Here is a 576,716-nt window from a genome sequence, read left to right on the forward strand (position 1 = left end):
GGGGGCGACTCCAACCTACCTAGTATAGACTGGGATGTCTATGGATTCATTACAGGTGGTACAGACAAGCCGTCGTGTGAATTACTTTTGAACACATTATCCGAAAACTGTCTTGAGCAGCTAAATCGACAGCCAACGCTTAATGGAAATATTTTTGATATGTTAGCCACGAACAGACCAGACCTCATCGACGGTGTCAGTGTTGAGACAGGATGATGTTGTCAAGAAGGATAGGAGAGTATTCTTACTAGAAAGAGCAGATAAGCAATTGTTAGCATCCCACTTAGTAAATGAATCGACTTCATTTATTTCCGGTACGATGGACGTGGAAGAATTATGGGCAATTTTTAAACACATTGTAAATCACGCATTGGACAAGTATGTGCCGAAAAAGTGGGTTACGGACGGAAAAGACCCACCGTGGTTTAACAGGGCAATCCGGAGAATGCTCAGGAAGCAAAGGCAGTTGCACTCGCGGTACAAGAAAGATCGGGAGAATGAGGACAGGCAAAAGTTAGAAGAGATTCGTACTGCTGTAAAAAGAGCGATGCGCGAAGCATTCAATCACTACCACCGTAATACCTTAGCAAAAGATCTTGTTGAAAACCCAAGGAAATTCTGGTCCTACGTAAAATTTGTAAGCGGGTCGAAGGCTTCCATCCAGTCACTCACTGATCAGACTGGCCTGGCAACGGAAGACAGCAAAACGAAAGCTGAAATTTTAAATTTGACATTTGAGAAATCTTTCACGCAGGACGATCGTACAAACATACCGCCGTTTGAGTCTCGTACAGATTCCAGTATGGACATAGTGATAGACATCCCTTGGGTTGTGAAGCAGCTGAATGGGTTGAAAATAAATAAATCGCCAGGTCCTCATGGGATTCCAATTCGGTTTTACAGAGAGTATTCTACTGCATTGGCTCCTTACTTAGCTAGAATTTCTCGCGAATCTCTTGCCCAATAAAGCCCCGAGCGACTGGAAAAAATCGTAGGTGACGCCTGTATATAAGAAGGGTAGAAGGACGGATCCTCAAAATTGCAGACCAATATCTCTAACATCGGTTTGTTGTAGGATCCTCGAACATATTCTGGGTTGAATATAATGAATTTCCTTGAGACAGAGAAGTAGAAAGCATACTTCCCGCGAAACGCAACTCTCCGTTTTTTCACATGATATCTTGCGAACCATGGATGAAGGGTATCAGACGGATGCCATATTCCTTGACTTCCGGAAAGTATTTGACTCGGTGCCCCAGTGCAGACTCCTAACTAAAGTACGAGCATATGGGATTGGTTCCCAAGTATGTGAGTGGCTCGAAGACTTCTTAAGTAATAGAACCCAGTACGTTGTCTTTGATGGTGAGTGTTCATCGGAGGTGAGGGTATCATCTGGAGTGCCCCAGGGAAGTGTGGTAGGTCCGCTGTTGTTTTATATCCTCATAAATGATCTTTTGGATAGAGTGGATAGCAATGTGCGGCTGTTTGCTGATGATTCTGTGGTGTACGGGAAGGTGTCGTCGTTGAGTGACTGTAGGAGGATACAAGATGACTTGGACAGGATTTGTGATTGGTGTAAAGAATGGCAGCTAACTCTAAATATAGATAAATGTAAATTAATACAGATGAATAGGAAAAAGAATCCTGTAATGTTTGAATACACAATTAGTAGTGTAGCGCTTGACACAGTCACGTCGATTAAATATTTAGGCGTAACATTGCAGAGCGATATGAAGTGGGACAAGCATGTAATGGTAGTTGTGGGGAACGCGGATAGTCGTCTTCGGTTCATTGGTAGAATTTAGGGAAGATTTGGTTCATCTGTAAAGGAAACAGCTTATAAAACACTAATACGACCTATTCTTGAGTACTGCTCGAGCGTTTGGGATCCCTATCAGGTCGGATTGAGGAAGGACATAAAACAATTAAGATGCGGGCTGCTAGATTTGTTACTGGTAGGTTTGATCATCACGCGAGTGTTACGGAAATGCTTCAGGAACTCGGGTGGGAGTCTCTAGAGGAAAGGAGGCGTTCTTTTCATGAATCGCTACTGAGGAAATTTGGAGAACCAGCATTTGAGGCTGACTTGCAGTACAATTTTACTGCCGCTAACTTACATTGCGCGGAAAGACCACGAAGATAAGATAAGAGAGATTAGGGCTCGTACAGAGGCATATAGGCAGTCATTTTTCCCTCGTTCTGTTTGGGAGTGAAACAGGGAGAGAAGATGCTAGTTGTGGTACGAGATACCCTCCGCAACACACCGTATGGTGGATTGCGGAGTATGTATGTAGATGTAGATGTAGAACTAACGAGTAGTTAAAGTTTTAGATGAACTTGTAGTGTTGTTAATGTTGAACATTATATTGAAAGAGAACAGATTCTTATCTAGTGCTGCTTTGTTATTCAGTGACAGTTGTAAATTATTCAGCACACATGTGGCAAAGAAGTGTGACAAAGTTAAGTAAATCTTTTATTCACTAATGTTATAAAGTGAGCTGATAATTCATGTGTTCTAGTTTGATAAGCCTTCTCCCAGAGCAATCAAAGAACCCGCAGTTGAAGCCAGACGTAAGGAGTTTCGCCTGGTCACAACAAACGCGATCTAAAATTTGCCTCTTTTCGAATGACAATAGGCATCGGGTACCCCGACGTCCTAAAGAGGTATTTAGTCTTCAGTGTGTGGATGTTTTAGTTTAGGGGTGCTTTCCGTACCACGACAAGAACCACTTACTCAGGCTCCTGTTAATATGTACCAGTATGTTTGTCTCAACTTTCGTGGTCACCAAGTGTTGCCTGTCTTCTACATCTTTATGATGGCTATTCTGTGGACGCTCTCAGAATGGCAACAGCTGAAACTAGGCCTGTATTTTTTTTTTTGTTTTACACTGACCAACAGAATTTTCCCTGACAAAAGACAGCTCAAACTTAACCTATTCATTTATACCCACAATATATAAGCCCAACGCAATCTGACTGCTATACAGTGACAACATGACTTAATAATTAACACAAAAGAATGGGCCTGAACTGCAAAAAATCCTAAAAACAATATAAATACAAAAAATATGAAATTAAAGAAATATGGAACTATCTCCAGCTCTGTTAATTGACTAAACTCATTTTATTCACCAATCCCGATAGTGGAAACCCCATTCTTTTTCATAAGTCACTTACCTCACACAAAATCTTCATATCACGAACTCCAGCAATTACAGCAAGTAGCAATAACGGACAACTAAATAAAAAATTCTAACTACAACAGACTCTAACTACTAGGAGGCATATGGTTAGCAAAAGAAATATTTTGTTGAAGAGCAAACAATGTACCTAGAAAATCTTACGTTATTCATGTGACATTCAGCTCCAAAAATTGTATAGTTGTCAATAATTCCACTGCCCAAAAATTATCAACCAAACATCCATCCTCATTTTACAATGCATGTCTTACCAATACAGAGGCTCCAGTAAGAATATCATATCCATATAGTTCTCTATCCACTCGCTAACTGCTAGTCCGTCCAACCACAGAATCTCTCGTCGAGGGCGCAGAGCGCTGTCAGCGATATTAACACTCTATCAGCGATACTAACAGTCTACAGCGATGTCAACATACAAACAGGTTACTTACACATCTGTAATCACATGTATGTTCCTGCTTTGACAAACATCATGCACTCTACACCCACTAAATCACTCAGTCTTAATATAGCAGATAATGTCCTGGGCTACATGGAACGACAGGTAAAATGCAGCAGTCATAATCCTCGTAATTTATTAGCTCTGCGGGGTGTAATCTTCAGTAGGTGGGTTCAGCTGGATGCGAGATATCTGAAGAAACTTGTGGGCTTTCTTCATCAGAGAACCGTAGTCAATGTCAACACTAGACGAAATTAGCACGACGGCTCCTACAAGTGAATTTTTTTTATCTAGCGAGTTTAGGGCCTTAAAGTAAGAAGAGTGGGATGAATTTTCACTATATTCTTCTCAAAACGATAGCACTCTGGTATCCACAGTCTGCTGTGCCAAAAGGTTAAGAACAGAAGTGACAGTTCGGGAGAAATGAAACAAATGGGAAGAGACATTTAGTGAGATGGAGTAGTAGTACCTGCCGAAAGAGTAGACAGTGCCAACCTCTTGCGAGGGAGCGCCGCTGCTTCGTTACGTGGAAACCACACGGTCGATGTCCACGTTAGGTACCCTTTACTCTATACAGGGCCGGCTGTACAGTAAACGCCAGCTGGGCAGAAGGTAACAAACAGCGAGGTGATCGGTCCCATCGGATTAGGGAAGGATGGGGAAGGAAATTGGCCGTGCCCTTTCAAAGGAACTGTCCCGCTATTTGCCTGAAGTGATTTAGGGAAATCGTGGAAAACCTAGATCAGGATGTCCGGACGAGTGTCTGTACCGTCGTCCTCCCGAATGCGAGTCCAGTGTACTAACCACTGCGTGACCGCGCTCGGTACAAATGTGAACTACAATTGGTAAGTGATATACACGATATTTTAAATTCGTATGACCTACTAGAGCGCGATCATGTAATTATATCTCCGGAAGTTTGTGTTAGACGTTTATGGAGGGTTAGAGTATTTGTATAACATTCCCGTTTATCTACAGAAACTGGCGAAAGAATATTTGGTTTAAACGGTGCCAGATCACAATGCAAAGGCGGCAAATCAGTGCTTGTGAGATATAAAATTATGATTTTTCTGTTGGAAGCAGAATACATTTTTCATAACAAATTAAATATTCCCGTTGGGGAAAAGCAAGGAAACTTCCTGTACTGCTTCTTAGTGTTATTCATGGAACTGCTTGCGACGTAACCAGTTAAAGAGAAATCTGTGGCTAGGTTGAAAAGAACTTTTTGCATCAGATTTGCTTAGTAGTTTATGTTGTTTTATCCTTCTGAAATGGTCTGCATCCTTTCTACATTCTAAAAATCTCGACACTAGGTGCCGTGTTGCGATAAAAATCCGAGAAAAACCGCAGAATCTTTAGCGTGCCTCCAACAAAAGCCATTCGTCGAATTTGTCGTGCTCAATTCAAACAAGGTGGGAAAGCAACACTGTGGGTTTAATTTTATGTTTTTGCTGTATGAGTGCGCGTTGTTTTTCGGATTCGAACACAATGTTCAATTACGCTAATCATGTTATCTCACACACGACATGTTTAGCTACATTATGCCACTATCATCACGCAAAACCCATTCATAGGTGTTAAAAACTTACGCAAGATCAGTGAAATTCAATAAAATGAGTGCCGTCGCACCATGAAAAATCATTAACTGTCTATCTTCTTACCTGGTATCAACAGCCTGTTGTATTCAGCGCCATTTCTGTTTCGACAGCTTGCTGCTTCCGGCTAAGTGCATTACTTTTATGGTGTGACACGTTATGCTCAGGTACTTAGGCGACAGTATAGGTAACAGAAGAACTTCAATTGACCAATGAAAGAAGGAAGCACAAAAATGTTCCGAAGTTCAGAAATTCAGAAATATAAGTCTCTTTGGATTGTAATTAATAGGAATTGCATGCAATCTCAGACGAAACGGCTGCGAGGAAAACGCCAATAAATCGAAAAAGAAATGCTCATCGAAAGCACAGATTCATCATATAGAAAAGTGTTAACATCCTTCCCTGAAATGAAAAGTAAAGGTGTCAACATCAAGAGAGGTGGAGGACGTCGACTTTTAAACGAAGAGGAGTCAACAGAAGAGGAAGACTTCTATAAGGGCTAGGAACTGTCTACTGCTGTGATAGTAGAAGAGGTGTAAGTACATTTCGATGCAATAGGGGACCCAATATTAGAGTTTCATAGATCTTTGAAAGACATGGAATCAAATAAGGCAGAAAATATAGATAACAGGAATTCGGAATTCCTAAAAACCATTCGGAGAAATGACAATCAAATGGCTATTCAAGTTGTTGTGTAGAATGTATGACACTAAAGGTCTCTGAAACATGGAGTATAAAATGCATACTTTAAGAACTATGAGCACTTGTTCATTGTGAAGCACATCTCTTCTACCGCATAAGTGGTCATTGCTCTTAAGATATGCACTTTAGAGCCCATGTTTGCTACGCACTTTCCCCTGTTTTGCTCCATACCACCTCCTACCAAAACGTGGAAAGTAAAGAGCCTGCAATACAAGAGATATTTTCATAGTATCGAACATGAAAAAGTACTCCTACTTGTATGTCTTAAGGTATGCGCTTTGGAGCCCTTCCACATCTACATCTACATGGATAATCTGCAAACACATTTAAGTGCCTGGCAGAGGGTTCATCGAACCACCTTCACAATTCTCTATTATTCCAATCTCATATTGCGCGCGGAAAGAACGAACACCCATATCTTTCCGTACGAGCTCTGATATCCCTTATCTTATCGTGGTGATCGCTTCTCCCTATGTAGGCCACTGTCAACAAAATATTTTCGCATTCGGAGGAGAAAATTGGTGATTGGAATTTCGTGAAAACGAAAAGAAAGAAAAACATCTTTGTTTTACTGATGTCCACCCCAAATCCTGTATCATTTCAGTGACACTCTCTCTGATATTTCGCGATAATACAAAACGTGCGGCCTTTCTTTGAACTTTTTCGATGTACTCCGTCAGTCATCGAGTAAAACAGATTTGTGGCGTTCTCCAAGGTAGTGTTATAGGCCCTTTGCTGTTCCTTATCTATATAAAAGATTTGGGAGACAATACGAGCAGCCGTATTCTAAAAGAGGACGGACAAGCGTAGTGTAGGCAGTCTCCTTAGTAGATCTGTTACATTTTCTAAGTGTCCAGCCAATAAAACGCTGCCTTTGGTTAACCTCCCCCACGACATCTTCTGTGTGTTCCTTCCAATTTCAGTTGTTCGTAATTGTAATTCCTAGGTATTTAGTTGAATTTACGGCCTTTAGATTTAACAGATTTATCGTGTAACCGAACTTTAATGAATTCCTTTTAGCACTAATGTGGATGACTTCACATTTTTCGTTATTTAGGGTCAACTGCCAATTTTCGCATCATTCAGATACCTTTTCTAAATCATTTTGCAGTTTGTTTTGATCTTCTGATGACTTTATTAGTCGATAAACGACAGCGTCATCTGCAAACAACCTAAGACGGCTGCTCAGATCGTTTATATAGATAAGGAACAGCAAAGGGCCTATAACACTACCTTGGGGAACGCCATAAATCACGTTTTACTCGATTACTTTCCGTCAATTACTACGAACTGTGACCTCTCTGACAGGAAACCGCAAATCCAGTCAAAAAACTGAGATGATATTCCATAAGCACGCAATTTTACTACAAGCCGCTTGTGTGGTACAGTGTCAGAAGCCTTCCGGAAATCCGGAAATACGGAATCGACCTGAAATACCTTGTCAATAGCACCGAAAACTTCGTGTGAATAAAGAGGTAGTTGTGTTTCACAGCCGATGTTGACTGTGTGTCAATAGACCGTTTTCTTCGAGGTAATTAATGTTCGAACACAATATATGTTCCAGAATACTGCTGCATATCGACGTTAATGATATGGGCCTGTAATTAAGTGGACTACTCCTACTACCTTCCTTGAATATTGGTGTGACCTGTGCAACAGTCCAGTCTTTGGGTACGGATCTTTCGTCGAGCGAACGGTTGTATATGATTGTTAAGTATGGAGCTAATGCATCAGCATACTCTGAAAGGAACCCAATTGGTATATAGTCTGGACAAAAAGACTTGTTTTTATTAAGTGATTTAAGTTGCTTCACTACTACGAGGATATTTAGTTCTACGTTACCCATGATGGAAGGTGTTCTTGATTCGAATTCTGGAATATTTACTTCATCTTCTTTTGTGAAGACATTTCGGGAGGCTGTGTTTAGTAATTCTGCTTTGGCAGCACTGTCTTCAATAGTATCTCCAATTCCCTTGTTTACTAAACATTTATTTCTTGTTTTGGTGTAAGGAATTCGTGCTTAAAATTTATCGGTGTTTTTTGAGACACCCTGTATGTATCTGACGACGAATTTTTCAACTTCCTCGTTGAATGCCATGTCAAGGACCGTACGAACATGTACAATAATGTTGAAAAACTAAGTGGTTGCGTCTTACATTGCGAACATGTGCCATAGCATAAAAATCAGTGTACTGTTAGCAACTGGTGTCTAGTTCCACCTGCTAGAAATTCCTTCGCAGATCGAACCAGAGAGTGATTATATAAATTCTTACAGAGCTTCAGGACGATCCGCTTTAGCCACAACGATAGTATTTATTTGGCGGGATTTCAGCACGTCTGATCGTACAGTCCTTCTTCGGTACTACAAACAGGGGACTGCTGTACCTACTGCCAGCCATTTCAATAATCCCTTGTTGCAACATATCTTTGATTTGTTCTTCCACTTGCTCTTTGTAGATAAGTGGAATACTGTATGGTCTTGTAAAACACTCGTATAGTGGGATGGAATTGTAGGTGACATTTTGAGGGTTTCCCATGACCTCTCAGGACAGCTTACTTGTGTTGACTGCAAGTGCTTGATTCAGAATGCTGATTCACGTCTTATACAGTGTGTACCCCTGTAAATAAGAGCAAGCGTCTGTTTTATGCGTGTTATTACAGTGCATGAATAGAAATAATAACTCGGCATAAAAAACGGAAGCATTGCTTAATGTCACGCCTAGAGCACCTACAAGATCATATGCTTATTTAGTCAAGACACATCGTAAAATACTTGGTTTGTTAGTTATTAACTCAATCTGTTCCTTGGATTATACAACTGATAGTAGGTAGCTATTCCAGGGTTAGTCATCCCATTTTCTAGTGTCTCACATTATTCTTGTTTTTGAAGCTACAATTCATCCACGTATATTTTATTCCAGGTCATACCCAATGACGACCGTGTCATGCCTTTTATTAATTTCATATGATTTTGATTGTATACTAATTACGAATACAGTGTGTCCACTTCTATTGTAAGTGTTTTTGAGAAAGCGAAATACCCAGTGTAGAGACGTATATTTCACCTTAAGTTTGGATTTGGTGTATTATATTTGGACACTGAAGAGCCAAAGAAACTGGTACATCTGCCTAATATCGTGTAGGGCCCCGCGATCACGCAGAACTGCCCCAAATAATGTCTGAAGTAGTGCTGGAGGGAACTGACACCATGAATCTTGCACGGCTATCCGTAAGTCCGTAAGACTACGAGGGGGTGAGATCTCTTCTGAACAGCACCTTGCAAGCATCCCAGATACGCTCAACAATGTTCACATCTGGGGAGTTTGGTGCCCAGCGGAAGTTTTTAAAATCAGAAGTGTGTATCTGGAGCCACTCTGTAGAACCTGGACTTCTGGTGTGTCGGATTGTCCTGCTGGAACTGCCCAAGTCCGTCGTAATGCACAGAGGACATGAATGGATTAAGGTGATCAGACAGGATACTTAAGTACGTGTGACCTGTCAGAGTCGTATCTCGACGTATTTGGGGTCCCATATCACCCCAACGCCACACAGCCCACGCCATTACAGAGCCTCCACGAGCTTCAACAGTCCCCTGCTGACATGCAGGGTCAATGGATTCATGAGGTTGTCTCCATACCTGTACAGGTCCATCCGCATACAAACTGAAACGAGACTCCTCCGACCAGGCAACACATTTCCAGTCCAATGTTGGTGTTGACGGGCCCAGACGAGGCGTAAACCTTTATGTTGTGCAGTCATCAAGGGTACACTAGTGGGCCTTCGGCTCCGAAAGTCGATATCGATGATGTTTCATTGAATGGTTCGTGCACTGACACTTGTTGATAGCCCAGCATCGAATTCTAGAGCAATTTGCTGAAGGGTTGCATTTCTGTCACGTTGAACGATTTTCTTCAGTCGTCGTCGGTCCAGTTCTTTCAGGATCCTTTTCCGGCCGCAGCGATGTCGGAGATTTTATGTTTTACCGTATTCTTGATATTCACGGTACACTCGTGAAATGGTCGTACAGGAAAATACGCACTTCATCGCTGCCTCGGAGACGCTGTGTCCCACCGGTCGTGCGCCGACTATAGCTCTACCTTCAAACTCACTTAAATCTAGATAACCGATGTAACAACTGTGCTAAATACTTTCTGTCTTACGTTATCGCTGTCGAACGCAGCTCTGTATTTGAATACGCTTGCCTATACTAATTTCTTTGGCGCTTCAGTGTATGTCGGTCCTGGTGTCTCGTGCGGAATGAGCTCGGATGTTGTCGTAGAGCAAAAACATTGCCTTGGGCACCTTCCGAGGTCGCCTCATCTTAACATCCTCCTGTAATTTCGTCAAGACTTTTCGGCAGTTTTCTCGAACTGTTTCCCCTCACGAGCACAGTCTGTGAGTACCACAAGACGGGAGTCATGAAATTCAGCCTGTATCACTTTGCCTGAAGATGCGTTTTGGTATTTTTGTGGTAATAAATTCTCAGTTTACTCTGTCTGGTTTTCTTCTATGTCTCTGGGTCACAGTGACGCACCCAGCACTCGTCCAACGTGATTAAGCAGGTTGAAAAGTCATCTGGAATGGCTTGATACAGATGACACTTTCCCGCTATTGCCTCGATTCGACAGGCTTTCTGCATGAGGGTGAAACGTGACGAAAGCCAGTGGGCACGACATTTGTTAACTTCAAACAAGACGTTGAAATGATGTCAGGAAGAATCCCGCTGACAGGTGGTAAAATTGTTGTTTTTTAAAACGCAACCGGTTTTGTGGCCTAAAGCCGCATCATCAGATGCAAATTATGTTGTGTCTAGACAAGACAGCCTAGACACAATGAGAGGAAGCCGAAAGGCACGCGTTAAGCTCACGCAGATTGGCTTGAGGTCTGGAACAGTTAAAAGGAAATGAGAACTTAGAAAATGGACGCAGTTGCTGTAATACTTAACTTAAATCCACATTTGTAGAACATCGCTCTTGAGGATACATGCTTCACAATATTAATTATCAAAGCTATGGCGCCTTGCTAGGTCGTAGGCAATGACTTAGCTGAAGGCTATGCTAACTCTCGTCTCGGCAAATGAGAGCGTATTGGTCAGTGAACTGTAGCTAGCTATGTCGGCTGTACAACTGGGGCGAGTGCCAGTACGTCTCTCTAGACCTGCCGTGTGGTGGCGCTCGGTCTGCTATCACTGACAGTGGCGACACGCGGATCCGGCGTATACTAATGGACCGCGGCCAATTTAAAGGCTACCACCTAGCAAGTGTGGTGTCTGGCGGTGACACCACAATTTACATGCTAAAAAGCAAAGTACAGTGTCATCATATTTTGTGGATATTAAAATTAATAAAGGAATGTCTAAAATATACTAACAATGTTATCATAGGAATACCTCTCGCTCCTAGGCAAAATTTACTATTTAATAAAACATACTAACAATGTTAAAAGATCATAGGAATACGTCTCGCTCCTAGGCAAAATTTACTATTTAATGAATATCGTCAATACTGTAGCAAGCAAAAAAGTAACGTAGATGTGCTCTGTTCATTTAGGGCAAGTTGCTGATAGGTGCAACTTGCGGTTATAGAGCAATCTCTTAACATTTGTCTGCATTTAAAAAGAAAAACATTTTATAGTGAGAGGACGCTAAAAGTTTTTAAAGGGGCCGAATTGGAGATAAAAATTTGTCACTGCTAACATGATTTGTCGCGGCACTATGCAAATTACTATGAGGAACTTATCATGCGGCAGTGTCTTATGGGTGTGACGGCAGGGCAATCCGGTATTGGGCGAAGTAAAAGCGGCCCGCACGAACGACAAAGAGAGACTAGCTGGCTGGCAGAACGGAAGCTATCCATGTGCACAGTGTGACGTCGTATACACGTTACTATGAACGGTGGGTGGCTAACTGTACAAGCGAGAATAATACAGAATTTTATTGCGTACTAATACCAAATCGTCGAAACAAAATTAGCCTGAATACTACGGTGATTCAGTTCTAATTGGTTATGCAAAAAAATGTTTTTAGTAAATCGGCAATAGCTCCTAATAAAATTCAAAAGAAACTGCTTTTACAATGCGCCCTAGTGCACCAAAATTACGTGGTACGGTAAAGCTTTACAAAATAGCTAAACTATTACGCCCGACGGTGGATGCTAGACGTGGAGCGGTGGAGCGGGTTATGAGGTACAAAACCTGCTTGCTGAGTATCTGAAGAAACGTTTCCGACATCCTACTAATTTCAGTATAAGAAACAGGGAACAGTTTATGAAAAATTTACAGCGTATATTCATACGACCAACCACACGCACAGTGACATGGTTCAAATGGTTCAAATGGTTCTGAGCACTATGGGACTCAACTGCTGAGATCATTAGTCCCCTAGAACTTAGAACTAGTTAAACCTAACTAACCTAAGGACATCACTAACATCCATGCCCGAGGCAGGATTCGAACCTGCGACCGTAGCGGTCTTGCGGTTCCAGACTGCAGCGCCTTTAACCACACGGCCACTTCGGCCGGCCACAGTGACATGTATGCTAATATATCTACCATTCATGTGCAAAGCATTATCGTGGAGAATCTGTATACCTTTTCGGAGAGACCATCTAAGGAGGCAGAAGAAATGCTTGCATTGCTAAAAATTGTTTTATCTTTTTATTATCTTAAAGTCGGGGATGATTTTTATTCACAAGAAGGTTTAGCCCTGAGCTCGCCACTTGCCTACTGGATAGCGAATATTTTTACGATGATCTTTTGAGCATGAATTATTTCAAAATTCCCTCAAAGTGCTAGAAGATTAATTTTATGGAATAGATATGTTGATGTTTCCATATTATATGATGGTAATAAATTTGAAAACGACCAATTTCTCCGGAATCTTCATAGTCTGAAGAAAAGATACAGTTTACTACGCAGTGTGCTGAGAATGGCACTTTACCGTTTTTGGATCTCCGAGTGACCATAAAAAATGGGAATATATGCTTCGATATTTACCGAACGCCAACCATGACAGCTCTTGTTATACGAAAGCTGTCATGTCACCCAATGAAATATAAATCCGCGGCATTCGATATAGTTGGTTGCGTTTGGTCTGGGCGGACGTCACAAGACATCCATTCAAGTTGATCGTTGATTCCTTGACTCAGTTTTTTTTTTATTACAGAGAGCACGCAGCCTTCTGACCGAACACGTTGAGCTACCTTGGCGGCAAAAACGTTACAGTGAGCGAGACTGGAACAGCGAACCATAACAGACCTTCTTTACAGGTCAGCATGCTACCACATGCTGGTAGCATGTGCCCCGACTGACCTACCCAAGCACGACTCCCGAGCCGCCCTCACAGTTTCTATTCTGCCAGTACCTCGTCTCCAACCCTCCAAACTTCACAGAAACTCTTCAGCGAACCTCGCAGAACTAGCGCTCCTGGAAGAAAGGATATTGCAGAGACATGGCTTAGTCACAGCCTAGGGGATGTTTCCAGAATGAGATTTTCACTCTGCAGCGAGTTCGAGTCTCGGTCCGGCACACAGTTTTGAATTTCCAGGAAGTTTCATATCAGCGCACACTCCGCTGCAGAGTGAAAATCTCATTCTTGTCACGATCCAGTTGTTAACGCAGTTATTAGAAGGATATTGAAAAAGAGAAATGTTCTTTCCAATAGCGGAACAGTGGCACATTTTAGCTGATTTTACATCGCCTAAAACAACCGAACGCTATATTTTTTGTAGAATACCATATCTGGGTACATCATCCGAAAAAAGTGGCAGATGTACAGGACCTAAAAACATTATTCCAGCGTATTTTACGTTTTCGTATTTAGGAAGGATACATGTATACGGCGATACACTCAATGACTGGCCTATGAAATATATAATAGTAAATTATGACTGGCCTATGAAATATGTAACAGTAAATTTTGACTAGCAGCCATGTGCGTGCCTTCGATTTTTTAACGCTTTGAATATATTTTAGACATTCCTTTATTAATTTTAACATCCACAAAATGTGGTGAGACTGTTCTTTGCTTTTTACCATGTACTGTATATCGCACCTGATGATGCGGCTTTACGCCGCGAAACTCTATTAAAACACAAACAGTTTATTAAAACAGAAATTTTACCAGCTGTTAGCAGAATTCTTCTTAACATCATGCCCTTCAACAGCTGCGGATGGCTAGGATGTAAACTAGTTTGGGACGATGAAAGCTGATCCATGACTGATCTACACTTTATCCACTATCGACTCGAGTGTGATACGCCTGTCTTGGACCACCAAGTCTCCCACTTCGTTTGTCAATCCCGGCTCGTCAAATAAGTGTCCTGTCACTTCGTCGATAAAGAGTCGTTTGAGGACACTGGAGGAGCCGGAGCCTCCTAACCATTATGTCATCTGATGGTGCATATTCGCCATATACTTCAAAACTGAACAAGGATTGTTGTCGAGCTGTTCCCCCTTCAAACGCAGCAATGGAATGAACGCACCTTACTCCACCTTTACTTTTTTTAAAAAAAAGAAAAAACACGGTCTGTGGGAGCGCGGCTGACTGCCATGCGAAGGACCCGAGCTCGATTCCCTGTATGCGCGAGGGAGTTTTCCTTGCTGGGGGGAATGGTACGAGTTGTACTCAGCCTATCGATGCCAACTGAGGAACTACTTGACATAGTGGCAGCAGCTCCATGTCACGAAATCTGACAACGACAATGAGAGCGGTGTGCTGATACCACACCCCTCCAATAGTGCATCCGTTGACGCCATTGGGAAAGGATGACACGGCGATCGGTCGATACCGATGGCCTGCCACGGATTCTGGATAGAGTTTATCAGTGGGCTGCGCCTTTTTGTCCTGGCTTCTCTCACAGCGTGCAACGGTACTGTTTGGCAGGCAGTTCAGTGTGCACCATGACAGCAGCAATGTAGCTTCTAAGCAAATAAAAAATTATTTAAGTCTGCAAGCTATGGCAACCGTCAGCGTTGTTGGCACCATCGCTTGACTTGTTAGGCCACGTCATACGCCTCATAATACTTCTGGAATGCTCGACGTTTCTATCCCTCTGGTGGGAGCTACTCCAGGATTCCGCTAGGGTCCCTGGATGGCTAAAGACCATCCACTCTTGAATCCTAAAGAACATCCCAGGAAAAAGGTCGAAACGTCTGGTATTGCAGAAGCATGAAGAAGCACACGACGCGATCTAACGCGTCAAAGAATTTTATCATGAAATTTAAAAAAAGTATTTACGTAAGTTTATTCTTGAGACATGATCATTCAAAAAATGTTCAAATGTGTGTGAAATCTTACGGGACTTAACCTAAATTATCCTAAGAACCAACACACACACCCATGCTCGAGGGAGGACTCGAACCTCCGCCGGGACTAGCCGCACAGTCCATGACTGTAGCGCCTTAGACCGCTCAGACGTGATAATTATTACCTTATAACTATCCCTGTTATACACATGTAATGAATGCAATGTCAACATAAAATTGTCGCACTGCTACCATGGGAGGAACTCAGAGAAGGTACCTGTGGTACTGTGACACGAAATAATGTTTGTGTTGTAATGGAGTAGCCTGGAAATGTACCGAAGCGATAGAATGAGAGGCGGTGGTAGCGCGTGGGTGTGTCGTAGGATGGCATCGATCGACCGGACAAGCTTAACGACCCATACAGCGGACAAAGTGCCATACATAGTGTTTTACGATCTGCGTCGGTAACCCTCTACGGGCAAGTTGGCGACTTGACCCAGAAAGCTGCTCTTCAATGGACACATCGGAAACTGCACTCACGGTCTATGAACTTCCGCTGTTACGGTTTTTCCGACAACTAAGTTCTCGCCGAGTGTTTCTACAGTGTGGCCGTATCACAAAGGAGAAAGGTTAGGAAGACAATTGTGCAACAGTAAAAGCAGGAGAAACAGGAAAATTTAGAATGGAACACTGAATGCATGGGCATCCGGAGAAGTTAACTATAGATTGTACCAATGAAATACTCAGGAAAGAGTGAAATGAATGAAAAGGAGGTGTGAATCTAGATGTATAAATGCAAGAATGAATCCTAATCTTGAGGCGAATTTCTTCCTAATTTGTATGGAAACAAACTGAAGAGCCGCAACAAAAATTGTTAAAACCCAATCAAAAGCCAAAGTCGCAAAAAATATTTTTTTTATTCAAGACAACCAGTTTCAACAGTCTTAACCGTCAGTTTCAGATCTTAAACATTATTTTTTGTAGTAAAACATTAATTTTAGGCTGAACCTCATCCACAATATGTCAAGTGGATAAAACTCAGCACATTATAAACGTTTGTCATCGCAAAAATACTTAAAATCGCACAACACCTTGTCCAAAAGGCTATGTCAATACATATGTTGCTAAAAGACAATCTCATTCTAAAATGTAATGAAACACTTGATCTATGTTCCACAGTGGAAGAAGCAAATTCTGTACGTGGAATGAAATGACCGAAAGGTATCATAAGTTACCAAAATATTCATTACGTGATAAATCATATGATGGCTATCCACATGTGCTTGAAATTGACATAAACGTCCAAATCAGTCGATCGCAAAATTAATAAGGAATGTTATAGCCTACTGCGGACCATGTCTCCCATTACTAAATTGTCAAAGGCTGTGGTCCCGCGCAAAAACAATATTATAACGTTCAGTATGGATTGCTTATTATTTTTCTCGACTGCAAATATACAACTTATGGATCTGAAACATGGAAAACATAAAACAGAAAAATAGAAAAAAAAAAAAATCTTTCAGAGATATGAAGTCGGGATGCATCCTCGGGATTTGTGTGTTTGTACATCCAAAACTGCCTCCAGACGCTAAATTTTAGAAGATATGGTATTATTTCAAGGTTAGCCGTAGTAACGTAATGTTTCGCAAGAGAGGAAGGAATATAAAAATATCTACATTAACTTGGAAACATTTTCTCAGGAATTTGATGCGCTGATTCACTTACTAACACTGGGAACCCCTTGTCTATGCCGTACTTCTCTCGCTTTGACGTAATGAAAGTACCTGTAGAGATACCTCTTTTCGTATACACCACCTGACAAAAAACCTGCGTATGTATACGCCATTGGCGGGTTCATAAATGGAGTTGACGTGTTGAGTGGTCAATCTGACGAACAGAGAGATGCCGCGCACTCGTTTGAGTCTGCGTAATGAGCACCTGACAAAGCCATTTGGCTGGCTAGTCGAATCGTTTAATACGTAGCTTTGTGGGGCATTCGGGTGCTACAGTGACCCGATGTTGGAATGCAGGCATACTCGTTAACGTTGCAGTCGACCACAACTGACCGAATTGTGTACCAAGCATATCATAACCACTTCACATCTGCGCCGACCATAACAGAACAAGTAATGGATTCCCTCTAAAATTCTGTGTCATCCTACACCTTTTATCGGAGGCGAGGGAAATGCCGTCCTTTGCGTCGGCTGCGATGTGATGCTGGACTGGGATTCATGGACACTTGGTGAATAGCGTCGCGTTTTGTTCAGCGACGAATCGTGGTTCTGCACTACCACGATGACAATAGTCGGGGATTCTGGCGTGACGTGAGGTGTGGTTCAAAAAATGGTTCAAATGGCTCTGAGAACTATGAGACTTAACATCTGAGGTCGTCAGTCCCCTAGAACTTAGAACTACTTAAACCTAACTAACCTAAGGACATCACACACATCCATGCCCGAGGCAGGATTCGAACCTGCGACCGTAGCGGTCGCGCATTTCCAGACTGAAGCGCCTAGAACCGCTTGGCCATTGCGGCCGGCATGGTGAGGTTCAAATCTTCCAATGAGCAGTGTTACTCCTGGCGTAATAGTGTGGGGAGCCATCCGATATGCATTCAGGTCAAAGCTGTTAGTGATTTTGGGAAATGTGACAGCACAACGGTACGCCACGCACATTCTAGGTCCTCATGTGTTACTTCCCATGCAACAAGACCGTGGTGCCATTTTTAACATGATAATGCTCGCCCACACGTGGCACACATCTCTACGTTTTGTCTGCATGACGCTGAGGTATTCCTGTAGTGAATACATTGCAGATCTAAATTTCTGGTAATGGCTGAGGACAGTACCCTGCAGCATACCGTAAAAAGCCACCAGGCTCTCACATACGTTTCTTTGCTTCTCCCAGTGTCAATGGCCCTGATTTAATCCGTCGGTCACATCAGCTCCGTCTTCCCATACAGTTAACGCCCTCTGCAGGTCCCTGAAGTACTATGAAGGCAATTACACTACTGGCCATTAAAATTGCTACACCAAGAAGAAATGCAGATGATAAACGGGTATTGATTGGACAGATATATTATACTAGAATTGACATGTGATTACATTTTCACGCAATTTGGGTGCATAGATCCTGAGAAATCAGTACCCAGAACAACCATCTCTGATCCATCACAGATCGAATCTCGCACTCAGCAGGAGAATGAATGGCCATTTCCAGCCATAGAAGCATCGCTACTGACAACTGTCGAAACCGGTTCCGCCGTCCTAAGATTTTTACGTCAAGCCTCTGTCACACATGCGCTGTATTTTCGTCTACCTACGTTTACTTTAAAAGAAAATAGGGAAACCTAATATTTGGGTTGCCTTCGTATTATGACACCGAGTACACTACTGGCCATTAAAATTGCTACACCACGAAGATGACGTGCTACAGACGCGACATTTAACAGGCAGGAAGAAGATGCTGTGATATGCAAATGATTAGCTTTTTAGAGCATTCACACAAGGTTGGCGCCGGTGGCGACACCTACAACTTGCTGACATAAGGAAAGTTTCCAACTGATTTCTCATACACAAACAGCAGTTTACCGGTTTTGCCTGGTGAAACGTTGTTGTGATGCCTCGTGTAAGGAGGAGAAATGCGTACCATCACGTTTACAACTTTGATAAAGGTCGGATTCTGGCCTATCGCGATTGCGGTTTATCGTACCCCGACATTGCTGCTCGCGTTGGTCGAGATCCAATGACTGTTAGCAGAATATGGAATCGGTGGGTTCACGAGGGTAATACGGAACGCCGTGCTGGATCCCAACGGCCTCGTATCACTAGCAGTCGGGATGACAGGCATCTTATCCGCATGGCTGTAACGGATCGTGCAGCCACGGCTCGATCCCTGAGTCAACAGATGGGGACGTTTGCAAGACAACGTTTGCAGCAGCATGGACTATCAGCTCGGAGACCATGGCTGCGGGTACCCTTGACGCTGCATCACAGACAGGAGCGCCTGCGATTGTGTACTCAAGGGCGAATCTGGGTGCACGAATGGCTAAACGTCGTTTTTTCGGATGAATCCACGTTCTGTTTAGAGCATCATGATGTCGCATCCGTGTTTGGCGACATCGCGGTGAACGCACATTGGAAGAGTGTATTCGTCATCGCCATACTGGCATATCACCCGGCGTGATGGTGTGGGGTGCCATTGGTTACACGTCTCGGTCACCTCTTGTTGGCATTAACGCCACTTTGAACAGTGCACGATACATTTCATATATGTTACGACCCGTGACTCTACCCTTCATTCGATCCCTGCGAAACCCTACATTTCAGCAGGACAATGCACGACCGCTTGTTGCAGGTACTGTACGGGCCTTTCTGGATACAGAAAATGTTCGACTGCTGCTCTGGCCAGCACTTTCTCCAAATCTCTCACCAATTGAAAACGTCTGGTCAATGGTGGCCGAGCAACTGGCTCGTCACAATACGCCAGTCACTACTCTTGATGAGAGTAGTAATGCACAAAACATAGCGCCAATAGAAATTCACGACATGCTGTGTTAGATGTACCGGTCTAAGGTTATGAAGAAATAGACGGTTAGTCGTCACTAGAGACCGGATTATATGCATTTGCATGATGCATACTCATTTGCATATTTAGTTCCTTTTCTCCGGTTATTGCATATTTTAACTAAAAACTAGCGACGATGCGTGTTTTCGATGTTTACAATAATTTAAAAATTTAGACAGGCGGTCTCTACCTTGATATAGTTTTGATGTCTCACAGATTGATCGCGACCCAGAACTGCGTGCAATCGCTAAACGAGAGGCCACTGCCTAGCGAAATCATTACAGAAGATGAACAGGAACAGGCAGACAGTCAACACTCGTGCGCGTGCGCCCCCGGTTTATCCCCTCAGCTGTCATACCGTCGCGTCGGAAACAATTAAAGGATACTACGCAAGCTTTTAGTCGCCCGTCCATTGTTTCAGTTTAGCTTTCTATTTATTTGTAGACAGCTGAACGTGTTTATGACGTATAATGTGTAACGTGTTGTGCGCCATGCCGCCCGGAAAAAAGAAACGTCGTTTCGTGGATAGCTGACCATCCTGCAACATTTACATATGACGGAACTATTTTATACTGTCGAGTTTCTGGGAAAAACGTTTCGTGCAAAAAATGTTTCAAATAGACCAGCATGTCAAGACAAATATTCATATCGCAGTAACGCTGAAGAAAGGACCACGACAACAACTTCTGACAACAGCAAGTTGCAGTAGCAGGGATTTGTCCAAAGGTAACAAAAAAGGCCGGTTGAACATGGATCTATGTGAAGCATTCATTGCATGCAATATTCCTCTTCACAAACTTACAAACCCTATCCTCAAAGGCTTCCTGCGCAAATATTGCTTAAATCAAAATATACCAGATCAATCAACATTGAGTAAAAATTATATACCGGCAATACATGTAAATGTTCTGAAAGAAATACGCAATGAACTCTAGGACATCATCATATGGATTTCAGTTGAAGAAACACCTGACACTTGAGGCCGTTACATTTAAATTTAATTTATGGTGCTGCAAAATAAGAATCTTCTTCTTCCTATTTAGCTGCCTGCAAAGAACTTGAAAAAGTCAAACATTCTACGATCGCCAGATTTGTGAATGAGGGTAGTAGAAAAACATTTCCAGAATCTTCTGCAGATGAAAGGGTGTTTGTGTTTATTTCAGATGCTTCTCCCTGTCTGATCAAAGCAGTAAAAGCCTTCCGAGTTTTTTGCCTCAGTTTGATACATGTGACGTGCTTTGCTCATGGAGTACATCACCTTGCTGAAGAAGTACGTTCCACGTTTGTAAAAAAAAAAAACTGATTTCATCGACAAAGGAAGTGTTTCTGCTCGCATCGAGACCTACAATGAAAAACTATCAAATGTGCCTTTACCTCCGAACCAGTGGTAAGTCGTTGGGGAAAGGGGGTCGAAGCACTTGTTTTCCAGTGAACATTTAGAGGCCATTGGAGGGGTGGTAAACGACTTCGATAATGCAGAGGCTTTGGCAGTTTGCCAGTGCAAGGAAGCTGTTAATGATTCCGGTATTAAAAAAGACATTGCTGTGATTAGCACTCAGTTTTCCCATATACCAGCAAATATTGAAAAGTTTGAAACTCAAGGTTTGTCGTTGAACGAATATATTCAGTTAATGGATATAATTATTGTAGTGAACTCCTCATTGGCAGAGGTATTCCCAAGAAAACTTAAAGAAAACTTTTAAAACGTTTTAAAAAATAATCCAGACACCGAACCCCTGTGTCAAATTGATAGTTTTATTAATGGGGTCGGTGAACTTTTACCAGAAACAATAGGTGCCAACATTGCACCTAAATTCAAATATTGCCCAGTTACAACATCAATTGATGTAGGACCACCCTTTTCTGCTTATATAAATGTTTTGAGTGATCGAAGTCGCAATCTTACTACCGAACACTGGAGCAGTACTTGGCTCTTTTGTTTACAATAGTAGAAAAATGTAAAATAAATTGTAAATGATGCTTTGGTCCAATAGTATTAATAAAAAGTTAATGTTGTTCAAAAAAATTCATGGTTGGTTGTTGTTTTTTATATCAAATATTACGGAGTTTTTGACCGTGCCCCTCTGCTAACGATCTATCTCGAAGTTGGGCCTGTACATATCGACTGTTTCGCTGCGACTCACTCGCATCGCATCCGCTTGTTACTGACAAGAATAGCAAAGAAGGAAAAATCCTCGAAACACGGTATGCGTCCCCATTTTGCAAATTTTTAGAAAATAATCCCAGAAGGGCCCCTTCCTAACCTCTACCAGAAGGTATTCAGAAAATGAGAGTCTTCTAAACATACCGATTTTTCGCGTGGCCGGCGCTCTTCCTCGTAACTGATATGCACAGTTCGACTATGATATATTATGCAAGCAGTAACTACAGTTTTTTTCTATTATTTGATTTTGCATATTTCGACACTTTTCATGCATTTTTAAGCATTTTTATGCATATTTGCATGCATATTTTAAGGTTTTTATGATACATATAATCCGGCCTCTACTCATCACAGTGGTTCTTAAGGAAGAACACCAGAGGCGACCATCGCTCATCATTAACAACTTCGTGCAGCTGGTGCTGGAGCGCATTGTGGAGAGCCGTCACTCTACGATTTTGGATACCAGCGTCCATTTTCGCCAAATATCGAGCTCCTTATTACACGAAATTGCTTAGGAGCAGTGTTGACATTTCTGCATTGGTAGCATGATGACGACGATTCGTTAATCGACAGGAGCGTCACCGGCGATGGGACACGGGCTGCTCACGTTACCCCATGGACTAAATACCAATCGATACATCGGAGTCACAGCGTATTTTCGGTCTACATCAAGTTCAGACTCAGTCGGTGCGGAAAGTGGTAGTTATTCGTTGCGTTCCTACCTGGAGGTGAAACAGTGAATGCTGATCGATACTGTTGCTGTAGTTGTAGATGTAGTGAACATGCAGCAGTCCTCAGCAGTTAGAAGGCCTAGGTCAGTTGCAAAGTCTAACAGAAATAAGAATGTTCTGCTGCTAGGTAGTTCGCACAGTAGAGGTGTGGGCCAGCAGTTGCAGGAAGTGTTGGGGAGTGAGTACCAGGTCACCAGCATTGTGCAGCCTAGTACAGGGTTGGCTCAGGTGACTGACAGCATGGGGTAGTTATGTAGGAATTTTATGAGGGAGGATCAGGTAGTGATAGTGGGTGGTTGCAGGGAACAGTCTTGAGATGGTGACCATGTAAAGACAACTACACAAACTGGTGGCACTAATGAAGCTGTTTCAGCGTCATGATTGGCCTCATCTTAATTCGGCTGTTAGGCGTGTTACCATGGGGGTGGGGAGGGCACTGATGGCAGAGGGCATGGATCATATCTCAGTGGTGCCAGTTGCGTCTATCAGTAGATTTGGTTTCGCCAGGTATGGTCTGCACCTCAATAGGTGTGGGAAGGAGAGGCCGGCAAAGCTTGTAGGTGACAATGTAGTGGGTGGTGGTGGGATCACTCACGGAAAAATTCCTGCAGTAGTTGGTGTTAGAGCTGTACCTTTTTTAGATTGAAGTCAGCTGATAGGTATACCTGTTTAAAGGAAGTCCCTCTAACTAAGGGCTCACCTTCAGAGGAAATCATGTTTCCAAGAAGAGAAGGAATTAGCATATTTCATCATAATATAAGAGGTATTAGAGATAAAGTTAGTAACTACTTATAGATGTTGACTCTGAAATTATAGGTATGTCGGAGCACCACTTAAATAATTTGGTAATTCATAGGCTTCCTTTGCTAGGATACAGATTAGTCGGCTGTTTTTCAAGGAGTTCATTGCGGAGTGGGGGAGTGGCCATATACTTAAAAAACTGTAATCCATATGAGTCCATAAACGTATCATGGCACTGCAGTGAACAGATATTTGAACGTTGTGCAGGGGCAGTTGAATTTACTGAAACTAAGCTTCTAATTGTTATTGTTTATAGGTCCACTACCTCCAACTTCAGAGCATTTCTGCTCAAGCTAGAAAGGGTTTTTGATTTACTTTATAGGAAGTACCAAAAATTACTTTTTTTGTGGTGACTTCAATATAAATTTTTTGTATGATGGTGCAAGAAAAAGGATGTTTGTAGATCTTCTAAATTCATATGATCTGATGCAGACTGTATTTTTCCAGTTAGGCTGCAGGGGAAAAGTACCACGCCCATAGACAATATTTTTATTCATTCTTCATTATTAAATGGGCATTCTGTTAGTAAAAGGGTGAATGGCATATCAGACAATGACACACAAATTTCAACACTAAAAGGCTTTCGTACTCAAACAAATGTCACATATAATTACAAACTATGTAGGAAAGTTAATCCAACAGCAACAGAGATTTTTTTAAACCTTGTCAAGGAACAAGAGTGGCAGAATGTTTATCATCCCGATAACATAGATGATCAATATAATGCTTTCCTTAACACATTTCGCATGCTCTTTGAGAGTTGCTTTCCGTTAGAACGTTCTGAACCGGGTGCTAGCAGTAATAAGGAACCAGGTGGCTGACTAGTGGGATAAGGATATCATGTAGAACAAAGCGGGAATTATATCACAATGTTAAAGTAGTCACAATCAAGCTACAGCAGGCCATCACAAACAGTATTGTAAGTTGCTTAAAAATATGTGGTATACAAATAGAATGGCTGATTCACAGAATAAAATTAAAACCATATGATCAGTTGTGAAAGAAGTGTCTGGTCAGCAGAACAAGTTCGACGTTATAAAGTCAGTTCGTAGTAAAACTATTTCTGTCACTGATAAATCAGATATATGTACAGCATTTAGCAATCATTTTCTGAGCTTTGGGGGTGAATTGAATAAAAATTTAGTTACTACAGGGAATCACAGAAATGCCTGTCTGAAATTGATGTCTGAAATACTCCTCAGTGATACAGACAAGAGGCAGATTGAGTCAATAATTTAATCGCTGAGGACTAAGGACTCACATGGTTATGATGGAGTACCTAGCAGAATATTTAAGTACTCTGCTGTACATGTTAGCCCTGTATTTAGCCATATTGTAATTTTTCATTTACGAATGGTCAGTTTCCTGAACGATTTAAGTACTCAGTAGTAAAGCCGCTTTATAAAGAATGAGAAAGGGATGATGTACACAATTTTAGACCTATTTCTATGCCATCAGCTAAAGTTATTGAAAAGGCTGTTTATGTAAGGATAATAGATCATTTTGTATCACACGATTTGCTATCAAATGCACAGTTCGGCTTTAGAAGTGGTTTAACAACTTGAAATGCTATATTCTCATTTCTCTGTGAGGTACTAGATGGATTAAACAAAAGCTTTCGAACTCTAGGGATACTTTTTTTTATTTAACTAAGGCGTTTGATTGTGTTGATCACAAAATATTGGTCCAGAAGTCGTACCATTACGGAGTACAGGGAGCAGCTCACAATTGGTTCACCTCTTACTTTAGCAACAGACAGCAAAAGGTCATTATTCACAATGTTGGGAATGGCTGTGATGTGGGATCTGAGTGGGGTACAGTCAAGTGGGGGAGGGGGGGGAGGGGGGGGGAGGTGCCCCAGGAATCAGTGTTGGGGCCACTCCTCTTCCTTATTTATGTAAATGATATGCCTTCTAGTGTTACGAGTAACTCTAAAATATTTCTGTCGCTGAAGACACTAGCTTGATAGTAAAGGATGTTGCATGCGACATTGGCTCGGTTTCAAATTGTGCAGTTCATGACCTAAGTTCATGTCTTGTAGAAAAAAAAACTATCGCTAAATCACGGTAAGACTGACTTTTTACAGTTTCTAAAACACAATTCAACGAAACCCGACGTTTTAATTTCACAGAATGGGCATATGATTAGTGAAACTGAACAGTTTGAATTTCTAAGTGTTCAGATAGATAGTAAGCTGTCGTGGGAAGCCCACGTTCAGGATCTTGTTCAAAGACTTAATGCTGCCATTTTTAATATTCGAACGGTATCTGAAGTGAGTGATCGTTCGACACGAAAATTAGTCTACTTTGGTTATTTTCATTCTCTTATGTCGTTTGGTATTATATTTTGGGGTAACTCTTCCCATTCTAAAAGGATATTTTTGGCCCAGAAATGGGCGGTTCGGGCAATAAGGGGTGTAAGTTCATGATCCTCCTGTCGACCACTATTCACGAGTCTGGGTATTTTGACATTGGCCTCTCAATATATATATTCCTTACTGTCATTTCTTGTTAACAATATTAGCTTATTCCCAAGAATAAGCAGCTTTCACTCAGTTAATACTCGGCAGAAATCAAACCTGCATTTGGATCGGACTTCCTTAACTCTTGTCCAGAAAGGTGTTCAGTATACTGTTGCATCCATTTTCAATAATCTACCACTCGAATTAAAAAATCTTAGCAGTAATTCACGCGCTTTAAAATCAAAACTGAAGAGTTTCCTCATGGGTCATTCCTTCTATTCAGTCGAGGATTTCCTTGAAAAATTAAGCTGATTCTTGTTGTATTGTTGATTACTTTTACTTAAACTTTTGGATTGACTTTTTCGGGTTCATAAACATTTTATTTTTATCTGTTATCACTTTTATGTTGTAATTTCATGTACTGACATGTACCATGACCTCGGAGATTTGCTCCTCAATTTGGTCCTAAGGAACTTGACGAGTAAATTAAAAAAAAATTGGAAATAGCGACTGGCTACTCAAGACAAGAGTCGTGCGATGCTCTGTGAAAGTGTTATTCAACTCCGCGTGTAACGACACAGTGAATTCGAGACAATTACACAACATAATATGTTTCCCTTTGTTTATCAGCTTCCGAAATAATTTATTTTGGATTATTTCAATATACACATCAACGTACTGTAGTGATTACAAGTATTGTCGCCTATTAGTTGAGTGGGAAACATTGGTGTAAATACTTTTGTTTTGCCCGTGCAAAGTTACAACTTTTTTCTGTTATTTTTATGATACATTTTGTCTACAGTTTAAATAATACCAACCAGCACAATGTATATTGCAAAATAATACATGAGTAAACATTTTTGTTAATGTTTGAAACCGAGATGCTCTGAGTAGGACACAGATATCATTTGCTGGCGAAAGAGTTGAACTGTTAGTCTGTTTCTGGCAGTGAGGGAGCTAGGGTGCTTTGAATGTGGCTATATGAACTTGTAGCATCCGAAGGAAGAATGTGATTTGGTATGTATGTTGTGGGAGGAACTAAGATGACGAAGGGAGATATTTATCGCCGTGGATTATTAACCACAAAATGGCAGAGAGATGATGATGGTGATAATGATGATGATGATGACGATGATGAGAAGAAGCGCGCGCGCACACACACACACACACACACACACACACACACACACACACACACACACAGAGAGAGAGAGAGAGAGAGAGAGAGAGAGAGAGAGAGAGAGAGAGAGAGAGAGGGAGGGAGAGAGAGAGAGGGAGGGAGGGAGACGAGCCTGCCATCAAAGTCAGGGCACCCAGTTCAACAATGCGTTTACTCAATTAAGTCATGTAATAAACTTTGAAAATGCAGCTCTGAAATAATTTTTTTGCCTTTTTCTCCCTCATCAGTTAAAAGTGACTTCAGCAAAGTTGCCCTTTTTTACACATTTTTTAAAACCCGTCATGATAAAACAATATTAAGTTATTTCACTGAAATGGAAAAATAAATTAGCTTCAGTAATGCTGTCTGTCACTTAAGTTTATTTAATTTCGCTTCACGAATTCTTTCGGTTGTTATTTCATATTTCAATGCCATTACAGTCCAATTACAGCTGAACAATATATTTTAATATCACATTAATTACAGTGTTGTTTTTGCACATGATTAGTAAAGTAATCCGTATGAATGTGGGTGTGAATGCTTTGTTATGTCAAAGTGTTATTATATAAATACAATCCTGAGGAATTCTAATTCATTCACCATACCCACAAGACCTCTCCAGTTATATATTATGTGCAATATTATTTCTTTTCCCTAATATAAAGTTCAAAAATATGTCCGCGAAAATAAAGTACTCCTCCTATATGTGTTTACAAAATTTTTGATGTTACATTGCGTTGAGGATCCCCATGGTCATTATCTGCGATTAGGAAAATAATTTAAGTAGTAAATTCCAACATCCGCTCAGAATGATATGGCAATAACGGACAACTAGATGGGGGAAGACAGAATAGTAACTAATGCTATAAAACTAGTGTTTTTTTATGTAAGAAAGTCTTATTACGAGGTAAATTACGAAGCGCAAGTGCTAATGGACGTAACACAGGAACGGGAGGATAAGTATTTTGATCAAAGAGAATTTAAAATTTCAGTAATGTATCAAGAGCACGAAATTAATGTAAAAAGGGAATTGGAAACGAATCAAACCAATGAAATCAGTGAAATGATGCGTGATTATATGGGCATATGGATGTTCGCACGTTCATTATTTGTAAATAGGAAAGGTGATTAACTACTAAATCTCGACAGCCACGGTACATGTCACGACTATAGTGAACAGGACCATAGTTATTTTTGCTCTGAACAATGAATTAATGCATCGATAAAGTGTAAAGGGTGACAGTTGTCAGAAAACTGGATGCTGCCGGACAGTAGTATCTGGTGTGTCGAGTATGGTGTAAGCACGACAGAACACTGCAGCAACAACAGAACGGACAGGAGAAAAAAATGATTGGAGATAGCAGTTTTTCATCTCGTCTGCAGTGAGGACATTAAAGCTGGAGCACAAGACCGAAAAGATTCAGGGATAGGGAGGACACTGGCCGTGCCCCTTCAAAGGAACCATCCTGACATTTGCCTGTAGTGATAGAGAAAAATCATGCGGGAAACCTAACTCGGTGCGGTAGGCGGAGAAGACAAAATAATAACTACAGTAAGAAAGTTATGACGAGGTATGTTACGAATCAGAAATGTTTATGGATGTAATATACGGACAGCAGGATAAGTGTTTCAGTCAAAGCGAAATGAAAATTAGATGAAACTAATGAAAAAAAGGAAAATGGAAACGAGTCAAAGGAACGACATCAGTAAACAGATGTTTTTATATGCACTGGAGCTCCAAAGAAACTGGTACATCTACATCTACATGATTACTCTGTAATTCACATTTAAGTGCTTGGCAGAGGATTCGTCGTACCACAATCATACTATCTCCCTACCATTCCACTCCCGAACAGCGTGCGGTAATAACGAACACCTAAACCTTTCGAGCTCTGATTTCTCTTATTTTATTTTAATGATCATTCCTACCTATGTAGGTTGGGCTCAACAAAATATTTTCGCATTCGGAAGAGAAAGTTGGTGACTGAAATTTCGTAAATAGATCTCGCCGCGACGAAAAACGTCTTTACTTTAATGACTTCCATCCCAACTCGCGTATCATATCTGCCACACTCTCTCCCCTATTACGTGATAATACAAAACGAGCTGCCCTTTTTTGCGCCCTTTCGATGTCCTCCGTCAATCGCCCCTGGTAAGGATCCCACACCGCGCAGCAATATTCTAACAGAGGGCGAACGAGTGTAGTGTAAGCTGTCTCTTTAGTGGACTTGTTGCATCTTCTAAGTGTCCTGCCAATGAAACGCAACCTTTGGCTCGCCTTCCCCACAATATTATCTATGTGGTCTTTCCAACTGAAGTTGTTCGTAATTTTTACACCCAGGTACTAAATTGAATTGACAGCCTTGAAAATTGTACTACTTATCGAGTAATCGAATTCCAACTGATTTCTTTTGGAACTCATGTGTATTACCTCACACTTTTCTTTATTTAGCGTCAACTGCCACCTGCCGCACCATACGGCAATCTTTTCTAAATCGCTTTGCAACCGATACTGGTCTTCGGATGATCTTACTAGACGGTAAATTACAGCATCATCTGCGAACAACCTAAGAGAACTGCTCAGATTGTCACCCAGGTCATTTATATAGATCAGGAACAGCAGAGGTCCCAGGACGTTTCCCTGGGGAATATCTGATATCACTTCAGTATTACTCGATGATTTGCCGTCTATTACTACGAACTGCGACCTTCCTGACAGGAAATCACGAATCCAGTCGCACAACTGAGACGATACTCCGTAGGCCCGCAGCTTGATTAGAAGCCGCTTGTGAGGAACGGTGTGAAAAGCTTTCCGGAAATCTAGAAATACGGAATCAACTTGAGATCCGCTGTCGATAGCGGTCATTACTTCGTGCGAATAAAGAGCTAGCTGCGTTGCACAAGAACGATGTTTTCTGAAACCATGCTGATTATGTATCAATAGATCGTTCCCTTCGAGGTGATTCATAATGTTTTAATACAGTATATGCTCCAAAACCCTACTGCAAACCGACGTCAATGATATAGGTCTGTAGTTCTACGGATTACTCCTACTACCCTTCTTAAACAGTGGTGCGACCTGCGCAATTTTCCAGTCCGTAGGTACAGATCTATTGGTTAGCGAGCGGTTGTATATGATTGCAAAGTAGGGAGCTATTGTATCAGTGTAATCTGAAAGGAACCTAATCGGTATACAATCTGGACCTGAAGACTTGCCCGTATCAAGCGATTTGAGTTGCTTCGCAACCCCTAAGGTATCTACTTCTAAGAAACTCATGCTAGCAGCTCTTAGTGTTTCAGATTCTGGAATATTCCATTCGTCTTCCCTGGTGAAGGAATTTCGGAAAACTGCGTTCAATAACTCCGCTTTAGCGGCACAGTCGTCGGTAACAGTACCATCGGCACTGCGTCTTGCCACTTGTGTACTTTACATACGACCAGAATTTCTTCGGATTTTCTACCAAATTTCGAGACACTGTTTCGTTGTGGAACCTACTAAAGCCATCTCGCATTGAAGTCCGTGCCAAATTTCGCGCGTCTGTAAATTTTAGCCAATCTTCGGGATTTCCCGTTCTTCTGAACTTCGCATGCTGTATTAAAATACAGAGATATGTAAGCAGGCAGAATACAGTGCTGCGGTCGGCAACAACTATATCAGACAACAAGTGTCTGGCGCAGTTGTTAGATCGGTTACTGCTGCTACAATGGCAGATTATCAAGATTTAAGTGAGTTTTAACGTGGTGCTATGGTCGGCGCACGAGCGATGGGGCACAGCATCTCGAGGAGTCTATGCAACGTCGTGCTCGCGGGGCCCTACACGATTTTAGGCAGGTGTATCAATTTCTTTGACTTTTCAGTGTAAGATCTTCGTTGAAACACCTTTTGTGTTTCTGATGTGCCCACGATTCTTATTCCGAATTAGGGAGGGTATTTAAGTAGTAAATGCCGACATTTGCCTTAAAAATCACACCTTCGCACAGATGTGGCTTGGTGCACAGCAACTGTTCTGAGGCAGGTTGCCTGGGAGCTCTCTCTGCAGTCCTGATGTTTGTACCATTGTGTTCAATATTTCCTTATGCCTGACGAAACTGCTGACCTCAGATCAGCATTCTAACAATGACGAAGATCTGAAGGCGACTGTCACGTGATGCTTCCATTTCCAGGCAGGAGACGGCTACGATACAGGAATACGAAAGCTGATTGCACAATATGGGCAACTCTGACGAAGAATAAACGTTGCTTTATCTGTTGGCAAAGAAAAAGACATCTTAATTTCTGGATGAAGCTTGTACATGTGCTCTCATCTCATGCCAGTGTATTCCACATATACTTCTTGTAGAGACTTGTACTGTAAAGAAGCAAGAGAGAGTATGTTATTACGAGTGGCTTATATCCTCTTTCTACAACACAAATGCACACGTGGATTAATATGTTTCTTTATTTACAAGAACATTTACTTAGGTAAAATAAAGTCCATGTTCTGTGGTACAAGCATATCAATAATAGTCCTCTTGCAGACAGTCCCAGTAATCTTGCTATTGCGAACTTAATCTCGCTGCAAGTCCCATTATAGTCACTACTCTGGTCGCAAGATACTGACGTAGCAAGCGAGTAAACTGACAGATGCAAAATCGTAATAGCAAATCAGTGAGGCCATCTGGTCAGCGGCGGCAGCCTAAATACCTGCTGTCAAGAGGGCTTTGGCGGAGTGTTGCTTGTCAGTGTGTCTCTGGCCTCTCTCCTGCTAGATACGCTTGATCCTGCGCCTAGTCATCGATCTTTACGCTTCATCTTTGCTGACCGCTGTGACGGCGACAGCTCATGGCAGCACACTTCTCCAAGCCTGTTTTGCAGATGAGCTCCATATTACCTAATCTCTCACATGACTTTCAACATCCTTCCATAGCACCACGTTTCAAACTCTTTGACTGTCTTGTTTTCCGATTTTCCCACTGCCGTGTCATAGGCTTATACTTACCTACGCCAGAACACACATTACATCCAAATTATGTGGGCAACTGACTTCATCGCAGATGATGCACAAGGGCTGCCATGGTCAGCAGATGGCGTCCTAAATGCTGACAGAGGCCATTGGCCCCAAGGGCCTTTTTCGCACGCCAGCCACGAGGCAAGAAGCAAGATCGGATGTGTCCTGGCGCCGAGGTCTGTACTTAGGCCGGCGCACGGGCCCTGGGAGGCGAGCTCAATCTGAGGGTGATTCCTTGGCCAGACACCGAATGCACTCCCATTTTATCTATCAGGAATTCGCTCGGAGCCATCGCTACGTCGTCACCGCTGTCCACGCGTCTCCATAATTAGGGAACTCCAACGAGGCTTTCCTAGCAGAAGACGTGGACACCATCGCCCTGACCAGCCATTGCGCTTCGTAATATTTTCTCTTGTTCACTACTAATATCGCACTGGACTTAGACTATTGCCATAATTTCTGAATATTAATGTGGAACCTCTCCTCGTGTTCTTCACCAAATGTAGGTTTCTTTCTGAATGTAGCAGTGTGATATTCTAAGTCCTTTCACCAAAGTTCACTACGAGAAGTTATCCAAGATACTGTATCTCAGATGCAATAATATTATTTGTGTTTGTTGTTATTGAAAGAAGTCTTTGGTTTCATAAATGTTTCAGCACAAACTTATGTGAAGCGGTTACTGACCTTTGTACTTTAGTTGAGAGAATACGAGGTGTATTCAAGTTCTAAGACCTCCGATTTTTTTTCTAATTAACTACTCACCCGAAATCGATGAAACTGGCGTTACTTCTCGACGTAATCGCCCTGCAGACGTACACATTTTTCACAACGCTGACGCCGTGATGCCATGGCAGCGGCGAAGGCTTCTTTAGGAGTCTGTTTTGACCACTGGAAAATCGCTGAGGCAATAGCAGCACAGCTGGTGAATGTGCGGCCACGGAGAGTGTCTTTCATTGTTGGAAAAAGCCAAAAGTCACTACGAGCCAGGTCAGGTGAGTAGGGAGCATGAGGAATCACTTCAAAGTTGTTATCACGAAGAAACTGTTGCGTAACGTTAGCTCGATGTGCGGGTGCGTTGTCTTGGTGAAACACAACACGCGCAGCCCTTCCCGGACGTTTTTGTTGCAGTGCAGGAAGGAATTTGTTCTTCAAAACATTTTCGTAGGATGCACCTGTTACCGTAGTGCCCTTTGGAACGCAATGGGTAAGGATTACGCCCTCGCTGTCCCAGAACATTGACACCATCATTATTTCAGCACTGGCGGTTACCCGAAATTTTTTTGGTGGCGGTGAATCTGTGTGCTTCCATTGAGCTGACTGGCGCTTTGTTTCTGGATTGAAAAATGGCATCCACGTCTCATCCATTGTCACAACCGACGAAAAGAAAGTCCCATTCATGCTGTCGTTGCGTGTCAATATTGCTTGGCAACATGCCACACGGGCAGCCTTGTGGTCATCCGTCAGCATTCGTGGCACCCACCTGGATGACACTTTTCGCATTTTCAGGTCGTCACGCTGGATTGTGTGCACAGAACCAACAGAAATGCCAACTCTGGAGGCGATCTGTTCAAAAGTCATTCGGCGATCCCCCAAAACAATTCTCTCCACTTTCTCGATCATGTCGTCAGACTGGCTTGTGCGAGCCCGAGGTTTTTTCGGTTTGTTGTCACACGATGTTCTGCCTTCATTAAACTGTCGCACCCACGAACGCACTTTCGACACATCCATAACTCCATCACCACATGTCTCCTTCAACTGTCGATGAATTTCAATTGGTTTCACACCACGCAAATTCAGAAAACGAATGACTGCACGCTGTTCAAGTAAGGTAAACGTCGCCATTTTAAGTATTTAATACAGTTCTCATTCTCGCCGCTGGCGGTAAAATTCCATCTGCCGTACGGGTCTGCCATCTCTGGGACGTATTGACAATGAACGCGGCCTCATTTTAAAACAATGCGCATGTTTCTATCTCTTTCCAGTCCGGAGAAAAAAAATCGGAGGCCTTAGAACTTGAATGCACCACGTACAATCAGCTTGTTGAAATCAGTTTCTTTGTTAATTACCCGAGTCCTAAACAATTAAACTCATTGTTGCTATTTGTTCGACAAAAATTCAAGACTGAACTGTATGAAGTCTATGTATATAATACTTTCTGCTGGGGAGCAGATAGTTTAAGTTTTGTTTAGCATTTCCTACCTGTGTGTGTTTTTCTTGTACCACCTTCTACATCTACATATACCAAGCGGTGAGTGGCGGAGAACACAATTCGCGCCAAAGTCATATTCCCCCATCTGTTCCACTCGCGGATCGCGCGAGGTAAAAACGACTGTCTGAATGCCTCAGTACGAGCTCTTATTTCCCTTATCTTTGAATGATGATCATTACGTGATTTGAAAGTTGGTGGTAATAATATATGCTCTACATCCTCGGTGAAGATTGGATTTCGTAATTTAGTGAGCAGCCCCTTCTGTTTAGCGCGTCGTCTGTCTGCAAGTGTGTCCCACTTCAAACTTTCTATGAGATTTGTAACGCTCTCGCGATGGCTAAATGTACCAGTCATGAATCTTGCCGCTCTTCTTTGGACCTTCTCAATCTCTTGAATCAGACCCAACTGGTAAGGGTCCCATACAGAAGACCAATACTGAACTAACGTATTGTAAGCTATTTCCTTTGTTGAAGGACTGCATCGCTTCAGGATTCTACCAATAAACCGCAATCTAGAGTTCGCCTTACCCGTTATTGTGTAATATGATCATTCCATTTGAGATCATTTAGAACAGTCACACCCGGATACTTGACTGATGTTGCCGCTTCCAAAGACTGATCATTTATTTTGTACTCGTACATTAATAGGGATTTGCGCCTTGTTATACGCAGTATATTACACTTACTAATATTCAGAGGTAACTGCCAGTCATTACACCACGCATCTATTCCTGCAAATCCTCAATGATTTGTTCACAGCTTCCGTGTGATACTACTTTCCTGTAGACTACAGCATCATCGGCAAACAGTCTAAGGCCGCTGTCAATACCATCAACTAGATCGTTTATGTAAATGGTAAAGAGCAGAGGACTTATTACGCTGCCCTTGGGCACACCTGAAGTTACTCTTGTTTCTGTTGAAGTTACCCCTTCGGCGAATACTTCACCCACAGTCCACGGTTCACTTCCATACAATACTGTGTTCCGAATATACACATTAAGAAAAAAAAGGAAGAAAAAAGAAAAGCAACGACGCATCACGAAGAAGTTATGTGCAAATTGGTTTAAAAATTGATATTCATACAGGTATTGACGGATAATGCAAAACTGTAAACTCTCGTGGCCGAAGGATGAATGTGTGACCATGCGGCTTAAATTCACCATTTTGCTGACAAGGATAGTAAAGATGGGACATGTCGATACTAGGACATAAAGACTTTGTGAATTTCAGTCCATGGACTCAGTTGGACAGTGACTGCGTCCTGCAGAAAGGCACGGGAACAATAGACGCAGATACCAGCATTTGAGTGAGGACGTGAAGCTGGGTTCAAAGGAGAAGTTCACAATGATTGTCAGTCCCTCGATGTCTGAATAGGAGCGAACCACTAATCGACGATGTTGGCAAGAATGCCTGAAACATGGTCGAAAGCAGCGTCTAGAAGGAAGCGATCTATCTAGAGAGATGACAGAACCTGAGGAGAGCACCGAATGCGTCACTATCACCCATCTGATGTGCATCAGAATGACCCCGAGCACCATTAATAAGCGGGTCACAGAAAGGGGGCTGAGATCAGGATGCGCCTTGTGCCGACTACCGTTGACCACTGTACACTAACAAGCCCCTTTTGCAGTGGTGTCGGTCAGATTTGACCTGGAATCTCAGTGACTGGAGGAGACTCCAGAGATGAGTCCCGCTATAAATTGAGCCACTGAGCCGTCATGAGCAGCGCAGAAGTGTCTAGTGACACCCTAGACAGCAGTCGGATACCAGCCTGACTCTCGCCTGTCATACGTACCGACAACTATGAGTTTAGGGGTGCCACTTCATTTACTAGCAGTACCCCCTTGGACTGTCATCTGTGACACGCTTACAACATAGCGAATCGTCGACGATATTCTACGCCTCGTTTTGTTGCCTTTCATGCAAGCCATCCCAGTCCTGCATTCAAGCAAGGCAATGCACGCCCACACACGGCGAGAGTTTCTATTGCATATCCACTTGCTTGCCAAACCCCATCTTGGCCAGAAAGGTAGTCGAACCTCTCCTCAACTGAGAATATTCGGAGCATTATAGACACATTATGGGCGGAATCCTCCAATCGGCTCGGGGTTTTGACGCTCTAACGCGCCGTTTGGACAGAATTTGGAATAGGAGGACATCCAACAACTCTGTCGTGAATGGCTAGCCGAATAACTGCTTGCATAGTTACTGACTTGCTCAATTTGTGCAGCTTTTTCTTTTGAATAAATCATCCAATTTTGCGGAAATTATTTCTTTGTCTGGTATACCAATTTCCGTCCTATTTGGATAATTCCCTCTTGGTGCATCGCTTTTTTTTATTTTACTTTATTTTTTGTCTTAGAATTTACATTCTCAGAAATTTCTTCTTCAGTTTAAGGCCTTTGTTTGATACTAAAAGACCTCTTTGGTGAGGAATACAGAGTCTGTTTGTGCCGGACGGCTGATTGTGTTCTCTTTGCTTCGGCCTTCATGTGTTATTTTACTTCCAAGGTATCAGAATTGCTTAACTTTGTCTAATTCGTGGTCCCCAGTTATGATACTCTTTACCTTTTTCTTTCTTCCGTCTACTCTCAACCCATTTCGTGTGCTCATTACATTATTTATTCCATACAGCATCTCCTGTAACATTTCCAAACTGTCACTGAGGATAGCAATGTCATCGGCCAATTTTGTTATTGATATCCTTTCGTCCTGAACTGTAATTCCGCTGTTGTACCTTCTTTTATTTCGTTATTGCTTCTTGCATGAGCACATAGTTCTTGAACATACATTCTTATTTTTCCTTCTTGGTCCTTGTACTGAATGCATATTATTCATCTTTCGCTCTAGCTTCCATCCATTTTCCTGAGAATTAAGAACATCTTGCACCATTGTACATGGTCGAATGGTTTTGCTAGGTTATCAAAACCTATTAACGTGCCTTGATTTTTCGTAAGTCTAGCTTCCATTATCTGATGTCTTTACCATTCCTAAAGCCAAACTAACTGTCATGAAACAGTTCCTAAGTTTCTTACCAATTCTTTCGTCAGCAAATTCATGTACTGGATGTTACGCTCACTATGCTACAGTTCTAGTACTTCTTCTTCTTCTTCTTCTTCTTCTTCTTCTTGCGGTACGGCCTCTCTAGGACCACGGGTAGTCCCTTCGTGGACTGCATTTTCCTCTTCTTCTCCCAGAACTTCTCCATTCTTTCTCTTCTTCTCTCCCACTCTTCTTCCGAGATCTTCAGTGTCCGTTTCTCCGGTCGGCTCCACTGGTGACACTCTAATCTTTTCCTGAATTCTTCACTGTCACTGATCTCCGGCATATTGGTCGGTGTACATTTGTTCCTCCAATTTTCCTTTAACTCGTGGAATGGATCGCACCATGGAATCGAGATTACCCCAAGGGGACAATCCCCCGTTGACCAAGGCCGACGCAAGCAGGCATTCGGATTCTGAGGGACCTTCCAAAAAGTGCATAAGAGAAGAGTCAGAGCTCCCAAGAACCTCAAAGAAGATTAAAACTAAAAAGACTTCCAGAATTGGAAAGATAAATCTAAAGACAATGATTACGACTGGTAAACTTAAACAGGTAATAGATGAGATGAAAGAGAGAAGCACTGGAATATTAGCAATGCAAGAAATAAGATACACTGACGAAGATTCAGTGGAGTCAGACGACTTCATAATATTGAAGGGGAAACCAGGAGTTAAAGTGGGAAAGGAAAGACATGCACCTAGATGCTTTAGTACAGGGTTCATAGCAGACAAGAGATACGAAGATGGTATAACTGAAATGAAGAGCTGGTCAGAAATGGTACCAACACTGACATTTCAAGCAGGGAACAAAAAGTATACAATAATAAATGGACATGTTTCTACAAATGACAAGAACAGGCAAGACAAGAAAGTTGGAGGTAGTTTCTGGGAAGAGCCAGATGATACACTGAAAAACATACCATATAGACATGTAAAGATACAAGCAGGAGTTCTAGCACTTATCTGCACTCTCTAACGTCTTGGCTGTGTAGATGACATTTCTCCGAAAGCAGTATCCATCCAGGCTTGTAGCTCATTCAAAACAACTTGAATAGCCGTTTGGATGTCACTTTTCCTAATATCACAAATTCGGAAGGAATGGTATCTGTGTGATCGGTTACGCTTGATCGCAAGTCTTCCAAAGCTCTGTTGAACTATGACTAATGGTGGATACTCTTTATGTTATCTACATCGACTCCCATTTCTTCTTCTATCAAGTCAACAGACAGTTTCCCTTCTTTTCAGAAGCCAGTTAACAGTGGAATTGCTGTTTCACTATTAATATTGACGCTTTTGCATTTAGTTTCATCAAAGGGTGATTCAAATTTTCTACATGCTGAGTCAGTCCTTTCAACGAATATATGTTTTTCGATTTTGTAGCATTTTTAGTCATCTTGTTTTGGCGTTCCAGCACTTCCTGTTTATTTCATTCCCAAGAAACTCTTTTGCTCTATTCCTGCTTTCCAAGAACATTTTTATACTTCCGTTTCTTCTGTTGCCCAAGGTTTCTTCATATTTATGCTCTCTATGTTTGTTTCGAGATTTGCGTTTCGCTTGTCAGATTTTCTAGCTTTCCTACGAAATTCAGATTTCTAATATTGCATGTCCTGGCACATAGAACGCAACCCTTTCGCCAATTATTCAAACTTTTTCTTATGGTCACCCGTTCCTTGAATGGACTAGTTTGGTACCGTTTGCCAGTAGAGAGATCATCTTGATAGTTTTTAATTACAGGCCATATGTCCTGTGGATACAAATTAAGTCTTATGATGCAGTGGGTTCCGTTGCATTCTGCATCCTCATGCCGTTGACCACAGCTGATAATGCCACCTTTAAGAGGCAGCTTCCCAGCTGAAGGGCAAGATGTGGCTAAGAACCTCTGTCCGTTCCACCACTTTCTTTGTCAAACCCTAACCAGTGTAACTACAGTGTATATGCGGGGAAGATGTCACTTTTTTGGTTGTATGTTAAATTAAAAAGATAAATTTGGAAATATTCAAAGCGAGATTAAACACACAAATTTGACAATACATTTTCAAAGTGAAAACACATGTACATAAAAAAAGTACAATATTTCTGATCCATAGCATATTTTGTTTAAAGGTTGGTGTACTAGACATCTCGTCTTGAAGACTGGGGTAAGATGGCAAAATAAAATTGACAGAAACGTATGCATTTTCCAATGGCAATACATAACCTATTGCACAATAATACAATGTAAACAATATGTTTCCGCCTCTACTGAGGCTGATATTCACTGTTTTTTCAACACAGTCGTTACACGTATCTGCTTATCTGTGCATGTTTCATTTTTGACAATGAATGCAAAGGTCCACTTGCAGTCCATTAGGACTGTAGTAATTTAATTTGCGCTGATCACAGTCATTGTCTTCAGCTGTCGATTTTCATCTCCTGCGTTGTTCGCTAAATGATGGAGTTTTATTCGCGCTATTGCTTTTCTGTAGCATGGACTTCGTAAAGTTCAGGTTTCTCTTGCCTGTCAACACCCTTGCTGATTTCTTCCTTCCTTTTTCAGGTGGTTCGAAAACAGGGATCTCTGACCCTGGTTTAGTTGCAATATATAAATTAGACTCACGTCCTGAGTCATTGCTAGTTCACAGTTCAGATGATTAATTTCGTACGTTGCGTAGTGTGGTGGTCCTGCGGTTACAGAAATAGTATCTTCAGGAGCGGTTTCTTTGCTTACAGTTTCTGGTCTAACAGCAAAGTTGGTTTCGTTAAGCTTCATCATCACCAACACAGCATCAGAAATAGAAAATGCCTCCTCTGGTATTTCCTGGTAATTCAGTGGAAAGACACTGCAGGTGTCAAATACTCTACTGTCGCTTAATGGCGTTGCATTTTTTGCCACGCTTTCTCCAGCAGTGGTCGAGACTGGGCTCTTCACACTTTGCTGACCAGATGAGAGATCGTCCAAATATGCACTGTCCTGTAGAAGAAGTGCTTCAACAACTTGAAGGGGCGTCGACCTATTGGCTATAGGAAATACGTTGATTGAGGAGTCAAGCATACCAAGATAACACCATGACTGTCTCCAAGTTCCATCATCTCAACATCAGACCTGTGCGATGTATGGCCATCAAGGAGTAAAAAAAAAAAAAAAAAAAACCTTTCTTTGTGGTTTCCTCGAGACCATTCGGAAGAGAATCTTCCCACTCAAATTTCTTGTTTTTCCCCTGCCAGTGGCAGCATTACAACATGCTGTTATGGTAATTGTTCCCCCTTTTCTCAACAGGTCATTTTATTGATCATTGGGGAACCTTTTTCACCAACGACTGATTCAACTCTGGAGCTCATGTGGAAACTGGATTCGGCCGTATTAAATATATACTTTCTACAGCAATTTGAAATACAATGATGAGCCAAAGCATTATGACAACCTACTCAAAAGCGCGTTGGTCCACCTCTGGAACGCAATTCAGCAGTGATTCTACATGCCACGGATTCGACAAGTACTTCGTAAGCTTCCAGAGGTTTGTGGCACCAGACGCCTACACACTGGTCACACGCTTTCCGTAATTTACGGGCGGTTGACTCATGGGCGCGGAACTGTCGCTTGATAGCGTCCCAGTTGGGTTTCATCGGATTTAGATAAGCCGAATCTGACGGGCAAGACATCAAAGTGAGTTCACTATCATGCTCCTCAAACTACTGCAGTAACGATTCTGGCCTTGTGACACGAAAGATGCCATCGCTGTTGGAGAAGACATGGAGCGAAAAAGGGTTACAGGTGGTCCCTAATAATGTTCACATAGTCCCCAGCTGCCATGGAGCCTCCGATTACTGCCGCAGGCCCCATGGAAACCCAGGTGAATGTCCCCACACATGCATGTTTCGAGCAGCCGTTCGCGCAGATGACAGCGTATCTAGAGACAACCATCGACTTGGTTTAACAATAAACGGGATTCATCCGACCAGGCGACACGATTCCATTGATCCGTGGTCCAATCGACGTGATGCCGTGTCCACTGTAATCATAGCTGACGATGCTGTTGGTTTAAAAAGGGAGCACCTAGGGGTCCTCTGCTGCAGAACACCATGTTCAACACTGTGCGCCGAACACTGAGCTCCAAAACACTTGCACCTGCGCAAGGACTGTTCTCTGTCATCATATCTGCCACGGATCACCGCGTATCCTGCTTTATTGAGTGGGCAATCCTCCGATCCCTATGTTCTGTGATGAGGTACGGACGTCCAACTCTCCGCTCGGCCACACCGGCCGGCTGAAAATAAGTGATGTGAAGGCAATAGAATGTGTTGTAAGACGATTTCATCACCATCAATTTTTTCCGTCTTGCAAGTTACAAATTCAACTTTCTGTGATGCGTTCTCATGCTTGAGCTTGTTTTACATGAGAGATGTCGATGCGTTGTCATCTGAACTTTCTATCCTGCAGTGTTACAACTGACTTAAATTGTGCTACGCCGCGACAGTTTACTCTCTTTTATTGTGCTATGTACCCTATGTACTGTGTGTGATAGCACCACCAATCAACTGTCTTCTGCACTTTGAGGGAACTGAGGTTTTTTTTAAATTTTTTTTTAAGTCGTCAATCTTCTGATTGGTTCGATGCGGACTCCATCTCAGAGTAACATTTGCACCTCAAGTTCTCAGTTATTTGTCGTATGTATTCCAAAATGTCTTCCTCTACAGGTTATAACCTCTACAGTTCTGTCTAGTACCATGGAAGTTATTCCCTAGTGTCTTAACACTTGACAGATACCGTCTTCCAGAATGAGATATCGTCTTATCCGTTTCTTTTTGTCCTTCCTGTCGATATGTTTGTGTCTTCACTAATTCTGCGGAGAACTTCCTCATTCCATTTCTAACCAATCCACCTAATTTTCAACATCTCTCTATTGCATCACATCTCAAACAATCGATTTCTTCCGTTCTGGTATTCCCACAGTCCGCGTTTCACTACTGCACAATGCTGTGCTCCGAACGCACATGCTCAATTTCTTCCCAGGAATGCCCCCTCTGCATGTGTTGGTCTACATTCTGCGTCCTCTATGCTTCGTTCGTCACCTGTTACTTTGCTTCCCAATTATCAGAATTCCTAAATTTCGTCTACTTATTGTTTCCCGGCTTTTTTGTTAGGTTTCTCAGTAATTTCATTTCTGCCACTCCTGTTTCCCCGAATTACTTTCAATCCATATTCTGTAGCCATTAGAATGTTTATTCTATTCAGCAGGTTCTGCAATTTTTTTAAACTTACACCGAGGGTAGCAACGTCATTGAAGTTGTTTCATCCTAAATTTTGATTCCACTCGTGAATCTTTCTTTCATTTCCGCCACTGCATCTTCGGTGTATAGATTGAACAGTAGGGGCACGCTTTTCCTTCCGAGGACTTTATATCCTTGGCCTTCAATTTTTGTTGTTCCCTCGTCGTTCTTGCACATATGGTATATTATCTTTCTGTCCTGATAGCTTACTCCTATTTGACCCATTTAAAACTGTGAAGACTTTATTCAGGTCAGCAAATCCAGTGCACGTGTCTTGATTTATCTAAAACCTGCGGCAGCCACACTATTAACTTGACGTCAGCACCATAATTACATCTGAAAGTCTCAGAGTTCATTATGCAGTACATAATAAGTTGGGGAAAATTCCGATATAATGTTTTGGTGAGGGACCAACAAGGTTAGTTACTTGTCACCTTGAGGCGAACACTAGCTTACGAGAAACAAGCAAAACCACGAAACGGCATCTTGACATTAATTCACGAACGCGCTGTTTCACAGGAACAGTATTTAGTCTGGTGTCCCGCCAAGAAAAGCCGTCTAATGAGGCTGCCGAAACGGGAGGTCGCGTTCCGAGGGTATCCACGCGCCGGTTGCGGCGGTGACCTTGACCCGGGGGCGCCTGGGGAAGTCTGCTAATGGGGGGATGGAGAGCGCTGGCTGACATCCCGGTCAGCGGGGCGTATCGGCCGCTCGCCGCGCAGGTCTATCGACTGGCTCTCGCTCAGCGTGGCCAGGGGCCGGTGCACAGCACACACTACTTGTGTGACGCAGAGGTCGCACACCCCAGTAGACTGGTGCGTCCGGGCCCGTGGATAAAATGGCGGTTCCTACGTGGCGTAGAGAACAAATTCTTTCGAGTGAACCAGCACATAGAAGAGAAAATCGTATATTATACGAAGTATGTTGAGAGATTATTTTACACTACTGGCCATTAAAATTGCTATACTAAGAAGAAATGCAGATGATAAGCGGGTATTCATTGGACAAATATATTATGTTAGAACTGACATCGGATTATATTTTCACGCAATTTAGGTGCATAGATCCTGAGAAAGCAGTACCCAGAACAACCACCTCTGGCCGTAATAACGGCCTTGATACGCGTGGGCATTGAGTCAAACAGAGCTTGGATGGCGTGTACAGGTGCAGCTTCAACACGATACCACAGTTCATCAAGAGTAGTGACTGGAATATTGTGACGAGCCAGTTGATCGGCCACCATTGACCACACGTTTTCAATTGGTGAGAGATCTGGAGAATGTGCTGGCCAGGGCAACAGTCGAACATTTTATGTATCCAGAAAGGCCCGTAAAGGACCTGCAACACGCGGTCGTACATTATCCTGCTGAATGTAGGGTTCCGCAGGGATCGAATGAAAGGTAGAGCCACGGGCAGTAACACATCTGAAATGTATCGTCCACTGTTGAAAGTGCCGTCAATGCGAACAAGAGGTGACCGAGACATGTAACCAATGGCACCCTATACCATCACGCCGGGTGATACGCCAGTATGGCGATGACGAATACACGCTTCCCATGTGCGTTCACCGCGATGTCGCCAAACACGGATCCGACCATCATGATGCTGTAAACAGAACCTGGATTCATCCGAAAAAATGACGTTTTGCCATTCGTGCACCCAGGATCGTCCTTCAGTGCGCCATCGCAGGCGCTCCTGTATGTGATGCATCGTCAAGGGTAACCGCAGCCACGGTCTCCGAGCTGACAGTCCATGCTGCTGTAAACGTCGTCGAACTGTTCGTGCAGATGGTTGTTGTCTTGCAAACGTCCCCATCTGTTGCCTCAGGGATCGAGACGTGGCTGCACGATGCGTTACAGCCATGCGGATAAGATGCCTGTCATCTCGACTGCTAGTGATACGAGGCCGTTGGGATCCAGCACGGCGTTCCGTACTACCCTCCTGAACCCACCGATTCCATATTCTGCTAACAGTCATTGGATCTCGACCAACGCGAGCAGCAATGTCGCGATATGATAAACCGCAATCGCGCTATGCTACAATCCGACCTTTATCAAAGTCGGAAACGTGATGGCACGCATTCCTTCTCCTTACACGAGGGATCAGAACAACGTTTCACCAGGCAACGCCGGACAGCTGCTGTTTGTGTATGAGAAATCGGTTGGAAACTTTCCTCATGTCAGCACGTTGTAGGTGTCGCCACTGGCGCCAACCTTGTGCGAATCCTCTGAAAAGCTAATAATTTGCATATCACAGCACCTTCTTCCTGTCGGTTAAATTTCGTGTCTGTAGCCGGCCGGTGTGGCCGTGCGGTTCTAGGCGATTCAGTCTGGAACCGCGCGACCGCTACGGTCGCAGGCTCGAATCCTGCCTCGGGTATGGATGTGTGTGATGTCCTTAGGTTAGTTAGGTGTAAGTAGTTCTAAGTTCTAGGGGACTGATGACCACAGATGTTAAGTCCCATACTGCTCAGAGCCATTCTTTCTTTTTCGTGTTTGTAGGACATCATCTTCGTGGTGTGGCAATTTTAATGGCCAGTAGTGTATCATACAGAGGTGATGCTGACGAACTATAACAAGTTACTAGAAAAATGAGCGTAGAGCGCCCTGAAATTAACTTCACAGTCGAGCTAGAAAAAGACAATGCAAAACCTTTCTCGCCATGCTAGTTGTTAAAACAGATGGGAGGCACAAATCATTTATATATAAATGTGGGTACCATACGTCCACATTCATGAGTACATGACCGTATTTTCGGCGTTTAATGTACCGTTCGCATACCTTTTTATTATTTCTGCTAATGTCCGAACCTTTTAGTTTTGCTTTCATCTCGTATAGTCAACACGTCAATAATTTATATACTATTTCTTTCGCTCATTGAATTACATCTTTTGATATTGGCTCACAATTGCTCTGCTACGCTAGTAAAACGATAAATATCGATTTATATTGCCTTCAGTCGATATTTCGATCTTTTTCCCGCGTACAGACGTGTAACGTCTACCGTCCTTGGCCATGATTGTTCGGCTTCCCTTCAATTTTCATTTCTTTAAAAATGGCTCTGAGCACTACGGGAATTAACAGCTGAGGTCATCAGTCCCCTAGACTTAGAACTACTTAAACCTAAGTAACCTAAGGACATCACACACATCCATGCCCGAGGCAGGATTCCAACCTGCGACCGCAGCAGCAGTGCGGTTCCGGACTGAAGCGCCTAGAACCGCTCGGCCACTCTGGCCGGCTTCATATCTTTAAATACATGTATTTTTAGCGAACTGCTATATTCATCCAGCTGCATCTTGTTTGTTTTATATGTAATACAGCCGTTTCACAACAAAAAATTTAGCTAATCATTATTCAATCAGCAGTCCTGAGGAATTAATCCAGATGTCGATAGCAGCAAGATAGTCACAGCAATCGTAGTTCCTTATTCGAAACCAAAAGACATCACAATCTAGTACCGATTACGTGGGCTACGCTACAAATAAGAGATAACAGCATTCATATTGTTTCGTTTAAAACTATGAAAAACATTCAGCCCCGCTACATAGACCCTGACTGACACCACCATAAAAGCGTTTAGGGTGTTCTCATTTTGGGGTTCCAGAATGTGAAAACGCTTGGTATAGAAAATCAGCCTACGTGAAGTCATCACAAATGCGAAATCATGTCATCACAGAAGATGTAAGTACATCTTCTTCAGCTCCATGGTACACAGAACCTCATAATTACTATCTACGAGGATGAAACTGACCACGACGGTCTCACATAATTACGCAGATAGGTCGTGCAAACGGATACAAGTGTGGCGATTTTATCAAAATCTACGAGAAAATTAAACATAGAAAATGTAGTCGACCAGGCAGGAATCATAATAATAAAAGGTATGTAGTGGTAAAATATTGCGATTCGCATTGAGAGCGCATCGCTTACAGCTTGTAGGAACCTAATGTCACTATAGCTTGGGAAACAGGTTACGGCATGAAACTGGAACCAGACGCGACAAGTACAGCAGCTAAAGACATACAAAGTAAGGTGCAATGATTGTGGTAAGTTTCATACAGATAAACCGGAAGGAAATTCATGACAAGATTGAAGAAAGACTCCTAAATGGCATTGGTGAAGCCATGACGACGCACTAAAGAAAATAATAAATTAGGCCACATAGCCCGAAAGGGAGACGACTTAAACGTACTGGAAGAACTAGAAATTTTTGTCCACGAAAATAAAGCCCCACAAACAATTTTCAATGAACAGCGTGAGTTCAGCCCTAACTGGTTTTATTGACAGTGTGACGTGTGCTGATTGTGCTCTCCCGCTGTTGACTGGGCCACACCTCGCTTCGTGTCTACTGGGCCGGTGAGCTACCTGTGGTGAGCGTCAACTGACCTACCGCACGGCACAAGTTGCTACTGCTGCCGCAAGTTGGAGTTGTCTTTCAAGTTCAGTAAATCGATTGTTTTATTCTCCGTAAGATTAGGGACGATCAAAAAGATTCCGTTTGAGGGGATTGCTGCAGGATATATCAAACGTAGCGCGACTCCGTTGAGGGTATGATCCCTGCTGGACAAGGATGTGCAGCATGCAGTCACGGAATTCTTCACGCAACAGAGACGGTCGTGTGAAATAATAAATGTCGTGTGACTTGGGCCTCCTGTCGGGTAGACCATTCGCCAGGTGCAAGATCTGAAGCCACTTCGGCTACTTCGCGTCGATGGGGATGAAATGATGATGGTAAGGACAGCACAAGACCCAGTCCCTGAGTGGAAAAAATCTCCAGCCCAACCGGGAATCAAACCCGGCCCTTAGGATTGACATTCTGACGCGCTGACCACTCGGCTACTGGGGGCGGACAACAGAGACGGTGTTTTACCAGAAAGGTATTTTCAGCCTGGTGCCTCGGTGGGATGGTTGCCTCAATGCTCACGGTGACTTGGCCTAATTGTTATACCGATTCTGGATTGTATGACCTTCAAACGAAAACTTGTACTCGCAACTCCAGAACAATCATCCCTTACATGAGAATGTGCGCCAAGTTGACCATTTTACATCCTGTCTTTCCAACATCTTTCCCATCCTTGATGACCCTCGTTTTGATTACTCCCTTCTCCCTCACTACAAGAACCCCTGTCCCACCCCAAGCTCCCAGCTTCCACTACTTGGACAACATACCATAAACACAATTAAATACACCTATCACTGCACATGACGTAAAATACGAACATTTTCCCCCATCCCCGACTAAATTAGCTATCAACACCTCAAAGAAGGCCCTTTTCCTTTTTAATCACCTTTGCGGCCATATACACCACTTTCCTCATCTCCACAGGTTACTATCCTCAAATGTGGAAAACCTCCAAAATCCTACATTTCCTTAAATCTCACAAACACCCTACTGATACCTCCTCCTGCTGCCCGATCTGCCTCATCTCAGCGCTTAGCACCCTCAACATCTTCTTCCCATTAACTTGCACGGCTTCTGTCCCAATTTCTCCTCTGTTGATCAGCTTCTGCTCGTCACCCGTCTCTTATGGCTCTGAGCACTATGCGACTTAACTTCTGACGTCATCAGTCGCCTAGAACTTAGAACTAATTAAACCTAATTAACCTAAGGACATCACACACATCCATGCCCGAGGCAGGATTCGAACATGCGACCGTAGCGGTCGCTCGGTTCCAGACTGTAGCGCCTAGAACCGCACGGCCACTCCGGCCGGCACACCCGTCTCTTACCGCACCCACTCAACGACCTAGAGAAAGCCTAAGACAGTGTCTGATATTCTGGTCTCCTTTTCAACCTCCAGACATAACTACTTCCACTTAACTATGTCTGCCTTATTGCGTCCTTCCTATTCAATGCTCTTTGTTACTATTAATAATACCACTTCCCATGTCTTCTATCCCACTGCATGATTGCCCCAAATCTCCATCATCTCTCTTCTATCTCCTCCAAGCTGCTGGTATGCCCACACCACCTCCACCAGCCCACCTCCTTCAGTATGTTGATGACACCTCTTTCCTCGCCATCTACCCTACACTCCAGAAACCCCTATGATCCCTCCAAATCCACTTCAATCAGTTTATTTCCTGGTGTAAGTAAAGACGTTACTCCAAAATGACTTTACCTTACATTTTATATCCACGTTACCCAGTTAAATGATACACTAATTATCTTGTACTAACGCTCTGTCTGCAATTAAAATGGAAACCTCACCTTCTAACCATCCAACAGAAAGCACACAACAGACTAAAACTACTACAACTACTAACTGGTCGCATTTGTGAATTACACCTTTCCATTATTCTCTACACCTACAAAGCCCTCATCCAAACTGTCATCTATTATGCAAATGTTTCATGATATCTGCCCTAGCAAAGTTCTAAAAACCATCCGAATCCTCAGACACAATACACTCCATCTCGCTTTCCACATCCGTTTACCTTCCCCCACATGGAGCCTCTACCATCTCAACGAATCCCTCCCCACCTCACCCAAATCCGAAATCTCTAGATCTCCTACACTATCCACAAATTACATTCCAATAACCCAATTTTTTGCCCTCTGTTTCTCATCCTGGTATGCTGCCGCGCCTTTACAAACGCATACCACCGTCTCTACACCTACACACACTCCATATCCCATTCCAACTCGCAGACAATGAGATCCGCCTCGATGTTTATGCCTCCTACCAACTTCAGCTCTTCCCCTTTCATCTCACATTACATTAAGGCTCCTCTCTCCTTTTCGATCTCCATCCATCCCCACCCCTTTCCTCTTATTATCACTTCTATACCCACACACCTCCTTTCCCTCTGTCATTCCCACCTTCTGTCTTTCCACTATCCATCTAACACTTATCTTCGTCTATATAGATTCCATCTAAAAGGCACCTGTCCTTTCTATGCACACCCCTCAGTGCTGTAGAACATACTATCTCCTCTCGAAATCCTTCTCTTCCAGTGCAGGTCCTCTGGTTTCAACATGAATGTGCAGTACTTTTTCTGAGAAAGATTTCATGATCGTCTGATGTGGTTTTAAAATCTATGTACGTTGATTTTTTGCTACCAACCTTTGAGTTTTAGTTTAAAAAAGAAATAATCCTAAATTTTGTATGTAGAAGCCAACAAAGCTCGTCCCAATCATCCTATTCACGTGGATTAAGGCCTGTTCGAGAATCTTGATATCAGTACAGCCGCTTTCTTGTGATCAACGTCATAGTCACCCGTCTTGTAAGCAATGGTCTTGTAACGTCTGAGGCACTATCGAGCTGGCTCCCGTGGTCTCACAGCGGCCTTGGTGGCTATCGCACACGTGCGCAGCTCCTATGATATTCCATACATGCAGACACACGACTTTTAGCAGCTCTCTTCTGGCACGTCTAGCACTGTGCTCCAGTGTGGACAGAGAGACAGAGAGAGAGAGAGAGAGAGAAATCATTCTACAGCCTGCCTGCCCCCATGCAATCCACATAATTTGGTTTGACATATGCGGCATTGCGCGCAAAACTATTTGGATATTAATATGAATCCACTGTGGCAACTGCACTGTTCGCTCCCGCCATGCGAAACGAAAGCGTTCTAATTAATTAGCATGCAGTGGTGTTTTACAGCCACCGCCGCCGCCGAAAACAGACTGCAAAAGGAAAAACTACATACGCTCGGCCACTAATATGATGTGAAATCACGTGACATTCATTAGCGCATTAATATCTCATACTACTCAGCAGAGGATCCTCTACAAAACGCGTAAATTAGGACCGAAAGTTTAGAGCGTGCTGTATGGGTAGGTTTGTAGCGTTGACCACCCGTCACACAACGACGAGTTTATAATGGAACATGTACGTTAGGCTGCAGATCAACTGAAAATGAATAAAGGTTTAGGTCTGGCGTCCAATTGAAGACAATGTCATTAGGCATAACATACATGGTGTACAAGAATGAGAAAGAAAATCACCATTCCAAGTAGCCAACATTCTATTTACTCGACTAAGGGAAACAACGAAAAACACAAATCTGGATGGATGGACTGGTTTGAAATCTGCTCTTCCCACATATTAATCCAGTTCCTTAGCCACTAAGTCAAAAAATGGTTCAAATGGCTCTGAGCATTATGGGACTTATCTGTTGAGGACACCAGTCCCCTAGAACTTAGAACTACTTAAACCTAACTAACCTAAGGACATCACACACATCCATGCCCGAGGCAGGATTCGAACCTGCGACCGCAGTGGTCGCGCGGTTCCAGACTGTAGCGCCCAGAACCGCTCGGCCCCAACGGCCGGCCCACTAAGTCATCTGTCTCTAGGTTGCAAATCAGTATAGTAAAGATGTCTTCACAGATATGCCCCTGATTGTCTTGCTAAATGACACCATATCTGACACTTGTCTTTGACAGTGCTCACTCTACAGTGGACACCACAAGATCCTGAAGAAGATCCCAACATAGCGGTCTAAAATTCGATTATTTGAAGTAATATGACGTGGCCTAACAACCCAGAAGATTTTTAATTCATTGACATCGATACCTGTTTTGACTTTTCGAATAGCCACTGTGCCTAATATTTTCAATGTATAAACAAGACCCACGGTACGAAACACTGAAGATGTACAAGTTCTGTCGGATAAGCACAATGATTTACAGCATAGTTAATATCAATCGGTAATGTGGCGTTTGTGCTCCTGTCACATAGACACTCTTCATGCATTAACATGTTTTACAAGAGCCTTTGTAATAACAATTCTAGCATCAATATTTTGTTTATGTCATTCCTGTCGCACTGTTCTCGGTATCATTACGTCCTCTAGACACGCATACATCTTAGTAATTACTTTTGGGACAATGACCTCGTAACAGATGTTTTCATATTACACCTACCTCCGAAACAATGCAAATTAATTCGTTTGGCTATAGCGATTCACAGTAGTGCTTTTGGTGTTTGTTTATTTTGCAATCGATTAGCTGCACACACTTTAGCACCTATATCTTTTCTTCCAACTTAGCTTCAACAGTCATTGAAGGCGAACAAGAAGTCATATGAAAGCTACCTGGAACACTATCTGTTTCGTTCCAAATTTCATTAAGCAGACGCCGTTGCGCTCACATTAATTTTGTTAATATTCCAGGGAGGTTTCCTAAGGTTAATAAAACAGCAGTTACAGGGAATTATACTGCTGTTCACCTGTTCAAATCAGTTTCAGTATTAATTTGTCTTGTGTCGTAGCCACAAACAAATTACTCCACGTTGATTGTGGAGACCAAAGTCGATGGCCGGAAACAGTGGAAAGCGAAGTATGACTGAAAGTAGTGTGGACACCAGTCATTATCGATCGAAAAGCCAGAAAGGTCTTAACACAAAAATACATAATTACACGGAGCTGTAGAGATTTCAACGGCGTCATACGAACGGCCGGGCTCGTGGTCGTGCGGTAGCGTTCTCGCTTCCCGCGCCCGGGTTCCCGGGTTCGATTCCCGGTGGGTCAGGGATTTTCTCTGCCTCGTGATGACTGGGTATTGTGTGATGTCCTTAGGTTAGTTAGGTTTAAGTAGTTCTAAGTTCTAGGGGACTGATGACCATAGATGTTAAGTCCCATAGTCCTCAAAACCATTTGAACGAACTGCCGGCCCCAAGCTCCACAGGGCATTATGCCCGTCTTATTTCAGACTGTTCTATACAGGGTGAGAAGAGTGACGGGATATGGTGTATACTTTTACTGTTAATGTTTGTCAGTTTAGTAAAATGTCGTTTGAAGGACGCCTTGGTCGTTTATGAAGCGAAAAAGGGAGTCCTTGGCCTAATGAATTGATGAAATTGTGATGGTTTCGCAGGAAAGAGCGGATCAGATTGTGGAAAGGGGCCAAGGTCAATTTCTGTTAGTTAGGAACACACACACTTTATTCCTCAAACCAATGCACAGTTTTCTCCTTAAAACAACAATGATCAATTCACGGCTGAGGGCCCAAGTAACTTCTCCAGAATAAGTTTAAATGATTGTTTTTAAAACACCAGGATTTAAAGTAACGGCTGATGGTCTTACTGAAGCAAAATTACATCTTCTCGGCTGAAGGCCGAAATAACAGTTCAGATCAGCCAAGGAAATTCTTTAAAGGCCAAGCATTTAGAAATTCCGGTTAAAGGTCATATCTTAAAATATTTCACATAAGGGTCGGCTGAAGGCCATGTACTGAACATAGAACAGACAAAATTGACACACGGTTAAAGCCCTGGCATAGTACTTGTGACAAAAGAAAATCACAATCACAAAGAACAGATCAGTGGTGCTCAGAAGTGTTCCAAGGGTCGGCCTGGGGGAAGAAACTCTAACAAAAGTTTAGGTGAGACAGGCAGCCAAGTGTAACACTAAATAATCGGGTGGCAGAACGACGGCTGACGAACCAACCAACAACCTAATCGATTCCCCTCTCGCAACCGACCGACTCGCTACTCCAGTTCGCAGACAGCATTCATCTGCTCAACGGAAATCACAGAAGCTACACACAGTTCTACGTAAACAGTTGCACCAAGAACTCCGACTATCCTAAAACCAATCACCGTGGAACAACAAGGAGAAATGACAAATCACACACGCACACAAAGTTTCCATAAGCGGTCGGCGACCAAATACACGTCGTCCGATGAGGCGACCGACCGAACGACCAACCACGGTCGTCCTCACTCAAGTTACGAGTGTTGGCAACGGTCGGGCGAGTCTTGGCTGTACGGAGCTCACTGCAGCTCCGACCCGAGTCAACTCGATGTCCGTTCGGAACTCTGAGACACGGCGACCCGGGCTCCCTGGCTCGGACCCACCCATGCACAGTAACTCTTGCCCATCGGCGACGACACCTCTGCACGAGGAAGGAACCGACCCACGTCATGTAAGATGACCAACTGACGAGGCCCAGAAACGGCAAAAAGACCAAATCAGTCTAAGCCGCTGCAGTCATGGACTGTGCGGCTGGTCCCGGCGGAGGTTCGAGTCCTCCCTCGGGCATGGGTGTGTGTGATTGTCCTTAGGATAATTTAGGTTAAGTAGTGTGTAAGCTTAGGGGCTGATGACCTGAGCAGTTAAGTCCCATAAGACTTCAAACACATTTGAACAGACCAAATACACGTCGTCCAATGAGACGACCAACCGACGGTCGTTCCTGCTCCAGGAATCCTGCCTCGGGCATGGATATGTGTGATGTCCTTAGGCTAGTTAGGTTTAAGTAGTTCTAAGTTCTAGGGGACTGATGACCTCAGATGTTAAGTCCCATAGTGCTCAGAGCCATTTGAACCATTTGACCTAAATCTAGACATGCAATAAACATCATTTACGGCTGATTGCTGTACTTTTACTGGTTGAAAGAAATAGTGTCACTGGACATAACTGTTTCCCTATGGGATCAAACCTAATATATTGTTGGTGTATATTAGTCTCCACATTGGTCCTAGCACTTTTAATACAGAGTAGGCTTTTCTTGCCTTTCCAGTGAATCATAAGGTGAAATTCTAGTAGACAGCAAGTTGCTCCACGGTACCTGCTTGCTTATACATTCGAGTCCCGCTGTGAGGCTGCCTTGAGACTCACCGTCGCAGCAGGTGCCGGCTACCGGATCTAGTGGCCGGTGGCGGCGTGCTCTGGGCTTGTTATTGTTCCGTTCGCCACCAGTAGTTTCCACAGCGACAGCTGCCAGTGGAGTGCGCTGTTGGGTTTCCAGATTAATGGGCCCTATGCAAACTCCGCCACTGAATGCGAAGTCTGTGCTGTGCTGTGCTGAGGTGGGTAAACATCCATTTGTTTGGCAAACACCGCCGACATTGTAACCTGACCTTGCAATCTTTCACGTCGACCGCGGGCCCGCATTGCGCATAGACAGATCTCCGGTAGTGATTAGGTCTTTCCTGTTTGACGCGAATGTGAACACAACTTCCCTAACGAACGAAAACTCGTACGTTCTGTGTGTGTCAGCTTACCTTTGGCAAGCGATATGTACACAGACATGCCAGTTCCATAGAAGCCAGCTAAAGGCAAGTCAAATGAAATTCCTTCAACTAAATTGACACACACAGTGGTTACGGTTACTACAAGCCACACCACAAGTTTGGAAACGGGGTCAAATGTTTAGTAGTTTACTGTCGAGTTGAGATTTTCACAAACGTTTTATTCGTATCTTACAGAAACTAGCAGTACGGCAATAAACAACCTTTTAAACACGCCGCTAACGGCAATCCAGTAATTTATAGCAATACAAGAATAAATTTTTTTTTTAAAACACAGAAGCTAGCAGTAGGCCAATAAACAATCTTTTAAAACACGCCGCTAACTGCAATAAAGTAATTTATAGCAGTACAACAGTTTAATTTTTTTTAAAAAATCACAGAAGATAGCAGTGCGGCATTAAACTACCTTTTAAAACACGCCGCTGACGCCAATCAAAGTAATTTATACGTAGCAATACAACAATTTAAAAAAATTTAAATAACATTAGTAAAGAGGCTATTAAAGTAAATACAGAACTTTGTTAATAAAGTACGGTGAGGTAGTGAAGCTACCAACACCGCCATTAAAAAAATTAAACAGGTCTCAGCAAACGCACGATTAATGGCAATAAAAGGAATTTACAAACTTGGAGGCATTTAAAAAATTTTTAAACAAAAGTATCCTGGAATATCATTAGAACATAAAAGATATGACAGACCCGTGTAAGGCGGCCACAAATCATCCATTCAGGGATGCTCAACCTAGACAAAATACTGACCAATTTAAATACGCCCGTAAACACAATTGCCACTCTCAGGCTGGTCACTGCACCGACTTTTAGCCAGCGAAAACTTGTTATAAGATGGCTTAAATTTCTGACAGAATTAAAGCTAACCTCGTGCAAGGAACCACACCGTCCTGATTGAGCGACCACGTGATCAACCAACAAGAGGCATGAATTTACTCATAACCCACGACAGAATAGCGAAACAATTAAACTGCCAAAACTACACCTCCCATCGGACAGTAACGAGAGGAGGAGGAAAGATCACTGTCTTCAATTACACCGGTGCCAGGGACAGGAAACCCGGTCGCCGGAGGCCACAAGGCAGAAGAGATGCTGGTTACACACAATTACTACTTGATGATTAAACCTTCCACGGACTTAACTTGCAATTATGCTCGAACAGGCAGTACGCGACCTCCGATGGCAAGGATCCACACATCCGACCGCGCACGCGTCGCCAGCGTACCCAACACGCCACGATCACGCGACAACACGCTGTCACCGCAGTTCACGTCTTCTCTGCAACGTTGACGGGTAGTGACCGCTCCTTCATGTTACGTGTCTCCTTTTGAACTCCAGTGTTGAAACGGAGGATTTAAAGAAGCTTGTTAACGTCCCACCAAGGCGAAATGAACAGCAACTGCTCGTGGGGCGATTCTGTATACAACCGACACGCGGGGAGCTCTTCCGTCAACTCGACCCGCTCGTTACACACAACCGACATACATCACGTGGCGACTCGGTACAACCGACCACGCCTGCTTCGCGCTGGAGAGCCACACTGCCCTACCATGTCCACCACACACTCTTTGCGCGCAACCCCCTACTTCCGCACCACCACACGTGGTTACAACCGGTCAAAGATCTCACTTCGTCCATAGCAGTTTCCTGGAAGCAAAAACGCGGATATCGATAGCAGAGGGAAAAGACAACCAAGCAGCCACTTAATGACATACAACATATCAAACAAACATGTCAGGGGAAGAAAAGGAAAACCAATGCAAACTAAACACAATGTGTAGCACGAGTCGATACACGGCTCATATATATATTTCATACACCTTAACATAAATCCAACTTAGACTGTCTGTAACTGGGGAAGATGCTATAAGTCGGGATGCATACCTTAAGGTGGACGAAATGTTTTCCGGGACAGTTTTACTTTTCCCGTAGAAACTGACTGAAACGCTTGTAGGGATGTTGCAGGGCAAGTTGTACGAAGATATGCATGTTAAGAAAAGAAATGGTTACTTTGCGCCGTTTTCGAATTATTTAGCATTGAAATTAGGAAATCAGGGCGTCGCACGCTCACATTCAAGCGGCCTGCCAGGGGCAGTGTTGCACTACGAATATATATATATATCACTACTGGCCATTAAAATTGCTACACCAAGAAGAAATGCAGATGATAAACGGGTATTCATTGGACAGATATATTATACTAGAACTGACATGTGATTAGATTTTCACGCAATTTTCGAGCATGGATCCTGAGAAATCAGTACCCAGAACAACCACCTCTGCCGGGAATAACGGCCTTGATACGCCTGGGCATTGAGTCAAACAGAGCTTGGATGGCGTGTACAGGTACAGATGACCATGCAGCTTCAACACGATACCACATGATGACTGGGTGTTGTGTGATGTCCTTAGGTTAGTTAGGTTTAAGTAGTTCTAAGTTATAGGGGACTGATGACCGTGCTCAGAGCCCCACGATACCACAGATCATCACTAGTAGTGACTCGCGTATTATGACGAGCCAGTTGCACAGCCACCATTGACCAGACGTTTTCAATTGGTGAGAGATCTGGAGAATGTGCTGGCCATGGCAGCAGTCGAACATTATCTGTATCTAGAAAGGCCCATAGGGTTTCGGAGGGATCGAATGAAGGGTAGAGCCACGAGTCGTAACACATGTGAAATGTAACGTCCACTGTTCAAAGTGCCGTCAATGTGAACAAGAGGTGACTGAGACGTGTAACCAATGGGACCCCACACCATCACGCCGGGTGATACGCCAGTATGGCGATGACGTATACACGCTTCCAATGTGCGTTCACCGCGATGTCACCAGACACGGATGTGACCATCATGATGCTGTAAACAGAACCTGGATTCATCCGAAAAAATGACCTTTTGCCATTCTTGCACCCAGGTTCGTCGTTGAGTACACCATCGCAGGCGCTCCTGTTGTGATGGAGCGCCAAGGGTAACCGCAGCCATGGTCTCCGAGCTGATAGTCCTTGCTGCTGCAGACGTCGTCGAACTGTTGGTGCAGATGGTGGTTGTCTTGCAAACGTCCCCATTTGCTGACTCAGGGATCGAAACGTGGCTGCGCGATCCGTTACAGCCATGCGGATAAGATACCTGTCATCTCGACTGCTAGTGATACGAGGCCGTTAGGATCATGCACGGCGTTCCATATTACCCTCCTGAACCAACCGATTCCATATTCTGCTAACAGTCATTGGATCTCGACCAACGCGAGCAGCAATGTCGCGATAAGGTAAACCGCAATCGCGATAGGTTACAATCCGACCTTTACACGAGGCATCACAACAACGCTTCACCAGGCAACGCCGGTCAACAGCTGTTTGTGTATGAGAAATCGGTTGGAAACTTTCGTCATGTCTGCACGTTGTAGGTGTCGCCACCGGCGCCAGCCTCGTGTGAATGCTCTGAAAACCTAATCATTTGTATATCACAGCATCTTCTTCCTGTCGGTTAAGTTTCGCGTCTCTAGTACGTAATCTTCGTGGTGGAGCAATTTTAATGGCCAGATGATCCGGGGACCTTGCCGTGGGTGGGGAGGCTTGCGTGCCTCAGCGATACAGATGACCGTACCAGTACCGTAGGTGCAACCACAACGGAGGGGTATCTGTTGAGAGGCCAGACAAACGTGTGGTTCCTGAAGAGGGGCAGCAGCCTTTTCAGCAGTTTCAGGGGCAACAGTCTAGATGATTGACTGATCTGGCCTTGCAACACTAACCAAAACGGTCTTGCTGTGCTGGTACTGCGAACGGCTGAAAGCAAGGGGAAAGTACAGCCGTAATTTTTCCTGAGGGCATGCAGCTTTACTGTATGGTTAAATGATGATGGCGTCCTCTTGGGTGAAATATTCCGGAGGTAAAATAGTCCCCCATTCGGATCTCCGGGCGGGGACTACTCAAGAGGACGTCGTTATCAGGAGAAAGAAAACTGGCGTTCTACGGATCGGGGCGTGGAATGTCTGATCCCTTAATCGGGCAGGTAGGTTAGAACATTTAAAAAGGGAAATGGATAGGTTGAAGTTAGATATAGTGGGAATTAGTGAAGTTCATTGGCAGGAGGAACAAGACTTTTGGTCAGGTGAATGCAGGGTTATAAATACAAAATCAAATCGGGGTAATGCAGGAGTAGATTTAATAATGAATAAAAAAATAGGAGTGCGGGTAAGCTACTACCAACAGCATAGTGAACGCATTATAGTGGCCAAGATAGACACGAAGCCCTTGCCTACTACAGTGGTACAAGTTTATATGCCAACTAGCTCTACAAATGATGAAGAAATTGATGAAATGTATGATGAGATAAAAGAAATTATTCATGTAGTGAAGGGGGACGAAAATTTAATAGTCATGGGTGACTGTAATTCGAGAGTAGGAAAAGGGAGAGAATGAAACATAGTGGGTGAATATGGATCGGGGTAGAGAAATGAAAGAGGAAGCCGTCTGGTAGAATTTTGCACAGAGCATAACTTAATCATAGCTAACACTTGGTTCAAGAATCATAAAGGAAGGTTGTATACATGGAAGAATCCTGGAGATACTAGAAGGCATCAGATAGATTATATAATGGTAAGACAGAGATTTAGGAACCAGGTTTTAAATTGTAAGACATTTCCAGTGGCAGATGTGGACTCTGACCACAAACTATTGGTTAAGAACTGTAGATCAAAATTGAAGAAACTGCAAAAAGGTGGGAATTTAAGGAGATGGGACCTGGATAAACTGACTAAACCAGAGGTTGTACAGAGTTTCAGGGAGAGCATAAGGGAACAATTGACAGGAATGGGGGAAAGAAATACAGTAGAAGACGAATGGGTAGCTCTGAGGGATGAAGTAGGGAAGGCAGCAGAGGATCAAGTAGGTAAAAAGACGAGGGCTAGTAGAAATCCTTGGGTAACAGAAGAAATACTGAATTTAATTGATGAAAGGAGAAAATATAAAAATGCAGTAAATGAAGCAGGCAAAAGGGAATACAAACGTCTCAAAAATGAGAACGACAGGAAGTGCAAAATTGCGAAGCAGGGATGGGTAGAGGACAAATGTAAGGATGTAGAGGGTTATCTCACTAGGGGTAAGATAGATACTGCCTACAGGAAAATTAAAGAGACCTTTGGAGAAAAGAGAACCACTTGTATGAACATCAAGAGCTCAGATGGAAACCCAGTTCTAAGCAAAGAAGGGAAAGCAGAAAGGTGGAAGGAGTATATAGAGGGTCTATACAAGGGCGATGTACTTGAGGACAATATTATGGAAATGGAAGAGGATGTAGATGAAGATGAAATGGGAGATACGATGCTGCGTGAAGAGTTTGACAGAGCACTGAAAGACCTGAGTCGATACACGGCCCCGGGAGTAGACAACATTCTATTGGAACCACTGACGGCCTTGGGAGAGCCAGTCCTGACAAAACTCTACCATCTGGCGAGCAAGATGTATGAGACAGGCGAAATCCCCCAGACTTCAAGAAGAATATAATAATTCTAATCCCAAAGAGAGCAGGTGTTGACAGATGTGAAAATTACCGAACCATCAGTTTTTGTCCGCAGCTCGTGGTCGTGCGGTAGCGTTCTCGCTTCCCGCGCCCGGGTTCCCGGGTTCGATTCTCGGCGGGGTCAGGTATTTTCTCTGCCTCGTGATGACTGGGTGTTGTGTGATGTCCTTAGGTTAGTTAGGTTTAAGTAGTTCTGAGTCCTAGGGGACTCATGACCATAGATGTTAAGTCCCATAGTGCTCAGAGACATTTTTCGAACTATCAGTTTAATAAGTCACAGTTGCAAAATACTAACGCGAATTCTGTACAGACGAATGAAAAAACTGGGCGGTAGCGCTCTCGCTTCCCACGCCCGGATTCCCGGGTTCGATTCCCGGCGGGGTCAGGGATTTTCTCTGCCTCGTGATGACTGGGTGTTGTGTGATGTCCTTAGGTTAGTTAGGTTTAAGTAGTTCTAAGTCCTAGGGGACTCATGACCATAGATGTTAAGTCCCATAGTGCTCAGAGACATTTTTCGAACTATCAGTTTAAAAAGTCACAGTTGCAAAATACTAACGCGAATTCTGTACAGACGAATGAAAAAACTGGGCGGTAGCGCTCTCGCTTCCCACGCCCGGATTCCCGGGTTCGATTCCCGGCGGGGTCAGGGATTTTCTCTGCCTCGTGATGACTGGGTGTTGTGTGATGTCCTTAGGTTAGTTAGGTTTAAGTAGTTCTAAGTCCTAGGGGACTCATGACCATAGATGTTAAGTCCCATAGTGCTGCGAGCCATTTGAACCATTTTTGAAAAACTGGTAGAAGCCGACCTCGGCGAAGATCAGTTTGGATTCCGCAGAAATGTTGGAACCCGTGAGGCAATACTGACCCTACGACTTATCTTAGAAGCTAGATTAAGGAAAGGCAAACCTACGTTTCTAGCATTTGTAGACTTAGAGAAAGCTTTTGACAATGTTGACTGGAATACTCTCTTTCATATTCTAAAGGTGGCAGGGGTAAAATAGAGGGAGCGAAAGCCTATTTACAATTTGTACAGAAACCAGATGGCAGTTATAAGAGTCTAGGGGCATGAAAGGGAAGCAGCGTTTGGGAAGGGAGTGAGACAGGGTTGTAGCCTGTCCCCGATGTTATTCAATCTGTATATTGAGCAAGCAGTAAAGGAAACAAAAGAAAAATTCGGAGTAGGTATTAAAGTCCATGGAGAAGAAATAAAAACGTTGAGGTTCGCCGATGACATTGTAATTCTGTCAGAGACAGCAAAGGATTTGGAAGAGCAGTTGAATGGAATGGATAGTGTCTTGAAAGGGGGATGTAAGATGAACATCAACAAAAGCAAAAGCAAAACGAGGATAATGGAATGTAGTCGAGTTAACTCGGGTGGTGCTGAGGGAATTAGATTAGGAAATGAGACACTTAAAGTAGTAAAGGACTTTTGCTATTTGGGGAGCAAAATAACTGATGATGGTCGAAGGAGAGAGGATAGAAAATGTTAACTGGCAGTGGCAAGGAAAGCGTTTCTGAAGAAGAGAAATTTGTTAACATCGAGTATGGATTTAAGTTTCAGGAAGTCGTTTCTGAAAGTATTTGTATGGAGTGTAGCCATGTATGGAAGTTAAACATGGACGATAAATAGTTTGGACAAGAAGAGAATAGAAGCTTTCGAAATGTGGTGCTACAGAAGAATGCTGAAGATTATGTGGGTAGATCACATAACTAATGAGGAGGTATTGAATAGAATTGGAGAGAAGAGGAGTTAGTGGCACAACTTGAATAGAAGAAGGGACCGGTTGGTAGGATATGTTCTGAGGCACCAAGGGATCACAAATTTAGCATTGGAGGGCAGCGTGGGGAGTAAAAATCGTAGAGGGAGACCAAGAGATGAATACACTAAGCAGATTCAGAAAGATGTAGGTTTCAGTAAGTACTGGGAGGTGAAGAAGCTTGCACAGGATAGAGTAGCATGGAGAGCTGCATCAAACCAGTCTCAGGACTGAAGACAACAACAGCAACAATGTATATTACATTTAGGAAAATTCTGTTGAAGCTGACAAAGTGTAAAATAAAAGATAAAATGCAAACTCTTCAGAAACACTTAAGATCACAATTAAACATTCAAAATTTTGGTCACTGCGTATTGCGAGAACACTTACACACAATACTATGATGTAAGAAAGCCGACGGCCATATCAACGAGAAAACCCAACGTTAAGATTAACCACTGAATGTAATCTTTCACACATCGTATATCCATCTTCATCTACATCTATTCCGAAAGCCATTGCACGATGCTAGGGGGGAGGGTACCCTGTACCACTACTTGATATTTCCTCTCCCGTTCCACACGGAAACAGAGACAGGGAAAAACGACTGTCTGTATGCCACAGTATGAGCGCTAATTTCTCGTATCATATCTTCGTGGTCCTTACGCATGATGTATGTTGGCAGCAGTAGGATCGTTCTGCAGTCAGCTTCAAATGCTGGTTCTCTAAATATTCTCAATAGTGGTTCTCTAAAAGAACATTGCCTTTCCTCCAGGGATTCCCATTTGTATTCCCGAAGCATCTCCGTAACACCTACGTGTTGTTCGAACTTACCGGTAACAAACTAGCAGCCGCCTCTGAATTGCTTCGATGACTTCCTTCAATTCGAACTGGTACGGATCCCAAAGACTCGAGCAGTACTCAAGAATAGGTCGCACCAACGTCCTACATGCGGTTCTCTTTACAGGTCCCAATAAACCGAAGTTGACCATTTGCCTTCCATATCACTGTTCTCATATGCTCGTTCCACCTCATATCACTTTGCAATCTTATGCCCTCGGGAGGACGACGGTTCAATCCCACGTCTGGTCATCCTGATTTAGGTTTTCCGTGATTTCCCTAAATCGCTCCAGGCAAATTCCGGAATGATTTCTTTGAAAGAGCACGGCCAACGTCCTTCCCCGTCCTTCCCTTATCCGATGAGACCGATGACCTCGCTGTCTGGTCTCCTTCCCCAAACAACGCAACCCAACCTTATGCCCTGATATTTAAACCAGTTGACTGTGTTAAGCAGAATAGTAGTAACACTGTATTCGAACATTACAGGACTGATCTTCCTACTCATCCGTATTAATTTATATTTTCCATATTTAGGGCTAGCTGCCATTCATAACACCAATTGGATATATTTTCTCAACCGTCTTCTTTCTTCCTACAGTCACTCAGCTTCGATACTTTACTGTACACCACAGTTTCATCAGCAAACAACCGCAGATTGCTGCCCACCCTGTCCGCCAAATCATTTATGTGCATTGAGAAGACCAGCGGTGTTATTACGCTTCCCTGGGACACTCCTGGTGATACACTTGTCTCTTATGAACACGCACCGTCGAGGACAACATGCTGGGTTCTATTAAGAAGTCTTAGAGCCACCCACATATCTGTGAACATATTCCATACGCTCGTACCTTTGTTAAAAGCCTGTAATGGGGCACCGTGTCAAATGCTTTCCGGAAATCAACACAAATGCCCTACAATGAAGCTCTCAGTGGTACGCAGAAATTCCCAATATGGGCACAGTTACTTATACAGTCAAATATTCAACTTATCAGAAATATAAATAATTTGAAGCAACAGACCCTTAGCTCAGATAAATACGCTCAAACAAAAATTTCAGTAAGTCAACAAGCGCAGGCAATAGAGGTGGGCGTATCGTAATGTGAGAAGCACTGACCATAAACTCACGATATGTCTGAAATTTGATAATACTTGAAATATCGATTGCAGCTCCCCGCACCCAGTCCCACACACCATGGAATGTCAAATCTGTACAAATCAGCAGGCGCAGGCAGAAGGACGGCGTACTCAGTTCAGTGTCGTAAATCCGACGTCACAAGTCACACCGAGTCTTGACATAAAGAGAAAGAACGGCCGACTAACCCACTATGTCCGGAAATCAGCCCGCGATGCCGTCTAGTCTGCTGTCACTCCTTGCATCGCTCTTGCTGCCCACTAACGCTGCTCAAGTCCTACTTTAGGACTCGTTCTGCCAGAGATTATCAGCGAAAGCAACAATCAATTTACGCTGCAAATAGTAGCTCCAGCGAGTAAGGCCTAAATCAAGGCACACGAAATCGATTGCGAGCCCCTCAACACTCACAATTTTCTTTAATTTACCAGTTTTTAAAATTGGACTAATTACTGTAAAATAATTTCTCCTAATACCACACTGTTTCCTAACCCCCTACAGACAGTCCTGAGAATTTGTGAGCCGAGCGGTCTAAGGCGCTGCAGTCATGGACTGTGCGGCTGCTCCCGGCGGAGGTTCGAGTCCTCCCTCGGGCATGGGTGTATGTCCTTAGGATAATTTAGGTTAAGTAGTGTGTAAGCTTAGGGACTGATGACCTCAGCAGTTAAGTCCCATAAGATTTCACACACATTTGAATTTTTTTTTTTTTTTTGAGAATTTGTGATTGTTGATTTTTGATTGTTATGAAAATACTTGTAAGATGTAAAACGAAAAATATGGGATGCAAGCAACAAATAATACGAACGAGGTGAACTATTCTTGCATCAGTTACGTGTTCCACGCGCCCTTCATCTGTTGTTTTAAATCATGTAAGTATTTTCATAGATATCAAAAAGTCACCATCACAGATTTTAAGGAATATCTGTATAGGCTGACAAGAAATTATATTATACTTTTTAGTCCGAATTAAAGAGTAATATATTAAAAAATGGCTCTGAGCACTATGGGACTTAACTGCGGACGTCATCAGTCTCGTAGAACTTGGAACTACTTAAACCTAACTAACCTAAGGACATCACACACATCCATACCCGATGCAGGATTGGAATCTACGACCGTAGCGGTCGCGCGGTTCCAGACTGTAGCGCCTAGAACCGCTCGGACACCCGTCCGGCGTAATGTATTAAAATTTGATTTTTATTCATCTAATTATTTTCTGTTTTTTAGTCTAGTGTGTGTGATATATTTTCAATCGATTTCAAACATTTTGATCAGATTACAACAGAGACACGTGGCGTATTTCAGATTTATTTCGGATTCCATTGGCTTACGTCAACCAGTATATTGCGTCCGCCTACGTATATCTCGCGGGAAGAACTTGCAGGTGAAAATTTGACAGATTCGAGCTCACACGGAGACTTACCAGCAACCGTTTTTCCCACAAGCGGTTCAGGGCTGGAACAAGAAACGGGGGACATGCCAGTTGTAAACAAAGTACCCTCCGCTACACACCAGATTAGGAAGCAGGTCCAGTTCTATGAGGGGCGTTTGAAATGTCCGTGCAAAAATAGAAACTACTTACATGTTTGGGGTAAACCTTTTTTATTTTTCGACGTAGCCTCATTTTAGACTTGTCCACTTCGTCCAACGCTGGTCTAATTGGAATCCTATTTCCATTAATTTTGTGACCACAACTGCTGAGATGTGTCCTGGTGCATTGTCGTGATGGAAAAAGACTTTTTTGCGGTCCAATCGCCGGCGTTTTTCTTGCAGCTCGGTTTTCAAACGGTCCAATAACGATGAATTATATGCACCTCTGATAGTCTTACTCTTTTCCAGATAGTCGATGAGGATTATCCCTTGCGAATCCCAAAAGACAGTCGCCATAACCTTTCCGGCCGAAAGAATGGTCTTCGCCTTTTTTGGTGCAGATTCTCCCTTGGTAACCCATCATTTAGATTGTTCTTTGGTCTCAGGAGTATAGTATTGTACCCAAGTTTTATCCACAGTGACGGATCGACGCTTAAAGTCCTGCGGATTCTCCCTGAACAGCTGCAGACTATTCTTGCAACACTTCACACGATTCCGTTTTTGGTCAAACGTGAGGAATTGCGGAACCCATATTGCGGATAGCTTTCTCATGTCCAAATGTTTATGCAACATATTATGTACCCGTTCATTCGAGATGTCCACAGCACTAGCAATCTCACACACCTTAACTCTTCTCTCATCCATCACCGTATCATGGATTTTATCAATGATTTCTGCAGTCGTAACCTCTGCAGGCCGTCCAGAACGTTCATCCATATGGCCACTCAGAAAATTTTGAAACCACTTATAAACTGTCACCGTAATGTTTATTAAGCTTCTCTTTAGTCTCCTGAGGCGTTTGCCTTTCATAAAGTAATGTTTAATCACCACAAGAAATTCTTCTTCGTCCGTTTTTTGACAATCACTCGACTTCCTTGATTCACAAAAAGAAATAGAACAATATGGCTGAAACTTGGTGTGCGTTCTTTCCAAAGATGCTACTAACCATGACTTCGATACACGCCGGTGGTGTCATCTCTCGGACTTTGCACAAATTTTTCAAACGCCCCTCATATGTTGAAAGTTTCAACTCTCAAGCTTATCGGGACATTACAGTGATAAACTAAGCATCTTCCGCCACATACCAGACAAAAAAAGCCAGTTAATATTGCATTATCATACAGTTATGTGATCTGTTGAAAGTTTCAGGTCTCTAGCTCAACGGTAAGTTAGTTTCAAATCATCAGCAAAGTTTTTACCGAACAGACGAAAAGACAGGCGACAAAACATGGCGAAAAACTTGGTGAAAAATCGGAACCATGACCGCCAGGAGATATGGGACATATCCTACGTAGATGAGTGTCGAGCTGCCAATGACGCAGATCCGGTGTAGTTTTTACCAGACCCCACAGTCTCAGCACAGTAAGGACTGACGTCACACAAATAGTTTTTGTATGTCTGCCGGACATCGGCCATTTACTTACGTAATAAGATGAAACACCTGTAGCCGTCGTTGTGATGTCATTTTATTATATTGAAACCAGATTCGGTCACTCAGAACACCATCTTTTAGCCTTAACTGACGCTGACGGTGTGATCTCTAATCCTACACACGATCGCTTCAGCGGTCACATCTATGAACTGACTTCCGTGGAATACTGTAAGAGCGATGTTTTGTCTGCAACTACCAACTTGGTTGTGCTTTTAATGTTTTAACTTACATTTACTGCATTAAAGATCGGCACACACTGACCGGTATCTACATATGCAATAAACATCATTTGCGAGTGATTGCTCTACACCTTACTGCTGGCAGTTGTAAATTCTTTAGCCAGTTTTGCTTCAATTCAATGTTTACTGCTTTGCGTTGCGTGCATTGCCTACGGAGGAAGTTAGTACAGACAAATACTAGAGGAACTACTGATTCATTTTGTCACTTGGACTGTTGTCTGGAAAGAGTAAGAGGTGTACAGCACTGCTATTTATGTCAAATTCTGATACGTAACCTTTTGGAGTTATTATGCTCAAGAAATTGAGTAAAAATACTGTCTTATTAAATTCTAAAGCCCAGAGAATCCAATAATTTTCTTTTCAGCAGATATGCTGATTTAGTTTTGAATGGTAAGGAAATACCTCATTGCAATCGAAACTTTATGTGTCGACGAGTGATAATTAAATGCAAACATAAACATAGAGCGGTTGCCGTTTTATTTCCTCTTAGCGGAACGCGGATGGAGTCATTTCGCGGTGCGACGTACTATTAGCACCTTTTACGTGTTATTGATTCTCCCACCATAAAGAGACCTTAATGGCTTTTCCGGCATTTGTTTAGCGTAGAGTCCTTTGTTAAGTTTTAATGACATTTCTCAACATTTCCGTCGCCTCTGCTTCTCAATGCGGGTGATCCATAACTGTCTCCCACCATGAATTTCTTGCTAAAATATCTGCCTGTTCAGACAACCGGCGCCAAATTAAACAGCGTATCCGGCCCGGTTTAGCATCATACAATACAGGAAGAATAATTATTTGTCAGAACGCAGACTGACCGTTATGAAAGTAATCTTTATATGAATGTTGTATATGTCTTCCAGATTAGGACTGTTCATTAGTTACTTACTTATTAGTGAGCACGAATGTGTACATAACTGATGGACAATCCTAACCTGGAGGCCACATTCAAGACTGATATATATACATACACTGAAGCGTCGAAGAAACTGCTTTAGGCATGCGTATTCAAATACAGAGATATGTAACCAGGCAGAATACGGCGCTGCTGTCGGAAACGCCTATCAAAGGCAACAAGTGTCTGATGCAGTTGTTAGATCGGTTACTGCTGCTGCAATGGCAGGTTATAAAGATTTAAGTGAGTTTGAACGAGGTGTTATAGTCGGCGCACTAGCGATGGGACACAGCATCTCCGAGGTAGCGATGAAGTGGGGATAACCTCGTGTGAGCGTTTCACGAGTGTACGGTGAATATCAGGTATCCGATAAAACATCAAATCTCCGACATCGTTGCAGCCGGAAAAAGATCCTCCAAGAACGGGACCAAAGGCGACTGAAGACAATTGTTCAACGGGACAGAAGTGCAATCCTTTCGCAAATTGCTGCAGATTTCAGTGCTGGGTCGTCAGCAAGCGTCAGCGTGTAAACCATTCCATGAAACATCATCCATATAGGCTTTTGGAACCTAAGGCCCACTCATACACCCTTGATGACCTCACAAACCATTGCGCCTGGCCTAGACCCGTCAGCACCTACCTTGGACTGTTGATGACTGGAAACATGTTGCCAGGTCCGACGAGTCTCGTTTCAAATTGTGTCGAGTGGGTGGACGTGTACGGATGTGGAGGCAACATCATGAATCCATGGACCTTGCCTGTCAGCAGGGGACTGTTCAACTTGGTGGAGGCTCTGTAATGGTGTGGGGCGTTTTGCAGTTGGAGTGATATGGCACCCCTGATACGTCTACATACGACTCTGACAAGTGATGCTTACGTAAGCATCTTGTCTGATCACCTGCATCCATTCATGTCCATTGTGCATTCCGAGGAACTTGGGCAATTTCACCAGGACAGTGCAACAGCCCAAACGTCCAGAAATGCTACTGAGTGGCTCCAGGAACATATTCTGGGTTTAAACACTTCCACTGGCCTCCAAACTCTCCAGATATGAACATTATTGACCCCTGGCATGTCTTGCAACGCGCTGTTCAGAAGAGATCTCCACCCCCTCGTACTCTAACGGATTTATGGACAACCCTGCAGGATTCATGGTGTCAATGCCCTCCAGCACTATTTCGGTAGAGTCCATGCCACGTCGTGTTGCGGCACATCTGCGTGCTCGCGGGGGTCCTACACGATATTAGGCAGGTGTACCAGTTTCTTTGGCATTGTTACTATTGTTGTTGTTGTTGTTGTTTTGGTCTTGAGGCTAGTATGATGCAGGTTTCCAAGTTATTCTGTCCTGTGCATACCTCTTCATCCCCGCTTGTGCAGTAACACCACTGTACAATTTTCAATAAAATAAATTTTTCTAATTGACTTAAAAGACGCTTTGAACCTTCTAAAATATGAGGCAAAAAGTCTAATTACTTAAAAAAATTGTTCTATGGGATTCCGAGATCCTCCCCCAGCGCCTCGGATGACGCGAAACGGCCAACCTGCGCAAACTCGATACCCCTGTAGTGTCTGAACATAGTTAGAAGCATTTAAAAACAATGATACGCTAACTTGGCATCAGCAAGCGTCAGTACCTGTACGAAAGAATCACTTCTTTCTCTTCGAATATTGATTTTTATGTGTAGTATTGGCTTTTGATTGTTTACTTGTACATCGTTGTGTCTTTCAATTAAGAAAGAGTTGTAAGAAATTGTACTCCGTCGGAAAAGGTACGAAAACATCTTATCTAGCGCGGCGTCGAAGTAATATGTCATCAAGGTGTGTAAAGAATAGATATGAAGTTGATAGCAATTCGGAACGAGTCACTGTCTTCCCTAAGAAATTGAAAGAAACTCACCAGGATTTTTAAGTGAATTGCGGATTGAGCTGTGTGATTATTACTTGGTGTAGGGCTAAACGGAACTGTAAGGTTTAGTGAGTTCATGAAATTGGCACGACCTATATTTCAATCGTTCTACGATAAACAAGTGGATGTGATCTCGACTACAACGGCAACAGTTTGACAAGCCGCTCCTGGACAGCAGGTTAATGATAAGAGTTTTCTAAAAGTAGAATTCTTTCATTTGTTCATTCCTACAACACATTTAAAAACTTCAAATACTTTTTTCTCGGAATGTAATTTTTCAAAACGGGACGCAAAATAACTCTAATAACACCGATCAACAATGGATCTGGTTCCTAAATGGAGGTAACAGCTATTCCCTAAATTTGTTATGCTGATTTAAAAACTACCAAAAACATCAATAACTGCTTGTAATTTCTGAGATATCTTGTTACGTTACGTTAGTTACTCTTATAATGAAACCTCAATGTTCTTTGATACTATATAAATAAAACCGATTTTTTCATGTGAGGTTTGCATCGTAGCCCGTGATCCAGTGATTAGGTTTGGAATAAAATGCCACCCTCGTGTGTTAACTATAGTGACAATTTCTGTTACATTTGTGGCGAGTCCGTATTTACTACACACAAGAGGAAGCTCGCGCCTGTTGTGTGCAAAGCTCGTGAACTGTACTTTAGAAGCAAGGTCGGTGACCAAGAGAAGGGATGGGCTCTTCATTTCTGCTGTAACACGTGTACTATGCATCTAGGGAGTCCAATACCACTGTAGTGCCCTTAGTGGCATATTTATATATTGTTTTAAAAGTTTGACTATACCTGTTATATATTCAGGTGGAAAATGTGTTAATTGTGGTTTTAATGTTTTGACTAGAGCAATGTCGCTCAAATTTCCTTTTAACCAAATGTAAGGTAGCAGTCTCTTCTGAAGAAGGCGCCCCTAGTTGGCGTTGAAAACTAGTTAAGGAAATTTGTGATATTTTAATTAATTACGGTTGCTGATCACAGCCATGTTCAAAATATATAGGACAGTCAAGCAGAAACTTTAATACCTGATACAAAGAACACAGAATAGCATTAAAAAGTAACAGCTATCATTCCACTTTTGCGGAATACCTTATGGACATGAAACACCGCCCAAGGAAAATAAACACGAAATAGGAAATTGTTAAATGCCGCAAGTGCCCCTCCCCCACAAACAATGGTAACAAAAAGCCATAATTGAAGGAATGCAATTAGTGATAACATAGTTTTCTGCAATGGAACTCTATTCTCTGCCCTCAAAGAACTATCAGACAACACCAACCACTAAAAACCCAAAACCCCACTTACAGTCTCTCTCTCTCTCTCTCTCTCTCTCTCTCTCTCTCTCTCTCTCTCTCTCTCACACACACACACACACACACACAACAAATGTTTCACGTAATATTAGCTAATTGTAGGCATAACATGGCCATCGAAAATTTTCGAAGTAAATAACTGTTCCACATTAAGTTCTATATGGTTGCAGATGACAGACTGTGAAACAAAATAACTGCATTAAATAATTGAGGAAATGCACAGCATGTGGTAATAAATTATATAATCAAAATTATGACTGTTTATCAAATAAGTACATACCGTCTTAAAAACACAAATTTATAAGTGTACAAGTAGTAAAAAGCATTTTTCCTTTTTAATAGAAGATAATAGAAAACCTAATGATGATGCGGAAACTTCATCGATACATATCTGGGGAGTAAGAAGAAAACTAAAAATAGTGTTCTGCTCAAGCAGACCCTCTCCAAGAAAAAATATAATCAGTTTTCTGTTTTTTATTGTGGTCATTAGTCAAAAAACTGATCTGTTGCAGCTCTCCAAGCTGCTCTATCCTGTGCAGGCCTATTCATCTATGAATAACTACTGAAACTTACATATTTCTGAATCTACTTACTGTCTTCATCTTTTGGTCTCTCCAGCTCTGTTCAGCTACCCAGGAAACCCTGAACAATCTTCTGTAGCACAACAATTCATTTGTCTTGCTGTCTAAACGGTTTATCGGCCATGTTTCACTTCCACACTCTGCTACACTCCAGATAAATACCTTCAAAGTGGACTAGCTATCACTTGTATCTATATTCGGTGTTAACAAGTTTCTGTTCTTCAGGAATGCCTTTCTTGCCACTGTCAGTACACATATCACATCCTTTTTTCTTTAGCACTCAAAGATTTTTTCCCTGCCCAAGTTCAAAATCTCTTCTACTATTTTAATCTAATTTCCTCAGTACCACCTGATTTAATTTGACTACATTCCATTATTCTTTTTTTGCTTTTGTTGATGTTCTTCTTATATCCTTCTATCAAGACACTGTCCATTCCATTCAACTGCTCTTCCACGTCCATTGGTGTCCCTGACACAATCACAATGTCATCGGCAAATCTCAAAGAATTTATTTCTTCATCCTTTAATTTCAATTCCTACCCAAAATTTTACTTTGGTTCCCTTTAGTGATTGCTCAGTGTACAGACTGAATAACAACAGGGATAGGCTACAACTCTGTCCCACTCCCTTCTCAACCAGTGTTTCTCTGACATGCTTCTCGACTCTTGTCAATGCCGCCTGGTTTCTGTACAAGTTGTAAATTGCCTTTCGCTCTCTTTTATTTACCCCTGCTACCTTCAGAGCTCTACAAAGGGATTCCAGTCAACATTGTCACATGCTTTCTCTAAGCCTACAAATATTTTAAACGTATGTTTCCCTTTCCTTGACCTATTTTGTAAGAGGAAACGTAGAGTTAGTACTGCCTTGCGTGTTCCAGCAGTTCTCCAGAATCCAAAGCGACGTTTCCTGAGGTTGGCTCCTGCCAGATTTCCCTTTCTTCTACGAAGAATTTGTATTAATAGTCTGCAGCCATGACTTATTAAACTAATATGTCGGTATATTCAGATCTGTCAGCCCCTGCTTTCTTTGGAACTGGAATTTCTTATCAGTTACAAAATTTCAGGTGTTCAGAAATATATCAAATAGTACTCATCCAAAAGCTTGGTTGGAGCACTTTCATTCTTCACTCCCACCATCTTGGCCTGCGAGTGTGTTTATTTTGCAGGTGAGCCTGCTGTGTTCATGCTTAGTACCACCCACTTTTTGCCAAGGTTTTTTTGATTATGCTGCAGAAGTTTTACTGGGAACCCTTACAAATCATCCATACAGCTGTTATCTCTCCCCACATGAGTTCATGTTTTTACATCCCTGAAGAAAGATATTCTTTTCCATCGATTAGCTTTACATGAAGAGGTCCACTGCTGGCTAAATCGTGACTCTGCAGGCAAATGAAAACATTTTTCCGTGGAAGCAGTGAGCATCTATCTATTAATAGCTACTTTTGAAATAATAAACAAGTTACTTCCATTTTTCCACCTGTCGCTTTTTCATTTAACTGAATTGGAATATCAGAGTAGTGATGCATTGTAGAGTATCGATGAGCTGATTTCAGGAACAACATGTATGCAAGGAACCTGCAACCACGTGTTTTGATAATTACTGCCAGAAAACAACTTGGCTGCTGCAAATATGACAAATATTATACGAGGGGCGTTCAGAAAGTAAGCTCCGATCGGTCGCGAAATGGAAACGACTATGAAAATCCGATAAAGCTTTGCACAGATGTGTTGGGTAGTGTCTCTAGTATAACCCCAGTTAGCATCACGTCGCTCTTCTCATTTCTGAGCTCGCAGTGAGTGCGTAAAGATGTCTAGAAAATAGTGTCTGCCGCCAAGTACGAGGGCCTGGTGAGAAATTTCGCCTGAAGCTATGCAGCCAACATTACATAACTGTCGTGCTGTTTCGTCTTCACGACAATTCTCAGCCGCATTCTGCAGGGGCAATGAAGATGCTCCTGCATCGTTTTCAAATGGAAATGTTACATTACCCACAATACAGTCCGCAATTGTCTCCCCCTGAGTTTCATCTCTGGTCACATGAACCGCTGTCTTTGAAGACAACATTTTGACACAGACAACGAGGTGTAGGCCAGCGTGGAGAATTGGCGGAAAGCACTGGCTGCTGCCTTCTATGATGAGGCTATTGAAAAGTTGGTACAACGCTATGACAAAAGTCTAAGTCAGAACGGCGACTACGTAGAGAAGTAGCTGAAAGGTGTAGCTAATTGTTACAAGTAAAACATTTTTGATGTTCACTGTGGTTTCAATTTGGCAATCAATCGGAGCTTACTTTCTGAACAGGCCTCGTATATTAATAAGTGAACATGTTGAATTTTGAAGAAGTGATGGATGTTCTGCTTAGGGACAGACAGGAAAATGCAAATTCTTTGGTGATTCCAGTGCTTGAAATAGATGGAATTATTTTATCTTGTGTACGGTACATGGGAAAGAGTGAAAGAGTTATTATTTCAGAAGTGTGAAGGAACAGATTCATGGCCTATTCTTTCTTTACAGTCAATTAAGGTGAAAGGAAAAAATATTGAAAATGTGTGGAAGGAAAAACACAAGTGAGTTTGAATGTATTTGTCACAGTAACGCGTTTCCTGAGAGTTTTGAGAATCTACCAAGGTTGGCGACCAATGCGATTTTAACGGTTGATTTTCTGACTAAGCTCCAAGCAGTGATGGACTTGGTTGCAATGAAACAGTGTTCAAGTGTAATGGGTCTATGTTGCAGTTTGATTGTGTGTGCTGTTAGGGAGAAGATTTCAAACCAATGTTTTCAGTTTCACAGAAAATCTGAGTTGTCTTTTGAGTTGAAGCCTATTATCAGTGAGGGTAATACTAGTGCAGTTCTATTGCCAGATTTAAAAAGAAGTGTTTGTCCAACAAAAGATCGCAGGAGCTGAAATCTGAATTATCTGCCATGTTATGTGGGGGTCACCCACATTACGGAGTGTACAGATGAGCTCATAAAAGAAAATAACACTAGTAAAGGTGAATGTAGTAAAACGATTAACGTTTTTTTATCGCTTAATATAAGGGAAAACCCTCAAAAAATACGGATGAAAAGTGCTGCGCATCATCCATGGCATTGCAGATGTAGTAAAGGCAATTCATTTCATGAAGTGGAGAAGAGCAGAATCTAAATGTCAGAAAATGTGGTATAATGCATTCGGAGCATAGTGGCACAGTGACAATATTTGGCTCATATCTAGGTTTTTGCAGTTATTTGTGTGACATAATTAATTTGTTTAATCTGTAGAAATCACAAAATTAATAGAACAAACAATTTGTGATTATTAAGAAATTTTCGGCTCTCAAAATGGCACAAAATGATGCATTATACAGTGTTATGAAACAAAATATAAGAACTCAAGCAGAAATTGCCAAAGGGATTAAAGAGGATTGAAAATGGAATAACAGCATACACCTGTTGTAACGACAGGCTTATGTTAGGTCGATTTAAAATACCTAGAGGGCATATGATGATAGTAGGAATTCATAGTAAGAAGAAGGTAGGGAAGAAGAGGTGAAGAAATGCCAAGGGAAATTACAATCTGTCATCAATGAAATTGAACTGGGTTTTCTCGTTTAATAACAGGTGTGGGGATATACACGTCTGTCTTTTAATTTCTAAAATTTTTAATTGGTTGAGTTTGGCCCCCTTTTGCTCTGTGTGTAGGACTTGTACATCTATTGTGTATTTGTGGTTATTGTTCAGCCAATGTTCTGCAATGGTTGAATCAGGCTTCTTCAATTTCCAGTTTTGTGGTGTTCTTTAGGCCTGGTATAGATTCACCTCCGTGTCTGTGCAGTGTAGCAAGACTGACACTCATGGCATTTGATTTTATAAACCCAATTTTTTGTGGTAGCTGGTTGTTTGTATTTTGCATTGAACAAGAAACTACCTATTGTCTGAGGGACATAGAAAAACGCGGAGGAACCCTTCGTCTTCAAGATGTTACTTACGCTATAAAAGGTAATCTGCACCATTGCTTTTCCAGTTAGTCTGTGTTTTTCATTGGGGACAGAAGGGACTTAGCTTGCTTCTTCATCTTTTTGCCTAAAATTATATCAATGGTGTTGGGGTCAAATTCATTATTTGTGGCTATTGTTTTAGTTGTGTTAAACTCCTGGTCAAAGTCTTCTTGGGACATATTCAATTCAATTATTCACCTCTTTTAGATGAGATCACAACCTCAGGATAGAAGCAAAACTTTGGGCTTCAGTCCATCGGAGTTAAAAAGTTATTGGCGATGCATAAGTTTAGTCTGGTCATTGTAGTGTAACTGCTGCATGTGTAACAATGTATGTAATTTGTTAAAAAGGGTCATTGACGTAATTGTACATTATGCTATGGATCAATAGCAGTTGAGATGATTATCTTTGCCCTGTCATCATGTTTATCTGTGCATTATCATCTTTAGCAATCAGTAATGTACTTGAAAAAGGGCTTATAATCAGAAACCTAGGTTGTACAATAACATTAATAATAAAATTGTGAAACAAGGCCAAAATCAGTGTTCGTTTAGTTACTCTATGTAAATGTTTTATTCACTATTTATGTCGATTTATGTCACAATAATTAATATGTGTGTGTAATTATAAAAGTAATGTTCTGTAAGAGAATGGAAATGTTAAAGCTTTTCTTGTAGCACTGGTTCATACATAGAAAACATAGGACTGTAAAACATGGAGGGAAATCCCCCGCAACTAAACTGGTTTGGCGGGAACAGGAAGGTGGCGTTGGTGGTCGCACTGCAGGGCTTCTTTGTTGAAAGTGTTAGTCGGTAGCTATCATGCAAAGTGTTTCATATTGTCTGCTGAGCTAGGTAAAAAGAGTGGTAAGATATTTAATATAGCCGCAGATGTGAAACAAATTTTGCTCATTATTGATGGCATACATTGGTTAGTTCTGTACTACGATTATCCGGCACTAAGAAGAGAATTTTAAGAGCAAGAGCCATTGATGCATTTCGGGCCTTTTGAGTAGCCACAGGATGTCGGCACAACCATCACATTCGCCTCAAATAATTAGATGAGTACTGCTTGGACCAGTCATGTGTTTTCTTATCCAATAATAAGTTAGTGTTCTTTAAACTTTGTGTGAGCAGCCATATTTTATCCTTGATCATTTTTACCTAGACTGGATCCTGTTCCAAGAGCTGCAATAATCCCGAGTATCCTGTTTCGCTCATCTGAAAAGCAATTGATTTCTATAACAACATTTAACACATTACACTGATGAATCAAAGCATTATGACTACCTGCTTAATAGCTTGTGTGTCCGTCTGTGGAACGAAATATATCACTGATTGTCCGTATCAGGGATGGGGCAGTTTGTTGGTAGGTTTGTGGAGATATGTCGTATCAGATGTCTACGCACAGGCCATGTAATTCGCATAAATAGTTGGCCGCTGATATTCGTAGGCAGTGATGACTCCCGATAGCGAACCAGATGAGTTCCATAGAATTTACATCAGGCGAGTGTGGTCACCGAGAAGTGAACGTGACTTAACTACACTACTGGCCATTAAAATTGCTACACCACGAAGAGGACGTGCTACAGACGCGAAATTTAACCGACAGGAAGAAGATGGTGTGATACGCAAATTATTAGCTTTTCAGAGCATTCACACAACGTTGGCGCCGGTGGCGACACCTACAACGTGCTGACATGAGGAAAGTTTCCAACCGATTTCTCATACACAAACAGCAGTTCACCGGCGTTGCCTGGTGAAACGTTGTTGTGATGCCTCGTGTAAAGAGGAGAAATGCGTACCATCACGTTTCCGACTTTGATAAAGGTCGGATTGTAGCCTATCAAGATTGAGGTTTATCGTATCGCGACATTGCTGTTTGCGTTGGTCGAGATCCAATGATTGTTAGCAGAATATGGAATCGGTGCGTTCAGGAGGGTAACACGGAACGCCGTGCTGGGTCCCAAAGGCCTCGTATCACTTAGCCGTCGAGATGACACGCATCTTATCCGCATGGCTATAACGGATCGAGCAGCCACGTCTCGATCCCTGAGTCAACAGATGGGGACGTTTGCAAGACAACAACCATCTGCACAAACAGTTCGACGACGTTTGGAGCAGCATGGACTATCAGCTCGGAGACCATAGCTGCGGTTACCCTTGAAGCTGCATCACAGACAAAAGTGCCTGCGATGGTGTACTCGACGACGAACCTAGGTGCACGAATGGCAAAACGTCATTTTTTCGGATGAATCCAGGTTCTGTTTACAGCATCATGATGGTCGCATCCGTGTTTGGCAACATCGCGGTGAATGCACATTGGAAGGGTGTATTCATCGTCGCCATACTGGCGTATGACCCGGCGCGATGGTATGGGGTTCCACTGGTTACACGTCTCGATTACCTCTTATTCGCATTGACGGCACTTTGAGCAGTGGACGTTACATTTCAGATGTGATACGACCCGTGGCTCCACCCTTCATCCGACCCCTGCGAAACCCTACATTTCAGAAGGATAATGCACGACCGCATGTTGCAGGTCCTGTACGGGCCTTTCTGGATACAGAAAATGTTCAATTGCTGCCCTGGCCAGCACATTCTCCAGATCTCTCACCAACTGGAAACGTCTGGTCAATGGTGGCCGAGCAACTGGCAAGTCACAATACGCCAGTCACTACTCTTGATGAACTGTGGTATCGTGTCGAAGCTGCATGGGCAGCTGTACCTGTACACGCCATCCGAGCTCTGTTTGACTCAATGCCCAGGCGTATCAAGGCCTTTATTACGGCCAGAGGTGGTTGTTCTGGGTACTGATTTCTCAGGATCCATGCACTCACACTGCGTGAAAATGTAATCACATGTCAGTTCTAGTATAATATATTTGTCCAATGAATACCCGTTTATCATTTGCACTTCATCTTGGTGTAGCAATTTTAATGGCCAGTAGTGTATAATGCACCTCAAACCACTGTAGCACCGTTCTGGCTCCGGGACACGGACAATTATACTGCTGAAAGATGTCATCGCCGTTGGAGAAGACATCAAGCATGAAGGGATGCTGGTGGCTCGCAGCCGTCAGCGTGTCTTCGATTGCTACCACAGGACCCATGCAAGCGCATGGTCAATATACTGCTCTACCCGCCTGTGTCCGACATGAATCCCATCGAACATCTATGGGACGTAATCGAGAGGTGATTTCGTGCATAAAATTTTTCTGCGGCAACACTTTTGCAATTATGGATGACTATAGAGGCAGCATGGCTCAATATTTCTGCAGGGGTTTCTGACGACATGTTGAGTCCATGTCACGTCGAGTTGCTGTACTACGGCAGGCAAAAGGAGATTTGACACAATAGTGGGAGGTAGCCTATGACTTTTGTGACCTCAGTGTATATTACAGGGCTAGACAGAGGCGAAACCCTGAAAAATTTTCCAAAGTAGAACGCACTGCCCTACTTTATATTTGGCAGCTCAGGCGTCTTGAATACGAGACTTTTTCCGCATGTGTATATTGTTGTTGTTGTGGTCTTCAGTCCTGAGACTGGTTTGATGCAGCTCTCCATGCTACTCTATCCTGTGCAAGCTTTTTCATCTCCCAGTACCTACTGCAACCTACATCCTTCTGAATCTGCTTAGTGTATTCATCTCTTGGTCTCCCTCTACGATTTTTACCCTCCACGCTGCCCTCCAATACTAAATTGGTGATCCCTTGATGCCTCAGAACATGTCCTACCAACCTATCCCTTCTTCTGGTCAAGTTGTGCCACAAACTTCTCTTCTCCCCAATCCTATTCAATACTTCCTCATTAGTTATGTGATATACCCATCTAATCTTCAGCATTCTTCTGTAGCACCACATTTCGAAAGCTTCTATTCTCTTCTTGTCCAAACTATTTATCGTCCATGTTTCACTTCCATACATGGCTACACTCCATACGAATACTTTCAGAAATGACTTCCTGACACTTAAATCAATACTGGATGTTAACAAATTTCTCTTCTTCAGAAACGCTTTCCTTGCCATTGCCAACCTACATTTTATATCCTCTCTACTTCGACCATCATCAGTTATTTTTCTCCCCACATAGCAAAACTCCTTTACTACTTTAAGTGCCTCATTTCCTAATCTAATTCCCTCAGCATCACCCGACTTAATTAGACTACATTCCATTATCCTTGTTTTGTTTTTGTTGATGTTCATCTTATATCCTCCTTTCAAGACACTGTCCATTCCATTCAACTGCTCTTCCAAGTCCTTTGCTGTCTCTGACAGAATTACAATGTCATCGGCGAACCTCAAAGTTTTTATTTCTTCTCCATGAATTTTAATACCTACTCCTAATTTTTCTTTTGTTTCCTTTACTGCTTGCTCAATATACAGATTGAACAACATCGGGGAGAGGCTACAACCCTGTCTTACTCCCTTCCCAACCACTGCTTACCTTTCATGTCCCTCGACTCTTATAACTGCCATCTGGTTTCTGTACAAATTGTAAATAGCCTTTCGCTCCCTGTATTTTACCCCTGCCACCTATAGAATTTGAAAGAGAGTATTCCAGTCAACACTGTCAAAAGCTTTCTCTAAGTCTACAAATGCTAGAAACGTAGGTTTGCCTTTCCTTAATCTTTCTTCTAAGATAAGTCGTAAGGTCAGTATTGCCTCACGTGTTCCAGTGTTTCTACGGAATCCAAACTGATCTTCCCCGAGGTTGGCTTCTACTAGTTTTTCCATTCGTCTGTAAAGAATTCGTGTTAGTATTTTGCAGCTGTGACTTATTAAACTGATAGTTCGGTAATTTTCACATCTGTCAACACCTGCTTTCTTTGGGATTGGAATTATTATATTCTTCTTGAAGTCTGAGGGTATTTCGCCTGTTTCATACATCTTGCTCACCAGATGGTAGAGTTTTGTCAGGACTGGCTCTCCCATGGCCGTCAGTAGTTCCAATGGAATATTGTCTACTCCGGGGGCCTTGTTTCGACTCAGGTCTTTCAGTGCTCTGTCAGACTCTTCACGCAGTATCATATCTCCCATTTCATCTTCATCTACATCCTCTTCCATTTCCATAATATTGTCCTCAAGTACATCGCACTTGTATAGACCCTCTATATACTCCTTCTACCTTTCTGCTTTCCCTTCTTTGCTTAGAGCTGGGTTTCCATCTGAGCTCTTGATATTCATACAAGTCGTTCTCTTATCTCCAAAGGTCTCTTTAATTTTCCTGTAGGCGGTATCTATCTTATCCCTAGTGAGATAGGCCTCTACATCCTTACATTTGTCCTCTAGCCATCCCTGCTTAGCCATTTTGCACTTCCTGTCGATCTCATTTTTGAGACGTTTGTATTCCTTTTTGCCTGTTTCACTTACTGCATTTTTATATTTTCTCCTTTCATCAATTAAATTCAGTATTTCTTCTGTTACCCAAGGATTTCTACTAGCCCTCGTCTTTTTACCTACTTGATCCACTGCTGCCTTCACTACTTCATCCCTCAAAGCTACCCATTCTTCTTCTACTGTATTTCTTTCCCCCATTCCTGTCAATTGCTCCCTTATGCTCTCCCTGAATCTCTGTACAACCTCTGGTTCTTTTAGTTTATCCAGGTCCCATCTCCTTAAATTCCCACCTTTTTGCAGTTTCTTCAGTTTTAATCTACAGGTCATAACCAATAGATTGTGGTCAGAGTCCACATCTGCCCCTGGAAATGTCTTACAATTTAAAACCTGGTTCCTAAATCTCTGTCTTACCATTATATAATCTATCTGATACCTTTTAGTATCTCCAGGGTTCTTCCATGTATACAACCTTCTTTCATGATTCTTAAACCAAGTGTTAGTTATGATTGTGTATTATAGAACTTAAAAATGCAGAATCTGATATTTTACCATTCTTCAGTCTCATAAGGATCTGCCAGACTACAAAGAAGTTCTCTATCCGTTCATTACTCTGAAATTGTCCCAGAGCTTACTATGATTTTTTGACGAATCTGTCACCCGTAGTGGGCCTTTTAAATTTTTGTGGTCTTTACGCGAAGCTGTTCTTACAGATGTACAAGCTGTCCTTCCCCTGCATTAGTTTTCCTATGTCTTTCCTTCATCAGGTGTGTAGCAATCAGGGTTATCGCCATGGTCTCAACTACGAGAAAATCTGAGAGAGCAGAGCTTAGACGAAGGAGGTTTATTTACACAAAATTTTGTACACGGCTGCACGTTCAGAGACCGTGAATAGTTGCAATTGAAAGAAAAGCATCCCTCGGTCACTATTTTTAACTAATTAACCGCGTGTCAACACTGCTAGGAGTGTCTTCCTCAGAATTTAAATCGAAGAATGGTCTATATTCTATAACTTGGTCACAGAATTATGACTAAAAACGTATGATATGTTATGTTGTATGCTACTATCAAACAAACATTGCTTTCCATTATGTACCAAATACTGTTTATTAATAATCATTTCTGCCTATATTTCAATGTGAAGTAACCTAATTATATCTACGGCTACTAGATGGCGCGCTCGTTGCAGTGCCATGTTCACCTGGCCGCATTTGTTAACGCGGGCACCTCTGTCCGTTTTGCAACCTGCACCACGCAAGTAACGTGCAGCCCTTAGTGGCTCGCCATCACAGTTTTCTTTATCTTAAATATCTTTGTGACTAATGCCCTTTTGGCATATTTATTATTTTATAAACGACATATAAGTACTACCAGTCTTTCACGATAATTCGGTACACTTTTTTAGTCATAATTCTGTGACCATGTTATAGTATAACGACCATTCTTTGATTTAAATTCTGAGGAAGACACTTCTATCAGTGTTGAACCCCGGTTAATTCGTTAAAAATTGTGACCGAGGTCTGTTTTTCTTTCAATTGTTTATTTACACCTACAACTATAACCACAGTTATTCCCTCGCGCCATATATGAAGGGAAGAGAAATTTGAGGTTTGGGGGGGGGGGGGGGGGGGGGAGACAAAACAGATGAAAATTGGTGAGATTGTCATGCTGAAAGAGACGGTGCTTCACGCGTGGACGAACTCTTCGAATTCGAAACTCGATCACAGCACGCTGTTTTTCACTCGCCGACATAGTTAAGTTACACACCGCCATCTTAGACGGTATAATTCGGAGCCCTCTAGCGGCAGAGGGCTGAAAATATGCAGACATGAGGAATAAAAACGTGCAATGATAGTAACGTTTATTTAAAAAGTTTTAAGAATTTTCACACAAAAAATTTGGAGGCGTTACTTCAGCATGCCCTCGTATTAAACACAAATACTCCCCCTGGCTGTTTGATGAGTTTTTTGAATTTGGTGCCCTTTGTCAGTGTGACATAAATGGCTATAGGAAGGGGTGCAAGGCTAGGACAAATACACTTCGAGGGGATGCAGGGGGAATACTGACAGACCCTAGTGCTATATTAATTAAATGGAGGGCGTATTTTGAGCATCTATTAAACGTACACCAGGAAGCAGGAAATGAGCAGGCGCACGAAATATATACAGCAGAACCCCAGATACCTGAACCGACGTTAAAGGAAGTAGGAGATGCAATCAACAAAGTGAAAAACCATAAAGCACTAGGATCAGATTGCATAACTGCAGAATTAGTTAAAAATGGGGGACAGAAATTGGTGGAAGAAGTTCACAAAGTGATAAGTAAAGTATGGAACTCAGAGATGATACCTGAAGAGTGACAGGAGTCGATTCTGATCCCAATTTTTAAGAAGGGTGACAAAATGGATTGTAGTAATTATAGAGGGATATCGCTATTATCAGTATGTTCCAAAATTTTCTCGAATATTCTGCTAAGCAGGCTTACACCATATGCAGATGAAATTGTGGGGAATTACCAAGCTGGCTTTCGGAGGAACAGATCAACTATAGACAAAATATTCACCCTGCGTCAAATTTTGGAAAAGAAATGGGAATACAATAAACCAGTTCATAATCTTTTCATACATTTTACAAAAGCATATGATTCAGTATTGTAATCAAAATTGTACAGAATTCTTTTGGAACTTGGAATACCAAAGAAGTATGTTAGACTTATAGAAGCGAGTTTAAAAAACACAAAAGGTAGAGTACGCGTGGGGAAATTGGAGTCAGAAAAATTTGTAATAAAGAAGGAACTTAAGCAGGGAGATGCCCTGTCTCCGCTACTCATTAAATTAGTCCTAGAATATATTGTACGAATGGCAGCATATAATTTAGAGGGTGTGGAGTTAAATGAAAATATAAAGATAATAAGGGTATGCAGATGATCTAAACATCATTAGCGGTAGGGAAGTATCTGTAACAGCAAATGCGAATGCGTTAATCAAGGCTAGTAAGGATGTAGGTCTAAGGATAAGTGAAGAGAAAACTAAATACCTGGTTACTACTAGAATGCCAACAGAAGTAGATCAGGAAATAAGAGTTGCAGACATGCAGTTTGGAAAAGTGAACACATTTAAGTATCTAGGCGTGGACATCACTTCGAGAAATAAGATTGAATCCGAACTGAAGTAGAAATTAGGGGCGGGAAATGTGTGCTACTTCTCACTGAATAGATTACTTTCATCACGGATATTGTCTAGGAATTTAAAGATTAGAATATACAAAACTATTATTCTACCAGTAATGCTGTATGGGTGTGAGACATGGTCTCTCACTGTGCAAAATGAAAATCCGTTTCGAGTATTTGAAAACAAAATTTTTAGGAAAATTTTCGGAGTAAAAAGGGATGACATTAGCGGAGAGTGGCGAAAACTGCATAACGAAGAGGTTCACGAACTCTATTCAAGCCCTGACATAATCAGTATTATTAAATCACGTAGGCTGCGATGGGCGGGTCGCGTAGCTCGAATGGATGAGGGCAGGGCAGGGCGCAGAGTACTGGTAGGGCACTTAGAGGGAAAACGTCCTGTGGGGAGACCGAGGCGTAGATGGGAGGACAATGTGAAGGCTGATTTGAGGAACCTAGGTACTGAAGGTGAATGGAAGGAAATAGCCCAAGACAGGGACAGATGGCGAAAGAACGTTGCTGCGTTAATAGACTCTCGAGTCCAGTATGACCAGTGAGTGTGTGTGTGTGTGTGTGTGTGTGTGTGTGTGTGTGTTGTCAGTGTGACAGCATCATGGTCGATAACCGCAGTATTCTAGATGACAATTTCTAAAATATCAGGCCTGTTTGAAAGCAGTATCTCTGTAGCGCGCTATGCTAAACTACAGCGTTCTATGTGTTGTAATAGTCTACATGATGTTTCCTTGTGATTATTCAATTCCTTTGCTACAACATTTCAAGCTCATTTATTTATTGGAAATTAAAACAAAACTAACCCTAGTACCTTATCAAGGTAACTAAACATTTATGTTCGACAACACGGTCCCATACCACTGCCTTGCTCATGTTTTTGATGTATCGTTGTGTAATTCAGCTTCATTTCCCGTGAAATTGTTGAGAGTACAGTGACTGCTCAGACTCCATTTATTCCGACACTTCTTGATGAATAGGCTAAGGGTTCGACGTCGCGTCAAAGGAAGCAAACAGGCTATTTTCATGTCCCATTGTACTTGAGTTCGACGAAGTGAAAGGCATTCACCACACAGTACAAAGCATTGAGTCGAACTCCTTCTGCGGTATCTGTGAGTAGAACACCAACAAAAGCAGGGTGATATGAAATGGAAACAAGGAGACAAGTGGAGCAAAAACGGCTGTCTGAAATACTGCAACGGTGGGCGTGCTTACTGCAGTTTATACCACAATATTTCTCTCTCAAACTGCTTAATGTAAAATTCAGTTTATTTCGTACTTACCAAATGCAGCAGTAAGAGCAACACACCGCCAACGCAAGCTGTGGCGTATACTGCAAGGCGGAGCTGCAAGAGAACAAATGTTAGAGTTTTAGATTTTTTAGATATAATAGAAAATGAGTAAACCAATCTAAAAGAATCGAATAGTAACAAGGATGACAGTATGCGAAGGTGACAAATTTAGTTGACATAGACCGCAAAATCAAAGGCACATAGTGTTGGGCAGATTCACCTTCCACATCAAACGTGACACCTTGTGACAGAAAAGAAATTGTTGTTGTATGCAGTCTAAGAATTGTCCACATAAATACTGATAAAAAGGGACATTTGTTAAAATTAAAACGCTGTGGTTCTGTATCACTGAAGAGGATGTTGTGCAAACACTAAAGAATATGGTAAACACAGTCACCTAAGAACAGTTACACTGTACAATGCTTTAAAAATTAAGGATTCTTTATCTCTTAGAGTAGCTCCTAGTCCCATGAATAGGTCCGTCGCGGAATGTATCTGCCGTTTCATCCGTCTTCGTAAAAGGCAACTTTGAAATATAAAGCGCTTCTTTATCTTACTTCGTTTTAAGCAATACATTTTGTTTTACACATTGTCACACAAATGTTCAGCTCGCATCATTATGTGACATAATGGTATCAGGTGTAACGGACATTGTCTGACACCAAGCAAAATAAAAAAAGCAAGGAATACAATGTCTAAGACACAGAATCAAAACAGGGCTTATGGCCTGTATCTCTTACATTTAAACCTGTTTATAGAAGAGAAACAAAACAACAAAGAGAGACGATACCATTTGTAAGAAACGAAATTGACACTCCACTTCTGAGAGAAAGAAACAGAGTACAGTTAAAGCACATGAAGAAGTTTCGTTTATAGGTACGCAAAACGAAACAAAAGTTAATTTTTTCTGTATGAACAATGTGACTGCAATGTGTGTTTTTAACACTGTCGCACAGTATAATAATTAGAAACCTGGTTTAATTGGCAAAATGTTAAACTTTGCGTTTAACACTAAAAGTAAGTGTAGAAACAGTTGAATAACTACTCATCATCGTCTGTGCTACATGTTAATGTTAAATTTGTGAGGATACCATTCATTGGAAGCATATCACTTAAAACAGAAAATCTGTTACTAAGTGGTTTTCGGTTAGGGTGCATCAGGTAACAATTTTTCTACGAAGAAGAAATGAAGAATCAATTAACATTACTCTGATGGAAGAAAAAATATGGTATAGGTGCACTAGAGGAAAACGTCTTAAGGAATAAAATTTCTGCTTTTCACTTATAGCGCACGTCATTTACGACGGCGGCCAAGTTTAGGTTCGTTCTGCGCATCTGACGTCACAAAACACAGTCAGCCAATGAACAGAGAACAACGTTGCCAGAGCTCGACTGCAGTGCACAGCACAGACGAGTGTCTTCAGTTTTAGAAACGTTCAGTCATAAATAAAGTAATTGAACAAAAGCAGACTTTCTTTTACATAAAGTTTGGAAAAAGCATTCTTTATACCAATTGCTTCATATTCTATTAATTAATTAATCCAAACAAGCAATAAGCCTCCTAATTCAGGCGATAGCAAGGAAAGCTGTTTGTATCATTCGCACAAACCGCTTGTTGACAATAAAGAACAGCTGTAATTGTTTATTTCCTATTGTACTTCGATGAAGCGTGAGTAATTCATAGTCAAACCAACAGTGTTTGTCGGTATTTTGCGTGATATTTTATAGTCCTCCAGGTGTTCTATTGAAGGACGAGCTACGTTAGCGTAATGGTTAAGGTGTCTGACTGCTGAGTGAAAGGTTCTGAATTCAAACCTTGTTCGGTGCTTAATATCTTTATTATTTAAAAACAATATCGAAGTGTCTTACTTCATGAATTTTATTTGTTTGAATGTAATTTTTCGAAATTTGTAGTGCTTTGTCTCTTCAATATAATCATAATAAGTTTTCTATTTTTCTAATTTTGTCCTCCAATATTTCTTTTCACAGCAATTAAAAACAATGGAAAGGCACACATACAATATTCATGTTATCTGATTTGTTTGTATATCTTCTCTTCCGCAGTCACTGTTGTACTATTCAGATTGAGATATATTCTTTTGTGACAGTATTAAAAGTATTATTTAGAGCAGAATTTCGGCTCGTACGTTGCCGAGCTACTTGATTGTCTAACGCAATTCCTTGCTTTGCTGCTTTGACAACATCATATTTAATGTTTTCGTCGACTGATCTCTGTTTTGGCAAGTATTTGCTGTCCGTTGTGACAAACACAAATTGTTTCGTGCAATAGTTTACTACATTTAATGCTACACAATAACTGCGTTGAACATCGAAACAAAATTAAGTCATTTATGGGGGGAAGGTACCAGTCAAGAAGATGTGTAAAAATCAAATTTTTGGGCCAAATAGTTTTTGTGAAATCGAATGATAAGTGTGTCAAAGCAGTCGGAACATCATGTGTCTGCACAGGCGAGCAATGCAGTGATGACAAAATCGCGCACATCGCGGAATGCGGGGAGCACGTCTCTATAGCAGCGAAAGAGTTAATGCGGCCGTGGTGGCTTTACTTCATAAACTGCGCGCTCCCCGATAAACGTAAGTTTGCGAACTATACTACACTATGGCGCTGCTTCTCTTGGCGCGTGCGTCGTTTGCAACTGGCAACGCAGCAGTCTCCCACGTCTGTGCAGGCATGCGCGAGCCGCCAAGATAAAAGAATTGAACTATAGCTGAGAATGAATCTAGAGGCTCAGATACTGCAGATACGCATCACCATGGATAACCTGCCGGGAACGCAGGTTGAAAGGATAGGTGTGCTTAGACAAAACATTCGCTTGTACATGGACGCGAAAATTCAATCTCTCCAACATAAAGTTAGAGGCGTACGCAAGGAACTAGAGACGTATTGTCAAACCCTTCTGAGACTGAACAATACACTGAATGATCGGGTTAATGCAACCGAGAAGAAAGTAGACGGCTTAACTGAAAGGGGAATAGTTGTTATTGAGAACGGGACGTTGTACGAACAGGTTAACGCAATTGAAAAGAAAATAGGCGACTTAACCGAAGGGAAAATAGCTGTTACCGAGAAGGGGGAGCAGCATAAGAAAAACAAGGGCAGATATACAAAAGCTCACGCTACACAAAAGTCTGATTAGCATACACCGAGATGTCGAATAAGCATAAACTCATGGAGGCACAGAAGGCCGTTCGCGAGAAGTTACAGTTGCTGAGGTTAGGGAAATCTGAAGCAGGAGCAGACACTGCGAGGAATTTTTAAACCAGTTCCTGAATCTCTCGATGAGCTCTCAGCGAAATTAGGCAACGACGACGATGACGCTATTGCCGATTTCATTAACTTTCACAGCGACGCTGGGTTGGACAAAACATTCGGTGTTAGTGGTGAGCAATCATACATATTGCGCTCACAGCCTGCAACTTTAAATGAAAAAACAATACAGATCATCGATAAACAGTTTCAAAGAAACACGGTCTACTGAACGTAAACCGGCATAATATGAACTATTTTGCAACGGAAAATCCACGATGGCTGCAACAAGTGGAACATCAGCGACCTTGCCGGGTTAATGTATGGTGCGGCATTGTGGGAGGAAGGATAATTGGGCCCCATTTTATCGATGGCAATCTAAATGGTGCAATGTATGCTGATTTCCTACGTAATGTTCTACCGATGTTACTACAAGATGTTTCACTGCGTGACCGAATGGCGATGTACTTCCAACATGATGGATGTCCGGAGCATAGCTCGCGTGCGGTTGAAGCGGTATTGAATAGCATATTTCATGACAGGTGGATTGGCCCGCACGTTCACCGGATCTGACGTCCCCGGATTTCTTTCTGTGGGGAAAGTTGAAGGATATTTGATATCGTGATCCACCGACAACATCCGACAACATGCGTCAGCGCATTGTCAATGCATGTGCGAACGTTACGGACGACGAACTAGTCGCTGTTGAGAGGAATGTCGTTACACGTATTGCCAAATGCATTGTGGTTGACGGACATCATTTTGAGCATTTATTGCATTAATGCGGTATTTACAGGTAATCACGCTGTAACAGCATGCGTTCTCGGAAATGATAAGTTCACAAAGGTACATGTATCGCATTGGAACAACCGAAATAAAATGTTCAAACGTACCTACGTTCTGTATTTTAATTTAAAAAACCTGCCTGTTACCAACTGTTCGTCTAAAATTGTGAGTCATATGGTTCAAATGGCTCTGAGCACTAAGGGACTTAACTTCTGTGGTCATCGGTCCCCTAGAACTTAGAACTACGTAAACCTAACTAACCTAAGGACATCACACACATCCATGCCCGAGGCAGGATTCGAACCTGCGACCGTAGCGGTCGCGCAGTTCCAGACTGTAGCGCCTAGAACCGCTCGGGCAGTCTGGCCTGCGAGCCATATGTTTGTGACTATTACAGCGCCATCTATCACAAAGCGAAAAAAGTGGTCCAACTAAAACATTCATATTTCTTTACGTACTACACGAATATGTAATAAAAATTGGGGTTCCTATTAAAAAAAAAAAAGTGTTGATATCCGTTTGACCTATGGCAGCGCCAACTAGCGGGCCAACCATAGCACCATCTGGTTTCCCCCTTCAAGCTACACAAGTTTCGGTCTTTGTAGTTTTTTCGTTTGACGCTTATCTCGTGAGATATTTGGCCCGATCGCGATCAATGGATCACCCTGTATATGTAACTTACGGTCGCTCGATCATAAAAAGGCAGGAAGGAAACAGAAAAATAATAATTTCCCAGAGAAAAATCCAAAAACCTAGTTCGTGTAAAAGAAACTAGAATCCTACGTCAAGGTCAAACTTAGTTAACGGTGAACCCCAACACTCTCAGATAAAATCCGAATAGAGGTAATGTTAGTATATCTCGTGGCTACCTGAAACGATGGCAACTTGATTAAAATAAAGCAGTCATCGTTGGGGGGGGGGGGGGGGGGGGGCGGGGCTGTGTAAACCCTCATTACATATCTGGTCTTTTTTATACTAAAATTTATTCGAACTGGCCCTTTTCTTTCACAGCTATTATATAAACCCAACGAACGTAGTGATGAAGTCTTTAGCGTCTGGGAGTCTTTATGTTCGAGATTTTAGCGTCCGAGCCTCTAGCGTTTGAGTCCTTAGTATTCGCGTCTCTTAAGTTCGCTTGCTAGTGCATCTGGTCCAAAATTCGAATTTTTTTCCGTGTTAAATCAATATTTAGAGTTTTGTGAACAAAATGGTAGTTAAATAAATCGATTGGGACATCGGGAACACCTTTAAAAACAAATTTAAATACGTGTATGTATGCGGCCTTGGACTCCAAAGGGTTTGCAAATGTGTTGGATAAAATGCCTTATGGAAGAACTGTAAAAATTGAAAAGTTAAAGTGTGTTGGTCATGTTCAAAAGAGGATGGGCACACGTTTACGTAAGCTAATAAAAGATATGAAGGGGGAACTCAGTGATGGCAAACCAATTGGTGTCGGGGTCGTCTTATTAAGGAAGATGTGAACAAACTGCAGCTCTATTATGGATTAGCCATAAGAAGGAATCGAGACGATGTTGAGATCATGAAAAAAGCATTACGGCCTACCTTTTTCCACAAAGCTTGTACGGATGACCATCCACGGCATGCTCTCTGCGAGAGTGGTGTAGACACATGGCGTGGATACAAAAAAGCAACAGCAAATGGTGAGACTTATGCACAACCTCACTCCCTGCCATTTGAGGTATTGGAAGCAATTAAGCCCATATACAGGGACCTAAGTTACACTTAACTATTGTGACGGTGCTTACATTGAAAGACACAAAATGTTAATGAATGTTTCAATTATGTGATATGGGAACGCCTGCCTAAAACTGTGTTTGTTGGTTTCAGTACCATGAGATTAGGTGTATTAGATGCAGTTGTTTGCTTTAATGATGGAGCAGTTAGCAGATCTGACGTTTTAGAGTTGTTGGGACTAACTCCTGGTTTCAATACGAGACAAGCACTAATGGCAATTGATTCCTTGAGAGTGGCAGAAGGCGAAAAATGGGTTCTTGCGGCAACTAAGGGGGCCAGAATAGCAAGGAGGAGCAAGAAAAGGAAGAGAGAAGATGAGGAACACGCAAACCAAGACTATTATGCAATTGGAGGTGAGTAACAGATGAAATGTACCTTTACACTGAACTTCCCAAGAATCAAATTTTCTGACGTGTTTATTTTATGCAATAAAAACCAACTATTTGAGCTAGCGGTCTGAAATTTTTTGTGATATTTCAGGCTACCATTTGGAGAAAAGTAGACTACAAACAGCAGCTTCTTATCATCAGGAGGAAAAATACATCCTTATTAATTATAAAAAAATTACCTTAAATTTGGTTGTCTAATTTATGTACTTATAGTATAAAAACTATTGATTGAAATCATTTGATTGTTGTCTACTTTTTAGATAAGAATGTCATAAATGTGTACACAAAGTTTTAGCATCTAAGAAAAGTAGTTAATAAGTTTATAGACATCAAACAGAGACTGGCACGAAAAATTCTAAATTACTGACTGACATCAATGTTTATATAATAAAGTTTATACCACAGATTTTCTGGTTATTCTTCTACCAAAATCTTCATCTTTAAAATACTTTCATTCTCCTAAAATTTCTTTGTATTCAGAGTTCACATTATGTAGTTATACCCTCATAAACTTTATGAAATTCGTACTGTTTTTCCAGCCGTTCGCTGGAAAATTACCTTAACTTCATGTGCCACTGCGTGAAATGGCTAACTTCATTGGAAGCTGAACTAATTAAAAGTAAATTTCTGTTCGTTTAATTTATTGTCAAAAGTACGAAAAGACATAACTGAGATAACGCTAACATCCAGCAAAACTTCTGAATCGATAAAATATCGATATCATTAACTCCAATTTAAGAATTTTAATTTGTGCCAAAGCTACCACTCAAACATCGCGTCGTCAATTGACTTTCGGTTTTAGACCCTGTCTGGACACTTATTATCGACCTAAAGTGTGACCATTTATAGTAGTGAATCATATGAAGGAAACTGTTTTAGTAAAAATCAAATTGAGAAAAAACTATAGAGTCCTACGATTTCGAACAGAGTATCACGAGAAGTGAACCATGCATTGAATTATCTCTGGACGATAATAACAATAGTTTATTCCACATTAATATTAAAGGGAATAATTTTCAGCGGGTAAAACATCGTACTGTGTTAAATGAATCTTGGGTCTTTTGATGGAATTAATTCGGTGTATATGTGCTACACTAATCAAAGATATCAATTCATTTTGAAACGCTAACTGGCCGCCTAGTATTTGTTAATAAACATCTTTGGTAGCAACCGCCAAACAACGCAGCTAGCCGATAGTAATAGTTTGAGTCGAAACTTATTCACGAAAGATTCATTAAAAGATTTATGTAACCCCGAACACATACTCAAATATTGACAGCAATAACATAGTGTTGTGTCGTCTCGCTTTCACGTATCTCGTCGAGGTGAAGGATACTGGTTGGACACAGAAAAAGGACATTACACTTTCGCTGATCGTGGAAGTGCCAACAGGCAGCGAGGCGTCAGATTCGGGAAGTGACACTGGTCCAACACATACCACCTGCTGCACACTAACGTGGCTGGCGGAGTTTGGACGCAGCTGCAAAACATGTATCCAGCACTTTTGTCGCATTGTATAAGAACTGAAGCTGGCGCGAAAGCCATCGAAATAATGTTACACCAGACAAGATGACACACGATGTTTATTTCTGAGAAGCAACAAAATCAGCGGAGTGGAACTGAATTCAATTACCCGCTTCAAAGCAGTACAAGAAATTGCACAGAATAAATATTTCATTGATGATATAGATTAACGTACTGTTTGACAAGATTTCTCTGATATTATGAACAATAAAAAGTAATGTCTTTCCAAAACAATTCACACCTTATGTCGCAGAGAGCTGGACTTACACCCTAACGATGGAGCTTTGAGAAAAAGGCGTTCCATCTATGGGAATAAACGAATCGTTACTTGTTTTCCATACTCACTGTGCAGTGAATGAATGTTGAAGCGTGACAGTGTCTGATGATTATTGTCAAACAGTAGTGGCAAACAACGCTTCACTGTAGTGAATGCAGAATTTCATTTCGTGATCATTTGTCCAAAAAATGGTTCAAATGGCTCTGAGCACTATGGGACTCAACATCTGAGGTCATCAGTCCCCTAAACTTAGAACTGTTTAAGCCTAAGGACAGCACACACATCCAAGTCCGAGGCAGGATTCGAACCTGCGACCGTAGCAGCAGCACTGTTCCGGACTGGAGCGCCTACAACCGTTCGGCCACCGCGGCCGGAGATCATTTGTCCTATGTGACTATAACAGGACAACTTCGGTCTATCACGTAGAAATTGACATAAAAAATAAAAAATACATAAAAAAGGAAAGCCGAAATGTCGACAAAGCGTAAGGAGCACTAGCCTTCTACTCTTTATTTCAATGGAAAAATTTTCCAAAAAATGGTTCTCATATACTGACGCCATATAATCTAGAATTAAATCTTAAACAAGTGGTTGGAATCTTGCAAAGAATAGGACCTTGATAATAATACGTCAAGCATCCCGCTCCATAACTAGAATAAATGACGGATTTTGCTGCTAATAAGTAAACATCGTCTGTCACTTTACCTAATGCAAGCATTTCGACGAAACGCTACTTCGGTGACTTGGGTGTCAATCAAGCCGCTTGTAAATTCTAGAAGCTTTTCAGTTGCCCACACAAGACTGAGTGGACCTTCGTGCAACTCTTTCCACCAGAGAAAATAACGGAGTTCTCTACAGACCACGTAGTCAATTTCGTTCAAACCATCAGGAGATATGAAAGACCGTGTATAACGTTTAAAATGACTACTGAGGAAACTGAAAACATAATAAAGTCAATTACTTTTGAATACGTTGTGGCAATAAACAGTGATCAATGTGTTACAAATATTTATTATCAAAAACAGTCTTGATCACAATTTATTTATTACGGTGACCGGTTTCGACCACTACTGGGGTCATCTTCAGACCAATGAGTAAGAACCTCCTTCTGGTGGTGATTTACCACCAGAAGGAGGTTCTTACTCACTGGTCTGAAGATACCACAGTAGTGGTCGAAACTGGTCCCTGTAATAAATAAACTGTGATCAGACTGTTTTTGATAGTAAATAATAAAATCAGTCGGCATAGATACTAACAAAGATTCTGCATTATCATCTGCTATTGAAATAGCAGACGATGAATCAGCCGGCATCGCTGAGGAAAATGTTTTCATCAGTACTGAAGGTAGTCTTACAGTCACTGGCTGAGAAGCACCCTTACCAGCTAACGTGGGAAAAACTGCGCGTTCTGTCTCTGTGGCACGTAATAACGCGTGGCGCGTGACAGCACTTCACTAGGAACAACACGGAGTGTACCCTATTGCTACCTCCTGTCCCTGCTTCCCGGGCGTATAACACGACGGTGCTTCCACCGTGGCCAGACGACCATTTCGCTTTGCCGCGTAGTACGTTGTGGTTCAAATGGTTCAAATAGCTCTGAGCACTATGGGACTTAACATCTGAGGTCATCAGTCCCCTAGAACTTAGAACTACTTAAACCTAACTAACCTAAGGACATCACACACATCCATGCCCGAGGCAGGATTCGAACCTGCGAGCGTAGCGGTCGCGCGGTTGTAGACTATAGCGCCTAGAACCACTCGGCCACTCTGGCCGGCAGTAGGTTGTGTACTGTTGACGTAAACTCTTTGCTCAAATACATTGTAAGAGCAAACAACAAGACATCGTTTCTTGTTGAGTGGGTCAATGTCCTATGGATATGCTCTTTGGTTGAAACTACTTCATGAAACCTAGTGTAAAGCAAGGAAAAAGTAATATCGCTAATCCATGGAACATGTCCGCCGCTTTTCTGGGCGTTAACATACACAACTCAAAAAAGTCATATCTGATTATTAAAATAATTTTGGAAAGACATAGTAAAACTACTAACTGGAATTACAATTGCCGCTTTTACGATAGTTACTACACGTACTTCATGTATACAACAGATTATCAATGCAATGAAAACCAACCTGTATTAGTTTAGATTAAACGCACCGTTCAGATATGGTGAAGTGATTCTCCTCAAGTTTATAGCTATTGGGCCACAGTATATGAAGAGGAATGTATTTACAGCATCATATTTACTTACAACCTACATATTTAGTACATATTTGTATTTGGTTGTACTGACGAAAGTAACGAATTTCAGATTGCGCGGAACTTTCGTACTTAAGCCAGACGGCAATTAGGAAGACCAATCATGTTGGCTCTGCTGACGTCTTAAACATGGTAGAGAGTCGCCGTTTTTACGTTCATGAGCACATTTCTGAGATTCACAACTGGTTATTAATATCTTTTAAATTACATGAAAAAGAAATGAAAAAACCATTTTTGCAGGCACTGGTTTACGCATGTCGTATTTGTAGAAACTAATTAAAATCATTAAGAAGCACCTACAAGTAAGTGTATATCACTGCAAAAGCGAAACATAGCGACATGATACATCTAAATACTACAGTTTATAAGACAGAAAAAAGGAGGCAGTTTCAAATTCCTGAACATAGAATTTTCACATTTTAGCAAGACGGAAAGAGATCATTCATGATGACAACGATAACATCGAAAACGTGGAAATGAATAGCCCCTTTCACGGGCATGAGGACACATATCTAAAAGGAGCCATTGCTTTTACATGTCGCAGTAACAAAAATTAAAATTGTAATTGACGTTTTCAGTCATGCGTAGGTACAACATGCACGGCAATAGAGTAGGGTCACCTAATGGTTCTTGCTGGCCACTTTTAAGATGACTCTATTTGTTTCAGACACAAGCGTCTCCCTTACCAGGCAATGAATAGCGGAGTGTAATGTTGTTTAACCCATGGCTAGCACTGGACGGTGATATGCCATAACATACGCATGGCTGCGTTCGGGAAAGGTTACTGTGCTGCCATAACGCTATTGCAGAGATTACTGAACTACTTTAGACGTCGGTGGCTTCCAATGGCATCACCGTAAGTTATTCAATATGTTCCACTCTAAATGATAGTAACGAGACTATACAAAAGGCAGCAATCATAGAGGGTAGTGTAAGTCACGCGCGCGCCGAAAGCGATTCCGGTTGCTGCTGATGTAGCAAGTTATCAGAGATGTTTCCGCTCGGTTGAATATTTAACGAGGGACACAATGGGCAACTTTACAGTCGCCGTGCGGTCTCCACGGTAAGCGGAGAGCATTCTGCACATCAGTCTACACGTCTCCGAGCTGTCTTCGCAGCATCTCATCTCGATCGACACTGAAGGTATGAGTGGTGACAGTTCGTCATTATCTTCGGACAGTGATATTGAAATATTAACAGACTCTTCGGACAATGAATTTTTGCTAACTGCTTTGGGCACATATTTGTATCCTCAATATTTACAAGCTAATTCAAATTCGATACGTTGTCGTGATCTTAATGAACAAAGACCAGACGTGTGTTGTTTATTCAGTGAATTACCAGTTACATTGCATGAGAAACACACTCAAGGAATGAGACAATTATCATTTGTAAACAAACCGAGAGTACTCTGTGCTACTAAGCCTGGGTACAAGCAGTGGGTCGAGGAACATTCACTCACTTGTGTTCATAAAGTTGATGTGTATGAAGACGAAATGATTTTATCAGCAAGAGGATAGTATCAAACATATCTGAAATATCCTAATGTTTTGCACACAATATTAAACTATGCATATACCACAGCTGGTAATTGGACGATTCAGGAACTAGAGAAAGAATTTAACTGGGATGATTCACGTTTCCGACACTCTGATGTATTTTTTAAGTATTTGCATGAAGTGAATAATGACTTTAAAGACATTCCATGGGGTTGATGTGACAGACAGAACCTCTGCAAAAAATACTATCATTACAATTTACATTGGTTATAAAATTGTACATTTTAATTCAATAATTAATTCTCGTATTGGTCATAGTGGAAGGTACTAAAGCCTAGACAAATACAGGCAGTTTGTCAGAATTGTTATTTGAATGAAATTTATGATGACGATGCTGTTTCTACCATGATAGCATCTCATACACATATTAATCAGTATACTGGTAATGCTAACGCTTTTCTACCGCCACCAATACAGTAGAAATATGATCACTTTTTATTGAACGTAAAACAACGTCTAAAGTCCAATTTTTCCATACTTTGTACAATCAAAAGGACACTATGTAGTGTAACATATGTCTCAAACACACGTTCAAATGGCGTTTTGAGACCATTTTTACTAACAATATAACCAGAAGTACACCACAAGGTTCTAAAGTCTACATCTGACTTTTTTACAGATTACTGTTTCATCTGTGCAATATCAGGATCCTCTACTCTTCGTCTCAGATGAAGACGATACAGAGCAGCAACCATCACCAAACATAACCAACGCTCCCAAGAAGCCTAAAAGTATTCAAGAAATAACTGATGCAATTGAAATGGACAAAATGTCGTCAGCTCAATCTCGCCAAGAAAAGGTACGCCTAGAGGAAAAATGGACTGAAGATTTTAAGAATTCTGTAATTGTTATTCTAATGGAAATTTGTATTGGCATAGACAGAGACACTTGGTCTAATAAGTTTGCTCACTTCATTACTACTTTACCAAAAAACTTGAAATCTCCGTTTTGGGTTGTTTATCGAGTGCTGACGACCAGTTCAGAAAAGTTATTAACTACTGCTGTTATGAAAAATCAGAATACTACGCACCATGTATTCGATGCACATACCTTCAGACGACATAGAGCAGATTTTGTAGGATTTGTAAAATTACTTTACCAAAACAAACCTAGACGAAACAGATTGTGGTATGTTTGTTTCGAAGAAGGGACAAGGGCACTCATCCACATCTTGCACAATTGCAAAAGACCATATGGAACCTGCAGATGTCTCTACGGCAGAGAATTCGTGGCCCAATTGGGAAAACCAAAATTTCTCACTGTCGCCAAAGGAGGAGATACGCAAAAAAAATCCAATCCTCTTCAAGTATCTCAGCAGTAAATTCCAAGCACAACATTCAATATAATTGGAAAGAGGAGTCCATGAAACCGTATCATTTCACATTGCAATTGCACAATGTGGAGAAAATGAAGAAACTGAGCCAACCGACACAATGGAAATCTCGCATACCAGACATAAGACTGTTCTGCAATCCAAACGATCAGACGGACCTTCTGGGTCAAGCAGTAAAGGCGACTGTAACACAGTCCCAGAAAACTTTGGATCAATTACTGCTTACACAGAAGGAGAACGTCGAAATCGTAGAAAAACATTTCAAGAACTGGTCCAACTAATTAGTGAAAATGTATGTTGTCCTCTTAATAAGATTCAACTAACTAACCAATGGTTGTCAGAACCTAGTTTATGCACTCTTTCTGAACAAGTATTGTCTAATGTAATTGAACATGTACAGATTTTAACTGTGAAAATGTCTATTCAAGAGTTATACAATTTTATTTTAAAAGCTAAAAGTGCTTACTTTGAAGCTCACAGTTGTGAATTTGATGATTTTTATTTTACAAGAGAAGAGTCTTATGAGCTGATGTATGAACTGTTAGAATTTCAATTCAATAATGATTATGATAGAATAGCTGAATTTGTAAATAATATATTCAATGTATTAAATTGTACAAATGGTCAAAAGAATTGCATTTCCTTAATAGGACCACCAAATAGTCTTAAGTCAACATTTGTAAGAGTGTGTTCAAGTGCTTTAATTAATGCTGGATGGTGTAATAAAAATAATAAATTTGTTAACTTTGTACTTCAAGAATGTGCTTTGAGTAGACTAATTTTAATGGATGATCCTAATTTTGATGTCAGATGTTATGAAACATTGAAATGTGTATTTTCAGGCAACAATACTAATATTAAAGTCAAATATAAATCTGATTTTGTACTAACAATAACTCAGGCACTATTATGTGCTAATCATGAAATGTTTCAAGGTCCTGTTTGGGAAGAAAGAATTGTAAAATATTATTGGAAAAAGTGGGAAAGGAGGCTTGTAAAAGAGTTACATCCAATGATACTGTATGATATATTTATTTATCTTAATTTAATTGAAAAATAATACAATTTTTGTACACATTTTTGATAAAATAAATTAAAATTTTTTACAATTAGAACACTGTTTCATTTGAAGTTAACATATCCAATAATTCCTCATCATCTCCGTCTCTTGTACAAATGCCTTAACATCTCTCTCTTTCTCGTCATACTTCTAAAGGTTTTAAATCTTCTTGGTAATGACGTGCTCCTGGGGTGGTAGTAGTAGTTGTTGATGTGGAGGTTGTGCTACCAGTTGTAGTAGTATGTGGTTTTGTATTAACTTTTCGTCTACCATTAACTGTTTTTCTCAATATTTTCCCAGCTTCAGTTGTTGGATTTTCTACAGATTTGTCTTCTACTTCATTAAGTAAAGTTTCACTTCTTTTTCCTACTGAAACACCTCTGAACGTTGTAGTAGTCAGAGTACCATCATAAGCATAACCTCCAATAGGAACACTAGCACCATGAACACCTCCTGTTTGTTGAAAGGTGAAACCACCATTGGTTATAGTACCATTAACAAAGAATTGTTTATCATGAGACAAAGTTTGAATCTTAGTATTCCATGTTTCAAAATTAAAACCAACCTTTATACGAGTTACAAGCAAACAAATCATTTTACCATTTACAAAACTATTTTCACCTTTAGGAGTGTTATCTGGTATAGTATTAGTGCCAAGACTGAAATTTACTCGTTGAGATAGATTACCAATAACACTCATATTACTACTAACACCAGCTTTTTCAGTACATTGTAAATAGTCATTATGATTAATTTGATGCATAGGATTAAGAGGAGTAATAGTTTCGTATGTCAAACTTACAGATACAGCTCTAGTTTGTACTTCATAAGGACTTAGAAAAGTATTATTTACTCTCAACCACTCATCTCTTTCAGTCATAGGAGGATGAGGATATTCAACCATTGGACGCAATACCCAATTTTGAGGTTTATATTTATATACAAAATGTCTCCTAGCATCAAAAATAGGCTGAGCTACATCTTGGGCATATATTTTATTTAACTGCGGACCACCTAAGTCACGAGCTGGACACATGTAATTAGCCGTTTGATCCACTGTACCAGAAGTTGGGACTACCCAAGAATGATAATAAGACCAATTTCTCAATAATGTAGTGCCACTGTAATATTTAGTCAAAGGCGAATCGCCCCACAACAGTTCCTCAAAATCTACACTGGCAGCATCAAATTGTGAAATAGATTAAATCGCTCATATCAGTATCCGACCCTTTCACTTTAATAGTTTCATGAGCATGTGTTTGTGACGCTCCTTGATTATGAATTACAAAAGGTACATGAGTTAAAGAACCATTACCTGCCAAAGTAGATCCAGTTGCAAAAGACGCGTCCAGTCCAACTGGGACTACACATATTTCAGTGTCTACAACATAACAATATCTAGGCAAGGCTTCAAATTGTCCTCTAGACATAAAAAAGGGAATCGCATCTAGGTACCACTGAGCAGCTGAAGTCACTAAACGTCTACAAATCACTTTTGACTACTCAATACCGTATTTATTATCATCAATCCATTTGCACTGATATCCCCATGTAGCAAACAAATGAGTATTAGTGTTTTCTAGTCTACCATCGCTAATTTTCTCCATACTCTTCCACATCATGAGACCTGGATCACCACGTCCAGCACCAGCTCCACCACCAGTATTCGCACCACCTGAACCAGCAGCGCCGGTCAACACCTGATGCGTCTCTGGCTCATTACCTTGCTGAGACATATTGTCAACAGGTAAGTTTGACAAAAAATTTACAATATCAAAAACCTCTGCAGGTAGAGGAGGGACACTGTCCGTATTTTGACTAGTCACCACCAAAAAAAAAAAAAAAAAAAAAAAAAAAAAACACCAACAACCTCTCGAAGCACTGCCGCAACTTCTTGATTACCACGATATTTCACTAATCATTGCACCACGAACAAACTGTTGAGCAGCATCCAATGCACGACCACCTGCAGCAATCGCCTCAGCAAACGCTTCACCTGGATTATCCAAAAAACTCAGATCGAATTCAAAATCAGGAAAATTATCTTCATCATCGGGATTTTCTCGACGACGACGCTCCTCTTGCTCAATCTCGCGAATTGCTTGATCAGCTAAATTCTGACCCTCACGCTGAAGACGACGATTACGTTGCGCGTTACGGATATCATTCAATGGAACAATATGTTGACGCCCATTACGGTCACGCCATGACCGCCATGCCATTCTTCATTGTTTGTACAATGTCATAAGTTAATTCCTCTTGCACATATACCCAATACAACAAAAGCACAATTAATCCATAAAAAGGAAAAAAATAATAAAAGACCTAATTCCTTCCACATTGACGCCGACACTACAACAAACCAACTAAACCGCACTAAAACCAACACTCGAAATATATATCAACATCCAGCGGAAACCTTCTGATAACTTGCTACAGCAGCAGCAGCATCAACCGCAATCAGGCGCGCTTATGCCGTATTGGTGGTGGTAGAAAAGCATTTAGCATTACTAGTATACTGATTAATATGTGTATGAGATGCTATCATGATAGAAACAGCACCTTCATCACAAATTTCTTTCAAATAACAATTCTGACAAACTGCCTGTATTTGTCTAGGCTTTAGCCACCTTCCACTATGACCAATACAAGAATTAAGTATTGAATTAAAATGTACAATTTTACAACCAGTGTTAATTATAGTGATAGTATTTTTCCAGAGGTTCTGTCTGTCACACCAACCCCATGGAATGTCTTTAAACTCATTGTTCACTTCACACAAATATTTAAAAAATACATCAGAGTGTCGGAAACGTGAATCATCCCAGTTAAATTCTTCCTCTAGTTCCTGAATTGTCCAATTACCAGCTGTAGTATACGGATAGTTTAAGATTGTGTGCAGAAAATTAGGATATTTCAGATATCTTTGCTACGATCCTCTTGCTGATCGAATCATTTCGTCTTCATGCACATCAACTTTACGAACACAAGTATTTAACTGTTCCTCGACCCACTGCTTGTACCCAAGTTTAGTATTACGACGTAATCAGCTACTTCCTTTTCTTGTGCCGTTGTCCCACATCGGTGCAGGGTCGGCGTTGTTGTCAATGGAATTGACATGATTAATTTAAGGGGTGGCTAGGTGCCTTTCCTGTCGCCACCCCATTAGCACTCCGGGCAGTGTATGTGTACTCCAACTGTCTGCATATAGTGTTATCCATGTGAAAGCGAGTGAAAATTTGTCTCAGTGTTTGTGATTCGTATATCTGAGATGGGACTTGGGTACCAGCCCAGAATTCACCTGTGCGATGTGGGAAACCGCCTAAAAACCACATCCTGCCTGGCAGGTACACCGACCCTCGTCGTTAATCAAGCAGTGTGGATTCGAGGCGTGGCCGCCCTGCGAATTTCCCCAGTCCGTAAGCAGGATGAATCTCTACTGCCAATGATATTCTGTACTGAGGCCAAAATCGATCAGTTTAATAGCTGCAGTGACTGACAGAAAGCTGAATGCTGATGAAATTCGGAGGCTCTTTGAGGGCCGAGGATTCGCAGAGTATGAACAGATCGATTTGAAGTTGTTAGGAGATGGATATTCTGATTTCAAGGCGAATCTTTGGTTCACAGTAATTGATGGGGTTATAGTTTTTACCCAAAATGGAAGTTTGTGTTTGACTGAACTTCACGTCTCGTTCAAGGTGCTGTGAACTGGTTGGTAGCAAAGATTCTCATTTTTGATTGGGTGATGTCTGTAAGATAAGGGTGGAAATATGCTAACAGAGAGGTAAAGAATTCTAGACAAATTCAGGGAATATTTTGGGGAGCTGCTGAATGCTGAAGAACCTGAAAATATCTTCCCAGAGGGAACAACTGCAGAAGGTGTAAAAGAAGAAGAAATTGAGGTAACTCAACAGGATGTAGGTAGAGCAATTAAGAAAGTGAAGAATAGTAAGGCACCACGAGAAGACACTAAAGAGGCACACATATTGAAGGCAGGAGATGCAACACTTCAGAATCAAACACTGTCTCATAAGTGAAGTACAGGGAAAGGAGGAGATCCCAAAAGGGTGGAAGTTACCTACCATTAGCCCACCACACTAAAAGGACGACAAAAGGAACTGTAGTAACTATAGAGATATCTCTCTACTAAGTGTACTGTACATAATGTTATCGTTAATAATTCGAGAGAAGCTAGAGCCTTTTGCTGAAGATGTTGTTGGGGAGTACCAGGCAGGTTTTCGGACAGGAGGTTCAACCACGTATCACATTTTGGCCAGGTGAAAATTTGGGAGAAATGCTTGGAATCAAACCATCCGTTCATGGCAACATTTGTAAATTTCTCAAAAGCGTGTGATTAAGTACGTACAACATCCTGCAGGAGTTTGGCATACCGAAGAGATTAATTACCTTAGTGGTGTGTATAACATATACAAAAACCAAGGGGGAATAGGTCAGAGAACTATCCAATGAGTTCAGGACTATCCAGGACAGATATGAGGCAAGGTGATGCCATTTCACCATTGCTTTTAAATGTGGTCCTGGATAAATTAATTCGGGAAATAAAAAGAGAAATTAAAGGGCAAGAAAACAGCTATTGGTATATTAAGACGACACCGCACCCATATCAGAGCCAGAGGAAGATATGAAAGGAACCGTACAATACCAGTAAGAGTGGACTAAGGAGCAGTACCCGTGGTCTAGGGGTAGCGTCTTTGATTCATAATAAAAACGTTTTCGGTCCTGGGTTTGATCCCCGCCATTGCCTAAATTTTGATAAATAATCAGCATTGGCGGCCGAAGACTTCCGGCATAAGAAGTCAGCCTCATTCTACCAACGGTCTTGTCAAAGAGGGCGGAGGAGCGGATAGAGGTTCAGGGCACTCTCTTGTCCTAGGGGTGGGAAATTGTCCCTAAAGGCGGAAGAATCAGCAATGATCAACGACGTGAGGATGCAGAAGGCAATGGAAACCACTGCATTAAAGACACGTAACGTGTATCCACAGGACATGTGGCCTGTAATTGAAGAAGTGTCATGATGATCTCTCCATTGGCAAAAGATTCCGCAATAGTCCCCCATTCGGATCTCCGGGAGGGGACTGCCAAGGGGGAGGTTACCATGAGAAAAAGATTGAATAATCAACGAAAGGATAATGTTCTACGAGTCGGGGCGTGGAATGTCAGAAACTTGAACGTGGTAGGGAAACTAGAAAATCTGAAAAGGGAAATGCAAAGGCTCAATCTAGATATAGTAGGGGTCAGTGAAGTGAAGTGGAATTCTGGTCAGGTGAGTATCGGGTAATATCAACAGCAGCAGAAAATGGTATAACAGGTGTAGGATACGTTATGAATAGGAACGTAGGGCAGAGGGTGTGTTACTGTGAACAGTTCAGTGACCGGGTTGTTCTAATCAGAATCGACAGCAGACCAACACCGACAACGATAGTTCAGGTATACATGCCGACGTCGCAAGCTGAAGATGAACAGATAGAGAAAGTGTATGAGGATATTGAAAGGGTAATGCAGTATGTAAAGGGGGACGAAAATCTAATAGTCATGGGCGACTGGAATGCAGTTGTAGGGGAAGGAGTAGAAGAAAAGGTTACAGGAGAATATGGGCTTGGAACAAGGAATGAAAGAAGAGAAAAACTAATTGAGTTCTGTAACAAGTTTCAGCTAGTAATAGCGAATACCCTGTTCAAGAATCACAAGAGGAGGAGGTATACTTGGAAAAGGCCGGGAGATGCGGGAAGATTTCAATTAGATTACATCATGGTCAGACAGAGATTCCGAAATCAGATACTGGACTGTAAGGCGTACCCAGGAGCAGATATAGACTCAGATCACAATATAGTAGTGATGAAGGGTAGGCTGAAGTTCAAGACATTAGTAAGGAAGAATCAATACGCAAAGAAGTGGGATACGGAAGTACTAAGGAATGACGAGACACGTTTGAAGTTCTCTAACGCTATAGATACAGCAATAAGGAATAGCGTAGTAGGCAGTACAGTTGAAGAGGAATGGACATCTCTAAAAAGGGCCATCACAGAAGTTGGGAAGGAAAACATAGGTACCAAGAAGGTAGCTGCGAAGAAACCATGGGTAACAGAAGAAATACTTCAGTTGATTGATGAAAGGAGGAAGTACAAACATGTTCCGGGAAAATCAGGAATACAGAAATACAAGTCGCTGAGGAATGAAATAAATAGGAAGTGCAGGGAAGCTAAGACGAAATGGCTGCAGGAATAATGTGAAGACATCGAAAAAGATATGATTGTCGGAAGGACAGACTCAGCATACAGGAAAGTAAAAACAACCTGTGGTGACATTAAAAGTCACGGTGGTAACATTAAGAATGCAACGGGAATTCCACTGTTAAATGCAGAGGAGAGAGCAGATAGGTGGAAAGAATACATTGAAAGCCTCTATGAGGGTGAAGATTTGTCCGATGTGATAGAAGAAGAAACAGGAGTCGATTTAGAAGAGATAGGGGATCCAGTATTAGAATCGGAATTTAAAAGATCTTGGGAGGACTTACGGTCAAATAAGGCAGAAGGGATAGATAACATTCCATCAAAATTTCTAAAATCATTGAGGGAAGCGGCACCAAAACAACTATTCGGTTGATGTGTGGAATGTATGAGTCTGGTGACATACCATCTGATTTTCGGGAAAGTATCATCCACACAATTCCGAAGACGGCAAGAGCTGACAAGTGCGAGAATTATCGCACAATCAGCTTAACAGCTCATGCATCGAAACTGATTACAAGAATAATATACAGAAGAATGGAAAAGAAAATTGAGCATGCGCTAGGTGACGATCAGTTTGGCTTTAGGAAAAGTAAAGGGACGAGAGAGGCAATTCTGACGTTACGGCTAATAATGGAAGCAAGGCTAAAGAAAAATCAAGACACTTTCATAGGATTTGTCGACTTGGAAAAAGCGTTCGACAATATAAAATGGTGCAAGCTGTTTGAAATTCTGGAAAAAGTAGGGGTAAGCTATAGGGAGAGACGGGTCATATACAATATGTACAATAACCAAGAGGGAATAATAAGAGCGGACGATCAAGAACGAAGTGCTCGTATTAAGAAGGGTGTAAGACAAGGCTGTAGCCTTTCGCCCCTACTCTTCAATCTGTACATCGAGGAAGCAATGGTGGAAATAAAAGAAAGGTTCAGGAGTGGAATTAAAATACTGGGTGAAAGGATATCAATGATACGATTCGCTGATGACATTGTTATCCTGAGTGAAAGTGAAGAAGAATTAAATGATCTTCTGAACGGAATGAACAGTCTAATGAGTACACAGTATGGTTTGAGAGTAAATCAGAGAAAGACAAAGGTAATGAGAAGTGGTAGAAATGAGAACAGCGAGAAACTTAACATCAGGATTGATGGTCACGAAGTCAATGAAGTTAAGGAATTCTGCTACCTAGGCTGTAAAATAACCAATGACGGACGGAGCAAGGAGGACATCAAAAGCAGACTCGCTATGGCAAAAAAGGCATTTCTGGCCAAGAGAAGTCTACTAATATCACATACCGGCCTTAATTTGAGGAAGAAATTTCTGAGGATGTACGTCTGGAGTACAGCATTGTATGATAGTGAAACATGGACTGTGGGAAAACCGGAACAGAAGAGAATCGAAGCATTTGAGATGTGGTGCTATAGACGAATGTTGAAAATTAGGTGGACTGATAAGGTAAGGAATGAGGAGGTTCTACGCAGAAAAAATGGTTCAAATGGTTCTGAGCACTATGGGACTCAACTGCTGAGGTCATTAGTCCCCTAGAACTTAGAACTAGTTAAACCTAACTAACCTAAGGACATCACACACATCCATGCCCGAGGCAGGATTCGAACCTGCGACCGTAGCGGTCTTGCGGTTCCAGACTGCAGCGCCTTTAACCGCACGGCTTCTACGCAGAATCGGAGAGGAAAGGAATATGTGGAAAACACTGACAAGGAGAAAAAAATGGTTCAAATGGCTTTGAGCACTATGGGACTTAACATCTGTGGTCATCAGTCCCCTAGAACTTAGAACTACTTAAACCCAACTAACCTAAGGACATCACACACATCCATGCCCGAGGCAGGATTTGAACCTGCGACCGTAGCGGTCGCGCGGTTCCGGACTGCGCGCCTAGAACCGCTAGACCACTGCGGCCGGCTGATAAGGAGAAGGGACAGGATGATAGGACATCTGCTAAGACATGAGGGAATGACTTCCATGGTACTAGAGGGAGCTGTAGAGGGCAAAAACTGTAGAGGAAGACAGAGGTTGGAATACGTAAAGCAAATAATTGAGGACGTAGGTTGCAAGTTCTACTCTGAGATGAAGAGGTTAGCACAGGAAAGGAATTCGTGGCGGGTCGCATCAAACCTGTCAGTAGACTGACGAAAAAAAAAAAAAAAAATAAAAAAAAAAAGAGGAAGGAGCAGTATGTAGAAGACTGTAATGATAGAAATATCCGCAGTAGCAACCAGTAACGTCATGTTGCAGGTTGTAATACGGAATGTAACCAGGGCGGAAAATTTTAAATACCTTGCGACCTGGTTCAACATGCATAATAATCTAAAACAAGAAATTATCCAGCGTATTGTCAATGGGTCTAAAACCTATTTCAGTCTAAGCAGGTAATTTCATCAAAAAATCTGTCAGTTGAGACCAAACTTAGAGCCTATAATGCAGTGATAGAACCTGCACTGACAGAAATCGACTTAAGAGATGAGAGATGTGGTAATTTTGGTATGGACTATATATATCAGCGTCCTTGACACTGGATTAATAATACTTCTTACTGTATTGTGACATACTGGAATAGAAAAACTTGTTGTCGGAGCGGAGTTAATTGTATTGTTGCACGGCAGCCACTACGGAATTATTTAGAGAATTAAGTCTATTTAAACGCTGAGGCGTACTGTCTTGTAAATAGATATACGAATGTGGTTCCTTTATTAAAGAGAACTATCGTATAAATAAACATTTATTTAAAGGTGAGCCATTTCATCATTTTAACAACTCTGAAAATTTGCGATTCAAGTTTACAAATATGCAAGACTAGATATTCGTCTCTGCGGATTTTTGAGCGTTAGTTCGAGCCTACACGCGGTCCAGATCTGTCGCAGTATTCCATCTTTGCACTGGAACTGTAATTTACTGATATTTTCTCTCCCCCAAAACTGAGTCGACTACAGTCGTACATTCCTAGAGTGTGCTACGAGTGTAGGTGGTTACGGATGTCTAACGTGAGAAATAAACTTAATTAAACTTTTCAGGAGAGCGGCGTGCAACGGCAGCGGTGCGGAATGCGGAGGCTACAGCTTCGTGTCGCCACCATTTGATCATTACGGCGACTGTACGGACCTACATCATACAACCAAATTATTGAACATAGTCACAACTGGACAGTCCTGAAAGCTTAGCTCCATTTAAAAGCACTCTTAAATAAGGAAAAAATTATCTGTGAAGCGCATTAACATTCATTTCAACTTAAACATTTCAAATTTAATATTCATCGAAGTAAATCGCAGTTTGAATTTCTCTCTCTTTATTCTTCTGTCACCATATAAAAAGTGGCGACATTGTACAGGGCTGTCAGCAGAACGTTTGGCGGGATTTTGTGTACTTCGCGACTTGCACAGCGTGTAATTTCTGTCTTGTAAATCTTGTTTTATGCTTGTGGAGCTGGGTGTAATCGCGGTAGCTGAGCAGCAAGTTGTCTTTGACTATAGATTCCTGTGCCAATCTTGTAACACATATTCTCTTTCACAGGAACGCGTAATGTATTGTATGTATTTTCTAGTAGTTAGTGATTTGTAGGTACATTATAGTGTTGTGTGTTGTACGTGTACCATATTTGATTTTTGTGTACTGTATATTCAGGGTGAGTATTGGTCAGGTGCAAGATTTGTTTATCGTTACTGAGTTGAGGTAAGGACTTCTGTTTAGTTTTACAAAATGTAGAGTGAACAGCAATCGCATGTTCAGCCAGTTACTGAAGCTTCAGCAGATCAGCCAATAGCTGGATCTAGGTCAAACATGGATCCTTCAACGGAAATATTGAACAGATTAAGTCTTTTGGCCACAAAAGTAGACAAAATAAATGAGACGAGTACTTAAATAGACAAAATAGATGAGAAGTGCGAAGATAGACAAAGCAGAACTAACTAACTGCAAAAGTGTCTACTCTGACTGCTATTGTGAGTGAAATAAATACTAGTCAGACTGACATAAGTACTATGATGGAAAATATCGTGACTAAGCAGGGCTTGGAAGAGATTACGTCACGTGTAACAGAGACAGCCTCACAGCAGTAGAATATGCCACTCGAAATCACAGCGTTTTAGGGACATCAAGGTACAGTTGACTCTACAGTAGAGCAACTGAAAACACAGCTTACTATCCGTCAGGTTACGAAGAATTGATTGTAGAAAAGTTTTATGAGCATCGAAAACTTTTTTCTAGCAAACTTGAAGAGTGGGCTACGATTAAAGAAAAACAATTTAAAACTTTTGTGCAACAAACAACACAAGCAAGCGTAGATAATTTATAAACAGATGGTTTACCCTTCAGTACCGAATGCAAAGCATTCTTAGAAGGAGTAAAGGAACAAATAGTTCCTGACTTGGTCCAGTGGAGGGAGCAGATTGACGAGTCGGTGAAGAAGTTTTGCCGCGCGGGATTAGCAGAGCAGTCTAAGGCGCTGCAGTCATGGACTGTGCGGCTGATCCCGGCGGAGGTTTGAGTCCTCCCTCGGGCATGGTTGTGTGTGTTTGTCCTTAGGATAATTTAGGTTAAGTAGTGTGTAAGCTTAGGGACTGATGACCTTAGCAGTTAAGTCCCATAAGATTTCACACACATTTGAACATTTGAAGAACTTTTCACGAGATGAAGAGGAGGTACTAGGGGTGCTGCAAACACGGAAGATAGAGGAATGTGGTGCGCAAATGCCACAGGCTTCGAACCCTGTATCAAGTAGAAATGCGAGTAATACGCAAGCGTACCTCATGAAGTGCAATGCAGGTGTATGGTCACCGACAAACCTACGTGCGACCATGCTCGTAGAAGAAAAATTACTGAAACATAGACAGTTTCAACCATTCACTGATGAGAGAAAATCTGTGAATCCGGTTGTTTTCATACGCTGAAAGTATTAGCTATGTGGCAGGCTATTGCCAAGGAGACCCTGTATTGTTGGTTACAGATATGGTTGAACAGTGCAGTACTTTCGAAGAGTTTGAAAAGCTTTTCTTGCGAAGTACTTGTCATGGGGCAAACAAGAGAGACTTAAAAAATAGGTATTTAACTCGGACGGCTTCTTTTACAAAAACGAAAATTTAAGACGGTATTATGAAAAGTATATGAATACGGAGACTGAGCATAAAGATTTGCATATACTAAAATCACAATTGCCAATCGAAATTAGGGAAACGCTCATCCATCCCAGTGAGAACAGTGTCGAAGAGTTCTTGTCAGTATTAGATTCAATAGATCTGATTCGAGAGGACGTTAGAACTAGACAAGGACCCGTCGTTGTTATATGGGACAGAATCTTTAAGCATCACAAAGAAGATGAAGAGAAGCTGCTGATCTTCGAAGGGAAAAATCACGAGGAAGATCTCTAGAACAATCCACAAAGATAACACACGGAGGTATAGAAAGAACCAGGAACTGTACGACGTAATTGAACCAATGGAACAATATACAGAAAATGAAAGCGCGGAGAATAAGCCTGGCGGGACACATTGCCAAGAGGCCACGAAAGTGGCGGGCCAAAGCTGTGCTTATGGGGAAAACGTGATGGAACTCGTCCAATTGGAAGACACAGGAAGAGATGGGAGGGTGAACTGCAGAAGACCTTTAGGAGTTGGGTGTCCGTGAGAACGGGATCCAAATACACGAGATCGACATCTATGGAGGAACACTCTAAGGTCGTCGAAAGTTCTTCAGGGTCCGTGAGGGCCGATATGTATGTATGTGTGACGTCTGTAAGCATCAACCAGTACATCTCACGGTCAAAGTGTGGTTCTCTAGGTCCATAATCGACCTGCTCTCCCGCGGCCGTTCAATATTCCATTATTATTTCAGATGAACCTCAAAAGCGGTGGAGTGCGATTCGTTTTCCTGTGCCGGCAGCCCGCCGTGACCTTCGCAGCTGCCTAGGGTTGTAGCCAAGCAGTCGTGTGCCGCTCGGAGCGCGCTGCCAGCTCTAATTAGTCCCTGACGTCGTTAATTATGAGCGTCCAATGCCGCGGCAGCGGAAGGGCAGGTGGCAGCACCTGAAGCCCCTCCTCCCCCCTCCCTCCCCCAGCCCTTTTCTCTCCGTCACTCCCACCCCTCTTCGTACTCCACGGCCTCTCTCCCGCTCCTCACTTCCGCTTATTGGCAAGTTACCTCTCCCTACCGCCTCATGCCCGGCAGTACCGTAGCGCCAGAGTAGGTCTCCTCCGGAAGTTGGCCGCCGGTGGGGCACAAAAGGACAACCCCACGCTTCTGAGGCGGCGAAGCGTAACAGTGTCGCGCAATTCCTAATTTCTGGCTGAATTTCCCTAACGTCTCTTTTAAAATAATGTGTTTCAGGTATGCCAGAGTTGCTCTTTCGCTTTTTTTAAGGATGTCGGAAAAAAAGGAAAAACCCAAGAGATGGCAATAAAGGATACATAAATGCAGGCCTTGATTTGTAATTCTCTTTGTGCAAGTACAATGTCCTTTTTCGCCTGTCACCTCATGCTTTCTTAGACAAAGATAGTGAATTTGCGTAGCTGGTGAGCATAGACCAAGAAAATTAAGCGCGTAATACGGAAGAAAAACACCTGTAAAGTTATCTAGAAAAGTCACCCAGATCAATAGAAGGGGAAAATAAGGCATCAGAGTAGCGTACCTATACCTGTAGGCTACTAATCTGATTTTTATGTACTGCTTGCTTTCTCCTTCGTATGTTACTTGCTTCCTTGGTAGCAGAATTCCTCTACTTTGCCTGCTTTGTGGTCCCCAATTTTACGTTTCTTTCCAGTCTAATTTCTTTCAGTCCTCATTACTCTCGGTTATCTTCGGTTTACTCCCATTCCGTATTCTGTATTTATTAGACTGTTATTTCCATTCAACACGTCCTGTAATTCTCCACAAGAGTACAGTAATGTAATCAGCACTGATGACCTATCACACAGAATTTTAATCCCACTCTCGAACCATTCTTTTATTTCCGTCACTACCACTTCGACGAATAGATTGAACAGTAGTGGCGAAAGACTACATTCTTCTAGAATGAAATTTTCGCTCTGCAGCGGAGTGTGAAACTTCCTGGCATATTAAAACTGTATGCTAGATGGTCCCAAGTTCGAGTCTCCATCCGACACAACAGTTTTAATCTGGCAGGAAGTTTCATACCAGCTCACACTCAGTTGCAGAGTGAAAATTTCAATGTGGTTGGTTCAAATGGCTCTGAGCACTATGGGACTTAATTTCTGAGGTCATCAGTCCCCTAGAACTACTTAAACCTAACTAAGCTAAGGACATCACTCACATCCACGTCCGAGGGAGGATTCGAACCTGAGACCGTAGCGGGCGCGCGGTTCCAGACTGAAACGCCTAGAACCGCTCGGCCTAACCGGGCGGCTAAATTTCATTCTGGAAACATCTACCAAGCTGTGGCTAAGCCATGTCTACTCAGTGTCCTTTCTTCCTCAGAAGGGAGCTTCTGTGAAGTTTGGCAGGTAGGGGACGAGGTACTGGCGTAATCACAAGCCGTGACAAGGGATTCTGGAGCCATGCTTAGGTAGCCGAATCGGTAGAGCACTTGCCCACGAAAGGCAAAGTTTCCGACTTCGAGTCTCGGTTCGGCATACAGATCTGCCAGGAAGATTCACTATATTCTTCTCTGATACTCTTTTTAATCCGAGTACTTCGATCTTGATGTGCCATTCTTATTGTTCTCCCTTGGTTCTTGTAGATACTGTGTATTATCCGTCTTTTCCTATAGCGTTCTCCTATTTTTCTCGGAACTTCGAACGTCTTGCACGATTTCACATTGCTGAATCCTATTTCTAAGTCGACAAATCATATGAACGTGTCTTGATTGTTCTTCTATCGCACTTTCATTATCAATTGGGACGCCGGGACTGCCTCTCAGATACATTTACCTTTCCGAACGCCAAACTGATCGGCATGAAACAGATCACCATTTTTATTTTCTGTTCTTATGTACTTTATTCTTGTCAGTAATTTGTATGCATGAGCCGTAAAGCTGATTGTGTGACAGTTATCGCACTGATCTTCCCTTGCTATCTTCGACATTGTGCGGATGATATTTTTTCCGAAAGTCGGCTGGTACATCTCCAGACTCGTAGATTCTGCGTGGTTGTCACCTTATATAAAATCCTGAGAGATGTTATCTATTCCTTCTGCTTTGTGTGCAAGTCTTCCAAAGCTCTATCAGACTCTGATACTGGATCCCTTAAGTCTTGTACATCGATCAAGTCGTCAAGTATGTCGTCCCACTAGCCCCACTCCAGTGTACTCTTTCCACCTATCCGAACTTTCTTCTACTGAGAATAAAATAAAAATAAATAAATACAAATTAAAACATTGTAAAACAAGAGGAAAGACGGGAAGAAATTAGGTTCCGAATCAATGCTTTACTGTGTAGTGGAATCAAGGCTGTTTTGTAACTTTGTGATGGATGATCACTTTGTGCCGGACCAGGTCTCTTGATCTTCGCAAGGAATATTTTTCCAGTTACTTGTCACCATTTGTTTTAATAGTTCCTCTGAATTTATAAAAGCAATATTTTGAAGAGATTGCGCTGAATAGTTCGATTTTAAAACCAACAGCGTTATGAGGATACGAGTACGAGGCACTTCTACCAGCGCCAACTTTTACACTTCTTGTTGATAATCACCAGATGGCGTTGTTGAGTTGTGGCATTACTATTGTTTGTTGTCAAAACAGTGGCATCTCATATACTTGCCGAGTGGTCTGTTTGCACCTTATGATGACGTTTTAAAAGAAAAGTAATAGGGGTCAAGTGGAAACTTCACTCGAAGGTTTCCGTTATGAGAAGCGATATTCATAAAGACCTCTTGTCTCAAGAGAAGCTCGAATCGCTCCGCTCAATTTTTCGTAGTCAACGAGTTTTTTAGTTACATTTGGCTTGCTGAATTTGGACGTGGTCGTTCCTCTATCAGCTGGTCGACGAAACTTTTTGTTTTGTTTTGTTTTGTTTGAAAACCATAGAGTCTGTGCGCAACACGGTTGAAGAGGATCGGCTTCTGACTTACCTCGACACAGAAACACATTTCGGCACATCCAGAAGTGCATTATACCCGACGTCACATGCACATTTACTACGAAAAAAAAATTGTTCCAAAAGCATTCAGTTCTCTTTGACTAAAGCTCTTCCGAGGGGCATGTCAATTGGTTAAGAAACTGTTCACAAATCCGATCAAGGAAACGTAAAATTCGAATACAATATCGCGAGAGGAGACGACGCTTGATTGTTTTTGTATGAGCTGAAGTAAACGGCAATGAACAGTCTGGCAGCTCCAATGTGGCCGAAAGCTACAAAAGTGCGTCGTTCGCGATAAATTCTCTGGAAAATGATCGTCTCTTTCTTCGCTTGCACTAGTCATATCGCAACCATTGCTTCAAAGTATCGAAGAACAGTTAATGTTTATGCACCAATTGGTTTGCCACAAGTCATCGATGAAATCAGAAGATGCAATCGAAAACTTCGCAACGTTCTTCATCGTGACAGTGCAGCCTGACACACGATTCTTCGTAGAGTTGTTTACCTTTACATCTACATCTATATGCCTCAAGCCACTTCCGGTGTATGGTGGAGGGTACTTTGAGTAGCATTGTCACATCCCTCTTTTGCTATTCTGGTCGCGTGAATGGTTCGCGGAAGGAACGATTGCTGGTAAGCCTCCGTGTGAGCAGAAATCTCCATAATCTCACCTCCACGCTCTTTTCACGAGATATGCGCGGGAGGAAGAAATACATGGGTTGACTCTTTAAGGTAAGTACGCTCCTGGTACTTCAGCAGATCGCCTCTCTTGCAGAATCTGCCACTGGAGTTGACTGAGTATCTCCGAGACGCCTTCGCGCGTACTAAATGAACCTGAAACGAAACACGCTGCTCTCCTTTGGGACTTTTCTTTTTGTCTGTCGGTCGTGTCTGATACGGATACCATATTGATGAGCAATACAGGGTGTTTGAATAAAGAACTCCCTCGTTTTAAATATACACTCCTGGAAATTGAAATAAGAACACCGTGAATTCATTGTCCCAGGAAGGGGAAACTTTATTGACACATTCCTGGGGTCAGATACATCACATGATCACACTGACAGAACCACAGGCACATAGACACAGGCAACAGAGCATGCACAATGTCGGCACTAGTACAGTGTATATCCACCTTTCGCAGCAATGCAGGCTGCTATTCTCCCATGGAGACGATCGTAGAGATGCTGGATGTAGTCCTGTGGAACGGCTTGCCATGCCATTTCCACCTGGCGCCTTAGTTGGACCAGCGTTCGTGCTGGACGTGCAGACCGCGTGAGACGACGCTTCATCCAGTCCCAAACATGCTCAATGGGGGACAGATCCGGAGATCTTGCTGGCCAGGGTAGTTGACTTACACCTTCTAGAGCACGTTGGGTGGCACGGGATACATGCGGACGTGCATTGTCCTGTTGGAACAGCAAGTTCCCTTGCCGGTCTAGGAATGGTAGAACGATGGGTTCGATGACGGTTTGGATGTACCGTGCACTATTCAGTGTCCCCTCGACGATCACCAGTGGTGTACGGCCAGTGTAGGAGATCGCTCCCCACACCATGATGCCGGGTGTTGGCCCTGTGTGCCTCGGTCGTATGCAGTCCTGATTGTGGCGCTCACCTGCACGGCGCCAAACACGCATACGACCATCATTGGCACCAAGGCAGAAGCGACTCTCATCGCTGAAGACGACACGTCTCCATTCGTCCCTCCATTCACGCCTGTCGCGACACCACTGGAGGCGGGCTGCACGATGTTGGGGCGTGAGCGGAAGACGGCCTAACGGTGTGCGGGACCGTAGCCCAGCTTCATGGAGACGGTTGCGAATGGTCCTCGCCGATACCCCAGGAGCAACAGTGTCCCTAATTTGCTGGGAAGTGGCGGTGCGGTCCCCTACGGCACTGCGTAGGATCCTACGGTCTTGGCGTGCATCCGTGCGCCGCTGCGGTCCGGTCCCAGATCGACGGGCACGTGCACCTTCCGCCGACCACTGGCGACAACATCGATGTACTGTGGAGACTTCACGCCCCACGTGTTGAGCAATTCGGCGGTACGTCCACCCGGCCTCCCGCATGCCCACTATACGCCCTCGCTCAAAGTCCGTCAACTGCACATACGGTTCACGTCCACGCTGTCGCGGCATGCTACCAGTGTTAAAGACTGCGATGGAGCTCCGTATGCCACGGCAAACTGGCTGACAGTGACGGCGGCGGTGCCCAAATGCTGCGCAGCTAGCGCCATTCGACGGCCAACACCGCGGTTCCTGGTGTGTCCGCTGTGCCGTGCGTGTGATCATTGCTTGTACAGCCCTCTCGCAGTGTCCGGAGCAAGTATGGTGGGTCTGACACACCGGTGTCAATGTGTTCTTTTTTCCATTTCCAGGAGTGTATATTTAATGGGGAAAATAGTGTGACATTACAGTAATGAAAGAGAAGTCCTTCAAGTTTTGCTTAATGTTAGTGGACGTCAACGTGATATACATTTGTTGCCCTGCACACGTCGAGACGATAATCCACTTCTTGCCACGTATTCACCAACATTTCAGGTGTAACTGTCCCAACCACCGCAACGATTCTTTCCCATAAATGATTGATGCCTCTGATCTTTTCACTGTACACAGCAATTTTTATATGGCCAAAAAAAAAGAAAAAAAAGATAAAAAAGAAACACACTGTGCTTCCTGTTGCGGAGTACACATTGTTGCTGAGTTCCTGTACACTGCACAAAGGAAAAGCTCGGCTTAGAACTACTGAAACCTAACTAACCTAAGGACAGCACACAAACCCATGCCTCAGGCAGGATTCGAACCTGCGACCATAGCGGTCGCGCAGTTCCAGACTGAAGCGCCTAGAACCGCTCGGCCACACCGGCGGGCAGTAAGCTTGGGCATTTGAGAACATAACGCCATCAGAATATTAGTCGATTTTTGATTGCATCTTAAAGTTATTCTTGGCTGAATATGTCACCTTACGAGCATGATCCTCGTCATCGGCGAGAGGTTTTAATTTTCTGCTTTGATATGAAGAAATCTGCGGCTGAGGCTCGTAAAAAGCTGGGTAAGACCTATGATGGGCGCCTGATAGTGACAGAACTTTGCAGAAAATGTTTTCCATGCTTTAGGAACGGTGATTTTGACGTTGAAGACCGGCATGCTTGTGAAAGAGAGAAAGCTTTCTATGCTACTGCAACTGACGAGAACAGTCACAGAAGATCGTTATCTAAAGTAATTGATGTGTTTCAGCCCAGCACTGAAAGACAAACGGCCACAGTACAAAGATATACATGAAAAGGTGATTTTGCTGCACGACAGTGCTCGATGCCATGTCGCAAAACCCGCCAAAACATACCTGGAAACGTTGAAATGGAAAGTCCTACCCCACCTGTCGTATTGTCCAGACATTGTTCCCTTTGACTAACAATTTTTTAGTTCAATGGCACATGACGTGGCTGCCCAGCGCTTTGCAAAATTCGATCGATGCAATTATCTTCTCAAAAGACGCCCAGTTTTTCCGCCGTGGGATTCGTATGCTGCCCGAAAGATGGGAGAACGTAATGGCCAGCGATGTCCAATACTTTGAAACGTAAATTTTTTGTAAGATGCTCACAATAAAGCCTCGGACTTAGAGAAAAAACGGTGGAAGCAAACTTGTAGTCCCAGTAGAATAGTGTATGTCACTTTGTACAGATTCTAGGACATATTTAAATTAGGGATTTCTTTTTCAAACATCCTGTATTCAACTATTAGCCATACGAGTTTTTTTTAAGCTACCTCTTTTGTGGATGGACTTTGTTTGATGAGAATAATTCAAGTGAATCTCAGTCTCAGATCTGTCTTATCTGCGAATACATTTATGTGGTCGTTTGACTTTAAATCGCTCCATTCGCATAGTACTAGATATTTTGTGGATATGATTGCTCCAATATATGTCTAACAATAAAATTATGTGTGTGCGCAGTATGTCACTTTATGTTGAGGGTCAATTACCAATCCCTGCGCCAAGCATCGATCATCAGCAGGTCTTTCTGCATTTCAGTACAATTTTCTGGCATTGCAAGTTCTCTGTATACAACATCATCACCTGAGAAAAGGCTCACGTAAGTTCCGACGTTATCCATGAGGTCATTTATATGAGATATGATTGGAAAGTTTTAAGAACTGATCCGCTACTGCTTACTCTGGTTTGGCTGGCAGGTACACGGAGGGTGGGGAGTGAGTCATTGCCTTGTCCTTGAACACCCTCTGACAGGAAACTGCGTTTCCTTTATTCAGTTCGTTGTGGCAGCTGGTTGAGTGTGGGTCTGATAGGTCTTGTTGCCGGATACTGACTGTGTGAAAATGGATGTAAAAATGGAGTAACGAGTTTATGTGAAATTTTATTTAAAACCGGGGAAATCAGCTTCTGAGACTTACGAACTATTAAAAACAGCTTTTGGAGATAATACTATGAGCCAGTCAAATGTTTTTGTCTGGTTCAACAGATTTGAAAACGGCCACGAATCATTTGAAGATGAACCAGGGTCTGGCCGTCCTTCCACCTAAAAACCAATGAAAATGTTGTTAAAGTTCGCGAAAGTGCACTGTGATCGTAGACTTACAATTAGGGAGATGGCTGATGAATTTAACTTTCTATGCAGTTCAGTCAATTTTAACTGAAGATCTGAACATGCTTCGAGTGTTCGCAAAATGCATTCTAAACGTGTTGTCAAGTGACCAGAGACAATACCTACTTGAAGTGTGCCAAGAAATGATTAATCGGACTAAAAATGACCCAGATTTGTTAAACATGGTAATTACAGGTGACTAATCGTGGGTATATGGATATGATCCTGAAACCAAAGTGCACTCTTTGCAGTGGAAGACACCAGGTTCACCACGACCGAAAAAAGCATGGCAAAGTCGGTCGAAGGTGAAGACAATGTTGGTGACTTTTTCCGATTGTACCTGTATTGAGCATCTTGAATTTACCCCTGGAGGACAGACAGCTAACCAGGAATACTACAAATGTGTCCTTGAGTGTTTGCGCAAAAGGTGCGGAAGAAAAAGCGTGCATCGTGGAAATACAGGAGGTGGGTGTTACACCATGACAATGCTTTGGCTCATCGTTCCTTCTCCATCGCTGAATTTCTGACCAAATTCAAAATTCCTGTGCCTCCACAGCCGCCATATTTCCCCGATTTGGCCCCTGCGGACTTATACCCGTTCCTAAACTGAAATTTTCACTGAAAAGGAAGCGATTTGACTCGGCTGAAGACGTCCAGGCAAATATGGAGAGCATCCTTCACACACTTCAGGAAAAAAATTTCCAGGAATGTTTCCAAAAGAGGAAACACCGTTGGAGTCGGTGTGTTCAGTCAGAAGGGGGACTATTCTCAAGGAGATGCATCACAGTAGCATGTAAGTACCACCACTGTACAATTACAAGCCCATTCTTAAAACTTTCTAATCACACCTCGTATACACTGTGAAAATCGGACCTGTAAGATTCCCTTGGGGACCCCCTAAGTTATCTTTAAGTCTGAAGACTGCTCTCTGTTGAGAATGACATGCTGTGGCTTCGTAGGCTTTTCCGGCGTAATAAGTCTTGAAATGGTACATCAGCGCACCTGATGATGGCAACGTGGTCGATTGCCGAAATATTGTGTCCCATGCACGCTCATACCAGGCTGTTCACCTGAGATTTATTTCGTCAAGTCTTGAGAGTCTCTTCAGGTTTGCTGCCGGATCCTAAAATCAACTCGATTCGGTATTTCGGCAATCCAACTGTTCGGCATCTTCAGGAGAATGCTGCTTCTGCTGATGAGTGCCGCTCAGAACTCACCCAGTCTTTTCTCAGCGGGACTCATCAGCAGAAGCAGTTGGATCGCCGAAATAACGAATCGAGTTGATTTTAGGATCCGGCAGCAAAGCTGAAGAGACTTTCAATAAGATGCTGTGTTCTGTTTGGCAGAAAATATTCAACCCAGTCACACAGTTGGTCTGATATTCTGCACGTTCGTATTTTGTTGACTAGGCGTCAGGTAGAAGAAATGTTCTGAGAATTTACGTTTGGAGTCAGCTCTGTATGGTGGTGGATCATAAACTATTGGGAAACCGGAACAAAAATGTTGAAATATGTGTGAACTCTTATGGGACTTAACTGCTAAGGTCATCAGTCCCTAAGCTTACACACTATTTAACCTAAATTATCCTAAGGACAAACTCACACACCCATTCCCAAGGGAGGACTCGAACCTCCGCCGGGAAACCGGAACAAAAGAGAAGCGAAACGTTTGAGCTGTGATACTAACGATGAATATTGAAAATTAGTGGCCTGATAAAATATTGAGTGAGGAACTATACATCCAGCAAATAATTGAAGACGTAGGGTGCAAGTGCTAATCTGAGATGAAGAGGTTGGTACTTTTAATTGTTTATTTTTTAAGAAAGAGCGAAATCGTATCGAACATCTTCCAGAAGTCACGGAACGTGGCATCAACGTGGGCACTAGTATCACCTGCTTTCTAGGACCAATAGAGCAAGCTGAGTTTCAAACGACTGTTGTTTTGGGATCTCATGTTGACACCTACAGAAGAGATTTGCGGGTGCCAGAAATGTCATAATAAGCATGCATGAACCATCTTCGAAAATTCTGCAAAAGGCCACGTCTGTTCGACAACCCTTCTTGAAAAGCAGGATGATCTTCCCCTCTTTTCAACCATTAGCAACACTTCGCTCCTCCAGCGATCTGCGGTACATGCGCACGCTCTATGTCGAGTCGAACGAACCAGTGGCCTTACCTCTATTGAACGATTTCGTTGCTCTTCTATCTCATAGTCGGCAATTTCGATATCTGCCATTTTGACGTCTATACGAGAATTTCATGGACGAACTAAACATCTGAAGACAGATATTTAGTATTTCGGCGTGCTCAGACTCATCGTCTGTTTTGACGCCATTGTGGTCACAGAATGGCTTCGATGTTTTTAATGAGTTAACATAACACTAAAACATCTTACGATTCCTGTCAAGTCAATGGATATAATCTTACTTTCATTCATGATTCATGCATAGCTCTCCTTTCGCTAATTTTAGCTTTGTTCGGTTTTCTATTTGTGAGGCTTTGGTTAAGTTTAAATTTGCACTGCTTTAGTTAAATCTTTGTATCAAGGCTGTCGAACACGGTAGGTTTTTCCCATGCCTGATAACATTACTTGCCACCTAAGACGAATGAATGAACGTCTCACTGCCGGTATTCAGTTGACTTTTTACCGAACGACTTCCTTTTGTTTATTTATGTCAAACAAACGATGCATGACAAGCAATCTTTTTCACCATAAGAAGATGACGAATCTCTCCAAAACTGTATTTTAAACATTACAGAAGACACAAATGAATCCTGAATTAGAAATCTTGAATAATTTGAGTAACAAACATAGTTTTAACGTTTTACAAAAGCAGTGGAAGTCGGCTTTGGTAGTGTGGCCCCAGGTTCGGATAAACTGCTGCCATCACAACTCCATTCAAGGGAATATCAAGTTTAGCAGGAAAGACAGAAGAATGCGTATCTACTGCTTCTGGATGTACTACTCTGACTGAAATTAACGTTGCTACACCCGGAAGGACAGAAAATAAGGAAATTTTACTTGTAGTACGAATACAGGGCAGTATGAAGAATACGTACTTAAATTTGTAAGTGATTTGCAACTATTCAGTGTGCCAAAATCAGAACACAGAACTGCCACACCTATAAGAGCAAAAATGGTTCTAAAAACGGGTGGGCATCGACTCGAACTGAGGCTTCAAATGTAAGACAGAGCTCATCAGACATATTGACTGATGAGAGATGGTGTACCAGTCACTCAGGAACCTACGACCATATGTTTTTAAAGGGAGACATTCACGAACAAATGTATACTATTTAGAAGATGCACGGAATCCACAGTTCTAAAGATACAGCAAAGAAATTTTGTACCGCGCTTTACATGAAATTAACTCATTTAGTGTTAAGTTCACAGCATTATATATATTTAACTTTTTTATAGAGTTTGAAAGTTTTGTTATCAAAAAATAGTGTATGTCTCTTTTTCTCAGAAGCTATTCGAGAGATTTCTACAAAATTTTCTCTGTTTAATCTCATTGCATATAGTAAGCCCCCATCAGGTTATTTTGGATGTACCGAACTTCAAGAATTTTTTATTTGTAATACTTTTTGATTACAATTCTGTAAGTATACTAATACAAAATTCATGCAAAATTCCATGGACTTTTCCCCAAGCATTCGAATCACACTCAGAATTTTACAATTCACTCTCGAGACAACGGCTTATGGAAATAAGTGTACCTAATTTCATAATTCTAGCCTTCATAGATTCTGAGAAAAAGATACATAAAGCCTAAAAAACACAATTTTAAGCATATGAAATTTAAAGTTCAACCTAACATTTTTCTTATGTCACCTCTTCAGAAGGGCCCGGGTTTGTACTCTGGATCGTCTTTGTCTTCAAGGCTTCTCTTCTGGTTTCTTGTTTTCTGACTTATTTCCTTTACTAGGTTTTCAACTGATTTTCTAGCTGCAGAGAGGCGCTTTAAGTTTATTTTTCTCAAGAAGTCTTGAGTGAAACTTCCTGTCTTAAAGCGCATTGTCTCTCTAATACCATCATCCTCCCTACTTTCCCATCAGTAAATACATGAACTACATCATAAGTTGCAATTCTGACAACTGTAGAAGATGAAAATTTGGTTTCAGGGCATCGTTTCCATATGAGTAAATTTAGAGATTCATTTGAATTCTGGGTTTTCCCATGAACACATTTTTTTAGACCTTCAGAGTCGGTCAGAAACCTATAACTGGGTTTGAAAACCTACAGGATACAATTTGGAAACCTCTCCTTGTGAATGTAGAGTCTATTTTCCCTCTGAGTGTAGAGCTATCTACACCAGTTAACGTGGTACAGATGGTGAAGGGGATGTACATCTGCAGTTCTCACGCTCTTCGGATGCGATTTCATCATTGAAACTTTGGGAACATATTATCCACGAGACAGACTAATAAATAAAAAAATTGAAATTTGACATTTTCGGCCAATTTCATGAACGTCCCCCTTATAAAGTGAGGATGAGGAGAACTTGCTAGACACAGCAACGGTCGAACATCGTCTCTATCCAGGTTGATCACGAAAGCTTGAAAGTCAACACCATGGAGCATAACTACACGGCATAACAGTGGGAGTCATTGCATCGGAAATAAAACGGATTCTGGCCAAATTATCTGGCTATGTGAACCAGAAGTGATCTGGCTGTGTGTTGTAAGGCGCCCCATACCAACAGGACCTGTGTTGGATCCATACGACAACATACCCCATGTTCGAAGCCTCCACTTGCAGATACGGACATTGTGATGCTACGCATAACCGGGAATCACTTGCAAACATGACGTGGCGCCACTGCTGTGTTGTGTTGTCGTCGGGAGCACTGAAGTCGGCTCACCTGTCTCTGATGGCGGGCCAAAGGAAGTAGCAACGATGCTCCTGTGCTCATACTCCATGATGCTCCAAAAGGCGTCGCGCTGTCCTTGTCGTGTTGCAAACAGGCCATTCCCTGACTCAATATCCCGCATGATCCAGACAACAATTCACAGAAGGGTGGTGAGATTCTGCATGGCACTGTCCTTGTCTTGTTGCAAACAGGCCATTCCCTGACTCAAGATCGCGCATGATCCAGACAACAATTCACAGAAGGGTGGTGAGATTCTGCATGGCACTGTCCTTGTCTTGTTGCAAACAGGCCATTCCCTGACTCAAGATCGCGCATGATCCAGACAACAATTCACAGAAGGGTGGTGAGATTCTGCATGGCACTGTCCTCGTCTTGTTGCAAACAGGCCATTCCCTGACTCAAGATCCCGCATGATCCAGACAACAATTCACAGAAGGGTGGTGAGATTCTGCAAGGCACTGTCCTTGTCTTGTTGCAAACAGGCCATTCCCTGACTCAAGATCGCGCATGATCCAGACAACAATTCACAGAAGGGTGGTGAGATTCTGCATGGCACTGTCCTTGTCTTGTTGCAAACAGGCCATTCCCTGACTCAAGATCCCGCATGATCCAGACAACAATTCACAGAAGGGTGGTGAGATTCTGCATGGCACTGTCCTTGTCTTGTTGCAAACAGGCCATTCCCTGACTCAAGATCCCGCATGATCCAGACAACAATTCACAGAAGGGTGGTGAGATTCTGCATGGCACTGTCCTTGTCTTGTTGCAAACAGGCCATTCCCTGACTCAAGATCGCGCATGATCCAGACAACAATTCACAGAAGGGTGGTGAGATTCTGCATGGCACTGTCCTTGTCTTGTTGCAAACAGGCCATTCCCTGACTCAAGATCGCGCATGATCCAGACAACAATTCGCAGAAGGGTGGTGAGATTCTGCATGGCACTGTCCTTGTCTTGTTGCAAACAGGCCATTCCCTGACTCAAGATCGCGCATGATCCAGACAACAATTCACAGAAGGGTGGTGAGATTCTGCATGGCACTGTCCTTGTCTTGTTGCAAACAGGCCATTCCCTGACTCAAGATCCCGCATGATCCAGACAACAATTCACAGAAGGGTGGTGAGATTCTGCATGGCACTTTCCTTGTCTTGTTGCAAACAGGCCATTCCCTGACTCAAGATCGCGCATGATCCAGACAACAATTCACAGAAGGGTGGTGAGATTCTGCATGGCACTGTCCTTGTCTTGTTGCAATCAGGCCATTCCCTGACTCAAGATCCCGCATGATCCAGACAACAATTCACAGAAGGGTGGTAAGATTCTGCATGGCACTGTCCTTGTATTGTTGCAAACAGGCCATTCCCTGACTCAAGATCCCGCATGATCCAGACAACAATTCACAGAAGGGTGGTGAGATTCTGCATGGCACTGTCCTTGTCTTGTTGCAAACAGGCCATTCCCTGACTCAAGATCCCGCATGATCCAGACAACAATTCACAGAAGGGTGGTGAGATTCTGCATGGCACTGACCTTGTCTTGTTGCAAACAGGCCATTCCCTGACTCAAGATCCCGCATGATCCAGACAACAATTCACAGAAGGGTGGTGAGATTCTGCATGGCACTGTCCTTGTCTTGTTGCAAACAGGCCATTCCCTGACTCAAGATCCCGCATGATCCAGACAACAATTCACAGAAGGGTGGTGAGATTCTGCATGGCACTGTCCTTGTCTTGTTGCAAACAGGCCATTCCCTGACTCAAGATCCCGCGTGATCCAGACAACAATTCACAGAAGGGTGGTGAGATTCTGCATGGCACTGTCCTTGTCTTGTTGCAAACAGGCCATTCCCTGACTCAAGATCCCGCATGATCCAGACAACAATTCACAGAAGGGTGGTGAGATTCTGCATGGCACTGTCCTTGTCTTGTTGCAAACAGGCCATTCCCTGACTCAAGATCCCGCATGATCCAGACAACAATTCGCAGAAGGGTGGTGAGATTCTGCATGGCACTGTCCTTGTCTTGTTGCAAACAGGCCATTCCCTGACTCAAGATCCCGCATGATCCAGACAAGAATTCACAGAAGGGTGGTAAGATTCTGCATGGCACTGTCCTTGTCTTGTTGCAAACAGGCCATTGCCTGACAAGATCCCGCATGATCCAGACATTAACTCACAGAAGGGTGGTGAGATTCTGCATGGCACTGTCCTTGTCTTGTTGCAAACAGGCCATTCCCTGACTCAATATCCCGCATGATCCAGACAACAATTCACAGAAGTGTGGTGAGATTCTGCATGGCACTGTCCTTGTCTTGTTGCAAACAGGCCATTCCCTGACTCAATATCCCGCATGATCCAGACAACAATTCACAGAAGGGTGGTGAGATTCTGCATGGCACTGTCCTTGTCTTGTTGCAAACAGGCCATTCCCTGACTCAAGATCCCGCATTATCCAGACAACAATTCACAGAAGGGTGGTGAGTTCTGCATGGCACTGTTCTTGTCTTGTTGCAAACAGGCCATTCCCTGACTCAAGATCCCGCATGATCCAGACAACAATTCACAGATGGGTGGTGAGATTCTGCATGGCACTGTCCTTGTCTTGTTGCAAACAGGCCATTCCCTGACTCAAGATCCCGCATGATCCAGACAACAAATCACAGAAGGGTGGTGAGATTCTGCATGACACTGTCCTTGTCTTGTTGCAAACAGGCCATTCCCTGACTCAAGATCGCGCATGATCCAGACAACAATTCACAGAAGGGTGGTGAGATTCTGCATGGCACTGTCCTTGTCTTGTTGCAAACAGGCCATTCCCTGACTCAAGATCGCGCATGATCCAGACAACAATTCACAGAAGGGTGGTGAGATTCTGCATGGCACTGTCCTTGTCTTGTTGCAAACAGGCCATTCCCTGACTCAAGATCGCGCATGATCCAGACAACAATTCACAGAAGGGTGGTGAGATTCTGCATGGCACTGTCCTTGTCTTGTTGCAAACAGGCCATTCCCTGACTCAAGATCCCGCATGATCCAGACAACAATTCACAGAAGGGTGGTAAGATTCTGCATGGCACTGTCCTTGTCTTGTTGCAAACAGGCCATTCCCTGACTCAAGATCCCGCATGATCCAGACAACAATTCACAGAAGGGTGGTGAGATTCTGCATGGCACTGTCCTTGTCTTGTTGCAAACAGGCCATTCCGTGACTCAAGATCCCGCATGATCCAGACAACAACTCACAGAAGGGTGGTGAGATTCTGCATGGCACTGTCCTTGTCTTGTTGCAAACAGGCCATTCCCTGACTCAAGATCCCGCATGATCCAGACAACAATTCACAGAAGGGTGGTGAGATTCTGCATGGCACTGTCCTTGTCTTGTTGCAAACAGGCCATTCCCTGACTCAAGATCCCGCATGATCCAGACAACAATTCACAGAAGGGTGGTGAGATTCTGCATGGCACTGTCCTTGTCTTGTTGCAAACAGGCCATTCCCTGACTCAAGATCCCGCATGATCCAGACAACAATTCACAGAAGGGTGGTGAGATTCTGCATGGCACTGTCCTTGTCTTGTTGCAAACAGGCCATTCCCTGACTCAAGATCCCGCATGATCCAGACAACAATTCACAGAAGGGTGGTGAGATTCTGCATGGCACTGTCCTTGTCTTGTTGCAAACAGGCCATTCCCTGACTCAAGATCCCGCATGATCCAGACAACAATTCACAGAAGGGTGGTGAGATTCTGCATGGCACTGTCCTTGTCTTGTTGCAAACCGGCCATTCCCTGACTCAAGATCCCGCATGATCCAGACAACAATTCACAGAAGGGTGGTGAGATTCTGCATGGCACTGTCCTTGTCTTGTTGCAAACAGGCCATTCCCTGGCTCAAGATCCCGCATGATCCAGACAACAATTCACAGAAGGGTGGTGAGATTCTGCATGGCACTGTCCTTGTCTTGTTGCAAACAGGCCATTCCCTGACTCAAGATCCCGCATGATCCAGACAACAATTCACAGAAGGGTGGTAGGATTCTGCATGGCACTGTCCTTGTCTTGCTGCAAACAGGCCATTCCCTGACAAGATCCCGCATGATCCAGACAACAACTCACAGAAGGGTGGTGAGATTCTGCATGGCACTGTCCTTGTCTTGTTGCAAACAGGCCATTCCCTGACTCAAGATCCCGCATGATCCAGACAACAATTCACAGAAGGGTGGTGAGATTCCGCATGGCACTGTCCTTGTGTTGTTGCAAACAGGCCATTCCCTGACTCAAGATCCCGCATGATCCAGACAACAATTCACAGAAGGGTGGTGAGATTCTGCATGGCACTGTCCTTGTCTTGTTGCAAACAGGCCATTCCCTGACTCAAGATCCCGCATGATCCAGACAACAAATCACAGAAGGGTGGTGAGATTCTGCATGACACTGTCCTTGTCTTGTTGCAAACAGGCCATTCCCTGACTCAAGATCGCGCATGATCCAGACAACAATTCACAGAAGGGTGGTGAGATTCTGCATGGCACTGTCCTTGTCTTGTTGCAAACAGGCCATTCCCTGACTCAAGATCCCGCATGATCCAGACAACAATTCACAGAAGGGTGGTGAGATTCTGCATGGCACTGTCTTTGTCTTGTTGCAAACAGGCCATTCCCTGACTCAAGATCCCGCATGATCCAGACAACAATTCACAGAAGGGTGGTGAGATTCTGCATGGCACTGTCCTTGTCTTGTTGCAAACAGGCCATTCCCTGACTCAAGATCCCGCATGATCCAGACAACAATTCACAGAAGGGTGGTGAGATTCTGCATGGCACTGTCCTTGTCTTGTTGCAATCAGGCCATTCCCTGACTCAAGACCCCGCATGATCCAGACAACAATTCACAGAAGGGTGGTAAGATTCTGCATGGCACTGTCCTTGTCTTGTTGCAAACAGGCCATTCCCTGACTCAAGATCCCGCATGATCCAGACAACAATTCACAGAAGGGTGGTGAGATTCTGCATGGCACAGTCCTTGTCTTGTTGCAAACAGGCCATTCCCTGACTCAAGATCCCGCATGATCCAGACAACAATTCACAGAAGGGTGGTGAGATTCTGCATGGCACTGTCCTTGTCTTGTTGCAAACAGGCCATTCCCTGACTCAAGATCCCGCATGATCCAGACAACAATTCACAGATGGGTGGTGAGATTCTGCATGGCACTGTCCTTGTCTTGTTGCAAACAGGCCATTCCCTGACTCAAGATCCCGCATGATCCAGACAACAATTCACAGAAGGGTGGTGAGATTCTGCATGGCACTGTCCTTGTCTTGTTGCAAACAGGCCATTCCCTGACTCAAGATCCCGCATGATCCAGACAACAATTCACAGAAGGGTGGTGAGATTCTGCATGGCACTGTCCTTGTCTTGTTGCAAACAGGCCATTCCCTGACTCAAGATCCCGCATGATCCAGACAACAATTCACAGACGGGTGGTGAGATTCTGCATGGCACTGTCCTTGTCTTGTTGCAAACAGGCCATTCCCTGACTCAAGATCCTGCATGATCCAGACAACAATTCACAGAAGGGTGGTGAGATTCTGCATGGCACTGTCCTTGTCTTGTTGCAAACCGGCCATTCCCTGACTCAAGATCCCGCATGATCCAGACAACAATTCACAGAAGGGTGGTGAGATTCTGCATGTTACTGTCCTTGTCTTGTTGCAAACAGGCCATTCCCTGACTCAAGATCCCGCATGATCCAGACAACAATTCACAGAAGGGTGGTAAGATTCTGCATGGCACTGTCCTTGTCTTGTTGCAAACAGGCCATTCCCTGACAAGATATCGCATGATCCAGACAACAACTCACAGAAGGGTGGTGAGATTCTGCATGGCACTGTCCTTGTCTTGTTGCAAACAGGCCATTCCCTGACTCAATATCCCGCATGATCCAGACAACAATTCACAGAATGGTGGTGAGATTCTGCATGGCACTGTCCTTGTCTTGTTGCAAACAGGCCATTCCCTGACTCAAGATCCCGCATGATCCAGACAACAATTCACAGAAGGGTGGTGAGATTCTGCATGGCACTGTCCTTGTCTTGTTGCAAACAGGCCATTCCCTGACTCAAGATCGCGCATGATCCAGACAACAATTCACAGAAGGGTGGTGAGATTCTGCATGGCACTGTCCTTGTCTTGTTGCAAACAGGCCATTCCCTGACTCAAGATCGCGCATGATCCAGACAACAATTCACAGAAGGGTGGTGAGATTCTGCATGGCACTGTCCTTGTCTTGTTGCAAACAGGCCATTCCCTGACTCAAGATCGCGCATGATCCAGACAACAATTCACAGAAGGGTGGTGAGATTCTGCATGGCACTGTCCTTGTCTTGTTGCAAACAGGCCATTCCCTGACTCAAGATCCCGCATGATCCAGACAACAATTCACAGAAGGGTGGTAAGATTCTGCATGGCACTGTCCTTGTCTTGTTGCAAACAGGCCATTCCCTGACTCAAGATCCCGCATGATCCAGACAACAATTCACAGAAGGGTGGTGAGATTCTGCATGGCACTGTCCTTGTCTTGTTGCAAACAGGCCATTCCCTGACTCAAGATCCCGCATGATCCAGACAACAACTCACAGAAGGGTGGTGAGATTCTGCATGGCACTGTCCTTGTCTTGTTGCAAACAGGCCATTCCCTGACTCAAGATCCCGCATGATCCAGACAACAATTCACAGAAGGGTGGTGAGATTCTGCATGGCACTGTCCTTGTCTTGTTGCAAACAGGCCATTCCCTGACTCAAGATCCCGCATGATCCAGACAACAATTCACAGAAGGGTGGTGAGATTCTGCATGGCACTGTCCTTGTCTTGTTGCAAACAGGCCATTCCCTGACTCAAGATCCCGCATGATCCAGACAACAATTCACAGAAGGGTGGTGAGATTCTGCATGGCACTGTCCTTGTCTTGTTGCAAACAGGCCATTCCCTGACTCAAGATCCCGCATGATCCAGACAACAATTCACAGAAGGGTGGTGAGATTCTGCATGGCACTGTCCTTGTCTTGTTGCAAACAGGCCATTCCCTGACTCAAGATCCCGCATGATCCAGACAACAATTCACAGAAGGGTGGTGAGATTCTGCATGGCACTGTCCTTGTCTTGTTGCAAACCGGCCATTCCCTGACTCAAGATCCCGCATGATCCAGACAACAATTCACAGAAGGGTGGTGAGATTCTGCATGGCACTGTCCTTGTCTTGTTGCAAACAGGCCATTCCCTGGCTCAAGATCCCGCATGATCCAGACAACAATTCACAGAAGGGTGGTGAGATTCTGCATGGCACTGTCCTTGTCTTGTTGCAAACAGGCCATTCCCTGACTCAAGATCCCGCATGATCCAGACAACAATTCACAGAAGGGTGGTAGGATTCTGCATGGCACTGTCCTTGTCTTGCTGCAAACAGGCCATTCCCTGACAAGATCCCGCATGATCCAGACAACAACTCACAGAAGGGTGGTGAGATTCTGCATGGCACTGTCCTTGTCTTGTTGCAAACAGGCCATTCCCTGACTCAAGATCCCGCATGATCCAGACAACAATTCACAGAAGGGTGGTGAGATTCCGCATGGCACTGTCCTTGTGTTGTTGCAAACAGGCCATTCCCTGACTCAAGATCCCGCATGATCCAGACAACAATTCACAGAAGGGTGGTGAGATTCTGCATGGCACTGTCCTTGTCTTGTTGCAAACAGGCCATTCCCTGACTCAAGATCCCGCATGATCCAGACAACAAATCACAGAAGGGTGGTGAGATTCTGCATGACACTGTCCTTGTCTTGTTGCAAACAGGCCATTCCCTGACTCAAGATCGCGCATGATCCAGACAACAATTCACAGAAGGGTGGTGAGATTCTGCATGGCACTGTCCTTGTCTTGTTGCAAACAGGCCATTCCCTGACTCAAGATCCCGCATGATCCAGACAACAATTCACAGAAGGGTGGTGAGATTCTGCATGGCACTGTCCTTGTCTTGTTGCAAACAGGCCATTCCCTGACTCAAGATCCCGCATGATCCAGACAACAATTCACAGAAGGGTGGTGAGATTCTGCATGGCACTGTCCTTGTCTTGTTGCAAACAGGCCATTCCCTGACTCAAGATCCCGCATGATCCAGACAACAATTCACAGAAGGGTGGTGAGATTCTGCATGGCACTGTCCTTGTCTTGTTGCAATCAGGCCATTCCCTGACTCAAGACCCCGCATGATCCAGACAACAGTTCACAGAAGGGTGGTAAGATTCTGCATGGCACTGTCCTTGTCTTGTTGCAAACAGGCCATTCCCTGACTCAAGATCCCGCATGATCCAGACAACAATTCACAGAAGGGTGGTGAGATTCTGCATGGCACAGTCCTTGTCTTGTTGCAAACAGGCCATTCCCTGACTCAAGATCCCGCATGATCCAGACAACAATTCACAGAAGGGTGGTGAGATTCTGCATGGCACTGTCCTTGTCTTGTTGCAAACAGGCCATTCCCTGACTCAAGATCCCGCATGATCCAGACAACAATTCACAGATGGGTGGTGAGATTCTGCATGGCACTGTCCTTGTCTTGTTGCAAACAGGCCATTCCCTGACTCAAGATCCCGCATGATCCAGACAACAATTCACAGAAGGGTGGTGAGATTCTGCATGGCACTGTCCTTGTCTTGTTGCAAACAGGCCATTCCCTGACTCAAGATCCCGCATGATCCAGACAACAATTCACAGAAGGGTGGTGAGATTCTGCATGGCACTGTCCTTGTCTTGTTGCAAACAGGCCATTCCCTGACTCAAGATCCCGCATGATCCAGACAACAATTCACAGACGGGTGGTGAGATTCTGCATGGCACTGTCCTTGTCTTGTTGCAAACAGGCCATTCCCTGACTCAAGATCCTGCATGATCCAGACAACAATTCACAGAAGGGTGGTGAGATTCTGCATGGCACTGTCCTTGTCTTGTTGCAAACCGGCCATTTCCTGACTCAAGATCCCGCATGATCCAGACAACAATTCACAGACGGGTGGTGAGATTCTGCATGGCACTGTCCTTGTCTTGTTGCAAACAGGCCATTCCCTGACTCAAGATCCTGCATGATCCAGACAACAATTCACAGAAGGGTGGTGAGATTCTGCATGGCACTGTCCTTGTCTTGTTGCAAACCGGCCATTTCCTGACTCAAGATCCCGCATGATCCAGACAACAATTCACAGAAGGGTGGTGAGATTCTGCATGGTACTGTCCTTGTCTTGTTGCAAACAGGCCATTCCCTGACTCAAGATCCCGCATGATCCAGACAACAATTCACAGAAGGGTGGTAAGATTCTGCATGGCACTGTCCTTGTCTTGTTGCAAACAGGCCATTCCCTGACAAGATCCCGCATGATCCAGACAACAACTCACAGAAGGGTGGTGAGATTCTGCATGGCACTGTCCTTGTCTTGTTGCAAACAGGCCATTCCCTGACTCAATATCCCGCATGATCCAGACAACAATTCACAGAAGGGTGGTGAGATTCTGCATGGCACTGTCCTTGTCTTGTTGCAAACAGGCCATTCCCTGACTCAAGATCCCGCATGATCCAGACAACAATTCACAGAAGGGTGGTGAGATTATGCATGGCACTGTCCTTGTCTTGTTGCAAACAGGCCATTCCCTGACTCAAGATCCCGCATGATCCAGACAACAATTCAGAGAAGGGTGGTGAGATTCTGCATGGCAGCGAGTATGGACTGCTCAACCCATAGATTCCGTATTCGCATGACAGCCATTGGATCTCTACCAAAGCTAGTATCAGTACCGTGGAAGGATGAACTGGAGTCTCGATAGGACAAAATCATACCGCTGCCCAGTTACGGCACATGCGGAATAGACGCACCTTCCTTCCTTTTGAGTCATCAGTCTTCTCAGTGGATCCGTACAGCCAACCACGAATTTCATTCCTGTGCCAACCTCTTCATCTCAGAGTACCACAAGCAACCTACGTCGTCATTTATTTGCTGGATGTATTCCAATCCCCGCCTCCCTCAACAGATCCCTCTAACACCATGGGAATTAATTCATGTTGTCTCAAAAGATATCCTACCATCCGGCCCCATCTTCTTGTCAGAGTTTTCCATATATTCCTTTCCTCGGCGAGTCTACAGAGAACCTCCCCATTTCTTAATGTATCAGTCCACCTAATTTTCAACATTCTTCTGTTGCACCACATCTCAAATGTTCGATTCTCTTCTGTTCCCGATTTCCCACAGTCTTTATTTCACTACCATACAATGCTGTGCTCCAATCGTATAGTCTCAGAAATTTCTTCCTCAGATTAAGGTCTATGTTTGATGCTAGTAGATTTCTCTTGGCCAGGGATGCCATTTTCTCCGGTTCTAGTCTGCTATTTATGTTCTCCTTGCTCCATCCATCGCGCGTTATTTTGCTGCCTTAAGCAGCAGAATTCCTTAGCTTCATCTACTTCGTGATCACCAATTCCGATACTAAGCTTCATGCTGTTCCCATTTCAGCTACTTCGTATTACTTTCATCTTTCTTCGATATACTCTCAGTCCATATTATGTATTCGCAAGACTATTCATTCATTCGACACGTCCGGTAATTCTTCTTCACTTTCACTGAGCAGTGTCATCGGCGAATCTGGTCATTGATATCCTTTTACCTTTCTCCTTTATATATGACTCAAAGCTATATTCTTACAAACGAACAAAATTCACTTGCGAATGCCGAATAACATTCTCACAGAGTAATCTTTCCTTATGTACTGTGGGTAAATGATCATGTTGTTACCTACTCTGTGCGGGAGCGCAGAAATGATAATTACACGCAAATACGCTTGTAGCAAATCCGACTTTTTTGCGAAGGGGAACGGAACGGAGACTGCTCTCTGTACCATTCTGCGTGCCGGGATCCCACTCATATAGTTTGCTAGCGTCCTCCGGAGGCAGGGGCCAATGAGAAATACGGATGCTGCGGCGTTTGTCACAGCACGTGACACTACAGGTTTACGAGTTGCAGTGACCGTCTCCAGAGGGGAGCGAATTACTATTTCACACCATTTTCATATTTCGTAGCTGCGCGTTTAAATAGATTCGAGCTCTAGGTAATGTATTATAATGTTACGGACTGTTGTGGGTACTCTTTCATTCACATGCCGATTCCACCCTGGCCCTGACCTTAGCAGAGCATTCACGATGTATGTTGTGCAAGGCAAGTAGCGTGATATCACAAGTGGGTTGTGGGGTGCTGTCACAGACTATGAGCTTCTGTCATTGGAGCTACAATGTGATCTACGTTACCAGTGAGATATCCACATGGAATGCACGGCTTTGAATTGGGAGTCATGCGGAAGTCAGCTTTCCTTGTTCTCACATGATATCCCACTAACCACAGTGAATATGAAGTAGACTTACAGAATCCGCTGATTGGAATGAACAATCTAGTGAGTACAGAATATGTATTGACAGTAAATCGAAGAAAGACAAAAGTGATGAGAAGTTACAGAAATGAGAAAAGTGAGAAACTTAACACCAGAACGTTGGGTCACGAAGAAAACGAACTTAAGGAATTCTGCTACCTACGCAGCAAAACCTCACGACGGACGGAGCAGGAAGGACATAAAAAGCAGACCCGCATTAGCAAAAACGGCATTCGAGCAGAGGCCTTAATTTGAGGAAGAAATTTCCGAGACTGTACGTTTGGAGCACTGCACCGTGTAGTAGTGAAACAAGGACTTTGGAAAAACCGAAAGGAAGAGAATCGAAGCATTTGAGATGTAGTACTGCAGAAGGATGTTTAAAAGTAAGGAAAAAGGTAAGGAATCAGGGGTTCTCCAAAGAATCGACGACGAAAGGAATATATGGCAAACACTGACAAAAGGAAGGGTCAGGAAGGTAGGATATCCGTTAAGAGATCAGGGAATAATTTCCGTGGTACTAGAGGGAGCTGTAGAGGGTAAAGAATAACTAAGGACATAGGTTGCAGGTGCCTCTCTGAGAAGAAGTGGTTGGTAGAGGAGATGAAACTAATGAGAAGACTAATGATTCAAAAGAAAATCTACAAAGCATGCATAGAAGGCAACAGGCGGATTCCATATTCCTAGATTTCCGGAAAGCGTTTGACAAGGTGGCCCACTGCGTACTGTTGTCGAAGGTCCGAGCATACGAGTTAAGTTTTCATAGTGGCTCGAAGACTTTTTAAGCAACAGAACCCAGTACGTTGTCCTTGACGGCGAGCGTTCATTAGAAGCATGGGTTTTGTCAAGAGCACCCCACGGAGGTATGAGAGGACCGCTCTTATTCTGTATACATACAAATGGTCTGACGGAATGGGTAAAACAGCAATTTACGGCTGTTTACTGACGACGCTGTGGTGTATGGGAAGGTGTCGTTATTCAGTGACTGTATACATAGTGACCTGGACAGAATTTATGTTTGGTGTGGTGAATAGCTTGTTCTAAATGAAGAAAAATTTAAGTTAATATGAATGAGTAGGAAAACAATCCTGTAATGTTCGAATATATGTCGTAGTGTGCGTCTTGGAACAGATACATCGATTACGTGTCTAGACGTAACGCTGGAAATCGGTATGAAATGGAACGAGCACGTCGTGTCTGGGTTCCCCCACCAGTTCGGATTAAAGGAGGACTCCGAAGAAATTCATAGGCGTGTTGCTAGATTTGTTACACGTAAGTTCCATCAGCACGCTAGTATTACGGGGGTGTTTTACGAAGTGAAATGGGAATTACTGGAAAGAAACTGACGCTCTTTTAGCGAGGCACTACTGCGGAAATTTGTTGTTGTTGTGGTCTTCAGTCCTGAGACTGGTTTGATGCAGCTCTCCATGCTACTCTATCCTGTGCAAGGTTCTTCATCTCCCAGTACCCACTGCAACCTACATCCTTTTGAATATGCTTAGTGTATTCATATCTTGGCCTCCCTCTACGATTTTTACCCTTCACACTGCCCTCCAATACTAAATTTGTGATCCCTTGATGCCTCAGAACATGTCCTACCAACCGATCCCTTCTTCTGGTCAAGTTGTGCCCCAAACTTCTCTTCTCCCCAATCCTATTCAATACTTCCTCATTAGTTATGTGATCTACCCATGTAATCTTCAGCATTCTTCTGTAGCACCACATTTCGAAAGCTTCTATTCTCTTCTTGTCCAAACTATTTATCGTCCATGTTTCACTTCCATACATGCAAATACTTTTAGAAATGACTTCCCGACACTTAAATCTATACTCGATGTTAACAAATTTCTCTTCTTCAGAAACGATTTCCTTGCCATTGCCAGTCTACATTTTATATCCTCTCTACTTCGACCATCATCAGTTATTTTGCTCCCCAAATAGCAAAACTCCTTTACTACTTTAAGTGTCTCATTTCCTAATCTAATTCCGTCAGCATCACCCGACTTAATTCGACTACATTCCATTATCCTCGTTTTCCTTTTGTTGATGTTCATCTTATATACTCCTCTTAAGACACTGTCCATTCCATTCAACTGCTCTTCCAAGTCCTTTACTGTCTCTGACAGAATTACAATGTCATCGGCGAACCTCAAAGTTTTTATTTCTTCTCCATGGATTTTAATACCTACTCCGAATTTTTCTTTTGTTTCCTTTACTGCTTGCTCAATATACAGATTGAATAACATCGGGGAGAGGCTACAACCCTGTCTTACTCCCTTCCCAACCACTGCTTCCCTTTCATGCCCCTCGACTCTTATAACTGCTATCTGGTTTCTGTACAAATTGTAAATAGGCTTTCGCTCCCTGTATTTTACCCCTACCACCTTTAGAATTTGAAAGAGGGTATTCCAGCCAACATTGTCAAAAGCTTTCTCTAAGTCTACAAATGCTAGAAACGTAGGTTAGCCTTTCCTTAATCTTTCTTCTAAGATAAGTCGTAAGGTCAGTATTGCCTCACGTGTTCCAGTATTTCTACGAAATCCAAACTGATCTTCCCCGAGATCGGCTTCTACTTGTTTTTCCATTCGTCTGTAAAGAATTCGTGTTAGTATTTTGCAGCTGTGACTTATTAAACTGATTGTTCGGTAATTTTCACATCTGTGAACACCTGCTTTCTTTGGGATTGGAATTATTATATTCTTCTTGAAGTCTGAGGGTATTTCGACTGTTTCATACATCTTGCTCACCAGATGGTAGAGTTTTGTCAGGACTGGCTATCCCAAGGCCGTCAGTAGTTCCAATGGAATGTTGTCTACTCCGGGGGCCTTGTTTCGACTCAGGTCTTTCAGTGCTCTGTCAAACTCTTCACGCAGTATCGTATCTCCCATTTCGTCTTCATCTACATCCTCTTCCATTTCCATTATATTGTCCTCAAGTACATCGCCCTTGTATAGATCCTCTATATACTCCTTCCACCTTTCTGCTTTCCCTTCTTTGCTTAGAACTGGGTTTCCATCTGAGCTCTTGATGTTCATACAAGTGGTTCTCTTATCTCCAAAGGTCTCTTTAATTTTCTTGTAGGCAGTATCTATCTTACCCCTAGTGAGATAAGTCTCTACATCCTTACATTTGTCCTCTACCCACCCCTGCTTAGCCATTTTGCACTTCCTGTCGATCACATTTTTGAGACGTTTGTATTCCTTTTTGCCTGCTTCATTTATTGCATTTCTATATTTTCTTCTTTCATGAATTAAATTCAATATTTCTTGTGTTACCCAAGGATTTCTACTAACCCTCGTCTTTTTACCTACTTGATCGTCTGCTGCCTTCACTACTTCATCCCTCAAAGCTATCCATTCGTCTTCTACTGTATTTCTTTCCCCCATTCCTGTCAATTGTTCCCTTATGCTCTCCCTGAAACTCTGTACAACCTCTGGTTCTTTCAGTTTATCCAGGTCCCATCTCCTTAAATTCCCACCTTTTTGCAGTTTCTTCAGTTTTAATCTACAAGTCATATCCAGTAGATTGTGGTCAGAGTCCACATCTGCCCCTGGAAATGTCTTACAATTTAAAACCTGGTTCCTAAATCTCTGTCTTACCATTATATAATCTATCTGATACCTTTTAGTATCTCCAGGATTCTTCCATGTATACAACCTTCTTTCCTGATTCTTAAACCAAGTGTTAGCTATGATTAAGTTGTGCTCTGTGCAAAATTTAGAGACTCGTCATTTGAGGCCGAGTCAGGAAGGACCATTCCACTGCCGCCAACGTAGATGCTGCATAAGGACCACGAAGATCAGATGAGGGAAATTAGGAAGCTTACGGATGCTTATAGATACTCGTTTTTCCCTCGCTCTGTTGGCAGATCGGAAACGAAATGACTGGTAGTGGTACATGGTACCTTCCTCCATGCACTATACAGTAGCTTACGGAGTACGTATGTAGACGAATATGAGGAGCCACGTGTGGCTGAAATTCTCCCAGGCGAAATATCGGGACGATATCACAAAGGCGCGACCCAAAAATGATAGAACTACCAATTTCATTACACTGAAATGATACTTTGTGACTATGAATATATTTCGGAAGGTATGATAGTTTAGGTAGTAAATAAACATCGAAAAAACAATGACGCGAATTAAATAAACTTTAAGAATGGGATTAAAATGTAGGAGGGACGGATATCAATGATACGATTCGCTGATGACATTGCGATTGTCAATGAAAATGGAGAACTGCAGGACATGTTGAATGGAACGAAAGGTTTAATCAGTACAGAACACGGAATGGAGCTCAAGCTCAAACTGAAGGAAAACGAAAGTAATTAGGAGTGGCAGAAGCTAGATTCGCGATAAACGTAACACCAAAATTTGGGAAAACGAAGTTGACGAATTCTGCTACGTTGGAAGCGAAATAATGTGTAATGGACGAATCAAGCAGCACATAAAAAGCAGACTAGCACAGGCGAAGTGGGAATTCCTGCCCAAGACAAGTCTGCTCGTATGTTACACATGGCTTGATGGGAGAAAGATTTTTTTGGGAAGGTACGTTTCGAGTACAGCATTGTTTGTTAATGAAACATGGGCTGTAGGATACCGGAAAAGAAGGAATCTAAGCGTTTGGTATGTGATCATAAAAAAGAGTGATGGAAATTGCGTGGACGGATAAGGTGAGGGTTGAGGAAGTTCTCCACAGAATCGGCGGAAGAAGGGAAAGTATGAAAAAAACTGACAAGAATAAGGGACAAGATGATACCATATGTGTTAGGACGTTGGGGAATAGCTAGGATGGTAGCAGAAGAAGCTGTAGAGGGTAGAAACAGTAGAGCGAGACAATGACTGGAATACACCAAACAAATAACTGAGGACGTAGGTTGCAAGTGCTACTCTGTGATGGAGTAGTTAACACAAGATATGAATTAGCGGCAGGCCGCATCGAACCTGTCGGACGGCTGATGGAAAAAGTAGTATCATAAATCAACCGAATGGTGCACCCGCGTTTTAAACATTGGAACGACTAATTTGGTTGTGGCTAATATATACTACTGGCCATTAAAATTGCTACACCACGAAGATGACGTGCTACAGACGCGAAATTTAACCGACAGGAAGATGCTGTGATATCCAAATGATTAGCTTTTCAGAGCATTCACATAAGGTTGCCGCCGGTGGCGACACCTACAACATGTTCAAATGAGGAAAGTTTCCAACCGATTTCTCATACACAAACAGCAGTTGACCGGCGTTGCCTGGTGAAACGTTGTTGTGATGCCGTGTAAGGAGGAGAAATGCGTACCATCACGTGTCCGACTTTGATAAAGGTCGGATTGTAGCCTATCGCGATTGCGGTTTATCGTATCGCGACATTGCTGCTCGCGTTGGTCGAGATCCAATGACTGTTAGCAGAATATGGAATCGGTGGGTTCAGGAGGGTAATACGGAACGACGTGCTGGATCCCAACGGACTCGTATCACTAGCAATCGAGATGACAGTCATCTTATCCGCATGGCTGTAACGGATCGTGCAGCCACGTCTCGATCCCAGAGTCAACAGATGGGGACGTTTGCAAGACAACAACCATCTGCACGAACAGTTCGACGACGTTTGCAGCAGAAATAATTAACGTAGAGTAATGAAATTTCGGGAAATACATTTGTCTAAGAAATACACGTAAGTGATTAATATTGCAAGATCACAGGTTCATGTATTTGCTTCGTGATACAATACCCGTGTTAAAATGGACCATTTACCAATTGCGGAAAAGGTCGATATCGTGTTGATGTATGGCTATTGTGATCAAAATGCCCAACGGGCGTGTGCTATGTATGCTGCTCGGTATCCCGTACGACATCATCCAAGTGTCCGGACCGTTCGCCGGATAGTTACGTTATTTAAGGAAATAGGTAGTGTTTCGCCATATGTGAAACGTCAACCACGACCTGAAACAAATGATGATGCCCAAGTAGGTGTTTTAGCTGCTGTCGCGGCTAATCCGCACATCAGTAGCAGACACATTGCGCGAGAATCGGGAATCTCAAAAACGTCGGTGTTGAGAATGCTGCATCAACATCAACTGCACCCGTACCATATTTCTATGCACCAGGAATTGCATGGCGACGACTTTGAACGTCGTGTACAGTTCTGCCACTGGGCACAAGAGAAATTACGGGACGATGACAGATTTTTTGCACCTGTTCTATTTAGCGACGAAGCGTCGTTCACCAACAGCGGTAACGTAAACCGGCATAATATGCGCTATTGGGGAACGGAAAAATCCACGATGGCTACGACAAGTGGAACATCAGCTACTTTGGCGAGTGAATGTATGGTGCGGCATTATGGGAGAAAGGATAATTGGCCATTTTATCGATGGCAATCTAAATGGTGCAATGTATGCTGATTTCCTACGTAATGTTCTACCGATGTTACTACAAGATGTTTCACTGCATGACAGAATGGCGATGTACTTCCAACACGATGGATGTCCGGCACATAGCTCGCGTGGGGTGGAAGTGGTATTGAATAGCATATTCCATGACAGGTGGATTGGTCGTCGAAGCACCATACCATGGCCCGCACGTTCACCGGATCTGAGGTCCCCGGATTTCTTTCTGTGGGGAAAGCTGACGGATATTTGCCATCGTGATCCACCGACAACGCCTGACAACATGCGTCAGCGCATTGTCAATGCATGTGCGAACATTAGAACATTACGGAAGGCGAACTACTCGCTGTTGAGAGGAATGCCGTTACACGAATTGCCAAATGCATTGAGGTTGACGGACATCATTTTGAGCATTTATTGCATTAATGTGGTATTTACAGGTAATCATGCTGCAACAGCCTGCGTTCTCAGAAATGATAAGTTCACAAAGGTACATGTATCACATTGGACCAACCAAAATAAAATGTTCAAACGTACCTAAGTTCTGTATTTTAATTTAAAAAACCTACCTGTTACCAACTGTTCGTCTAAAATTGTGAGCCATTTGTTTGTGACTATTACGGTGCCAACTATCACAAAGCGAAAAAAGTGGTCCAACTACTAAAACATTCGTATTTCTTTACGTACTACACGAATATGTAATGAAAATGGGGGTTCCTATTTTAAAAAAACGCAGTTGACATCCGTTTGACCTATGGCAGCGCCATCTCATAGCGCCATCTGGTTTCCCCCTTCAAGCTAGACAAGTTTCATTCTTTGTAGTTTTTTCGTTTGGCGCTTATTTCGTGAGATATTTGGCCCGATCGCGAGCAATGGACCACGCTGTATATTTGATATTAACAAATTTCTCTTCAGAAATGCTTTTCTTGCCATCGCGAGTCTAGAGTTTATATCCTCTCTACTTCGGCCATCATCAGTTATTTTGTTGCCCAAATAGTAAATTAATATAATTTCCTCAGCACCAACTAATTTAATTTGACGACATCCCATTATCAAAAATGGTTCAAATGGCTCTGAGCACTATGGGACTCAACTGCTGAGGTCATTAGTCCCCTAGAACTTAGAACTAGTTAAACCGAATTAACCTAAGGACATCACAAACATCCATGCCCGAGGCAGGATTCGAACCTGCGACCGTAGCGGTCTTGCGGTTCCAGACTGCAGCGCCTTTAACCGCACGGCCACTTCGGCCGGCAATCCCATTATCGCTGATGTTCATTATACATACTCTTTTCAAGACACTGTGCATTCCATTCATCTGATCTTACAAGTCCTTTGCTGTCTCTTGCTGTCTCTGACAGAGTTAATATGTCATCTAGATAGCTCGAAGATTTTATTTCTTCTCTCTGAACTTTTATTCCTACACCAATTTTTTTTTTTGAAAAGCTTTAACTGAGCCCCACTTCCCTCTCAACCAGTGCTTCCCTTTTATGCCAGTCGACTCTCATAAATGCCGTCTTGTTTCTGTACAAACTGTAAATAGCCTTTCACTCCCCATAATCTACTGCTGTTAACTTCAGAATTTCAAAGAGTCTTTGAGCCAACACTGTCAAGAGCTTTATATAAGCACACAAATGCTATAAAAGTAGTTTCGCCTTTTCTTTAACCTGTCTTGTATATAAATCGTTGGATTAGATTGCCTCGGTTGTTTCTGCATTTCTCCGGAAACCAAACTGATTTTCCCCGGGATCGGCTCCTGCCATCTTTCTCATTTTTCTTCTGTTAAGAATTCGTGTTAGTATTTTGCAGCTATGATTTATTAAACTGATAGTTCCGTAATATTCACACCTGTCAGCACCTGCTTTCTTTGGAATCCATACAGGCTGTGAAAAAAATTGAACATTTTGAGAAGTGATAATATGGACGAACAGAAGGCAGAAATTACCAGTAAACAAGGACTCTAAAATGCTTAACTCAAGAGCTGTGAGCACATGTTCAACCTTCGCTACAGTGAAACAAATATTTTCTACTGCAAGCTATTTGCTGTTACGAACAACATACTGCATGCAGTAAGCAAATGAGGATACATTCCTCTGTTATCGTCTGTCAGCACAGCATGTAGTGAACATCTGTTAGTCTTGTTAGTGCGAACAGTATTCGCACTTCTGAGAAAGTGCAGTGCGTGCATTACTTCTAATGGAACCACTTCGTGGTCTGGCAAATTTGTGAAATGTAGTTACACTGAACTTTGCACTTAGCAGCATGATGGCAGCGTATTATTCCACACGGGAAAAGGAAGATATGATCTTCTATTACGCTTTGAAAAATTATACCTAACGCCAAGCCCATGTCCTACACGCTGAAAAATATGCATAACACAGGGTATCACATGCAAGTTTTCAGATGTCTCTTCCAGCAACTAGCAGAATCTGCTCCATAGCTCCAACAAAGGCGGATCGTGTCAGACCTCGTACCATTCGTACTCATGTTGTGGAAAAGCAGTCATCGTCTATCCTGGGCGATCCTGAATGAACAGTTGCTGTACCCGTATCACGTACAGCGTGTCCCAGCCCTTCGGGTACGAGATCAGCCTACCGGTAGTTCTGATGATGGCTGTTGCAAAGATATGGTGGAGATCCACTTTTCACAACAGATGTTCAAAGACGAGGCTAGTTCCACGCGAGTTGGGATTGTTAGGTTTTCATAATCAACGCGTGTGACCCGATGCAAATCTACATGCAACTCAAGAAGCAAGGCATCAGCCCCAATTTTCAGGTAATGTATGACCAGGAATTATTGGTGGTAGCCATATCGGACCTTATGTACTACCAAACATGTCGACATGTGAAATGTCGTCACATCCTATCAAACGATTTGACCGACCTGTTAGAGGAGGTACAATTCCAACAATGCCTTGAGATGCGGTTCATGCGTGATCGAGCACTTGCCCATTTTCTTCGAGATGTAGGAGAACACCTCATACAGACATTTAATCGACAGTTGATTTGTCGAGGAGATACCAACGGTCAGCTTGTTTCCCTTAATACCTAGGATTTTTGGTTGTGGGAAACACACGAAATATACAGCCGGCCGCGGTGGTCTAGCGGTTAAGGCGCTCAGTCCGGAACCGCGCGACTGCTACGGTCGCAGGTTCGAATCCTGCCTCGGGCAAGGATGTGTGTGATGTCCTTAGGTTAGTTAGGTTTAAGTAGTTCTAAGTTCTAGGGGACTGATGACCACAGAAGTTAAGCCCCATAGTGCTCAGAGCCATGAAATATACACCAGTGTCCAAAATTAAATCAACAAGCCGCTATTTCCCCGTCCTGTGACTAATTCACGATGTAATCACACAATTGTTAACAGAAGTCCGTATGCTCGTGTGCTGCACAGAAGATGGCATTCCAGTCCAACAGATAACCACGCCTGTAATAATGTCAGGGCACCTACCAAACGGGGTAGTGTTTGCTTGGTAGTACCACATCGACAATCTCTGTGTACACAGTCATAGACGGTGCAATACGGCAGAAAGAAGACGCCAAACAGCCTCTCTGTGGAAGAGAGCCGCAGGAAGAATGGAAGCAGGACAGTCGCAGACTGAAGTGGAGCGATCGCTTAACGTGAATCGTTGTGTTGTTTTTCTGATGTGGCGACAGTTTATAGAGAGCGGAACTGTATCCCGAAGACCAGGGCAGAGCCGAACGCGTGTGACATCAGAAAGAGATATCCGTTATTTGACTGTAAGGGCAGGACGGTACCACCCTAGACTGCGCGGCAACTGGCATCTGATCTCGCAGTATCCACTGGACGTATTGTATTTAGGCAAACGTTGTACAGAAGGCTTCGGCAGAGTGGCTTTTATTGTTGGAGACCTGCTGTATGTGTCCTCTGTCGAGTCTTCATAGAACGGCACGTCGAAAGTGGAACCATCTACATACTATCGGGTCGATTGAACAATGGGACAATATTCTTTTCACAGATGAATCCCGATTTGGTCTGGAGAGTGTTTCTCGACGCATTCGCATCTGGCGGGAACATGAAACACAATTTACGGACCCAAAAATTGTGGAAAGAGACCGATGACGTGGGGGATCCCTAATGGTGTGGGCAGGGATTATGCTGATCACTCAAATTCATTAAATTTTAATGGTTGAATCCGCAAGGTTTAACAGCTGTCAGGTGTTGTTGAAATCTGGTTTCGCAGGACTGAGCGGATCAGGTTGTGGTAAGGAGCCAAGATCAATTACTGTTAGTTACACAAGAACACACAACTTTATTCCTCGAACCAATGCACAGTTTTCTCTGTAAAACAACAAAGATCAATTCACGGCTGAGGGCCCAAGCAACTTTTCCAACCAGGAATTAGAGGAACGGCTGAAGACCTTACTTAAGTAAAATTGCAATATCTTGTCGGCTAAAGGAAATTCTTTAAAAGCCAAGCATTTTACAAATTTCGGCTAAAGGCTATATTAAGGAAAACTCAAATTAATTCTTCGGCTGAAAGCTCAATAAAAGCTTTTACACACTACAACAGAAAAATATCTTAAGAAAACTTGAAGTATCTTGTCGGCTGTAGGCTTATTCAAAAATAATTAAAGACAACCTTAAGATAAACATTTACAGAACGCGGTTGAAGGCCTAATCTTAAAATAGTTGACACGAAGTTCGGCTGAAGGCCATATACTAAACATAAAACAGACAATATTAATACAATGCTGAAAGCCTGGCGCACTACCTGCGACCAAATAAAATGACAATCACAAACAACAACACTGGTGCTCAGAATAGTTCCAAGGGTAGGCCTGGGGAGGAAACTCTAACAACAGTTTAGGTGAGGCAGCCAGCCAAGCGTAACACTAAATAATCGGGTGGCAGCACGACCTAAGGACGGCTGACTAACCAACCAACAACCTAATAAGTTCCCTTCCACCCGACCAACGGCACGAGAACCGAAAATACACTCCTGGAAATGGAAAAAAGAACACATTGACACCGGTGTGTCAGACCCACCATACTTGCTCCGGACACTGCGAGAGTGCTGTACAAGCAATGATCACACGCACGGCACAGCGGACACACCAGGAACCACGGTGTTGACCGTCGAATGGCGCTAGCTGCGCAGCATTTGTGCACCGCCGCCGTCAGTGTCAGCCAGTTTGCCGTGGCATACGGAGCTCCATCGCAGTCTTTAACACTGGTAGCATGCCGCGACAGCGTGGACGTGAACCGTATGTGCAGTTGACGGACTTTGAGCGAGGGCGTATAGTGGGCATGCGGGAGGCCGGGTGGACGTACCGCCGAATTGCTCAACACGTGGGGCGTGAGGTCTCCACAGTACATCGATGTTGTCGCCAGTGGTCGGCGGAAGGTGCACGTGCCCGTCGACCTGGGACCGGACCGCAGCGACGCACGGATGCACGCCAAGACCGTAGGATCCTACGCAGTGCCGTAGGGGACCGCACCGCCACTTCCCAGCAAATTAGGGACACTGTTGCTCCTGGGGTATCGGCGAGGACCATTCGCAACCGTCTCCATGAAGCTGGGCTACGGTCCCGCACACCGTTAGGCCGTCTTCCGCTCACGCCCCAACATCGTGCAGCCCGCCTCCAGTGGTGTCGCGACAGGCGTGAATGGAGGGACGAATGGAGACGTGTCGTCTTCAGCGATGAGAGTCGCTTCTGCCTTGGTGCCAATGATGGTCGTATGCGTGTTTGGCGCCGTGCAGGTGAGCGTCACAATTAGGACCGCATACAACCGAGGCACACAGGGCCAACACCCGGCATCATGGTGTGGGGAGCGATCTCCTACACTGGCCGTACACCACTGGTGATCGTCGAGGGGACACTGAATAGTGCACGGTACATCCAAACCGTCATCGAACCCATCGTTCTACCATTCCTAGACCGGCAAGGGAACATGCTGTTCCAACAGGACAATGCACGTCCGCATGTATCCCGTGCCACCCAACGTGCTCTAGAAGGTGTAAGTCAACAACCCTGGCCAGCAAGATCTCCGGATCTGTCCCCCATTGAGCATGTTTGGGACTGGATGATGCGTCATCTCACGCGGTCTGCACGTCCAGCACGAACGCTGGTCCAGCTGAGGCGCCAGGTGGAAATGGCATGCCAAGCCGTTCCACAGGACTACATCCAGCATCTCTACGATCGTCTCCATGGGAGAATAGCAGCCTGCATTGCTGCGAAAGGTGGATACACACTGTACTAGTGCCGACATTGTGCATGCTCTGTTGCCTGTGTCTATGTGCCTGTGGTTCTGTCCGTGTGATCATGTGATGTATCTGACCCCAGGAAAGTGTCAATAAAGTTTCCCCTTCCTGGGACAATGAATTCACGGTGTTCTTATTTCAATTTCCAGGAGTGTATCAGCGAGGACGAAGATCCTAGCAGCACTACGTCTTGACAATCGGCGTCTAACACAGTCAAGGCACAATAACCACTCAAAGACCAAAAATAAAAACACCAAAGCTGCGAATTACACGCCGTGCCGGACAGCATCAACACGGCGAGGTAAACACACTCGCTGCTCTGTCAGAAACGACCGACTGCCTACTCCAGTACGCAAACAGCATTCATCTGCTCAGTGGATATCACAGAAGCTACACACAGTTCCTCGTAAGCACTTGCACCAAGAACTCCGACAATCCTAAATCCAATCAGCGTGTAACAATAAGGAGGAATGACACATCGACACACACAGAGTTTCCATTAGCGGTCGGCGACCAAATACACGTCGTCAGATGAGGCGACCGACCGAACGACCAACCAAGGTCGTCCACACTCAAGTTGTGTGCGTCGGCAACGGTCGGGCGAGTCTTGGCTCTCCGGAGCTCTCACTGCAGCTCCATCCCGACTCCCTTGATGTCCGTTCGGTACTCGGAGACACGGCGACCCGGGCACACCGGCTCGGACCCACCCATGCAGAGGTTCAAAAATGGTTCAATTGGCTCTGAGAACTATGGGACTTAACATCTGAGGTCATCAGTCCCCTAGAACCTAGAACAACTTTGTGTAGAAAATGGGTGATTGGAATTTTTTGAGAAGATCCTGCAGCAACGATAAACATCTTTCTTTAAATAATTGCTACCCAATCCGTGGCGGTCTCTCCCATATTTCGCGATAGTGGAAAACGAGCTGCCCTTCTTTAAACTTTTTCGATGTCCTCCGTCGATCCTGTATGATACGGATCCTTCACTGCACAGCAGTACTCCAAAGGAGTACGGACAAGCGTAACGTGGGCAGTCTCTTTAGCATACCTGTTACATTTTCTAAGTGTTCTACCAATAAATATCAGTCTTTCATTTGCTTTACCCACAACATTATCTATGTGATCGTACCAACTGAAGTTATTCGTATTTTTAATCCCTAAGTCTCTAGTAAAGTGTACAGCCCTTAGATTTGTATGATTTATCGACTTCGTACTTTTCATTATTTAGAGCAAATTGCCGCTTTTCGAGTAATAAATGTATCTTGCCTAACTTCTATAGGTCGTTTGTACTCTCAAAGAGCTTGTCGTAGAAGAGATATGTTTTACAGTATCGAAGATGAAGAAATGCTCATAGCACATAAGGTATTCGTTTAAGAGCCCATGTTTACTTTTTTTGTTGCATACTACCACCTCTCAATATATGGAATACTTTAACGTCCTGTATGATTCGACCTTTGCGATTTACACATTTTATTATGTCCCCTTTACCACAAGCCGGCCGCGCGGGATTAGCCGAGCGGTGTAAGGCGCTGCATTCACAGACTGTGCGGCTGGTCCCGGCGGAGGTTCGAGTCCTCCCTCGGGCATGGGTGTGTGTGTTTGTGTTTGTCCTTAGGATAATTTAGGTTAAGTAGTGTGTAAGCTTAGGGTCTGATGACCTTAGCAGTTAAGTCCCATAAGATTTCACACTCACACACACACACACACACACACACACACACACACACACACACCACTAGCCGGAATAGTGTATAGTCTCTGCATCATTGTTGCCCACGCAGAAAATCATGTGTTTACTCAAGATAGAGAATGCTCTGTGAAAAACTCCGGATGCGTAAGAGATCCATAGCACTTCTTCAGACGGTATCTGCCGGGGTTCAGTCACGAACTGATTGGCACGACCGGCAGCCGAAACCCTTTGGAGGTCACTCCTCTCATCTGAATCCACTGTTGACAGCTTGCACTGTTTTTCGAGTTGTTTGCGTCCCATATGGGGGAGTTCAGAGACCGGCGGGCGCTGCGGCAGGTTACCATGGAGACGGCGCTCCGGGGAGACAGCTGGGCGCAGCGTGGGCGGCAGCTATTCCGGTACGCAGCACCCGGCCGTATCCATGGAAACGGACGACCCGCAAGTGGATTTTCTCCGTCCTAAGGTGCTTCCAACGCGCAAAACCTCACATCACGTTATGCACGCAGGTGTACTTCGAAGTATAAGAGAAATTGATTCGATTATTTTCCGTTAACTTGCGTCCACAGTCTTGCAGAATTTTAGAAACGACAAGGTACTGCGGATGCTCTGTTGCTAAATTGATTTATTTACGATCACTATTTCGATCTGCTGGGCTATTCCCAAGTTACAGCACTCTGTGAATCTGCAAGAACCCCCCGCCCCCGCACTTATACCAACCTCAAGAAATAATTCAGTTTAGCCAACGAGGATGGTATAAGAGGCGTACAGTACGACTGGCAGTGCTCTTCCATCCGAGTTTTGCTGAGATTAAGACAATGAGTCCTTGGAATACCTTAATGTAGGATTCTTTCTACCTGTTTAGCCGAGAAGCTCTCGAAGTTTGTGTCCCTCGCAGGCGCAGTATCAGTGTAGTCGGGTGCTCTGTAGAGTGCAGTTCCACGTGATGTTGATGATGCGCGAAGCTATATCATTCGTAATGACGTTCAAAAGACATGCCGTTGTGACGTATTTATGTACTAAACACCATAAGCTGATGATATCAACACAATTAATTACGATTAACTGGAAATAACCACTTTCCTGAGAGCACGGTCCCACGACAGACCTAAGTCGGAAGGCATCTTGTTGGCGACTGGCGGCTCTGGCGTGCAGCCTGTACCTCGTACTTACACTCGTGATATTACGTAGCCGTTCGTACATTTTCGTTAGTTGAACATTATTCATTTATTTATTAAGATGGTCGATTTCTGACGCTGTAATACTGTTGTAATAAAGTATTAATGACCTATAGGTTTCTCCTAATATCTGTATTGAAAAAAGCGACTTTTATTAGCAAATATTTATTATGAAGTTCCAACATAATGATGGGTAAGACCAGGGTATGTAGTACATTTACTTTTTCCTGGTTCCAGTGAGATCACCGAAGTTAAGCGCTGTCGGGCGTGGTCGGCACTTGGATGGATGACCATCCAAGCCCTCATGAGCTGTTGTCATTTTTCGGGGTGCCCTCAGCCTCATGATGCCAATTGAGGAGCTACTCGACCGACTAGTAGCGGCTTCGGTCAAGAATACCATCATAACGACCGGGAGAGCGGTGTGCTGACGCCACGCCCCTCCTATCCGCATCCTCCACTGAGGATGACACGGCGGTCAGATGGTCCCGGTATGCCACTCGTGGCCTGAAGACGGAGTGCTTACTTTTTTTTTTCCTGTGTCAGTTACAGTTGCGATAACAGTCGTCTCTTCGTGGCGACTAGTTTGCTGCGTTCGATTGAAAGGAAACCATATCATATACTCTAACGAAGTATAACATTTTTATTCACGTAATTGTTTCGAACTATTGTTACAGTTATGCACGTTGGTGAACGGTATGATTACACTTACGTTTAAGCCTGTGGTTTGAAAATAGAGATGACGGTCCGAAACTAGTCGCCAGAAAGGGATGACGGTTATCGCAACTGAGACGGATACTGGAAAAACTGTGTATATTTATTTAGGAAGATTACTTGCTTCCTGCCAGAATAACTGCGCATTGCCTATATAGCTCGCTGCTGACGTAGCGGGCGTTCTCACGTCCAGCCACAGCGCGTCACACAACGCCATATGGCCACAGACTCCTTCAGCCAGCATGGGTACTGAAATCTTACTACCGACTGTCTCTGCTGCACCACATTACTCATTGAATGCTACACGATATCTCAGACCCGATACAGTATTGTAAAACTGGAAAATACGAAATAGAACGTGTCTTGATCAGAAGGGGTACCTTAAAAACTGCGCCAGTGCTCATCCATTGCTCTTAGGTAAGACATCATTCTGCTCTCAGCCACGGTGAACCTAAAAGTCACCAACTTCTTTAAGGATATTTTCTGTGTATTTTGGTTTGAGGAACCCATGGTTACCGATGGTACGTTTCAGAGTAACAATGTCTTCTTTTTCTTTTCCCTAGGGTTTCGCCCGTCTAGTAGGGGGTCAGATTTTTTTCAGTATTTAGCAAATTTTATTTTTATTAACTACGTGGCCCAAAAAAAAGGGTCAAATGGCTCTAACAAGGGAACCTCCCCATCGCACCCCCCTCAGAGTTACTTATAAGTTGGCACAGTGGATAGGCCTTGAGAAACTGAACACAGATCAATCGAGAAAACAGGAAGAAGTTGTGTGCAACTATGAAAAAATAAGCAAAATATACAAACTGAGTAGTCCATGTGCAAGATAGGCAACGTCAAGAGTATTATGAGCTAAGGAACACCGTGGTCCCGTGGTTAGCGTGACCAGCTGCGGAACGAGAGGTCCTTGGTTCAAGTCTTCCCTCGAGTGAAAAGTTTATTTTCGCGAAGTTATGATATGTCCGTTCGTTCATTGACGTCTCTGTTCACTGTAATAAGTTTCGTGTCTGTGTTTTGCGACCGCACCGCAAAACAGTGCGATTAGTATACGAAAGGACATGCCTCTCCAATGGGAACCGAAAACATTTGATCGTAAGGTCATAGGTCAACCGATTCCTCCACAGGAAAACACGTCCGATATATTCTATACGACACTGGTGACGGCACGTGCGTCACATGACAGGAATATGTTGTCGACCCACCTAACTTGTACACTTGGCGAAAGAGTAAAAAGATGCTTCTACCTTGCCCGATTTAGGTTTTCTTGTGGATGTGATAATCACTCCCAAAAAAGTGATGAAAACATAAGAGTTTGTCACCTAAACTGAAAATAAAAAATTAAACTTTTCACTCGATGGGAGACTTGAACCAAGTACCTCTCATTCGGCAGCTGCTCACGCTAACCACGGGACCACGGCGTTCCAGAGCTCATATTACCTTTGTTGTTGCCTATCTTCCACACAACTTCTTCCTGTTTTCTCGATTGATCTGTGTTCAGTTTTTCAAGGTCTATCCAATGTGCCAACTTATAACTAAATCTGAGGGGCCGCGATGGGGAGGTTCCCTTGTAAGCACTATGGGACTTAACATCTGCGGTCATCAGTCCCCTAGACTTAGAACTACTTAAACCTAACCAACCTAAGGACATCGCACACATCCATGCCCGAGGCAGGATTCGAACCTGCGACCGTAGCAGCAGCGCGGTTCCGGACTGAAGCGCCTGGAACCGCTCGGCCACAACTGGCGGGACGTCGAAATCGTCAACCTAAGGGAGAGAAGTCGTGTGCACCACCTGTCTGTGAATCTTGTAATTTTTTTTTAGTCTTCTGACTGGTCTGATGCGGCCCACCACGAATTTCTCTCCTGCGGCAATCTCGTCTTCTCAGAGCAGCACTTGCGAACTACGTCCTCAATTATTTGCTGTGAATGTATTCCGACCTGTCTCCTTTACAATTAACAGATGTCCAACTATCCTGGCCGCGCGGAGTTGCCGCGCGGTTTGTGGCGTCATGTTGCGGACTGCGCGGACCCTCCCGCCGGAGGTTCGAGTCGTCCCTCGGGAATGGGTGTGTGTGTCGTTCTTAGCATAGGTTAGTTTAAGTAGCGTGTAAGTCTAGGGACCGATGACCTCAGCAGTTTGGTCCCTTAGGAATTCAAACACATTTGAACAACTATCCTGTCTCTTCTCCTTGTCAGTGTTTTCCATATATTCCTTTCCTCACCGATTCTCCGGAGGACCACCTCACTCATTACCTTATAAGCCCATCTAATTTTCAACATTCGTCTGTAGCATCACATCTCAACTTCTTCGATTCTCTTCTGTTCTGTCTTTCCCACAGTCCATGTTTCACTGCCACACAACGCTGTACTCCAGACGTGCATTCCCAGAAATTTATGCCTCAAAATAAGGCCTATGTTTGATACTAGCAGTCTTCTCTTGGCCAGGAATGCCCGTTTTGCCAGTGTGTCTGCCTCTTATCTCCTCCTTGCTCTGTCCGTCAGGGCTATTCTGCTGACTACGTAGCACAATTCCTTACCTGAATCTATTTTGTGATCACCTATTCTGGTGTTATGCTTCTCGCTGACCTACTATGCATTAGTTTCGCCTTTCTTCGATTTACTCTCGGTCCATATTCTGTAGTCATTATACTGTGCGTTCCATTCAGCATATCCTGTTATTTTTGTTCACTTTCATTGCCATCAGCGAATCTTATCGTTGATACCCTTTCCTCTTGAATTTCACTCTCGAACCTCTCCTTTATTTTCCGTCATTGCTTCTTCGATGTATAGATTGTACAGTAGAGACGAAAGAATACATCCCTGTCCTACTTCCTTTTTAGTAGGAGCACTTATTATTGGTCTTCTACTCTTGTTACCTCTTGGTTGTTGTACGTATTGTATATTACCCGTCATTCCCTATAGCTTACTCTTATTTTTCTCAGAATTTAGAACATATTGCGCCATTTTACATTATCGAATGCTCGAACGCTATTTCGAGGTCGATAAGTCCCAGGAACGTGCCTTGATTTTTCCATTATTTTCCTTCTATTATCTCTTCTTTGCGTACTTTAATTGATTGTCCATAGTATTCTCTGAAGCCGAGCGGTTCTAGGTGCTACAGTCTGGAACCGAGAGACCGCTGCGGTAGCAGGTTCGAATCCTGCCTCGGGCATGGATGTGTGTGACGTCCTTAGGTTAGTTAGGTTTAAGTAGTTCTACGTTCTAGGGGACTGATGACCTCAGAAGTTAAGTCCCATAGTGCTCAGAGCCATTTTTTGAGTATTCTCTGGGGTGGAACTTTGGGACCAGTGCAATATTTGTCTAAACGAGCGTGGGGAACAACTTGAAAACCACTCTCACACTAGCCCGTGTACCAGCCTACGGTCGGCAAATCGCTACGTGGGTTCTATCCGCGTCTGAAACACTTCTCTGTGTCGCAATCAAGCTGCGTATCATGCTGCACGATCAAGTCGGCACAAAGTAATAATGTAATTATGATTTATTTCGTTTTTTACTATAGTTACCTTTGTTTCTATGGTAATATATTCACAACAGTGACATTACCTGTAGTGAGCAAAATGTACAACACAAAACAGAGAAAGCAACAATTCTCAGATGCAAAAGTATTGTCATTTGGTTGCTGTCGCTGTGGGAACAGCTCACCGTAGCGACGTCAGAACGTCGCTCATCCTCTGTACTGAGGCGTGAGGCGCATATCGCCCAACACTTAATCAGTTAACAAATGGTTCAAATGGCTCTGAGCACTATGGTACTTAACATCTGAGGTCGTCAGTCCCCTAGAACTTAGAACTACTCAAACCTAACTAACCTAAGGACATCACACACACCCATGCCCGACGCAGGATTCGAACCTACGACTAGGCGGTCGCGCGGTTCCAGACTGAAGCGCCTAGAACCGCGAGACCACAACGGCCGGCTAATTAGTGAACACATTACTACTGAAATCTCAGTAAACACCCAACTGACACAGTCAGTAATCAAACCCGAGCAACAACGAATGAAGACCATGTATACAGCCCACACTATTCTGGACCCACAACCAGCTTGTACAGTGACTTGTAGACAACTTGGGTCCATGACTTCGTGGTGTCTGCGCCACACTAGAACCCTACAATCAGCCCTTACCAACTGAAACGGGGACTCGTCTCAATAATCCACGGTTTTCTAGTCGTCAAGTGTCCAACCGCAAAGGTCGCGAGCCTATGACAAGCGCTGCAGGCGATGTTAGCAAAGGCACCCGCATCTATCGTCTACTGCCGTCGCTCATTAACGCCAAATTTCGGCGCCCTGTCCTAACAGATACATTCGTCGTACGTCTCACATTGATTTCTGCGGTTATTTCATACAGTGTTGCTTATCTATTAGCACTAACAACTCTACGCAAAGGCCGTTGATATCGGTCGTTAACTGAAGGCTGTCTCCCACGGCGTTGTCCTTGATGGGAGGTAATGCCTGAAATTTGGTATTCTCGACACACTTGTGATGCTCTGGAACTCTGAATATTTAATTTCCTAACGATTTCCGAAACGGAATGTGGTATACGTCTAGTTCCAACTACCATTTCACGTTCGAAGTCTCTTCATTCTCGTTGTGCGGCCATGATCACATCGGAAACCTTTACACATGAATCACATGAGTACAAGTGACATCTTTACAAATGCACTGCTCTTTCATTCCCTGTATAAGCGATGGTGAATATCGCTATCCTGTGACTTTGATCGCCTCTGTGTATAGATGACGAGGAGTACTGTGTACTTATGCACATGACATGAAATGTGTACATAGGCTACCGTTGACACGATGGCGTTAATGATCTGATACTGACGCTCGTCACAATGAACTATAGCTTGAGAGTGAAACAGTAGCCGAAATCACAAACGTACGTCCATAAATTGAACAACAATCCGTGCTTGACGTTTTTCTAAATTTAAGAGTAGCTTGTCGTACTGCGCCTATGCAGGCACTGTTAGTGATATTTGGACTGTATCCTGCCATTAGGTGCAGAGCTGCATGCTATTATTTGCGAGAAGAGAACGCTGAGAGATGAGGCCAGTTACTGGGGACCAAATCGCAAGTTGTGAGTGTGGTGGTTAGTGTTTAACGTCCCGTCGACAACGAGGTCATTAGAGACGGGGCGCAAGCTCGGGTTAGGGAAGGATTGGGAAGGAAATCGGCCGTGCCCTTTCAAAGGAACCATCCCGGCATTTGCCTGAAACGATTTAGGGAAATCACGGAAAACCTAAATCAGGATGGCCGGACACGGGATTGAACCGTCGTCCTCGCTAGGTGCAAGTTGTGAGAAACTGATAAATAGCAAATCGTCTGGGGCAATAAAGACACTGGCCGTTGCGTTTACGAACTGATCCTAGGCGTTGGCCAAAGAAATATTCTGTCGTATATAAACCAAACGGGAGACGTGGTCCATTTCGAACCTGACACTGTCTACCAGAAATCGGACAAATGGAATGAACAGATGCGATCGTGGTGAGGTCGTTAGATCAAATCGTTTCGTAATGCAGTGTCCTAGGACCAGATTGCTGTAGATGTGATCTCCCTTATGTACTAAGACACAGTGATTTACGGGCAGCTAATAACACTGCCAACGTCTTACGGCATTGGAACCAGTTAAGGCTCACGGGACAAAGGGATGCAAATAGCTGAAACGTCAAGACGCCTCAGGTTAAGTCTTTTGCACTGAATTCTGCCGATCCCTTCGTGTTAAATTGTGTTATTGTTACAATTGTTTTTCTTGGTTCAAACAAAAAAATGGCCCTGAGCACTATGGTACTTAACTTCTGAGGTCATCAGTCCCCTGGAACTTAGAACTACTTAAACCTAACTAACCGAAGGATATCACAAACATCCATGCCCGAGGCAGGATTCGAACCTGCGACCGTAGTGGTCGCGCGGTTCGAGACTGTAGCGCCTACAACCGCTCGGCCACTTGTCTTGGTGCTTAAGTACACAGCCAAAGATCGATTAAGGGAAGTCATGGATTCGCTGAGGTTACATACTATGCGCGGAAATAACATCGTACAAGTGTCTCAGTTCATGCGTTACGGTGGAGCTTAGTATTTTGCTACACTCAAACATCGCTGATGTGTGTTGTGGAATGAGCAGATAGCTAGGACCGTACCAATCACGTTGCCTGCGGTTGTGTTCATATAGCGACGACTTCGAGTGGCCTTGGTCTATCGTTAATACGTCATAGAAGACTGTGCATAATTTATCAAAGTGGCACCATCAAAGTAAGTGAAGAGACAAAAATATCTCACACAACTACGTCTCACACATCTTACTCATGCGAAACCTCATGCCATCATACATTCAGCTTCAGTCTTTCATTCCTCATCTCAGAATAATCAGTTTAGGATCCTATACCATCAGTATACCTATAAGAAAGAGAAAGAACACGATAGTATCTGTTTGCAAGATTAGGGATGAACAATTTGAGCACGTCGCGTAAAGTAAGTTGGTTGATTTGGGGGAAGAAACCAGACAGCGTTGTCATCAATCTCATCGGATTAGGGAAAGATGGCGAAGGAAGCCGGACGTGCCCTTTCAAAGGAACCACCCCGGTATTTGCCTGAATCGATTTAGGGAAATCACGGGAAACCTAAATCAGGGTGGCCGGACGCGGGATTGAACCGTAGTCCTCCCGAATGCGAGTCCAGTGTGCTAACCACTGCGCCATAAAGTAAGTATTTAGCGATAATACTAAGATGCGATATGACACTGGACAGTCACATAAAGTCAGTTAGTCCAAATGTTTGTACATCTTGGAAAGGTTCCGGGAAACTGCTCTTTATTTGTAAAGGTGAAAACTGTCTGTTAAAAATGACATTTCTGTTATGCAAGCGAGTAGCGATGCACTTGTCTAACTCAAAGAATCTATAGTCCAAATTTTTGTCTATCCTTCACCAATCAGTTGCTTGGTGCGGAGTTTAAGAGTTCGTAGGGCAACGGGGACAGGTATTCTTCTTGTATTCTTTCTCTCCACCTAAAGCTATGAACATTGTGCTGCCTGCTGACGACTTGTGAAGTACAGACATGTATCTTGTGCATTATTAAGATGGGCATCAAGAGGCTACTTTGTCCAGCATTATTTGTGAGACTTGAGACCAATGCTTGCACGCAGTCCGGTAACGTAATTCAACATTTTTCAGGTTCATTTTCACGGCGTACCTTGCCACTGTGAATCATGTACGCGAGATCACCAGATTATTTTGTTCGAGTCTTTGTTTGAACATGTTGTTGTTGTTGTTGTGGTCTTCAGTCCTGAGACTGGTTTGATGCAACTTTCCATGCTACTCTGTCCTGTGCCAGCTTCTTCATCTCCCAGTACCTACTGCAACCTACATCCTTCTGAATCTGCTTAATGTATTCATCTCTTGGTCTCCCATTACGATTTTTACCCTCCACGCTGCCCTACAATACTAAATTGCTGATCCCTTGATGCCTCAGAACACGTCCTACCAACCGATCCCTTCTTCTGGTCAAGTTGTGCCACAAACTTCTCTTCTCCCCAATCCTATTCAATACTTCCTCATTAGTTATGTGATATACCCATCTAATCTTCAGCATTCTTCTGTAGCACCACATTTCGAAAGCTTCTATTCTCTTCTTGTCCAAACTATTTATCGTCCATGTTTCACTTCTATACATGGCTACACTCCATACAAATACTTTCAGAAATGACTTCCTGACACTTAAATCTATACTCGATGTTAACAAATTTCTCTTCTTCAGAAACGCTTTCCTTGCCATTGCCAGTCTACATTTTATATCCTCTCTTCTTCGACCATCATCAGATATTTTGCTCCCCAAATACAAAACTCCTTTACTACTTTAAGTGTCTCATTTCCTAATCTAATTCCGTCAGCATCACCCGACTTAATTCGACTACATTCCATTATCCTCGTTTTGCTTTTGTTGATGTTCATCTTATATCCTCCTTTCAAGATGCTATCCATTCCATTCAACTGCTCTTCCAAGTCCTTTGCTGTCTTTTACAGAATTACAATGTCATCGGCGAACCTAAAAGTTTTTATTTCTTCTCCATGGATTTTAGTACCTGCTCCGAATTTTTCTTTTGTTTCCTTTACTGCTTGCTCAATATACAGATTGAATAACATTGGGGAGAGGCTACAACCCTGTCTTACTCCCTTCCCAACAACTGCTTCCCTTTCATGTCCCTCGACTCTTATAACTGCCATCTGGTTTCTGTACAAATTGTAAATAGCCTTTCGCTCCCTGTATTTTACCCCTACCACCTTTAGAATTTGAAAGAGAGTATTCCAGTCAACATTGTCAAAAGCTTTCTCTAAGTCTACAAATGCTAGAAACGTAGGTTTGCCTTTCCTTAATCTTTCTTCTAAGATAAGTCGTAAGGTCAGTATTGCCTCACGTGTTCCAGTATTTCTACAGAATCCAAACTGATCTTCCCCGAGGTCAGCTTCTACTTGTTTTTCCATTCATCCGTAAAGAATTCGTGTTAGTGTTTTGCAGCTGTGGCTTATTAAACTGATTGTTCGGTAATCCACTTTTCATTGAGTCATCCGAGCCTGTCTGCCGCCTTTCACAGTACTTTCCAATCTCAAAATAATACCAGGGGGATCAGAAAATGTAAGGGATCGTTCTTCTGCCTTTGTAAGTATGTCACACCATATAACCATGTGGTCCGTTACAGGACATTTTGTAAGAGGTATGCACTGCCTGCGATATGCAAGGTATAAGAGAATCGCTGAGCAGAGAGCAGTGTTGACTGAGTACGAACTGTGTAGCTGTAGCAGTAAGTTGTTGCTAGTCGCTAGTCTGTGCTTGTCTGCAGTCTGCTCTGGTCGGAAGTCTGGAGGCTGAGTATTATTGTATAAGGTAAAAAAGCAGCCTTGCGCATATCTAGTAATGTATGTGAACTGTCATCCAAATGTTTTAAAAAATGCCCTAATAATAATTTTTGTAATATAAAGTAATTTTTTTAAAAGCATTCATTTCAATTTAAAGAATTTACTAATTTATCCAATCCATGATGATTCCGATTGTTTCAAAAGAAAAATCAGTTGTTTCCTTTCACAAATCACAAATGTATAGGCCAGCATTGCATGGAGCTGTGCCGGAAAAATGTTAAGTAAGAGCAGATATATTCGCCGTTTTTATTGAGGTAAAGATTTTTGCTTTTTTTTTTTATTCAGAATGATCTTACAGGGCCATGACGCAGCACTGCTGTCGTCCAAAAATTTACCAGGTTACTGAATTTATTATTTTATTATTACGAAGCTTAGGAATTTTTCTGTTTCGAGCTTACATTAAATGAGAAAAGAATTTTGTGGGCACATTAAATGTGAATGCATTTCTGTACGGAGATCATAAATGGGAACCAATTTTTTTCTGAGGTTACACTTAATTAGAATCACATTCATTATTCATATTTAAATTTATTTAATTATTTCGTGTGGGGAGGTTACACTTGGCGACCCTGCCAGGATCATATTCTTTGTGAATCTCTGAGAAGTAGCCATGTATCTGCTCTTATTTACTTAAACGTAGTTTGCATCTGGCGCAACGCATTTACTAATTTGTCACTCTTGCTTTCACAGATCATCGGCAATTTATTGCTCTTTGTTGTAATTTTGTTTGTTCCATTTTTTTGCTTCGTCTTTGTTTCATTTTGTGCTTAATTTTGATTAGTGAAAATGCCGCGAAAAACTGTTAACAGGACATCGCGATGTGCAATGAGTGAAATAGCAGACTCGAATAATTTGACCGATAATACTTGCAACACTCGGTATAATAATAATAATCCCCTAATTACAGACAATCAGTGCGTACCGACCACTAGTAATGATTCTAATGCTAATGAGGAGCAAACAAATTCAATTGTGTCCTCTGTTAATTTAACGACAATTGATGACGCGGCATGTTCTGTTACAATGAACGCTGTCCAGTTTGACATGCCTAATTTGCAAAATTTACGTAGTGAACAGATAATTGTTTCTAAGGAAAGTGAACAATATTCACAGAACACGTCAGATTTATTTGATTCCGGTGTAGTGACCAACAGTGCACATCTGATTGGCAAACCTTTTTGTGAATCGGAGAATGACCTAATGGTTACACAAAGTGTGACAAGTGCACATACACCGTCACACAGCACAGAGAATTCAGTGGCTAATTTGGACGTGGCTCAAGTTATGGCATTATTGCTACAATTTGATGAAAATGTTAAACAACTACTTAATGAAAGTTTCAAACAGCGGAATGAAATACTAGATAACCATTTTAAACAACTTAATGAATCGTGCAAACAACTCAATGAAAAATACGACAAACTTAATGAATCATACAAACAACGTAATGAAAAATTCGACAACCATTTCAAATAACTTACTGAATCGCGCAAACAACTTAATGAAAGTTTTAAACTGTCGAACGAAAAACACGACAACCTTAATGAACAGAACAAACAACTTAGTGAGCAGATTACAGCCGTTACCGTGCAAAGTCATGATACTAAAGAACAATTACGTGACGAAATTGCGGCTTGTGCTAGGAACAGTAGTGAAGAAATTAGATCTGTTGCACAAGAAGTAAATAATACACATGCGGCCACAACAGAATCACTTAGAGATGAAATTAATGCAGTCACTGAACAATGTTCAGAAAACGCAACACAGATACGCGACGAGTTTAATTTAAAGTCACCAGAACTTTCACACACTCTGGATACGGAAGTCGATAAGAAATGTGAACAACAAAACAGCGAAATTGACGAACGTTTTAAAGTGACAGAAATGAAAAATGTTTCTGTTACTAACACGTCACAGCATACGCCATGTTCCGAACATTTGTCACACTCACACAGCCAGTGTGACTTAGGCGACTTAGAGAGAGTACATGACTTAGAAGATTCCGAACAGACACAGACAGATTATCATGCAATCCTGAACCTGTTCAGACATACAGACGATAATTTTGGTTATGAGCACTTTCAAACCGTGAAAAAATTTAAGGTACTTAATGACAGAACACAGAGTCACGCTTTGGACTGGATACGACAATTTGCTTTTGTATTTTTATCAGCTTGGCCTGTAATGCAGGAACTAGAATTGGCCTGGATACAACAACTTACTTTTGAATTTTCACCGGCATTGCGTGTAATGCAGAAACTAAAATTTATTTGCAGCGTGTAATAGACCTCAGGGGATTCATTACACTTCGATGAATATGTGCCGTAGCGTGCACAGGGACCCGAGCCGTAGTAGTGCTATTTCATCTTTAGTTTTCTGCACTGCTGCCTTCTCTTCTACTATCCTTTAAATCTACCAACACAGCTCTTCAACTATCGATCTATCTAGTATTATGAATGTGTAGAGAAAACCTGATATGATAAATTTTACCGAAAGTGACAGTTTTCATTACACGCTCCAGAAATGACAACCACCAGAACTTTAATAACAGACAAAATTTTAATTATCAGTATCGTCAAAATTATCAGCAACAGGAACCACATTTTGGTAACAACACAGTTTTTTTTCTCCGCAACAGCAACAAAACCAGCCAGTTAGCATACCTAACCTACAATGTAATCTGCAAGGTCAACCAAGCTTCAATGTCTCGCCACCTACGCGTATAGCGTCGGCTCCACCAAATAGCAACGCACAACAACAAGGAAATCAGTACGCCAGTACGCACAGAAAACACACCATTTCAATTCCTATCGCAATGCACCGTATAGAAATGACTATCATGACAGACGTAAAAGTAATGAGCACAATTTTCAGCGTACGTTTAATAACAGTCGGTCTTACCAGCAACAAAATCATCCGCAACAACAGATTATCATGAATGAACCAGACAGTAGGTATCATCCCGAACGTAATACGTCAGGAGGAAATAACAGAACAGTTCAAATAGTGGAAATGCCACAGCATCCTCCCGCAAATAACAGCACGTGAAAAAGAATTTGACTAGATACAGTACAGGTTGCGTCTTCCAGCAACGCAAGCAATACTTTTGACACGCAGAATCTTGTTCACGAAAATGTTTTTACTTTTGACGACATCCGCTACAGACTTTTGCATTAAAGGCAGAATCACAACGTATGTAGATGGCATTCTTATTGCAGAAGCTAAGAACACAATCTGATTCTTGAACAACTGTTACGAGCTTCTCGTGCACAAGGACTCACAGTTAATCTCAGTAAATCGCACTTTGGCAAAACTTCTATAAAATTTCTTAGACGTGTAATTTCAGCAGAAGGCATTGCGCCTGACCCGGAAAAACTTCAAGCTTTACGTGACATTACTGTACCTACGACGAAGTAACAACTACGCAGCTTTTTGGGTTTAATAAACTTTTTTCGTAAATTTATTCATTACTCTGCTTTAGACACCCCTAGATTATGTCAATTGACGGGTAAAAGCACTATTTGGTCCTGGGATAGCCAAGCACATTCTGAATTTGTGAACCTGAAAGAAGCTTTGTTGAATGCACCACTTTTATCACATCCAGATCTTATTAGAAATTTTTCAATTGCCACCGACAGTTCTAACAGCGCTTTAGGCGTACACATTTTTCAGGAAATTGAAGAAGATGGTTCTACAGTAATTAAAAACATCGTCTTTGCGAGTCGCATTCTGTCACCTGCTGAACGCAATTATTCTGTTACAGAACTTGAAACATGTGTTGTATGGGCATTTACGAGATTTCGGCATTTTCTTTATGGAAGACACACTACCGTTTACACAGATCATAGAGCTATACAGTTTTTACTTTCCGCTAAAGTTACACACGATAGGTTAAGCAGATGGAAACTTTATTTACAGGAATTTAATTTTACAGTTGTTCACATTCCCGGCACACAAAGTATTGTAGCAGAAGCACTATCCCGTTCTCTCAGCAACAATCAGCAAGACATCGCAACCGACTTCTGCCAAGCAAATTTCAGCGTCATTTACATCCAACAAGTTGCATTTGAAAATTTCATTTCGTCGTCATTACGAGACATAGCACAAGAGCAGAGTAAAGACAACTCATGGAAAGAAATTAAATACCTTTGGCAAGATAGGAATAATGTTACCATTAGAAACCATTACACTGTACGCAATAATATTCTGTTTCGCCGCTCTCACCCTGACAGCAACAATTGGTTCTTATGTATTCCTGACGAGCTTGTTAATAAATTAATTTGGTATACTCATTTAAGTTACGCACATTACGGACCTAGAAAATGTTTTCTTATACTGAGACAGAACTATTATTTTACCAACATGGAGAAACGTATTCGACGAGTTTTAGCGTCATTTAAAATCTACCAGAAAGCTAAGTCAGATACGACTTCACATATTCCTCGATTACATCCCATTGTACCTGTTAAATCGAGACACATGGCCGCTGTAGACATTTTTGGTCCGATTCCCAGAACTAATAAAGGTTTTTGCTACATCTTTGTCGCTGTTGAACTCACTTCAAAATTTGTTACCTTCAATCCGCTACGCAAAGCTACTGCTGAATCTGTTTCGAAAGCATTTATAAAACATTTTCTATTTCATGTAGGACATGTATTGAAAGTTATTTCCGACAGTGGATCATAGTTTCGATCTGCTATATGGATACGTATGTTACGAGCTAGAAACATTTCTCCGACCTATATGTCCAGGTACCATGCTTCTTCGAACCCTTGTGAACGACTAATGAAAGAAATTGGTAAACTGTGTAGAATACACTGTCATAAAAAACATATTGATTGGGACACACACATACTCTCATTCCAGGATGTAATTAATTCCATACCAAATGAATCTACTATGCTATCTCCGACTGTTATATTAAAAAATGTTGAACCACCTAACAGAATTAAAGAATTACTATCCTTTCCTACATCTCGTCGACTACGACACCATGAAATAATTGACATTGCGCTGAACAACATCAAACGTGCCGCAGAGCGCCGGAGAAGACAGCAAAAACAGGTTTGTTCAGGCCGTGACTTTCACATTGGACAGAAGATATTAGTATGCACACATTATTTATCTAACAGAGGAAAGAATAGGTGTAGTAAATTTGAGCTTTTATACGCTGGTCCATATCGAATTCGCAGCATTCCTCACCCCAATGTAGTACACGTCGAAACTCTGAGAACCAGAAAAAGTAAAGGCAATCATCATGTCTCCAATATTAAACCCTTTATTGAATGAACATACTTCATGATTTATCACATTGTAATGCCATTTTCTGATTTTTATATGACCACTTGTGCAATTATATTTATGTGACTACTTACTGATGATTATCATATTTTTTCTTGGCAAGTGCCCGGCAAGGTAAGGTTAGCAGGTCGCTTTTCCTGTCGTTATATATCAGACCATGCACATTTTCCATTTTTTTGTATGTATGATTGTTTTCCTGTTTTGTTTGTATGCACTACGAAATCTTTAAGATGTAACAAACACCAGTTGACTTTGAGATTTTGCTTTATGGTATCTCAACATCGTGACTATTTTACATTTTTTTTTGTTGCTACTACATTATGATATTCTGTGTACATTTTTGCACCTGAACACTGTCTATGTTTTTGACATAATACATTTTCTGTCATGCTATGCTGTATGCTTAATTATATCACTAGAAACCAGTTTTTATTTAATGGGTATATGATTTAAATGCAAGATATTAGTCCTTATTCATCATTTTCAGAAAGCAATAACATGTAAAAGAAATAAATTAAACAAACCACAGTGGATTACTATGAAATGGGAATTTCACCTTCGGAATGAACGAAAGAAGATGCAAAACCACGTCACGAAGAGTAAATGGATCAGAATTAACAAGCATTAACAAGAATATACTATACACATCGTATGATAGCAGTCTTAACTAATTATTTTTCTTTCAGAATACGAGTCGATTGATGCAGGCTGTCAGACAGAACTACACATCTTAGTTTTAGTGAGAAATATGCTAGAAATAAGAAACTCTATACTATGAATAGTTGTATGAAGTAAATGGTAATATGAATAATGAATAATGAAGTGTCTTTTTGCAGATGATAATGAATGGTGATGAATAGTTATATGAAGAATATGCTAATATGAATAATGAAGTTTTTCTTTGCAGGTGATGATAGTAATGAAGTTATGGTAATATGAATAATGACGTTTTTCTTTGCAGATGAGAATAATGATGAAATTTATATATTTACTGTTAGTTAAGAAATGCTATGTAGTTATTTAAGTATTTGCTGCAGTTGGTTTTGACAGTGTGTCTTATGTCGCATGGTATAATGACTGAATGTTTTGGAAAGGACAGCTAGAGTACATACATATTGAGTACACGTTTCATTACCTGTTAATTCGAAGTTCACTACTTTTCAGCATAATATGCGTTTCTTCTTTCAGCTTAATAATCAATTTTGTATTTTTTCCAGGAGAAGATATTCATGAAATTAATGTGCTATAAGCAGTTAATTATTAAACCTGTTCTAGTACTTGCATTTTTTTACCCATTTGCGTGTGTCATTCATGAATGTGATCACATATACTCTACTTGTTTCATAACCTTGCTACAGCTGACTCATGAAGAATGACATTACCTATCCTCATTTTCAGCAATAAGTGAACAGCAAATATTGTTATGCCCCAGCAATTAATTATAGATCCCAACGCAATGCATTGCTAGCACAAAAAAAATGTATTACCAGTCCCAAATAATGCTACCAGTTTAAGAGAGTTCTGAGTAATATTGAATGATGTTTCCTAATCACAGACCTTGAGTAATAGTTATAGTGTGTTACATTTTGATTATGTCATATGTCACTTGAATGATGAGTTCGGAGTAATAGTGAATGATATTTTGTAATAATGCATACATGCTATGCCAATAATTCCCATAAATAATATTTTTGTTATACTCTATAAATGCTATGCTAATAATTAACTCTCACTTTGAATGATGACTTCTGATGATTTGTAACTGGCCAATGAGTGTCAATACTTATGTTTAAATATATCGTATGTCACTTGAATGATGAAAAATATTTTGTAATATTCAATACTTGCTATATGTTTAGTAACTGGCCAATGAGTGCCACTGTTTCTTATATTTATAATTTGTATTATGTCACTTACATGCTATATATATGAATACCAGTAGCTTGATGCTACACTCATTAGCTCCTGTTTTGAATGATGACTTCTGATGGTTTGTACCTGGCCAATGAGTGTCAAAGATTACTATAAGTAGATGAATTATGTAAATAGTACGCCATTAATTAACTCTTGTTTTGAATGATCACTTTTGAATAATGCATAAAAATGGTTTGTAGCTGGCCAATGAGTGCCAATGTTCACTATAATCAGATGACTTATGAACATTATTCTGTAATACTTCACACATAGCACAGAAATGTTCAGTAACTAGGCGATGAGTGCCACCAATTACTCCAATCGGTTGATAGACTAGTGTAATTCTCAATGATGACTAGCATAAGACTTAATGTCCTTCACCTTCTGACCTAATTAGCAGAAATTACTGCAATATCCGTTTGTCCTGTCCATGCTCATGATCATGGAGCACTATACTTGGTTTTTGCACTAATTCTATTTTGGTGAAAGAGTGTGGATTCTGCAAGAGTGTGGTGTTGACACATCATGCTGTCCACCACCTTGAGCGATGGAGATGTTGTTATGGTCCCACTGTTTGGTGTACCTAATGTACTACCAAATTGATAACATTGAATATTAATACGTCATTTCAGTGTCTTGGCTACACTGATTAATACTTCAAGGAAGAGAACTTCAGATTGTCTCACTTGGTGTTGTGCTTCTGTAGAAAGATATGGACTTTCAGTGCAGCTACGTGCAACCTACTGTGCTACAACCATCCTAGTTCTTGTAAAATGGTAATATATATATATATATATATATATATATATATATATATATATATATATAGTGCATGTGCACTTTATGTCATTTGTTAATATAATTTGTACTCATTGCGTATACATTTTGTCATTGCTTGATATGTTCTGTACTCAGTGCATGTGCACTATATTTCATTTCATGTTCTGCACTTATATATATGTATATATACTGTGACTGTAAACTTAGTTAATTAAGAAAAATTTGTTGCTCATGGCAAGTCCAATTGACTCACCATCGCTGCCAAATTTTTGCCCCCCCCCCCCCCCCCCCAGTGGAGGGTTATGTAAGAGGTATGCGCTGCCTGTGATATGCAAGGTATAAGAGAATCGCTGAGCAGAGAGCAGTGTTGACTGAGTACGAACTGTGTAGCTGTAGCAGTAAGTTGTTGCTAGTCGCTAGTCTGCGCTTGTCTGCAGTCTGCTTTGGTCGGGAGTCTGGAGGCTGAGTATTATTGTATAAGGTAAAAAAGCAGCCTCGCGCATATCTAGTAATGTATGTGAACTGTCATCCAAATGTTTTAAAAATGCCCTAATAATAATTTTTGTAATATAAAGTAATTTTTTAAAAGCATTCATTTCAATTTAAAGAATTTACTAATTTATCCAATCCATGATGATTCCGATTGTTGCAAAAGAAAAATCAGTTGCTTCCTTTCACAAATCACAAATGTATAGGCACGGAGCTGTGCCGGAAAAATGTTAAGTAAGAGCAGATATATTCGCCGTTTTTATTGAGGTAAGGATTTTTGCTTTTTTTTTATTCAGAATGATCTTACAGGACCATGACGCAGCACTGCTGTCGTCCAAAAATTTACCAGGTTACTGAATTTATTTTTTTATTATTACGAGGCATAGGAATTTCTCTGTTTCGAGCTTTCATTAAATGAGAAAAGAATTTTGTGGGCACATTAAATGTGAATGCATTTCTGTATGGAGATTATAAATGGGAACCAATTTTTTTCTGAGGTTACACTTAATTAGAATCACATTCATTATTCATATTTAAATTTATTTAATTATTTCGTGTGGGGAGGTTAGAATTTGCATGTATTGTTCACCAACGTTTGTGTCCATTTTCTGAATAATAGCTGAAGATAATATCATTTCACTTTCCTTACGAAAGGATTCTTCAATGGTACGGCGTTGAAATCTCATTTGTACATGTTGTCTTTAAGCTATGTTCCTTCCAGCACCATGTTCGAGTGCAGCATAACTGAAATGAAATACTCTCAGGAGAATTAATCTTTCTACAAATTGCAGAAATCACATTATTTTCTGATCTTATGCAGAATTGTCAGATAAACAGGTCAAGTGGAAACCACAGTGGGTTTCAAGAAACGTGCTGCAGCAATGAATACTCAAAACATTGCTTTCAAATTAATAATTAGGCGTTAGACAAAGGTGTGAACTATCACCTACCCTTTTTAATGTTTACATTGACGTCATTCTTCGAAAATGGAAATGTATAGTAAATAAAGTAATATGTGAATGTACTTTTGCTTTCAGATGGCATCGTTAGGATTCAAAAGACTGAAGATAACCACCAAAGATCAGTATAACTGCTGAACTAAATTTGCAAGAAGTAACACTTTAAAATCTGTAGCGACGAAACAAATATAATGGTACTGTGAGGAAAATAACCAGCCAGATCAAAAATTGTTTTGGATAATTCGGCTTTAGAAGAAGTGTCTCAAATCTCTTATTTAGGTTGTGAAATAATTTTGATTTTTGACTCTGATACTGAAAAAACAATACACAAACGCCAAGCTCTCTGTGGTACCATTAGCAGAAAATTGGGCCATAAAGTACAAACAGAAAACATCATGAAATTCCATAAAGTAATGGCGCTTCCTCTGTTATCCTTTGGAAGCGAAAGCTGGATTACCACAGAAAATAACGAAATAAAATTCCAGCAGCAGAGATGCGGTTCCTAACAAAGCTGAAGGGTTGCACAAGAAGAGATATGGTTAGTAACGAAGACGTTAGAACAGAAATAATTTCAGCATGAGTGAAAAAATTGAAAAATATCTTGAAGAATGGAGACGCAGCTCATGAGAATTGCAGATCACAGAATTCCTCAGAAGATCCTGAACTACAGACCGAATGGGAAAAGAGGTGTTGGAAGACCTCGAAAAAGATGGGAATGATATTGTTTGTGAATTACTAACGAGCAACAGCCTAATACTTGAATGGAAGGTGATGATGATGACCAATAATTTTTCTTTCGGTAGATGTTGGAACATGTGAGCAGTTACATTTGGACTGCACGCGTCTCTCCTACGACGAAGGATTCTCTTATGCTGATAGAGAGCGTAAGGAGAGTTAACTTACTTAGTTTTTATGTTAAAGGTCCCTTTCTATTGTCCCATTGTGCTGTGAAAGTTTGCTCACTACCTCATATTTTACTAAAAAGGAGTCATCTCGTTCCCGTTTATTCATGAGTAAAATTTCGTGCATGGGGCATATTTTCAGGGTAAACAACCAGAGTCTTACTAGTCTTGTGCTCACAGGTAAGCATATAACGTGGTGACAGCTTTCAATGAAAAAAAGATAAAAGTCTCTTGTGCAACCAACTCTATAGTACTTTTGGAGTGTCTGGTGTCCTTACCAAGCAGGTACGACGAATTCAGAGACGAACTGTTGGGATCGCAACAGAACGTCATATCCATTGGAAAGTGCAACAGAAATGCTTGGGCATGATAAATGAGAATCCCTGGAAGAAAGAAAACTGAGTTCTCACGAGAGAAATAATTCGTTCGAAAGCAATGTATATTCTTTGCTGCAGCGTGTATATGGAAACTCACAGTGACTTCTGCTCACCTTATTTCTCTGGAAATTCTACATAAAATCGGAAGATAAAAGTGATTTCTACACTTTGGAGAAAGATTAGTTCTGCTGATAGGAGTTTATTTCAGTTGTACTGCAGTCGTAAATTTAGAGAACCTATATTCGAAGTGGACTGTGCGAGTGTTATTGGGTCGCAAACGTTTACGTCTTGCAGGAATTAATAGAAAGATAACACGTATTAGGTTAGCTACAGGACATGTAACAGCTTCAATACGCCTATGAAACTGATGAGAGAATCGTTAATATAGGGAAGTTCTTATTATCGTAGGTGACAGAAGTGATAAGTGAAAGGAGAAACAATTGTAGCAATGACTTTGTACTGAGGTACACGGTGGGCAAAACGAAACAGCTTCGGAAAAATATTTCATACGCTTCATGGTAGGCAACCCAACTTACATCACCAGCATCTGAGGTGCTGAAGTGATTTGGGCTATCTATCTTGAAAGTGCATGAAATTGATGATACAGCATTACCCACATTGATTTCGATTAGATTGACACCGCCATAGGAGCCTATGTATTTAAACACTTAAGCGCCAAAGAAACTGGAATAGGCATGCTTATTCAAATACAGAGATATGTAAACAGTCACAATACGCCACTGAAGTCGTTAACGCTTATATAAGACAACAAGTGTCTGGCACAGTTGTTAGATCGGTTACTGCTGCTACTATGGCAGGTTATCAAGATTTAAGTGAGTTTGAACGTGATGCTATAGTCGGCACACGAGCGATGGAACACAGCAGCTCGGAGGTAGCGATGAAGTGGGGATTTTCCTGTAAGACCAATTCGCGAGTGTATCAGTAAAATGTCAAATCTCCAACACTGCTGTGGCCGGAAGAAGATACTGCAAAAACGGAACCAACGACGACTCAAGAGAATCGTTCAGTGTGACAGAAGTGCAATCCTTCCGCAAATTAGGGCAAACTAGGGCAATTCCAGCAGGACAATGCGACACCCCACACGTCCAGAATTGGTACAGAGTGGCTCCAGGAACACTCTTCTGAGTTTAAATAATTCCACTGGCCACCAGACTCCCCAGACATGAACATTATTGAGCATGTCTGGGATGCTGTCCAGAAGAGATTTCCACCCTCTCGTACTCTAACGGATTTATGGATAGCCCAAAAGGATTCATGGTGTCCGTTCCCTCCAGGACTACTTCAGACATTAGTCAAGTCTATCCCATGTCGTGATGCGACAATTCTGCATCCTCTCGGGGGCCATACGCGATATTAGCAGGTGCACCAGTAAATAGAAGTCACTGAGGAATGAAATCAATAGGAAGTGGAGGGAAGCTAAGACGAAATGGCTGCAAGAAAAATGTGAAGACATCGAAAATAAAATGATCGTCGGTAGGACTGACTCAGCATACAGGAAAGTCAAAACAACCTTCGGTGGCATTGAAAGCATATGCAACGGGAGTTCCATTGTTAAATGCAGAGGAGAGAGCGAATAGGTGGAAAGAATACATTGAAAACCGCTGTAAGGGGGAGGATTTGTGTGATGTGGTAGAAGAAGAAATAGGAGTCGATTTAGAAGAGATACCCCTATTAGAATCAGAATTTAAAAGAGCTTGGGAGGACTTCAGATCATATAAGGCAGAAGGGATAAATAACATTCCATCAGAATTTCTGAAATCATTGGGGGAAGCGGCAACAAAACAACTATTGTCGTTGGTGTGTAGAATGCATGAGTCTGGCGACATACCATCTGACTTTCGGAAAAGCATCATCCACACAATTCCGAAGACTGCAGGAGTTGACAAGTGCGAGAATTACCGCACATTCAGCTTAACAGCCCATGCATACAACTTGCTTACAAGAATAATATACAGAAGTATGGAAAAGAAAATTGAGAATGTTCTAGGCGACGATCAGGTTGGCACGAGAGAGGAAATCCTGACGTTGCGGTTAATAATGGAAGCAAGACAAAAGGAGAATCTAGACACAAATGGGTTCAAATGGCTCTGAGCACTATGGGACCTAACATCTGTGGTCATCAGTCCCCTAGAACTTAGAACTACTTAAACCTAACTAACCTAAGGGCAACACATACATCCGTGCCCGAGGCAGGATTCGAACCTGCGACCGTAGCGGTCGTGCGGCTCCGGACTGAGCGCCTAGAACCTCTAGACCACCGCGGCCGGCAAAGTCAAGACAAGTTCATAGGATTTGTCGACCTGGAAAAAGCGTTCGACAATGTTTTTGAGAAAAGTAGGGGTAAGCTATAGCGAGAGACGGGTCATATACAATATGTTCAACAACCAAGAGGGAATAATAAGAGTGGACGATCAAGAAGGAAGTGCTCGTATTAAAAACGCTGTAAGTCAAGGATGTAGTCTTTCGCCCCTACTTTTCAATCTGTACATCGAGGAAATAAAGGAAAGGTTCAGGAGTGGAATTAAAATTCAAAGTGAAAGCATATCAATGATATGATTCGCTGATGACATTGCTATCCTGAGTCAAAGTGAAGAAGAATTACGTGATCTGCTGAACGGAATGAACAGTCTAATGAGTACACAGTATGGTTTGAGAGTAAATCGAAGAAAGACGATGGTAATGAGAAGTAGTACAAATGAGAACAGCGATAAATTTAACATCAGGATTGATGGTCATGTAGTAGATGAAGTTAATTCTGCTACCTAGGCAATAAAATAACCAATGACGCAAGGAGCAAGGAGGATATCAAAAGCAGACTAGCAATGGGAAAAAGGCATTCCTGACCAAGAGAAGTCTACTAATATCAAATATAGGCCTTAATTTGAGGAAGGAATTTCAGGAAATGTACGTCTAGAGTACAGCATTGTATGATAGTGAAACATGGACTGTGAGAAAGCCGGAACTGATGAGAATGAAGCATTTGAGATGTGGAGATAAGGAGAAGGGACAGGATAATAGAACATCTGTTAAGACATGAGGGAATGACTTCTGTGGTACTAGAGGGAGCTGTAGACAGCAAAAACTGTAGAGGAAGACAGAGATTGTAATACATTAAGCAAATAATTGAGGACGTAGATTGCAAGTGCTACTCTGAGATGAAGGGGTTGGCACCGGAGAGGAATGCGTGGCGGGCCGCATCAGACCATTTAAAAGACTGATGAAAAAAAAAATTTCTTTGGCTCTTCGTTGTAGATAAATTGTAGAGAGATGATCTCTCTCTGCTAAACACAAGCGAACTCGGACTGCGACGCAGCCTTAACAGGATGAGTATATCTGACACTTGATTTTTCAACTCCAGCATTTGCCTTATAAAAAAAAATACCCCAAAAACATTGATGGTAAGCAGGGGATCGGAAATATTTCTGAGTTGTTGCTAGGGCAAAACTGTCCCAGGCAAAAAATATGAAAGCCTTCTGACTGTGTGCAGAAGTTCATACGAATCTAAATGTAAAGACGACTACTTCTTCGACATGCACTCAGATGTAACTGTGTTATTCTGTGGCACAGAATTTGGAATGCTATGCGCCGCCTCTTTATAACAGCCATGACAATGGAGCACCGCGCAGCTCAACTGTCCAGGCTCTGTGCATAAAGGGTTGACGTCATTTCCGAGACTAACAAAGTAAAGTGCGCGCCCGAACCTACGCTTTATTCCAATTAAAGCCAACGCTGCTGTTGATTACATTAACCTGCACTCCAGTATCGTTTCCTTCCTCCTGTACTCTGACCCAGAAATTCAGCGCCCCCACTACGCCGATGCTAACTTAGAATTTCAGCTCATGCTAACAGACTAGGCAGTGTTCGGTGACAGATACATCTCAACAATAACGTCTTTCCAACGGGGGTTGTATTAAATGGGGTACATTTTTACATTTATTTTATTACCATTTGCACTTTTGAACAATTTCGGCTGTGCAGCCGTTTTAGAATTGGCGCAATAAAGTAAAAAGCTGTGTTATCAACACTTTACCAAAAAAACCAAACTAGTAGAGTGACTATACTTCGTGCAGAGTTCAGAGACTAAAGAAGTTACAGGTACTACAGAGTAATCGTAAGGTGCAAAGCCAATACTCAATAGAAGTAGTTGCACTCCTGAGTGCTTAAACTGTGTGTGTCTTGATCTCTGGGCAAACCATAGTGTCTCTGATGGCATCAACACATGGAAAAGTTTTTGTGTAGAACTCTGACAATCTATTCGTGGTTCTTTATGTTTTCACCTGTGTTCCGATGCAATGTATTTCTTGGTTCACTTTCGAAAATGACTTAACAAATATTGATGAACACTCAACATACACTGCCTGACCTCTTATTTCTAATGCCCCTTGTACTGAGTACCCAGACTCGTCGTAAGGTTGGTCAAGATGAAGCTACACTGAAGCGCCGAAGAAACTGGTATAGGCATGGGTATTCAAATACAGAGATATGTAAACAGGAAGAATATGAAGCTGCGGTCGGCATTGCCTAAATAAGACAACAAGTGTCTTGCGCAGTTGTTCAGGCGGTTACTGCTGCTACAATGGCAGGTTATCAAGATTTAAGTGAGTTTCAACGTCCTGTATAGTCGGCGCACCATCGAAGGGACAAAGCATATCTGAGGTAGCGATGAACTGGAAATTTTCCCATACGACCATTTCATCAGTGTACCGTGAATTTAAGGAATCCCGTAAAACATCAGGTATCCGACACAGCTGCGACCGGAAAAAGATCCAGCAAGAACGGGACCAGCAACGACCGAAGAGAATCGTGCAATTCTTCCGCAATTTGCTGCAGATTTCAGTGCTGTTCCGTCAACAAGTGTCAGCGTGCGAAGCATTCAACGAAACACCATCGATATGTGTTTTCGGAGCCAAATACTCCCTCGTGTATCTATGATGACTGCTCGGCAAAAAGCTTTACGCCTCGCCTGGGCCCCTCAATACCGACTTTGGACTACCTCAGACGGCCATCGTTGGCAAATATGTCGGCGGCCCAGGGAGAGGTTGAAGAGGCAAAACGGTTTTATTCCTCGGCATCATGATGTGGGTATGACTTCAGATCACGGCTAGTAGTGACTGAAGGAACTCTAGCGGCACGAAGGTACGTCACGGACATCCTCCTTCCTCATGTGCTACCTCTCATGTGACAATATCATGGTGTCATTTTTCAACAGTACCGTGCTCGTCCATACGTGGCACCTGTGCTTATGAGGAGTTTGCGTGATCTTAAGGTATTCCCGTGGAAATCTAGATCTCCAGAACTGGCTGGCTCTGAGCACTCAACTGCTGTGGTCATAAGTCCCCTAGAGCTTAGAACTACTTAAACCTAACTAACCTAAGGACATCACACACATCCATGCCCGAGGCAGGATTCGAGGCAGGATTCGAGGTCGCACGGTTCCAGACTGTAGCGCCCAGAACCGCTCGGCCACTCCGGCCGGCGATCTCCAGAACTGTCCCAGATAGAATACGTGTGGGACCAGCTCAGAAGTCAACTCCGTCCTATTGCAGAAATCATCGATATCAAGGAACAGCTACAGTAGTTGTGGGCGATCTTGCCTCCCGAGAAATATGCAACGGCCTTACAAGGCTCTTCCCAGCCGAATCACTGCAAGCATCCAGGCCAGAGACGGTGCAACGGAATACAGATAAGTGGACCCCCATTGCCAAGGTGGTGTAAATTTGGCTCGATTGTGTAATTAGTAGAATATCATCACGTTTACCCTCGACCCGTATCTTCTCCCCGCTCGGTGCTTCACATTTTTGTCAGGCAGTGTATATACACTGAAGAGCCAAAGAAACTGGTACACCTGCCTAATATCGTGTAGGGCCAACGCGAGCACGTAGAAGTGGCGCAACACGAAGTGGCATGGACTCGACTAACGTCTGCAGTAGTGCTGGAGGGAACTGAGCCGGCCGCGGTGGCCGAGCGGTTCTAGGCGCTTCAATCCGGAACCGCGCGACTGCTAAGGTCGCAGGTTCGAATCCTGCCTTGGGCATGGATGTGTGTGATATCTTTAGGTTAGTTAGGTTTAAGTAGTTCTAAGTTCTAGGGGATTGATGACGTTAGTGACACCATGAATCATGCAGGGCTGTCCATAAATCCGTAAGGGTACGAGAGGGTGGAGATCTCTTCTGAAATGCGCGTTGCAAGGCATCCCAGATATGCTCAATAATGTTCATGTGTGGAGAATAACGCGCCCAGCGGAAGTGTTGAAACTCAGACGAGTGTTCCTGGAGCCACTCTACCAATTCTGGACTTGTCACCTGTCATAGTCGTATCTAGACGCATCAGGGGTACAATATCACTCCAACCGCAGACGCCCCATACCATTACAGAGCCTCTACCAGCTTGAACAGTCTCCTGATGACATGTAGGATCCATGAATTAATGAGGTTGTCTGCATACCTGTACAAGTCCATCCGCTCGTCTAACCAGGCAACATATTTCCAGTCATCAAGAGTCCAATATCGGTATTGAGGGGCCCAGGTGAGGCGTAAAGCTTTTTGCCGAGCAATCATCAAAGATACACGAGTGAGTATTTGGCTACGAAAACCCATATCGATGGTGTTTCGTTGAATGGTTCGCACGCTGACACTTGTTGATGGAACAGCACTGAACTCTAAGACAATTTGCGGAAGGGTTGCACTTCTGTCATGTTGAACGATCTCTTCAGTCGTTTTTGGTACAGCTGCCTAATATCGTCTAGGGCCAACGCGACGTCGGAGATGTGATGTTTTACCGGATTCCTGATGTTGCCCATAACTCATGAAATGGTCGTGTGGGAAAATCCCCACTTCATCGCTACCTCGGTCATGCTGTGTCCCATCGCTTGTGCTCCGACTGTAACACCACGTTCAAACTCACTTAAATCTTGACAACCGGCCATTGTAGCAGCAGTAACCGATCTAACAACTGAATCAGATACTTGTTGTCTACATAGGCGTTGCCGAGCGCAGCGACGTATTCTTACTGTTTTATACATATATATATATATATATATATTTGAATACGCTAATATCCAGTTTCTTTGGCGCTTCGGTATAAATATGTGTACAGGGTAAAATGCGTAAGACGTAACATCCCTTTACTTCGTTAAAGTGTCAAGAAACAGAAACGAGACTTCCGGTAAATAAGAGTAAAGAGAGTGGCACGTAATTTTGTTCATCCATACAGTTGATGATTTCTTTTCATACTTCGTTAACTGCTTTCCACTGAGAAGTGAGGCTCACGATACGTTAATTGTAGTTCGTTTGCTACATGACTGAAGTAATTGGAATAATATTTCTGTTGCCATTTTAAGGGTGATATAGAAAACATCAAAATATCGGAGTGTATTTAAATCATATGAAAAATTTAATTCAGAAACTCCAAACACTGGAATGTGTACAGGGATACACACTGGTGAGTAAGTGAACCAGACAGGCTCGTAATGGCGTGCAGTCCCCTCAACCTTCTTCATCCATGTCCGCTCAACCATGTCCGCTCCTACGACTCAACGAACTTGGACTTGGGTCGGAGGTGAGATTAGCACACATAAAAATCATCATGCCCGTGGACTGTACCTCAAATAATTCGGGAACTCTACAGAAGGTACGGGTTGCACGCAGACTGCTGTACGCAAACTGGTGGATACATAAATCTGACAAGATGGGAAACGGAAGGCTATGTGGATGTCCAATGTTCGTCTTCTGCTGTCGGCGTGTGCCAGCATTGGCATCGGGTCACCAGCCTATGTGACTATCATCTATACTTTGAGTGTTCGATGACGGTGTTACTGAGCCAATGCTAGGTACTGTCAGTAGAGGTACGGCTGAAAGGCGATGATTTCTGTACTTCATAATAAGAAGGAGGTTCTGAGAGGGTGGATATTCACTGTTTTTAAAAGCACTGAATTAACAAGTGTTAACTGCATGCTGACCATCTATCCGTCGCTACAGTGCATGTTACTCTGCGTTGATGCCTGCCATCGACTCGCTGTAGCGTACAGAAAATGCCACTAGATGAGGTTTTCCCTGATACTCACAGTACGGCGTTAGTACAGTGACACATGAGGCTGTCGGTTCTGCACAATATGGCTGCAGTCAAATGTGCAGTCACCACGTGTCTGCCCCATTCTGCACTCGATCATCTAACCGAAGGTCAATACGAGGTCAGTAGACATCCCAATTTCTTGTCCTACAGAACTGCTCTAACTGCTATGGCGAAAATCTATAACAACGCCAATCTGCTATTGAAGTGTTAATGAATATATACAGAAAACAATATATCAGAAAAAATAAAAAAGTAAACGAATACTTCGGGAAATGTTGTAACCACAGTAGTCTTGTACAAAGTTGCCGCATGGCAACCAACGGTGGTGTAATATAGTCCCGACAACTGTAGGAGAGACATTTTGTCACGGCACATAGGACGGCAGGTTAATGTGACGCTAAGAGAAGACACAATGGAGAGTCAGCATTTTGAGTTGGCAGTGTGCTCTTATGTGCCATTTGAACTGGTGGTCCGTAAACCGAATTAAGCTTAACTCAAAGGCAGTACATCATTAAATGTGTATCATTCTCTTGTTACAACAATTTCTAACCACGTGTTAAGCATTCTAAGCGTTGAGGAAAAGATGACAAGAAAGAATGTAAAATTATAAAGAATATAGCAACCAGTCACGGAAACATTATTTATTTATCTTGTTGCAAATCGATTTCCACTGATATCAGTCACCATAGGTGCATTTTTCTAACTGATACGTGTCATAAGTGGAAGTACTGTCCTTGGCAGATTTCTATCATGAAGGGAACGTTATGGAGCCAACATTCAAAACAAAGAATCTGCTGTTTTATGAAGATCAAGTAGTTTTATTGTACTTACGAGCACTCCGCCTTCAGGCCATGAATGGCCTACCGGGACCGTCCGACCGCTGTGTCATCCTCAGTGGAGGATGTGGATAGGAGGGGCGTGGGGTCAGCACTCCGCTCTCCCGGTCGTTATGATGGTTTTCTGTGACCGGAGCCGCTACTAATCGGTCGAGTAGCTCCTCAATTGGCATCACGAGGCTGAGTGCAACCCGAAAAATGGCAACAGTGAATGGCGGCTCGATGGTCACCCATCCAAGTGCCGGCCACGCCGAAAAGCGCTTAACTTCGGTGATCTCACAAGACCCGGTGTATCTACTGCGGCAAGGCCGTTGCCCATTGTAATTACGAGGGGCGTTAAATAACTAACGCAAAACATTTTTCCTCGTCCAATAGCGGTTGAAAAAAATGCAAATTTTGTTGTGGGTCATCGTGAGATATTGTCCTTTCATCCCGAAGTTCCGATAAGTGATGGCGCCATATGTAGCTTTCAAAATGGCGTCAGTAACGGAGGCACGTTCCAGGCAGAGAGCTGTAACTGAGTTTCTTGGCGAAAAATCCGAGCATCGCAGATAGTCTTGGGTGATTACAGTGTGTCTACGGAGGCTAGGCAGTGAACAAAAGCACGATGAGTCGCTGGGCGAGGTAGCGCAAACCTGTACGATCTCCCGCGTAGTAGCCGGCCGCACACAGCTGCGCTACCCTCAGGAAATTGAAGAAACGACTTCAGCGTGTTCGTTGCAACAAAAGTGCAAACGAACTTCTCCTGCTCCATGACAATGCAAGACCTCACACCATTTTGCTCACCCGAGAGGAGCTCACAAAACTTCACTGGACTGTTCTTCCTCATACAGCCTACAGCCCGGATCGCGCACTTTCAGACTTCCATCTCTTGGGTCCAGTGAAGGGTGCACTCCACGGGAAACAGTTCATGGATGATGCGGAGGTTCTTGATGCGACAAAACGTTGCCTCCGAGGTCGACCAGTAGAGTGGTACCACGCAGGCCTAGACGCCCTACCAGTAAGGTGCTGTAGGGCCGCGAACTGAACGTATATTATGTTGAAATACGGGGTTTCGTAGTCGAAAGAGTCGGGAGTAACACAATGTGCCGGAATCCTGAATAAAACCAAGCTGTTTTAAGAAAAAAAAGTGTTCTATTACTTATTGAACACGCTCATACTGTAGGTCATCTTGAGATCCAATTCATTATAGCTATTTCAGGCGTCAGCTGGTGTGAGCTGGTGTGAGCTCTCACGGAATGATTTTAGAAGTAACGGTGGAATCCAGTTATATTATATATACGACAAATAACTCAGGATGTTGAGTGTAGAGACCGGCCGGGGTGGCCGAGCGGTTCTAGGCGCTACAGTCTGGAACCGCGCGACCGCTGGTTCGAATCCTGCCTCGGACATGGATGTGTGTGACGTCCTTAGGTTAGTTAGGTTTAAGTAGTACTAAGTTCTAGGGGACTGATGACCACAGCAGTTAAGTGCCATAGTGCTCAAAGCCATTTGAACCATTTTTGATGAGTGTAGGTGCTATTCTGAGATGAAGAGGTTGGCTCAAGGGAGGCGATCATCGAAAAGAGTGACGACCCAAAAGGGGCTACCCCATTTGCCCTGATGGGGACAAAGCGCCGTGGCACTGAAGCTCCGAGACGCATCATTGTGTAGCTCACCTGGTCCCTGACCACTCATTCGTCATCCACAATTCTAGTCAACTGATGGATATCCCCAGGAAAACTCATCATGGCAGGGTTCAATGTCAAATTATCCGGAGTTTCGACTCCCCCACTCGGATCTCCGGGGGGGGGGGGGGGGGAGAGCCTTGAACAATGCCACAAGTAAATACAAAAATAATGCAACAATAGCAACTTGGAATGTAAGATCATTATACCAACCAGGCAAAGTAAATAATGTTATACAAGAAACGAAACGCCTAAAAATTAACATTTTGGGTGTAAGTGAAACAAGATGGCCTGACTCAGGAGAAATGACCATTGACAACATGAAAGTATATTACTCGGGAAATTCTGATAGCCAGCACAGGAATGGGGTAGGAATAATTTTAGATGAGTATGCTAGTAAATCTGTCAAAAGCATTTTACCAATCTCAGATAGAGTAATCAGTCTACATTTACAAACGAAACAAACAAATATTAATTTAATCCAAATCTATGCTCCAACAGCCGACAAAGACCAAGAAGAAATAGGAAAATTTTATGAAGAATTAACACAAGCAATAGGAACCTCAAAAAGCAGAGACATTATTATCATCATGGGAGATTTTAATGCCAAAATAGGTGAAGGAAGTGAAGGTGATCTTATTGGACCTTTTGGTTTAGGAACAAGAAATGAAAGAGGAGATTTGCTGTCACAATTTTGCCAGGAAAACAATCTGTCTATTACAAACACATTTTTTAAACTCCCTAAACGAAGACTTTATACTTGGAAATCACCAAGAGACTGTAATGAAGAAGTTTGCAGAAATCAAATTGATTTCATACTTATAAACAAGAGGTACAAAAATTCTATTCATGGTGTGAAAACATATCCAGGAGCTGATATATTTTCTGATCATAACCTTTTAGTAGCAAAGTTCCATGTGAAACTGAAAGCCATACAAAAGAAACAAAAGAAGGACTATATAAATACAACTATTCTAAGAGACCCCTTGACTAAACAAAAGACTTCTGAAGAGATTAATAAGGAATTAGTTAGGATAAAGAATAATCAAACAGAAGACATTGATGGCAAATGGGAACTTATAAAAGACACATTAAATAATGCATGTAAAAACACAATGGCGACCAAACACGACAACATGAAAAAGAAGTGGATGACAGAGAAGATATTACAATTGATGGAACAAAGAAGAATACTTAAAAATAGAGATGAAAGTGAGTATAAAAGATTACATGCAGAAATACGAAAAGAAACAAGGCGAGCAAAAGAAGAATGGTACAAGGAACAATGCTCTGAAATTGAGAGTTATGAAACAAGACATGATAGTTTCAACTTACACAAAAAAGTTAAAGATTTAGCTGGACTTAATAAAAAGAAAAGTACAAGTTTATTGTTAGATAAAAATGACAAAATAATTCCTGATGTTAAAGGTAAACTGGACAGGTGGACAGAATATGTCAAAGAACTATTTGAAGATACAAGAAAAGATCAAAAATTTTATGATAACATGATCGGAGAACGAGGACCAAGCATATCGAAAGAAGAAATATTACATGTTATCAACAAATCAAAGACAGGAAAAGCCCCTGGACCGGATAAGATACCAAATGACATCCTGAAACTCATAGGAATAGACCATATAGATATATTTGTACAATTGTTTAATGATATTTATAATTCGGGAATTATTCCTAGGGATTGGTTGACATCTACCTTTGTTACATTACCCAAAAAGGCTAATGCCAAAACTTGTAATGATCACCGTACAATAAGCTTAATGAGTCACACCTTAAAGATATTTCTATAAGTTATACACCAACGAATATACAAAAAAGTAGAAGAAGGTATAAGTGAAACACAATTCGGTTTTAGAAGTTCCCTCGGTACAAGAGAAGCATTGTTTGCTTTTAACATATTAGCGCAACGATGTATGGAGGTTAACCAGCCACTATATGTGTGCTTCCTGGATTATAATAAAGCATTTGACAAAGTTCGTCATGATCATCTCATAGAATTGTTAGAAAAGAAAACACTTGATAAGAAAGACATCCGCATTATATATAACCTCTACTACAATCAAACCGCAACCGTGAAGGTAGAAAATGAGTTATCGAATGATATAGAAATAAAGAGGGGTGTGAGACAAGGTTGCGTTCTCTCACCCTTATTGTTTAATATGTATTCAGAATACATAATCCAGGCAGCTCTATCAGATGAAATAGCTGGCATTAAAGTGAATGGGCTAAACATTAACAATGTTAGGTTTGCTGATGACACTGCACTACTAGCTGGAAACCTCAAAGATCTACAATTACTTCTTGACAAAGTCGCAGAAAAAAGTGAAGAATTTGGCTTGACTCTTAACGTAAGCAAGACTAAGTTCATGGTGATATCTAAAACACACCAACAAGAAAATCTTACAATCAATAGGGAAAGAGTCGATCAAGTACGTAAATTTAAATATCTCGGAACAATTGTAAATGAGGAGATTGAAAGCTCAGAAGAAATTAAATCGAGAATAGGACAGGCCAGAAGTATCTTTAATAAGATGAAAAATGCATTCTGTTCGAGAGACATTTGTTTAAACACAAAATTGAGGTTGCTAAGATGCTATGTATTCTCAAAATTATTATACGGAATGGAAGCGTGGACATTGAAAAAGAAGGACATGAACAGTTTAGAAGCTTTTGAAATGTGGGAATATAGAAGAATACTTAGAATTAGTTGGGTGTCGAGGATTACTAATCAAGATGTCCTAAGAAGAATGGGAAAGGAAAAAGAATTAATTAAAACTATTAAAGTAAGGAAGCTACAATATTTAGGCCATGTTATTAGGGGAGTAAATTACAAAATATTGCAAATAATACTAGAAGGGAAAATTTGTGGGAAGAGAACGAGGGGTAGAAGACGGACATCCTGGACTGACAATTTAAAAAATTGGTACAACTGTTCAACGTCAGAACTCCTTAGATCAGCCAAATCAAGATCAGAAATTGCCATGATGACAGCCAACCTTCTTAGAGGAGACGGCACATGAAGAAGAAGAAGATGGAAGGTGTGTCTCAGGCACGGACGTCTCTACATCTAAATGTATGTCTACAGTAGTTGGATCTTCCTTTCTGATAGAACTTCGGAATAAGGACTTAAGTGTTTCGACCTTCTCTGTCATCTTCTGTTTCAGAATCATTATGGTCACTGAGAGTCTGGATATATGGCATTGATCAGTTTCCTGATCTCACAAAAGACCATCCCGCTAGTTCGCTAGATGGAACTTTACATTCTAATTCGTTGAATGATTCACGCAAGGCTCTTCCTATATTAATTTTGGATTCTATCAGTTTTAGTTCTTATCCGTCACCATCGGACCGAAACTTAGATCTTGTAAAACAACGTTCTGTGTCAATCAACAAAATCTGCGCCTAAGTGGTTCGTCCCACGGATACTCATGCTGATACTGAACGTTGTTTTAGAAGTATTAAGTTTTGATCTGATGACGCCAGTAGCCGAAAAACATTATAACTAGAGTAATACATCGAGCAAAAAATACGGTTTTATTTACAACACTTTTACTATGAGACATCAAAGTTTTTGGGAGCTTTTCTTGATTTATGCAATTAGTGTCCCTTCATTATGAGAAATACATTCTAATTTTTACTGTAACATTGATCTACTCAAACCGCTTTCGCTGTTGTTCGTACTATGATTCCAACGTTATGACAGACGGAGACACTTTCAAAAATTTCTAACCATTCAATTAATTTGTGTCATAAATTTTTCTAGTGTATGCGAAACTGCATTACATGTAGACCGAATTATCTTGCAATACACTAGTTACAGAGAAAAAAATTTCATAATACTTGAAATTCACGTATTAAAGGTGCAATTTATTTGTTTGGAAGAGTACATTACTAATAAAACGGACACAACTTTAGAAGCGAGGACAAAAATATTTGCCAGAGGTTACTGTGTTTCTAATGTTAAATGTTTGTACTCATTCGAAATAACAGTTCTGTCACTTATTTTGCAATCTGAACTCCATGCGGAAAGAGTTATTTAAAAAATGATAAAAATCCTGATGAACGGAAATTCCGCTGTTAAGTGACAATATAGGTCGCGAAACTCCCATGTCGAGGACGATACGTATCCGTATTTGGTCTCTAATGACCGTCTCAAACGACCTCATAGTTGATAGAAACTCAAACTTTAATCTTTCTTTCTTTGCTTAGGTGAGCTACAGTCCTTGCTGTGTCGAAGAACATAGATTAAAGGTACATACGGGCTGTGGCTTCCCTGTGCGGATACAGGAGGATTGGCCACTCTCCAGAAACAATTAGAAGCTGTGCTGATCACGGGCAAATTAGAAGCTGTGTTGATCACGGGCAAATTAGAAGCTGTGTTGATCACGGACAAGCTTCAGACTGCTGCCCTGCGTTGTCGTTATGGCACCTGAGCTGGATAGCTGCAGCATCTGTGGTCCCTAAAGCCTCATCATAGATCCCGGACTTTGTGTCGCCTTCTGATATGGTCATCCACGGCTGTTCACATTCATCCAAGTCTGAATGGGAAATACTGGCTGTGTCGCGAATATCTGGGAGGAAGACGAGTATGCACCACGCCTTTGATTTTTATTGTTACATGACACTGTGGATATTTGTTGACACACAAAAAATTCGTAGAATTTTGTGACATATTCAAATTACTTCGCCACTTACTCATCCTTCAGATGAAAAGTATCAGTTTCATTGCAAATTTCAAGTATTACTTTCATTTCAATCTCTTCGAACTCACTGTTAATGCGAACAGGTTGCTGTTGTAGGTCTGATGGTGATGGTAACAGAAGCATTGAATCTCTTATATGACATCACTTAAAAGAATTGAAGTAGTTTAAGTAGGCTATACGCGATTAAAATTTTATACGGGAATCAGATTTCTATTATGGAAACAACGTACTTCTAAATATTAGTTGTCGCCTTAACTTTTCTAAAAACTTTCAAGTTCTTATAATTGGTTGTCAGAAGCTTAATTTTGTGTGTTTAGTTATAGCGAACAAATGTATCATGCATACGAAATATAACGCAAAATAACTTAGCACTATGGTATACTAAATATTTTTGTTTCATTTTTTTCGTCATGCAGTCAGAAAAGTTCTATATTATCAACGTACAAATATTAAGCGTTATTATTCGTCGGTCCTTTCCGTTTTCAGCGCACTGTTACAGTGCAGTAACATCCCTGAGCGGAGCATAATAGGGCATTCTGAAGCTGTTCCGCAGCAAAAAATTTGTGCTAATGGCATTACATTCCACCAGATGTGTATTCCAGCGCTGTAACGCCTGCAGCTAGAGACCACGACACACGAACTGTGCAAACGCTGTTACGTTCCTATGTCATATACGCACGTATCCAACAGTTATCATTTAAGCAGTTCAATTTTCCATATCATTTGTATACTTAGAGAAAGCTTTTGACAATGTTGGTTGGAATACTCTCTTTCAAATTCTGAATGTGGCAGGGGTAAAATACAGGGAGCGAAAGGCTATTTACAGTTTGTACACAAACCAGATGGCAGTTACAAGAGTCGAGGGTACAAAAGGCAAGCAGTCATTGAAAAGGGAGTGAGACAGGGTTGTAGACTCTCCCCGATGTTATTCAATCTTTATATTGAGCAAGCAGTAAAGAGAAAGGAGGGTATGAGATGAACATCAACAAAAGCAAAACGAGGATAACGGAATGTAGTCGAATTAAATCAGGTGATGCTGAGGGAATTATAGGAAATGAGACACTTAAAGTAGTATATGGGGTTTGCTGCCTGGGGAACAAAATATGTGATGTTGGTAGAAGTAGAGAGGATATAAAATGTAGACTGGCTCTGTCAAGGAAAGCTTTTCCGAAGAAGAGAAATTTGTAAACATCAGCTAGAGATTTAAGTGTCAGCAAGTTTTTTTTCTGAAAATGGTGCGTGGCGTGGAAGCACAGGTGCTGAGCAGAAGGATTAAACCAGAGGCTCAGATTACTCCGTGACGATTTTAGATGCGGATTTCTCGAGTGGAGCCATGTATGGAAGCGAAACATGGGCGATAAATGGTTTGGACGAGAAGAGAACAGAAGCTCCCGAAATGTGGTGCTACAGAAGAGTCCTGAAGATTAGATGGGTAGATCACGTAACTAATGAGGAGGTACTGAATAGAATTGGAGGGAAGACGACTTTGTGGCATAAGCTGACTAGAAGAAGGGATCGATTAGTAGCACACATTCCTCAGGCATCAAGGAATGACCAATTTAGTGTAGAAAAGTTGTGGAATGTTTTCAAAGAGATAGTATCAACAGCAATTGAGAGGTATAAAGCACATAAATTAATAAGTGATGGTATTGATCCCCTATGGTACACATGCAGAAGCAACGAAAAAAGCATGCCAAATGTAAAAGGATGCAAGATCCCCAAGATTGGCAAAGTTTTACAGAAGTTCGAAATATAGCGCGTACTTCAATGCGAGAAGCATTTAATATTTTCCACAACGAAATTCTGTCTCGAAATCTGGCAGGAAACCCAAAGAGATTCTGGTCATACATAAAGCACACCAGTGGCAAGACGCAATCAATATCTTCACTGCGCGATAACAACGGTGAAGTCACTGATGACAGTGCCACTAAAGCAGAGTTATTAAACAAGGTTTTCCGAAACTCCTTCACCAAAGAAGACGAAGTAAATATTCCTGAATTCCAATTAATAACAACTGCCAAGATGAGAAACATAGAAGTAGATATCCTCGGTGTAACAAAGCAGCTTAAATCACTTAATAAACGCAAGGTCTCCGGTCCAGACTGTATACCAGTCTCAGAGTATGCTGATAAAATAGCTCCATATTTAGCAATTATATACAACCACTCGATCACAGAAAGATCCGTACCTAAAGACTGGAAAATTGCTCAAGTCACACCAATACCCAAAAAGGGAAGTAGGAGTAATCCGCTGAATTACAGGCCTATATCACTAACGTCAATTTGCAGTAGGGTTTTAGAACATTTACTGTATTCGAACATTATGAAGCACCTCGTAGAAAACGATTTATTGATATATAGTCAGCACGGATTCAGAAAATATCGTTCTTGTGGCACATAACTACCTCTTTATACTCGTGAAGTAATAAGTGCTATCGGCAGGGGATGTCAAATTGATTCCATATTTTTAGATTTCCAGAAGGCTTTCGACACCGTTCCCCACAAGAGTCGTCTAACCAAACTGCGTGCCTACGGAGTATCGCCTCAGTTGTGCCACTGGATTCGTGATTTCCTGTCAGAAAGGTCACAGTTCGTGGTAATAGACGGAAAGTCATCGAGTAAAACAGAAGTAACATCCGGCGTTCCCCAAGGAAGTGTTATAGGGCTTCTATTGTTCGTGATCTATATGAACGACATAGGAGACAATCTGAATAGCCGTCTTAGATAGTTTGCAGATGATGCTGTTATTTACCGTCTTGTAAAGTCATCAGATGATCAAAACGACTTGCAAAATGATTTGGATAAGGTATCGGTATGGTGCGAAAAGTGGCAATTGACCATAAATAAAGAAAAGAGTGAAGTTATTCACATGAGTACTAAAAGAAATCAGCTAAATTTCGATTACGCGATAAGTAACACAAATCTGAGGGCTGCAAATTCAACTGAATACTTTAGGGATTACAATTACAAATAACCTAATTTGGAACGATCATTTAGATAATATTATGGGTAGCGCAAACCAAAGACTACGATTCATTGGCACAACACTTAAAAGGTGCAACAGGTCTGCCAAAGAGACTGCTTACACCACGCCTGTCCGCCCTATTCTGGATTATTGCTGTGCGGTGTGGGATCCGCATCTGATGGGACTGACGGATGACATCGAAAAAGTCCAAAGAAGGGCAGCTCGTTTTGAATTATCGCGAAATAGGGGAGATAGTGTTACAGGCATTATACGTGGAGTGGCAATCACTGAAACAAAGGCGTTTTTCGTTGCGACGGCTTCTTCTCATTAAATTTCAATCACCAGTTTTCTCCTCTGATTGCGAAAACATTCTGTTGGCACCCACCTACATAGGGAGAAATGATCATCACGATAAAATAAGACAAATCAGGGCTCGCACAGTGCTCGTTTTTACCGCGTGCCGTTCGAGAGTGGAACGGCAGAGAGACTGAATGAACGTGTTTCATTGAACCCTCTGCCAGGCAGTCCATTGTGAATACCAGAGTAATCACGTAGATGTAGATGTAGTAATAGAGGGAAGCGTAGAGGGAGACCGAGAGATGAATACACTAAGGAGATTCAGAGAGGTTCAGGTTTCAGTAGTTACTCGGAGATGAAGAAGCTTGCACAGTATAGAGTAGTATCGAGAGCTGCATCAAACCAGTCCTCTGGAGTGAATACTGCAATAACAACATCTCGCAGTTGAAACAATTTATCGTTTGATACATACTATGGCAGTTATTTCTCAGTTATTTATCGATTTAGCGGGAAATACCGAAAAAATGCTCGAGCTTCTGTGTACGTACAGGTATTTTCATGTTTCACGTGAATTATTGTCGCGCGGCTTTGTAGCGTCGTGTAATGAGAAACAACGTAGTTCCAGTAATTACACTGAGTCCGGTGTCTGATTCAATTACAGGACCGAGGGAGGGGAGGTACGGGTTAGCACATTGCACTTGTGTTTGGGAGAGTGATGGTTCGAATCACCGTCCAGCGGTACAGAATTACGTATTCTGTGATTTCCCTAAATCATTTCAGGGAAATGGCGAGAAGGTTCCTTTGAACGGGCACGACTGATTTCCTTCCCCATTCTTCTCTAATTTGCACTTGTGCTCTGTCTCCCATGATTGATAGAACGTTAAACTTCTGCACTTGTGTTCTGTCTCTAATGACCTCAGCGTTGATATAACGTTAAAATTTAATCTTCCTTCCTTCGCTTAGGTGAGCTATGTTTCTTACTATGTTGAATCACGTAAATTAAAGTTTGAAAGGGACTGTGCGTTTCTGTGCAGATCAAGAGGGATTGGCCACTATCCGGAAACAATTGCAAGCTATGTTGGCCACGGCAGGTACGCTTTAGGCTGCTGCCCTGGATTCCGTAGGCGATATGGCACTTGGTATCGAGAGCTGCTACACCTGTGGTCCTTATCGTCTCATCATAGGGCCTTGATGTCGCGGCGCCTTTCGATATCGTCACCCTGAGCTGCTCAAATTCATCCGAGAGTGAATGGTAAAAACTGGCTGTGTCACGAATATCTAGGCGGAAGAAGAACATGTGGGTACTTGCGTACGGCTATCACCGTACGTCGTATAAACAGGATTGAGGTGTGGATCAGCGCAGAGGGTTGATTACCCCATTGACTGGGAGTTCCAACGTTAGACGTGTAGTGGACCCCTTAAGGAAATAGCGGCCACATGGCGAAGGAAGGTGAGTGTGCACAGCTTGCTTGCCGAGGGGGCTCATCCCAGTTGCAGAAGAGCCATTGCCGGTGGATATTAAAAGCACTGCGTGCTCCCGGCCGCAAATCGTGGATCACGTCGACATTAACGACGCCTTCTGCCTGGGATCAGAGGCCCTCCTCGGCGGCTGCGTTGGTAAAGACTTAGCATCGCGCGTGGGGTGGATGCACAGCTGGCGCTTAGAAGCATTGTTCCCAGAACCGATCGCGGTCATTTGATTTGGTGCTGAGCAGAAGGATTAAACCAGAGGCTCAGATGATCCCGCGACGATTTTAGATGCGGATTTCTAGACCTCTGCTATGGGGTGGAGAATACCCTGCTTCATGGACGAGGATTGCTCTGTACGCACGAAATGACTGCTAGTGTTTCAGGTTTCACGTGACGGAAACATGTGGGTTTTTGTGGTAAAGAAATGCCTCCAGAAATCCGCTGCTTTACATTCCGATGTCAGACAGAAAAGAATATCATCCCCATCAAGCATTTGTCACGTTAGATGTCAGAAAGAGAATGTTAATTCAATGTTAACTAACAGCAAGAGTCTCATAAAAAGGTCGACCAATTGGTCTCCCATATGCCCACATAGTAGTAGGACAGAAAGTTGGCTAAAACCAGATAATATCGAATACAAATTAAAATTAAAAACTGTTTCCTTACCAGACTTGGTACAAAATTACCACATCAGTTATATTCTGAAATAAAAAATATGGAGAGTAACGCGAAGTCAAAATAATGCGTATCAGTGTTTCCCATTCAACAATTTTTTTTAGCAAAATAATAATACTTACAGTGAGTTCCTCTAATGTAGTAGAAGGAAACCAAATGCATTTGGTGAAAATAAAAACATGTTGCGGTTTTGAAATACGTCAGAACAAACTATTTGGATTTGAAAAATCTATAAGTGGCATTCAACTGTCGCAGAAGAAGAGTGTGATATAGCGGTTATGATACTGGATTGGTATTCTATATTCGGTTCGAGGACATTCTAGAAATATCCTCAAATATCAAGAATCATTATACTGGAATGTTCTGTAACTGTAATATACCGTGTATGTTCTGGTCGGAGGCAGTTCGCTCCGCGCTCTTGTACGTGTAAGTGCTGAATAAACATTCGTTAAGTGAAGTTAGCGTTCGTCATTCATCTAATTATACCTTCATCTACGTGAAAAAATTAACACGAGACAGAAGGAATAATGTTAGTACATGTTTATTATTTCGAAAGTAGTCGTCATAATTGTTAATAATTTATGCCACTGTATAATTTATGCGACTGAGAGACAAGATAGTCAATTTCTTCTTGCGTGTACGTCTTCGTCCGAAGGACATCGACGTCCACGAATGTTTTTCTTCAGGGCTCCAAAACATGGAAATCGCGTGGAAAGAGAAGTTGATCTTACGGCGGATGCATAATGGCTTTCCATTAAAAAATCTGCAGCGAAATCTAAACAACCCTGAAAAAATTGAAAGAAAACAGCCCTCGGTCACTATTTTCAACGAATTAACCGGGTTTCAACACTGCTAGGACTGTCTTCCTCAGAATTTAAATGAAAGAGTGGTCTATAACATGGTCACAGAATTATGACTAAAACCGTCTGATACAGAGTATAAGTACAGAATCATCGTAAAAGACTGGCAGTACTGATATGTCATTTATAAAATAATAAATATTGCAGGTTGCAGCCTGTAACCGCGTAAGTAACGAGCAGCCCTTAGTGGCTCGCCATAACAATTTTTTATCTTAAATATCTTTGTGACTAATGCCCTTTTGGCATATTTATTATTTTATAATTGACATGTAAGTACTGCCAGTCTTTCGCGATGATTCTGTACTTATACTTTGTATCATACGTTTTTAGTCATAATTCTGTGACCATGTTATAGACCATTCTTTGATTTAAATTCTGAGGAAGACACTCCTAGCAGTGTTGAAACCCGGTTAATTCGTTAAAAATAGTGACCGTTCACGGCCCTGTCAGAAACTGTATAAATATTAATTTTAATAACCAACAGCCTCAGTTGCAACGTTTACTTAGAATTTACCTAGGTTTCAGTCGGGATAACCCAACCTTCTTCAGAATAACAGTAACTACCGTTTGTCCCTAGCGGACATCGTCAAGCAAAAATCACAAATCCATAAATTATCGTCAAACTGTAAAAACTTCTCTGAAACTGCTTCGGCAGCACTTCGCAGACACTCGTCGCTGCCGCATCGCGGTCGCGAAGTGGGGCCGAAGCAGTTTCAGAGAAGTTTTTACAGTTTGACGATAATTTATGGATTTGTAGTTTTAGCTTGACGATGTCCGATAGGGACAAATGGTAGTTACTGTTTTTCTGAAGAATGTTGGGTTATCCCGACTGAAACCTAGGTAAATTCTAGATAAACGGTGCAACTGAGGCTGTTGGTTATTAAAATTAAAATTAGCTTCATACAGTCCTGATCTCTCACCGTGTGATTTCCATAAGCTGGACCTGAAGAAAGACATTCGTGGCTGTCAGTTGGCTTCGGACGAAGAAGTGCACTCATGGATACAATCATGGTTTCGTAGGCAACTGCAGACTTCTTTCCATGAAGGCATTGACCTTGTCTCACAATAGGATAACTGTATTAAAGGTTATGGCGATTACTTCCGATATAATAAACAGTTAACTTACTTTATTTCCATCTGTCTCGTTTTCATTTGACTACCGCTTATACATTCCCATTCGCATTAACAGGTGAGCCAAACGTTATGTCCACTGCCCACTGCGAGATTGAATGTCGCGTTGGTGGCGTTGCGAGCAAATGTAAGCGCAGCAGAGACGAACGGGGAGTGATTGTAGTGATGATATTGGCCGAAAGAAGGGAAATCCAATGACATAAGCGTCTCTGACAAAGACTAGATTCTTGTGGACCGGCGCCTGGGAAGGAGCATTTCGGACACGGCAAAGCTGGTCTGCTAATCGCGGGCAACTGTAGTGAGCATATACACAAAGTGGTTGAAGGGCGGAGAAGCAACGAACAGGTGACGGACTGTTGGACGTCCACGCCTTATCACTGGACTTGTTTCAGAGCCCTGGCCTCTCTGTAAAGTAGGACAGGTAACTAACAGTGGCAAATATGATGTAGTGGGTGGGTGCCAGGAGGTGCCGTATTAAAACTCGGCCGAGCCTTTCTGTGGTGTGCGTACTGTAAGGCCTTCGGTACACACACCATCAGATTATTTGACTTGTCGCTCTAACGAAGTAGGCGAGTGTCAGCAATATGTCTCATGGTCTTATTGTGGCGTGTTTATCTTCTGCCGTTAGGTCAGACGATAGAAATGCCACTTTCACACTTAGAGTAGCAGATTGATGGTGACCAACTTTAATCAGAACTTGATTAATTTTCACACACATTTATTAAAATAATAAAGAGCGTAGACATTATGTAACTTGATTGTGGATGCTGTTTACAATTGAAAATCTGAAGTTCCTTTGGACTTGGTACGTTAATGTTATTTTCACATATCTCTGATACTTGACAAAGTGTCTATACATTTCTCTTCATGGCTATGTACAGGAATATGATAATATTATTAGGTGCAGACTGAAACATGCCTATAGACTGGTTCAGACTATTGCAGACTGGTAGAGACTGGTGCAGACAAATGCAGACTGACTAATCGGAGGTCTGAACACTCGTTATAATACCTCGCGTGTTCAGGTATCACTGTGCGAGTGTGATCTGCGAGGAAAAAAGGTTCTACGTTAGCAGCAATCTCACTGGCTGCGTTACATATTAATACGCGGATCGGCGGAAGCAGAATTTGGTCCATCCCTAAGGCAGCGCCACCTCGTGGTGCAGAGACGGACGAGCACTGCGCCTGCGCTGTTGTGCTTAGCGGGTCGCGCTCTAGTGGGAAAGTTGTGTACGAGCTGACTACGCGGAACTATGTACACAACACTTTCAAATGATTTATTCGTTTCCGCTACAGTGTTTCGTTGACCTCGGTCCACGTCACAGGCCCACAGCGCTAAGGCCACTGCCCCAGAGACCTGTGCAACGCTCTAGAGTTCCGATTACGTCAGGATGGCTGTCCATCAGCCGACTCAGCGGCCACCATCCCCGTTGACTCCGCGCTGCTCCACCGGGAGCCATAGGCCGGCCGTGCTGCTGCTTTTTTCTTGGCTGGTGTAGCTAGGAATGCGGCGGCAACGACCGCCCGCGAACCGGCGTCCGAATCTGCGACCCCTCATCTCGGTAGTCTCCGGCGTGTGTCGGGACCCGGGACGAATGCCCGGGATAGCGAGGCAAACAGTGACCCTCCCTGGCTGGCTGTGGACCCCGCATCGGCCTCAGAGGGTCGAACCAACGACCCGCCGTGGACTGGGACGCATTGGCCCCGTCTGTTGCTCTGCGTGTAGCCCGGCGGAGTGACACCCCCCGCTGTCCAGGAGAGATGCCTCACTTGAATGAATCTCGTTAGAAAACAACACCTATTTATACTCGGTTGCGCGCCTCTGTTTTGCTAACGTGTCGCTTTGCATCACGTACGCCCCACACTACAGTTGCGCCAGTGGGTCCCTTCTGCCTATAACTTGCGCCATGCGAACCGCTGCGTTTACGCTTTTCAGCGGTTCGACACACCCGTGGCCTCCATTCCACTTTGCAACCGCTGGTCAGTGTAACTTACTGCAATGTGGCCTGCACCTGGCTATAACTTGTGCTCACAAGGTAAGCTCCGCATCGCACCCCCGTCAGATTTAGTTATAAGTTGGCACACTGGATAGGCCTTGAAAAACTGAACACAGATCAATCGAGAAAACGGGAAGAAGTTGTGTGGAACTACGAAAAAAAAGCAAAATATACAAACTGAGTAGTCCATGCGCAAGATAGGCAACATCAAGGATATTATGAACGCAGGAGCACCGTGGCCCCGTGGTTAGCGTGAGCAGCTGCGGAACGAGAGGTCCTTGGTTCAATTCTTCCCTCGAGTGAGAAGTTCCAATTTTTATTTTCAGACAATTATCAAAGTTCAGGCACTCACACATAATCAACTTCGATCTCCAAAATTCCAGGACATGTTCAGATTTGCTTGGACATATGCAGGATTTGACGCTCTACACACGGAAAAATTTCAAAACGTTAAAAACATATGTTTTGACAGAGCACAGGGAAAACTGTGCGACTGTGAAACTGTTGCATTCATTTGTTGCAGTTTATGTGACAAACTCTTATGTTTTCATCACTTTTTTGGGCGTGATTATCACATCCACAAGAAAACCTAAATCGGGCAAGGTACAAGAATCTTTTTACCCATTAACCAAGTGTACAAGTTAGGTGGGTCGACAATATATTCCTGTCATGTGACGCACATGCCATCACCAGTGTCGTATAGAATATATCAGACGTGTTTTCCTGGGGAGTAATCGGTTGACCTATGACCTTGCGATCAAATGTTTTCGGTTCCCAAAGGAGAGGCACGTCTTTTTGTCTACCATCGCACGGTTTTGCGGTGCGGTCGCAAAACACAAACACTAAATTTATTACAGTCAATAGAGACGTCAATGAACGAGCGGACAGATCATAACTTTGCGAAAATAAAGAAAACTTCACAGAAGCTCTCCTGCGAACGCTGCAGAATTAGAAGTTTGGAAGGTAGGAGACGAGGTACTGGCTGAATTAAATCTGTGAGGACGGGGCGTGAGTCGTGTTTGGGTAGCTCAGTTGGTAGAGCACTTGCCCGCGAAAGGCAAAGTTCCCGAGTTCGAGTCTCGGTCCGGCATACAGTTTCAATCTGACAGGAAGTTTCAACTAATAAGGACTTGAAAACATCTGTCATTCAGAACCGCTGCTGCTTTTCAAAGATGGTACAACGCGTTATTAAAAATGTGGTCTTAATGCTTTGGCTCATCCGTGCATCTCTGGAAACGACCCGAGCTGCCACTAAGTCTGTCGTAGTGGCAGTTATATATTAATTTGCTGCAAGACAGGCTTTACAGACTTACAACGATAGTAAATTGGTAGTATCCTTTTGACTCATTCGTCCGTGAATCAAGTTGCAAATCTGTCAGGCAGTTTTGGAAATACAGAATATGGAAAGATCGTCAAACCGTAGTACAGTCACAGGAATATTTTGAGTACAAAATTAAACAATATAAGGTAAAGTTAGGAAGAAAGGAGGGCTCTGAGGAGTATCGTTACGTCTCCCGCTCATATAAAAGTGACTTCTCAGGTAACATACTCAATGCAATGTAAATTATTCACAGAGAACATTTGTGGCAGGGTTACCGCAGACAGACGTTCTGAAAAACAGCTGTGAGACGCCCTGCCATAGACGCAGGACAGGACAGGCAGTTTAAATTGTGGAAAGGGGCCAAAGTAAGAAGCGGCTGGCAGTTACATTCGAACATACAACTTTATTTATTTGACCAAACATTACAAGAGCCAAGACATTTTTTTAAAAAAAGCATTAACTTTTGGAACTTAATAACCTGCTGAATACACCAGACAATCTCATGCCTTAAGGGCAAGACCTCGTTAATTTAAAATCGGCTGAAAGCCAATAACTTAAGACTCAAACCAAAATCAGAAATTTAAAAGCCAGAACGCTTTATCTTAAATCAGTTCTTTAAATTAGGCTGAAGGCTCAAACAATCTTACACGTTAAGGGCAAAACAACCTTAATTTTAAAAAATCGGCTAGAATCCTTACAAATACAAACAACAAAAAGAAATAAGAAAAGGCAGTACACCCAACGGCGCTCAGAAATTTCCAAGGGTCGGCCTGGAATTCAAACACTAACGCTCGCTTGGGTGAGAGAGGCAGTCGGCCCAACTATTCTCGATCCGACGACAACCCAACCGGCAGTCAGTCAGCGGTCCCACCGACAAGATAACTTCCGTTCCACCTGACCAACACACAACTGGGAATTCAATGGAACAACGTAGAAAGTTTGGCGCTCACAACCAATTATACATTGAGCTGTCAAACTACACACCGTGCTGGACAGCGACAACACGATGAGGAAAATACACTGCCTGAATTTACGTCAATGGCCAGGGCAGGTAACCGGAACGTTAACGACCACAACGCAGAAGATTCCGCTGGTGCACTTCATTTCAAAATAACCAAGTACAGTTTAACTCCACCGGAGGGTGGCTAAAGTTTGCCAACTTGAAAACACAAGTTGTCACTCACGGGAATGTCCCAACAGCCGACAACGAAACCCAAACAACAGAATGTGAACAGTCGTGACTTGCTGGTAGATTAAGTCAAAACTCAACTTTCGGTCCAGTATCTCAGAGCCACGGACCTCGTAGCAATGGGAACAGCGCCACACTCTCCGACCGCGCGTAGACGCCGCCAGTGACCCTGGCCAAACTGCGCGCCGCTGAGGTTTCCTCGCTGCTCCACGCTAACTGACCAACAGCCTAGGCCAGGAAACAGTGAAAGGACCAAGTATACGTCTGCCGATGAGACGACCAACCGAACGACCAACCAACGGTCGTCCCGCTCCAATCTCCCTCCGTCGGACAGTTCATGTGTGTCGCCAGCGGTCGGCGAGCACTGGCTGTCGACGCCTCACCGGCACTCCGTCCCCCGACTTCACTGCTGCTGCGTCCCGAACTGACTGCCAGACACACGACGACACGGAAATACTATGGGTCGCTCCAGAGATGGTACGACACTCCACTTATCGATACGCACTGCTGCTGCCGCTCACGGGCAAGTAAGGCAGGAAGTTAGTGACGGCAGTAAATGGAATAAGAAAACGAGGCGCAAGTACCGTAATAGAAGATGACAAACAATAAACGGGATAACCCGAGTGGTGCACGGCTCAAACTGAATGAAACTTTTTCAGGGATTTTTTGTAGAAAAAGTGTTCTAAATTTGTTCAGATACTGATGTGAACCCTATATGAATATTCATCGCAAAATTCAGTTGCATCAGATTCGATAATACAAAATCAGGGAATTATTAATCATTTCACTGACAATCAAACAGCTCATAAACACATAGATAAAATATAAACTCTTATCACTTAGTGTCTCCAACCGCATGCGTTCGTCGAAATGGTGCGACAGTCAAATCACGAAGGCTAAGCTTCTTAGCTCTCGGGTCTTTCTACAATGATATCGATGCCAAAACATTGTACCTCAGTTTTCAAATTTGTGAAAACCATTAAAGAAACTGAATGGCCTAAAGTCACGTGAAGGATTGTTCCACATGAACATGGGCCATTTATAAGGCCTTAACGCTGTGTCTGGGTGCGACGTACAGCAGTTATGTTCCGGGGAACTATGTAATGAACGTAGCACTACGTTGCGAGTTAACGGACGTTGAACAGGGGATGGTAAGCGGTTTAAGACACTTGGAGATACTCAGATACACAAGAATTCCGGTTACCAGGGTCATCAATGTCTACCGTCGATCTTTACTCTCCAATAGACAACGCTTCCACACACCAAAACTACCCACACGACGACGACACGTGTTTGACAAACAGACGTCATGTTGGTTAAGCGATTGACTAGTGACTTGTACAAGAAATACAGAACGTCGCAGAACAGACATATCCGTAATGTAGGCGGTAGAGTGCAGCATCACAAAGCCACCAAATGCCCGCACCGATGGGCAGAATAGCGTTTTCTTATAATATACTAATGTAACTTTTTTGTGCATTTACTTGTATCTAGAGAGGACGTACAAAGCAGATGAAAAGCCTAGCAACAGACATTCGAACGACTGAACAAACAGTCCGCCGAGTTTGGCGGCCATATCGCATGGAAATATGAGAAATTAACGTTACAAATTTGAAAGATTTACGCCTGTAACTCGTGCAGAGGGAAAATTGTCTCTGTAAAACATTTTAATATTATCTGTTATTTAGAGAGAACTGTAAAGATGTCTTTTTTATCTCTGTCTAGAATAACGTCCTGAGACTATCAGCTCATTAATCTCTGACATCCTGGGGTGACCTAACGAAACACGCAAACTTTGTTGGAAAGACTGTATTGGCGTGGAATGGAATATCCATTTTATTACCGTTTTCCTCAGTCCTCACTGGCATCTTATCTCAGCGTTTTGCAAATATTTGACATGAAGGTTGCTGTTATGCAGTGTACCACAATGACTTCAGAAATCTTTGTAGAATGGGGATGAATAAAGATTTCTTGTAGATGTTGCTTTACCTTCCAGTGTGTAAAACGTGTAAATTACGTGCAGCACTTGTCACTTGAGTTTCATTTTTCAATAAAAAAGCAACTTTCTACAATACACAAATTTTTGTACAGAAATACTTTATTATCTTGGTGCTTTGCATTTTCCCTTTAAAACAGCCTGTGTAATACCAACCATGTTTTCTGATTTATTCATTCAAACCTAATATTAAATACCGCTAAGTAGCAAAATGAAATTTTTTATCTTTCATTTTTCGGCAGCTGTTTGATCGTAGCTGTTTACTCTTAAGGTATCACTTTCCTCAGATGTATTTTATCAAATGTTCAAATGGCTCGGAGCACATGGGACTTAACATCTGAGGTCATCAGTCCCCTAGACTTAGAACTACTTAAACCTAACTGACCTAAGGACATCACACACATCCATGCCCGAGGCAGGATTCGAACCTGCGACCGTAGCAGTCGCGCGGTTCCGGAATGAAGCGCCTAGAACCGCTCGGTCAAAGCAGCCGGCTGAATTTTATCCACATATTTTGTAACACAGAAACCAGGGAATACATTGGAGACAATGAATTAGGTACAGTAAATTAGGGAAAATTTACAAATAAAGAATTTACATGGAAACCAAAAGAGACTGGAACGAGAGTTGAGTACTGCACTGCATCCAGCCTCTGGGGATTTGTAATCTTTGGGAATGACATCGCTTTAATCGTGATAATGAAGTAGGACTGTAGGGAAGGTGAAACAAAGACTGCGCTTTGTTGGCAGAACACTTAGAAGAAGCCACAAAGCCACTAAAGAGACAGCCTACATTACACTTGTCCGTCCTCTGCTGGAATATTGCTGCGCGGTATGGGATCCTTACCATGTAGGATTGACGGAGGACATCGAAAAAGTGCAAAGAAGGGCAGCTCGTTTCGTGTTATCGCGCAATAGGGGTGAGAGTGTCACTAATATGTTACGCGAGTTGGGGTGGCAGTCACAGAAACAAACGCGGTTTTCTTTGCGGCGAGATTTACGAAATTTCAAACACAAACTTTCTCTTCCGAATACGAAAATATTTTTATTAAAAACTACTGGCTTTAGGTATAGTTTTTAAGAGTTCCTCCTGTTGTCATAGGTAGCCTCATATATAAGTTTCTCTACTAGCATAAGCAACCGTGTGCGGTTATTTTTAGGTTTCATCTCCTATTTAGCTCGTCTCTTGTTCTGTACATTTCATTTTTTGATATACGTTGATCCACGGTTGGGAATATATGGGCTATTTAGCCCCGACCCATGTATAAACTTTCTCGTATTCGTATGCGTATGCGCATTGAAGTAACTTCCCTTGTCTTGTGCATGTGCATAGATAGCGGGTCAGTCTTGTAGCTGCAGTTTTTGGCGGTTCATGGCCCATCGAACATAGGCCCGTGTGAGGTGGAGCGTACACCATTAAGTAGTGGTTTTGACTTTGTACATATGTACTGTTTGTGTTTTCCTTTTCTTTTTCGTTTATAAATGTATAGCTATGGTGTTCTTTTAATCATTGACAAAGGTCTTCTTAGCCACCTGTGGGTTTTATTATTGCTCTGAAGAAGGTGTAGTTATCTACGCCGAAACCTGGGTTAACACTTAACACTAGGTGTTTTTTTCGCAATCGAGGCGGGTTTTTAGTTTTTTAATATATTAACTGACGATTGCAGACGCGCTGCGATGTTGAATGTTCGAAAACATTTTGTTGACACCCACCTACGTAGGTAAGAGAAATCAGAGCTCGAACGGAAAGATTTAGGTCTTCCTTTTTCCCACCCGCCATTCGAGAGTGGAATGGTAGAGAAGCAGTATGAAAATGGTTCGATGAAACCTCTGCCAGGCACTTAAGTGTGAATTGCAGAGTAACCATGTAGATGTAGGACAAAGCAATGGATTAAAATTTGTACCAGTACTGCGATTCGAACCTAGGGCCCCTGATTACTAGGCAGACACACTACTCGCTACGCCATACTGCCGGTACAGATGTTGTTGCGTATGTAGGGGCTGCCCGGAGCAGGTTTCGGCCACCACACTTTCGTGCATGTTTCGCAGGCCAGGCACGGCTCTTGCCTCAACTAAGAGGTTGTTTGTAAACATAACAACCCAAGCTGTTGTATACAGCCCAGCCACCAGCAGTCGGCACAGCGTCTGGGGGGCGCCAGTCGTGCCACAATGTGGGGTGCGAGTCGCAGCACACGGCCCTGCAGTCGTGGGTGTTGTGTTCTCCAACATTTTATTGAAAGTAACTTCTTCTACACTACAATAGCTGGCTGTAGAACAGATGTAGACGTCCGTCGATCTAGCCGGATATGTGGTTCCTCTCGGTCGGCTGGTACTTCGATCGGCGGTGCAGTACAGCGGCATCGGTGATATCTTCTCGGAGACTCTGCTATAGCGGTTGCCATTAGCAGCGGACGAAGACTGGTCTGCCTTCGACCGGCCGGGCCTATATAGTGAGCTGGAGCCAATAGAAACCCGGCGTAGGAATCCTTGGCCGCATATGTCGCGGCGACCTCTGCAAAGAAAGGTTCCTATTAACCGACTGGAATCTTCGGCGTGTTTACCTCAAGTCTTAGCCTGTTTGGCTGTTGGTTTGTTTCCCCTCATAGCGTGGCTGTTATGAGGTGCTGCCTGCCACTTAGGGAAACCCCATGGCAGAAAGTACAGTGGGCACTCATTTACGTCCACATGGTGACATGCTGAATTGGGACCACGCTTATATCATTGTGTGTTTAAGTCGGTGCTCCGCCCACGGAGATCGATTTACATCCCGAGCTCCGACCGACCAGTAGCTGCCTCGAGTCTCGGCTACGGATACCGCCTGCTGCTGCCACTTAACTGCCCACCAAGGTGCCGTGCTGCCCTCGTCCTGAGCAACGTGTGATGCTGCACTTCCACCAGCCGCTTCGAGGGCACCGCTTCGCAGTATTTTTCGTGATTGGCCACGTGATCATTAGCCTTGTGGGGCCACGTCGTTACCAGTAGGCTGCCTACGAGCTCTCAGTCTCATAGAGCCATGCAGTCACAGTACCTGCTGTTCACCAGGAGACTGCCTACGAATGACAGGCTGCTGAGACTGCGAAAGTTAATCTTCCCTGCTCCTCAGTACGCCTCGTGTGTCAAGTTTCGTAGACATTGGATCTGACATAATTAAATTTTCCTTGAGACATTTAAGTGTCAACTTTATTTACGATAACGATATAAGCTGAAGAAATGAATTAAACTTTATGTAACAAAATGGTTCAAATGGGTCTGAGCACTATGGGACTTAATATCTGAGGTCATCAGTCCCCTAGAACTTAGAATTACTTAAACCTAGCTAACCTAAGGACATCACGCACATCCATGCCCGAGGCAGGATTCGAACCTGCGACCGTAGCAGTCGCGCGGTTCCGGACTGAAGCGCCTAGAACCTCTCGGCCACAGCAGCCGGCTATTTATGCAACAACTGGGACTGGAACCAAGGTCTCTTTGCTTGCTAGGCCTGTGCGCTAGCCACGGCAGAAGCTGCATGGATTACCCTTGTCCAATGCCCTATCCAACAGAAATTTCAAGTCACGTCTTCAGCTTATTTTTTCCGTTCTTAAATCGTCACTATTGTCAAGTATCTCTGATATTGGAATACCACCTCAGACTTGGATGTAATCCTACCTGCACCTCAGGTATAAGTGATCTGTAAATGTGATACAATTAAATTTTCCTTTGAGACATTTGAGTCTCAACGTTATCTGAAGACGTGAACTGTTGTTTTTTGGAGGGCATTACAGTAACAGGTATCGTTTGACTGTCATCCGCGGTACTCTGACAACACAACGGTACTTGTACAATATTCTACGCCCCGTCTTGTTGCCCTTCGTCGCAAGGCGTCCTGGGCTTACTTTTCAGCAAAACTATGTCCACCCGCACACAGCTACAGTTTCTACTGCTTGTCTTTGTGCTTACCAAACCCTACCTTGGCCCGAAAAGTCGCCAGATCTCTCCCCTGTTGAGAAAGTTTGGAGCATAGTGGACAGAACTCTACAACCAGCTCGGGATTTTGACTGTCTAACGCTCCAAGTGGACAGAAGTTGACACGATATCCCTTAGGAGGACATCCAATAACTCTCTGAATCTGACGATCGAACGCTCCAAGTGGACACAAGTTACACTATACCCCTCGAGAGGACATCGAACAACCCTATAAATCAATGTGAAATCTTGCAGAAGGGGGGAGGAGGGGGGGAGGTGAAGCTGACCAACGCGTTATTGTCTTGCTCGATTTGTGAAGCGCTCTCTCTTGACTAAATCACCCGATTCTTCTGAAATTGTTATCTTCTGTTTGTCGGAGCATGTAAGACACATCTACAATTTCCGTCGTCTCATTCGAATAGTTCCTTGTTTTTAATTGACAATTTTGAATGTTAGAACTGGAAATCACTGCTTACTTCAGCACATTGTTGGTTTTCGTAGCCTTCCTCAGCGCCTTATTCACATCTCATGTACCTCCAATTAGAAATTAAACAAGTGTACCAGAATTATTTGCAACATTTTGTTCTAACTCTGACATACGCTTATCCAGTTGCTTGTGACTGTACATGGATTCTAAACTTATGCACTGCAGCATCATTACAGAATTTGAGTATTGCAACACTCTCTTGCACTAGCAGAACGTCATTTACTTATTACTAGCTGGTGCATTCCATATGAAAAACCAAAATAAAGTATTAAATAAGGCAACATTCCAAGTCCGAATCGCAATCCAGTGCACATAGGCGGAGAACACTTCCGGACATGGGAAGTGTAGAGAAGGAAATTTCCTGTGTCACTTCAAAGGAACCATCCCACAATTTGCTTTAAGCAATTCAACCACGGGGAGCCTAATTTTGAAAAGCAGGACCTGGATATGGAATGCCGATCTCCTAAATGCAATTCCAGTGTCGTACCAAGTGGTGTAAAATGCCTGTTCATTTGCAAGTTGGGGCAAATGCCCAGATTAAGTGCCTAGGCAAATGTCCAAACTTCATAAACGCCCCGACATTTATGCATTTTAAAGTTTAATTGATAATTGGTGCATATAAAAAATTTTAAGCTGCTGTTTTGTGTTGGAAAAGGTGTTTTGCAATAATGTTTCCTCAGTGACTGGGTAACCAAGTTCAAAAAGCTGCCTGAGAGTCAGGGGAAATAAACATAATGTTTTACATCTTCAATGAGGTCAATTCTTAGGGTAGTACATAATAAAAAAAGAAAACGATTCTCAATTTAAAAGTAATTTTCGAAGTAAAGTTTAGTTTATATTAAGCAGCTAGCCTGCAGGTAGCATTTTTACTTATACTATAGGACTGCAAATAAAATTAAATATTTGGTCTCAAACGCTGTACCTAACTCAAGCACATTTTCATATTCTGAGGGCACTAGAATCACTTTACAATATGCTATTACATACTGTGACTGTTTGTATTCCTTAAAACAATGTTTACCAGACACTCCTTTCCCTTTTAAATTGAAAAAGTTTCAAACAGGTCCTTTTTTCTTAAGCATCCTGCAACTGTTCAATAGCCTGTTGTCTATAACACTGTAAATAACACAGAGACGAGGTTATGTTGCTTCTTACTCACCAGCAAAGATCTGAATGACTGTCAAACCGTCAGGCCAGTGTAGCCAATTCTACTTAACTAAATAACACACAGAACTGTATGAATTACCTGAAATTACCAGCAACTCACTCAAAATTTCATCTACTACATACTTTCAATAATACCAATGACACTCATTTTTACTTAGACTGATTGGGATTAGAGCCAAAAAAGTTTATCCATAACGATTTTAATTAGAGATGTGTCGCGTAACAATTCCGATTCCACAATCCCAAAAATCGCGGCTTCTCTATGAATCTACTAGTATCGGAATCGAACGAGTCCAGTGTCTTGGACATCGAATTTTTGTTGTTAAATGTTTTATAGTATATTAATGTTCCCTTTTTATCTTCATAGCAGTCCAGTCATTCGAAGGGTGATAAAGAACGGAGTATAATAGAAAATTATAATCTGTCTCAAATGTCGCTGCATCTGACAATAAACAATTTTTGTTAGTTCGTTTTTTTTTTCATTTAAAAGAGTTTAACATTTAAGCATACAATTGTCATCATGAAACACATGCCAGCTGTTTAATATATTCAGTAATTATTTTGCTATGAATAATCATCCTTCAACAATATTCAGACGTTTGACATGGATTATAAATTGTGCTACATTACAAAGCGATGAGACTAGGGCCTTCCGTCGGGCACATCGTTCACCGAGTGCAAGTCTTTTCATTTAACGCCACTTCGGTGACTTGCGTGTCGATGGGGATGAGAAGATGATGAAGACAACAAAACACCCAGTCCCTGAGCGGAGAAAATCTCCGACCCAGCCGGGAATCGAATCCGTGCCCTTAGGATTGACATTCTCTCGCGCTGAACACTCAGCGGATTACAAAGCGATGACCTAAGGACAATGTTTTTTATACAGGATTATCACTACACAGCTGTGTGTGTGTGTGTGTGTGTGTGTGTGTGTGTGTGTGTGTCTGTGAGTGAGAGAGAGAGAGAGAGAGAGAGAGAGAGAGAAGAGTATAACTAGTACAAATAACAACGACATTATAAACGGTGAGTGCACCTGTTAGCAACACGCGCCCTTGCTGGGTACAGCAAGTTGAATGGCAGAAAAAAATGCTTCTCCCATTTTCTCTTTCGGTCTTAGTAATAAATAAAGGCAAGTGTAAACTTTACTAACATTTAATATCGGGAGTATCGTCCCATTCCCCTATGTAACTGGTAATTTATACATTCCAGGAATAAACCTTTTAAAAAGTAGTTTTTTTATAGAGGCCCAAAATTTGGACTTTAAAACTGCTTTGGGGAAATTCCGAGGCAAATGCCCGTTTGTAAATGTCCTGCTTACTGGGCATTTGTCCAGCCTACATCACTAGTCTTACCACTGTGTGTCACCACTCTTTGGTAGTTTTGATGTGTCAGGAAGTTCCACAACATTGTACACACCGCTGCAGATTGAAAGTTTTAGTTTGGAAGTGGCCCCTAGGCTGCTGTGAGCAGTTGCTCTGTGATATCCATTCTTCAGAGTGTCACTCCGTCAAGTTCTGCAAGAGCAGGCTTTTGTAATGCTTGTATTACAGGAAATCAATATTGGCAGATTTGAAGCTTTGAGAGAACTACTTAAGTTACGCTTGAACGGATCAGTCGTTGCGAGCATAGTTGTGTCGCAGGTTTCATGGTTCCAATGTCGGTCGAGCACGCAATATTTAGTTGCTAAATACTGAATACGTTAGCACGTTATTTTCTCGAATTCTAGTGTATTTAACAGACAACTTACAGCTTTCTTCCTCATTACGAAGTTCTGAATCATGTAGCAAGAAGATAACGAAGCGTATACAGGGGACTGAATGTGTAAACCTTGGTACCTGTTGCGGAACTCGTGAAAGTTTTCCTGGGAGTATGAGAGATACTGAAATTCAAGATTTTCTCAACCAACACGTGGAATGGTGTACATGGAGCGGTGTACTCTGGACACTGAATTTCGCCATGACCTGCTGTTCCACAATATTTATACAGCCGGCCGCGGTGGCCGAGCGGTTGTAGGCGATTCAGTCCGGAACCGCGCAACTGCTACGGTCGCAGGTTCGAATCCTGCCTTGGGCATGGATGTGTGTAATGTCCTTAGGTTATTTAGGTTTAAGTAGTTCTAAGTTCTAGGGGACTGGTGACCTCAGAAGTTAAGTCCCATAGTGCTCAGAGTCATTTGAACCAATATTTATACGTCACTCATCATGCCCGTTTTCAGCAGTTGGATGCATATCTCTGCTACAAATAATTTTCTTGACATGGTTCCTTGTTATACGTTTTGACATATAATCAGTGGAACTGGCAACTGTGGTTCAAAATACGAAGTGATTAGAACTCTCGACTCGGAATGGTCAGTTCTATTCAATGCTAACCTGTTTAGTTTATTTAATCATCATCAGAAAACTAGTTGCTGCTAACTATAAGTATTAATTTACCTTCAGTTCATATTGGCAGCAAGCATATGCTCTGATGATTATTAAATAACAGTCACGTAACCAGCGAATAAAATTGTCACCTAACCATCCAGCGCGTCCACGTGGCTTAAGACTGGAATAACACAGGCAAGGCCGTTGTTCACGGAAATTAATCGAGCACGTAATGGCACCAAGCCAAATAAATGTCTATAGTACTCGTAACTGAGTCAACGTGCTGCTTTCAGTAGATCTGCTACTGTGTCTGATTGGCGCGCTGTATAGGAACTAGGGTTGCCAGGTTGTACGTTTTTCCCATATTCTTACGTTTTTTTACTGTTAATTTCGCCTTACGTTTTTTATTTCCCCGTACATCACTTCCTTCCGTTTTTTTTAATATTTGGCACTAAACTATCGCAGAACCCAACACAATTCTTCCCCTTAATATGCATATAACAAAAATTCATATTAATTTGGTTATATTTATTATTATTACCGTTCAGATATAGATTTTAGGCTGGGTCTACGTTTAAATTGGTACTTCTGACGATCACTCTATCGCATAATCGATAATGTTGTCCATATACTTATTTCCAATTCTGGTGTGTGCAACTACAGATGTTTGTAAACTAAGAAACTTCGTTGCAGTGATAATTTCTTGAATCCATACAGTGGAAAGTCTAGTTTTCTTAATTTACGTTTGTTCAAGAATTGTAATGAGTTCACCAGCGAAGAAGAAACGCGGCAAGCAACAGCAGTACAGTCAAGTGTACTTAAAGAAATGGGAAGCCACTTTCGCGTGGGTTAGGCATGGTTTAACTTCCGATAAACATGCTTTTTGTACGTTGTGCAGGAAGTAATTCAGAGTTTCTCATGGTGGACAGTTTGATCTCAAGCAACACGTTCAGTACAAAAGACATCAGTTAAAGGAGAAAGCAAGTAGTCAAACCACGAAAGTTTCCAAGTATTTTGTGAACTCTAAGAAATTTGATTCCAACGTTCCATAGCTTGTGAGTTAGGACTTTTGTATCACACAGCCAACACAATCTAAGTTATTCAAGTTTGGACTGCAGCAATAAATTGACGTCATGTATATTCACAGATTCAGAAACCGCTGAAAAACTTTCCTGTGGCAAGACTAAGGCACAAATGTTGGTGAAAAACGTATTAGCACCTAAAAGTGTCAGTGATGTTGTTAATATTCTAAAATCTCCTGAAAATAGTAAGTTTTTCTCAGTAGCAACAGACGCTTCGAATAGAGGCAACAGAAAGATGATCCCAATTTGTATAAGATACTTTGAACCTTTAGTAGGTGTACAGAACAAACTGTTGACATTTATTGAACAGCCTGATGAAACTTCAAATGCAGTGGCAAAGTTAATTGTTGATAGTCTGGAGAGCCATTTACTAAATATTAATAATTTAACTGCATATAGTGCTGACAATGCTAATGTGAATTTTGGCAGGAAACAATCTGTTTATCAATTACTGCTTTCCATAAATTCCAACCTGCAGAAAGCCAGTTGTTCAAACCACATGGTTCATAATGCGATGAAGCGTGCTATGGAAGAGTTGGAAATGGATGTAGAGAATCTTGTTTTGAAGATCTATAATCATCAGTATCAGCTAAAAGGCGTGAGGAACTGAAATCATTTTTTAATTTATGGATTTTGAGTGGTCTGAGATATTAAGGCATGTGCCCAGAAGATCGCTGTCCGTAACTCCTGCCATTAACAGATTGATTGAGAGCTGGCCAGCTATAAAGAGCAATTTCAGGAGCATTAATGCCTGTCAAAAGCAACTTGCATCAGTATTTTTAGCTGAAGACCCAGTGAAAGGAATTATTCCTGAAATGTACTTACATTTTGTGTCAAATATAGGAGGTGAAATGCAAACAGTATTCAAATACCTGGAGAAAAGGGAGCTAAGCATCATTGAATCACATAACAGTCTGTGCATGACGTATAAGAAGATTACACAAAGAAAGAAGGATAAATTCTATGGGAGTGAAACCAAGAAATTAATAGGAGAGATTTCATAAACATCTCTTAAGAAGATTGCATGTGAATTTGATTCTTTCTATGACACATTGTTGAAATATCTTGAAAAACATTATGACTTCTCAGCTAGTAATAAGTGGGCAAGGTTGGAATCTCTTTCTTTGAATGGGGAAATACAATACTGAGATTTTGAACTTTCAGTGGAAACGCTTAATCTACAAGATAGGATCAACCTGGATCAGCCATATGAAGAATTTTGTGAAGTGAAAGGTAACTTTACTAAGTGTATCACTAAGGATGGTGATGTTGCGTCTAAGTGGGTAAAATTCTTAACATTAGTGCCTCATCAAAAAGTGACAAATATTTCTCGGCTCATGTGTTTTATACTAAGCATACCAGGTTCAAATGCATTTGTGGAATGAGTGTTTTCGATGATGAACAAGTGGACTGATGTTAGGAACAGGTGTTCACCAGAACTTATAAAATCAGAGCTTCGAATAGTAATAAATTTTGACATATCCTGCAAAGATATTTTTAACCAGCCAAAGAATGACAGCACTTTGCTACATAAAGCTAAATCAGTTTCAAAATACCATAGTGATATGAAGGAATAGGCCTAAAGATGTAAATGTGAGATTTTTTGATTGAAAATGGCATTTAATAAACATGTGAATGCACTAGCCATTAAAAAATACGTCCATGAAAAATCTTCCTTTTTTTGTGAAGAAAGTGGCAACCCTAATAGGAACCTACTACTCGATCAAGTGCTCCCAACGAAAAGCACAATTGAACATGGCGGCGTTGCTGTCAGGGATTCTCCGAGCCATAATCCGTAGGTAACGGTAATCCGCTGCAGTAGTAGCCCTTGGGTGGCCTGAGCGAGGCATGTCGTCGACAGTTCCTGTCCCTTGTATCTCCTCCATGTCCGAACAGCGTCTATTTGTTTCACTCCGAGACGCCTGGACTCTTCCCTCGTTGAGAGCCCCTCCTGGAGCACAATAACAATGCGGACGCGATCGAACCGCGGTATTGGTCTTCTAGGCATGGTTGAACTACAGACAACACGAGCCGTGTACCTCCTTCCCAGTGGACTGGGACCGATCGACTGTCGGACCCCCTCCATCTAATAGGCGCTGCTCACGCATGGTTGTTAACATCTTTGGACGGGTTTAGTGACATCTCTGACCAGTCAAAGGGACTGTGTCTGTGATACAATATGCACATTCACCGTCTATCTTCAGGAGTTCTGGGAACAGGGGTGATGCAAAACATGTTTTGATGTATGTATAAATGTTTTTATTAGGTGGCTAATGAGTGAAAGAATTAGATGCGTCATTCCTTAGTGTAAGAATCTTAGGAAATATCTCACGTGAAGATCACATAGACTTAGCAACATACACAAGGGAAGTGACAGACTCGAAATACTGGTGGACACTGGACAGCAACACTTTCTCTACGGATGAAATTGCTCACAAAATACATGTACGATGTAGAACCTTCTCAGTTTTGTAGTTCGCAGCGATAGAATATAGGAAACTGATTTATTTCAGGGAGAACAAAAATATGATATTTGCTGATGTCATTTTAATTTGGAAACGGCAAACGATAAGGAAGAACACTTTAACAGAATATTTTGTGTCTTGGAAACACGTTACAGCACGAACACCAACAGAAGTAATTTAAGGGTAATGGAATGTAGTCGAATGAAATCAACTGATGCTGCGGAATTAAATTTGGGAAAGAATAAAGGAAAAATGTCTGTAGGGATAAGTATTAGGTTGGTGCATGAGTTCGTAGTGTTCTTCCATAAATTTAATAAACAGAACAGAAACACATAACAGAGACTTTACTCATCAATAATATATTCTCCTTCACTATTTACAATAGTCTGCCAACGCTGGATAACTGTTCGATTCCGCGACTGTAGAAATCAGGTGATTTTCAGGCGAAGAACTCGTACAGCCGTATTAGGAGAGCATTTTCATCCGGAGAGAAAGTTTCTTGACGGTTCTTCGACAGAGAGCGGAAAAGGTGAAAATCTGAGGGCGCAAGATCAGGTGAATGAGGTGGGTCTTCAGTCTAGCAGAATGTTGGTTGGCGCTGTCGTGAAGTAGCTTCAGTTCACGCAGTCTTCCTGGTCGTTATTCTTGGACTGCGTCTGCAAGACGTCTCAGATGTTGACAGTAAATGTCAGCAGCGACGGTTACACCTCTGGGGAGTAATTCGTAGTACACCACGACCTCACAGATCCACCAGATGCATAACGTTACGTTTTGTGGATGCCCGCAGGTCTTTGCACGGGGAAGTGCTGCTTTGTTTGGCCTCAACTATTCCTTTCCTTTCCTTATGTTAGCGCAAAGACACAATTTCTCATAACCAGTAACGATACAGGATCGGAATGGCCGGTGTTGTTCACGGAATGCCGGACATTTGCCACACCGGACATTTGCTACGCCGGACATTTGCCACACTTGCCCCTTCGTCAGGTAGCTTGACTAGCGATCCCTCAGGTAAGGGACGCCCTTCCCCACACTACCTCTGTCCGCTTTCAAACCGCCGTCTGCACATCTTACTCGATACAACCAGTACGAAAGGGACCTTCTTCTTCGACATCTTGGTCAAATACAGAGCTTCTTTTCCGAAATCGAAATATCTGTAACTTTTGGGAAACGAAAGCAATACCGACGATTATGTCAGCATGTAATTAGTTCTGCCAAGTATAAATATAGATTCCTCTGTCTGTACGGTAGCTTCCTTTCACGCTTACTGATTGCGATAGAAACAGTCCATCGGCATGGGAGCAACAAGAAAGGAACGATGAAACGAGAATGCAAATGTACGCTAATCATTTCTTTTTTATCACTGCATTTGTGCCTACTTTAATTACTACAACTGCATACCCAAAAGACACTAGGGAAAGAGTAAATGGGTTTGTGAATTGTTTGAAAAGAACAACGGCATACTACATATTAATTTACTCTCTAAAAACATTAGTTAATAAAGTGTAGTGGGACAATGTTCAAAACAACTGAAAACACGTTCACTAAATAGAGATAAGAACATCTATGATTGACATGTCATCTAAAGTCGACTTACAATTTTAAAATGTTAGAAATAAGGAAATGAAGTAATACAGAATGCTCCGCTTGTAACGTACGTTGTTGTTCTACATTGTTTAGCTCTGGTATTTACAGGGTCACAGAGAAAGCATCTTAGGTTCTGGAGGGAAAAGCCGTACTTGTAATTATCTGCGCTACAACAGAAACAAGAAGGACAACTTAAGAAAAAATAATGTGAGCTCACTATCGACTTTGAAGCAGATAGTTCCTGTGACTTAGTATGGGCAGAGGCTATACTCGACAACAGGAATAAATTAATAACTGGCTCCTTTTACCGATCCCCTGTCTCAGATGAAACAGTTGCTGAACAGTTCAAAGAAAAGAAAACTTGAGTCTCATCACAAATAGGTACCCTACTCATACAATTATAGTTGGCAGTTACTTCAATCTACCTTCCGCATGTTAACAAAATACATTTTCGTACCCTATTGTAAATAGAACACAACTTCCGTAATTGTTCTAAATGCTTTTTTAAAAATAATGTTTAACAATTAGTTGACGAGGCTATACAAATTGTAAATGGTTACGAAAACACACTTGACCTCTTAGCCACAAATAATCCTGAGCATCACGACGGATACAGGGATTAGTGAACACGCAGTCGTAGAGAGGCTCACTTCCGTAACAAAGAAATTCACCAAAACTAAACGCGAAATATATCTATTTATAAAAGCAGCTAAAAATTCAGGTGACGTCTTTCTAAGAGATAGTCTCCAATCCTTCCAAACTATGTAAATGGAGACTACAGGTGGCTTAAGTTCAAAGAAATAGTATCAACAGCACTCGAGATATTCATACCAAATAAATTAATAAGAGACGGAACTGATCCCCCATGGTACACAAAACACGACAGAAAGCTGTTGCAGGGGCACCGCAAAAGGCACGTATAATTTAGACGAACGCAAAATCTCCAAGATTGGTGAAGTTTTACTGAGGCTCGAAGTTTGGTGCGGATTTCAATGCGAGATGCATTTAATAGTTTCCACAACGAAACTCGCTCTAGAAATGTGGCGGAAAATCCGAAGAGATACTGGTCCCATGTTAAGTAAACCAGTGGAAAGGCTCAATAAGTACCTTTACTGCGCGACACCGACGGTGATGTTACTGATGACAGTGCCACTAAAGTGGAGTTAGTAAATGCATTTTCCGATATTCCTCCACCAAAGAAGACGTAAATATTCTAGAATTCGAAATGAGAACAGCTGCAAACAAAATTTAGAAGTAGATATCCCTGGTGTTGCAAAGCAACTGAAATTACACTGCAGTGACAGAGGAAATGATCAAATATCGCTTCAAAAAGTCTCTAATGTATAAGAAAAGTAGGTCTCATACATTTATTTCTGATGTTCTTTAGTAACAATTAATTTTCAGTAGTAAGATCCTGGCTTTTACTGACCTGTTTAAAAATAATCAACAATTTAGTAAGAAATTTTAATTTTTAAAGGACTATATCTAAATGTACTTAAGTAGATTTACATCTACCATAAATGTTTGCAGCTAAACTTAAATAAAAAATATTTGAGGTGCCAAAACGTCTACCTTAGCATCAGATCAGTTTTGGGATGTCAATTTTAGGTGCAATTCAAAGGTTCAGTTCCCATTTTCTTTTACGAAAACGTATACTATCAGTTTAACAAACCATGATATTTTACGTGATAGTTGCGATTCTGAAGCTTCAGAAAATTATTTTAGAACTCACAATTATTTAATAGTATGGCCATAATATTGGAAGGCAGAAAAAAGTTATCTTAACGTGACAACAACAGGGATACTTTTGTGAGGCTTGAAACACTTCTTAATTTTTACATCAAAGGCTGATTCGCATCACACTTTGCACAGGCTTTGGACCATGAAAATGATAAATGACCATCTACTATTCTGGCGTGTGTAAAATCAGCCTAAACACGCTGAACTAATGTACACTCTATTTACAATTACAACTTAATATTAGCTCCGATAATGCTGCTTCAATGTTTTAATAATTTTATGTCAGTAACCTGCGAGGACTCGGTCGTCTTCATAGTTTTTAATACATTATTTTTAACGTATTTTAGTCCAGTTTCTGAATATGGGCAATGGCTTTCAAGCAAGGCCTAATGTTGTCAGTCTCTTCATAATTCTTAATGATTCTCTGTATCCTGTCGTCCAACTTCAAGTACTTCTTCCTCCTCTTCTTCCCTTCAAGATTCATTTCCAATTTCATGTACATACAGTTTGTGAGCTGTGCTTCCTTTTTCAAGCACTCCACCAAATAGTTGATTTTAGGGTGAGAGTTTCCATTAATACTATTTATTTTGCTGTGCCGCCCTTCAACAGCATTCGTCGTTCGGTGCCTTTTTCCGCAACAGTCCCACATTTCTATTACGATATCCTCATTCTCTAGCCAGTTATCCACAAAGTAGTCAAAAAATTGAGAGAACCTTCCGTTATCAGGAGCTTCTGCATGAATCTCAATACATCCATTGCTTACGTCCTCCAGTTTTACAACTGCCAGCGCTGCACACATGCTGACGTGAAGTCTTAAATCCTCGTTCTAGCGGTCCTCCTCAGTTAGACCGAGAACTCGAGTTCTTCTCCATAAACTCTTCTTCACATGGAAATAGAATCCACTTATTTCAGTTGTGGGAAAAACTTGACGAATGGCCGATACCGCAGCTGCCTCAAAGTCCACCTTTACTTGTTTAGGACACCACTCAGAGACTGCCTGTCTTATCAGACGAGACAGACGAACATACGTGTCTTTCTTCTTATTAGGGAGCAGTGCAAATACAGTAGGAAGAACGTTTGTTTCTTTAATCGGGCCTCCTAAGTCTACGTGTATGGTGTAGATCTGTGCAAACCGCTTGCTGCATCTCTTAAATGTTCCATCCATAAAAAAATGGGAACATGTTTTTAAACTTTCATTTCCTTTGCTTCCACTAAAAATCATTATTCTCACCTCTAATCTATCGTCTTCCAGAAGAAAACTACTGCCATCTCCCATTTTAATAGATCTTCATGAAGATCAATTTCATATGAGTTCTTAGGCTCTTGTTGGTTCCCCCACTCTTGACTCCATCGACGACGCATGGTTCTCTTCATAGATTCTGAATTAGGCATCACTGTAACAAAGTCATAAACTTTATTATGTAGATTTCCCATTTCATCCGCGTATATCTCCGATAGTTGTGCAGTTTCTTCTCGAGACCTTCTCTTCGCTCTTTCCACTTTCAGAGCTGCATCGTCAGGTGGTCCACAGAGATGTTCTAATACGTCAACACTTCTCCGTTCCTCGAAAGCAGCTTTCCCTTGCAATGATCCGCTTTTCGGCGTAAGCACATCCATGTAACAACACCTTCTTTAGATTCCCGCCAGCCGCGGTGGTCTCGCGGTTCTAGGCGCGCAGTCCGGAACCGTGCGACTGCTACGGTCGCAGGTTCGAATCCTGCCTCGGGCATGGATGTGTGTGATGTCCTTAGGTTAGTTAGGTTTAAGTAGTTCTAAGTTCTAGGGGACTGATAACCATAGCAGTTGAGTCCCATAGGGTTCAGAGCCATTTGAACCATCTCGAGATTCCCTCTGTTTAAGATACGCGTGACCTTTCTAATGAGCTGGAGGTCTGACCTTGTTCGTTGTAATAACTTCCATACCGATGGTCACGTTAGGAACTTCGAAAGCAAACTGGGCGGGCGGGTGAGCAGGAAGAGGAAGAGGAAGAGGAGGAGGAGGAGGGGGGGGGGGGGAGAGACTAGGGACCGAACCCTTCGGAGCAGGTAAAACCGTGGCAAATGTCCGGTGTGGTAAATATCCGGACGCCTGTTCACGAGCTAATTGATGACGAGCGAGCAGAGATGTCCAAATGGCCACCCACTGAGTTTTGTGATTTTGTCTTGCAGCATGCGATACATATGCACTCGATTTTTGAACCTTCCCCTTTCCATGCAGATGTCACACAATGATGGAATAATCACAGTTCATCACATTTGCAAGTTCTCGAGTACAGTGACGAGAATCATTGCTGATTAATGAGTTTAAGCGAACTTCAACAAATCCCGAAGGTTTTCCTGAACGTGGAGAGTCATTAATGTCAAAATGATCCTCTTTAATACGAAGAAACCATTTTGTTGACGAGCTCTGTTAGAGGCATTATCCCCTGAGACGGCGAAAATGTCTCTGGCTGCCCCCGCTACTGTCATCCCTCTACTGAACTGAAACAGCAGAATGTGTCGGAAATGTTCTGATTTCTCCACTTGGCACTCCATTTTCTGGCGTTCACAGCTCCACTCACTATCTCCAAATGAAAGAATTGACGATATGTAAACTCAAGTAACAACAGTAAACTACAAACAAAAATTTAAAATCGATAAATAAACCCATAGCAACCGGAATGCTAACATGTAAAACAAAAGCGCTACGAACTTATGCTCGAACCTAATAATTTTGCTGTTTAGATGCGAAAACAGTTGACGACGACAGAAATATAGAGGATATATAAATGTTTTAACATATGATATAATTTTGAGTATATGTAAGTCTTCTCTAAAAGTAAATGTCTGGAGTAAAGGCATATGTGAAAGCGGTACATTGTAGAAACAGAAATAGGATAGAAGCTTTCGAAACGGGGTGCTATAGAAGATTATGTGAACAGCCCGGACATCTAACAAAGAGAAACTGAATCAAACTGGGGAGAACCAAATTTATGACAAACGCTGAAGTGACATGTTCATAGGACGCATCCTCAGACAGAAAGAAGTGGTTAAGAGACCAGAAAAATGAAATAGCAATAACAAAAATATAATCTCTCCCAGAGCAACGTCAGGTGCCTTCAGACATAAACAGATCACTCTCCGAGCCCAAGACACATTAATGCGTGTGAATTTCCTATTATTTTACACTCTGTGGCCCTGACCCTTCCAAATTTATACAAAAACTGTTTGACTGATTAAATAAATTTCAGAAAATTCGAGTCAGATTTCAATATGAACGATTGGAAATAGATAAATGAATAAAGTCAGTCAGCCATCTAGGCAATACTTTTCAGTTCATAGGACCCTGTACTCTGAATGCTAGCTGCATCCAACCCCACTGAACTTCTGAAGCTAACTGAGCAAAGCCAAAGAGTAGTACGCAACTTCCGATGTATCTTCCATCGAGGAACATACATTTTACTGGATAGAAGCGTAAATACCAACTACGGTTGAAGGTAACACTCAACGAATAGACTTCACATGAGTTACGATTGTAATAGCGATACGGATGGAAAGTTTGACAAATTTTAGTCAGTATGTAGAAAAGTAAACAGATCACTTAACAACAGTTCCCGAAAAGATTTAAAAATCAAATTTTGTACAAGTAGGGCGACAACGTTGCTTTTGTGTGGAAGAGGGAGTCAGATAGTTCCACAGTGAAGATTTTAACGTAATATATTTTGAGAATTAGTTCCTCTTTATCTGTGTTTACAGTTCATTCCTAATATTTTCATTTCTACTGAAATCTCTTCTTGTGCAAACGTATATTCTCCTCAAATAACACACTTGTGGTACTGGAATTTTGTTATCAGTTCATTTATTTATCTGACACTCTGATTGAATTTTCTCATTTTGAGAGAGCCGAATGGCGATCTGTTTAAATGTTAAAACCAGTTCAAGAGCCAAGATTGCACACAATATTTTTTTTATTGAAAACAATCGGGTTCAACAGGCTATGCCGTCATCTTCAAGTGTTAAAATCTTTTCGTTATAAAACATGCCAATTTCACGCTATCCTCACGCACGAGATGTCAAGTGGATAAAAATTGCACACTATAAATAGTTTGCTGTCGTTAAAAATGACAAACCTTTTCTAACGCGATATTTTTTCCGCTTGACTTCTTGTGGATGAGGTCAGCGTGAAGTGCGCATGTTTTATAAGCAAAATATTTTAAGACTTGAAGATGACAGCATAGCCTGTTGCAACCGGTTGTCTTTAATAAAAATATATTGTATTCAATATTGGCTGTTGAATTGGTTTTAACAATTAAACAGATCGCCCTTCAGCTTTCTCAAAATGAGAAAATTCAGAGTGTCAGATAAATAAAAGGACTGGTAACAACAAAATTCCAGTAGCACATGAGTGGTATTTGAGGAGAGTAAAGGTTTGCACAAGAAGAGATTTCATTAGAAATCAAAATGTTGGAAATGAACTAACTGTAAAAGCAGATAAAGAGGAGCTAGTTCTAAAAATATATTGCGTGAACATCTTGACTGTGAATGCCATTTCATTCCTTGATTATCATGCTAGTATTTATTCCGATGGTGCAAGAGTTTAGCCGGCCGCTGTGGCCGAACGGTTCTAGGCGCTTAAGTCCGGAACCGCGCTGCTGCTACGGTGGCAGGTTCAATTCCTGCATCAGGCATGGATGTGTGTGACGTCCTTAGGTTAGTTAGTTTTAAGTAGTTCTAAGTGTAGGGGACTGATGACCTCAGATGTTATGTCCCATAGTGCTTAGAGCCATTTGAACCATTTGCAAGAGTTACTACGCGGAACTGAGAAAAGCAGGTAGGAAGCAGTGACAGATTGAAGATTTGAATAGACTCAGGATGTGTGATTGGATCTCTCAGTTGTAAGTCCGTGTACTTGAAAGGTGAAGACTCGGCATAATTTCAGTAACGCAACAAACATGTAGCACATTGTGGAAATTTCAGAGATAGTATGCAGAGGTAGTCCTCTACTCGTTCGTCCACTTCTTTCTAATACCATAATAACACAAAATAATGCGCAGTTGGACTTGTTTGTACACCTGGCAGCTGCACCTCACTTGCATCACTTCATCAACAAAAGAACACGACAGCATTCATTTTTTCCTGGCTTGTTATTTACGAGAATCGGAACTACAGGTAAACAGAGCTCACGGGAAGACGGGATAACTTATGAGGGTATAACTGGAGATAACACAAACCAGGAACTGAATGTAAAATGTGAAACGTTAAAGACGCACCAGGTGGCGCGTGTAAGGTCGCCAGTGTTGCAGCTAGGCTACCGGTGAGCCAGCTCCTTTATCATGGTAGGGGTGGGGGTGGGTGGGGGAGTCGCCATTGTGCGTGTAGTGCCCTCCTGCGCCGACGCAGCCCCTAACAAGTAGCGGGCCTGCAGTCGCACGGCACCACGGCGCGGTACGCTGCTAGGACGCTTGGGCAAGCTCCATTCTCTTGCCCGGTGTTTGGTTGGTTGGTTTAAGGATTAAAGGGACCAAACTGCAGAGGTCATCGGTCCCTTTTTCCAAAATACTAAAAATACCCACAGAGAATAAAAAATGTTCAACAGAATAGGAGACAGACGACACAGAACAAAAGAAACATAGACAAGGACCAGACAAAACGAAATAAAATCACATGGAGTGTGACGGTGGTAGGCCGACCATAGGAACAAAAAAAAAAATGGAAAAGCTAACCACCGAAAACACATAAAAAACTTAGTTTAAAGCCGTAGGCCAAAGGCCAGAATCAACACAAAGCAATAAAATAAAACAGAAACACTCAGATTAAAGAATAAAAACTCCCTGCCCTAATAAAACGTAAAACTAAGGCAGCCATAGCAGGGTCATCAGATAAAACGGCAGGGAGCGTATCAGGCAGCGCAAATGTCTGCCTGACCACAGATAAAAGGGGGCAGGCCAACAGAATGTGGGCCACTGTCAAAGCCGCGCCGCAGAGACATACAGGAGGGTCCTCCCGGCGCAGTAAATAACTGTGTGTTAGCCGGGAGTGGCCAATGCGGAGCCGACAAAGGACGACTGAGTCCCTGCGGTTGGCTCGCATGGAAGACCGCCACACAGTCGTCGTCTCCTTAATGGCACGGAGTTTATTGGGTGTGATCCGATCGCGCCATTCAGCGTCCCAAAGCGCAAAAACTTTTCGGCGGAGGACTGCCCGCAAATCAGTCTCTGGGAGGCCAACATCCTTGCCCGGTGAATATGGAACTTTTAAACACATAAACGTTAAACAGATTTATTGGCTATGGTCTGAACACTCGACCGGGAAACGCGGTAAGATGTACAAGAATGACATGGACTCTTCGTTAACTTTCAAATGTAGAAACAACACACTCAGCAGCTCAACATTCTCAGCCACCAGGCTGCCGTAGTTGGGGTGCAGGTGTAATCAGACAAGACGGTACTTCGGAAACCTCAACAAACTGCAGCTGGAACAGCCCCGAGGTACAGGACGGTTACAAGCAAACTTTCTATTTGAGACTGCCCCCACGGGCGATCGTAGGACTACGAAGCTTTGCGGAAAAATTTGTGAGGATATGTGGAAGAGAAATAACGATTTAACCATTGGAAGAAACACATTTTAAATCCCACGTTTGGTAACTGCGTATAATTATGTTCCAAGTTTCAAACGTTGCTCAATCTGACGACCATCTGCATCCAAACAGCCTGGAACCACGGTAGGGATCGGTCCAATGCTAGCCGAAACATCTCGGGAGGGATGTGGCTACCCTCCCTCGCTACGCTCGCGCATTGCTTGACGGTTGCACATTGCTTTCAGAATTCTCAGCAATGCGAACAACCACTTCTTCAACGATTTGTGCCTGAATTGGCCGTCGGTCTCTCCCACAAGCAATTCCCGAATCACCAGTTAATTCAAACCTCCGAATGAAGTTCTTCCAGCCCTGTGCGGAAACGGGGCCTCTCCGTATTCCTTTAATGTGTCGACAGTTAGGAAGAGCAGCAGCAGTATTGCTGTGTTTTGATAAAACAGCTTACGACTAACACACTGCTCACTTGCCCAGATTCATGTTGACTGTCTGCAACTGTAATGTACACGGATGCATGTGTTTGAACTTTACGTCGCCGTACCAGAAGCGGCGCCTGGAAGGTCATGACACTAACACTAGCGACACTGCAAATCCTGCAGCTCACAGTCTGAACACCAGCCCTATAGATATGGGTATCGATAAAGTAACGAAAGTTTAATTATAACGAAACGGAATGTGAAACTCCACAGGTTTAAGAACCTAGAAACCGATCTTAGCAAGCCCCCCTTCCATGTCCATAGATCGTTGGGACTATTTCTACCGAAGTTACGAACCAGTCTGCAAACTACAAATAAATGATCGCCATTTTCAGATTCCTAACTTGTGCAGTGGCTTGAATTTAACAGAAGTGAACACTGTAGTCTTCGACACTGTGGTGTGGTCGATATGCTTAGCGCTTCGGTTTATATCGACAGTAGGTCAGTTGATATTTTTAAAAATATCTGGAATATGACATATCGAAATTTAAAAGAATTAATGTCGGCTATCGACACATCGAAAAAAATTATCGAATATCGTTATATCTGGAGAAAAATATCGACGTACCGGCCTAAAAAACTATCGGCTGCACATTGTAAATATACACCTGTATATTTAAGTATTGATTTATTATTAGATATTCTGTAAATCATCAAGCTACGAGTCTGCTATTGCAGTTAGAGAAAGAATTGAAAGGAAAACGATGACGTTCAAGCTTGGCCATAACCACTTTGCTAACAATGGTAACTGCATGTAAGCGGCACAGTAAAAGGTGTCTGATTGGTCCATCATTTGGTTTGCCCGGAACACTTTATACTAGCTTCCTGGTTTTTTCATTTCTGCCAACGCCAGCGACCTAGAGTTGTAATGTCAAAATCGCGTGGTGAAGCTAAACGTTGCATTTTCTGTTGGTAGCACCGAGCGCCGGGTACGTCAGCATTTCCCCTCTCACGTCTCCGCCGCAAAGACCAATCAAGTTATTTAGATTTTTGTTCATCATTGTCAGCAACTGTTTTTCAAGAATGTCGATGTGAAGAAATAGCAGACTTGGCGCGTTAAAAGTTTTTTTTTTTGTTTTTTTGTTTTTTTTTTTTAGCGCAACTTGTGTGCTGTTTCTTCACTTCGGAAATCTTTGTTATTCCACTCACGGTGCCACCCCACAGTGAAGTCGCAGTACTTCTTTTGGGTCACATATTCTTGCTTCACGCATTCAAACAGAAAGATTGGACTTGATGAAAGCTCACAAAAAGCAACAAGACTCCATCACACAGTGAAAGTAAAATTATTTCTTACTACAAATCCAAGCGAACAACTTCAAATATTTTCTGAAAATTGCGAGAAAAATGTAATATAAAAAAAAATAGAAATTCGATGTTGACGTTTTGGAATCGTTATATGGATCTAAAAGATATCGCCGAAATGTATCGAGATTTGTTGGAAAATTTAGAAATATTGATGTATCGATATTTTATCAACGAAAATGGTTCAAATGGCTCTGAGCACTATTGGACTTAACATCTGAGATCATCAGCCCCCAGAACTTAGAACTATTTAAACCTAATTAACCTAAGGACATCACACACATCCATGCCTGAGGCAGAATTCGAACCTACGACCGTAGCGGTCGCGCGGTTCCAGACTGAAGCGCCTAGAACCGCTCGGCCACTAAGGCCGGCTTTTATCAATGGCCCTAGTCAACACCATAAAGATGCTCGTTGCTGTCGGAGCATCGCTGACCATAACAATGAGACGGAAGTAGCAAGACACGCTGTCAGTGGAGACAACACGTACAGTATACTTTCTTGATGTATGCAGTGACGACAACTAGTATTACATGGGTGCTACGATGTATGGGACAAGGATTGAAAGAACTGTTTTGGTTTATGGTGGACCTGAAGATGGAGTAAGTATTGGGCCGAAATTAGTCATTTGAAATAAATTTCTTTCATAATAAGGCTGTGGTGGTTCATTTTCTTTATTTATATCACCATCCGCTATCACATGTCCACGAGAAGGAAGCACCTCCAGAAATTAAAGAAATTAACTATCCCCGGAAAAATCAACGCTAACGGCTCGTAACACCAACTCTAGCCTTCGTAAAGGCCTCAGTTCACCAAAGAAGAGGGTCCTCAAGATGCTATAGCTATACAATATCCGGCTGATGGCACTCATTGACGATTGCATCCAGTAGACCTCTGGGATATTGAGTGCTATGTTTCACCCAATATTCCAAAAGATCCCAGACGTTATCCGTGGGATTACGATAGGGTGCTTTAGAAAGTTATTTTAAGTGTGGCTTCTGGTTTGAACTACAACATCCTCAGAATGCAGATTAAACACAGTATTTACCTGTTATGTATTCTTGCATAATACGACTGTCCATGTGATGTGTTTTCTTTTGACCCATAGTACATGGGCAGTTTTACGTTTCACGATGAGTAATGGGCTTTTGCGAGGCACCCGAGTCCAGGTGTCTGTTGCAGGTAAGTCTCTTCGCAATGGATCCTGGTGGAGAGAAACAACAATCCTGTTTGAGACCGATTGTCACTGACAAACCGTGATACTCTTCTCCAGTTCCTGTCGATTAGACTCTTTTTACGACCACTGCTCCTAACCCATGTTACATGGTTCCAAATGGTACATCACTCCTTGTAGACATGTTGTACAGTCGTTGATAAGACTAACAAATCGCGTAACTTCTTTCACGATGTGAGTACGTCCAAACGCGATGGCTCCATGTTTGATATTCTGTCACATCTCGCCGTCGACCCATCTTCCTGCACTGATTCCATACAACTGACTGGCTGGTTCATACACATCATTTCACTGCTGCGACCCACATCAGCAGTGGAGGGAATCACGACCGCCTGGTACCAGCTCAGAACGTTTGCAGCGCTCCAAACCAAAGCATCCAACGTGCTCATTGAACGTGCTGACTAATACTTTGCGCTGTGAGCTCAGCACATTGAACTGTTGTTATGGTTATTTATTTATTTAGCGTGTTGAATAGTTCATCAAAACTGTAGGTGGGTACATATGTTTTTGAATAGGGTCCGCCTTTCGCAAAACACAATTTTGTTTCTTAACCCAAACGTTTCACTGGAGTTGCAGACACTGCATGGCAGACAAGCAGAAACTTTAATACCAGATACACAGGACACGGAAGAGCATTAGAAAGTAACAGCTGTCATTCCATATTTACTGAACACCTTATGGACAAGAAACATAATCCAACAAACATCAATACTGATTTGAAAATTCTCAAATGCAGCAACAGCCCCCCACAAAAACTAATATACAAAAAGCCATAGTGGAAGGAAAACAAGTGATAAATGAATACACAGCTCTCTGCAACGGAACTCTGTCCTCAAAAAATTATTAAACAAGACCAATCTATAGAGCTCTCACCCCCCCCCCCCACACACACACACAATCCTGAAACCTGCTGCCACTCTCTCTCTCTCCCCCACTCCCTCTCTTTTCACACAAAACACACACACACACAAAAAGTAATTGTAATAATAATAATAATAACAATAATAGTAAAAATAATAAAAATCTTCAAACCTGCTCTCTCTCTCTCTCTCTCTCTCTCTCTCTCTCTCTCTCTCTCTCTCTCTCTCACTCTCTCTCCCGCACACACACACACACACACACACACACACACACACACACACACACACACAGAAGTAATTAATTTCAGGCACAGAAATAACAATTTTCAAATCTTAATGTTGGCTTAAACAATTTATCTACTTTTAAGGGGTAAGTGGTTGCAGATGACAAACTGTGAAACAAAACAGTCACTGTAGAAACACAATACATCAGAAAACCACACCATGTGGTAAAAAGGTATGAATTCATAATTTTATATGTTTTTTCAAATATCTGCAATTACGATTTAAAAACTAATAGTTACATGTATACCAACAGTAAAGAACTTTCATCATCTTTAAAAGCCATAAAATAAAAGCCCACTGAAGATGCTGCAACTGCAGTGAAACATGTTTGGGTTAAAAAACAAAATTGTGTTTTGCTAAAGTTGGACCCTATCTAAAAACATATTTATTGTTAAAGCAAACACAGAAAAAATAGCTTCAACCCCAAGATGATTATGTGGGTAGGTAGTCTGCAACACAGCCACTAAGAATGCATAGAAGACTTTCAGGTAATTCAGAAATAAAAAAAGGAATAGACATACGAATGAATATACACTACTGGCCATTAAAATTGCTACACCGCGAAGATGACGTGCTACAGACGCGAAATTAAACCGACAGGAAGAAGATGCTGTGATATGCAAATGTTTAGCTTGTCAGAGCATTCACACAAAGTTGGCGCCTGTAGCGACACGTACAACGTGCTGACATGAGGAAAGTTTCCAACCGATTTCTCATACACAAACAGCAGTTGACCGGCGTTGCCTGGTGAAAAGTTGTTGTGATGCCTCGTGTAAGGACGACAAATGCGTACCATCACGTTTCCGACTTTGATAAAGGTCGGGTTGTAGCCTATCGCGATTGCGGTTTATCGTATCACGACATTGCTACTCGGTTGGTAGGGATCCAGTGACTGTTAGCAGAATATGGAATCGGTGGGTTCGGGAGAGTAATACGGAACGCCGTGCTGGATCCCAACGGCCTCGTATCACTAGCAGTCGAGATGACAGGCATCTTATTCGCATAGCTGTAACACATCGTGCAGCCGCGTCTCGATCCCCGAGTCAACGGATGGGGACGTTTGCAAGACAACAACCATCTGCAGGAACAGTTCGACGACGTTTTCAGCAGCATGGACTAACAGCTCGGAGACAATGGCTGCGGTTATCCTTGACGCTGCATCACAGACAGGAGCGCCTGCGATGGTGTACTCAACGACGAATCTAGGTGCACGAATGGCAAAACGTCATTTTTTCGGATGAATCCAGGTTCTGTTTACAGCATCACGATGGTCGCATCCGTGTTTGGCGACATCGTTGTGAACGCACATTGGAAGCGTGTATTCGTCATCGCCATACTGACGTATAACCCGGCGTGATGGTATAGGGTGCCATTGGTTACACGTCTCGGTCACCTCTTGTTCGCATTGACGGGACTTAGAACAGTGTACGTTACATTTAAGATGTGTTACGACCCGTGGCTCTACCCTTCATTCGATCCCTGCGAAACCCTACATTTCAGCAGGATAATGCACGACCGTATGTTGCTGGTCCTGTACGGGCCTTTCTGGATACAGAAAATGTTCGAATGCTGCCCTGGCCAGCAAATTCTCCAGATCTCTCACCAATGGTGGCCAAGCAACTGGCTCGTCACAATACGCCAGTCAATACTCTTGATGAACTGTGGTATCGTGTTGAAGCTGCATGGGGAGCTGTCCCATTACACGCCATCCAAGCTCTGTTCGACTCAATGCCCAAGCGTATCAAGGCCGTTATTACGGCCAGAGGTGGTTGTTCTGGGTACCGATTTCTCAAAATCCATGCACCCAAACTGCGTGAAAATGTAATCACATGTTCTAGTATAATATATTTGTCCAATGAATACCCGTTTATCATCTGCATTTCTACTTGGTGTAGCAATTTTAATGACCAGCAGTGTGTTAATACTTACAATGTGCCCCACCTCTCCTAGAAGTTAGAAGCAACTGTTCAGAGTCACCCTGCATATAAAACAACAAAACGTGTGGGAAGACCACTACAGTCCGATGTCCATGTTCTTGATGTATTCTATCGCCTTTTCGGTAGCGGGCAGGAACACCGATCGGTCCGCCGCAAAGGCTGCCAGTGGACAATCATCAACTATGTGTTTTACGGTTTGCTTAGCAGTGCCACAGTCGAACTTGCGAGAAGTATTTTTCGCCATCTGCAGCAGTTTGTCCGTTTCCTAAATAGAGCACACTGAGTTTTCGAAGCTTGTCGAATCCGGATGGTGTGGCGGCGAGGCACGGCATAATATAAACGGCAGGAGAGGCCTGTTTCGTTAACTACTGTTTCCAGCGATAGCTTAGCCTGAATCCATATTCATCCAAAGATGTTGCCTTCCTTAGGGGCGGATGTGTAGAGCGCAGTCTGGTTCCGTGACTGTCGGGGATGTCTTGCTAGATTAGTAAGAGAGGGTTGTCCTCCATCTTTTTAAGTTCTCTAATAACTGACTTCTCTCGTACATACTGCTATATTGCGTAGCGCGGGTAGTCAATGGATTGGAGTTTCCTTTATTGTGCCTGTTATAAGGCGCACAGTTTGATTTAGTTGGACATCCATGCTACTAGTGTGAGAACTTTTGAGCCAAATCGGCGCACAATATTCCGCTAGCGGATAGACTAGACCTAAATCTGAAATCCGTACCGTGGTGCTTGTGTTCCCAAGGGCTAGGGCTTAATTGTGATAAAAACAACATACCAATGCAATCACTCAAATTTAAAGTAATGGAGTTAACTACCATTATTAACAAACAATCTAAAAGGCACGAACGGGTTAACGTGATCAATGATTAGTGTAACATCTTACGCGTGTAGGCTGTAGGAAAAATAACTGATGTAAGGATAGAAACAAAAAGTGGACACAAATGAGATTGATACCAGAAACTACTAAACATAGACTTACTATTGAGAAATAATTTCGAAAATAATAGGAGGTATATTGCTCCTTTCCTTAATTTCCTTTCACCCTTGCACCCAGTCTTTTCAGTCAAATGTTCGAGTGTAGCGAAAACACAGTAAATACGTTACTGTCAGAATCTTCGTAGCCAAGCGAAGGGTGCGAATAGGCAGATCGGGTATCAGACTGAACAGCTTGCGATCTATTTGTGAAAAAAAGTTTAATTGCTTGAAAGCATTCAGGGTAATTAAGAATAACGTAATTGGTGATTTGAGGGAAAAACCTAATATTTCACACACAGCTGCTGACAGCTATGCAAAAAATGGTTCAAATGGCTCTGAGCACTATGGGACTTAACATCTGAGACTATCAGTCCCCTAGAACTTGGAACTACTTAAACCTAACTAACCTAAGGACAGCACACACATCCATGCCCGAGGCAGAATTCTAACGTGCGACCGTAGCGGTCGCACAGTTCCAAATTGAAGCGCCTAGAACCGCTCGGCCACACTGGCCGGCTGACAGCTATGCAAATGGAGCATCAAAAAGTCTATCTCTCCAAGTTCTAGCTACTTTACGTATAAAAAGTTACATTGGTGCGATATTTAAGTGCCAAAAAGGCTTGCTTCGAATCGACTATTAAATTTAAGAGATATTGAGAACAGAAGACGCTAAGAAAAAAAATGTGTCAAAAAGTTGATGACTTCAAGGTGCAGCTATTGTGCTTAAAGAAACTGCTTCGGTGCAGTATTTGATTTCGAAAATGGCTTCCTTCGAATCAAGAAATGAATTTAGGACATTTCGTGTACAGCACACTCTAGGAAGAAAAATAGGGTGTCAAAAAGTTTACGTTTTGGCGAGGTCTAGCTATTTTGTGCTTAAAAAGTTAGGGTGGTGAGGTATTTAACGGTCAAAGTGGTTTCCTTCGAATGAAGTAATTAATATAGGATATTTCGAAAACTGAAGACACCAAGGAAGCAAATGACGTATCAATAAGTTAATGTTCTCTGAACGATACTTGCAAGTAAAATAAACTTTGAAAAACAAATATTCGGCCAAACGTTTTGAGAATTGATTTGCCTACAAGTACGAAAAAAAAATAGATTTTGACGTGCCCGTGAACGATATTCGAAATAGCGTGCAAGCAAATGAGGTGTGTCAAATGAGTCTCAAACCTATTTTATTTCCTACTTTTAGAAAAATCGTTCCACCAGATATTTGATAGACAACTTTTCTTTTTGTTCTTTTTTTACTTGTTGTACTAAGAGAGACTTCAACATGCTACTTACATTAGACTACACAATTCAAAAATAAATAATAATTTCATTAAGTAACTTGTGTTTTTAAATAAGTGAAGTACAAATACTTGCAATAAATCGTTCTGTATTATTCTTTGATCAGTATTCAGCAAATTTTTGGACGATTGTTACTGAAAGGGCTCAGTTTAGTGTAATATCACAACAAATTAAGATATTTAAGAGTGAATACAATGAAGTGCAACTAAATCCTAGTTGTCTGTGTTCGTAGGCCTTGGTGGCCGAGCGGTTCTAGGTGCTTCAGTCCGGAACCGCGCGACTGCTATGGTCGCATTTTTGAATCCTGTCTCGGGCATGGATGTGTGTGATGTCCTTAGGTTAGTTAGGTTTAAGTCGTTCTAAGTTCTAGGGGACTGTTGTCCACAGATGTTAAGTCCCATCGTGCTCAAATCCATTTTTTTCATTTCTGAAGGAGGTAAGGCACTTCAGACATAGGAAGATTGTCCGGTCACGAAAACTGACAACGGCCAAGAGACCGGTATGCTGACCACATACCTCTCCATATCTGCATCCGTTGACGCCTAAGGGCTAAGGATGACACGGCAGCCGGCCGGTACAATTGGGCCTTCAAGGCTTGTTCTGGGCGGTGTTTGTTTGTAGGAAGCACTGAAACTTAAACGGTAAGTCACCTATATCTGAGGAAGAGATATGGATTCAAACTGCAAACTCGCTTCATTTAAAACACCATAATGTAGTGGAAAACGAAGCAGTTAGTATTTTAACATGGTGGATAATTTTGCATGATAATGAGACCTGGATGCTTGTTGAGGCGAGATAAAAGAGAATCAAATCGATTAAGAAGTGATTGTAGTGTATGCTGATGGTAACATGAGAAAGCTGGGTATGAAAGTTGCAGTAAAAAACTAAATTAAAAGTAAGAAATACGACGTACAGTGGTTAGGAATCAGAAAGATGTCGCGAGACAGGAAAGTGTACTTTACACCGCTTTAGAAGGCCCAACGGAAGGCAATATCCAAAAGTGTGGGTCCATTTTGAATACATTGGCAAGATAGATGAGAAGAAAAGATGCAAATAGTTTCGAGAACTGAAATGGTTAGCTCAAGGCAGTACTTAATGGGCAGCTTCTACCTATCAGTCTTAAGGAAAGAGAGGTAGAAGAAAAGAATGTAATGAAGAAGCTGTATTAGGGCTACGAAGTAAATAAACGACGCATCGTTTCTACGAATTCTCTTTTACTGTAAATGAGAAGACTTCCTTTCACTCGCGAAGAGAAAACACGAGCAGGCGGGTCAGAGCTCCGCTATCTGTGACGTAGCCGGGGCGCAGGCGACCGGCGTTCGGTCGATGGCCGTGACGTCACTAGCGGCGCTGCAGCGGCGTTGCCACACCTCGCGCCCTGGGCGACGTCACCGGTGCTCGTGCCTTAGCTCGCGGACTGGCGTGTGGCAACTCCGCAGCGGACGGGCCGGCCTGTGCTGTGCGAACGCCGGTGCGTGCGCGTAGTCGCCGCGCTTCTGAATGGCTAAACGAGATTCGCGATGGATCGGATCGGGTCCTCCGCGCAGTTTGGCGCTGTGGGTCAGCGGGATCGACCTGCCGGCTGGTGGGTGGCGCGGCTTGGACGCGTGCCAGCGAACCTCGGCCACGGCGGGGGTATTTGGCAAGGCGAGGGCCGCGAAGCCTCACCCCGGATTCCCAGCTGCTGCAGCCCTGGTGGGCGCGCCGCTTAATTGCCCCACGATTCCTCAGAAAGGTTGCCCGGTCTCTCAGAAATTCTGAGAACAGTAGGAACATTGCATTAGCTGAAATCACACATACGTGATACTGACTGTATTTCTGACGTGCACTTAAGCCATCGGCACACGGACCGTACATCCGAACGTTGAGCGTGCCGAGTTTCTGACGTCATAGCGTGGAATAGCACGCTCGGGAGTCTTTCCGAACGTGCAGAGCAATATCTAGCTTGTCAGATATTCTGAGCGTGCGTCTGAGCGTTGACCAATGAGATGACAACGCCACCTACGTCACAAGCTCTCCGTCTCCCTTCAGTACAGAGTTGTGAGGCGCCATATTGACATTCATTTCAAGCCTATATGTATATATGCCGTTTCTGAGCACCAGCAAATTGAGAATCACAGGAAAACCCGTTGATAACTGTGTAATTCATTACAATAAAATAATGAGAAACATCATATTCGTGGCAAAAGAATTATTGTAACTTGCGTATTGTGAGAGTAGGCTATTTGAAGGCAGCGACACACTGAAGATCGACCCAAAACGTATTATTCCTGGTACAATTTGTTATAATTAAATTTCAGTTAGTAACATATCTACGATTAAGGATTTCAGCAGGGGATAACATAACCTGATTAATTGACAAAAGTGTGATGTTGCTTTAGCGTAATGAGTAGAGTCACTGACCAGTGAAGAGTTTTATAACGACGCCGTGGTTCGCGTCCTGACTCTACCGAAATTTTTTCCTAACATTCGTGTTTTTATTACATTCTGATACTTGATTATTAGTTTAATATAAGCATATATTATAATATTTGATGTTATGTAAATATAAGTTCACCTTTTTTTGAGGGGTGACTTTGTTGCATTGGCTTAATCTACAGGACAGCTTGCGCTACTTGTATGAAGATATTTTGCTCATTTTTCTTTAACGCCTCGTAGTTCACATGTTGCAAAGATTCTGCTACTGCATACGAACAGTGATGAAGTAAGACTGACCTTGGAGTTTTACTAAAATGTGGGAAAGATGAAATAATGTTTATCTTATGCGGAGAAGTATTCCAAATTTGTAATGCACTGTTTGTAATGGAACTTCCATAAGCCTGTGTCCTTATTAATTGGACGTGGTACTTTCGTTTTCGTGGACGATGGAGGAAATGTGCGTTTTAATAGAGCTAGCGTGGGAATTTTTCGCGCGACCGTTGAGTAAACTGTGTGATTATGAACTAGAAGCATCCCTCAACTGCCGCTGGAGTGCGTTGCGATCGGATATACCACGTTGGGGCCTACGTACCGTATGCACAAGTCGCATCGTTCCTGAGTGTTGAGCACCACGTTGAACTTGCCACGCTCCACGTTAACGTTCGACAGCACGGTCCTGTGCTGACGGCTTCAGCGCTAGGATTTCACCCGGAACAAGTCCCGCCCACTCACCCCCCTCCATGCCTATCCGTAGTCTAAGGCCCTCCCCTAAACCCCCGCCAGTTCCGCAAACTGAAAGCTACATCAAAGTTGTTATCGTCACAGTCCAACACATGTTACACCGTGATGAGATTCAATAATGATAAGAAATTTAAGTTTTCCTGGATAGTAATATAACGTGAATGTGCATTATTAAAGAAATAAAAGTATTTATAGAGAATTGAAAGTATCGCCAGCAATAGAAAACAAAAAATAACGTGATGTTATTTAAGGGCTATAAGGACAAATTTTCATTTATTATAACACGTTTATTTGAGGGAAACAGCAGAGCAAACATACAGTGCGAAAACAATGGTCTTGAATCTGTCATGTCGGTAGTAAAGCCACGGATGCAGTCGACTAACTCTGTTGTCTAAAATCAACGTTATATAGAAATAAGTGAAAGTTGTTTCGTTTATGTAGGCCCTCATAGTGGCTCACGAAAATTAAAGAATATAAGAATGCCATAAAGTAGAAATGCCTAATGAAAGCAGTAAGATATTTGCTTGTATGCCATATTTCGTTACTATTTCCATGGGTAATGGGTGAATTTTAACTTGTAAATTCTTCCAATGCCATACCTACGCATTATGAATGAGGTTATAAAGAATTGTGGCTGTTTCTGTGTGATTGATGTTCTATATGCTGTTGCAAACGTCTGAGGAACATAATCTGTCGTTATTCTTTGTCCTGTCTGGTTTTAACCAAAAGATTTATTAATTTCGTAAATGTCATTCAAACCATTTTTTAAAAATAATAATGATGATGTGTATGTTTGTCACAGAACAGTTATGGAGGAAATAAATGCTGCAGTGTTTCACGGCTGTAATACGTCCTCCATGCTGTGCTAGTTCTTCTTCCACCCCTAAAACTTTTCAGCAAAACTATTCAGTGAATAATACGCAAAAACAGCCTGGATCGATCTAGCAAGAACAAAGTAATTTTGATGCCATCTGGAAGTATAGTGAACATTGGTGCTTGTTTCACATATACTGTCTGAGTTCTGAAACTTAAGTGTCAAGCATATTGTGGTTCCACTTTCTGCAAGCAAATTATTCTTTGAGGATAGGTTTTTCCTGTTGTAGCTCTGGGTGCTTTTTCTCACGTAGAAGTACGTTTCTTCATAGGTTATTCATCCGAATACTGAATTCTCGTATTTAAAGAATTCAGTGCTACATTGTTTTCTCTTATGTTAGCTGAAACAGAGGATGACAGACTACAGGCCGAAATGCTAAATGTCTTTTTCCAAAGCTCTTTCACAGACGAAGACTGCACTGTAGTTCCTTCTCTAGATTGTCGCACAGAAGACAAAATGGTAGATATCGAAATAGACGACAGAGGGATAGAGAAACAATTAAAATCGCTCAAAAGAGGAAAGGCCGCTGGACCTGATGGGATACCAGTTCGATTTTACACAGAGTACGCGAAGGAATTTGCCCCCCTTCTTGCAGCGGTGTACCTTAGGTCTCTAGATGAGCGTAGCGTTCCAAAGGATTGGAAAATGGCACAAGTCATCCCCGTTTTCAAGAAGGGACGTCGAATGGATGTGCAGAACTACAGACCTATATCTCTAACGTCGATCAGTTGTAGAATTTTGGAACACGTATTATGTTCGAGTATAATGACTTTTCTGGAGACCAGAAATCTACTCTGTAGGAATCAACATGGGTTTCGAAAAAGACGGTCGTGTGAAATCCAGCTCGCGCTGTTCGTCCACGAGACTCAGAGGGCCATAGACACGGGTTCACAGGTAGATGCCGTGTTTCTTGACTTCCGCAAGGCGTTCGATACAGTTCCCCACAGTCGTTTAATGAACAATGTAAGAGCATATGGACTATCAGACCAATTGTGTGATTGGATTCAAGAGTTCCTAGATAACAGAAGGCAGCATGTCATTCTCAATGGAGAGAAGTCTTCCGAAGTACGAGTGATTTCAGGTTTGCCGAAGAGGAGTGTCGTAGGACCGTTGCTATTCACAACATACATAAATGACCTTGTGGATGACATCGGAAGTTCACTGAGGCCTTTTGCGGATGATGCTGTGGTATATCGAGAGGTTGTAACAATGGAAAATTGTACTGAAATGCAGGAGGATCTGCAGCGAATTGATGCATGGTGCAGGGAATGGGAATTGAATCTCAATGTAGACAAGGGTAATGTGCTGCCAATACATAGAAAGAAAGATCCCTTATTATTTAGCTACAATATAGCAGGTCAGCAACTGGAAGCAGTTAATGCCATAAATTATCTGGGAGTACGTATTAGGAGTGATTTAAAATGGAATGATCATATAAAGTTGATCGTCGGTAAAGCAGATGCCAGACAGATTCATTGGAAGAATCGTAAGGAAATGCAATCCGAAAACAAAGGAAGTAGGTTACAGTACGCTTGTTCGCCCGCTGCTTGAATACTGCTCAGCAGTTGGGATCCGTACCAGACAGGGTTGATAGAAGAGATAGAGAAGATCCAACGGAGAGCAGCGCGCTTCGTTACAGGCTCATTTAGTAATCGCGAAAGCGTTACGGAGATGACAGATAAACTCCAGTGGAAGACTCTGCAGGAGAGACGCTCAATAGCTCGGTACGGGCATTTGTTGAAGTTTCGAGAACATACCTTCATCGAAGGGTCAAACAGTATATTGCCCCCTCCTACGTATATCTCGCGAAGAGACCATGAGGATGAAATCAGAGAGATTAGAGCCCACACAGAGGCATACCGACAATCCTTCTTTCCACGAACAATACGAGACTGGAATAGAAGGGAGAACTGATAGAGGTACTCAGGGTACCCTCCGCCACACACCGTCAGGTGGCTTGCGGAGTATGGATGTAGATGTAGATGTAGAAGTTCCTAGAACAGCTGAGGCCAGTTATGAACGTTTTTTGTAACGTGTCTTTTAACTATCTGGCAAAATTTACGACCTAGCAAGATATTAATTTAACATTCACTCTGAATGCAGCCGAACGCGGTAAACGACGTGGGTCAACTGAAACGATGCCCAGGCGCCGAACAAAGACCAGGAAAACCGGGGGTGAGTGGGCGGGACTTGTTCCGGGTGAAATCCTAGTGCTAACGATTCCTGTATTTCTGCGAGGGATGTTCGATAACTAATGCAATACATTTTATTCTCGGACAATTTCGGTTGAAAAAAGACGGAATTTGTCGTGGGACATCGTGAAATATTCCCGCTTCAGCCGGTATAGTTTGATGACAGAAAAAAAGAAATGAAATGATCGTATGGCGTTGTTGGCCTGGCCGGAAGGCCCCATACGGGCAGTTCGGCCGCCGTATTACAAGTTCTTTTTAGTTGACGCCACTTCGGCGACTTGCGCGTCAACGATGATGATGAAATGATGATGAATGACACAGAACACCCAGTCATCACGACGCAGAAAAAATCCCTGACCCCGCCGGGAATCGAACCCGGGACCCTGTGTACGAAGCGAGAACGCTACCGCAAGACCACAAGCTGCGGACAGTTTGATGAAGTTCCGATCAGTTGTGACGCTCTAGGCCGCCTTCAAAATGGCTTCTGTAACAAAGGTGCCTTCAAAATGGCTTCTGTAACGAAGGGGCTGTCACTGAGTGTCTTATGGGGGAAAACCGGAGCATTGCAGATATTCATAGGTGCTTGCAGAACGTCTACATACCTGGCAGTGAACAAAAGCACGGCGAGTAGTTGGGTGAGGCGTCTGTCATCATCGCAACAAGGTCGCGCAACGTATCCCATTTCCCGTGTGCCGCCGACGCTCGCAGATGTGACCGCTGCAATGGTAGAACGTGTGGACTGTCGAGGTGATTGACGGGTCACAATCAAACATCTCGCGGCACAACTAGTCTCCGATGGAAGCGCTGACACGCCCACTGGCTGGGATTGTCAAAGATGCGTACCCGCTCGGTTCCTTGCCGCCTAACTGAAGATCATTAAGTGCAAGGAAGGACCATCTATGCCGTGACACGAGGCTGATCGTGATAATTTTTTTGTCGAGTATCGTCACAGGCGATGAAGCATGGTTTCATCACTCTAAACTGGAAACAAATCGGCAGTCTATGGAGTGGCGCCACACAGCTTCTCCTCCGAAGAAAAAGGTCAAAGCCGCACCCTCAGCTGGCAAAGTCATGACGACAGTTTTCTGCGACTCAAAAGGAATTATTGCCGGCCGCGGTGGCCATGCGGTTCTAGGCGCGTCAGTCCGGAGCCGCGCGACTGCTACGGTCACAGGTTCGAATCCTGCCTCGGGCATGGATGTGTGTGATGTCCTTAGGTTAGTTAAGTTTAAGTAGTTCTAAGTTCTAGGGGACTGATGACCTAAGATGTTAAGTCCCACAAAAAAAAATGGAATTATTCTGGTTGATGTCCTCCTCCATGGTGCAACGATCGAGTCCGAAGTGTATTGTGCTAGCCTCAAGAAACTGAAAAAAATGACTGCATCGTGTTCGTCGCCAAAAAAATGCAAACGAACCTCTCCTTCTCCATGAAAAAAATGGCTCAAATGGCTCTGAGTACTATGGGACTTAACATCTAAGGTCATCAGTCCCCTAGAACTTAGAACTACTTAAACCCAACGAACCTAAAGAAATCACACACATCCATGCCCGAGGCAGGATTCGAATCTGCGACCGTAGCGGTCGCGCGGTGTCAGACTGTAGCGCCTAGAACCGCTCGGCCACAGAGACCAGCTCTCCACGAGAAAGCAAGGCTTGACCAAAGTCTGCGCAACCGAGAGGAGCTTACAAAACTTTGTTGGAATGTTCTTCCACACTCACCCTACAGCCCGTATCTCAAACCTTCCGACCTCCATCTGTTTGGCTCAATGAAGGATGCCCTCTGCGGGACGTAGACGATGTGGAAGTTATTGATGCAACAACACTTTGGCTCCGAAGTCGGCCCCCGTAGAGTGGTGCCATGCGGGCATGAAGGCCTTCCCAGTGAAGTGTCGTAAGGCTGTCACGTTTAACGGATATCGTGTTGAAAAATAGGGTTTTGACGTGAAAAAGAGTGGGGAATAATATGGTGCATTTCTGAATAAAACCAACATGCTTTCAGAAAAAAGTGTGTTGCGTAACTAATTGAGCGTCCTTCGTACATTTCTTGTTCTTTCAGTATTGTTGTGTCTAACGTCATTGGCTGTAAAGTCATTTCTTCTTTCTATAATGAAATTTTCATTCTAAAGCGGAGTGTGCGCTGATATGAAACTTCCTGGCAGATTAAAACTGTGTGCCAGACAGAGACTCGAACTCGGGATCTTTGCCTTTCGCGGGCAAGTGCTCTGCCAACTGAGCTACCCAAGCACTACTCACGCCCCATCCCCACTACTTTACTTCTGCCAGTACCTCGTCTCCTACCTTCCAAACTTTACAGAAGCTCTCCTGCGAACCAAGCAGAACTAGCGCTCCTGGAAGAAAGGGACTCTCGGTCCGGCACACAGTTTTAATCTGCCAGGAAGCTTCATATCAACGCACACTCCGCTGCATAGTGAAAATTTCATTCTAGAAACATCCCCCAGGCTGTGGCTAAGCCATGTCTCCGCAATATCCTTTCTTCCAGGAGTGCTAGTTCCGCAAGGTTCGAAGAAGAGCTTCTGTGAAGTTTGGATGCCAGGAGACGAGATACTGGCGGAATTAAAGCTGTGAGGTTAGGACGTGAGTCGTGCTTGGGTAGGTCAGTTGGTAGAGCACTTGCCCGCGAAAGGCAAAGATCCCGTGTTCGAGTCTCGGTCCGGCACACAGTTTTAATCTGCCAAGTAGTTTCATTTCTTCTTTCCTGCATACATTTGCTCTCTACAAAAATCGGTATTCGACGATATCTCCTCCCTTCTGTTATGAATATCAATGGCATTTGTTTAATGACATTTCATCTAGACGGCACCCTATTGTATGCCAGAATCAGCCCTAAAAATCACGTCTCTTGGTCAGTATCATGTCAGACACAAAACCTCCAGAATGGCTAGCTCACCAGCGCTAGTTATTTATTCACAACAAATTCTATCCGGCGCGGGCTCGCCTGCCCGTGTCCCGGAAGCTGGCGCGTTAAAGCGCTCGCCTATCCGAACAGGTTACACAGTGAAATATAAGTGTAAGTAAATAAACTTGGAGATACACTACTGTATCCACTTGTAGACACGAGGGGCTAAAAATTCAATAACTGTTTCTATTAATAATAATCCACGCACAGTTTCTACATGGACAAAAATGCGCCGAATGCGTCTCTATGATATATCTACACATTACAGTGTGTGGCGGAGCATACATTGTGTACCATTATAACTTTCTTGTCCGAGTTGCTAAAGTTGCTCTGGATGGACGACTTGGTGAGCCCTCGTATCAGCACCAGTTTGTCCGACTTTGCCATCACAGTTATTTCTCTAGAATCTAATACGTTACTTCTCTTGAAACATACTCCCTTAAAATTTCATCAGTAAACCTCTATCGTAATGCATGACACCTCTATTGCAGCTTCTGCACCTCCGTTAGTATATCTCATTTAATACACTTTGTGCAAGGTACAACGAAGATAGCTACGAAGAAAGCATGCGTAACAAAAGAAACAAGGAAGTACAAAGATGTTCAGGGAAATTCAGGAATACAGAAACACAAGTCAGTTAGCAATGAAATAAATAGGAAGTACAGGGAAGCTGAGGCAAAATGGCGGCATGAAAAATGTGAAGAAATCGAAACAAAAGAAATTGTCAGGACTGACTCAGCATATGGAAGTGTCAAAACAACCTTCGGCGAAATTAAAAATATGGGCGGTATCGTTAGGAGTTCAATGAGGATTTCACTCGTAAATGCAGAGGAGAGAGCGGATAGGTGGGAAGAGTATGTTGAAGGCTTCTATCTGATGACATGATAGAAGAAGAAACAGGAGCCGATAGGCAAGACATACGGGATCCAATATTAGAATAAGACTTTAAAATACTTAGGGAAGACTTGAGATCAAATAAGAGAGAACATTCTATCGGAATTTAAAAAATCATTGGGGGAAGTGGCAACAAAACGACTAGTCACGTTGGCGTACAGAATGTATGACACTGGCGATACACCATCTGACTTTCAAGAAAACATCATCCACACTATTCCGAACATTGCAAGAGCTGGCAAGTGCGAGAATTATCGCACAGTCATTTTAACAGCTCATGCATCCAAGCTGCTGACAAGAATAGCATACAGAAGAACACAAAAGAAAACTGATAATCTGAAGAATGACGATCATTTTGGCTTTAGAAAAGCTAAAGGCACCAGAGAAGTAGTTCTGAAGGTGCTGTTGATAATGGAAGCAACGCTGGCGAAAACTCAGGACACTTTGAAAGGGTCTGCCGGCCTGGGAAAGCTTTCGACAATTTAAAAAGGGGCAATATTTTCGGAATTCTAAGAAAGATAGGAGTAAGCTGTAGATAGGGTGAGACTGGTAAAGTACAGTACGTACAAGAATCAAAATCGAACAGTAAAAGAGGAAGACCAAAAACGAAGTGCTCGAATCAAAAAGGGTGTAAGGATTTAGTCTTCCACCCCTATTGTTCAATCCGCACATGAAAGAATCAATGACTGGAACAAACGAAGGGTTCAACAGTGTGATTATAATGCAGCGTGATGGGACATCGATGATAAGATTCGCTGATGACATTGCTATACTCAGTGAAAGTGAAGAAGAATTACAGGATCTGTTAAATATAATGAACAGTTTAATGAGTATAGAATATGGATTGAGGGTAAATGGGAGAATGACGAAGGTAGTGAGAAGAAGCAGAAATGAGAACAGTGAGAAACTTAGCATCTGAACTGGTGAATACGAAGTAGACGAAGGTAAGGTATTCTGCTATCTAGGCAGCAAAATGACCCATGACGGATGGAGAAAAAATGACATAAAAAGCAGATTAGTATTGGAAAAAAAAGGAGATTCCTCGTCAAGAGAAGTCTGCTAGTATCAAACCTTGGCCTTAATATGAAGAAGAAATTTCTTTGAATATACATTTGGAGCAGAGCATTGTATGATACTGAAACATGGGCTGTGGGAAAATAGGAATGGAAGAGGATTGAAGCATTTGAGATGTGCTGCTACAGAAGAGTGTTAAAAATTAGGTGTATTGAAAAGGTAAAGAATGAGGAGGCTCTCTGCAGAATCGTCGAGGTGGAAAACAATGACAAGAAGGTGACACAGAATTATAGGTCATGTGTTAAGACTTCCTATGTACTACAGGGAGCTATGGAGGGTAAAATCTGTCGATCGTTGGCAGTTACGTTGGAGCTACACATGTATACGTGCAAATTTGGTATATTACTATCCATGATAACCAGCGTTCGACTTGGCATTTTTTGTTGATGTTGCGAGATATGGTGAATCTATACGTGATAGCGTCGCACGATTATGTGGATATATATACTACGCGAGTGCGCAGAAATTTGATAGTCACGGCATGTGCCTGAAGAAGAAAGCATCTGATTTTAAAAAATCGAGCCTAATAAATTAAAAGCTCCAAATACAGTTCTTTGGAATTAATTTCAAAATTAGATAATTATTTTACGCAATAAAAGTATGTCCACTGACGTTGCCATCTCGTTTACAAAATAGAAGGTAAAAGATTATTGTTTTTCGCTGTGTCTCTCAACAGAGCACGATTTTATTGGTTTCCTGTGACGGAAGGAATAGGAAACTACAAGGTGTTCGGAAACTCCCGTTACAGTCTTCCAGGATTTGTAGAGAGGAGTGAGTACATAATATACTGAATAGCAGGCCATATGCTGAAACGTACTGTTTCTGCTCTACGACGATATCTGTTTGAGGAACTGAATTAGGCGTGAAGCAGTACAGTTATTAGGTAAAACGAAACATCCATTTGTCACTTAAGCACATTTGTTTGTATTAACAGTGAAACATTTGGCGTATTTACATTAGTCCCAAACAAAGCAGTGCTGATGTATTACAACAACTGCTCGATGCGGCGACTGCCAAGGTTGTTACAGACATTGTACACGTCATCCTGTCTACCCTACTGCGCACCGGGACAAACAGTTCTGTGATGTTTCTCTTTCCCCCAGCAGACATGAAAGCGTTACACATCTGACTTGAAACGGTCGTAGAACGGAAACGGTACGTTCGGACATGGAGTCTTATTCAAAATATTATGTACTCGCTCTCCTCTGCAAGTCCTAGAAGTTTCTAATGGGACTTGCAAATAATGTTTATATCTACATCTACATAGATACTCCGCAAGCCACCGTAAGGTGCGAGGCGGAGGGTACCACTGCTAGTCATTTCCCTCCCTGTTCTAAATAGAACCAGGGTAAACGACTGTCTGTGCACCTCCACATAAGCCATAATTTCTCTTATCTTACCTTCGTGGTCCTTACCCACAACTGTATATTGGCAGCACTAGAATCGTTCTGCAGTCAGCTTCAAATGCCGGTTCTCTAAATTTTTTGCATTTCCCGAAAAGAACGTTGCCTTCCCTCCAAGTATTTCCATTTGAGTTCCCGAAGCATCTCCATAACACTTACGTGTGGTTCGAATCTATCGGTAACAAAGGTATCAGCCAACCTCTGAATTGCTTCGATGGCTTCCTTCAATCCGACCTGATACGTATCCCAAACACTGGAGCAGTACTCAAGATAAGTCACACCAGCGTCCTATACGCGGTCTCCTTAACAGGTAAACTACTGGAATGAGACTTTCACTCTGCAGCAGAGTGTGCGCTAATAAAAAAACTTCCTGCAGATTAAAACTGTGTGCCGGATCGATACTCGAAATCGGGAACTTTGCCTTTCGCGTGCAAGTGCTCTACCAACTGAGCTACCCAAGCACGACTCACGCCCCGTCCTCACAGCTTTACTTCTGCCAGTACCTCGTCTCCTAGCATCCAAACTTTACAGAAGCTCTTCTGCGAACCTTGCAGAACTATCAATCCTGAAAGAAAGGATTTTGCGGAGACATGGCTTCGCCACAGCCTTGGGGATGTTTCCAGAATGATATTTTCACTCTGCAGCAGTGTGTGCGCTGATGTCTCCGCAATATCCTTTCTTTCAGGAGTGATAGTTCGGCAAGGTTCGCAGAAGAGCTTCTGTAAAGTTTGGAAGGTAGGAGACGAGGTACTGGCAGAAGTAAAGCTGTGAGGACGGGGGGTGAGTCGTGCTTCGGTAGCTCAGTTGTTAGAGCACTCGCCCGCGAAAGGCAAAGGTCCCGAGTTCGAGTCTCAGTCTGGCACACAGTTTTCATCTGCCAGGGAGTTTCAGGTAAGCTACTCTCTCCGAAATTTCTCCCAATAAACATAAGTCGACTATTTGGCTTCCCTACCACAGTTTCAACAGGCTTGTTTCATCTCATGTCGCTTTGCAACGTTACGCTCAGATATTTAAACAACTCGATAATAGTAATACTGCATCCGAACATTACAGGTTTGTTATTCCTACTCATCCTCATTAACTTACATTTTTCCACATTTAGAACTAGCTGCCATTGAACACGCCAACTGGAAATTTTGTCTAAGCCGTCTTGTATCTTCCTACAGCCACTCAACTTCGACACCTTACCGTACACCACGGCGTCATCAGCAAACAACAGTAGACTGCTCCCATGCTGTCCGCCAAATTATTTATGTACACAGAGAAGAACAGCGGTCCTATCACACTTCACTGGTGCACTCCTGAGGATACCCTTGTCTGTGACGAACACTCGCCGTCCGGGACAACATACTGGGTTCTATTATTTAAGAAGTCTTCGAACCACTCACATATCTGTGAACTTACTCCATATGCTCGTACCTTCTTTAACAGCCTGCAATGGGGCACCGTTTCAAACGCCTCCCGGGAATCTAGAAATATGGAATCTGCCTGTTGCCCTTCATCCGTAGTTCTCAGTATATCATTTGAGTAAAGGGCAAGCTGAGTTTGGTACGGACGATGCTTCCCAAACCATGCTGATTCGTGGACATACGGTGCTTAGCCTCAAGAACGTTTCTTATATTCGAACTGAAAATCTTTATGTTGGGTTGGTTTCCTGCGGTGGAAGGATATGGGAATCTGTCGTTGTGTATAGTCCCACACAATACGAGGAATGGTGCCGCATGTCGGGTAGTACTGTGACAGTGTGTCACGTATTCACAGCCGTACATTAGGAATGAGATAAAGGCAGACCGCCCGTGAAACACGCACGGTGGAGATTTGTGGTGGGGAGCCGGAAGGCGCGAGGAAGGCGTGGGCCAGCGCGGCCCCGTTTATCTCAGTCCGATAACGCCGCTTCCTGCCCGCCACGTCGCGAGACCGCAGGCTGACCGCGGAACAGAGCTGCCCTTCCAGGGAGGAAGTCTGATGGCTATCTGGCCCACACCGTCGGCGCCGGATGTCTCTAGCTCGCGTCAAGATAACAAAGATTTTTTTTTTGGTCATCAGTCTACTGACTGGTTTGATGCGGCCCGCCACGAATTTCTTTCCTGTGCTAACCTCTTCATCTCAGAGTAGCACTTGCAACCTACGTCCTCAATTACTTGCTTGACGTATTCCAATCTCTGTCTTCCTCTACAGATTTTGCCCTCTACAGCTCCCTCTAGTACCATGGAAGTCATTCCCTCCTGTCTTAGCAGATGTCCTATCATCCTGTCCCTTCTCCTTATCAGTGTTTTCCACATATTCCTTTCCTCTCCGATTCTGCGTAGAACCTCCTCATTCCTTACCTTATCAGTCCACCTAATTTTCAACATTCGTTTATAGCACCACATCTCAAATGCTTCGATTCTCTTCTGTTCCGGTTTTCCCACAGTCCATGTTTCACTACCATACAATGCTGTACTCCAGACGTACATCCTCAGAAATTTCTTCCTCAAATTAAGGCCGGTATTTGATATTAGTAGACTTCTCTTGGCCAGAAATGCCTTTTTTGCCATAGCGAGTCTGCTTTTGATGTCCTCCTTGCTCCGTCCGTCATTGGTTATTTTACTTCCTAGGTAGCAGAATTCCTTAACTTCATTGACTTCGTGACCATCAATCCTGATGTTAAGTTTCTCGCTGTTATCATTTCTACTACTTCTTATTACCTTCGTCTTTCTTCCATTTACTCTCAAACCATACTGTGTACTCATTAGACTGTTCATTCCGTTCAGCAGATCATTTAATTCTTCTTCACTTTCACTCAGGATAGCAATGTCATCAGCGAATCGTATCATTGATATCCTTTCACCTTGTATTTTAATTCCACTCTTGAACCTTTCTTTTATTTCCATCATTGCGTCCTCGATGTACAGATTGAAGAGTAGGGGCGAAAGGCTACAGCCTTGTCTTACACCCTTCTTAATACGAGCACTTCTTTCATGATCGTCCTCTCTTATTATTCCCTCTTGGTTGTTTTGTTGTACATGTTGTATATGACCCGTCTCTCCCTATAGCTTACCCCTACTTTTTTCAGGATCTCGAACAGCTTGCACCATTTTATATTGTCGAACGCTTTTTCCAGGTCGACAAATCCTATGAAAGTGTCTTGATTTTTCTTTAGCCTTGCTTCCACGTCAGAATTGCCTCTCTCGTCCCTTTACTTTTCCTAAAGCAAAACAGATCGTCACCTAGCGCATTCTCGATTTTCTTTTCCATTCTTCTGTATATTATTCTTGTAAGCAGCTTTGATGCATGAGCTGTTAAGCTGATTGTGCGATAATTCTCGCACTTGTCAGCTCTTGCTGTCTTCGGAATTGTGTGGATGATGCTTTTCCGAAAGTCAGATGGTATATCGCCAGACTCATATATTCTACACACCAACGTGAATAGTCGTTTTGTTGCCACTTCCCCCAATGATTTTAGATATTCTGATGGAATGTTATCTATCTCTTCTGCCTTATTTGAGCGTAAGTCCTCCAAAGCTCTTTTAAATTCCGATTCTAATTCTGGGTCCCCTATCTCTTCTAAATCGACTCCTGTTTCTTCTTCTATCACATCAGACAAATCTTCATCCTTATAGAGGCTTTCAATGTATTCTTTCCACCTATCTGCTCTCTCCTCTGCATTTAACAGTGGAATTCCCGTTGCACTCTTAATGTTACCACCGTTGCTTTTAATGTCACCAAAGGTTGTTTTGACTTTCCTGTATGCTGAGTCTGTCCTTCCGACAATCATATCTTTTTCGATGTCTTCACATTTTTCCTGCAGCCATTTCGTCTTAGCTTCCCTGCACATCCTATTTATTTCATTCCTCAGCGACTTGTATTTCTGTATTCCTGATTTTCCCGGAACATGTTTGTACTTCCTCCTTTCATCAATCAACTAAAGCATTTCTTCTGTTACCCATGGTTTCTTCGCAGCTACCTTCTTTGTACCTATGTTTTCCTTCCCAAGTTCTGTGATGGCCCTTTTTAGAGATGTGCATTCCTCTTTAACTGTACTGCCTACTGCGCTATTCCTTATTGCTGTATCTATAGCGTTAGAGAACTTCAAACGTGTCTCGTCATTCCTTAGTACTTCCGTATCCCACTTCTTTGCGTATTGATTCTTCCTCACTAATGTCTTGAACTTCAGCCTACTCTTCATCAATACTATATTGTGATCTGAGTCTATATCTGGTCCTGGGTACGCCTTACAATCCAGTATCTGATTTCGGAATCTCTGTCTGACCATGATGTAATCTAATTGAAATCTTCCCGTATCTCCCGGCCTTTTCCAAGTTTACCTCCTCCTCTTGTGATTCTTGAACAGGGTATTCGCTATTACTAGCTGAAACTTGTTACAGAACTCAATTAGATTTTCTCCTCTTTCATTCCTTGTCCCAAGCCCATATTCTCCTGTAACCTTTTCTTTTACTCCTTCCCCTACAACTGCATTCCAGTCGCCTATAACTATTAGATTTTCGTCCCCCTTTACATACTGCATTACCCTTTCAATATCCTCATACACTTTCTCTATCTGTTCATCTTCAGCTTGGACGTCGGCATGTATACCTGAACGATCGTTGTCGGTGTTGGTCTGCTGTTGATTCTGATTAGAACAACCCGGTCACTGAACTGTTGACAGTAACACACCCTCTGCCCTACCTTCCTATTCATAACGAATCCTACACCTGTTATTCCATTTTCTGCTGCTGTTGATATTACCCGATACTCATCTGACCAGAAATCCTTGTCTTCCTTCCACTTCACTGACCCCTACTATATCTAGATTGAGCCTTTGCATTTCCCTTTTCAGATTTTCTAGTTTCCCTACCGCGTTCAAGCTTCTGACATTCCACGCCCCGACTCGTAGAACGTTATCCTTTCGTTGATTATTCAATCTTTTTCTGATGGTAACCTCCCCCTTGGCAGTCCCGTCCCGGAGATCCGAATGGGGGACTATTCAGGAATCTTTTGCCAATGGAGAGATAATCATGACACTTCTTCAATTACTGGCCACATGTCCTGTGGATACACGTTACGTGTCTTTAATGCAGTGGTTTCCATTGCCTTCTGCATCCTCATGTCGTTGATCATTGCGGATTCTTCCGCCTTTAGGGGCAATTTCCCATCCCTAGGACAAGAGAGTGCCCTGAACCTCTATCCGCTCCTCCACCCACTTTGACAAGGCCGTTGGCAGAATGAGGCTGACTTCTTACGCCGGAAGTCTTTGGCCGACAATGCTGATTATTTATCAAAATTTAGGCAGTGGCAGGGATCGAACACGGGACCGAAAACGTTTTGATTATGAATCAAAGACGCTACCACTAGACCACAAGCTAATACCGAGAACCAGCAACGGCCTTGCCGCAGTAGAGTTACCGGTTCCCGTCAGATCACCGAAGTTAAGCGCTGTCGGGCGTGGCCGGCACTTGGATGGGTGACCATCCGCGCCGCCATGCGCTGTTGCCTTTTTTCGAGGTGCACTCAGTCTCGTGGTTCCAACTGAGGAGCTACTCGACCCAATAGTAGCGGCTCCAGTCAAAGAAAACCATCATCACGACCGGGAGAGCGGTGTGGTGACCACACGCCCCTCCTATCCGCATTCTCAGCTGAGGATGACACGGCGGTCGGATATTACAAGATGTCCACAAATGTCCACAACAGTGTGGACACCTCTGCTTACTTGGGAATTGTTTATTAATAAAGTGTTGAACCCCCATTTTCTCATAATACAGCTGCGATTCTTCTTGGAATACTAGCACATAATGATTGTATAGTCTCCAGTGGAATGTTATACTACTCTTCTATCTCCTGTATTGACGAGGAAGGCGGAAATCTGCTCTGGTGTCTGCGCTCCGATACCGCCCCCAAGAGTTCGATAATGTTCGAGTCCGGGGACTGGGCTGGCCAGGAAAGACACTGCAGTTGAGTTGCATGCTTCTCATGCCACGATTGTACTGACGTGGCTTTGTGATAGGGTGCATTATCGTCCTGAAATATAGCATCATTGTTGGGGAACAACATTTGGATCATGGGGTGTTCACACAATCGTTGACTGTAACACGTGCTTTGAGAGTAATAATGGGTTTTAAACATAGCTGAAACAGCAACTGTTGAAATTCTTCACGTTAGATGTGTTCCATAGCGCACGCTTCATCTGCTTGACAGTAGGACACAGATAAATTGGTTCCATATTTTCTATATTACATAAATGTTTGTAAATGGTCTGATATGTTTTATTTATTAAGACAGAAGGTTCGATTTAGCACAACTTTTAATAATTTTGATGCGCATATGTAGGTATCCATGGATTTTAATATGCGCGAGTATCTGGCACATACCAAAAGTGCCCTCTCTCGGCGAAACCATCTGCCCTAGTGCTTTCGCACTCTCGTCTCGATAGTTCATTGGCGACGTACTGGTGCTAAACTGTACGCATTGACCCTGTGCCCATAATCATGTTGTACAAATGGAGAAGATGTCTTAATTATTGACGACGCCTTTGGCACAATTGTTTTATTAATCTCCATTGCATGATGTAATTTTAGTAACTAACTAAAAGATTTTGTGCCTGTATTACTCTGGTAATTTCATTGTTACTTAAGCTTTTGTGTTACTCATTTCCGATGCTAAGGTTTCACTAATGAAAGTGTCTTCCTGTTCAGGATTTTTTACTTCTGATGAAGGTATTATTTATATATACCGAAACCTTGGTCAAGAATTTTAATAAATCTTTATCCTGCACCTGTTTTGGCTGTCATCCTTTATCGTGGAGTAATAATGGGACCATCAGAATAGCCGCGCGGTATTAGCCGAGTGGTCTACGGCTCTGCAGTCATGGACTGTGCGGCTGGTCCCGGCGGAGGTTCGAGTCCTCCCTCGGGCATGGGTGTGTGTGTGTGTGTGTGTGTGTGTGTGTGTGTGTGTGTGTGTGTTTGTCCTTAGGATAATTTATGTTAAGTAGTGTGTAAGCTTAGGGACTGATGACCTTAGCAGTTAAGTCCCATAAGATTTCACACACATTTGAACATTCTTCACCATCACAATACCATGATATGGCTGCCCACACCACCACACTTCCACCTCCATGCTTGGAATCAAGCAATCAGGATTGTAGGCTTCTTTTGTCGTTCTCCAGACGTAAACCCGGCCAGATGTTCTAAATAACGAAAACAAACTGGTAGCCAAGATCGCAGGAATTCTTTTCATTCCATGAGTACCGGTTTCGGCGAAACTAAAGCCGCCATCATCCGATCTTAGGACACATACAGGTTACAACATCAAGGCAAACAATGATGATATTAATAGGTGCCTATAACACGCAGGCCTTACAATATTGTCGTAAGTAGCACATAGGCGTCCAAGCGAGATGATGGCGGCTTTTGTTTCGCCGAAACCGGTAATCATGGAATAATTCCTGCGATCTTGGCTACCAGTTTATTGTTTTACAAGCATCTAGATCGCTCCCACGTGGGCACTATGTGTTCCCTACAAAATAATAAAATCCTTGACTCGTCGGACCATATGACGTGTTTCCACTAATCAGTCATCAAGGATTCATGCTCCTGTTTTACACTTCTTTGCATTGGTTGTGTCACTAATGGTTTCACCGAGCGAGGTGGCGCAGTGGTTCGACACTGGACTCGCATTCGGGAGGACGACGGTTCAATCCCGCGTCCGGCCATCCTGATTTAGGTTTTCCGTGATTTCCCTAAATCGCTCCAGGCAAATGCCGGGATGGTTCCTTTCAAAGGGCACGGCCGACTTCCTTCCCCGTCCTTCCCTAATCCGACGAGACCGATGACCACGCCGTCTGGTCTCCTTCCCCGAAACAACCAACCAACCACTAATGGTTTCGGTATAGCAGCTCGTCCATGAGTACTCGCTTTATGGAGTTCTCGGCGGACAGTGTCGATGGATAAGGGGTCACCAAGATGGCTATTGAGCTCTGCAGTCACTTTAGCAGCCGTAGTTTTGTGTTGTTTTCACACTATTCGTTTTAGCGTACGACGATCTCTGTCATTTAGTTTCGATTTGCGCCCACTATTACGTTTACACGCGGATGTCCTTCCATGTTTTGTGTAGGCTGTCATGACTGTTGAAACAGTTGCTCTTGAAACATTCAATAAGTTGGCTGTCGTGGTTACTGATGCTTCAGTTAACCGGGCCCCCACAATCTGCCCTCTTTGGAACTCTGTCAGGTCTTCCACTGCACGTCGACCTCGGCCTCTGAATGCAATTACTACTCGTAAACAACCTGCACTTAGTCTAGTTCGTACTGAACACAAGCAGTCCAATATTACTAGTTACCACAGATGATTGACTGTTCATGTCAGAATATATGTCTGTTTTGCTATTTAATTGGCGTATTTATAATTTGTTTTTGGTGTTCTGGTTTCTTTGAAGCGAATGCTAATGGTCTATGCTGTATATAGTGTGTCTGTTCTATTTAAGTGGCTGAAATAAATTTTATTCTGCTCCAGGACGCATTTGGTCTCTCCAAACCGCTATGAGCTAATATCATGAGCTATGAATGTCATGCGAGTATCCTTGTGGCTGTTTTAATGGTTTGCCAAAATGGAAATTTTTTTGTTGCTATTGTCTTATTGTTGAAACGATTTTTTTAAAATATTTGTATCTGGTTTCATAAATCTTCTGATTAACTTATTAAAAAGCAGTTAAGTTGTCATGGTATTAGGTAAGAGTTCAGATTAATTAATTCTACCCTAAGAGTTACCTATTTGATGTGTTGGAATTCTGTCTAATTAAAATTATTTATGCTGCAGGAAACTGCTATTAGTAATCCCTTGTACTCCATTGCTGGTACGTGATACCCGGGATCGGGCCCCGCTCACTCACGGCCCGTCAGCTTGCTTAGCCGGCTGTTTACGTCATTTGGAGCGCATACACTTGGGAGCTCTTACCGCTGTGTGTCTTTCACGCTGTTTCCTGCAACAGCAGCCGCACTACTTAATGTTCCTGTTCAAGTTTATGCTTGGAATAATTCTGAATTTGTATCCGTTAGCCTGTGTCCTTTACCTTAACGAAATTTTTATTTCCGTTCTAAGCCCAAGATGTATCTTAATCTATTGTAACTTAATTATTCTTGTGTTATTGGAAAATGTGTTAAATCTTCAATTGATGTGTGTTTCTCGGTTTAAAATTAACTTCCCTAGATATTGGTGCCAAATTGTTTTTCATTGTTGTAAGTGTGTGATCCGTGCTGCTGCTCGTATTGGTGCTGTTGTAGGTTTGCATCCTCTGTTCGAGGCCAGACTGTATCGTTTAGTTCACATGTTTGCGGTTGTTTATATTCTTCTTGTTTTGACTGGCGACACTTGGTTTCGCAAGTGTTGCCTGTCCGCCAGTGGCAGCAGCGGCGTTATAGATATGTAGTAACTGTGGCCCTATCTTTGGGGCGACGTCGTGGTTCTTCCAGGTCGTGTGAGTGAGCAGCTCAGTTGGGGACTCCGGAGGAGCCAACAGGGCAGTGGGAGAACAGGCCGGGACCACTGGCGGCACATATGCACTGCCAGATGGAGGATACACGACATAGTCATCAACCGGATCCAACAAGCTTTAAGTTGAGTGGATTTTAATCCTGGTAGTGAAACCTCCACCACTATGAGATCTCACGATTCTTCAGTGACTTGGGTTCGTGTTGCTGCTCGCAGTGTCGCCGAGACGAAGAGTAGCGAGTAGAGCGCCTGGGGAAGGCGGATCTAATTAGCTTTCCTCGACTTCTTGTTACTAATTGCTCCATTCTATGTGCCACTATTTGTTAAGCTCAACCAGCGGTATTTTTCCTGCTTGGAGGCCGCTAACGCCCCAGTAACTTGCCCTGGAGGTTAGTGTATGTAACGGCAGTGTACGCTTCCTCTCCTTGCCGCTGCTGTCCCGTTAGGCGTGTAGTTTTGACAGTTACCTTGATTTGTAGGTCAGTTGGTGTTTCTTCTATTCTGGTAGTAGTGGTTCCATTCTCCTTTCGGACTCTCTAAACACAGCATTCTGAGGACGTAGTGCTGACCGCTGGTTCCGGCTTTGGCGTGTTGTTCCATCGTTGCATTGGTTATCGGACGTTAGGTAGCTTCAGCAGATTGTCATTAGTCATTCGTTAGACTGCCACTAGCCTGAGTTACTATCTTGTGAAGTGAATGGAACTCTTGGCTGCCTTTCTCATCTCTCACGAAAGTGGTTTTGGCCTGACCTACTGAGAGGTCGATTCCTGGAGCACCGTCTGTTACTAGCCCTAATGTCTTGTTATTGTGTTATTATTTTATTATTGTATTACCAAGTCACCATCATTTCTCTCACCTGTTTGGTGATCAGTTCTTGTCATTTTGAATTGACCTTCTTAGTTTATTTGCTGTTTTATTGTATGTTTCAAATTTTTTTAAAGCTTAATTGCCATTCTTGGCGTTACAGCAAGTTTAAACGGTTGTGCTACCAAGTTTACTATCATTTTGTCTCACCTGCTTGGTGGTCAGTTGCCTGTCTTTTAAATTAACTTTTGCTAATGCCATGCTGTTTCACAGTATGTTTTTTTTAAATTTTCTTAGTAACTGCGATTCTTGGCGTTAAAGGCCTTCAGCCATGACTGTCGCTATTTGTCTTAAAATTCTAGTGTGGCAATTGTATTTTAGCAGTCAACCTTTAAGACCTTGGTGATTTGTTTTCAATATTTTAATAACTGTAGTTTGTAAGTTGCAACAAGTTAAACAGTTCTTAATTTATTGCCATTAAGGCCTTCAGCCGCGGAACAATTCTTAAATTATTGCCATTATTTTAATTTGTTGTTGATTTTAAATAAAATCTTTGTGATTGAAAGAAAAGCCAACCAACAGTAACTGATTATGACCCCGACCACAATCGTAAGCGGATTCTGCCTTCCTTGACCACCAGGTCTCAGTATGGTTTTTGGTTTTTTTAATCAGTCAAGTTAACCTCACGTTTTATTCTCAGTATTTGGCAATTAAGGCCGTTCTGATCTGTTCAGGTACCGTTGTTTAGATTTACGAATGTCTTTATTACGGGGTTGCCCTTATTACATTCAGTGTCTTACATTGCCCGTGTCTTGCCCTGTAAATATTAACTCATCTTGGATTAAACTAACGTTAAATTCTCTATAATTAAAAAAAAACTGGGCTTGAATTTCAAATGAGTGTCTCTTTCTTGGGCTTTTAATTAATAAAACATAAAAAATCTTAATTGGCTGCCATGTAATTGAAACTGTGAAATAAATTTGTATTATACCAGCAAATGAAGTGTGCAACATTCCCACTGGTCCAGCTCTTACTGGTTTTCCGTCCTGGCTGAATTAAGAGACCGTAATTATTACCATTCTAACTGAATCGTCCAAATCAGCTAAAACAATTGTTGTAATTGTTCCTTTATCTCCTCGATACCGGGCTGGCTCAGAGCCGGTCCACAGATCTGTGGAGCTTGGTGGCTGAAGGAGTATATCCACATCACACAGGTAATTCATAGAGACATGTGCCTTGTGCGGACGAGTGTCGCCCTGCTGAAAAATGGCAACACGATACTGTCGCTTTAGAGGTAACGCATGAGTCGGGGCCGGCCGAAGTGGCCGTGCGGTTAAAGGCGCTGCAGTCTGGAACCGCAAGACCGCTACGGTCGCAGGTTCGAATCCTGCCTCGGGCATGGATGTTTGTGATGTCCTTAGGCTAGTTAGTTTTAACTAGTTCTAAGTTCTAGGGGACTAATGACCTCAGCAGTTGAGTCCCATAGTGCTCAGAGCCACTTGAACCATTTGAACCATGAGCCGGGAGAGTGTCCGCCTGTCATCAGAGTTCCCTCAGTCACTAACAGTAGTGACCCGAAATCTCACTCAACAGCACAACGCAACAGGGACACCACTATTAACATCGTTATGCCTCTCAAAAACATTGGAAGAATGGGACCTCCAAGTGCCGCTGTATATCTAGTGATCGTCATTATGGGTAGTGGAGAGCTGCGATTCGCTACTGAACGCAATGGCCGGCCGTTGCGGCCGAGCGGTTCTAAGCGCTTCAGTCCGGAACCGCGCTGCTGCTACGGTCGCAGGTTCGAATCCTTCCTCGGGCATGGATGTGTGTGATGTCCTTAGGTTAGTTAGGTTTAAGTAGTTCTAAGTTCTAGGGGACTGATGACCTCAGATGTTAAGTCCCATAGTTCTCAGAGCCATTTGAACCACTATGCGGCGCCACTCATCTTCGATCCACGCATTTCAGTCACCTCACCACTTCAAACACAGCCTTTTGTGTTGTAATGTTAAGTCCAACCTAAGCATGTGACAGTAATTCCCAAGGCTGGCTGCTATTAATCTCCGACCAAAGATGATGTATTACACAGAATGTTACAAGGAGTCTACTACTTGTTCTGGGATGGCAGGCGCAGGTGAGTGAAGGGGTTTCGATGTGTTTGGTACACAATACGGTGATCCTGGCTTATGGTGGTCATACATGGTCCATCGGAACCTTGGCGGCGAGTATGCCGGCCCTTACGTTCTCATGCAGTTTAGCATCTGGCCACTATCACATCTGGCTACCCCATAAACCAGGGTTTTGCACCACACGACCAGCCAGCCAAGTAGAAAATTTGGAAAGTTGTGGTAAGGTACTATGGGATCAAACTGCAGAGGTCATGGGTCCCTAGGCCTACACACACCACTTAATCTAACTTAAACTAAGTTACGCTAAGGAGAACACACACACATCCATGCCAGAGGGAGGACTCGAATCTCCGGCGGGGGGGGGGGGGGGGGAGCCGCGCGAACCGTGACAAGGCGCCTACGACCGCACGGCGGCCAAACACACACACACACACACACACACACACACACACAAAACACACGCAAACACAATAAGGCCCCTACCAAACTCTGTCAGGTGACGATATACAGGGTGTTTCAAAATGAATATACGGGATTTAAGGCTTCGTAACACATATTACATTCACCTTACAATTATAAATAATTCACCAAATGAAAGAGACACACAAACAATTTTTCTTGCAATTATTCACTGTGAACACCGATCACCTATAGAGTCGATAAGCGAGTTGTTCCGAAACCTTGATCAATGTGTCAGGAGTAACTGTTGCGATAACACTCTTTTTAAAGTTAGATGCATCAGCTGGTATCCGAGGCATATACACACGATCGCGTCAGATCGTGTGTGAACGTGGAGGTCAGGCATAAAATGCTGTGTCAACGGGCCCCTTAGGCCCAATCCACCGGTCGGATACGTTCAACCAGTCGCGTTCTGAGTTATGCCAGTGAGGTGGCGCACCATCTTGCTCCCAAATAAAGATGTGTTGCTCAGCTTCTTCCCACTGAGGCACGGGCCATAGCTGTAGCACATCAAGATAAGAAACATCAGTTACAGTTGATTCACCGAAAAAGAAAGGCTCATAAACTTTGCGCGCGGATATTTCTGGGGCTAAGCGTGCAAGATTCGAACTCATTCAACACGTTTTTCAGTCACTCTTTGTCATTCCATACTCTTACCATTGCGCACGCGTATACAAACTAAACTGTTTGAGTTGCTATTTTATTTGTTGTATTATTTGTATTTGAACGTCATAAATGCTACAAAGCCTTAAAACAGGTATGTTCTTTTTGAAACACCCTGTTTATCCTACCTAGTCTGGTAACAGCACTAAACACAAACAATACTAATGTATTTCGATGGCTTGTTCTACCTGCCACAAAGAATTTTAACTGCAATCGCATATACAGGTGTATATGTGTACGAAGTTACATTTATACACGACCATGTCTTTCGGATGCTCACTTTCTTGTCAGACAGCGTCCGTGTGTGGTTTTCACCGTCATACTCCACCCAATGAGCGCCTACAGAAGTAAGGGGAGCGTTATCGCTACTATGTATCTTATATTATTGTTGAGAGTAAAACTCAAAAAGGAGTTTCGCCAATATCATGACTTGCGTAGTTTGTGTTATTTGATAGGAAACGAATCCCTTTGACTACAGACAGTCGCTACATACACACACACCTACAGTACGTTATGAAGATGTGAATAAACCTACATTCTCTGTGCAGTTCTGTACGTAGCCCACCAATCTCGTTCGGTATATGGAATTATCGACCATTATTTTATGTACTTAATTTGCTGGAGTGGCACCGACTCCGAAGTAATGAAACGATATGGAGATATATACAACTAAAGACCTGTGTGGCAACCGATTAGACTTTATTAATAATCAGAGTGCAAAGAAATGTAATAATAAATATTAATTTAGATTGATTGTTCGAATTTATCATCGCCTAAAATTTGTATTTTAATGACATTCCAGTCATGCAGTGAAATAATAAGTCGCCAGTCTTCAAGCGGAAAATTTACTGAACTCACAACTCACATATTAGGCCTTATGCATCTTCCAATTGGCCGATTGCAGTGAATGGCACGTCGTTCGTCCCTCCAGCCGTTATTGACAGTAGATGAATCCTGATGACCACACTAATTCTTCATTCACGCAATACCTCGTTTGAGTTTACGAGACTGGGTAGAACCCGCTCGATAACTTCCTATCTCAGAAATATCCGAGGAGGTACCAGGAATCGAACACAGTCCTTCCGCAACGAAGGCAGTGACGCTGACATTTGGACAACGGAGGTGGAAAATCCGTTTCTGAAACGAAGTGCTTGCAATTAAACTAAACTTCATGTAGCAATCAGTTGAACATGTACTGGTGGCGTCAGTCATCACTCGTGCTGGAGTATCTTCCCGTATTCAGGGGATTAAAAAAATAGTTAATTACGACAATGTTCATATTCAAAATTTTAAAATTGTTTAAAGTAATGATAAACAAAATGAGAACTGAGTGGATTGTGGTAGTGACGTGATAGTAACGATTTCAATATACTCTTTGGTGTTACGAATTTTGATATACAGACTTTTTCAAGTACTCAAAACTCAACCCCAGTACTACTTCAATTAAACGTTAATCAATGCAAAGCAACAGCAAGACACCATGGCAAGACTGAAATACCACAGAAAATTACGTAATGTAGCTAAAAAATAATTTAAATTTGTTATGATTTGCAGATTAAGTGGTTTCAGAAGTTCTTTTAAATAAGAAGAACAAAATCTAGTCGATATTGCTGTTACTCAAACTTTTATTAATGACTTTAATTCCTTAGCAACAATATTAACTTTCTAACTGAAGAAAAAAATCTACTTTCACTTACTTGCAATGTTATTGTCCTCGATATTAATCAGATCAAGCAGTCGTAATCTAACACTCGGAATATAGGACAAAAGGACATGGACCCAGTGTGAAACAAGCCTTTCTCGCTTACTGAGATGTTTCAAGAAAATTTTCTCAGTAAGCGACTTTACAATGCATTGCAAAGAATATATAATTCCGCGTAATTCAATAATAGCGGCGAAAAAGTACGTCCCAAGTTTCTCTTTCTAGAGACACCGAAAGGTGCAGATTAGTTGGTGAATCATAAGTTTAGATATTTAGTTGCCTTAGATCGGCCATCATCAATATTTTTTCACTTGGGGCTGTATCAAGCTCATATTTTGGTTGACCGATCAAACGAGAACAGTTCTTAGGCAGGAAATTACGTAAAGTAATCGAAACGGTCGCCAAATTAATCTCAGGGGGGTTCTTTCTTCGTTTAACGTTTAACGTTTAACACTAACAGATTCTCGCATTTGACTGTGAAAATTATTTGAACACAGTGAAAGATACTTCCATGAAAAGGATATAAGGAAAGCGATTAATCTCTTAAATAATTAACACGACAGCTTACACAGGTGGAAGGTACAAATGTTGTTATAAGACAGCTGAAGATCAATCTCTTCATTTGATTCCAGAGATCTAAAATAGGCGTTAAACAGAAGTTTCATAGTGAGTAAAATGCTTTCTGCGATTACAACAAAAAGGGTTCTATCACTGGTACATAAAAGTACACACAGTGTAGATTTTAAATGTTTCTTAAAAAAAAGAAGACAACGCTATGTTTTCCATGTATTAATGATTTGGGATAATGATGACACTAAAATAATAATCGATGTTCACACAATAATCAATGTTCATACAAAAATTATACTCTCCATATCACTCGAAAGAGTGGCAAGCCTTTTACGATGTTAGAAGTCTCAAGACGTTCTGTTTTACAGTTTCGGCTGCTGCAGGCGCGAAGCGGTAGTTCCATGTCAGTAACGTTCCATAATTTCAAACTATAACACATCGCCTCCAGATAAAAATGTTCTTCATGACCAGACGGCACTCTTTCTTTTATTTCTCTTGAAGCATCGTTATAAGCAATCATTGTACTGCGGTCTTTGCAACTTTCAGTGCGTCTCACAACGACAAGGATTTGGTGCACACACATTCGCTGCGCCAGAGCCCCTCACACTTACGTCCTTCCTTGTTCGCAGCTATACCACTTCGCCTCCTATGCCCCATCGCTGTCAGAGACCGTCCACTTCCCAAAGATTTTGCATCAACCACTCAGTCTCAGTGTCTAGATAAAGTACAGTGTCCCTGACTTTCCCAGTGTGTCTGATTTACAAATTTTACAAACTTGTTTCTAACAGTTTCCGATAACACTTAATTTCTAAGAAATGTATTTCCCCTCCTACTAGGTTTACAGTGGTTACACAGTAATGAAACTGATTGTAGGTAACAAGGAAATTTTAAAAAATCACTTTCGGGAAAAATAAAAAAATTAAATATTTCAATAGTAACAGTGTGATATGGTGCCACACACTGTATTGTAGCGCCGAAAGTAGAGAGCGCCATGTTCATTTCATGGACGGCACAATGGCTGAGTACTCTGTTCGGCCTGCAGTAATTAAGCATACGATAATTTCAAGCTTAGTCAATGCGAGCACTGTCACTTTACTACAAGAGAGGTTGGTGAGTTGGCTCCCAACGCAGCCATGTCGTTCGAACTTACAGCCGCTATCGTGAGCCACAGAACATTGAAGATGAGCCTCGTTAATGGTCGCCTGTGGACAACAACCCATTTAGCCGGCCGGAGTGGCCGTGCGGTTCTGGGCGCTACAGTCTGGAACCGAGCGACCGCTACGGTCGCAGGTTCGAATCCTGCCGCGGGCATGGATGTGTGTGATGTCCTTAGGTTAGTTAGGTTTAATTAGTTCTAAGTTCTAGGCGACTGATGACCTCAGAAGTTAAGTCGCATAGTGCTCAGAGCCATTTGAACCATTTGAGCCAACCCATTTAACGACCGCTCCTACATATTATGGATTGTACGAGGGTCACTCGAAAAGAAATGCACACTATTTTTTTTAAATCCATCTTTTATTCTACATGTTTGAAAGTTTTACAGTGTGTAGAAACATTCTTTAGGAACAATATTTTCATTTCTCCACATAATTTCCATCCCTCTCAACTGCCTTACGCCATCTTGGAACCAGCGCTTGTATACGCGCATGGTAAAATACTGGACCAACCTGTTGGAGCCTCTGTTTGGCAGCGTGCACAAGGCAGTCATCATCTTCAAACCTTGTTCCACGAAGAGTCTTTCAGTTTCCCAAAGAGATGATAGTCACATGAAGCCAGGTCAGGACTGTAAGGCGGGTGTTTCAGTGTTGTCCGTCCGAGTTTTGTGATCGCTTCCGTGGTTTTTTGACTGACATGTTGCCGTGCATTGTCGTGCAACAGCAAAACATCCTGCATTTGCCGATGTGGTCGAACACGACTCAGTCGAGCTTGAAGTTTCTTCAGTGTCGTCACATATGCATCAGAATTTATGGTGGTTCCACTTGGCATGATGTCTACAAGCAAGAGTCCTTCGGAATCGAAAAACACCATAGTCATAACTTTTCGACCAGAAGCTATGGTTTTGATTTTTTTTCTTGGGTGAATTTGCATGATGCCACTCCGTTGGTTGCCTCTTCGTCTCTGGTGAAAAATGATGGAGCCATGTGTCATCACCCGTCACAATTCCTCCAAGAAATTCATCTCCACCATTCTCGTACTGTTCCAAAAGTTCGCTGCATACTGTTTTTCTTGTTTCTTTGTGAGCGACTGTCAACATCCTGGGAACCCACCTGGCACAAACCTTTTTTAACGCCAACACTTTCAGTATTCTGCAAACACTTCCTTCCCCTATCCCAATGTAGCGTGACAATTCCTTCACTGTGATGCGTCTGTCAGCAGTCACCAATTCGTTAACTCTCTGCACATTGTCTGGAGTGTGTGCAGTACGAGGCCTGCCGCTGCGAGGACAATCCGCAATATTGCTGTGCCCGCTTTCATCACGTAACCTGCTTGCCCATCAACTAGCTGTACTGCGATCGACAGCAGCATCTCCGTACACCTTTTCCAACCTCTTGTGAATGTTTTCACAGCACATAAGTTCTACAACAGCTCGTTGCTTCTGGAGAACGTCAAGTGTAGCCGCCATCTTGAAGACATGCTGTGTCGGCGCCACTCACGGGAACAGGTTGAACTAAGTTTGAAAACAAGCGGGAAGGATGTATCTACACACTGTAAAACTTTCACACATGCAGAATGAAAAAGATATTTTTACATAAAATAGCGTGCATTTCTTTTGGAGTGACCCTCGTATGTACCACACCAGGAGATCACGCTTTCGCTAGGGAGAGGGGGGGGGGGGGGGGATGTTGATGGAGTTCAGCACACAGTACGCATCCAACTCAATATGACCAAGGTAGTCTTTCAGACGTCCAAACCCATAATGAGCAGCTTTACAAACCCTCCGTCACTCTGATGCGTGAAGTCGGGCAGTGGAACGGAGAAAGCCTGGTATCAATGTATGTCTCATGGATGCAGTCCCACGACTTAAGCAGGGACGTTGGTCAGTCATGCTTTGGTCCATTTTGGTATACAGATACTGGGCACCTCAGAGAGAATTTCAGGGTTCTACAGTATCGGTTTCCTCCAATATCATTGTCCTGCTCTATAACCTACATTTGGAAAATGAGTTAATCTTTCAAAATGATAATACACGGGAGAACTGCGGCCACCTGTTCCACATCTTCGTACGGGAATTAACGAAGCGAGGAGGACATAAACAGTAGGAAAGCACGGGGAAGAGCGCAGTCTTAGCCGAAAGAAGTCTACTAGTATCAAACGTCATGTATGCGTATGTACGTTTGAAGCACGACCTTGCAGGGTAATGAATCATGGATTGTGGGATAACAGAAAACAAAAGAATGCAACGGTTTGAGATGTGATGCTGCGGAAGGATGTTAAAAATTATCTGGGCTCATAAGATAAAAAAGGAGGTACACGTCAGAGTCTCGCAAAGAAAGGAACATATGCGAAATACTGACAAGAACAAGGCATAGGACAGTAGGACATGTGTTAAGACATCAGGGAATAATCTCCATTGCTAGAAGAAGCTCTAGAGGATAAAATCTGTAGAAAAAGATAGTGACTGGAATATATCCAACAAGAAATTAAGGAGGTAGACTGTAAGCGTCATTCTGAGATGCAGAGGCAGACACAAAAGAGGAATTCGTGGCGGATCGCATGGAACTACACTCATGGTCATAAAATAAGGATAATGCTGATACATGGTGAAACACGCTCTGGTGGGCGGTTTGCGGGTTTAAATCACCTCGGTGTATGACCAGGCGGTGCATTTGACCTGCGGTGGTCTTACGGTGGCGCTGGCAGCAGTCCACACACGCAGAGGTGTGTTGGTGCATGTCAGAGTACTGTACAGCCAGTAAGTGTGCAGACGTTTTCAGACGTGCTAATGGTGACTGTGTGTTGAAAATGGCTCAAAGAACACATATTGATGGCGCTATGAGGGGTACAATACTAGGTCGACTTGAGGCTGGTCAAACACAGCAGGTCACAGCACGGCCCTCCGTGTGCCACAAAGTGTGATCTCATGATTATGACAACGATTGCAGCAGACAGGAAACATGTCCAGGCGCTGCAGTACGGGACGTCCACACTGTACAGCACCACGAGAAGACCGATGTGTCACCATCAGTGCCTGCAGACGGCCACGGAGTACTGCAGGTAGCCTCGCTCGGGACCTTACCACACCAACTGGCACATTTGTCTCCAGACGACTGAAGAAACATGGTTTATTCGCCCGGAGACCTGAAAGGTGCATTCCACTGACTCCTGGTTACAGGAGAGCCCGTAAAGCCTGGTGTCAAGAACACAGTACATGCTCATTGGAACAGTGGTCCCACGTTATGTTCACGGACGAGTTCAGGTATAGTCTGAACAGTGATTCTCGCCAGGTTTTCATATGGCGTGAACCAGGAACCAGATACCAACTCCTTAATTTCCTTGAAAGGGACCTGTCTGGAGGTCGTGGTTTGATGGAGTGGGGTGGGATTATGATTGGTGCACATACACCCCTGCATGTCTTTGACAGAGGAACTGTAACATGTCAGGTGTATCGGGACGTCATTTTGCACCGGTATGTCCGCCTTTTCAGGGGTGCAGTGGGTCCCACCTTCCTCTTGATGGATGATAACGCACGGCCCCATAGGCTGCCATCGTGGAGGAGTGCCATGAAACAGAAGATATCAGGTGTATGGAGTGGCCTGTCTGTTCCCCAGACCTAAATCCCATCGAGCACGTCTGGGGCGCTCTCGATCGACGTATCGCTGCACGTCTTCAAACCCCTAGGACACTTCAGGAGCTCCGACAGGCACTGGTGCAAGAATGGGAGGCTACATCCCAGCAGCTGCTCGACCACCTGATTCAGAGTATGCCAGCCCGTCGTGCGGCCTGTGTACGTGTGCGTGGTTATCATATCCCATATTGATGTCGGGCTAAACGCTCAGGAAACAGTGGTGTTTTGTAGCACATGTGTTTCGTGACGGTTTTCTCAACTTATCACCAATACCGTGGACTTACAGGTCTGTGTCGTGTGTGTTCCGTATGTGCCTATGCTATTAGCTCCAGTTTTGTGTAGTGCAACGTTGTGCACAGCACGAGAAAATGTTGTTGTTGAACAGTCTTGTCAGCACACAAGATAACTTAGTAGGAATTTCTGTAAATGTAGAAAAATGTAAAATAATGCAGATTAGTACGAAAAACAGCCATGTAGTGTTCAAGAATAGTATTAGCGGTGTAGTGCTTGATACTGTCACGCCGATTAAATATCTAGACGTGATGTTAGAAAGCAATATAAAGTGGAACAAGAACGCAAATATGGTAGCAGAGAATGATCGACATCGGTTTACTGAGAATATTTTATGAAAGTGCAGCTGCTCTACAAAAGAAACCGTTTGTAGAATGTAAGTGCGATCTTGTAGAATGTAAGTGGGATCCATTCCCGAGCACTTCTCGCGTGTTCGGGTCCCCATCAAGTCGGATTAAGTGCTGTTTGCGTAAGCAGCCCCCTACGAACGGAGAAACAAACAGCTGAAATTACGATGCTACCTGATAGATCGGCGCGGACGAAGTGAAACCTAAAAGTCTTACAAGCTTGGTTCGCTTGAAGTCAGTAGGGGATGGTTGTGCACCGTTGCTTTTAAGGCCAAATTTTCATCAAACTTACCAGCAGAGATTCAAGTCAGCGATAATGAAAACATGTGTTACACAGAATAACTGTTATGTGGAATAAAATGATAAAAACAAATTCCCATTGGAAAATAGAGTGGGCTAGACCAAATTGTTTTAAGTTCTAGCCAAATGTTTATTCAAGACATATTCACATAGAACTGTCAGTTGCAAAGGGGTTGACAGATCAATTTAACGGTTATCAATTAAGCAGTGCGAATGTAGTCATGTATGGGTGCAGTGCATTTAACGCAGTAGCAAGTTCGAATGAATTTCATACAGTGGAGCATTAACTGCATGAAATCAGTATATAGATTTGAACGTTCGTCAGCAGGAAATCCTACTACGAAAACTGGTCAGTCAGGCAGAGACATAGCAACTAGGCTGGCTGAGCATGAACGCAGCTGGAGGTTGGAGAATTCAGACTATGCATTTGCTGAGCATGTACTGAGTGAGGGTCACAACCACCAGCCAGTGTCCCATGTACTTCACTTAGCAAACAACGTCCATAAACTCAACCTGCTGGAAGCCCTGGAAATTAACAAACATCTTGCTCACAGTCCAGATCTAATCCTAAATGACCAGACACAGCTCAACACTTCCCCTCTCCTAAACTTCATATAATTGTCTCTGTTGTTCATTACTTCCCACGCTGGCTCTTCCTACGTATTCCAGTTATCCTGTATTCATTAAGCTCTTTTGTTTTGTTGTAGTTGTCTTTGTATTCCATATAGACTGTAGTTTCAATAGTTGAGGCTTTCTTTTAACTGGTACTTGTATTACTGTCTATGTTGAACACCCCTTGTTGTTGTCTCATCAAATATTGTTCATATTTTACTTTGTGATTCTTGAGTTTCTCCCGGCGTATTTGATAATCAAAATATCCACGGGTATGCTGCCGGTCTATAGTGTCCAACGGGCACAATATTTCGGCGATCATACATGTCGCCATCATCAGGTGAACTGACGGACTGAGCTCCTGTTAACGTGCCGGCACGGAGATCCGTACGCTATGGATGCTCAGAGGGAACTGGGTTCGGTCGCGGCGGTGGCCGATTTAAATACCCTCCGCCCGCGGCGCGCTCCATCCGCCGTCCGCGCCCCGCGCAACGGTCGCGCGGTGGAACAGATTGCGACGGCGTCTGAGATGACGTCGGTGTGATGGCTCTGTCCGCCGTGGTCGTCACAACTATACGTTTGCTCGATTTACTCTTGATTAACCCGATCGCTGGTTCCCAAGCCTTGCTAAAATTATAGCCAGTCACGGTTTATGAGGTCGTCATTGGTGCGAATTTCGATGGCCTCTCTAACAACGCTGTCCCAGTATCTCGAAGTCTGTACCAGAATCCTCGTGCGGTCATACTCCATGGCGTGATTTTCCGACAAACAATGTTCAGCGACCGCCGACTTGCTCGGATACATCAGTCGAGTGTGCCTCTGGTGTTCACGGCATCGATCCTCGACGGTACGCATCGTCTGACCAATATACGACTTGCCACATTGACACGGAATCTGGTACACGCCGGCCTTCCTCAAACCCAGGTCATCTTTGGCGCTCCCCACCAGTGCACGAGTTTTATTTGGAGGACAAAACACAGTTCCGACCCGGTGTTTCTTCAGAATGCGGGCGATTTTCCCCGAGAGTGCGCCTGTGTATGGAATAAATGTAGTGCCTACCTCCTCCCTCGTGACTTCATCCATCTCAACAGGTTGTGCTGCAGTGGTTGGGCGGAGAGCACGTTGAATCTGCCACTCTGAGTACCCATTTTTTTCGAAAACAAAAGCAAACTGGTGCTTTTCATTTATTTTTAATGTTGTTCTAACAAGAACCGATGGAAGATTCTGCTAACACGAAAACTGGAGTTCATTAACCAGCATTTATTATCGCGATAGAGATCTAAATGTTCGTCTCAGTACTACCAATAATCAGCGCAGCAAAATATTATTGTTCACTGAAAAAATAACAACGAAGTCCGCGTGGACGCAGAAAAAAATCACTGAAATTCACACGAATAATTATAAGCATCTATAAATTACTAAGTAATCACGTCGCGAATACAACAAATTTTCGACGTCCAGCCAACGCTAACTGAGAAATCACCGCTCCCTGGTTATCTATACAACTCACCAACCACACAATATGAACGCTCGCCAAAATAAGACCACGAGCGCATGTCGGATGCTCCTTTAATTTTTTAGCTATGTGGCTTCTACTGAATTCATGTATCATATTTACAACGACCATCATTAATTTGTAAAAGTCAATTACACATGTATAAAACATACTAGTGCGCAAAGGAAGCATAGAGAACATTCTCACGGTCAGTCTGCGACCACTCACTAAATTTTCAAACATTTTTACAGTATTTATGGATAAAGTTCACGAATGCTTGCCACATTCGGTGCAGCAGTGTGTTTGAATTTAACTAGAATTACAAGTATTTAGTAAATCATGCGACTTGGTTGCTCACGTATAACAAATTGTTTTGGAATACTCATGCTTATCTCAACCTATTTTTGAGTGTGGGGAATTCACAGTAATGGCATAGTTTGCACATAAACTTAATGAACTGTTTATAACAGCTTATGTATGCCTGACTGCTAAAGTGACGTGTAATGGTTACTACTGAAGTCCTCAGATTTCATATGACGTGCTATAAGTACATGTCACATGATTGGTTCATTGATTATTTTATAAACTATAATAATTAATATATTTATAACTTTTAAAACATGCTGTTTAGAATCTCAGTTAAAGTTGTAATGAGCTCTTCACATTGCCATAATTTCAGTGGTGTAGCTTGTTTCCTCAGAGCAAATCTGTCATTGATGTCTTCTAATTTTCATCTCCATATTTCACCTCAATGGAGCCTCCATTTTGCTGTTATCCAGCAAGCGGACCACATTGTTCCCATGCTTAAGGGATTTTCGCCATTGCCACATCGAATTCTGACTTCCTGCCCCCACTTGAGCCTCTCCACCCGGCTAATACTCCCCCGGCTAATACTCCACCATATCTGACAAGTCGCGCTTTCCATGTAAACTCAGCACTGTCTTTAGTCTTGCAAGCCAGCCATTCGTAATGTTACAATTGCAACCTCCATTATGAACGCTATGGTGGCTTGTAGAGTTTGCATGTAAATGTAGAACGTCCGTCTCCTGTAAATAGACCATCTGATCAAAAGTATTCGGACACCCACAAAAACATACGGTTTTCATATTAGGTGCATTGTGCTGCCACCTGCAGCCAGGTACTCCGTATCAGCGACCTCAGTAGTCATTAGATATAGTGAGAGGGCAGACTGGGGCGCTCAGCGGAACTCACGGACTTCGCTGTGTCATAATACTGTACGAGAGATTTACACACTCCTAGATATCCCTAGATCCACTGTTTCCGATGTGATTGTGAAGTCGAAACGTGAAGGGCACGTACAGCACAAAAGCGTACAGGCCGACCTCGTCTGTCGACAGACGGAGACAGCCGACAGTTGATGAGCGTCGTAATATGTAATAGGCAGACATCTGTCCAGATCATCACACAGGAATTCCAAACAGCATCAGGATCCACTGCAAGTACTATGACAGTTAGGCAGGAGGTGAGAAAACTTGGATTTCATGGTCGAGTGGCTGCCCATAAGCCACACACCACGTCGGTAAATGCCAAACTACGCCTGGCTTGGTGTAAGGAGCGTAAACATTGGACTATTGAACAGTGGAAAAACGTTGTGTCGAGTGACGAATCCAGGTACACACGCGATCAGATGGTAGGGTGTGGGTATAGCGAATGCCCGGTGAATGACATCTGCCAGTGTGTGTAGTGCCAACAGTAAAATTCGGAGGCAGTGGTGTTATGGTATTGTGTTTCTTATGGAGGAGGCTTGCACCCCTTGTTGTTTTGAGTGGCACTATCACAGCACAGGCCTACATTGATGTTTGAAGCACGTTCTTGCTTCCAGCTGTTAAAGAGAAATTCGGGAATGGCGATTATATCTTTCAACACGATCGAGCACGTGTTCATAATGCACGGCCTGTGGCGCAGTGGTTACACGACAATAAATTCCCTGTAATGGATTGGCCTGCGCAGAGTCCTGACCTGAATCCTATAGAACACCTTGGGGAAGTTTAGGAACGCCGACTTCATGCCATGCCTCACCGACCGACATCGATACCTCTCCTCAGTGCAGCACTCTGTGAAGACTGGGCTGCCATTCCCAGAGAAACTTTCCAGCACCTGATTGAACGTATGCCTACGAGAGTAAGCTGTCATTAGGGCTAAGGGTGGGCCAACACCATGTTGAATTTCAGCTTTACCGATGGAGGGAGCCACGAACTTGTAATCCATTATCAGCCGAGTGTTCGGATACTTTGGATCACGTAGAGTATCGTATGATGTGAGTATCTATTTTTGGCTGTTGGGCAAAGCTCGAGAAACTTGTACGCAGGGGAAATCTCAGTCTGACGGTTACTTCGTACAGTTTGGCATGTTGACTGATGTAATTTGAATGGCCGAGAATCAGGTGATTTAGACCTGCTGATTCTGGAGTACGTTTACAATACTGAGAGACTGAAAATTTGACGCTATAGTGACGTGGATGGTTGACGACGACGTGTGACAACCAGCAGTCTATGCCCCACAAGTTACATGTCCTATGTTTCTTCATGGACCTCGTTTAACCGTGTTCATATGTGAATGATATTATGAAATTCTTTTATTTGGTTTTTTCTCTTTTTCGTGTGACATGGGTCTGCAAAATAAATTTAAAAAATTGTCGGGAAGGCAGTCACTGTGTACAGATAAAGCAGTATGCCTTAAAGAACTCCTTAGGTTTCTGCAGCCGTTGTCAATTCTTTTGGATGTTGTACCATGTCATGGTGTGCAACATCCAATATTTTAAATGTATGTGAGTGTTTTATATTTCATATAATGACGCGCTCCGAAATCCAGAGGTGGTGAGGGGGAAGGGGAACACGTAAATACTATATGATCACAACCCTTATTGATCTTGAACAATGTCATCGCAAAATTGTGGACTTGTTTATTCTTCGTTCGAGTCACTTAATAGAAGTAATGTATTCTCCTGCACTTAAGGCTTCTCCACATCAGTCAGAAGTTTTTGTATCAGGTTATTGAAAGTTTCTCGGATTTTGATGAAGTAATGCGACATTCCTATGGTTTGTCACGTACTCATCCAGCAAATTTTCCTTCGCCTTTCCTTTGCCTGCGCTTGCTTCGAATGCAAATATAACTCATACACCTTTTTTTAACGTTCGGTGAAATGGGATGTCTTTCAGTCTTAGTTTTAAACTTGCCAAACGCATAACAGATGAGATGTGTTGAATTAACACACGTTCTGCACATCGCTGAGTATAAAAAACAGCCCGCATCTCGTGGTCGTGCGGTAGCGTTCTCGCTTCCCACGCCCGGGTTCCCGGGTTCGATTCCCGGCGGGGTCAGGGATTTTCTCTGTCTCGTGATGGCTGGGTGTTGTGTACTGTCCTTAGGTCAGTTAGGTTTAAGTAGTTCTAAGTTCTAGGGGACTGATGACCATAGATGTTAAGTCCCATAGTGCTCAGAGCCATTTTATAAAAAACACGCGTACACGCACAACAATATTCTTCCCGTTAGCGAACGTACACACGTCAAGAATCGATACTGTGTGATTTCATGATCGATTACCTGATGCAGCTGCAACTTCCTTTTACCAATATCAAGTGGTTCGGCTCTCTTCCCCCACCACTAGGCAATAATAATATTCCTAAAATAACATAATGCTATATAAATGCCGTGACAACATAAATAAATAAGCCTAGCGCAGATAAAACTCGGTTTCCAGAGGAAAGTTTAGGTGATAGCGAACAATAGTTTTCACCACGGCCATCAGGGCACTGAACTACATAACATCCACATATTTTTGTTCTGCGGCAAATTTCACTGTCGCAATTTTCAAGTCTGTGTCGTCAGCTTATGCAGGACAAAGCATTATGGCAAGAAGATTCACCTGAATGGTTCGACGAAAGGGATCAACAAATTCTGAGATTCGTAGACAAAAAGAGTATTCCCTGCCCGGAAAAGCAATCGCAGCTCTGCTTCCAGGTAACTGCATTATCAGGAAAGCAGAGCTGAAGTTCGGAGGCGAGCTCGGGTAGACGAGAATCGGGGAGGGATGCTTGAATATCAAGAAATGCGGCATCTTGCTGACAATAACAACACTCGGGCATTTGTCTGTGTTACCAATCTAGTGCGTGGGCCATCATCTCAATCTTTCAACCCTATAAAGCCTGCAGACGTTCCTATACTGGGCCAGAAAGCGTTCCTGTAAATGACAACTGGATGGAACTATTTCAGAAAGTTTTGAAGAGGGATATTTACGCCTTAGTCTAACTCAGCACCAGTTTTGGAGGGGTCAGTCACGGACGTTTTGAAGGAGAAATAAAGCAGACGGAATTACTGTTGACTTTTTCTAAGACTTGTTACGCCGAAACGTGCTGTGACCTCCTTCGCTATTAGTGAACTTTGCAAAAATACGAGATTTAAAGGTATCAGATTTAATTTAGTTTTTTGGAAATATTGCAAAAATATAAAACAATGTACGTGCGTTATTTGCACAACGTGAATATATATACAGGAAGACATTTGACAGCCCTGCGGGTCACTCATAGACTTCCACATTTTTTACACAAAAGTTGACTGCAGTTAGAGAGAAATCCAGCCTATTAATCAATAGTATACTTTTAGATGCCACGGTCGCAGGTTCGAATCCTGCCTAGGGGACTTATGACCTAAGATGTTGAGTCCCATAGTGCTCAGAGCCATTTGAACCACATACTTTTAGAAGCGCTTCGCAAATTTAGTCAAATTTTGAAACTTGACCAGAGGATGACAGGGTGTGTCATGATTTTAATTTTTCACAGGGGGTGGGGGGGGGGGGGAGTTACTAAAAACTGAATTAATCTCTGTACAATAATTTTCTGTTAATGAACTGGAAAGTGCCTTACAATGCTGGAAGATCCTTGAGATAACTGTTCAAATGCTTTCGAAGAACGATTTATCTCGGTTTCTTTGTTATCGTGATTTCGAAAACCGGCTGATAATGACTGAGAATTCTTATCAATTGAGCAAAAATCACGAAAGAGAAGGGATTTTTTTTTCACAAGACTGAAGAGAAGGGAGACGCATGAGAGTTTTATCATCGTACTTTCAGAATTTTTTCAGATTTAGGTAATCCAAATGCAAGTTTACCTCTAAGTAACACTGATCTTTTTGTATTCCGTCCAGACACTGGGATCGATGCTCGCAGTGAACAGTGTATAAATGTATAAGCGCAGACATTAACTATGTAGTCGTTTTTGTCTTTTACTCAACTTTTTTCTTAAATTACACTGCTCTGCGTTGTACATATAAGGTTCATTAAAACCAGAAATGCTATTCTTTGAATTTTTTACAGTTAAATTGAGTACGGTATTTCAGTTTGAATCATATATTTCTTGCGACGTGCTCCTCTACACAAATTTTATTGCCGCCCAGCCGCAGTTTTATGCAATGTTTGAAGCAAGTAATACAGTTTGGAGAAGAAGTTACTTCTTTTGCTCCTATGTCATTAACAATGCCTATAGCCCAGTCGCGCAAGATGGTACGGCTGACATTTGCTTTTGTCTGGTTTGAGAAAATCAAAAAAGAAGACACGCATTTAACGTCGCCGATATTCCAGCTGTATAATCAGGCTCAGGATGAACATAGCGAAATTTCTTTTCATCTCTTCCGCATTCCTTACCATCTTCATTGACACAGCACCTCAGCGCCTAGTCATTGTCTCACAGGAAAAATGTTAGTTCTTTTCTTACAGAGACAGTTGTTCATCAAATGTGACATCGTCTTTTCTTCAAGGAAAACCTTTCTTAAGTTTCTTGACGTCCGTGGATTTGCAGCCTGTAATATCGAGTGTCTCTGTCTTTGAACCACAAGTCAGCCTATTTTAACGTTCGACTAAAAGTTTAATCACCATTTCACGTTTCACAAAATCTTGGCCTGTGTTAACTAGTCATTAATTCAATGGGCGACTGTTGTACATTTTCAAAGCAAGTAAAAAAACATTGACAGGTTTCCCTGAGACCTGCACGATGGGACAGAATGTACAGAATAATTTTTGGTGCTACAATTAAGGTAAGAACGATAAAATATTTACGAGAAGTGAAAAAAAAGCTGAAAAAATTAATGAGTGTGCACTTTTTAACAAAGCTTTTAACCGCGATCCCTTTTCAATGAACGCTGCTCCGAAAATGCGAGAGCATCACTTTCTCAAGTGAACAGTTCGCTCACTTTAACAACAGATAGAAAATAGCTGGGTATTCATCTCGTACAGCTGTAAATGCGAAGCTAGAAAATACTTCTCTCCATGAGTTTTTAATATAACTTCGGTGTGTATAGATAGCTAAAAGTTGGTATGGTGATTTTAAGTAACGTAAGTAAATCATGGCAGGTTTGGAAATGAAGTCTGACCATCCGCTCGTCAGACATGTATTGTAACCATTTTCCAAAATGGGAACGTATCTGTTTGTGGTAACTACCACGGAATTTCACTGACCTCTGTAACTAACAAACCGTTTCATACTCCTAGATAAAAAATATTTAATTGAAACAGATAATAGAACTGCCAATTGTACGTGACCTTTATTAATATCGTAGAGAACGTAGATTCAGTAAAGCCAGAAACACTCTGTGGGATCCTAGGATTAATTGGCTGCCCACAGAAATACAGTGAGATTCTTCGACTGCTGCATGGCAATATGAAAGGGCAAGGAGAACTATTTAACACCGTCACAGCTGCAAAAACAGGATGTTTTGTCTTCTCCACAGTAACGTAACAGGGAGCGGTAGGGCTGGATTGAACTGTAAGTGATCATAATGTTTGACCTTTTATTTAATAACGTATCAAAAAATTAAAATGACAATCTGTCTTAAAAACTTGGAGGAGCAATGAGTTAAAATACCATACCAAGTGACAGAATAACAAGAAATGTTCAGTAACAGCGTGATACCGTCATAATCAGGGCGATACAAGAGCCATAACAAAAAATTACGTCTAATTTTAAATCAGGTAAGAAGCACCAAGGATATCTATGAGAATATTAAAACAAATAGATTTATAAAATTACACTGGGACATCCCACGAAATAAGTACGATTAAAACATTTGGAAATGCATACCAGATTCAAAATAATTTACTGCACCCAGACTAGAACAACATACACAATCTTACTATTGCTGTGAGAACACATATATACGAAAGCTTGCTCTAAATAATGGTGCCCACCGTCTGGCAAATAACACAGTAACGAAAAGATCTCCAGTATAACAAGGCGTAACGAACATTCTGACAATTCAAAATTGTAGCAAGAGGATGAAACGTTTTAAATTCATCTCGAAATATTTTGGACCTTGTACTCAGAGTGGGATTATGGCAAAAAACATTAACAAGAACAAGGAGCCTCAATCATTACAAAAGAAACCGGGGCAATAATTACATGAACACTAAACCAAAGATACCCAGCAAATGTCAACTGTTTGCTTAAGTTAATCGAGCTTACACCGGCTGACAACAGGAACAATAACTGCAGAATGAGATTTTCACTCTGTAGCGGAGTGTGCGCTGATATGAAATTTCCTGGCAGATTAAAACTGTGTGCCCGACCGAGACTCGAACTCGGGACCTTTGCCTTTCGCGGGCAAGTGCTGTACCATCTGAGCTACCGAAGCACGACTCACGCCCGGTCCTCACAGCCTTACTTCTGCTAGTACCTCGTCTCGTACCTTCTAAACTTGGGTATCTCAGTCGGTAGAGCACTTGCCCGCGAAAGGCAAAGGTCCCGAGTTCGAGTCTCGGTCCGGCACACAGTTTTAATTTGCCAGGAAGTTTCATATCAGCGCACACTCCGCTGCAGAGTGAAAATCTCATTCTGGAAACATCCCCCCGGCTGTGGCTAAGCCATGTCTCCGCAATATCCTTTCTTTCCGGTGTGCTAGTTCTGCATGGTTCGCAGGAGAGCTTCTGTAAAGTTTGGAAGGTAGGAGACGAGATACTGGCAGACGTAAGGCTGTGAGGACCGGGCGTGAATCGTGCTTCGATAACTCAGATGGTAGAGCACTTTCCCGCGAAAGGCAAAGGTCCCGAGTTCGAGTCTCGGTCGGGCACACAGTTTTAATCTACCAGGAAGTTTCAGGAACAATAACTGATTACAATTACACAACCACACAAAATGATTATAACCAACTACTCACAACTAGGAGTAATTTCTAACGAAACGCTTAACAGTAGCATAACAGCAAACAGTTGCAGTAGCACAGACCTAAAGCCTATGTATGCAGAAATGACACTGTCTGCTCTTTCCTATAAACATAATACCGATCACACAGGGGAGAGATAACCAACACTTGCACCATAAAGTCAGGGAAGCACTGTACAACAACACTCTCAGACACCTCAAGACGCTGCTCCAATTCGTGACTTCCAGGAACCGACAGGAACAGACTTCTCTATAGCGAACAGCACAAAGTGTTTGGTACTTTCACCATCCAGCCAGTACACACTTCTTATAGACCACCAACTACAGCACAGCTCTCCAGGCATCCTATCAGACTATTGCTGCTCGCTTGCCCAGTGGTACTTCTGGGTTCCCTCTGGTGTTCCTCAAAATGATTGAAATGGCTCTGAGCACTATGGGACTTAACTGCTGACGTCATCAGTCCCATAGTACTTAGAACTACTTAAACCTAATTAACCTAAGGACATCACACACATCCACGCTCGAGGCAGGATTCGAATCTGCGACTGTAGCGGTCGCGCGGTTCCAGACTGTAGCGCCTAGAACCGCTCGGCCACCCCGGCCGGCTGGTGTTCCTCGTTCGGTAGTACTGCCACTACTCTCCCTGTCATTTGCTCAGTGACCTGCTACTTCCTCCCATCCCGCGTCCAGCTGGGGTCGCACACCGAGTGGCGACAGAGTTCACGTAGGGGCGCGGTCGCCCACAGCGCCCTCATGGAGTGGGCCAAACGATATACTATACTGGCCGTTAAAATCGCAACACCTAGAAGAAATGCAGATGATAAACGGGTATTGAGTGGACAAATATACACTCCTGGAAATGGAAAAAAGAACACATTGACACCGGTGTGTCAGACCCACCATACTTGCTCCGGACACTGCGAGAGGGCTGTACAAGCAATGATCACACGCACGGCACAGCGGACACACCAGGAACCGCGGTGTTGGCCGTCGAATGGCGCTAGCTGCGAAGCATTTGTGCACCGCCGTCGTCAGTGTCAGCCAGTTTGCCGTGGCATACGGAGCTCCATCGCAGTCTTTAACACTGGTAGCATGCCGCGACAGCGTGGACGTGAACCGTATGTGCAGTTGACGGACTTTGAGCGAGGGCGTATAGTGGGCATGCGGGAGGCCGGGTGGACGTACCGCCGAATTGCTCAACACGTGGGGCGTGAGGTCTCCACAGTACATCGATGTTGTCGCCAGTGGTCGGCGGAAGGTGCACGTGCCCGTCGACCTGGGACCGGACCGCAGCGACGCACGGATGCACGCCAAGACCGTAGGATCCTGCGCAGTGCCGTAGGGGACCGCACCGCCACTTCCCAGCAAATTTGTTGCTCCTGGGGTATCGGCGAGGACCATTCGCAACCGTCTCCATGAAGCTGGGCTACGGTCCCGCACACCGTTAGGCCGTCTTCCGCTCACGTCCCAACATCGTGCAGCCCGCCTCCAGTGGTGTCGCGACAGGCGTGAATGGAGGGACGAATGGAGACGTGTCGTCTTCAGCGATGAGAGTCGCTTCTGCCTTGGTGCCAATGATGGTCGTATGCGTGTTTGGTGCCGTGCAGGTGAGCGCCACAATCAGGACTGCATACGACCGAGGCACACAGGGCCAACACCCGTCATCATGGTGTGGGGAGCGATCTCCTACACTGGCCGTACACCACTGGTGATCGTCGAGGGGACACTGAATAGTGCACGGTACATCCAAACCGTCATCGAACCCATCGTTCTACCATTCCTAGACCGGCAAGGGAACTTGCTGTTCCAACAGGACAATGCACGTCCGCATGTGTCCCGTGCCACCCAACGTGCTCTAGAAGGTGTAAGTCAACTACCCTGGCCAGCAAGATCTCCGGATCTGTCCCCCATTGAGCATGTTTGGGACTGGATGAAGCGTCGTCTCACGCGGTCTGCACGTCCAGCACGAACGCTGGTCCAACTGAGGCGCCAGGTGGAAATGGCATGGCAAGCCGTTCCACAGGACTACATCCAGCATCTCTACGATCGTCTCCATGGGAGAATAGCAGCCTGCATTGCTGCGAAAGATGGATATACACTGTACTAGTGCCGACATTGTGCATGCTCTGTTGCCTGTGTCTATGTGCCTGTGGTTCTGTCAGTGTGATCATGTGATGTATCTGACCCCAGGAATGTGTCAATAAAGTTTCCCCTTCCTGGGACAATGAATTCACGGTGTTCTTATTTCAATTTCCAGGAGTGTATTATACTGCAACTGGCATGTGATCACATTTTCACGCTATTTGGGTGCATAGATCCTGAGAAATCAGTACCCAGAACAACCACCGCTGGCCGTAATAACGGCCTTCATACGCCTGGGCATTGAGTCAAACAGAGCTTGGATGGCGTGTACAGGTACAGCTGCCCATGCAGCTTCAACACGATACCAAAGTTCATCAAGAGTAGTGACTGGCGTATTGTGGCGAGCCAGTTGCTCGGCCACCATTGACAAGACGTTTTCAATTGGTGATAGATCTGGAGAATGTGCTGGCCAGGGCAGCAGTCCATCATTTTCTGTATCCAGAAAGGCCTGTACAGGACATGCAACATGCGGTCGTGCATTATCTTGCCGAAACGTAGGGTTTCGCAGGGATCGAATGAAAGGTAGAGCCGCGGGTCGTAACACATCTGAAATGTAACGTCCACTGTTCGAAGAGCTGTCAATGCGAACAATCGCGCCGGGCGATACGCCAGTATGGTGACGACGAATAGAGGCTTCCAATGTGCGTTCGCCGCGATGTCGCCAAACAGCGATGCCACCATCATGATGCTGTAAACAGAACCTGGATTCATCCGAAAAAATGACGTTTTCCACATTCGCTCACACAGGTTCGTCGTTGAGTACACCATCGCTGTCTGAGATGCAGCGTCAAGGGTAACAGCAGCCATGGTCTCCGAGCTGATATTCCATGCTGCTGCAAACGTCGTCGAACTGTTCGTGCAGATGGTTGTTGTCTTGCAAACGTCCCCATCTGTTGACTCAGGGATCGAGACGTGGCTGCACGATCCGTTACAGCCATGCGGATAAGATGCCTGTCATCTTGACTGCTAGTGTTACGAGGCCGTTGGGATCCAGCACGGCGTTCCGTATTACCCTCCTGAACCCACCGATTCCATATTCTGCTAACAGTCAGTGGATCTCGCTTAACGCGAGCAGCAATGTCACGATACGATAAATCGCAATCGAGATAGGCTACAATCCGTCCTTTATCAAAGTCAGAAACGTGATGGTACTCATTTCTGCTCCTTACACGAGGCATCACAACAACGTTTCACCAGGCAACGCCGGTCAACTGCTGTTTGTGTATGAGAAATCGGTTAAAAACTTTCCTCATGTCAGCACGTTGTAGGTATCGCCACCGGCGCCAACCTTGTGTGAATGCTCTGTAAAAGCTAATCATTTGCATATCACAGCATCTTCTTCCTGTCGGTTAAATTTCGCGTCTGTAGCACGTCATTTTCGTGGTGTAGCAATTTAAATGGCCAGTAGTGTATATGGGCCTTGCAACGAACATATGACGTAACACTAGTCGGCTTGTCCACCACACTTCGACAACGTTCGGCTCCGTGCAGGACCCACGGAAATCATATTCTATTGAAAAGGTGCTCACTTAAGGTCTTAATTTCGTCGTGTGCTGCGGAGAAGTTGCATTCATTTCAACACGTATCAAGAATTATTAAAATCGTCTGAAATAGTTACTTGCTCCTCATCGGAGACGGCTGCTGGCACTCAGAAGACCTGCAGTGTCACGCGCTGTGACGTGTTCGCCAAGGCGTGTCTTTCTTGTGGGCCTCGTCATGAAGTATCGCTGCCGCACCCGCAACTCACTTTGCGCGCCTTTTAAAACTGCTGCGGCTGAGCGACCTCCTACGACGGCACCCTCCCACCCCCATATTACGAATATACGAGGCCTGTTCAGAAAGTAAGCTCCGATTGATTGCCAAATTGAAACCACAGTGAACATCAGAAATGTTTTACTTGTAACAATTAGCTACACCTTTCAGCTACTTCTCTACGTAGCCGCCGTTCTGACTTAGACTTTTGTCATAGCGTTGTACCAACTTTTCAATAGCCTCATCATAGAAGGCAGCCGCCAGTGCTTTCCGCCAATTCTCCACGGTGGCCTACACCTCGTTGTCTGTGTCAAAATGTTGTCTTCAAAGACAGCGGTTCATGTGACCAGAGATGAAACTCAGGGGGAGACAATTGCGGACTGTATTGTGGGTAATCTCACATTTCCATTTGAAAACGATGCAGGAGCATCTTCATTGCCCCTGCAGAATGCGGCTGAGAATTGTCTTGAAGAAGAAACGGCACGACAGTTATGTAATGTTAGCTGCATAGCTTCAGGCGAAATTTCTCACCAGGCCCTCGTACTTGGCGGCAGACACCATTTTCTAGACATCTTTACGCACTCACTGCGAGTTCAGAAATGAGAAGAGCGACGTGATGCTAACTGGGGTTATACTAGAGACACTACCCAACACATATGTGCAAAGCTTTATCGGATTTTCATAGTCGTTTCCATTTCGCGACCGATCGGAGTTTACTTTCTGAACGCCCCTCGTATGTTGGTGCATTCATTATCGAGAATGAATGAGAAAACAAATTTACATCTGATCCAGAAATATAATGTACTAGCAAAAAATTACTCAGCCTAAAGAAATCGAGGGCAAGAAAAAAAGTAGCTTCGATTAGTGCTCTTGAACTCCAGTATGCTGATGACTACTTCGATTTGTCCTACTCAGAACATGAGCTTCAAGTCACTACTGACGCTTTATGTGCAATAATGTGTTTGTTCCTATGATCAAGGAAATACCTACAATCAATGGCAAGTTTCAGCAGAGCATAGAAAATGTTTCTCGTCATAGAAGGCACTTATCGAGAAATGCAGGAATTGATACTGGAATCAAACATCTCTTAAACGTGTCAGCGTATAGATCGGTCACTGACAGAAAAGATATTCCGTAATGATATCATTTCTTAAACTAAGCTGGCCATCCACCAATCTTTTATAATTTCAAGCATAACACACAAATATGAAACTGGGACAACCTACAAAAAACACGTAATTCGCTTGGAGAAACTTCATCAGCGTTGATCGAAGAGATCTCTTAGAATAAAATGGAACGGCAGACGTACGAACCAAGGTGGTGCGACATAATTAAAAAAAGACAAAAAGCGTTCAACAGTTTCAAGCACCGCAGTGAGCTAGGTAACGCATTTGAGTTTGTATTCAGGAGTACACCGATTCAAACACCCGCTGGCCATCCAGTTTTATGTTTCCCGTGATTTTTCTAGGCCGTTGAAGGGTCGCTTCCATTTAAAGGCCACATATGATGTCCTTCCCATCTTGATCAAATTCAAGTTTGTGTTATCGACTAGACATCAAACCGTAATTTTCCCTTCCATGAACAAGGCCTTGTAGGATAACATCAGTTTAATGTAATTAATGCGTGCTTGTAACAGGTTCTGTCTGTATTTTCAGTCCAGTGTAACAAACTTGGCCGGCCATTGTGACCGAGTGGTTCTAGGCGCTGCAGTCCGGAACCACTCTGCTGCTGCGGTCGCAGGATCGAATCTTGCCTCGGGCATGGATGTGTGTGACGTTCTTAGGTTGGTTAGGTTTAAGTAGTTCTAAGTCTAGGGGACTGATGACCTCAGATGTTAAGTCCCATAGTGCTCAGAGCCATTTGTACCATTCTTAATAAACTTGCCACTGACGGAGATGAATTAATTTTTCCCACATTTAATGCTGTAGAAGGGATTTTCGATATTTCTGGTTAGCGAGCCTGGAAGGGATGTGGTGAATCCCTGGCTTCAAGAATAAAAACCTAGAAAGACATAGATGACAAAAAAAATGCAACATCCGTTCGCAATAGTGAATGTAACGCACAGTAGGATGTAGCAAAATATAGAGTTATATATGATAGCCGATGGAGTTCTGGAAGCTCAAAAAAGAATCCAAGAACAATTTCGTTGACAAAAGAAAGAAGTAAATCTTATAAAAACGCTATAAAGTAACAGGTTTAGCGCCCAAAACTATCTGGTAGTGTATAGAAGAATAATAAATGCAATCACTCATAATAAAAAGTAAAATACATAAAAGAAGTTATACAAAAATTAAAAGTCGTACGAAAGAAGGGATGTACGACGGTGCAGTACGTTCCTGGTGAAGGAATCAAAAACAAAATAAAGAATAGTGAATGTCAAAACAGGAAACACTGAATGTGAAAATGAGAAAGTTGCAAACAAAGTATAAAAACGAAACTCGCCATAAGCGACTCACTAACGAGAAGGTGAAACTAAAAACACCTCAAGTGTGAACACGGATGTCAAAGGATGAATTTGAACGATTTGTACACAGTCTGGAATACGCAGAAATCGATGACATTCTGACGGAATTCTCAGATATCTCCATGTATAGAATAACAGCAGAATGCTAAGACTAGGGGGGATTCACTGAAAATTGGAGGAGACTTAGAGAACAGCTAACATAACAACAAGAAAACGAAATGTTATGGAGTATACTAATAAACACATCGAATATATTGCTAAACGTAGCATCAGAAGGTAAAATAAAATATACTGTTATAATAATAAAGTCAAGTTTGGGTTTAAAGCCGAAAAATAACTAGAGAAGCAATTCTGACTCGCGAAAGAGAACTGAAATTAGATTAGAAATGAATAGCTGTACCATTGCTGCTTTCATAGATCTGCATGCCATTTTTGACTTAGTATTTCAGTTTAGGTATAATGTAGGAATGTACAGAAAGACCAGAAGGCTCATGTGGATTTGTATCTGTGTCTGTATACATAAGTACCTGTAAATCGGAATGAACACAAAAAAATTCACTGATACTAGTTGAAGAAGGAATTGACATCTTAAAACAGATAAGCGAAAGAGCAGGGGTACTTGGAGACACGACACACTGCATAAGTTTCGCTAATGGAACTGCTTTTGTTGCAGTCTGAGAAAAGGACGAGTTTGGAATAGTGCGTCTCTCGAACGTTACATACTGGAGGTAAATCCAAGGAAGGCAAATATCCAGGAAGAAAGCAATAACCATCCAACCACCATTACAATTATGAAGCTCGGTTACTCAAAAGTTGATGAAATGAAACACTTTATTGCTTAGTAATCATCATAGCCGAAAGTAGCTGTGCAATTCATAAATAAGAATAAGGAAAACTGTACCCATTCTAAATGTGCGTTCAGGAACAAAAACAAGTATTTATATGAGAATCAAGAGAAGAAGGGTGCGACCAAAACTCTTCAAAAATGGTTCAAATGGCTCTGAGCACTATGGGACTTAACATCTGAGGTCATCAGTCCCCTAGAACTTAGAATACTTAAACCTAACTAACCTAAGGACATCACACACATCCATGCCCGAGGCAGGATTCGAACCTGCGACCTTAGCGGTCGCGCGGTTCCAGACTGAAGCGCCTAGAACCGCTCGGCCACAACGGCCGACCGACCAAAGCTCTTCTGTATGGACGTGAAAGCGAGAGAAATGGCAAGACAGAGCTTAACCGAGTAGAGCACAAGAGAGATATAATGAAGGAGTTGTTACACAAGTAGGGGAAATGCGACAGTTTATGGCATCTAGGCAAAGGGAAATTAAAACTGTAGGTAATGCTCTCAGAAACAACACATTTCTTCTAAACATCTTCCAAGGAAAAGTGCTGGGAAAAGATTAAAAATTAGATGAGGCTTTTTTTCATATCGGGTGCCAGAATGATTAATTTATTAAAAGACAATTACATTTTCTGTCTGGGCTGCACAGTGATCACAATAATTTACTTCACACGATCAGTCGATTTCAACGATGTGCCATTTGTAAAATTACAAGGACATGAATAAGTCCTTAAAAGTTGCAGTTTCACGGAATCGGAAAATCGGGTGAAGTAAATGACTGATCGTAATACATCGGATATGGGCAATGGAGTTTTATTTCAACACGTTCTAGACCCGTAGATAATTCATTAATTTTATTTCATAGTTGTCACGAGAACGATGCAATCGAAAGCCATAAGACGACTGTTACCATGACAATTCTTAGCCTTTCGAATATTCCATGGAATGATACGACTAGCTGCGTCAAGAGTGAGCAATTGCAACAGATCGAGACTTGTGTCAAGTGAGCTACACGCGTTTTTTGTCCACTGATAAAACGAACAGAGATCAGTGCTGACATTTCCGATGGCCCACCGTAAGTTAATTGGTTTTGCCCACTGTAACACCCCTTTCAATCATTCAAATAATAATATTCATTAGACCTGCGTACATTTACATAAAATTACGGTCTTGCGCAACTATATTATATTGTGGCGAACAGTGAAACAGTTGTTGTTGTTGAACTGTCTCATCCGTCAAGTCTATTTATTGACGACAATAATTAATTGTAGACAAATGTTGATGGTCTTAGGACAGCAACCAGCCACAAATTTACTTTTAGTTCCTTTATTCAAAGGGTACCGTTACCGGTTTCGAATCGTTGTGATTCATCTTCAGACGATTTACACGCTTTCTTTATGACATGTGGTGTGTTTTTTACAGATTAATTGTCCTAAAATATGAATAATACATAGTTATAAGTACGCCATACACAGATGGTTGCGTGACAGATTTTCGTTGCATGTGACTTACGTGAAATGTCGGTTTGGAGTGTTTGTTTTCATAGCATTCGTCCAACAGATGTGAATACATTCCCACTGCATTCTTATTGTTGCACACGTAAATTTTTCTCACTTAACAGTTTAGATTTGTCACCGAGAAGATTTCTACCACGCACCACATCTTTTGATACATACAAAGAGCTTACAAATATGAATCAAAGATGCTATGATATATCGTAACATTTGAAGATGTCCTATGTTTGGAAAGGATCATATATTCACTGACGCAACTGAAGTGGCTTTTACACTAGTACAGAGACATTGATTTTTTGAGTTGGTAATATTACATCAATTATGAAGTTTTTTAGTACTGTATAGGTAAAATAGTACATTATTTAATTACATTTAGCATCATGAGAATTAAAGTAACGTATAAATTTGCTACTTGATCTGCAGATAGGTGTACTAATATTATTTGCTTTGGAACATTCTGGGGTGCTGTTTTTGTGTGTGTGTATTTCTATTTCTTCTAATATATTCATAGTGGCTCCTTTTTCTGCAAGATGTAAAATTTTTTAAATTGTTCTCAGTGTTTCCCACTGAAAGGTTTTCTTCAGCAATATGGGCTTCAAATGCAGATTTGTTCAAGTTACCAAGTCTTAAAGCATCAATGTGTTCTTTGTATCTAATTTCAAAACATCTGCCTGTCTGTCCAATGTAGAATTTTGGGCATGTATCGCATTTCAGCTTGCATATTCCTGATTTACGGTAGTGACTCTTGGAGGTATTTACATCATGGATGACTTATTGTTGTAAGTTATTATTTGTGGAAAAGCTGTTTGTGATATTTTTCTTTTTAAATAAGTTTGCTATTTGGTATGACAGTGGGCCTATGTATGGGAGAGCAGCATATTTAGGTTTGGCTTCTGTGGCACACTGATTTGGCTTGAAGTGATTGCTGTGAAGTGGATCTGTGGTATTTGTCTGCGTTTTGTTGTGGAGTTTTTCTGTTATTCTGGGTTTATATCCATTATTATGAGCAACTGTTTTAATTATATTGATTTCATTTTGTTGGTCTATGTCACTCATTGGTACTTTTTTAATTCGGTGTAGCATCGGTCTCACATGTTTGTAAGCTCTTTGTATGTATCAAAAGATGTGGTGCGTGGTAGAAATCATCTCGGGTACAAATCTGAAGTGTTCAGTGAGAAAAATTTACGTGTGCAACAATAAGAATGCAGTGGGAATGTATTCGCATCTGTTGGACGAATGTTATGAAAACAAACACTCCAAACCAACATTTCACGTAAGTCACATGCAACGAAAATCTGTAACGCAATCATCTGTGTATGGCGTACTTGTAATTATTTATTATTTATATTTTAGGACAATTAATCTGTAAAAAACACACCACATGTCATAAAGAAAGCATGTAAACCGTCTGAAGATGAATCACAACGATTCGAAACTGGTAACGGTACCCTATGGATAAAGGAACTGAACGTAAATTTGTGGTTGGTTGATGTCCTAACATCATCAACTTTGTCTTCAAATAACAGCCACGGTCTCCATCATGTCATCATATGAGAAAATTGCAATAACTAATTCTATCTGTTTGGTGCAACATCCAAGTCCTGAGTTTCATTGTTGGGTACTTTTGACACTGTAAAACAATTGCACGTATGTAGGAACATGAATACCTGCCCCAATTACCGATCTTAAGTTCCTGCACAAACTTTTCACAAAAACAAGACAATCTTAATTTATGTGAACGAACATGATCTTGGACAACCATACTGCTGTTGCGTGAACTCGATGAAGTGGTTGGTGGACATAGCGCTCAACGTACAAACGATCTTTTAACAATCGGAACCACTTCATCTATTATTGACAATGAAATTTTAGCTAAGTTATATTTACAAAAAATAATTACTGTTTTACCGGACTACAGTGTGCTTCAAATGTATACATTACCCCAACTTCAGCTTCATAACGTACTAGCTGAGTAGCCGGCATTACTCGGGTGTCTATTTACTCCAGTTTCTATTATCCTATCTCTCTCTTCCCTCTCTCTCTGTCCATCTCCACCACCTCTTCTCTCTGTCCACCTACTACACCCTGCACTCTCTATCTCCTCTTCACCCATCTATTTCTCTGTCCATCTCTTCCTCCCCATCCCTCTACTCACCACTTCCCTTTTCCTTTCTGTGTCCACCTCCTCCTTTCCCCTTCCTCTGCCCATTTCTTCAGCTCTTCTGTCTGTTCATCTCCTCGTCTTTCGTTTCTCTGACCATCTCTGCCTGTCCCATCTCTGTGTCCATTTCATCCTCCAGTAACTCTCTTCATCTCCTCCTCCTCCTCTCTGGGCCTATCTCCTCCTTCCACCTCGGTGACTATCCACCTCCTCGTTCTTCCTTCTCTCTCCACGTTATCATACTCAGCCCAATAGGAGGCTGGTGTTTCTTACCCATACAGTATTTCTTTCCAAATGGTTCAAATGGCTCTAAGCACTATGGGACTTAACATCTGAGGTCATCAGTTCCATAGACTTAGAAATACTTAAAGCTAACCAACCTAAGGACATCATACACACATCCACGCCCGAGGCAGTATTCGAACCTCCAACTGCAGCAGCAGTGTGGTTCCGGTCTGAAGCGCCTAGAACCGTTCGCCCACCGTGGCCGGTTTTTCTTTCCAGACTGTAAGTAATAAGTGTACCAAATTTGACTAAAATCCTTTCGGAGGTGTAGGGCGACCTTTTTACCTGCAACTTTGCTGCATACGCACACGTGAATATATTTCGCATATATTTAACACATTTCATGTATATTTGTAAATGTATTTCAACTATATATCTGGAGAATTTTGCCAAGCAATTTCTCTTCACGCAATGTAATGTTAATAACGTCCTGTCTCATGAACTATGTGCTATACAGTGATATAATTTTGCAGCAACATCCAGTGGTTTATATACCTACTGTCTTCCAAACGTGCTGTGAAACAGCAAAGAAGTAATAAATTGAAACGCCATGCATGATACAACAGTTTCTCACGCATCTCAGTTTTTATTACGAAGTATACTATGTGATACGAAGTATCCGGACACCTGGCTGAAAATGAATTAGAAGTTCGTGGCGCCCTCCATCGGTAATGTAGAAATTCAATAGGGTGTTGGCCCATCCTTAGCCTTGACAGCTTTCACTCTCGCAGGCATACGTTTAATCAAGTGCTGGAAGGTTTCTTGAGGAATGGCAGTCCATTCTTCACGGAGTGCTGCACTGAGGAGAGGTATCGATGCCGGTCGGTGAGGCCTGGTACGAAGTCTGCGTTCCAAAACATCCTAAAGGTGTTCTATAGGATTCAGGTCAGGACTCTGTGCACGGCAGTCCATTGCAGGGATGCTATTGTCGTGTAAACACTCCGCCACAGGCCGGGCGTTATGAATAGCTGCTCGATCGTGTTGAAAGATGCAATCGCCATCCCCAAATTGCTCTTCAACAATTGTGATGTCTCCCGGCAATACATTCACAAAATCGTTGTAATATATGAAAAAAAGAAACATTTATCTGTATTATTATTATTATTACTTCATTTCTGTATGAACGGTGTCGATTATGTAGACTCTGTAAAACAGAAATAATCTTTTTTCATTTTTGTGTTTGTGCAATATTTATGGATCTATATTTTGCAAATAACGTCTGTGGTCGTCGAGTGTAGAAATCGAAACAGGCAATGATAATTAAAAAAGATAACAAAGATGCATATTAAATTGCCTATAAATAGTGGAGGTTAAAACATCACTCTGTCTTCTTGTAGCCGTAAAAGTTGTAAGAGCCTGTAACGCTCGACTGAATGCTTGGTTAGCTTTGTTTTGTTCCTTGTTCGAGAAAGACGCCATTGGAGACTGATGAATGTAAAAGGTGTGTAGTTTAAATTTATGTTTATTTTTGAACACAGAGATGGTTAAAAATACTTGTAATAATTTATTGCTAGCTCGCTCAGTATTTCAGTCTACATTTTCAGCCGTTTTCAGCATATTTAGAACTTTTCATGACGCAGAGCTGTGCAGCGAACGCGGGAGCCATTGCTGCGGCAAATTCAGATTAAATTGAATGAAAGCAGTTTTCCCGCAATATAGCGGGCAGGTAACAGTACATTAAGATTATTTCTTTCAGCTTCCCGGAGACCTCAGAGGTGAATGGTGGATTTTATTATGTAATTTTCAGGTGGACATGGGCAACTGCTGTTACAATATCTGTGATGTAAATAACTGAAGTAAATCAGTGCAATAAAATTTTACTTGTGTGATATCAAAGACTGCTGTCATGAAACCTGTTCTGGCTAATAATACAAAAACCAAATTTCATTTTTAATCTCTTGCTCTCGTGTAAGTCGTGGCAATCGATAGTGTTCATATATTTAAAAAATCCACTGCACCTCTTACGTTTAGCGAATATAGCATGCCGGCCCGAGTGACCAAGCGGTTCTAGGCGCTACAGTCTGGAATAGTGCGACCGCTACGGTCGCAGGTTCGAATCCTGCCTCGGGCATGGATGTGTGTGATGTCCTTAGGTTAGTTAGGTTTAAGTAGTTCTAAGTTCTAGGGGACTGATGACCTCAGCAGTTAAGTCCTATAGTGCTCAGTGCCATTTGAACCATTTCAATATAGCATACTGTAACTTCTGTACATGTAATAAGAGTAATTTTCAGTGCATTTCAGAGATGAAAGCAGCGAAGGACATGTGTAATTTCGTAATTAGTTACAGTAATGATACCGTTTTCCATTTCTAACAAGCCAGTTCAGGATTACATAAAAACAGTTTGCAAATTAAAGATCATATGTGCACAGCAGGAAATCTTTTATTATTGTGCGAATCCCCACGTAATAGATCAAGGTGCACATAGTTAAATTATTTTCATCTGCAGAAACTAGTAGTGAGAATCGCATTTTATCTGTTGTGCTCGCAACAATAAGCAATATACAGTTAATTAAAATATCTTGCCATACAAACCGCATATAAAGTGAAATGTGCGGTGGGTATTACGCGACAGTGGGAAGCAAGAATGTGCTTAAAACATCAATGTAGGCTTGTGCTGTGATAGTACCACGCAAAACAACAAGGGGTGCAAGCCCCCTCCATGAAAGATACTACCATACCAAAAGACCACCGCCTCCGAATTTTACTGTTGGCACTACACACACTGGCAGATGACGTTCACTGGGCATTCGCCATACCCACACCCTACCATCGGATTGCCACACTGTGTACCGTGATTCGTCACTCTACACAACGTCTTTCCACTGTTCAGTCGTCCAATGTTTACACTCCTCACACCAAACGTTGCGTCGTTTGGCATTTACGTGCGTGATGTGTGGCTTATGAGCAGCCGCTCGACCATGAAATCGAAGTTTTCTCGCCTTTCGCCTGTCATAGTACTGTAAGGTGGCAGAATAAATGGTCAGATTCAGACCTTACATCGTAACGAGAAGGTGAACGTAATTCGGCAGTTATGAGAACATTTGCCTATCAGTACGGGATGCAAAAACGGATGACAGTCAATCGACGGTAATTAACACACAGTTCCTATACAATGCATATCTTTGAGCAGAAGGTGGAACAGGCAACGCGAGTCGTATTTAGTTCGAAAAGCCAAGCGGACAACGGCGCAGCGAAGGATTTTCGTAGTACTGACCAACATCATAACGTATGTGTAGGAGCAATTCTGTAAAGAAACTTCCATTTAACCTTTCATATTATTGTGCTTAGGATTAATGTTCTTTCAGAGAGATAATATTTAATAGCGTTGTGTATAGGATTATTTCACTTTCTGATGTTGGCGAGATGCGTTAACCATTACGCTGTTTTTATGTCATCAAGTTGAAAACTGTGTAAAAGCTGTAACTTTTATGCTAAAATTTGCTGCATTAAACTTGTCATTTCAACTTACACAGTTGTTCTCAATTCTAGAATAAGGACCCACGTTACAGTACTTGCAGTGGACCCTAATGCAGTTTGAAATTTCTGTGTGGTTGTTTGGATAGACGTCTGCCTACTACGCATAATGACCCTATTCGACTGTCGGCGGTCTCTGTCAGTGAACAGGAGAGGTCGGCCTGTACGCTTTTATGCTGTACGTGTTTCTTCACTACCAAATCGGAAACAGTCGGCCTAGGGATGTTTAGGAGTGTGGAAATCTCGCGTACAGACGTGTGGCACAAGTGACGTCCAATCACCTGACAACGTTCGAAGTCTGCGAGTTCTGCGGAGGGCCCCGGTCTGCTCTTTCACGGTGTCTAATGACTACTGAGGTCGCTGATACGGAGTACCTGGCAGTAGGTGGCAGCACAATGCATCCAATATGAAAAACGTATTTTTTTGGGGGGGGGGGGGGGGGCGGTGTCCGGATACTTTCGATCACATAGTGCATCTCCTGTACTGTTAGTCTTACAGTGCTACATTTTTCTGGGTGCAGTCGACGGTACATGTTGATACCGTCTTCGAAATGTGTAAATAATAAATTAGAGCGTCACGCATGATGAAACAGTTTCTCATGCATTTCAGTGTTCGTGACGTTACATCTCCTGTACTATGTATGGTATACTGATGTAGTTTTCCAAGTACACTCAGCGATACATGTGGATACTGAGTACTAAATGTGTTGAGAGGGTCGTCAGTGACAAAAAGTTTCGTAAGGGCTTGAAATTATATATAAAATCTGTCTTAGGTCTCTAAGTGTCCCCATTCTCAAATACTGCATGAGTAAAGTATAGCTATGCTCGAGTCGTAGGTTACACTGCTTTTCACCCCCACACCGTTGATAGGTGGGAGGTTCTTACTCCCAAAGTGATTCCTTCTGGACAGAATTTGATATGTGTACCAAGTTTGGATGAAATTGGTCTAGTGGTTTAGGAGCTGATGTGGAACATACATACGTACATACATATATACTCACGTGAATCCCTTTTTATAATTCGTGTGGGTGTGTTTTTAACACTTCGAAATTATCAAATTTTTAATAAAGACATAAATATTTTTTCTAGATATGGTACTTATGTTTGTGCATAACTTTACATTGTTTATAACCCTTCTTTCCTCAGAAATTACAAAAATATATAAAAAAATGACAATTTTTATGTGGAAGGCAAACATAGTCATTTACATAATTAATTACATCAATTACGCTCACAAGTAATATAATGAACAATAATTAACATTAGTGAAAGATAAAAGCTGTAAAACTGAGAATTTAGCTACGTAATACCGGCTTGATCAGCTTGTTTACTAAAAGGGTTTCTCGTACTCCACAATTAGTTCGTACCGACCTGTTACGTTACATAATAAATATAACTTGAGCTCTAAGGTTGTTTTTTTGCCCATTAATATGACGTTTATAGGTCAACGTTGACATCTGAGGAAACTGGATAATTTTTATTTCGTTTGTCTCAGTTGCAATGATACAAAATTTTGCTGCACGGGTTACCAGTTTCGGGCTGAGACGCCCATTCTCATCCACACGTCCCTTATTAACCGTAAGTAGTCATACAGTATGGTGCCAAAAGGTACGAATAGTTCCTGTATAGAAAGATATTGTACAGAAAGGTATACTGTGCGTAACAAGTACACTCATTGATATTAGCCTATGTGTCTGTTGCACAACAACAGTCTCATTGTGTCCGATGCAACAGACACATAGGCTAATATCAATGAGCGTACTTGTTACGCACAGTATACCTTTCTGTACAGAAGCTATTCGTTTCTTTTGACACCATATTGTATGAGCAGTTACGATTAATAACAAGGTGTGTGGTTCGAGAATCGGCGTGTCATCCGTAAACCGGTAACCACTGCAGCAAAACTTTGTATCAATGCAAATGAGGTGAACGAAATAAAGAATTATCCGACCTCCTCAATACTGAACAGCTGCGAACCTACCATACCGTGCAGCGTACCTCGAATAAGCTACATTAATCTCCCCGATTGCCCATCTTAATTGAGTTTATAAGTAAATATAACGTGAGGTAGCCAGCATACTTGTGGTGTTGACAAAGACAAAAACAGTAGATCTACTAAAGAAATATGGGTGACATCAGATGTTAGTTATCTCAATTGCAATATACGCTGAAGTAACAATACTCATAGGACAGCGATATGAACCTATTCAGATGTCGGTAGCATCACGTACATGAAGTATAAAAGCACAGTACATTGGTGGAGCTTTCGTTTGTACTCATGTGAGTCATGTGAGAAGCTTTTCGACTTGGTTCTGGTCGCACGACGGGAATTAGCAAACTCTGAACTCGGCATGATAGTTGGAGTTAGACGCGTGGGAAATACCGTTTCCAAAATCGTTAGAGAATTCAGTATTCGGAGACTCGCAGTGTTAAGAGTGCTGAGAATACCAAATTTCATCCATTACCTCTCACCACGGTCAACGCAGTGACCGATGGCCTTCACGTAACGACCGAGAGCAGCGACGTTTCCATAGATTTGTCAGTTCCAAGACACAAACACTGCATGAAATAATAGCAGAAATCGATATGGGACGCACGACTAACGTGTCTGTTAGTAAAGTGAGGCAAAAGTGGGCGATAATGGGCTACGACAGCAGTCGACTCCCACGAGTGCCTTTGGTGGTAGCACACCACCTGTAACACCCATCTTGGGCTTGTGATCATATCAGTTGGATCTTAGATAACTTGAAAACCGCGGTCTGATCGATGAGCCCAGATTTCAGTTGGTAAATAGCTGATGGTAGGGTTCGAGTGTGGCGCACACTTCAGGAAGTCATGGACCCAACTTGTCAAAAGACACTGTGGCTCTGCAACGTTATGGGCTATGTTTACATAGAATAAAGATTCAAATGGCTCTGAACACTATGGGACTTAACATCTGAGGTCATCAGTCCCCTAGAAAGTAGAACTACTTAAACCTAATTAACCTAAGGACATCACACACATCCATGCCCAATGCAGGATTCGAACCTGCGACCGTAGCGATCGCGCGGTTCCAGAACGCCTAGAACCGCTCGGCCAACCCGGCCAGCTTTACGTAGAATAGATCTGTGGTCCGGCTGTATTGATTATTGGTTGGAAATGACTATGTACGTGTCCTTGGAGATCATTTGCACTCGTAGACTTCAGGTTCCTAAACAATTATGTCATCGGGACACAAGGCCCCCGGAGTAGACAATATTCCATTGGAACTACTGACGGCCGTGGGAGAGCCAGTCCTGACAAAACTCTACCATCTGGTGAGCAAGATGTATGAAACAGGCGAAATACCCTCAGACTTCAAGAAGAATATAATAATTCCAATCCCAAAGAAAGCAGGTGTTGACAGATGTGAAAATTACCGAACTATCAGCTTAATAAGTCACAGCTGCAAAATACTAACACGAATTCTTTACAGACGAATGGAAAAACTAGTAGAAGCCAAACTCGGGGAAGATCAGTTTGGATTCCGTAGAAACACTGGAACACGTGAGGCAATACTGACCTTACGACTTATCTTAGAAGAAAGATTAAGGAAAGGCAAACCTACGTTTCTAGCATTTGTAGACTTAGAGAAAGCTTTTGACAATGTTGACTGGAATACTCTCTTTCAAATTCTAAAGGTGGCAAGGGTAAAATACAGGGACCGAAAGGCTATTTACAATTTGTACAGAAACCAGATGGCAGTTATAAGAGTCGAGGGACATGAAAGGGAAGCAGTGGTTGGGAAGGGAGTAAGACAGGGTTGTAGCCTGTCCCCGATGTTGTTCAATCTGTATATTGAGCAAGCAGTAAAGGAAACAAAAGAAAAATTCGGAGTAGGTATTAAAATTCATGGAGAAGAAATAAAAACTTTGAGGTTCGCCGATGACATTGTAATTCTGTCAGAGACAGCTAATGACTTGGAAGAGCAGTTGAATGGAATGGACAGTGTCTTGAAAGGAGGATATAAGATGAACATCAACAAAAGCAAAACAAGGATAATGGAATGTAGTCTAATTAAGTCGGGTGATGCAGAGGGAATTAGATTAGGAAATGAGGCACTTAAAGTAGTAAAGGAGTTTTGCTATTTGGGGAGCAAAATAACTGATGATGGTCGAAGTAGAGAGGATATAAAATGTAGGCTGGCAATGGCAAGGAAAGCGTTTCTGAAGAAGAGAAATTTGTTAACATCCAGTATTGATTTAAGTGTCAGGAAGTCATTTCTGAAAGTGGACAAGAAGAGAATAGAAGCTTTCGAAATGTGGTGCTACAGAAGAATGCTGAAGATTAGATGGGTAGATCACATAACTAATGAGGAAGTATTGAATAGGATTGGGGAGAAGAGAAGTTTGTGGCACAACTTGACCAGAAGAAGGGATCGGTTGGTAGGACATGTTCTGAGGCATCAAGGGATCACCAATTTAGTATTGGAGGGCAGCGTGGAGGGTAAAAATCGTAGGGGGAGACCAAGAGATGAATACACTAAGCAGATTCAGAAGGATGTAGGTTGCAGTAGGTACTGGGAGATGAAAAAGCTTGCACAGGATAGAGTAGCATGGAGAGCTGCATCAAACCAGTCTCAGGACTGAAGACCACAACAACAACAGATCTGTGGTCCGGCTGTATTGATTATTGGTTGGAAATGACTATGTACGTGTCCTTGGAGATCATTTGCACTCGTAGACTTCAGGTTCCTAAACAATTATGTCATCGGGACACAATTGTTCGCTATAGGGGCAGCATTTCTGGAGGGGCTTCCAACTTCTTGTTGAGTCAACATTACGTCTAGATGCCGGGCTGAAGGGGGTCCGGCACGACATTAGAAGATATCCCACGACTTTTGTCATCACAGTGTAATACTGATTCAGGTGTACATTTCAGAAATACTGAACCTGATTGTGAGAGGTCCACTTGTACGTGGAGCCCGATTTTGTAATATAATTCATGAAAAAGACCTTAAACGATTGTGAAACTTCTCCTTTGAATGTAAAGAATGACGCTGCTGGAAAAACTCTTACGTTATTTGATTTTCAAACAGCTGAGAAAAACTCAACGTACTCAGTTTTATCTTTATTTATTCTGATCATCACTACACTGACACACTGTATTTTTAGCGCAACGCAATCTGACTTTCAATAATCCCTAAAAAAGAATGGCCCTGACTAACAATAACCTATACCTTTCATGAATCACCTCACAAAAATCTTCGTTACTCGAACTACTGCAATACAGCGAGTGCCAATACTGCCAGCTAAATAAGATTCTAACTACTGAAGGCACTAACTACTGATAGGCATAGTTATCAAATGAAAGATTTTGATAGAGAACAAACACTGTACTTACCTTAATAGCGTTCAAAAGTCATTATATATACGTTCAATTCAATTGCGTGTGAAATCTTATGGGACTAAACTGCTAAGGTCATCAGTCCCTAAGCTTACACACTACTTAATCTAAACTATCCTAAGGACAAACACACACACCCATGCCCGAGGGAGGACTCGAACCTCAGCCGGGACCAGCCGCACAGTCCATGACTGCAGCGCCTGAGACCGCTCGGCTAATCCCGCGCGGTATATATATAATATTGTGACACCCAGTTAAACAAATTTCGTTTTTCTGACGGACACACGTCCAGATCGTGTTCTCACGGAAACCTCTCAAAACTCTGGCATCTCTCTCCCCACATCCACCAATGCTGGCGACTCACCTCCAACTGCCTAACGCTACGCGCTGTTCACATCCTACTGCCCAGCACTACATTAGCGAATATTCCAGCAATGAGTCCAACCAGCCACAGACTGCACACAGCACGCTCAGCGATTTTCATACAGAGCGCTACGTGGCGTTACCAACATAAACACCTAAACAGCCTACTTACAATTGTCATATGTAGAAGAGATCGTATTTTTGACACCACTGTAAAAAAGATGTTGCCTGAGTGGCAGAATCAACTGTAAGTAGGGGCGTGTGGAGCGCAGTAGCATTTGCCGTTGCACTGTTTTATAGGTAGGATGTAAGACATAAAGCTAGTGGCTAACTGTGAGAATTTAGTTGTTGGTATATGGACGCAGCATAACACAGTTTTTAGAAAATGAAGTGATGACTGATATTGTAACTCAAAAGGAAAGCAGCTGGAACATATTTGGAAGGTAATGAAATTTTGTATATTTAGTTTTAAGTATGCAGCAACGCAATTTGTGGATTTCGCTGAATTTTAAAGTACTGACCCTTGAACGTAGGAACCAAGTATTTTCCATCAAATTTAATGTATAGGTTGATTAGGTACACCCGATTTGTAATATTTTATGTGATTTATAATCCTGATGCAGAGAAGTTAAATTTTGGAATCTGTTTTGTCAAACGATGTCAGAATTTTGTCATGTAACAATCCGAGTGTTGTAATTACGACAGTAAGTGAGAATTGTAAAACAGTTGAGAAATTCACAGATGTAAAGTTAATGTTAAATGTTACATATCAGATTTTGTGAAGGAGAAACTTTATTTTGAATACAGTTTTCAAACTGAAGCATTAGGTCTTAGCATATCCCCTTATCAGTACCTCATCCTCTTCCATGTCGTGTTTATTTAAATCCAATGAATAATTTTTTTAAAGAAGACTCTGAATCAGACTCAGAAAAATACAGGGTGATTCAAAAAGAATACCACAACTTTAAGAATTTAAAACTCTGCAACGACAGAAGGCAGAGCTAAGCACTATCTGCCGGCGAATTAAGGTGAGCTATAAAGTTTCATTTAGTTGTACATTTGTTCGCTTGAGGCGCTGTTGACTTGGCGTCAGCGTCAGTTGATGCTAAGATGGCGACCGCTCAACAGAAAGCTTTTTGTGTTATTGAGTACAGCAGAAGTGAATCGACGACAGTTGTTCAGCGTGCATTTCGAACGAAGTATGGTGTTAAACCTCCTGGTAGGTGGTGTATTAAACGTTGGTATAAACAGTTTACAGAGAATGGGTGTTTGTGCAAAGGGAAAAATTCTGGACGGCCGAGAACGAGTGATGAAAATGTAGCACGCATCCAGCAAGCATTTGTTTGGAGCCTAGGAAAATCGACTTGCAGAGCTAGCAGAGAGCTGCAAATTCCACAATCAACTGTATGGAGAGTCCTACGAAAAAGGTTAGTTATGAAACCTTATCGTCTGAAATTGGTTCAAGCACTGTATGCAGCTGATAAGATTAAAAGAATCGATTTCTGTGATGTTATCCTTGCTCAAATGGAAACAGATGAATCTTTCGTTTCAAAGATTGTGTTTAGTGATGAAGCAACTTTCCACACTAACGGGAAAGTCAACCGTCACAATGTCTGTATATGGGGCACTGAGAATCCGTGGGAAACAACTCAGTATGAGCGTGACTCGCCTAAGGTGAACGTTTTCTGTGCCATTTCAGCCAATAATGTTTTTGGTCCCTTTTTCTTCGAAGGTGCTACTGTAACTGGACTACAGTATCTGGAGATGTTAGAGAATTGGCTGTTCCCTCAGCTCGAACAAGAAGCACAACAATTCATATTTCAGCAGGATGGAGCGCCACCACATTGGCACTTATCTGTCCGTAACTACCTGAACGTCAACTACCCGAGGCGATCGATCGGCCGCCAGGCAGCCCGTGTCAGAGCACTTCATCACTGGCCTCCAAGAAGCCCTGATCTTACCCCCTTCAACACTGGCCTCCAAGAAGCCCTGATCTTACCCCCTGCGATTTTTTCTTATGGGGGTATATTAAGGATATGGTGTTTCGGCCACCTCTCCCAGCCACCATTGATGATTTGAAACGAGAAATAACAGCAGCTATCCAAACTGTTACGCCTGATATGCTACAGAGAGTGTGGAACGAGTTGGAGTATCGGGTTGATATTGCTCGTGTGTCTGGAGGGGACCATATTGAACATCTCTGAACTTGTTTTTGAGTGAAAAAAAAAACCTTTTTTAAATACTCTTTGTAATGATATATAACAGAAGGTTATATTATGTTTCTTTCATTAAATACACATTTTTAAAGTTGTGGTATTCTTTTTGAATCACCCTGTATTAATGTGCGAGCTTCAGAAAAGTATTAATGTTTGTAGCAGCTTCAATGCGGGCAGCATTGCACAGCACTGAACATTTGCAAGGTTATTCATTTATCTACCAATCTACTGATATTATTTGTATGAAGCTATACTACGGGCGGCATTGCACGTCCCTGTGCCAAGATTGAATATTTTCCATGCCTGCTGTGTAGAGAACAGAATAGCAAGATTACATCCGTTGCGACTTTAGAGCTAAGGAAAGTTTATTTCATTGTTTATTTGCGCAGGGAATTTTATCAGTTTATTGTACAGGGCCATAGAACCCGGTGCTCACGAGAATGGGTAAATTTCAAAGGGATTGGTTTCATTACAGGCATTGCATACTGGTTTTCCAGATTAAGTTTTTTTTTTTTTTTTATCACAGGAAAACTGATTAGGCACACCATTTGCTCAACGACACATGACACAGTAAATTTGCGTAAGACAAACATTACGCATTTCATATTCATTGGCAAACAAAAACGAAAATCCTTTTTAAAGAAAGTTACATGGTGTCGTTCAGCAGTTGATGTCTTGTGGTAAGATGGTTTTCAACCACTAGGACCGACTTGCAACACCCAGTACAGTCCATTACGGTAGTGTCTCAGCCACAGAGTCTCTGCTTGTCAACACGCATTCGAGTCACCCGTCATTCTGCACAAAATGATCTTTAGTACGACTAGAGTTAAACATGTCAGATTTGCGCTTGTCGTATTGGCCTTGCACTTGATGTTACACGATGAACAAGTAAAGCATTGAGCACCGTCGCTTCTTTAAACACATATCAACATCTCTGAAGTAATTTCTTAATGCTTTGCCTCGTTGGACACCATTTTAAGCTGCAGAAGTTACTAATCCTTCGACACGTCATGTAACTAATTTGTTAACTGATAGATCTAGACTCTGGGCATTACTGTCTTAAGGAAGAAGTGATGGCATTCATCTAAGCCGACATGTTCACGTTTCTGTAATAAATCAGCTCTAATGTGGGAATCTTGTACGTCCAGAGCAGTTTATCTCGACGAAAGCCTTGCTTCAGAAACGACGGGCTTTTCGCAGTAGAATTCATTCTTCCGCAGAAACTGTCTAGCCTCGCCGCAGGTATTCAGATATTTATTGCTTCCCGCCACCTCAGGGCCCGTGTATTCAGAACCTGCAACTGCCTCGCTTGCAGGGAATTACCTGTATTTTTCACTACGCCACTTTGGAGTGAAGCACATTAGAAAGAAGTATGGCAATGCCACAGGGAACCGACGTGTAATATGTCGATCCGCTTGAAGCAGAAGCATATCGCTGTCTGTCTCTTCTACGCGGGAATGGCTCCAATGTTTCTTTTCTTTGTTCTTTTCGCCTGCGTGGCACTCAGGTAATAACATTCTAACCGTTTTTCCTTAGACCTTACCTTAACGGGATAGGACTATTAAGTCCTCTGATGTGCAGCATTGACGATAAGATCATAATACGAGGGTCACTCCAAAAGGAATGCACACAATTTTTTTTAAATCCATCATCTATTCTACATGTTTGAAAGTTTTATAGTGTGTAGATACATTCTTTAGGCACAATATTTTCATTTCTCTACGTAATTTCCATCCGTCTCAACTGCCTTACGCCATCTTGGAACCAGCGGCTGTATACCCGCACGGTAAAATTCTGTACCAACCTGTTGGAGCCACTGTTTGACAGCGTGCACAAGGGAATCATCATATTCAAACCTTGTTCCATGAAGAATGTCTTTCGGTTTCCCAAAGAGATGATAGTCACATGGAGCCAGGTCAGGACTGTAAGGTGGGTGTTTCAGTATTGTCCATCCGAGTTTTTGTGATCGCTTCCATGTTTTTTCGACGGACATGTGGCCGTGCATTGTCGCGCAACATCAAAACATCCTGCTTTTGCCGATGTGGTCGAACACGACTCAGTCGAGCTTGAAGTTTCTTCAGTGTTGTCACATATGCATCAGAATTTATGGTGGTACCACTTGGCATGATTTCCACGAGCAAGAGTCCTTCGGAATCGAAAAACACCGTAGCCATAACTTTTCCAGCAGAAGGTGTGGTTTTGAATTTTTGTCTTGGGTGAATTTGCATGATGCCACTCCATTGATGTCCTCTTCGTCTCTGGTGAAAAATGATGGAGCCATGTTTCATTACCTGTCACAATTCTCCCAAGAAATTCATCTCCACCATTCTCATACTGTTCCAAAAGTTCGCTGCATACAGTTTTTCTTGTTTTTTTTTTTTTTTTTTTTTTTTTTTTTTTTTGTGAGCCACTGTCAACATCCTGGGAACCCACATGCCACACACCTTTTTTAACGCTAACACCTTCAGTATTCTGTAAACACTTCTTTCCCCTATCCCAACGTCGCGTGACAATTCCTTCACTGTGATGCCATTTCATTTACTCTGTCACTATGGAGCAGTGGGACTTGCAACGTCGAGTGTTGGTCTATTACAGTTTCGTGAAAAGTGGTGAGTCTATTATTGCTACGCAGAGATTGTTTCGTGCACGGTTTAATGTCGGTCGACGTGGAGCTGTTCCGAGTCGTAACACAAGCCTCAGATGGGTGGAAAACTTCAGATCAGGCGGAAACATACTGGATAAGAAGCATCCTGGCCCGAGACGCAGAGTAATGACACCAGAAAATGTTGAAAGGGTAAAGCAAGCGGCAGACAGAAGCCCAGGTCGGTCAGCTAGACGTCATGCTAGTGAGTTACGTGTCAGTCGTGAATCGGTTAGACGAATTTTGCATAAAGAATTAAAATTCAATCCCTACAAAATGCTCATTGTCCAACAACTTCAGGAAACTGATTTTGCTGTACGAGAAGACTTTGCTTACAGAATGCACGTGATTTTGGGATCGAATGAAAATGAAATTTTATTGATGAACGATGAAGCTCATTTTCAATTAAACGGGACTGTGAATAAGCAAAGCCTGCGTTACTGGGCTCCATAGCATCCACACCTTATTCACCAGTGTCCTCTACACTCAGAAAAAGTAATAGTCTGATGTGCTCTTGGCTCTGTTGGCATTATTGGACCTTATTTTTTGAAGACAATGGGGCCACAGTTACTGTTAATTCGCTTTAAAACGCGTTTGGTTCCAGCAGGTTGGGGCAACCAGCAGGATGGGACAACATCGCACACCGCAAAAACATCAATGACAGTTCTTAGACGCATGTTTCCTGGCCGGATTATCTCACGTTTTGGCGATGTTCCTTGGCCTCCCAGGTCTCCCTCCTTATCAGTATGTGACTTTTTTTCTGTAAGTGTACCTCAAGAACTGTGTCTATAACCACAAACCACGAAATTTGGACGAGTTGAAGAATGCAATCATTCAAGAAATTGCTGCCATCCCTGCAGAGATTTTAGTTCGTGTGATGGAGGATTGTGAGAAGAGACTTGAGTCCTACATTCGAAATGATGGACATCACCTTTACAACATTATTTTTCACAAATAACTTTGCTAACTAAAATGACAAATAATGAGCTTTGATTTTGTGTAAATAAACGTGCATAATTTTAAAGTTGCCTGAGTATTATTTAATTAAAAACCGTCCGACTCCGGCGTGTCACTCTGCATCTGGCGTAACGTCGCAAGGTGGTACTAGGTGGAACAAGCATGTGAGAACTGTAGTAGGGAAGGCGAATGGTCGACTACAGCTTATTGGGGGAATTTTAGGTACGAATGGTTCACCTGTAAAGGAGACCACATATAGGAAACTGGTGTGACCTATTTTTGAACACTGCTCGACTGTTTGGGGCCCGTACCAGGTCGAACTGAAGGAAGACATCGAAACAATTCAGATGTGGGCTGTTAGATTTGTTACCGGTAGGTTCGAAGAACACGGAAGTGTTACGGAGATGCTTTGGGAACTCAAATGGAGATCCCTGGAGGGAAGGACACTTTCTTTTCGACGTACATTAGTGAGGAAATTTAGAGAACCGGCATTTGAAGCAGACTGCAGAACGATTCTACTGCCGCCAGCATACACTACTGACCATTAAAATGGCTACACCACGAAGATGACGTGCTACGGATGCGAAATTTAACCAACAGGAAGAAGATGCTGTGATACGCAAATGATTAGCTTTTCAGGGCATTCACAAAAGGTTGGCGCCGATGGCGACACCTATAACGTGCTGACATGAGGAAAGTTTGCAACCGATTTCTCATACAGAAACCGCAGTTGAGCGGCGATGCCTGGTGAAACGTTGTTGTCATGCCTCGTGTAAGGAGGAGAAATGCGTACCAACAAGTTTCCGACTTTGATAAAGGTCGGATTGTAGCCTATCGTGATTGCGGTTTATCGTATCGCGACATTGCTGCTCGCGTTGGTTGAGATCCAATGACTTAGCAGAATATGGAATCGGTGGATTCAGGAGGGTAATACGGAACTCTATGCTGGATCCAAACAGCCTCGTATCACTAGCAGTCGAGATGACAGGTATCTCATCGGCATGGCTGTAACGGATCGTTCAGCCACGTCTCGATCCCTGAGTCAACAGATGGGGACGTTTGCAAGACAACAACCATCTGCACGAACAGTTCGACGACGTTTGCAGCAGCATGGACTATCAGCTCGGAGACCCTTGCTGCGGTTACCCTTGACGCTGCATCACAGACAGGAGCGCCTGTGATGGTGTACTCAACGACGGACCTGGGTGCACGAATGGCAAAACGTCATTTTTTCAGATGAATCAAGGTTCTGTTTACATAATCATGATGGTCGCATCCGTGTTTGGCGACATCGTGGTGAACGCACATTGGAATCGTGTATTCGTCATCGCTATACTTGGGTATCGCCCGGCGTGATGGTATGGGGTGCCACTGGTTACACGTCTCGGTCACCTCTTGTTCGCATTGACGACACTTCGAACAGTGAACGCTACATTTCAGATGTGTTACCACCTGTGGCTCTACCCTTCATTCGATCCCTTCGAAACCCTTCAGGAAACTGATTTTGCTGTACGAGAAGACTTTGCTTACAGAATGCAAGTGATTTTGGGATCGAATGAAAATGAAATTTTATTGATGAGCGATGAAGCTCATTTTCAATTAAACGGGACTGTGAATAAGCAAAGCCTACGTTACTGGGCTCCATAGCATCCACACCTTATCCACCAGTGTCCTCTACACTCAGAAAAAGTAATAGTCTGGTGTGCTTTTGGCTCTGTTGGCATTATTGGACCTTATTTTTTTGAAGACAATGGGGCCACAGTTAATGTTAATTCGCTTTAAAACGCGTTTGGTTTCAGCAGGATAACGCACGACCGCATGTTGCAGGTCCTGTACGGGCCTCTCTGGCCAGCACATTCTGCAGTTCTCTCACCAACTGAAAACGTCTAATCAATGGTGGCCGAGCAACTGGCTCGTCACAATATGCCAGTCACTACTCTTGATGAACTGTGGTATCGTGTTGAAGTTGCATGGGCAGCTGTACCTGTACACGCCATCCAAGCTCTGTTTGACTCAATGCCCAGGCGTATCAAGGCCGTTATTACGGCCAGAGGTGGTTGTTCTGGGTACTGATTTCTCAGGATCTATGCACCCAAATTGCGTGAAAATGTAGTCACATGTCAGTTCTAGTATAATATATTTGTACAATGAATACCCGTTTATAATATGCATTTCTTCTTGGTGTAGTAGTTTTAATGGCCAGCACTGTGCTTTGCGCGAAACGACCTCGAAGGTAAGATGCGAGAAATCACAGCTCATATGTAGGCACATGGATAGTCGTTTTTTCTCTCGCTCTATTTGGGAATGGAATGGGAAAGGAAATGACAAGTAGTAGTAAAGGGTACCCTCCGCCACGCGCCGTACTGCGGCTTGCGGAGTAGCTATGTAGATGCTCACGTAGATGTAGATGCAGGGTTAGCTGCTTCCTAGTTTAAAATCACAATGAACATAAAGAGATCATACGCCGGGACTTCCAGTTCGTAGAGGGAAAATGAAATTATAATGTTAAATAATGGTATGTCAGTAGATGGCGTGTCAAACAAAAAGCTTCTACGAATAAATAAATATTGCCAGCTGAAGTGATGTATTCACACAAGAATACTTGGAAACAGAATATCATCGTTGTACTGGTATTATGTCCTTACGGTCTTGTCATCAATGTGTAACATTCAGTGCCTCTAGTTATATACCATTTACATATCCACTCAAGTCAGGGACATGGAATTCTTTCCTGAGGAACAAAAGCACAGGAGATGAACACCGTTTTCAAACTACAGATATGGCTCATTATAATAAGAACCGTATTTAACACTTCGATCATTGTAAAAATCTATTCGAAACTGTGAAGATCTTGCCAGAATCGGGCGCAGGCCCCTTTGCTGGCGGTCCGCATCTTCCCAACTCGATATTTTGACGTAACTCGACTTCACTAGGTGTACTCCAAGACTTTTACCAGAACCACGATTAGCAAACTCTGAAATATGAAATGTCTTGAACACAATCACATCTCTCTCGTTCAACGTCTACAGCCCCGCAACAGCAGTTGTTATTGCCCTCGCAACAGGAACACTTATCCAATCATTACCATGAACAAATTTATTTATTTATTTACACGTCTAGTTCCGTAGTACCAAACTGAAGAGCAAGGTCATGGAACGTGTCAATATATGAAATTAAAGCATAAAAGTAATAATAGATAAAATGTTTATGAACCCAAAAAAAGTCAAGCCATAAGTTTAAGCAAACGCAATCAGCAATATAGCATACGAATTAGCTTAATTTTTCAAGTAACTCCTCAGTAGAATAGAAGGAGGGACCCATGAGGAAACTCTTCAGTTTCGATTTGAAAGCGCGAGGAATACTGCTAAGATTTTTGAATTCTTGTGGTAGCTTATTGAAAACGGGTACAGCAGTAAACAACACGCCTTTATGCACAAGAGTTAAGGAAGTGAGATCCAAATGCACATCGGATTTCTCTCGAGTTTGAGTGAATGCCGGTAATTCTTGGAATAAGCTGATACTGTTAACATGAAATGACAGGAAAAAAATATATATATGTTGAGAGGGCAATGTCAAAATATCCAGAGTAGTGAACAGGGGTCGACAAGAGGTTAGCGAACTTACACCACTGATTGCCGGAACTGTCCGTTTCTGAGCCAAAAATATCATTTTAGAATGGGAAGTGTTACCCCAAAATATAGCACCATGCGACATAAGCGAATGAAAGTAAGCGAAGTAGACCAGTTTTCGTGTCGAACGATCACTTACTTCAGATACCATTCGAATAGTAAAAATGGCAGCATGAAGTATTTCAGCAAGATCCCGAACATGGGATTTCCACGGCAGTTTACTAACTACCTGAATACTTAGAAATTTGAACTGTTCGGTTTCACTAATCATATACTCATTCTGTGAAGTCAAAACGTTCTATTTTGTTGAATTGTGGGTTAAAAACTGAGTCTTACTGTGATTTAATGTTTGGCATGAACTACAGTATTTGAAATAGAACCAAAGTTGCACACAACATCCTTTACTACCAAGCTAGTGTCATCAGCAAACAGAATATTTTAGAATTACCCGTAATACTAGAGAGCATATCATTCATATAAATAAGGGACAGGAGTGGCCCCAGCACTGATCCCTGGGGCACCCCTCATTTGACGGTACCCCTCTCAGACCCCACGCCACAGCCATTCTCAACACTGTGAATAAAGATCTTTTGCTGTCTGTTGTTAAAGTAAGACGTGAACCAATTGTGAACTACTCCCCATATTCCGTAACAGTCCAACTTCTAGAGCAATATTTTGTGATCAACACAATCAAACGCTTCAGTTGAATCAAAATATATGCCTAACGTTCTAAACCTTTTGTTTAGCCCATCCAGAACCTCACAGAGAAAAGAGAATAGAGCATTTTCAGTTGTTAAATTACTTCTAAAGCCGAGCTGTAAATTTGATAGCAAATTATGTGATATAAAATAATCAATTATCCTTCCATACACAGCGTTTTCAATAACTGTAGCAAACACTGATGGCATAGGACCAATGCAGGGTCGGAAAGGAGAGCGCTCTGAATTGTTCCCGGCACAACTTTATTATTAATCCTCGCTGACCCTGAAGTAGTCTCACTGCTCTTGATAAGCTTGTAGACAGTAGTAGCGCGTTGACGCACACTTCGACGACGCCCATAACGTGATATCTCACTAGCTCCGTTAAATGCAGTTACCAGTACAGCAGCCTCAGAAAACATGAACGATTAAGACGCCGAGTACGACGTCGAACTATCGAGCTGGGAAGAAGTATACTACCGGCAGTAGACAAGGCTCTATGGGATGACAACAAATCTCTTAGAAAGTCTAAGAAATTACAGTGAGGATCTTAACTACATTTACCAAACAGTTTGTAACCTCCCCACTGTATTTGTTTCTCTCTGAAATTTAGCCCAACTTTACCTCCCTGTCTATAAAAATCTACGCTCGTATTACGAAAACTGTGTACCCACAAACTGTTATCCAACATAAACTCGTATACTAACGTTTGACTAAACAAAACCTAATTTAAATTCTACTGTAACTGATCTGAATAAAGCTTGTCTTTATGTTAAATGCCAAATTATTAGGCCCTAATCAAAATTTCCACTTACCTCGCATCTTGGCAACATTATTGCAGATTTCTCGAAAGCAAAACAGCAAACAGCAAGCAGTCAGCGGCTAAAACTAGATTTCTATTTTTAAATAAATATTTCCAAACTATATTCAGATTTCACAAGCTGCGACATTGTCGCGAATAAAACAGTGACCCGTATATAGAATAAATTTCCTTTCATTTACGTCTGTGGTCAGAAGCTTTTTATTAAGATTACCGGTTTCGGTCTGTAATAACCATCTTCAATCTGTGTTTTATAAAAACAATGTCCTAATGTACTGCAGCCATAGTGGCATCGCCAAACGTTAAATGCAAAATCAGCACCAGCATCGTCAAATATATATAAATAACTGCATATGCACGAGTCATATGGTTCAGATGGCTCTGAGCACTATGCGACTTAACTTCTAAGGTCGTCAGTCGCCTAGAACGTAGAACTAATTAAACCTAACTAACCTAAGGACATCACACACACCATGCCAGAGGCAGGATTCGAACCTGCGACCGTAGCGGCCGCTCGGCTCCAGACTGTAGCGCCCAGAACCGCACGGCCGCTCCGGCCGGTGAGGCACCTGTTGCAAGTAGCACTACGTTCAAAACCAGCTAATTGTGCATTTAACATTTGACGATGCCACTATTGGTGCAGTACATTAGGACATTGTTTTTATAAAACACAGATCTGAAGATGGTCATTATAGACCGAAACCAGTAATCTGTTAACAAAAAGTTTGTGACCATAGACAAATTAAAGGAAATTTATTCTGTATTCAAATTGTTGCATACCACATGTGGTAATGCGTAATGATAAACAGAAGGGTGGGGAGAGTAATTATTCCTATGAAATGATATTGCAAGAACGATTTTAGAATGAATTATATATTCACAAAGACAGAGTAAAATTTCGTGTGATTCTCAAACATAACATAGGTCTGAACAATACTATGCTGAACAGAGTGAACAATGATTTAAGGAAGGTACAATGTTAACAGAGAACTTTTGCAAAAATCAGACAGCTTGTCAATTAATATGTTAATGCATGACTCTGGGAAGTGGGATTGTCTTTCTGTCAGATCTGAGCAAGTGAACGAAGTGAACTAGCCGCCCCCATAATCCTTTCCTAAAATTAGGTGTGTAGTGCTGCAGTCTTACGTCAAACTTCCTCTCTTCAAGAAATACTAACGTCATTCAAATTTATATTCTCTTGACATTCTCAAATATCCATCATATTCATCCTTGCTGTCCTTTACAATCAATCTTTCCCCATCTAACACATGCAATCACAAGTCAACCCAGCACTACTAAATACGCGCATCACCTACCTTAATTCAACTAAGAATGTAATAGACTGCGCAGGGGCAAGGACTGTGTCACAACAAGACCAAAGATTATTTAGCAATAACGTAGTTTGCTCTCTCTCTAACGTGCACATCGACAACATACAAAAATGAAAGTGACATGACCACATTACGGGTTGTGAACATATAAAAGGCTACCTAGGGCTGCTAATAAATAAACTGCTATAACAAATTACTTTAAAACGGCAGTTAACAAGTTCCTGTTAAACAATAAGTTGTGAACCGTGAAGTATTACTGAGATAACGAAGTGAGGTTTTGGGACTGAAATCTAACAGCAGTAAATAAGAATAACAAAATAAACCATGCTTCTGTCACTTTTCACACTTTCGTGAAATAATTTTTTTTCTGTGAAATCTTAAATTAATCTTTGCAGTTCTATCTGATCATATTTTTGAGCTCAACACCTCACTCACAATAAAGGGATTGTGCCTGAACGGGCACGTGAACGGGAGCTTGCGAAACACAAAATGGAACCCAAACATCACGGTCATGAAGCTAATACCACCTGACGGTATGGGTAGTGTATTTTACGATATAAAATAATGCATGGAAAGTGTGTACAATAACTAGTGTTGAGAAATCAATCAACAGCGTAGAACAAGCTTTTTACGCTACGAAAGAACTTCTTCGGAAGAACGAATAAACAAACCCTAACTGCTCTATGGGGATAAAGTGAATGAGGTTGTATTGTTTAAACAGACTAGACTTGTATGCTGGAGTATGTAGGCTGGGCTGTCGTCCGTGGTTTCCCTAAATTATTTTAGGCAAATGTTGGATGCTGCCTAACATAAGGCTACACGACCGTACGGCGTACTATGTAACGCTACCGCCCTGCTCGGACGTACGTTAACTCTATAAACCCTGTACTGTAATAAGTTCACGGGCTTCACCTTATAAACAAGGATTTTAGTACATAAGTTGACCGCGTGTACCTAATAGAAGCAAGATCGGACTCATATTCAGTCAATAACTACAGTGAGGCATCAAGCAAATGTAAAGTATAATTATTCTTTCGCATGGACAAGAAGTACACACAGTAGATGTCACCTATAATTAATAATTCGGTCGCCAGCCTACTTAGGCAATGAGTGAGTTTTTCCTTGTACAAGTGGGTGCATGTACAAGCATGGTAACACGTAGTAATGATGCGTTATATGGCAAAGTTTGGAACCGGAAAAATCCACTGAACTAAAGTTTTCTCCTTTAGCACTAATTTGGACGAGCTAAAATTACACAACACCACACAGTAATGATTGCTACGAACTACATTTTGTATGTTGAGCAGACTGAAATCGGGCATAGATTGCCGTAGCACTGACAATCTTGAAAACACACACACAATGTCACTATTAAAGATGGAAAAACATTAATACACTTAGGATTAATATATAATTTAGCTTTACTGGTCAAATCTGATCAACACATTTCAAGGTTTGAAAGAATGGACAAGAGAAAAGGGGGGGCCCTGAAACTGTTATGGTCGTTATACTGAAACTATTAAGTACTGAAGGCCAATTAACACTCAAAATTATCAAACTATGGATAACTACTCTTTTGTCTTACTTCTGAATAATTTAACTGTCATTATTTCTGTCTCAAATTAATTAAATAACATCGCTAACTCAATTCAAAAAACCCTCTTCCACTTTAGTCATGCTTTTGTTCGTTACCAACATTTGCAATAACACTCAGGACATTAAACTTCTTTATAGCATAGATTAATCTGCTGATAATTTTCGTTAACACTAACATTAAACTTTCAGTTCAGGATACTCGGGTTGCACAATACGAGGTAAGGACCCTGTCTAGGTCAGTGATCAGGATAAGTCACGGCTAAGGCAATGCTGGTAAAAGTCACGTTATTATTGAACAGTTAGAAACAGTTTCGACACTGGTCCACACAGATACACTTCTAAAGATGAAATAAATGTTTGACCTGTGCAAGTCGGTGCGGCGGATGGCGAGCAGCGAGATAGCGGGCAGCACGGCACACATACAAGCACGGCTAAGGCTCACACAACATCGGCACTTTCCATCTTCTTAGCGTCGTAATCTTTCCAATTTTGTGCCTCAGAATATAGCCATGCCAAGTAGTCGTCGGAATCGGTTCATCCGAGGCTCAATGGAATCCACTTTTCCTGGGTAGCCTCCTCGGTACAGTACGTGTACTTCCGACTGTTGCTCGCCTCCGACTGTTATACTGTGCCCGTTGTGCCGAACCGCGCCAGTGTGCGTTTTTCCGCCTCGCCTGCCTCCACCTTTTCCCGCTCCCCTACAGGTAGGGTATTCACCACAGGTTTTCTACTACACATATCCTAATGCATTACCTACGTATGGACCAAGTGTATAAATTACAATTTTCACATCTTACAATAGTTTTAACATTAAATACACTTTCCTTTGATTACCACATTATTTGAAATCTAACATAAATAATAATATTCATTTCAAGAGTTGCTCACAGTCTCTTTAACATAACGATACGAACCAAAAAAAAGTTCAAAAAATTGCTTATATTAATTTATCTAAATTCATAAAGAAAAAAATTATTATATATACAGTTGTCGTTACAACTACTTGTCCCATTCATGGCGAATTACACCTGTAAGCATGTAAATATGTACACAGGGTGAATCAAAACACTGCGCAAAAATTGACGGAACTGACAGAAAAGTCGCAATACAACAACTTTCGAAAGGGAACTTATGGTCTTGGAAGAAATCCTGTGCCAGTGAAAGATCAGTATTACTTAGAATGTCTTAAGTTCCTATTTCAAAGTTCTCATATTTAGACTCTTACCTCAGCTCCTCCAGAGCTGTGAACAGGCATTTGAACCATCCTGTATATGAACTATGTTTTCATCCTTAAACTGTAATACCACAACACGTCCAATTCCTAGTAAAATTATCTACCTACAAATAAAACTACTGCTACTACTATTACTCTTTCAGTTACGGTATTAAAACGTATTTCTCTTCGGCAGATGGATTGTGTTCCTTAATCTTGCGCGACGTGCAATACAAATAGTAGAGTTTGTAGTCGTGCACAAGTTCAAGGGAGTGACAACGACCTCGAACACGGTTTATAGAACTCATTCTTCTATGCATCAATCCACAATTTAGCTAGCCACCACACCTTGAATCTCACCATAATACAGAGTAAATGTCTTTCCAAGAGTTACCAACATACTTCCCTATATTCTGAATGTGGCTCATACAAGTTACTCGGGTACACATTACTCGGTTTGTAACACTGCGCTAGAGCACACGATACTCATTAAAGCCTGTACTATGGTAAGTTGACGGGCTTCACCTTAAGAGAAAGGATTTTTGTATGGATGTTGACTGCGTGTACCTGAATGGAGGCAAATCAGACTTACACCCACTCAGTAATAACAATGATACGTCAAGCAATTCCGGAGTGCAACCACACATTAGGACGGACAAGAAACAACACAGCAGATGCTACCAAATTGTTAATAATACGGTCGCCAGCCTAATTAGGCATTAACTGAGTTTCTTCCCTGTACAAGTTGATGTACGTTCATACAAAACAACACGTAATAACACTGCATAATATGGTAAATTTTAGAACCAGAAAATCTACTGAACTAATATTTTCACTTTCTGTACTAATATGAACAAGCTATAAATACACAACAATACACTATAATGTTTACTACAAACTTCGTACTGTCTATCGATCTGATTAAAATCTGGCATAGGTTACCCTAGAAATAGCACTTTCGAAACACACATACAATGTCAATTTTGAAAAAGGTAAAACACTGATAAATTTTGGTTTTATATTAACTTTAACTTTGCTGGTCAAATCAGTTCAGTACACTTCAGAATTCAAATGAATAGAAAAGAAAAGGGGGGGGGGGAGCCTGAAACTGTTATGATCACTGTATTGAAAATTTAGATTATTGAAATCATTAAGCACTCAAGATTTCCAATATATGAGTTACTGCTCTTTTTGTCTTATTTCCTGCTCATTTAACTACCATTATTTCTGCCTCAAAATAATTAAACTTCATTACTAATTCAATTTCAAAATTATCTTCCAACTTTGTCAGACCTTTGTTATTTACCTATATATTCATTAACAACAAAGTTCTTTAAACATCATTCTAACATAGCTAGGTCTGCAGGTAATTATTATTAACATAAACTTTAAATCTTCATTTCGGGACACTCGGATTGCACAACATGTGGAAAGGACCCTGTCTAGGTTAGTTGTGAGGATAATTAACTGACAGGACAGTTCTGGGAAAATTTAGGTTGTTATTGAACAGTATGAAACAAAAGTAACACTGGTCCACACGAATACAGTACTAAAAGTTTCAACCTGTTCGTATCGATGCGGCGGTCGGCAAGCGGCGAGATGGCGAGGCACAGAGCACACATACAATCACAGCTATGGCTCTTGATGTATCGGCACTTTGCTTCTTCTTAGCGTCGTAATACTTTTCCGTTTAGTGCCTATGGAATATTGCCATGCTGTATAGGCGTCGGAAACGGCACATCCGAGGCTTAGCGAAATCACGTTTTCCAGGAGATCCTCCTCGATTCAGAACGTGTTTCTCAGACCGATGGCCAATTCCGACTACTACTATTGCTGAGCCCGTTATGCCGTGCCGCGCCAGTGTGTATTTTCCCGCGCTCGCCTGCCATCCACCTTTTACCGCTCCCCTACAGACAGGGTATTCATCCGAGGTTTTGCATTCTACATACCCTAATACATTGCCTACGTATGGACCAGGCGCACAATTACAACTTTAACATCTTACAACAGTTTCAACATTTCTTACATTTTCATTTTGTTATAACATTGCTTGCAATTTGACATAAACATTAATATTCACATCAAAAATTGTTTACAGTTTCTTTAACGTAATGACATGAAAAGAAAAGAAATGAAATCAGAACATCGATTACACTAATTTATCGAAAATTATAAGAAAAATTTATTATATGTGCAATAGTATAGCGCTGGTGCTGTTACAGGTTCTCTAAGCGCTGATTTGTAGTTGACGAGGGCAGATTATTGGCGGATTATTATTGGTGTTCCGAATGTTCCGCGGTAATTACGCGAGGACCCATTTGTAATTACAGAACTGGTACTGTTTCTAATCCAGTGTTGAACACAAATTTTTTCTTCGTAATGTTACTAAGATACTTCAGAGTTCATATTATCGACGGCTCGCAAGTATCGCACGTGCATTTAAATAAAGTGTGTGTGTGTGGGGGGGGGGGGGGGGGGGGGCGGGGGGGGGGGGGGAGTCAATGAATACGAGACAGTTGGGAAGAAAACGTAAGAAACTGTTTATAATTTCAAAAGTAATCGCCGTAATTGCTAATACATATAACTTACATGATGTCCGCCCGTATGTTGCCAAGGTTATGTAGAGTACGCCGTAGATGTTTCGCTGAGAAGTCCTTACCCGATGTCTCCCCATGTGATTTCCATATTTTTGGAGCCTTGGACAAACTCATTCACGGCCATCGATTTGCTTCAGACGAAGAGATGCACGCCTAGGCACAATCATGGTTCCATGTTGTTATTGTTGTTGTTGTTGTTGTCTTCAGTCCAGAGACTGGTTTGATGCAGCTCTCCATGCTACTCTATTCTGTGCAAGATTCTTTATCTCCCAGTACCTACTGCAACCTACATCCGTCTGAATCTGTTTAGTGTATTCATCTTTTGGCCTCCCTCTACGATTTTTACCCTCCACGCTGCCCTCCAATCCTAAACTGGTGAATCCTTGATGCCTCCGAATATGCCCTACCAACCGATACCTTCTTCTAGTCAACTTGTGCCACAAATTTCTCTTCTCTCCCATTCTATTCAATACCTCCTCATTACTTATGTGCTCTACCCATCTAATCTTCAGCGTTCTTCTGTAGCACCATATTTCTAAAGCTTCTATTCTCTTCTTGTCTAAACTATTTACCATACATGGCTACACTCCATACAAATACTTTCAGAAACGACTTCCTGACACTTAAATCAAGACTCGTTGTTAACAAATTTCTCTTCTTCAGAAACGCTTTCCTTGCCATTGCCAGTCTACATTTTATATCCTCTCTACTTCGACCATCATCAGTTATTTTGCTCCCCAAATAGCAAAACTCATTTACTACTTTAAGCGTCTCATTTTCTAATCTAATTCCCGCAGCATAGCCCGATGTAATTCGACTACATTCCATTATCCTCGTTTTGCTTTTGTTGATGTTAATCTTATAACCTCTTTTCCTTTCAGACGCTCTTCCAGGTCCTTTGCTATCTCTGACAGAATTCCAATGTCATCGGTGAACCTCAAAGTTTTTATTTCTTCTCCATGGATTTTAATTCCAACTCCGAAGTTTTCTTTTGTTTCCTTTACTGCTTGCTCAATATACAGATTGAATAACATCGCGGATAGGCTACAACCCTGCCTCACTCCATTCCCAACCACCGCTTCCCTTTCATGCCCCTCAACTACCATCTGGTATCTGTACAAATAATAAATAGCCTTTCGCTCCCTGTATTTTACCCCTACCATCTTCAGAATTTGAAAGGAAGTATTCCAGTCAACATTGTCCAAAGCTTTCTCTAAATCTACAAATGCTAGAACAGTAGGTTTGCCCTTCCTTAATCTTTCTTCTAAGATAAGTCGTAGGGTCAGTATTGCCTCACGTGTTCCAACATTTCTACGGAATCCAAACTGATCATCCCCGAGGTCGGCTTCTGCCAGTTTTTCATTCGTCTGTAAAGAATTCGTGTTAGTATTTTGCAGCCATGGCTTATTAAACTGATAGTTCGGTAATTTTCAAATGTGTCAACACCTGCTTTCTTTGGGATTGGAATTATTATATTCTTCTTGAAGTCTGAGGGTATTTCGCTTGTCTCATACATCGTACTCACCAAATGGTAGAGTTCTGTTAGGCCTGGCTCTCCCAAGGCTGTCAGTAGTTCTAATGGAATGTTGTCTACTCCCGAAGCCTTGTTTCGACTTAGGTTTTTCAGTGTCGTGTCAAACTCTTCACGCAGTATCATATCTCCTATTTCATCTTCATCTACATTCTCTTCCATTTCTATAATATTGTCCTCAAGAACATCGCCCTTGTATAGACCCTCTATATGCTCCTTCCACCTTTCTGCATTCCCTTCTTTGCTTAGAACTGGGTTCTCTTTTCTCCAAAGGTCTCTTTAATTTTCCTCTAGGCAGTGTCTATCTTACCCCTAGTTATATGTGCCTCTACATCCTTACATTTGTCCTCTAGCCGTCCCTGCTTAGGCATTTTGAACTTCTTGTCGATCTCATTTTCGAGATGTTTGTATTCCTTTTTGCCTGCTTTATTTACTGCATTTTTATACTTTCTCCTTTCATCAATTAAATTCAATATCTCTTCTGTTAATCAAGGATTTCTCTTAGTCCTCGTCTTTTTACCTACTTGATCCTCTGCTACCTTCACTATTTTATCTCTCAGAACTCCCCAATCTTCTTCTACTGTATTTCTTTCCCCCATACTTGTCAATCGTTCCCTAATGCTCTCCCTGAAGCTCTCTACAACCTCTGGTTCTTTCAGTTTTTCCAGGTCCCATTTCCTCAAAGTCCCTCCTTTTTGTATTTTCTTCAGTTTTAATCTACAGTTCATAGACAATACATTGTTGTCGGAGACAACAACTGCCCCTGGAAATGTCTTACAATTTAAAACCATTTTACCATTATATTATGTGAGACCTTCTAGTATCTCCAGGCTTCTTCCATGTATACAACCTTCTTTTATGACTCTTTAACCAAGTGTTAGCTATGATTAAGTTATGCTCTGTGCAAAATTCTACCAGGCGGCTTCCTCTTTCATTCCTTTCTCCCATTCCATATTCACCTAATACGTTTCCTTCTCTTCCTTTACCTATTATCGAGTTCCAGTCACCCATGACTATTAAATTTTCGTCTCCCTGCACTATCTGAATAATTTCTTTTATCTCATCATACATTTCATCAATGTCTTCGTCATCTGTGGAGCTACTTGGCCTATAAACTTACTAGTGTGGTAGGCGTGGGCTTCGTATCTATCTTGGCCACAATAATGCGTTCACTATGCTGTTGGTAGTAGCTTACCCGCACTCCTATTTTTTTTATTCATTATTAAACCTACTCCTGCATTACCCCTATTTGATTTTGTATTCACCTGACCAAAAGTCTTGTTCCTCCTGCCACCGAACTTCACTAATTCCCACTATATCTAACTTCAACCTATCCATTTCCCTTTTTAAATTTTCTAACCTACCTGCCCGATTAAGGGATATGACATTCCACGCTCCGATCCGTAGTACGCCAGTTTCTCTCTCCCGTTAACGGTCCTCCTGAGTAGTCCCCGCCCGGAGATCCGAATGGGGGACTATTTTACCTCCACCGTTTCGGTTAGTATTACAAGGCGAGATCAGTCAATCATCCAGGCTGTTGCCCCTGAAACTACTGAAAAGGCTGCTGCCCCTCTTCAGTAACCGCACGTTTGCCTGGCCTCTCAACAGATACCCCTCCGTTGTGGTTGCACCTACGGTACGGCTATCTGATGGGGGCGGGGGGGGGGGGGGGGGTGCATGGTTCCATAGGCAACCGTAAATATTATTTCATTAATGCATTGGCAGTCTTGTCACACAGTGTGTTTATAAAAGTATTAACAGCTACGGCGAATACTTCTGAAATAATGAACAGTTTTCTTACTTTTTTCCATCGATCCCGTCTTCATTTGTCTGGCCCTCATACATAATACGTCACTTACTGTTCAAAGATATTTCGCGTTTCCAGTCGGCCGTTGTTCAATAAATTCCCAAATATTTTAACTGGGCACCTGCCAAGCATTCTCAGATGAGCCATCGAAGACTGACGAAGACGTCCTCCGTTGCGCAATGTGTAGCACGCTGCGAGCATTCCACGCTTTCGTCAAAATGATGTTGACAGGCGGGCCACACATCCCATGGGCAGTGCCCTCGCTGGTGAAATCGCGGAACACAGCTATCCTGTGCATTATCGCTTGCCGCGTAAAAATCGTGGAGATGACGGGGTTTCATGCACTATCCAACTGGTAGCAGCTATCGCGGTTCATCAGCGTCTCAGTTCCTTAATAACGGAGTCCCAAAAAGATGTTGCTGTAGTCATGATCATAGTTTTATCATACTTCATTTGAACATCCAGTCGAAATGCAGTGTTCGGCAATAGCGGAGTTGCTTGCTTGCAAAAGGTGGCTGCAACGCTGATGTTCAGTGCCCCGCTCTTTCACAGTGCGTATGCTCTGGCCTATGTAAGGTAAGCCATAACACCATGAGGGACGTATTTTGTAAATTCCGACGCAACAAAAAGTCGTCTTTCACAGATCCCAGAAGGTCTCCAGTCTTAGATGGTGGACGGTAAACCACATTCACCTGAAATTTGCGAAGTATTCCTGCTAGTTTAAAAGATATGTTGCTCACAAAAGGTAGAAAAGCTACAGGTTTTGCCGCATTTTGGTTCTGACGCATGCGCGGAATACTCACAAGGCACTACACGAGTATATTGTGCAACGGAGGACATCTACGTCAGTCTTCGATGGCGCACATGAGGATGACTGGCTAGTGCCCAGTTGAAATATCGTGGGATGTATTGAACGACGACCAGTTGCAACCCGAAATTTGTTTGAACATCCAGTTCACCGGTAAAATTTTAGAATTCGTACATTACTCTCTGTTCACCAGATCTTAAGACAATTTGCTTTTATCAAACAAGTAAAACATTTTTATAGTCTCAGCATCCCTTTAAAATAATAGCAACGCGATATACTGTGGCCATCCATTCCTACAGTATATACACCGTATGACTGATACAAAACCTATATTTTTGTTTTCCGTCCTGTATTCTCCTGTTAAACCATTTTTCGCGTCCAGAATTAGATTTTCACTCCGCAGCGGAGTGTGCGCTGATATGAAACTTCCTGACAGATTAAAACTGTGTGCCGGACCGAGACTCGAACTCGGGACCTTTGCCTTTCGCGGGCGTGTGCTCTTCCATCTGAGCTACCCAAGCACGACTCACGACCCCCTTCCCTCATACCTTCAGCCGGCCGAAGTGGCCGTGCGGTTAAAGGCGCTGCAGTCTGGAACCGCAAGACCGCTACGGTCGCAGGTTCGAATCCTGCCTCGGGCATGGATGTTTGTGATGTCCTTAGGTTAGTTAGGTTTAACTAGTTCTAAGTTCTAGGGGACTAATGACCTCAGCAGTTGAGTCCCATAGTGCTCAGAGCCATTTGAACTCATACCTTCAGTTCTGCCAGTACCTCGTCTCCTACTTTCCAAACTTCACAGAAGCTCTTCTGGAAACATCCCCTAGGCTGTGGCTAAGCCATGTCTCCGCAATATCCTTTCTTTCAGGAGTGCTAGTTCTGGAAGGTTCGCAGAAGAGTTTCGGTGAAGTTTGGAAAGTAGGAGACCAGGTACTGGCGGAACTGAAGGTGTGAGGGCGGGTCGTCAGTCGTGCTTGGGTAGCTCAGATAGTAGAGCACTTGCCTGTGAAAGGCAAAGGTCCCGAGTTCGAGTCTTGGTCCGGCATACAGTTTTAATCTGTCAGGAAGTTTCATTTTTCGTGTATTAAGAATATTGCGGGCGCTATTACGCTTTTTCGTGGCAGAACAGAAGTTACTTTCGTTTCTGTAGAACACGGATTCCATAAAAAAAAATTTCGAGGACCCCCGCCCCCCCCCCCCCCCGCCACATCGAGCATGATTGGTACATTGTCATATCACAGTATCAAGTACCTAAAAAAGCCAAATTAAGAGTCTTTTTTATACGCGTTTTCCATGTGTCAGTTGGCTCTAGGAAGACGCTAGACTCAGAAGTTAGCGTTCACTAAAGCTCTGCTCATGCAGCAAGAGGCCAAAACAAAAAATATCTGTTATCATACGAAATATATTTAATACACTTTTTTTTCTAGTAGCATCTTGAGGACTTCTCTGGCATAGCTCGCGGACCCTTGGGGGTCCGCGGACCACCTGTTGGGAACCACTGCTGTAGAACATTTGTCGTCCAGTACAAAGTACTGGCTCATATTAGTCAAATATTTATTTAGACAATCACATATCTGGGAAAATATCAGTCCCTGCCAGTAGTCAAGGACGTGGTTCATAGTTAAACGTCTTTCGGAATTCTAGGAATGCGCCATCTATCTGCACGCCTGCATGCGCATAAAGCAAGCAGGTCACATACAGTAGGATGATGTTTACGGTTTTAAATTTTGTGAACAGTAGTTTTCTTCCAAATGTTTCTAAAATCAGATTTAAACCTGTTGTTACAAGGCAATGGATATTGACAGAACCATTATGAATACGCAGACATTGTCTGTTACATATATATTACAGCAAACTGTGCAGTGTATGATATCTCTGACGTCGATCTGTTGTAGAATTTTAGAACATGTTCTTTGCTCGCGTATCATGTCGTTTTTGGAAACCCAGAATCTACTCTGTAGGAATCAACATGGATTCCAGAAACAGCGATCGTGTTCGACTCAACTCGCGTTATTTGTTCATGAGACCCAGAAAATATTAGATACAGGCTCCCAGGTAGATGCTATTTTCCTTGACTTCCGGAAGGCGTTCGATACAGTTCCGCACTGTCGCCTGATAAAGTAAGAGCCTACGGAATGTCAGACCAGCTGTGTGGCTGGATTGAAGAGTTTTTAGCAAACAGAACACAGCATGTTGTTATCAATGGGGAGACGTCTACAAACGTTAAAGTAACCTCTGGCGTGCCACAGGGGAGTGTTATGGGACCATTGCTTTTCACAATATATATAAATGACCTAGTAGATAGTGTCGGAAGTTCCATGCGGCTTTTCGCGGATGATGCTGTAGTATACAGAGAAGTTGCAGCATTAGAAAATTGTAGCGAAATGCAGGAAGATCTGCAGCGGATAGACACTTGGTGCAGGGAGTGGCAACTAACCCTTAACATAGACAAATGTAATGTATTGCGAATACATAGAAAGAATGGTCCTTTATTGTATGATTATATGATAGCGCAACAAACACTGGTAGCAGTTACTTCTGTAAAATGTCTTGGAGTATGCGTGCGGAACGATTTAAAGTGGAATGACCATATAAAATTAATTGTTGGTAAGGCGGGTACCAGGTTGAGATTCATTGGGAGAGTCCTTAGAAAATGTAGTCCATCAACAAAGGAGGTGGCTTACAAAACACTCGTTCGACCTATACTTGAGTATTGCTCATCAGTGTGGGATCCGTACCAGATCGGGTTGACGGAGGAGATAGAGAAGATCCAAAGGAGTGCGGCGCGTTTCGTCACAGGGTTATTTGGTAACCGTGATAGCGTTACGGAGATGTTTAGCAAACTCAAGTGGCAGACTCTGCAAGAGAGGCGCTCTGCATCGCGCTGTAGCTTGCTCGCCAGGTTTCGAGAGGGTGCGTTGCTGGATGAGGTATCGAATATATTGCTTCCCCGTACTTATACCTCCCGAGTAGATCACGAATGTAAAATTAGAGACATTAGAGCGCGTACGGAGGCTTTCAGGCAGCCGTTCTTCCCGCGAACCATACGCGACTGGGACAGAAAAGGAAGGTAATGACCGTGGCACGTAAAGTGCCCTCCGCCAAACACCGCCATGTGGCTTGCGGAGTATTGATGTAGATGTAGATGTAGTGTTAATGTCTGCTCTCCAAGTATACGAAAATTAATGTAGGAAGCAACTTTCCAAATTTCAGTGGGAAACAGCTACCTCATATGTAAACACAGCATAACTGTCTGCCGGCCGGAGTGGCCGTGCGGTTCTAGGCGCTACAGTCTGGAGCCGAGCGACCGCTACGGTCGCAGGTTCGGATCCCGCCTCGGGCATCGATGTGTGTAATGTCGTTAGGTTAATTAGGTTTCATTAGTTCTAAGTTCTAGGCGACGGATGACCTCAGAAGTTAAGTCGCATAGTGCTCAGAGACATTTGAACCATTTGAACCATAACTGCCTCGTCATTTGTTAGATTAATTTTGAAAACAGTATTTCATACCACGAGTATATTTTCATTTTATTCTCGAACTTCACATCCGGTTTCTGGTTCCTTGTCTGTAGTTGCACATGTTATTTATGTATTGCAAAGAGAATTAGAGAGACGGTAATGATTTTTAGTACGGCGTCCGCCAAGTGGAATTGCGGATATACGGCAGGAAATTGCAAAACAAAAAGGGTGCACGAAGTGGGTTTATGTGGCCTGTCTTCTCGGTCAAGCATTTTGGCGAAGCGCGGACGCTACACGTGGTTGACCTCAACCGAAGCTCCGTGACGTATTTTACGGACACCTTCGACAGGCTGCGGCGCACCGAAGACAAACACTGACGTGAGCGTGCTTCTGCCTTCTTCGGACTTTCGTACTGCACGTAGCAGCAGCGAATGCGGGAAACGTTCGCTGTTAGTCGTTCCGATCATAAGATTTTATAATAGATGTAGCCGGGTAGAAAGGTCAAAGTTGTTAGATTGTTTAAGAAGGGTAGTAGGAGTAATCCATCGAACTACAGACCTATATCATTGACGTCTGTTTGCAGTAGGGTTTTGGAGCATATACTGTATTCAAACATTATGAATCACCTCGAAGGGAACGATCTATTGATACGTAATCAGCATGGTTTCAGAAAACATCGTTCTTGTGCAACGCAGCTAGCTCTTTATTCGCACGAAGTAATGGCCGCTATCGACAGGGGATCTCAAGTTGATTCCGTATTTCTAGATTTCCGGAAAGCTTTTGACACCGTTCCTCACAAGCGACTTCTAATCAAGCTACGGGCCTACGGGGTATCGTCTCAGTTGTGCTACTGGATTCGTGATTTCCTGTCAGGAAGGTCGCAGTTCGTAGTAATAGACGGCAAATCATCGAGTAAAACTGAAGTGACATCAGGTGTTCCCCAGGGAAGCGTCCTGGGACCTCTGCTGTTCCTGATCTACATAAATGACCTGGGAGACAATCTGAGCAATTCTCTTAGGTTGTTCGCAGGTAATTTACGGTCTAATAAGGTCATCCGAAGACCAGTATCAGTTGCAAAGCGATTTAGAAAAGATTGCTGTATGGTGTGGCAGGTGGCAGTTGACGCTAAATAACGAAAAGTGTGAGGTGATCCACATGAGTTCCATAAGAAATCCGTTGCAATTCGATTACTCGATAAATAGTATAATTCTCAAGGCTGTCAATTCAACTAAGTACCTGGGTGTTAAAATTACGAACAACGTCAGTTGGAAAGACCACACAGATGATATTGTGGGGAAGGCGAGCCAAAGGTTGCGTTTCATTGGCAGGACACTTAGAAGATGCAACAAGTCCACTAAAGAGACAGCTTACACTACACTCGTTCGTCCTCTGTTAGAATATTGCAGCGCGGTGTGGGATCCTTACCAGATGGGATTGACGGACGACATCGAAAGGGTGCAAAAAAGGGCAGCTCGTTTTGTATTATCACGTAATAGGGGAGAGAATGTGGCAGATATGATACGCGAGTTGGGATGGAAGTAATTAAAGCAAAGGCGTTTTTCGTCGCGGCGAGATCTATTTACTAAATTTCATTCACCAACTTTCTCTTCCGAATGCGAAAATATTTTGTTGAGCCCAACCTACATAGGTAGGAATGATCATCAAAATAAAATAAGAGGAATCAGAGCTCGAACAGAAAGGTTTAGGTGTTCGTTTTTCCCGCGCGCTGTTCGGGAGTGGAATGGTAGAGAGATAGTATGATTGTGGTTCGATGAACCCTCTGCCAAGCACTTAAATGTGAATTGGCGGGTAATCATGTAGATGTAGATGTAGATTGCGACATAGCGAAACCAATGTATTTCCAAGTTTCGCTACGTCGCAATGGCTAACAGCGGGCTTTCCCCATTGTTTGCTGTTACGTGCATAGGAAATCTTGAAAGTTCTCTTCAAGTACACCGATTTTTTGAAATTTAGTTGCACTGCCGATGGTGTGTAATTGCGCTATGTCACACAAGCACCTGGGTGTTCCAGTTTTTTGTCAGATAGTGTATTGCCTACTGGGACCCATGACATATCCCCAGGCTCACCATGAATTTGTTGAAAAGAAACTAGTTTTACAATGGGCCGAATCTCAAACAACGCACTCTACCCTTGAAAGTGGGGAATTAAAAGTTGAAAACAAGGTAGAGATGAACGTATACAAGCAAGACAGGGGTTAGCGTAAATATTTGTCAGAGGGTACGAGACACGTGAAGGATGAAATGCCTATTACGAATTTCGCAGCAGGCTGTTAGGGTAGTGTAGATAGTGTCGGAAGTTCCATGAGGCTTTTCGCGGATGATGCTGTAGTATACAGAGAAGTTGCAGCATTAGAAAATTGTAGCGAAATGCAGGAAGATCTGCAGCGGATAGGCACTTGGTGCAGGGAGTGGCAACTGACCCTTAACATAGACAAATGTAATGTATTGCGAATACATTGTGAAACACGTATGTAACGTAGCAGCGATGGTGAAGCATGATAAAATCTTTGACCAGAGAGCCATTTATCGTGTTTAGTCTGCGCTTGACCGCGCGAGTGTTGCGAGTAGTACGCTAGTAGTAGTCGTGTAGTACAGTTGCGAGCAGTCTGTCAGTGGGCAGTCTGTGAGCAGTGCAGTATGTCAGTAGTAGCAGTCGAGTGCAGTTGTGTGTGTGAGGAGTCGGCGAGCGTCGACATGGCATTCTGGTCAAGATGCTGAATGAGGTATATTGTTAATTAAGGTAATCATCAGATAATGTAAAGTTATTTATTGTAATTAATTTTCAACAAGTGCCCCAATAAAAATTTTGATTTCAAAGCAATATTTTTAACAAAAGAAGCATTTTTTTAACAAAAGAAGCATTTAATTGAACCAACAATTTCCTTCCATTTCCCTTAAAGAAAAGTTTCAGTTAAATTTCAAAAAAAAAAAAAAATATTATTTGCAATGCAGTTCCTCCAAGCCGTGGCCAACAAAAAGAGCAGAAATTTGACAAGCAGCTTCAATGAGGTAAGAAATTAATTCTGGTTTTTTTTTTTTTTTTTTTTTTTTGCACAGGGCCAAAGACCGATATTTTGGTTTAATTGAGTTTACATTGTCACTGAAGTCTCATTAGCATTGAAATGTTTTTCATTATTTTCGTGACAGCTTACACCTTGAGTCAGATTGCGATTCTCACTTTTATTGTCATTAAATTTAATTGCTAGGGAGGTTACACTTGGCTCCCATTTCTATTAAATATTGTCCTTTCTTTTAAATTTCGGTGGGGAGGTTACACTTGGCGACACCCAGTGCAGGATCGTATTTCGTTGAGAGTCTTTTGAAAAACAGTCAGATATCTGCTCTTATTTGCTTAAGTATAATTAGGATTTGGCGCTACGCTTTTACTAATCTTGTGACTTTCTTTCTACAGGTCAACGGCAATTCGTTGCTCTATTGTATTTGTGTGTTGCTTTTGCATTTGTGCTTATTGTTTTGTGAATAATTGTGACTACTGTAAAAATGCCGCGAAAGACTGTGAATAGTGTATCGCGAGGTATTATGAATGAATTTACCGACTTAAACAACGTGACCGATAGTAATTGTGACACGCAGTGTAATGATGACAATCCTGCGTTCACTGACAGTCAATGCGTTCCAACCACTAATGATGACTTTTATCTTAATGATGAACAAACGAACTCAATTGTCTCTTCTGTTAATTTGACGACAATTGATGACGCGGGACGCTCCATTGTAATGAGCGCTACCCAGCTTAACACAACCGGTTTGGAAAATTCAAGTAACATACAAACAAATTTTTCGAAAGAAAATGGTCAGTGTAGTGAAAGTACGACGGATTTATTTAATTCCGAAATAGGGACTGACAGTGTATGTTTAACTGGCAAACCTTTTTGTAAATTACAGAATGACCAAATGGTCACACAAAACGAGACAATTCCAGATCGACCATTGAATAGCACAGATAATAGAAATGCTAATTTTGAATCGGATCCAATTATGGCATTTTTGCGGCAAAATTTCAAACAGTTTAATGAAAAATTTAATAAAATTAATGAAAAACTAGACTATAATGATGTAAATTCCAAACAACTTAGTGAACAGGTCAAACAACAGAACAAACAGCTAAATGAAAAATTAGACGACAATTCCAGACAGTTAAATGAAAAATTAGACGACAATTCCAAACAGCTTAGTGAACAAATTAGAGCTGTTGCCGCGCAGTGTCATGACACTAAGGAACAGTTGCACGCGGAAATTGAGGCTTGTTCAAGAAAAAATAGCGAAGAAATTAAGTCTGTTGCGCAGGAATTAAGGGAAATGCAAACAGCCGCAACAGACACACTCAGAGACGAAATTAGCGGAGTCGCTAAACAATGCTCTGAAAAAGCTACACAATTACGGGAAGAGTTTAAAGCAATGACGGTAGAACTTTCGCGCACAATGGACGCAAAGATAGACGCGAAATTCGAACAACAGAACTCTCAAATTAACGAGCGTCTTAATCACCATATACAAAACAGTGATACGCGTTTCCGCAAATTTATTCAGGATCAAAACAAAGTGAAACGACAAGTAATGGAAACAATCACAGCACAGAGACAGGAAGATAAACGTAAAATGTTTGCAAAGGCAAAAACGTATGTAGACAATAATATTACTACAGTGTCCGACAAAATTAATACCATAGAACAGTTGAACGCGGAATTACGTGATGAAATTTCTGATCTTAAATCAAAAACAGATACACACACAGTAAATATTCAAACAGTGACAGACAGATTCGAACAATTAGAACTAACACAGGATTGCGATGTCATCAAAGCTGATGTTAAAAAACTGAGCGAAACTACACGTAAGTTGCAAAAACAGATTAATGCATCCGATTCTAAAACCGATGATCAGGCAAAAATACTGACTGAAAAATATGATGAATTAGCCAGTCGTATTGATGCTATTGAAAGTAATAATGATAATAAATCAGACGATACTGCACCGGTTTCATTTAACCAAACACCTGAATTTCAAAATTTACAGCAGACAATTAATGAGATCGATTCGTATAATAACACGTTGCGTAGAAAGTTATCGAGTTTACAACAAGAAGTAACAGAGATGAAAAGTATTTCAGTTAATAATAACTTACCACAACAGACGCCACTTTATGAACATCTGTCAGACTCACGCAGCGCGTATAATTTGGGTAATCTACAGAGAGTACGGGACTTAGATTCCGAACAACCACAGTTCAATAGATTCTCTTACAATCCTGAACCTGTTCTATCACACAGAGACGATAATTTTGATTACAAACATTTTCTGTCAGTGAGAAAGTTTAAAGTGTTTAAAAACGACAGAACACAGATTCACCCACTGGATTGGATACAACAGTTTAGCTTTGCTTTTCCACCGACTTGGCCTGTTACGCATAAACTTGAATTTATTTGCAGCTTTTTGGAAGGCGAACCGGCAACTCGTATGAGACCGATCGCGAGACAGTGTTACTCGGTAGAAGAGTTTCAGAATGCTTTTCTATCAGCGTATTGGTCGAAGACGACACAACGCGGAATTAAAGATCAGTTAATTAGTTTGCCGAATTACGAGAACTCAAATTTTCCCAGTGTGACGCAATTTTTTGAGCACATGGTCCAACAAAACCAATACCTGAGTGAACCGTACAGTGAATCTGCACTTATACAATTATGCATTTCCAAATTACCACGGTCATTACGAGTGTCACTTCTAACGGGCCAGCAAAAAGAAAACATTTCAGCATTCAGGGATCTGTTGCAGCTTTTAGAAGTACAGCAATCTGATTATTCATTTGTAAACAAAAACTTTTCGTATAATAACCAAGGTCAACAAACTTACAGTAATTATGATCAGGGACGTAATTTCAATAGGAAAAGTAACAGACGCTTTAGGAACGACAACTACCAGAACTTAAATCACAGACAAAATTCAGATTATCAATATCGTCAAAATTTTCAGCAACAGGAAGCACATTTTGGTAACAATAGAAGTTTTCCACCGCAACAGCATGAAAGTCAACCGGTTGGTATACGTAACCAACAATGTAATGCACAAGGTCAACCAGGCTTTAATGTTCCGCCGCGTGCACGTATAGTCACAGATCCAACAAATAGTAACGCACGACAGCAAGGAAACAACTACGTACAAAGAAGACAATATTTCAATTCCTATCGCAATGCACCGTATAGGAATGACTATCACGACAGACGTAAAAACGATGAGCACAATTATCAGCGTACATATAATAACAGTCGGTCTTACCAGCAACAAAGTAATCAACAAGAACATATTCTCATGAATGAACCCGACAGTAGGTACCATCCAGAACGTAATACGTCTGGAAGAAGTAATAGAACAGTTCAAATAGTAGAAATGCCACAACATCCAGCTGAAAATAGTAACACATCAGATAGAATCTGACTAGATACTGTACAGGTCGCATCTTCCAATAATACAAGTACTACTTTAGACACACAGAATGTTATTCATGAAAAAGTAATTACTTTTGACGATATCAGAGACACTCTCTTGCAGGAAAGACCATTTGTTCACAAAACTATTTCACATCCTGTTATCGAAATTAAAATTGGTTCATCGAAATTTTCAGCAGTAATCGATTCCGGATCACCTATATCAGTAATAAATGAGGAGACTTTCAACGAGTGCAACAAAGAGAATACTTATCCCACATTACCTTTAGGCAAGACGAAAGTAGAAGGAGCAGTATCGAGTAAAGGCGTAGACGTTAAATTACAGACGCATTTATCATTTTGTATTGGAGGTCATACTTTCCACTCAAATTTTTGGATTGTTCCTTTATTGACAACAGACGTTATTCTAGGTACGAATTTTCTGGTACAACACGACGCAGTCATTGATTTTCAGAATTCTTATTTAATGTTAAAGGATGAAAACGTACAACTTGGTTTAGAATTTCAGCACTCATTATCTGCGGAAGAACAAACAATTAACCGCACAGAGGTCATTTCCGTGTCACGTAGCATAGACTGCAATCCCACATTGTTCACGGATATGTACGTACACAACTATAATACTCCAGACGAAGTTGACTACGATGTAATGCAAATGATTTCCGATAAAGTTAGACAAAGCAGTGCAACTACAGACGACGAACGAACGCACTTACACAAAATTCTTTTACAGCAAGCTCCAGTTTTTGACAATATTCCTGGTACTATGTCCGGTTTTATGTATGAATTTCAAGTGAAACAGCACGACACATTTAAAGCAAAGCATATTGTTAATTAAGGTAATCATCAGATAATGTAAAGTTATTTATTGTAATTAATTTTCAACAAGTGCCCCAATAAAAATTTTGATTTCAAAGCAATATTTTTAACAAAAGAAGCATTTAATTGAACCAACGATTTCCTTCCATTTCCCTTAAAGAAAAGTTTCAGTTAAATTAAAAAAAAAAAAAAATATTATTTGCAATGCAGTTCCTCCAAGCCGTGGCCAACAATAAGAGCAGAAATTTGACAAGCAGTTTCAATGAGGTAAGAAATTAATTCTGGTTTTTTTTTGCACAGGGCCAAAGACCGATATTTTGGTTTAATTGAGTTTACATTGTCACTGAAGTCTCATTAGCATTGAATTGTTTTTCATTATTTTCGTGTCAGCTTACACCTTGAGTCAGATTGCGATTCTCACTTTTATTGTCATTAAATTTAATTGCTAGGGAGGTTACGCTTGGCTCCCATTTCTATTAAATATTGTCCTTTCTTTTAAATTTCGGTGGGGAGGTTACAATTGAAAGAAGGATCCATTATTGTATGATTATATGATAGCGGAACAAACACTGGTAGCAGTTACTTCTGTAAAATATCTTGGAGTATGCATACGGAACGATTTGAAGTGGAATGATCATATAAAAATAATTGGTGGTAAGGCAGATGACAGGTTGAGGTTCACTGGGAGAGTCCTTAGAAAATGTAGTCCATCAACAAAGGAGGTGGCTTACATAACACTCGTTCGACCTATACTTGAGTGTTGCTCATCAGTGTGAGATCCGTACCAGGTCGGGTTGACAGAGGATATAGAGAAGATCCAAAGAAGAGCGGCGTGTTTCGTCACAGGGTTATTTGGTAAGCGTGATAGCGTCACGTAGATGTTTAGCAAACTCAAGTGGCAGACTCTGCAAGAGAGGCGCTCTGCATCGCGGTGTAGCTTGCTGTCCAGGTTTCGAGAGGGTGCGTGTCTGGCTGAGGTATCGAATGTATTGCTCTCCCTACTTATACTTCCCGAGGAGGTCACGAATATAAAATTAGAGAGATTCGAGCGCGCACGGAGGCTTTCCGGCAGTCGTTCTTCCCGCGAACCATACGCGCTTGGAACAGGAAAGGTAGGTAATGACATTGGCACGAAAGTGTCCTCCGCCACACACCTTTGGGTGGCTTGCGGAGTATAAATGCAGATGTAGATATGGCACACACATTTTCTTCAATGATGGCTGCTAAATTTACCATTGGGATATTGCGCTAATTTTGGAATACGATGAAGAAGACAATGAATATAACACCATATCATTAATAGAGCAATATATAAAATAGGGCCTTCGGCTCAACAATATTAGAACAAAATACAGGGTGATTATAACTAGAGTTGAACTTTCAAAACGCTGTAGAAATAACACCAATGGTCAGAATGACGTCAAATTGCAACCAAGTACTATGGGAGAAGGGAGGAAACGTATGACGGAAGAAAAAAATAGTGTGAAAATTGATCAAAAGATGGCGCTTTGTGTGTCAGAATACGTCAATGAAAACACCTGTCATGCGCACAACCATTTGAAGTTGGTATAAACACGCCGGGTACAGGGCTTTTTCTCTTTTCGCGTCTGCGACGTTCGCCACGACTGTCTCAATGCAGGATCGCGCTGTGCTTGTAAAGCTGTATTGCAAGAATGATGACTGTGCACACGTCGCTCTGCAGAAGTTCCGGACACTGAAGGGTCTGAAAAAGGGCGTTGGTCTGGAGAAAATGATTCGGAAATTCGAAAAGACGCGAGTTGGGATGGAAGTCAACCTGGCAGAGGGAGGAAACGAACTGATTCGATGTCAGTGGAAGCAGTGGCCACAGCAATGCAGAAGTTGACGAATGGCGGTGAGCAAACGTGGCCGGCCGGAGTGGCTGACCGGTTCTGGGCGCTACAGTCTGGAAACGCGCTCCCGCTACGGTCGCAGGTTCGAATCCTGCCTCGGGCATGGATGTGTGTGATGTCCGTAGGTTAGTTAGGTTTAAGTAGTTCTAAGTTCTAGGGGACTGATGACCTCAGAAGTTAAGTCCCACAGTGCGCAGAGCCATTTGAATCATTTTTTGCAAACGTTTACTGCACGGAGAATTTTCCGAACATTGGACATACCCGTGAGCACGGTGTGTAAAATCCTACGAAACATCCTTCTTTGCTACCCTTTCAAAATTACCCATGTGCACGAGTTGGTTCCTGTTGACCTGGCAGCAAGAGAGACCTTTGCTTTAGAATTTCTTGTTAACATGGAAGTGGACAATGATTGGCCGTGCAAGATTTTATTGACACACGAAGCCCGCTTCCATCTGATAGGATATGTCAATACACAGAATTGTCGAATATGGGCAGCGGAAAATCCACAAGCAAATCAACCAGTACCACTTCATCCTGAAAACGTCACTGTGTGGTGTGGGTTTGCGGCATTATTTATCATAGGGCCATATTTTATCGAAGAGACGGGTCCTTCCGGTCCTGTTACCTGTACTGTCACTGGTAAGCGCTGTGAGCGTTTTTTGCGCAACCACGTCATTCCAGCTCTCCAACAGCGTGGATGAGAAGATGGGATCATTTTTATGCAAGATGGCGCACCTCCGCACATTGCATATCCAGTTAAGCAGCTGCTAAAGTGCCATATCGGAAATGCTACAATTATGAGTCGCCATTTCCTTACAGCCTGGCCGTCCCGATCACCTGATCTTAATCCGTGTTACTTCTGGCTATGGGGCTGTCAGAAAGATGTTGTGTCCAGTGTTCCGACTGCAAACTTAGCTGCATTGAAGGCACGCATTGCGCAACACATTCTGAACGTGACCCCGGAAACACTTCGATCAGTTGTGGAACATGCTGTTTCTCGATTTCAACTTGTTGCAGAAAACGGTGGACAGCACACTGAATATGTTTTCCGCCAGTCACACGATAATTAATAATCCGGCTAGATTTTTTATGCGGTTTTTGTCCTCAGGACAACTAAAAACCGAACTGAGTGATGCTTTTTATGCGGTTTTTTGCCTCAGGGCAATTAAAAACAAATTTTTTCCATACGATGTGATATGATCTTGCCTTGATGGATGGGCTTACGTAACTAACAGTATCACACCTGTACACCCATGCACACTGAGTAGTACAGTTTGTTTAACGTCAAACGTACACCCTAGGTATGGTTTTATGATTCATTTGTCATTTGTAGTCGACTACTATCAAATTATGATGCTTACAGCACCATCTATGGCTGCATTTTGTAAACATCTATTTTCCTTCTGCCATACGTTTCCCCCCTTCTCCGATAATATTCCTTTGCAATTTGACGTCATTCTGACCAGTGGCGTTATTTCTACAGCGGTTTGAAAGTTTAACTTTAATTGTAATCACCCTTATATGATAATTAGGAGGAGTAAATCAAGACGTGAAACTGGAGGAGAGGAAATGAGAACGATTACATATAATGAGGATATTTAGTATTTTGCCCATCATCGGCAACTGTAAGTATATTTGCTGAAAAAAACAGCCACCAATTACACGAAAGAAATTTTATTTGTTTACTGGTTTCAGGCATCTAGTGCCCTTTTTCAGAAGTCTGAACAGAAAAATATACCACAGATAAGACTATTAGAAAATGTAAGAAAGAAAAATTTAGAGACAAAGAGATGGTACGTACTTAGAGTTAGCACATTATTAACAATGTAAGTGTATGCAGCGTGATAGTGTAGTCCTATAGAAATCCAAGAACAATATGTATATAATCATAAAACGCGTTAATGCAGAAAGAGCCCGTGAGTGCTTACGTATGGATCATAGTAGGGTCTAGCAGTGCCGGGTGATTATAATTAAAGTGCAGGTACTCAAGCAGCTCTACTGTGAGTTGTAATTATCGTATGGCAGATATGACAATGGTAGATATGACAATGCGTTAATGCGCCACTGATTTACACTAGAAGGACATTGGTTCCAATTGTGGCCACCAGGTGCAAATCAGGCGCTGAACACTTTCTCTATAATGGTATGACGTTCACGCTGTCTTTCGACAAGCCATAACGTGAGTGAACAGTATGGTTACAGAGAAGAGGAAGACCGTGCGTTGTCAGTGACTGTTTTGTGTGTACGACAGCAGTTACAGTGCTGCATTGAGAGGGTATCTCTGACTGGGTCTGAGGGGAGGCTCGAAGTCTTTAAGTGGTTTGAAGAAGATGATACAGAATTTCAAAAACACGGGTGGGCTTGGTGTGGCACCTGAAAGAGGAAGTTATTCGCGGGGTTGCTGTTGCTGTAACTGCTCATGCAGCACGTGTCTTCGGCAGTGCTAATACTCGTGCGGTATCACAAGAATTGACCACCCCATCGTCAACAGTACGGAAAGTTTTGTAGTCTATACTACACTGGTACCCATAGAGGATCCAGATGGTGCAGCAACTGAAACCTCACCATTTGCAGCAACGTACTGAATTTCCTTTCCGGTCTCTGGCACGGATCGAAGTTGACAAATTGTGGCCATGTAATATTCCGTGGAGTGATGAGGCACATTTTACTCTACAGGGTGCAATCAATAGACAGAATTGCCGAATTCGGCGTACAGTTAAACCGAGTGTCGAGCACAAAGAGCCATTGCACTCGCCGCATGTGACTGTGTGGTGTGGATTCTTTAACCCGTCAATACATATCTGGTCTTTCTTGAAACTAAAATTTATTCGAACTGGCCATGAACAATTCCCATATTTCATATAAAATTATGAATTCCCGTTTCAAAGTAGAGAAAATTAAATAAAAGAATAATAAGAGCCTATGGAATTATTATCTGCAAAGAACGAGGGTAATCCCAAAAGTAAGGTCTCCTATTTTTTTATAAGTACAGAACTCTGTTTGTGTGGCAGTTGGTCACACTGTTGCGAAGAGTGCTTAACGCGGTGTGTGTAAACATGCGCACGCTGCGCTGAGGCACTCAGTCTTGGCTTGGCAGCCGTTGAGAATGGAGCTGGCGTTGGATGTTACCGCCAAGTGAGAATTGAGAGCAGTTATTCGGTTTTTGAACGCAAAGGACATTACGCCGATTGAAATCTATCGCCAATTGACGGAAGTGTATGGTGAGTCGTGCATGGATGCCAAAAATGTTCGTAAATGGTGTAGAGAGTTTGCAGCTGGTCGGACCGAAATTCACGACGAACAAAGGAGCGGGAGACCGTCAGTTTCTGACGAGACAGTGTTGAAGGTTGAGAAAAGCATGCGTGAAGATCGGCGGATCACTTTGGATGATCTCTGCAAGTTGGTTCCTGAGGTTTCCCGAAGCACCGCTCACAGAATTTTAACGGAAACATTGAACTACCGGAAGGTGTGCGCAAGATGGGTGCCACGCATGCTGACTGAGGACCACATGCGGCAACGAGTTGATGCTTCCCGCATATTTCTTCACCGCCTTACAGCCGAACAGGACAACTTTCGGGACTCAACTGTCACGGGTGACGAGACCTGGGCACATCTCTTTACACCTGAGACCAAGCAACCGTCACGCCAGTGGCCGCATCGTTCTACGCCAAAGCCGCTGAGCTGCCGGCGAGCTGGACAAAAACCGCCACAGCGTCTACAAAAATGCATCGACAGAAATGGTGACAATGTCGAAAAATAGCTAAATGTTCAAGCTGTAAACTGATGTAAACCATTGTAGAAATAAACAAGTCTATGTACTTATAAAAATTAGGAGACCTTACTTTTGGGATTACCCTCGTAGCAAAGGGCTTTCTTCACAGAGTTTCTAACGAACGTCCCTTTGGCTTCACAACTACTATGTAAACCCAACGCACGTATTGTTAACGTCTTTAGCGTGTCGGATTTTGTAGCATCGGGGTTTGTGTTCGAGATTTTAGTGTCCGAGCTTTTAGCGTCTGAGCCCTGAGTATTTGGGTCTCTTAAGTTCATGGCCACTGCGTGAAATAGTTAAGTTTGTTGGAAGCCGGGCCAGTCAAAAGTAAATTTCTTTTCGTTTAATGTACTGTCGAAAGTACGAAGACTGACTAACATTCAGCGAACATCTCCATCGATAAAATATTGATATCATTAATTCCAATTTAAGAACTGAAGTTGTTGCCGTAGTTACTATTCAAACATTGCGTAGCAAGTTGACTTTCGATTATAGACCCTGTCTGGAAATTTATTATCGGGCGAAAGTGTGACCTTTCATAGTAGTGAATCGTATCAAAGAAACTGCGTCCATAAAAACCGAGTTAAGCGAGATCTATAGTGTCCTACGATTTCGAACATTGTATCACGAGAAGTGAACCGTGTAATGGATTATCTCTGGACAACAATAACAATTATAGTTTATTCCACTTTAATATTAAAGGGAAAAATTTTCAACGGACAAAACGTCGTGCTGGTTACATGAGCGCTGTGACTTTTGAAGGAATCAATTCGGTGTACATGTGCTACGCAAATCGAAGATATAAGTTCTTTCAGAAATGCAAATCGGCCGCCTAGTAACTGTTAGTGAGCATCTTCGGCGGCAACTGCTAATTACCGCAGCTAGATGATAGTAACAATTTGAATCTAAACTTATTAACGAAAGAGTCTGACTCAATTTAGTGTAATGAGCGGACGTAATCAACAAATATTGACTGCAGTAACAGGTAGTGTTGTGTCGTCTCTCTTTCACGTACCTCAACGATGTGAAGAATACTGGCTGGTCACAGAAAAAGGACATTACTCTTTCGCTGAGAGTGAAAGTGCCAATAGGCAGCAATAGGAAACGTCACAGTTGACAAACACCTTTCATTATTCTCGGTCCGTTCCTCTTTGAAGAGAGCATACCCAGAGGGACTGTCAGGTGTACCGTGACGTCAGCACATTTTCTTGGCCCCCTTCTAAGCAGCCTCCCTTGACAGAACCCGACTATGTGGAAACCACTGTCTTCATGCAAGGTGGGACAACACCTCGTGTAGCTCACCCAGTGAAAGCCAGAATGAGATTTTCACTCTGCAGCGGAGTGTGCGCTGATATGAAACTTCCTGGCAGATTAAAACTGTGTGCCGGACCGATACTCGAACTCGGGACCTTTGCCTATCGCGGGCAAGTGCTCTACCAACTGAGCTACCCAAGCACGACTCACGCCCCGTCCTCACAGCTCTACTTCTGCCAGTACCTCGCCTCCTACCATCCAAACCTTACAGAAACTCTCCTGCGAACCTTGCAGAACTAGCACTCCTGAAAGAAAGGATATTGCGGAGACATGGCTTAGCCACAGCCTGGGGGATGTTTCCAAGATGAGATTTTCACTCTGCAGCGGAGTGTGCGATGATATGAAGGTTGCTTAATGCAACATTCCACGAACTTGTTACTTCCATAGGTTTACCAGATGCATGGCCTGCACGATCACCATATCCTAATCCACATGTGCCTTTGGGGATATCTAAAAGAACGCTTTTACCAGGGACAAGTTCGGTCTCCATCTCATCTAAAGGTCGGTATACAGGAACACGTTCCTCATATTGCACCAGAAATGCTGTGAGCAACGGCTGATCACGTCGATTTACGGACGGAGCGTCTCTTAGACGTCTCCGTTGCTGGTATGGAACAAATCGTGTAAGTGGCGGTTAATAATAAAATCAGGATTATGCCTTTCTCATTTGTTCGACATTTTCTGCCCGTGTCCAGTTCCTAATCCATTACATGCGGAAACATTATTTTCTATACGTCTTCCTTGCTTTCCAAGAGCCAGATATGCACCTGGTGGAGAAAATTGGAACTAATCCTTTTTCCAGCGTAAATCCGTACCGTGTTAGGACATCTGCCAAGATTCGCTGCCGTATGATAGTTATAGCCCACATTGAACCTGTGTGAGTAGCTGCACTCTAATTGTAACCATATGGTACAACTATGGTATAAGGACACCAAACAACAAGTGCAGAGATAATACAAGAACTGGACATAGAGCGAACTACGCAACTTTGTTTACCATTAATAAAAGAATGTTTGAATTCCTAAGGCACTAAACTGCTGAGGTCATCGGTCCCTAGGCTTACACACTAATTAAACTACCTTACATTACACTAAGAACAACACACACACCTATGCCGGATGGAGAACTCGAACTGTTAGCAGGCTGTTTAGGTTTATATGTTGGTAACGCCACATGGCGCTCTGTATGAAAATCACTGGCTGTGCTGTGTGCCGTCTGTTGCTGGTTGGCATTGTTGGAATATTCGCTATTGTAGTGTTGGGCAGCTGGATGTGGACAGCGTATAGCGTTGCGCAATTGGAGGTGAGCCGCCAGCAGTGGTGGATGTGGGAAGAGAGATGACAGAGTTTTGAGAGCGGACGATCTAGACGTGTGTCCGTCAGAAAATCGAAATTTGTAAGACTGGATGTCATGAGCTGATATATATATGATGACTTTTGGATATTATTAAGGTAAATACATTGTTTGTTCTCTATCAAAATCTTTCAATTGCTAACTATGCTTATAAGTAGTTAGTGCCTTCAGTAGTTAGAATCTTTTATTTAGTTGGCAGTAGTGGCGCTCGCTGTATTGCAGTAGTTCGAGTAACGAAGATTTTTGTGAGGTAAGTGATTCATGGAAGGTATAGGTTATTGTTAGTCAGGGCCATTCTTTTGTAGGGATTACTGAAAGTCAGATTGCGTTGCGCTAATAATACTGTGTGTCAGTTTAGTGTTGATCAGAATAAGTATTGTCTGAGTACGTTCAGTTCTGCTAAGCTGTTTAAAAATCAAATAACGTAAGAGGTTTATCAGCACAGTTATTCACTAATTTTTCTAAGGGTATGTTTCAGAACCTCCGGCGGGAGGGGCTGCACAATCCGTAACATGGCGCCTCAAACCGTGCGGCTACTCAGCGCGGCTTAATTACCGTATAAGATGGCCGAAAATGTAAGTGCATACAAGTAGCGTATTAACTAATATATAAATTCCTACATACTGTTGATGAATAAAACAATGTATATGTGAAGCTACGGACATACATTTAGGAACTAATCGCCGAAACCTCTGTAGTGATGTCAGTAGCGTGCTAGCAGGAAAGTTCTCGGCGAAAACTAGTGCGAAGCGTATCATGGGGCTGGAGTAAATGAAGAATCAATTTTCAGTTATTCTAATATAAAGGGTCAGAAAATGAGGAAAGGACGCGTGGTCTCAACTACACAATTCTATTATAGTGAAAGAACCAGTGCCGGAAAATATGAAAGATGGCAAAAAGCGACTCGAGAAACAGTTGTAAGTAGCAACATTCATTCAAACTGCGTGGTATGTTTTAAAACACATAGTCGAAGTGATGTAAAGGTGTCAATAGCGTGCTAATAGGAAATATGCCCACGCAAATAACGCGCGAGACATACCATGGGGCGAGAAGCAGTAACTGGAGTAAATAGAGAAACATTTTTAGTCAATAGCCAAAATGCAGGGTCAAAAAATCTATAAAAGAAAAGAAGCTTGGTCATCGTTGTAAGCTTCTGTTATATTAAAACAAATTGGTTCAAATGGCTCTGAGCACTATGGGACTCAACATCTTAGGTCATAAGTCCCCGAGAACTTAGAACTACTTAAACCTAACTTACCTAAGGACATCACACACACCCATGCCCGAGGCAGGATTCGAACTTGCGACCGTAGCAGTCCCGCGGTTCCGGACTGCAGCGCCAGAACCGCTAGACCACCGCGGCCGGCTGTTATATTAAAATAACTGGTTCAGGATTCTATATCAAATCATAAAGAGCTTCATGAAGTTATTGTAACCAGCCATAACGATACTACTTGTATGAAATAAGTACAATAGGTCAAATGAAAATGTGGTTGTTAACCGTAAACACTAATTTTAACTATACTCTAAAACACCTGTAACGGTTCATTGCTTCTACAGCGTGAGGCAGCAAAGACAGGACAACTGAAATATATCCAGAGAGAATAAGTACGATTTTCGCCAAGTTATATCGGACAATATCACGAATTTCCTGGAGTTCGCAAGAAATTTTTATCGTTTTATAGTCGTCCATTTACGACAACGACTTGTTTTTTCCTAACTGAACTATATACACTTTTCTGTTGCATATGAAAGAAGTTTGTAACAGAACTTCAGCGACGAAACATGCATGGTACTTGATCAAACAGTATCAAGGTAACAGCGCCACGAACTACTGGCCCGTGATTAGGAGAAGAGGTTCCACACACGTCTGCACTTTTGTACCAAATGTAAACAAACATGTAGCTCAGTCGGTTCTCGTGGTTACCTGTGCGCTTGAAGCCCATCAGTCTCTGTTCTGCTATTGTACCAGTCAGATGCAATCCAACAACGAAAATCGTAGCACAGTAAAATAAATTTTGAAAGACTTTAAGACAGCGGAAGAAACAGAGGAAAGATTTAAATCTCCCGAGAAAAAAGGCGTTCTAAAGAGTAGTTTCTCTAGATAGCTTCGACAAAGCACTTAGTGGAAGAAATTTTTTGGGATGTTATGAGTAGAAGGAAATCCGACACGAGAAAGCCGCTTATGTTTTCAGAAACGGAGAACGATATATTCCTCACGCTTTAAAATAAAGCGTCTGCTTTAACAACGGGCTTTGGCTTATTGTAACGCACAATTTGTAGAAGAAGACCACTGAAATTATCGAATGCTTAACTCGTGAATAGTTGTGGGTCTGTGTCTGGTAGAACGTGAAAATTTGTCGGGTCGGACTTGTTCAAATTCTGGCTGCTGTTTCGTGTGAATATTTATTATACAGACAGTGAATCTTCAATGATAACGTTTGACCATATTAAATACGCACTTGATAGCCATTTCATGTATTTCAGTGTAAATGAAAAATCAGATTTAATCTAATTTTAAACGCTTTTCTGCAACGCCCGATTTTTTAATCACGAAACTTCAGGAACTGACTTTCAACTAGAGTTACGTGGCCCTCTGTGTGGTAGGCAGTGGTTTCTTCAACGCTGCTTTACACTGCCTCGCACGAGACTGCTACCACAGAGTGAAGGGACATCGGTAAGAATCCTATCGAGGTAGGTGGACTGAACGATAGCGTTAAAAACAACGCAGACGATCGACCAAAAACAACGCAGACGACCGACCACGGCCCGCCGCAAGAAGCGATGCGGTTTTACGCTGAGCAGTATCCAGATAGCGTCAAGCGCTCACGATCCGTATTTGCAAACATTATAAGAAACTTATAGAATCTGCAAGTGTGGAGAATAAAGCAAGCCAAGGAGAAGAAGTGCAGCTGGTAAATGAAATGAACATTGTACCAGCAGTAACACAAATGTCACTTAGAGGCATCTCGGAAGTTCGTGAGGAACCAAACACCACACTCCATCGTATTTCATCCTCTTCACATTTCACCGCATCCGTACCATCGTGGGAGTGAATTCCAAAATTGGTTAAATACTCGAATGTTGTCGACAAAAAGTGCAAAGTGTTGCAGTATATCTATGCAAAATCTTGTTTAAGGAAGAAGCATCGTTTACGAACCATGGACAAGTCAATTTTTGCAATGCGCACTAACTGTCAGTTGAAAATCCACGCTGATTCAAAGAAGTGGATAAAGAGAACGCTCTTGGCTGTCGACGTTTGGTCATTGTTTTTCTAGACCAGCAATATTGGTCACTGTTTTATTGATGGGAATCTAAACCTACACAAGTATGTTGAGTCCCTAAGATATGCTACAAGCATATCGACGAACCACGATGGCATCAAATACATTATAACACAGACCTGTGCTGCTGTTAACTCCACATGAAATTCAATGGGCAGTATTGTTTCTCCAGAATCGCTTTATAGCGTGTAGCAATGCTCAAGGTCAACCTTCTGATCCCTTGGACTTGATAATAAACACAAGAACCATACATGTGCTACACCTGCTATGATAGGGTTGACTGTAATGTAACTACACTACTGGCCATTAAAATTGTTACACGACGAAGACGCGAAATTTAACCGACAGAAAGGAGATGCCGTGATATGCAAATGATTAGCTTTTCAGAGCATTCACACAAGGTTGGCGCCGGTGGCTACACCTACAGCGTGCTGACATGAGGAAAGTTTCCAACCGATTTCTCATACACAAACAGCAGTTTACCGGCGTTGCCTGGTGAAACGTTGTTGTGATGCCTCGTGTAAGGAGGAAAAATGCGTACCATCACGTTTCCGACTTTCATAAAGGTCGGATTGTAATATATCGCTATTACGGTTTATCGTAACACGACATTGCTGCTCGCGTTGGTCGAGATCCAATGACTTAGCAGAATATGGAATCGGTGGGTTCAGGAGGGTAATACGAGACTCCGTGCTGGATCCCAACGGCTTCGTATCCCTAGCAGTCCACAGGCATCTTATCCGCATGGCTGTAACGGATCGTGCAGCCACGTCTCGATCCCTGAACCAGCAGATGCGGACGTTTGCAAGACAACAACCATCTGCACGAACAGTTCGACGACGTTTGCAGCAGCATGGACTATCAGCTCGGAGACCATGGCTGCGGTTACCCATGACTCTGCATCACACACAGGAGCGCCTGCGATGGTGAACTCAACGACGAACCTTGGTGCGCGAATGGCAAAACGAATTTTTTTTGGATGAATCCAGGTTCTGTTTACAGCATCATGATGTCGCATTCGTGTTTGGCGACATCGCGGTGAACGCACATTGGAAGAGTGTATTCGTCATCGCCATTCTGGCGTATCACCCGGCGTTATGGTATGGGGTGCCATTGGTTACGACTCTCGGTCACCTCTTGTTCGCATTGACGGCTCTTTGAAGAGTGGACGTTACATTTCAGATGTGTTACGACCCGTGGCTCTACCCTTCATTCGAACCCTGCAAAACCCTACATTTCAGCAGGATAATGCACGACCGCATGTTGCATGTTCTGGATACAGAAAATGTTCGACTGCTGTCCTGACCAGCACGTTATCCAGATATCTCACCAATTGAAAACGTCTGGGCAATGGTGGCCGAGCAACTGGGTCGTCATAATAAACTAGTCACTACTCTTGATGAACTGTGGTATCGCGTTGAAGCTGCAAGGGCAGCTGTACCTCTACACGCCATCCCAGCTCTGTTTGACTCAATGCCCATGCGTATCAAGACCGTTATTATGGCCAGAGGATGTTGTTCTGGGTAGTGATTTCTCAGGATCTATGCACCGAAATAACGCGAAAATGTAATCACATGTCAGTTCTAGTGTAATATATTTGTCCAATGAGTACCCGTTTATCATCTGCATTTCTTCTTGGTGTAGCAATTTTAATGGCCTGTTGTGTACTTCTCCTTACGGCGGGACAGTGGTCTGCGCCACTGTTATTTTGCTGCTATTTGATCATATCACTTACATACTACGTCGTTGAAGTTCTCTTAGAAGCTTCTTTCAAATGCCACAAAACAGTGTATCTTTACATTAGGAAAAAAACCAAAGCCGGATTCGTAATTTCGCGACTATAAACGATAAAAATTACTTGCGAACGTCACGATATTTTCCACTATGGCACAGCGAAAACCATACCTCCGTATATATATTCATGCTGGATGTATTTGGGGTGGCGTGCCTCACCCTTTAGCAGAAATGAATCACCACCCGTAAGTAGTGGATGGCTTAGTATCTGTAATGATAAGTGGCTAAGTACGTAGTGATGTGCGTGGATAACTACTTACAACTCCTTATAATTATAGACGAGTAACAACCTGTAACTATACACGACCATCCTAAAAAAAAAGGATAAAAACTAACCACGCATTAAAAATGTGCCAGACAGTAAAAGGTTGACTAAACATATCCGTGAACAGATGTTTAAATTTAACTGTATATGACTAACACCAAGTAAATGTAACTGCATATGGCCAAGCTACAGTGTGTAAAATACTGCTAATGACTTGCTGGCTGTAAATAACAAATTAGTGGCCATCTGATTATAACAAATTTCTACATACTACTGGAACTAACATACAGATTGTAAGGTACTGACTGCAGCCTACTGAATACAACTGAAATCGAATAATTTTAACACCGACTGTGACCTACCGAATGACAACATTCTTATCTGTGAAAACTGACAGGTCCCTGTAACTAAGCATCTGCACCTATATATTTTCTTTCTTTCTTTCTTGGGGCCTTTGTCCCACAGCACGCTGGGTCGGCCGTGTTACTATTGATTTGGCAGTGTTAGTCTCATAGGATGGCCGGATGCCCTTCCTGCCGCCATCCCAAAGCCCCTGGGATGGAATAAGTATACCCCAGCTGTCTGCGTCTAGTGTAAGCCATGGGACAGTGCGAACGTTTTCAAATGTCTGCGAGTCCTGTAACTGAGGCGGAACGTGGGGACCAGCCCATTATTCACCCAGTGGGATGTGGAAAACCGCCTAAAAACAACATGCAGGCTAGCCGGCACATTGGCCGTCGTCGTTAATCCACCGGGAAAATTCGAACCCAGTCCGGCGCACCTACCCGAGTCCAGCAAGCAGCGCATTTGCACTCTTTTTTTTTTTTAATACAAATGGATGAAGGAAAGCCGTTCCTCTTCGGCTACGTAACCAGAATAATAGAAAGTCGTCCCATTACGAGATAACGATGCTCCATACTACAGCACGCTTCGACTTTGTCGGCGACCGTCAAAAATGGTTCAAATGGCTCTGAGCACTATGGGACTTAACTTCTAAGGTCATCAGTCCCCTAGAACTTAGAACTACTTAAACCTAACTAACCTAAGGACTTCACACACATCCATGCCCGAGGCAGGATTCGAACCTGCGACCGTAGCGGTCATGCGGTTCCAGACTGTAGCGCCTAGAACCTCTTGGCCGACGACCGTCATCTCGTTTCCGTGTTGTTTCCGTTGTTTGTTCAAATCTCATAAAAAAAGAAACTCATGTCATCGATAATCCAGCTGCGAGGCGGATTATGGAATGCGCTCCAAGGAAAATTAGAAAAATATTGCCTGTATTTAGGGTTTTTGTCGATCGCACAATGTCGTTCGTTGAGGTAATACCAAAAATCCGGTACTGTCTTTTCGCCATTGCCGAATAGGTAGTGAACAGCGTGGCCGCTAATCTACGTCACAGAGTTCGTTTTTGCTCGTGAGAAATACATCTCGTTGGTGAAAATAAGTGATCGGGTAGTTGTCCTGTGGGGAGTTTTGCGTGTGAGAAAAGCAGTATCTGATGCACCAAATGTACTTTGCCGACCCGCATTCGAAACGAGGTTCATCCGTGTCAGTCACTTGGCATGTGCCACACAAGGGTGAGTCGGCGAGGTGGATGTGATGTAGGCAGGACTGGCACAACTGTTTGCCGTTAACACTTACGTACCGTGCAGATTGCACGTCAGTATCAAGGGTGGTGGCATTCACTGCCTGCCACACAGCACGCCACTTTGTAGTGGGGTGTTTGCTTTCAATCACATTCGGCGTCCTGTTTAGTTACATGGCAGCATATATGCCCCTCGTCATCATCAAGCTTGTGGGTAGTAGTACGGTGTGGATGTAACTTAATTCAAGGAACAATTGGCTAATGTAGAAGAAAGGTGCTGGGATGTCCGATATCATCATAGGGGGTGCGAGTGAGGTTGGTCGTAAGGCCTTCAGTAAGAGACTTGTGAGGCACGTCGGGCATCGTCGCCAGTTGCAGGTGACAGCTGACGAACAGGACCATAGCTCTTTTCTGAACATGACAAAGGCCTAAACCCGCTCTGCTCCTCGGGGGGGTTAGGGACTCATAACGAATCTTAAATAACATGCCCGTACTAACAAAGAATCCCAAAACCGCCAACATATTGTGAGGCAGAGTAGGTGGTATCGGGAATATCTGGGCAAGTGGGGGGTGCGTGACGTCAAATACACGGTAGCATATCACGTCCGTTGCAGGAGGTCACTCATTCCTGCTCTCGTCTGATTCAATAAACGCCTGTAGCTAAGGGCTGTTGAACGCTTCATGTCAAATGTGAATTCAGTGCCAAGACAGAGGATCGTGTCACTGATTCGTAGCGGTGCGACGCTCTCGTCGGATAGACCTCTACCTATAGACAGGGCGTGCGATTTGTGGAGATTGAGTTTGCTCCCCGATGCCGCGCCGTAGGTCGCCACCCACGCCAGTGCTGCACGAACATCGATTACTGCGAAGGAGTACCAGATCATCTGCATACGCACTGCAGAAAAACGTGAGTCCATCAAGGGACATCCCAGTCAGGCGTTGTCGGAGGCCGCAGAGGAGTGGTTCCAGGACGAGGACGTACAAAATCGCCTTGTCGCACCGAGCGCTGAATCTGTATCGGCGGCGTAACACGGCCGTTATATAACACCTTGGACGTCGCGCCGCGTAGGAGGCGCATCAGTACCTGTACTATGATGTCCGGATACCCCATGTGTCGCAGTACCTCCATCAAAAATGTGTGGTCGACTCTGTCAAAGGCCTGGATAAAGTCGAGTGAGGCCAAAACTCCTGGCAGTTGGCGAGCTTTGACTAGCGCGACATCGGCACAGTGCAGTGCGAATGTTATGGTCACCTCCTAACGATGCCTGGTCCTGCGACAAAAAACATTGTACCGATCGCTTTAGGCGTACCGCCAGAAGGCGGGTGAAAATCTTCACGTCAGTATTGAGTAAGGTCAAGGGGCGATAACCACCGATCCTGGATCCGCTCGTGGTTTGTGTATGGGAACAATCAAGTCCTTCTAGGAACGCCCCAGGGACCTGCGTCGTGGGAGACATAAGATCGCCGCATATATCAGCTCATGCTGGTGCCAGCAATTGCTGATATGTCCGATAAAATTCCAGAGGAAGGCCATCAGGTCCCGCGGATTTATGAGCAGCCCCCGCGTGTATTGCTTCAATGATTTCCTCCTCTGTTACATCTGCAGTCAAATCCGCTGCCGCTGTCGGACAGATCGTGGCATAAGTCAGTTGAGAGACTTCGGCGATCACCTCTGGGGGATGTCGGCGTTCGGAGTACAGCCTAGTGTAGCGAGCATGAAGGGCGTTTCCTATATCGCTCTGGGCATCAAGGCATCGCGCTCTCCGTCACCCTGGTGGGTCATCTGCACACATATATATAAGACTAATTATAAACGACTGCAGTAATGCTACACCAATTATGAGGAAAACATGGGGATAGTTAAGAGAAGAGGGTGGAGGGATTATGGGGGAAGGAAAGTTTTAAATAAACAGAAAGGCGTCGGGAAGAATGAAGGAACTAAACTATGTATGCAAAACTGTGTAGGCAAAATATAAAGAATGGAGGTGGGGGGGGGGGGGGGGCGTTAGATGTTGGAGGAATGGATAACAAGGAGACCAAAAACTGGTGGGAAGTTAGCTGATAACATCTAGACTCTTCCAACTGGTAACTCATTGCTACCAAAATAATTAGTTGACACCTGATTAAAAAAACTTTGTGAAAGCTAGTGAAAATAAGAAACTGATTGTAACTTACTGAGTATAACCAACAATTATACTGCTTACAGCCTGCTGAATAATAACTTTCTATTAATGAAACTTGATAGCTTTCCATAACCAGTTATCTACACCAAAGGGAGCAAAATTAATTATACATAAAAAAGTGATTATAAAATAATCATAGTCGACTAGCTGTGAGAAACTGTGGGTGGGATTGAGGAAAGATGGGAGGGGAAGAAGTGAGAAAGGTTTTAAACAGAAGGGGGGGGGGGGGGGGAGAAGTGAACAGCTTAACTATCTAAGGAAAACTGTGTGAGCAAATATTTGACATTGGGGGAGGGAGAAAAAAAAATTATGTGAATATATGTTCCCTCTGGAGCTGTCTGATGGCGAGTGGTGTGTCAGACACGGAGCTGGATGGGTATGCCTGAGTACTCGGCGTCCTGGGGCTGTGGCCGAGCGGTTGTAGGCGCTTCAGTCCGGAACCGAGCTGCTGCTACCGTATCAGGTTCGAATCCTGCCTTGAGCATGGATGTTTGTGATGTCGTTCGGTTAGTTAGGTTTAAGTAGTTCTAAGTTTAGGGGACTGATGATCTCAGATGTTAAGTCCCATAGTGCTCAGAGCCATTTGAATTTGATTGCAGCGAGTTGAAACCATTGACAGTTGAGTTACGGGGACCCTCGTTTTACTGCGGCGTTGACAGTTAATGCCCACGAGTTTAGTGTCAAGGAGCGGCTGTCGTCGCGTGCAACCTGGTTACGAAGTGCATCGGTCAGATGTGGTGTGCTAAATGCGCTGAGATGTACTGAACAACTTGTTAGTAGCCACGAGAAGCAGGTTCGTGATTTCCTTCTACTTTGGGGGTTTTCCCGTCATCGGCTAGGCAGGTCAGAAAATCATGAATTTCAACTAAAATTTTAATTTGTGAGATCCAGAATACTGTTTCTACTAAATTATTATGAAAAAGGAATCTAAATATAGATATTTAAGTTTCTAGCTCTTTTCTGTTGCGCCAATGATTTTTACAGATAACGTCCAAATTTCTAAAATGGTTAAAGTTAATGAACTGATATTCAACACATATTGATTTCGTATTACTCCTGCCATGCTAGAAACGTCTCAGGTTATTTACTTGATTTTTAAAGTATTGCGCAACATTTATGACGTCAGAGCTAGTTACAGCGGACTAGGCTGGCACACAATGGAAAGACTGATGTGAATTTTATATGGCGTGAGTAGGCTGCTTCCCTACAACACGTTGAGATAAATTTGAAAACAAGATGGAAGGATGTATCTACACACTGTAAAACTTTCACACATGCAGAATGAAAAATGTATTTTTACAAAAATAGTGTGCATTCCTTTTGGAGTGACCCTCGTAAAAGCTCAGCACGCAAGTGTGCTTTTAAATTACAGTAATAGAAACACTGAGTCAGTTAGTTTCTAATTCGGCGACACCCTCGCCGTGACACAATACCAAGCCGGCCGGAGTGGCCGTGCGGTTCTGGGCGCTACAGTCTGGAGCCGTGTGACCGCTACGGTCGCAGGTTCGAATCCTGCCTCGGGCATGTGCTGTCCTTAGGTTAGTTATGTTTAAGTATTTCTAAGCTCTAGGGGACTGATGACCACAGCAGTTAAGTCCCATAGTGCTCAGAACCATTTGAACCATTTTTTTGAACACAATACCAGAAATATAACAAAAACTACACAACTTGAAGTGCCATGGCCTCGGCCATGTGCTGTCCTTAGGTTAGTTAGGTTTAAGTAGTTCTAAGTTCTAGGGGACTGATGACCACAGCAGTTAAGTCCCATAGTGCTCAGAGCCATTTGAACCTTTTTTTTGAACACAATACCAAAAATATAACAAAAACTACACAACTTGAAGTGGAACTGGAGACGCGCAGAACTGGGTGTGACCAGCACTGATTGACCGTATGCTAGCTAGAGTGGAAGCGGTCATCAAGGCTAAGGGTGGGCCAACACCATACTGAATTCCAGCATACCGATTGAGGGCAGTCACGGACTTTGCGGCTGGTGCCGGCGGAGGTTCGAGTCATCCGTCTGGCATGGGTGAGTGTGTTGGTCCTTAGAATAATTTAGGTTAAGTAGTGTGTAAGCTTGGGGACTGATGACCTTAGCAGTTAAGTCTCATAAGATTTCACACACATTTGAACATTTGATTGAGGGTACCACGAACTTGTAAGTCATTTTCAGCTAGGTGACCGGATACTTCTGGTTACATAATGTATACAAACGATTTTGAGAGCAGTAGTCTTAGGTTGTTTCCGGATGATGCTGTCGTTTATCGTCTAGTAAAGTCATCAGAAGGTCAAAACAAATTTAAAAACGATTTAGAAAAGAGGTCTGTATGGTGTGTAAATTGGCAGTTGAGCCTAAATAATGGGAAGTGTGAAGTCATCCACATGAGTGCTGAAAGATATCCATTAAACATTGGTTCACGGTAAATCAGTTAAATCTAAAGGCCGTAAATTCAACTAAATACCTAGTGATTACAATTACGAACAACTTAAATTGAAAAAATAAAACACTTAGTAAATGTTGTGGGCAAGGCAAACCAAAGACAGGCAGAACACTTGGGAAATGTAACAGATGTGCTAAAAAGACTTGCAATGCTACGCTTGTCCGTCCTCTTTTGGAGCCGGCCGGCGTGGCCGTGCGGTTCTAGGCGCTTCAGTCTGGAACCGCGTGACCGCTACGGTCTCAAGTTCGAATCCTGCCTCGGGCATGGATGTACTTAGGTTAGTTACGTTTAAGTTCTAGGGGACTGATGATCACAGATGTTAAGTCCCATAGTGCTCAGAGCCATTTGAACCATTTTTTTGAACCTCTTTTGGAGAACTGCTGCCCGGTTTGGGATCCTTACCAAATATCATTAACGGAGTACATCGAGAAAGTTCAGAGAACAGCAGCAAGTTTTGTATTTTCTGGTTTTGGTCTTAAAAATTAAGGAAGCAAGATAGGTTAAGTAGGCGAATAAATAAGGCTAGGATGTTTAAATTTAAGTAGAAGGGAGATCCACTATAATCATGAAGATGTGAGAAGTTTCAACTGAATAACTATAAAACTATAGCGATAGCGTATCTCCATAGGGCAAGCTCAGAGCTTGTCTACTGCGTGTAGTGTAATTAAATTAATTCTCTCGCCCAAAATAATTGACTTAGCCACGTCAGACTTTTATTATGATTACGTACCTGTGTGCTGATTGCACATTTAAATTGAGAGCTTCATCGGCCATCAGCAAAGGAAGCAATGATTTATTCGATAACTTAAAGTGGTGCATTACTAGCCCAGCGGCTAGTCGGGAGAGCGGATTTGATCAGGCGTTCCCTTAGCCGTCCGCACCGCGGCTTTATATGTAAGAACGCTGCACGAGAGAGCAAGGCCCCAGTTCTCTCCAGAAGCTGATTAGTGCACCACCTGTGTCGGGAGTCGCGTCGCGTCGGTTTCATTGCTATAAACAGCCTCAGATGCTGTAATAAGTTACTCGGGATACACGTAGCCATGAAATCGTTTTGGAGTGAAGTGTTAATTCTGGGATGACTTTAATGATCTATCTTCAGTTTGCGTATGTCGTATTTTCACGCGCCACCGCGGGACAGACATTCTACAATTATTTAGCGTGGCATTTGATGAACATCATCATCAAATTATGGCGAGCATTCACTTAAACATTTAGTTTTAACAGCTATTATTGCATCAGCGCATTAGACTCTGAACTGCTCTGGTAGTTGGATTGTGTGGATTCTTTTTGGTCTATTTTCAGAATATAATGAACAATTTAGAGAAAATGGTTTTTGATTATGAATCCCAGACAATCTCCTAATTCCTCAGAGCTATAAGCTGTAGCTATAAATGTATTTTTCAGATGAAGTGGGCACTAGGAACTCTAATTACAGGCTTCACGTTTTGCTAATCACTTTCTGGTTGCCAATATTGTAGTTAGAGAGCCAGTGTTGAGAACGGCAAACAACAGCGTAAATAATAGGAACATTTTATAACAATAATTCCACCCGCAGCCCCACATATGGTGCATTGGCCAGGAAACAGAAACTGAGTAAAAGTGAAAGTGATTTTTAAATATTCGAATTCGGGAGTGAAACACGACTAGCAACTGAGTAATAGAACAGTGAAAGTGTTACGTGTGTATGTGGACGACGCAATTGGATTAACAACGCATCTGTATTGACAGAGCTGGCACTGAGTCTAGCGGCGTTGCTGGCATCGCGAGAAGCCAGTTTCGCCTCACCGCAGTGTCTGCCGGAGCAACCGGAGCCGCGCCTTCAGTTGCGGGCAACGCAAACCCACAGCAGCCGTCGAAGTGCCGTCTGCAGTTCAACACGCCGCGTCGCATCAGCAATCCTGGTATGCTGCGCCGGCAACGCCATACATCGTGCAGAAGGAACTAAGTAAAAAGCTGTTAAAAATTTTACTAACCTGCACTAAAAGACTGTCGGCGATGGAACCGCCAAAAGAAACTGAGGTTAAATCAGAACCTAGGTCTGTTGAGGGAACTGTAATCCAGACAACGGTTCAAGTGTAAATATGCATGAAGATAGTAATGTTAAAGTGAAATATAAAGTATTGTCTCCTGACAGTAGTGTGAATGGGGCAATGATTCAACAATAGAGACCCCTGTAGCAAAGCAGAAATCAGAAATTGTTAATTTATTGGATGATAGTTTATCTGATGAGTTAAGAACGAAACAGTCATCAGAGGTGGTAGAGTTTAAAAAGGATAAGTTAGATATGACTGATCAATCAGAAGTTTCATTTACTTTTGATGATTCTGGTGTTGGAGCTAGTTTTTCGTCACATGAGTGTGATAAAAAGCCAGCTAGTGAGCAACCCAAAGATACGGGGGCTATGGATTTAAACGTAATATTACAAGCAATAGCTGCCAGTAATGCTAGAATGACAGCTGAATTAAAGTCTGAAATAAGTGAACAGGTCAAAAGCAGTAATGCTGAATTAATGTACGAGATTGTGGCCAGCCAAACTAATTTTAAGAAACGATTGGAGGTAATGGATAATACCTTCAAGGCTGGTTGCAATAAGCTGAAAGAGGATCTGGACAGTTTGAATTATAAAATTGATTACAATCATGAGGATATTAAGAAAAAGGTTGCTCAACAATTTTTTGAAATGTATAAAACAGTAAAATCCGAAGTTGCTTAGGTTCGCAGAGACTTCCAAATGGAAGATGCGAAGCTGGAGCAGAAGTTAATAGAAAAGATCGAGGCGGAATCTGAACTGTGCTCAGATAGGTTTAAAGATGTTGATATAAAAGTAAACATATGTCACGCAGAAGTAGACGCAATCAAAACTGATACTACTCATATTGTGCAAAGAGTAGATAATGTTGAAATGAGAGTAGAAAATATTAGTACTAACATTGCTAACATTGAGAGTAAAGTAGCTTCAGTAACATCTGGTAACGGTAGTATGCCACAAGTTGTAGCTGCAAACGCCGCTTTTATAGGGTGTCGGCAGTTCCTGCGGCTCGATCCAGATAAGAATATCCACCCGCTAGATTTCTGGAACGATTTTGAAGATGTGATTCCACCAACTTGGTCTGAACGAGAGAAAATCTCATTTATTAGAAGCCATTTAGCAGGTGACGCCATGCGTTGGTCAGCTGATGTTATGTTGAAGTGTAAAACATTAGCGGAATTTAAAACAGCTTTCATTAATGAGTATTGGTCTAGCAATAAGCAAAATGAAGTGTTGAGAGAATTTTGGAGTGGAAAACGCTTCAATGCTGGCAAGGAATCTATTAAAGAGTTTGCCAGGTCATGGATCTCACGTTTGTCACATTTGGCGGAAAAGCTAAAACCTGAAATGATAATACTAGGTCTTGAAGCCAAATTGCCATGGTATTGGCAAACTAGAATTATATCTGCCCCTAGAGACAATCTGGATCGTTTCATTGAATATTTGGAACGTGTAGAGCGTGTGGCTGCCAATGAGGAGCAAGCACGTAATAACAGAAATGCTAATAAGACTAGTAGTAATTTTAAGAACGAGCGGAATGGCAATGTAAACATCAGATCAGTAGGTGTTCGCCATCCTAAGAGAGGTAGGAATTGGAGAAATAATTATCAGAACCAACAATGGCATCCAAATGATAGTAATTTTGTTCCAAACAAAATTATACAGGTAAACAACAGTGCGGAAAGCAATGCTGTGCCAGTTAGCTATAATGGAAATAAAGGAAACAGTAGTAGGCCGAGGCAGGAAAACTAGTTCCCGCCTATGAGGACACTGGCGCTCACCAGGCGGTTATTTTTCCTAAGCCAGTAGTTACAGTAATTGGTAGGACAGGTCAGAATACTCAGACTGAACATGTGGATGAGGGGTCGGTAGCATCTAAGGATACAGCAGAAATATTAGATCACTCACAGAATTTGATAGATACCATGTTAGAGACGCTTTCTAAGTGGGAAGAGAAAGAGAAGACGCAGCAGTGTAACGGTAGGGAAGGGCTACAAAATACTGAATTGTCAGGTGAAGAAGCAGAAGAAATTCATGCTTATATTTATGATGAGGATGATGTGCTCTTATCTAAAGTGCCTGTGTAGGATGTTGATACTGTACTAATAGATTTAGGACAGGAGGTAAGTGAGAATGTAGAGGATAGCCTGTTGGGGGTCGATGAACCCAGTAGCTGTGACCAGTTGTCACTTGAGAAGGAACCCGACGATAATAGTGAAAGTGGTTTAGCTGTAACTAGTGTTATGCCCAGTCTGGAGGCGCAGAATCGCTCAGACTACAGTAATTTGGGTCATGTCCAGCAAACTAAATGTAATGAAGTCGTGCGGTGTTACGATTTGAAATTAATAGACCGACTGGAAAAGGCAGACGAAAATGTAATTCAGGAAACCCCTACACACTTTGACCTAAATGTAATGAAGACAGATGTCGATCACTTTAGTTGTAGACAAATCCAAAAGGAACTATTGGATGAGTTTGAGGACCCACCTGTACAAGCTAGAATAAGCCACCCTATAATAATAGTGAATATGTTGGGTATCAATGTACGTTGTCTCTTAGACAGTGGAAGTGAGGTGAGTGCGATATCCCAGTCCTTCTTTGATGCGTTACCTGGTAAAGACAAACTTACAGTAATGAGGGTATCAGGACTAAGAATAATTGGTGCTACTGGCAAGGTGTCAAAAACGGTAAAGGAAAAAGCTTTGCTGCCCTTTGATATTAATGGTAATTTAATTGATCATCCATGCTTAATTGTAAATAATCTCAGTATTGAGGTTTTAATTGGCATAGATTTCTTGTCGAAATATCAGAGTGTTGTTGACTTTGAAAGAAGCCAGTTAAAATTGGTCTTGCCGATAACCGGAGTAATTACTGTATCTTTTATTGATAAACATGTAGTAACTAATGGTGAAACTTGGGAGCTGCCTATACAAGTTCTGAAAAATAGGAGATATTCGGACGAAGGTGTTAATCTTAGTAAAAGTAAGCTAAACACAGGAGAAGATGCAATTATTGTGGACGAAATAGAAGCTAAATTGCAGGAAATCGATAAAATTTCAGCTAATCAGAAGGAAGAACTGAGACAGGTTTTAAAAAGGCATCATAAGGTATTTTCAAATCGACCTGGCGTGGTCAAAGATTATGAATGTCAGTTAAAGGTGAAACTGGCCAAGTGTTTTTCAGGAAGCCATACCAAATACATGTAGTTAGGAAGGAGGCGGTTCGAAAGGAGATACAGAGAATGCTATAGTGGGGTGTGATTGAGAAAGCGGTCAGTGAGTACAATAATCCTCTTGTTGTTGTACCAAAAAGAGACGGGAGTGTCAGATTGGTCTTGGACGCTCGTTGGTTGAATGGAATAGTGGTTAGGGAAAGTGATAGCCGCAGAACATGGACGAGTTATTGCAAAAATTCCGGGGAGTAAAATTCTTAACCTCTATGGACATCACGTGTGGATACTGGAATTTGCCACTAGCGGAAGGAAGTACACAGCTTTCTTGTACGAAGGAGTTTGTTACCAATACCGTGTGGTACCTTTCGGACTTAATATCTCTGTTTGTGCCTTCGTGCGTGTGATGTGCCATGTTCTAGGACCAGCCTTAAGTAATAAAATAACAGTTTACGTAGATGATCTGTTTTTGCCTTCGTACGTGTGATGTGCCATGTTTTAGGACCAGCCTTAAGTAATAAAATAACAGTCTACGTAGATGATCTGTCAATAGCAACTCCTACCTGGGAAGAACACATAGTTTTATTAGAGGAAGTGTTAGAGGCTATTGAGAGAGGTGGCATAAAACTAAAGATTGAAAAGACTGAGTGCGTTAAAGAGGAAATAGGTTTCTTGGGATATATGATAAGTGGAAAAGGTATTCTGCCTGACCCAGGCAAGCTAGCAGTCATTGAAAATTTTGAGGCTCCCAGAAACAAGAAGTAGTTGAGATCGATGTTCGGTCTTTTCGGCTTCTATAGGCGTTTTGTTAGTGATCAGGCTTTTAATGCGCCCTGTCTTCACCTCCTGCTGAAGAAGAATACCCCTTGGGTTTGGACAGCAGAATGTCAACAGGCGTTCGAGTTGCTTAAACAATATTTAATTAATAGTCCTATTTTACATCATCCTGATTTTGAAAAACCATTCTGTATGTCTGTTGATGCTAGTGGCTATGGTATAGCTGTGGAGATATTCCAAGTAGAAATAGAGAACGAACAACAAGTGCACAAGACTATAGCTTTCGCAAATCGATCTTTACAGGCAGCAGAGACAAATTTTGGCATCTCAGAACTGGAAGCATTGGAATTATATTTTGGGTACAGAAATTTGAGCAATATCTATTAGGTCAGAAGGTAATTGTTTACAGTGACCATAAGGCGTTGACCTTTTTAAAGACCTGTAAGTTGAGGAATGCTCGTTTGGTAAGATGGTCGTTGTATCTCCAGCAGTTTGACCTTGAGGTTAGATATATTCAAGGGAAAGATAATTTGGTAGCTGATGGGTTATCTAGAAGTGCAGAACTCTGTGACGACGCGGGAATTACAGCAACAGACGTAAGTGAAGTACGAAAGTTTGCGTTGCACGAAGTAAAGGAAGAAAGTGCATTAAAGAGGGTGATTACGAACTTCAGACGTGAGCAGAATGCAGGTGACCAGCTGAAATTAGTAAAGAGCTATTTGGGAGTTGCGAACTATCATAGGGTTTCGCAATACTACTGTCTGCATAAAGGTATTCTGTTTAGGAGGTAAAAGGTAGGTGTTTCTGAGTGGAAACTGTGCTTTCCCTCACAACATGTAGACTTACTAATCGACTACGTACACCTGAGGTATGGGCACTATGGTGCAAAGAAGTGCATTGCAAAATTAAAAGAGAAAGTTGTGATTGACAACATGTACCGCCGTGTTGCCAAGCGTCTAGCATCTTGTGTAGTGTGCCAGAAAGTCTGTGCTGCTAACACCAGAATACAAGGGGATATGCATTCAGTAGAGCCAACTGAAACCCTAGAATTACTGGCTTGTGATCTGTTTGGCCCTCTTCCTGCTTCGAGAGGTGGGTGCACCCATTTTTTTGTTGTTGTGGATGGATTTAGTAAATATGTTAAGCTATACCCAATTAAAAGAGCAAATGCAAAAACGTTGGTAGAAAAGTTGGAAAAAGATTTCTTCGTGAACGTTGGCGTGCCGAAGAATTTGCTGTCAGACAATGGGCCTCAATTTACTTCTGATAGATTTAAAGAATGTCTGGATAAGGCCGGAGTGAAACGTCTGAAAATATCTGCGTATTTCCCCCAAGGAAATATGAGTGAACGTATTATGAGAGAATTGAATAGGCTTTGCAGGACTTACTGCGCTCGGAAACACTCAAGTTGGGCAGAGCACATGAAGTATTTTGAGAATGTAATTAACAACTTAAGGCATGATGCAACTGGTTTTGCGCCTTGCGATTTGATGTTTGGCCAAGAACCGCACAATGTGATTGCAGAAATGGTAGAATTCCCTATTCTAACGCAAATATCCACAGACGAGAAGAAGTTAAAGGCTAGGGCAAATATAAGAAAAATAACATTGGAAAGGAAGAAGCGTGATGACGCAAAAGCTGTACCCACTAGTTTTGAAATAGGTCAGTTAGTCCTTGTCAAAACCAAGGAAAAATCAAAGAAAATAAATGCAGAAACAAAGAAATTCATGTTCGTATACCAAGGACCTTTCAGGATCATAGGAAAACCACATGCCAATGCATATAGGCTAGAGTACCCTAAGAGTAAAAAGCTATTGGGTCTCAGGAACGTGATCGACCTTAAGAAGTTCATAGGTAGTGACTGAATTCTATATGGAGGAGGTTGTTCTGTAACCTCTACACAGTGTGGCAACTGTGCAGTCCCAGCTGTGTGAGATCTTCTTTCCCATTTCAGGTCTCACGTATTCTTCATCTTTCCTATCTACAAAAATTTCGACCTCTTCTTTCCAACACATTAAATTTTCCGTTATGGTTATCAAGCCAATAATAAACTAATGAATTCTGTAGGGAGGAGGTTGTTCTGCAACCTCTACACAGTGTGGCAGCTGTGCAGTCCCAGCTGTGTGAGATCTTCTTTCCTTTTCAGGTCTTACTCATTCTTCATCTTTCCTATCCACAAAAGTTTCGACTCCTTCTTTGCAATACAAAAATTTTCCGTCATGCATATCAAGCCATGAGTTCTAACCATTCTATCCACCGATTAGTGAAAAGAAATACCTAATGTGACAAACCTAACAGTGACATAAACAATAGAGAAGTATGATGTAATTAAGATACAAAAGTATTTGAGTAACAAGTATGTATAGAACCCTGGTAATATTGTAAGTACAAAGTGTTGTTTTATTTGAAATGGTCCACCAACAGTAACTTAAAAAGATATACGAATTCGTGTACAAGCAGGATCTGAAGTGGGAGTGAAACCTATTGTATGCTGTAGAGCTAACTAATTAATAGTAAAAGAGATTGCTTAGTGTTATGAAAAATATGCAGATAAGTTGTAAAAATGAACTCACCTTGTGTAGCAAGGAATGTCATTGTAATAGAATTGAACAGTGTTTGTGGTTGAGACGTGAAGGGCACGTCCTTGAAATATTTATAAGGCTGGAGCTGGCCGTTATTTGGTGTAGTGTGCGACAGAACACACTTACACGTATTGAGGTTATGAGCTGGAGGCGTGAATGCGACCGTAGGTACCCTTACGTTAGAGCAGCTCATGGTGTCCTATAGGTTTAAGGAATTTGGGATTACGCTCGTCCATAATTACTTAATGCACTTTAGTGGTAGGTCGAGAGAGAATACCAGTGGTTTCAGCGTCCGATCGAGTGGAAATGGATTGCCACGTGAGCAAACTGATCAGCTGCAATACACTATAGATATGAAATAAATGTGCTATCCTATGTGTTAAATGTTAATAGAGTGAGTGTTAAATAAGTACATACACTAGAAACATAATTGAGTAACATAATGGCAGACGTGAAACATTATTTATAGCTCAGCATAAATACACTTCGATGATGTAAGTACATAATTGCAGATGTGGAACTGACACAGCAGCAGAGGACCAATAAGTGGATTTAGTCGTCAACTAAACGTAGTGTGTTTTGAACACTCAAAACTATACTATTACCACAAGTTACTCACATGTACAAAGACACTGAGAAGACAACTACTAATCAAATATACTCATACTATCTCTAAGAATAAGGTAATCGAAGATGAGTCAGCTAAGTAAATAAAATACAAATGTATTAAGAATGTACCGAGCGTTGGTTCAGTGTTCCGGCCCAGAAATAATAAATTGAAATTAAATAGGATCTATGATTGTATGCCTTGAGCATAACTAACGGCGTTTTGAGCCATTTGTTTATCGATTTTATGACAGTTAAGTAACGGTGAGAGTAAAATTGAAAAAGTTCTGTTAACTTTGTTCCAGTAACATATTGAAAGATAAAATATATATATCCCCATTTCATTGTGACCCACCCTTAGATATTAAGTGAACAGAGTCTGAGGCACTCTTTTTGTTTGTTCTACAGGACAAACCAGATAATGGCAGCCCGGTAGCTGCGTGAAAGCGTGGAGTGACTTGGACGCAAGTCACAGTGACCCCTCCCTTTTCCCATGTAATTTAGAGTGAACGTGAAGGACGCACACCATAGCAACTTCCCCTCCTCTACCCTTGGGAATGTAAGTGTAGAACGCCAGCCAAAGCGGCTACAACCACGTGTGTAAAAATGAAATTGTCATGATTTGTGAAATTTTCTTTCAGGTTTAGAAAAGACTGCTAAGATATAATACACTGTTTATGTATCATGAATAACTATGTTATTTTCTTTGAATTTGTGTATGTAAAAATGTATTTAATGGATTTAAGATTTTCTAATTTTACATATTTTATGTGTTTGTCTGTCTAAGGCAATATGTATGCCAAAGTGTTTCATTGATTTTGCTTAAATTTTGAGTCATAATGTTGCTTAAGAGGCAGTGAACATGCCAGCAATTTAAATAATTGTAGTAGGTAATAAGTTTTCTTTTAATATTTCTATATGTTTACATTTAAATTTTAATTTTTCATAGGGAGTTAAGCTGTACTCTTGCTTCACTTTTTGTAATTAAATTTTTTTCTCTCCATTTACATTTAAAAAAATTAAGTAGAGGGTGATGTAGGGAACCAGCCTACTCACACCCTATAAAATTCACATCTTTCTTTCCATTGTGTACCGGCCTAGTCCGTTGTAACTAGCTCTGACGTCATTAATGTTGCACAATACTTTAAAAATCAAGTAAATAACCTGAGACGTTTCTAGCATGTCAGGAGTAATACCAAATCAATATGTGTTGAATATCAGTTCAATAACTTTAACCATTTTCGAAATTTGGACGTTTTTCTGTAAAAATCATTGGCGCAACAGAAAAGAGCTAGAAACTTAAATATTTATATTTAGGTTCCTTTTTCATAATAATTTAGTAGAAACAGTATTCTGGATCTCACAAATTAAAATTTTAGTTGAAATTCATGATTTTCTGGTTTTGGTCTTAAAAATTAATGAAGCAAGATAGATTAAGTAGGCGAATAAATAAGGCTAGGATGTTTAAATTTAAGTAGAAGGGAGATCCGCTATAATCATAAAGATGTGAGAAGTTTCAACTGAATAACTATAAAACTATAGCGATAGCGTATCTCCAAATGGTAAGTTCAGAGCTCGTCTACTGCGTGTAGTGTAAGTAAATTAATTCTCTCGCCCAAAATATTTGACTTAGCCACGTCAGACTTTTATTATGATTACTTACCTGTGTGCTGATTGCATATTTAAATTGAGAGCTTCATCGGCCATCAACAAAGGAAGCAATGATTTATTCGATAACTTAAAGTGGTGCATTACTAGCCGAGCAGATAGTCGGGAGAGCGGATTTGATCAGGCGTTCCCTTAGCCGTCCGCACCGCGGCTTTATATGTAAGAACGCTGCACGAGAGAGCAAGGCCCCAGTTCTCTCCAGATGCTGATTAGCGCACCACCTGTGCCGGGAGTCGCGTCGTGTCGGTATCATTGCTATAAACAGCCTCGGATGCCGTAATAAGTTACTCGGGATCCGCGTAGCCATGAAATCGTTTTGGAGTGAAGTGTTAATTCTGGGATGACTTTCATGATCTATCTTCAGCTTGCGTATGTCGTATTTTCACGTACCGCCGCGGGACAGTCATTCTACAATTATTTAAGTGGCATTTGATGAACATCATCATCAAATTATGGCGAACATTCACTTAAACATTTAGTTTTAACAGCTATAATTGCATCAGCGCATTAGACTCTGAACTGCTCTGGTAGTTGGATTGTGTGGATTCTTTTTGGTCTATTTTCAGAATATAATGAACAATTTAGAGAAAATGGTTTTTGATTATGAATCCCAGACAATCTCCTAATTCCTCAGAGCTATAAGCTGTAGCTATAAATGTATTTCTCAGATGAAGTGGGCACTAGGAATTCTAATTACAGGCTTCACGTTTTGCTAATCACTTTCTGGTTGCCAATATTGTAGTTGGAGAGCCAGTGCTGAGAACGGCAAACAACAGCATAAATGATAGGAACATTTTATAACAATTATTCCACCCGCCACCCCACAGTGTTCCCGTGAGTGGCGCCGTCATAGCATGTCTTCAAGATGGCTGCTGCACTTGACGTTCGTCAGAAGCGACGTGATGTCATAGATTTCCTGTGCTGTGAGAACGAGACAGTAGGAAACATCCACAAGAGGTTGAAAAAGGTGTATGGAGATGCTGCTGTCGATCTCAGTACAGTTAGCAGGTGGGCAAGTAGGTTACACGTTGAAAGCGGGCACAGAAATATTGAGGATTGTCCTCGCAACGGCAGGCCGCGCACTGCACACACTCCAGACGATGTGCAGAGAGTTAACGAATTGGTGACTGCTGACAGACGCATCACGGTGAACGAATTGTCACGCTACGTTGGGATAGGGGAAGGAAGTGTTAGCAAAATACTGAAACTGTTGGCGTTAAAAAAAGTTTGTGCCAGGCGTGTTCGCATAATGTTGATACTGGCTCACAAAGAAACAAGAAAAACGGTATGCAGCGAACTTTTCTAACAGTACGAGAATGGTGGATATGAATTTCTTGGAAGAATTGTGACAGGTGATGAAACATGGCTCCATCATTTTTCACCAGAGGCGAAGAGGCAATCAATGGAGTGGCATCATGCAAATTCACCCAAGACAAAAATTCAAAACCACATCTTCTGCAGGAAAAGTTATGGCTACGGTGTTTTTCGATTCCAAAGGACTCTTGCTCATGGACATCAAGCCAAGTGGAACCATCACAAATTCTGATGCAAATGTGACGACACTGAAGAAACTTCAAGCCCGACTGAGTCGTGTTCGACCGCATCGGCAAAAGCAGGATGTTTTGCTGTTGCACAGCAATGTACGTCCACATGTCAGTCAAAAATCCGTGGAAACGATCACAAAACTAGGATGGACAACACTGAAACACCCGCCTTACAGTCCTGGCCTGGCTCCATGTGACTATCATCTGTTTGGGAAACTGAAAGACTCTCTTCGTGGAACAAGGTTTGAAGATGATGACTCCCTTGTGCACGCTGTGGTTCCCGGGTTCGATTCCCGGCGAGGTCAGGGATTTTCTCTGCCTCGTGATGGCTGGGTGTTGTGTGCTGTCCTTAGGTTAGTTAGGTTTAAGTAGTTCTAAGTTCTAGGGGACTGATGACCTTAGAAGTTAAGTCCCATAGTGCTCAGAGCCATTTGAACCATTTTTTGCACGCTGCCAAACTGTGGATCCAACAGGTTGGACCAGAATTTTACCGTGCGGGTATACAGATGGCGTAAGGCAGTTGAGAAGGATGGAAATTATGTCGAGAAATGAAAATATTGTTCCTAAAGGATGTATCTATACACTGTAAAACTTTCAGACATGTAGAATAAAAGATGGATTTAAAAAAAATAGTGTGCATTTCTTTTGGAGTGACCCTTGTATTAGCAGAAAACGTAATTATAAGCAATGAAAAAAAGAAATAATCTGAACCATAGATATAGTCGACGGCTGTATAGATTTTGTATGCAGCCGAGGAAACGTTTGAAGATATTTGATCGTCATATCATTAGAATATGAGGCACCTTTTGTTTTCTGGGTCTTGTCCAGATCAGACGCATCTTGCCACACCGCCATTAATGCTACATCATTGTATTAATACATTGACGAGTTGAAACCAAACGGCACTCGTAATTGCATAATTTAAGTGTCGTACTTTAAATTTTGTTTTTGTTTTTTATTTCAGAATGTGCTGTTATTATGAACCTATTTATGTTTTATTTTGTATCTTTAGTCATTGTAAGATTATTGGATGACTTGGCACGGTAAAAAGTTCTGTACTTTTAAGCAAAAAGTCGTCCAGTTCGATTCAACGTCGTCTTTGGGTGCTGTCTTTTCACGAAATCCGATTTAACACAGAGAGAAGAAACACAGTTAAAAAAACATGAACGGACTTTTAACAACAAAAAATGCCATGCTCAAGCGCCGAAAGTTTGTATGAATTTTTTTGATATTCATTGATTGATATTTTGATATACAGTGGTTGAAATCTATCTGGTGCCTTAGCAGGAGACTTGAGACGTACATACCTACATGCAGACATCCACTTTTATAATATATGAATTTCTAAATGGTAAGCGTATAGCTACATTATTTTATAATGCTGAGCGAACCCACAATCAAGCAACAAAATTTTGAAGGTTTTCCAGAGATGTTTCTTGAGTATAGTTTTACAGGAGACCCATGTTTTCATGCCTCTCATTGCGGAGCAACAACGTAATTACTTATTGTTTAATCTCTTTGCTACGCCGGTAACCTTCGTTTCTGTTAAAGTGTCTTCACAATAATGAAGTCTGTAATACGGAATCACCGAAATGTAAAAAACACAGAGTAATGCAACAACCTTCAGTCGAAAGACATGCAGTTTAATGAAGGTTCAGCTGTTCTGTAACTATATAGCACAATAAATAGCAAAAGTGTACCTGTTTCGCTACAGGTATTACTAAGAATTTTGACCGCAATGACTCTGGCAGCCTGTTCAGTGAGGTTTTGTCTGTTGTCTTACATGTTCGAGAATCCCATGAGTTTTGTGCACTGCATCTGTGCCTGCGACAATCTCAACAACGGGAGCCATTTGTGTATTTTCCGGATTCTCGTAATCTAGCAGAATCCCAATTGGTGTAACGTATGGTTACTGAGCTGGCGGTGAAAGAGGTCAACTGCGGCCAATGCGTTATTCACCAAAATATACATCAATCTGCTTGTTTACATCGCGTCCAAAGTGATTCAACAGCCCACCATGTTGAAGCCACTAAGCTGGAGATTTCCTGCGGCACATTTGTTAGGAGCTGCAGGAGAAGGTTTATCGGGAAGTACTTCAGGTCAATCACATAATCGTTGACAGTACTATACCACACATTCACAGCAAACTTTTGTTGATGGAATCGACATACCAGTGCTTGTTGATTTCGTCATCGCAAACGTTCTTACTGTTGAACATGCCCCCTCTTATCAACCATGACCTCGACCGTAAACTAGACATTACTGTAGGAGCCAATTTGCAAACTGCAGTCGATATGGAAAGCCCACTGCTTGGACGATTCCACCTCCACTTGACGACAGAGATGGAGTTATTGACCATGTAAGGTACTCAAAACAGTTATTTAAAAAAACTGATTCCATTGCATGCCCAACAAGGACGTAAAGCTTCATTGCCACTAAATAAATGAAACAATTTGCAAACAAGAATGTCCTATTTCAAGAGTTGTTTGGCCTGTGTTCATGCTTCGTGCAGCGTCCCGATGACTAAAGGCATCATTGTTATCAATCACGTGTAACAAATTCTCCTTCAGATTGGGTTTTCTGGCATACTCGTACAGCCAGTGTCTTCCATCCTGACACGGAAAGTTCTAGTTTACCTTAGGCACCTGTGTGCCGACGCAAAAGTACTGTTTGTCGTTTCCCTGCACGAGGTGTATGCCAGCCAACTCTTCACCAGTAATCCTTTCACTTTAACATACAGTTAACACTGGCGGGAAACGTACTGAATGCAGGCTTCCATTCGCAGAATGAAGTGGCCATTACAACTGTCAAAAGCAAGTACCGTAGGCAAATGGAACAAGTTTGGTTCCAAACGAGACACGCACTGCACACCGACTACATGTGGAGGTTATGCAGAAGTTTTCAGTGCAGTACAGATGCACAGGTACAGAGAGTGCGAAATCAAACAAAATACGTTTGTAATGAACCACAAGAGACCATGGGTCCTTTATACCAAAATAGAAAATATCTCTGAAGAGCCTCCGAAATTCTGTCTGTGGATTACGGATTTACCCTGCGTAATTCTCGTAAATTAAACATTAACACCTGGAAGCAGTAAATCTAAAAGAATAAAAATTTATTCACGTATTGCACCGGTTGTGCAATCCACATGATTTCAAACACGTATACTAAGGAGAAACATTTTAACAGCAATTTTTATGAGTTGCTGCCGATGTAAAAACAGTCCTGAAATAATTCGAAAATGAATCTAACAAACACTTATTAGAGAGAGTAGATACTCCCACACACGATCTGGTGAATATATGCAGTGGTGCCGCCTTTTATTCAATTACCTGCTGGCGTACGTTGGGAGAGGTAGGGAATCAATTTTTCATTAAAGTGACAAACGCGCGCCCCGTGACCTTTCGCAAAGAGCTTCATTTCATAAATAATTCGCTACGCCGCCCGCGCAACTGTTACCTTCAGCAGAAGCACTCAACGCGGCAATTTTTCCAAGTTTAGCATATCGAGTTTAATGTAATCAGCGCGAAGCACAAGCGGAGGAAATGTAATAGCAGTTTTGAAGTGAGAATGTTAAACAACTTTGTGTGTGTGTGTGTATTGTGTATTGAACTGGGGACCTAGAAACGACGGAGAGGCTTCATCCCGCCGTAGCCCTCAGTGGTTCACAACCCCACAACAGGCCACAGCAGTCCACCCGCCCCACCGCCGCCCCACATCGAACCCCAGTGTTATTGTGCGGTTCGGCCCCCGGGCGAATTTGTGCCTGGGACCGGCACACCTTCCCACACGGGGAAGAAGCGCGTTAGAGCGCGCAGCTAGCCAGGCGGGCTGAACAACTTTAATTTAATTTACTATGTTCTATACGCTTTTAATCTGAGATTGAGTAAACCGCAACTGGCTATTCACTTTCATAAATTAGAAGCGTGTCTTTGCTGTGGGTTCGTATTTTTCTTTGGTGTATTGGATATGAAACATTCGTTCAATGTTCAATATAATTAAAGTATATTTTTAAAGTTGTCAACTCTTCTATCAAGCCAGTTACAGTAATACACTCATCGAATAAATTATATACTTTGGTCAGTCAAAAGTAATACCTCCAATTGTTTTTATTTGCCAAGAATTTCAAATGCAACCACACCTGTTTAAAACCACAACATTGACTATTAATTTACGACTTTCCAACATAAACTCCGTCCATTTACATAGTTCTGATCCATATTTTAACAAGGGGATGTATTTCCTTGTGGTAAAACTCACGTTCCTGCTTCCAATGCTATTGACACCTGGACGTTTTCACAGACCATTCATCTACAAAGTGAATCTCACTGTAAGCTTTAATTTTTAGCACGTGAACAAATGGTAATCAGATGGTGCCAGGTCAGGCTTATACGAGGGATGAAGTAAGACTTCTCGTCCAATTTTCACAGTATCTTCAGTGGTGTGACTGTTGGCTGTGACGATTGGTGTGGTCTTGCACTGTCATGCAAAAGAAGATTATCCGCCCTAGCTTTTCTCGGTGGACTTGCTAAATAAGTGACTTAAGCTGTTTGAGGGTTCTGGAGTATTGGACAGAACTTACTATGTATTCCTGCTGTGGGGTCCTACCCAATTCGTCTGTTACAGGGTGCCGAAATGATGCTGCTTTCTCGGACAATTCAAGAAATTCACATTAATAGTTTTTGTTACAATAAAGAACACTGACAATAGTTAATTTTGGATTTACAACGAGTTGTCGTAAACGATGGGCGGCATGCAAACAATCAGTGTCCTTTGCTATATACAATGTTAATGCAATTAATGGATATGGGTCACATGTCACTCTTCTAGGGCGTGGTTTCTACTATTGTCCGTCTTTGTTGTCCCCGAAGCTGGCAGGAGCGGCCCTTAAGTTCCCTTCGTATAGAGGCAACTCCTGTCGTGGTGCTGTCCTAGTAGTCAGCAGGCTATGGGGTGACGTCGTCTCACAGCCTTCTCTGCTCTTGCGTTCTTCACCTTCGTGCCGGCGCTTGTCGATACGCTGGAACACCTGCTCCAAAAAAATCAACCATAATCACACCCCCTGTATCCCAGAACACCGTAGCAATAACTCTCCTTGACGATGGCACAGTTTTGACGTTTTCCTGCCAGCACGGTAGCTCAGCGTGTTCGGTCAGAGGGTTATCTGCCCTCCTGTAATAAAAAAAAAACTGATTTAATCGATCAACAACGAACTTAAACGGAAGTCTTACGACGTCCGCCCGGAGCAGATGCGACGAACAAAAGCTAACAACATGAGAGACCGGCACGGTAGCTCAGCGTGTTCGGTGAGACAGCTGGTTGGCCTCTGTAATAAAAAAAAAACTGAGTGGAAGGATCAACAGACGAACTTTAACGGATGCCATGTGACGTCCGCAACGACCGAGCCCAACGATCAACAACGAACAAAACTGAAAAAAGAAAAAGTTGGTAAAGCACTTGCCCGCGAAAGGCCAAGGCCCAGAGTTCGAGTCTCGGTCCAACACACAGTTTTAATCTGCCAGAAAGTTTCATTTCTTTCATTCTGTTTCAAAAAGTGGACCGATATTTCGTCTCTGGTCACTCTTTTCCAGAAACTCCCCTCCCTTGTAACGGAAGCACTCCGAGAGTTGGAAGGCAACTGTTTTTCTTGTCTCATTTTTCTGGTCGGTTAACATTCTTGGTACCCAAGTTGCACAAACCTTGAAGTATCCTAGTTGTTGATTAACCGTCACGACACAGCCTGTACTGAGGGAGGCACTGCGACACAATTTATCTGCAGTCACCTGACGGTCAGCACGAATGACGTCATCGAGTCGCTGAATGATGTATGGAGTCACTACAGTCACCGGCCTGTGGCTTGGCCTTTGGTCAGCCGACGGTCTTCACTCGTCATCTTCGATACAGTGGCGAACCCATCTTCTAACAGTGCTGATGTCCACTGTAGCATCGCCGTACACGATCTTCAGTCATTTATGAGTGTGGAAGGGCGTTTCACCTCTTGCATTCAATTATTCTATGACAGAATGTTGTCTAACAGGAAATCTATGTCGGCCATTTTGCAAGCCACTACAGTACTACCCGACCACAATATTATTGCTCTTGGCTTTCCCTGGCTGTGTCCGGAAACACGCGATAACGTTCAGTAAACAAGTATAACGGTGACTAACAAAGTGATTCATCGTGTCCTCGTAAAAGATGGTAATAAAAGCTTACGATAAACCGGCCGAAGCACTCTCATTCTCAGGTGCAGTAATACCGTAGTCGCTTAGTGCTAGTATCTGTTGATGCATTGGAGAAGAAGCCTGTCGGAATAGCACCAAATTCAAATTTTTCACTTAACGAACTATGTTTAAGGAAAAAAAGGAGGCATTACTTTTTGACTGACCCTCATAGTAGCATAAGCGTGCACAAGCCATGCAGTTAACAGCAGGTGTTCTTGAAAGGCAAACAAATTTTCAGAAATTTCTAATTCCGTTTTTAAGAGTGAGTGTAATTATTACCGGTAAAAAACAGGCTTTGCTGTGGATGCCGGAAACACCGACCGGCTATTCGGTGCCGTACCAATAGGTACTGAAGATAATTATTAGACATGAGACCTAAATAGGTTTGCGAATGTATCTACAACTTTTTGGCAGGTAGAACACAAAGCGTTCTGCTAAATATAGAGTTAGCTAAAGACACGGAAATAATTCCAAGGGCTCTCCAGGGATCCATAATAGAGTCGTTAGGCTGTACGTCAATCTACATCTACATCTACATGGTTACTCTGCAATTCACACTTAAGTGCCTGGCAGAGGATCCATCGACAAATTTTCATACTACTGCTCTATCATTCCACTCTCGAATGGCGTGTGGGAAAAAGTAACACCTAAATCTTTCCGTTCGAGCTCTGATTTCTCTTATTTTATTACGATGATTATTTCTCCCTACGTAGGTGGGTGTCAACAAAATATTTACGCATTCGGAAGAGAAAGTTGGTGATAGAAATTTCGTAAATAGATCTCGCCGCAAAGAAAACCACCTTTGTTTCAGTGACTGCCACCCCAACTCGCTCATCATATCAGTGACACTCTCACCACTATTGCGCGATGACACGAAACGAGCTGCCCTTCTTTGCACTTTTCCGATGTTCTCCGTCAATCCTACCTGGTAAGGATCCCGTACCGCGCAGCAATATTCCAGCAGAGGACGGACAAGTGTAATGTAGGCTGTCTCTTTAGTGGGTTTGTTGCATCTTTTAAGTGTTCTGCCAACAAAGCGCAGTCTTTGTTTAGCCTTCCCCACAATATTATCTACGTGGTCTTTCCAATTTAAGTTGCTCGTAATTGTAATTCTTAGGTATTTAGTCAAATTGACAGCCATTAGATTTGTGCGATTTATCGTATACACATAATTTATCCGATTTCTTTTAGTACCAATGTGGATGACCTCGCACTTTTCTTTGTTTAGTGCCAACTGCCACTTTTCGCACCATACCGAAATTCTCTGTAGATCATTTTGTAATTGGAATTGATCGTCTGATGATTTTACTAGACGGTAAATTACAGCGTCATCCGCAAATAGTCTAAGGGGGCTATCAGATTATCACCTAGATCATTTACATAAATCAGGAACAGAAGAGGGCCTATGACACTACCTTGAGGAACGCCAGATATTACTGATTTTGCGAATGATAACAACTGCAATCTGACAAGGGAAAGCCAAGCGATTCGGGTCATATTTGACAGATCCACTGAATGTGACTAAAAATGAAAGACTAAGATACTTTGGTTCAGCGTCCCCCCGCTTTTGAGAAAACCCAGCTCTAAATTTTATCATGCTCAATCGACTCAAAACTGATGGGACCGAGAGCTGCGGTCATTGAAAACTGAGCATTTTTAATCCTCATATATGACACCTGCGAACGCGTGCTTGAAATAAAACTGTCAAGACTGTAGCATATGTAAACGTAATGAAAACGCTGGTCAACGAAAGAGACGTAGACACGAAGACATTTGGCTGAGAAGCAGAGAATCCGCGTTCGATTCCAAAACGTGCACTGGAGTTGTTTCATTTGTATTTTTTTCCTTATCGAAATTGGCAGAAATATGAAAATAAGTAAGGCAAATAAATCAATAAGGCATAAAAACAATGTAGGCAAATAACTTTCTCAAACGACTTTGATTAGTAAAACAACAAATTTTAAGCATCTTTTTATGAAAACAATTCCGAGTGAGACTGCTGCGAATTGGGCCCAGGGGACGAAAGACAGCAAATCGCGTGAAGCTTGTTTACAGCCAGGTGTCGGGCAGGATTTTACGTCGAGGCATCAAAATTGCTGTGTGCTTTTGGAAACCTAGCGGGAATTGCGCAACCGCGTGTATGCCACAACTATTCATAACATAATTCGTTTTCAACTGTCACCACCGACGTTATCGTATGCGTTTTACGCCTCAAAATTAATGTCAAGTCTGTTTTGTGCCGAACCTACAGAAGGAACAATGTAACTGGACGAAGACTGTATTCCTTAGATTCCTTAGATTTTTTTGAGACCCACATTATACATGAAGGTGTCAAAAGTCATGGGATACCTCCTAATACCGTTTCGCACCACCTCTTTTCCGGTGCAGTGCAGCCACTCGACGTGACCTCGTTGGAACTCCCCTGCAGAAGATTTGAGCCATGCTGCCTTAATAGCTGTTATCAATTGCGAAAGTCTTGCCGGTGCAGGATTTTGTGCGGAAAATAACCTATCGAGTATGTAATGTTCGATGGGATTCACGTAGCGCGATCTGGGTGGCCAAATCATTCACTCGAGTTGTCCAGAATGTTCTTCAAACCAATCGCGAACAATTGTGGCCTGGTGACGTAGTGCATTGTCGCCCACAAAAATGCCATCGTTGTTTGGGAACATGAAGTCCATAAATGGCTGCAAATGGTCCCCAAGAAACCGAAAATATGATCGGCTCATTTGAAACAGAGGTCTCAGTCCACTCCATGAAATAAAAACAGCCCACACCGTTATGGACCCGCCATCAGCTTGCACAGTCCCTTGTTGACAACTTTGATTGATGGCTTGGTGGGGTCTGCGCCACACTCGAATCCTGCGCTCAACTGTTGCCAACTGAGATCTGGGCTCATCTAACCAGGGCACGATTTTCCAGTCGTATCCTGCACAACCGATATGGTGACGAGCCCAAGACAACCGCTGCAAGCAAGAGTAAAGGCACTCGCGTCGGTCGTCTGTTGCCATAGTCCATTAACGCCAAATTTCGCCGCACTGTCTGTGGTTATTACACGCAGTGTTGCTTGTCTGTTAGAACTGACAACTCTAAGCAAACGTCAGAGTCTGTTAATTCCCGTCGTGCGGGCATAATTACTTCGCAAACACCTCACGTGAATCACCTGAGAACAAATGATAGATCCGCCAATGCACTGCCCTTTTATACCTTATTGTTTTACTTACCTTATTAACCCTCCTGTCCCTACTAAATTCAATACGGGAAAAGAACAAATAATAAAGGGAGGATTCGTTTGGGAATCGAACATAGATTTTTTGCTCTCCAGCTAGAAACGTTGATCGCTACGCTAGCAGCGCTTTCATTAATCAGCTTTTACCTTACCTCTATACAGGGTGTTACAAAAAGGTACGACCAAACTTTCAGGAAACATTCCTCACACACAAATAAAGAAAAGATGTTATGTGGACATGTGTCCGGAAACGCTTAATTTCCATGTTAGAGCTCATTTTAGTTTCGTCAGTATGGAGCACGTTATAATGATTTCATACGGGATACTCTACCTGTGCTGCTAGAACATGTGCTTTTACAAGTACGACACAACATGTGGTTCATGTACGATGGAACTCCTGCACGTTTCAGTCGAAGTGTTCGTACGCTTCTCAACAACAGATTCGGTGACCGATGGATTGGTAGAGGCGGACCAATTCCATGGCCTCCACGCTCTCCTGACTTCAACCGTCTTGACTTTCATTTATGGGGGCATTTGAAAGCTCTTGTCTACGCAACCCCGTTACCAAATGCACTGTAGAACTCTTCGTGCTCGTATTGTGGATGGTTGTGATACAATACACCATTCTACAGGGTTGCATCAGCGCATCAGGGATTCCATGCGACGGAGGGTGGATGCATGTATCCTCGCTAACGGAGGACATTTTGAACATTTCCTGTAAAAAAAGTGTTTCAAGTCACGCTGGTACGTTCTGTTGCTGTGTGTTTCCATTCCATGTTTAATGTGATTTGAAGAAAAGTAATAAAATGAGCTCTAACATGGAAAGTAAGCGTTTCCGGACACTTGTTCACATAACATATTTTCTTTCTTTGTGTGTGAGGAATGTTTCCTGAAAGTTTGACCGTACCTTTTTGTAACACCCTGTATAAGCGGCAGTAGTAAAAGATATTTTTGCTCGATTTCTACAAAAATATTCGTTTGAGGACCCCGTATATGATGATGAAAGATGTTCGATTTCCCATTGTATATTAATCTCGTCAGTTATGAGTCGACTGCGCGTCATGAAATTTCGGGGTGGTTTTCTCCGAAACTGAGGGATATTGGGCCAAAATATCTTACTCTTTCATTTTAGCTTGTACACTAGCGACCTGCCAAATATGAGCCAAATTGGTTCGTCCTGTCTAAGGCCTTCCCTATCTGAGAATATTTCGGTTCGGTGCGGTTGTCTATGAAGGAGCTGCAGAAATATTAAATTGCTTCGGGTCACGGGTAGGACCCGTGGCTGAATAAATGCGTGAGCTGTTTACTACGTTGAATGATTAGATGACAAGGACACAGAAAAAGGCTTCTGCCTTTACGATAAGGTCGATAAGGGCTGCGAGTCAAATGTTCTAGGAGTTCCGCATGTAATAAGATGAATACTCTGATCAGTCAGAACATCATTATGATCAATCTGCCGAGAAAAATTTGAGTGTTATGTGGAGAGACACTAACAGCATACGGGAACACTGCCATCAAGCAGAATGGATGAAACTGTTGGTTTAAGAAAGGGCCAGTTTTAAACTTCTCCAAAGAGAATGAGAGATAAGCGTTCTGAAAGTTTTTATGCATCTCAAAATATTAGCTTTTAGAATTTATACTATCTTGCATTTTTACTTCTTTGTCACCTTAAAAGCATCGTTATTTTTCTTTCCTTGCATGACGTACGTGAACATAAGTAAGTCATTCTGCGAAAAAAAACGGTAAATACCCGCTTTCTCACATTATCTCCGTAATGGGCACCACAGCAAGAAATTTATTAAAAGAAGATAACTTTTTTCCACTTCTGCTGCATTTTCTTGACTGGTGCACGACTAGTTTCTGTCTTTTAGACCATTTTACAGTGAGTTTCTGTCTAAAAGAGACCGCCCTTTATTAGCTCCGTGAATGCAGTGATATGAAAAAATGGTTCAAATCGCTCTGAGCACTATGGGACTTAAGATCTGTGGTCATCAGTCCCCTAGAACTTAGAACTACTTAAACCTAACTAACCTAAGGACATCACACACATCCGTGCCGGAGGCTGGATTCGAACCCGCTACCGTAGCGGTCATGCGGTTCCGGACTGAAGCGCCTAGAACCGCACGGCCACACCGGCCGGCTTCAGTGATATGAATACAACTTATTTGAAACTTATTAGGAAGATAGATACCTACAATAGAAAAGTATTCCATACGCATTGAAATTTCAGCTACTTGAAATTTACGTTTTCTGTTCGCTTTCATTCACGCATACACTGTGTTGTAGGTTTAACCGCCTGACATTCACGGGGATGAATCTCGTTTGGGGTCTTCCAGTAACGCGACTTCGGTTCGCTGCCAGGCCACTCGGAGCGCTGCAAGTTTATCAGTCCATCATCTAGCTTTCTTATTGGTTGATTTTCAGTATAACGTCTTTGTTTTCATTTCGTAGTGGAAAGAACTTACAGAAAATGGTTTCGCCAAATCGGGCTCCTCATTACGCCTTCTCATGTGTATTGCACTCTTCGAATTGCGTTGTAAATACGTTTCTCAAATTATGACTGATTTCTGCTCGCATCCGTAACATTGGGTGGGATAAATGGTTCCATATTTGGTTCTGTTTCATAAAACAGAAGCTGGTTTCTCTGCAAGGTGTTCTATGGACTTTAGTGTATATGTTATTGTTACTAATGTGTGAGTGAACTCCACGATTTAAATGCAGGTTAAATAAATGGATTTTATTTTACGTTTTCTTGTTTGCATCCCTTTCCCGTACTTTCTTGCATTTAACGGAACTCTTAACGTCAGAAGATTTCGACATTATTGATATTCAGCTTTCTTGCATCTTGTCACGTAGTAAGCATGTAATTCTGCTTTGAATGGTGTTACTTCTTGCAGCTGAGTGCCATGCATTTCATAGTGTCTTGCAGAGTATGGATGTAGATCTATACGGGTATGCTTTGTAGTCTTGGCGACGACCGCATTCTTCCTTGCAAATGCTGAAAATGCGATAATAGTTCCTCAAATGTTTTCACATGTTGTTAACGGGCATTACAAACAGCGCATATTAACAGAGTGAATGACACTTTCCGCGACCTGCATTAAATGCGACAGTAGGAGCAAAAGTAATATAGAATACGTGCAATGTACTTACAATACATTTAAATTGAACAGTTCGCACACGGATTCGTAAGCAGTAACAAATAGACATTAGTCCATAGGATTCAATGCGACGAAACCATGAAACCATGAAACAAAAATGAAAATGGAATCATTTACCCCACCCAATATTACGGATGAGAGCAAAAATTAAGGAGAATACGAACAGGATACTTACTTTGAGATTCAAAGAATGGAATACACCCAAGATGATCGTAATCAGGAAGATAATTCCCAAATGATAACAGCCATCGGTCGAAACTGCAATACTTGTTTTACAAGTAAGTACATTTTACTTCCAGGCCACCAGACCACCTCTAAAATATAAATGAAAAATATTAGGATTAAATCCTCAATAACATATTGTTACTCACTATTTACAACGGATAGCCAACTATGGAGTAACTTTTCGATTCATCGACTGTAGAAATCACGTGACTTTCAGACGAAGAACTCGTCGATCCATGTGCGGAGTAAATTTTCATCCAGAAAGGAAGTTCCTTGAAGGCTGTTCAATAGTCAACGGAGAAGGTGAAAATCTGAGGCCAAAGGATCGCGTGAATAAGGTTTGTGCGAAGTGGCTTCCCAACGGAACTCCTATACAGTGTTTTAGTCAGTCTAGCAGAATGCTGGCGGGCGTTAAAGTGGAGTTGCATCACTTCACTCAGTCTCCCTGGTCCTTGTTCTGGGATTGCGTCTGCAAGACGTCTCAGTTGTTGACAATAAATGTCAGCAGTCATGGTTACATCTCGGGGAAGCAATTCGTAGTACACCACACCATCACTGTTCCATCAGATGCACAATATTATCTTTTGTGGATGGGCGCATATCTTTGTACGGGGAGTTGCTGCTTTGTTTGAGCTCAACCATGCCTTTCTTTTCCCTTTTGCCAGCATAAAGACACCATTTCTCGTCACCTGCAACTACACAGAGTAGAAATGGTCGGTGCTGTTCACAAACCAGTTGATGACTAGCAAGCAGAGATGTAAATATGGCGACACGCTGATTTGTGTGTTTTTGCCTTAGAGCATACGGTACCCTAGCATCCGAGTTTTGAAACTTCCCCACTGCATGCAAAAGACGCGTGATGGTGCGATCACAATTCATCATGTTTGCCAGTTCTCGAGTACACTGACTTGCATCATTGTGGATTAATGCTGAAACCTTCCCGTCTACTCTATATCTCTTTTGTTACGCAACCTTCCCCTCTACAATAACCTATGAAACCTTCCCTTAGGATTTCTATCTCTTGCTGAATAATAACAAATGAAAACTTGCCTTTGAAATTAATTCTCTTTCTCAACAATAATAAGTGCAATCTTCGCATACAAATTTAAATGCTGCTTATTAAAAGTGATTTTCTGATTATTTCGACGAAACATAGAATGTGTCGTCGTCGTGGCCCTCAGTCGTTACCTGCAATAACCCAAAACTGTTCCTTACGTTTTTTATTGTTACTGGATCGCCATCTGACTGCTACATCGAACTGCGACATGAATATACTTACTCTGTTTTACTATACTCTATTAGCTGCTGGTGGGCTGTCATAATAAGTGGCTGTATTTATTACCGAAGCTGACGTTATTCTTTAATAGCAAAGCTGATGTTATTCTTTAATTAATTTGACTGAAGTTACGTAATTCATAGTTAAACTGGTTCTTGACAACAATAAAATTTGGCAAAGTTTTACGTTGATGGTTTTTGGGATAGATTATAATCAGTAATGCAATACTGCTGACAAAAATTAATTATATTATGAAAACGATTCTTCAAATATTTACTGTTGGTAATGAAATGATTTTACAAACGTTCAAATGAGACTTACTTTTTACAATAATCTTACAACTATCATTGCGTAAATATACTTTCAGTAGTCTTGAGTTTCTCAAAAAAAATAATTCAATAATATTAGTTCCTCTTATGATAGTAGTTAGTTGATGTCTCTGTACATCCGTTTATAATCTCTTGTAAATCACAGCTGGTGGCTGGCAGGCACACCGCTCCTCTCAACCTCTCGCTTCAGACCTGCTACCGACTCGCTTCACATCTCGCTTACTACTGACTTCCTACGAACACTAATGTGCGGTCTCTCCCGCAAACAATGCATTCTGGTGCAGACAGTGCCTGCTACCATTACAAAATATATCAATGCGCGGTCTTTCCCGCTCTTTTCTTAAAACGTATCCGTACGCGGTCTCTCCCGCCCTTTTTAAAATTATATTAATATGCAGTCTCTTCTGCCAACAATACTTTGGTGCAGACATTCCCTGCTACCACAATTATTTCCAAAATCACAAATGTTAATTATTCCTACTTAATCCTATTAATAAAATATAAACATCTTTCATAAATTGTGGTTTGACAATAGACAACAGAAATATACACGTCTTACAATGCGTTCATCAAATTCCGAAGGCCTTCCTGAACATCGAGAGTCGCTAATGACAAAACGATTTTCTTAAAAAAAGAAAACCATTTTCTTGCCATGATTTTCCCAGTGGCATTATCCGCTTACACGACGCAAACGTTGCTGTCTGCCTCCGCTTCTATTGAACTCAAACGGGGGGGGGGGGGGGGGGGGGCGGGTATCTGTTGAGAGGCCTGACAAACGTCTGGTTCTTGAAGAGGGGCAGCAGCCTTTTCAGTAGTTGCAGGGGTAACAGTCTGGATGATTGACTGCTCTGGCCTTGTAACACTAGACAAAACGGCCTTACTGTGCTGGTACTGCGAACGGCTGAAAGCAAGGGGAAACTACAGCTGTAATTTTTCCCGAGGGCATGCAGCTTTACTGTATGGTTAAATGATGATGGGGTCCACTTGGGTAAAATATTCCGGAGGTAAAATAGTCTCCCATTCGGATCTTCGGGCGGGGACTACTCAGGAGGACGTCGCTATCAGGAGAAAGAAAACTGGCGTTCTACGGATCGGAGCGTGGAATGTGAGATCCCTTACTCGCGCAGGTAGGTTAGAAAATTTAAAAAGGGAAATAGATAGGTTAAAGTTAAATATAGTGGGAATTAGTGAAGTTCGGTGGCAGAAGAAACCATACTTTTGGTCAGGTGAATACAGGGGTATAAATACAAAATCAAAAAATAGGAGTGCGGGTAAGCTACTACAAACAGCGTAGTGAGCTCATTACTGTGGCCAAGATAGACGCGAAGCCCACGCCTACTACAGTAGTATAAGTTTATACGCAAAAAAAAAAAAAAAAAAAAAAAGGTTCAAATGGCTCTGAGCACTAAGGGACTTAACATCTGGGAACTACTTGAACCTAACTAACCTAAGGACATCACACATCACACACATCCATGCCGGAGGCAGGATTCGAATCGGCGACCGTAGCAGTCGCGCAGTTTATATGCCAACTAGCTCTGCAGATGATGAAGAAATTGATGAAATGTATGATGAGATAAAAGAAATTATTCACGTACTGAAGGGAGAGGAAAATTTAATAGTCATGGGTACTGGAATACAAGAGTAGGAAAAGGGAGAGAAGGAAACACAGTAGGTGAATATGGATTGGGGTAAGAAATGAAAGAGGATGCCGTCTGGTAGAATTTTGCACAGGGCATAACTTAATCATAGTTAAGACTTGGTTCAAGAATCATTAAAGAAAGTTGTATACATGGAAGAATAATGGAGATACTGGAAGGTATCAGATGGATTATATAACGGTAAGACAGAGATTTAGGAACGAGGTTTTAAGTTGTAAGACATTTCCAGGGGCAGATGTGGACTCCGACCACAATCTATTGGTTATGACCTGTAGATTAAAACTGAAGAAACTGAAAAAAAGTAGGAATTTAAGGAAATGGGATATAGATAAACTGACTAAACCAGAGGTAGTACAGAGATTCAGGGAGAGCATAAGGGAACAATTGACAGGAATGGGCGAAAGAAATACGGTAGAAGAAGAATGGGTAGCTCTGAGGAATGAAGTAGTGAAGGCAGCAGAGGATCAAGTATGTAAAAAGCCGAGGGCTAGTAGAAATCCTTGGGTAACAGAAGAAATATTGAATTTAATTGATGAAAGGAGAAAATATAAAAATGCAGTAAATGAAGCAGGTAAAAAGGAATACAAACGTCTCAAAAATGAGACTGACAGGAAGTGCAAAATGGCTAAGCAGGGATGGCTAGAGGACAAATGTAAGGAGGTAGAGGCTTATCTCACTAGGGATAGGACAGATACTGCCTACAGGAAAATTAAAGAGACCTATGGAGAAAAGAGAACCAGTTGTATGAATATCAATAGCTCAGATGGAAACCCAGTTCTAAGCAAAGAAGGGAAAGCAGCAAGGTGGAAGGAATATATAGAGGGTCTATACAAGGGCGATGTACTTGAGGACAATATTATGGAAATGGAAGAGGATGTAGATGAAGATGAAATGGGAGATATGATACTACGTGAAGATCAGTTTGGATTCCGTAGAAATGTTGGTTACATGAGGCAATACTGACGTTACGACTTATCTTAGAAGAAAGATTAAGGAAAGGCAAACCTACGGTTCTAGCATTTGTAGACAAAGAGAAAGCTTTTGACAATGTTGACTGGAACACTTTCTTTCAAATTCTAAAGGTGGGAGGGGTAAAATATAGGGAGCGAAAGGCTATTTACAGTTTGTACAGAAACCAGATGGCAGTTATAAGAGTCGAGGGCCATGAAAGGGAAGCAGTGGTTGGGAAGGGAGTGAGACAGGGCTGTAGCCTCTCCACGATGTTATTCAATCTGTATATTGAACAAGCAGTAAAGGAAACAAAAGAAAAATTCGGAGCAGGTATTAAACTCAAGGGGGGAAGAAATGAAAACTGCCGGCCGCGGTGGCCGTGCGGTTCTAGGCGCTGCAGTCCGGAACCGTGGGACCGCTACGGTCGCAGGTTCGAATCCTGCCTCTGGCATGGATGTGTGTGACGTCGTTAGCTTAGTTAGGTTTAAGTTCTAGGGGGCTTATGACCCAAGACGTTAAGTCCCATAGTGCTCAGAGCCATTTGAACCATTCGAAATAAAAACTTTGAGGTTCGCCGATGACATCGTAATTCTGTCAGAGACAGCAAAGGACTTGGAAGAGCAGTGGAAAGGAATGGACAGTGTCTTGAAAGGAGGATATAAGATGAACTCCAACAAAAGCAAAACGAGGATAATGGAATGTAGTCGAATTAAGTCGGGTGATTCTGAGGGAATTAGATTAGGAAATGAGACACTTAAAGTAGTAAAGGAGTTTTGCTATTTGGGGAGCAAAATAACTTATGATGGTCGAAGTAGAGAGGCTATAAAATGTAGACTGGCAATGGTAAGGAAAGCGTTTCTGAAGAAGAGAAATTTGTTAACATCGAGTATAGATTTAAGTGTCGGGAAGTCGTTTCTGAAAGTATTTGTATGGAGTGTAGCCATGTATGGAAGTGAAACATGGACGATAAATAGGTTGGACAAGAAGAGAATAAAAGCTTTCGAAAAGTGGTGATACAGAAGATTGCTGAAGATTAGATGGGTATATCACGTAACTGATGAGGAGATATTGAATGGAATTAGGGAGAAGAGTAGTTTGTGGCAGAACTTGAGAAGAAGAAGGGACCGGTTGGTAGGACATGTTCTGAGGCATCAAGGGATCACAAATTTAGCATTGGAGGGCAGCGTGGAGGGTAAAAATCGTAGAGGGAGAGCAAGCAGATTCAGAAGGATGTAGGTTGCAGTAAGTACTGGGAGATGAACAAGCTTGCACAGGATAGAGTAGCATGGAGAGCTGCATCAAACCAGTCTCAGAACTGAAGACCACAAAAACAACATCACAGCACAAGCCTACACTGATGTTTTAAGCACCTTCTTGCTTCCCACTATTGAAAAGTATTTCGGAGATGGCGATTGGAACTTTCAACACAATCGAGCACCTGTTCATAATGCATGGCCTGTGGCGGAGTGGTTACACGACAATGACATTTCTCTAATGGTCTGGCCTGCACAGAGTCCTGGCCTGAATCCTATAGAACGCCTTTGGGATGTTTTGGAACTCAGGCCACACCGACAGACATCGGTACCTCTCCTCAGTGCAGCAGTCCTTGAAGAACGCGCTGCTATTCCCCAAGAAACTTTCGAGCACCTGATTAGAAATATGTCTACCAGAGTGGAAGCTGTCATCAAGGCTAAGGGTCGGCGAACAACAATCTGAATTCCAGCATTATTGATGGAGGGCGCCACAAACTTGTTACTCGTTTTCAGCCAGATGTCCGGATACTTTTGATCACATAGTGTATGTTATACGAGCATTTCTTGCTATGGAACCATAAATACCTTGGGATGAAATAATCTCTATTAACTGGTTTGATTTCTCCGGGCTAAGGCAACAGACATAGCGGTTTAAACAGCATGTTGGTGTCATTACATGGTCACGGTAAGGAAATGGTAAAACTGTTAAGGGAGCTATGATGTTAGTGACACTGTTTCAGTCAGATATTACATGCATGTACTTCTTCGCAACACAGGCATTGCTAATTCATACAAAGTCACAACGCCGCTTTGGGTCATCAAGTTTCAGTTAGTGCACCATCTGAGTCCTGCGCATATACCATTGTACACTACTGGTCATTAAAAGAGCTACACCAAGAAGAAATGCAGATGATAAACGGGTATTCATTGGACAAATTTATTATACTATAACTGACATGTGATTACATTTTCAGGCAATTTGGGTGCATAGATCTTGAGAAATCAGTACCCAGAACAACCACCTCTGGCCGTAATAACGGCCTTGATATGTCTGGGCATTGAGTCAAACAAAGCTTTGATGGCGTGTACAGGTACAGCTGCCCATGAAGCTTCAACACGATACCACAGTTCATCAAGAGTAGTGACTGGCGTTTTGTGACGAGCCAGTTGCTCGGTCACCATTGACCAGACGTTTTCGGTTGGTGAGAGACCTGGAGAATGTGCTGGCCAGGGCAGCAGTCGAACATTTTCTGTATCCAGAAACGCCCATACAGGACCTGCAACATGCGGTCGTGCATTATCCTACTGAAATGTAGGGTTTCGCAGGGACCGGATGAAGGGTAGAGCCACGGGTCGTAACACATCTGAAATGTATCGTCCACTGTCCAAAGTGCCGTAAATTCGAACAAGAGGTGACCGAGACGTGTAACCAATGGCACCCCATACCATCACGCTGGGTGATACGCCAGTATGGCGATGACGAATACACACTTCCAATGTGCGTTCACTGCGATGTCGCCAAAAGCGGTTGCGACCATTATGATGCTGTAAACAGAACCTGGATTCATCCGAAAGAAATGACGTTTTGCCATTCGTGGACCCAGGTCCGTCGTTGAGTACACCATCGCAGGTGCTCCTGTCTGTGATGCAGCGTCAAGGGTAACCGCAGCCATGGTCTCCGGGCTGATAGTCCATGCTGCCGCAAACCTCGTCGAACTGTTCGTGCAGATGGTTGTTGTCTTGCAAACGTCCCCATCTGTTGACTCAGGGATTGAGACGTGGCTGCACGATCCGTTACAGCCATACAGATAAGATGCCTGTCATCTCGCCTGCTAGTGATACGCGGCCGTTGGGATCCAGCACGGCGTTCTGTATTACCCTCCTGGACCCACCGATTCCATATTCTGCTAACAGTCATTGTATCTCGACCAAGGCGAGCAGCAATGTCGCGAAACGATAAACCGCAATCGCGATAGGCTACTATCCGACCTTCATCAAAGTCGGAAACGTGATGGTACGCATTTTTCCTCCTTACACGAGGCATCACAACAACGTTTCACCAGGCAACGCCGATCAACTGCTGTTTGTGTATGAGAAATCGGTTGGAAACATTCCGCATGTCGGCACGTTGTAGGTGTCGCCACCGGCGCCAACCTTATGTGAATGCTCTGAGAAGCTAATCATTTGCATATCACAGCATCTCGTCCTGTCGGTTAAATTTCGCGTCTGTAGCACGCCATCTTCGTGTCGTATCAATTTTAATGTCCAGTAGTGTAAAATGGACAGTAAGGTTTCTGTAGTGTTGACGATGAGGTGGACAATTCTTGTGACACAGATACAGCCCTAACACCACCTGCAGCAAGTGCTGCGTGGTCAGTTACAGCAACAGCAACCTCGACAATAGCTTCCACTGTTGTAGGATTCCTTCCTCTTCTAAGTGCTAACAAGAACCTCACCCATATTTTAGAATTTCGCTATCACCTTCTTTAAATCATATAAGGGGACGTTTTATGCCCTATGCCGCCAATGTTAAATTATCGAATTTTGTGATCCATTGTCTTGGAAACTTGTTTAAGACACCAACTTGCAATTTTCCATAATTATTGAATGCACCATTCTAGATACACTGAACTAGAATTATTACTAAATTTTTATGGGGGCACGTTATCTTTTTTTTTCAAACACTAAATTTTTTGACAGAATTAAGTAAATACATGAACATTAAAAAACTCAGGATATTTTAATTTTTCTAGTTCGATATGTATTGATTCTTACTCTTGGGATGCTGTGAAAATTTCATGTGTCTACCATCAGTACGTTTTTAGAAAATGGTTCATTTATTGCAAAAAATGTAATTCAGAGATTTTGATGTTTAAAACTTTTTTATTACAAATTCTTATTCAGATTTACATTTATGCGCCTTTTAAGCACTAGAATTACCCTGGCCCATAGTCTGTGTCTTCTTCGTGTCAAAACAGCCCCGTGCTTGCCTCCTCCTATTCATTCTTGCTTCTTTTGTCATTTGCTGAGCAACTAACTCTGCTTCATGTACACGAAGTTCATCCAGTTCCCGCAGTCCTTAAGCTGTGTTCTGTCCAAATCTTACCCCTGCCTTCTCCAGAACCTTAAGTCTTTCATAGTCCCCACCATTAAAAGTTACTACAGCATCAGACACTGCTAACGTTAGAGTCATAAGGCCAACAAATACATTTTTAGGCACACGGCACGACACAACAATATTGAACGACTCATTCACATTCTGCGTCTTCGCATGTAAACACTTCTTTAGTAGCTCAGGATTTGCCCAATCCCTGTAAATACGTTTGATTGCCTCCATCACTGTCCATAATGTCATTACTTTTACCACTGTCATCCGTTTCTAAAGTTACTTAAGTTACTTTTCCTTTCGATGCACTAGAGGACGTGGTCTTTTCAGAAACATTGTTATGGTTTCCTTCACTGCTAGCACATGTGTTTTCAAGTACTTCAGAATAAAATGCATATCTGACGTATCTGTTACCATCAAATTTGCATTTCTTGAAGTTACTTTTACGCTTAGTCATTTTATTTACATATAAAAAGCAATAGAAATTAGCTTACTACCAAAGCAGCCGATTATCACACTACTTTCAACGAAAACTAGTATCAAAAACAAAGGACTGATTTGTCTATTCGTAATGCCAACTTCTGAGACGTAGCAGTAGGCACAAAACGAAGTAAATCACAGCCTTATAGACTGTGTAGTTCCCTAGATATGACTGCTCAGCTGTGTCAGTATATGTGTATCCGCGAAATTTGACAGTCACTCGTCAACGTTCAAAATATTATTTGAAGGTCTCACAATTCTCTGATTTTAAGGTATTATATACCAAAATATTCTGGAAAGTCCAAAGTACATTATGGAGTAGAAAACAGAACATGTCAAATTTCAACAAATTTCACATACAGTGACCCCTTAATGACATCGGTGCTCGCCTCAGACATTTCAGTCGGTGATACTCTCTCAGTGCAATGTTGTATTTGCTGCTATTCACATAAATTCTTTCCACTAACGGTGCACGGTCTCTCTTCTAGATGGCCATGCTGTTGACTCATGTTATGGCTTATCAAATGACAGCGTGCTTTAGTTTAGTTTTAGTTTGTCATGTTCTGTAGATCATTTCCTCGATTATTTTATCAATATGATGTGGAACAAGTCAGATTACAAGATATATATATATATATATATATATATATATATATATATATATATATATATATATATATTTGTATATATATATATATATACATATGAATAGTACTTATATTAATATTAGTGAAATTTTTAGTTCTACACGTGCAACTACATTTAGAGGTACAATTTTTTTTTTTTTTTAGAATTTCTGTACCAGATATTCGTCCATGTCATGCAGTACACAGATTTGCTTCTGGTGGCCACAAATGAAATCAATTTATTTTTCAGCGTATTATTAACGTATCAGCTTATCTACCAAGTTCCTCTGCCGTACGTTAATTGCAGCCCACACTGGACCTCTGCGAGTAGCTACACTTTAATTATAGCCAGCCCGTAAGTAGGAGGAAGTAATATACTTGTTGGCCCTTCCAGAAAAGTAAGCTCACGCAGTGTTAACGGTAAACCATATCGTGATACACACTGCCTTCTTTTGTCCGCCATTGCAGTTGGAGTTAATCAGACTACTACGTGACACTAATCAGCCTTCTACGTGACACTTCCCGCTTACTAACGAATCTGTGACAAGACGCACTGTGCTGTTCTTTCGATCTTCCCTTTTTTTTCTCTATTCTGGTATGGGACGAAGCGGCATCTGTCGAACAAGGATTTTGTGAGCTACCTCCTTCGTGAGTGACTTGCACATCCTGAGGAATCTCCCAGTGATTCTTTACTGTCATCTCCCATACTTGCGATCAGTGTGACTGCTTCCAGTGCTGCGACAATCGTGGTATCAAATAACAATGGGTTTTTACGCCTATCTATGTGCTGTCACTTGGGTAATCAACTGCCAGTGCCTGCACCAAGACTCGATCTGCAGCAGGTCTTCTAGCATTGAGGCACAACTTTCTAGCGTTGGAACTTTTCTAAATACGAGAGCATCATCCGCGAACAGAGACATTCAGCTTCAGACGTTACCCACTAGGTCATTTACATATACAGAAAATTAGCTTCGTGCTTAGGCTGGCATGAAGGACGAACATTTTTTTTTCAATGTGCTCCAGTGGCTTAGAACCAACCAAGAAATTGCAAGTCGCCACCACCCCCAGTAAGGGTGGCTATGGGCTCTGTGTACACAGTTGGTATGACGACACGACAAACACGCTGTTTTTGACGAGCCATAACGTGAGTGAATAGTATAGCCATAGAGAAGAGAGACTGTGCCCTGTTAGTATAACGATTTTATGCGAACAGCAGCAATTACAGTGCTGCATTAAGAGAGTATCGCCTACTGAGAGGTCTGAGGAGCAGCTCCATGCTTTTAAAACTCCCTTGGGGCTGGACGAACTATTCATCGTTTGTAATTTTCTTCCATTAATTCATAATCCCCTGGGGGCAGGCAATTACTGCGGACAATCGCACATTGTGGATTGGTGCTGTGACTCTATGTAAAGGATGCCTCACATTTCAATGGCGACTGCGGCTCGACACATACAAAGTTTAATTGACTTTCTGCCTCGCTATCACTTTTTGTGGTCTTTCTGCAGTTCCTACTTATGGAAACACTTTCCGATTGAAACACATGCTGTAGATAACGTTCAACGATGCTGCAATGATCAAAGAGTCAGGAAATCTTTCTGGTAAGCTGTTTATCTTGAGCTGGAGCGAGAAATTTACAACTACTACAGAAGGTCCGGTAGTTACCATCAACAGTATCTCAAATTTCATTTTGGTGGTTCTTTGGCATGTTCTTAGGATGGATAGGATGTGTCACTGCTGTGTACGGACGCAGGAGGAGCTGGCCACTGTTAGCGAACAGCTGAACGTGTTGATGGCCACGGTCAGCCCGTCTTCAGGCTGCTGCCTCGGAGTGTAGCGGCAGTGGGGAATCTGGTGCGTCGCATGGTACACCCCAGGTGTTACATGCTTCACCCACTGTCCCTGCTGTCGAGACATCTTCGCGGGTGATTCTATTCACAATATACATAAATGACATTGTGGATGACATCGGAAGTTCACTGAGGCTTTTTGCCGATGATGCTGTGGTATATCGAGAGGTTGTAACAATGGAAAACTGTACTGAAATGTAGGAGGATCTGCAGCGAATTGACGCATGGTGCAGGGAATGGCAATTGAATCTCAATGTAGACGAGTGTAATGTGCTGCGAATACATAGAAAGAAAGATCCCATATCATTTAGCTACAATACAGCTGGTCAGCAACTAGAAGCCGTTAATTCCATAAATTATCTGGGAGTAGGCATTGGGAGTGATTTAAAATGGAATGATCATACAAAGTTGATCGTCGGTAAAGCAGATGCCTGACTGAGATTCATTGGAAGGATCCTAAGGAAATGCAATCCGAAAACAAAGGAAGTAGGTTACAGTACGCTTGTTCACCCACTGCTTGAATACTGCTCAGCAGTGTGGGATCCGTACCAAATAGGGTTGATAGAAGAGATAGAAAAGATCCAGCAGAGAGCAGAGCGCTTCGTTACAGGATCATTTAGTAATCGCGAAAGCGTTACGGAGATGATAGATAAACTCCAGTAGAAGACTCTGCAAGAGAGACGCTCAGTAGCTCGGTACGGGCTTTTGTTGAAGTTTCGAGAACATTCCTTCACCGAGGAGTCAAGCAGTATATTGCTCCCTCCTACGTATATCTCGCGAAGAGACCATGAGGATAAAATCAGAGACATTAGAGCCCACACAGAGGCATACCGACAATCCTTCTTTCCACGAACAATACGAGACTGAAGTAGAAGGGAGAACCGATAGAGGTACTCAAGGTACCCTCCGCCACACATCGTCAGGTGGCTTGCCGATTATGGTTGTAGACGTAGATGTAGATGTAGATTAACTTACCTGCCCTTCACGTAATCCTCGCCTCCTGAGTTGCCTTCTCAGTGACCAACCTCAATAAAGTGTTCAAGGATGGCCGGCCGGTGTGACTGAGCGGTTCTAGGCGCTTCAGTCTGGAACCGCGCGACTGCTACGGCCGCAGGTTCGAATCCTGCCTCGGGCGTGGATTTGTGTGATGTCCTTAGATTAGTTAGGTTTAATTAGTTCTAAGTTCCAGGGGACTGATGACCTCAGATGTTAAGTCCCATAGTGCTCAGAGCCATTTGAACCCATTTTTGGTTCAAGGATACGTAATCAATAAACAAGCTAGCCACAGTATCTTCTGCGGCACGCAATGCACTTCCCTCTTGTGCCAACTTTTTCGTTTCAAAGTAACACATACACCCTACGTCCTCATTTGTTGGATTCTCTGTTTTCCGTTACAGATTTTACCCTCTACGCCTCCTTCTAGTACAATGAAAGTTATTCCCTGATGCAAGACATGCCTATTATCCTATCCTTCTTCCTTGCCACTGGTTTCCATATGTTATTTTCATCCCCGATCCTGCGGAGTACTTTCTCATTTCTTATCAGACCACCTAGTTTTCAACATCCTTCTATAGCAACTCATCTTAATGGCTTCTAGTCTCTTCTTTTACGTTTTTCTCGTAGTATCTAGATAGAAGTAATTTTCTGTATCGCTCTGTAACTTAACGTGCACTCAAGAAGAATTTGAATTCTTCTTTTCAGTGTACGAGGTGCGGCTAGAAAAAAACCGGACTGATGCTGGAAAAAACATTTATTTACAATTATTTACAATTTCATGTTATCTCCTTCAATGTACTCTCCTCCTCGGTCTCTACACCGCTCCGTACGAATTTTCCACTGTTCATAGCAATGCTGCAGATCATTTTCGGTAAGTCCATACATTACTTCCGTCGCTTTTTCTTTTACTGCTTCAACAGTCTCAAATCTAGTTCCTTTCAAAGCTGACTTGACTTTAGGGAAAAGAAAAAAGTCACAGGGGGCCAAATCAGGTGGGTAGGGTGGATGATCTAAGATGGGAATGTTGTGTTTTGCCAAAAACGTCTCCACTGACAACGCACTGTGAGCTGGGGCAGTGTCTTGGTGAAGGGTCCATGACTTTTTTCTCCACAAATCGTTCCGTTTTCTCCGTACTCGCTCACGTAGGGTAGCCAGGACGCTAATGTAGTAATGCTGATTCACTGTTTGTCCCTCTGGTACCCAATCAATGTGCACAATCCCTTTGATGTCAAAAAAAAAAAAAAATCATCATTGCCTTGAATTTCGATTTTGACATTCGTGCTTTTTTTTGTCGTGGAGAACCAGGAGTTTTCCAATGCATCGATTGGCGTTTAGTTTCGGGATCATAAGTAAAAAACCACGATTCATCGCAAGTAATAACAATTTGTAAGAAGGTGGGATCACTTTCAATGTTTTCCAGGATGTCAGAACAAATCATTCTTCGGCGTTCCTTCTGTTCAATTGTGAGACACTTTGGAACCATTTTTGAACACACTTTGTTCATGTTGAAACTTTCATGAAGAATCTGCCTAACACTTTCCTTGTCAACTCCTGTTAACTCATACACTGCTCTCATTGTTAAACGGCGATCTTGTCGAACAAGTTTACCGAATTTTTCAATGTTTGCATCAGTTTTTGGTGACAATGGTCTGCCAGTGCGATTGTCATCACTGGTGTCTTCGCGGCCATCTTTGAATCGTTTAAACCACTCAAATACTTGTGTTCGCGATAAACAATCATCGCCGTACACTTGTTGTAACATTACAAACGTTTCACTTGCAGATTTTCCTAGTTTGAAGCAAAATTTGACGTTAACAACCTGTTCTTTCTGTACACTCAACATTTTCCGACGCACAGACTGTTGTATCCTAGCCAGTAATGCCACCCGAGCCCGCTGCCAAAAGGTTGGCAGCATCAAAGTCCGGACGCCGTCCGCATAAGCAGCGCCAGCGAGACAGGAAATCGCCGCAAGTCTGCGCGCGCCACCGCTGGCTTCTGGCTTCTTAAGCGCTGGAGTCGCGAGCGCTAGGACAGTTCTGTATTCGCCGCTCAGTTGTATACTCGCCACCGAATTGTGTACTTGCTAGTCAGTTGTGAGTTCATCGCAGCAGAGTTGTTGTTTGTCGTCAGCCGACGCTGACCTAGCCGCTCCGACTCGAACTAGACAGATTCTGTAGACACGGAGTTCACTACTGTATTTCTGTATCTTCGTAATAAAGATAAGTACCGACTTTTATTTAATCAGAGTGTTTGGGTTTTCATCTTTCTGTTCACTGTTCCAGCGGACCGGTCGGCCCGCTATTAAAAGTGTGGCGGTGACTTCGTAAGCCGTTTCTACCGCGAATTGTTTGTCGCTGCGAACACCGCCACAAAACAGACAAAACGTCAACTACTTAAAACAGACGCCACGGGCAGACTGAGTGCAGGAGGCAGATGAAACTCGAGCAGTAGGCGGAGCGAGAGTCACGTGACAGGCCACGCGACTTTCAGCCTTATTGCATTCGTTTTATTATTTCACCAGTACTAGTCCGGTTTTTTTCTAGCCACACCTCGTATTTGTCATATTGCGGTTTTTTCAGTTTTTTTAATATACCACCAACTTCAAAGTCGTATGGAAAACTTTTAGAAATACGTCGAATTTACAACTGAAAATTGAAAGCTATTTTGTCCGCAGCTCGTGTTCTAGTGGTCAGCGTTGCCGCCTCTGGATCATGGGGTCCGGGTTCGATTCCCGGCCGGGTTGGGGAATTTCTCTTCCCCGTTGACTTGGTGTTTGTGTTGCCCTCATCATTTCATCATCATCATCATCGTCATCATCATCTTTGGTGATACTGACTAGACTGGTCTATGTGAAAAAATGGTTGTGTAAAAATTGAGACTTTCTACGGCCGCTGATGGCCAGGCAGTTGAGCGCCCCACAAACCAAACATCATCATCACAAGCTATTTATTTGCAAGATGGGGCACGCAAATATGCAAAATACGGGGTACAGGCTGGTAACTAAAAGTGCAAGATATTACAGTTTCTAGAATATATAATAAATAATATCTTCACAAATAGATACTTGATGAATTGCTGCATGACTGGGAGAGTGGAAGTACAGGGCCCACTCATGGCGAAATACAGCTGCTTAATATGAATAAGGGTTCTTTTACATTCGTGAAAATTGTAATAAACATCGCATGCAGGAGTAAACTACAAATTAAAAGTAGTTATTAACAGCATGGAGAGACACACACGTCTGAGCGATGTTAACAAAGAAAAGGGGAAGGATGAAGGAGAAGATGGCAACGCTTGGGGAATTGTGAATACACAGGTTGATTATAACAGACTTTCGCTTCTTGAGTCAGTGTAAAAAGAAACCTATTGACCATATGGCAATACCTGCCGCGACAGGGTTGAAGAACATGATTCGGAAGTCCGACCTAACTGCCGACTGAGGAACTGCTCTTGGCAGAGACCAACGGTCAGTTGCGCCATAAACTATTAAAAAAAGGTCCTGTTGCCATTGGTGAGAAAGCTGCACACAGTGATCGACCTCCAAGCTGTGCACGATGTGTGTCCACCGTTCAAAAAGACCTACCAACAATCACTAGTGCGGTTCTAGGCTACTGTGGATACAGATGGCCATCACAGTAAGCAACATTTGTAACCTAGAACATAAAAATTGGAGGCAATTAACAAATGTTACCCTCTACAGTGGAAATTAAAAGGTGTTTCTTTCAATAGTTTATTCCTTATTTCTCTTACAAATTTTTCCGCGAACTTTCGTCGTCTTACGATCACTCGTTTTTCATGTTGGCCTTTTCGAGTAGCGAAAGTTTACTTATAACTAAACTGTACGTCAGTAGCGCTAATGGTGAGGGAGTAGGTGTCGTGAGGTAATACGTAAGTGACAGTGGCCAAGAATAAATGCAAGAGTCAATGAATAAATGTAGCGAGGCTGGTGAAGTTTTGCACAAACCACTTCAGAAACATTGTGAGACTGGTGACGTGTTGCCCAAACCACCTCCATACTAGTGGAACATGTTACTGTAATTTAGTTTCCTAGGAATACACTGCTCACTAGTAGTAGGATGGTGTGCGTACCTGCACAAAAGCGCGATGATTCGAGGTTAAGCAGAGCCTCACAAGAACAGGACACATAATTTTACTCATTACATTAAACAATAACTGCATTTTCCGTCGGTGCTTGACAGAACATGGGAACCAAATTAAATACGAAGCACATTCCCGATGTAGAGCAAAATATTGTTTACTTGATCAGGAAACTACTTTCGGGTTCCTACGTCATCATCAGATGTCGATTGAATGTCACAACCACAGATAAAATGACATACGCAGATACTGCTCATCCAGACAGAAAAGATAATGGAGACCGTCACGACATCACAGACTTGAAGTCGACATGCTCCATGTCAGTTGCCCCAAACATTAGCTTCTGGTGTAACTGCCAGTTGCATCATTTACTGATATATTAGTCATTCTGAACACAGTGTAATGTGTACAGGAATCACATTTTATTCGTAAGTGGACTCACTCAAACAATATTGTTCAAAATGTTCAAATCTGTGTGAAATCTTATGGGGCTTAACTGCTAATGTCATCAGTCCCTAAGCTTACACACTACTTAACCTAAATTATCCTAATGACAAACATACACACCCATGCCCGAGAGAGGACTCGAACCTCCGCCGGGACCAGCCGCACAGTCCATGACTGCAGTGTCCCAGACCGCTCGGCTAATCCCGCACGACCCAAACAATTTTGTTTCTTTCTTTGTATAGGAACGTTACTCCGAAAGTAAGGTCCGATCGGTCGTGAAATGGAAAGCACAGTGAAAACCCAATGAAGCTGTACATAGATGTGTTGGGCAGTTTCTCCAGTGTGCCTATCGATCGCGTCAAGTAGCCTATTTCCATTTCTGAGCAATAGTGATGGGACAACCAACTGTTTTTAACAACCGAATGGCCAGTTGATTGTTTTTACGTTCTGCGGCCATGTCAACTATACCAATATTTTCACTACCACGTCGGGTTCAAGTGGTTTCACTTAGTGCGAGACAACTGACTCACTCTAGTCTCTGTTGCGGCCGTTATATGAATGTTTCACTCAGACCAAGGGTTTAACTGATTTCATTTACACACTGCTTCAGAATTTTCGTTTATATATGAACCATTACAAGGGTTGTCAAGGGTGTTTGGAGACAAATTATCCTATTTCAAAAAGATGTGAATAAAATGTATATTTTTAAAAATAAGCCGGCCGGAGGTGACCGAGCGGTTCTAGGCGCTTCAGTCCGGAACCACGCGACTGCTACGGTCGCAGGTTCGAATCCTGCCCCGGGCATGATTGTGTGTGATGTCCTTAGGTTAGTTAGGTTTAAGTAGTTCTAAGTTCTAGGGCACTTATGACCTCAGATGTTAAGTCCCATAGTGCTCAGAGCCATTTTTTTCTAAAAATAAAGTATTTTCAAAATGCATTTATTTACATACTTAAATACGAATTTTTCTACTTGTGGTATGAAGTATCAATTTTTGGTTGATTTTAAAAATTTAATATCTGCTGCTTCACTCTAAATTTATGTCTATGTAAATGAACCATCAATTTCTAACACGTTTTATTATATCGGTTCCTTTTCTGTTCATACGGTACCAATCTCGCAATTTATTTTAAGCTAACTTCCCGTTAAGCTAGAGGCTTGAAACTTTCAACTCGGCTCAAAACTGGATGACACTGCAATATTAACTCGCTTTCGAGTCTGGTGTGTGGTGGAGAGTACTTCGTTTTCCAGTCTGTCTGTCTGTCTGTCTGTTCGGTAAGAATTTTGAAACTGATTTTAAACTAATTTCTCGATAAGATTAAAACTTGAAATTTTCAATGTATTTCAGAACTAAACGACAGTGAAATATTAAATGGCTTTCTTTTCTAATGCGTGGCTAAGAGTACCACTGCTGTTGCCCTGTTTCCCTGGTTCCTTTTGGGAATGTTTCGCAGTTAGGAACGATTGCTGCTAAGGTTACATGTGGTTGACTCAGTTGAAGAGAAATTGAAATAAACCTAAAATTAACGACATTTCCGTGTAGTAATCTTATCAAAATATTTGAAACCAATCGAAAAAATTTACAAATATAAGACTTATAAACAGAAAATAATTATTTAAATAAAAACGTTTTTAATATAACACGTTTTTAAAACAAATTAAAAATATTAAATAATCTCTACTAGCCCCTATAATGATTTCTAATGCCATACAGATAGTTCTGAAACTTTGTGTCTGTGAATTTTTAACAGCTATGACAACACTTCTCGAACTGAAAACAGAAAACGTGCGGCGCATGCAATAGATAATAGCAAGAGTGCAAAGTTATTGAGAAAAGTCACCCACAGATGATATCATCTGAAGTGTAATACAATTGTTAGCGACTTAGGTGAACTATTCATACATCTATTACCAATTACATGTGTCCCACGTTTTTCGTTTTAAATTATACATGTATTGTCATAGCTATCAAAAATTCACGAGCACAAATTTTCAGAACTATCTATATCGCGTTAGGAATTTGTTTGGGCTAGGAGAGGTTCTTTAATACTTATTAGTGCGTTTTAACAACGTGTTATATAGACAAGAATTTTACTTGAATAATTATCTTTAATTTAAATTTATTGAAACTCTATCTCTGTCTTCCCGCCGGTTAGCACCCAACATCGATAATTCTGTCTCATAAATGCTGACTTGACGTGAATGTAAACAAAATATGATACAATTTTTTATTGGTGACTTGATCAGTTGCAGTTAAAGCATATAGCTACCTCCACGTGTGGGAAGCACTTTTTCGCAAAAAAATATATCCTCTCAGTTGTTAGTTTTCTTTGAATTCTTTAATTAGTGCAGGTTTGTAATATAAACGATCCTTGCAGATATTGTATACAGCACTGAATTTATCTTGAAAAGCACTCTTACTCAGTCATATGAATTCTCTTCTTCATATAAATTACTCTGTTTCATATATACATATATTTGTGTAATCGTTTAAGCTTCTTTGATTTCATCAGGCTTATTGGTACATCTGAATAACTTGCAGTGTTATTTGTTTCCATTTCAGCGATACAATCGAACAAAATACATTTATAAATTGCAAACTTTGCAGCTCCTTACAACAATCGAAACATAATAATCTTGAAGATGCAACTGAATGTTACCTCTGAAGGTATCTTACGTGTTTTGAAATGTTTCTGCGTAATAGTGTTAATATGTAGGCATGTTTTTCGTGTTGTAAGCGTTTGTGTATCGTGTAAATAGGGCTGAAATGGTTAACCAGCCCAGCATTCGCGTAGCCGAGTGTGAAGAAATCGCGACAGAAACCAAGCTCAGCCAACAGGGATTTGAAGTGACGGGCAATCAAACCACCGTCTCAGGTCTGACACACAGCGAACTAACGCACTTTTAAAACAATACCTTAAAATTACTGAGTTGGATTACGGGATAACATACTCTCACATAAGCTGTGAGTGTACTTTCTCAGTGTCCCTATAGCACAAATATATTTCAGTAAATTGGGTTAGGCAAAAGTTATAATTTTGCAACATTGGATATTATGTACTTTTGATTCATTTCATAAAACACGAAAGGCGTAGGCGTGCATTAACTTTTAATGAAAGAGCAAGGTATTATTTAAATACATTTAAGTTGCAAGATAAATATTAATAATTTTAACCAAACCATAGCTGTCAATGGTGGTACTAAAAATTGTTTATTTAACAGTGTACTTTTTATCAGCGTTTAAATACAGCATCTTCTCTACTTTCTTCAAGTTAAGCCGGTTCCTCCTTTCTGTATGAACGTGTGCGGCCTTCGACAGAAGTCGCTCTGAGTGGGATCAAGGTGGTCGGAACACACAAATATTTTAAGGCAGCGTCAGACACAGATAGTATGGTCTCGTGGTACTTCTTCGAAAAAATCGGTAGATCAGATTTCTCCTCCATGTCTAGAAGCCGTGTAGACAAGCAGAGCCTCGTGTCGTCTTGCGCGAATGTAATTTCCTCTGATGCTGATTCATTTTTGTTTTACTGTTCCATAAAAAATAACCCTATCTCTTTCTTCTCAACTTGTGTTTCACCGTCTTCTACTTGGGTCACCAAACTATCATTCACAACTCTTCCATTGTTCGTAGTTTGGCTAACCTGCGCTATGAGATCACTCACGACATTTCCAGTACTTTCAGCGGTTCCCAAACCACACTTTTTGAACCGAGTTTCCAAAATAGTCGGTTTGAGACATATGCCGATGCTGTCTTCCTCACAAGATTCCAGTAGATGTTTTCCCAAAGCGGTGCTTACAATAGTTTTGGGGTTTGTCTCTGTCGCTACTCTTTGGCAGCGCTGAACAAATTGTACTACAATGGAGTCTGTTGTGAACTGTTCCCGGGACAGGTTCCAATAGAGGAAGGTAGGCTTCCAAAATGCACCACAATTAACATATGAAAATGTTATTATGACGGCGTCTTTGTCAACATTAGGCGCTGCATCATTAGAAACGTAGAGTTCTACCTGCTGTACTTCTCCCGTTTCGGGCCTTAACTATTCTTTGCTGAACCGAACTTGGCAGTCTACCAGCTTCGTAGTGACTACCGTACTGCTTTCGAAAACCCCGATAATTTTGCGAGATTTCTGTCTCAAGAAGCTTAGTGCTTCTGATTCAGCATGGTTGAACATATCTGACACTACTAAATTAAATGTGTGAGCAGTGCATCCCAAATGAATAACATTCATTTTACTTGCTACACCCACCATAAAACTTCCGTTCTCAGTGACTACAGAAAAAATTTTGCTACCTATTTCCCATTTAAAAATAGTTGTTTTAGTGCTCTTGGTAATATTTTTGGAAGTGTGACGATCAGCGATGTGCACAGTGGCCAGAACAACTGGCTGCAACTTGTACTGCTCGATAAACTGCGCTGTAACTTCCAAAATCATTGTGTATTTATGTTGCTCCACATGTCTGCAATCTATTTTGGTTTCAGCCAGTACATTGCCAACAACTTCCATAAATACGCGGCCGATCATTTAGCAGTCTGTTTTTCAGGATCTTCATGGAAGGTAAAGAGTACTCTCGTTCAGTGTCAATTAGTTCCGTAATTTTTTTACGGTGTGATGCAGCTCTCCATGCTATTCTATGCTGTGCAAGCTTCTTCATCTCCCAGTACATACTGCAACCTACATCCTTCTGAATCTGCTTAGTGTATTCATCTCTTGGTCTCCCTCACGACTTTTACCCTCCACGCTGCCCTCCAAAACTAAATTGGTACTCCCTTGATGCCTCAGAACATGTCCTACCAACCGCTCCGTTCTTCTAGTCAAATTGTGCCGCAAACTCCACTTCTATTCAGTACCTCCTCATTAGTTATGTGATCTACCCATCTAATCTTCAGCATTCTTCTGTAGCACCACATTTCGAAAGCTTCTATTCTCTTCCTGTCCAAACTATTTATCGTCCTTGTTTCACTTCCATACAAATACTTTCAGAAACAACTTCCTGACACTTAAATCAATACTCGATGTAAACAAATTTCTCTTCTTCAGAAATGCTTTCCTTGCCATTGCCAGTCTACATTTTATATCCTCTCTACTTCGACCATCATCAGTTAATTTGCTCCCCAAATAGCAAAATTCCTTTACTACTTTAAGTGTTTCATTTCCTAATCTAATTCCCTCAGCATCACCCGATTTATTTCGACTACATTCAATTATTCTCGTTTTTCTTTTGTTGATGTTCATCTTATATCCTCATTTCAAGACACTGTCCATTCCGTTCAACTGCTCTTCCATGTCCTTTGCTGTCTCTGACAGAATTACAATGTCATGGGCAAACCTCAAAGTTTTTATTTCTTCTGCATGGATTTTAATACCTACTCCGAATTTTTCTTTTGTTTCCTTTACTGCTTGCTCAATATACAGATTGAATAGCATCGGGGAGAGGCTACAACCCTGTCTAACTCCCTTCCCAACCACTGCTTCCCTTTCATGTCCCTCGACTCTTATAACTGCCATCTGGTTTCTGTACAAATTGTAAATAGCCTGTAGTTCCCTGTATTTTACCCATGCCACCTTCAGAATTTGAAAGAGAGTATTCCAGTCAACATGATCAAAAGCTTTCTCTAAGTCTACAAATGCTAGAAAAGTAGGTTTGCCTTTCTTGAATCTATCTTCTAGGATAAGTCGTAGAGTCAGTATTCCCCCACGTGTTCCAATATTTCTACGGAATCCAAACTGATCTTCCCCGATGTCGGCTTCTACCAGTTTTTCCATTCGTCTAATTTTTTTACTGTCAACCAAAGAAATGGAATGTAACACTCGGCAACAGTATCAACAAGGAGGCTGTCAATTTCTTCAATTTTACTACTAGAAAGTTCTTTTGCTTTCATGGTACCGAAGTTCGTCGCCTCGTTTGGGAAGTTTCTCAACGCTTATGGGACTACAGTACTTGGACGGTTGGAGGGTTGGTTTACTACTGTTGTTCCAATCATATTACTTCTTGTGGTATCAGGTTGCATACTTGACAAACCTGCCACATCTGTGAAGGTATCAGTGCCAACAGAGGAAAGGACGGCGCGCATCGTGAAGCCAGAGACGGAATAAGCAGACATGGTGCCTGCAGCTGATGGGGCGAGTTGACTGCATATTGTACTTTGTGACTAGTTATGAAGAGTCGCAGTGCTTAGCAATTGATGGTGCTTCCTTTTCAACTGATCCATTACATTACTGGCTGAACCGTGAAAACTTATGTCCTTTCTACAGATCGCAGAGACCGCTACATCTCTTTCAGTTTTTGTATAAAATCCCAAGAAAATGAGCGTTTTGGCATTTTGATCCAGGCGGAAAACACAGAGCTCATTCACTGTAACATGAACACACCATTAATGAACGTGAACGAAAAACTGAACGAAAAGTTAAAGCAAATACCCGAACGACGCTGTTACTAACAGGCGATAGCAGAGTGCAGTCAAAGGTCAACGATACATTGTTTAGGCTAAGAATGAAATGCACCGAGGCCAGGCGAGTCCAAGTCTTGTTCCCAAGTTGCCAGGGAGTGCGAACTTGGTTACAATGTTGCAGAATGTTTACAATGCTGCCTTGAGATACCCTTAACTGTGAAATTTAAGTACCAATGTATGACTGTGAATAGCACTTCTTCATTCCCGAGAAACGCTACACAAGATGCTTTTCACAGACTGTGAAATATAAACACCGTCGGGCGCATGAGTGCAGTTTGTACGTACGTAGCCGGTGACGCAATTTTCTGTTCAAAATATTTACCTTCGTCACGAATAAATTGCTGAATGTTTGCGGGCTAGATTCAAATGATTTTTTAATTTGCGGACATAATCACAAATTTTCTATAAAATGGAATGCATACTGTCGCTAAAACGAGGCTAAGTTCCTTCCTTCTTCCTATATCCTTAAGGCAACCGTTACACTCACCTTTTCGCCCTTAACTAGGGCTGCCGGCCGAAGTGGCCGAGCGGTTCTAGGCGCTACAGTCTGGATCCGCGTGACCGCTACGGTCGCAGGTTCGAATCCTGCCTCGGGCATAGATGTGTGTGATGTCCTTAGGTTAGTTAGGTTTAAGTAGTTCTAAGTTCTAGGGGACTGATGACCTCAGAAGTTAAGTCCCATAGTGCTCAGAGCCATTTGAACCATTTTTAACTAGGGCTGTGATATGTCCGGGTTTCACCGGATTTTTCCTAGTTGTCAGGGCGTCTACAGGTGTACTAGAGAAATTTTTATACAACTGTCCGACGTAAGCCCGTGCCATCATCGTGTGTGGCAAAATTCGATTGACTGCAAATAGACAGACGGCAAGTTAAAATTCGTCACATGAGGAAAGATCCATAGGTAGTTTCTCCGTTTTAGTCTATTTAAAAAAACAACAATAAGCACGCTTAGAGGCTCTCTAAGCACATACGGGCTGTTCCAAAATAATCTGCACAATTTTGATCACGTATATATCAGAAACGGGAGTAAGCACAAAGGTGCAGTTTGCGGCATAATGTTCACGCACACCTAAAACTGTTTTTTTCTCTTGTTTTCCGATTACCGACTGGTCACCCCCGAGCAGTTGGCACACTGTTTGTAACGGTTGGTACAGTGCAGATCTGAAACCCAGGTCCTGTGGAACCCCGTTACATTTATATCTTTTGGCAGAACGTACAGGAACAGTGAGTTAGCATCAGATCAGCAATAGTACACGTTAATGAGGACATGCTAGGCTGGCCATTGAACTGGAATATCATTTAGATATCCTATGTGCTACAGGTGGCGCACACATTAAACTGACCATTCCTTCCCAGAACCCCCGCCTCCCCGCCCCTCCCTTTTCTTTCGTAACAGTCACCATTTTTCTCTCTCTACCCCAAACTGTTTCAAAAGTAATTCGGTCCACCTATTTGTCCTGGATTTAACAATTATGAAATAATTTTTAATTATGAAATAATAGATGTTCATTTTAACTGTTTTACTATGCTGCTACTGAAAGGGTATTTTCCCAAATGAGTAACGTATGGAGCAGTGACAAAACAGAGTTTGTTGTAGAAGCTACAAAGGTAATGTTAGTGACTAGAGTAAATTATGATGAAACTTGGGTTGGATTTTTCTTGTGCTGTTGAAGAATAAAGACAAAGTGAAGAAAATTTACAGCGCTGATAAATACTGTATGTCTGCTAGCACTCCTTCATCTTAGAAGGTACTAATAAAATAGAAATTAATGTACCTTTTGTAACAAATTAATGTTGTTGATGTTGTTGTCTTCAGACCTGAGACTGGTTTGATGCAGCTCTCCATGCTACTATATCCTGTGCAAGCTGTTTCATCTCCCAGTACTTACTGCAACCTACATACTTCTGAATCTGCTTAGTGTATTCATCTCTTGGTCTCCCTCTACGAATTTTACCCTCCACGCTGCCCTCCAATGCTAAATTTGTGATCCCTTGATGCCTCAGAACATGTCCTACCAACCGGTCCCTTCTTCTTGTCAAGTTGTGCTACAAACTCCTCTTCTCCATAATTATATTCAATACCTCATCATTAGTTATGTGATCTACCCAACTAATATTCAGCATTCTTCTGTAGCACCACATTTCGGAAGCTTCTATTCTCTTCTTGTCCAAACTATTTATCGTCCATGTTTCACTTCCATACATGGCTACACTCCATACAAATATTTTCAGAAACGACTTCCTGACACTTAAATTGTACTTGATGTTAACAAATTTCTCTTCTTCAGAAATGCTTTCCTTGCCATTGCCAGTCTACATTTTATATCCTCTCTACTTCGACCATCATCAGTTATTTTGCTCCCCAAATAGCAAAACTCCTTTACTACTTTAAGTGTCTCATTTCCTAATCTAATTCCCTCAGCATCACCCGACTTAATTCGACTACATTCCATTAACCTCGTTTTGCTTTTGTTGATGTTCATCCTATATCCTCCTTTCGAGACACTGTCCATTCCGTGCAACTGCTCTTCCAAGTCCTTTGCTGTCTCTGACAGAATTACAAAGGCATCGGCGAACATCGATGTTTTTATTTCTTTTCCATGGACTTTAATACCTACACCGAATATTTCTTTTGTTTCGTTTATTGCTTGCTCAATATACAGATTAAATAACATCTGAGAGAGGCTACAACCCTGTCTCACTCCCTTCCCAACCACTGCTTCCCTTTCATGCCCCTCGACTCTTATAACTGCCATCTGGTTTGTGTACAAATTGTAAATAGCCTTTCGCTCTCGGTATTTTACCCCTGCCACCTGCTGCAAAACACTAACGCGAATTCTTTTCAGACGAATGGAGAAACTGGTAGAAGCCGACCTCGGCGAAGATCAGTTTGGATTCCGCAGAAATGTTGGAACACGTGAGGCAATACTGACCCTACGACTTATCTTAGAAAATAGATTAAGGAAAGTCAAACCTACATTTCTAGCATTTGTAGACGTAGAGAAAGCTTTTGACAACAAATTAATGTGGCACATTTAATTAAGACTTATTTTTGCAATTCCAAAATTTTTCAACGTGTCTCGAATTTGGTTTTAGAAAATATGATCACACTAACCTAATGATCTTCGTTAAGCGGCTACCATAACCTATGGTGTATATGAACATTATGCTGATAACCGCACGTTTCTACCTCTTCCCATTTCTTCAATATATGTCATCGTAGTTAAAAAGATGATTTTTGTACACATTGTGATTATATGCTTCTTTACTGAGATAATGACAAGCCGCGCTTACTCGTGCAAAACTCCTTGTTACTCTTGTGTGCAAATTTTATCTGCTGATCATTAGGAGACACGGAAGCGCTGACTTTGTCAACACTGAAACATATCCTAGCTGTGTGCGTCCGGGAAAATATTCCAATTTGATACAGATGTTCGGGGTTTTCGAAGTTTTTCTCTGGAGTCGGCAATTTAAGTTATGCGAGGTCTACTCCGGCGATATGTCAGCTTAATTAGTTACGTTTTAATGGCACCTGGAACAACTTAATCGGTAGCATGAGTGACATAAAAGTAAATATCTTAGGCGTTGCGAAACAGCTCAAATCACTTAAGAAAGGCAAGTCTTCCGGTCCAGATGGTATACCAATCAGGTTCCTTTCAGAGTATGCAGACACAATAGCGCCTTTCTTAGCAATCAAATACAACCGCTCACTTGACGAAAGGTCCGTTTCTAAAGACTGGAAAGTAGCACAGGACACACCAATAATCAAGAAACGAAATAAGAGTAACCTATTGAATTACAGACCTATATCACTGACCTCGGTTTGCAGTGGGATTCTGGAGCATATACTGTACTCAAACATTGTGAATGGCCTTGAAGAAAATGACTTATTGATACATAACCAACACGGATATAGAAAATTTCATTCTTGTGCAACACAGCTAGCTCCTTATTCACATGAAGTAATGAGTGCTGTCGACAAGGGAGCTCAGATCGATTCCATATTCCTAGATTTCCAGAAGGCTTTTGATACCGTTCCTGAAGAGCGACTATTAATCAGATTGCGTGCATATGGAGTATCGTCTCAGTTGTGACTGGATTCGTGATTTCCTCTGAGAGAGGTGTTGTGTCTTGACAAGACAGCCTAGACACAATGAGAGGAAGACGAAAGGCACGCGCTAAGTTAAAGCAGGATGACGTGAGGTCTGAAACAGGATACGTAATGAATGCTACAAAGAAAAGTACGTAGCTTCTGGAATACTTAACTTTAATCCATCCTTTTGGTACATCTGGAGATTGTGGCGATACAAGTGAGACTCTTTAGATACATGCAATGTTACTAATGGCGCCTTGCTAGGTCGTAGCCATTGACTTAGCTGAAGGCTATTCTAACTATCTGCTCTGCAAATGAGCGAAGCTTCGTCAGTGTAGTCGCTAGCAAAGTCGTCCGTACAACTGGGGCGAGTGCTAGTCCGTATCTCGAGACCTGCCTTGTGGTGTCGCTCGGTCTGCGATCACACAGTGGCGACACGCGGGTCCGACATGTACTAAGGACCGCGGCCGATTTAAAGCTACCACCTAGCAAGTGTGGTGTCTGGCGGTGACACCACAAGAGGTCACAGTTTGTGGAGATAGACGGTAAATCATCGAGTAGAACGGAAGTGTTATCTGGCGTCCCGCAAGGTAGTATCATAGGTCCCAGGTGATAATCTGAGCAGCCCCTTAGATTGTTTGCAGATGACGCTGTAATATACCGTCAAGTAAAATCATCAGACGATCAATTCCAATTACAAAATGATCTATAGAGAATTTCTGTATGGTGCGAAAAGTGGCAATTGACACTAAACAAAGAAAAGTGCGAGGTCATCCACATGGGTACTAAAACCAATCCGATAAATTTTGGGTATACGATAAATCGCACAAATCTAAGGGCAGTCAATTCGACTAAATACACAGGAATTACAATTACGAGCAACTTAAATTGGAAAGACCACATAGATAATATTGTGGGAAGGCGAAACAAAGACTGCGCTTTGTTGGCAGAACACTTAGAAGATGCGACAAAGCCACTAAAGAGACAGCCTACACTACACTTGTCCGTTCTCTGCTGGAATATTGCTGCGCGGTATGAGATCCTTACCGGGTAGGATTGACGGAGGACATCGAAAAAGGGCAAAGAAGGGCCGCTTGTTTCGTGTTATCGCGCAATAGGGGTGGGAGTGTCGCTGATATGAAGCGCGGGTTGGGGTGGCAGTCACTGAAACAAAGGCGGTTTTCTTTGCGGCTAGATCTATTTACGAAATTTCGATCACGAACTTTTTTTTCCGAATGCGAAAAAAATTTGTTGACACCATCGGCGTAGGGAGAAATGATCATCATAACAAAATAGGAGAAATCAGATCTCGAACGGAAAGATTTAGGTGTTCCTTTTTCCCACGCGCCATTCGAAAGTGGAATGGTAGAGAAGTAGTATGAAAATGGTTCGATGAACCCTCTGCCATGCACTTAAGAGTGAATTGCAGAGTAACCATGTAGATGTAGATAACAATATATGAATCAGTTTTTAATTACGAAAAGAAAAATTACTCCATTCAGCATATAATTAAATGAACATGCATAACGCTTGTTTTATCTTTGGCCCCTTCACAAACAGAAAAAACAAAACAAAAAAAAAACAGGAAAAAGATAATCACAATCAAATTCAATTAGAAAAATAATAATCAACATGAATAAAGAAAGAACAAATGCACTCTGAGATATGTTTACACTTAGCCATTGGGATAGCGCTATCCTCTGTCGGTGTAATGTAGCACTGTTTTAATTCAACTAATGAAAGTGCTGCAGGCTCGTTTCATTCAGAAGAATGAATGGAGAGCTCAATCGATATCTCAGTTAGCTAAAACATCAAAGAGTGGTTTCAGCTGAAAGAATAAATACATGTTTCAACAGACAGAAAAAAAATACTGACTGTTTTTCACTTGAGAAGAAAGAATTAGTAGTTCAATGAATACGGAAAGCTACAAGGGGTCGAATTTTTTTATTCGGTTTTTCCCTCAGAATGCTTTCACTCGAAAAAAGTAAATGTATAATGATCCAACCGACACGTAAAGCTACAATAGATTGACTCGACCGTTTTCATTCGATTGCTTCCAAACATAGGTTTCAATCAAAGGAATAAATGAGTACTTCGAGCATTTAGTTGCTGCGAAAGACTGGTCATTTAAGAGAATGAATGAGTAGTCGAACCGAATGAACAGATTGTTTTCATTCAGCTGCTGCTGTAGACTAGTTTCACTCAAAAGAATGAATGATTAGTTCAACGACACCTAAAACTACAACCGAATGTGTCAATTGTTTTCCAACAACCGAATAAATCGATTGTTTTCACTTAGTTGTTCCCATCACTACTGAGTGCATAGTCAGCACGTGAAGATGTCTAGAAAATAGTATAGGTACCTGCTGAGGAATTTCGCCTAGTTTGATGCATCTGCTCATAACGTAACGGTCATGCATCTCCTTCTTGATGACAATTCTCGGCTTCACACTGCAGGGGCAATCAAGACGCTCCTGCGGCGTATCCATGGAAAACAAATCATCACCCACCGTGCAGGCCGGACATGGCTCCCTCTGAGTTTCATCTCTGCTCACGTGAACCTCTGGCTACGAAGACAACATTCTGCCACAGACAACGAGCTGCAGACCAGCGTCGAGAATTGGCGGAAAGCGTAGGCGGCTGCCTTCTATGACGACAGTATGGAAAGTTAATACAGCGCTACGACGCGTGTCCAACTCGAAGCGGCGACTACGTAGAGAAGCAGCTGCAAGGTCTAGCTAATTGTTGCAAATAAAATATTTTTGCTCTTCACTGTGGTTTCCATTTTGAAACCGATCAGGCCTTACTTTCCGAATAACCCTCTCAACGAATCTTGGTTGCGCTGTTACTTCAACTGTAGAGGTGTTATTTCTGTCATTTGATTTTAGATTTCCCCGAAGACCAACTAGGAGAGCTCTATGGGTGAACACTGTGAGAAGAAAAGATTACAGATCGTCCAAACATGCAAAACATTACCAGAATCTTCGGGAAGAGGACATAGCCGAACATCAGTTTCATCAATGCGTATTAAGAAAATAATGGATTGCGAAAGCAGCCTTTTCTCATCATATACACTATGTGATCAAAAGTACCCGGACACCTGCCTGAAAATGACTTACAAGTTCGTGGCGCCCTCCATCGGTAATGCTGGAATTCAATATGGTGCTGGCCCACCCTTAGCCTTGACGACAGCTTCCCCTCTCGCAGGCAAACGTTCAGTCAGGTGCTGGAAGCTTTCTTGGGGAATGGCAGAACATTCTTCACGGAGTGACGCACTGAGGAGAGGTATCGATGTCGGTCGGTGAGGCCTGGCACGAAGTCGGCATTCCAAAACATCCCAAAGGTGATCTATGATGATACTGTCGTGTAACCACTCCGCCACAGCCCGTGCATTATCAACAGGTGCTCGATCATCGTGTAAGATGCAATCGCCATCCCCAAATTGCTCTTCAACAGTGGGAAGCAAGAAGGTGCTTAAAACATCAATGTAGCCCTGTGCTGTGATAGTGCCACGCAAAACAACAATGGGTGCAAGACCCCTCCATGAAAAACACGGCCACACCATAACACCATCGCCTCCGAATTTTACTGTTGGGACTACAAACGCTGGCAGATGTTCACCGGGCATTCGCCATACCCACACACTGCCATCGGATTTCCACTTTGTGTACCGTGATTCTTCAATCCACACAACGTTTTTCCACTGTTCAATCGTCCAATGTTTACGCTACTTACACCAAGAGAGGCGTCGTTTGGCATTTACCGGCGTGATGTGTGGCTTATGAGCAGCTGCTCGACCATGAAATCCAAGTTTTCTCACCTCCTGCCCCAACTGTCATAGTACTTGGAGTGGATCCTGATGGAATTCCTGTGTGATGGTCTGGATTGATGTGTTCCTATTACACATTACGACCCTCTTCCCCTGTCGGCAGTTTCTGTGTCAACAGAAGAGGTCGGCCTGTACGCTTTTGTGATGTCCGTGTCCCTTCACGTTTCCACTTCAATACCACATCAGAAACACTGGACCTAGGGATGTTTAGGAGTGTGGAGCTCTCGCGTAGAGACATATGACACAAGTGACACCCAATCACCTGACCACGTTCGAAGTCCGTGAGTTCCGCAGAGCGCCCCATTCTGCTCTCTTAAGATGTCTAATGACTACTGAGGTCAATTATATGGAGTACTTGGCAGTAGGTGGCAGCACAATGCATCTAATATGAAAAAGTATGTTTTTGGAGGTGTCCGGATACTTTTGATCACTTCTCGGTTATTCAAAACATACAACGGAAAGAAAGTTACATTAACGAGGCGAAATGCGTCGTATTATTGGATCAAATAGGCACTTACTTACTTACTTATACTGGCCACACAAACCGCAGCCGGTTCTTAGCCTCACTCAGTCCAGCCTCCCACCCTTTCCTGTGATCTTCATCTCCCAGACCCAGTGTCTGCATGTCTCCCATGGTATTATCCTTCCATCTCATTCTCGGCCGTCCCAGTGGTCTCTTTCCTTCAGCTTCTCCACCCATTACAGCGTTTATTACCGTGTTCTCCCCTCTCCTCCTCACATTTCCGTATCATCTTAAGTCTCTTAATTTTCACACTCACTACGACGTCAGACAGTGTGTATAATTGTCTGAGTTCTCTGTTTTCCCATATTTTCCACTGTTCATTTTCTTTCATTGGTCCATATATTTTTCTCAGTACTTTATTATCAAAGAGGATGAGTTTTTTCTCTGTTTTCTTTGTCAGGGTCCATTTCCCCTTGCATAGCACACTACTGGCTTGCTAAGAGACTGATATATTCTTATTTTTGCCTGCCTAGATACACTACTGGCCATTAAAATTGCCACACCAAGAAGAAATGCAGATGATAAACGGGTATTCATGGGACACATATATTATACTAGAACTAACATGTGATTACATTTTCACGGAAATTGGGTGCATAGATCCTGAGAAATCAGTACCCAGAACAACCACTTCTGGCCGTAATAACGGCCTTGATGCGCCTGGGAATTGAGTCAAACAGAGCATGCAAGGCGTGTACAGGTATAGCTGCCCATGCAGCTTCAACACGATACCACAGTTCATCATGAGTAGTGACTGGCGTATTGTGACGAGCCAGTTGCTCGGCCACCATGACTTGACGCTTTCAATTGGTGAGAGATCTGGCGAATGTGCTGGCCAGGACAGCAGTCGAACATTTTCTGTATCCAGAAAGGCCCGTACAGGACATGCAACATGCGGTCGTGCATTATCCTGCTGAAATGTAGGGTTTCGCAGGGATCGAATGAAGGGTAGACCCACGGGTCGTAACACATCTGAAATGTAACGTCCACTGTTCAAAGCGCCGTCAATGCGAACAAGAGGTGACCGAGACGCGTAACCAATGGCACCCCATACCATCACGCCGGGTGATACGCCAGTAAGGTGATGACGAATAGACGCTTCCAATGTGCATTGAACAGGATGTCACCAAACACGGATGCGACCATCATGATGCTGTAAACAGAACCTGGATTCATCTGAAAAAATGTTTTGCCTTTCGTGCACCCAGGTTCGTCGTTGAGTACACCATCGCAGGCGCTCCTGTCTGTGAAGCAGCGTCAACGGTAACCGTAGCCTAGGTCTCCGAGCCGATACTCCATGCTGCTGCAAATATCGTCGAACTATTCGTGCAGATGGTTGTTGTCTTGCAAACGTCATCATCTGTTGACTCTAGCATCAAGACGTGGCTGCATGATCCGTTACAGCCATGCGTATAAGATGCCTGTCATCTCGACTGCCAGTGATACGAGGCCGTTGGGATCCAGCACGGCGTTCCGTATTACCCTCCTGAACCCACCGATTCCATATTCTGCTAACAGTCATTGGATCTCAACCAACGCGAGCAGCAATATCGTGATACGATAAACCGCAATCGCGATAGGCTACAATCCGACCTTTATCAAAGTCGGAAACGTGATGGTACGCATTTCTCCTCCTTACACTAGGCATCACAACAACGTTTCATCAGGCAACGCCGGTCAACTGCTGTTTGTGTATGAGAAATCGATTGGAAACTTCCCTCATGTCAGGACGTTGTAGGTGTCGCCGCCGGCGCCAACCTTGTGTGAATGCTCTGAAAAGCTAATCATTTGCATATCACAGCATCTTCTTCCTGTCGGTTAAATTTCGCGTCTGTAACACGTCATCTTCGTGGTGTATCAATTTTAATGGCCAGTAGTGTAGTAACTTCGAACGTATGACGTTGTGCATAGCTCGTAGACATCTTCCTCCAGCTTGAATTCTTGTTACTCTCTCTTGTTCTATAAGGTTTTGTTAGTTGATGTTAACACCGAGGTAAGTGAATGTGTCTGTCTTCTGTACTGTTAGATTTCCGATTTTTAGGTGGTTTGGTTCTAAATGAGCTCTTCTTCCGACTATCATGAACTTTGTTTTACTTTCATTTATAATTAGACCTACTTTCTAATCTTCTTCCATTAGCACAGTCCCCATTTTCTCCAGCTCTTCCATATTCTTTCCTTTCAGCACAATATCATCCGCAAAAGCCAGGACGTTTACCTTTTTTCCTATGGCGACTCCTGTACTTTCACATGTTACTCCTCTCAGGGTGTTGTTCAGGGCCAAATTGAACAGAGTTGGTGATGTAACTCCTGGTTTTACTTCAAGTGCTTCTGAGAACTCCCTCTGTACTTTCACTCCACACTTTGATTCCATCACACACATTTTAGTTAGCTTTATCAGATTTTCAGGTATCCCATACTCTGCCATTATTCTCCCAATTTCCTCTCTTACTATATTGACATATGCTTTGTTGAAATCTATAAAAGGGCAAAAGGTATCATGATTGTGCTCCCAGTTCTTATCTAATATTTGTCTTAGTGTGAGTATTTGGTCGATTGTTGATTTACATTTCTGAACCCTGCTTGCGCTGTGTCTAATAAGTCCTCGGCGTATGGGTTAAGCCTGTTCAGTATAATTCTTGATATTACCTTATAGCTTGTGCATAGAAGAGATATCCCTCTGTAGTTCTGTGTCAGCATTTTGTCTCCCTTCTTGTATATGGGACACACAGCAGCAGTTTTTCATTCCTTCGGCATTATTTCTTTTCTCCATACCTCGTTTATCAGTTCGGCTAAACGAACTCCCCCTTCTTTGATGAGCTCTGCTGATATCATGTCTATGCCAGGGGCCTCCCATTTTTTAGTCTTGTTGGTTCTTCGACTAATGGTTCTATGTTCTGATTGTTTTCTGTCTTGTTTTCATTGTTGTAGATATCTATCGGGTTGTTCAGCAGTTCTTTGAAGTATTTCCTACAGTTCTCTAAATTTCCGTCATTCATAATGATCAGTTTTCCATTCGCCTGCTTCGTTATCAAATAATCATTATGGTTAGAAAAACATTTGGAAATGTCTCCCTCGTGTTGAGTTATTCCCGAAAACATTGCAATATTTTCCATTTAAAACAACTGTTGCGTGCCTCCAACAGAACGTAATAACAAAAAGCAATCGTAAACAGTAGTCTTTTGATGTTTCGAGGCGGAACATGGCGGCGCCGGCTTCAAAGCAACGTACAGCGCCATCTCACCTTATTATACCTCCAAGCAAAAGATACATTAAATGATGGGATAGTGATCACAAGGATGAGTATTACATTCTTATTATCACGCAGGTATCGTTCTTTTTAACTGAAAACGAAAGAGAAATTTTTATTTCGATACCGTTACATTGAACAATAACTGAAGAATAATTAGTTTACTTTTGTAAATTCAGCTTTATTTCGTGACCAAGTAAATAATATTTTGTGAAATATGGGGAGAACGTTCACTATTTAATATCGTAATATTAAATACAACTTTGATAAGCAGTATCAATTAAATTGTTCGAGAAACCGGTAAGGAGTTGTGCTGGCTTTATCGTGCTACATACTAACCAGAGGACTATTCACACTACAGGAATATGAGTATTTGAGAATAATATTCGAAGGAAAAGCGGATGTGGCTGTAAGTGAAGATTTTGCCACTCGGTGCAGGCCAGGCATACTGAGGTACCCGAAACCGAAAGGCATCAAAAGAAATCAACATCGTTGTAAACATTAAAAGCGACACATTCGTTTTTGTTTTCGTTTTATTAGTTATTTTCATTTAATATTATTCCTAATTCAGTAGGTTCTTATTAACTTTTTGTTAAGTTATGTTGTATAAACTATTATCTTTAGTCGATAAGTTTCCTCTGGGTACGTGACCGTATGGTCAATGTCTACCAGTTTCAGACGGTTCGGACTCTGTTGGCGACAGTTAGCAGAAACATCCTGAGGGCGGCCATTTGCAACAGTTGCCGAAACTTCGGGAAATCTTACACGTTGATAATGCTTTCAAATAGCTTGAAGGTTTAATTGTCTTTGACAATGGCAGCTAAAGCCAACGCTTAATTACTGTTTTTAGTGTTGAATTACTAGAACTAAGTATTAAAAAGTACAGTTAAGTAGAGAATATTCAAAGTGTTGGATGTGTTGTGTGACTTGCTTTAGAGATACAAAAGGAAAGCATTTCATAAAACAATAAATCAACCTTACAGTTCGATGAATGTAGGTACAGGTTGAAACAATCATTATTCATTCTTCGAAGAAGCCGGTTTTTGTCCGAATGTGGAGAAATAAAACGATAATGTGCAGCTCAGACATACTTATCCACGTTCCTCGTATCGTGTTGCACATAGGTCAATGACGTAATGGCGTGCTAAGTTTGCTGCTAACTTGACTGCACATTCTCTCAAAGCGATAAACAAGTTGAACGTAATTAAAGCAGTACCATATATACAGAACGAGAAATCGTCTGGAAATTGGGAAAATTTACGACAGTGATTGATGACGTTCTCCATGTTTGGCAGATTAGGACTGAGCACGGAAGGGACTAATTATCAGTGTCTGTACTCAGTCATTAAGATGTACGCGGCTACGTAATTGTACGATCATATAAAACACATTACAGTTCACTGTAGTTTGTGTACGCTAGAATATTGTAGAAAACAGCAGGGTAAAGCAGAAAGTTGCCACGAAAGGTGTTTATCGAAAATACGAGAAGAAGGGCAAATTTTGGGAGGGATTTTTATGTTATTCAGTACGGATATGAGGTAAAGGCTGTTATGCTTCTACCGTAATAATTAGTAGCATTCAACAGTAACTTTTGTCCTACACACGTCAACAAAGCGTTTCGAAAGACAGTGCTTCATCATGAGGTTGTAAAACTTATCTCATAAGATTAAAATGCTAAGAAGTCCACCAACACACTCATGGCTTTCACAAAATAAAAAGGAATTTAGTTCGATGTGTTTCTGTTCCATTTTATTTGTGAACGTCGGTTTGTGTTGTTAGACCTTTCGCTTTTTAGCTTTACGAGCTAAGTTTTACGACCTGATGATGAGAGCACTGTTTCTCGAAACGCGTGATGGAGGTGTGTCTGAATGCCACTAATTATTACGGTTTTGCGGAGGGTGTCTAACTCAAGAGGAATGAAAAATTGGAAATTTGTGGTAAGGACTATGGGACCAAACTGCTGAGGTCATCAGTCCCTAGGCTTACACTCTACTTAATCTAACATAAACTAACTTACGCGAAGGACGACACACACACCCATGCCCGAGGGAGGATTCGAACCTCGGACGGAGGGGGGTGGGGGGGGGGGGGAGGGTGCCGCACGGACCGTGACAACACGCCATAGACCGCGAGGCTATTTCCGCAGCACAGAGAAATAAAGAAATATGTTAAATAGACATATATCCTGATATATTGGCTTTGTGTGACGTTACGGATAATTCAAACTGGTCATGGACTCTTACTTTCACACAACGTGCCTCACGCGGCAATAAAAATTTTGTGACTTCCACATAAAACGTCGATCGATATTCACTGGCCACCGTGTACAACGACAACTATATGGCTTGCCTCTAACCAGTCTTGTACATTGTTTTCTCAAGGAATTTATTCGCGCAGCGGTTATTCCAAAGAGCCGTTATCACGGTTTCGATGAAACATGTGTAACACCTCAACATTGTAGGATATCTGAAAGTGTGAAAAAGTTTGTGATCTTATGAGCTTATGTGTGTCTAGACGCAGGGTGAATAAAAGCGGAACCTTTCCTATTAGTTGAAGAAAACTATGACCAGTTTCCGCGAATCAACTATTACGACCGACTTTGAACAATGGTCACTCGATAAAAGCTAAAAGCGAAGCATTTCCTTGCTTATATTGACTTGATCACTATCTTTTTGAGCTAGAAATCTTACGCGAGAAATTTAATACACCCTATGTTTGGCAATAAGCTTACATTACTCTGTAGAACGTCTTTGACGGTATGTATCTTAATAAATATTTTAGCAAAATAAAAAGGCAGAGATGGTTCATGGAGGATAAGAAAAAAATTATAGTATATACAGACAGATAGAGAGGACAGATACGATGAATGTATGAACACTAAATTTCTGTCGTCACTGTGAGTGAGTATATTCAAGAGGAAAGAATCTAGCGAAATAGTTTTTACTGTACTAAATTGGTTTAAGAAAATTACAAAAACTTATGGACGAAGTACGGTTTGGTTCAAAGAAGATTTAAAATTATATTTCTTACCAAGGTTGATAACTTTACTGGGCTGAAGGAATAACGGGCAAGAACACCTAGTCAGAAGAAATCGGGATGAATCTCAGTGAAAGAATTGTTCTTGGACGAGAAGAAAGGATGCACCACTAAGACATTTTTTTTAACACGACCATTAGGAGATGGAATCTTACAAGGTACACTTGTCTGGGCGCAATTTTCGCAAGCTGGTTTTATCTGTATTTGCTTAACTAACCCTTCAATACTACAGACATTGTAAAAGTGGAGCAGACAAACGTGTGATGCATTGTCACAGACTTTGTAAAAGTGAAGCATACGAATGTGTGACTTTTGGTCACAACGAAGCTGCGGTCAACGAAATCAATTTACATCTAGTAATTCTCCATAGTGTTTCTAAAGTTTATTTAGAAATTTCTAGGACGTGCAGATAATAATACTGTGCAGCTGACGACCTCAATACGTCCAATGACTACCGTTTCCATACTACGAGTACAAACAACAAACATCTGAAACAATGAGGTTTGCTCTCCTACGTCTGCTGGATGAACGTGTGATAACCGACAATTGCGTTGACGAAAGGGAAGGGGAAAAAAACAAACACTTGAGAATGACCGTCGAGAACCTGGACATTGATCCTTAACGCAATATAAATGATACAGCGGACGGGGTAGGCAGTAAGATCAGCAATTGGATTTCAGAAAACAGGTTAACGTTTAACTATCAAAACGCCGTACATACACTTTCAGACACGGAACTCTTGTAAAAGCAAAGTTTGACTGCCCGAAGGTGATCAAACAGTCAGTGAAGTTGGAAATTTGAAATTATTAGGACTGGAAATAGACGGACGATTTTCATGTATTTGTCACTTCCAAGACGGGCAACGGATAAATGTTGCTGTCTTCGCTATAAGGATGATCTGCAGTGTCTCTGACACTGAAATATAGACGCTTGCTTTTCTTGGTTATTGTCACTCTATAATGTTATATTCCGGGACAACACTGTTCACTCACTATGAATATATCAAGCGGAGAAAGGGGCTGTCAGAATGATCGGCGATGTCAGCTGGAGAATTTCCCGTAGGCTGTTGCTGAGTGGCCTCGGATTTCTATTTCTGTCGCCCTGTGCGTATTCCATTATGGAATTTATTATTGATGATAGTGGTTCATTCAGAAGAAACCGCAACACTAATTCAGTGGACATTAGACTGGGAAATTACATGCACTTGGCTAGCACTTCATGAAGCACTGTACAGAAAGCATGTTTCGTTTTCAATAGACTTGCAGTAAATCTGAGAAAACTGAAAGGTTTCCATGTTAGACTCTCCCTCTCTTCTGTCTAGGAGTATCTCAATGTACTTACAAACTTTTCTGTGTAACGTGTTAGTTATTCGTATATTCTTTGCATTCTATATGGTTTGGTCTTCATTCTTTCTCTGTGTTTTTCTGTTCTTCCTTCCATCCATAATACACTACTTCTCTATTCCCTTGCTTTCCCCTGGAAGCTCCTGAAAAATTTTACTTTTGCTCTCGGTTAATCATTTTGTAAATGCTACAGTTCTTTTTATTTCCGTGCGTTCTAAGAAAATTGGACAGGAATTGCACCTTATGCAAGACACACCTGTAGTTTTAATTTCACCAAGATACGTATAAGCGCTTTTTGTGCTATCGTGAGTGCTTTTGTTCATTTTCCTTCTGCAAAATTGTTACATGTTAACTTTAAAGGAACTTTTGGTACAAAATTTACATTTCTAAAATGGGCGATTGTTGTCAAATGTTTCTACATTGGTTTTCATACAGTGCAGAATTGAGATATGTGTCACTGAGTTGAGGAATTCTATGTTGTTTGTTTACGGCATGCCTAAAGTTTCTAGTTGTGTAGTACATTTGCAATAAAATGGACGTATGCATTTGTTTACATATGTCACATCGAGCTGTTGGATACTTATAGAATTAGTTTTATATCTACTACGCAATCTACAGCTTGTCAACTGCAAACAGCAAAATGTTATTTTGTTTTTCTGTTTCTTACGTTTTTCCGACCGAGAACTGCAAATGTACGGTGTCGTTTGGCGTGTTACAGCCTTTTTTATGCTGTGGTGTTTTCACTTATTTTGCGACGAGATAATGGGCTTGCTCTGAATTCGTCTCTTTCTGCTACTTCTTTCGTCACGTCAGTTCTCTCAGGTCCGCTACAAATTCTTTGATTCGTTGAAGTCTTTCGGTTTCTGTAAAAAAACTTAAAAATGCTTTTTGTTATTCTTCTTTCATCTAGCCTTTTATGTGTCCACAGGATACAACTCTTCGCTTCCTCTTGTGTCTAATATTTGTTCCATTTTTTCATGAACTTCTTTATTATTTTTTAATTTACATTTTCCAAAATCGTGTTTTCTTCCAAAGATTTTCCTGGTTTTTTCCTTTCCTGCTTTTCAAGCTAAAAACAGGTTAATGTTTAACTATCAAAACGCAGTACAAAAACGTTCAGACAAGCAAAATTTGACTGCCAAAAGATGGTCCAACAGTCAGTAAATGAAAGGCATTCTGAAGCTAAAGTCATTCTGATCTAATGAAAGTGTTGCAGTGCTGGAGTGTTGCGTTAATGGACATAGATTTCTTGATATACAGGCTTTTTATAAATTGAAAAGGCGCCTCCAACTTCTTTGCCGTTGCTAAGTCAGCTTCTGTGTCCAGACCATTTCGTTGTATCATTTCCAGCCTCTTTTGTTCTACCACAATCAGTTTCCATGTACTTCGCTTCCTCATCCGCATCTGTCATATAGTCTGTCCATTCAAGAGATACACTTAGGCCTGCTTTTGAAGCTGTCTCTTGTAGGAGATTTATGTGCATTGTTGCATCTTCTACGGCTTCAGTTAAGATAGCAAGGTTGTCTGCGAAAGCGAAAAAATCGATACTCAGATTGTCCCTTTTTATCCCATTTGTGACTTTTTAAATTCCTTCTTCTTTCGTTATTTTTCTCCATTCCCTGATTAATAACTGAACAGCAGTCGGGACAATCCTTGTCCTTGTCTTACACCAGTTTTTATCTCACAGGTCTTGGACGATTAACCTAAAAATTTAATCTTGCATTTTGTATATGTCAGAGTGTTTTTTATAATTGCCACTGATCTGTTGTCAGCTTCATACTCTTCTAAGGCGTTGAATGATGTTTCCATGTCAATCGAACCACAGCTTTTTTTAATGTCTGCAAATGTTACATAAATGCTTTTGGTTCTCACTCTTCTATAATGAATTATAAATCTTTAGTAATTCTTTAATTCGTTGTTTATAAAATCTCTAATTTGCATTCCGTGTACTATGTGCTGTCTCGTTACATGACAAAGTAAGGCCACTTGGTCCCACCGAGACTGATAAATAAAAAAATAAATATACGTTATCGCCGGCTGGAGTGTCCGAGCGGTTCTTGGTGCTACAGTCTGGAACCGCGCGACCGCTAAGGTCGCAGGTTCTGATCCTGCCTCGGGCATGGATGTGTGTGATGTCCTTAGGTTAGTTAGGGTTAAGTAGTTCTAAATTCTCGGGGACTGATGACCTTAGAAGTTAAGTCCCATAGTGCTCAGAGCCATTTCAACCATTTTTATACGTTATCGCAGTGGGAAAAGAATATAGTATTAAAACTCAATCCCCACTAAAACAGTACTGTGCTGGTTCTAGGTTCATTATCCGGAAATTTTATGTATCTTTCCCGTCTTTGGTCCTAAACGGACAAAAAAAAAAAAAAATTGTCTCTTCCAGCGAAGAATCTAGCAGCAATGTTGAACGAATGTCTAGAATGGCTGGACGGAGCAGCTCTCAAAATATAAAACGCCCTTTTCTTTGTATGCGAAGAAGAAATTTGCTGAAATGCTAGTACCTCCAATTGATGACAGCAGCGATGTTATCCTCCAACGTCTTGCGTACAACGTGTCTGTGACGTTCCTGTTCTGCATTATATTTCACCATCTTACGCACGACTACACTAGTTACACGCGGACAAACGGTCAGATTAACACACACTCTGTATTGCGTCGTCTAATCAATGTACGCAGCGTTCCTATCTCACAGCGACCTTCACACTCTTATCTGAACAACGGTCTGTAAAACTTTGCATCGGATAATGATACTGTACTGTAATGTTGATGCATTAAGTTGTTCTGAAAGCGGTGCTGATATTCAAGACAATAAAAGCGGGTTAAAAGCTGTGTGCTATCTGGGGAAGTTAACCTTGCATTACTGAGCAACTGTTTCACCAGGTATCCAGTCTAGCTTACCAAATTCCCAACCAGACTAACATTAATTAGAATCTTTTAATAGTCATCTTACGACAACCGGTGATATATATATATATATATATATATATATATATATATATATATATATATATATAATTTAAATAAAAAGAAATAAATCAGTTTATATTTGGACATTATTTTATCATTGATCATTGTTCCGTTAAAATTTCAGCATATTAAACTTGATTCATAACTAAACTGGTGCCTTATTTAGGATTGTGAAAATGTGAGTTTGTAATATTACGGAACACATCAAATATGGAGCCAAGATTGGGAGACTGCATACAACACTGCATTCATAAAATAACACACGAAGAACGTTGAAACATATGCAAGAGGAAATTAACCACAACCAACCGATTCAATTTTCACCCAAAGAAGTTGCGTTCGTAGTGCAATCCTGTCCATAATGAAATTACCACACACTGGTACACTAAATTCATACTAACTCTGTGAAATCTTCCCGAAAAGGATAGCTGAGGACTACTTTGATGATTACACCACATGCTTCAGTGGTCAACTTGGTTTACACAAAGAGTGTAACTTCATGATAATTTTGATAATCAAAATAAATTACATCGAAACGCAATGTACGAAAGAAAAACCTCGAACTGGTTACTATCGTCTTACTATTAACCTGATGGGTCAAACAATTTTATAAGCATGTGGTACTGGTCTCACAAAGTACACCACACGTGGGTTGAACATAAAGAAAAGTTGCTATATTGAAAAATATTGTCAAGACAAGACGTTATAATCTCACGCACATTCGCATTTAAGATTGATGATCTTAGAGTTACTGATCAACACGTGGTTCCACTTTACTCACAAAGTAGTGACAAAGCAACTACTGGAAAATATTCTGAACTTCACACTCGAATTACACTGAATTGCAATTTAAGATAACATTAGATATTTTAGATCTAAACCTGAAATAAAGTTGATTAAATTTTCAGTTAGGTTGAACTTCAGAAATCCATTGTCCTACGGACTTAGCAGAGATGCGCTTAGCCGGAGATCTTACCACTTCAGACGCTTGCCGCAGACAGACTGCCGTGGGCCCCTACCGAGGGTGCTTCACAGATACAAACGAAAGTGACCAGAGAGGCAGCTTCCTATACCAACATGACAAGGGACAGACAGGACCATACTAAGAACAGAAACCTCTCTGCTTTTAGAAAGCGTAGCTACCTGTTCCGACGTTGGTCCTACTGTTCTCTAGCAGACAGGCTTGTCTGCTTCCATCAAGCATGCAACTAGAAATACATTTGCTCATTCATCCTTTCACACAGAAGGGAAGGGGGATGACAGTATCTTATCATATGCAGTATAAAAGAAAGCGGATGTAGGTTCTGTATGAGACTGTGTGACATGAATTACATATAAACTGTGTTTTAAAGTGTAGTAGTGCGACAGATCGTTGTTGTTGTGTGTAAAAGTAACACGTTCCACTGCTCAGTCTCCTCGCAGATAGTCAGAAAGACCACAGTAAATTTAGAAGTGGAATGTATGCCATAAATGACAACAGTTTTAAGAAATTAACATGAAAGGAATCCAACAGAGACCTTTCAGTATTTCTTACATTACTCCGTGCTGTGCACATTTTAATGCTTACTATTATGGACAAAATGCATTTTTAAAGCTAAATTGTTGGGTTGTTTGCGTAGTGTGTTATCGAGGGGCAGTATTCAACTAGACGCACATGGGAAAGATCCTAAAACCACTTTTATATTCCCTGATAGAACTGACTTAACGTTCTAGGACTAAATCTAGACGGTCCTTGTATCTCTAGTTTGACACGTTGTTGCACAGCCATGCCAAGCTGGTTGCAGACATCGTGAGTGCATGACTGCGTGACTGCATGAGTCACCATGTTGCACTCTATAGAACACGAGATGTGGCAACAGATGAACTGATCATTCTTTTTGACTCTTGAAATCCCTCTTCACATTTCCTGGGAAGACTGCCTTTTATCTGTGTAAGTAGGCTGTTTCGGTTTTTATGTTGGTAACGCCACGTAGGGCTCTGTATGAAAATCCCAAATCCCTGACTGTGCTTTGTGCAATCTGTGGCTGGTTAGCATTGTTGGAATATTCGCTATTGTAGTGTTGGGCATATGGATGTGAACAGTGCGTAGCGTTGCGCAGCTGGAGGCGAGCCGCCAGCAGTGGTGGATGTGGGGAGAGAGATGGCAGAGTTTTGAGAGCGGACGATCTGGACGTGTGTCCGTCAGAAAAAGAAAATGTAAGACTGGATGTCATGAACTGATTTATATATATATATATATATATATATATATATATATATATATATATATATATATATATACAGGGTGATTCAAAAAGAATACCACAACTTTAAAAATGTGTATTTAATGAAAGAAACATAATATAACCTTCTGTTATACATCATTACAAAGAGTATTTAAAAAGGTTTTTTTCACTCAAAAACAAGTTCAGAGATGTTCAATATGGCCCCCTCCAGACACACGAGCAATATCAACTCGATACTCCAACTCGTTCCACACTCTCTGTAGCATATCAGGCATAACAGTTTGGATAGCTGCTGTTATTTCTCGTTTCAAATCATCAATAGTGGCTGGGAGAGGTGGGCTAAACACCATATCCTTAACATACCCCCATAACAAAAAATCGCAGGGGGTAAGATCAGGGCTTCTTGGAGGCCAGTGATGAAGTGCTCTGTCACGGGCTGCCTGGCGGCCGATCCATGGCCTCGGGTAGTTGACGTTCAGGTAGTTACGGACAGATAAGTGCGAATGTGGTGGCGCTCCATCCTGCTGAAATATGAATTGTTGTGCTTCTTGTTCGAGCTGAGGGAACAGCCAATTCTTTAACATCTCCAGATACTGTAGTCCAGTTACAGTTGCACCATCGAAGAAAAAGGGACCAAAAACTTTATTGGCTGAAATGGCACAGAAAACGTTCACCTTAGGCGGGTCACGTTCATACTGAGTTGTTTCCCACGGAATCTCAGTGCCCCATATACAGACATTGTGACGGTTGACTTTCCCGTTAGTGTGGAAAGTTGCTTCATCACTAAACACAATCTTTGAAACGAAAGATTCATCTGTTTCCATTTGAGCAAGGATAAAATCACAGAAATCGATTCTTTAATCTTATCAGCTGCAGACAGTGCTTGAACCAATTTCAGACGATAAGGTTTCATAACTAACCTTTTTCGTAGGACTCTCCATACAGTTGATTGTCGAATTTGCAGCTCTCTGCTAGCTCTGCGAGTCGATTTTTCTGGGCTGCGAACAAATGCTTGCTGGAAGCGTGTTTCATTTTCATCACTCGTTCTCGGCCGTCCAGAACTTTTCCCTTTGCACAAACACCCATTCTCTGTAAACTGTTTATACCAACGTTTAATACACCACCTATCAGGAGGTTCAACACCTTACTTTGTTCGAAATGCACGCTGAACAACTGTCGTCGATTCACTTCTGCCGTACTCAATAACACAAAAAGCTTCTGTTGAGCGGTCGCCATCTTAGCATCAACTGACGCTGACGCCTAGTCAACAGCGCCTCAAGCGAACAAATGTACAACTAAATGAAACTTGATAGCTCCCTTAATTCGCCGACAGGTAGTGCTTAGCTCTGCCTTTTGTCGTTGCAGAGTTTTAAATTCCTAAAGTTGTGGTATTCTTTCTGAATCACCCTGTATATATATATATGGCTTTTGAACACTATTAAGGTAAATAAATAGTCTGTACTCCATAAAAATCTTTCATTTGCTAACTATGCCCTATCAGTAGTTAGTGACTTTGGTAGTTAGAATCTTTTATTTAGCTGGCAGTATTGGTGCACGCTGTATTGCAGTAGTTTGAGTAACGAAGATTTTTGTGAGGTAAGTGATTCATGAAAGGTATAGGTTATTGTTAGTCAGGGCCATTCTTTTGTAGGTATTATTGAGTCAGTTTGCGTTGTGCTACAAAAAAAAATGTGTGTCATCAGTTTACTGTTGATCAGAATAAGTAAAAGAGAGAAATGTCTGAGTACGTTCAGTTTTGCTCAGCTGTTTGAAAATCAAATAACGTAAGAGGTTTCCCAGCACTATCATCCTTAATTTTTCTAAGGGGATATTTCATCTGTCCTATAGGTGCGTTTCAGTCCACACATGAATCACAGATGAACTCACGCACGATATAAAATAGCGATGTTCTTCAGGTACCGTTACAGCACACAGTTGTTGAATGTGAATGTAGTCTGATAAAGCCATTAGAGGGCACATTCCCGTTCGGAGGGAAGATAAACAAAAATACTCGTTAAGTTGTGCAGCGGGGTTAGGAGGAGTGTCATTGTGGGGTTAGGGGATATGTCATCAGTTTTGTGATTGGTTTGATGTGACCTATCACGTATTCGTCACCTGTGGCAGTCTTTTCATCTCAAAGTAACACATGCATGCAATATCGTAAATTATTTTGTAGTCATATTCCAATCTCTGTCTTTTCCCCATACAGCTCCCTCAAGTATCCCAGATAGAGAGTTGGTGATGTGATTACTCGTTTGTAATAGAGGTAAAGTGAGCGGTTAAATCAGCGCCAGATATTATTGTTGTTTTAGAATATATTTCTTTTGAATCAGAAGTAGTAAGTTCTCTGAAATAGTGAGGGAAATGATTATGAAGAAGGGTTTTTACAACGGCAAAGCATTTGAAGAAGGCGAATGTTTAATGGAATGGGACAGAAATTATGCTGTGACTCTAACAATCACTGTTTAGCTTAGTTTTGCTAGTCTGTCAAGCTGTTCACGAGAAATTGCGCAGTTTCTGTGGCACGACAGTAGAATCGGCACGGATTTTTCTTGCCATCAAGGCTGATGAACGTGGATTCAGTCAAAAATTAAAATGACACTTACCTCTGGCCTCAGCAGCGCAGTATAAATGTGGCTACAGTATAACTGGCCAGAAAGACTGACGTTTCGCTTGATAAAGGGAGTGGTGGTGTTGGTTAGTGTTTAACGTCCCGTCGATAACGAGGTCATTAGAGACGGAGCGCAAGCTCGGGTTAGGGAAGGATTGGGAAGGAAATCGGCCGTGCCCTTTCAAAGGAACCATCCCGGCATTTGCCTGAAACAATTTAGGGAAATCACGGAAAACCTAAATCTGGATGGCCGGAGACGGGATTGAACCGTCGTCCTCCCGAATGCGAGTCCAGTGTGCTACCAACTGCGCCACCTCGCTCGGTGATAAAGGGAGTGAGACTTCATACAAATTAAGAAAAATTCATGGCAGTTGTTGTCCTAGAGAAATCAGGATATGTTCATAGGATTTGTAAAACTAGAAAAACCATTTGATAGTCAAAAATATCGCAAGAAGTTCGAAAATCTCAGGAATATAGCAGGAAGCTACAGTGAGGGACGAGTAATACGCAATATGTACAAAAACCAAAACGAAAGTGCTTGGATTCGAGAGTGTGTAAGATTGTGATCAAGCCTTTCATCAATACTGTTCAATCTACACTGATAAACCGAAACATAATGACCACCGACCACCGCAACATTGGATGCTGCCTGGTGGCGTTGCCGGCACGTAAAGCGGTAACAAAACCATGTAAAAGGAGCAGACACAGATGGGGGTCACCCTAGCGAACATATAGCTGCAAATGGGGTAATCTACTGATTCAATCGACTTTGTCGTAGGTAAGATTGTTATTCCGCAAAGAATATGAACGAGCATCTTGAAAACGGCGAAGCTGGTCGAATGTTCGTGCTGCCATGAATATTTATGGAAAGAGGTAAAAAAGACAGTAAAACTACCACTAGGCGCTAAATGGTTGGACGTCCATGACGCTTTACAGAACATGGGGTTTGGAGGCTTGTGTGCTCCGTGAAGTAGGACAGATGGTGATCTGCGGCATCTCTGCCAAAAGAGCACAATACTGGTGCACGCACAAGTTGTTTGGTGTGCACCGTTCATCGTACATTGCTTGTAAGGTGGCGTCGTCTCCTGACCTTCATTTCTTACATATTCCACCCTCACAATAGTATTATGCACATCAAGAAGCTTCATTCGAACCCAAACTCGATAAGGTACAATCAATTTTGTATGAATTCATGTAAGCGATATGCAAATCAAATAAATAAATCGCAAGTGTGCACCGAGGTTGAAAAAGTCAAGGCTGGCGTACACAACATGACAGCCACAGGAATTTTCATTCTAAAGAGGCAACCAGTCCACTGGGAGACCCGTCCCTTCAGAGGGGTGGGTCAATACACACCTACTTCAGCCAGAGCGACCACTCAGAGAGAGGACAGCTTTTGCCAGAGCAAAGGGGTAATGACCCCCGTGTTCGGCTCAAAAGCAAATTCCACTACATTGTGTGGGAGCACTCAGAAGATGCATTTTTTGACGGACCAACTGTGTAGTTACGGAGTTCTCACAGGACAGTATAAGCCTAATGGAGATGCTACACATTTCCACATTGGTCGTCTTAAACCAGGGCTTAACATCTGGCCGGTTTTGAGCGCGAGTACTCGCGTCTGCTCAGGCACGTGCTCGCGAGCAGCTGCAAGGTCGCAGAGTAGGGAGGGGGGAGAGGGAGGGGAAATGTGCGCGCACGTTTGAATAGGGCCGCAGCGTGCCTATTGAATTCAAGCCGACTGTGTAACGTTTAAAGTACTACGATCAGCTCTTAACAGTCACTTGTTAAGAATCATGTGAAGTCGCCGTTGTGTAACCCCAACCATGCTTTCGCAGTTCATCCCCCATTGGGAGGAATTATATCTGTTTACTGAAAAAGATGGTGTTGCAAAATATTTAGTATGTCACAAAACGCTGAATTCTTTTACGAAATTTAATTTGCAGCGACATTATATGTCGTACCACGCGAAAGACTACGGACGTGGAAAATGTGATTGACCAGATCATGCACAGGAAGTTATTAAACTTAAAAGGAAACTATCCGAAGAAGATCTGGACGACGAAGAAAAATCAACTGAGGCAGCTCTCAGAGTGGGTTACAAAACTGCTTTGCTTTTAGCAAAATCCCTGGGCCCCTTAACTGATGGCGATTTAATAAAAGAATGTTTGGTAGTTGCAGTGGAACATTTGTGTCCATCTCAAGTTGAACAGTTTCGGATTGTGCCATTATCTAACATGACCATTATGCGTCGCATACAGGACATGGCAGACGACGTTTAGAGCCAGCTTGCAAATATCTGTAAAGATTTTATGGCGTATTCTCTAGCTCTGGACGAAAGTGTTGATATCACTGGAACAGTGTAGCTTGCCATATTTATTAGAGGGGTTAATAGAGATCTTCAGGTGAGGGAGGAGCTCCTCGATGTAGTAGCCATGAAGAACACTACAACCGGAGGTGATAGTTTAAGTAGTGTTGAAGAAAGTGTTGAAAATATAGGATTGTCGTGGAATTCTTTAGTTTCAGTGTCTACAGATGGTAGAGGCATACACTAAGCTAATAAAATTATGTGGCACGTGTACATTCTCCTTTATTTGTTTCATTTGTCGCAGTAATAATTCGTGAGTGATATCCCAGCAGGTGGCCGCGGATTTACATCGACTGGTGGCAGCTGTTGTGTACCCCACGTGACTCTCCCGACTCTCCGCTCTGGCCCGATAGTGGGGATAGCGTGCTCGCTGCTCCGTGCTCGCGCCTTGCTGCTTACAGCTTGCTCCGTGAGCATGTATGTTGTGAAGCCCTGTCTTAAACGAAACGTCTTTCTCCCATTTAAAAGAGCAACACTGATTGGCAAAATATTTCTGATGCAAAGAGCCAGAGGAATGAGGGAAGACAGCAAATGATATACCCTTGTAGTTTTTCCAGAAAAAGTAGTTGCTCTTTGAGTGGGAACACGTAATGAGAGCGAGTGCTCTCGTAGATTTATTCAAAGAGCGAGTAACAAAGTCTCTCCTCAGTACTTCACTGGGAGAGCACCTCTGTTGTTAGCGAATCGGAGTGATACTCTATATTGAGTCACTTGCGATTAAGTATTGTTCACTGTGTTTGCCGCAACACTTATTGTGCGGTGTGAACACGGCCAGAGTACTAGTTAACACCTGTGAGCGAATATTGAGTGGCAACGCGGTGGACTGGTAATCTGACCAGTGTACCACACCAATAGTTAGGCTAGGGGCGGATAGGAGTCCTTGACTTCATCAAGGTGTAGGGAGAGGTTGATTGGCGGAGATCAATCCAGATAGAAAGAGCTAGTTGTGTTATTTGTCAGCAGAGGGCGATGCAGGCAGCAGTCATCACAGCTCATGGTATTGTGTGCTACAGCATATGCGAGCCCCATCTGTCCTCCATAACAGTACACTTGATTACATTTCTCAAGCGACAGCCTTCACCATACCTAGAAAAGTTATTCAAGTTGTGTAGGCATGGCTCTCAGCCATTCTGCCGAGTAAATAACATTCTTAATGAAAAGGGAGAAAAGAACCTTTCCATTCTTTGTAAAATAATAGCATTCCTACCCATAAGAGGCAATCTACTGTTCCGAAAAGAACCCAGAAATTTATTGTTTTATAAGAAATGTTTCACTTGATTTTTCAGAATTTTTTTGCATTAAATATTTTTCGTTCGTTTAATGTTTTTCTTACACTAACTACTCCAGTTCCCAAGTATTCCACTAGTTACATAAGAATATAGAATATTTTTGTGTCTTTTCCTTACAGTGGACGACTCCAGAAGATATTTGTTGCTGAATGTTTTTCAAGCAGTTATTGTTGGTACATTAGGAGCATCTACCTGACTTCTGTAGTAGTGTGAGGTGGAAATTGTTTCTTGCAGGAGCCAAAGAGTAATTGTTGGATCAATCCATGGTGCAACTTGACAAAATAAAACCCACACACTCACATGTTGAACGTAGAGCACCGCAGTAGATGACGCCTACGCGTTCACATGCTGACCCAACGACATCGTCAGTTATGATTGTAGTGGGCATGGGACCATCGGGATTCGACCGTATATCAATGGGAACGTATCGGCTTTGCGGGTGAATCACATTTTTGCTACAGTACGTCGATGGTCGTTCCACAAACACTGTCATAGAGGCGACAGGCGGCTCGAAACGTGGAGCACGCGACAGGCTGATGGGAGCAGTATTATGCTATAGGGGACATTTTCCTGCGCTTGTATGTGACCTGTGGTAGTAATCGAAGACACGCTGACAGTTGCAAGTCACCTGCATCCTTTCATGCCTGATGTGTTCCTCGATGGCTATGCCATCTTTCAGCAGTACAGTTGTCCGTTTCTCGGAGCCAAAACCGTGCTACAGCGGTGTTAGGAGCATTATAGTGAAGTAATGTTGATGTCTCGGCGACCAAATTCCCCTAATGTAAATCCTCTGAAATCCGTGTGGATCACTATCGGCCGCCATCACCGCATACGCAAATCAGCGGCTCGTTATTTCGGTGAATTACATGACCTGTGCGCAGACATGTAATACCACAAACTGGCAGATCCCTGACGCGCATAATCATTGACGTTCCAAAGACGGACAAACCTTTCAAGCAGCCGGTCATGATGTTTTGACTCGTCAGTATGTACACGGTAAAACAAATAACGGAAATTTGAAAAAATTCGTGGTGAAAGGATACCAATATTAAGATACGCTTGTGACGTTGTTATTCTCAATCAAACCTGTTGAAAGGAGTGAACGGTCTAATAAACACGATCTGTGGATTCAGAGTAAACTGAAGAAAGAGGAAAAAGAGTGACTAATAGAAGAGATGTGTACTAACATCGAAACCGGTCACCAGGAAATATACGAAGAAACTCTGCTATCTTGGAAGCAAAATAGTACATGACGCCGCGCGGGATTAGCCGAGCTGTCTAAGGCGCTGCAGTCCTGGACTGTGCGGCTGGTCTCGGCGGAGGTTAAATTCCTCCCTCGGGCATGGGTGTGTGTTTGTCCTTAGGATAATTTAGGTTAAGTAGTGTGTAAGCTTAGGGACTGATGACCTTAGCAGTTAAGTCCCATAAGATTTCACACATACAGTACATGATGGACGATTCAAGGAAAATGTAAGAAGAAGAACAGCACAGGCAGAGAGGAAATTTCTAGCCAGGAGTGTACCGGTGTCAAACGCTGGCTTTAACTTTAGAAGCAGTTTCTCACAACGTACATTCAGAGCACAACACTGCATGGAAGTGAATCATGGGCAGTGTGAAAAGCAGAAAAAAAGAGAATGGGAGCGTTTGAGATGCGCTGCAGAACGATTATGAAAACGGAGTAAATTGATCAGAGATGATGCTCTCCGCAGAGTTGGCGAGGAGAGGAACATTTGTAAAACATTGACGAGAAGAAGGGGACATATATGATAGGACGAGTGTCACGACATCAAGTGGTATTGGAAATGTAGCTTGACTTTTTATATGTCGTGACGAAGCTCTTAGTGGACTAAACTCCAGAAAACGTAATGTAAAATTGTAGTTATTAGGAGATCTGGATGTAATAATTTAGTATATAAACATTTATAAGGTCGCATGTTTCTGTCTGACAAAATGTCAATTCTTAAAAACCATTGTGGTTCATTGTGTGATTTACCATTAAAATGCTGATAGTGTCCAATCCAAGAATAGTCAATGTATATGTTCCCACAATGATATTTTCACTCTGCAGCGGAGTGTGCCCTGATATGAAACTTTCTGGCAGATTAAAACTGAATGCCGGACCGAGACTCGAACTCCTGACCTTTACCTTTCGCGGGCAAGTGCTCTACCATCTGAGCTACCCAAGCACGACTCAAGACCTCTGCTCAGAGCTTCAACTCCGGCAGTACCTCGCCTCCTACCTTCAAAACTTCACAGAAGCTCTTCTGCGAACCTTGCAGAACGAACACTCCTGGTACGCAGAAGGCAAAGGTCCCGACTTCGAGTCTCGGTCCAGCACACAGTTCTAATCTGCCAGGAATTTTCGATGTATATGTTGATTCCTCCGATGTATATCTTGTGAAGTGACAATGAACATAAAATTAGAGAGGTTCACTCTTACGCAGAGGCTTACGCAACAATCGTTATGTTCATGCATTATTCGTTGAAGGAATAAGAAACATAGTTGTACAAAGATGCAGTGAGTTGCAGTTAAATTACTTTAATGAATGGTACAAGTACTTTAAAGTAATTATAGGTCCAGTGGTTGAGCGGAGTGGAAACAAGATACCCTATAAATTACAAAATGAATACTTGTCCGAATTTTCATAGCCAATGGAAAGTTGGGAAATGGAAAACTGGATAACAAATAGACGAGCGTGAGCTCAAGTTTTGCAAAATAAGATTCAAGTGCTTGAAAAGAATCAGGATAGTAAAGAAAATCTTAATAGCTAATTTGAGGGAATGATTCACTAACAGCTGCTGCCAGCTATGTAAATGAAGTAGCAAAAAGTTCATCTCTTCAAGGGATAGCTATTTTGTGGATAAAGCGTTACACTGGTGTCATATTTCGCTGTCAATACAAAAGTATTGAAAAAAAATTGAAAAAAATACTGTCAAATGTTTTGTGAAATGATATGTCTATAAGTTCGAAATAAAATAATAGACTATAGAAACAATTCATGCGCCAATCGATGATGCTCGAAATTATGAACAGCAGACGAGATGAAAAAATAGAATTTAAAGTTCAGAGTTTAACATTGAAGATTAGAATTTTAGAGAGCACTAGAGGATAATTGTCTGGTGGATTATGCAGAGCGTGCGGTCTCATTTTCTGTGCGCTCACTTCGTGCATCATTCAAAGGCACATCAAATATGAGTGTGAAAACTCCGCCCTGCGAACTTTACGCTCCACCAGAAATCTACGAACTCTCCGCCTCGTACCTGAGTCCATTGTGTCCCGTCCTACCTGCAGCCGGACCGCCCTAATCACCTTGCTCTACCTGTTCCCTGGACTCGGCAGAGCTCCACCTGCACAGTCCCATCTGCCTGTTAGTATCGCTCTAGTTTTTGTAGACTTCACATCGTGCCACTTGGATATTACCATCTTAGTAGCTGTGGTATGGAAGTTTCAACATTTCGTGGTAAGCCTAGTTGCCACTGTGAAGGTTATTCTTACACGGTGGAGAAAACGAAGGAAAATGGGACTGTGATTTGGCGCTGTTCAAAACAGAAAGAGAGGCATTGCCGAGGAAAGCTTAAAATCAAGGCTTCTGCAGTGCTCGTTTCGCACGAGCCTCAATGTGGAGCTCTGGATGACGCAAGGTTGGAAGTACTGAGGACTCTGAACCAGGCAAAGAAGAGGGCACGAGAGTACGTCTATTTCCGAAATCTATTAAGAGGAGCTTGGTAGCTTGCATAGTCAAGAGTATGACTTTGTGACAGAAATGCCAGAGCAGCGAACAACGAAGAGGACATTATACAAGCAAAGGGCAAAGTCGCAGGGAAGTGAGAGGGTTCAGAGACAAGAGAAGAGATTGAACTTAAAGTAGAGCTATAAACTACAAATAATGGCAGCAGTTTCCTGTTAAGCGACGATAAATCAGGAGAGAGGGTAATAGTTTTTTGTGGAAGAACAGAGAGAGAGAGAGAGAGAGGCCCTAAGAAGTAAACGAGACTTTTTTTATGGATGGTACGTTCAAGTGCTGTAGTAAACCGTTTTCACAGATATATACAATTCATGCAGATTTTGGAAGTAATAAAAATGAGACTAAAGGAAAGAGACATACATCCGACTTTTCAGAAATGTGCTGTAAAATATTCTAGAATGGAACCCTGCAAGTGTGACTGTAGATTTTGAGTCAGCAGCGATTTCTGCAATTATACATGTGTTACCAACTACCTCAGTGCAGGGATGCTGTTTCCACATAAGAAAGTCTCTCTGGAGGAAAGTACAGTATCTTGGACTCACTCGCGGATATAAAGAAAATGAAGAAGTGAGACAACAAATGCGCATGAGTGCTGCGCTGGCGTTTCTACGGCCTGAAGATGTACGTGATGGCTGGCTGGAGATACATTCACAGCACCGGTCTTCCTAGGCTTTCTGACCTTTTCGACTATTTTGTAGAGAGATGGTTGGAAGATGAAGAAAACCCTATCAGCCTTTGGAGCTGTTACAAAAGTGAACAACTAACTCCTTAGAGGGCTGGCATAACAAAATTAATAATATGCTTTCCAAACCAAATCCCAAAATTAATGATGTAATTACTTGCATGAAAACCGAAGCAGAAAATTCAGCGTGCGTGTTAATGAGAACAGAGCTGAGTATGGATGGTAAAAGTAAGAAATCAGTGTACATGAAACGGGATAAAAGGCTGGGACAAATATTGAAAAAGTACGAGGAGGATGGTGAGATGAGGGCTTGCCTGAAGGCTATCTCCTACATTCAAAACTAGACTAAATAATTATCAGAATATGTGTATAAATAAAAAATGTATGAAATGTAATTACCAATCTTTAAAAAACACAAAGAAAGATGACGGTTATGTGCATGATTTCCTACGTTTTCTTTAAGTCCTTCAGTTTTATCAAGAACCACCTCCTTAACAGGTTCTTAACTTTTTTAGTCTAGACAATTTTTTGATCATTTACAAATGTACTCCTGAATATAATATTTTTGCGCCTTCTTTCATGTCCTTTGGGTCAGCATCGAACCAGTCAACAAATGGCCCTTCAAAAACCTTACCGCAATTTACTTGTTTATTTATTTATTTACTTATTTTGTGACTTGGGCAACGTCGCTGTGTATGCATTCTAAAAAAATGGTTCAAATGGCTCTGAGCACTATGGGACTTAACTTCTGGGGTCATCAGTCCCCTAGAACTTAGAACTACTTAAACCTAACTAACCTAAGGACATCATACACATCCATGCCAAAGGCAGGATTCGAACCTGCGACCGTAGCGGTTGCGCGGTTCCAGACTGTAGCGCCTAGAACCGCTCGGCCACAACTGGCCGGCATGCGTTCTAAACCAAATTTCTGTATAAATTAACAGAATCATTTTTTTTTTTTTACTTTTAATCAGTAAGAACTCTCTACGTAAAAATTTATACATATGAGAACTAATAACACTGAAATTGTTACATGCAACATATAGTACGGCTCCTACCGTACGGCTTGAGCATGCTAGCTCGTGTCCCCAGGGGATTAGTGGGCCCTTCCTCGACATTTTCTTTTCGGAAAATTCACAGGGCGGAGAATACACGACACCATCAAATATTTCTGTAGAATCACAATGTATTTGACTGTCTTTTTCAATTTTTTATAAAATTTAGTTTGAGCCGTTCTATCCGGTGAAACTTCCCTTGTTAAGAGGGGCATGAATGCCGAAACTGCAAATGCACGTAAGCGGAACATGTCGTCTTTTGACCGATTAGCTGTTGTTGATCTCTGCAACAGAAGAGGAAGAGTATATCTCCGAAATACCTGGAAGAAATAACGCTTGGGAAGGTATCTGTTAAAGGTAGTATATTGTCTCTGGCATAGGTTGCAGTTTATGTATTACGAAGTCGAAGTGTGCTGCTGGAACAGAAACAGCTGTGGTAAAGTTTGTTTCCAAACTGAAGAGCGAGATGGTGTCATTTCTGCAGCGCGTCTTTTGAACTAGTGGCGACGCACTGTGCACAGACGTCTGCGAATGTTTATTTTTCATTAGGTGCTCTGATGCCAAACTAAATACAGGAATTATCAACTAATGCAGCTAAATAATGAAACACACACGAGGAGAATCTTTGTAAATCACTGCACGATGCGTTCCACTGCTAGATGGGAAACTGATCCTAACATTTCTGTTGTGCCTAAAAAAAAATACGCAACATAGTGGAAACCTTATGTCCATTCAATAGTCTTTCGTGCTACACGGATTAAATAAACCTTTCAGAACATATTCACCGTAAGTACATGTGCTGTAGTTTCATCACACAACTCCAACTTGGTATGTGGTTGTTTGCATGGCCGTCTTTCTCAGTACTTGTGACAGTAGATTATTATTGGTTTTCTGTCTTGCGCTTATTGCATTGAAAGACTGTCTTTCTTAAGATGTGTTTCGCTTTTATTTACAAAGCAACTTATAGGCCTATGTTCATTGTGGAAATGTGGATGCATTATATGTCTCTATATTTTAGTAGTAATGCATTAAAAACAGTACTCCCTCGTAAAATTGCTCATTTTTATCTCTGGTGCTTTAGCCTATTGTTTATACGAGGTGTTTAAGAAAAGTAATGACACTGCTATTTATCTATCAAAGCTTGTTATTTCAAATAATAATATTTCACCTTTTAAAATAGTTCCATTCGGCAGCTATACACCGATGGAGTCGTTGTTCCTAGTCTTGCTAGCAGTGCTGAAAGGTTTCAACTGGTAGCGTCTTTAACCTGCCGCCCATATTCTTTTGAATGTTCTCAAGAATCCCAAAATGACAACCTTTTAAGACATTTTTCACGTTCGGGAAAAGAAAAAAGTCACAAGGACGCAGGTCAAGTGAATCGGGGGCTGTGAAACAACAGGAATTGCTTTTGATGTCAAAAATTTCGTGATGGAAGTGACTGTGTACCATGGGGCTTTGTTATGATGCAGCCTTCACTTGTCTGCAATGCCCGGTATCACTCGATTCACAGTTTTCCTGAGCCTTTCAAGCACATATTTGTAAAACACTTGGTTGACAGTTTGTTCTGGAGTAATAAATCACACAAGCCAACGCACACGTTGGACATTTCCGTCGGTTTTTGAGGTAGAAGTTCTCCTTGAACGAGATGCATCTTCAACGTGTTCTCGGTCTATCAAAAATGATCTGTGCCAGCGAAAAACTTCTGCTCTCAATAAGTAATGTTCTCCACAAGCCTGTTTTAGAGGTCACACTCGCAGATTCGTGAAGTTTAACACAAAACTTGATGCCATAACGTTGCTCTAAATTCCGCTGTTCCGTTTCCGTAGTACACAACAAAAACATAACTTAATTGATGGCGCCCTCAAAAACTACGTGGTGAGTGTACAGAGCTGAAACTCAGACTGAGTACCCGGAAAGTGTGAACACACCGGTCTAGACTAGTAGAACAACACAGCGTTGCCATATCGCTCGCAGTTTTGTCAGTCTCATTACTTTTCTCACATACCTCGTATAGTCTGCAAACCACAGGTTTTTCCATGTTCGCTAAGTTACAGTAACGAACACTCACACACACACACACACACACACACACACACACACACACACACACACACACATGCACACAATCTCACTAATTACTAAGGAAAAAAATACATTTACCGTTGGCAAAACTCAGAAAATACACTGAAAAATGAATAAACATAAACACTGTGCTGCTTGCGGAACATGTGAAACTACAGTAGTATTTCTCGGGGAAGTTTTATAAAAGTGAGGTTTAGTGGAAAAAATTTAAAGAAACAATCAAATTTTTTGTGACATGATTTGTGTAAAAGTAAGAAATACAATGCGTTAGAGAAACCTCTGACGCACCTTTGATGACGCTCGGTATGATGTACACTAAATGAGGTGCCAGTTCACAATTTAAATTTCAGAGCCTGACTTAGCATTTTGAAGAATACTGAAGGGTACTTGTCTGCAGCATTATGTAGACTGTGCACCTCATTTGCCGCACATGATTTCGAGCGTCATTCAGAGGCGCGTCAAATGTTTCTCTAATTTAATTTCGTCTTACTTTTTGACGAATCATTTCACAAAATATTTCATCGTGTCTTTTCAACTTTTCTTTATTTTCATATTTTGTTCATTATTACGAAGAGTATTTAGAAACATGAAACCATTTTGGCAGTCAAATAACACACCATTGTAGCTCTTAATGTATGAAATAACGGGCGTTGAAGAGAAGATGTTTTGGCAGTTCATTTAGATAGCAGCGGTAGTCCGAATATTTCAATCGTCCCTCAGAAGATTAACCTCCTTGGATTTTTTTCCGGAACTAGACATGTTTGGTACCTCATTCGCCATTTCCCACTTTCCGTTTGGAGACGAAACTTCGGGCAAAAAATTCTTTGTGCAATTTGTACGACACGTTTTCGCTCTACTCAGACATGAAAACATGCACTGTAAGAAAAAGACCGTTCAAAACGACGAAAAATTAACAAAAGTGGAAGTGCAACCAACTTTATTTCGATCTCGACCCACCGTAACAACAAAAGAAAAAGCAGTGTATGCAGAATTTATAAGCAAGAGGCAAAAACACCGTAAGAAAAGTGTACCTCAGCTTCTTAAGTACACTACTGGCCATTAAAATTGCTACACCACGAAGATGACGTGCTACAGACGCGAAATTTTAACGACAGGAAGAAGATGCTGTGATATGCAAATGATTAGCTTTTCAGAGCATTCACACAAGGTTGGCGCCGGTGGCGACACCTTCGACGTGCTGACATGAGGAAATTTTCCAACCGATTTCTTATACACAAACAGCAGTTGACCGACGTTGCCTGGTGAAACGTTGTGATGCCTCGTGTAAGGAGGAGAAATGCGTACCATAATGTTTCCGACTTTGATAAAGGTCGGATTGTAGCCTTTCGCGATTGCGGTTTATCGTATCGCGATACTGCTGCTCGCGTTGGTCGAGATCTAATGACTGTTAGCAGAATATGGAATCGGTGGGTTCAGGAGGGTAATACGGAACGCCGTGCAGGATCCCAACGACCTCGTATCCCTAGCAGTCGAGAGGACAGGCATCTTATCCGCATTGTTGTAACGGATCGTGCAGCCACGTCTCGATCCCTGAGTCAACAGATGGGAACGTTTGCAAGACAACAACCATCTGCACGAACAGTACGACGACGTTTGCAGCAGCATGGATTATCAGCTCGGAGACCATGGCTGCGGTTACCCTTGACGCTGCATCACAGACAGGAGCGCCTGCGATGGTGTACTCAACGACGAACCTGTGTGCACGAATGGCAAAACGTAATTTTTTCGGATGAATCCAGGTTCTGTTTACAGCAACATGATGGTCCCATCCGTGTTTGGCGACATCGCAGTGAACGCACATTCGAAGGGTGTATTCGTCATCCCCATACTGGTTTATCACCCGGCGTGATGGTATGGGGGTGCCGTTGGTTATATGTCTCGGTCACCTCTTGTTCGCATTGACGGCACTTTGAAGAGTGGACTTTACCCTTCATTCGATCCCTGCGAGACCCTACATTTCAGCAGGATAATGCACGACCGCATGTTGCAAGTCCTGTACGGGCCTTTGTGGATACAGAAAATGGTCGACTGCTACCCTGGCCACCACATTCTCCAGATCTCTCACCAACTGCAAACGTCTGGTCAATGTTGGCCGGTCAACTGGCTCGTCACAATACGCCAGTCACTACTCTTGATGAACTGTGGTATCGTGTTGAAGCTGCACGGGCAAGTGTGCCTATACACGCCATCCAAGCTCTGTTTGACTCAATGCCCAGTCGTATCAAGGCCGTTATTACGGGCAGGTGTGGTTGTTCTGGGTACTGATTTCTCAGGATCTATGCACCCAAATTGCGTGAAAATGTAATCATATGTCAGTTCTAGTATAATATATTTGTCCAATGAATACCCGTCTATAATCTGAATTTCTTCTTGGTGTAGCAATTTTAGTGGCAGTAGTGTAAATATTATTTTCTGCCTGTAAATACTATGTATGCACATCTGCAGACATTCACAGGACGTGATTTATAAATGAAAATGAATCGCACCTCCTGTAAAATTTTCTTTAACCGCGTTAAGCTTAAGACAGCGAAACGATTAATAATTCGAATCGAACGTATATTTAAACTCGATTTTCATTTCTCTTCAGAGTGTTTTCACTGCACCCTAACATGGCACCCAAATCATTCAACAGCTGATTAACGGTTCGTCCCGCAAGAACCATACAGCCGTAGGATGTCAAACGCAACTTTCGCAACCAGTAATAGCAAGAAACCATGACAGGAAAGTAAAAAATAAAAAAGAGGTTTAAAATAATCGTGATGTTGGTGGTTGGTAGTTGTATGTGAGTCTTGGTCACGCTGTACGGGAACTTTGACGTTCTTTCACGAGAGGCCACATCTTCCAGCACCACAAGCGTAGCTCACTCACTGTTACTGTTTACAGATGACTCACCAGCTGCGGGACTCGGCTGGTGGCGCGGACACGTGGACAAAACCAGTCAGACGGCCATTACCGGGGTCCGCTGCACAGGCAGCAGCGGTTCGCGCACTGAACTGCCGCGGCGGCTTTTCCTCCCGGCTGTAGGCACGCGAGGAAGCAGATAGCGGCTTCGCTTCCTGGGGTACTGCGGTCCCCAGGGAAGGAGCGCGGCGCAGCACGCCACAGCACGGCGCGGCCCGGGAGACAAGTGGACACGCGGCCAGCGGCGAATTGTCGCCTCCACACCACGGCAGCAGGCGGCGCCTGTCGCAGCCGCTGCCGGAACTCCTAGACGGTACACGACACCGCACTGCGATCAAAATTACTTAACGATTGACACATCGTGATATACAGGCTGTTACAAAAAGGTACTTTCAGGAAACATTCCTCACACACAAAGAAAGAAAATATGTTATGTGGGCATGTGTCCGGAAACGCTTACTTTCCATGTTAGAGTTCCTTTTATTTCTTCTCTTCAAATCACATTAATCATGGAATGGAAACACACAGCAACAGAGCGTACCAGCATGACTTCAAACACTTTGTTACAGCAAATGTTCAAAATGTCCTCCGTTAGCGAGGATACATGCATCCACCCTCCGTTGCATGGAATCCCTGATGCGCTGATGCAGCCCTGGAGAATGGCGTATTGTATCACAGCCGTCCACAATACGAGCACGAAGAGTCTCTACATTTGGTACCAGGGTTGGGTAGACAAGAGCTTTCAAATGACCCCATAGATGAAAGTCAAGAGGGTTGAGGTCAGGAGAGCGTGGAGGCCATGGAATTGGTCCGCCTCTACCAATCCATCGGTCACCGAATCTGTTGTTGAGAAGCGCACGAACACTTCTACTGAAACGTGCAGGAGCTCCATCGTGCATGAACCACATGTTGTGTCGTACTTGTAAAGGCACATGTTCTAGCAGCACAGGTAGAGAATCCCGTATGAAATCGTGATAACGTGCTCCATTGAGCGTAGGTGGAAGAACATGGAGCCCAATCAAGACATCAGCAACAATGCCTGCCCAAACGTTTACAGAAAATCTGTGTTGATGACGTGATTGCACAATTGCGTGCGGATTTTCATCAGCCCACACATGCTGATTGTCAAAATTTACAATTTGATCACGTTGGAATGAAGCCTCATCCGTAAAGAGAACATTTGCACTGAAATGAGGATTGACACATTGTTGGATGAACCATTCGCAAAAGTGTACACTTGGAGGTCAACCAGCTGCTGATAGTGCCTGCACACGCTGTACATGGTACGGAAACAACTGGTTCTCCCGTAGCAAAATGTTCAAATGGCTCTGAGCACTATGGGACTCAACTGCTGAGGTCATTAGTCCCCTAGAACTTAGAACTAGTTAAACCTAACTAACCTAAGGACATCACAAACATCCATGCCCGAGGCAGGATTCGAACCTGCGACCGTAGCGGTCTTGCGGTTCCAGACTGCAGCGCCTTTAACCGCACGGCCACTTCGGCCGGCTCTCCCGTAGCACTCTCCATACAGTGACGTGGTCAACGTTACTTTGTACAGCAGCAACTTCTCTGACGCTGACATTAGGGTTATCGTCAACTTCTCGAAGAATTGCCTCGTCCACTGCAGGTGTCCTCGTCGTCCTAGGTCTTCCCCAGTCGCGAGTCATAGGCTGGAATGCTCCTTGCTCCCTAAGACGCCGATCAATTGCTTCGAACGTATTCCTGCCGGGACACCTTCATTCTGTAAATCTGTCTGGATACAAACGTACCGCGCCACGGCTATTGCCCCGTGCTAATCCATACATCAAATGGGCATCTGCCAACTCCGCATTTGTAAACATTGCACTGACTGCAAAAACACGTTCGTCAAGAACACTAACGTGTTGATGCTACGTACTGATGTGCTTGATGCTAGTACCGTAGAGCAATGAGTCGCATGTCAACACAAGCACCGAAGTCAACATCACCTTCCTTCAATTGGGCCAACTGGCGGTGAATCGAGGAAGTGCAGTACATATTGACGAAACTAAAATGAGCTCTAACATGGAAATTAAGCGTTTCCGGACACATGTCCACATAACATCTTTTCTTTATTTGTGTGTGAGGAATGTTTCCTGAAAGTTTGGCCGTACCTTTTTGTAACACCCTGTATAGATGAGAATCTTAATTGGAAAATTCATATTTTGGATCTCCTAAAGCGACTAGGTTCAGCAACTTTTGCAATAAGAATAATTGCCAATAAGCTAATATACTTTGCATACTTCCACTCTGTGATGTCATACGGAATTATATTCTGGGGCAATTCAACACTTAGGCAAAAGGTATTCACTGCACAAAAGAAATTAGTTAGAATAGCGTGTGGGGTTTATAGTCGCACATCTTGTAGGCATTTGTTTAAAAGGTTAGGAATTCTTACAACTGCTTCACAGTACATTTACTCAGTAATGAAATTTTTTCTCAACAACGTGGACCAGTTTAAAATCAACAGCGACATTCATGATTACAATACCAGAAAAAAGAAAGACCTACACTAACCTTTACGTAACCTATCTTTGACACAGAAAGGGGTAAAATATGCTGCTATAAAACTTTTTGATAAATTACCAGATGAAATAAAATGTCTGACAGACAGCAGTAATGGTTTCAGAAACAAATTGAAATCATACGTCCTAATAACTCCTTCTGTACCATAGATGAATTCTTGAATATGAGTAATTAAATCTGGAAATATATGCATTTTGTGCCATTTAAGGGAATGGGATAGATAATAGAAATATTTAGATATAACACTATAATGTAAACAAAAAAAAATTTGTTTCGTGTGCGCATTTCTTGTGCATTTGACACGTTCCACATCATAACGGTTTTCCGTGCTGTTGATCAATGGATCGCGTAAGTAACTAACTAACTAACTCGTCAGGAACACGTGAAAGGCGCGCAGTAGAGTTGCCACATCCCACACGGAACTCACGCGTAATCTTGCACTGCATTCAACTCGTTCAGACTTGCAGACTGTTGGATGTCACATGGAACTGGAATCAGCGTGTTCTGGAACAGCTTGTAGTTTATTTACAGAAACAAAATTTGTAGGCGATAAATGGAAAATTGATTCCTGATAAGCCACGCGGGATTAGCCGAGAGGTCTGAGGCGCTGCAGTCATGAACTGTGCGGCTGGTCCCGCCGGAGGTTTGAGTCCTCCCTCGGGCATGGTTGTGTGGGTGTATGTGTTTGTCCTTAGGATAATTTAGGTTAAGTAGTGTGTAAGCTTAGGGACTTACGACCTTAGCAGTTAAGTCCCATAAGATTTCACACACATTTGAAATTTTTTTGTTTTTTTGTTTTTTTATTCCTGTAAACATTACCGAATTTTCGACATGCATGAAGCTTTCGTATTATGAACACTTTATGCGAAAGAAATGTCAAGATCAATCATACATCCACCTTCTCTATACCAGATATCTATCAAACACCTACAACGCGAGATAATATGAATTAAATGTGACGCATAACGCTCTGTTCGTGTGTCAAGACCTAACTGCTCCTTTGTTTAGTTTTATCGTCAGAAACATTGTTAGAATTATATTTAACCAATTATTACTTTTCCTAATCATCCAACTTATTTCTAATGCAACAAAAATAAATTTGTGTGATTTCATCGAAGTGACAGGGCCACGTGACATCTACATCTATATCTAAATGATTACTCTGCTATTCACAATCAAGTGCCTGGCAGAGAGTTCAATTAACCACCTTCATGCTGTCTCTCTACCGTTCCACTCTCGAACGGCACGCCGGAAAAACGAGCACTTAAATTTTTCCGTGCGAGCCCTGATTTCTCTCATTTTATACCTAATGATCATTTCTCCCTATGTAGGTGAGTGCCAACAGAATGTTTTTGCAATCGGAGGAGAAAACTGGTGATTGAAATTTCATGAGAAGATCCCGACGCAACGAAAAACGCCTTTGTTTTAATGATTGCCACTCCAATTCACGTATCATGTCTATGACACTATCTCCCCTATTTCGCGATAATACAAAACGAGCTGCCCTTCTTTGTACTTTTTCGATGTCATCCGTCAGTTTCACCTGATGCGGATCCCACACCGCACAGCAGTACTCCAGAATAGGGCAGACAAGCGTAGTGCAAGCAGTCTCTTTGGTAGACCTGTTGCACCTTCTAAGCGTTCTGCCAATGAATCGCAGTCTTTGGTTTGCTCTACCCACAATATTATCTATGTGATCGTTCCAATTTAGGTTATGTGTAATTGTAATCCCTAAGTATTTAGCTGAATTTACAGCCCTCAGATTCGTGTAACTTACCGCGTAATCGAAATTTAGCGGATTTCTTTTAGCACTCATTTGAATAACTTCGCACATTTCTTTATTCAGAGTCAATTGTCACTTTTCGCACCATACAGATACCTTATCTAAATCATTTTGCAAGTCGTTTTCATCATCTGATGACTTTACAAGACGATAAATGACAGCATCATCTGCAAACAATCTAAAACGGCTACTCAGATTGTCTCCTATGTCGTTAACATAGATCGGCCACAACAGACGGCCTGTAATACTTCCTTGGGGAACGCCGGATATTACTTCTGTTTTACTCGATGACTTTCCGTCTATTACTACGAACTGTCACCTTTATGACAGGAAATCGCGGATCCAGTCGCACAACTGAGGCGATACTCCGTAGGCACGCAGTTTGATTAGAAGACGCTTGTGAGGAACGGTGTCGAATGCCTTCTGGAAATCTAAAATATGGAACAATTTGGCATCCCCTGTCGATAGCACTTATTACTTCATGAATATAAAGAGCTAGTTGTGTTTCACAAGAACGATATTTTCTGAATCCGTGCTGACTATATGTTAAAAAATCGTTTTTTAATAATCCTAAATAAGCATACTGGTTTGGAAGAAGGAAAGCGATACAGAATATGCTACCTCCCTATTATGTACTAGAGACCAAAGTGTAAATCATTATAAGATCTTGCAGACTCATGAAATTATGCACTATGTATAAATACTCACTGAGTCGCAAGATTATGTTCTGTATTATGTAAGGTGTATGCAGTTAACAAACATAAATTTTTCTGTTGTTGCGTTTAAATGTTAAGAAACATGTTCTCTTATTGCAAATAACTACATTAAGTTTCCTTACTGTTAACAAAGTGTGGATGTGCATATTTTCTGGGTACCATTGTAATACGAGATTAAAATCTTAATGAAAACACTCCGACATGTTGTGTCTTGAGTAAATGTAAGCAACATAAATTTGGCTATCGCGTACATGGGCTGTTTTCTTTTTGATTCAGCAAAAGAAGGCGGTAACATCCAACAGAAATAGATTTTGCTTTGAATAACTACCCTGACACGAGAATTATGGAAGTTGCTAGTTCTCAGTACATGAGTGTTTAAAACATGACAAAGTCTTGGATTGCGTGTGCAGAGCCAATATTCTTTGAAACAAATGAGTCAAGGCGAGACTAACCTCATTTTATTTTTTAGATCCAAGTAGTTTTGAGCACATAGAAGATGCATCTATAGCTAACACATCTGGGAGGAACTTGATCAAACGTACGATGAAACTGGCACTACTGAGAGACCTCATTACAACTATTTTGGAACCATCTAAAACTGATGAAGAATATGTGAACAAAATTATTTCAGTTCCTCATAAATTAAGAAACATTAAATTTGATGCTAATGATGAATGGTTGGCTCCAATAATGTTGGCCAGTTTGGCTGAAACATACGGCGGACACAGAAGTATTCAGCTAAGGGATCTATTACATGCACAAAAAGTTGCAACTAATTTTTGTCAGTTACTGCAGTAGTCAAAGAATTGATGCCTAGTCTATTTCAGGCATGATGGCTGCTAAATACACAACAATGAGGGAACATTTGTGTGTTCAGCGACGTTTATAAATAATTCGTACTTACTGGACACACAGAAAATAGAGTGCTAATCTATTATGTCCTCATAATTTAAATTTCATTGCACTCTGGCTTTGGTGCATGGAACATCAGAATTTTAAAGCTGTAAGTAAACAAACAGATTGTACAAAGGGTTTAAGTTTGTCTCCTGCAACTCGTTGCAAGCAAGAAATGCCCCGAAGAGAAGAAAACCAGACTGCTACTCAATATTTGGAAATTTCTGGTAAGTTCCTATGGAACCAAACTTCTCAGGACCTAGGTCCCTAGACTTACAAGCTATTCAATCTAACTTAAACTAACTTACGCTAACGACAATACACACACCCATGCCCAAGAGAGGTCTCGAACCTCCGACAGGAAGAGCCGCACGAACCGTGGCAATGCGCCTCAGACCCCGCGGCTACACAGCGCGGCACTGCTACTCAATAATGTTGGTTCAAGAGCTTGACAATCAATATAATTATTTTTCAGTGACATACAGTGACGAGCCAAAACATTACGACCCGTGGTCGATAGCTTGTTTGCACGTCTTGGAATGAAATCCATCACTGACTGCGTATTAGGGATCCGATATTTTGTTGGTCGGTTTGTGCAGGTATGTGGCATTAGATGTCTATGCACAGCACACGTAATTTGTTTAGATAATGGATCACTGATTTGGGTTCAATAGGATTTACATGAGGCGAATTTGGTCTCCGAGACATCATCGTGAGCTTACTATGATGCTCCTTAAACCGCTGTAGGACGGTTCTGGCTCCGAAATACATCTGAAATAGATACTGCTGAAAGATATTGCCGTCGGCGAAGACATCAAGTATGAAGGGATGCAAGTGGTTTGCAAGTGTCAGCGTGTCTTCCATTACTGCCACAGTCTCCACGCAAACGCAGGAGAATGTCTCCCAGAACATAATACTGCTCCCATCAGCCTGGATACGTGGCGCTCTACATGTTTCGAGCCATGTTCACCTCGTTGACGGCGTTTGTGGAGACGACCAGAGACCTAGTGAAGTAAAACTGTGTTCCACCAGAAGAGCCGACACGTTTCCACTGATCGACGGTCGAACCTCGATGGTCCCGTACCGGGTGCAATCGTAATTGACGATGTCGCTGGGTCAACATGTGAACACCTATGGGCGGCTTGCTTTGGAGCTCCATGTTCAACAATGTACGATGAGCGGTGTACTCCGAAACACAAGTGTGTACGTAACCATTGTGCTCTTTCGACAGATATGCCGCAGATCACCATCTGTCTCTCTTTACAGAGCAGACAAGCGTCCAAGCCCAAATTCCTCTGGAGCCGTGGACGTCCAACCATTTAGCGCCTATTGGTAGTTTCATTGTCCTTTTACCTCTTTCCGTAGATGCTATTATGGTAGCACGTGAACATTCGAACCAGCTTTGCTGTTTTCGAAATACTCGTCCAAAGGCTCTGCACGATAAAATCTGCCCTTTGTGAAAGTCCTTTATCTCAATGGATTTCCCCATTTGCAGCCCATATCTTCGTTAGCGTGACCCCCGTCCGTGTCCGCTCCGGTTGCACACACCCTTTGATCAAAAGTATCCGAACACCCCCAAAAACATACGTTTTTCATATTTTTGCATTGTACTGTCACATACTGCCAGGTAATGCATATCAGCGACCTCAGTAGTCATTAGACATCGTGAGAGAGCAGAATGGGGTGCTCTGCGCAACTCACGGGCTTCGAGTGTGGTCAGGGGATTGGGTGTCACTTGTGTCATGCCTCTGTACGAGAGATTTCCACACACCTAAACATCCCTAGGTCCACTGTTTCCGACGTGATAGTGAAGTGGAAACGTGAAGGGACACGCACACCACAAAAGCGTACAGGCCGACCTCGTCTGTTGACTGACAGACACTGCCGACAATTGAAGAGGGTCGTAATGTGTAATAGGCAGACATATATCCAGACCATCACACAGGAATTCCAAACTGCATCAGGATCTACTGCAAGTACTATGACAGTTAGGCGGGAGTTGAGAAAACTTAGCTTTCATGGTCGAGCAGCTGCTCATAAGCCACACATCACGCCGGTAAGTGCCAAGCGACGCCTCGCTTGGTGTTCGTAGCATTGAGGGGTCTTGCACCCGTTGTTGTTTTGCGTGGCACTATCACAGCACAGGGTTACATTGATGTTTTAAGCACCTTCTTGCTTCCAACTGTTGAAGAGCAATTTGGGGATGGCGATTGCATCTTTCAACACGATCGAGCACCTATTCATAGTGCACGGGTTGTGGCGGAGTCGTTACACGACAATAACATCCCTATAATGTACTGGCCAGCACAGAGTGCTGACCTGAATCCTATAGAACACCTTTGGGATGTTTTGGAACGCCGAGTTCGTGCCAGGCCTCACCGACCGGCATTGATACCTCTCGTCAGTGCAGCACTCCGTGAAGAATGGGCTGCCATTCCTCATGAAACATTTCAGCACCTTATAAAATATATGCCTGCGAGAGTGGAAGCTGTCAACAACGCTAAGGGTGGGTCAACGCCCTACTGAATTCCAGAATTACTGATGGAGGGCGCCACGAACTTGTAACTCACATTCAGCCAGGTGTCCGGATACTTTTGAACATATAGTGTAGCTTTTGTTACCGCGTCACGTGCCCGCAACGCCACCAGGCGGCATCTGACATCACAGTAGACAGGCTCAAAATGTTTTGTCTTATCAGTGTATGTGATCCCATTGAAACTACGCACTCGGAGGCATGCAGTATTTCACTACTTTTACAATTATTATTCCAGAAATGTACATTTGTATTTCATAAAGGACAAATTCAGTGTATAGGGAGCTTCCAAGGCTACAAAATTCTTGTGGAAATAAAAAATAAAAATTATTCGCTCAGACAATTGTAAGAAGTACTGTAACAACAATTTCGAAGACTACTAAGCAACAGCTGACTATCCGAACTCTCATCGGTGAGATCGGCCCATAGAGTTCATGTACACAGTACTCGTGGAAACAGCAAAGTGACTGTTATACGATGCTGCTTCATCTGAACAGTTCTGGGCAGTGGCAACAGCGACAGCTGCTTCTGCTATTAAGAGGTCACATGCCAAAGCGATTGATGGAAAGACGATTGATGGAGGCATGATCTGGCAGGAAACTTGATTTATCACAAATGCGAATTTTGGATCAGAAGATGTGACTTTAATACCTACATAAAAACGCCAAACTACAAATGTAGAAAGCTGGTATTTGTCGGCTACTGTGCGTCTACCAAAGGGCATGATCTGGTTGATCTCGACACATACACCATCATTAACAGTAGATATATAGCCCTTTTAGAAACTGCGGTGAATTACGATCAATTATACTTACGATGTACGTCCGAGAGAAGCGTGAAGAAATTAAACAGAATAATTCAGAAGAGAATAAAGAAGAACTGCAGACAGTGCGTAATACTACTGATGATAGTTTCACCACAAGTACAGACGATGATGCTGAATATCAATCAGATGATGATGCTAACTGTTGTGGCGTAACAAGACTGAAGTAGCCGAAAGACACGCGTAATCTCTCGTAGGCTAGATAGAGGTCTGAAACAGGATTCGTAATGAATGTGATAAAGAAAAGAACGTAGTTACTAGAACACTTAACTTTTATATCGTCCTTTGGTATACAGCATTCTTGATGATACAAGTGAGACTCTATCTTGAGGTATATGCAATGTTACAAATGGCGCCTTGCTAGGTCGTAGCCATTAACTTAGCTGAAGGCTATTCTAACTGTCTCTCGGCAAATGAGAGAACGGCTTCGTCCGTGTAATCTCTAGCAACGTCGTCCGTACAACTGGGCGAGTCCTATTCCGTATCTCGAGACCTGCCTTGTGGTGGCGCTTGGTCTGCTATCACACAGTGGCGACACGCGGGTCCGACATGTACTAAATGGACCGCGGCCGATTTAAGTTACCACCTAGCAAGCGTGGTGTCTGGCGGTGACACCACACTAACACTTACGGACCTGATGGGAGAATGTCGAGAGATACTACGATTGCAGCTTACGTCCACTAAAATAGGTTATTCATTACAGAGTAAAATAAAAGTGTGACCACGGTTTATTTTTTCCAATTCCACGTCTAAATAAGAGACCAAAGAAGAATCTTTATCATGATTAGTGGAAGAAAGCGATGGACGAAGAATGTGAGTCCTTGATGAAAAATAAAACATGGTCAATAGTAGATCTTCCTTATGTAGACAGGTTCTACATTGTAAGCAGGTACTTAAAACCAAGTGAAATAGGAAGGCAAGATTAGTTGTTAAACGATGTGTTAAAATGTGCTCATTATAATGAGGTCCACTCATTGGTTCTAACGTAGATTTCAGTACGTTACCTATTTGCCTGGGTTGTCAAATACAACCTAGACGTCGATGGGAAGGATGCAGTAAGTGCATTTCTGCAGAGAGTAGCTGACACTGTAATTTGTGAGTCATAATCAGACATTTAGTCGGAAGACTCGAAGGTATATTGGTTACATAAATCTCTGTACGGTCTGAAACAGACTAGCTGACAGTGGAACCCAAAGCTGAATAACGTAGGTCTCAAAAGATCAAGAATTGATCGTTCTATATACTATTCTGTTGACTAATCAGAGATGTAATTCCTTGCAGTGTGAGTAGACTGTGTACCAGTTTTTGCTAGTCATCTACGAGAAAAGTAGAAACGAACGAGAGACCAAAAACCAAATTGCAGGAAGAATATTGCTAAAGAACTGTACTGGCATGGACATAACCGGAAATCATGAAAGAGGTATAATGGAGTTAGATTAAAAGAAGTGCATCAATGAAGTACTTGATTTTTATGGAATGTCAGCTTGCAGGCGTGTTCGAAGGCCCAGCGAAGAGAATGCAAAGTCTGGTACATATCTAGTTGAAAGAAGAGACAACATACTCTTCACACAAGCGAAATGATGTCTGCTGTATCTTGCACAAGGGACAAGATCGAATTTTTCATTTGTGGTAAAAAAGTGATCTATAGAGTGCAAAAACCACAGAACCAACACTGGTCCTACATGAAACGTGTTCTCAGGTATGTTCAGGGCACCAGGGATCTGCAGCTACGTTTCACAAAAGAAGAATGCGCAATAATAACTGGATTCCGTGAGGCAAACTGGGCTGTATCTGACTATTCTGTAGATAGATCCTGCACTGGACACCTTTTCCTGTTCTAGAAAGGCAGTACAACGTGATTTATTGCAAACAGTAAACTGCAGATTTTTCTACAGGGGGAATACATGGCTATGGCGTCGACAGATCAGGAAGCTCTTTGGATTCAGCAGCTGGTAACTGAATCCAGTCAACAAGGAAATAACGCACAGGTCATACTGCCACAACCAAAGAGCAAAAAAAGCTCGCATTTATCGGCTGTTATCATCCGAGTACGAAACATATAGATACCTGTCTACACTTTCCCAGGAAAAACATCATGAGGACAAAATCGCGTTTGTGTTATGGAAAGGTGTGACATACAGGCTGACAGTTTCCCTAAAGGAACGGTATACGAGAAACATCTGTATTCTAGGGCACTTTTCCGTTGTTAGAAAGCAAACCATTATACACTGTCTGATCTACAAAGAAACGGATACCTATTAGCGGATATTAATATGGGGTGTGTCGACCCTTCACTTTTATGATGACTTGAACACTGGTGGCGTACTTTCAGTGAGGTAACTGAGTACGGAGGAAGACTGATCATTCATCCTCATGAGCCTAAATCAGAGAAGGTACTGATGTTGGACGTTGGACTTTGGAGGGAGGTCGACGTTCTAATTCATCCAAAGGTGTTCCATTGCGTTCAGATCGCGACTTGGAACGTGCCAGTCCATTTCAGGAATGTTATTGTACACAGACCGTTGTCTCACAGGTTGCATTATGCTGATACAAACAATAATCGTCTATATAAATGCGTTGTGTCTGTTCTTTCGGGCATGTCCGAAAGGACAGACACCACACATTCGTATAACTGATTCTCCTGGATGGACAATCGATGCAAATTCTTCAGTGCAGCTGCACAAGTACGACCGTCATCCTGCTAGAATCTCAGAGTAGCGAGTGTGGAGGAAATGGACAGGACCAGTGGATAGGTGGCGCTCGGTGGGAACGTGGGTCGGCCGTGAGACGTGCAGAGGTTGTCTTCGCAGCTGACCGACCACTGTGTCCCAAATAACGCAGTGGTTACCGTACTTGCCTAGTAAGCAGGAGATCCTGGGTTCGAATCCCGGTCCGGCACATATTTTCACTCGTCTCCGCTGATTCCGGTTAATGTCCCGATGCAGTTGTCATCAGTCCCTTCCCTCCCCCCCCCCTTCCCCCACCCCTCCACCGTCTCCATCTACACTTTACATACAGTAGTCGTCTACCAACAATTCCTCTCCAGTATTCAGTAGTCAGTGCTATAAAATGTGATCACATCATTTCGCATTTAGCGCTTCCAATGTGCAATACGGGACAACGTCCCAACCATGAAAACACCCCCATACCGTAAATCGCCTCCTCCCTACTGCACTGTTGGCAGTACGTATGATGGGAGGTAATGTTTCCCAGGCATTCGCCAAAACCAAACCCTTCCAACGCATTACCATAGGGTGTACCGTGATTCATCACCCCAAATCACTTCTTTCCGGTGGCTTCATACACCATCTCTATCGGCGCTTAGCACTGACTGCAGAAATGCTGCAGGGCCATTGCACATCAGTCTCTTTTAGCTCCCAACACACAGGAATTGTGCCAGATGGGCTGCTAGTAGCACTTTGGAGTGACTAATGATTCCTTCCGCTGATTGCATGTTACATTTTACAAACACTTACCGCAGTGATGATGATGTTTGGTTTGTGGGGCGCTCAACTGCTTGGTCATCAGCGCCCGTACAAAGTCCCAGTTTGTACACAGTCCAAATTTTTCACAATTAAATCTAACCACTCTCACAAATGATGATAATAATAATGATGATGATGATGATGAAATGATGAGGACAATCTGGCCGAGAATCGAACCTGGGACCTCGTGATCCAGTGGCAGCCACTAGACCATGAGCTGCGGACACTTACTGCAATGCTCCAAGGTTCCTGCCCGTCATTACGTGAGGTCTGTTTCGCTCGCCTAAGTGTGCTTTTTGTACTTCATTCACGTACCCACTTCACAGTCACATCACCAGCGAATGACAGGGGCAGCTTTAGAAGTGTTGAAATAGCCCTGATGGATTTGTTTGTTACTCAGGTGACAACCAGTCTGCCCTCCTCTCTGACTTATTCGGCTTTTAACGCTTTCCTACAGACAACACAATATTCCTCGCTTCTGTTTGTACTCGCTGGTCCTCCTCTCGTAGCATCTACTGATCAGTCCCGCATTACACAGTGATGTCCGGATTCTTTCGATCATTAGCATATACCCCGTCATGAAATTATTGAGTATATTTATCTTCACTGACTGCGAGATTCCTCAATTGAAGAATATAAGTTGCTAATCTTCTTACACACATGTTTTACCAGTGTATTTTTCTAGCTTTTATGATTTTCCAGCTTCCTCTTCATTCTTGAAAATTTCTTTGCTAATTTTCACAACAATGGTTTTCTTTGCACTCGGAGTTGCATCATTTATATAAATTACCTTCTTATCCATTTCGTGGTTACGCGAAAAAATGGTCAGAAACTGTCTTCCATTACGGCCCTTAATACACCGTTCTTACAAAACGATTCTCAATTTGACCAATTTTGGAAATCTGTAATGTGGGATACATGTTTCCTGCGAACGTAACTAGGACCATATTTTCTTGTGAACGTCAGATTTTCAAATTTTAATTTGTATTTTGTGGATTAATTTTATTGGGGTAGGAAATATTGAAGAAAATGACAAGTAAATGTGAAAACAGTTATCGTCGTGACATGAAAAGTATGATACATTGGCAACCAATTTTCAACACCGAATTTGAATAAAGTCCTGACAAATCACGTGCAAACGCTTTTCATTCTATAATGTTTCTGTAGTATATGTGTACCACTAAATACAAATTATGCAAAAACCGGTACAATTACTGTGGAGCGTAGTAATATTTCTAAACAGTTATATGTCTAAATGAGAGGGACTGTGTCAGCTGTGGCGCAGCATTTCGGGGAGAATGAAATTTGTCTGGAAGTTATGCAAGCGTGGACTTCTAACCAAATGTAATTTAACTTTATTAACAGTATGAACCATAGAATTACCAGAGCGCACGAATAAGCAAAAACAGCCAGTAGCTCGCGTTTAATTTTCTATGTACTTAACAACCGATATAATGACATAAAAACAGAAAAATAAACTCTCGCCCCACAGCAATAATAAATACCTCAAGGGGGTAGAGATGACTACAAAATTTAAAAAAATTTAACCTAATACACATAAACCATCAAGTATAAATACTTCATCCCACTGACACTGATTTCTGAGCACTATGGGACTTAACTTCTAAGGTCATCAGTCCCCTAGAACTTAGAACTACTTAAACCTAACTAACCTAAGGACATCACATACATCCATGCCCGAGGCAGGATTCGAACCTGCGACCGTAGCGGTCACGCGGTTCCAAACTGAAGCGCTTAGAACCTCACGGCCACACCGGCCGGCAGAACAAGGACACCTGACTACGACCAACACGTTAAGCAAGTTCGGACAGACAACGTGGACAAGATACAAAATTAATAGTGACACAATAACAAACGTTATCGAGGCACACAGAGGCAATAACCAAACATTTTCGAAGCACACAGAAAGGCAAACTGCGTCACTAAACCCTTATTAAAAAATATAGTTCCTCGGATAGTTCACTGCTATCGCGGCTTCAATGTGTTTCATCAAAACACATTACGTTTATACAGTGCACTGCTCCCCAAATTACAGGCGCAATAGCGGATCCACTGTTCCATCTGTTCAGAACCTTGGAAATACAGAAATGCCACGACACTCTCAAAGGCCACCAGAACAAAATGAAACACGTCATCTTATGCATAACTTTTCACTCGTCGTAACGGAAATTCCCTTCCGCAAATGTTTCCAGCTGCGCTATCCTCTGGACGTACAGAAGCAAACACCGTCTGCTGCTATAGCCAACAACGCCTTAAGCTAACAGCAGCCGACACGCGGTGTTGATGGTCTCTAACCACACTGCCTTGCTGCCTCCACTCTGTTTCCGCCGTCTCCAGACAGCTCTGATGAGCTTACTGCAGGTTGTGTTCGATGTCGCAAGCGGATTCGAACTCCGCCCGACTGCTGCACTCGCACTGAACTGCGCTCAGACCATGGCAGCTCTATGGGGTAGCAAAGCCGATGCAGAAAGAAGTTCGGCGGCCGCACCAAGCATGGCCCCCGGTGGCACACTGAAGCCTTGTGAGCCACTGCCCACGGCCCGGTGCCGGCTGCCCGTTCAAGTTGTCACTCCAGTTCTGTACTTCCAGCTACTTTTCGCTGTCCTACATTGACACAGCTAACCTCGGCGCGGCGCTTCTTCCGCGAACTCGCCGATACACGTGCCCGCTTATGCGAGTGGCATGAACTGTTAGGCGAGGTGGGAATTCAAGTGTGCTGTGCAACAGGTTATTTGTGGCAAGCCCAGCATTTCATCACTCACAGCCTTCTACGAGGGTCACTCCAAAAGAAATGCACACTATTTTTTTTAAAAAATCCATCTTTTATTCGACATGTTTGAAAGTTTTACAGTGTGTAGATACATCCTTTACGAACAATATTTTCATTTCTTCACATAATTTCCATCCCGCTCAACTGCCTTTCGCGATATTGGAACGAGCGCCTGTGTAACCGCACGGTAAAATTCTGGACCAACCTGTTGAGCCAATGTTTGGCAGCGTGCTCAAGGGAGTCATCATCTTGATACCTTGTTCCACGAAGAGAGTCTTTCAGTTTCCCAAAGAGATGGTAGTCACATGGAGCCAGGTCAGGACTGTAAGGCGGGTGTTCCAGTGTTGTCCATCCGAGTTTTGTGATCGCTTCCGTGGTTTTTTTGACTGACTTGTGCCCGTGCATTTTCGTGCAACAGCAAAACATCCTGCTTTTGCCGATGTGGCCGAACACGACTCAGTCGAGCTTGAAGTTTCTTCAGTGTCGTAACATATGCATCAGAATTTATGGTGGTCCCACTTGGCATGATGTCCACGAGCAAGAGTCTTTTGGAATCAAAAAACACCGTAGCCATAACTTTTCTAGCAGAAGGTTTGGTTTTGAATATATTTTTCTTGGGTGAATTTGCATGATGCCACTCCATTGATTGCCTCTTCGTCTCTGGTGAAAAATGATGGAGCCATGTTTCATCACCTGTCACAATTCTTCCAAGAAATTCATCTTCACCATTCTTGTACTGTTCCAAAAGTTCGCTGCATACTGTTTTTTTTTTTGTTTCTTTGTGAGCCACTGGCAACATCCTGGGAACCCACCTGACACAAACCTTTTTTAATGCCAACGCTTTTAGTATTCTGCAATCACTTCCCAACGTAGCGCGACAATTCGTTCACTGTGATGCGTCTGTCAGCAGTCACCAATTCGTTAACTCTCTGCGCATTGTCTGGAGTGTGTGCAGTACGAGGCCTGCCGCTGCGAGGACAATCCTCAATATTCCCGGGCCCGCTTTCATCACGTAACCTGCTTGCCCACCGACTAACTGTACTGCGATCGACAGCAGCATCTCCATATACCTTTTTCAACCTCTTGTGGATGTTTCCCACTGTCTCGTTTTCACAGCACAGGGATTCTATGACAGCATGTTGCTTCTGACGAACGTAAAGTGTAGCAGCTATCTTGCATACATGCTGTGACGGCACCACTCACGGGATCAGGTTGAACTAAGTTTGAAAACAAGCGGGAAGGCTGTATCTACACACTGAAAAACTTTAACACATGCAGAATGAAAACTGTATTTTTACAAAAATAGTGTGCATCTTGTTTGGAGCGACCCTCGTATCTATCCACTATATGGTCTGTAGAAGTTTCATCAAGTTCAAAAAGCACCTTTCTAACATTTCTACATGGTAGTACTGGACATACACAGATTAGACAGAACACAGTCACCATGTACTTAATAGCTTACTTCTGCACGAATAACAGCGACGACCCATCGTGGCATGGGAGCAGTGAGGCTTGCTAGGTAGCTGGAGGGCATTTGTACCACATGTGTACATACAAGCCATCTAATTCCTGTAAATTCGAGGGAGGGGGGGCTATGAGTTCTGACGCCACGTTCAGTCACGGGTTCAGATCTGCTGAACTTCAACTCTAGCACATCAACTGTAACTTAGCACTGTGTTCCTCGTAGGCGCTCCATCACACTACCGGCTTTGTGATACGCCGCATTGTCTTGTTGAAAAATGCCGTTGCCGTCAGTAAACATGATCGTCATGAAGGGGTGTACGTGGTCTGCAACCAGTGTACGATCCTCTTTGGCCGTCGTGGTGCCTTGCACGAGCTCCACTGGTGTTAACATTAGCACATGCATGGGTCGTCGGCTGCGGAGGCCCATCATTAACATTGCTCGATGCACTGTGTTTTCAGACACACTTGTAGGCCGCTCAGTATTAAGATCTGATGATATTCCCGGCACAGTTCGCTGTTTGTCCAGTTTTACCAGTCTCCCGAGCCTACGACGTCCGACACCTGTAATGAAGGTTGGCCGCCCAACCCAGCGACGTCTGGACATGGTTTCGCCACGTGTTCAAGACACTCATCATAGCACTCGTCTAACACTCGACAAGTCGTGCAGTTTCCGAAATGCTCGTGCCAAGCCTCTGGGCCATCACAATCTGCCCTCGGTCAAACTCAGATAAATCGCGCTGCTTCTCCACTCTACACGCAGACAGCACATTCACTCATCCTACATGTACCGTGCGTGCGTCTGACTAGCAGTCATTCTTGGCCAGATGACGCTGCTATCGCTTGGACGGATAGTAGGTCGGTGCTCATAATGTTTTGGCTGATCAGTGTACATGGGGGATAAAAATTCCGAAATTCGAAATTGAGAATTACTTCAGTGAGACGCATGTGTCCCATTAAACCTGAAATGGTTTGGGGACAGAAGCAGGCCACCCTTTCGTCTCTTCCTTTCCTCAAAGTAGCCATGCAACAAATACACCGTTTCTCTTGACACACCTCAAACTCAACTGCCGTAGCCCAGGGAGCGCCAAACATTTCCACGCATGACATTTGACGAACTCGATTCTGACTCTTCAGTACGATGAAAAATAATTCTAACAGCATATAAAGTACTAACTCCCGCAACCGGAGAAATCAAAAGAAACAAAATCACAGTGCGAAAAAAATGATCCCACAGGACAGCAATCTACCAGAACCATATTGGAAGTGGCATGACTTGCCGTGGTTTGGCAAACACGGATGGTTGTAGTGGCTGTAAGTATCTTGATTGGCCGAATGTGTGCTACAATTACTGCATGAGCTTCACACTTATGGTTCATTCGAAGCCATCAGATCTAAAGTAATGACGAAGCGAGTGTATACGGTTTGGAGCACGAGTTCCAGCAACAAACGTTTTATTCAGATGGACCGCACTTTTGCTATCTATGTTACAGTAGTTAATCTGTTCTGGTTCATGATGTGTTTTAGAATGTCAGTGCTTAAGTATCGTCGTATGTGTATAGTTGAACAGTACTAATTCACGTTCTCTACCAGTTGGGAGAACCCGTGCACTATGGGTAGCGTTTCTGATTAGTAATAAAATAAACATGAATCGCTGATTAGAACAGAGCAACTGATTAAATTTTGAATAAAGACGACAGTAATGGCAGCTGAAGACTTCCGGCGTAAGAGATCACCCTCGCTCTGCCAACCTTCTTGTCGAAGAGAGTGCACGAGCGGACAGAAATTCAGAGCGCTCTCCTGCCTTCGGGACAGGAAACTGCCCCGTAAAAGGCGGAAAATCAGCAATGATTAATGGCTTGTGCATGCAGTAGGCAATAGAAACCTCTGCATCAAAGACACATAATTCTTATCCACAGAACATGTGGCCTGTATTTGGAAAAAAGAGCCTCATTGTGATCTTTCCAATCACGGATTAGTCCTACTTTCGAATTTCCGGGGAAGGAAACTGCTAACGGGAGGGGACCATGAAAAAAAAAGTGGAATAACAAACCAAGGGGTAACTTTCGGCAAGTCGGAGCATGTAATGCCAGAATTCTGAAAGTAGTAGTAAAGCTAGAAAATCTGAAAAGGGTAATCCAAAGGCCCCGTCTCGGTACATTGGCGGTCAGCGAGGCGAACTGGAAAAAAGTTAAGGATTTGTGGTTTGAAGAATATAGAGTAATATCAACAGCAGCAGAAACTAGTATAGCGGAAGTAGGATTCATTATGAATGGGAAAGTGGGGTAGACAGTGGGATATAATGAACAAAATCAGTGGTAGGGATTTTCTCATCAGGCTCGACAGCAAACCAAGACCCACAGCTACAGTTCAGGTATATAAACCGACGTCGTAAGCAGAAGAGACACGGAGAGTATATGAGGATACCGTACGAGAAATTCCTTGTGTAAAAGGGAAACGGACTAATAATAACAGTGGGCACTGGAACGCCGTTGTAGCTGAAGAGATAGGAGAAAGTGCTACTGGAGAATACGGGCTAAGCAGTAGGAGTGAGAAAGCAGAAAGACTAATCCAGTTCTGCAGTAAATTTCAGATGGTAGTAGCGAATACCAAAAATGGTTCAAATGTCTCTGAGCACTATGGGACTTAACATCTGAGATCATCTCTCCCCTAGAACTTTTGACCTTAGAACTACTTAAACCTAACTAACCTGAGGACATCACACACATCCATGCCCGAGGCAGGATTCGAACCTGCGACCGTAGCGGTCGCGTGGTTCGAGACTGAAGCGCCTAGATCAGCGCGGCCACACCAGCCGGCCAGTAGCGAGTACCCTGTCGAAGAATCACAAGAGGAGAATATATACTTGTAAAAAAAAAAATAACATAAAAAATATCCGGAGAGATGGTATGCTTCCAGCTGGATTACATCGTGGTCAGACAGAGATTCCAGAATCAGATATAGGATTGTAAGGCGGGCCCAGGAGCAGATATAGACTCGATTTTTAATTTAGTTGTTATGAATAGTAAAGTTTAAGAGACTCGTACGAAACTGTCATTGTGGAAAGAAGTAGGATACTTAAATTCTGAGTATTAATGAGGAGTGACTGAAGTTCGCTACGGATTTGGTTACTGCCATAAGGAATACCACTGTAGGCAGTTTGGATGAGGAGGAGTAAACATCTCTGAAAAGGGCCATTACAAATCTTGGACAGTTAGACACAGATACAAGGAAGATAATTCTGAAGAAACCATGGGTGACAGAAGAAATACTTCCATTGATCGATGAAAGGGGGAAGTACAAAGATGTTCAGGGAAATTCAGAAGTACAAGCCACTTAGGAATGAAATAAATAAGAAGTGCATGCAAATTAAGGCCAAATGACTACATGAAATATGTGAAGAAATCGTAAAAGAAATGATTGTCGGAAGGACTGAGTCAGTATACAGAAAAGTCAAAACGACATTCAGTGAAATTAAAAGCAAAGACTGTAATATTAAGTGTGCAGTGGGATTCCCACTGTTAAACACAGAAGAAAGAGCGGATAGGTACATCGAAGGTTTCTTATCTGATGATTTGATGGAAGAAGAAACTGCAGTCAACAAGGAAGATATAGGGGTTCCACTATTAGGGTCAAAATTTAAAAAAACTCCGGGAGACTCGAGGTCAAATAAGGCAGAAGGGATAGATAACATTCCATCAGAATTTCTGAAATCATTGGGGAAATGGCAGCCAACTGGTTATTCGAGCTGGAGTGTAGAAGTTATGAGACTGGTGACGTACCACTAGACTTCCAAAAAAAATATCACACACGCAATTCGAAGATAACAAGGGCCAACAGGCGCTAAAACCATGGCACAATCAGCTTAACATATCGTGCATCTTAAGCTGCTTATAAGAATAATATGCAAAATATTAAAAAAGGGCATTGAGGATTTGTCAGATGAAGAGAAATGTGGCTATAGGAAAGGTAAAGGCACCATTGGGGCAGTTTCGACTTTGGGATTGATACTTGGAGCAAGACTGAAGAAAAATCAAGATACGCTTACGCGATTTGTCGATCTAAAAACTTTCTACTATGTGAAATGGTGCAAAATGAATGAAATTACCACAAAAAGAGGGGTAAGCTATGTGGAGAGACGGTTGATGTACGCCGGCCGCGGTGGTCTAGCGGTTCTAGGCGTTCAGTCCGGAACCGCGCGACTGCTACGGTCGGAGGTTCGAATCCTGCCTCGGGCATGGATGTGTGTGATGTCCTTAGGTTAGTTAGGTTTAAGTAGTTCTAAGTTCTAGGGGACTGATGACCACAGATGTTAAGTCCCATAGCGCTCAGAGCCATTTGAACCATTTTTTGAACGGTTGATGTACACTGAAATGACAGAAGCCATGGGATACCTCCAAACATCGTGTCGGGCCTTCTTTTGTCAGACATAGTGCAACAACTCTACGTGGTATGGACTCAACAAGTCTTTCGAAGTCCCATGTAGAAATATTGCACCATGCTGCCTCCATAGCCGTCCGCAATGAGAAAGTGTTGCTGGTGCAGGATTTTGCGTACGAACTGACCTCTCGATTAAGTCCCTTAAATATCTGGCGGGATTCGTGTCGGGTGACGTGGGTGGCCAGACCATTCCCTCGAACTATCCAGATGTTTTTCAAACCAGTCGTGGACAATTGTCACCCGGCGATATGGTGGATCCATAAAAGTTCCATCGTTGTTTGCGGACATGAAGTCGGTGAATGGCTGTAAATGGTCCCCAAGTAGCCCAAATAACCATTTACAGTCACTGATTGGTTCAGTTGTACCAGAGGAACCAGAGTATTCCAAACACAGCTCATACCATTATGGAGCCATCATCACCTTGCACAGTGCCCTGTTGATAACTTGTGTCCCTGGCTTCGGGGGTCGGCGCTAGAATCTTGCCAACTGAAATCGGTACTCATTTGACCAAGCTGGGGTTTCCCATTCGCCTAGGGTCCATCCGATATGGTCACGACCCCAGTAGAATCGCTGCAGGCGAAGTCGTGCTGTTACAAAAGGCACTCGCGTCTGTTTTGTGCTCCATAGTCCATTAATCCCAAAGAAAGCAGGTGTTGACAGATGTGAAAATTACCGAATAATCAGTTTAATAAGCCACAGCTGCAAAATACTAACGTGAATTCTTTACAGACGAATGGGAAAACTAGTAGAAGCCGACCTCGGGGAAGATCAGTTTGGATTCCGTAGAAATACTGGAACACGTGAGGCAATACTGACCTTACGACTTATCTTAGAAGAAAGATTAAGGAAAGGCAAACCTACGTTTCTAGCATTTGTAGATTTAGAGAAAGCTTTTGACAATGTTGACTGGAATACTCTCTTTCAAATTCTAAAGGTGGCAGGGGTAAAATACAGGGAGCGAAAGGCTATTTACAATTTGTACAGAAACCAGATGGCTGTTATAAGAGTCGAGGGACATGAAAGGGAAGCAGTGGTTGGGAAGGAGTGAGACAGGATTGTAGCCTCTCACCGATGTTATTCAATCTGTATATTGAGCAAGCAGAAAAGGAAGCAAAAGAAAAATTCGGAGTAGGTATTAAAATCCATGGAGAAGAAATAAAAACTTTGAGGTTTGCCGATGACATTGTAATTCTGTCAGAGACAGCAAAGGACTTGGAAGAGCAGTTGAATGGAATGGACAGAGGATATAAGATGAACATCAAGAAAAGCAAAACGAGGATAATGGAATGTAGTCGAATTAAGTCGGGTGATGCTGACGGAATTACATTAGGAAATGAGACACTTAAAGTAGTAAAGAAGTTCTGCTATTTGGGGAGCAAAATAACTGATGATGGTCGAAGTAGAGAGGATGTAAAATGTAGACTGGCAATGGCAAGGAAAGCCTTTCTGAAGAAGGGAAATTTGTTAACATCGAGTATAGATTTAAGTGTCAGGAAGTCATTTCTGAAAGTATTTGTATGGAGTGTAGCCATGTATGGAAGTGAAACATGGACGATAAATAGTTTGGACAAGAAGAGAATGGAAGCTTTTGAAATGTGGTGCTACAGAAGAATGCTGAAGATTAGATGGGTAGATCACATAACTAATGAGGAAGTATTGAATAGGATTGGGGAGGAGAGAAGTTTGTGGCACAACTTGACCAGAAGAAGGGATCGGTTGGTAGGACATGTTCTGAGGCATCAAGGGATCACCAATTTAGTATTGGAGGGCAGTGTAGAGGGTAAAAATAGTAGAGGGAGACCAAGAGATGAATACACTAAGCAGATTCAGAAGGATGTAGGTTGCAGTAGGTACTGGGAGATGAAGAAGCTTGCACAGGATAGAGTAGCATGGAGAGCTGCATCAAACCAGTCTCAGGACTGAGGACCACAACAACAGTCCATTTTCGCCAAATTTCGCCGCACTGTCCTAATGGATATGTTGGCCGTACTTCCCACTCTGATTTCTGCAGTTATTTCACGTATGTTGCTTGTCTGTTAACACCGACGAATATACACAAACGTCGCTGTTCTCGGTCGTTAAGCGAAAGCCGTCGGCCACTGTGTTGGCCGTCGTGAGAGGTAACGTCTGAAATATGGTACTCTTAGCACACTCTTGATACTGTGGATGACGGAATATTGAATTCCCTAACGATTACCGAAACGGGAAGCCCCAAGCGTCTAGCTCCAACTACCGTTCGTCATCCAAAGTCTGTTAATTCCCGTCGTGCGGGTATAATCACGCCGGAAAACTTTCCACATGAATCACCTGAGCACAAATGAAATCTCTGCCTACGCACTGCGCTTTTATACCTTGTGCACCCGATAGCGTTGCCATCTGTACGATCATACCGCCATCGAATGCAATGTGTGATCCCAGTGTACAGCATCCACAAAATCCTGGAGGGAAAAATAAGATTTGAAGACCATGAAAGAAGTACTCAGATTGAAGAGTAGGATAGTGATGCATTCCTTTGCTTCTACGATTCAGTATACAGGGTGTAAATTTTAACTTGACAAACCAGAATAACTCGAAAAATAAGCTTCACATTCTTGGTAGTTGGCGCTGAAATTCAAGAAAATCCATGTCCTCATTTTTCCGTGGAAAATGGTTACGAATCAATAAAAAATACTAATTTAATTCGTAAATTTTTATTGGCTAGAACTAAAACTCTCACTCTCTCCCCATAGTGTGGGGGTTTGAGAGAGATGAATTAGAGTTTTACAAACGTAACTTGCGGAAAAAATTAATATGTGGGTCAACATTCGTAAAACTCAAATTCCTCTCTCTCAATCCCCCATCAGATTGGGAAGAGAAGGAGAGTTTTAGTTTTAAGGAATCAAAATTTACGAAGTAAGTAAGTATGTTTTTATTGATCTGTAACCATTTTCCTCGAAAAAATGAGAACATGGATTTTTTTGAATTATTACCAAGAATCAAAACAAATGTTTAAGGCAATACGTACATAGTTTTTTTTTACATAGAATGTGATACTGCAATAAAAATGGGGATTCCTATTTGAAATTTTAAAGTTGCCTCCCACCCAACCCCCAGGGGGCTGGGGCGGCGGGATAATTTTAGCACCAGCAGATGTCCCCCTCGAAAATAATCAACTTTGTAGTCTACACATTTTTTTCGTGTGAAGCTTATTTTTCGAGTTATTCTGGTCTGTCAACATAAAATTTACACCCTGTATACATCGAAGGAGCAATGACGGAAATAAAAGGAAGAAATGGGATTAAAATTCAGGGCGAAAGGATAGCCGTGATAAGATTCGCTGATGGCATTGCTGTCCTTAATGAGGATGTGTTGAAAGAAATGAAGAGTCTAATAACTGCAGAAAATGAACTGAGCATAAACCGAAAAGAGACAAATAGCGAAAAGCCTAACATTAAAATTGGTCATCACGAGGTAGACGCAAATAAGGAATTCAAATATGCTAGAAGCACAATAAATCAAGACGAACGAAGCTAGGAGAACGTATAAAGCAGACAAGCACAGACGAAGAGGGCATTCTTGGCCAAGAGAATTCTACTGGTATCAAACACAGGCCTTAAATTCAGGAAGAAATTTCTGAGAATGTGTGTTTGGAGCACGTCATTGTTTGGTAGTGAGTCATGGACAGTGGGAAAATCGAAACCGAACAGAATTGAAGAATTTGCGATGTGGTGCTACAGGAGAGCGTTGAAAATAAGGTAGATTGAGAAGATGAGGAATGAGGGGTATCACAAAGAAGGTTCAAATGGTTCAAATAGCTCTGAGCACTATGGGACTTAACTGCTAAGGTCATCAGTCTCCTATAACTTAGAACTGCCTAAACCTAACTAACCTAAGGACATCACACACATCCATGCCCGAGGCAGGATTGGAACCTGCGACCGTAGCGGTCGCTCGGTTCCAGACTGTATCGCCTAGAACCGCTCAGCCATGCCCCCCCCCCCCCAAAAAGAAGGTAAAGTATGGAAAACATTGACATGAAAAGGATACCGAATGACAGGACATGTGTTAAGCCGTCAGGGATTAGCCTCCATACAGGGAACTATGGAGTTCAGCCTACCTAGTATAGACTGGGATGTCTATGGATTCATTACAGGTGGTACAGACAAGCCGTCGTGTGAATTACTTTTGAACACATTATCCGAAAACTTTCTTGAGCAGCTAAATCGACAGCCAACGCGTAATGGAAATATTTTAGATCTGGTAGCCACGAACAGACCAGAACTCATCGACGGTGTCAATGTTGAGACAGGGATTAGTGATCATGAGGTTGTCATTACGACTATGGTTACGGAAGTTAAAAAGTCGGCCAAGAAGGCTAGGAGAATATTCTTACTAGAAAGAGCAGATAAGCAGTTGTTAGCATCCCACTTAGTAAATGAATCGACTCCATTTACTTCCGGTACGATGGACGTGGAAGAATTATGGGCAAATTTTAAACACATTGTAAATCACGCATTGGACAAGTATGTGCCGAAAAAGTGGGTTACGGACGGAAAAGACCCACCGTGGTTAAACAGCGCAATTCGGAGAGTGTTCAGGAAGCAAAGGCATTTGCACTCGCGGTACAAGAAAGATCGGGAGAATGAGGACAGGCAAAAGTTAGTAAAAAGAGCAATGCGCGAAGCATTCAACCACTACCACCGTCATACCTTAGCAAAAGATCTTGCTGAACACCCTAGGAAATTCTGGTCTTACTTAAAATCAGTAAGCGGGTCGAAGGCTTCCATCGAGTCACTCACTGATCAGTCTGGCCTGGCAACGGAAGACAGCAAAACGGAAGCTGAAATTTTAAATTTAGCATTTGAGAAATCCTTCACGCAGGAGGATCGTACAAACATACCGCCGTTTGAGTCTCGTACAGATTCCCGTATGGAGGACGTAGTGATAGACATCCCTGGGGTTGTTAAGCAGCTGAATGGATTGAAAATAAACAAATCGCCAGGTCCTGATGCGATTGCAATTCGGTTTTACAGAGAGTACTCTACTGCATTGGCTCCTTACTTAGCTTGCATTTATCGCCAATCTCTTGCCCAACGTAAAGTCCCGAACGACTGGAAAAAAGCGCGGGTGACGCCTGTATATGTGAAGGGTAGAAGCACGGATCCTCAAAATTACAGACCAATATCCTTAACATCGATTTGTTGCATGATTCTCGAACATATTCTCAGTTCGAATATAATGAATTTCCTCGAGACAGAGAAGTTAATGTCCATGCATCAGCACGGCTTTAGAAAGCATCGCTCCCGCGAAACGCAAATCGCCCTTTTTTCACATGATATCTTGCGAACCATGAATGAAGGGTATCAGACGGATGCCATATTCCTTGACTTCCGGAAAGCGTTTGACTCGGTGTCCCACTGCAGACTCCTAACTAAGGTACGAGCATATGGGATTGGTTCCCAAGTATGTGAGTGGCTCGAGGATTTCTTAAGTAATAGAACCCAGTACGTTGTCCTCGATGGTGAGTGTTCATAGGAGGTGAGGGTATCATCTGGAGTGCCCCAGGGAAGAGTGGTAGATGCAGGTGTAGAACTACAGGTGGCTATAACTGTAGGGGAAGCCAGAGATTGGATAACATACACCAAATAGCTGTTGTTTTCTAGCTACATAAATGATCTTTTGGATAGGATGGATAGCAATGTGCGGCTGTTTGCTGATGATGCTGTGGTGTACGGGAAGGTGTCGTCGTTGAGTGACTGTAGTAGGATACAAGGTGACTTGGACAGGATTTGTGATTGGTGTAAAGAATGGCAGCTAACTCTAATTATAGATAAATGTAAATTAATGCAGATGAATAGCAAGAAGAATCCCGTAATGTTTGAATACTCCATTAGTAGTGTAGCGCTTGACACGGTCACGTCGATTAAATATTTGGGCGTAACATTGCAGAGCGATATGAAATGGGAAAAGTATGTAATGACAGTTGTGGGGAAGGCGGATAGTCGTCTTCGGTTCATTGGTAGAATTTTGGGAAGATGTGGTTCATCTGTAAAGGAGACCGCTTATAAAACACTAATACGACCTATTCTTGAGTACTGCTCGAGCGTTTGGGATCCCTATCAGGTCGGATTGAGGGAGGACATAGAAGCAATTCAGAGGCGAGCTGCTAGATTTGTTACTAGTAAGCTTGATCATCACGCGAGTATTACGGAAAGGCTTCAGTAACTCGGGTGGGAGTCTCTAGAGGAAAGGAGGCGTTCTTTTCGTGAATCGCTACTGAGGAAATTTAGAGAACCAGCATTTGAGGCTGAATGTAGTACAATTTTACTGCCGACAACTTACATTTCACGGAATGACCACAAAGATAAGAGAGATTAGGGCTCGTACAGAGGCATATAGGCAGTCATTTTTCTCTCGTTCTGTTTGAGAGTGGAACAGGGAGAGAAGATGCTAGTTGTACGAGGTACCCTCCGCCACGCACCGTATGGTGGATCGCGGAGTATGTCTGTAGATGCAGGTGTAGAACTACAGGTGGCTATAACTGTAAGGGAAGCCAGAGATTGGATAACATACACCAAATAGCTTAGGACGCAGGGTGCATGTGGTACTCTGAAATGAAGACATTGGCGCAGAAGCGGAGTTCGTGGCGGGTCGCATCAAGCCAATCAGAAGACTGATGACTCGATAAAGACTGCTAGTAAAAGTAGTAGTTGTAGTTACATTTATCCTTTGATCCCTTTACAATGACATTTTACACGTCATATCTTACAGTTACAGGAGGAGAGAAAAGAATCACATTTTGAGGTATTTAGATACTTAGAGGTCTAATTTGACAATGCTGAGGAGTATGGTCGGCCGGAGATCCCACTTGGAATTTACCAAAAGCAATGTAGAGGAATTGTAGAAAACCTAAACCAGAATAGTCGGGTGAGGACATGCACGCCCGTCCTTACGATACGAGGCCAGCGTGATTAGGACAGTGCAACTTCATTCGATATGTGCCTAGTGTAGAATACTGTTTTGCAAAGGCGTTATTCAATAATCTGAGAAAGTTAGCACTGCATTGTTCACTCACTTATAAGTACTGATGAACACACAAACTACACGTACGTTATTCCATAATGTAAAATTAGACCACCAGCTGACACCAGTGCAATGGTGACGATGTTTGTGAGCCGGAACTCCCCACATGATTGCCTAACAAATTTACTCATTTACTCATTTTTTAAAATAATCAGTATTTTCAAAAGATGTTTGCAATGAGCCTGGTTACTTGGCTAATGTTCTTCTGGTCCTTTTCTCTTGTATGAAAGCTGTGTTACTGCTCCTTATATTTGTTTTCCATAGGTAAGAAATGAGCGTGCTCACGAATACTATGTAAGTAAAAGACCCTGACTATTCCACGCTAATGACAGAACACTTAGTGCCTAACCAGGTCACGCCATTCAGTTTTCACGTATCTTTGCGTATTCACATCACTTCACTTGACAAATAATTTTCCTTTTTAGAAATGCTGTGTTTCCTTACCCAACCTGTACAGTTACATTATAAATTTAATTTAGTCATTTTCTCATTTCAAACTGAAATTCAAGCCAGTGTAAGTTTATTGCAAATTGACCAACTGCAAACTTCATTCAGGTTTTAATTTGTTTTCTCTGCAAGGAGTTATTTTTTCTTTCCGTGGCTATAATGTTGCTGTGTCCGCCCCCGATAGCTGAGTGGTCAGCGTGACTGAATTTCACTCCTAAGGGCCCGGGTTCGATTCCCGACTGGGTCGGCGATATTCTCCGCACAGGGACTGGGTGTTGTGTTGTCCTAATCATCATCATTTCATCCCCATCGACACGCAAGTCGCCGAAGTGGCGTCAAATCGAAAGATTTGCACTCGGCGAACGGTCTACCTGACGGGAGGCCCTAGCCACACGACATTTATTTTATGTTGCTGTCATCAGCGGCGACAATTTTGGAAATATCATTGACTTGTATCACGAACGCTATTGGTCTTAATATGATGTCCTGAGTATGAATGCGTTTTTGTTCCGATAACTATACTAAACATTCATATTGGCAAATGTACTAGACCTAAAACAGAATTGTGCACGTCCAGTGTTTTTAATTCTACCTACGTTTATCACTAAGGGCTACTTTGATTGGAGCAGACATTTTCGTTTTGTAGCAGATAATTGAGGAAATAAGACAATTTGGCCGACAATCACACAGGTTTTATAAACACCACTGAAGCTTTTGGCACTGTCTACAGAAGCAAATCCGCTTCCGTAACTGTGTTTGAGTGGTTGTATTCAAGCCATCGGCAGCAGGTTCAAACCCTGATGGCGTTTTACAGTCAGTTCATGGCCCGCAAGATGAGGTGAGGTGTTAGTGTCAAGTTCATTATCACCAGACATTGGGCGGACATCCTGGATTCTGCTACAAGTCACTCACAGTGTCTCGCGAAGTAAGGGCGTAGCAGACGGTTGATGGTAATCAATGCCGACATTGAGATTGACGGCCCTCTTGATGCTACTCGAGAGGAGTAAGCTGCATGCCACTTCCTTCCCTTTATTCTTCGCAAGACGAAACAACGCTACAGTTTAAAGCACACAGACCACTCTCACCTAAGCTACACAGATGCGTAGTTCATATTACATAACAAGTGGGAGGACGACAACGGTTAACCACCTCGACTTGGACCTTTCCCAGTACGACAAAAATGGTTCACATGGCTCTAAGCACTATGGGACTTAACATCTGAGGTCATCAGTCCCCCAGAACTTAGAACTACTTAAAGCTAACTAACCTAAGGACATCACACACATCCATGCCCGAGGCAGGATTCGAACCTGCGACCGTAGCGGTCGCGCGGTTCCAGACTAAAGTGCCTAGAACCGCTTGGCTACAAAGGCCGACCCCGGTACGACAAATGTGAGGTTCAATATCTGCCCCGAACACACTTTTTTGCGTTTTGGGCTTATTTTGCCGTAACAGAAGCAAGCATTGCCCAATAATATCACTTAGTAGATATCTAAGGATCTTAATGAAAGCTATAACAAATTTTATGCATAGAATAAGAAATTACCATAGACGCTGGATAAGCAACGATATAAAAATAAGAGAAACAAAAGCTGCAGAAATTTTAACAAGCAGTTGTGTACAGCAAGGGTGTCTAACATTGTCTGTACGTTTAATATTCATGTAAATGGTACAAATCAAAAGAAGAGGTGCTATGTTGATAATGGAATAAGGTTACCAGAATGAAATTATTTAAATACGATTTTTCTTTTGTGCTGACGATGCCCTGATTATCCAAGAGATGGAAGATGATTTACGTGAAGCAACGCAACTAACTAGCATGGGGGTATATGGAGAATGCGATGTTTGGAATTTTAAACAAAATACTGAAGTGATTATTTTCCCTGGCAAGTATCCACTGGTAACTAAAGTCGTCATAGGTAGCACTGTTCTAGAATAACTTTCAAGCTCCAACACTTGGATTTTAAATCGCCTGTAATAGCTAAACTTTGTCACGAAACTGACGAAGTTGGGAATATATGGTGTGCTATACAATGGAAACTAAGAAACAAAGACGGAGCAGGAGAATAAAGTTTTATGAAACTACGACCCTCCGAGAGCTTCAGCAGGTTAGCGAGTACTGTGTCGCAGTAAAGAGAACGTTAAGTAGAATACAGAGCACAGAAATTATCTCACTGAGAAGAACAAGAGGCTGCTGTAGAGCAGGTCATACATGAGACGAAACAGTCGGTTAAAAATTAAATATAGTGAGAGCAATTAAAAGAAAAAGAAATTGAAAACTTATAAAATGGATAACATTCCAGGAGCTAAATAGTTAAATGAGAGTAGTTTCCGTCTCTTTATGCCAGAAAATACGAGTATCTCCGCGACAGATTTTTCAACACATTCCAACTCGCCTTTAAGGTGCATGAACGATGTTGAACAATCTATCGTGTCCTTCCATTACAAAACCAACTGCTTGCATGAAACTCACTGCGAAGCTGAATCTACCAAGCTTTTATTATAACATCTGAAAGTCTGAATCTAAATACGGATTTCCTACAACATCTCTAGTGTTAGAATTGCTGATCAGTTGCTAACACATAAGTTTTCTAGACCAGTTCCTCAGTCTTTTTCTTCACCGTTTGGAATGAATTCTTAAAAAAAAATTATAATTATTTTAAGTCTGCAAGAATTACAAATTACCTCGCATGACTTCCTCCACAAATCTGTTTCTTCCTAGAACAGTTTTCCACATACAAGCGTCGATTGCAAGTTCCATATGCAGTGAGCTCTCATATGAAAGCCTTTGGTAAATGTTATCGCTGTACTTGAACTCAAGCAGAAATGTTGTTGTTGTGGTCTTCAGTCCTGAGACTGGTTTGATGCAGCTATCCATGCTACCTTATCCTGTGCAAGCTTCTTCATCTCCCAGTACTTACTGCAACTTACATCCTTCTGAATCTGCTTAGTGTATTCATCTCTTGGTCTCCCTCTACGATTTTTACCCTCCACGCATCCCTCCAATACTAAATTTGTGATCCCTTGATGCCTCAGGACATGTCCTACCAACCGGTCCCTTCTTCTCGTCAAGTTCTGCCACAAACTCCTCCCCAATTCTGTTCAATACCTCCTCATTAGTTATGTTATCTACCCATCTCATTTTCAGCATTCTTCTGTAGCACCACATTTCGAAAGCTTCTATTCTCTTCTTGTCCAAACTATTTATCGTCCATGTTTCACTTCCATACATGGCTACACTCCATACAAATACTTTCAGAAACGACTTCCTGACACTTAAATCTATACTCGATGTTAACAAATTTCTCTTCTTCAGAAATGCTTTCCTTGCCATTGCCAGTCTACATTTTATATCTTCTCTACTTCGACATCAGTTATTTTGCTCCCCAAATAGCAAAACTCCTTTACTACTTTAAGTGTCTCATATCCTAATCTAATTCCCTCAGCATCACCCGACTTAATTCGACTACATTCCATTATCCTCGTATTCCTTTTGTTGACGTTCATCTTATATCCTCCTTTCAAGACACTATCCATTCCGTTCAACTGCTCTTCCAAGTCCTTTGCTGTCTCTGACATAATTACAATGTCATCGGCGAACCTCAAAGTTTTTATTTCTTCTCCATGGATTTTAATACCTACTCCGAATTTTTCTTTTGTTTCCTTTACTGCTTGCTCAATATACAGATTGAATAACATCGGGGAGAGGCTACAACCCTGTCTCACTCCCTTCCGAACTACTGCTTGCCTTTGATGCCCATCGACTCTTATAACTGCCATCTGGTTTCTGTACAAATTTTAAATAGCCTTTCGCTCCCTGTATTTTACCCCTGCCACCTTCAGAATTTGAAAGAGAGCATTCCAGTCAACGTTGACAAAAGCTTTCTCTAAGTCTACAAATGCTAGAAACGTAGTCTCATATTTCAGTAGTACTTGGAGAGAGGACGACCCCTTCTTACTACTTCATACACAACAGAAAACACAGATAGGCTGCAGAGGTCTATGGCAGCTGTGCTCATACTGAAGCTGAACAGCGACAGAAGTAATTAGAGAACACATAATAAATACTATAAACAGTAGTTTTACTTAACTTGCAGCTTTCTCCAAGCATTTCGAAGGAATTTTATAAAAGAAGAAACAGCAATAAAGTCCAGCTATTAGAAGAAGCAAAGTGAAGAGTGTTGTGCAGTTTGAGGCTCCCATTACTAATACATGTGTAAACTGACGAAGGTTGACTAATACTGAAGCCTATCGAAGACTACAAGTGACACAGGGCGTAGTAACTACCGCCGGCCTTTCTATCGCGGTGGTAGAGGGCACTTGTAGCAGGAGCTGCTGAAGGTATGCCTCAGCAGACACGCATCACTGGATCCACCGGGTCCCCGCGTGACTGCTGTCGATGTCTGTTGTAATTGTGCCTTTCCATTACCAGGTATGAGGTAGCAGAAAGAGTGGTATTAATATATGATACCGTGTTACAGATCACTGTTATGTGTTCAGTTAAATCTAGCAAGTGAAGGTAAAAACATGTTGACTTACAATGACTAACGACTTTTTTATGCCTATCGTTTTGTCACATAACTAGAAGTAGGGGGGAGTGTTGTACCTTGATACTGTTTTCCCAATTTCGTCTCTAGCCAGCCGTGTAACAGAAGTTTAATACATTTGCTTGTCTGACTTTTAAACAATAGCATTCACTTTTTATGTGCTGCAGTCTTTTCTAAAATACTGTGAGACGCCGGTGATAACACATTACAGAACGCATCTATTTCCTCAGTTCAGTCTAGCAAGTGAAGATAAAAGGGTATTAACTTACAATGGCTTCTGTCCCTGTAATGGAAGTTTAATACATTTTCTTATTCGATTTTTTAGGAAATAACATTCATTTTTTATGTGCTGTACTCTTTTCTGAAATTAAAGAAATAACTTCGGAAAATTAAGGTTTTTGAAACGTGAAAACCAGTTCCAAGGTACAACATAGTCATGTACCTAGGAACAAATATTCAATTGAAACTTAAAGGAGTTGGAGTCGAGAAAATCTTCTCAGTGTAATATTTAATCATCTGTCTGTTACATTATTACTCTACTAAACGTCAATAACCAGTAAGTGAAATGAAGTTAAGAAGAATTTCTATGAAATAAATGTTGCAAGTAAAAGATATTTTGAAATAGAAGCTACTGGAAACTAAAAGCAGTTTCAGTTTTTGAAGACATTTGAAATTATTAAGGTATTAAAGAAACTCATTTAATTAGCAAGTATCACATGTTCTATCGTAAAAGACCTTCTGTTTCAAGGTAAGCCGGCCGGAGTGGCCGAGCGGTTCTAGGTGCTTCAGTCCGGAACCGCGCTGCTGCTGCGGTCGCAAGTTCGAATCCTGCCTCGGCCATGGTTGTGTGTGATGTCCTTAGGTTAGTTGGATTTAAGTAGTTCTAAGTTCTAGGGGACTGATGACCTCAGAAGTTAAGTCCCATAGTGCTCAGAGCCATTTGATCAATTTTTGGTTCAAGGTACTCGGCCAACGAAGTCTGGGTTAACTGTCCACGTGTCCCATAAATAGATCTAAAATATATAGCATTTTACTCATCATAAAATTCTTTATCCAAATAATTAACAATATATGTCAAACCTGTTTATTACATTGTACAGCACTTAACTGTGTAGCACACGAAGTATCTGCAATACAACAAAAGCTGCAGAAAACGGCGGAAACTTCTTTTGGAGATCTGTAGAGTACATTCTTTCACGTGATTGTGGAATCGGTCTCTGAGCTGAAGTACCGACCAAAAAACATCTCGTGCTCCTACGTACACTATCCTCCCGATATAACACGCTCTCCTTCCCTCCAGCCTCTGTCCGAGGCCGCTGCTTCACTGACTTTACAGTCAGCTGGATTGTACTCGAAATTGTTCTCAGACAATACAGTGACTGCTTTGCTCCAGCCAAGCTAATCGGCTACTACATTCCTTGATCTACAACTTTCTGCGGCTGCACTCCATCCAAATCCTAAATAAACGACAAATACACTTTCTCACAAGCTCACACACTCGTACATTCAAGACATGCAGAATATAAAATAAAAAGTAATGAATTACAGTAATAATGATTAACTATGTAGCTGAAAAGAGTGTATGCTATTTTACGTTCAGTTTCTCAACTGAATGCGGTAAACGAAAAGTAATAATTTTTATTATGAACGGGTGTGTTATTAAATTCGTATATTACTATGCAGGTTTAAATTAAAATACTTTCAATTTTTAATCAGCAAAGATTAACTTTCCCATTTGACCTCAATCGTAAAATCACCTGATAGGAATGAACTAAAATAAATTCAAGGGTTTTCTCAAGGGCCCTGAATTTATACGTGTACTTGTATACAATATATGTATATGTTCATCTCCGAGCTAAATAGCGCCTTGTGTGTGTGTGTGTGTGTGTGTGTGTGAGTGTGTGTGTGTGTGTGTGTGTGTGTGTGTGTGTGTGTGTCTTTACAGCACGTGTTTTGATGCGATTTTCGTGTTATTTAGAAGTGTATTATGGATAATATAATCTGTAAACGTTTTAGAGAGCCTTGGTACCATAATTCTGGTCAGTAAATATTGCAACGGTCCTCGAAAGTTAATTTTGTACACAACCTCTCCTAACCCTTGCTCAAATGCAAACAGCTAGCAGTATTAGGCTGTTAAAAGTGTCGATTATATTTTTGTAGTGTAGAACGCAATACATTCACTTCTTCCCCCCTAAAATGTGCTTCCTAAGGAAAAACATTATTGAAATCATAAAAAGACGTGATGTCTGTTCGTTCTGTGTATGTTAGACGTGGAGATACCGTTGTAACACTTGAGAAGCATTATAGAACAAGTTACAGTCAGAAACATTTAATTTGGAGGCATATCGCGTGTTACACTAAGTGTAGCCCTAAGAATTGGAGTGAATTGCATTCTTCCAATAAGTGGCAGTAATTCATACACTTTATCTATTTGTGTGCTTGCATACTAAACATTGTATTTTAGCCAACATGTGTGTTCTGCTCTTACAAACTTGCTAAGGTTAGTTTTACTACATTGCGTCATTTAGGTCAGATATGGAAATGCCAATTGTCTGTTCAACATGTTATTTGTAACTAGTTAGGCATCAAAATAGCATTGGGAACTTAATTTGAGAGTTCACGATCATGGTTTTAGAGACCAGTTTGACGGATGTGTATGCGTGCGTGTGTGTGTGTGAAAAATAACATTATGATATTTGATGTTAACATTGCATTTTAGAAATTTATGACGCATTTTTGCAGACATTTTGATTAATATTCTGACACTCTACAAGCATCATAGAAAAGTTTAGATGTGGAAAATATTTAATTTGAGGGACCATTGTGGCTTACACAGTGTATGGTACGGAAATCGAAATTTGGATGTTCACTAGTGCTACCTAACCTGCAAGTTCGGGTATTAGAAATTGTGTGTGTGTGTACTCGTATATATGTATATGTGTGTGTGTGTTTTGTAGATGTACTGTACATGTCGCAACACATGATATTTTGGATAAATAATTTTGAAGATCACTCAAAAAAATTAGATCAATCGGATACTTTTGTGCATGACTAAGATTGCTGTATTGGGCCGGCCGCGGTGGTCTAGCGGTTCTAGGCGCTCAGACCGGAACCGCGCGACTGCTAGGGTCGCAGGTTCGAATCCTGCCTCGGGCATGGATGTGTGTGATGTCCTTAGGTTAGTTAGGTTTAAGTAGTTCTAAGTTCTAGGGAACTGATGACCACAGATGTTAAGTCCCATAGTGCTCAGAGCCATTTTTGCTGTTTTGGGGCTTTATTTTGATTGACTATTGCAACTTAATGGAAAATAAAATACTAGGCTGTGATTGGTTTTTCGTCTTAACTGCAGGTCAAATATTGGCCTCAAGCTCGAGGTGTAGCGGGGAATCAGGATGGCTTGTGAGGTTAGGTATGCTACAGGTTGAATGGGTTGCGTGTCGATTAGCGGGGTGACAGGTTGGTTCAAATGGCTCTGAGCACTATGGGACTTAACTTCTAAGGTCATCAGCCCCTTAGGACTTAGAACTACTTAAACCTAACTAATCTATGGACATCAAACACATCCATGCCCGAGGCAGGATTCGAACCTGCGACCGTAGCAGTCGCGCGGTTCCAGACTGAAGTGCCTAGAACCGCTCGGCCACACTGGCCGGCGCGGTGACAGATTGGTGGAGTGAGTTGGATGTCCAAGAATAAGTCATAGAAACAGCGGTTGCATAGACTCACTTATTTTGTGTGAAAATTATAGTAGCTGTATTGTTGCCACGTGCGTATCAGAGCCCCCACCAGAAACAGTTTGGTCTCCACCAAGTTAAGTGCGCTTAGTTCAGCAAGATGCTTCACGTAGTGGCCAGTGTGTGGCATCACCCTGTCAAATAAGTGGCAGCTGGGAAGAAGCTGCAACGTGAGCAACCACTAAGGCAACAGCGCAGCTTCAGGGCTCAGGCAGATATTGTGCGGAGCAGATATTGTGCGGACTCTACATCGTAACAGTGTTAGGTGGGGAGTGTTTTGATGTATGGTTGCCTAAGATATCGGTAGAGGTTGGGCCTGAACCACCACTCCCAACCGTGGAAAACAATTACGCTGTAGTCACTGCCAAATGCTTTGTGTATATTCGCTTTGTATTTTCGATTGCTTGTTTTTGTATCTTATTTTTAAATGAATGAAGAGACTAATGTAGTGCGTTAAGGGATTCGAATGTGACTCTCACCTCAAGAAAATGAATCATAACGATCCCTAGGACCATTATGTCAATACTGCTTTCTTGAAGGCACGGAACGTGGACATAGCATGAAGCCTTTCGATAGGGAAGGGCGGGGGGGGGGGGGGGGGGGGGCTTATTCCTCTGCACCACTTCTCACCACTCGGGCAGTCGAAGTTCTCATTTACACTGCTGGCCACCGTAAATGCAACACCCTGAAGGAAGCATCCGAATCAAGTGAAATTTACACCATGGGTTTGCAGCGATGAGATATGCAACTGATTAGAATTTCAGCGCAGACGCACATCACGCGCGCCTGTGGCGCCACCTCATAGCGCCATTTAAGGCTTGGCGATTTCGACGAGTGTACGTTCGGCACGTGTGTTTACATCTACATCTACGTCCATACTCCGCAAGCCACCTGACGGTGTGTGGCGGAGGGTACCTTCAGTACCTCTATCGGTTCTCCCTTCTATTCCAGTCTCGTATTGTTCGTGGAAAGAAGGACTGTCGGTATGCCTCTGTGTGGGCTCTAATCTCTCTGGTTTTATCCTCATGGTCTCTTCGCGAGATATACGTAGGAGGGAGCAATATACTGCTTGACTCTTCGGTGAAGGTATGTTCTCGAAACTTCAATAAAAGCCCGTACCGAGCTACTGAGCGTCTCTCCTGCAGAGTCTTCCACTGGAGTTTATCTATCATCTCCGTAACGCTTTCGCGATTACTAAATGATCCTGTAACGAAGCGCGCTGCTCTCCGTTGGATCTTCTCTATCTCTTCTATCAACCCTATCTGGTACGGATCCCACACTGCTGAGCAGTATTCAAGCAGTGGGCGAACAAGCGTACTGTAACCTACTTCCTTTGTTTTCGGATTGCATTTCCTTAGGATTCTTCCAATGAATCTCAGTCTGGCATCTGCTTTACCGACGATCAACATTATATGATCATTCCATTTTAAATCACTCCTAATGCGTACTCCCAGATAATTTATGGTATTAACTGCTTCCAGTTGCTGACCTGCTATTTTGTAGCTAAATGATAAAGGATCTATCTTTCTGTATATTCGCAGCACATTACACTTGTCTACATTGAGATTCAATTGCCATTCCCTGCACCATGCGTCAATTCGCTGCAGATCCTCCTGCATTACAATACAATTTTCCATTGTTACAACCTCTCGGTACACCACAGCATCATCTGCAAAAAGCCTCAGTGAACTTCCGATGTCATCCACCAGGTCATTTATGTATATTGTGAATAGCAACGGTCCTATGACACTCCCCTGCGGCACACCTGAAATCACTCTTACTTCGGAAGACTTCTCTCCATTGAGAATAACATGCTGCGTCCTGTTATCTAGGAACTCCTCAATCCAATCACACAATTGGTCTGATAGTCCATATGCTCTTACTTTGTTCATTAAACGACTGTGGGGTTGTTTCACAAGACGATCAGTTATGCCTCGTAGACAACAGCGAACATCGTTTGATCAAGTATCCGAGTTCGACAGAGGAAGGATAGTGGCTTACCGAGATTGTGGATTATCATACAGAGAAATCGCTAGTCGTGTTGGACGAAACCAAACAACTCTAATGCGGATATGTCCGTTGGATGCAGGAGGGTACGACGAACCGACGTGGTCGATTGCATTCACCTCAGTGCACCACTGCACGTGCTGATAGGCAAATTGTGCGCATGGCAGTGACGGATCGCTCAGTGACATCCCGAACCATAGCACAGCACATTGCGTCTGTAACGCATCATCCAGTGTCTGCGCGTACCATTCGAAGCCCTTTACAGCAGAGTGGTCTGTCCGCAAGACGTCCATTGCTTCGTCTACCATTGACGCAGAACCGCAGACGTCTCCGTCGCCAATGGTGTGATGACAGACGGATGTGGACGGCAGAATGGAATAACGTTGTCTTTACTGACGAGGCACGCTTCTGTCTGCAGCACCACGATGGTCGGATTCGAGTGTGGAGACACCGTGGAGAGAGGATGCTGGACAGCTGCATTATGCACCGTCACACTGGTCTTGCACCGGGTATTATGGTATGGGGCGGTATTGGATATTACTCTCGCACGCCTCTAGTACGCATTGCCGGTACTTTAAATAGCCGGCGCCACATATCCGAGGTGCTGGAGCCAGTTGTTCTTCCTTACCTTCAAGGCTCGGCCACAGCCTTATTTCAACAGGATAATGCGCGACCACACGTGGCACGCATTGTCCAAAGGTTCTTCGTCAATAACCAGATTGAATTGCTTCCCTGGCCGGCTCGCTCTCCGGATCTTTCACCGATAGAAAACATGTGCTCCATGGTTGCTCAACGAGTGACCCAGATTACATCCCCAGCTGCCACACTAGATGATCTTTGGCAACGTGTGGAAGCTGCTTGGGCTGCTGTACCCCAGGAACACATCCACCGTCTCTTTGACTCAATGCCGAGACGTGTGGCAGCGGTGATCTCCAACAATGGCGGCTACTCTGGCTACTGATTCTGGCAGGAACCACATGTCACAGACGTCTCTAAACGCAATCATTTGATACTTGGTCAACATGTTCTCTACAAAATAAGTTTTGTTGTGCTACCTCTTGTCTTTCTTGGTGTTGCATTTACGGTGGCCAGCAGTGTATTTATGGTCGAAGCCGGCTGCCACGATATACTGTCCGCGTAATAATCGGAACTCTGCTATGACTCCTGGGAAGTACGTCACACTGGCCAGAGTAGAACAAGGACTCAGAGCACTCTGTTAAGAAAGACTAAGGAGTCCAGTACAGTCTGTAGCGAAAGTGCCTGCACGGCAAGCCTGCAGCAGCAGAGTATGACCACACAGGGCAGACAGCAGTTGCTTCTTTTGTGCCTTACATAGGCCAGCCAGAAATTGCTCTGGTAACAGCACTGTAGGGCTTAACTGCTACTGTACCAAGAAGTATATAGCCTTGTCAAATCCTACTACTACTGATATTACTACTATCACTTGCGCATCCCCTTTATAGTCGGCCAGTGCTCGTAAAAGTCTTGCTACATCTACGCTGGTGTCTAGTATGTCCACCCAGGTTTGTATGATATTTAAGTCCCAGTCCTCCATACTGGTGGCCATCCTTATATTACTCGTCAGTTCCATCATAAGTGCTCATAGCATCTTGGTCTTGTTCAACTCTCCCTACTCAAGGTTCGTTAGCTGCACGGAGTGCCATTCAGATATGCCCTTATTACCTACCACGACTTCCTTCACCCACACTAAAGTGTCATTGCGTTACCACATTGCAACAGTATTTGTGATGCTAACTACTGTTTCTAACAGCGTGTCTTCTGCATTGAACAACACCCACATACGTCGTTGCAATATACGTGATACCAGATCCGCACTTTGCATTAACTGACCACGTAGACAATTGCAGGAGAGACATATTCGACATATTCTCCACACTCTCCATGCATCTCAGCAGTAAGATGCAGTTCCAAGAAAGCATATCCGGCCACTCTGCTTTATTACGTCCTTCCCATGCATTGTATGTTACAGAATATTTGATCAGGTAAACATCCGAAACCGAGGAACATATTAATAGAATAAAAAACCCGTTTAGGTTGCCACTAATTTATATTTATTGCACGACCGTTTCGAAGCGCAAAGCTTCACCTTCATATGCCACCTACTGCCAACAAGAGTTGGAGCTACTAGCATACAAGAACTATGGGGCTGACATAGCAAAATGAAAGGTAAAGCCGCCAAAACTGTCGTTCTCAAGCAATTATGCAAACATAAATATGTGGGTTAGTCAGTCATTTGGGTCATACCCACGTCAAACAAACGCATCGGACTGGAACGAAGACGTTAGCACAGAGGGAGGGATATGGACAAAAATCAACTCGATAACAAATAAACAAGTAAATGCGCTCACGCGTTGGACCAGCAACTGCAGCACTAACATCGACATTACGACAACAGTGCAGCCGGCCAGGAAACCAATTGACAGCAGGAATCAGTGAGGTGTGGAAACGAAATAGATAGCCGGAAAAGCGTGGGAATCAGTGGCTGACTGGTCTACATGCTTATAAGAGTGTGGTTCACACCATCGATACAAAATAGAACTACAAATATAACAATAAATATAATAACATAGAAACATGAGTGTCCGCCGGCCGCGGTGGCCGAGCGGTTCTAGGCGCTTCAGTTCGGAACCGCGAGACTGCTATGGTTGCAGGTTCAAATCCTACCTCGGGCATGGATGGGTGTGATGTCCTTAGGTTAGTTAGGTTTAAGTAGTTCTAAGTTCTAGAGGACTGATGACCTCAGATGTTACGTCCCATAGTGCTCAGAGCCATTTGAACCACGAGTGTTCAGCAGAAATGTCTACAAATCAACATGACAGAGTGCATCAGAACAAAAAGATAAAATACATCTAAAATAGGGATAGTATACAAAAACTGAGCAAGAAGACACGACAGCTGAAGTGTCGTAGGAGAATGACTCAATTGTTAAGGTTGGTGTTCATGTATAGGGTCGTCTTAAAAAAGCAAAATAAAATCGTAGTACAAAACGCTAAGTCCAGATTAAACTGAAATACAATAGAGGATTAGTAATGCAAACATGTAAATTAGAACGGTGAACCTCCATAGCACCAGTAGTAATAGAAGCAAACGAGAAGTGTAAGTAGGCTGTTTATGTTTTCTCTATGTAAGTAGGCTGTTTATGTTTTCTTATTGGCAACGTTACGTAGCGCTCAATATAAAAATCACTGGCTGTGCTGTGTGCAGTCTGTGGCTAGTTTGCATTGTTGTCTGCCATTGTAGTGTTGGGCAGCGGCAGCTGGATGTGAACAGCGCGTAGCGTTGCACAGTTGGAGGTGAGCCGCCAGCAGTGGTGGATGTGGGGAGAGAGATGGCGGAGATTTGTAATTTGTCATGAACTGCTATATTTCTACATGATGATATCAAGGTAAATACATTGTTTGTTCTCTATTAATATCTTTCATTTGCTAACTATCCCTCTCAGTAGTTAGTGCCTTCAGTAGTTTGAATCTTTTATTTAGCTGGCAGTAGTGGCGCTCGCTGTATTGCAGTAGCTTGAGCAGCGAAGATTTTTGTGAGGTAAGTGATTTGTGAAAGGTATAGTTTAATGTTAGTCAGGGCCATTCTTTTGTAGGGAATTTTGAAAGTCAGATTGCGTTGCGCTAACAAAATATTGTGTGTCAGGTTAAGCACAGTCATGTATAAATTGTTAAAAGGGGAAGTTTCATATGTCGACCCTTAGCCAAGGATACCTCACTGGAATCTTCTGATTTTTTGTTGTAGTTTGTGTAATTAGTGTAGCTTTTGTTTATTGCTAGCGCGTAATTGTAGAGAGAATCTCCTTTGTAGTTGTAGCCTTTCATTGTTGTACAGTAAAACAGTTGTGGTATGCATGTAGATTTGCACCAAGTATTTCGCAGCTGCAATTAACTAGATATTATTTTCAGTGCTATGTTCATGTGTTCTTTTATTTTTGATCTTCAAATTGTGTTTTTCTGTGTTGTCGTGTGAAATACTGTGACAATAATGGCGTGTGAAAAACGTAATACTAGGCTCCAAAGTAAACTGAGAAATGACAGTGAAAGTGAAAGCAGTGTGTTAGCGCCACCGAGTAATGAATTAACTGATGTTCAAAGTAGTAATTTGGTAATTGTGCATAGGGAAATGGAGCGGGCGGCAAACAATGGCGTGGACAGTGAAACAATTAGTGAAGAGGGAAGCATTATCGATTGATCGGTCGGCAACAGCTCGCCTCAGGAATCCGAAATGACAGGACACAATTTTGCAAATACTCTAGATTCAGGTTTTGCGTCCTCACCGTTTTCCCAAATGAGTCAAGAGACGTTTTCCGCTTGTCAAAATGTGAATGTTGCCGGTGCAAATTCACTGCCGAAAAGCACTGCGGAACATGTTTCAGACACCAGTGCATTGTTATTACAGTTAATGCAACAAATGGGACAAAAACTACAAAAGTTAGACACAACACTTGAACAAAATCAGAAACAAATGGGACAAAATCTTCAAAAGTTAGACACAATGGAACAAAATCAGAGACAAACACAGCAAAAGCTTCAAAAGTTAGACACCACACTTGAAAAAACACGTGAAGATTTAACTACTGAGTTACATAACATTGAATCGAAATGTCAAAAAGTCTGTAATGACGTAGAAACACAAATTTGTGAGCATTTTCAACCTATTTTTTCGCGGCATGAAAATGTATTACAGAATCACGAAGCAGCCATAAAAGAACTGCAAACCATTGTTCATGAAAATCACGACACCTTGCAAGCTAAAATTGACTCAGTTGCATCTACCGATTCGGTTACGCAACTTGCAAAAACTCAGGAAAACTTAAAGGACACAGTAGATACTCTGAAACTTGGTTCAGAAAAACATACAGAGGAAATAATTTCACTATCGGATAAAGTAGCTGAACTTTCAGATCAGTTCACTAACTTATCTACAAAGGTAGATGATGATCTGAATAACACAACACCTGTAGCCTTCACTGACACAGAAGAGTATGAACAAATTAGAAAATTCAAACAGAATCAAAATCAAATCAGTACACAGTACAAAAGAGAAATCCGGGAAGTACAAGATCAGCTGACACAGGTAATTCAAGAATTACGTATTTCAGAGGATACTCGCGCCCCAATACGGGAAGAGGGACACAGAAATACGGAACAGCCACAAAATAATAACACAGCGCATTTCGGAAATTATGAAAGAAATTGGCAATGTGCACCGAATTTTGAGATTGAACAGCCGACACGACGTAACAATGACCGATATGTGACTCGCCGACATGATGATTTTGACTATAAGCTGTTCATTACTACACGTAAATTCAAAACATTTAAGAATTCCGGCAACGACATTCATCCACAAGCGTGGCTCCATCAATTCTCTCATTGTTTTCCTCCCAACTGGTCATTGGAGCACAGGTTAGAATTTATGTGTGGCTATTTAGAGAATGAACCAGCTGTAAGAATGCGATCAGTCATTCACGATTGTCACAGTGAAGGAGAATTTTACCATGCCTTCCTCTCAGCATATTGGTCTCAAGCCACACAAGACCGCGTAAAACATGGCATCATAATGATGAAACATTTCGAACAATCTGAATTCTCCAGTCTTGTGAAATATTTTGAAGACATGTTGCACAAGAATCAGTACTTGACAAACCCATACAGCCCCTCAGAACTCATCCGCATTTGCTTAATCAAATTACCTGAACATTTACGGCACATTATTTTGGCAGGACGTTGCAAAGACGACATTGAAGCTTTTCAGGGACTGTTAAAAGAACTGGAAATTGATACTGGCAATCGGGGAACGCGGAAACAGGAGCACAACAATTACAGATCACATCCGTCACAATTCCGCGATGACAGAAATAATATACGACAAGGCTATTCTTTCAACGTAAATCGTGACCGAAACAGACACCACCCGTATGACAACCGTTGGCAGAGTAGTAATAATTACAGGGAAAGATCATCTCTCCGTAGTAATGAATATGACAGAGATAACCACAGAAACAGACAATATGGGAACCAAAACAATTATTACCAGGGGAGACAGAATAACTTCAGACGCAACAGTTCGGCGCAGAGTTACGATTCAGGGAGAAATTCTCCACCACATGACCGACAAACAAGAAACTATGTAAAGTACCGACAAAACGACAGACGTGAATTTCATCAGAACTGGCGGGATTCTAACAGAGCTGGGCCCTCTCGGCAAGGTGAATTTGTAGAAGTTAGGTCTCCTAATCCCAATAACGACGCGCACCAACAAAGGAACAGACAATGACTCGCGCCGCAGGCACCCACGTGCGCCGGCTGTCTCAGAGAAAAATAACATTGACGCTAACCCTGTGAAAAATTCCAGTATTCTTTACCGACGTATACTGCATGATAATTGCGTTCAAGCAGAAATTCTGAGTACTTTGAAGAGTAAAAGATTGTACCACATTTCACATGTAAAACCGATTATTGAAAGATAATCTGCTTTTTAACTTTGTCTTTGCCATAAAACGTTTCACTTCACGTTACTAGTATGCTTTAGAAACGGTTAACATGCAACAATGTTTGAAGTTAAATATCCAGTCTAGAACCTAGGGAACATTTTTAAACAAAAATTACGAATGCATTGTTATAGTGAACAGACGTCACAGTGTTATTGTGTGTGTACATTCTTGCTTGTTAGTTGCACGATTATGGAACGACTATAAGGCTTACATACTTAGAACATTTACCAGTACTGCTAATGAGATTTTCATGCAACATTTTGGTTTACTTGAAAATATATTCTGGATTTAAAGTACTTTCAGCGAGATACCAGATGACACAGTGGTTAGTTTATGTGACAGCTACACGATTTTATCACGACGCTACTAATGAGTGAAAATTTACAATGTTGCTTTTGCAGTGTATCTGTTTTATATCTGCACAGTTTTTCTGAATTCTTCTGGAAAGTAAAACAGGTTTTAGTAGTAACTTTTGTGGTATAGCTACAATGAGACTGCCTTTTCCGTAGCACAACAATACGTTACAGCACAGTACTTTCCTCATCACGGCAATAAGCGTAATAACTAAGACATTTATACGCAAAGCATTTCACTTTTGTGTATTATGAGGTAAGTACATTGACTTATGCAGAACTTAGCTTTCGGAGGACGATAATTACGACACTTCCACAGAATTATCTTACAGCAAGACGCACATTTAGCGCTACAGTACACGTATTTGAGTGATTAATTTTGTACTTAAAACATTTATTTTTCAAGATTTTTGAATTACAAAGAAAGTTTTCCGTGATACATTTCATTCCATTGCTGTAATCTGTAACACCTGAGGGTATAATTACATTAATCCTCAGGGGGGTACATGCTTACTTTGTGTACCATGTGTGTGGCAACCACAAGGAACCCTAGCTAATATGGTATTTGCTTATACAACTTTACACATCGGTACCATATTTCTCTAACACACAAATTACACAGCTATCTGATCACTTAACTGAGAGAGACAAACATTTATTTTACTATATCAGTGACAGATGTTTACGTAATTACACACTTGGATAACTTCACACTTATGAAATTGTATTTTGTCTGTACTTTGTAAACTGTTCATATTTTTTTTTGGAACCATTGTGATACTATGAGAGCTTTGAATGATGTATTTGGTATGGATTCATGATTTTTAAAGTATGTTTGAGGCAGATGACACTTTTGACATGAGCAGAGAATTTTTTTAATTATTGGAGGAAGCTACGACGATTTTGAGATTTGACTGAGGTGTTATGATGTTATTTTTACGACGACGATGTGTATTATGCTGCTGAGGTATGTTTATGATTAATAGGCTGAGACTATATGAGTTATTTGATTATGCTTCATATTTATAATGACGAAATATTGACGAGTGTCGATGGATACGTATATGTGTAATAAGGTAAGGAGTAATGAATAGTGGGTAGGGACTCTTGACTTGTGAAACAGGATGTTGGAAACCAAGAATCGTACTTTAAGAGTTATGAAATGTGTGTAAATGCGTGAATGTATCACAATGCCGGCGAAAATTTTTTGGACACTTATATTTATAGGATTTTGTTTCTACAGATTTGCAACGCTAATTCTTGACCTGTAAAATATTTTTATGTGAGACTGTCACTGTAGCGGAAACTGCTGTTGTAAAAATTTCCGTAAGAAAGTTAAGTGACCACCTGCACGTAATGCGTCGCGGGCACCCACCTGGGCGACAGCCGCCCGAAAAAAAAAAAAAAAAAAAAAAAAAGAAGCCATTAGCCTTTCAGTGGCACAGGTAAAAAATAAAAAAGGGGAGGCCATTGTCCGTGCTACTGACATTTCCTTGTTGAAAGCATACTGTGGAGCTCGTAATTTATGATATTTACTGAAATGCCTAATAAAATGACAAGAAATATTTTTACATCTGCGCACCTGATTATGACAAGCGTCTTTCTATGAGAGTTGAGAGAATTTCTACTAACTTATGAAATGTCACATGACTACTGAATGACATTTTTATGCTTTGCTTTTCATAATTGCTTATTTCATTTGACATCTGTTTTCCAGCTGTGTTGCAGCATTGCTTTTATAAAATGAAATGCATTTGCTAATGTGAACACTTTCTGTCAACAGATCTATTAAATAATTATTTTATGATCCACATTCTTTAAAAAAGGATCACTTGGAAAGGAAAGAACAATAAGAAGGAACTAGTAACAGTAACACATAATTTTCTTTTCAAGTACTTGGTAATTTCTTTTGTAGAATAAATTGTGATGCATCACCCTAGTGTTAAGATGTGACATAGGTATTAGACATGGCCATTTTTAGTGTAATATTTTTTTCTGCTTGAGCTATGTCATGTTTTGATATAAATTATTACATTTGCTGCTGCTAGCTTTGCCAATCTGTATTTTTTGTCATTGCTGCTTGTGTTAATTGTTTTGTGCCGCTGCATTGCCTCATCCCTTAGTTTAGCATCTGAGCTCAGTAGATTTAAGTTAGCTTAAGATGGGGTAGGCTATATGAGAGAACGAGATGTGATGAATTGGAAGAAATGCATTGAGAAGGTATAAGAAAATGGTTTGGCCAAAAAAAAAGTATTTTGAAAGAGGATATGAGCAAAAAAGTAGGGTTTAGGGACAACAGGTTTACGTAGGATTTTCTTGGAAATAAATAATGAGGTAAGAAATATGTGAACATATAAATACAGAAAGCATGCTTTGATAGGATTTTTTTGGTGGAAACAAATTTTGAAATAAGACGAAAGATCTATGGAATGAAGTTTTAGGTTGGACTGCAGTACCAAATGCTACACTGAAAACAAACCCTGCCCTTTCCTCTTGTGTTATTCTGCTATGTGTTTGTGTACTCTTGTATATTTGTGTTTTTCCTGTCTTTATGTGTTTAGCGGATATGAGTTACATTGTAGAATTTTTCTGATAATATGTTATTTACTTTGTAAAGATGTTAGACATTATTAATTCTGTTCTGTTCAATGCTCATGTGTGAAGTTGATGTTTCAAAAGTTATTGTGATCCTTTATGTATGTACTCATGTCATAATTCCACTGATGTATATGTTTATTTCTATTCTTTTGTAAAGCCTGTGTTACTACAAATGTTATCTGTATTGTTATGTTCTTTAATGATGTATTTTGTACCTTTGTAATTGTATTTTCATGTTGTAAATTTATAATTGTACAGACACCAGTTCTTCAAATTAAGTTACATTTCACGGCACACGTTTCTGTTGGTCATAGTATATGGACAATATGTGAGAAGTAGGGACTGATAGTGTTTGCACGTGTGTTAATAATTCAGCAAGGGACTGGATAACAGCATTGCTGGTTCTAAGGACAATTTCAAAAACTTTGTGAGTGCACAAGTGGTGGTTTATGGACTTGCTATATTATCCGCAAGACTCTTCAATGGTGGTTGTGCACCTGCACAGTCACAACAGATGGCTGCTGGCTATCTCTACAAGGACTACAGTGGGTCTGCATCTTTGATGACCCACCAGTACCATTATCTCTACAAGGACTACAGTGGGTCTACATCTTTGATGATCCATCAATACCATTATTTCTACAAGGACTGCAGTGGGTCTGCACCTCTGGTGGCCCACCAATACCGTAATCTCTACCAGGACTACAGTGGGTCTGCTCTGTGATAACCTACCTACCAATACTCTTCAAAATTTCGACTGACTCTGCTGTGGGTTTGCTCTGTTGTGGCCCATTCCCTGTATGTATGTCAAGAGTCAGCACTGTCGTTCCGTTGGAAGGACAAACTTCTTCAAGATTGCATGGAAATCCACTACTTCCGTTCCGTGTGCATTTTCTTCTACTGCTCAGACTTTGAGAAAAACACTACTATTTTACCGTGATGAACGATCAGGACTGTCTTTATGGACTGTGAGAAAATTTTAGCTTTTGACCAACATTGTATCAATAAGTGTGTGCATTTGATTTCTTTGTTATTGTAATTATGAAAAATTTTGTTCAAATCTGTATTGGCCACTGCCCAATACAATTTGTAAAATTTTTTTGTGGGGTACATGGGGGCTATGTAAGTAGGCTGTTTATGTTTTCTCTATGTAAGTAGGCTGTTTATGTTTTCTTATTGGCAACGTTACGTAGCGCTCAATATGAAAATCACTGGCTGTGCTGTGTGCAGTCTGTGGCTAGTTTGCATTGTTGTCTGCCATTGTAGTGTTGGGCAGCGGCAGCTGGATGTGAACAGCGCGTAGCGTTGCGCAGTTGGAGGTGAGCCGCCAGCAGTGGTGGATGTGGGGAGAGAGATGGCGGAGATCTGTAATTTGTCTTGAACTGCTATATTTCTACATGATGATATCAAGGTAAATACATTGTTTGTTCTCTATTAATATCTTTCATTTGCTAACTATCCCTCTCAGTAGTTAGTGCCTTCAGTAGTTTGAATCTTTTATTTAGCTGGCAGTAGTGGCGCTCGCTGTATTGCAGTAGCTTGAGCAGCGAAGATTTTTGTGAGGTAAGTGATTTGTGAAAGGTATAGTTTAATGTTAGTCAGGCCCATTCTTTTGCAGGGAATTTTGAAAGTCAGATTGCGTTGCGCTAACAAAATATTGTGTGTCAGGTTAAGCACAGTCATGTATAAATTGTTAAAAGGGGAAGTTTCAGAAGTAAAATTGGCTATATAATAGAACTGGGTCAGGCGAGTGAAGAAATGAAGCCTACGTTGTATTAACCTTACTGCAACGTACTCCAATTTTAATTTCTTTATTCGTCTGCCCTAGTTCTAGTTTATAAACCCTTTTACTTCTCACTTGTTTCTATTACTTCTGGTGCTGTATAGATGTGTTGCGTTCTACAAGTTTGCATTACTATTCCTGTTCTGAAGCTTTTCATGTTTTGGTTCTTAAAAACGAGTCTATACATATTTACAAATTTCAGTGGCTGCCACCATTCTCTTGTCACCTTTCACCTCCTGTCGTCTTATTGTTTAATTTTTGTATATATTTTTATTTCCCGCACTTTTATGGACCGCCCCCCTCCCCAATCATTGACTCCTACCTCAATAGTTTCTCCAGCAGTGGTCAGTTGATTCCTTGATCCTCTGCGCTAGTCACTTCCGTGTAATGCTACCCAGGCGGGCGACGTGGTTGCTGCTCTTACTCCTGAGTGCTGTTATTTATTTATTTACTATCGAATGCATTTTTTTTCGTATCTCTCCCTCTGTGTTAGTGTCTTTGATTCATTCCTGTGCATTTGTCTGGCGCGGGTATGGGCCCCATGACTGACTAGACAGGCACCACACATTTACGTTTCCATAGTTACGTGAGTACACAGCTTTTCACGGCTTTACCTTTCAACCCCACAGTTCTTGAACGCTAATAGCTCCTCCTCTGCTGTTAGCAGATGGCACCTGAAGATGAAGACCAGGCTGCTAAACTGGTAGTGCAATAAATGAGAAGTTACTGGCAAATGAAGGGGATTGTTTACCCCATTAACATTGTATGTTAGTTTTAATATCCAGTGATGGCTGGTTAGGATGATGTCTTCCCACCTGGAAAAAAGTACCCCTCCCTACCGTGTTCATTTTTTCAATGTGCGTACTCCATGCAACTGTAGAGGCTTAGTACTGCCAAAACTATGATGCAACCCATAGCCATCCTTGCTGGTAATGTTACCTGGTGAAAATATGCTGTTATCACACTCCCTCCCTACATTCAAGTCCATCGTCTATGATGGACACCTTCTTTTATAATCTCAGACATATATAAGAAACTCTACCCCTATTGTCCGACGTTCTTGTACCGTGACGTAATAAATACAAATAAAACATTTCAATACACTTCTCCTGTTCTGATCTCAAAACATACAGAATCGTATGTGCAGTTTCAACTAGCACATCTGATTTCATCCTTTCTTTCCAACCCCTCTGCCACCCACCTGCGTTGCCTTCTGATAGTGTGCTGCTTCACAGGTAGCAACAAATCCATCTTAAAGAACGAATACGCCCGACAGATATACCCATTGGTAATTACATCTTACCTTTCACTGGCATGGTAAACTCAGCAACCTGATATGGATCTTGGCGCGGGTGACAAACTTTTTCTTTGTAACCTTGAGCGTGCATGGATTTGTCGACATTACTCACTGACTACATGATGCTATGATAACTTAGCATTGCGTTGACTTAATCTTTCTTGACGCTTTATTGCCTTGGATTTGCCTTTCTGTACTCGTTTTTTCACTTCCTTCAGCATTCTATCGAAATTTCGTGTGGGTTTCTATTTTCTTCTACCCTTGGATTGCTATCTCTAATGACGAAGACATTTTTCGATCACACACCATGTAGTATGGCAATGGGCCTGTACTCTTATCAGTTTTGCCATCACATATGAATGTATCTAAATTGTTATGATGGCTGTTCACTTAGTAGCTTAACATATTACCTATAATCCATTGTACCCGTTCTGCCCTTCCTCTAGCCTGTCGGTATAATGGGCTTGTGTTCAGCTTGTTAATAAGTAAGAAGTGAGATTTTAACAATTCCGATGTAAAGTTGGTGCTCTGACACTTGATTATTGTCTCTGATACAGAAAACATTAGCAAGCCCTACATACCGTCACGTCTACCACCATTTTGGCTTGTTGATTCAGAACAATGATCATTGTAACATAAGGGAAATGATTCATAGTAGACATGACATAGAACGTGGCTATATCTGTCTATAAGGTCCCGAAATTTCTATTCTGACCATCTCGAAAGAGTTAGTAGCCCTTGACAACCTCTGTAGTAGCACATACTGATGACTTGTCAGCATTGCAAACATTTTCTTACATAATGTTCTACGTCTTTTTCACATATTCACAACAAATCACGCTCAGCTACTCCTTTCAGTGCTAAGGGTCAGGCGCGCTGAATACAGTCTCTTAGAAATTCCTCTCAGTCGTTTCACATGTTCCTTCAAATCCTTTGCAAATTCATATACTGATGAGACCCATAGAATGTTTCAATTTTAACCTTCTAAAATCTCCATTCAGCACCACCAAAATATGGCTGGCACGTTTTTCAAGACAAATGCCATTCGCCAATACTGGTAATGATTCCAAGGAACAGTAAATGCAGTTTTAGGCTGGTCCTCTAGTACTACTTAGGTCTATCGTGGAAAAGTACCAATATTGTGCTAAGTTATACCGTGTTTCCATGAAAATTGGTATTGGATATGCATCTGAAATCATCCAGGAATTGAGATACCTGTAATTGAAGCAGAATCCTTAATTCTTCACCCTCTTCACGATAGGTGGACCCAACAGGCTGGTACTTTCCTCAGTGATACTCTCGTTTAGTTAGTGGTTAATGAGTTATTACATTAGCAGCTGCAGGTAATGGGCACCCTATACAGCTTACGGTGCGTAGGTGACAGTTGGAATCTTGTGCTGAGTCGCCGGGGTTGCTGGCTCTTGGGCAGGAGGATTAAACAGGTCCTTGAATTCCAGCAGTAACTCCTCCATTGCCATATTTTCTGCTGCTTCTAAACGTTCCACTTTTCCACGTAATGCAGTTATACTGGTGGCTTGGTTCTACACCTCTCCTGTGTAGCTCACCCTCCCCTATTGCACCTAAATTGGTGATCAATAGACCTCTCAGCAAAATTACGTCGTTGGTACCAAAATTATCCTCACTGACGGACAGTGCTAGTCCACTCTCCGTTTCCCGTACATCTACAATAAATCTGCGCACAAAAAATCACACTTTGTCTAATTTATTGTCTTCTTTCATTGGTTCCACGACACAACACGTTTACAGATAGTTCCGTTCCTACAGCGACCCGAAGTAGTTTCCCTGCACTTTGTGGTACCTTATCATGTGAATTCAGCCTTTGCGATTTTCCGCTCAGATTAATCGATTTATTTTTCATGATAGACGAATCTTGCGGTAGTATATTACTGACAACAGTTTCGCGCAGATGGAACAAAGCTCGTCAAAGTTCTACCGTGCATTTCACAAGGACGACTAAGTGCGGTGCTTATACAGGAAATCTAACCCTACGATCATACAGTAGCCTTCACCTATATGGGGTTAAACTATCTTACTTTACCGAAACACTTTGCTCCAACCTTGAAATTTAACACCAACGAACGTAGCTTTTGTACATCATTCTCTCCATCCTACGTAACGTATTACATGGATTGTTCAACTGCCTTTTCCCCAAGAAATCCTGACGGGCGGGAGATACAAGAGTAATAAAAAACAATGTCCGCTACCTTCTGCTACACCAATCAAGTAACATTTCCCCTTTGCATACATCTCCATAGCATTAAAATATATTAGGAGTGCTCCTCGGCAAACTTCGGAGCCCTCTTGTTTAACGATTGATTACTTGCTATCTGCCCATTTCTATTAGACTCCTTACTTCTGCAATATCACTCCCATTGTCCCACTTCCCCATTCACCTTACACTATCACTCTTGTCACATGTGCCTGAACATCCACTGGAGTAGTACTTCACGTTAGTGGAGTAAACGTTTCATCTATCATGGACTTTCGCCATTGCATCTATTTCCCCTAGAGCAGCGACAATTGCAATTGCTTCAGTAAGGTGCTTTGGAAAGTATGCATGTACCTTTCTTGACACATCAGGTGTCAGTGCACTTCAGAATGTGTCTGATGCCCTATGTCCTGCTCCTTGCAGAATGACTCTATTTATTTCGTTATTATCCATAATCTGACTGGTATTCACATTGATTTCCGTATCCAAACTACAAAACTGCTAACAGACTCAGTTCGCTTTTGCGACACGCCATTCTATTGTTCACAACAGGATCTGCAGCTATTTCACGTCCTATAACGTTATACCAGGCCTTTCCTGCGAGCGTTGAATGTCTGAGCATTCCTTAGGCCCTCAGGACACATAACATATGTTTTAGCTTCTCCTGTCAACGCAAGCTTGGTCATATGCAACGACTATTCTTCTGTCCTAGCTCCCTTCTTTGAAGTTGTCCAAGTTATCTATAAATGCTATCATATCCTCCTTCTTTTTTCGCGAAAAACGATTAACTAATCCATCGGTAGCTGAGTCTAACGTGGGAGCAATCAAACTGGAAGAGGCCCTATGCTCTCCTAGAGCATCTAACTGCCTACAGAGTTTAATATTATCTGCACTGGTGTGAGCTTCCTGCTCCACTAAGGACTACACAGCTTCCTGGGTGGTAACCCCCTGAGTTATTGACTCCGTTATTGTGGAGCACCTATCTCATACAAGAAAAATAACAACAACAAACGTGAATAATAAAGGTATAGCTAACAGTACGACTAAAATATATCTGCTGGTCCTAAAGCGTAGTCACCAAACAACTGCGTCCAAGAGACTGGCTAGCATAATTACTGTGCTAATAACGCAAGGGAAAGGAAATTGGGACAAAATCTGCACAGGGGACAATGTGACTTGACAAATTACATTGCACACACGTCACCGGACACACACCTCCATAGTTCTCTGTTGTGTTCTCCTTGTACTGCTCCAGTCTATATCCTCTTCCAGCTTAGCGAACAGAACCCTGAAAGTCATTCGACAGTCTAGGCATTGTGTTCTTGATGTTGTATGTCACAGCTGTCACTTCGTCTCAAATTCTCTTGGCTACTAACTGCTTCTAGTTGTCAGCAGTCATCGAGTCAGTATGGTGGGTAAGTTTAGGTACTCTGCTACAGGTTATGACGGCACTGATTGTCGATTAGCAGCCCAGCAGGTACATGGGACCAGGTGTAAGTCTGAAAGTGTCTTTCGACTCGTCTGATGTGGCCCGCCATGAATTCTTCTCCTGCGCCAATCGTTTCATCTCAAAGCAGCTCTTGCAACCTACCACCTAAATTGTTTGTTGGATGTCTCCCAGTCTCTGTCTTGCTCTACGGCTCCTTCTGGTACCACGGAAGTTATTCCATGATGTCTTAACAGATGTCCTATCATGCTGTCCATTCTTCATGCCAGTGTTTTCGACACATTCCTATCCTCGCCGATTTTGCGAAGAACACCCTGAATCCTTACCTTATCAGTCGTCCTAATTTTCAACATTCTTCTGTATCATCACATCTCAGATTCTTGTATTGTCTTTCACTCTGGTTTTCCCATAGTACATGTCTCACAGCCATACAATGCTGTGCTCCAAACGTACATTCTCAGAAATTTTTTTCCCCGAATTAAGGCTTATATTTGATACTAGTAGACTTCTCGTAGCCAGGAATGCCCTTTTGCCAATGCTAGTCTGCTTTTTTATGTCCTCCTTGCTCCTTCCGTCATGGGTTACGTTGCTGCCTAGGAGGCAAAATTTCTTGATTCTATATACTTCGTGATCACTAAATACAATGTTTCCGTCATTGATTTTTTGACGTATAGAGTGAACAAAAGGAGCGAAACTTTCTCGTCTTCCGCTCTCGCTGTCCCCTCTTGGTTTTCTTACATACTGTATATTACCCTTCTTTCCTTGTAGCTTACTCCTATTTTTCTCAGAGTTTTAAACATCTTGCACCATCTTACAGTGTCGAATGCTTTTTTCGTGGCTAACAAATCCTATGAACGTGTCTTCGTTTTTCTTCTGTCTTGTTTCCGTTATCAATAGCAACGTCAGAACTGCCTCTCCGGCGCCTCTTTCTTAAAGTGAAACTGTTCGTCATCTAATATATCCTCAATTTTCTTTTCCTTTCCTCTGTGTATTATTCTTGTCAGCAACTTGGATACATGAGATGTCAAGCTGATTGCGTGATAATTCTCGCACTCGTCGGCGCTTGCAAGCTTGGGAATTGTGTCGATGGTGCTTTTCTGACATTTTGATGACATATCGCCAGTCTCATACATTCTACACACCTGCGTGAACAGTCGTTTTGTGGCTACTTCTCTGAATGATTTTAGAAATCCTGATGGAATGTTATCCAAGCCTTCTGTGTTATATGATCGTAAGTCTTCCAAACCTCTTTTAAATTCTGATTCTAATAGTGGGTCCTCTACCTCTTCTCCGTCAACTCCTGTTCATTTTTCTATCATGTCGTTAGACAAGTCTTGCCTTCATAGAGATCTTCAGTGTATTCTTCCAACCTATCGGCTCTGTCCTATGCATGCAACAGTGGAATTCCCATTGCACTTTTAATGTTGCCACCCTTCCCTTTAATTTTACCGAAGGTGGTCCCGACTTCCATTCCGACAATCATTTCTTTTTACATTTCTTCTCATTTTTCATATAATTATATCGCCTTGGCTTGCTTGAACTATTTATTTCATTTCTGAGTGAGTGGTATTTCTGTATTCCTGAATTTCCGTGAACGTATTTGTACTTCGTTCTTTCGTCGACCAGCTCAAGTATTTGTTCAGTTACCCACTGTTTTCTTTGCAGTTACATTCGTTATACCTACATTTTTCTCTCGCAAATCTGTGGCCGTTCTATTTAGAGATGTCCATTCCTCTTCAACTGAACCGTCTGCTGAGCTGTTCATTATCGCTGCACGTATAACTTCAGAGAACTTGAAGCGTACCCCTTCATTCCTTAGTACTTTCGTATTCCAGTTCTTTGCCCATTGATTCTTCCTGGCTAGTCTCTTAAAACTTCAGCCATCTCTTCAGCACTACTACATGGTTCAAAATGGTTCAAATGGCTCTGAGCACTGTGGGACTTAACTTCTAAGGTCATCAGTCCCCTAGGACTTAGAACTACTTAAACCTGACCTAAGGACATCACACACCCATGCCCGAGGCAGGATTCGAACCTGCGACAGTAGCAGTCGCGCGGCTCCGGACTGAAGCGCCTAGAACCGCTCGGCCACCCCGACCGGCACTACATTGTTAACTGAGTCTATATGTGCTCCTGTGTACGCCTTATAATCCAGTTTCTAATTTCGGAATTTCTTCCTGACCACGATGTTATCTAAGTGAAGCCACAAAAACAGCATTTATGCAGACTTGTTTATTTCATGTGGAAAGTATAGCAGTCTTAGCGTGCCGTGCTCGCCGGTATTTCTGGCGCGCTGTACAGTGCCGATTCTTTTTTCGCCCTGGTTACCTCTTTGGCAGAGGAAAGGTGGCAGCCGAGGGCAGGCTAGACCGTGAAGAGCGGCTATATAGGGTGGCGTGAGCAGCCTGCCCGATAGAGGTGTTTACTCCGGTAGTGCGAGTGAGTGAAGGCACTTTGTGTGACGCCCAGTACCGGGCTGCCTTGAGAAGCCGAACTGTCCCGAGGCGGCTGCTGCTCGAAGAAGAAGCTGTTGGGCCACCGCAGCTCCTTCGTGCAAGGACTACGTGCAGTCGTTGTAATTGTGGAAAGATTGGCCGTCCGGTGAAAAGCGATCAACTTCTTCTTTCTTCCGTGAGAACATCCCTCGTTCATAGCGTCAAACTTGTGTGTGCTAAAACGTGGTCTCTCCTCCACTTCAATGGCTTTTGTGCATTACCGACCTGGTACCAGTTACTAATAATTAGCTACGAAATTTCCGATTTACCTTGAGCTTCATATTTATTAAAACTGTGTGCCCGACCGAGACTCGAACTCGGGACCTTTGCCTTTCGCGGGCAAGTGCTCTACCAACTGAGCTACCGAAGCACGACTCACGACCGGTACTCACAGCTTTACTTCTGCCAGTACCTCGTCTCCTACCTTCCAAACTTTACAGAAGTTCTGCAAGGTTCGCAGGAGAGCTTCTGTAAAGTTTGGAAGGTAGGAGACGAGGTACTGGCAGAAGTAAAGCTGTGAGTACCGGTCCTGAGTCGTGCTTCGGTAGCTCAGTTGGTAGAGCACTTGCCCACGAAAGGCAAAAGTCCCGAGTTCGAGTCTCGGTCGGGCACACAGTTTTAATCTCCCAGGAAGTTTCATATCAGCGCACACTCCGCTGCAGAGTGGAAATCTCATTCTGGAAACATCCCCCAGGCTGTGGCTAAGCCATGTCTCCGCAATATCCTTTCTTTCAGGAGTGCTAGTTCTGCAAGGTTCGCAGGAGAGCTTCTGCAAAGTTTGGAAGGTAGGAGACGAGGTACTGGCAGAAGTAAAGCTGTGAGTACCGGTCCTGAGTCGTGCTTCGGTAGCTCAGTTGGTAGAGCACTTGCCCACGAAAAGCAAAAGTCCCGAGTTCGAGTCTCGGTCGGGCACACAGTTTTAATCTCCCAGGAAGTTTCATATCAGCGCACACTCCGCTGCAGAGTGAAAATCTCATTCTGGAAACATCCCCCAGGCTGTGGCTAAGCCATGTCTCCGCAATATCCTTTCTTTCAGGAGTGCTAGTTCTGCAAGGTTCGCAGGAGAGCTTCTGCAAAGTTTGGAAGGTAGGAGACGAGGTACTGGCAGAAGTAAAGCTGTGAGTACCGGTCGTGAGTCGTGCTTCGATAGCTCAGTTGGTAGAGCACTTGCCCGCGAAAGGCAAAGGTCCCGAGTTCGAGTCTCGGTCGGGTACACAGTTTTAATCTGCCAGGAAGTTTCATATCAGCGCACATTCCGCTGCAGAGTGAAAATCTCATTCTGGAGCTTTATATTTAATTGCTGGTCAGGATTAAGCGTGATATACTGAGGCTTGTTGAATTGGTGAAGTAAGCTTACACCTGATTGTAATCATTTTCCTCTCTCCAACGTTTAGATCAGTAAGGTGTAGAAGTTTTGTATTTCACTGACTTGTGGAGTCGGCGTGACAGCTCTGCCCCATCGGTGTTCTGTACATCGAAGACCTGCGCACTGATAAGAACTCTCGCACTATAATATGTGTCTGCGTAGTTAAAAACAGCGAAAACTCTGTGGGTCAGCAAGCCCATGCCTGCTTGTCCGTTTTTGGAGCGTCGTAATTAGAGATTTTTTGTGTTTTGACTTCCTTAATAATTAATTGATGGATTATTTTTTCGTTATGTGTATTACAGTAGGAACCATTATGCGTCACTAAGGAGAGTATTTCGTTCCTTTCCTTTCCTTTCCTTTTCTTTCCTTTACTTTCCTTTCTGCCTTGAAGTTTGCTGGTAACGGTGACCACACACTGGGCGCCACTGGTGTATTGTAAAATATTGAGTGCTTATATCTGGAAGAGAAAGTTCACGGCGTAGTAAGGTATATGTGTTTATTGAGTTACAGGATTATCAACCAGCTGACGTGGGTGCCGTAAGTGTTGGAGTTATACTTCTCATCTGTTGATTACGTTGCAAATTTGAATGCGACAGAGCACGTTTAGCGTTGTGTAGTCTGTTAAGGTACTCGTGATCTAGGGGTAGCGTCTTTGATTAGTAAGCAAAACCTTCTCAGTCTCGGGTTCGAAACACGCCACAGCTTAAAATTTGATTAACAGTCAGCATTGGCGGCCGAAGACTTCCGGCATAAGTATTCGCCCTCATACTGCCAACGTCCTTGTCAAAGAGGGCGGAAGAGCAGACAGAGGTTCAGGGCACTCTCTTGCCCTTGGCGTGGGAAACTGTCCCTTAAAGCGGAAGAAACAGCAATGATCAACGGCATGAGGATGCAGGAGGCAATGGAAACCTTGCATTAAAGACACATGTGGTTTGCAATTCAAAAAGTGCCATGATGGTCTGTCCATTGGCAAAAGATAACGTAATAGTCCCCATTTGAATCTCTGGGAGGGGATTGCCAAAGGGAGAGGTGACCATAAGAAAAAGCTTGAGTAATCAATGAAAGGATGACGTTCTACTAGTCAAAAGTTTGAATGTGGTAGGGAAGCTAGAAAATCTGATAAGGTAAATGCAAAGGCTCAATCCAGATATACACTGAAGAGCCAAACAAACTAGTAAACCTGCCTAATATCGTGTAGGGCCCCCGCGAGCAAGCAGAAGTGTAGCAACACGACTTGGCCTGGACTTCACTAATGTCTGAAGTAGTTTGTAGGAAGTTGACACCATGAATCCTGCAGAGATGTCCATAAATCCGTAAGAGTACGAGAGGGTGGAGTTCTCTTGTGAACAGCGCGTTGCAAGACGTCCCGGGTATGCTCAGTAATGTTCATGACTGGAGAGTTTGGTGGTCAGTGAAAGTGTTTAAACTCAGAAGAGTGTTCCTGGTGCTACTCTGTAGCAATTCCGTACGTGTGGGGTGTCTCATTGTCCTGCTGGAACTGTCAAAGTCCGTCGGAATGCACAATGGACACGAATGGATGCAGGTGATCAGATAGGATACTTACGTATGTGTCACCTGTCAGAGTAGTATCTAGGCGTATCAGGAGTCCTATATGCACATGATCTACACAACTACAGAGCCTCCACCAGCTTGAACAGTTCCCTGCTAACGTGCAGGGTCCATGGATTCACGCAATTGTCTCCATACCCGTACACGTCCATCCGCTGCATACAATTCGAAACGAGACTCGTCCGACCAGACAACATGTTTCCGGTCATCAACAGTCCAATTTCGGTGTTGACGAGCTGAGGCGAGGCGTAAAGCTTTGTGTCGTGCAGAAAGGTAGACGAGTGGGCCTTGTTGATGCCCCAGCATTGAAATCTGCAGCAATTTGCGTTGAAAGATTCTCTTCAATCTTCGTTGGTCCCGTTACTGCAGGATCTTTTTCTAACCACAGCGAATTCAGAGATTTGATATTTTACCGGATTCCTAATACGGTACACTCGTGAAATGGTCGTATGGGAAAATCCCCACTTCATCGCTACCTCGGAGATGCTGTGTCCCATTGCTCGAGCATCGACTATAACACCACGTTCAAAGTCACTTAAATCTAGATAACCAGCCATTGTAGCAGCAGTAACCGATCTAACAACTGCGCCAGACATTTATTGTCATATATATATTTATACTAGTTTCTTTGACGCTTTAAGTGGATTGGAAAGAAGGCAATGATTTCTGGTCAGACTGGTATGGAGCAGTATCAACTACAGCAGAAAATGGTATAACAGGAGTGGGTTTCGTTATGAATAGGAAGGTAGGTCAAATAGTATGTTACTGTGAACAGTTCAGTGATAGGGTTGTTCTCATCAGAATCGACAGCAAACCAACATCGACAACGACAGTTGACCGATGACCTCAGCAGTTTGGTCCCTTAGGAATTCACACACACACACACACACACACACACACACACACACACACACAACGGCAGTTCAGGTATACGTGCCAACCTCGTAAGCTGAATGTGAAGAGATAGAGAAAGTATATGAGGATATTGGAAAGGTAATGCAGTACGTAAAGGGAGGAAAAAATCTAATAGTCATGGGGGACTGGAATGCTGTTGTAGGGGAAGTAGTAGAAGATAAGTTTACAGGAGAATATGGACTTGGGTCAAGGATTGAGAGAGAAGTAAGACGAATTGAGTTCTCAAATAGATTTCGGCCAGGAACAGTGAATACTCTGTTGAAGAATCCAAAGAGGAGGAAGAATATTCGGAAAAGACCGGGTGATACGGGAAAATTTCAGTTGGATTACATCATGGTCATACAGAGGTTCCGAAATCAGATACTGCATTGTAAGGTGTTCCCAGGAGCAGATATAGACTCAAACGAGAATGTAGTAGCGATGAAGAGTAGGCTGAAGATAAGAGTTTAGACAGGAAGTATCTATACGCAAAGAAGAGGCATTCGGAAGTACTAACGAATGACGAGATACGCTTGAAGTTCTCTAAGACTATAGTCACTGCACTGAGGAATAACTCAGTAGGCAGTACAGTTGAAGAGGAATGGACATCTCTGAAAGGGGCATTCACAAAAGTTGGAATGAAAAACGTAGGTACAAAGATGGTAACTGTGTATAAACCATGGTAACAGAAGAAATACTTCAGTTGATCGATGAAAGAAGGAAGTACGAAAATGTTCAAGGAAATTCAGAAATATAGAAATACAAGTCGCTGAGGAATGAAATAAATAGGAAATACAGGGCAGTTAACAGGAAATGGCACAATGAAAAATGTGAAGACATCTAGAAAGAAATGATAGAAGGACTGACTCAGCATGCAGGAAAACCAAAACAACCGTCCGTGAAATTAAAAGCAAGGGTGGCAACATTAAGAGGGCAACGGGAATTCTACTGTTAAATCTAGAGGAGAGAGCGGATAAATGGAAAGAGTACACAGAAGGCCTCTATGAGGGGGAAGATTTGTCTGATGTTACAGAAGAAGACATAGGAGTCTGTTTAGAACAGATAGGAGATCCAGTAGTAGAATCAGAATTTAAATAGCTTTGGCGGACATAAAATCAAATAAGGCGGAAGGGATAGATAACATTCCATGGAAATTTATAAAATCATTGTGGGAAGTGGCAACAAAACAACTATTCACTTTGGTGTGTAGAATGTACGAGTCTGGCGACATACCTTCTGGCTTTCGGAATAATATCGTCCACACAATTCCGATGACTGCAAGTGCGAGAATTATCGCACAATCAGCTTAACAGCTCATGCATCCAAGTTGCTTACAACAATAATACACAGAAGAATGGAAAAGAAAACTGACAATGTCTTAGATGACGATCAATTTGGCTTTAGGAAAGGTAAAGGCACCAGAGAATCATTCTGACGTTGCGGTTGATATTGGAAGCAAAAGTAAAGAAAGATAAAGACACGTTCAAAAGAACGTTGGCAGTGTGAAATTTTTCAAGATGTTCGAAGTTCTGAGAAAAATAGGAGTAGGCTGTAGGGAGAGACCGTTAACATACAGTATGTAAAAGAGCGAAGAGAGAAAGATAAGAGTCGACGACAAGGGACGAAGTGCTCGGATCAAACGGGCGTAAGAGAGGGATGTAGTCTGTTAACCCTACTGTTCAATGTGTACATCGAAGAGGCATTGATGGAAGTACAAGAAAGGTTCAGGAGTGGAATAAAAGTTCAAGATGAAAGGATATCAATGTTACGATTCACTGATGACATTGCTATCCTGAGCTGAAAGTGGAGAAGAACTACAGGATCTGCTGAATGGAATGAACAGTGTAATGAATACAGAATATGGATTGAGAGTACAACAAAAAAGACGAAAGTGATAAGAAGTAACAGAAATGAAAACAGCCAGAAACTTAACACCAAGATTGATGGTCAAGAAGTTTGGAAATTCTGCTGCCTAGACAGCAAAATAAACAATGATGGACGGAGCAAGGAGGTCATTCAAAACAGACTAGCACAGACAAAAAGGGCATTCCTGGCCAAGAGAATTCTACTAGTATCAAACACAGGCCTTAATTTGAGGAAGGAATTTCTGAGAATGTACGTTTGGAGCACAGCGTTGTATGACAGTGAAACATGGACTGCGAAATTGATGTCATTAATTAGTTTTATCATTTAAACACTGACCTACAGATTTTTGCCTGACAAAAACGACTCAAACTGAACCTATTCATTTATTACCAACAATATACAAGCGCAGCGCAATCTGACTGCTATACAGTGACAACACGGCTTCCAATAATTAATAACCCTGAATTGGAAGAAATCCTAACAACAATAAAAATTTAAAAAATATGAAATTAAAGAAATATGAAACTACCTCCTTATAGTGGAAACCCCATTTCTTGTTTTATAAGTTACTTACCGCACAGAAAACCTTCATAACACAAACTACAGCAATTACAGCAAGCGGCAACTACAGCCAGCTGAATAAAAAGATTCTAACTATTGTAGACTGTAACTACTAGGTGCCAGAAGAAAGATTTTGTTGAAGAGCAAACAATGTACGATGGTGAGTCAAATGAAAACCTTAAATTTGTAATAACAAATCGAAATTTCGCGCCATTATCCTGTAAATTGGTATGCGTGCTACAAACAGCGTGCAGAATGGCCTGTAGGTGGCAGCATAGTGCAGCTGCACACATACCGTCGCAGTATCAGTATAAAGATGGCCGCCCCACTTGCGACTTGCACCAGGGAAGAACAGCGTTCTGTTATTCGGTTTTTGCGTAGTGAAGGCGTGAAACCTGTTGAAATTCATCGACGAATGAAGGTTCAGTACGGTGATGCATGTTTGTCACAGCAGCATGTCTACGAATGGAGTAGGAAGTTCGCAAATGGTGTGACTTCAGTGGAAGATGCTCATCGTCCAGGTCAGGCACAACGAGTTGTGACTCCACAGAACATTGCAGCAGTTGAAGCCATAGTGAAGGAAAGCCGCCGACTGACACTGAATGACACTGCAGCATGTTTACAGATTAGTCATGGGTCAGCACACCACATTGTGCATGATGTGCTCCAGTTTCACAAAGCGTCTGCAAGATGAGTGCCACGGCAGCTGACTCCTGAAATGAGAAAACGACGTGTTGATTCTTGTGAAGAACTTCTTCGGCGGTTTGAACGAGAAGGTAATGGCTTCCTTGCAAGAATCATTACTGGGGACGAAACCTGGGTTCATCGTCATCATCAACACCAAAGAAGTTTCGAACAGAACCATCAGCAGGGAAGGTTATGCTGATTCTCTTTTTGGACGAAAAAGACGTCATTTTGGAGCATTATGCCTAGAGGGACCACTGTCACCAGTGCATCATACACATATCTCCTAAAAATTCATCCGCGGCCTGCGATCAAATCAAAGCGACGTGGATTGCTGTCAGCAAGAGTCCTTTTGCAACATGACAATGCAAGGCACCACACTGCCCGTACAACAGTTGCAACAATCACGAATATACATTTTGAGTGTCTTCCTCATCCACCATACTCACAAGACTTCGCCCCAAGTGATATCCCTATGTTTGGCCCACTCAAAGACGCAATGGGAGGAAAGAAGTTCCGTTCTGATGGAGAGGTACGCCACGTGGTTCAAGAGTGGTCGCGCGGACTACCAAAATAATTTTTTTCTAAAGGAATTTATGCACTTTGTAAGCGCTAGAGGACTTGCATTGAGTGTGGGGGAGATTATGTTGAAAAGTGATACAGCTTTGTACCACTTCTGCACAATAAATTATATTTTAAAAAAATATTTAAGGTTTTCATTTGACTCACCCACGTATTTAGAAAATTTTACCTTATTCATGGGACATCCAGTTCCAAAAATTATATACGTGCCAGTAATTCCACTGTCCAAGCATTACCAATCAAACATACGTCATTGTACATTTTATTGCATCTCACTTTGCAATGCATGTCCTACCAAAACAGAGACTACTCTCAGAAAAACATGTCCATACACTTCTGTATCCATTCGCTAACTGCTAGTCTGTGCAACAAAAACATGTCCATACACTTCTCTATCCATTCGCTAACTGCTAATCTGTGCAACCACAGAATCTCTTGCCGGGGGCGCAGAGTGCTGTCAGCAATATTAACACGGTCTATAGCGCTGCCAACATAGAAACAGGCTACTTACAACTGTTGTAAAACCAAAAAGAAGAGAATCGAAGCATTTGAGATGTGCTGCTATAGACGAATGTTGAAAATTAGGTGGACTGATAAGGTAAGTAATGACGAAGTTCTGCGAACAATCGGAGAGGAAAGGAATATGTGGAAAACACTGACAAATAGAAGGGAAAGCATGATAGTCCATCTGTTAAGACATCGGGGAATGTCTTCCATGGCACAAAAGGGAGCTGTAGAGGGCAAAATCTGTAGAGAAAGACAGAGACTGGAATACATCCAGCAAGTAATTGAGGAGGTAGGGTGCAAGTGGTAGTCTGAGGTGAAGAGGTTTGCACAGGAGAAGAATTCGTGGTGGGCCACATCAATGCAGCCAGAAGCCTGACGACGAAAAATAAATGGTAACTAGCTTTTGGGTCTATGTTGGAGCAGCAAAATTTAAAGATTTGGTTACTATCAATAACTGATTTCCCGAAATTTAATTAAACTCTGTGTGGTCTTGGGCAGCAGTGGCTGAAGATTAAACTCATTCTGTACTGTACGTTAGTGGTGTCAATACTGCCACGTTCTTTGCGATAATTCTGCTGCCCTGGTATAGCTGAATTGTACTTGCACTTCCGGTTTTATGTACTTGTAAGTTTTCTTTAACGGTCCTGGAACTATTTATGAAGTAAGAGTAATTATTCCGCGTACCTGTGGGCATTAAGGGCCGCAAGTGCCTAGTATTGGTTTCAAGTTCTTAACTCGGTAATACTATGTGACTTTGTTACTGTCTGTTTCTTGAAGGATAGTAAAGTTTAGATAAGTGTCTCCACATTTCTAATGTATTATTGTAAGTTTAAGTAAGGAAATTATTTGGCTGAGTTATTACAATATTATATACAGTTGTTGGTGCCTTTTTTGAACTCTGAAGAATTGCTTTGTCAATAATTTTTTTAAATTGTATAAATAAACTAATTGTTAACCGTGTACTTTGTTTAACTGGGAGCAATTACTATACCCATCGAAAGCTAGCTCCTTAATGCGTCATTTAGTGTTGTCAGACTGGTCAGTGCCCTCAGACGAAGGCTGGTCCCAGTTTATGAACTGTGCTTACCTCAGCATGTGGACCCCTAACGGCCAAAGTGCGACGTCGCCCCGTTGAGCAGGCGACTGCTGAGATCAAGTCACGTGGTCAGCACTCCGGCAGTAGCAGCGTGCAAGTCCTCAGGCAGGCGGTCAGTACACCTCTACCAATGACTCTGCACGTGCCAGCCACGTTGACTGGTGCAGAAGCTCCACTCAAAAGGCAAAATACTCAAGTGTCAATCAATAAACGGTCTTGATGATCCTTAGCGGGTGGGTAGAGAGAGCAAAATAATACATTTTTTTGTTTGTATCCCATCTCCCTTTTAAGGGATAAAATGAACCGCGTAATGTAATCTGATGTATTAGGTTTCGAGGGATTATCTTCGAAACGATGATATACAAAAAAAGGTTTTCTGTGTAAAAGTTTATATGTAATTAGCGTTCTTGCAAAACTCTATAATCTAAGTCTATAATAATTTGCAATTTCTCAAAATACCTCATCACCATTAATTAATTCTCAGAAATGAAAACTTTTCTTATAACATGAATTAAACAATGTTTCAGGCTACATGCATCAATGTATAACACAGATGGTTTTTGAAATACCATTTATTGAAAATGATCTGCACACAGTGTATTGACAATGAATTTTCACCGTACCTAATTAAACAGAACAGTCGATTATAATCTAGTTATTTACACTCATGCTCATAAATTAAGGATAATTGCAGAGTGAGGTGCCACACAACGTGGCACTACACAAAACTGCCGCCAATAGCATAGGCATACAGGGAATACACACGAGACAGATGTGTAAGTCCACGGTATTGGTGATAAGTTGAGACAACCCACACGTGCTACAAAACGTCACTGTTTCCTGCGCATGTACCCTGACATCAATATGGGATATGATCACCACGCACATGTACATAGGCCGCACAACCGGTTAGCATGCTCTGGATCAGGTGGTCGAGCAGCTGCTGGGGTATAACCCCCCATTCTTGCACCAGTGCCTGTCGGACCTCCTGAAGAGTCCTACAGGTTTGAAGACGTGTTGTGATACGTCGACCGTGAGCATGCCACACGTGATCGATTGGCTTTAGGTCTGGAGAACAGGCAGGCCACTCCATCCCCCTGATATCTTCTGTTTCAAGGTACTCCTCCACGATGCTAGCTCGGTGGGACCGTGCGTTATCATCCATCAGGAGGAAGGTGGGACCCACTGCACCCCTGAAAAGGCGGACATACTGGTGAAAAATGACGTCCCAATATACCTGACCTCTTACAGTTCCTCTGTCAAAGACATGTAGGGGTGTACGTGCACCACTCATAATCCTACCCTTCACCATCAAACCACGACTCTCATACAGGTCCCTTTCAAGAACCTTAAGGGGTTGGTATCTGGTTCCTGGTTCACGCAAGACGAAAACACGGTGAGAATCACTGTTCAGACTATACCTGGACTCGTCCGTGAACATAACCTGGGACCACTGCACCAATGGCCATGTACTGTGTTTTTGACACCAGGCTTTATGTGCTCTACTGTGAGCAGGGGTCAGTGGAATGCACCTTGCAGGTCTCCGGGCGAATAAACCATGTCTGTTCAGTCGTTTGTAGACTGTGTGTCTGGAGACAACTGCTCCAGTGGCTGTGGTGAGGTCCCGAGCAAGGCTACCTGGAGTACTCACACTATACCTGGACTTGTCCGTGAACGTAACCTGGGACCACTGCTCCAACGACCATCTACTGTGTTCTTGACACCAGGATTTACGTGCTCTACTGTGAGCAGGGGTCAGTGGAATGCACCTTGCAGGTCTCCGAGCGAATAAACCATGTCTGTTCAGTCGTTTGTAGACTGTGTGTCTGGAGACAACTGCTCCAGTGGCTGTGGTGAGGTCCTGAGCAAGGCTACCTGCAGTACTCACACTATACCTGGACTCGTCCGTGAACGTAACCTGGGACCACTGCTCCAATGACCATCTACTGTGTTCTTGACACCAGGCTTTACGTGCTCTACTGTGAGCAGGGGTCAGTGGAATGCACCTTGCAGGTCTCCGGGCGAATAAACCATGTCTGTTCAGTCGTTTGTAGACTGTGTGTCTGGAGACAACTGCTCCAGTGGCTGTGGTGAGGTCCCGAGCAAGGCTACCTGCAGTACTCACACTATACCTGGACTTGTCCGTGAACGTAACCTGGGACCACTGCTCCAATGACCATCTACTGTGTTCTTGACACCAGGATTTACGTGCTCTACCGTGAGCAGGGGTCAGTGGAATGCACCTTGCAGGTCTCCGGGCGAATAAACCATGTCTGTTCAGTCGTTTGTAGACTGTGTGTCTGGAGACAACTGCTCCAGTGGCTGTGGTGAGGTCCTGAGCAAGGCTACCTGCAGTACTCACACTATACCTGGACTCGTCCGTGAACGTAACCTGGGACCACTGCTCCAATGACCATCTACTGTGTTCTTGACACCAGGCTTTACGTGCTCTACTGTGAGCAGGGGTCAGTGGAATGCACCTTGCAGGTCTCCGGGCGAATAAACCATGTCTGTTCAGTCGTTTGTAGACTGTGTGTCTGGAGACAACTGCTCCAGTGGCTGTGGTGAGGTCCCGAGCAAGGCTACCTGGAGTACTCACACTATACCTGGACTTGTCCGTGAACGTAACCTGGGACCACTGCTCCAATGACCATCTACTGTGTTCTTGACACCAGGCTTTACGTGCTCTACTGTGAGCAGGGGTCAGTGGAATGCACCTTGCAGGTCTCCGGGCGAATAAACCATGTCTGTTCAGTCGTTTGTAGACTGTGTGTCTGGAGACAACTGCTCCAGTGGCGGTGGTGAGGTCCCGAGCAAGGCTACCTGCAGTACTCCGTGGCCGTCTGCGGGCACTGATGGTGAAATATCGGTCTTCTTGTGGTTTTGTACACTGTGGACAGCCCGTACTGTAGCACCTGGACACGTTTCCTGTGTGCTGGAATCGTTGCCATATTCTTGAGATCGCACTTTGTGGCACACGGAGGGCCCATGCTATGACCTGCTGTGTTTGACCAGCCTCTAGTCGCCCTAGTATTCTACCCCTCGTAACGTCATCAATATGTGTTATTTGAGGCATTATCAATACACAGTCACCATTAGCACGTCTGAAAACGGCTGCACACTTACTCTCTGCGCAGTACTCTGACATGCACCAACACACTTCTGTGTATGTGGACTGCTGCTAGCGCCACCGTGCGACGACCGCAGGTCAAATGCACCGCAAGGTTATACGCCGAGGTGATTTAAACCCGCAAGTCGCCCACCAGAGCGTTGTTTCAGCATGTATCAGCATTATCCTTAATTTATGAGCATGAGTGTATTTTACTTTTATCAGTTTTGTGCTTTAAATTGTTATGTATCGGTTCACAGTCATTTCTGTTTTCTTCATTCTTTTAGTTCACCGTTTCACATACGTATATTTGGTTAATTCAGATTATGAAGTAACTCATTATTACGATACAAAATCATTAAAATAATGGTAATCTGTAAATAATCGCTTAAAAATTAACGTTTTCTTACGCAGTGCACACAAAATGAACGATATTTCTTCACATGATATACACAATATAAAGCAAAATTCAGCACGGTTTCAAATTGACGCAGGTTACCTCCCAAATACCCTCATTTGTACAGGTGCATTACGCTACATTGGCAAGACTAGTTACTGCACTTGATTATGTTGTTTCTCAGGTGGAGTTTAACATCATAATCATGAAACAGACTAGATCTGAATATCTTCTCACCAAATTCTTCCGACATCGGAAGCCGTATACGCATCACGTATACGCTGACGAGTCCTTTGGGATCACCAGACGAACAAGTTCCTTGTCTTCGGGTGTGATGGTCAAAACGGTTTTTTCACACTGACCACTCGCCTTATCGCAGTCTTAAAGGAAACTAATGACAAGTTTGGGCCGAGAAACCGAGAAACTCTTTTTGAAGCCCCAAATTTTTTCGTGACAGCATCAAAATCTGATAAAGAAACGTCTCAACCGATCAAAAGGTATTTGAAAGATGTTTTCTTTTCCAATAAGGGACAAAAAGCCTCTATTATTGTTGGATTCTTGCGGCTGTCAATGTGAAAGTACCTGAGTACAAGGGGCTTGTTCATTTAGTTGTTGCAGAGGGCTCGACGTCACAGGTACAGTCGTGAGACGTATACAGTTCTCGATCTTGGATGAACTTTGTGAGAAGATTTTCAGGTCTAGTTCTGTTGCATGATTATGATGTCAATCTCCACTTCAGAAACAATATAATCTAGGTGCAGTCACTAGTACATAACGAATTCTCCTCGCCAAGGCTTACCAATGTACTGAAATATGCCTGACACAGATCACGACATTTAGAGGATCACCTGTCGCAATTTGAAATTCTGCTGAATTCTGTTTTGTATTGTGTTCTCTATCTTGCATATTATATGGAGAAATATCGTTCATCTTATGTGCGTTGTACAGGAAAACGTTACGTTTTGAGCATTTATTTACAGATTATCATTATTGTAATGTTTTTGTATCATAATAATGAGTTACTTATTATTTACAGTTATCAAAACACACATACGTGAAACGGAAAACTAGAAAAAAAGAATTCAAAGCGGAAAATAGCTATTAAACATAAAACAAACGGCAGTAAGTAAATAACTAGGATAATGATGAAAGTTTAGATGTTTTAACTATGCGTACTGAAAATACACTGACAGCACACTGTGTACAGCCTATTTTCCAAAAACGGTATTTCGGAAACAGCTTTATTCCACATGGATGTATGCAGCTTGAAAGCTTCTTTAATTTACGGTGCCAGAAAAGTTAACAGTCTTCAAAATCAATTAATAGTGGCGGGGGTGTTGCAAAATTTGAAATTATTACAAAATTCGATTGTACAGTTTTAAAGACCGTTAATTGCTTATCAACTTCTATATAAGCAACATTTTTTGCGAGGGTTGTCCAGAAAGTAATGCGCCGTATTTTTTTCCCCAGTCGAAAACAATGCTACGAATGCGAAACGTTACGCATGTATTATCTGAAGTCTCGTAAGTGAGCACGCCAAGTTTCCGTCACTTCCGACAGATAGCGTAGCTGCAGGACAGTTTCAAAATGGCGTCTGTAGGTGACGTACGTTACAGGCAACGTGCCATCATTGACTTTCTCACCGCAGAGAAAGAAACTGTGGGGAATATTCGCAAATGCTTGTGCAAAGTCTATGGAGCATCTGCTGTCGACAGAAGTACAGTTAGTCACTGGGCACGGGGGGTTAGATCATCAGAAGGCGGTTCGGCGGAGCTCCACGATTTGCAGCGGTCGGGGAGTCCATCCACAGCTGTCACACCTGACATGTTGCAGCGAGCTGATGTTGTTTGGGCCATTAAAGGATATCATTCGTGGAAGACATTTTGAGGACGATGAGGAGGTGATTCACACAGTGAAGCACTGACTCCGCTACCAGGTTTCGCGCTGGAGGAAGGGCATGGAACGAGATGGAGATTACTTTCTGGCCAACCCTCGTATGTATAATCGTTCCAGCGATATTCCCTCCAAACCTATCTATCTATATCCGAATCGCGCTCCAGCTACTGCCGGGTCTGGGTGCTGATGAGTCCTCTCCATTTGGCTCGGTCCTCCCACCACTTTTCTTCCTCCACTTGCTGCCAGGTGAAATGGTTGAAATGGCTCTGAGCACTATGGGACTTAACATCTATGATCATCAGTCCCCTAGAACTTATAACTACTTAAACCTAACTAACCTAAGGACATCACACAACACCCAGCCATTACGAGCTGCCAGGTGACACCTCTCCTTTTTACAGATATTCTCACTCCCATTTTCCACCGTGTTCTTGGGCGCCCTCTAGGTCTTTTCCCATCCATCTTTAGTTCTTCCATAATTTTGGGGAGTCTCTGCCCATGCATCCTCTTAACATGCCCATACCATCTTAATCTCTTTCTTTCAATTTCTTCTCTCATACTTTCTTGTTTGAGGTCCTTTCCAAACTCTACATTCCGTACTCTGTCCATTCTTGTTTTTCCCTTAACTGCTCTGACAAATTTCATTTCCCCTGCTTGCAGTCTGCTCCAGTCCCTCCAAGTCTAAAATGCCAAAATACATTTTTGGATATGTTTTACGCCCTAAAAGTGATGTTGGGAACAAACAAAAAAAATATGTATTGCATTATTTTGCTCCTTCTACACAACCACCAAGTTTCATCAAGATAATTCATTGACGCTTGAGAGTATTCTCTTGTCACTGCAGAAAAACTCTCGACCACGCACAGTTGAACCAAGGATCTCAGCGCAGGGTGCAGGGAGAGAGGCCTGATGGGGGAAGCTCGCGGTAGTCAGTCATTAGAAGTCTGCCAGCAGTTAGTTTCCCAGCTGGGAGGCACCAAGTCTACTCTGTGTAGCGTGAGGCCTAGGTGCAGCCAGTAGTCCCGCAGTTAGTGAAATCACGGTCTAGTGGCAGCAGCTAAATGATAGATTTCACCGTCAATGGCTGACATGGAATACCTATTGTAGCTGGCAGCTAATGTGACAGACACTGCATAACTGAAACGTTTTGTCGTCACTCCTCATCACATTGATCAAGTTACATAGAGTCGAGCCTGAGGATGTGGTAATCCGAGTCATATTGCAACAATCTTCTGTCTTCTTCCGTACTTCCGCGTTGTTACGACACTGACGGGCAGTAAGTAGACTGGCTACGTGGCTCACATCGCAGCGGATGACCGGGGCGTTCGGAAGCAAGGTCACCACGCATGCTGGTCGTAGCATAGAGTATATGCAATGAGTTCTGAAATTAACCGTTACAGCCTTCTGAGACTTGCAGCGGGGAGTGAGGACATAATACACTGAAGTGCCAAAGAAACTGGTAGAGACATGCGTTTCCAAATACAGTGATATGTAAACAGACAAAATACGACGCTGCGATCGGCAACGCCTATGTAAGACAACAAGTGTCTGGCGCAGCCGTTCGATCGGTTGTCGCCGCTACAATGGCAGGTTATCAAGATTTAAGTTAGTCTGAACGTGGTGTTATAGTCGGCGCACGAGCGACGGGACACAGCGTCTCCGAGATAACGATGAAATGGAGATTTTCCCGTACGACCGTTTGAGTGTACCGTGAATATCAGGAATCCAGTAAAACATCGAGTTTCCGAGATCGCTGCGGCCGGAAAAAGATCCTGCAGGAACGGGACCAAAGACGGCTGCACGAACGGGACCAAAGACGGCTGAAGAGAATCGTTCAACGTGACAGAAGTGCAACCCTACCGCACAGTTGCTGCAGATATAAATGCTGGGCCATCAACAGGTGTCAGCATGTGAACCATTCAACGATACATAATCGATACGGGCTTTCGGAGCCTTGATGATTGCACGACACAAAGATTTACGCCCCGTCTGGTCCCATCACCACCGGAATTGGACTGTTGATGACTGGAAACATGTTGCCTTGTCAAATTGTATCGAGCGGATGGACGTGTACGGGTATGGAGACAACATCATGAATCCATGGACGCTGCATGCCAGAAGGGGACTGTTCAAGGCTGGTGGAGGCTCTGTAATGGTGTGGTTGCGTGTGCATTTGGAGTTATGTGGGATCCCTGATACGTCTAGGTACGACTCTGACAGGTGAAACGTACGTAAAAATCCTGTCTGATCACATGCATCCATTCAAGTCCATTGTGCATTTCGACAGAGTTGGGCAATACCAGCAGGACAATAAGACACCCCTAACGTCCAGAATTGCTACAGAGTGGCTCCAGGAACACTCTCCGCTGGCCACCAAACTCCCCAGACATGAACGTTATTGAGCATGTCTGGTATGCCTTGCAACGTGCTGTTCAGAAGAGATCTCCACCAGCTCGCATTCCTACAGATTTATGGACAGCCCTGCAGAATTCATGGTGTTATTGCCCTCCAGCGCTACTTCAGACATTAGTCGCGTCCATGCCACGTCGTGTTGCGGCACTTACACGTGCTCTCCGGGGCCCTACAGATATTAGGCAGGTGTACCAGTTTCGTTGACTCTTCAGTGTATTTTGAACAGGAACCCAAGTGTGTGTGTGTGTGTGTGTGTGTTTGAGGTTTACGGGCGCTAAACAGCGAGGTCATCAGCGCCCAAACGTATAAAAACAGGAACACATGCAGTGAAGGGACTAAGACGAACAGTGAACAAGGGGAACAGCGAAAAGACGCAGTTCCAAATCCTCACGTACAGAGGCAAAAAAAGAGGAGAAGGGGTGCACGAAAAAAGGAAAGGAAACACAAGGAAGGGAGGACAGAAACCGAAGGGAAACAAGGAGGTATTCGTGACTGGCGGACCTCTTACCTAAAATCTTGGTGAGCCAGTCATCCAGCTGCACATTAAAACCCTCTCCCTAAAATCCGTGGCAACAAATTGGACAGGACACAAAACCGTAAAACCTTCACCACAGACGATGCGTCGTCTTGCAAAATAGAGGGCAAATCCGGTGGCAAAGAAACCACCGCCCTCTGGTCAGAGAATAAAAGACAATCAAGTAAAATGTGGCGGACAGTAATCTGGACGCCACAAGCACTGCAGATTGGGGGATCCTCCCGCCGGAGTAGAAAACCATGTGTGAAGGGACTGTGCCCGATGCGGAGGCGAGTGAGGAGAACCTCATCCCGCCTGCATGACTGGGAGGAAGTACGCCATGGCCGCGTGGTGGCCTTCACCAGACGCAGCTTATTTTCACCGACGGCCAGCCACTCCTCTTCCCACTGACGCATAACGCGAAAACGCAGGAGGGAGGTAACAGCATGGAGGGGGACGGCACATTCAACAACGTCAGGGAGGGAACATGCATCTTTGGCAGCCACATCCGCCAGCTCGTTTCCCGTAATTCCCACGTGCCCCGGCACCCAGCAGAAGGAAACCTCCTTCCCCTGCCGCTGCAGGTGGAGTAGGGCATCATGGATGTTCTGGACGACCGTATCCGCTGGGTACAAGTGTTGCACGGTCTGAAGGGCACTCAGGGAGTCAGAACAGATGAGGAACTTACGACTGGGGACACATCTCATCTGCTCCAATGCCCGCATGATCGCAAACAATTCGGCATCAAAGATGGTAAACGCCGCAGGAAGCCGTAACTTGACGAGTCGATCAGGGAAAACAACAGCACAACCAACAGAGTCCCCCTGTTTAGAGCCATCCGTAAATACTGGTACATGGTCGGGATGCTGGTTTAAAATATCAGAAAATAAGGCGGTAAAACCAAACGCAGGAGTGCAGCTCCTCCGGTACTCCGACAAGTCTAAAACGACGCTGGGCCTCTGGAGCAACCAGGGAGGCAGGGGAGTAAAACCTTGTCGTTGGGGGGCCACACGCTCCACACCAAGGGACTCAAGCAAATGCTTGGCACGAATCCCAAACGGTCTCGTTGCCCTGGGACGACTGGAAAAGAGACGTTCCGTAGGCGGTCGGGCAACGGTAGGGTACGCAGGGGAGGTAGGACAGGCAAGGAATTGACACACCCGTCGCACCATGAGGAGTTTCCGCCGGATGGCAAGCGGCGGTTCCCCTGCCTCAGCACACAGGCTGGGGATGGGACTAGTACGGAAGGCACCAGTGGCCAGCCTGATACCCTCATGGTGTACTGCGTCAAGAATCTTCAGATACGAAGGCCTTGCTGACCCATACACGGTGCAACCATAGTCAAGTCGCGATCGGACGAAAGCCCTATAAAACTGCAGCAGACGCGCCCGATCTGCTCCCCAGGACCGATGGCTCAGACACTTCAAAATATTCAGTGCCTTCAGGGCCCGCACCTTGAGGTCTTTAAGGTGAGGCAACCACGACAACTTTGAATCAAAAGTGAGGCCCAGGAACCGCACAGTGTCGCTAAAAGGAAGAATGGTGTCCCTCAGACGCAATTCAGGGGAGGTAAAAGCACGTCGAGAACGATTGAAATGAACACACACACATTTGTCTGCAGAAAAGGTAAAACCCGTCTTCGCAGTCCATGCCTCTAATCGCCGTATCGTAAGCTGCAACTGTCGACCAGCAGTGACAAGACTGGAGGAAGAACAGAAAACAGCAAAATCGTCCACAAACAAGGAGCATTGGGCAGGACTCCGGATAGTGGACGTAATACTGTTAATGGCGACGGCAAAGAGGGTGACACTTAAAACGCTTCCCTGAGGAACACCATTCTCCTGCACATACAAATCAGATAGCACATTACCAACCCTATAGCGAAAGAGGCGGTGGGAAAGAAAGGACCGAATAAAGATGGGGAGATGGCCACGAAAGCCCCACTCATGGAGTTGATTGAGGATATGGCGGTGCCAAGTAGTGTCATACGCCTTATGAATGTCAAAGAATACACCTAGACAATGCTGGTTACGCAGGAAGGCCTGCTGGATGGCCGCCTCAAGCAGGGTCAAGTTGTCTATAGTGGAACGCCATCTCCGAAAGCCACACTGAGAGGGGCTAAGGAGCTGCCTGGTCTCGAGCAGCCAAACCAGGCGACGATTGACCATGCGTTCCAACGTCTTCCCGACACAGCTCGTCAAGGCGATACTTCGATAACTACTGGGATGCGTTCGGTCCTTCCCTGGTTTGAGGAGGGGTATCAAAATCGCTTCCCTCCACGAGTCAGGGTACGTGCCGGATAACCATATCATATTAAAACAATTCAGGAGAACTTCCTTGGAAGGCAGTAACAAGTGCCGCAGCATGCTATACCGGATTTGATCATGACCAGGCGCAGTATCATGAGCCACAGACAGCGCCGAATCCAGTTCCCACATTGTGAAGGGGCAGTTGTAGGGTTCAGAATTAGGAGACCGGAAGTCCAAGTGACCCCTCTCGATGGCAGTGCGGTAGCGGCAGAAATCTGGATCACAGTTAATAGTGGCGGTAGATTCCGCAAAATGCATTGCCAGTGTCTGGGCAATGTCTCTCGGCGCCGTGAGGAGACTTCCCTGATGCAGCAAGGCCGTGACGGGTAGCTGGCCGAGTTTCCCGGAAATCCTCCTGATGGCTTCCCATACTTTCGTAGAACTAGTGGAGCGGGAGATGGAGTTCAAGAACGATTGCCATGACCGTCGTTTGCTCTCTTTAATCACGCGTCGCGCTTTAGCCCTTGCCACCCGAAAGGTTGCAAGATTGTCAGCCGTGGGACGGCACTTGAAGCGGCGCAGAGCGGCACGGCGGGCTCGGATGGCTGAGCGGCACTCAGGGGTCCACCAAGGGACAGGACGCCTCTTGGGATGACCGGATGACCGTGGGATTGACAATTCAGCAGCATGGGAGATCACAGCTGTAACATGGTCTACCCATTCGTGGACGCTGTCACGGTGTTCCAAAACGGCCAGGTGGCTAAAAAGTGTCCAGTCAGCCCTGCAGAGGTGCCACCGGGGCGGTACCGGAAATGCCATAGCCTCATCCAGGAGGCGAATCCAAAGGGGGAAGTGGTCACTAGAATGGAGGTCAGCATCAACCTCCCATAGAGCAGAATCCGCTAGTGCTGGAGAGCAAAAGGAAAGGTCAATAGCTGACGACGACCCAGAAGCAGTACAGAAATGAGTGGGGGCACCAGAGTTGAGGATGCACAGTTCTTCAGACACCATGAGGCGTTCCAGAATGCGACCCCTGGGGCAAGTAGTCGACGAGCCCCATAAGACATTATAAGCATTGAAGTCCCCCAGAAGAAGAAAGGGGCGGGGAAGTTGGCCAATAAGGTCTGAGAGAGCCTCAGAGTCTATCGCATCCTGAGGAGGTAAGTAAAGTGAACAGACTGTGAGCCTCCGACCCACAAGAAGGTCAACTGCAACTGCTTGCAAGTCTGTAACGAGAGGGAGCTCAGATGAGGGGTGCATGTCACGGACAAAAACCGCAACACCACCCTTTGCCCTTTCCCCCGTCAGATCATCTTTCCGATAGACGGTATAGCCCCGTAAAGAAGGAGCATCAGTGGCCCGAAAATGTGTCTCTTGGAGACATAAGCACAAAGGGAACTCACGTACAAGGAGTTGTAGTTCGGCCACATGCGTCCTGAACCCATTCAGGTTCCACTGTAAGATGGGAGCCAGTGATCAGGGTGGCTGAACTTTCACCCTGCCTCTGTGTTTTGGAGGAGAGCCCGTACTGGCCGGAGATTTATTCCTGGGGCGAGAAGAGCGCCCCCGGTCGACATCAATGTCCATCAGCTCCGATGACGACCCACGAGAGATGTCAGACAGTACGATGGCCTCGTCATCGGACCGACCCTGATCAGTCTCCGCAGGTGGCAAAATCTTCACCTTCGGCGTCTTGGTCTTAGGGGGCTTAGAATGCAGAGCCTTGTCAGCAGTTGGAGCTTTACTCGCCTGGGCAGAAGGCGCCATAGGGGAAGAGGCAGGAAGTACCCCAATGTCAGCAACCACGGCCTTGTCCGACGTTGCGGGGAGAGCTGCAGGTTGCAAAACAACCGCAGCAGCACAAGTGCACTGGCAAACGCAGGTATTAGTGCTAACACTAGCAACCTCCGTTTGCGTAGCAACAGTGGCCATTTGTACCGGTTTTTTCAGAACGGAAGCGAAAGATGTAGTAAACACAGGAGGTTGCATGGCCTTAAAGAGCTTCTTGGCCTCACCATAGGGTATGCGCCTAGATGTTTTAATCTCCTGTATCTTCCGTTCGTCGAGATAGATGGGGCAGACCCGGCTCCAGACAGGGTGACTCCCAGAGCAATTCACGCACTTCACAGGCGACGAACAATCAGCTCCTTCATGGGCAGGCTGACCACATTTACCGCAAGTGGCTATCCCATTGCACCCCAATGTAGTATGCCCAAAGCGCTGACATTTAAAGCAGCGCATTGGGTTGGGGAAATATGGCCGTACTGGCAAACGTAAGAACCCCGCTTTAACATGCTCTGGAAGTTGCGGGCAACTGAACGTGAGAATAAACGAGTCGGATTTTACTAGGTCCCCATCGACTCGCCTCATAATATTCTGCACATCAGCAATACCTTCGGCAGCCCACTCAGATTTCAACTCGTCTGTGGAGATATCCGCCAAGTCCCTACATGTCACAACACCCTTACTATAGTTGAGTGTGGAGTGGAGCTCGGTCTCGATAGCGTACTCTCCGAGACAGGGTGCTTTCCGAAGAGAAGCGACTTGACGGGAACTAGAAGTCTCAACTAAGAGAGTACCATTGCGCAGTCGCTTAACAGATTTCAGTGTACCTGCAATTCCTTCAAGACCCTTGTGGATGTAAAAGGGAGAAACCCTCTCAAAGCTACCCTCCTTTCGTTTAATAATCAAAAACACATTCTGATTATCAGCATGTGCTCTGTTACAACAGTCTGATAAATCTCTAGCAACACCAGGAGCTGGAGGACTCGAAGCACGAAGTCGCTTTTTCGAAGGGGTGTGTTTGCCTACCAGCGGCCCACCCAATCCACTGGTAGGGGGAAATGTAGAAGTCGAAGGGTCCATTGCGGTCCCACGAGCAGCTAGGGAACTAAAGGTCCGCTCAGACAGAGCCCCGCGTGCCTGAGTAAGCCGTATACAACTGGGGTGTGGCAGGTGCCCCAGAGGTTGCCCGCTTGCGGCTGTTCCACCTCAACAGCCATGCATCTCATAGGCACGGAGCACACCGGAAGATTGAGGGTTTTTTTATAGAGGTTTGTTCCATCCTCGCGATCCGGGCGGCCAAGCCAAGATCCCCATTCCCTGAGACACACAACATTCCACCGCCGCGCCGCACGGTGGTCGCTGAAGTGTACTCAGAGCTTACGGTGACGGGGGACAGGTGGCGCTTACCAGTCCCCAGCTCAGGAACCCCGGGGTCGCCAAGCCCGTACCCAGCAAATGAATGCTGAGCCCCTGGGGGGGACCGGGAACCCAAGTCTGGAAACGCACAGTTTCCATTCTATGACGGTTCAGGTTCAGATGTTTAACTCATTTACTTCTACTTGAGGAATTCAATTAGGCGTGAAGCACTACAGTTATTAGGTAAAATTTGAAAGTAAAGATAACGAAACATTCATTTATCACTTAAGCACATTTGTTTGTATTCACACTTAAAATTTACGAGTTTGCAATAATTCCCAAACAAAAAAAGGATCCAGCATACTGTGAGTACTGATGCATTAGAACAGCAGCTCGGTGTGGCGACCTCCAACGCCGTTACAGACATTGTAGATAAGGAGTATGTTCTGGTACATATGGTACATACTCTCCATCCCACCTGGTGTCTCTTCAGTTTCTGATGCAACGGCCACGTCTCGTGCCAGCAGAGCTTCCTCTAAAGGAGTCTCGTAAATTAACGCTCTGCTTACCATAAAATCTGTGTGGCTTTGCCTACCAGTCGTGTCTCTTTGGCCTGTGTTGTTTAAATAAACTGACACTATTTTGACTACTTATTAGGTGGCTATTGCTGATGTGTGGTATTTTTTTTGTTTTTTAATGCTGCCACGTGTTCTTTGAATCTAATCTCAAATGATCTACCTGTCTGGCCTATGTAGAAACAGTGACAGTCCAAACATTCGATTTTGTGTGTTGCTGTTTTGAGGTAACTTCTGTCCAGCCTTGTTGTCTGTGATAAAGGATATGTTTATGCTTTTTTGTTTGAGGACATTGGCAGTCTGTCATGAAATATTACCTAGAAATGGGACTGTATATAAGATATTTTCTTCTTTTGGTTTTCTGTGATATGGCTGTTTTGCCATTATTGACTGTTTTAGGGTACCTATTATGGAGCTGTTATAACCATTTGCAGTAGCTGTTTGTTTCATTATTTCAACTTCTTGATAACATTTATCTTCAGATAGTGTTAGCTGGATATCTCTACTGATCGTTTACTGGAATGCTGTCATTTTGTGGGTATTGGGGTGACAAGAGTGCTGTGGATGGTAGTACTTGTTGTGGTAGACAGCCGAAAATTTATTAACTATGTCTGTTATTCTTTATATTAATGGTAGGGTCTAAAAAAATTATGCCGTTATCTGCTTGGTGTTCATCCGTGAATTCTGCGTTTTCATGGGAGCCGTTGAATAATTGGTTCAACTCAGTGGCTACATCTTTTGTGCAATTGATTAAAATGGTGGTATCATCTACATATCTGTAGTAGTAGACGATATTTTTGTCTAGGTGGTGATTGGAATTCAGGACATTGTCTTCTAAATTGTTTATAAATATTTCAGCTAACAATCCTGAAAGGTATGAGCCCATTTTTAGACCACCTTTTGGTTTGTAGAGTTTGTTATAGAATTTGAACTAGTTGTGTGGCAGTGTGAATTCGAGCAAGTTCATTATTTCAGTAATGAGAGTTGAAGAGATATTTTTTACACTTGTGTAGGTTGGCATTAATTATCTGTAGTGTAGGATCTATTCGCCCAGAGGAGTAAAGGTTCTGTATGCCAAACGACGCTAGTGTCACTCCATCAGTAAATTCTATGTTTTTGACAAATTGTATAAATTCTGCTGTGTTTTTGTATCCTATTATTACTGGATGTGTATGCTTCTTTGAGAATTTTGAAGAGCATTTTGTTGACTTTGAATGTTGCGCAGACAGCATTAGGTTGTTGAAAAACTGCTTCTAACCGCACAGGCCTCCCGTACGGGAGGAACCGTGGAATAAAACTTTAACATAAAGCCATAGGTAAATTTTTATAATTTTTTTCCAGAGTTATGACTAACTTGACGAGTTATTGAAAGTAGTAAAATTTCACTAAAATCAAATGCATTGTTACAAGGAGAGAAGATATTACACATCACATACAGGCCTCTGAGGCCCGATGACAGTTAAAAGATCAAATTTCGCAACGCAGGCGTTAAGTGACATGAGGTGGATATCTGGCGTAGTGCACGTCGCCTCGTCTTCCCTACTGCATAACAGGACAAGCAACTCGGAGGCTCTTTTTCTCTCAGCAGACGTGGACGCGGTACACATCTGAAATGAAACAGTTGTACAAAGGGAACGATATGTTTCCGGACATAGGTTCCTATCGAAAACATTATGTACGCACTTCCCACTGCAAGTCCTAGAAGTCTGTAACGGGAGTTTCCGAAAACCCTGTATATCTACGGAGTTAGCGTAGCCTACTGCGCATGTTCTCAATACCAACCAGTCTAGTCATGTAATTTTGAGACGACGCTGTTTGTCTAGAATTTTCGGTAATAGCGACACTTGCTTATCAAACGTATTCGCCTTGTTTTATGTGCGCTTCTGCACGTCTGAGTTTTAGTAACCGCTATGATGAAGTATTGTCATTGTTTCGCATGTAAAGAGATACCTTTTGATAGGTATGTACAAAAAATTTATAATTGTAAAAGTCGTTTCGATACGAGGCACTTTATATGTTGAAAAATATCGAGGTAGGTGTTATAAAGTCTTGTACGGCAGAGATAATTTCTGTGACTTTATGGCAATGTGTTTACGAGAGAGGTGCTAGATAAATTTGCAAGTGCGCTTGAGTAAACTGCAATTCAGTGATTACTTATTGGTGCTATGTTAATTTGAAGGTAAAATTCATACATTAGATTCTGATTAAATTCCACCAATAAATGCAGATTCTCAAACCTTTGCGTGTATCTAAGTATTTCAGCGTGAGACAGTTTCCTTTACAGTGCCAGTGTAACACAGCTGATTAGAACAGATTCGGCAATACGAATCAGTGAAATAGAAAACCTTAAAACATTTTGTTGGCTGTCGTTTCTTTTATCACTACAAAACTTGAGCACTGATCTTGTTTTCTTTTTTTATAGTGTTTGGTTTTACTTTCTGAAGAGATGTCGAAAAATGTTATAGACATTTTACTTGTCTATAAAAAGCAGAAGCGTAGGTAAAGGAAAATTGAAAATACTAATGGGCAAGCAGGTGGCGCAACTCGCTTACCGTAATTACCGTAACAATTTCATAGTTCCAAGTGCATTGCTTTTTAGTGACACTTCGGCACTCTCTACAGTGTCATTGTAACGTAACTTATTAGAACAGAAATCCGACAATATGAATAAATGCAACAGACAAGGTAAAAAAATATTGTTGACTGTCACTTCTAATCCTATTCCGAAAGAAAGGTAAGTAAAGTGGAATCTGTGCTATGATTCTGTGGCGAAAAAGCACAATGCCACTGATTTTCACATCTTTAAGCCAACTTCAGTTCCAGGTATCAAATTGTTAAGACGTCTTTAAAACGCTTACACAAAGATTAACACTACTTCCGAAGGTGATATATCAGTAGCAGAGAAGTAATAACACTCAAAATACACTAAGTGCTAGCCGGCCGTGGTGGCCGAGGGGCTCTAGGCGCTTCAGTCCGGAACCGCTCGACTGCTACGGTCGCAGGTTCGAATCCTGCCTCGGGCATGGATGTGAGTGTTGTCCTTAGGTTAGTTTGGTTTAAGTAGTTCTAAGTTCTAGGGGACTGATGACCTCAGATGTTAAGTCCCATAGTACTCAGAGCCATTTCACTATGTGCTATACGGGCTAAGGCCAGTATTGTACTATCATATTTCTTTGTCAAAGTTGATATGTCAAATATTTATGTCAAAGAAATTTGATGGTGTAGTAGGGAACTTTGTCAAAATTCACCTGTCGTCAAATAAATATGATCAGATCTAGGGTCTCGCTATAGATTTGATCATAAAAGTCGTTCGTCTTCTGTTCACTGCAATGTGAAGTGTAACCGCTTGGAGCGCTGTCGTCGCTACAGCTATATGATGACTCTGTAGTGTGTTTGGAAATAGGGCTTCAAAGTTGGTGTATTCCTTCGACTCTTCTTTTTTAATTTTTAATAAATTTGCCTCGACAAGGGTGGGGGTGAGCAAAGGGCACAGTTCATGCTATTAACTGTATGTTGATGGGCAAGTGGAATATGCTGCAGGCGACTTCATGTCCACAATCACAGGTACAGCCATCCACTCCTACATCTGGAAACATGCAGGCAGCTATTCAGTAAGCCGGAATAGAGAACAGAAAATATAAAATTCTTGCTTAGCTTTACATTCTACTTTGTTTCTTCTTGAACTCTGTATGCCACAAGTTAAAAAGCCTTTCATCGGTTTCGTACTTTTATTAATTTTCTACTTGTTTGGAACATTAATTCCATTAATTAAATAATTTAAAAATAAAAATAATTCTTATTGCCCATATAGTGTACTAAACATTTAATTACATTCACATATTCCCCCTTCAGTGCTTTATAAACCTCGTCGCACCTTTCTGGAATTATTTTGGTTAATATGCAATGTGATATTTGAGTGCTGTGTTGTAAACTAAAGTAGCTCTCTCCTGCCAAGAAATCTCAGTGTCGCCGTCTGCCTGTCTTCTGCTCGTAAAGCACTTCTCAAAAGAGTATTCGCCTTTGTAATGTGAGCAGCGACTTCACTGAGCAAATACTAGATACACTCTCATCCATTCGCAAGTATTTTACGTCCCCCACTAGCAGCTCTCGTAACACATTTTGCTGAGTGCTCGACGTAATATCAATGGCTTCATCCAAGTATGTTTCCTTTTCTTCCGCCGCTTTTCTTCCAAATGCACACACAGTGCAATCGTGGTGCTAGCAACCGCAGCGCATAATAATAAGTTCCTATCCGCCATCTTGAAATATGATGAAAAATATGACGACAGTGTAATGCCCCTTTTTAGCGCACGTCAGATATCTTTGTCAAACAAATTTGAAGAATATTTGATCATATCTTTGATCAAATCTTTGTCAAAGAAATATGAGAATGTAATACCGGCCTAAGATGCACCGTTCCATATTACATGACTTGATCTGCAGCAGATGTTGCGGACAAAATTCTCCTTCTGTCTCACTGCTTACTCCATAGATATTTAGGCTTAGTGGGCGGTAGAAGTTGTTGGTGCAACAGATATCACGCTGTGGAAGCGGCCGAAACCTCATTAGCACCTTGTTCGTGCGGCATCATTGTTGTGCCAATAAATGCTCAGCTGTCAGCTTGAGAACATGGAGGTAAAATGCGCCAGCAGGTGCCAATTGCCGCTGAGGCGAACCTGAAGGCGCGTCGTCCGAGATGCATCTGTTATCTACCGCAGCTCAGCATGCACTGGTGAAGATGGCACCCGACTTTCGAGAACCATACATTTCTTCAGAATTCTTGATCGATATGCTACAGTTCTAGGGTTCTATGTACAAAATTTGAATAGTAGTGTTGAATTTTAAGCAGGAAATATTGGTTGTCGTGAAAATTTTAATCCTGTATAAAAATTATAGGCCAGTTTGCGAAAAAATTACTATCAAAATTCTGAATAGGTCACCAAGAGTTCTTCAAAATACCCTTACGACATTTTTTACGTAGCTAATAGTTCATTAAATAACTCCAATAACGAGGGACCCATAGTGCCCATCTTTTGTCGATCAGGTACAAAGGGCGTTCAAAAAGTTTTGCACAGTCGTCTATAATCTTTTTATTTTTTGCAGGAGGAGAATGAGATTTTTTGTGAACATACTTGGAACATTTAGCTATAAGTTGGTATAAACAAGTATTTTCTTTTATGTACAGGTGAGCCATAATGGACCGTGAAGTAGATATCTGGTTGCAACAACGATCGGTGATGGAGTTCCTCTTCAAGACAGACGATGACTCTGCCACATCGATTCACAGGAAATTGGTCCCTGTTGATGGGGAGGACACAGTATCCAGCGGTGGTTGCGGAGGTTTAAAGAAGGTGATTTCTGTCTGCTGGACAATACACGATGCGGTAGACCATCGACGGCAGCGAGTGATGTGAATAAGGAGACCATTGATCCAATCATCCAAAATGACAGATGTGTGACGCACGACAGCTTGCTGGAATGACTCGTTTGTCACTGGGTAGTGTGGTATCAATGGCACAGTCACTGGGGTACAGAAAAAAATCTGTGCACGTTGGGTGCCTATATTATTGACAAGAGAAATGAAAACAGAGAGAAATAATGTGTGCGAGGCTCTCATGAAGATATTTACTGAAGAGTGGAAACAGTGTTTTGACGTCGTCATTACCCAGGACATGGTTGTCTTTATCCGAACCTGAGAGAAAAACCTAATCCGTGGAGTGGCATCATCGAGGTTCCGCTCGGAAGAAGAAACCAAGACTTTCACGAACAGCAAGCCGAAAGGTGATGGCCTCCTTCTTCTGGGATCAGTGTGGTGTCATTTGCATTGACTTTTTGGAACCTGGATCCACAATTAACCGGTACCATTACTCTTCGTCATTGGACAAGCTGCGACGTGCCATCAAGACCCACACACCACAGCTTCAGGGTCAGCTCTTCAGACTACACCATGACAATGCCAAACCCCAAACAGGTCTTATGACGCAGGAGAAAATCAGGAAAATGGGTTGGAAAATTGTTCCTCATCCTCCCTACAGTCCGGAATTGGCTCTGTCTTATTTTTACCTCTTTGGTCGTTGAAGGCCCACCTGCGCTGTAAAACATTTGATAGTGACAAAGACCTTATTTCCTGTGTCAATCGATGGTGTACAAGTCAATCCCCAGAATTTTACCAAAATGCATTTACATCATGGAAAGAATGTTGGGCCAGATGCATCACAGCTGATGGAGGCTACATTCAGCAGGTTTGGTTTAATGTATAGCTAAATGTTTCAAGTATGTTCACAAAAAATTTCATTCTCCTCCTGCAAAAAATAAAAAAATAGAGACTACTGTGCAAAACTTTTTGAACCCCCTTTGTACTTCATTCGGTTCCTTTACCGCTGTTTCCTAAGGCACGGAACCAGCTGCACCCTCAGTGGGCAGTCTGCAACGAGATGGAGAGAAGCATGACCGAAGTTTGGTGACAAAAGTCACGAATATCTCTTACTTATCACATCGGAACTCCTATTGCCGGGTAAAGTGCAGCAACACGACGTTGCATGGAGTCAGCAAGTCGTTGGAAGTCCGTTGCAGAAATATTCAACCATAGTCCATAACTGAAAAGGCGTTACCGGTGCAGGGTGTTGTGCTTAAACCGAGCTCTCGATTATGTCCCGGCGGCCTCTGTGGCCGAGCGGTTCTAGGCGCTCCAGTCCGGAAGCGCGCTGCTGCTACAGTCGCAGGTTCGAATCATGCCTCGGGCATGGATGTGTGTGATGCCCTTAGGTTAGTTAGGTTTACGTAGATCGAAGTCTAGGGGACTGATGGCCTCAGATGTTAAGTCCCATAGTGCTTAGAGCCATTTGAACCATTTGACTATGTCCCATAAACGTTGGATGGAGTTCATGTCTGGCAAACTGGGTGGCCAAATCACTCGCTCGCATTGTCCGTAATGTTCTTCGAACCAATTGCGAACAGTTGTGACCAGGTAACATGGCGCATTAATGTCGATAAAAATTCCACCATTGTCGGGCAACTTGAAGCCCATCAATTTCTGCAAATTGTCTCCAAGTAGCCGAAAATAACAAATTCCAGTCAATGATCGGTTCATTTGGACCAGAGGACTAAGTCCATGTAAACACAGTCCATGGCATTATCGAGCCATCAGCAGCTTGGGTCCATGGCTTCGAGGCGTCTGCACCACACTCGAACCCTACAATAAGCTCTTACCAACTGAAATTGGGACTCATATGATTAGGCCACAGTTTTCCAGTAGTCTTGAGTCCAATCGGTGTGGTCACGAGCTCAGGAGAGGCATTGCAGGCGATGCTGTGCTGCTAACTTAGCCACTCGCGTCAGTCGTCTGCTGTCATAGCTCACTAACGCCAAATTTCGCCGCACTGTCCTAATAGATACCTTCGTCGTACGTCTAACATTGATTTCTGCGGTTATTTCACCCAGTGTTGCTTGTATGTTTGCACTGACAGTTCCATGCAAACACGCTGCTGCTCTCGGCCGTTTAGTGAAGGTTGTCGGCCACTGCGTTGTCTGTTGTGAGTGGTAACACCTGACCTCCGGTATTCACGTCATACTCTTGATGCTGTAGATCTCGTAATTCCCTAACGATTTCCGCAAAGGAATGTCCCATGCGTCTAGCCAAGTCTGTTAATTCCCGTCGTTGGGCGATAATCACTTCGGAAAGTTTTTCACGTGAATCATCTAAGTACAAATGACAGTTCCGTCAATGCACTGCCCTTTTGTGCTTTGTGTGCGCGATACTACCGCCATCTGTATAGTTGCACATCCATATCCCATGATTTTTGTCTCCTCAGTGTAGATATTTTACTAAAAGGAGAAGAGGATGACGCGATAATGTTATTGTGCCTGGGGAACACGAGGAAGAAGAAGAAGAAGATTGCTAGTATTTTTGCGGCACTTGACGATGAAGCTCATTGTAACATGCTGATTAACAGGCGCCTTCCAAATGAAGACACAATATTAAGAATTTATTTTGAATTAAATCTGAGTTGTCTCATTTTATGCAATTTGTAGACAGTAACGTAGAGATAAATAAATGTGCAGATAGTTCAAGAGCTCGTCAGTGCACCGATAAACTCGTAATGACGCTAATTTTCTTCTCTGTTCCACAAGTTTCTGTCTAGAATTATTTAAAATAATATTTTTTGCCTTTGTCACAGTTATAATGGCGTCACAACTGATAGCGTTACATTATGAAACATTAAGAAATTCCCTGTTCTTGATAAGAATGAATGTTTTCAGATGGTAATTCAACCTCTTTCTGTTACATAGTTTCATATTACTCGTTTAGTATGATAACTGTGAACGGTAATGTCTTGTGCGTAGCTCTGAATCACTGCGATGAATGTCCTTATTTATGCTCCCACCATCGACGGGATTAAGGGAGAACGAATTTAAAACAAACAGTATTCATTAAAGTGCCCAGCGGTTTTTTAACGAAGTTATGAAATGTAGTAAAACATCAAAAAACACTTTAATTCTGTATTAAAAGGAAATACGCACGCTCCTGTGACCATCAGTATTAAATAATATCAGTCATGACATACTTTTCATGTCCTCATTTTCGAGTTGTAACTTCTACCAATCACAAAATTATATATGTTTCTCTTTTTCACTCAGCTATAATACTTAGAGGAGTGAGATGTCCTCAGAACAATGCCCATGCTCATCAGGAATAAATTTACGTCTCCTTTCTTCACAATTGCCTAAATATTTTATTTTGAATTCTGAGGATGATTTCTAGCTTTCAGTCTGTCTTTTTTTTTCGAGCAGGTGATACATCATTCCTGAGCAATCACCATCTTGCTCTTGTGCTCTCGGATCAGGACCTTGGTTTATCTGCTTGAAAATTGCGTGTTTATCTGAAACATTTGATAGGGCTTGCAGCTCCCTCATCACGGACTCGTTCCAATTAAGTGATATGGATTCCACTTCTGTATTGTCTTTGAGTCAGTCAGAATGTTCGAAACAATACTGTATATCCTTTCTTCTGATTGAGAGAATGAAATATTGGAGACAAAACTGCAACAAAATATTTCTTGTTGTAGTTCATTTAATGTATCAATAATAGGTCAAATTTACAATTCCCAAAGACGAAGAGAGAAAATGAGTGCAGATGAAAAATTAACAAATTTAGTCATTGCCTTTCATGTTGAATTGTATCCAGCATTGCGTAACAGAATGTATTTCTTTGATAATACAGAGACATTTGATTGTGTTCTGAACTTTCTTCCTCTTCTGTTTCTCCAACATGAGTCCCACATGCCACATGCCTTGCTCATACTGTGGCATCAAGCAGTCAGGCCTGCAAGATGAGTGGTCTGCCAAGCGAGTGGACTCATTCCTATTTATCGAGTAACGTGAACTCTAGTACCCACAATTAAGTTACAGGTTATTCTCCTGTTTGAACATTACGCAACGGGTACGAAAACGCAAATCTGACTATTAGTAATTTATACAACTCTGACTGTTCACTACGCACTGGCAATAGCACATTTTCTTTGTAATTTAACGGCTTTGATCAACACGTGGCCATCGCACTGAATATGAATGGCGTACACATTATAAATTCTGGGTGTCGTGACAACGTACTATTCGAAGGAAAAGGCCACCAATCTTTTTCTTTTCACTATCTTATTTATTCCGATAATTTCTATAACCTAAACACACAAATTCTATAACCTACAACAATAACACATGAGAAATTCCGCCCAGTGGCCATGGCTTTACATTGGTGATTCTCTATCTTATGGTCTCGTAATTATTTAACGCTACAGTGCACTTTCTGGATAGGATGGTGGATTTTTTTCTATATCTCACGCTTCGACTCTCGCACCCATCATTACGAAAATTTCTTCCAGACCGAGCGGTACAAAAAGGATCATGCATAACCCACTGCCTCTGATACTATCTTGTTACTCTCCCATGCCAAACACACATACTTAAATTTCATGAAATACATCACACTGGCAACATACAATACAAAGAACAGTCACAACGTTATAATCACATACCTTTCAGCGTTCCCACTTCAATTAGTATTTATCCCAGTTTCACGCGACACTGCCCCACTTCGTAATTTTTCTTTCCTACTATGAACTCTGGAGGATATATGCACGTCTTCCTGTGCAATGCAAGCCAAATGGCGTTGCTGGATAGACAGCTGACTCACCTTGCTTCTCTCTCTGAGTATTATAGTTTGAATCAAGCGTCACACGGAAACCAACACGCAAAGTAATATTAAGAACATATTCATCACACACGCGAGTCCTCAACTGATACCATGGACGAGTACTTCTCTTTATCCTTTGTCTCACACACTGATTGAGACTCACACAGTACTCACCACGTGGAAGTACTCGTCTCTAATTTCAAGTCCTGCACACGCCATTTCTTAAATATTTCCAACTTATAGCACACACGCTAGTAATTCAGCTTAACTTAAACACTCGGGAGTATTTCAACTTATTACTAGAAGTGGTTTCATTGTGACCATTGATCACTTCCAAAGATTCCTACGATCCCCTTAATATTACCCGCCTGACATTTAATTCTCCCCACAAAAGTTCCTGAAATAGAGAAGTTATTATTCCAAACTACTCTTAAGTATTGCACATGCATACCATGTCTCCACTCTTTTGTCTGTACGGAGTACACCTAAGACAGGTCTTACCAACACTAGATCCAGCGGCAGAGTGCTGAAACATGGTCGTTCTTCAGGTCCTCTCGCACCTCTGCCGAAGTGGGGGAGCACCTTGCTACCGTATTGGTCAGCCCACATTTCAGGCGCTCAAAGCTCCAGTAAATTTCATCTCTTTGGTTCCACCAAAGGTGGCCAAAGGATCGTCTCAAAGATGATCATATATTCACATTCACTATCTGCGGTTAGCAGACGACCATACATTCATTCATTTCACAGATCTCACCAAACTGGATGTAGGGATTTATTTTGTGGGAGTGCACATGTGATCAGTGAAATAAATAAATTGTCATTCTTTCCCATACTGGTATTCGGCTTCGCTGTATTAATTGAAATCGAGTAATTTTTACAAAAAATATGTTGTTCTGACAAAAATGATGAAATATGTTGTACCTATTTTCAATGTGGGGCGGTACTGTACCCTTTCACCATCGGCTACCCCTGCAGAAAAAAATGGCACAGTACTATCCTTGCAATGCGGGGGTAGTTCCGAACATTTTTATAAGAAAGCTGTATTGGAACAAACGTAGCAAGTCATCATAATAACCAGGAGGAGACCTTAGCCCCTGGTGACCTCAAATAGACGACCAAATGCTGTTACTTTACCAAATTATTGACACATTTGCTGCATTATTGTTCTCTCCACAATCTGGAGTAATGTACACATACAAATTTACAACAATCCACATGACAAATAAAACATTACATCATACAAATAAAAAATAATGTTGAGATAAAAATTTGCTTAGTTACTGGGATCTTCGTTATTTTTATGAGTAATCCAAACATCACTAATTCTATAACAAATAAAAGAAATACTAATTGTACTCATGAAATTTTAAATCGCTCACCATCCAAACACAGAGCAAGTAATCTGACATTCATAAATTGCGGGGTAAGATCCTATACACGGCAAAGTCTAAATACAAAACAAAATCAACAAAAGAAAAACATTGCATACACTAGTTACATGTAGAATGTCAGGCTCCATACCATTACTCTAAAATATACATCAAACCTACAGAGAAATAAAACTGAGAAGAAAAACAATGAAATATACCACAAGTTACATACTGGTTACGTAATATAGTTCATCTAAGACATCATGTCATACCTCATTAACTATCATTACTTAAGCAATTGCCACCACTACTCGACTGTGAGTTTAACCTTATCCTTGTCCACCAGTACAAATACCTGCTGCTGAGCTAGTCAGTCCATCAACTTTGATCAATACACGCAGTAAATAGTTAGCAATAAGTGCTTGAATCCAGCAGTAGTTCTCGTATCTTACTCTACTGCTTATTTCTCTGTTGTTACACATCTAGACTACAAGAACTTGCATTTTGACTAGCCTTTGTTACACTTTAATGTAAAATATCACCACTGTGATAATGCAAATAAGTGGCTTCAGTCAACACACCAACAAGATCATTACTGTCCACGTCATCAAAATGCATCAGTTAATTCCGATATTTGTTGTGCAATGCAAACTCTTGTCCCCTGTGACAACCTTACTGACCAATGCAACAAGAGTCACTACGTTAGTATTACGCCACTGGCTAATAATTAAAGCATCATTGTACCATATATTCTAATAAACATGCAATGTGAACTTGATAACCCAGAACAAACAAAAAAAAGAACACTAACTATTCTAAACACAAATTTTAATGAAGTACAATTACACTTGCTGTCCCTTCAGAAATGAAACATATAAAAAATTTACACAATTACAAGTACAAATACATTATTCCCTATCTTGCGAGTCACACGGAATCATTTCATTCTGTGATTTTCTCGGGGTCAAAAAGTTGCTGATAGTTTTCTTAGAAACACTGTCTCGGTGTCAAAGCTCTCCCATGGTTACCCGGACGAAAGTCTTTAAGTCGCTCAAATCGGCATTTTGAACACATTAAACACAAATGTCCTAGTCACTCTCAGAGTACCATCCACACGAATCTGGTCGTCCAGAAATGGCCCTACAACTACTATTACCCATGGTTCTGTCCTTTCAGTTCATGGTGTAATTAAAAGTCGTAAGTTCCAACAAACAGCACTTATTCCCGCACCAATTAAAGAGATGTCTCCTACTGCAAATGCAAATGTCAATGTTGCACTTTAGTTTCTTGCGTTCAGACAATAATTAGTCACCATACGACAACTGTCCTCTTTAAGTATAACAAGCGTCCCACATGCAATTTACAAAGCACACTTAACAAGTCACTGCCAAAAGTTTATGGATCCCACCGTTCAGTGGTCAAGACAAAACAAAACAATCGTCCTGTCTGCTGAAGACAAATTCTTTTCCACCACTCACAGTGTGGAAACACCAGTCCTTCACTTTCCAACTTATTGAGACATACGAGCAGTCATCTTGTTTCACGGCTCCACAGTCCAGTACTAGTCAATAGTTGCTGTTAAAAGAAATGCCCGCCTGACTCTGCCGTGCGTCATTCATTCTGCCGTCGCGCCGCCACCGCGCGAGCCGAGCAGAAAAAAACCATCCGATGTTGCCTCTGCGGGATACTGTCTCCAGTCGTAAGGGTGGTGCAACTTATGAATGGCAGCCAGTGGTAGGTGCGTGTCACCCCAGGCCGTTGACTTGTTGTAGCGGGCGCGTGGAGTGTACCCCAACCGTCAGTGGAGTGGGGAGCGCAGCGGATTTGTCACCTCTCCCATGGTGACGTCAGCTTGGCCTCCCGCTAGCGGTATGGGCGCGTTCTGCGTAGCACCTCAGCGCTACGACACCCAATCAGTCAGACCCTTCTGTGCATCTCGCAACATTACAGACAAAAGGATATTTTTACAGTATTTAAATACTCATTGATTACATGTATGATCTATTAGATACATTGGTAATAAAAGAATCTTCGTTCTAAAAAACATAAAATCATACACCCTAGTTTTCTACACATACAACATCAACATTTATCCCTTTTCTATATACAGCCCACACTTGTGCTATTGATTGTACCTGTTGTCCCTCATACAAAAAACGAAAGTGTCAAAAAAAAAGGAATAAGAAACAATCTATACAGCTCATAATTACAATATCAAATAGTAGACTACTCTAACATCCTATCACAGTGAAAATATTAGAAACTGTTGATTCTAAAACTACAATATACAAAGAACCTTTGTGCTTGTGACAGACTGAAATTAATACCCTTTGAAAGTGTTCTAACAAAAAAATAAGAAATAATCTACACAGCTCACAATTGCCTACCACATGATGTTAAATAGTAAACTACTTTAACATCCTAACACAATCAACATTTTAGAAACTGATGACTCTAAATCTACAACATACAATGCACTTTTGTGCTTGTGACAGACTGAAATTAGTATCTCTTTATATATTTTATCTTTTATTATATATAACAACATTCCTAGGACATGTATGCACCATCCACATGATGTCAGATCCTGACCTGCCATCGAGGTTCATCCAAATCAAACAATAAAGCACAATAATGTTTTAGTTATGGATCGGTAGCATCCCCTTTACAGGAGTGTGCGCATTGATCACACTACTCTACGACTCTCACTCACCAGACATCACATTTTCCTTCTCATTCAATCCATTAATACACTAACAGAATAGGTCTAGAAGTCAGCTAACCTTAACACCAGCACACTCACGACAACATACCATACCTTGGCTCCCTTATACTCATAACACCATCACACTCACGAGAACATACCATACCTTTGCTCCCTTATGCTCAACCACGTAACACATGAAGTTGTTTCAGAGATAGCATTCCAGTCTCCGAATTCGTCCTTTCACTCTGGCACCTCTCTCCATCGGCTTACCTCTGCATTCACTTTACCGATTATTCATCCTGCTAAATATCAACTTAGAATTGCGACATTTCATCTAAGAACAAAAAATACACAAATTATTCATCCTCCAAAATTACTGTACACATTCTTGGTACCGTTTTGATTAGTTATACTGGTACCAGGCTTCAACAACAACAACAATTTTTTTTTTTAATATTGCAAATGTTATGGTAAGAATTAGATTTACACTTATATTTTATCTTACGTCAGTATTCCACAACGTTCACCATCTGGATTTCATACTCCCTTTATGTTCTTTCACGTTGTGCAGTTGTCCTCATCTCTTCATTCGTATTTCGGCTCTCCGCCCGACCATTACTCCATCATTTCCTGGTCTTCCTTCGCTATTCGCATCAATCTCGATTGCAGCATACACAGGCCTCTCTGTAACATACATCTAAGACATCTCCACGTTATTAATTCTACTCACCTTCATTTACCACTGTTTCATCACGTCGAATCTCTCTTTATTAATCACACTGCTTCACGTCGCTTCTCTCCTTAAATATCACCTTTATCCACTATTATTTATCACATTGCTTCTCTCTCCATCTACCATCTTTATCCACTCGTTAATCATCACGTCGTTTCTGCTTGATCCTTGTTCATATGACAAAAAATACGTACATATACCACTCTGTCGACTCCTGTTCATGACTCATTCGACCAGTCTATTCCGTCATACTTCCTGACATCCTGCCTGAAAATTCTTATGTTCGATTTGACCCTGCACAACGTTACACACCACAAATAACTACACTGACTATCTACCATAACTTGCGTACTTTCGATCTATCCTTAACTTTTCCATAATTTGGTGTTAGAAATGTGATGAAGCCCACGCGATTGTTTTCCCTTGATCGTCTCAATCAGTACAGCATTTTCATGGACAATCCGCGTCACTCTGAATGGTCCACTGCGCACAGTAAAGAATTTGCTAGTTAGGAATCTGAGCTTACATGAAAATTAAATGTGTGCAGAGAATATAGAAGTTGGGAGAAAGGGATAGCACAAGTGTTAGAAACTTTGCTGCTAGTGGCCTCTTTCCCTAACACCAGATTCCGAACAACCATACGCAGCACTTCATTAAAACTGTCACCACGACAATGACATACTATTGATCAGATGACAGCTAATCTAAAAACTTCGATCACATTGCTGGTGTTACCTGTAACAGCAGTGTAAATGTACCCCATGCCATACAGATCACAATGTTGACTTTTTACATTACGTGTTAAATACCTGCAATAGTCAAATCGTACTAATTAAACTGGACTCATTGGCATTATTACATAACATTATTACCAACTGGTTTTTTGAGGAAACAGTCCTTTTACTTTAGTGTTCCAAATCAAAATTTGCAAATTTTGCTCTGAGAGACCAGCCTAACAGATTCCATTACTGGTGTTTTATTCTGTGATCAGAAGTATGGTATTTGCATTCCTACATATCAGTAGAGTATGTCTGCTACATAGACAATTTTCAGTGCCAGCGGCATGTGTTTTAAGGCAAGATACTAAGGGCTGATATGTTGGATTAGTTTCTTCTATCCATCAATCCATTATGACAAGAATGAAATGCCAGGATTCCATGCTCTTCTGTCATTCTGATAGTTTCTGCCGTTCTTATCCTCGACTCTGTCTGACCTATGAGTCGTATCTCCATTTACGATGTTACCAAGTTCCTGTAACAAGTGCTGAAATGACGACGAATCGTCTAAGCCTCTGCCTGCTATCACCGTATCTCTGCGCAATTTCACTGGCAGCTTCGTTATACAGATCCTAATGAGCTCCCCAGGTTCGTATGGCACATCCAAATACCTATTTCGTCTCAGCATTTCCTGATAGCGCGCCACTGGATCTCTTATACCACCTTCCTTGCAATTTGGCATCATCAATATGCTTTGCTTAACCTTGTCCTGCTTACTTTTCGACCAGAATTCATTTAAAAACTTGTCACAAAATTTCTTGTAGCTATCACAGTCTTTAATAACTTCCTGCATTTTCGCTATAGCCTCGTCCCTCAAATGGTTACACACAAACTTCATTTTGAGGAGCGGTCCCCACGATGAAGCTAATGAATCTTGAAATTGATGCAGCCTTGGACTATACCCAGTTGGGTTTGCCACCTGTTTTATCCGACACAACCATTCTTCTGACTCTCTGAATTCGTCTTCCTCTTTCTGCCTATTATCCTTTTTTGAATTTGTCTCACTCTCTGTCTGCAATCTACCTGGTGGTGTGTCACCTTCGGTACTGCACGCTAATTGCAATTGTGCTAGTTCTTCCCTACGTTTCCCACTTATTTCTAATTGCGCATCTTTAAACTGTAATACTGATTGTATCTCCTCCTGGTCGGCATAAACCTCTCGCTGCGTACTGTCAAAGCCTGTCTCGCCTCTTATACTGATCTTTTCTACATCTGCAATAATCGTATTCATTCTGACCACTACCTCCGCAACTTCATCCCTGTGTTCATTTAGCGCCACTGCTTGCCGGGTGATTTGAGCTTCCACACTGTCTAATGCCCCTTGTTTATCTGCAAGTAAGTCCTCCACTACCTCTCTGATTTGCTCATCCAGCAACACGTCCCTAGGTTCTGTAATATCACTCTCTATTGCAATTATTCGTACCTCCAAATTATTGGTTTTTTCTTTTACGGCGTCATATACTTGCTTCAATGCATCCAGATTCTTCTCCCCCTCATCTAACCGATTATTAACTGCGGACAGGCGGTCATCGATAACTGGGTGTAGCTTCCTCATTGCCTCTTTATTTCCCTTATCCATTGCTTCCAGTCTTTCCTTATTATCTTTATCCATCGCTTCCAATCTTTCCTTATTCGCTTCCAATCTTTTCTTAGTCTCCCTATCTCTCTCCTTATTATCTCTATCCATCCTCTGTAAAAACTGCAGTAGCACATTGTCATTTGCTACTTTCGACGCGCTCACCTCGTTCGCCTGAGAAGCAGTAGCTTCGCTAAGGGTAGCTACCTTTCACTGCATACCTGACCTAGTCCCGGCTCGTCCGTGTCGTCAGAAAAGCCCCCGTTTGTGGACAAAGCCCGCCGTGTAAAGGATCACCTAGCCGTGGTCCGCTGACCAATTCAGCCCCTTCCGACTGTTTGCCGTTCTCGCTCGTTAAGCCAAGGTCGACAACGACTTCCTGTTCCTCTGCTACGTTCACCCAAGAATCACTCTCCTCCATGGTGACTACACTTTTCGACTGCGACCTAGTTACTATGGACATTACGCAAAAAATTTATACAACGATCTTCCAGCCTTGGACGACATAGCAATTAATTACATAAAAAAACAGAAGATCCTCAGCAATCCAGAAAGAAATTGCAATAAAAAAAAGTTACTTCTTAGCGTTATCACAATATATTCCATCAAAAGAAATCTTAACAGCAAACCCTAACAGCAAAATCCTGGCAGGGTCGAATTATGAGAGGCACCCACATGCCTTTATCATATTGTGGAATCAAGCAGTCAGGCCTGCAAGATGAGTGGTCTGCCAAGCGAGTGGACTCATTCCTATTTATCGAGTAACATGAACTCTAGTACTCACAATTAAGTTACAAGTTATTCTCCTGTTTGAACATTACACAACGGGTACGGAAACGCAAATCTGACTATTAGTAATTTATACAACTCTGACTGTTCACTACGCACTGGCAATAGCACATTTTCTTTGTAATTTAACGGCTTTGATCAACACGTGGCCATCGCACTGAATATGAATGGCGCACACATTATAAATTCTGGGTATCGTGACAACGTACTATTCGAAGGAAAAGGCCACCAATCTTTTTCTTTTCACTATCTTATTTATTCCGATAAATTCTATAACCTAAACACACAAATTCTATAACCTACAACAATAACACATGAGAAATTCCGCCCAGTGGGCGTGGCTTTACATTGGTGATTCTCTATCTTATGGTCTCGTAATTATTTAACGCTACAGTGCACTTTCTGGATAGGATGGTGGACCTTTTCTATATCTCACACTTCGACTCTCACACCCATCATTACGAAAATTTCTTCCAGACCGAGCGGTACAAAAAGGATCATGCATAACCCACTGCCTCTGATACTATCTTGTTACTCTCCCATGCCAAACACACATACTTAAATTTCATGAAATACATCACACTGGCAACATACAATACAAAGAACAGTCACAACGTTATAATCACATACCTTTCAGCGTTCCCACTTCAATTAGTATTTATCCCAGTTTCACGCGACACTGCCCCACTTCGTAACTTTTCTTTCCTACTATGAACTCTGGAGGATATATGCACGTCTTCCTGTGCAATGCAAGCCAAGTGGCATTGCTGGATAGATGGCTGACTCACCTTGCTTCTCTCTCTGAGTATTATAGTTTGAATCAAGCGTCACACGGAAACATAACACGCAAAGTAATATTAAGAACATATTCATCACACACGCGAGTCCTCAACTGATACCATGGACGAGTACTTCTCTTTATCCTTTGTCTCACACACAGATTGAGACTCACACAGTACTCACCACGTGGAAGTACTCGTCTCTAATTTCAAGTCCTGCACACGCCATTTCTTAAATATTTCCAACTTATAGTACACACGCTAGTAATTCAACTTAACTTAAACACTCAGAAGTATTTCAACTTATTGCTAGAAGTGGTTTCATTGTGACCGTTGGTCACTTCCGAAGATTACTACGATCCCCTTAATATTACCTGCCTGACATTTAATTCTCCCCACAAAAGTTCCTGAAATAGAGAAATTATTATTCCAAACTACTCTTAAGTATTTCTCATGCATACCATGTCTCCACTCTTTAGTCTTTTTGGAGCACATCTACGACAGGTCTTACCAACACTAGATCCAGCGGCAGAGTGCTGAAACATGGCCATTCTTCAGGTCCTCTCGCACCTCTGCCGAAGTGGGGGAGCACCTTGCTACCGTATTGGTCAGCCACATTTCAGGCACTCAAAGTTCCGGTAAATTTCATCTCTTTGGTTCCACCAAAGGTGGCCAAAAGATCGTCTCAAAGATTATCATATATTCACATTCACTATCTGCAGTTAGCAGACGACCATACATTCATTCATTTCACAGATCTCACCAAACTGGATGTAGGGATTTATTTTGTGGGAGTGCACGTGTGATCAGTTAAATAAATAAATTGTCATTCTTTCCCACACTGGTTTCCGGCTTCGCTGTATTAATTGAAATCGATTTATTTTTACAAAAAGTATGTTGTTCTGACAAGAATGATGAAGTATGTTGTACCTATTTTCAATGTCAGGCGGTACTGTACCCTTTCAATGTGTTCATGAAAAATACGGATACGACGCCATGAAATATTGGTTTATTAGAAATAAAATCATAGTAATTGAATTTTTTTCATGTTATTGGCAAAAGGAGAACCTTACCCATCTCCATTATTTTCCGTGCGGATCACCAGAGGATATGTACATAGAATTTTGAAAGAAAAACTCTCCGCATATGTCTACAGACGTCTTCCTATTTATTCACTAGTTTTTTCTACAACAAAAAATTTTGAATGAAAGAAGTGAAATTTCGACGAAATTACAGTTTGTCAACTGCGATGGCACTAGAACAAAATTCCCTCTTATATGTGGTGCTTTAAATCAGAGATACCGATGACGAGACACTGACTCACTAACTGTTACATCCTGTGTCCATCTCACTGCTGTTTCTTTGGCTAGACATGCGAAAACACAACACAAAAGCCCTCTGAGGCACAGCTGCCCTCGCAGCACAGCTCGCTGGTACAGTAGCCGCTCCATCTGCGCGTCGTAGCAACACTGACTCAAAGGAAGGCCTCGGCGCTTGTTCGTGACGTCACGTCAGCTAGGCACAGCCAACGCCAGGTCTGTTGCAGACATACTCATAATGGTGGTGTCTCCCTCTCTGACACAGGAAAATGTGAAACTGTTGGCGGTAGTTGACCAACACACATTGTTCTGAGAGATTTCTGCAATCAATTAATTGTGCAGTTCATTACACTGACGTCACGTCAGCTAGGCACAGCCAACGCCAGGTCTGTTGCAGACATTCTCATAATGATGGTGTCTCCCTCTCTGACACAGGAAAATGTGAAACTATTGGCAGTAGTTGACCAACACACATTGCTCTGAGAGATTTCTGCAATCAATTAATTGTGAAATTCATTACATTTCTAAACAAATAGTGTACTCGTGAACTTAAATTTCCAACTTCATGGTCCAGCAGCAATAGAATTCGTGCTTCTTTATCTTATTTGTAAATCTGAGGAAGTTACGTTTGTACTGGGTTGCTTTTACAAGAAAGTGTGAACGTATTGGTGCTGTTCTTCAGGTATCTTGGTTGACTGTGGGGTGAGGAGCACAGAATGTTAATGAAATACCTTGCGATTGTACACGTTTGGGGATGGGGTGGGGGACTGAAGAAGAGGCAATACATAGATACTTGTTTTATCAAATATTTTTTTTTATCTTATAAAGTTTCTCCTTTCAGTTGCAAGAGGGGAATATTTATATTTTCTAATGTGCATGTTTAAAAAAGTTTAAGCTCAGCAGTATTTTCGATGTATGAAGCTATTTTGTTTCCTGTTTAGAATTCCTTTCGTTGAAAACGACTGTAATCTAACGACTGGCAACAGTTGGACATTTACACATGTAAATTAGTTCACATTTCCAGTGACAATGTCAAACGAAAATAAATAAATAAATAAAAGAAGCGAGTTCATTGTAAAGGGGTTGGGGTAAGTTTCGATAGCAAAGTGGATCAAGTAAATCCATTTACTTGAATGTAAAATTTCCGAAGCTTGCAGTGGGGCAAAGCATCTTCTCATATTGATCTACGTTTGTTTCTACAGGATTCAGCAATACGGAACTATGATCTTCATTTGTAGCTTTACGATAGTAATAAAATCTTTCACCAAAATAAAACTGCAGAATCCACAACAATACCAAACGTTTTGTCCAAAAATAAGAGATTTATAGTGATAAGCACGCCCAGGAGTTTCTGCCTGCAACAGACCTGGCGTTCGCCGTGCCTAGCTGACGTGACGTCACCAACAAGCGCCGAGGCCTTCCTTTGAGTCGGTGTTGGTCATAGCCAATCTCAAGCTGCGCGTCATAGGCAATCTCAAGCTGCGCATGCGTGAGTAGGTAGCCCCGGACGGTCCTTTCGCGGCGTAGGCCGTTGCCGAGACGTGGACTACACACACACCTATACCTTGGATTGGAATCTCACTGACTGGAGTAGGACTGTCTTCAGCGGTCAGTACCGCTCTGAACTGAGCCCCCATCACCAGCGAAGGCATGTCTGGAGAAGCCCCCAGTAGCGGTGGTATAACGACGTGTCACACATGATAAGGCCCGACAACCTGAGCGATGGCCTGGGTTGCCATTTCGTTTCATAGCTTCCAAGATCCTACTCCAGGTGGGTTGTAAAATGAATGTGTACAACGAAGAATAATAAACGATACAATGAAGATTTGGCCCTGTCTCACTGCCCCCTGAAGCAGACCTTAGGATCTCTTAATTCTATAAATTACAATCTAAACATAAATGAATGATGAAGACAATTAATCCTACTTAATGATAAACGTTGTTCCTGCTTATGTATTTACTGTAGATTTAAAAAAAGTTATATTACAAAGTTTGCATTTCCTAAGTAAAATTACTAATCAATTTCCCAACTCTGCCCCTTATTATGACTGCGCGGTCTGATATCAATAACCCGAAATGACTGACATCTACGTACCAAACACTAGATGACATTACTTTCAAAGATTATCTACGATGGTGTGGAACCTCAGTGTAAATAAACTAACGTGATCACAGATGTTTAGCTTTTATAGACCTAATAAGCCGAAGCAATTTGCGATATCACCGTATGTACTGCGTCCGGTGCGTCGAAGTGATGGTTCTCGTACTAGTCTGCGACGATGGAAGAACTCCAGCCACAAATAAACTCCTTCAAACACTAGGACGGCAGAAGGCGGTCCTCTGACTAATATACTCTAATGCTATCTTCTCCACTCCATGTTCTACAGACAAGAAACGCGAACTCCCAGCCACAAGGACGGAGTTCAGATAACGTCTCAACGTGAGGATAGACAGAGGAAGTGCTCTCAATTACTGAACGCTGCGTACTCAACGACGACTTCCAACCCGGAGGTGAAGCCCCCAATCGTATAGGTTCGCAACAGTACAGTGCCTAACTGTTCTAACTATAAACTCTCCTGAGAGCAAAGACAGCAAGTCCGTCTATACCAATAAAGCTGATATCGACCGACCGTCACACACGGGCGCTCACAGCGGAACACCTCCACTGCTGGCCTCCCAGCAAGGCTCGGCTCCCCACCAACGTAATTCCGAAAAGAAATTATATTCCCGAAACCACGCAATATTCTCCCTCTCTACAGATTCTTCCGAACGCCGATAAACCATATTTTAGTCTTATGTCGTCCAGCGCGGAAAGTTTGCGAGGAAATATCTATACTCATACAATGGTACGCTTCTGAGTAAAAATCCTTGGAAATAACCCAACCTGCGTGGTTTCTGAGGTGCCGCTTCATCGTTCCTCTCACCTGCATTCAATATTTGTGAAGTTCGGAAGTTTTACCCGGTTACCCTTCTGGCCCTACTACAATAGCATCTGGCCGTCACCCTACTGTGCGCCAGAGCTTTGGTACCACGAAGTCCGTCTAGCTACTTCCTGTGTTTAAGCAATACCAACACCTGTGCGGGCCTTCCGCCCAGAGCTTGAGTTCTGCCCGCCGTTTCATCTCCACTGGCATTCCAACCTCTACTAGTATAGACAATCATTCATTACGCCGTTTTTATAATAAAGACACTCCGTCACCTTTCATGCAATAAGCGTTAACAATTATTTACAAGGTGTATGTGACAATGCCAGTCTCCTTTAAATATTCATATATACGATGTACAACCTATCAAGTGGTCCAAATGGCTCTTAGCACTATGGTACTTAACATCTGAGGTCATCAGTCCCCTAGAACTCAGAACTACTTAAACCTAACTAACCTAAGGACATCACTCACATCCATGACGGAGGCAGGATTCGAACCTGCAACCGTAGCGGTCGCGCGGTTCCCGACTGAAGCGCCTAGAACCGCTCGGCGACACCGGCCGGCGTGTACAACCTATCAATTGATATATAATTGTGGTTGTAGTTCATGGCAAAGTATGCAGATGAGTGCTTGTAAGGTGCGAAATTTTAGCCAACTTACAAGCTTGACCCATTTGGTTCACCTAACCTAACCTAACCTAACTGTAACCATCTGCAGCATCCTTAAAGCGCACTGGTACGTGGACGATATTCTGACCCGTTTTGTTGCGATGGCGAGCCATCCTGGATTTACATTTCAGCAAAATGATGCCCGTCCGCACACGGCAAGGGTTTCTACCACATATCTACGCGCTTGGCAAACCGTAACTCGGCTAGCAAGGTTGCCAGATCTCTCCCAATTGAGAATGTTTGGTGCATTATTGGCAGGGCCCTCCAACCAGATCGGATTTTGACTATTTAACGTGTCAGCTGCAAAGAATTTGACATGATACCCCTCAGGACCACATCCAACAACTCCATAAATCAATGCTAAGAGGAATAACTACTTGTATATGGCCCAGAGGTGGACCAAAGCGTTATTGACTTGCTCAGTTTGTGAAGTTCCTTCTCTTGAATAAATCAATCAACTTCTGTGAAATTGTAATCGTTTGTTTGTCTGTATGTTCATATCACATCTATCGATTTCCGTCCCATTCATGTAATTCCTTCTTGATGAGTCTCTCTCTCTCTCTCTTTCTCTCTCTCTCTCTCTCTCTCTCTCTCTCTCTCCTTTTTCGTGTAATACAGGTCGCAGCCGGTAGCTTCTTGGTGGTAAGTTCCTATGGGACCAAACTGCTAAGGTCATCGATCACTAAGCTTACACAATATTTAACCTAACTTAAACTAACTAACGCTAAGGACGACACACACTCACCCATGGCCGAGGGAGGATTCGAACCTCCGACGGGAGAAACCGTGATAAGACGCCCCAGACCGTAGCACTAAGAAACATGCACCAAAGCTGAAGGACCCAAAAGCTCTTCAGTATCGCAGTGCACACATCCTGTCTGTGACAGATCATGTTGTTAGATATATCTGTCCAACGTTGGTATTAAGAATTATATGAATGATGTGGTCGTGAAAACTTCATGAAATATCTCACAAACTGACAAGAGTGAGTTTCTGTACAGCTTGGGTGTAACCCTAAAACTAAGCTGCAACGTCACCATTATGTACACTCATGCTCATAAATTAAGGATAATGCTGATACATGGTCAAACAACGCTCTGGTGGGCGGTTTGCTGGTATAAATCACCTCGGGGTATGACCATGCGGTGCATTTGACCTGCGGTCGTCGTACGGTGGCGCTGACAGCAGTCCACATACACAGAGGTGTGTTGGTGCATGTCAGAGTACAGTTTAGCGATTAAGTGTGCAGACGTTTTCAGACGTGCTAATGGTGACCGTGTGTTGAAAATGGCTCAAAGAATACATATTGATAACGTTATGGGGGGTAGAATACTAGGGCGACTAGAGGCTGGTCAAACACAGCAGGTCGTAGCACGGGACCTCCGTGTGTCACAAAGTGTGATCTCAAGATTATCGCAACGATTCCTGCACACAGGAAACGTGTCCAGGTGCTACAATACGGGACGTCCACAGTGTACAACACCACAAGAAAACCTATATCTCACCATCAGTCCCCGCAGACGGCCACGGAGTACTGCAGGTAGCCTTGCTCTGGACCTTACCGCAGCCACTGGAACAGTTGTCTCCAGACACACAGTCTGCAGACAACTGAACAGACAGAGTTTATTCGCCCGGACACCTGCAAGGTGCAATCCACTGACCCTGGACACACGAGAGCCCGTAAAGTCTGGTGTCAAGAACACAGTACATGATCATTGGAACAGTGGTCCCAGGTTATGTTCATGGACGAGTCCAGGTATAATCTGAACAGTGATTCTCGACGGGATTTCATCTGCCTTGAACCAGGAACCAGATACCAAACCCTTAATGTCTTTGAAAGGGACCTATATGGAGGTCGCGGTTTGATGGTGTGGGGTGGGATTATGATTGGTGCACGTACACCCCTGCATGTCTCTGACAGAGGAACTGTAACAGGTCAGGTGTATTGGGACGTCATTTTGCGCCAGTATGTCCGCCTTTTCAGGGGTGCAGTGGTCCCAACTTCCTCCTGATGGATGATAAGGCACGACCCCAGCGTGCTGCCATCGTGGAGGAGTACCTTGAAACAGAAGATATGAGGCGAATGGAGTGGCCTGTCTGTTCTCCAGACCTAAACCCCATCGATCACGTCTGGGATGCTCTCGGTCGACGTATCGCTGCACATCTTCAAACCCCTTCGACACAGGAACTCTGACAGGCACTGGTGCAAGAATGGGAGGCCCTACCCCAGCAGCTGCTCGACCACCTGGTCCAGAATATGCCAACCAGTTGTGCGGCCTGTGTACGTGTGCATGGTGACCATATACCATATTGATGTCGGGGTACATGCGCAGGAAACAGTGGCGTTTTGTAGCACTTGTGTTTCGGGTCGGTTTTCTCAACTTATCACCAATACTGTGGACTTACAGGTCTCTGTAGTGTGTGTTCCCTTTGTGTCTATGCTATTAGCGCCAGTTTTGTGTAGTGCCATGTTGTGTGGCACCACATTCTGCAATTATCCTTAATTTACGAGCATGAATGTAGAAAAGGTTTTGAGGACTTACTTGAAGGGTATTACAGGCTTATAGTATTTGTAGCGGGGAGTGAGTACATAATATTTTGAATAGGAAACCATGTCCGGAAACGTATCGTTCCCTTTTACGATGGTTTCAATTAAGGTATATAACTCATCCACTTCTTGTTGAGTAATTGAATAAGACTTGTGTAATTACAGGAAACATAACGAAGCATCCACATATCACTGAAACATATTTGTTTGTATTAATACCTAAGCGTTACGAGTTTATACTATTCCAAAACAGCAAAGAAGCCAGCGTTCAGTATGTACCGAACACTACTGTTCATTACAACAGCGGTTCGATGTAAGGACCGCAGACCTTGTTTCGTTCTGTTTCCTTTCGAATTGTTACCTAATAATTCTTCTGTATCTCGCCTAAGTCAGCTCCATAAGCAGAAGTGAATGAGTTGAACATCTGAATTGAAACCGTCGTAGAACTCACTGCCCTGTACAAGTGCTAGAAGTTTTTAACGTCAGTTTCCAAACACCCTGTACACGATAAACTGCTTCTCAGTAGTTTTTAACGTCAGTTGCCTTAAATAAGAGATGTCGTTTCATGGAAAACAGTTCAGTTCACAAAATGAACACTACAAGTGTTAGTGTTCCGAACTGCGCACATTATTCACTACCAACTCCTTCCAGTCCATCAGGTAACTTACGTACACGTTAATATTAGGCCGGCTGGTGTGGCCGAGCGTTTCTAGGCGCTTCAGTCTGGAACCGCGCGACCGCTACATTCGCAGGTTCGAATCCTGCCTCGGGCATGGATGTGTGTGATGTCCTTAGGTTAGTTAGGTTTCAGTAGTTCTAAGTTCTAGGGGACTGATGACCTCCGATGTTAAGTCCCATAGCGCTCAGAGCCATTTCAACCATTTTTCGTTAATATTAACATCAAATAATGTGAGTTCTATGTGGGACATTATTAGCGCTAGTAAAGATTCCAAATTTTTTTTCATTGGATGATACATGACTGCAATAAAAGATCTCTTTTCACGCATACCCTTATTTACACGTATTGATAAGTACCACTGCATTATTATGCAATAAATGTGAACATTAAATCCAAGTATACTGGTTCCAGTGCAAAATTTGTATGTTTTGTATGTATGTTTTTATGTATCACTCCTTATTCATGGGGATCTCCTTACTGTTTGAATTTGGCACGAACTGTGTAAGAAACAATATACCATGACTTTGGATGATGTATGAATTTTATCTGTGGAATACATAGGAGACAACACTTGTATCTTTAATGTGTCTGCCAATCTACATATGCGTCATCAATGTGCTGAGTCTCCCAGCGAAGGAGCAACGGACCAGTTGATCCATGTATACAAAGAAATTAACTACCAATTTTATATAAATTGCGTCACATATTATACTCATGATTATAAGGCATGACATTTGCTTCGATACTGTCACAGTTCACTAATGTAGGAATGAATTTTCTACCTTTTCCAGTTCGTGAGGGATAAAAATTTCGAACTAGCGCATCCGTTTTTTAACGCTTCTGATGGTTTACAATCAGCTTTCCTTGTAATGCTCCGGTCGATGTTATGTTTGGCTCTTCTTTGCTGGAACAGAACGCTCCATGGATGCGTCGGTTTTCGCCGTCGCTCTCATTGTGCGCTTTTGTGCCGTGACCTGGATTCTGCCGCTCAATAACCCACTTGCCGGGGCTCAGTTATATTGATGCGTGCTCTGCCCGCGTTGTATATGAAATTCCTGCTGGAGACCGGACTTAACTAAATTTAGCTGCAGCCAGTTCTGCGAGGCGCCGCTGACTGAAACGCAGCCTCGTTAATACGCAAGTCCCACACGTGCAGCAGCATTACGACGGCTGTATCGGAGTCGTTAGCCATCTCCTATTCCGTTACGGTGCATCACAGAGGAAACAAGCGCTCAGGAACACCTCCAAAGTGATACGTACCTGTGAAATTTTACTGAATGGCAGGGTACTTAAAGAGGACGGTAGCCGTTTTAGACCGGAATTATTGTAGGTAACTCTTCACACTGTTGTACGAATTGGGTAGCGTTTATTTTTAACGCCGGTGCTTCTCCTGGGACACGAAACAGATTTTCCTGGCAAATAAAATACAAAGGTTAGTCCACAAAATTGCTAGCAATGATATCACCATTAAACGCTGACAAGAACTGGCGTTCGTGAATAAATCTAATTAACCTGCGTACCCTATCTGTATGCACGAATGTTCAGGAAAATTGCAGCAAACTTAGGAGTACAGTAAATATAGAAGCTTCGATAATCTAATTAACCTGCGTACCCTATCTGCATGCACGAATGTTTAGTAAAATTGCAGCAAACTTAGGATTACAGTAAATGTAGAAGCTACGATTTTATTCAAGTTATATGATAACCTGCAGATACCAAAAATAAAAATAATAAAAAAGCGTTTTACCAGATATCGCTATTGTACGACAATTATATTACTCAATAACAATAGTTTTCCCAGCCGCTGGTCTCCATACTGTTGTTGTTGTAATCTTCAATCTGAAGACTGGCTTTTCGTTGATCTCCACATTAATGTACTTTCCGTGGGTATCCTCATCACAACGAAGCAACTGGAACTTGCATCCATTTTAGGCTCATAGTCGTTTCCAGTTTTGGTCATCAGCTTTAACTCCCCGCACTTTTCTCTATTATCAGTTTGGCAATTCCTCGATGCCTCAGGACTGTTCTAATAATCTATTCATTTAGCCAAGTTGTGGCCTCTAGCTCTTTTCTCCAAAACTCTATTCAAAGCCTCTCCATTAATTATCCGTTGTAATCCGTGAAATATACAAAGGACGCAGCTACTCTGGTAGCAGAGTACTTGTGGAGTGCACATGAGGTGTTTTTTAGATTAGGCGATAGGTTCAGGTCGCCAGACGACTTGTAGATGGCGAAATCAGCGTTCAGAGAAAAGACACTTCGACTGTTAAAATTTTATCAGTAAATTGTAGCCGGCCGGAGTGGCCGAGCGGTTAAAGGCGCTACATTGTGGAACCGCACGACCGCTACGGTTGCAGGTTAGAATCCTGCCTCGGGCATGGATGTGTGTGATGTCCTTAGGTTAGTTAGGTTTAAGTAGTTCTAAGTTCTAGGGGACTTATGACCACAGCAGTTGAGTCCCATAGTGCTCAGAGCCATTTTAGTAAATTTAGAAGTATTCGTAGCAAAGTTTCCGAATTTAGTGTCCTCCAGGAAACTTATCGCGTTCAAATTATTCTGTGGATCGAGAGGTGGCTGCAACCCGCACTAGCAAGCTCTGTGATCTTTGGTGGAACATACATCGAAAAGACAGATAGACGTTACAGGAGGGGGTGTGTTTATTGCAGTTGACAAAAATATTGTCTCTAGTGAGGTCGAATTTGAGTGTGACAGTGAAGTTATCTGATAAGGCACAACACGTCTATGAGATATCAAGTTCACTGTTGGATATTTTTACGAGCCATCCAATTCCCTTGTGTCAGTTTTAGCGACATTGACAGAAAGTCTACGGTCAGTAGTGTCGAAATACCCAATCACGCAGGATTAGTTGGACGCAAATTAATAGACTGGGACGTCACTGGATTCATTGCGGGGGGTACAGACAGAACTCTTTTTGAGCACGTATTCCGAAAATTTGAGCAGCTAGTTCGACAGACATAATGTAATGGAAATGTTTTAGTTCTAGTAGCTACGAACAGCCTGACATAATCTACAGTGTCAGTACAGAGACAGGGATTAGTGATCATGATTTCATCATAGCAACTTTGGTTACTAAAGTTAATAAGTCATTCACGAAGCTTAGGATATTTCTGCTAGAAAGAGCAGATAGTTGTTAGCATTTCACATAGATAATGAATTAACATGATTTAGTTCCAATACGATGGACGTAGAGGAATTATGGGTAAACTTTAAATCGATTGTAAATCGTATGCTGGAAAAGTATGTGCCAAGTAAATGGATTAAGTAAAAGAAACACCCACCGTGGTTTAACAAAGAAATTCGAAAAATGATGAGGAGACAAAGACTACTAAAATGTAGACTTTCACGGCCAGAAATGTCATGTCCATTATAATTATCCTGGCTGTTATGCCGCGGTCGGTTGATGAATTCTGTGTTAATACCCAACGTTTCGTGCCCGTCTGCGGGAGACATCTTCAGTCAGTAGCGAGCCAGTGGGTGTGTTGGACCTTCCATCGAGATACAGACCCCCTTGAAGATGTCTCCCGCAGACGGGGACGAAACGTTGGGAAATAACACAGAATTTATCAACCGACCGCGGCATAACAGCCCGGATAATTATAATGGACATGAAACAAAGACTGTTGCACTCTTGGTTTAAAAGAGAACACGCAAATGACGACAGGCAAAAGTTAATAGAAATTCGTTCGCAGCTTTCAACAACTACCACCACCATAATTTAGCAACAGATGTTGCCGAGAAGCAGGGAAAATTCTGGTCCTACGTAAGTTGGTCTAAGGCTTCTGTCCAGTCACTAGTCGACCAGTCTGATGTAACAGTACAAGATAACAAAATTAAAGCCGAACTTTTAAATTTCACGTTTAAGGAATCGTTCACGCATGAGAATCATACAAGCATACCGTCGTTTGATCATTGCACAGACTCCCGTGTGGAGGACTCAGTATTAAACATCGATGGTGAAATAACTGAAAGAGTTGAAAGCAAATAAGTCACTAGATCCTGATGTAATCCCAATTCTTTTTTACAATCAGAACTCTGTAGCATTGGCCCCTTACTTAGTTTGCATTTTTCGTGAATCTCTCGTCAAGCGCAAAGTCTCAAGCGACTGGAAAAAAGTGCAGGTGACTCCTGTATGTAAAAAAGATAAGAGAACGTGTAAGTAGGCTGTTTATGTTTTCTCTATGTAAGTAGGCTGTTTATGTTTTCTTATTGGCAACGTTACGTAGCGCTCAATATGAAAATCACTGGCTGTGCTGTGTGCAGTCTGTGGCTGCTTTGCATTGTTGTAATACTCGCCATTGTAGTGTTAGGCAGCTGGTTGTGAACAGCGCGTAGCGTTGCGCAGTTGGAGGTGAGCCGCCAGCAGTGGTGGATGAGGGGAGAGAGATGGCGAAGTTTTGAAATTTGTCATGAACTGCTATATTTATATATGATGATATCAAGGTAAATACATTGTTTGTTCTTTATTAAAATCTTTCATTTGCTAACTATCCCTATCAGTAGTTAGTGCCTTCCATAGTTTGAATCTTTTATTTAGCTGGCAGTAGTGGCGCTCGCTGTATTGCAGTAGCTTGAGCAGCGAAGATTTTTGTGAGGTAAGTGATTTGTGAAAGGTATAGTTTAATGTTAGTCAGGGCCATTCTTTTGTAGGGAATTTTGAAAGTCAGATTGCGTTGCGCTAACAAAATGTTGTGTGTCAGTTTAAGCACAGTCATGTATAATTGTTCAAAGGGGACGTTACAAACGGAACCTACAAAATTACAGACCAACATAACTTTAACATCGGTTAGTGGCAGAATTATTAACATATTCTCAGTTGGAATATAATAAATTTCCTAAAGAGGGAAAAGACTCTGTTCAGAAATGAGCACTCGTTTTGCAAGCATGGCTCTTACGAAAATCACCTAGACCTTTTCTCACATGAGATCCCGCAAACCATGGATGAAGGACAACAGGCCGATTCCAGAGGCACGCTTAATACTCCGGCGCTCTGCTGTAATAACCATATTCCAAAGGGTTTACAATTTTTCTTGACAAATGAATTTTTATTAATCTCGATTATTGTTTCATAAATGATTCCAGAAATAAACATAGTAAATAGCACAAGATTGCGTAATTAATCATAGAAATTTTAAGCGTGCCAAATAATTCGTAATTTCGAATGTTTCTTAAAAAAATAATTTTAACTATACATTCAGAGCTAGTACTTACCGATCGTAACATCGAAAATAAAGTAATTCCTTTTGATAAATTTTAGCCTGAAATGTGTAAAATTATAAGAAAGTTCCAAAAAAGCAGCCGAGATCATACTCACCTGTCCAAACTACTGTTGAGGAAAAGTAAAGCTAGAGGAGGCTGTCCCGTTACAAATCGTAATTACATAATGTCCTCAAAAGACATATCCAATGAAGCGGGCCCAAAAGACTAAAATTTGTTCAAACGTCTTGCGTAATAAGTGTAATTTAAATAATACAATATTTTACTAAGTTTAGGTAAAGTAATACCTGTATCGAAAACGATGTATATGGTTATAAAGCTTATTTAAAGTTTTACCTTACCGACAACACAAACTCCATGCACACAACACGTAGATATAAATAAGTCAGGGATCCACAAATAATGTACCGATTCACTATGCGTAAAGCATATATAACCGGAAACAAATGTAATAAAATACCAATATAAATACACACCTGAATACAAAAATCTGTAACTGAATTTTAAATATGTATTTTGTGTGCTACCTTGAATGCGACAGGCTTAATGATTTGCTGAGCCCTCACATTCTAGATAGATAAGTGGTGGGATATCTAATAAAAATCTGTGCACTCTCGTATAGTTTTTTATTTATATTTCTTAAATGCAAGAATCTTATATTTTAGAAAGTTTTTTTCCGAACTTATAAATGTCATAAAGCTATAATATGTCTTAATCTGTTTTCTGTCTTCCTTAATTTCTATCTGCTATGCATAAGATTTTTCCGTTTCTTAATTGCTTTTAGGTCTATAAGTATTTAAAACTGCAATATTGCTAAACCTTATAAAAATAAGGAATATGAAATAAGTTTCACGTTCTGTACATGGAACAATTTTATACTGTGTAAATATGATTTGTCTTAGCAACATGGGGGCAGGTCGTTTGTAAATGCCAGAAAACGAAATAAAGAATAAAAATACACACATATTGCGTGATACCGTGAGGATGACAATGTTTTTGTTCCGTGTACGTATTTCACCTCGGTAATCGTGCCTGACATTTGGTCGTTTTGATTTCTATTTCCCAAATAAATGGTTAATTTACTGGGATTATTATTTTCCTGGTGCGACCTACTGTAACTGAATCTTCTAAACAATGAATTATTTTTTTAGGCGCCTTAACTCTATGTTTGTAACCTCCACCTATGTTTTAAAATTCTAGCGACAGTTATTAGATATTCAGACCTTATTACGTTTCTTATAACTAATCTTTCTCCCTCTATTGCTGAAACGTACTGCACGTTTCTATCTTTGCCTCTTCCCATTTCGGAGCACAAAGTGCAGTGAAGATTGGTGCTTGTATGTTTATTAGCATTTTGTTCCGTAATTCATTGTAGATCTGTAGTACTGGCTATACACAGTACGAACCGCCACTATTAGGAGGAATATGGAACTGGTTCAAGCCTGGCAAAAATAGAAAAGAGGTCGAACGAAAAGTGCAGCGGATCTGTAACTTAACATTGTTACGTTATGAATCATTACACAATAAATTCTGCAATCTGATAAAAACTGAAGATCATCCCCGAGATGAGGAGATTCTGTAACAATGGCATGCAAAATTTTGGTTTCGACTACAATACAGATAGAGATGATGCACGTGGTGAACAGACGAGCTGATGGACCAAAACCAGCGAGAGTTTTTCTAAAACGTGATTGAGATGTTGATTTTTAGGGCCATCATTTTGTTAATATGCAGACGTCGAAAGAAGAGGTCACATGCAGCAAACCAAATTGATGGACTTGTCATTTTGTAACATAGAACTACCACAACTATGAGTGCTCAGTTCTGTACATCTCTTGAAGCCAGAAATTGGTTGAGTGTACACTTTACACGAGATCCTATAGGTAATGAGTTATTTGTGGACAGAAAAGTATCAGTTCTGTCTTTTCACTCAAACCATTTTTGTATTGTATAGCTTTGAGGACAATTACCGTTCCATTTCTAGAGTACGCAGAGATATCTGTCGCTGATTGGACGTGTTATAAGACACCCTTTACCATTTCAGATCTGTCAGCACATAGTTAATTGTATAATTTATGATTACTTTGTTCATATTCCGATCTATACTTCCTCATTTGCTACTTCGATTACGTACATCATGTAAAGAAGAATAAGGTATCCCTCAGTTAATGCAGCCGCAAGGTGAACTTCATGACGTAGTAAGCAAGGTTACGAACTTTTAATCGATATATAATGCTGTATACACTTAGTGCCTACATAAGAGCCAATGAGCACACGAGAAGAATGGGAAACCTGTAAACCACTCATGAAGTCTAGTACCAGTTGGTGAAATGTGTTTGTTAAAAGCAATACGTATTCTGCTGCAAAGACGAGTAATATTTTGTAAAGTATTTTCTTTTGTAATAATTAGCTAGTATTTTTGAACGTGTATGTACATTTTATATCGTAAACTTGATGGGTGTCCATTGTAATCAGCCGTTCCATATTTTCCATAAATATTTCTGACACCGTCAGCTTGGGGGCTATCTATAGTATTATGAACAGTGAACAAATTTTGAGCCACTAAGGTCACTAAAAACATTTATTATTGGATATCCGCTGCCATCTTTGGATCTATGTTTATATCGTTACAGCATAGATCTGAAGATGGCAGCAGAGAGTTGTCGAAATCGGTCATCTATATGAATAAACGATTTTAGCTATCTTGGCAGTTGAAAATTTCTTCAGTGCTCATAATTCTTATATTCTGTTTTTACGTAGCTTCCTTTCGCAAGGGACTTTAGCTATTACATCTGCAGCACATTTGTCCGCCTGCTTAGCTGGGTGGTAACGTGTTCGCCTCCCATGCAAGAGGGCCCGGGTTCGATTCCCGGCCGGGTTGGAGATTTTCTCCACTCGGCGACTGGGCGTTGTGTTGTCGTCATCATCATTTCATCCCCATCACCGGCGCGCAAGTCGCCCAATGTGGCGTCGAATGAAACAAGTCTTGCACTTGGCGCCAGAACTTCCCCAAATAGGGGCCTCCCGGCCAACGATGCCATACGCTCATTTCATTTCATTTCACTGTCGCACATTTGCGCAGATTCACTGCGGCTTCAGCTAAATGGCGTCTCTGCCCGAGGTCTTTGAGGAGTGTGTGGCTTAGCCAGTGTCTATCAAGGGCATGATACCCATACGTTGGCAGTCTCCGTTGGAGGAAAACAAGGCGTTTTGCATCAGTGTATTCTGTTTGGGCTGCTCTGGAAGGAAGGTGTGATTTGCTCGTTAGTGATATGCAGTTGTAACGAGTGTTGCTGCCTTAAGATATACCGAGAGAAAAAGACGAGCCATTCACGAAAGCAGAAGTGGGGTTGTACTGGCGAAGTGATAACACTGAAGAGCCAAAGAAACTGGTACACCTGCCTAATATCGTGTATTGTCCCCGCGAACATGCACAAGTGCCTCAACACGAAGTGACATGGTCTCGACTAATGTGTGAAGTAGTGCCGAAGGAAAGTGACACCATGAATCCTGCAGGACCGTCCAAAAATCCGGAAGAGTACGAACGGGTGGAGATCCCTTCTGAACAGCACGTTGAAAGGCATCCCAGATATGCTCAATAATGTTTAAGTCCTGGGAGTTTGGTGGCTAACGGACGTGCGTGGTGTCACATTGTCCTACTGGAACTGCCAAAGTCTGTCGGGATGTACAATGGACCTGTATGGATGCAGGTGATCAGACAGGCTGCTTACGTACGTGTAGCCTGTCAGTGTCGTATCTAGACGTATCAGGGGTCCCATATCACTCCAACTGCACACGCCCTACACCATTACAGAGCCTCCACCAGCTTGGAAAGTCCCCTGTGGACATGCAGGGTCCGTGGATTCATACCTGCAGACATCCATCCGCTCGATATGGGCGACCAGTCAACATGTTTCCAGTCATCAACAGTCCAATGTCGGTTTTGACGGGCCCAGGCGAGGCCCAAAGCTTTGTGTCGTGCAGTCATCAAGTGTACACGAGTGGGCCTTCGGCTCCGAAAGCCCATATCGATGATGTTTCGTTGAATGGTTCGCACGATGACACTTGTTGATGGCCCAGCACTGAAACCTGTAGCAATTTGCAGAAGGGTTGCACTTCTGTCACGTTGAACGATTCTCTTCATTCGTCGTTGGTCCCATTATTGCAGGATCTTTTTCCAGCCGCAACGATGTCGGAGATTCGATGTTTTACCGGACATTCACGGTGCACTCGTGAAATGGTCGTACCAGAAAATCCTCACTTCATCGCCACCTCGGAAATGCTGTGTCCCATCTGTCGTGCATCTACTATAACACTACGTTGAAACGCACTTACATCTTCGTAACTTACGTCTGTAGCACCAGTAACCGATCTAACAGCAGTGCCAGAAGCTTGCTGTCTTATATAAGCTCGCCGACCGCAGCGCCGTATTCTGCCTGTTTACATATCTCTGATGATGGTCGAAGTAGAGAGGATGTAAAATGTAGACTGGCAATGGCAAGGAAAGCGTTTCTGAAGAAGAGAAATTTGTTAACATCGAGTATAGATTTAAGTGCCAGGAAGTCGTTTCTGAAAGTATTTGTGTGGAGTTTAGCCATGTATGGAAGTGAAACGTAGACTAAAATAGTTTAGACAAGAAGAGAATAGAAGCTTTCGAAATGTGGTGCTACAGAAGAAAGCTGAAGATTAGATGAATAGATCAAATAACTAATGAGGAGGTATTGAATAGAATTGAAGAGAAATTTGTGGCACAACTTGACTAGAAGAAGGGATCGGTTGGTAGGGCATATTCTGAGGCATCAAGGGATCACCAATTTAGTATTGGAGGGCAGCGTGGAAGGTAAAAATCGTAGAGGGAGACCAAGAAATGAATACACTAAACAGATTCAGAAGAATGTAGGTTGCAGTAGGTACTGGGTGATGAAGGAGCTTGCACAGGATAGAGTAGCATGGAAGCTGCATGAAACCAGTCTCTAGACTGAAGACCACAACAACAACAACATATCGCTGTATTAGAATAAGCATGCCTATGTCAGTTGCTTTGGCGCTTCATTATTTAACCAACATGTAAAGCACCTCTCTGTGCACCCATTCTGCAACACTAGATAACGTTTCTTCTATACGTTGCGACCGGACGAGCTGTACTGGAACAGTGTCGATGTTTAGGCTATATTTTCCAGTAGGTAGCAGAGCGACGCTCGTGGTTGCGAGCAATGTGGATCAGGCAGTGTTTTGTTCACATATTATTCCTGACTCGTGACCGGTTTTAGCAAGCCCACATGTCATTCACCAAAGAGAGTTTAAATTCTGTATGCCTTCTCAAACATATATTAACGAATTGGTCTTAATGTGCCTGTAGTGAGAATAGCAGCCGTTTTGAATAACATTAAGAGGTTGTAACTATGTAAGACCTTTCTAGTTTGAACTACAACAATACTTATAAAGTTAACGCAAATCTCATTCATTTATTTCAGATTCGTACCTGCCACAAGATTAATTAACTGGATTACTAATTCTATCAGGTAACAAAAGCGAGGAGTCATGAGATCAGAAATGGTAAGTTACCTGGAAGCTTCGAAACGGCGGCTGTTCGACATTTTATTTTCTGGTTTGCGGTACTGTGGTTATGGTAGGTCATTTTAACCAAATATAAAAATTTGTTATATGAAACAATGAATCTAGGTTTCTGTGTTGCTTATTATTATTGTGAGAAGGATTTGATTTGGATCCAGCAACAGGGAAGTTAAACAATAGGTACTACTAAAGTGCTATTAATATTAAAGAAGGTGTTACGTAGCGCTAAACAGGGGATTCAAAAGGTCATGTGCCAAAGTAGGAAGTCCATATTCGTGATTGTATAGTCTCGGCACATAGGACACAATCGTATTCAGGGATATGATAGGGTCGATTATTCGAAGCAAACTAGTCTAGTAAAGGGGCTCTAAAATTTATTCCTTAAGAGCTATGAGCACTTCATCTTCGATACTGCGAAACAAATCTCGTCTTCTGCAAGCCCTGGTAGTGTGGACCAAAACAAGAAAGAATTGTCGAAGCGACATGGGCTCTAAAGTGCGTACCTTAAGGCTATGAGCACCTTCACTATCTTTGAAACACATCTCAGCAAGTAAATTGTTTCGAATGATGGATCCTCTCAAATTCCTGAATATGACTTTGTCCTATGGGCAATGACAGTTGAATCACCAGTGTAGATTGTGACATATATGACACGAAAGTTGTATCATCCTGTGCAATTAATATAATCTTGTAACTGAGAGTAATCAGACAGAATTGTCTTAAACTGGGCCTGAGGTTGGGCAACAAAGCGTTGCAGTTAATATCGTAAGTAATATCCATTCAATACACTGACTCTTTACAAGCTTTAGGTCTGGTTCTGTAAGAGTTGGATGGACCAGTGTTAGGGCGATTGCCAAGCAAAAACTGACACATAAAAAGAATGAGACTCGCGTAAAAGAATTGTCAGCAATCTGTTCGTGCAGGTCGGTGATGCAGGTAGAAAGATATCGAAGCAAAAGAACAGATACAGCTTTAGACAGAAACACAACACCGCGAAGTGAACATCGCAGTGAACCAACTTCTTGCGAAAGAAAATTGGACTGTCCTCAGAGTCCTGAAAATGGAAGGAGTATTACGGCTTAACCTCCCTTTGATAATGAGGCCATTAGAGTCGCAGCTGAAGCTCTAGGAGTGGGGAAGGAGAGGGGTAAGAATCAGCTGGGCGCTTTTCAAGGGAATCGACCAAAGGAAATCTGAGGCCGGGGATCTGCATTAGCTAGCAAAACTGCTGGCGGTGGGAGTTTGCAGAGGAAATGCTGTGCTCCTCTCTAGTTATGCTGTACAGTACTTTCTTCTTGCGGAAACTGTTTGTGATAAAATTAAACAATTGTGTCGTTTTTGTAGACACAAAGATCTTCATGTATGTAGCGGAACTGGCCTTTCAGTATTAATTGACAAATCAGTGGGCGATTCCATCACTTTTAACCGTCGCGTCTTCCGTAAGCATACCAGAAGAAGATTACTATGATTTTTTTCTTTCAGATTTAGTTTCAAGTGCCACTAAGATTACCGGAAGTGGGTGCAATTTTTAAATTGGTTTGATTAATGTGCGCCAACGTTTTGCTTTCGATGAACAAGAAAAGTAAGTTTATTTACATTACAGTTCGAAAACGTTTTGTTATGTAGTGTGTGGTATGTTACCGTGAGTCATTACTAAAGAAATCCATTGTACCCCACGTTCCGTAATTATTGTTGCTTTGTTTCAGCTCTTTGCACACAGTGTGCCCCTTTGGTAACTGGGTGGTAGTGTGTAGTAAACTGCTAACGAACACCGAAATATTCAAAGAAAGTGAGAACCGCTGTGAAATAAAGTAATGTGCCTAAAACGTAGTAACGAGACTATTCTACCAAAGTCAAACAACAATAATTGTCGCTATGGCCAACATGAGATTAATGTGACAAGAAAAGTTGAAAGAGCTGCTATCGGTTTGAATGTGCAAAAGATTGTATTTCGATATTATGGTTACAAAAGTGGAGGGAAAACACCGTTTTAGCGTGTACAGAAAACCTACCCGTAAAGACATTACTGCTAAGTCAAAGTCTTAGCCCTACCCGCCCCCCCCCCCCCACCCCCCGAGAGAACCAAGGTGCTATATTTTCACCCGGTGATTAATAGCTTATTAAAACTGCCTTTAAGCTAACAAGGGAGGAACAAAGAAATCGCTGTTATGAAACAAGTTGCAGTAAGCAACTGTTATCAAATCTCAACAGTTACTAAGTTACTACAGGAAACTGAAAAAAAAAAATGGTTCAAATAGCTCTGAGCACTATGGTACTTAACTTCTGAGGTCTTCAGTCCCCTAGAACTTAGAACTACTTAAACCTAACTAACCTAAGGACATCACGCACATCTATGCCCGACGCAGGATTCGAACCTGCGACAGTAGCGGTCGCGCGGTTCCAGACTGTAGCGCCTAGAACCGCTCGGCCACCCCGGCCGGCGGAAACTGAAAGACGACATCTTAAAACCAATGGCAGAACGCTGACACGTGAATGGGAAAACAAGAAAATAACGTACATGCCCGTAGACTATAAATTTCTATAAATGATGGCTTTCAGAAATTATTACTAGACCATTTCACAGTATCAATTTGTGTACAGCGCTTAAGACTAACGGTATAATTCCCCTCAGACTGAGTCACCGTGTAAATAAAAAGATCTTGAAATTAACGGCAGCGGACGTATTTAAATTAAATTGTCAACATTGTCCAAAAGTGTAAGTAGATCTAATAGCAGGACGTTTGAGATACACTTCAATGAGCACGGTTCAATTCACAGTTATAAAACAACGGTTGGTCAACATCTCCTAACATCGAATCACGTTGTTGGATAAATTGTCATGCATTTAGAATTACTGCACATTGGGCTGGCCGGAGTGGCCTAGCGGTTCTAGGCGCGCAGTCCGGAACCGCGCGACTGCTACGGTCGCAGGTTCGAATCCTGCCTCGGGCATGGATGTGTGTGATGTGCTTAGGTTAGTTAGGTTTAATTAGTTCTACGTTCTAGGGGACTGATGACCTCCGATGTTAAGTCCCATAGTGCTCAGAGCCATTTGAACCATTTGTACTGCACAATGAACCTAAGTGTCACCTCCGGACAATGTTGGAGGAAATTGAAATCTTCACACACGTTTGCAGGGGCCAGGAAACGAACGGATTTATTAACACAACATTTTTTGTTTTTTTTAGAAACTTTGAAGATTTCCTCCAGTCCTCTACCTCGACGCAGTGCTCGCATTATAACAGCCCCGTTCAACGAGTAGAGACAGCGGCAGTACATCTCCTCATACACCGTCCTAGCAGCAGGCTGGCGTGCGGACTGGCTTCCGCACATGCGGTGTAACAGCACGCCGTACAACGCCAATATGAAGAATCAAGTGGAGTTAACTATAACAGTCACATCTTGTTCCCCGTAACTTTGCTTGCTGCGCGTTCTTCCACTTTTATAATTCACTGTTGTACACTTTTCATGTTATTTTGTTTCAATGTTTTACATTTTTAAATTTAATCCTCTACTTAGCAGAAAATCTGTTATGGCGTCTCGTACCAGTCGTGTCTCTCAGACCCGTGTTGTTTCAGCTGACATAAATTGACGCTATTTTGACGCTATGATGCGAACGACTTTCGAGGTATAAATACTTTCAAAATAATTTTATTTATTTAAAGTTTTAAAAAAACACCGTTTTTATACTTTTAGTGTGGCTTTTATTCTTACTGAAAATATGCGTAGAAGAATTTTCCAAGCATACGGGTTTGATGCACTTCTAACATGTGATCTGATTTCTTCTACCTTTCTTCTCTACAAAATACACACACTTTCTCCAAGGTTTAGCTAGTGGTTTCACTGCACTTCCTTGTTCCGGTGCTGCTAATGAATTCACTCACTTCTTAGCCCCTACTAGTTGCTTTCCCACATTGATGATGAAATTACGAGTCACATTTTTATTGGTAGCCAGCATCATCCAAATTATGTATGCATTCATTACACTTACATCGATCATGTTGAAGGAAACCACCAATGGACAGCGCCTTGTTTTCCTCTTCATAGTATCAACGCCACACTTTCTGGCATTGTATGTCATTATAACTTAAGTCTTATTTGCTTGTGTTGATGACACCGTTGTTTGGTGATGAAGAGAGTTAAGGACGGTAATAACTATGTTTACCTTAGTAACATAAAAGGCTGTCGTCAAATTGGTTGAGAACCAGTAAAGTAGAATATTCTTCACGTCCTTTAGGTGTAGTAAAATCGGCAGGCAGTTTAGCTTTGTTTTTTTGAATAGTACCGACTAACGTCAGATCTTCTGAAAAAACAACGAGGTAAAGTGAGAGATGTAAAGAAAATTATCACAGGGAAATATTTAGGTTCAGACTTTTCAGTTTCAATCACCAGGGTTTCCACAATATTCTCTCCAAGTCGCACGTCTCTGATTTCTTCCTCCTTCCGCAAACACACTTTCATCTTCCAGCAGTTATTGCACTATCACAAATTGCCCAGACCTTTGTTCCGTATCTACCAGGTTTTTCTGGGCTGAAATGTCGGAATGGACATGTACCAGGTTTTGATGGGCTGAAATGTCGGAATGGACAGTGACCTCTAAATGTGACCATCTGTTCATCCACGGCCATGCACCGTCCTGGAATGTAGGCATTCTTAAAGGTAATTTCCCACATCTCAAAAACTTCAATGATTGGTTCCAGTTTTTCATTTGACCTATGTTCACGTCGGGCTGCTGCATTGTCAAAGCGTAACATTCTCAGAATAACGTGGAAGCGGGTGTGAGACATAATTTGATTGAACGATTGTCCGCCATTCTCAACACTTCAAAGCTGACGAATATCTTCATTTCTTGATAAGTCGAGTTAGGATCAGAACTCCAAGAAACTTTTTCATTTAATGCATATCTATATCCACCCAGTCCTTATTATCGATTCGACCTTCCTTGTTGGTCCAGTTACACACAGCGTCACATAAGGCAAGATTCTTCATTATGACAATCCCTAATCGAATAACTTGTAGGTCGCTAGTCTTCTTTCAATAGATCCAGTTTTCTCCTCCTACCAGATGTTTCAGCTTGAGGAGCTGTAGCTCACATTTCATTCCAATTACAAGAAAACAATAAGTCATACTCCACAGAATTTGCACTAAATTGTTCTTCTCCACATTCGTACAGGCATTCCTCATGACCACCATCTTCGTGTAGTTCTGAGTTTTCAGCGACACCTGCCTAATTATCATCATCACTGGAAGATGCACATTCACTAGTTTGGTTTTCAAAATCAGAAGACTGCTCCAACAGCTGTATCTCCTCATCTGATACTTTGTAGAACAGACAACTGTTATCCACAAAAATAAACATGTGCTTATGACAAAGAAGACTGTTAAACCCTGAAAGGGTAACAGCACGAGTCAAAAATGACAAATGAAGTAAGAGACGCTGCACAGACAGAAGTCTGGTTGTTGAAAAATTGCTTCTAACCTCACGGGTCTGCGAGGCCCGTATGGGAAGAAACGTGCAACAACACTTTAACACAAAGCTATTGATAAATTTTTATAATTTTTTTCCAAACTTTTGAATATCTTGACAAATTAGGAAAAGTCATCAAATTTGATTGAAAGAAAATGTAGATTACTAATAGAGAAGGTATTAAATATGACGGATGGGTTTCTGCATCCCGATGGTAGGTAAAGGGTTAATAACACTTCATTCAGTTATGGTTACATTACATACTTCCACTTTCAAAATTTTGCTATTTTATGTCGTATATTATTTCTACATTCAATGTTCTACATTTTTTATATTTCATTGGGAAATTTTAATCATTTTATTACCATTTGAATCCAGGAAGCAGCTACATAACACTCATGTGCTGATCGTACAAATCTAGCGGCCAACCTTTGAATTGTTTCTGTGCCTTATTTTAACCCCACCAAACACTCGAGCAGTACTCACGAATGTGCCGCACAGGTGCTACAATTTTGTGGAGCCTCTTTTATAGGTGAAACACACTTTCCTTAAATTGTCCCAATAAGTCGAAGTCCTCAATTCACCTTATTCCTTACCACCTTCCTTCCAATTCATAGTGTTTTTACAGTGTTACAGATACATATTTAATCGATGTGACTGTTCAAAATGGTTCAAATGGCTCTGAGCACTATGGGTCTTAACATCTATGGTCATCAGTCCCCTAGAACTTAGAACTACTTAAACCTAACTAACCTAAGGACATCACACAACACCCAGTCATCACGAGGCAGAGAAAATCCCTGACCCCGCCGGGAATCGAACCCAGGAACCCGGGCGCGGGAAGTGAGAACGCTACCGCACGACCGATGTGACTGTGTCAAGCAGCATAATGCTAATGTTGTATTCGAATATTATGGGATCGTTTCACGCACCCATCTGTATTAACTTACATTTTTCTACATTTAGAGCTAGGTGCCACTTATCACACCAATTAGAAATTTTGTCTAAGTTGTCTTGTACTCTCCTACACTCACTCAGCGGCGACACCTTCCAGTACAGACAGCATCATCAAGAAGTAACCGCAGACGTCTTCTCACCCTGTCTGTCATATTACTTATATGTTCACAGTACATAAGTGGTCCTGTCACATTTCCCTGCAACACTCCTGACAGTAGCCTTGTCTCTGATGATCACTCGCCGTCGAGGACCATGTACTGGATTCTGTTACTTAAGAAGTCTTCGAATCACTCACGTAGTTGGGAACCTATTACGTATGCTAGTACCTTTGTTGACGCTCTGCAGTGCGTTGCCGCATCAAACGCTTTCCAGATACGTAGGAATATGGAAGCTCTCGTGGAGTGACACCGCGTGACACTTTGCATGGTGATTCGTTTGCCCCATGGTTATTTTGACGGCCGCGCCGGTACTGTGAGACAGCAGTGGCCCATGTCTGCTCGTGTTGCACAGTTCCCAGTTTCTTATCGACGGTAAAGGCCAAATTTTACCAGTGTCCCAATTAACATATGTACACGAAATAGATTGTATCATAAAATAGCGTGAGGTAAAGACATCACTGCACACATAGACATAGATTCAACCCCTTTGCAGCTAATCTGCTGACCATCTGGGCATCCTCCAGCCAGTAGTGATATCTGACGCTCTTTATACAGATGTGTACCCAGAGCTATCTATTCTAGATAGTAAAATTATGTAGAGAATATATCCAGAGTTCCTAATGCATTTCTGTATTGTCCAGTTCCCAGCTGTCACCCGAATAATTGAATATAGAATTAGAAAGGTTAATGTGGAGACCAATACTACCAGTTTATGACACTGAATTTTAACTTCAGTGTATCACTGTCAGTATTTCTTCACATGCAAAGCACTCATAAAGAATGTGATATTGTACCTGGACGCGAACATAGGTGGATGGTAACTTTGATCTTCGTAAGCAGATGGTTCATTAATTTGCTTAATGATACAGGGTGTACCGCTGTTAATTGCAGAAAGCGATTTGGATTAGGTACAGGGCAATAAAAGCAAAAAGCTTGCAGTAAGCGCGGGTAAGCATACAACCCGTTTCTGAGATAATTACTAATGTGCGGTTATGTGCTGCTACTGCCTTCAGTATCAAATACTGTTCTAGTTACTACAAAAGTCTGAACGAACAGATACCAGACACACTATATATATATATATATATATATATATATATATATATATATATATATATATATATATGTCTTGATGACGCAGTGATATCTTCTATGTAGGTGCACTCACTCGTGCAAACTTCTACGTGACTCTCCTGAATAGCTGAGAGAAAATAGCGGAAAATGGACAATGGACACTATCTCTGTAGTGTTTGGCATGTGTGTATTTTGGCTGGATGGGAAGGGTGCTCAGATGGCTGAGGCGCTGGTGTGGTAGCTCAGTTTGTGTGGCCATAGGGCTGGCTGCCCTCTGTAATAAATAATCTGACTGAAGTATTCAATGACGAACTCGAACGGTTGTCTGTGACGTCTGCCCAGATCAAATGACGAGGAAGATAACAAAAAAAAAGAAAAAAAGCGTTTAATGGAATCAGTCTAGCGAAGGTTCAAGTACTGACTGAGATCTGAAAATTTCTCTTTTAGTCTGTTAAAAATATATTTGATCTGTAAAATTTTAGAATAAAGCCCCAAGTAACTGGGCTCAAATTTCATCCATGGCTAGCAATTATGGAAGATGCATGCTGGGGACCAATACATTTTGATGCTGATGTAAGAAGACATCTAATGCGCCATTGTGGTCCTAGATGGATAGTTCAAGCAGGGCCTGTATTTCACCCTCGAAGAGCATCTTCACTTTCTGGATTTTGGTATCTGGAAACACCTCAAATGTAGATTGTACAATACTCTCTTTGAAACAGGTGGAGAAATACAGCAGTGAATTACACAGGGGTTGGTCAAAACTATGGAAACATCATAGGAAACGCATAACTGAACATAAATCCTGTTGGGGTGCCAGTGGAAACATCTCTATGTTTGCAGGGTGGTGTTTCGGACTCGTAGGGCGACTTCCAGTACTGATAAAACATGATTAGCAAGTTAACATTTATTGAATCCTTGACCCCATTTCAGAAGATGAAAGTGCTGCATGAAGATCCATGTACCAGCGTTAGCGTTGTAGTCAACTGATTCTGCCCCACCAGGCACTATGGTAACTGGAAGTGCCTGCAGCAATGGTCAGGGAGGCAGTAATCACGATATTAGTATGGGAATCACCACAAGATACACTGGTGTTGAAGAACCTCAGTATCTCTATCAACGATGTGATAGGTGGCAGGCACTGTGAAGTCTCATGAGTAGCAGATCTTTGTTAGTGGGATGTTGTTATCTTGGGAATGGCAAGCAGCATGTTCACGAGAAGTTCAAAAATGGTTAAAATGGCTCTGAGCACTATGGGACTTAACTTCTGAGGTCATCAGTCCCCTAGAACTTAGAACTACTTAAACCTAACTAACCTAAGAACATCACACACATCCATGCCCGAGGCAGGATTCGAACCTGCGATCGTAGCGGTCGCGCGGTTCCCGACTGTATCCACGAGAAGTGCTGGAATGTCTGACACATGAATGTCAGTACATCTACATCCATACTCCGCAAGCCACCTGGTGGTGCGTGGCGGAGGGTACCTTGAGTACCTCTTTCGGTTCTCCCTTCTATTCCAGTCTTGTATTGTTCGTGGAAAGAAGGATTGTCGGTATGCCTCTGTGTGGGCTCGAATCTCTCTGATTTTATCCTCATGGTCTCTTCGCGAGATATACGTAGGAGTGAGCAATATACTGCTTGACTCCTCGGTGAAGGTATGTTCTCGAAGCTTCAACAAAAGCCCGTACCGAGCAACTGAGCGTCTCTCCTGCAGAGTCTTCCATTGGAGTTTTTCTATCATCTCCGTAACGCTCTCGCGATTACCAAATGATCCTGTAACGAAGCGTGCTGCTCTCCGTTGGATCTTCTCTATGTCTTCTATCAACCCTATCTGGTACGGAGCCCACACTGGTGAGCAGTATTCAAGCAGTTGGCGAACAAGTGTACTGTAACCTACTTCCTTTGTTTTCGGATTGCATTTCCTTAGGATTCTTCCAATGACTCTCAGTCTGGCATCTGCTTTACCGACGATCACCTTTATATGATCATTCCGTTTTAAATCACTCCTAATGCTTACTTGGTTCAAATGGCTCTGAGCACTATGGGACTTAACATCTGTGGTCATCAGTCCCCTAGAGCTTAGAACTACTTAAACCTAACTAACCTAAGGACATCACACACATCCATGCCCGAGGCAGGATTCGAACCTGCGACCGTAGCGGTCACGCGGTGCAGACTAGAGTGCCTAGAACCACACGGCCACACCGGCCGGCTAATGCGTACTCCCAGATAATTTATCGAATTAACTGCTTCCAGTTGCTGACGTGGTATATTATAGCTAAATGATAAGTGAACTTTTTTTCTATGTATTCGCAGCACATAACACTTGTCTACATTGAGATTCAATTACCTTTCCCTGCACCATGCGTCAATTCGCTGCAGATCCTCCTGCATTTCAGTACAATTTTCCATTGTTACAACCTCTCAATATACCACAGCATCATCCGCAAAAAGCCTCAGTGAACTTCCGACGTTATCCACAAGGTCATTTATGTACGAGTATATTGCGAATAGAAACAGTCCTACAACACTCCCCTGCGGCACACCTGAAATCACTCTTACTTCGGAAGACTTCTCTCCATTGAGAATGACTTGCTGCGTTATGTTATCTAGGAACTCTTCAATCCAATCACATAGTTTGTCCGACAGTCCGTATGCTCTTACTTTGTTCATTAAACGACTGTGTGGAACTGTATCGAATGCCTTGCGGAAGTCAAGAAACATGGCATCTACCTGGGAACCCGTGTCTATGACCCTCTGAGTCTCGTGGACGAATAGCGCGAGTTGGGTTTCACACGTGTACTCTGTGTAAAATCGAACTGTTATCCCATAATGATGACAGAGAAGAGTGCTTCAATATGACCAACTAAATTGAGAGCTGATAACCAAAGTATTTCTGGCTGTGCGTGGGAAGAAATGATGTGAGGTTCTATTACTTATGACCAAACGCAGCCTTCTTCTTAATCAGTGGTCACCATTCCTCGTTCTGAAGCATTTACCTATTTGTTAGAGGCCTTTACTGCACTGTCAAGTCTCTGAAATGCATCCAATGTAATCCTTGTTGCTTCACATAACAAAAACTAACAAATCTCTCTCTCTCTCTCTCTCTCTCTCTCTCTCTCTCTGTCTGTGTTGACATTTTGCTGAAAGTGTAATTTAGCTTGATGACTGGTGCCAATATGCCACACAATGTGTGTTCATGTACGTGACGTACTTACAGAGTTGGTTGTTTCTTATTCTGCAGCGTAGGTACGTAATCACCTGTGTCTTGCATCTTCTGTGGCTGTTCTAACGTGAACTCAACAACAATTTAATTTCTTCCCCTATTTTTCTTCTGTGGCATAACAACGCAGATGGTAGGTATGCCTGTAGAATGAACTGTTGCATTTCATCACTATCAGCATCTCGTGACAAAGCAGGTTTGGCACCCACCATCCAACTGTGTCATTTATACGCCTAATTACAACGGCTAGTATCTACACTAGTTCTTTTTCTTTCCTTGCTGTTATTCTTCCCAAAAATTTTGATGACAGAACCCATTATCAGAGCACAAATTGTATGAGTTTACAAACCAATGTAAATTAATTTCCACTGTGAAACTATTTATTCAGATTATGCCGTTCACTCTTCTGAACATTTCGTATTTTTTGTTACTGGAAATAATGTATTTCAAAAGTAATAGTATTTTAAGTTTTCGATCTTGAAAGCATCCTTAGACACATAGTGAACTAATAAATATATGCAGAAAAGTAGATTATCTCTAAACTGCAGATCAGTTTTTGCTTATACCAATGTCATGATTATTTTTGCTCAAACCTAATTAATTCCAAAGATATAATTAATTAAAGATTTCAACTAACTCAGTATTTCAGCTAATGTTGTGACCAAACCACAATAAATTCCTGGACTATGTTAACAGACTATTCAGGGGCTAAATTTTCGGAACCCAACTACCCCAAAACATATATGTAATTACCATAATGAAGAATTGCTTGATTTTTAATACAGAAATTTTAATAATCAATATGGATGGCATACCTAAAAATCAGGAAGTCCCATAGTGTAAGCATAACTTGGTTCTGTATGTTTTAGTGGCTTCTGATTGTATCAGTAATTAGATAAAAAACCTGACAGTGATTAATATATGTATTTAAAAAGAAATCATTTGACCTAGGAAAATTTCAAATAATAATAAAATAATCAAAATCAAATATAATTCCTATATCCATGAAAGACATGCCTTTCCGTGATTAAGCTTCTAGTTTTTCTTGAAGTTAAGTCTTGGTGAGTATGTAACTTTCTGGAAATTCAGTATTTTCTACACTTTGTGCTCTAGCGTTGTTTCTTGAACTAGCATCGGAGTTATTCAAGGAAATGAGCAGTGTTAGAATCAGTGACAGATTTAACAATTAACATTTTTAAACAGGCCACTGCACCTTAACGAACTGTTATCGCCATTCCATGTGCCTTGTAGGCTATTTCTGGATGTGCTACAGGAAAATTTACTTTCTGTGCCAATTAATTCATGATTATCATCCTTCGGTGGAATACAATGTGAAGTTATCTGTCAAATGGGGGTACAAGGAGAGCTGCGTAAACATTTTTGATCTGTAATGAGGCCTGGGCTTTAGCGGTAGGAATTAGACTCCATAAATAGACATGCAAAGTGATTTCGTGTGAACATTTGAAAAGAACAACTGGACTTATTATTTATTTGGAGATATAATTCTGTCTCCATTATTTTCAGGTAAAGGACTGGCGGCGCATCTACCGAGAGGCTACATTAACATACAGGTAGGTTTCCCTTCTATCCTTACGAACCGTGCGGCATCCTCAGTACGTTGCAAGTGCCACACGTACTCAGAAAAGTTGTCTGCGTTGCTGTATGTCCATTATGTATGAGCTAAGTGAATTCGAACGCAGGCGATATGTTTGTGCTCCTAAGGTGGGTGCCTCCGTAACCAGCAAAAGTGATAAAACATCAAACTCCAAGTTACAAGGCGGATGAAAGTGTGTGTTGAGTGATCCTGAGAGACGGATACTGAAGAGGATTGTGATGGAAAATAAGAGGAAGACAGCTGCAAAAATCACTGCAGAACTGAATGTCGCACTCGCGAAGCCTGCCAGCAGCAAAACGACATGAAGAGACCTCCATAAACAGACAATTGCAGGACGAGTTGGGATTCCAAAACGACTCATCAGTTATGCAAATGCCCATAACAGGAAGACGTGGCGCCAAAGCCATAAATCCTGGGCTTTAGAGCAATGGAAGAAAGTCATTTGCTCGGATGATTCTTGTTTCACGTTGTTTAAAACTTCTGACTCAGTTTATGTCCCGAGAGTGAAACATTGTGGGGGTTCTCTGATGATTTGGGCAGCCACATCATGGTATTCGATGGTCCCCATGGTTACTACGCAACATCACGTCACTGCCAAGGACCAGGTGACCATTTTGGATGATAGTGTCCATCAGGTGGTACAGTGGTTGTTCCAAGATAACATCGACCCTTGTCACACGGCTCGCATCGTGTAGGACTGGTTTTGTGAGCACAAAGATGAAATTTTGCATCTCCCCTGGCCACCACATTCACCCATATTATTTAGCAATTGTGATCTTCTTGGCGAGGGGGGGGGGGGGAGACATACAGGCCAGTATTTATCCATTGCGAGACGACTGGAAGCTGTTTTGAATGCCAGCGGGTTTCCTACAGCGCATTATACATTGTACCTGAAGTGTCGGCAGAAGTGCCAACACCGTGTTGTTTGAGGAAGCCGAAATGCACGCTATAAGCTCACGCAGGATAGCGTGTGGTCTGAAACAGGACACGTAATGAATGCTATAAAGAAAAGTACGTAGCTTCTGGAATACTTAACTTTAATCCACAATTGTAGAACATCGCTCTTGATGATACAGAAGTATTATAGCAATTGAATACGGCGCCTTGCTAGGTCGTAGCAATTGACTTAGCTGAAGGCTATGCTAACTATCTTCTCGGCAAATGAGAAAGTCTTCGTCAGTGTCTGTTGCTAGCTACGTCGGCTGTACAACTGGGGCGAGTGCTAGTACGTCTCTCTAGACCTGCCGTGTGGCGGCGCTCGGTCTGCAATTACTGACAGTGGCGACACGCGGGTCCGACGTATACTAACGGACCGCGGCCGATTTAAAGGCTACCACCTAGCAAGTGTCGTGTCTGGCGGTGACACCACAGTACCATGTAGTATTTTTGGTGTTTTCTTATCTCTGTCCATCTTCTGCCGTACTTTACAGAAAGCAACAATGAGGAAGACTGCTAGTTTTGAATCTGGACACCAGTTGCATTAAAAATGAACTGTGATAGTTTACTACTACACTATATGAAGTACGCGTGAATTTTGAAGCTGAGTTACGAAAAAAATGAGGTTTATCAGAAATTGGAGTCAGAATAATTTGCTTGTGTTGGTTACAGCATCCTTAATCTCATGTTAACATCAAACAGGATATTCTAGACTGTAAAAAACAGGTAAAAGCGTTTCTTAATGGCGTACTACACATCGCATGTGTGATTTTCGTTGTAGTATCACATGCATACTTTTATTGCGCGTAATTTCCAGAGTTACGTTGTAAGTGGTGCACATGTTATACGAGGGTAAACCCAAAAGTAAGGTCTCCCATTTTTTTGTAGGTACATAACTCTGTTTGTGTGGCAGTTGCTCACACTGTTATGAAGAGTGCTTCACACGCGGTGTGTAAACATACGCACGCCGCGCTGAGGCGCTCAGTCTTGACTTGGCAGCCGTTGAGAATGGAGCTCCGGTTGGAAGTTACCGCCAAGTGCGAACTGCGAACAGTTATTTGGTTTTTGAACGCAAAGGGCACTGCGCCGATTGAAATCCATCGCCAATTGACGGAAGAATATGGTGAGTCGTGCATACATCTCAAAAATGTTCGTAAGTGGTGTAGAGAGTTTGCAGCTGGTCGGACTGAAATTCACGACGAACAAAGGAGCGGGAGACCGTCAATTTCTGAGGAGACAGTGTTGAAGGTTGAGCAATGCATGCGCGTAGACTAGCGGATCACTCTGGATGATATCTGCACGTTGGTTCCTGAGGTTTCCTGAAGCACCGCTCACAGAATTTTAACGGAAACGTTGAACTCCCGGAAGGTGTGCGCAAGATGGGTGTCACGCATGCTGACTGAGGACCACATGCGGCAACGAGTAGATGCTTCTCGAGCATTTCTTCACCGCCTTGCAGCCGAACAGGACAACTTTCTGGACTCAATTGTCACGGGTGACAAAACCTGGGCATACCACTTTACACCCGAAACCAAGCAACAATCACGCCAGTGGCGGCATCCTTCTTCGCTAAAGCGGAGGAAATTCAAACAAACGCAGTCTGCCAGTACAGTCATGACAACCGTTTTTTGGGATCAGAAAGGGGTATTGTTGGTCGACGTTATGCCCACTGGGACCACAATTGGGGTTAACAGGTGCTGTGAGACTCTGAAAAAACTCTAACCAGCAATTCAGAACCGGAGAAGAGGAATGTTGAGCAAGGGTGTACACATTCTCCATGACATCGCTCGCCCACACATCCCCCGGTAAACCGTTGCTCTCCTGCAACAGTTTCAGTGGAACATAATCACCCATCCACCCTATAGTCCGGTGACTTTGCGCCCACTGACTATCACCTGTTCCCTAGGTTAAAAGATCATTTGGCCGGAAGTGATTCAGCTCCGACGACGATGTGAAAGAAGAGGTTCATAACTTTATGAACAGCATGGCGGCGAGCCGGTATGACATGAGCATACAAAAACTGCCACAGCGTCTACAAAAATGCTTCGACAGAAATGGTGATTATGTCGAAAAATAGCTAAATGTTCAAGCTGTAAACTGATGCAAACCATTGTAGAAATAAACAGGTCTATGTACTTATTAAAAAAAATGGAAGATCGTACTTTTGGGATCACCCTCATAGTTTAAAAATAAGGCTTCTACGTTGTAATAGTGAATCCACAGATATTTTCTCTTTGTATCTGTAGTGGCTGAACATCAATGTAATCTTGCAGTTTAAAGGCTCACGTTAGTCAAGATGTGATAGTGCACCCCTTTCTCTACTCGAGTTCTCTGAGAACAGTAGACATAGCCGTAAACAGTTTTAGTTCAGAAGACGCGCACTGTGTAGGAGAGCACATCGTTCCTGGCTTATGTCCAGAGGCCAAAGACATGACTAACGATCCGTCGAGGGAGAGAGACCAAAAGAAATGGAAAGCTGGTACCTGGGAGCAAAGGATTATTCGTCTGGTAAACAAACTGCTGTGTGTCACACGTGAACATCTCTTTCGGCGTGCGAGAGAATGAATACATGTACAAAGAGGGAGTACCGTCATGACATCGAAAAAGTACCGTCGTAATTCCGAGGAAATGTCGACAAGCGCCAATTCCATTCCATGCTTCTAGACGTTGCACTGATGGAAAAGCAGGATAATGTATTGCACTTGTGGACTCGCTTCACTGATAAAAAACGACTTTCGTGGACTTCCACAAGATACTATAAGTTCACAATGACAAATTGTGCTTAGATGGTTGCTAATATTGCAAGAAAACTGCTCCTATAGCAAACGGGATGAATTGCTTCGTAAATATGAATCCTTTTTATCTATTTCTTTTCCATATCATCAAGTGTAAAGGAAACTTTACTGCATCAGTACTGAGTATTCGATGAAACTGAGCAGCTGCAGGTTTCTGTGAATATGAAAAAGTGGTTAGTCTTTTCCCGGTATGTGATTGACAGAGATTGTTTGAGAGCAAGTCAAGAAGTCACGTGCAGCTTTGGACAGATATGTCGTTCCCAACTTGCACCTTATTGACACGCATGCCAGCATATGCAAGGTTGTTAGCATTGTAAGTGGGCTGCTTCTGTGTTGGCAGCGCTGTGTAGAGCTTTCCATTGGATCTATGACTGCGCTTTCTTTGTAAGAGACTCTGTGGCTGGTTGGACGCGTTGGAAGTTAATCGCCAGTAGTGTTGGTCAGTTGCAAATCAGTCGCCAGCAGTGATGGAGGTGAACGGCCAGCAGTGATGGATGTTAGATGTGAGAAGTTAGCATTGATGGAGGGTAGAGGTCTAAAGTTTTAGCGTAGGCTAACGATCTGTACATGTTCGACCTGGAGATTAAATATTATTCATGATCATATGACGATTTATGTTTGTGTCTAAACTGGATGTCACATTATTAAGGTAAAAAATACATTATTTGATTTGCAACAAAATTTTTCCTTTGCTAACTACATGCCTCTTAGTAGTTAGTGGCTTTAGTAGTTGGAATCTTATTTAACTGGCAGTATTGATGCTCGCTGCATTGCAGTAGTTCGCGTAATGAAGATTTTTGTGAGGTAAGTGCTTAATGAAATGTATAGGTTATTGTTAAGATTTCTTTTTAGTCAGAGCCATTCTTTTGAATTAATTATTTGAAGTCAGGTTATCCTTTTTATGAGCAGTCAGACTGCATTGCGCTAGAATATTGTGGGTGAGTGTAGACATGATAAGAATAAGTAAAGAGAAAGTAGGTTCTCTTGCATTCAGTTTCACTCAGCAGTTTAAGTAAAATATTTAATAAAGAAATTTCAGCATGCTGTACAGAGGTATTCATAATTTACTCCATTATTTCAGAAGATTACTGTGCAATAGCTACAAGACATGCAGGGAATCAGTGGATCAGTCCGTAGAGCATCTTCCCAGGTTCTGAATTTTCATTGCAGGTGCTCAGTACAGGCCCTGCTTGTGATGCCGCAAATGTCAGTGTGGGAGGAACAGCAAGTGTGTGCATTTCGTTGCTGACGAGGAAGACATGACAGCAGCGCGCTTTGTAATTCTGCTTTCTGTGTTGTCTATATGCAGGCGCAAACTAATTTGATTCGGCAATATGGAGTGGATGATTCGCTTACATCAGGGATAGTCGAGAATTCTGTTCGCGATCCATGCCCTGGCATGAGTGCCATTAGCTCTCAGCTCGGCGCACACTTCCCCAAGAGCCACGCCACACTGCCTGAGCACAAGTAGGGGGATGAGGGGGAAACTGGGCAATGGGCCACATTTAGATGGCAGTGCAGTCGCAAAATACATGCGACTCACCTTTACATTTCACGTTTCTCAACAACACAGACCACAAACAAAACACATGGTCAGTGTTGCTTAAGTATTTTTGGCACGCTGAAGATATAATTTTTATCTGGTACAAACTGTTGGCATACAGGCAATTCCACATATTATAACACATGGATTGCCATATGATCCTGACGTTTTAGTTTCACTATCGTAAACAGATCTTTGACACACATATCTTCATCTAAATATTACAGCACTTTTGCAGCTTCTTTGTGGAGACATGGAAACTCAGAAAAGCAATGTAAACGGCGTGGTCAGTGTTAATGTAAAAAGATTAGTGTTTTAATATGGGAATTACCTTGCAGATGAGTCATGAACATTTGTCATGCAGAGGTGAGCTTTCAACTGAAACAGCAAATGGTCTCGAAAACAGATGTAAGACTGGCAGTGTCTTCAAAATGTACAGCAAACTGTCCTTGTAATTCTATCAAGGCCACAATGAATTCTTCAATCCTTGCGTTCTCTTTGACACCAGTGAGCTCAGAGAACTCGACTCTGTTTGTCAGAATGTGTCACTTCTGCAACGCGATTTTCTTTTTACACGGGTCCCTATCAAATCAAAAAGAAGTTCTTTCTCATGTTGCACTGTTTTACTGTGGGCAATTTTCCGTTATAACCACTTAAAACGCAACCGGTTCCAGATCCAAATTTTCTTCATCTACTCTTTTTCCCTTCATAAAATCAACAAAAGCGAGTTTTGTGTTGAAAAATCGTTCCAGGCATGCCCCTCGAACTAAACAACATACTTTATAGTAAAAATGTACTGAAGTCTCCATACCTATAGTTCATTTCCATCGAAAACTTTGAGACTTCAGTAATTTTACTCTTTCTACCAAAAATTTCCCCAAGCGCAGCATGCCTGCAAATTTAGCACACTGTGCTTCTTAATGTACATAACATTGAATCTTGTCTGTCGACCGTTGTAATTTTTTGCTTTTTTGTTGCCAACTGAATCTTTAATTTATTCTTCATAAACTTGTAATGTAGTTTCATATCAAATTTGAAATACTCGTCGAGTAATTTAAATTAACAATTATCATTGCTCTCTTTGTTATTCCCAATCAATTTTAAAGGTTTGTGAAGACAGATCGCTAGAATGCCTTTTTGTGCAAACAGCCACATGAACGTGCTTCATATCACGAACAAATAGTGAAGGGTAAACAGTGGTGAGACCACAGTTCCGACGACCTGAGTAGAGCTGTACCGACCGAAAAATGACAAATTACTCAATGAAACGTCGTAGTTTACTGGGTACCTTCGAGAATCGCCAGAGCGCCGCGTTACTCATCCGCTACTGGAGTGGTGGCTGTTCTCATTGTATGCTATTCTTGTAAATACGAATACCGCACTAAAGTTACCGAACAGCCACGTTAAAATCCAGTTTATGAATACTTGATGTTAATAACTGGAAGCATATCTACGTTTGCAGTTGACAATGGGAGTCGCATGACTCATGTGATAATAGTAGTCCTTTGAAGTGTCTCCAGATACACTTGCGAAAACAAAATTGCAAATATCTGTGTAGATGGCTGGGAAGCAGGGCGTGGCGACTTTTTAATAGAAGGAAGGTCAAGACTTAACATTCCGTCGGCAGCAAGTTCATTAGTAACGGTGCAGAAACTACGACTTGGGGAGAATGGGGAAGGAAACTCGCCTTGACTTTCCGAAAGAACAATCCCTGTCGGTGTTCGCCTCTAGTCTTTAACTACCAGTTTTATGCCAAATGCATTAATGAATGGCTACTTTCATTAACGTCTCAGTCAGAAGTAGCAATATGGAAAGAATATTTCCGACGTTTCGTTTGCAAGGGTTTTGGAGGATAGGGAGTAGGAGATACAGGATTGTTGATCAGTACATCCAGATTTTCAGAAGAAGACTGCGCAAAATCTACAAGACATGCTGAAAACAGAGACATCAGTGGACAGAGAGTGTCTCCAAATATGTTACTCACACTACAAGTGCTCAGTACTGGCTTCGTTTCTGATGTGGCGAACGTAAATTCGTGGGTGCAAGTCATTGATACTATGTGTCTGGCAAGGTGTGAAGGCAGCCCGCTCTGCGACTCTGGTAATTGGGTTGTCTGTCTGCAGGCGAAAACTAATTCGATATGAGAATACGATGACGAGGGCTAACAATGACAGCACAACGTAAAGGTGCAATTTGTAATTATAAGAAATCTGATGACCATAGTAGGCTTCCCTTTTACCAGTGGGCCACTGATACAAAGAAATAGCAAGCAACAAATTGCATGCGGTTCTCTATACGCCCTGTTGCGGCTAAAATGGGAAACCTAAAACTAAATTCCGGTGGAACCAAAGTACTCCGCAATACGAGTCCAGTAGAGCACCTAGTGATGAAACTGGACCCAGGAGTGGGACAGCATCATATTTTTGGACGTGTTTCAGTTCTGTGTAACACATCACGATCGACCTTTCCATTTTCAAACGAATCCCAGTGCTGCGTAAAACATCCTGAAGTACCTACCCGCGTCTGGGAAGTCATTGGTGAACGAAAATTACCATAATGCATTCGTTATCGGCATACAGGCCCTGCCACTGACATGATGCGTCGTTGGGTACACGATACGGTCATCTCTGGTTCACACCAGGCCCAGCACCGGACATGATGATGTGATGTATCGTTGAGCACACAACACAGTCGAAAAACTGGTTCAAATGGCTCTGAGCACTATGGGACTTAACATCTGAGGTGTTCAGTCCCCTACAACTTCTTAAACCTAACCAACCTAAGGAAATCACACACACCCATACCCGAGGCAGGATTCGAACCTGCGACCGTAGCGGTCGCGCAGACTGAAGCGCCTAGAACCGCTCGGCCACTCCGGCTCGCCCCAACAGTCCTCTCTGCTCACATCAGGCCAGGTACCTGACATAATGACACGATGCGTCGTTTCGTACACAACATTGTCATCCCTGGGTCACACACCCGCTAATTTGCACAGCAGATTTCTAACTCGTTGATGCGATTGGCCTTGTTCAATCTTCGACGCCTCCAAGACATTACCATTCAACAAGATAACGCGACATCGTGTGTTGCCTTCGCCTCAGTGATCTGTCTCCAGACAACGTGCGTTCGACTGTTGCCCTAGCCAATACGTTCTCCAGACTCTCGTGTTTTCAAATATCTCGTCATTGGTCAGGATAGCACGAAGCAGCCGCTACCGTTATTGAGCTCTGGCATAGTGATGAAGCAGATGGAATAAGGTAGTATCTGTTACACAAAAGCCCAGTCAACGATGGTGGAACGTGCTATTTGCGTCCAATAATACGACAGGAAGCAGCAGGGCCACAATTGCCAAACACAGACAGCTTGTGTTAAACAATGTTTATAAGCTTGCTGAGTTTAAATACAATAAAACAGATAAATTTAATAGCGCAGTTGGAGGTGAGCCGCCAGCGGTGGTCGATGTGGAGAGAGAGATGGCAGAGTTTTGAGAGCGGATGATCTGGACAGAGTAAATTTGTAATATTCGATATCATGGACTGATATAGATATTATGACTTTTGAACACTATTAAGGTAAATACATTGTTTGTTCTCTATCAAAATCTTTCATTTGCCAACTATGCCTATCAGTAGTTAGTGCCTTCAGTAGTCTGAATCTTTTATTTAGCTGGCAGTAGTGGCGCTCGCTGTATTGCAGTAGTTCGAGCAACGAAGATTTTTGTGAGGTAAATGATTTGTGAAAGGTATAATGTTAGTCAGGGCCATTCTTTTGTAGGGATTATTAAAAGTCAGATTGCGTTGCGCTAAAAATATTGTGTGTCAATTTAGTGTTGATCAGAATAGGGAAAGAGCGAAATGTCTGAATACGTTCAGTTCTGCTCAGCTGTTTGAAAATCAAATAATGTAAGAGGTTTATCAGCACAGCAATTCATTAATTTTTCTAAGCGGACGTTTCAAACTGAAACGTAAGTCAACTACAACACCACACGGTTCTAGGCGCTTCAGTCTGGAACCGCGCGACCGCTACGGTCGCAGGTTCGAATCCTGCCTCGGGCATGGATGTGTGTGATGTCCTTAGGTTAGTTAGGTTTAAGTAGTTCTGAGTTCTAGGGGACTGATGATGTTAAGTCTCATAGTGCTCAGAGCCACATCATCACACTTGCAAATGCACATTCATATTACATGAAAGAATAAAACATAACATTGAAACAGGAAGGCTCTCCAAAACTTTTTTTTTTTTAACTCAACACTTAAGAATTCATTTAGACACTGCAATACACGTGTAAATAAGATTGTTCCTTCAAAGGTAATAACAACAGAGTATTGCTTTAAACGGGCAAGAGCGCACCAGAACTAGAGTTTCATGGAATCTGATATAGTTTTACGAAACAACATAGTGTTTCGTTGCTCGTTAGTTAAGGTACAAATTTTGGTACTTAATCACCAGGGTTACAACAATTTTAGATACACTGTCACTCAATAATGAGGAGCTCATCGGGTTTCCCTACATACAGCTGCAGATCCTTCATCCAGTGGTAGGAAACCAAGATGGAAACCTCAAGTCCCGTTATCATGCCACGTGTGACATATCTTTGTCATATCGGTCTCGTCACTGAAGACAACATTGGCTAACCGTTAACAAATATACTTGGTGATCAAAAAGTCAGTATACATTTGAAAAATGAATAAATCACGGAATAATGTAGATAGAGAGGTACAAATTGACACACATGCTTGGAATGACATGAGGTTTTATTAGAAACAAAAAAATACAAAAGTTCAAACAATGTCCGACAGATGGCGCTTCATCTGATCAGAATAGCAATAATTAGCATAACCAAGTAAGACAAAGCAGAGATGATGTTCTTTAGAGGAAATGCTCATTATGTACACCATCACTCCTCAACAATAGCTGTAGTCGAGGAATAATGCTGTGAACAGCACTGTAAAGCATGTCCGGAGTTATGGTGAGGCATTGGCATCAGATGTTGTCTTTCAGCATACCTAGAGATGTCTG

The sequence above is a fragment of the Schistocerca americana genome, chromosome 6 (genome assembly GCF_021461395.2).
Source record: "Schistocerca americana isolate TAMUIC-IGC-003095 chromosome 6, iqSchAmer2.1, whole genome shotgun sequence".
Classification (NCBI taxonomy): domain Eukaryota; kingdom Metazoa; phylum Arthropoda; class Insecta; order Orthoptera; family Acrididae; genus Schistocerca; species Schistocerca americana.